Below are 487546 nucleotides of genomic sequence, written 5' to 3' on the forward strand. Positions count from 1 at the left end.
CAAGAGCCAGTGCACCGCTAGAGAGCTTCATGGTGATAGGGAGGGGGTGTTACGAATGATGAGACGCTTATGGATGAACGTGAAAACTAGACGGTGAAAGTCGATGTTGATGGTCACAGGATGAAGGAAACAAAACAAGACTAGAACTTGAATAATGCGAATGTAGATGTTTAAAGTAAATCAACTCTGAGCTTGAGAAAGAGGCGAGTTCCAGATCGGCCAAAGCGTTTGAAGCTACAGAGCTGAACGCAAAGTGGTTGGCTGAGGTTGCCGTTGCGTACGCACGTTGCCTCAATCTGGAGCATGATCAATCGTCTCTCATGAGCAGCTGTCAGGGGTCTAAGCTACCTACCGCCTACTAGGCTGCACGGCTGGGGGAAGGGCGGGACGGGGAGCTTGCAGTAGCAACTCAGGGCGAATCATGGGGAAGCATGTGTAGGTTGCTCCACGCGAAACACTAAAAGCGTGGCTGGGAAGGGAGATGGAGTTGGCTGGCTGAGCTGAAGTCGTGAATCTACCCTATAACTCAGTAATGACTGAAAACAGTTGAGTACCTGCTTTTGGCCATTGGAGCAACTTCAATATCCTATTATGATTTCCATTAAATATAAACAACTGTGTCATCACTGCAAGTGTCGGTTTGTTATCGGAGATGCCCGAGAGACCCAGGATCTCACCTCTCTTCCTCTATTCACTCACGATAAAAGACTCACGCGCCTTGAAATCCCCATATTTTAGCTCACAAGATCGTCCAGCCCAGTGCGTCACTGTCTACGATAAGCGCTCGTTCACCAGCCAATACACAACCAGCAGTTACCAAACGACAGTGATAAGACCTCCACTATCAGAACCGACAACGGACGGGATTCCCTTATCATACAGGGCTGGCAGTGCCTTTTACCTTGGATAACCGTTCTTTTAGAGTAAATTTAGTTAATAACTAATTCTTGCTTTGCTTCAACTTTTCTTTGTTCCATTCCATGTTTTCAACAGAGAGCTTGATAAAGTGTGACGAGAACGTACGGTTCTGAATCTAAACCCTTGGGTTCGACAAAACACGACCCTTGTTTTTGGAGCAAGATCTACACTTGCTTAGCTTATTTGCTTTGTATAGTGATAGATCCGATTTCGTTCCTCTGTCGCTCGGTGCCCTCGTGATACCCACCTTTGTCGCACCACCTCCTCTTATTCTTGCTACTAAGTTGGTCTTGGTCCCATACCTGGATCTGACTTCACCTCTTCCTCCGATCTTCTTCTTTTTTCTTACGTTCCAATCTTTACGGCCAGACGACGATTACCTTGTCATGCCTCTGTTGGCTTCAACTTCAATCGCCGCCGCGGCGCAAGCGTTACCAGTCACATTAGCTCTGTCGGGTATCTTTGGCAGCATCAGTTTGACTTCTTGGATATGCCTTCTGGTACGTCTCTCATTCGCGCATCTTTACGTTGCATTTTGCAGCTGCAATGGCTATCGCATGCCCTTTGACCCAGCTTGGCTAACAAAACCCTGCAGTTACCCCAATTGTTCGCCAACTACAAGGCCAAGAGTGCTGATGGCCTCAGCATGGCCTTCCTTATCGTTTGGCTTCTGGGCGACGTCACAAATCTCATCGGTGGGTTCCCATTGCGAAGCGCATTCCTGCATACCCCAAAACAAAATTTGTATCGAGACAAATACCATTGTTACGCCATTTTCGACGCCCGTGTCAGAAAATTTGTTATCGGCTAGAAGTGGCTTGCGCCCATGCTAAACCTTCATACTTGCTAACTTTGCATCTTTAGGAGCCTTGTTCACCCGCCTAGCTCCCACCGCCGTTGCCCTGGCCGGCTATTTCTGTATTGCCGACATTGTCCTCATCGGCCAAGCTGTTTACTACAACGCTCTCAATGCCCGCCGAGCGAGTCGCCCTGAGGAAGCGAGACCAATTGACCCTTCAGAGGAATCGCCTCTCATCAACCGATCGCGCCGACGAAGCTCTTCTTATGGCCTCCCGGGGTCTCAGCGCCGCCATGCGACACATACCGAGTCCTCAATGGAGCCATTGAGGAAGATCGTGACCGGCGAAGACGAGACCCCCGATAGCAGCCCTTGGGTCCACAACGCTCTGAGCCTGCTCGCTGTATACGTCATTGGGTTTGCTGGCTGGTTTGTCTCATACAAGGTCGGCGCTTGGGAGAGTGGTGACCCCGGTACCCCCGATGCGCCTGAAAATGCGCAGACTTCAATTGAGCTTGCAGGACTCATTTTGGGATACATCAGTGCAGCTCTTTACCTCTGGTGCGTTTTCCTTTACGAGCGAAGCTTGATGTCATATTAATGTGCTGTAGTGCCCGAATTCCCCAGATTATCAAGAACCACCGAGAAAAGTCTTGCGAAGGTCAGTTTCAGATATTCTCTTTTGATCACAACATCAGCAGACTAATAATATACAGGTCTCGCATTGCTTTTCTTCATGCTATCTATGAGCGGAAACCTCACATATGGTGTCAGCCTGGTTGCCTACTCCCAAGACAAGAAGTATCTGCTCAACGCGCTGCCCTGGTTGCTTGGTTCTCTGGGTACCATTGCAGAGGATCTCATCATCTTCGCTCAATTCCGAATCTACTCCAACGTTGACCGAGAAAGTGCCGTTGAGCCCTAGTCGAAGATTGACTATATGAACGACATAGCACCGAGCTTAGACAGTATAAGAGTTCGATTTTGGGGAGTCTAATGTGCATGAACTGGCGTTTCATTCATATGTTTGACATTTCTTGATTTGGTTACATGGCAGACGGGTCGAGACTGGGATAAATCCTCAGGATAGAGGTATATACGAAACATGGTACTGGTTTTCTCTTTGAATAAATTCAACAAATATTTCAATATGCTTCTGATGTCATTGGACCTTGTAAACATGACCCATCGTAAAAAAACATGGGCCTTGAATTAGACACTCGACCCATGAATGAATATCCTCATACCATCCATAGTGGGGGCAACGCCCACTAACGGCCAGTCGTCTCCGATGACGGGATAAATTTGGCGGGGTTCTTAATGGACTACTGTAACTCTAGACTCACTCGTCCTCAACACCAAAATTTAAAACCATCTGCAACCTCTCATCCGGCATCGAGTGAATTGTACTGGGCATTGTATATTGCATTTAAAGCGTTTCTATACAACAAATACCCATAATGGCTTCTCAATTCCCTACCAAGAAATGCGGTATGTCATCTACAGCCCTTATTGCCCCTCCATCCGATTTCGCAACATCCAATGCTCTCATGCCACTTTTTATGTCGCTGCCGTCAAACAATACAATGCTAATTATTTCTCTCGTCTAGGTGTCCTCGGTGCCACTGGCTCTGTTGGACAGCGCTTCATCCTTCTTCTCGCTCAGCACCCTTACCTCACCCTCCACGCCATTGGCGCTTCCTCTCGATCTGCTGGCAAGAAATACAAGGATGCTGTTCGATGGAAGCAGGCCTCTCCCATGGGCGACATAGCCGACATGGTTGTCAGAGAGTGCAAGGCTGAGGAGTTCCAGGACTGTGATGTTGTATTCAGTGGTCTTGACTCGGATGTCGCTGGCGATATTGGTATGTCTCCTCTTCACGTTTCATGATACATGCCCGTTAACGACTCTCACAGAGATGGCTTTCATCAAGGCCGACATCCCAGTATTCTCCAACGCAAAGAACTACCGCCGCGATCCTCTAGTACCTCTCGTCGTCCCCACCGTCAACCTCTCTCATCTCGACCTTATCCCCCACCAGCGTTCCGTCCACAAGCTTAACAAGGGCTTCCTCGTCTGCAACTCCAACTGTGCCGTCATTGGCCTTGTCGGCCCCTTCGCCGCCCTCCAGGCTGCCTTTGGGCCCATCTCTACCGTTTCCATCGTCACCCTCCAGGCCGTCTCCGGTGCCGGTTACCCTGGTGTTTCCAGCATGGACGTGATCGACAACATCGTCCCCTTCATCTCAGGCGAAGAGGACAAGCTCGAGACCGAAGCCCGCAAGATTCTCGGCCGTCTCGACGACAACGGTACTGCTTTTATCGAGCAAGAGGGTCTCCGCGTCTCAGCCACCTGCAACCGAGTTCCCGTCATGGACGGCCACACCGCCTGTGTCAGTTTGAGCTTTGAGCGCAAGCCCTCTCCCTCAGCTGAGGAGGTCCGCAAGGCTCTGCGCGACTACAAGTGCGAGGCCCAGGCCCTTGGCTGCCCTTCGGCACCTGAGCCCACTATTAAGGTCTTCGGCGATGACGAGCCTGACCGTCCTCAGCCCCGTCTCGACCGCGACCTTGGTCGTGGCTACACTGTCAGTGTTGGCCGTGTTCGCGAGGATGAGGCCGGTATCTTTGACATCAAGTTCACTGCTCTGAGCCACAATAGTAAGTCTATTATTCCTCTTTTCAAAAATCGACTTATACTGACTGTTTTAGCTGTCATTGGTGCTGCTGGCTCCTCGATATTGAACGCCGAGGCTGCTATCCTCAAGGGCTATATCTAAATAGCACCTGCAGGACCGGGGAAGACGTAAAAGGTTTATAAAATAGGACAAAAAATAGACAGGAGTATTCATTCGGAGTTTCGTATCTGGCCACAAAACAACGGCCATGACAGTTGTATGCCAATAGTCTAAAAGAAAGGTTGGATGACTTAAACAATGGCGAGTGAGCATGAGCAGTACTCATCCATCTATCAGCACCGTTTCAAAAACACGCAGTTTTCTGCACTTATAGTGAACGTATGTATCATTTAGAGCTGTGGTGGAGAAGCGATTTGAATATGCTAATACTAATTATTCAAGATCTGTGAAATACACACAGCCGCCGACCAAGGGTATACCTATCTATTCCCATTCCAGCGCAAGTGTCTTGACACCCATAATGCGCATTCCAATACTATAACCAAATTCATCCATGTGATCTAAGCTCCAACAATCCATGCTGTGCTCTGTATCCCAGTGCGCCAGCTGCTCCCATCCTATTGCGCCAGCCAACAAATACAAGAAAACTCCAATGATTTCAAACAAAAGTGTATCCCATGGCTTACTGACTGTTCCAGTAAGCATATTGTGCTTGGCATCAGCATCAGCGGCTACGATCCTCGGGGGAAGGCGATCTCGCCCTGGTGAAGCCACTGGAGAAAATGCTCAGCCAACCATCGTGGCCCCATCGCGAGGATCTGGGGTCGGACGAGTGTAAACCCTGCTCAAGATCCGACTCTCGATCATCGTCACGTGCCCCGGAGCCTTCTGCAACAGTTCCTTCGTCGTCATCGTCGTCATCATCGCTTGCGTCGTCCCGATATGGTTCATAATGGGGCCCGGAAGATGAGCCGTGGGCAAGGGATCGAACAACATCGCCCTTGCAAATAGGGCAAGTTCGTCGGCGGGTGGTCAACCACGGGGTACTAAAGACAGTTAGCGATGGAGCATAACAAGACGAAATATTCGGTACTTACATGCACTCGACGTGGAATTCGTGGCCGCATGGCAGACTCATCACTTGGCTTACACCGTCGACATATTCTTCAAGACAGACGACACACTCGACTTGGCGTCCCATATACTTCTTCCATTCGGCAGAGAAACCACCTGAACCCTTTTCGCGCTCATTTTTAGTGTTGTTTTTAGTCGCATTCGAGGGTGTTGGGATCGCTTCGCTAGGCGTCGATCGTGTTTCATCTGCAGGCGCACCGGATGAGCCTCTCGACCGAGGCCTTGCACGCGAAGGAGACTCTTGGAGGAGAGGAGTTGTTGGCGTTGGTGCAGACGGCGAAGGCGCTCTCGGGGTAAGAGTTGGCGAAGGAGCGACTGTGTGAAACGTGCGGACGGGAAGACGTTCCACGACGGATTTGGGGGCTCTCCAACGTCTTCGGCGGATTCGAGCGCGAAGGATGAGAAGGGCGTATACAACAGTTAATGTGACCAGGGGACTGATGACCAGTACGAGAAGCGTATCGAAAAATGGGCTAGCATTACTCGTGGGTGTGATGGTGACCCAGAGACCATCGTGTGCGTCATCGTCGAGTTCGTCGGGGTCGTCGTGGCTCTCGCTGGATCGGTCAATGGTAAAGTCGAGCGCGTTTTCTTCGTCTTCGGTCAAGAACTCAACAAGAATTTCCTCTTCCTCCGGATCAAAATCGTCGTAGTCCGTGTCGTGGCGGGAATGGGAAGCCTTGGGGGGAAGAATAGGTTTGTGCTTTCTGAAAGTCGTCTCTTTTTCCAAATCATCGTAATTGTCCTCAGACAGAAGAGGATTTCGAATCTTCTTGGGCGATTCCCTAGCTGCCCTGTTCTTTCGACTGACTGTCTTTCTGGAATATCTAACGGCTGTCTTTCGCTTTCTCGAGGCAGGCTTGGTAGAGCGCTTTTTATGTTGAGCGGTACCAGCGGATCGTCTATCATGAGTTGAAGCGGTAATTGTGGACTTGACTGCATCTTTGCGATGCTTCTTGGACTTGGGGCCTCGTTGGACTCTCAAAACGGGGTTGCCCTGGTTGTCTAGTGTATCTTCGATAAAGCTGCCGGGCTGTGTAAGCGCGGACAGCAGCTGTGCGGTGGTACGAGCAGTGAAAACAGAAGGAATTGTGACATTATCAACTTCGGGACCATGCGCAAACATTTGGATGAGAGGGCCGCCTTTCTGATTATCGCCAACAATGACTGCGAGAGCGCCTCTTCGTTGTGCCCACATTACTTTGTCGAGAAAGCCGCAGCCGCCTCGCATGATGAGGGCGACCTTGCCGTCGATTTCGGAATAGTCGTGCGTCGCAGAAACATGGCTAGAGGTGGTGTGACCATTACCAGCATTGGGGATGACAACCCGGCCTCGCTTGGCGCGCGCCGAAGAGCCTGACTTGATACCAGCGATGGAAGGGACAGCAGCCCTCAAAGCCTTGTGTAAAGCAATTGCCTCGGCCCTCTCATTCCATCCTGGCACGTCGCTGCAGCCCAACTCGCCAGTGCCATGTATAAGTGCGTCTTCTGCAAAGCCGCTACCGACCCATAATTGACCACTTAGACCGTTGATGGCCAGTTTAGGCCCAAAAGCGGCGGGACGGGCGGCAAACGAAGTGCTGTTGTCGTCGGTCAAGCTGATAGCAGCATTTGGTGGGAACAGAGAAAATGGCGTATTGTAGTACATGGAGTTCCAGACGGACTTGGGTGATTTTTCTGAGCTGTCGTTATCATCATTGTCATGATCATCATGAGACCCCGAAGGCCTGTAGCTGGTATTTGTTGTTTTGGTCTTGAACTTCCTCCCAGCGGGGTAATCTGCATAGGCGGATCGAAGCGAAGACGATATAGCTCGGCAGAAGAGTAGGAGAGAAACTGCGACGAAGAGTATAAGGACAAAAACGCGTGGAGGACGCATTTTGAATAGTACCTAGTTAAGTACCTCCAAAACTGAATGGAGAGTAGAGGTAGCAGAAAAAAAAAAGGGAAAGAATGGAAAAGGAAGTGAGAGGATAAAAGAGTAAAAAGGAAAGAGAGGAGAGAGAGGTTGGTTGGTTGGTGAGCTCAGGTGTGAGTGAGGTGACCTTGGGGTCAGTCGGAGATATACCAAAGACGTCACCTCGGGCCTAGACCGATCATCAGTTGATTACTGCAGTCTTGTTTGGATGGAAGGTCGGATGGAAATATCCGAATAAAGAGAGAAAGGACGATAGGAAGCTATAACATGGTTATGTGGTCTGAGAGGGCTTTTTAAGAGAACTATGTCGAAAACAACAAGAGTTTATGCGGTGCTATGCAACGAGAAGCTTTGGGATGAGGATGCAATGGAGAACAGGGTTGATGTCAGTGTGGCTGATTAGAAAGTTCGACCGATCATCCATTCAGAGTGTACAAAAGAAACAGAAGTAGAAGCAGAAGCAGAAGCAGAGAATAGACGACAGCTCGACTAGGTAATCTCTTGGGAAAGGAGCGGCTCATAAGGTCACTCGTGCACCAACAAGTCTACTAAAAACTACAAAATGTCAATCAGTGACGACAAAGACGAAAAGACATAAGAAGCTAAAGCTGATGAGAGGGGTCGTCTAGAGGGAAGACAAAGGCCGCACGCGGCATACTGAGAGCCATGTGCCGTAAGTGGAGATCTTTGGGCGGGGCTCCAGGAAACAGAAACAGACTACAGGGGGCCGGTTACAGCGCTCACAGTTGGGCCCCTGCCCGTAGACCCTCTGTTTATTTGGTCTGGTCTGGTCTCCATGGCTTCCATGCTTGGCTCTGATTCTCAACTCACGGACAGCAAAGGAAAAAGCTTAGCCTTGGGTTGCTTGGCTAAGCGGAGATGTTGACTCTTTTGATACCACCCAACATCGTCTCAGAATCAGTTGATCAAGTACAAGAATAATGAACTCTGGTATAAACGGGTGCTGGCTTGACTGAGACCTGAGTACCCAAGCCGAGACCATGATAACCGCTCCGAAACCTATCTACCTACATACAGTAATGGAGCCTCCTCTCTCTATCGGACCCAACTCAGCTGGACAACTCTCGTGGGGTCGTCCTTGACTTTTCTGAGTCTAGGCCATCATGATCAGGCGCCTGCCCACCAAAAGACCAAACCAAAACCAAAACCAGGGTCTTGTTCGCTTGGTCTTGGCCGTCACATCACGTCACATTACAGAATCTGAAGAGGGGGCTTCCCCCCAGCCATCTGCCATTTGTATCGTGAGCCAAAGTAATCGGGGTTAGTCTTGACGCCGCAAAAGTTAACCACGCTGTTCCTGATTCTGCGTCTGACTGTTCCTGAAAGACCCCAACGACTGGACTCTCTACTTGTACCGCAAACGGCTCGAGTTCTTGTGCAACAAGAAATTTCAGCAGGGAACGAATGCCCTTGTACAAGCGCAGTGCAACGTCACAACTCATTAGTCAAGATATAGTAATATTAATAGGCTGCAGGAGTGTCGAGATCGCGTGTTTTTGTTCTGTCGCTGGTGAAACGGTGCATTGGATCTCCCTGTCGATGGGTTTGTTTCCCTTATTATCCATGCAGCCTGTCAATTTTATTCCACGGACCCTGACACGCGAGAGCGTCAGGTGAGCTTACAGAACACCACTGACCTCGAAAAGGTACCTCCAATATTAGGTACTTGTTTATTGGTAAAGATGTTAAATAAATTCAGAATTAAAACGGTTACCGCTAAACTCGGCATTTTCAGTCCACGATGAATAGCCGATATATCCATACATCAATCTCATCCATGTTTTGACTTACGCTCCATCCAATAATCTTTGAGATGCTTGCGCACACTGTATATGAATTCACCAATCAATCTCGTATAGGACCAATCTAACAAACCCATCATCGAGTACTTGCTTTTCTCCTCCATATCTCGTACCTGATCTACGGAGTGCACATGCCTAATATGGGTAGGTCTAGTAGGGAGCTGTAGCTGTACCTGGTCATGTCAAGTCTGGGCTTAAAATAGATTCATCCCCTTGGTCCAAGTTTCAAGCTGTCATTACTATCTCTTCAACAACAAGCGTCAGCTCAAATTGAGATTCGCGACAAAGAGAAACCTTTTATCTTAGATTCAACTCAATAATGAATGGCGAGCTTACTGTTGTCCGCCTTTGGTACAGTTCCATCCTTATCACCCCTTACAAGCTCAAAAGTCATTACCAAAATCAGTCGTGTATTCTGTCGTACTTGTATTGCGTTGCCAGCCCGGTTCAGCCTCAGCTCGGTCTTGTTTCTTTTGGTTCAACATGGCGTTGGGAGATCCATGTTGCTACGCTACTTGGTCTTTGTTGCCCGGATTCAGGCACCAAAGTCTGTTTCAAAACTTAATTGAACCTGTTATTCATCATATCCATGGGCTTATCCGGAGCCCTGATAATATTTCTTGCTCGTCTGCGCCGGATTGGGAGTGTTTGTGGAGCTTCGTCAAGATCGATCCAGGCTCCCTCTGCTGATCGGCTTGCCGATTGTCCGTCTCCAATCCGTCTATTCATATGTCAATGTCTTTAATAAGACGGCTTCTTATCGTGATAAAGTGTCACCAAAAGTCAATACCCAAAAACAAGGCAGTGCATGTTACGCTATGTCCAATCATCCCTGAATCAGTGTCTCGGCTCACAACTTCCATCCAATCCGTTGCACCACTCGTAACCACGTTCGAAGATTTAATCCTCTGATTGTAGCACTCCGTCCTCCCCGATTACCTTGTCAACGTCCCATGCCCTCTTTTCTCCAGTTGGACCATTGCACGCTTCCTACCGACTTCTCCTCTGTACAACTGGTCTTTTGTATCTGCTCATCAGCAAAACCGGCTGCCTTTAATCGTTCCTCCTAGTTCTGTCGTAGCTTTTGGCGGTCTCTAAACGCTTCCACTGCATCATCCCAGGTATTACCACCATCATCATCCTCATCCATTTGTATATCAGTTTTCGGGTCATATGTCTCTGAAAATCGTCGATCGATACCCGAGGACCCTCCCACTGTTCCTCGGCCCCGGTATTTCGGAGGTGGTGCGGGTCCGATGAGATCTTCCAAAACATCCGAGTCCTCTTCTTGTTCCTCATTCCGTTTGCGGTCTTCCTTCGTTTCCAGAGGTGATCGATGTCGATGTCTACTCTTAGATTCCCTGGGTGATCGAGACCGTCGCCGGCGTATAGGCGATCTAGACCTATCTCTCCTCTTGTGACTGTGACGACGACGACCTTCTTCTTCTGAGTCTCTATCTCTGCTTCGTGATCTGTCGCGTCGCCTGTGCTCTCTCCGTGACCTGTCTGACCGTCTAGAATCGTCGTCCGTCTTACTGTGACGATCTTCTCGCGACAATCGACCATGTTGGTCGCGATCGCTGCGCTTTTTCGCAAAAAGATCACTTGAATCTTGGTCTCGCTCACGCTCTGGTTTTCGGTCCCTGTCACTGCGTTTTGAATCTCTTCTTGATGAAGGTCCTGCCTCGTCTTCTGTTCTTGGTCGTCGTTTGCCGCCTAGGATGGCATGAATATCGCCCATTTGCCGTCGTCTGATGTCGTTCACGTTCGGATTTGTCTTGCGCCGTTTGATTTCTTCACTGCGCTCAAGGTCCTTTAATCGCGCCTTGGACTCAGCGGCCTCTTTGGCCAACAGCGCCTTGTTGTGATGGTCGGTATCTTTAATAATGTGTCGTAAAAATCGGGTATTTGGTTTCATCATATTCGCAGGTCTGAAGCCATGTCAGCGACAGACATGCCAAAATCGATCGGGTTATGTTACTTCTTATTCGTGCGGTATGCTTCCATCCCCATGGTTGAGTATTTTAAAGAGCAGTCGGTTGCCTCCTGCGAAAGGAGGTCCGCGACGTAGTCATCGGTTAAAAGTTCGTTATTCTTTGACATACTTGCACGTGTTTGAAAGCCCAAAAATTTGACACGACGCCAAGGTATATATATGTCGATTGCAAAATTGTGTCAAAAAAAAGTAATTTGAGTTCAAAGATTCAGATTCAGCCGTTACCTCTCAGCTTGAAGTTGCATCCAATTGATGTCAGCAGGTATCTGCCGTTCTTCACCGCTTCGCATGGAGCAACCCATAGGCACTAATCCATATCGGGTTCATTGTCAACATCTCAGGCGCATCAACTCTTCATAGCTGAAGCTTTTATTTCTTTATTACATTCCCAGCTATCATATGACTTTGGCAAACGACATACCTAACAATGGGACAACCTGACGCGCAAAAGGTCTTGGATACCTTGACAAAACTCCAATCAACACAAGAAATCTCCATCATTAAACTCAGTGAACCCATCTCAAACTCAAAGCCCCAAGATGCACGACAACGTACATCAGATGCGTCTAATTCAGCCTTTGACGCGCTCACCCCGGCCAGCTTAACGGCTGACCTTGCGCATTACAAAGAACTATTTGCCAAGTTACGATTTTCTTATGTGCAACAAGTCACAAAGGAGAAGTTTATCCGAGCTATTGTTGGTGATCCACCCATGATTGTCACCATGGAAGAGAACCTTGAGCTTGAGAAAGAAAACATGGTTGTCAAAAAGCAACTCAAAGAGTTAAAGACAGAAGTCGCAGAAATGGTGGCCGATCTTGAAAAACGAGGTATCGAACTAAGCAAGAAGTACGAGAGTGTGCAGCTCGAAACCGCCCAATTGCGCGAGATGCCCGCCAAAATTGAGGAACTGGAAGAAAGAATTGAAACACTACGCGCAGAGCAAGAAATACCAGATGCAACCAATCCCGGCATGAACTTACCACTAGCCAAGACGCAAGATCTAGTCAATCAACGAAAGCTTGAGCAGCAGGAACTCGCGCGAGAACTGGAGTCTCTACAAGCCAAGGTCCCTCGGAAGAGAAAAGAAGCGGATAGACTTCTTATGGAACTCCAGCCCCTTGAGATCAAGCGTCAGAACAGCGCAACTGCTGCGCGCGAGGCAAGGAGGAGGAAGGAAGCAGCCCTAGGTGGTGCAGCAGATGACTTGGAGGAGAGAGCTCGCTGGTGGAGAGCTAGCGAGGGTGTGTTGACCCAGGTACTGGATATCAAGAACTAGGATTCCATTCGGAAATCAGGGTATGTGAATGATCATGTTATGGCTGGCGTTGAAAGGATGGGAATATAGTATTGGAACAGTGGTGTTGGAGGCAGTGCCGACCAAATCGTTTGTATTGGGGTCTAGGCTACATTAGTAGATATCTGAGTGTAATATTGACTTCATTTTATGTTGAATGATATATCGTCTATTCCCGTACGTACTAGTATCGCATCATAATACTGAAACTGTACTCTGGTGCAGAGTGGTATTCTTTTCTTGGTACTTATTCATAGCCATGACATGATATCGGAGGAAAGAGTAGACCACTACAACTTCTCTTAAGTGCATACTCCAGCTGAGGCGAAACGTCCGATCCTGTGGTACTCAATCCCATTCTCATCTAATGTCAATATACTGAAGGGCTATCAAGGTGTAGAGCAGAGGTGGCTATTAATGATTCGGCATGTTTATACAAGCTATTGCTGGTCACAGATGATCTGTCTGATGAAACGAACGAGTAGAGTTTGATGTAATTTCTTAGAGTTTTCAGCAACCTAACAGTCAGATCCACATGATACAGTAGCCGAGAGGGGAAACAACAATCAGCAAATATCCCCTTACTTCACCAGTCGTCAACTTCCTCGGCTATGTGGAATCGGGTATCTTACACCTTTAGGTTAACCACCGTTCCGAGTTGTTCTCAAAAAGATATCGGACCAGCTCTTCAGAGATTGGCCAGTTTTATCTGCCCGGGAGATGTCGACTCTACAGTTGGACAAGAATATGATTGTAAGACTTTGTCGTCAAGTAACAGTTCTTGAAAGTAGATTATGTCTGGCGGGTCTTGTGGGACTGCTGAGTTACAACGACAGTTACAGTTATACCACCGTGCTAATAATCTATTCTTACCTTGGCTCACGTAAATTGAGTGCAACTTAATCGTAGGCATCCCATGGAATAGATTAACTTAGTCCGTGGTAGACAAGCGACTTTCTTCCGGCCCCTGACTTTCTTCTTTGAGTGCTTTTTGTGTGCCACTACGTGTATCAGTCCATGCACAGATCAAATGACCACTTTAATAGATAGTGTAAGTCACAAATGAGGATACATTCTACTTAGTCATATGGCTTCTTCCCTGTGAATGTTTGTGTTGTCTGGCACAGTCATCTGAATATCAGCAACACACAAGATACATCCAACCACCTTGCTGTGACGCAGAACGATGTTAAGAAAGACCTGTTCCACAAACCAGCTACATGTACTGACTCATTGCGTTTTGATGTCAGCGTCCAGAACCATATCCTCATGAACCAACTTGTTTCGATGGTACATTGTAGTTCCCTGCTAGTACCTATCGCAGTCGTCGCGGAATAAAGCCATAGAGCATCGCGCCATAACTTCATGACAGCTATCCAAATACTTTTACATTATCCACTGATAAATGATTGTCATAAACTATGTTCGAGACCTGGATGAGGAGAGACAGATCGCGATCGAGGGGTGTAAGAATTTATACGATAGTATAGCTGATGGCTTCAACCCGTCATGGCAGTGAGAATCCTGGCGATGCAATGTTATAAACCAAAAATGAGGATTTTGTTGTTTTAGTAGATGATGACATTTATCTGTTGACAACGAGATACGCTATTCGTCGCAATACGGTGCCTGAAATGATGGCGTGCGGCAGAGAGTCTTTGCAGTTTACATACTAACATGAGAGTTTACAGATGCTGTTGGTCGAAAGCCGATGAATGACCCAATGGTATTCGACTTGTCTTTGATGCATTGAGATCAAGTCAGCGCTACTGTATATGGACGACTACAGAAACACTTTGGGTTTTGATTGCATGAGGTAAACCCGCCGGATGAAGGCATATTTTCATATGGTAATACAAAACACCAAAAGGTCTTTCAACCCCTTTTCACCAGGAAGGTTTGCATCGCCGAATTTCGAAAACCCGATCGGATCGTCAAGAGCAATACGCGTATCCAAGTTTTGAATGCGACTTGTCTAAGCGGGGAACAGAAAAGACCGACGCGGACACTGTACAGACAAATTGGCTGTGTAACAGCGACAGGAGAGAGCAGTTCGATCGGGTCCCGTAAAGCAAAGGCGTCCTTCTAACAAGTGTCTATATTATTTTGTCCGCCAAGGGTTGAAGCCCTCTGTTTCCAAGACCGAGAACGAGGGGGATGTTGACCGAGCCAAGCTGAGTCTTGGCTCTGCAATGGCGAGCAAGATTACGACAGAGTCTGAAGCTAGGGCGACGATTTCGTATCTCGTTTTCATTTTTCCAACCAGTAATTACCGCGTACGATCTCACTCTAGTAAGGCACAGCTCGGTCTTGAGCTTGACAGTTGTGTCTTGTGCCCTACGTTGCAGGGGTACCGCTGCACTTGGCGAGGCATGGCATAGCTTGGAGTGGAATCGAATGGTCTACCCAGATTAGCAAAGGCCGGTTCCATGTAGCGCATGTGCGTGTGCAAATCAAACAATTGCATACGGCGTATACATCTGTCGTTCCATGTACGCGTAGGAGGAGGCTTGGAAGACCTTGGCTGGCCTTGTTACGTGGATAAGCGGTCTAAGCCTCTCTGCCAGGGAAAATGAGAAGATAATCACTCAGCTTTGCTAGGATATGCATGATGCATGCTGGTACTCCTCATGATTTAGGTTGAGACGCTCGAACCTGCTCTTGGACTTTGTGTTGGATTGTTGGATCATTGTAGCAGTGATCTACCAATATACAACAGGTATAGGGTTACAAGGCGCTGCAGTTGCGGGTGCAAGTGCAACATGGATTCAAGCGAGGTTGGAGTTGAGGTTGCGGGATGGAACAGAATACGAAAATGAATGTTGCGTTGCGTTGGTTCAAGGAATGTTGAATGTTGTGTTATTGATTGATGAGACTTGACAGGTCGATCTAAACCATGTGAAACCCTGGCTGTGAATCATCAATATGAGACTCTTGAGTCTAATTACGTATTCCATCAACCATGTGTAGCCATGGTTGAAGAAATGCATTTGCGGCAATTGTGTACCGAGTATGTATAGACACTGTTGACGCATCTAGTGAGTGATGCGTGTAAAATTCCATCACCTTCCTAAAATTCGGACTCGCTTCGCCATAGAAGGGGCACGGGATTTCCAAATGGAAGTTACAGAGTTGTTTATGCAAGTACGTACCTTCCAGTTAGCAACCGCATCCCGGCCCCACATCTGCACATGCACATGCACTGCTGCACCTGCCGCATGGCATGGCCCATTGACACATCCAAATGCCCCACATGATCGCTTTCTCTTGTACCTACCTCTATCTAAACGAACAACGAAGAGAAAGCGGAGAAAGCGAGGAATGCGAAAAAAAAAAAAAAAAAAAAAAAAAAAGAGACACACACCGCGGTTCGTCTCAGGCTATACATACACAGACTTTCCAACATGGGAGTTTACTATCCCAAATAATCAGACACGGCAATTCCGTCCCTCAAGTAGGATATGCATTCATCGTTGCATGTTGGTCAGGCAATTGATCGACACCCAGGTTGTTTCTGGTATGCCATGCGATGTTATCTAACGTAATACGCTTACTGCGTATTACATGGACAAATTCATCGTTGGCTAAAGCTTAAAAGGATAACCTTTACGGGATAACAAGGCGCAAATTGATGAACAGTTCATCGACCACGTTGTCGGTACAATATATGTGTCAAGTTACAGCTTACAGCCAAAGAAAGACAGCGTTTTCCCAAAGCAATTTACTTCAAATGGATATGTATCGAATGGCTGAATCCTAAACAACATCCCTGCCTGTTTTCTTTCGTTGCCTGTCTTTTCCATTCGTTCTTTTTCTTGTCTCTTTTCGAGGGCTTTCCTTCTGAAGTATGACTCCGTTGACCGAGACCGTGTCCGTAGCCCCGCTACGCACCGGAGGGTAGCAAAACCCCGAAGGCCGGACTCTAACAATCATTGGTCCTTTTCCTTTTCAACTCCGCACTCCGCGGGGCGGGGACCACTTACTTTGGGGCTCCGCGGAGGATGTAGCTACGTACCTAGCGGATTTGAAAGTTGGCCTCTGTTTTGGGATGCAAGAATAAATGAAGAAAGTATGTGCAGTCGAGATGGCATGAGCTGACTCGATAATTTCGTCTTTTAAGTTTCAAATGTCACTTTCTGACACTTTGAGGCGTATCTACACCACAGGGAGGAACAATCAAACAATCACAAGCTGCATCACTAAACAACCGCTGACTGATTGTTCCCCTGTTCTTCAAACAAGGGCTACGTATTTGCTAAAGTGAGGTCAAGTGCATTAACTCATTTTCTGTGTTGGTGACAATTGACTGTTGTAATACCTCATGACTTGTGACGTTAAACATAGCTGCATCTCCAAGTTGCAATGGTCCACCATCACTGACACAGTTGCAGTCGTATACAGTGATGAGAAACCATAATAATGCATTGTATTAATGATGAATTGTTGAGATTGAAACCTTTTCCTGCATGCATCAAACCACATACAGTACAGTACAGTGCTATTCTATACATCAAACGTTTGTTTCGTCCGTTGCTTCGTCCGACGACAACAACAAGCTAGGGCTGACAGTGACACACATTCCCGACCTCGTCTGGCTGATCAATTAGAATCCTCATATCTTTGGTTGCTCTTCAAGTAAGCCAACGAATTGATTAATCAACACTATCATCCTTCGTTCTACTCCTGAAGAGGAATAAGAGCGGAAAAGACGCCATCAGTAACCATATCCACCTGTATTACTAAACCTCCTCAATATCCCGTTATGTCCAGGGTTCATTTTTTCCCTCTTCTACTAAAAAGTCTTTAATGCTATTGTAAGCAGCCCGCAGTATTCGGTCGGTCTGCTACTGTACCCAGCTGCCTCGAGACGTTCAACGAGGAGCCAATTAATTCATCTTCACCTTGTTGTTGGTGGGATCCATCTGCTGATTGTAAAATGATGAATGATGACTCTTGTGCCATCCTTGTCAAGACGGACTAGTCTCTATCTCACAGAAAAGAGGCAGACGAGCTTTTGAATCATTGGTCATCAAACACATTCACATTTCCAAAGCAACAACAACAGCCTCCCGGATTTACGGCTCACGGTACATCTGAAATCCCACTCTGAAGAGGGACGTGGCTGGACTGTATTGCCGTACAGTGTGTACCGACTTAGCTCCGGGTTTCTGTACTAAGACCAAATAAGCAGAGGCGTGTCTGTAACCCTGCGGCTCCTGAGTGTCACTGTTTTAGAGCTTATACGCAGAGTGTTTGTGACAACAAGAAAAGGTTCTTTCCTACCATGCATTCGGCGCAATTTTCCCGCTCATCAAGATTGAGTTAGTTGTTGATTTGAAAGCAGCCCGTCTTTCTGGGGTGGGCCATACCTAGCAAACCAAAAATATGCCCGAGCAATTGGTTTTAGCTTAACCATAACTGTTAAGAATAACATTTGATTACGCACTGGACCGACCATTAGCACTCACTCGTGAATGGTCTGTGCTAAAGTTGAGCGAGTTTGTTTGTGTGTGTGTGTGTGGCCTACGGCACTACATGGGGCATCAAAATCTGACAGCTCCGTGATTTGCGCTATCGATCTTCAAAGGACCCCGAGACCCCAAACAAGAGGGGATTTGAAATAGGGGATTAGAGTCCAGACCGTTTCAGTCAGATTGTTGCCGACTGGTTCATGATATGATGGAGGGGGCCGCAAATATGATGTGCCTGTTTGTGGCTTATAGATGCACATGCACGGATACAGTGCAGCATTATTACCGTTGAGCTGCTGTTGCGGGCGGTTCAGCAGACGATGGCAGGGTGGCTTCACTCGATGTAACTGTGTAAGTTGATCATATTATTAGGCGAGAGAACAGAATGAAGCGTGATAGTTATGAAGATTGAATCATCTCGGGAGTTGGATTTGGGTATGCTATTGCACAAGTCTATCTAGAAATGCCTTCTAACTTTACTCCATCCCTTTGTTTGGGCTCAACTTCAAAATTGTAGTCGTGGTCGTAGCCAAGTCTCTCGTATCATACCCATACGTCCCTTTCACGACATTGTCGGTCTTCGGGGGAAAATATACAACGCCGGACCAATTCTGAATCCGTGCCTTTAAACACCGAACCACCACGGGTATAAACCCAGCTGAGAAAAACCAAAAACGCCAAAAAGCCTAACAAACACCGTGCCCCGTGTGACAAATTTTTAACGAAACAAAGAATGGTCGTAAAACAAGTCTAATCGTGCTAGTCAAGTTTCAACTCGTTCGGTTGATTGGCTTATAGTCGCATTGGTTCTCCATCGTAGCCTGAATAAATCATGGGATCTCCCATACCCAGCATCACTTCGGGGTTAGGACATGAGAGGACGTGAGGCTTGATTGTTCCGAATTCTGATTCCACGAGACCCTGATTCAACATATCCATATTGGCCATCATACTGTTTTGTTGTTGCTGTTGGAGAAATTGCATAGTGAGGTCGGTGAGTTGAGGTTTGATCATTGGCCAGGCGGGGAAGTTGTTCATCGAAGGAGATTGTGAGGGGAACAGAGTTGAAGCATCGATCTCGGGTGGTGGAGGGGCAAATTCGAAGTCGGGAGAGCCAGTGAAGCTCTGCGGTGAAAGGGTCATGGCGTTGGTGTTACCAAATGCAGCTTTTCGGTAGTCATAATCGATGTCGACGTCGGAATGATCGAGTTCCGATGATGACGCTCTCTCGGTTCGGTTACACACTGAAGAGTCTGTGTCCTTGATGGCTTCCTTCGCAGGTTCGTGTTCCTTCTGCTGATCCTCAAGCTGTCGAGCCAGCTCAGCCATGCCGGCCTCGTCCTCAGGGAATACCGAGTGCACGGGAAGATCGATATCGCTGTTGGGGCGGATACATCCGAGCTTTTGGGCGATGTTGTGGATTACGGGCTGGCCGCGATCGTTTAATTCGGGCTCGCCAAGGTCCCAGGATTGGTTGTTTCGGACCATTGAGTAAAGTTTGTGAACGGTAGCAATTAAAGCGAACTGGGTGTTTTCGAGAACTTCGGCGTAACTGTTGGGATTGCGTGTAAGTGAACTGCGGACCACAGTGTGTCATTCCTGGTGGGATTCCCACATACCCTCGAGGCAACTGCTTGTATTCCATCTTCTTTCGTACTCCAGCAGTACAAACTAGACCGTCATCCTTGCATCGCTTGCACGGAAATTCACCGTCACACTTGAGCTCGTGTTAGTTGTGGAGTAGAATAGAGAGTACATGAGAAACATGCCTTGGTCTTCTTCATGCGACATCGCTCACAAGCCTTCCACACACGCTTGTGTCGACCGTCCATACCAGTTGTATGTGTGACATGATCGTGGTGGTGAATTGTAGCAGCACTTGAGCTGGCTCTCTTGGAGGTGCGGTGCACAGGCTTGACCGACTTGGTACTTGAAGATGTACTTTTTCGAGAGAGGGTCGACTTATGATCCTCAGCTGGAGGAGAGGGCAAGCTACCTGATCCCATTGTAGCGTAGAAATAGAAGCTATAGTATTTATTATATGCCAAGCAATGTGGGTGGTCCACGATCCAGGTGAAGGATTAATAAATATTGGAGTAGGTAAGATAGTAAGAGGAGGAGGGTGGAATGGATGGAGGGGAAGAGGGTATGTATAGGTATGTATATAGTAGATTGATATCCAGAAGAAAGTCGAAGATGGGGGGGAGGGAAGTAAAGAAGAGAAGGGATCGAGGAGCTTAATAATAGTGGAAGCAGAGTTGAGGACCCATGAATGAATGAATGGAATCTAGGTTGTGTGACTTGGTTGCCCAAGTTATGTATGGCACGGCACAGTACAAGACAACAGTGGTAGTAGTGGTCATAGGAAAGCTATGTTATGCGCAGCGCAATGCAACGGCCATGAATTATGGATGAGATTATGTGAGAACACCTCAGTCAGTCTCTTAGACCACAGTGCAGTCATTCTGATCCTGATTCTGATCATGATCCTGGCTGGGCTGGGTCTTTGATCCCAGATCCACGCACGCCCTTCACACCCAATGCCGGCGCTCGGAAGCTTTTCGCTGGTAGCGGTAGGAAAGTTCCCGCCCGCTGGGAAAGGAAGAGAGGGTGTGCACATAACCATCGGCGTGGTCTTTATGTCCGAGATGGCGAGAATGGACAGAGAGAGATTTAAACAGGGATGATGGAGCGACCCGATCAGGTCAGGGGAGACCCACTAGAATGATGATTTGATGGTGTGGGCCTAAGGTAGGCGGGCACCTAGACCTCTCTCCTACAGTGCACCTCCCTAGTGTAGCCCGCCCGTCTACAGGGCCCCGGTCAGAGGGGACTAGAGGGGGGTTTAACGCACTGCAAAAGTCCGCGTAGCGTGCGGACTTAAGAGATGCAGCACCTCCACAGCGTAGGTAGCCGACCAACCTCCATCCTAGTCTAGGTAGTAGAGAGGTATCAATCACTGATTATCAGTACATCCAATATCATTCATCCATCGGTTTTGGCTGACGGGGGAGGCTTTGGTGTTTTCTTTCTAATGCGCTGTGTTGTGCTTACACTGGCAGCTTAGTAGGAGCAAGAGCATCGAGGTAATAGGTAGGTAGGTAGAGAGGGCGCATTGACATAGAAAAATGATTGGGCATCCATATACCGAGGACTAAGGGCATTTTCAGGGCGCATGCAAATTGAGTCCAAACCTAACTCAAAGGCGAGGCGATCAGAAGCAAGAACAGACCAAGTCAAAGACTAGGATCAGGATCAGGATCAGGATCAGGACCAGGAACTTTGATCGGATTGCTGTTAATTAGGTACGAGAAAGAAAGCCAAGCTTAGCCAAGCGAGTTGGGGTTTGACGATCTTCTTCTCGCTGCCTCGTTTCCTGCCCCGTGGCTATGGTATTGTATTTACGTGTTTTTTTAGTTCCGTCCATGCATTGCTACAATCACCGTACCGTAGCTACGGTCGTGTAGTGCGAAGCTTGGGGCTGCCAAGAACCGAAAACCTAAAGAGGACAACAATGCTGCACTGCGCTGACTGCCGTTCATGTTGTTGTTGGACTGATTTTGATTTGACGTTGCGGCTTGGAAAGCTTGCTTTCAAAGGTTTGGCAAAATTGATTACACAGGCTAACCGTGAACTACGCTACACTGCACGGCAATGTAAGACGGGGCAATTAATGCTTATTGTTTATTGTATTGGGGTCGGGTGTTCAAATGATCGACCCAGCAATGACCCAATAGGTATGTGTTGTATCCGTAGTAGCCACTGCTTTAGTTGATTACTTTGTGCGTACACCAACACCAAAAAAAATATTGTCAGATATTATCATGTGTGTAAGACGTTACCTCAAAAGAGTGTGTGAGAACCCACTCAGCGTATTCTGCAGCTATTTCTAGCTACATGTGTATATTGGAACGTATATATCCAAGGCGTTTCTCTCTCTCACCGCGGTTGAGAACTCTTCCAGACCGATCTCTCATCATGATGGTTGATGAGCACTTGACTTTGATTGATGTTGCATCGTAGATACTCCATGGCAGTGACTGAAAATTAGTAAAGACTGACGTTGAACCACTTCAGTTTCAGTGGAGGCTCAACACCCATAGCCAACGTTTCTATCCACCTATTGCCGTATTTCCATCGTTTTTGTTGCCACTGACCGAATAATTGGCGTTTCTAGAAGGTAGCTAGCTAGCTACTGCAAAGTAGGTGAGGAGCCAAATTAGCAATCATGAACCCCGAGCCCGATCAGTCACGGAGTCTTGTCGGTTTTCCGTGACACCGATCTCCGCCCATTACAACCACAGTCCCCAATCCTCGGGTCCGTTTCATAGGCCTTGTAGCATAACGTAGGTCCATGACCTGATATCCACACGTTCCCAGCACAGCGGATCGAAAGAAATTCGCTAACTAGTTAACTAGTTTAGCTTTGCCAACAAGGGGACAAGATGAAATGATACATACCCCAATTAATGATTAGTCTAAAAGTTCCCAATTACAAATGCCGCTGAGGGGACAACTCATTTCTCGGGATGGATTGACAGTTGACGTTGACAAGTAGACAGGAGGCAGACAAGGATGTGACCACCTTAAGGTCCTCATGCCTACGCTCTGCGGCCGTTGAATAAGGGAAGCGGATCAGTCAAACATCCCGCAACACACGGCAACCCCCGAATTAATCTATTCCTTCTTTGTGTAGTGGTTGTGATGCTTCGGGTGACAAATACTCTAGTTCATGGGGTCGCGAGCAACGACATCGTTGCTCGGCGCCGATTGCAACCACCGGCGCCGATGATAAATATGTACCGCCTACTTAATCAGATCCGTGGCGAATGAGAGAGTGATCGTCTCTATTGGAAATGTTAATTATATGGGCCTGCCTCGGCTTGCTTGGTAGCTTGGTCACTAACAACCAAGTTTCTCTCCAATGTAGACAGGCGATCAAACAAAACCCAAGCTTGCTTAAGCATCAAACTTCCGTGCGAACTCTGCTTGTGTAAACCAACGATAATGTCGCCGAGTAAGGGTGTTATACTACTGTCATGTATAAGCGGGAATTTAGACGCGGGATATTCTAGCGCCGGAGGATCTAACTTAGTAGCTTCTCGTGATGGAGCCCGAGGAGGAGCCTCATCTTCATCATTAAATCTTTCTTCACTTCACTTCACTTTGACCTCCCCTTGTCCCGCAGAACAGGGAACGCATCCAAGTCCCGAAATAAGATAAACCAAGCACACAAGTTGTATATCGAAAACCCTAAACAGCATACAGTAAATGACCACCTTGTCAACCCGTTACCGACTTTCGTTTTGCACGCCTTTTGAGAATGTCACGTCAAGTGCCGCTCGGTTATCCATATTGATTTATTATAGGGCTGTTACATATTGTTCACGGGGTTCATGGCTGATCCTTGAGCTGAGCTGCTGTAACGGTGATCAGGGAAGAATAGCTCACCGTTGGATTGCCGCCATGATACCTTGTCAATGCCGCGGATTTAGGCGGGTATACTTGACAAACTGCATCGATAGCTTCATGGGCGGCTTGGCCACTTCTCTTGGCCGGCGAGGAACAAAGAGTAAAAACGTTTCACATTATGGAGCGTATTACAGAAACTAGCATATAACTCTAGACGTGAGAGTATATCTCCCATCTTGTGTTTGGTGTGTGTTTGAGGGTTGCTGTTATCCGGACTTGTTGATTGTACCGACGCCGTTTCGGACTCCGTAGCGGTCTAAACTTCCGCGGGGCTTTGTTGCAATGCTTCCCTCTCCCTCTCCATCTTCTTTGTGCATGTGCTTGCTACCTAGCATGTTGCGTAATTGAGAATGGAATCAATCAGACGTGAGGCACGGTAGGTAGTAGTGGTGGTCGATCAGTTGATCCCTCATTTTGTGCAACTGCCGAATGGACGAAAACCTCCGCAAACCGTATTTCGATTCCCGAAAACCCAGTATTAGCGAGCCACGATAGATACTGTAGCATTTTACTGACAAGATGATCTCATCATGTGGTCTTTTGTTCTGTTCTCTTCGCTGTACTGCATTGCCGAGAATCGTCGATTGCTTCTATCTGTTTCGTGGTCCCGTACATGGAAACACAAAGAGGCTTTCTGTCATGGGCCCATGCCCTTGTCAAATAATGAGCTGTCAAGTGAGATCCCGGGCACTTGCAATCTTGCATCGTGGGTATTCTCGAAAAGCCTCGTTCAGAGCCAAGGCCAAGCTGAGTCTTTGTTGACCAATCACTAGAAGCCAAGAATAATAATCGATCGATTTTATGTTTCCAAGTATTTTAGATGTTAGCTGATACTTGGTATGTGATATCGGGATTCTGTTACGTTACGTTAAGCTTGAGATTGAGATGGATCTGTAAAGAGAAGAGACTTGCATCTTGACGACATAAAAATTGCCGATAACTGACTGTACTGTCCCATCAACTCACCAGTAACAAGCATTAAGCCTTTTCAAGATGGACCAAGAATGACGGCTTGAAGAATAAGGCTCCCCGAGAGCGGAATTTGGACCGCATAAATCTCCAAGGTGAGCTCAAGCCCCAATCTTTTTTCTTCTTTTTTTCTCTTCTTTTTTTCGCATTCTCTTTCTAACGATGCATTTCTTCATTCATTCCCCACAGCTACCATGCTAAAACATCTAACCGTCGACGTCATGGGCCTTTTGATTACCAAACAACAAAAGTTCATCCCACCTTGGCCTTGCTTGGTTTCAACGGCACTTGATTTAGATCAAACTCTATTCGTTGTTGTTTGATTGTCAGGGCAAAAAGGAAAAAAGAGAAAGAAAAAAGCTACTCAGGGCGTGTGTTTCTGTTGGGGTTATGCATTGATGCATTAGTCAATGACACCAACACAGAGGAAAAGCGAAAAACCCTGATCGCCAGACGGGGGGTTCAAGCACTAACTTCCAGTGGGTATCTCTACACGGGCGGGCTGTCTCATGAGAAGCCGGAAATAGAACCCATGCGCCCCGGGTATAACGGCATAACGTTACCTACCCTTGTCAAGGATCCAATACGTAAATTCTATCAATGACTCGACTCCAGCTGCAATGCTGTTTTTGCTCAATATCGCATCACAGCTGGTCAAACATATCTCATTCACTTTTTCGCTACCGTCGTGATGTGGCTTTCTTTGATAACACAACGCCATAATTGACCATGATCTCATGTAACAACGTTGTCAGACATAATATCAGCAGTGTTATCTTCATATCTATGCTTTGTAGAACCTTGATAACTACGAGCCGGAGTTAACAACCATGTGCAGCAAACGTGACCTACGACGGGCGTAGTAGTAAGCCGTTGTACTGTTAGGGCTGCGTCATACCAATGAGCAATTGTTGGTAGGAATCAAGGCGGTTAAGTTTCTGGTCGCAAGTTTAACGTCAAGTGCTGATGATTGATAAAGACGGTTGGTCAACTCGGCAAGCACCAGCCGAGCAATAACTATCTAGATAGACGTTATGTTTATTCGCGGTGCATCATGTCTTGTGTTGACCAACACTGGTCTAGCCCTATGGGGCCAGTTTCTTTCAACCGCGATGCGATGCGATATCCCTTCCAAAGCTTTGATTTCTCGATCAAGTGTGTAGTTGCCTGTTGATTCCACTTGAAGCTTCAGAATTCTGCTGTGGAAACCCGCGGGGTTTCCGTGGCCCTGAGTCGGCACCGGAACGGCAGTGGATAACCAATCCTTCGCCCCCCCTGATCTGACTTGTATCAGCCTGTCGGATTGTAGAAGACCTGTTCGGGCGATACCGAAAAAGTGACAGTCCATCAACATCTACATCGTTGCACGGACTTCCAATCATTGACCACCTTTCGGCGCCGATGTGGGGGGCTCCTCTATCTCTCAAGGCTATTATACTGCATCACCAACATAGTTTGTTACTATTCTGCCGTTAAAGAAAAGGTAAAAACTTTCTAATATCAGAATAAAATGAGATCAGCGGCTGCTTGATATTCAGGGATAGCTGTTAGTCCAGCCCAGTCCAGCCCAATTGATCTACGAATGTCGATACCCGTTTGAATAACCCGACCTCGGTGCCGAGGAAGGGCGTACGATTAATCTACGGTACTGACAATAGATTGTGCGATCTGGTCCGCTCGCCGTCAAGTCGGCGTCTAAACCTCCCGACATGCCAATTTCAAGAGCCCGTCGGGCTATTCTCCAATACCACACACACTGCATGATGATATGAGAAACTTGTTATAAACGTGTTATCTCCGCGGTCCGCTGATTCCTTTTCTGGGCCACGTCGTAACCCTTGGAAGGATTGGGAGTCTTCAAGGGTATGTTTTGTTAATCAATTCGCTCTTTGAGAACGCACATGAACCAAAATCGGCATTTGAGAAATGCCTCAGATATGATATGAGACAGCCGTCCGAACCGTCATAGCCGTTTTACAAAGTAACCTTCAGCTGTATGGATGATGGATCTATGCATGGAAGGAAATCATCAAGGATCGGAACTGATACTCGGAACATGGGGAACGAAAATGGGGAGGAAGAAAGAAGATCTTCAGCACTCTTGACCTGAAACTTTCGCTAAACGCCCGGCAGTCTGCATAATTGTTTGAGCTTCATAATTAAAATTATATATTTTGTACATTTTTTATCTTCAAAAGTCCAGTTTGTCTCACTAGACCCTTCTCGGACGTGCTTCTATATACCAATGCCGAATACTAATTAAGGTAAGGCATGCCTTTCTTCGTGAGCCTCATTGAACCCGTTCCTCGGCCCCACCCGGCCGATGTGGAGCGGAACCGCATCTGGAGGCTTTTCCGGTCGAACCCCGATCCTCAAACTACGGTAATTTCCGTATAGCACGTTATGTACAATACCTACTAGAAAGAAAGTATACGTCACACGATAAGCACAGAGCCTCATGTCAATTCATAGCTGATCTCATTGCCATCTTTGCTTGTTGCCAAGTCCTGAATCATATCATGAGCTTCTTTCTATCACTTTCACAAGCAAAATCATTGTAGTTTCACATGGCCGTAGAGTTCTTGTTCGGCTACGCCGAAGTCTATGTCTAAATCTTTGAATTATGGGACCGTGATGGAGCCTCACGAAATTCTCAATGTCAGTTCATCTTGAAATCCGGGATTCGGGTTTGATGTTAAATCCCTGTCAACAGCACAAGCCTCACTCAAGTATTTTCAGCTGCCATTCACCCTCCCACGAACCAATGACAAGAGAGTCCACTGAAGACACTACGTACGTAGAATCTTCCCAACCCCTGAGCGTTTTTCAAACTCCGATTCTTCTCCAGCTCTGCCCGACATATGGGTACTGTCTCGCAGGTGTACATACATATTGTATATATCGCAACATGAGAGTGGATCCCGATGAGTGAGCAACTTCGTTCTATCAGCTCCTGGATTGTTTACATGGATGTAACTAGTGGCCTCGCCAGGGAATCAGTCGAGCTCAGGCGTTACAGCCCAGCTGGGGCCACGGGGTTGTCGTGGATCGAGATTTTTTCAGAGCCGAGCCTGTGACAGTCTTGTGATAGTATTCTAGAATGCCATATCCTCGGTTAAGCATCAGTTTCTTCTGCTGTCAAGAACTAAATCCATGTTCTGATCTCCACAGTCGATGTAGTGGATTCATAGGCCCGTCGTCGAGAAGTAACTGATACAAGGAAAAGCTTCCCGCCCCGCCCGACATTGCCCTTCGTTAGGACATCAGAAAAATTGGCCGTTGGAAGAATAAGGGACGAAATTAGCAGGTCAGTTTATGCTCCTTAGTTCAGACTTCTTAGACCGTTTATGCTTATATCCTAAAGCTTGGAGGCCAACTTTTCTGGTACCCTCTAGCCCTTATGCTCCTTCACGATATCAAGCAGCCGGTCACGACTCTCCTTTGTTATACATCATTATACATGATGAGACGGGGATGTTCTTGCTCACAAACAGCCCATGTCCACGCGGCACTCGGCAAATAATTCATGAGAACTGCAGCTTTGTGGCCGTAAGATGCAGGTTCGAAGAGGACAGGATCATGCCGGCGTACTTTCTCCACGGCATCGGCTGTGGTCAATGCGAGGAAATGTTGCCGTTTAGCTCCTTGAGGAAGCACCCTGTTTCGAGTCAGTTGATCCTGGATCCAAGATATTATCGGAATAGTTGTGGTAGGGTAAAGGGAAAACATACAGTGCGTTCCCAAAGATTCCATGACACAAGGACGGCTCCTTCGTTAGCAGGCCGTGTCTCCAGGTTATGCTCTGCCCTTTTTCGATGGCCGAGTCGATACGGCTTTGAAGTTCAGGATAATACGGACGCAAGGATTGTAGCGAATACAAGAAACCAGGAGCACCATGGCACCACTGAACTAGGCTTGCACTCTTGCCCTCCTTAAGACTTCGCACACTTGACGGCCAATTTCCGTCCGGTAGCTGAAGCTCGAGCAACTTCTCTAGGCGTCGGGCGAGTTGTGGAGCGAGCGATGGATTCGAGAGAACAACCTGTGTAATGATACCAATATCACCATGAGCTGTGCCGAAATACCGTTTTCCATGCCACTCCCAGTTTCCTCGTCCGTCATCATCCGTGGACATGATTCTCTCGGTCAGTCGTCGAAGTGGAGACTCGATAAGAGTCTCACTCCTCGGCATCCAATGTTTTACCATGCGCAGCAAGTACAAGGCACCTGCTCTTCCGTATGCTATCTCTGATGGAAATGCATCTTCCTGAGGGCTCGTGTATGGGCCAAGAAGTATGGGCATGTTGCTTAAGAACTCTATCAAGTGATCTTCGTCCTTCGTCACACATGCTCTTACTGCCTGGAATGATAGCTTTTCGGACGATATGCCGCAGTTACCCTTCTCCAATACAAGTTTCCCTCGGTCTCCTTCGAGATATCTTTGCGCCCATGATATCAGTTTCTGACCTGATATCTGCAGATCTGGATACAGCCCTGAGAGCTGAAGAAACAGGTAGGCAAGGCCGGTGTACCCGGTGAAGAGACCACCGAGGTGGCGTTCATGGTACACTTTGCGGGGCGGTGTGTGTCGGACGACCAGCTCGAGAGCATACGTTAGCAGTTCTTTGGGATCTGAGCCTAGGCTCTGAGCTGGGAGGTTATTCGCGATGTATCGTTGAGCCATGATTATGGTGTTGATGTAAGCATTCGTCACGTTGGGATAGAGGCTATAAAGAAGGCTTTCGAGTTGCCATTGTTTAAATGAGGTTGTCATCAAGGTTGGGCTCGTCGCGACATTATAAGCGTTGTCTTCTGTGACGCATACCTTTGATCTTTCAGGGGATGATCAGCGATTTGTTAGACAACTGGAGGAGGGGGCGGCGAAGCTCACGCGACATAACCTACTACAAGTGTGACAAGAGGTTCTTTCAGGAGCGTAGGGCTCGTAGGGCAGACTTGAAACTGATCTGCCTTGTTTCAAGGCCAGTCTGCTTACAACTCAAGACAAATAGACGTCAGTGTTGGTTGGAGTCTTATAAGAGCTCCCACGATCTGAGGGCCGATGGTGGGTCATGAGCTCCCCGGCGATGTGGGTCTATGGGATGTTTTGTCCGGCGATCTGCAAATTGACGTTGTAACTGGTGACTTTAGAAGCTCAGCCTAATATTGAGAAAAATGATTTAGAACACAATCGAAAGCGCGTGATTTTCCTTTGGCACAGTAATTGGGGGGACAATTGAGGTTGATGAAATTGTCATATCAAAAGTTGTCAATCAGCGTAACAAATGCATCATTGCGACGATTTAAGGTAGCCCCACTTGTCCCTTAGTTACCCCGCGAGCTACTGTAAGTTAATGACGACATCGATGGGAGCTTTCTTTCCTCCCTTGAGCTTGGAATGGAAAGCCTGTGATTGCCAGCCTCGCTGTGATAATAAAAAAACAGAGAAGCCGATAGCTCGTTTGCCTTTTTCATTCTACAACATCACCGTTGTTGAAACTGTTTATCACAACGCATTACGAAACCCATATCGCAGATCACGTCCTCACACTAACAACCTACCATGTCTGATACAGCTGAAGCTTCGGGAGTTGACCACCAGCAGCAACCCTCTCAACGCAACAGAGTGGTCGACACTGTGAACGAGAAAGCTCAAGAGGTCTTGTAAGATTTAACGCCAACTATATACTTCACTTTCCTCCAGCTAACAGTTTCAACTAGCAAGGAGGACTACGCTCAGGCTAGGGAACATGTCACTAATGCTGCCAAGAGCAGATCCTACCTCTACCCGATTAAGGTATGAAAATCACAGGGAATAGAGCTCCACGGTAATTATTTGCTAACACATCGTGTCGCTTGTAGGGTATCTTCTACTTCCTCTCCCATCGCTCGCTTTGGAAGCCCTTCATCTCCAAACTCGGTCCTCTGGTCCTTCTCTCTACTGGCGTAATCGGCGGCATGTTCTTCTTTACATACCTGCCTCAACTCGCTATCCTCTTCTTCGTAAACGGTCCTATTGCACCATTCTCGACGGTTCTTCTGGTTCTGAATGAGAGCACTACCATCATCAACCTCGTATCACGCAACTACCTTCTCCAAGATTCGCTGTTGGATGTCTTCGATGGTACCCTTCTGGCTCGTGGAGATACCAAGATTGTGAGCGAGGGACGTGAGGTCAAGTCAGGAGGAGATCCAATGCAGAAGCTGGGTAAAATCATCAAGAGCCCCTTCGAGAAGTTCAGTCCAAAGGCTATTATCCGATACATCATGTATTTGCCTCTCAACGCCATCCCAGTCGTCGGCACTGTGATTTTCATTCTCATTCAAGGTGGGAATTTGACTCTCCTATATGTTTTGCTCCGCTAATTCAAAGCAGGTCGCACCCGAGGAAAGGGAGTTCATGGCCGAGTAAGCGACATGCCTGAACATCTTCACAACTTCGCTAACATTTATCTAGTACTTTCAACTCAAGCGATGGTCGGAGCCCAAGAAGGAGGACTGGCTTACAAAGAATGTCGGGCCTTACACTGCGTATGTAACTCATTCATCTTTTTTGACCATCTACTTGGTGGCCAATCGCACATTATGGTTCTAAATCAGCTAACCCACGTTTTCTAGGTTTGGACTGGTTGCTACGCTCCTTGAGATGATTCCCGTTGCTTCAATGTTCTTCACTTTCAGCAACACAGGTAAGCTATTTTCACACCGACATTCTACATGAATGAACTAACATCAACAAGTTGGCGCTGCTCTATGGGCTGCTGATATCGAAGACAAGAACACTTCCATGACTGACGGGACCGCCCCAAGTCTGCGGGAAACCGCTGAAAAGGCCGAGTAAAAGACATGAGTCTTTGTACAACACTTAAGCCTCAAGGCCACGCAACATTCAGTATCTGCGAAACAGTTAAACAAAACATGGTCAGGTGTCAAGTAATACAAATTTGTTTTTAGTTTGTTACGTGGAAGTTCAAAAGAGGAAGGGGTTGCTGTCGTTGCTGCCCTACCCGGGAGTTCTAGGAAACACATTCCTGACAATGGAAGGCAGGCCCCAGGGTATCAGAGAATTAATCGCTAAAAGCATAAGAGATGAAATTAGGAGGTCAGTTTATGCTCCTTAGATAGGCTATAGTTTTTATGCTAGGTACTTAGGTTTTATTGTACCTTAGGACTCCGGAGGCCAACTTTTCTGTTGCCTACAAGGCAGGAAGGTCCCTGGTCGTCAGCTCGGCTATATTGGAAGGAGCTGTTAATCGTGAGAGCAAATTGCAACTCTTTGTTATGTCTTGGTTTCTTTTATTTCACAAAACTCTCTCCGTCTCGATCTGTCTCATTTTCACATCAACACACGCTTCGCAACTATGTCCTGATTGGATCCTTTGCCTGTGATTTGTCGATGTGTGTTGGCGCTCCTATGTCCACTTCCTTGAAGAAGAAAGATGAAACTTAATACACTGACAGTTCATGCTATAGTGTTGACCGTGACTCCGGCACCCCGATACAATGTTGGCGATCTTTCAACTTCAAGAATAAGCGCTACTCGTAACAAGTTTTGATGCAGCCAGGACCATTATAACAGGCTGTGTCTCCAACGTGACCTGACGGCAAACTACATCTCGCCTCGTTGCCGAAGCTAGTTACACGCACTACAACTGCACGGACAGCATATCGCTTTTGGTACTCTGGGCCCTGAACCGTGGAACCTTGAACAAACATGTCCTAGCCCACAATAGCTGAAGGCTCGACATTCTTTGTGTTTCATCGCTTTGCCTGTCCAATACCTCTGTCACAATCCTCCCTGACGCAAAATAGACTTGAAGAGATACGCCAGCTCAAAGACAGTTTGCCCCTATAGTCGAGCAATTTCTATTGCGCTTCGGTATTAAGCTGGTTTTATGGAAAGAGACAACCACTAAGCACACTCTCCTACCGGGTTCACACGTCTCGGACTCTGATACGTCGTGACGCTGTTCTCTGTATGGCAAGAACATTCTGGCCATACAAGCGAAGGAATTGCATCAGAATGTTCTATTCTGTTCCACTCTATATAAAGGAAACACTTCAAAATGAAGGATGGCTTGTGAGATGGCTTGGAAACAATCATCGCTTGATGAAGCGAAGGGAGCAGTGGCAAGAGTCGACACCTGCAGGTAAGCGGATGCGGAGAACCGAACTGAAATGTTATTCTCCGAAGTTACGAACAGCGTAACGACCATGACTTCGAGGCTATCCTTACAGCCTGTCAATCTCACGACTATCGTCACGGCATATGAAGGCGGGACGATGCGTTGGTCCAGGAGACCGGGTCCGCTCCTATCGGATAGATGGCAAACAATCAATCAATCTCAGAAATGTCCCATGGGTTGGTACAAAAGGAATTCTTGCTTAGGTAGCCGAGAATATCACCGTGCCACCAAGTACTGATCAAGCTGAGGAAACATGCCTTCAGATTCACCAATACAAAGATCCCGGGCCAGATGACTGTAACATATTCGATTTGGAAACGCAATTTGTACGCTCATGCTGTGGCAAGCTCTTGGGGGCGAGCTAAAGATTACTCGAGCTGCCCGTAAAGATCCTCGAGTGCCCCTTTTGCCTGACACTGGCAAGCACTGCGTGACAGCTGGCACCGGTGCACATCTCATATCTTCCACGTTGTTTATCATTCGGCTACGCACTCGCTTTCTAACGCGTGCTAGGCTTTCTTTTTCTCTCTCCTCTTTTCCACCGCGCCTTTCATTTCTCTCGCTTCGCGGTTTTATTCTTGCCTTCTTCTCATCATCGTGAGAGAGCACCAAGGGAATAATCCTCAACAAGTCAACTACCGCTCGTTTATTTTTACGCCTTACTTTACATTCGGCTCACACACTCGTTTATTTTCCTTAATACTCTCACCAACTAATTTCACTCGTTTCGCGTGCGGTAAGGCTTCCCTTTTCTGTGTTCTTCGGGTATGTGTATGTGATCTTGTATACTGACAACAGCACCTGCAGGACTCCCGCATCTTCATCATGAGGCCACCAAAGATTTCTTTGATTACCATTCTGTCGGTATTCCTGCTGTTCTCTTGCCTTCTTGGCAGTGCGGCCGGATCTTCTCGTCAGCAGCGCCAAGGTCGTCACCGAGTTTTGCGTAGCGACCGTTTCATGGAGGCTCGCCAGCCTAGTGATGACTATGGCCCCCCTCCTCAATACTACACGGGAGAGCCTGCTATCCCCAGTGAGATGACCTCCTGTGAGTGCTTTGGTGCAGGCATCTCTGCATAAGCTAACGCTCCTAGATTCTACTTCCAAAGAAACCACAACAACGGATATTGGTACTGAATCCTCTGAGGCTAGTATGACCTCTCAGTCGCATGCATCCCCTGGAAACCATACTATTTCTCGCGGAATCTCCACTCCTTCTTTGTCTACTGAGTTGGATACCAGCTCCGCTGTGCCGTCTGTTGCTTCAAGTGCCAAGGCTGGCAGTACAACTAGCTCCGAGGCCCTGACATCCGCTAGTACCACAGCTTCTGGATCATCTCGTGTAACTGGAACTTCTGGGGATGAGGCTTCTGCAACCGCAGGTGGCCAGATGTCTTCTTTTTGGAACAACAGCACTTCACTTATCAGAACTAGTCCCTCTGAGGTCACAAATCGTGATTCCGATTCCATCAGCACGGCTGGAACTGCCTCTTGGGAGACGGAACTCTCCTCCACGGGTATTTTGCCCGTCACAGTTTCCAGCCTCCTGACCCTAACAGAGACAACCACAGAGGTCATCTCCCTCACAGATACTGCCTTAAGTCTCGAGGTTTCAGGTAATACCAACATGACAGCCAGAACTTCTTCTACTGCTGAGGCCGAGTCACTCTCGGTAGTCTTTGCGTCGACTTCACTGGAGGAAAGCTCACTAATGACTGCCTTCACCACGACTACAACAAGGATTCTGAATACCACGGTGACAGTCACAGATGGGGTAGAATCCACCGGACGGACACTATCGTCCACGACCTACCTCACACCGATCAATGGTTCTTCGAGTGCTGCTACCTCGGTTGGGTTTGTATCAGACGTCTCATCGCAAACTACTACTCGTGGTTTGACAACAATTGGAATCTCAGGTCCTGAGTCCACGCAAAAGACGTCTCTTGTCACCAGTGCTCCCCTCAATAGAACTGTCATTGTTACTACAACTACTTACCTGACTTCAACACTTGAGACTGCTACTCTCTCCACTGACTTTTCCAACCAGTCCGGTAGCTCCTCTACACCGAACGGAAGTCTTGTGGGTTCCGGATCAGATATCACTACAGTCACCATTCAAACATCTTCAGACATCTCAGTTGCATCCAGCGCTTTGCCAGTCAACGCGACGTCGAGTGCAGTCGCCAACTCGCTTACAACTACAACAGTCTCAGAAACTTCGTTCATTACTATCGTCCCTGGCGGTGTTTCTCCATCAGGCAGTATCACAAGTATGACTAGTGGCTCTGTTTCGGCATCTACCTCTTCGCTTTTCAACTCTTCAATGACCCGTATGGAAACTCCATCTTCCCAAGAGACGAGCTTGTTGTTCGATTGGCCCACTTCAACATTAGTCGAGTCACATCATTCCATGCCTACTCTGGGACTTCCCCCAGTATCTTTCACAAGTTTTTCGTTTTCGATCGTCACCACTCCCATGACTCCGCCTAGCGTGGTAACTGGTTCAACGTCACCATCTTTTGAAAACGTAACAGTGATAAGGTCTACGTGGACTTCTACCATCACGACTAGCCTCGGGCCAACTGGTTTGACTTCTGCCAATCTTACGGCTGCTCATACCAGTAGTGGTTACAACTTTTCCAAGACCATAGAATCTGAGATGAGTTCAGTTGGGTCTTTGTCTACATCTGCGAACAATCTTACAGACATAAGTACCTCCATCATTACCAGGCAACCTACCAATCTGCCCTTCCCGAGCAATACCTCCAGTGGATGGAATTCAACAGTGTCTTCGACATTACTGACTGGTTCTACCAAGACCATCAACTCTCAAGGCCCGCAAACCTCGCTGTCCACAGCCGGTTCAGGCTTGAATGCCACTGCTCCGTATGCCAACTCAACTTCGACTACGAATTCCGCAACGTACTCTCCACCATTTGGGAACGTGACCTCTTCTAGGCTGGCCGTCACAACTTACCGCTCATGGAACGCTACCAACACCGCTCAAGGGCCTTTCAACTCTACTGTTCAAACCGCCACTAACGGTTTGAACGGGACGGCGACTGTTACACCTTTCCCAACTACAGATCATGTTACTCTCACTACTATATCTGGCAGTGTCCTGACCAAAACGTACACAGATATCTTGGTGTCAATAATCACCCCCACAGACCCTGCGTTTTGGACGTCCTTGAACACGACAGGTTGGACTATGCGTACTATCACCAGCACCCCAGGAATGTTTTCCACGCCTTACAAGGAATCCACCTCGACAAGTGAACAAAAGTATCATACATCAAACGCCACTCGGCCTTTTGTATCTGCTTCGGGCACAAATGCACCCTTGTTCCCTAGCTCTAACTCGACTGCCACGGCCACTATTACCTTTTCATCTATCGTTTCATGGACTCCTGACCCGGAACCCTGGACAACGTGGTCGACGTGGGATCTCACAAGGAAACCAGGCTTCGTAACATCCATTGGTTTGCCCCGAGTGACTACTCGCAACCTGAGCAGTGAGGCTTCAGAGTCAACTTTATACACTCGCACTACAACATTGTTTGTTACTCCTACTATGGCGGAGCCAACTGAGTCCCGTGTCGTTACTGGTAATCTCAGCAGTAAGGCTTCAGGTTCAACTTCTTATAGTCGCACCACGACAGTGGTCCTCACTACTACTTTAGCAGAACCAAGCACATCTCTGTCTAAGTTACAGAACTCCACGGACGATGCTTCATCGTCCATCTCCTACACTAGCACCACAACTTTGCTTCTGACTACCACTTTGGGAGAACCAAGTACCTCTCGTTTGTCTAATGCCGCAATCACTTCGACTGCCTCGATATGGATGAACACAACCTTGGTATCTGTTCAATCTTCGGAAACATCAACCTCGTTGTCTGAAGTATCTGCTACCTTTCTTACTACTGGTAGTGCAAAGGGAATAGCGACTTCCGCTGAAAACTCCGCCTTGACGCCTTTCCCTGTGATGAATTCGACACTCTCGCAAGTGACATCTTTGGCGATTGATACTATGACAACCACACACACCTCGGATCGCCCAGCAGGCGCAGCCACTCCCTGCGAATCTTCGTCTACGACCTCATCTACTTGCACGGAGTCACTGGACTATTCTCCGTATGGATCATCATCAGCGGGGTCACCCACAACCGATTGCTCGACTGGCCACTCAACGGCAAGCTACAAGACGGCACATTGGTCGAACATGACTGAAACATTTGGCGCAAAAGGTTTGTACTGTTCTATGCAATCACTTGAGTTGTACTAATCTGTGAAGGTTTAGGCACAAGCACCAATGAATCGCTCACGACATTCAAGACAGTCACCACCGTCCGGGCAGAGGAGTCCCATTCGGTATGGGATGACTACCCTACCCCTACTGACAGAGTCATTCCGTCAGAGGTCGTGCCCGCGGACCCCAACTTTCCATGGGGAAACGACTCCCCGATTCACCGTCACCAAAACATGTCCGACGTAGGGATCGGTCTTGACGGTGGAGGTGTGAGCAAGAGGATCGATTGGCGACTCCGATGGGAGAACGTCAAGGACAAAATCAACAGCTTGTGGCATGGGCAGACTTTGGAGAGTGAAGATTAGTCTTGCCGCCGACATGGATACAAGCGACCTGGATGGTGTCTGTATAACATTCATTCATTCCCCTTAATGTGAGGGACCATGTTATTATTAAGGGGTCTCGTTTTCTTGTTAGTTTTTCTTGGCTGGACTCTATTTCTGATTCAGCCCTGTTGGTTTCGGTAGTTCGGGCTACTCTCAACTTCCGGATATACAAGGTATTGTGGATCGCCAAGCAGGGGTTAAGTAAAGTTTAGGGAGGCCTCGATGGAGAAGAATTGCTCTGTTTGTGAGTGAAGGAAACGAGGATCCCGTGTACAAGATTTACACAAGTCATTCTATTAATTTATACTGAGACTGACCTAATTGTTTGGTGTTTGTATTGATGTTGTGACAATTATCACTGCGAAACAGGCGTATCAGATGATACAAGTGTGGATCATTTACCAACATACTATTATTGTACAACAACGATAATTTGTTTGTACATACAAAATCAACACAACCATATTGAATTCATTGTGCAGATATTCACGAGTGGCATAGGATACGTATACGCGGATTGTCCGAATGTCAAAGCCAAGCGAAAAAGAACGAATGTTCAAACTTGGTTTAGCCAATCAATCATGACTTGAAATCGTCGTCATCGGGGAGGGGTCTTTCTCCTTCCCGGCCCCAGATTCATGCCTCACGCACCTGACGCCTTACCAAAAGCGGAGCCCTTGCCACCGAGACATCCGATGCAAGTGCAAGTGCCAGTGCAAGTGCAAGTACAACCTAGGCAAGGGAAACTGTAACAAGTAGAAGGCACGCTACTGCACCAAACTTAACTTTCTCCTCGTCTTCAATCTTCCATCTTCCCACCCACCACATACTACAACAACAACAACAACAACAACAACTATCCATCCATCCATCCATTCATCCTTCACAACACAAGATACATCAAAACTCAATCAGTCGCATCATGCTTTTTAAGCCACTCGCATTCGCAGCCACTGCTGCCGCAATTCTTATCGTCCCAGAGACTTCAAGCAACGAGGATGGCATCTTTCGCGCTCTACCTATCGAGGCCGGCACCTTCGAGCTCCCCGCCACCGCATATGAACAGGCCATCGACGTTCCTTGCCTTCAGTGCCGCGGAAAAGATACCCATCTAGAACTCGACTTTGGTGTTAAGAACCGTCGCCTGGTCCTCAACGGCTTCGAACTCTACCCACGTGCCGACCCATGGAATGGCGATCTTTCAGCTGCCGTCATCAAGGGCAATGGCAAGAGTGATATGCGCCGATTGGGATATGGTCTAGCTATTCGCCCTGAGGGGATCGATGAGGATCAGCATTTGGAGATTGTCGACGTTGAAGTACGAATTATTGAAGTTGGCGATCGATTCGTCGACGGCGTTCCTCCTGTTACAGTCAAACTTATCAAGTCTCTGAGCGGAGAAATTCTCATCGGAAATATCGAGGTTAAGGGTACTGGCGAGAAGGCACCAGAGGATTGCGACATGTGGTGCCGAACCAAGGACATGGTCCACGACACTTGGAAGGGCGTCAAGGGCAAGTTCAAGGGCTGCCACGGAATGAAGCCTCATCATGGCCACGAACACGGCCACAAGCCCAACCATGGTTCTGTCAAGGCCGAGCACAAGCCTACCGACAACTTCAAGCAAGGTCCGCTCATGCACAAGAAGCCTGAGCAGTCCATGGGTGATGTCCTTAAGCACGTTGCCGCATACATCGTCCTCCCTGTCCTTATGGGCGTTGCTGCCGGCGTTGGAGTTGCATTGTACGTTAAATCTTATTGTTCCTGGCTTCATATACTGACCACATTTAGTTTCGTCATGTGCCTTTTCAGTATGGTCCATCGCTTGGTTTGTCTCATTAGAGGCGAATCTACTAAGTCTACTGGATCCCTCGCTGCTTACCATCAGGTGCCTGTCGCCGAGCTTGACGTAGAGGACGAGAAGACTGTTCTCAGCAAGACTCTTCCTCAATATGAGCCACGCAACTAGTCAACTTTCACAACAATGTGCTCGTACGCAACTCGGTCCGTAAGAAAAAGGGAAAGGCGAAACACCACCAACACAGAACTTCTACAGAAGGCGTGTTATCGATTCCAAGATTGATTTTGCTTGTGATTTGGGTTTGGAATAGGCGTTGTAGCGTTGGATGCACATGGACGGAATCATGTTTTATGAATTGGATGGAAACGCTTCAGAGTAGTCGTGACATCACTGGTAACGAATTTTGCAACGTTACTGTCCTCTCTTTAAAGGTCTCAGTCATGTCTATCGGGTTCAGTTATATGTACCCAGTCATTATTTAGAACGAATAAAATGATAACTATATGATACATCTCCGGGCCATTCATTAACAACACCTTCATTCTATAAGACTGCTATACTCGGTAGTAATTTGACAAAGATTTTCTCAAGGAATGCTACTAACTATGTCAACCTTGTAGAGACACTTTGAATACGACAATAGATTACGCAACGTTCATCCGCCAGAGTGCGGACCCTAAAGATGAGATGTTCCCGTTTCCACTCCCGCTTTCGCTTCCACTTTAGGCGATCCCACGATCCCCGAGTCGTGTAAGTGGATAGGCCATAGGTTATAAATGCAATGTTATTTGCGGGGTTACAGAGGGGATAACAACTCGCTACTCTCTAGTCCGATTACCGAATTTATCTGTATTACTGCCTTGTTCCCAGTAGCCACAATCTTATTGTCAACGACTGTATATTCTTGCCCTCTACACAAGTGATCACTCACACTCACAACAGCCGATATAACCCTACGACCGCCAGAATACCTCAAAATGTCACAAACACCTCGTCGCTTCGCTCAAATCGTCAAGCTCAAACCAGAGCATCTTGCAGAGTACAAAGAAGTCCACGCTCGCGTCTGGCCTGATGTCTTGAAGCAAATCGGGGAATGCAACATTCGAGATTGTATGACCAATAAATAATCCTTAGCTATACTATTCCCAATGTTTCTTCAACTGGCTAACATGACGGGGTCTCACAGACAGCATCTTCTACGATGATCAGAGCCACATCCTCTTCGCCTCGTTCAAGTACATCGGTTCAGACTACAGTGGTGACATGGAAAAGATGGCCCAAAACCCTCGTGTGCGAGAATGGTGGAAGATGACAGATGCTTGGCAGGAAAGCCTTGTTCCTGGGGCCGTGAGCTCCGAGTCTGGCGAGCCATCCTGGTGGAAACCTGTCGAGGAGGTATTCTACCAGCCTTGATTTATTACGTTGGAGAACCATATAAGGGAACACAGTCATGAGGAAACGAATTTATGTTTCTAAAGTGTCTTCCATTGGCGGGAGTCGTACCATTAACACCGAGGCCTCTCTTTTGTTAAACGCCCACGCTAATCTCGCTCTCGAGAAATCCATGTTGAAGGGAGGCTAAATAGAATAAAAGGAAAAGGGAAAAATGCCTCTATAGTGTTTATACAAAATCTCATACCCTGCTTCTTACTTCATCTTCTTTCTCATCATAATTCCCATCTCGCATCCTCACTCATTACAAGCCACGGGCCAGCCCTGGTGAAGACAAAACAAACAAGACACCGGAACAAACTGGCCCCATTATAGAGAAATGCGTATTTACCTATGTTCGCGCATTATATACAGCGTCTATTTTTCACTTCAAGTTTTTTTGATGGCCTCCGATCTGCCTTGTCTCCAAGTGCGGACCGCTCTGTGACGAACAGACACGAAAGTCGGAGGAGTTTTCAAAGGCAAGACATGACGTTTGGCGTTTCCCCCAACTGTGCTTGACCCAATAGTGATCTTGTACCTCAAAAGGTCGACTGACTTCTTGTCACCGATGCTGACATTCTCAGCCTCCTTTACCAGTACCCCATCGTCTTTACGAGCCTTAGCAAAGAACTTGTCAATGCTAGACTGTACGTCTTGGGCACTATCTACATCCTGTTGCTGCAGAACAAAAAGTACAGCGACCCGCGCAAAGTCCAGAACCTCATTGGTAATCTGGAACTTGTTCGTGGGACTCTGTGTTTGTGTGGGGACAGCTGTGCTTGAACTTTGAGTTGCACTCCCTGTTATAGTCGGCACGCTTTCTGGGCTTCCTTCGTCCACAATAAGCTTTGTGGGGTTTGCAGTCTCTGAAGATACAACGATGGCAGTAGCGGATTCGGTTGCACGAGGTACCAGGGAGGCGGCATGCGCCTCCCGTTTTTCCTGCTCCAGCATAAGTCCCCTTTTGCGCGAAGCTGCGCCGTCAAAGGTGACCAGCGAATTTTGAGCAATGCAGGACAGCTCCTGTGAGTTTATCTTGGCCATGATGGCGGTACCAGAAAGAGGAATAGAGAAGTTTTTCGCGCTGGCTTCAATGAGACGCGGAATATTCTTTCCCAGAGTCACATTGCTGAGATCGCCACCCAAGTCTGTCATTGTACAACCATCAGATCCCGCAACGCTGCAGTCCGAGCCCGTGAAGCCATTAGTACAGATGCATGAGCAACTGCCCTGGGACATGATGTTTGTTCCACCGTTCTGGCATTTAAGTGACTCTTGGCATTGAGCAAGTGCAGACTGAGGCTTGTCATGGTTTCCCAAGTTCTTAAAGACAAAGAACTCCAGCGGAACAAGCACTGCAGCCACGATGATACACAGTAGCAATATCATCAAGGTGACAAATGCCCAGATAGGGAGGCCGCAGCAACGCCGACGTCGTTTGCCTTGGCCCTCGTCTGAGGGTGTCTGGTTGCGCTGGCCATTTCGCGACGGTCCATTACCTTGTCCGGGGCCAGGTGCAAGAGGCCAGGACGTTGTGCGAAACCAAGATCCGCGGCTTTGTCGGCTTGTTGGCTGGGCGGGGGGAGGGAATGCTGCCAACATATCTGACAGTCCTAATAGATGTTAGTAAAAAGACAGCATGTTCGATACGGTGATTCTTACCTGAGTTCTCCTTGTCGCCCCCTCGCATCTGACCCTTATCGTCGAAGAAATCATTCAAGTTATCAAATCGGCTCCCTGGTCGTTTGCCATGATCAATCATAGATGCAAGTCGAGTTGCTCGTCGGATCAAGTCAGGTAAACTTGTCATACTGCCTCTCTCCTCCGCTTTTCGAACGGCATCAATGTCCAGCTTCGGTGGTCGTCGAATCGCGGAGAGGCGGTTATAAGGCTGAGGCTGAGGCGATGGCGATGGTGCAGGCGCCTGTGTTTCTGACAGGTTGGTCGCACTAGCGGCTGCAAATGCTCCGAGAATGGCGTCGGGGCTTAGGCTATCGCGAAGGTTTTGCTCAGGGGCCGATGTCTTTGCTAGTGGGAGTGTATTCGAGGAGCTTGATGATGCGTCGATATAACCAGTGCCTGAATCAAAGGGCTGGACTGGAGATGGTGCAGGCCGGTACCCAGGTTCCATAACAAACGATTTCGTGGTGATGAGGGAAGGCTTTCCTCTTTTACCAATGCTAGCACTGCGGACCAATTTGCTCTCGTCATGAAAATCTTCGTCTTGACTCCTGTCAGTAGCCCCGTCATCATAATACGAAGGACTGCCAGCTGGAGAGCCTCCGCGCCAGCTATCGGGCATGGCTGCGCTTGATGCGTATGAATCGTGCGACCTTGAGTTGAGGCTTTCTTCAGGAATCGGCGAGACAAACGATGCGTGTGAGTAAAATGATGAAACGCCTCGTCTTGCTGAGGGTGGAGGTCCAAGGTTGGCACTTCGCCTGTTGGCTGCTTGAACTTGATTAGGTTCTGGGAAGTCAGGAACAGATCCGAGACTGGAGACAGTATTTCGTGATGATGGAGAAGGGGGAACTGTAGAGTGGTATTCTTCGGGCTCTGGTGTGAGAAATACCGGAGTCGGTTCTTGAAGTCGAGACTGGTCGAGTATTGAAGGAACTTGGCTAGGCCGAGGAGGTCGTCGAGGGGCCTGAGTTGGTCTACCAGGGGGCGGTCGGTATGGCTCAGCCTCAGGCTGGTTCATTGCAGCCATAGGGGGGCCAGACAGAGGCCATTGAGGTACTTGTTGAGGTCGAGAAATAGTGACGCCAGAGTTGCCGCTTCTGTCTATCGCGTGCTTGGATTTTGGAAGCCTGGATTGTCCCATGGTATTTGCGCCCATGGGTCGGCGAGGGGGAGGAGCCCTGAGTTCGCCAGGCGGATCATCTTCCATGGGGTCTGAATATGTCGGTTGGTGTCGCGAATATCCACCTTGTGTTCTCTCGCGTGCACTTCTCGAGTATGGGTCCATACCCCTTCCATCATACGGTTGACTCATTTGATTGTCCTTATGCTAAGCCGAGAGTTCATTCAAACAGTGTCACACGGCTAGGGGCCTAGTGACAGGCTTCTGTATGCAGTTCAACTGTATGTAAGAAGCCGTCGAGTCGCAGGGAATCGGAATGGTGAGATAATACGGGTATCCGACTGTTTGCGGCGCCTAAGTCGATGGTTTCAAGAAGCACTGACACAGCGTTCGTAATGGTGGAGATGATTCTATCCGAGATGCTGTGTTGCAGCATGAAAAATCTACTCTTCTGGATCGACCAAGTCGTACAGCCGCAGACTATGTCGATTTCGCGAGGATTCCGACAATCGAAGAGTAATAATAGTCCAGACGAAAACGAGACAGAAACGAATGTAGAAGAAGATAAGACGAATCGAACCAAAAATGAGCGTTTGTTGCACGGTGAACCAGACCTCGCAGGCGTTGAAGCAACGCAAATGTAAAATGAACTATGCAGAATATCAGCATTAGAAGGGATGAATAACAGCACCGCTAAGAAATGAAGTGAGATAATGAATATGATGTTGAAATCGCACCATCTCAAGAACTGCGAAGCAGCAAAGTTGAAGACATACCGAGAAAGGTCGCAATTTCTACAAGATCACTTGGTCGTGACGAATTAAGTCGAAGCGGAGCTCTGTTGCAGTAGGCAAACCAGTATATAATTGATACGTCACAGGGGCTCGCGATCAACGATTCAAAAAAGAGATCAATGCGACGAGCAGATGCAGTAATCCAGTGTCAACGGAAAGATGAAAATCAGTAGTCGTCGCTGTGGCAGTTAAAGCGGAAGACGAGGGCGAGGCGTGTCACCAGGTTGGACGAATCGCGTTTCAAAGTTGCGTCTGGACGGTTTGAGGTTGCTCCAGGTGTCGAGACGATAACGGTTGTGAATGGAAGTTCGGATCGATGAGATACCGACAGTCGAAAAAGAAGGCGTCGGGTACCTGGTGAGGTTTTTGAATTATCGACTCCTGCTCTTGCGATTTCCTTCTTTTCAACCACGAAATTATTTTGTGGCTGATGCAACTATCAAAGTGGCCAAGCAAAAGAAAAAAGAAAAACAGAACGCAGATCTGATTATCCTCTGGGGACACCGAAAATAGTAGTAGAAAAAGAAGATTTAAGAAAAAAGAAGGTGCGCGATGCTACAGTAGTAGCTAGGCACAAACGAAGAGGAATCGAAGTGGTTAGAGAAGAAGAAGAAAACGAATGTAACGAGGCGCAGACGACGACAACTTGGGTCGAGGCAGGCTTATCGAGAGGCACAAAGTGCGGGTGAGAGATGAGATGGAAGGAACGGACGGAAGCGAGAGGGGGGAGGAAGGAGTGAAAATGGAAAGATGGAGTGCAACCTGCCCGGACAAGGTACCTGCCTGCCCTGCGTCTGCGTGTGATGAGGCTATCGGGGACGGACCCTTGAGGTTAAGGTTGAGCAGGCAGGGAAAAGCACGAAACAGGACGGTTCAGCACTGGACTGGACGAAATAACAATGGAACGACAGCTTCATTCATTAGCATTACCTTTCTATCAAAGCAATGACTTCTAATTAATACGTCCTAATCAACAGGGTCGATGCCATTGTAGCATGAAAACACTTCTGACCATTCATAAGCTCTGAATCCAGGTCAGAATGTCAAGCACAGAGCGCAGAGCAAACAAGTACAGAGAGAGATATGAAGGGGTAGCGGCCGTGACCTCTGAAAAGGGCGTTTCTATCCGTCCCATTGCTTCGGCTAACGGTCGACCGTTTTCCCCCAAGCCACTGTTTTCTACTGGTTTAATTGAACTCGTTCTGTGTTTAAAAAAAAACCCACTGTCTTCAGTCTCTTGTCTCAGTCCCACCAATCATGAAAAAGTATCAAGCATGTCACAAATCGAACCCCCCTAGAAGCCAAGATCAAAGGAGCACGTACCAATCAAGTGTTGCTCACAGAGAGTTCTAGGTTGTGTCGATCCCATGCCGAAACTGTCTTAGTAGAAACACTAGCTCATTCTGTTCCTGCAGCCGAGATCCATCATCACCACTGTTCTGAATGAATGTATGTACTCACACAGGTATTATGCCACGAGATGCTCTGCCGGATAATTTTCAGCGTTCATACTTTATTACTTCTTGCGCATGTACATATAGTATATACATATTGTAATGATGTGGAGTTTGTTTCCATCTACTTTATTTTTCTCATCTCTTTAATTAAACGTAATATAATATAACTCCGTCAGTGCGCAAGCATATGGCCGAATCCTCCCTTTCCTTAGATTCCTCCACCCTGCGCTCAATTGACTCTTGAGCTCAGTCCAAGCTGCCTTTATCAAACTCCACCCAAGGCCGAACATGATGAGACAGAAGACGATGGACTACAATGTTTGGATGAACTGAACCATCCCGCCGGATGAACGGGCTGATACTAGCCGGGCTTAACTAGGTAGAGGTGGGCTAGCTTTTCCAGAACATTGCTTCCAGTACGCGGTAACGAGCGCCCGTCCCTCGGATCATAGATCTCATCAAAGACACTCGTGAAGCTTAATAAATGAGGTTCAATTTGTTTGATGCACTAGCTACAGTTATGCGCGATTTCTTATGGGTAGAGTTCCTTTCCTTTAATCTCTTTATGAATCCCTTTAATTAACTTAACTTTGGATCATGCTGGTTTCTGGCATTGGTTAATCGGAATGGCGGGAAGAGTTGCCAGTGTATACGACACTGCGTCTTTTGTAATACATCGTGTCATGTCGTATCCTGTCTGCATCTTACGACACACCCGGGCTCAGACTCAAAGTCAATGGATGAAGTCTGTGTTTCACCTTTTTGGAGCCAAGATCTGACCTCGATCGACCACTTCCTTGATTGGTCAAACATGTGACCAAAACTCAGAAGCAACGTGACGCAACTGAGACAGGACGATTAGAAGTTTTAGTTTTTGTTTGCTATAGCTCATATTGGACAAAAGCAAACTTGGCTCGGGTTTTTGATGCAAGAAAATGCAGACAATTAACCATGGAAGGTGCTAAAAGAGTTGCTTGGGCTGGGTTCCTTAGCGTGTTTCAAGCTTGCATGTGGTGGGGGTGAGGGGCTTAGGGGATCCTTTCGCGTCATCGTAGCTCCAAGGGTCTTTGGGCATGGAAATGTCGATCATCTCTTGAGGTGGTTTTTCTCGTATCCTATAGGGTAGTTGACTTGATTTTATCATCGCATCAAATTCCATTTACTTCAGGCTATCGAAAAGAGTTATACTTGTTACGTGCCTAGGGCAATAAGCATGGACGGGTAAAGAAGTTATTTATCAAGGGTGGATAAATCTAAACCATGTGAGCTTACGTATAAAGCCTCTCAAATTGCAACAAGGTCATGTCGGGACAATGAGGCGCTGACTCCAACGAGCAGCAAGGATCACCAACTACACGAGGTGCAGACCCGTACCGTGTAAAGTTCATGCACAGCACATACTTGGAAGTTGCTTCTAATACATTACTATTTTACTTCAATGGATCTCTACATTCGGAAGACACCGAATTTGGTATCGCCCGCCTTGACCTCGTTCCTACCTCCCATAGCAGCCTGTAAACCCAGACCCAAGTACCGTCTTGTATGTTGGGGAGGAATAATACCGTCGTCCTGCGAAATGTTAGTTCTTAATGCTATGTAGCAGACTTTGTGCATATATGACTTACCCATAACCGTGCAGAAGAGAATGTGGCGTCACTCTCCTTCTCGATACGCTCCTTTAAGCCCGCATCCACTGTCTTCCCAACTGTTTCCATAACAGCAGCTAGCTGCTCGCTACCCATGACACCTACCTTGGCGTTGGGCCACATCCATAAGAACCGTGGGCTGTATGCTCGCCCGCACATTCCGTAGTTACCAGCGCCGTAGCTACCGCCAACGACGACAGTGAATTTGGGCACGTCTGCGCAAGCCACAGCAGTCACAAGCTTAGCACCGTGCTTTGCGATACCCTCCCGCTCCGACTCTGAGCCTACCATGAAGCCAGAGATGTTCTGGAGAAACACGAGTGGGATGCCACGCTGAGAGCAGAGCTCGATGAAGTGAGCGCCCTTTACGGCCGACTTGGCAAAAAGAATACCATCGTTGGCCACGATGCCAACCTTGTGGCCATAAATCTCAGCGAAGCCAGTCACAAGAGTTGTACCGAAGTCGCGCTTGAATTCAGAGAACTCTGAGCCATCCACAACTCGAGCAATGACCTCGCGGATGGGAAGAGGTTTTCGCAGATTGGTGGTAGCAATGCCAAGAAGCTCCTCCGGGTTGTGGAGTGGTTCTAAGTATGTAGGCTTGGGAGCTTGCGTCTCTGGTGATTTCTTGGGCCAGTTCAGGTTGCTAATGCAGCGTCGGGCCAACACCACAGCGTGGGCATCGTCCACAGCCAGGTAATCTGTTACACCAGATACAGACGAGTGCATCTTGCCACCTCCCAAATCTTCATGGCTGACAACCTCTCCTGTCGCTGCTTTGACGAGAGGAGGACCGGCAAGGAAAATGTGACCCTGCTCCTGAACGATGATGCTCTCGTCGCTCATAGCTGGGACATAGGCACCACCAGCTGTACATGGACCCATGACCACAGCGATCTGGGGGATACCCTCTGAACTCATTCGGGCCTGGTTATAGAAGATGCGACCAAAGTGGTTCTGATCGGGAAAAACGTCGGCCTGGTGGGGGAGGTTGGCGCCGCCGCTGTCGACAAGGTAGATGCATCTGGTGGCTGTTAGTTAATGCTATCTTATGATATGACTATTATGCATATGTACGTACGGCAATTTGTTTTCTCTGGCAACAGCCTGAGCGCGCAAGTGCTTCTTGACTGTAATGGGATAATATGTACCGCCCTTGACAGTGCTATCATTGGCGACAATGACACAAGTCACACCCTCGACAACACCCACACCTGTGATGATACCACCTGCTGGCACCTCAGCTTCAGGATAAAGATCATATCCAGCCATAGGAGAGAGCTCCATAAATGTAGTCCCAGGATCGATCAATGCTGTAACTCGATCTCTGGGGAGCATCTTTTTGCGCTCGATATGCTTCTGCCTGGCCTTATCAGATCCTCCCTTCTGGATCTTACGGGCGAGTTCCTGCATGCGGCTCATAACCTCGCTCATCTGCTTCTCATTCTCCTTGAACTCTTCCGAAGAAGTATCGACGGAAGTTTGAATCCGTGAGATAGCACCTGCATGGTGTGGTGAAGTGAGGTTTGCGACAGCTCGTTTTTGTGAGGGTATATGCGAGCGGGAGCTCTGGCGGCCGAATTGGCGACCAAGGAGCATTGCCTGGCGAGATGAACGTGATAGAGTCATTTTGGAAGCTCTATGAAGATTGCAAGGTCCCAATTACTCGAAGCGGATCTACTATGACAAGTAGAGGTAGTCGTAGAAAAAGAAGAAGAGCCTCTTTCAAAGGAATCGGTCGGGACGGAAAACGAAGCTCTCTCAAGTAATTCTCCAAAGCCGAGACGCGGGTTACGCTACGAGGCCGAGGCTTGTGACGTATCTCAAAAACCTGGGGTAAGCGGGCCGGCCGCTAGAAGCCGTGAAGAGCCGGGTCAATCCAACGCGGCTATTGTAGCCTTTGCTGGCCGTGTCTCAATCCCTCGGTCGGTTCAACGTCAACGGGAAAGTAAAGCAAAGAAAGAGAAAAATAAGCAGAAATATTTCTTGATCCTTGACCTGGATACGCCTCTTGTTCATTCTCATTCATATTCCTTCATCGCATATTCATAATGGCAAGCGTGCGAACTCTTAGATCATTGGCGCGCCCAGTCGTTGCTCGTCAATGGCGTCCAGCTGTAACTCTCCCCGCTATCCAGTCACGATTGCACTCATCCAAACACCCCAAAGGCTTCGAGGCCCCATCAAATGAAGAGCTTGATGAGTTGAGAGAGCGGGTGCAAGAATTTACGCGCCGCGAAATCACAGAGGAGGTGGCGGCAAAGACAGACAAGACAAATGCCTTCCCAGCAGAGATGTGGCAAAAACTGGGCGAAGCTGGCTTCCTCGGTATCACAGCAGATGAGGATATCGGAGGTCTCGCCATGGGCTATCAGGCGCACATTATCGTCATGGAGGAGCTATCACGAGCCTCTGGATCTATCGGTCTCAGCTACGCGGCACACTCACAGCTGTGCGTCAACCAGCTACAGCTCAATGGTTCACCCGAGCAGAAGAAAAAGTACCTACCCGGTCTTATCGCAGGCACAAGTGTCGGCGCGCTGGCCATGTCTGAGTCCGGCGCTGGAAGCGACGTTGTCAGCATGCGAACAACAGCAAAGGCCGTGGACGGTGGATATGTTCTGAACGGATCCAAGATGTGGATCACCAACGGACCTGACGCCGACTTTATCGTTGTCTACGCAAAGACAGAACCAGAAAAGGCTTCAAAGGGCATGACGGCCTTTATCGTGGACACGAAAACCGAGGGCTTCAGCTGTGCTCGTAAGCTCGACAAGATGGGCATGCGCGGTAGCAACACCGGCGAGCTCATGTTCGATGGTGTTTTTGTTCCCACAGAGAACGTCCTCGGCAAGGTTAACGGAGGTGTGCGAGTGTTGATGGAGGGCCTTGACTTGGAGCGACTGGTATTGAGTGCTGGACCCCTGGGTATCATGCAGGCTGCGCTCGACGTCACGCTGCCCTTCACACACCAGCGCAAACAGTTTGGTCAACCTATTGCGCACAACCAGCTCCTCCAGGGCAAGCTAGCAGACATGTACACCAAGCTCCAGGCTTCTCGTTCTTACACCTATGCAACAGCTAAGGCGGTAGACGAGAACGGCATAATCCGCACCCAGGACTGCGCGGGAGCTATCTTGTATGCCGCAGAGCGAGCGACTGAATGCACACTTGATTGCATTCAACTTCTGGGCGGAATGGGATATGTTGAGGAGATGCCTGCATCAAGATTACTTCGAGAGTAAGTCCACCCCATCTAATTAGGTTCTCTGTTATGGACAGGCCAAGATGACCTCCATGATATAATATACTAACTTCGGACGCAGTGCCAAGCTATATGAGATTGGAGCCGGTACTTCCGAGATCAGACGTATGGTCATTGGCAGAGCCTTCAACAAAGAGTATGCGCAAGCATAAGTTGGATGAGACATAGCATGATATCATGCACAGTATGGCGAAGAAGCAGAGTTTCATAACATAGCGGACACAAAAGTCCTGATGAGTTGATGGAACTTCATTTTGAACAAGTGTAAGAAGAGATGGAGCCAAGGGCATAGATGTCCTTGTATTACACGTGGGAGGCTATTAGACCAGTTCAGCCAAGGGTCGAGAGATCACACACAAAAACAGATACAAAAACAACGCCAAACATTAAGAAAGAAAGATATTGAGAGCACGCACACAGACACCATATGTATGGTTAAGTCAACCTGTCCCAATTCACGACAGAACAGGAATACCAGTAGATTGTGTGTCACTAGTATCAAAAGCAGCTTGGTTCATTTAAGCAATGCAGAGACATCAGGAAAATCGACCGTTAAAAGCATAAGGGACGAAATTAGTAGGTCAGTTTATTCTCCTAAGAGTGTGATTCTTAGGCTTTTTATTTTATACTTTAAGACTTAGGAGGCTATTTCCTGCTACCCACTAGAGAGATATACTAAAACTCATCCTGAAATTTCTGTCTCCTAGGTATGGAGCAAACGTCGTGATATGGCGGTGTTGGTGTTGACTGCCGGTCCCCACATTGAGATTTTGCTATTCCCGTGACATGTTGTAAAAATGACAAGTCTTATCAGGCTCTTCACTTTGGATGACAGGGATTAGCTGCAGTTACGTTCCATGCAGTTTCTACCAGTGTCTGGAACAGAAAGCCCTGGTCGAATTTGCTTTTGACGACCGGTCTGGTCATCTCAGCAATAACTGATCGTCCTCGTGACCCGACGATCCCACTCAACAAAGGATCCTCAAATTTCTATGATTTCTTTCCCTCAGTTTCCCCTTCCCTCTTTCAGATACGAGTGGCTTCAATCGATCGATATAGTGACGATTGTGCATTGCAGCACGTTGATGTATGCTTGTCCTCTAGCTTTGGTATACCGGACGGTGAAGTGGTGTCCATCGGATGCACACACCGAGTTTAACTGTTAGCTCTGATGTGATGCTTTCTTTGATCCACGCTGCGTGTGCATATTTGCTTTTCTCTTCAATAGGCTATGCTGCTGGCTCGATCCTGATCCTAGACCATTGCGGCTCTGAAACACTCGGCCGGACACGAGCGATGATTGTCCAGAACGTTTTGGAAGCTCGTCTCGATGCCGTCGAGCGGAGTAGATTGCTACATAGAGGCACCCACGGGCGAAGTAGGCAGAGATCATTGGAAGGGAGAAAAGACGGACTTCATGGGTATCGATATCCATGTGCTCTCCTTGGCTGGGGAAGTTGTTAACCTAGTGGAGAATTTGTCTGACATCCACACCAAATGCCAAAAATGGAAACCCGGGATCGTTTAAAGTATCCAGGGGTTATCCACTACTGCGATCGGGCTACTATAATTTTGGGTCTTGAGTGTTGAAAAGCTGCTGCCTAGCAGCATTGCTGATGTCGGAGTTGGCTTCCATCTCGCTTAAACTGACGAGAGTATCGGAAGAAGAAGTGTTTTCCTGCTTTGAGTATACCTAGTCTTGATGTGGTAGAAATGAAAGTCAGGCTGGATTCTCGGACACGGAACTCTGTTCAAGTTGATGCCTGGGGCGGGGCAGCACCTAACGCACCGCCATCCATCCACCATGGCTTGCATTGATAGATGGATGGAAGGAGACATGTGTCCAATACTGTGATGAGTTGTCTTGGTGAACAAGGTAGAAGAGGGGGATGAGATGGGATTTCAAATTCTAGACCGTCGATTGTTCACCCAAATTGAATCATTCGAATTGTCGCAAGGATTCAAGATGGAAATTGTGGATCGATGAGATCCCAAGGGGATGGAAGGGAAGGAAGCCGGCCGGCCGGTCCGGAGGCGGGGGTGGGGGCTCACCTTCCATTTAGCTTTTTTCGGTGAATGGGCAGTTGGGGAGCTTTCAAGCTGAGCTCTCCCGTTCCTTCCATACCGACCTACCTACCTGAAGGTAAGGTACCATTAATGCAGTACACGAGATGGAAAACAACCACCCATCAGAAGAGTCTCGTACATTCTATTCTATCGTGTACTTGAGTACAATAGAGCTTGGTATAGATCTGAAATAAAATAAATATCAATTGATTTCCCACTCTCATCGATGATCATTCCATCCACGTCAGCTCCTCTCTCTTCTTCCCCCTCAATTGCTTGAAATCAACCTGCATCTCAGTCATCATTATACCATCAGCGTATCTTTTCCCCGTTTCGTTCCTGGGCGCTAATCATAAACTGCTCATCCCTGCACCATCGACGTCAAATTTCACGAGGGAAGCTTCAGCTTCATTCCCTCGATACTCTGCCGCCACTCCCACTGAGATCAAAGGAGCTGTCACTCACTGTTCGCTCCCATAAGAACAAATAGATCCGCCGATTTCTTCCCCTCTTTTCTTTACGCTTCATTTCATCCCAATACCTTTTTAATCCCTTCTTCAGCCATGTCTTTTGCACCTTCTTTGCGTCTCTGTGCGCGGCGTGTTGCTGCTTCACCTGCTATTCGCCCCCGATTCACCTTCACTGCTGCGCGAAAGCTTCACAATGTCCCTCCCCGTCAGGACAAACCTGGAAAATATGCCCAGACCGATCCCCAGATCGAGGTTGAGTACCCCGAAGATCATGAGCTCCCTAGTAGTGAGCCCGTCTCGGGCGCTGGTGGCCAGTATGTGAAACCAACTCTGCCCACCTTCACACTCGATGGTCATGTAGGCATCGTCACCGGTGGTGCGCGCGGGCTGGGTCTTGTTATGGGCCAAGGGATGGTCTTTTCTGGATCCAATCTTGCTCTTGTTGACATGAATAGTAAGTCACTGTACCTTTCACAGCAAAAAGACAATTCTAACACAATATCAGAGGAGGAGGCGGAGAAGCAGACTAGCTTGATCATTGAAGAGTTCAAAAAGGAGAACCCTCGAGCTCGACGGTAAGCTCACCACTTGAAAGCTTTCGAACTGGACCGAAGGCTAACGCAACCCTTTTTATAGAATCCCAAAGGTCACTGCCCACTATGCCGATGTATCTGATCCCGAATCCGTGGAGGCTTGTGTCGCCGAGGTCGTTAAGGAACACGGAAAGGTCGACAACCTGGTCACTTCAGCTGGCTTCACGGAAAACTTCGAGGCCGTTAACTACCCCATCGACCGTCTCCGCAAGCTTTGGGCTGTCAACGTTGATGGTACTTATCTCTTTGCAACCTCAGTCGCCAGGCACCTGATGGAGAGAAAGGCGCCTGGTAGTATCGTAATGATTGGTAGCATGTCTGGATCCATTGTCAACGTTCCACAGCCCCAAGCTCCCTACAATGCCGCCAAGGCTGGTGTGCGCCATCTCGCTGCTTCCTTGGCGGTTGAGTGGGCCCAGGCAAACATCAGAGTCAACTGTATCTCTCCTGGTTACATGTTGACTGCACTGTAAGTCATATACAATACATCGAAGAGACATTCGACTGACGCGGATCCAACAGTACTCAGAAGATTCTTGACGACAACCCAGATCTCAAGGCAAAATGGACTTCACTTATTCCCCAGGGCAAAATGGGACAACCCCAGGATCTTATGGGGCCCGTGGCATTCCTTCTCTCGGATGTAAGTTGTGTAGTGCTGTACGATGTGTGCGCAACTGACTGTTTTCAGGCTTCTTCGTATGTGACTGGTGCCGACATCCGAGTCGATGGCGGTTATACCGTTACCTAGACTTTTTCTTCAAAAGTCGAATTGGAGTTTGGTCAAAATTGCACCGTATTTGGTTTATGCAAGCAAGTTTGGAATTCAGAATGTACCTAATAGTGGGAGAAAAGAGACCGCGATTTTGAACATCTCGAAAAGGAGCTAATTACGTATTAATCCTGGAGACTATAATACTCCTTATTTCAACTCCGGTTTTACCCTATGAGACAAATAATAACTTACGAAAGAAGGTCTCTATACTCAATGTGACACAGCCCGAAAACGGACAGTTGTACTGTAATACCCATGACATTCCCGAGTGCAACCATCAGACGCCCGGCAATGATGCTGTATTACTGAAGCGGGATCGGCCTGCAGAGAAACCTCAACATCTTCGTCAAGTCCGAGGCTATGGTACAGCCAGACAACAGCCCTTGTAAGCCAGTGTTGATTACTTATCATTGGGTTCTTTCCCTGTACGATGTGGTACAACACATTGTCGATGGTTCCCCCCGTGCGTCCAGAATGCAGCCACAGTGGACAGGCTTCGAAATAGAAGTGAGGGACATGCGTGTGCGTGTGCGTGAATGTGACCTGCAATCTGGTGCAAGACGGCGATCTTATGGTAGGCTATTTGAATAGAGTGTACGTTGTACTTTGTTTTAGATAACGCAATTCGTAAACATTTAGGCGTACTAGCTGGAATGGTGACAGTATTTTGAAAAGTCAGTATCAGCATACGGGAACTAAATAGAAAGCCTATTATCTACTCTTGATCATTCGTATCCCCTCTGTCTCTTGTTGAAGCTCAATTCTAGGGTCTTTTGGCAAGGATCCCCACAACCACAAAGTTTGGTGTGGTTCAAAACGTGGGGGGAGGCATGTTGAGCCGACGCTGATCTGGACAGACTTGTTTAGTGGTACCTCGCACTGATTGAACCATTAAGCACGTGGGTGAGTGATCAATAATCTAAATACCTAAAAAGGATCTTCATTCGGTGTCGATGAAATTGGAGGCTGGCAACGCAACAGGCCATTTGGTCCAGGATTCGGATATGCGGGTTAGCTCCTCACTCTCAACTTTCTACTATCCCCAAATCTGGGGCTCCAAGCTTAAGCTCTCCACAGTTAGCCGAGTTTGCAAAGTTTCTAAGCCGACGTTGAGCATTGTTGACATCACCCCAGTCCTTTATTGGATGTTTTTCGGCAGTGAAACTTTACATCATGCATCCTACAATTCCTCTCGGCCGACAACTTCATGGAGGTCCCAGAAACTTACCTCAGAATAGGTTAGACTAAGGTCAGCGAGGTGGCTGACTGCGAACCCCTCTTCAGTATCTTAATGTCAGGTGCCTTCAGGAACGAGCTTATGCCGTCTTAGTCCTAAAGGTTGCGATGTGGTTTAGTAGAACAAAGCCCAGCATTGGACTTGATTGGTCTCGTGAGAAATAAAGTAAGGGACACTTTGGAAGCGGGGAAGAGCCTCAAAAAGAAAGACGAAAAAACCTGATCGAAAAGGTCTCGCATGAAGCCTTTGCTGGGTGGCTGGTTTGATCAGTCACACGACCACGGATGGTCCTGGACAATGAATGACCCCGCCAAGAAACCGATCAGAAGACTCGAAGAAATTGACGCTTCTATAAGAGGAAAAGATGGGAGCGGAATCAAAAAAAGAAAGGAACAATGGAAAAGAAGGGCAAAGAGGGGAAGTGAAGGGAAACCCGGTAGAACTCTTAGACATACATGCATATGTACATATACAGTAGGCTACATCAAATACTAACAAGAATTGTATGGGCGTCATGAATCTTGTTCAACAGAGACATGTTTACTTCAGGTAGGGTGAGTGTTTCAGCTTCCGGGTAACTTGTTCTAGAAGTCGAGGACAGAGACCATGTTTCGGTAGGATCGACGATCGTACTGTTTTGGGCAGTTTCGAGTCAGGGACTGCCTCAAGGGATGAGAGATAGGCTAATAGAATACCTAGGTACAGAGCCGCAGAGCACATTCGTTGGAGTATTCAGGTGTATAAAATGATAGTTTTGAGTTGGCATCCTTACGTGGCTCATTACATACTGACTATCAGCCAGAGAGAGGTTCATTAAAATAAAGTCAATATAACAATCCAGACTCTAACCATTGGCCTCGATGAGATCAAACATTCATTGTTTTCGAGGCGGTGAAATCACCTGATCGCCATGTTTGAGTACTTGGTACAGGTCCTGATTCAAAGTGACAGCTCGCCCTGCATATAACCGGGGAGTATGTCATTGACATGGAAGTTGATGATTGGCGATATCTCATGTTATAATGGCCTCGTGATTGATACTGAGATGCTTGTCTATCCTTGTCAATGCTATAACCCCTGCCGACTGAGTGATCAAGCTCAGCCACTGGGCCACAATGACATAGAACAAAAGGAAGCATAGTAGCGTTGATACAGAATGGCGACTTATGGCGACTGGATACTGCCAGCTGGAAACATCTAGATATAACATACTTTTTGGTTAGTTCCTGCGTCCAAGGAGAAACAAGAGCTATGGGCTACTGTGATGATATGAGCAGAAATGCCTCTCCGATGGTTAGAATGTCCATGGTGAAGAGGTATGAATACCTATTACCCTTGCCCATGTAAGAAATAGAAACCTGAAGTCTCTCGTAAAGTTCAGCTGCCTACCACCCACGCACGTCACATGGAACCTAGGGGGTGTCCGCCCGCGTGCGCGGTAGTTCAGGTTCCAATGTAACCTACCTCGATTGGATGTTAGCGTTCATTCTTAGCCTGCCATACCTGGGTAGGGGAACCAGAAAACTTGAGACCTAAGCTTGGAATACAGAAGATGAGACGATAGCCTAAGAGCGGGTCCGATAAAGTGGCATAAAATAGTTAAATTGTTTTATCTCTTGGGCAAGTACTTACCTAGGTATGGATGGATATCAAGGTTTCTGCGATCTGTAAGTCAGGCGACTTACAGGGCGATCTACTTGGGAGGTACCTAGCACTAGGAACCCGCCAGCCCATCAAGCTCTAAACTAGACTAACGTAGGTGCTCTGAATGGTGCCTTCCCAAGAAAAGACTTAAGCCCGGCAGGCTGGGGAAAGAGTAACTAGGTAGATCAGTCAACCACCACAAATCGACATATCGTTCTCCTCCATACCTGCATTGTTTTTCTCCCTCACAGTTGTGGCTTTTGAATGCCCCTGGCCTTCATATAGCACCCGATTGCACCTCGAAACGCACTGCCTGCATTGTTTGCCGAGGGGACTATCAACTCAACCACAAGACAGCTTATCTTTATAGCGTGCAAGTGCAAAACCCTGGGTGACAGGCATCCCTCACCTCAACCTACATCCACCAGACAGATAAACGTGCTGGGCAATAAGTCGCTAAACACGGACCCCTGGTTTTTCTTTTGATGCAGAGGCTCTGATACATTCTGTCAACAGGGCTCATTCTGGCCTGGGCCGGTCAGCGACACAACGGCCTCTCCGGAAGGTACCTGCCCGTCTTTCGCCGCCATACTAAGTACCTTGGCCAACTAAGCCGACCGAACTCCTTTTCAATTGCGCCCCGGCCCCCTCGTCACGAAGCCAACAATTCCGATCTATAATCACTTTGCCTACCTCTATTACTGAGCTTGCGGCGACATACCGGAGTTTTAATCTGTTCTTTTTTCTTCCGAGATTTTCTCATTATTATTTCCCTAGCATCGTCATCGACTCCGAAACTAATCGGCATCAAGTGTAAAGGCCTTTAGAGAGTCTCGGTACCTGGACTACTACAAGACACGCCTTCACTGCCTGTCAACCTCCGACGTCGCCGCCCGCCGCCGCTATTGAAGTTTCCATATACCCCGGCCCGACGATTCAGCAGACCGAGCTGTACCCATGAACTCCAGCTGCAAGCATTCGATATCTTCAGCCATTATCATCAGTCCCTCCACCGGCTCTCCACCGTCTTTTTCTTTGGTTCACTAGCAGGTACAGACTTTTTTCACCTTGGGACCCTTAAAAATTTCTTGCATATGTAACCAATTCTTCTTCTTTTCATATTCCTAATCGCTCAGCGCGCAGACTTTCTCAATTCTTGAAAACATCGAGCTGCAGATGTAATAAAAGAGCTCCGAACGCGTTGTTACACTTACACAGCACCTATTTGAACGGCCCTCTCAATTTAGCTTACAGCTGCAACTAAAAGCTTGCGCTCAGTTAAGCTTTCGCTGCAACACCACTCGAGTTTCACTCAGCAAAGCTGTCTCGCTTCACCAGTACAAGGTCCACTGTTATTCACTTTCGCCGCTTTTTCACACACAAGAAGCCAACTTTTGCGTCACGGGCTTACGAGTCACGAGCCATCCCGAAGCTCTTTTCTTGCAACAGTGTTTCGATCGGAAGGAATCGACAATTACTAACCCACGCCAAGGGAAACAAAACAAACATAGAGACCTGTATAACCTGGGCTTTTGTGAACACCTAAACTGCGTCAGCTGCTTCATTCCGGTTTTGGTATTGCCTGCTGAATCCAAGCCCGTCTGAACTTATTCCACTCTCATTCACCACCACACACTACCTGAGATTACTTCCAAATCTTGAAGTAGCTGCATTGAAGCGTTATATCAGTTGCAGTCGGCAGAGAACAAAGAGGAACGACTTTATCGATCACCGAGTTACATTGTGCGCCCACAATCACTCAAAAGCATCGAAACTCATCCGCACGCGGGTCACTCGCCTATCACTTTATTTAAACGATCATGCTTCGCTTGTAGCCGTCAACAAACACCTTTGCACCAAGGAACCACCAGGGGTACTTGCAGACCAAATCGGATCACCAAATCTGCATCCCGTTGCCGCAAACGTTATTCATGACAACTTGGTCCTACCATTTACAATTTCAATCATGGAACCAAACATGCCAATGATTTTGCCAAAAGGCATTGTCACCAACTCGGAAAACATTTATAAAGAGGTTGCTGACTTCCCAATTGTCCCCCCTGACAAAGTTTGGAAGTATTGGCATGGTAAACGCATTGTCTTCCCACACGTATTTTCACACGGCTTATACTTGCTTAGTGTACACAACCACACATAAAAAGCTTCAGGATCCGACAGCATGTCGGCTCGAAAACTTTTGGTGGCACGTCTGGGGAAGTGATCGCAGGTTTCTTAAGGGCAGTGCCCTCGCCAAACTTTACGAAGAGATCTCCAACGGGCCAACATTTGTACCCCTCAAGGGACCACCAAACCGATGGGAGGGACCCGATGTATGTAGCATTGAGGCTTTTGGCCGAGGACTCCTCTCACCAACTGACACCGTGTAGATGCACCCCCTGATCAAGCAAATTCTGGAAGCCGCCGAAGCTCAGGCGACCCCACCTCTACCACAACCTCCAGGGTCCCGCTCATCAAGACCTACCGACTCAGCGTTGAGAACTCTATCTTCGAGTGCCTCAAAACCGCCACCCACCCACCCGATCTTGAAAAAAGCCCGGGGTCCGTCGGCATCAGGGCCACGGCCGACGGCTCGCTTTGTGTCACCACACGAATCTGCAGATGAAGATGAGATTCCTTCGTCGGGAAGCACAGCCGCGACAGCGTCTGAGGCGCCCGTGTACGTAACAGTTTCGCCGAAGAAGAAAACGACCACAGTACTTCCCCAGAAACTCAATTCTTTATCGCCTGTCGCCAATAAGAAAATATCACCATCAAAGAAGCCGACTCCAACTGCAGAACCCCTTATTCGAGAAACTGGGTTTGGGACATCCAGCGGGTATCGAAATGCCGCTCTGCAGCAGTCTGCACCACCAAATACCCGCACAGTCGTGGAACGTGACCAGCCAGTAACTGTCCAGGGTAATGGTGTGGTAAAGGAACGCCCTTTAATGAGCGAAAAGGCACGTGGGAAGCAACCAGCTGCACCTGTTCGGCCGGCATCGTACAGGAAAGACGCAGGAAAGGATGTGATAACAGAGGAAAACCAGCAGTCTTCGCCCTTGAAAGATCGCCCTCGTAGCATTCATCGCGAGAAAGGTGTGCTCCCACAAGCTCGTTCACTGATAAATCTTTCGAACCATGGATCACGCAGAGGATCCAGGGGCTCTTCAATATCGACATTCGGCGTGGGATCTCTGGAGAGTAGCCAGAGCCAGGACTCGTCTGCCATGTCTCGTTCTCAGTCTCATGGCGGATACGACCAAAAAAAGCCGAAAAACGGCATCAGAGCGCCGGGTCTCTTTACAGAGGCCACCTCATCAACATCTAACGTTGCTGTTACAGGCACTATTCTCGATCAATCCGGATTTGGGTCTACATCAGACTTGAATAACATCGAGCATAGAGGACCCGAGCACCATACTATTCCTGCTGTGCTACCTCGGCCGTCTATTCTTGATGCTCGTTTCACCCCAACTCCGCCAACCACATCGGCAAATGTGCCTTTAGGACGCACAAAAAGTCAGTTGACACTTCTTCTCGAACGCGAAAAGGCACGAGGCAGTGACAGACCGCGATAAAAAAAACTAAACATCTCTACTTCATTCCAAAAGCACTGTTTGGTTGTTGCATATACTCGTGGTGAAGTATCGCAAGAATCATGCATGCCGTCTTCAACTAAAATTCGGCGTTCTTCGAGTGGGCAACACCACTCTTTACACTGACCCGGAGCGCATGGCCATGGAGTTTGATGGGTGCATGGAAGTATATATGGTTTTTGGTCTTATCTTATAATTTGCCCATTTGCGTTTTATAACAGATGGTTATGGTGCCAAGGAATGAAAACTGCATGGTTGGTTCTTCCTAGATATATGATCGGTTCAGGGGTAAGGCGTTGATGGTGAAGCTGACTCGAACATGAGCAGTTTTTAGCGGGCGGACTCGGAGGGAAAAGGAAAAGGAAACGGAACGAGTTGGGTTGATACCATTATAGAACCAAAAGCGAGGCACTATCGAAGCAGAAAAAGCGTCAAGCCTATTTATCACGGCCTGTGCCTTCAACTGAGTGTACAGATAGATGTTTTAAACCACTTGAGTAATGATGTGCTGTGTATAAATCTCGAGGTCGTAAAATCCGTGAAATGAGTTGGATGCTGAAGAATATTGCTTAAAATGGTATCTAATGTTACAGTTAGGAATCTGAAGGGCAAGATAAATAGCTACTATATATTATGATTGATAGGTTTTTTGTCCTGCGTGTGCATATTGGGCGTTATCCAATTAATTAATCATCCATCCATCCATCCATCCGTCCGTCCGTCCATCCAAGGTGATCCGTCAGTTTATGCATTAATCCGAGAATTTCGATGGCGCGTTGTCAAGAACAAAGAGAAACGCACTGCTCTTTTTGAAGCAGAGAAGCGCTGGAGCGAGTGTATGGGTGTAAAAAGTTAGGGACTAATTGCGTCGATAAATAAGTGTTAAATTGTAACGGTCGTTGATATTATGGAGAGCGTGCGGTGATGAGCACGATGCACGAAGAATGTAGCTCACTCGTCAAGCTTGAACATTCTTCGCAGTGCTCCGAACTTCTTCTTCTTTGGCGTGCCGACTTCTGAACCATCGATTGACATAGCATGGGAGCGCATTTGGCTGTGAGAAGTACTGCGACGCTTGAGAAAGCCTGTTTTGTTTGTCGGAGAAGATGGAGATGAGCCTAGACCGCCAGCAGTAGATGGTCTTTTCTCCTCATCAACGACGTATGTATTCTGGGAACCTTCATCAAAATGGTCTTCCTCTTCGTGGGTGTGCTCATGGTCTTTGAGAGGCCAATTCGCCCCACGTTTCTGCAGGCGTGAGTTATGAGCAGCTCCTTCACTATTGCTTCGAATAACAGCAAGACGCTCTGGGGCGCGCTCCAGATGGGTATCCCTGCGAGATGCGCTCTCGCCTGTGTTGCGAGAAACCTTATCAGAGGGGTCCCTTTTGCGACGCAGAATTGATGACATAAAGCTGCCTCGTCGCTTGTGACCTGGCCGTTCTCCCGTTTTCTCGATATTGTCATTCTGGACGCCAAAATTGCCTCGTCCTGAGCCGTTGCGGTTCAATACTGGAGCAGATCGAGAAGCTGCACCATTGGACGCAATTCTATGCTGTGTTTGCTCTACCTCGTCGTCGTCGCTGTCTGGTAGGTCGGGAGAATCTTGAATACCAGTACGAGAAGCAGGGGCTTTCATGGCAGCAGCGGCGGCACCATTTGAAGTCGAATCCCGCAGTGTTTTCGGCACACGCTTTTGCTTAGGCATGGGTGAAGGAACGTCCTCGTCACTGGAATCGACAAAACGACTTCGGAAAGATGGGCGTGCCTCATCTTCGTCGCTTGAATCTTCAAAACGACTCCCGCCTTTAGATTTCTTAGCTTTAGCTGGGCGACCGAATCCAGAAAGGCGCTTGCGAGGAGATTCGGCTTCAGACGATTCAGAACGCAGGGATTGTCGCATACGGCCACCCATCGCAACCGGCGGAGGTGAGCTTGTGTTGGAGTTGCGTCGGAACCCGGTAGGAGATAATGATCGAAGGCTGAACCGGCTACTTCCACGGGTAGTTTCTTGAGCAGGGGCGGTCGCTGGCGCTGGTTCTCGAACGCTTCCTCTCATCGTCTTACGGAAGCCAAGGCCTTCCCCACCTCCAACCTTTGCACGTCGGAAACTGCTTTCGCTGGAATCAGATCCCCGACGTGTCAGGGCTGGCTTCGTGGCACCTCGCATAGTAGGCCCCCTGTCTTCGGAATGTGTGCGACGTTGGGCTTTAACCGTCTCGGATGCGGATGCCGGTTGATAAGATGTAGGTCGAGCACCCTTTGAAGTTGGGGACATGTTATGCCCATTAGCCGGAGAGCCGTTTGCTCTAAGCGATTTACGCATCCCGGTGTTCGGGGTAACACTGACCTCAGGCTCTTGACGAAGAGACTTGCGCAGATGACCGTCGTGCGAATTCTGCGGGCTCGAGGAAGCAGCGTCAGATCTCATAGATTTACGCATGCTGCCACTCTGAGCGGGTTTTTGACTATCGACTGCTGGAACTGCAGAACCTCGCATAGATTTGCGGAGCTTGCCACCCCCGTTTAACGTTGTGTTGTTTGAAGTGGAAGCCTGGACCCGAGGCTTTTCGACATGATCGCGGGGCCAGCTCGTGCCTGGTTGAATTTGATAGACTCGTTTCGTGTCGCGAGGCTTTTCTGGAACTTCGGGCTCTTCCAAAGGTTCTTGAACTGGTTCCTTAACAACCTTTGCCTTGGTTTGGCTCGTAGTCTTGTGTTTTGATCGACGCACTGTTTCTTCTAGGATGGGTTCTTCGTCGGAATCCTCCATAGCCTCCTTTTCAAGCTGGCGTCTACCCTCCGGACTGAGACTCCTCCAGTATGCCTTTGCAGTCTGCCAGTCGCTGGGGGACTGAAAAGGCACCTGAGGGGTGCTTTGTACAAGCGTAGACTGCTGAGACTTGTCGGCCTGTTGGGATTTGGCCATTGCCTTTTCTAATACTTTTTGGGGAACAGTAGGCTCAACAGGGCTATCCACAACTGCATCGAGCGATAAGAAACCGTCGCCCTCCATATCAGAAAGGTCCTCATAAGCGTCACTGTAGATGCTGCTCCCGTCGGATTCTTCTGACTCCTCTTGGATATCATGCATCTGGGAATTTGAGGACATTGCACTGTTTGACTCGAAGGATCGTCGAGTTGCGATTTGTGCCGGCTCTTTGCTTTCATCGGATATTCCCTTCTTGTTGTTACTAGCGTTTGTTTCTGCAGGAAAATCTCCAGGCACATCAAAGAAGTCTGAAGGCGACTCTGACTGGTTTTCATCGGGGATACGCGGACTAGGATGTATGATCGAAATTGTCGGTATGTTGTCGCTGGGGCTAGATTTTGCCGAACCACTCTCAAATCCGCCAGTTGTATCACTGATCGTGGTTTGTGTTTCGAGCCCATTGCCTGTGGATGTCTGAGTCTCCAAGTTCCCGATGTCTGATTCGATATCAGATTCCATGTCGCTGTTACTGATGTAGCCCTGGTTGTCAACGGAAGTGACTACAGGGGGCAATGGCTCTCGGTATCTAGAGGTGTTGGCTTCATTGCGGAAGGCTTGTTCTTGTGACAAAATAGACCCAATAGAGTGATCACTAGACTGAGCCAAATCCTGTGTAGTTGACTGATCAGCCGTAGGGTATGAAGATGCAGCGCTTGGAGGTGATGCTGATCTGTCCGTGGGCCGAACCAGGGGTCGTTCCTCAGGTTCCCTGACCTTCTTCTCACGAACACTTCCAAATGAAGGCAGAGCGGGACGGGGGGTCATTGTTTCGTCTTCGTCCAAAGTTACCGAGTCTCTCTTATTACGTCCGATGATGCTGTGCCAAGGTTTCTTAGACTGAAGACTGGCTAGTCGTGGCGAATCCGTATCAGATGCTGGTGCAGCCTCGCCCATAATTGCTGTGTTTCCATCATCAAAGCTCACCCGCACACTTTTCTTTCGTGAAATATCTGAGTCTTCTCGGGCCATGCCTGACCATGCAACGGATGCGTCCGAGCCATCTTCTGAAGGAGACGCGTCACGAGGGCTTGAATACTTAAGAGCAGACTTTCGAGGCGACAACGATCGTGGAGGTGGCTCGTGCCTGACGAGTAGTTGATCGGCTTTGGGCGCAAAGTGTGTTGTGCGAGCGGGACTACGTGCAGGGCTTTCAGAGTGTACACGAGTGCGACGCACATTTTCGTTCTGATGATCCACCAGAACTGAAGTCTGCGTTTGGGGCGGAGTAGTAGATTTGACAGGTATTGCATCGACTCCATCTACTGGGCGCTCCTGGGATATGGTCGTCATAACAGGCTCGTATTCCTCCTCCCTTTCACGATCTTCGTGTACGATTGACGGGCGCTTCCTAACGGAAGCTTCAGATTTGGTAGTTCGAGATGGACTTGCAACAATGTGATCTGTTTGCCTTGACGCTCCATCGTCTGACTCTAGATCCAACCCATCCATCGTTTGCTCCTCAAGCACATTGGGCCTCGCCACAGGCTTTACTTCGTGCTCAACATCTGGTTCGGACTCGAGCTCCGGCTCTGGCGCTGGTTCCGGCTCAGACTTGGCTTGGATAACCTCTTTGGCCCGTTCAGGTTGTGTAACGGCCGTATGAACAACCGGCGGACCTTGTGGAGGTTTGGACGTTTTAGGTGGCGGAGACGCTGGTTCGACTGCTGTACCCTTTAACCGTCCTAATGTCCCCTTAGAAAGATGAGTGCCAGCCCTGGAGCTTTCATGCTTCTGTTTGCGGGCAGGTTTCTCGGATGCATCTCGGATATTTTGCTCTTGCATCAGCAACTGCACCTGAGGAACCATCCGCCTGGAATTGGGATCGTACACCATTGCGTTATTTGATTGACTGGGTGAGTCAGTCATAGAACGGGGGTAGGAGAAGTTGATGGAGCTTGGACTGGTGGGACGTAAATCTACTGACGCTCTCTTATCAACCACAGTGGCTTGTCGCATATTGGACATGTCCCCAGCTGCAGCTGCTCCAAACCATGTGCCTTGGCCGTTTTTCATCTTTTGGCTGGCTGTTTGAAAAGACTGCGTCTGCAAACTTGCTGCCCGTTTGCGGGTTGGGTTCTTTGCATCGGATTTGACTTGGTCATTTTGAGGAATCTTTGGGACCGGGGGAACATCATCGGACTGCGGAGCAGGGTTCCTAGCTGGCGATGGCGAAGGAGATCGAAAGGTCCTCTCTGTCATGGAATTGGCACTCGGCGATCGATGAAGATCCCGACTCCGCCTATCCCGGCTTCCGGAAGACGAGACAGATGCGCTCCTGCGCGAAACTCGCTTCGATTGGACCTGAGAGACATTGGTTGGTGTTGTAGGTCGAGCTTTGAGAGCGGCTGCGGCTGCTGCTGATGACAGAGATGGCGTTGTTTCCCGTCGCAAAAAGGCCGATGCGGCGGCGGTCGCGGCGTTGGGATTGGCGGTCTCCCTGGTCAACGGCTGCGATGATATCGCCATGTTAGTGATGCAAAGATGATTGCCAAGGCGAGGAAAAATAAAAGAGGAGACGAGAAGATAAGAAGAGAAAAGTCGCGAGAAGAGTTAAAGGCTGATGACAATACAATGGTCAAAGACGAATGCGGCAAGTCTCACAACAGTGAATGCCTTTGACGATCATGGCAGGTGCCGTGGCGCTCAAAACTCAAAAAAGCCAAAACCGGTTTTGTAGAAACGGGAGCATAAGTATTAAAGCAAATTAAAGATAGACTCACCAGAGAGGGAGTGCGATGTCTCCTGGAGCCAAACATGATGGCTGGCTGGATGATTAGGGTGGGCTAGATCGAAAGCGGCGCGAGGCCAGCAAAGCTCAACAGGCGGCTTGCATTCAGGAAAGGCCGCGGATCTTCGGAAGAGTCAATAATGACGCTGAGATGTGAGTCAACTTATCCGCTCACATTAAGTACAGTAATGCTATTATGTTGCGTTGAGAATACGTCAGGGTAAATGAGACAGAAATTAGGGCTGCGAAAAGTAGTTTGAAGAAGAAGAGGGAGGTTCCATGCTAGTTTAAGAGACGATGACGACAAGTATCGAGCCACTGCGCACCAGCAACGCTAGCCTCAATTAGAGACCCACAAAGCTTTGCTCCGATTGATCTAGCTCCATTGCCAGGTCAGGTCTCAGGCCAGGGCGCGCATCGCATCACATAAGTACCTAGCATTGCATCGCATAACAGAGGAAGGGAATTGCTAAATAAAAGGGTCCAATAAAAAGGTTTGGCATGGATGTGACATTTGTCCAGCCATTGGGAACAATGATTCTGTCATGTCCTCCCAGCTCATGGCACGTTGGCATAAACACGTGGTTGTTATTGTACAGAGCAGAGTCTTTGAAGCACCTCATTATTTATTATCCTTGATGTACACCGTGCAATGAGTACGTATCAGCTAACTACTAAACTTTCCTGTTTCTTGTGCCTTCACAATCTCAGCTGCTGCACAGATCTTTTCAAAAGATCACTAATATACTTGATTTGTAGATCAGTTCCTCATCAGGTTCAGCTCGGCAGGCCTCCAGCTTGCAGCTGCCGAGATCTACAAGATTTTCTCGGCGGAATAAACAAACAATCTGGGGGCCTTGGGTTGCGTTGCGAGGAGTGAGGGTCCATCGCCCACATTCGCATGCACGCACCAGTTCGTCGCCGAAAAGCTTGGCCCCATGTATATATAACTCTATCTGTGTATAGAAATCATTCGAAAACCACTGACAACCTACTGAGACGGGAAGACGTCGCGATAAGAACAAATAAACTTTGAATACTCTCGGATTGTCATCCGTACATACCTGCCACCACCCTAATAAACTAAAAGGGATTCATGGTTTTCAGCTGCATCTAAATCATAGTCCCCGCCGTATAGTCAGATCCATCCAAATCCACAAAGGGTAAACTCCAACTGAATTAATAAGGGGCCCTCTGACGTCAATATCTAACTAGATCGTTTCATCTGCATTTGATTTTGTTCGCTTCATGCGATTCAGCACTCTCTAAACAACGGACACATAGCATATCAACAGGACAAGACAAAGCATCTGGTTAACAAGGAGTGGCCATAAAAGTATTTACCAGTATAGTCAGTATTACACGCTGCGGCTATTCTTGACACTGAAAGTGTACTTATGCTATCCATGGTGGCACATCCTGCCACATTCCTACACCTGATAAACCGTAATTGCTTTCAGTTACTCAGCCATCTCCCCACCGAGTGGCTCAGTCTTCTGTAAGCCGATACTTGCCCTGATCAAATAAGAAGCAAGTGATTCGTAAGTCATTGGGGTATCTCTGCAACGTCCAAGACCAATAACAAGAAACAAAGTCGGAATTGCGGAACCCCCAGATTGAACGAAAGCGTTCCGCATGACACCAAGTCAACTGAAAGATGCTGCTCCTTGTCCGTTTCTTCTTGGTTGATCAATAACGCACACTTTCCTCGGATTGACAAGAGGAATGTGATCGCTGGAGCAGTGCAATCCCCTGAATCATGTTCAAAGCCTAGGATGGCAGACCGTTTGCTTTTATGTCGGGCCCTGTCCGTTCTCCAGGAGAATCGGGATAGTCCTCGCCCTCTTCTGACTGGGTCGAGTGATGGTGGTTCGTGTCCATATGGCCGGCCGGTTCCTGACCCGATGGTTGAGTAACAGGATGCTCTCCCCTGGACGACGCCTTGCCACTCTTTTTCCCTTTCCTGCTCTTCGCCTTGGCCTTCTCAAGAAGTCGCTTGCGATCAGCTTCCTCTTGTCGACGTTTGCGATCTTTGATCTCATACGTTCGGATCAGTGCTTTGGGAGGTTCGCCGAAAATGCTTTCGTACTCGCAAAATTCACAGACCCAGTCGTCTGCTGCATTGCTGGGATTTGTTCGTCGACTTTCTGTGGCGACCTGACGGCGGCGCCTAGCAGCCCTATCAAGCGACCGATCAAAACGACGCTTGCTATCCCGACGAGAACTCCCGGAGCCTCTACTAGCAGCAACGGAAGAACCATCATGGTGAGCAGCACTGCCAGGTGGCAAAGAACCAGGGCCACCCTGGGTCGACATGCTGTGCTTATTCGCGTGGCCTTATGGTCACATCAGTAAACATACATCTTCGTTGTCTCTTGGGCACACTTACCAGGCCACTGAATGGTGCCAGGAACTTGAGATTCACAGGTAAAGGTGAACTGGGTCGAAGCTGGGGTGCTTTTTGTCACAGTCGAATGTTGCTGGAGTAAGCTCACGTTGTCCTGGCTCTGGGGTCGTAGTTTCTCAGCGTTCGCTATAGCGTTTGAGATTATACCGCTTCCTTCTTGTTCTAATTTTCTGTGTTAGAGTCTGGTAATCTGTAGATGATAATGGTGAGGGGTAATTATAAGCGAAGCCGGATGCGAAAATACATAATAGAGAATCAAAATATTTATAAGTTGCTGGGTGGCTGCATCATTAAAGTTCTGCTGTCATATATACCTACGCAGCACAAAGGAAGCATAATGCTACTGATCCCATGGGCCGCCTGGTACGATAGGGAGGATCATACATGAGGCTGGCTGATGAATGCTCACCTGCTACCAAGAATCCACTGGAAACAAGACAATAGAACGGAAGAGCAGAAGAAAAAGATATAGAACTGGGCGTGAAAGAAAAAGCGAACTTACCGCCTGGTGCCCATTGAGGTTGGGCAGGTTTTGGCGCCCGTCCGATCCACGAACTATTGCCATCAGACAAGGCTCGAAGTGGGCTTCTACCGTTCCTCGAGCGCCCAAGTCTGCCTCGACCAGAACCTGATATTCCCTGGCTGTTGGTTATAAAACCATTAGTACTTGAATGCGGGTACGATCTGTCATTATGCAGCTCGTTATCAGGTGAATGTCCTGTGCTAGTTGAAATAGCAATGGACCCCATCTCATTGTTCAACGCTTGAGTGTTATTCAGTATGGCGTCTCCTGCGGAAGGGATCTTGCGCTTCTTTTTGTTGTTTGTGTTCTCGAACAAATCATAGCCGTCTGCCGATGATGTCGTTGAAGGCGGCGGTTGCGCATTCGTGCGAGGCTGGTCTGGCTTCGAATGTCGTCGAGCGGCACGGGTCAGGATCTTGGGGGGCGATCGAGTGACCATGGTACTTCGCAGGGTCGTTTCTTCATCATCACCGTCACGCAGTCCCAGACCGTTTTGTCTAGGGGTGTAGTTGCGCCCTGTTTCCGTCCTTCGGCTCTGTTGAGTTGGGCTTGTAGATCCTAACCCTGGCGGGCTTCCCTCGTCCTTGAGAGTATATGGCGGATAATAGAAAAGGGGAGTAGTTTCGTGAGTTGAAGGGGGGTATTTGATCGTATCCGCGACCTCCGGGGAGAGCTTCTCTCGAAGTCGACGTTTCGGTAATGGCCGAATCGGTCGCTCTGGAAATAACGACGATGCAGTATCTGGTGACATATTGGGACTATGACCTGCGCGCGAAGAACGCAAATTACTCGTTAGCAGGTATATCATCAAAAACCCGATAAGAATAGTCACGGCCGAGGCAGTATCCAACATCGTGAGGGGTGTGCTAATGTATTTTATGACGTTGCGAGACGTCGCTCAACCTGGCCGGCCATTGAGAAAAGTCGAAGTATCAAAACCTGCCAAGCGTCACAACTGCCTCGCAACGTCCAAAGTGAATGGAAAGCGTACCCATCAAACATTGTATTGACTCTAATGCAAACCGCAAAAGAAGGAGCAGTCGAACAGCAAGTGTGGCCAAAGGAGGGGTCGTATCGCAGAATATACAATCAATCTATCGTCGACAAACTGTCTTGATTGTGGTGTGCTGAGAATACAATCAGAAAGGGGTATCAAAACCGTGATTCGCAAATGCCAGCACCAAGTTCGAGGCCTTGATGTTGTCTCAGAGGGGTAACTTGGTTCGGTCGGGCTCTAAAACGTTCTGTGTGCGGGTCAGAACATATTGTCGACATAAGGTATCACGACTGGACGTGAAGTACTGGAGAGAGTTTCGGCCTGAGCCAATCCAGCCTCAGCCTTGAACCTCGTCTCAAATACAAAGTCGATCAATTCTTGGAGAGGTTATACGAATGGTCGCTGGACTCGCTCGTTGTCCAAGGTCGGGGCTCGCTTACCCAGTCACGGCCGGGTTACTTGTGGAGGGGGGCTTGAGGGACTCTGGAGAAACCTCAATCCAAAGTCGACCACCCGTTGAGGTCCAAAATCCAACGATGATTTGACAAAAATAATCCAGAATGTCGGTGGACTGCAAAACAACAACGCGAAGCCTGATAACACCTCGAAGTTGTTGTACAGTATCTGTAGCTGTGTGGTTAAATCATCACCAGTGGAGTTGTCACAGCAAGAGCCAGGGCCATGGCCGTTGGGAGGCAGTGGAGCCGTTAGTCAGCCAAGCTGGCGCCTAATGTCTATAGGCTGGAAGGAAAGCAATTGTCCCACTTTTTGAGTTTCTCCAATTCCAACTGACAGCACCCACAAGAAAAAGAAAAGGTCATGATTAGCTTCATGACTGCCATCCTCATGCTCTACACTCTCTACATCATCGCATTTTGGGCAGAAAGACCGTTGATGGCGCTCTATAGCCTCTTTGTTGTTTGTGTGGTGTCGCCAGGAAGTTGACGTGCATCCATAGCATTCAATCTCCCTGATGTCATTCTCCCAAAAATCCCCTTGTATGGATTGCAGGGAATGCACGGTAGAACATTTGATACATATGTACGGATATTATCTGTGAAAACGGACTACTTATTGATTGACCACGATGGAAGCGGAAACAAACCGCCAACTGTGGGGGTTTAGCCGCTTGTTCGCCAAACAAAACAAGGTCCCTGGGTAGTGACTGGCAATGGGCACAAGACAGTATCAGAAACGTTGACGTTTAATTTCTGGGAAAACAAGAGAGAAATGACCCAGGAGCCATGCCTAAAAATCCATCCATCAACTCACTGATTTCGGTTTATACTCTCATGGAAGTCCATCTGCTACCCCGACGTCTGTTTGTTACGGTGAGTGGGACTAGAATTTTTCAATGTGGCTTCTGAATGGTCAAGCACCTATGCACAGTGGTCCAGAAGACCCCTGTATCCTGGAGCTTGCAATGGAGGTTCTGCACTGAACCCGAGCGGGTAACTAGTTCAGTGAGTGCTAGAATGCCCTGCAGGTGGTCTTGTAGTGGTTCCATCGGTCCAGGTCTTTCTGAAGCGATGCCAGGCAAGTGAGACCCGCGCCCACCTTCCTGCCCACTTTCCCATACCCACGCTTGAGCAAGCCCATGTCCGCGCCTCTTCTCTTCCTTCTCCTCCTCCAAAGAAAGCTTCCGCCCACTCTTCTCTCGGCACATACCACCTCATTGTTACGGTATCTCTCCGTGTCATACTCATAGCGTTTCTGCGCATTCTCGATATGCTTGCTTGCCAACCCCGTCTTCGATACGAACGCTCTACCTTCTTGTTCCAGTAGTCGCACTCGTCGCTGGTCGCTCACCAATCCAGCTCTCACGATCTTGGTCGCCGTTGCATTACGTTCAATTTCTCGCGATTCTACCTTCTTCTAACGTGTCCACCAACATCGGAGAAGGCCTGTCTACTCTGTAGTGTCACACGCGCCGTCGTCCGTCGAACGAGGCGTTGATCCCCTACCCTTTCTACCATCTCGTTCTCTCTTCATCTTCCACCTCACCTCGGTGACCCTACTCCCTCAATGGCACCACCTTCGCCCCGACGGTCATCGAGAGCCCGCATCACCAATTCTCAATCTCAACAATCTTCAGTATCCTCAAACACGTCGGGTCGAGTCGAGCGGAGCACAAGATCTGTCGCCAAACCTTCTTCCAACAAGTCCACGCCGAGCGGCTCGTTATCCTCGGAGCCATTTGAAGATCTTGACGATACTCTCCTCGGTCGAAGACGAAAGCGGAACCAGGAAGACGATAACGACAAAAATTCCAAGTCCGATAACTTTGACATGGTGAACGGAAGCGACGACCTTCAAGAAGAGGAGGACGAGGCTGTTCGATGCATCTGTGATGCTGAAGAATATCCAGGTCGCCCGCCGGTTGAAGGTGCCGACTTGGACTTTTTTAATGCCATTGAATTTACCGAAGACGTTACCGGCTTCTTCGTCCAATGCGACATTTGTAAAGTTTGGCAGCACGGCGCCTGCGTAGGCATTTTTAGCGCCGAGAGCTCTCCTGATGAGTATTTTTGCGAGCAATGTCGCAAAGAACTCCATAAGATATACACGGCAAGCAATGGGTGAGTCAAACTTATCATTCCGGTTGGATTTTGTTCAGTCAAGATGTCTCTGGGACGTTCACTTTTGAAATTTCTGTTTTTTTCTTTTACCCTGACTACCTGTTTCACCTCCCTTCGCTATGCACTCCCATTGCAATCGTCTTGCGCTGACAATATCCTTTCCAGTCAAAAATGGTCTAAATATGTTCCTCATAATCGTCCGTCGCGCGCGACCTCCCGAGCTACCTCGATCGCTAAGGAAGGCAACCGCTCACCCAAGACTGGGACGAGTAAGAACTCGCGCCCTACTTCTGCATCGCAAAGTTCCAAGCGTCGATCTACAATGAATAGCCGCGACCGTGCATACGAAGATGAACAATTGCTGAGAGCCATTGAAGCAAGCAAAGAAGACGTACCTCAAGATGGATCAGAAATATTGACCCGGCGAGCGAAACGAGGACGCAGCGACAGTGAGGAATCAGTAGCTGTCAACGCTCGTCCACGGGACGACAAGTTGGCGTCGCTGAGAAATCCGATAAGCGTCAAGCGGCAAAGGACCAGCTCTAGGTCACCTTCGCCCCCAATCGAACCGGCCGAAGTACAGACTCACAATGAGTCGGAGGACGAAATCAATACCCGTAACGGAACGAAGAGGGTTCGCAACAACAAGAACCAGCGAGCCAAATCCGAGAAGGAAGACAAAGAGCGCCAGAGACAAGAGGCCGCAGACAAACGCAAAGGTCGCGCAGAAAGGCGACGAGGAGAGGGTAAGATGAACAATGATGTCTACGGTACAGCTGAGACTGACAGTCACTTAGACTCAGATCCTGCAGAGGAGACGCCCCCTGCTGTAGTCAAACCCCCAGCTGCGAAGAATATTGAGGCACCTGTCATTATGGAGACACCCGCGCCAGTTGAGCCTGTACCGGACACACCCCCTGCGAGCCATCAGCCTGTTTCGAGCACCCAGAAGCGTGGCGGAAGAACGGCTCACAAGAAAGGCAAAGGGAGAAACCAGTATACCAGAGATCGAGATGGGGAAGGCGAGTCACCAGCGCGGTCGATGTCGCGAGACATACAAAAGATCAGTGACGAGCCCACGCCGGCTCACCCGAAACCAACGGGTGAACATCGACACGGCAAGTCGAAGCCGGCCATTCACCACAAGTTGAATATGGTCGACATGAAGCGACGTGTTGGCGCCATTATGGATTTTATTTCGAGGACTCAAGTAGACCTTGCAGCCGAAACTTTGCCAGCGACGAATGAGACCACGAGCAATGGGGAGGTCTCGCTTCAGACGACTATGAGCTCGGAAAATGCTGACAAGGAAAGTACTCGGGGGTCCTCTGAGGGTAAAGAGTTCAAAGACTTGAATCCCATGGAAATGATGGACGTTCTGACAAGAGATATGGTCAAATGGCAGAATCAGTATACCTGATGACACAGGTCAGGTTCACAGCAGCACATCTTGGAGTCTCTACAGTAAGGGATACGTGCTCGATTGTTATGATTTCAGGCGTTTATGGTTAAGGTACATCCAGGGGCGTCACCAGCATCCAAAACTGATGCAGCAGTCACGGGTTTTTTGTTCTTAGGATTTTGGTTGTTTGTCATTTGACTGGAAGCACTCTATCGAGGCAGGGACCCTTTGGTGTTCCGGCTATCATTCTATATATACCCTAGCACGCCTCAAGGACTTGGTCATTGGTGCCTGCACAGTTTCAGCAAGGAAGGTTATGTGGGTAAGGGACAACACGAATTTGAGTATGATGTTAATAGACAATATGCTTAGACAGTAGTGTACATGGAAAAAATGCCCTGTTATACAGATACATTTTACAGTGGTCAAGCCTTGAATTCATGGTTCTAAGCACCTGCTCTTTCTTGTGCGCGTGCTTCTTTGAACTGCTTTTTAGCCTGGTTCATGCTGATTGGGGGATTTATCAATCGCTGTTGATGTTCCTCAATTGCCTCGTCCGTTAAATCTTCGAGCATGAACTTGCCCAGCTTCCCGGTTCTCCAATCTTTCAGGAACACGCTAGCCGCTCCATGAAGATTGGGTGAGCCCCCAGCCTTCAGCTTCCCCGTTTTCGTGGCAATAGAAGTAAGTAGTTCTTCAACGTTATTTGTGGGCCCTGAGTACTGCTTATAGAAGGCTGGGTTGATCTTGTTAAGGCGGTAGAGTAGGTAGTCTACCAGAACCTCTGATGGTACCAGGCCAATCTTGATGCCTTGCACGAGCGCAATCTTTATCATGGTCTCCGGGTTGTCGACATATGGCACAAAGACACCTGGAGTATCTAACACGAATACCCCTTCACCAACACCTCTCTGCGGATCGTTGCCTTTTGTTTCCACGATGCGAACACTCGTGCCAATCTTGCGCGTAATTCCTGGTTGCCCTCCAGTCTTGGCCGACTTTTTAGTTTTCTGCGGCAGTCCCTTACTCCTTAATGTGTTGAGCAATGAACTCTTTCCCACGTTGGGCATCCCTACGATCATAGCCCTCATTCCCGTTATTGAGTCGACTGCGCGCGCAACATCTTTGACCTTTCTGAGGAGATCCTTTGTTGTCTTTTCGCTGTCTTTATTCCAGAGCACAAAGCGATCGCCGTATAACTTGCGCAGAGCGTTGACATACTCGGGTTTGTTGGTTGTGAGGTCGCATTTGGTGAAGACGACAATTCGCTCGCGGCCAGCAAGGGATTGTTCGAGGATGGGATTATTCGTGGTCAAGGGGAGACGTAGATCGCGACATTCGAGGATGAGATGTATATTATTCAGTCTCTTGATCATACCGGATTGGGCTGTAGCATGATGGCCTAGGTAATATGTCTTGGGAATTGAGTTTGGCAGGCCAAAGATTTGCCGAGGAATGAATTGCGCCATTGTATCGGTTTACTTGAGAAGATCTTCTAAGGTCATGTATTTTGCATGTTATCTTGGATGTTGGACAGACTGACGTTGAGAAATTCTAGATATTGCAATGATGGACATGGGATATTATTCAAGGACCCTGAAAAGAAGACTGGTAAATCTAGAACTCAGCCTTGTCTACACGTTCCACTTTTACTTACAGCCTTGCCCCTCCGCACGTGCAGATAAATGTAATGTACGATAGAGCTGAAAGTGACGTCACTCTACTTCTCCAATGCCGAACCAATTGAGTTTCTGAATTCGACCACGAGGCTCAAGAGAAACAATAAACCAAAGCATAAATGAACATGATCGAATCGTTTCTCGTACCGACAAGGAAAGATGGCAAATAGCCATTGAACGCCAAGAAATATTCCAAAGCCAAGAAAAAGCCAAGACCAGGCTTCATATCTGGACCAAAATGATAAATTGACTCAGAGCCCTCACTAAGAGTCGAGGGAAGATGCATCATGTGTTTGCCTCCAATTCACTCAAGAACCGACGAGTTTTGTCTTATTGTGGTAGTCGAAATTGACGTAAACAATGGCTAGGCCTGAGACTGAACCAGTTCAAGACTCAATTGATATCGAGAGAAGACCAACCTTTGGATCTGCTAATACTGTCACACCAAACACCAACGCTCAAGATGCATCAAGAGTCACAGCCGATCATTCGGATCCACCTAGTCAAGAGAGTCGATCATTCAAGTATTTCGGCAAAGAGGGCAAACTTCGTCCCTTTCGACTACTAAAAGAAGATGTCATCAACCTCAAGGGTCGGTACCTGTCAGATTGGCAGGTCTTTAACCAGCAGGTGATTGCGAGTGCTGTCTACATCTTCTTCACCAATCTTCTGCCTGGCATTACCTTTGCAAGTGACTTGTATACCTTGACTGGAAAGTCATGGGGTACTATCGAGGTTGTCTTCAGCACTGGCCTTTGCGGTCTCATATTTTCTCTGTAAGTGATACTCATAACTAGTGCAAGACTCAATTGAGCTGCAAGCTGACAAGACTATAGTTTCTCGGGTCAGCCTCTGACAATTCTTGGCGTAACTGGTCCTTTCTCAGTCTTGGCCGAGAATGTTCACGAACTATGTGACAAGCACTTTCATGTAAGTCATTGGAGCAGCCCTAAAACCAAGTCTTCTAACAAAGCAAATAGGTCGAATTTCTGCCTGTCATGGCATGGACTCTCATCCACGCCGGATGGATGCACTATCTCCTTGCCATATTCAATGCCCATGACTGGACAATGCAATATGTCACCCATTTCAGCGCCGATATCTTTTCTCTGCTCAACAGTGTCATCTACTTCCACAAGGCCGCCATGGAACTAAAGCGCACCCATGCTCGAGTCTCACTCGCTGCCTTTCTCTATGCTGTCCTAGGTGCGGTAGGGACTTGTCTTCTGGCCATTTTGTTGTCTACCGCAAACTCATGGAAACCCATGTTTCATCGCTACATTCGGCTTGGTCTTACAGAGTATGCGGCTGCCATTTCCATCATCTTCTGGATTGGAATCCCATACATTGGAGAACTAGCCTCCCTGGACCATATTCGCCTCGAGGTGCAGACTAGCTTCCGGCCTACCAATCCTGACAGGACGACCTTCTTTGTTCGTTTCTGGGAAGCGCCCATCGAGTGGATGTTCCTGTCCATAATTCCAGGTGCCATCGTTACAGTCTTGTTCTATTTCGATCATGAAATCAGTAGCATAATTTGTACTGTAGAGCGATATGGGACTAAGAAGCCAGGCGGTTATGCTTGGGATGTGGCTCTCTTAGGAACAACTACAATAATCTGTGGTATACTCGGCATCCCTCCAGCCAACGGTCTCCTCCCTCAAGCGCCGCTCCATTCCGAATCGCTGATTCACTATGTCTTGGAGAGTCCTCCTGCCGAAGAGGGTGAGCAACCAGAGTCACCCCGTCATGTTGCAAGGACTTATGAGCAGAGATACTCGCACTTTATTCAAGCTGCTCTGATTCTCATTTTTGTATCGCCTCCCCTGCAGAAGCTGCTGGGTTTCACGCAGACTTCTGTGCTATCGGGACTCTTTCTTTTCATGGGCTATCAGTCATTGTCTGTCAACCCTATCCTGGAACGGGTCGTTAATCTTCTCACTGCACCATCTGATCTTCCTGAACTTCCCACTGGTGTTACCTGGTTTGGAATCCATTCGTACACCATCACTCAAATTATCATGACTGGTATCGTCTTTGGAGTGACTCTGACGGTTGCAGCTCCTGCATTTCCACTGATCATTATTGCTTTGGTCCCTATCCGATTGTCGGTCATGAACCGGATTTGGAGTCGTGAGACATTGAGAAGAGTAGATGGGTGGGCATGCCGAGAAGGGAAACCAGAGGATGATCCGATCCCAGTAGAGATACTTGCAGATGAAGAGAAGGCCAACGCCTGATTGCATTACGGTGTGAGAACATCCAAGGGTAATGACACTTATACAAATTTAAGTTTTAGTGACAACACATACAACGCCCTGATTTGTTAGCCATACGTCCTTTCATACTTCCCCGCAAGTTCTACCACTGTCCTAGCATTGATATATTGGCCGTGAAACGCAAATTTCAAGTCAATTAATTATCGCAACTCGATAAAAGCTCCAAAATTCTAAGGACTGGCTAACATGGCATCGCCTACACATGAAAGATATGCTTTCGTTACGGGCGGAGGCTCTGGTATGATTTCACCGTTTCGCCATGATATGACAAACATCAACTCTTCCGGGACTGATTACAAGAATAGGCATCAACCTGTGCTTTGTTCGCGTACTGATCCAAAATGGATACTCAGTTCTCATAGCAGATCTCAATCTTCGATCCGAAGCCCAACAACTCATGGAACAACACCCATTCACAGGCGACAACGGCAAATCTGGAGTACTATTTCAAAAGACCAACGTCGCATCCTGGCCTCAGCTGATGACTGCATGGAGAACAGCGTTGGAGAAGTTTCCCAGGATTGATATCGTCGTCGCCGGCGCGGGAATATTCGAACCTCAATGGTCGTCATTCTGGGAAGCTCCCAAGACGGAGGGTAACCAAGACAGTGTTTCTCGGGATGATGCTGACGCTGATCCCGGACACTACGCTGTCCTGGACGTGAATTTGGTGTCTCCTATTCGCCTCAGCCAACTTGCTATTGGATACTGGACAAAGACAAAACAAGAAGGATGTCTCGTACATATTGGCAGCATAGCCGGCTATGGAGCGGCCATTACAACGCCTTTGTACATTGCCAGCAAGCACGGCTTACACGGCTTTGTGAGGTCTCTAGGAGGACTCCGCGATGAACTCGGCATCCGCATTGGATGTATAGCCCCGGGAGCTGTAGCGGTAAGCTTGTTGAATAACTCTTTGCGGTCTTTCGCGATGACTGCTGATATCAGAACTAGACTCCTCTATGGAGCGAAGACCCAACCAAAGCAATAATGCTAGAAGAGGATACAGTACTCATCAGTCCCGAGGAAGTGGCACAAGGCATGTGGAGACTTGTGATTGACCCTGAACTTGGCAACGGTACCATCCTTGAAGTGACAAAGGGTGCAACGAGAGTTGTACCTCTCTATAATGCACCGATCCCTACTGGAGGAGGCGTCATGGTACCAGGCTATACAGCTTCCGCCGCACAGATATATGAGAAGCTTAGGGATGACGGTTTGAATGTATAACTGAATGCCCCGTTGCAATTGGTTATGGTCTTCTACATGTTGGACCTCCGAATAAGCCGCCATGACCTCTCTTACCAGTACCCATGGCCACAATCTCAACGGTAGATAGCTCAAATGCATGGATAGGTACGGAGTAGAACACACAGATCCCTCAACAAATGGTATTTTTAGAATCAGTGACGCAGATCGCTTCGCTTGTGTATATATTATGGCTCCAGCTCTGTATTACGACACGCAAGCCAGCCCTGTTATCCCATAGATCCCGAGTCAGTCTTCTAGCGCATGGGTCAGACTGAGCACCGTGGATAGTCAGGATCTAGGGTCCAGTCCTGCATAGCCTCATACCAATATTATCAAAGATTCTCTCTGGAAACCGAGCTTAGACCATCGTCTTGGCACTTTCAGGCCTCTTGAAGCTCTGTTTCCTCACTCATCCAGGATTGCTGATTGAGATGAGTTCTTCTTTCTTTCTTTTTTCTTTTTTCTTTTTTTCCAGAAATGGAAAATAGCAACCATAAACTCCCTTTTAATCTTCTGGACTTTGACTGGCCAGAAGTAGCCTGGTAGCTCCTACAAACAAGTATTTCCACAAGCACGTTCTCCGGGTTGCAATAACGCAAGCCGCTCGTTTGATGATGGCAAGAAATAAATGAAAGATATTGACATGAAACCCATAAGATGATGGTACACTTGAGTGCTGTATCATAATAACGTAGATAACTAAAGCAATGCCAGTGAAGTAGAAAATAAATCCATAATCGCACACCGGATAAGTGAGTTCGCGAAACGAGTTGGGTATCTTGATGAGCCATCTTCATCATACTGCACTGCTCTTGATTTCCTTCTCTTCTACATCTCCTTGTCTATCACAGACACCCTCTCCTCCAAGACATAAGCCGAAAACATCGTCCTCCCTGTGTTGAGAGAAACGTGTTGTTCCAAAAGAAGTAATGGATCGGCTCGCGTTGCGCCGTAAAAGCTGCGGGCTCGATCGTTAATAGGAATAGGTAGGTGTAAAATGGTTGTTTGTCTTGTTGTCTCAATTTCTGGTCTTTAAATATGTAAATGGTTGAATGGGAAAAACAGGGTGGCTGACGAGCCAGAAACGGGCGGTATGGAGCAGGCGCGGTTTAGCTCTAGGTATCCAAAACCTATGTCGGTCTACTTGATGTTCTTGAAAAGGTCAGAGCCCAGGCTTCCGTTGTCCTTTTGGATATCGGTTAATTCGGGTATCATAGGAGGCGGCGGGCCTGATTGCTTCTGGGGAGTCGTAGCACGAGGAGGTTCTTCCATATACATGGTGCTGGCTCGTTTGTCGGGGAGAGGATCTCCGCTTCTCATGCGCCTGAACCAGCCGCTAGCTCTCTTGTTCTTGCGCTCGTCGAGATAGCTCGCACCGCCCTGGCTGGCTGGGCGAGCATATCCGGGTGGGGGTGACTGGACACTTGCGTTCGATGATTTCTGGCCCTCTGCATAACTGTTATTCAACATGGTCCTACTCAATAGGCGACGGATGCTGCCTTGACGGCTTGAAGCAGCTGGGCTCAACGGAGCATCGTCGTCGGCGTTGCGCTTGGTTCCAGCGAGATTACCATTAGAAGAAGCAGTAACGCTTGGCTGCGGTGTGCTGTTGCCGACATCCTCAGTGACACTGCCGTATGTATCCTGTGTCGACTCCTTGGGGGCTTCGTTCTTGGCTTCCTTGACGGGGGGCGGTGTCTGTGGAGGCGTTGGGACCTTCTGAACAGGTGAATCCGGAGGCGGTGGGATATTGGTGCCGTCTGTGATGCTGCCAAAATTGAGGTTGAGCGCAGGTAGCTGGAAGCGTGAGCTTCCGCTACTCTTGCCAAAGAGAGACGACATGTTGGCTAATTAGGTTGTTGATTCGTTCAATAATGCGGATCGGACGGGTTCTGGAACAAGGTAGATGGAAGCTGTCGACCAAAAAATCGGAAAGGGGTTTTGGCGAAAGAATCGAGAAGCTCAAAGAGAAAAGAATTGAGCTAGCAACAGAAAGTCTCGATAAAGTTACAATCGACGACTGGGATGCAATAGTTGCAAAAAGATGACGAAGCAGAGTTTCAACTCCCCGCAAGAACAAGGCGACGAGAAAGGAGAGGTTTGATCAACGGCTCAACCCAGGTCAGGTCAGGTCAGGTCCAAGGATGTGCAGTACAGGTATCTGTGTATGGATCTGTACAGTATGGAGGTGGTGGAAAATTGGAGCAAGGGTCGGGTGGCTTGTGGTTGACTGCAAGCTGCAAGGATTCGCAACGCGCGTGGCGTGCTTTTCTGGATGCTATGATATTGACCCTGGTCGTGGAGAGCAATTGATGCGACGAGAAGGACAATTGCGATAATGATGTTCAATGCTCGCAAAAGAGACGTAGGATAGAATAGAGAGGATGGTTGGTTGTTGAGAGAATGATGAGGGAGGAGAAACGTCTTTGCTGAAGAAAGAATGCTGAAAGTACAAGTACAGTTCCATAGCTACTACCCTAACTAGGTAACCTTCTTGATCTAGGGTGCTAAGACAGGTAGAATTGGTACAAGACGGGGTCTTGGGTCTTGGAAGGAACCTAGGAACCCATCTGTGGGTTGAGGTAAGTGGAGAAATGCCGTGGCTGGCACTTGCTCCAATGGGGATACATTGGAAATACTTGCAGCTTCGCGTGCAACCCACTGTTTCCTCTTCTGGGCCTGCCCCTGAGAGACTGCAGTGAGCCCGCACTCCCCTGGACCCTGCTGCTATCCACGCGGGTTGGGCGCTGGGCGACTTTGGGTTCGACAAGTCCTGTTTAGTGCTCGGGATGCCAAGATGGCCCCCCCATGGGATTAGTCTCTATGGGGAATAGCGGGCCAGCCCGCAGGCAGTGGTTTTACGAAGTACAAGTACCTCTAGAGTACCTGCGCCTACCTACCTAACTACTAATCTCTAACTCTTAAAACCGGGCATCGTGCAATCATTCAATGGCAATTATTAAATAAATAACAAATAATGCTTAATGCTATACTCGTTCCTAGGCGATTATAGCATTTAGAGCCGTAACGAAATATAACGAAGTTATATATACTATAGCATTGCTGAATAAAATTACAGCAACGCCTAGACGATTCATCATGATCAGGGACCCATTCCTTACATTCCCGAACATCCAATGCAGGCAGGCAAGCAGGACATTCTTTTGCCTTGCAGTGCTCTACTTAGTACTGATAGGGAGTTGTCTTCTAAGCTTTAGGAAACAAGAATAAATTACCTTAAAGTCCGACCTAACTAACATAAACTGCCTTGACAATTATGTTTCTCATGCTTCTATCAGCCAACTTTTCCAATGTTGTGAGATACTCCTAGTACTATAACGCCACAGACGTAGGCCAATGCCAAAGTCAAATACCCCAGTGACGCATGTTTCAACAAGGTTGCGGACGTTTCGACAATCTGAATATATCCCAAGCACTTCAAGACTTTTGGGATGTCTTATCTGAGCCCAAAATCTTCATCTTTGCTCAGATGCAATAAACTCAACTGCCTCGTTGGCCCTAGCCAGCTCAGTCACGTATACCTTAGAGCACCGGGAGAAAAAGTCGACCATTACCAACAAGTGTTGGTTTTCTCTCCCAGGCTTTAATACCTGGAGGGGTTCCTATGGATCTTGGATTGGTTCGGGGCTTTCAGACGGACCATATCATGGTCTGTTTGCTTACCTCAATCGTCATTGACTGTGATGAAAGACGGGGAAATTCCAGAAGGGCTTCAAACATATCCATTTCCACTACTGTTGCCGTCATCGATTCTCCAGTGTCCATGTTGTGAGCAGATATGTTTTGTCTTCTTGCACGCACTAATGCATCACAGTCCATACCGAGACAACCGTGATGCATCCCAATAGTCCATGTCAATAATTTGAGAATTATACTGTAGTACTGGGCCGCACTATACCGGCAAAATAGTTCTCTTCCGAGATGAGATTAATTTCTCTTATGTCGCCGTGTAACTTCAGATCTTGGCATAACCTATACCTACAAAGACATAGGTGTTTTATCAACAACTAGAACATGATTACTGAATTGCGTTTCCATGGGAGACCAGGAACAGAGTGGAAAGACACTAAAATATGTTTCACCAATTGTCTTGCCTCTGCAGATTGGTCATTGCATGATTCAAGATTGCGATGTCCTTCCTTTGGTCCGTCTAGCAAAGAGGTAGATCGAAGAGAAATCTGCTTGTACATACTCTCTCCCCTGATCGTCACGAGTCATGATAAACCGGATGAAGTGTAAAAGTATCGTCAAGTACCTGAAATTTTCTATAGTGGTAAACTAACGCACGCAGTGGAAATAAGCCCATTCCCTTCTCAGCTACTTACCCATTGCAGAGAAAAATGTTTTACCCAGTCTCGTTCAAAGTTCCCGATCTAGGAAAGCACAAAGTCGAAACCCCCGCGTTCCACAATTGCTGAAGGGATCCAATTTTCCACAATTCGATTCTGGACCCCGATATTCAGACACTCTTTATGACTCCGCTTTATCGCATTTTCTGATTGGCCGATAAACTCGTTGCTCATTTGTCCGCTAACGTCATAGTCTTGTAGAGCTTTCGTCAATCTAGACTGAGCTCGGTTGGGTTGAGTCGCAAAGCAACTTCAACTACAGAAGACCTACCAATTCTTCTACAACCACAGAGTAATTGATGATTTGTTTCATTTATCATGGCTAGTTCACAGTGTTTGCGCATCAGGCCGCTTGCTTCTGGGCTTACCAGACCCTCGGCAAAACTCAGCGCTCAACATATGACAAGATTTCCCATCACTGCGGCACGATATAAGTCAGGTCCTTATGGCTACACACAAGCAAAGGCACTTGTTTTCTCCAAGCCTGGTGAGCCTTCTGATGTCCTTAGGTGAGTAACTCATTCCTCTTTAAAAGCAGCACCACGATCTGACAGACAATCACCAGCCTTCATACTCACTCTATCTCACCATCTATTCCCTCAAACTCGGTACTCGTCCGAACACTCGCCGCTCCCATTAACCCCGCCGATATCAACACCGTCCAAGGCACATATGGTTCCAAGCCTCCCTTCACCTCCCTGATTGGTACCTCTGAACCTTCTGCCATTCCTGGCAACGAAGGTGTTTTCGAGGTCGTCTCTACCGGTTCGCCCTCCTCATCACTGCAGAAAGGCGATTGGGTCATCCCTGCCATCGGCCAGTTCGGAACTTGGAGGACACACGCCGTCGATGAGGCCGGCAAATTCATCAAGATCGATAAAGAGGGCCTGACTCCTACACAGGTTGCCACTGTTAGCGTCAACCCATCTACTGCCTACCGTATCTTGCGCCATTACGGTCCCAATGCTGGCCTTCAGGCTGGCCTGGGTATGCGCCCACTTGAAGTTGGCAGCGGACAATGGTTCATTCAAAACGGCGCCAACTCAGGTGTTGGACGAGCTGCCATCCAATTCGGTAAGCTCTGGGGTCTAAGGAGCATCAATGTTATCCGCGACCGTGATACTTCCGAGGCCACAGAGACTCTCAAGAAGGAACTCCTCGATCTCGGCGCAGATGTCGTTGTCACTGAGTCACAATTCCTATCCCGTGAGTGGAGAGACCAGCTTGCTGAGATCACCCGTAAAGGCCGTGAGGACATTGGTCTGGGTCTCAACTGTGTTGGAGGCAAGTCAGCAACCGCCATCGCCCGATCTCTTGGCAGCGGTGCAACCCTAGTTTCGTATGGCGGCATGGCCAAGCAACCCGTCCAACTGCCTCTCGGTCTCCTGATATTCAAGGACATCCGCTTCACCGGTTTCTGGCTGAGCCGACTGAACGAGCAGGACCCAACCGGAAGAAAACACGCAATCGACGATATCCTCCAAATCATTCGTTCAGGCCAGTTCCGCGATGTCCCTATTGAGGAAGTCAAGTGGGATTGGGAGACAGAAGAGGAGACTCTGCGTAATGCTGTGCAGAAGGGTCTTCAAGGATTTCGCAAGGGCAAGGGTGTCTTTACTTTTGGTGAGACATGAGACAAGAAGAAAATAGGTCGACAACGGTGTAATGATGTCTGCAAGCTCTTGGCTGATAAAGTATGCGACGCCAAGCAAAAAGCAAAAGACGAAATGAGTACACGAGCCGCGATGTTTGATATAAACAACACTTATACTGACGTGCATATACGAACATATACAAAATCAAATTACTAGTCCATTGTCTAACCCATGCTTTAACTGCCTGTGTACCACAACGCCCTAACTCCGTTATTGAGCAGATCATCTCATTAAGACCTCTAAGCCCTGAAAGCTTGCGCCCACTCATGCAACTTGTCAATGACAACGGGCGCATACGCTGTCAGTGTATCCTCAATGACTCGATCGAAATATCTCAACGCCTCTTCCTCGCTCAACTCCAGATGGAAGCGCTCCCGAACCTTGAGTACGGCCTTGTCCGGCTCAAGTCTGATATCAGGGATATTAGCATCAACCATAAGACTAAAGAGATTGAGGATAAGATTCGAAGATTTGCGTAGCGCCGTGTATGACAGGAAACAGTACTGCTTGAACTGTTTATAGTGCTCCGACTGTACACCGCCCATACAGTCCACCATTTCCTTTGATAGCTTCATCAGCGGAGCAAAAGGTTTTGGATCTCGTCCAAGAATGAACCCAAAATCAGCGTGAAAGAAGTGTCCGTCAGGCGCAAGGAGAAGGTTTTCCAGATGACGATCACCGACACCAAGGATGTAAGTTATAACACAGTAGCCAGCGCAAGACCTCACATACGTATCCAAGGTTTCTTGCCGGACACCAAGAGGTTGCCTGTCATCTGGGTTATGATATTTGAGATAAGCCAAAGCTGGGTTGTTCTTGAATTTGTTGACAATGCTTGACAAGCTTGCTGATTGCACAAATTGCGAAGCACCAGCCGAGGTACTGGTTGCCAGAATTTTGTATGGTGACAACTTGAGATCCAGATTCTCTTTCTGCAATAACTGATCCATAAGAGTGATGATTTGGATAACAAGCTGATCTTGTCTAAGATCATCACCTAGCTTGAAGATGATAGGATATGAACTTCCCGTTGTCGTTTTGAATGTGCATTTGAATGGATTAAGCGATGATTTGAAAACCACTGTCTGATCCGGGATGATTCCCGTGACCAATACTGAAGGGTCAAGTGGCATCGGTAAAGGAGGATCGAAGGCAAGGAGCTCATTCTTTGGGTCAGCTAAGAAATGCTTTACCTTGTCGACCTTCTTTGCAACAGATTCGTTTGACGTTTTGACTTCTTGCGCAATCCTTGAGAGTATGGCGACCAGCTCTGCTTGACGTAGTAAAGTTTTGCGCGTTTCCTGACCGTCTGGCTGCTTCACAAGCTCAACCATAAAGTCGTAAGCAACCTTGCGGTAGATGTTGCGGTTATCTACACCTTGTTCAGGACTCGGATCGTCGCACTCTACCATCAGATACCAGTGGAAATAGTTTCCCAACAGGAAGTTAGCTGCCGCGCGTTGGATCAGGAAGCGAGCCAAAGATGAATCATGACAGCTCTCTTCTTCTGTTTCAGTCGAGATATGCTCATATTTAAGAGCTTGGACCAATTGCAATAGATATAGCAGTAATTCCTCATCATCGGCTTTGCGGAGTCGCTCTACGGCGTAGGAACGGACAGCAGAGTTATCAAAAGACGGCCCAAGAAGTTCAAGCGCATCGTCGATGTCAATAGCGGTCCAACGACCAAGTACCTGTATGGCCTGTCTCGATTCACTTTGGTCGCCCCAGTTGACAGATTTGACAAATTTGGTCAAAGCCCGCTTGTCTCTGGTCAAATGATAGCGGAACTTCCAAACCAGATCAGTTTCCTCTGGGCTGAGGACATGAGTTGGGGAGTATGACATGATCAAGTTAAGCTCATCTCGAACCTTTGCATTCGGTTTAAGGTCCTTGTCAAGAATACCATGTCGGTGTGAGCTTCGGAACAATCTTCTGTGCTTGGCCTCCGCAGGATTGTCTCTATGCCCAGCTTCGGGGTCATAAACTTTGATCAGTCGCCCCCCAAGAGCTGTAGAGTGTTCGCCTAACGCATTGATACCAGGGCCATACTGAACTTGCGGCTGACGGTGGGCGATGCTAGCCTGGGAGACTGAGAGATTCTGGAGGGCCGATATAGGAGGAGGGCCATATTCGTGGTCGGCAAAAACGACAGGAAAGTCGAATCGTGGAAGCTCGACGTTAAGTAGAAATGTTGATTGACCTGGGCGTCCGTCTTTGTCCTCACCATCTTGGCCCTCCGCATCGTTCTCCCCGTTTATGGCTCGTTGCCTCTGGAGCATTTTCATTGATGATTTGGCGGCTTGAAGGCCACGTTTTTCGAAGCTCCGGAACACCATCTGGTCCAACCAGTCAACCCGAGGTATCTCGCCCATTTCGTGTTTTTTAAACAAAGTCTCCATCCTGTCCAACTCCTCTGCGTCTTTGTCCAGGGGAGGAAGTTGTCCTTTTCGAGACGATTTCTTCTTGGACGAAACCAGCGCAGGTGTCGCCGTATTATCGTTGCCATCTGCGTGTTTATGTCGGTGTACAAGACACTTCTGTCGTCCCTTCTGTGCTTGATTTTCGTCATCGAACATCGGTAGAGTTGTGCCTCCAAAAGGAATGGCGTGGCCAATGGCTCCATCTCCGCCCACCGGCGAAAGATCCCATACTGTGATGGCCAGGCATGAGTTGGCCGGTAGAGAGTCGTAAGTAATGGGCAGCTGAATCCACTCGTTCCATCTAGCATCTCGATCAGCATATGGCGCCTCAAACTCTATGGGTATCATACTTTCGCTCGGATCGGAAGGGTTTGTAGGCAGTCTGGACCGGAACAGTCAAGGGCTTGGAGCCGGACCAAACTTGGACAGTAACATAGAGGTCGGAGTTGGGGCTAGCAGCTCTAGTTAGCCTGCCGCAGAAGTGGTTTGGAGATCATCAGCATGGCGGCGCACCTGATGTTGGAGCCAATGTGGCGCAACTCTGGGCGCTCGAGAAGGGTTGAGAACTTGTACGGGGGTTCCTCGCCCTCAAGATTCATTCTTTGTAAACGTCAGTTCAGACTTTGGTTGTGAAGAAGCCTTTCTTACATGCGAATGCTCACAGGATGATGGACATCCTTGGAACCCGCAAAGGAGAACGGGTCCATACGCCCGTACTCAGCCATGGCGCCTATATCATTCTGTGCTCAAGATATAATGGCAGTAAAGCAACGGTAAAGTCGAAAGGGAGTTGTGCAGGTAAAAATCGGAGTCGGTAGAGGTTGCAGTATGGAAGAAGAGGTGCTAGAGAATGATGGCGTAGTCGTCGCAGACAGGTCCATACGATAAGATAAGAGGTGCCTACCTACCTATTAGCTACTACTAAAGTACCTTGCGTGCTCCACTGTTGGGGATTGTGGGGGAGTCACATGGGGATTATCACAAGGCATCTAAGACAATATATCTACAGTCTTCCAATCATTAACCACTTCACTTTCAAATTACCAAAAGATATATGCAACTGACAGGGATCGATAATCTATCCTCATCACCAAATTAGCAACGGGCAACTTTGTTACTCTACTCAATTGCCGGTGTGATTGCTTCTGTCAGAAGCAGGGGCCGACTGACTCTCGATAAACTTTCAAGCCTGTCCATTAATCAAAAAGCTTCTTTCCATAGCTAACCGAATATACAACAAGTCTTTTCATGCATCAAAGTTCCTTCGTATTTTGGACGAGTCATGAGGCAGCAATGTTGAAGACGGCTCATTTCCTCGTCAATCATCCCTGGCCAAATAAGTTATATAAAAGCAAGTACCGACGATAGGCACTAAATATATCCAACTTGGAATTTTTGTCTCATGGAGATTGCATAAAGAAGATCTGCCTGCCTATGATTTACTGGCTCCGGCAGTCATGTCTCTCTTGATCCTCGTCCCCTGCAACGGAAAGCCATCCATCCGCGCCCGTTTACCCGTCTCTGGTTCATGACAAGGATCAGAGACTGCTAAAGCAGACTCCAAGCCTCCAAAGTGCATATTAGCCCAAACCTAACAGCCACACCAACAGGTTCATCAATCAATGAGTTTCCTTCGGAGACATCCGCGGGACCTTTTAGTCTAGACCCTGTATCCGTATGTACTGACTTGGCGCACCAGTCTCTTCAGCTCTTCTCCCTACCTACAAATTGCAATATAGAGCACCCTGGGTACCTAACACAGATCTACAGTACGCTCCTTTGGGGCGGTGTAAATCGTCATAACTGTTCCCGTGTCGACTGCCACTATAATTTAGTTATAGCTGGTCCTCCTCATGCTTCATTTTCTCAGAGCTCTCTTCTCTGCTCCTGCTCCTCCAGCCCATGACACGGCCTCACCGCGCCCAAAGTAGGCCAAGATGGCTCACGAGAGTCGTAACGATGTTATGATGAGGATCATGCCCAACGGGAAATATACCCTAGAGGCAATAATGGTCATTGTACGAATCCCCTCATAGCCTACCTTTCAAGCAACTGACTAACACTAACTTCCTTGACAGATCTGCGCTACCATCTCGCTCTACAACGGCATCGAGTTGCTTGCTCTAATTTTCACCTCATCTAGGAGACGCAGCGATTTATATTTCTGGAGTCTCGCCGCGGCTTCTATCGGTATCCTGCCATACGCGGCTGGTTGGTTGATCCGCTACCTCGACATCGTTGGCGATGTGCCGGACATGATCATCAACGATATAGGATGGATGCTTGTGACTACTGGCCAAGCCCTTGTCCTGTACTCACGACTTGTACTACTTGTCAAGAACCCAGTAATTTTGTGTTTTACCAAGTGGATGATTATCATCAACGCTGCCATTTGGCACAGCGCAATCACCGTTCTCATCTTCGCCATTGGCCATAAACAGAGACTCGACCGCAATGCTGCATATATCAAGGTCGAAAAGGTTCAATTGGCAGTATTCTGCGTACAGAACTTCTTTCTCTCTGGTATTTATCTATGGAAAACGAGCAGAATCATCAGGACGAAGGATCCGCAATACCGAACTAGCCGTGTCCTATGGCATCTCGTCTTCATTAACGTACTGCTCATACTCATCGATGTCGCGCTGCTCGCAGTCGGCTTTACCAACAATCCTCTTTGGCAGCAAGGCGTAAAGGCAGTCGGATATTCAGTCAAACTCAAGCTCGAATTTGCGATACTCGGGAAGCTCAGCGACTATCTTTATAAAGGAGGGGAACTGGTAACTGATTCTCCCATGTTTGGATTCGTGGAAATGGAGCCTGAACCTCCATCAAAGTCAAGACCAGAGCAACCGATACCAGCTCCCGAAACGTCTCACTTTGAACGTACCAGGAAGCCTTCAAGTGCTTCTGCTGCAGAGTCATCGCGGCATCGGGAGTTTGTATCGGACGAGACGGTCGTTGACAAAGGCAAGGGTGTGATTAGGCGTACATTGGATAAGGGAAAAAGTAAATGTGCTGACGATTGTTGCAACAAAGGCGTTCGGGCTTCGAGTTAGCGTTATACCCATTTTGTAATTGATGCTTATTGTTTTGTATTATAGATGTGTTACTACTAAGTTTGTAGCTTACTCTTGCCTTTGTAAAGGAGAAAAGCATTAATTTTGGGTAGATTGATATGTTCTTTATGCCATTATCCCAATTCCTTGTCGCTACTCTTGCATCAATCATTTACTGCGCATCTACTTGCTACCCTGAATATGCCAATCAAATACCTTCATAAACACTTCCTTTCCATCGCCTTCCAAAACATCTCCATGGCAAGGGATCATGGTAGCGAAATCCCACTGAGCGATAACAGCCATGCTGTCGTTGAAGCTGTCACGGTTCTTGGCAAGCAAATACCAGTTGAAGCGCTGCAGCCACTTGGTGTCGCCACGGGGGTTCTGAACGCATGCGAAAAGCTTACCGACAGCTCCATCATCGGGGAGCTCTGCTTCAGGGACCTTGCTGTACTGCTCAGTAGGTGGCAGGTTGAAGAGCAGATCAGCCTGAATCAAGACACGCTCGGGCTTGTAGCAAAAGACAATTTCGAGGTTGGCGTGGCCGTCGACGTATTCGTAGTCGAAATCGGCATCAAATTCCGGGTCGATCCTAGTCTCTCGCTTGGCCTCCTTGTTGAAGACAACAGCAAATTCCTCGTTACCAATCTTGGGGTCATCGGTCTGCTTGGCGCGCTTTTCAGGCAGACCCTCTGGGCCGATAATCTTGGCTGATGGATACTCCTTTGCCCATTCGGAGATAAAGATGTGATGCTCATAGTCAAGGGCGACGATATAGCGAACATCACCTCCCATCTCAATGACCTTGGTTTGTGTAGCCTTTGTGAGTGCTACTGGTGAGAAGACAGCAAGACCTCCAGAAGTAAGCTTGACTATAGAGTATGTCAGTTTAGTGCAGTTTTATGATGAGTTGGGGTAAGAAATATACCTAGAGTGCCTCGACCGCCAATCTTGACCTTTCCAAAGCGTGAGAAGGGGACTGAGAAGGTTGCAATGTTGGGCGTGACATTGCGAATGACCATAACGTGGTCAGGATCTGAAGGAATGAGTTTGGAAGACATTTCTGTAAAGATAGGTTCTTGTAAATATAGTTGTGGTGAAAAAGTGAAACTGCGTTTTTGAATGGCAAGAATAAATGGAGTTGAAGATGAAAATGAAGATGCAAGTCTTGTTGTTGAGGTTGGAGTTGAAGGATGTATGACGTTGAATCTGAGAGCACGTGAAAGTGTAAGGGACCTCTTTTGTAGCTGAAAGAATCTGGGTAATTCGTTGTTTAAGTATTGATTAATGGGGGTTGAAGAACGTATCATGACGAGAAATTAATAAGTAATAAGTACTATTAAACTACCTGCTTCATAAGTAGATGAGGGTCGTATGTTACCAATGTCAAGGCGGAGTTTCAACTTGAACTGATCATGACATCAACATTTATTATTACCTATTAATTGTCATCCATTTCGGCCGATAAATCTCGCACGATTTCCAGGTAGCCAGGGTCATGGAATTGCTGTCCAAAAGCCAATTTATTTTAGTTGGACTGGAAAAGTGGATGCTTTACCAATCCATTCTCATGTGAATATTCTTAATAATGACTTGCATACTACCTCTTTACTGACTTATACGAATATATCAAGTACACGAAAATCTCAAAATCTTGCACGATTAATAGAACAAGTTCCAATTTTTTTTTTTTTAAAAAAAAAAAAAAAAAAAAAAAAAACGTCTTCTACCTCTCTCCACCTCACTTTGCTTAATAATTCACTTTTGGGTCGTCCTTGATTCCACATCAAATTCTAGCTGATCCATTCGGCCAGTTCTTGAAACCCGAGAACCCGTCTTATGGTAGTTGTGTCAACCTCGGCATCGTCAACAGAACGGCCAATATTTCCCCATCAGTCTAGATCTGCCAAAACAATACGTTGATATGTATCAGACTCGGATGAAACGGCAAAAGAATATTTTGATAATCTAACTCTGAGAAACTTGATGTAAGGCACTTAAATAACTAAAGCAATAGAAAGCAATACTATCAGTTGACTCCTTAACCAGCTCATCTATCTTCAAGAAAGTTGCCCTGCTCAGCTGGGCCTCCAAGGTCCGCCAGATAAGGCCACTTTCACCTTATGTATGCCAGCCTCAAAAAGCGTCATCGCCACTAAAAACCCAAGATGAAAAGTTTGACTTACAACTACACACTCATTCAATATCCAGTTCTTCAAAGCTGTAATGCCGAGAGACCAGCACATAAACTCCATAAAGTGGTCAACACTCCGTATCAATCCTTGTTCTTCTCTGAGACCCCAGACTGATATTTCCGATGACATGGCGGCTCTCTTCAACATGAGGATCGGTGCTATTCTGTTGGCCTCAAGCCACATGTTCCGCTCTCTCAGTAGAACCAGATAAACGCTGTACGTTTTAATGTACAAGCACAAGAGCCCGATCGTCAACATCGTGGCAATTGCATAGGAGGGTAGCCGGTTGCGCACCTGTCGGCCCATCCACCTATCGAAGCGAGAATAATAGGGGACAAGGACGGGAAACATAGCCGCCAACAATGGATCCATTACCCTTTCTTGAATAAAGGGCAGTCCCCAAAAAAGCCTCCCAAGCAGCGTCTTGGGCTTCTTCTGGCCACGTGGAGCCGATGGTTTGGTGCCTCTTGTCCCAGTCCTGGGGCTAGAGCTCTCTTGAGAATCTTGCGAATCTTGGGGCTGGGTCTGGGGTTTAGGCTCAGATTGGTTCTTCTTCGAACCGTCTCCGCTGAAAGAGGAACTACTTTCCTGGGTAGAACCCTTCTTGTCGGAAGAACCTTCCATCGGGGATGATGCTTGCACACGCTCTGGCTCATCAGGCTTTCCCTTGGGGCCAGCAAGCTCTGGAGCGTTTCCAGACTGAGGAGAAGCACGTTCTGGCTCATCCCACTGTGAACCTCCAACGAATTCACTTTCGAATGAGTTACCCATGCTACTGGGCGGGGGAGAGCTTCCAAAAGAACGAGTCGACCCTCCAAATGAGCTGGAGCCCGCACGAAAGTCGTCTTTCGATGGCGCAGGTTTGGTCTTGACTGATTCGAAATACATCACCGTCTCAAGGAAATCATGACGGTGTTTCCTCGCTGCATTTTGCCACCGTTCAAACATGGATTTCGAAGAGGTTTGGTGCCCCTGTGAAGTTTTCATGTCCTTCTGGCACGTCTGTATCTCAATATTGCAGCGTGTGATTGCTGCCCGGAGGCGCGCCACGACGGTACTCATAGAATCAGGGTATTGGCTTGGATCAACTGTTGAACCCATGTCTGATGAGTTGAATCTGTGTAGAGACCCGGGGGTAGGCGCGCTTGCCTTTGTCGGTGTACCTTGAATCGAACCATCTGATGAAGTCGTGTCTGACGAGCTAGGTGACACTGGCGAAGTAAGTTTGGATGTACCAGTTGAGATGTTGTCATATGGGGATGGCGATGGTAGCACTGATGATGGCGATTTGACTTTGCCTACTGTTGATGGTGTATTAAGCATCGCTGGCACCTCACGTTGCTCTGTTTCGTCAGGCGAGGATGGGATACTCAGGCCTTGACCATCCAGGCCTTGACCATCCAGGCCTTGAACATCCAGGCCTTGACCAGCACCGTCCCACGTTTGCATGCCAGTTTGATTGGTGTCGTCAGCAGGCAGTCCTCGATCAGGCGAACACAAGCGAAGCTCTCCAATCTCCCGTTCCAACTCCCCGTTCATATACGTGAGCCCGTTGATCATTCCTTGGAACTTGTCGTTCTTCTCACGAAGATCCGCGTTCGCCTCGTCCAGATCTCTGTTTTCTTCGACAAGTCTGCTGTTCTTGGCAGAAAGTTCATCGAAGGTACGTCTCGGAACATACTCTTCGTCATCTGCAAATAATTTTTTAGCGTTTGGTTCGCTATGAAGAGTATGAAACTCACCTTGCCATTCGTCTTCATCGTCATACATGTTCTCTAAGCTAGGTCGGTCGGTGTCGACCATGACTAGATTATCTTCATATTCTTGGTTGAGTTCCGAGGCAAACTCGATCGAGTCTCTCATCGCATCGTGTAATTCCTCGAATTTTCCATCTTTAAACTCTTCGAACTGTGAGTGATCGCTTTTGGGTGACTGCGATCTTCTTGAGGTCGAAGGGTCTCTGACTGGCGGTGATGCCTCAGGACTGGTGTGAGCAGAGTGACCACTGAGAACGCTTCTGACAGGGCTTCTCCCGGGTGAACGAGTGGGAACATTCCTAGTAGCAGGCTCGACAATAGGCTCCAACTTTTGATTTTGTCTCATGGCTGTTCCCTTGGCTGTAGCCTTTGTAGGGCGAGATTGCAAGAAGACCGGCGTGCGAGGGCTCTTCTTTCTTGAGCGAATTTGGGCGCTTTCGAAATGTAACCCACCGCTACCCGGAGTATCACTTCTTCTCTGTCTGTTGTCTCTCGTAGCGCGGTCCGACCGATTATTCACTTGTTTGTGCACGTGAGTCTTGAAATCCTTCAGTGCGGCTCTAGCCATATTGATCTCTTCTTTATTTTGCTGAAGCTCATGTTCATGGATGCTCATGACATCCATTTGCGTTTTCTTCAGACGGATTCCGAAATACTTGGCATCTTCATGTTGTGACGCACTGAAGGCATGGAACATCGCTTCGATACTGTTTTTAGCCGTGGAATGAAGCTTTCTCAAGATTTCCAGGACATGTTCCGGAAGCTCAGGATGCACTTTCAGACACTCTTGTTCGTAAAAGTTGTCGAGGTTTGAACCAAGGCTGGTCCTTTCCTTCTCCCATTTTTGCATAGTTTCTTCTGATCGAATTCTGGCATTCTGCAAAAATTGGTCGAAGCACTTCTGTACGGTGGCAGGCATAGTGGGAAGATGAACCAAAAAAAAAAAAAAAAGTGACGTGCGATGGATGTATTGGGGGATAATGCGTGAAAGAATGTAGAGCCCAGCAACGTAGTCCTAAAACAAAAGCTGCATGAACAAGTTCACTTATGTGAGCTAAAGTCTTTTGAAAGAACGGGACACTTCGAACATGAACAGGAAAGCAGGTTGCAGACAAGAGGAAAGGAGGGTATTATGAAGAGACGAGGAGAGCGTCCTCGAAGCTCGAAGGAGTCTTTGTTATTCATCCTCTTTGATTGGAGTTCTTTCTTTGTTGGTATACGACATGCGCCAAAAATATACCGAAACCACACATCTCTTGTCGTGCACAGGCACACTCTTTCACAAAGACAAAATGCCACCAACAGCACCAAGTCTATTCTATCTGTAGTCATGGCAATGACGAGGCAAAGTCATGAACAAAGAAACCCTACCAAAAGTTTGCCATATGGCGCATGAGACTAGCCGAAGTCGTGCTGGCCTTTTGCAGCATCAAAGATATCTTGTTTGGTGGTTGCATGACAATGGATCTGAGAGACTCGACATGTTCTTTCAACTCATTCATTCTTGTCATTTTTCAGCTATACCATCCCCTGGCGCCGGGCCCTGAATTTGATACATCTTTCCTGTGTGTGATCATGGGTTCCGTCAGGCCAAAAGTGTCTATGATGTCTTGCCAGGTCTCCATGTCCATGGATAGGATTGCCTGATGCTTTGCTGCCCCGTGTCGTGTTGGCTCATCTTCCTCATCGATGTCCTCTTTGCTGACCGGGGCTATAATATAACTTAGCGACCGATATAGGGATAACTCCACAGTAGCTGACTTACCTAGTGCGGGAAGGCCAAACTCGTCAAATTCGATTTCCACACGGCCATCTCGGATAAGAAAACTGACATAGAACATGTTCTCTATAGTCTGGCCGAATGATTTGGGGTTCACGACGAAGCGCATCAAGTCGATGCCACCAGTACTGCGGAGACCATACTGGTGCATGATTCTGTCCCTCTCTTCATCATCCATATCGTCATTAATACTGTCCGACACGGTTTGTTGAAGGTGGACTTGAATTTTTTGTAATTGATGGAGGATCTTGCTGCAGATTGCCGTGAGATCGTTCTCTTTATGAGCCAAATCTTCGACATTGAGGACTTCCGGGCGAGTTTCTGTCAAGTTGTTTGGCCTGAATGGTGCACTTCGCTTGGCAATTTTTCGAGCTTTCTTCTCGACTGATAAGGGACCGAGGAGGAACCCAGGTAGAGCAGGGCGACGGGTATATGGCAGGGCGGAAAAACGGCCAAGGTGAGGCCAGTTCATCATGTCACCGTCGTCGCCAACATCATCATCCCCATTTTCGTCGGCTCTTGTGGTTCTTCTTCTCTGGCGTTGAGTGCTCGAAAGCTCGGGGGCATCGTCATCTATAATTCCTCTTCCATGCCTCATATATGTGATGCATTTTGACACAAACTCATCCACATCCACGCCCTGTGAAAGACTTCCTTGAGTTAACCGCAAGGTCTTTCTGTAAGACAAATCGGTCGTGCTGACAAGTAATCGTGAGTCTATTGTGGCTTCGGTCGTCTGCCGTACTTTCTTTGACAGTTCATTGGCACGAATAATAGTGTCGTAAATTCCACGCGAATCAGCCTGGAGGTACTCTTCCGTGTTCTCTGTTACTTCGCGGAGCAAGTCTCGGAATCCCTGTTGGACTTTACGACGCTCTTCCAATGGCTGGTCAGGGTCGTATATATCGTCATCATCACTGTCGTCGTGGCTGTCATGAGAAGGTTCGGCTGTCCGTCTTCTATGATTTGAGCTTTCGCCGTTTTGTGTATCCGCTCGCTTTCGCTTTGACCCCGAAACAGAGCGACTGGATTCCCGTTCTCGCACGGTGAGGTCTCGATGCGGTTGTGCTGCTCGTGGGGCTAGAGAAGGCGATCGTGACTGCGACTCTTCGTCTGAGTCCCGCCTTCGAGTAGGCATCTGTGCGATAGGTTGGGAATATGTTGAAAATGCAGTGTAAATTTGACTGTCAACTTAGTCTTGGTGTGTGGGTACACAGCATTAAACGACAGGCAGTATCATGAATATTCAAGATTGTATGTGACAAAGAGGTCGGCGGCACCTATGGAAGAAATCGCGTCTGTGTGCGGATAGAAGACGCGACTGAATGTACGTGTTTCCATTAAGCCCAGGGCCCACTCACAGTGCTATGGAACAGAGGATACCTGGAGAGAACTGCGGGGCATTCCCAGCACTCCAGGTTCACGCCAAAGGCGCCCGCTAATATGGAACGCACCCAGACCCAGCAGTTTCGTCGGCCGGCCTGGACCCTGGAATACAGATCAATCTAATGTCACATATAATAGTGATCCCATGAATTAATGGACTGGGTTACCAGGGCCTGACTATATCACAAAAACATCACTTATATAAACAAACATTCAGGTGGCTTCAGAAATAGGCTCTCAAAATCTCTCTCTGGTAACTTGATCGCTATAGAAATGCGTGACGCTATGATTGTCCTGTACAAAATCTTCATGGATGTCTTCATGACATAAACTACCATTTTCGCAAAATATATACTGTTTGAATAGAACCCCTTGATTACTTCCACCTCTGCCCTGCGGTCATAGTCTCTACCAGGTGAAACTTTCTTCCACAAAGTCCACCACGCTCGAGCCTTGCACCGCTCTGGCAGCTCCGCGAACATCGTCAGCAAGAGCGCCAGGTCCGCATACTGTGACACACATGGCACCCATCTGCTCCTGGACTTCTCTTTCCAGAATAAGGGGAACGTTTGGCCGTCCTGGGAACATGCGCACCGTGGCGCTAGCACTGACAATATCGCGTGGGTTCTGAGGACGGGTGACGAAAATCTGGATACGGAGGACGTCTTTTCGATTGGGAATGCGAAGGATTGTGTCCATGTATGGTCGGACCCATTCGAGAGACTCATATTCGCGGATGATCCAAACAAGGGTTATACGCCGAGTGGCAGTCGTACCTTGGTTGTATCCTTCGAGAAGGTGACGGACGTACGAGACTTGGTGAGTAATTCCAGTCGACCCAGCAAAGAGGACTGCGTGGCCATAAGAGTCGAGACTGTGGTGTCCGGCATAGGGGCCCTCCATGGCAGCTTTGGCGCGAAGGCCCCCGGGGTATTGAGCAGCACGGTCGTAAAGCTTCTTGGTAAAGCCTGTCTGAGCTGCGATCAGAAAAGAAACACTCGTCGTCATGGTTGACTTGTCGACCGTGTTGGAACTTTCCTTCTCAGCAATAGGCAGGCTACTGTCACGGACGTGGTTGGTCCAGCATATCGAGAAAGGGTGGCTTTCCCATGCGCAAACACCCCAGATGCGGAGGTAAGCGTGAGTGCCGGGCTCGATGTCCTTGTACCGTGGCAAGTGGAGGGTAACTCGAGTGACGTTGCCAGGCATGGCCTCACACACTGCCTCAGTCCAACCCTTTGAAGACCAGTTGACGGACAAAAGACGGAACATGCGAGAGAGTCGGTCGCAGAACCAGATGGCCATGATGGCCATGATCCATGGGAGTTGGGGCAGACCTCCAGGAAGCTCAGAGGAGGCACAGTGAGCCCAGGTAGCAACAAAAGCCACAAAGGCCAATACAATGTGAACGTTTAGGAACGTCTCGTAAAAGGCATGTCGTACAGGCGAGACGGAAAGCAGGGCGAGGAGGGTCATAGCCACCGTACCTACGGCTCCCGAGCCGTAGAAGAGGATGCCAGTGATCTGACGACCAGCACCATCCCAACCAAGGTCGTCTACGGCAGCAATAAGCCAGGCGACAGTGTGGATGATAGTCTCAAGAACGACAATGCGACCCATCCAGCGATGGAGGAGGTTGTAAGTGTCAAAGCTGATCTTGAGCCATGCAATAAGAGGGTTGTTGCGTCCAGCGAAGATAATCAATGGCACCATGTTGACAAGTGCCAACGTTCCTGAACGGCCTCGTAGCTCGGCGCAAAAGGCAAACTTGTTCTCATTGGCCCAGTTGAGGACGAACATGTAGGCAAAGTTGCTGCCCAGGTAGATGAAAAGGATGGTGAAGTGAAGTCGCGATGGAAGAGTGCCCATGCTGATAGCAGAGGAGAGCTTGAACTCTCGGTTGTGACGTTTGTTCCACAGGGGGGCGTAGATGATGTTCTTCTTCAAGCCAGGCATCCATGACCACTGAGAGATCCTCCAGTACTCTTGCTTGTGCCCAGGCACGTTCATGGCCGACACATGACGGAGTCTTGCCCATAGAATCTCGATGATTCTAATCCACAAAACAATGAGGGCCATGATTCCCAGTGTCCACCACAAAACATCCTTAAATAGCATATTCATAGGTTGGTTAACACCGTCGAGACTGGAGTGGTAGTTGGGAGTAGCTTCAGCATCTCCGTGAGCTGCTTCAGCACGAGATTTGAGTGTTGTCGTAGGTATGTACGAGCTGATATCGGCGATCCGGCGCCGTGTGAAATCCATTTTTTCGGCGTTGGCTCTCTGGGAGCGGCGCGAGTAATGATCGGGTGAGCTTTTCTTATATGGGAATCCTTAGATGAGAAAGAAGGTGTGATTTGTCGTTATTTGTTGTGAATGAATGATGAAACAAGGCGATTGTGTGACTAATAAAGAATCCCAAACGAGCACACAGAGACTGGTGGTGGTCTTTTAAAGAAAGTGAGTGTATGCTGTTCCTCCTTGTGTTCGTTCTTTGGTGTCAGAACATGATCGTATCCAGGTGTTGACTTGGTGGTGGTATTGATAAATCGTGATCGACAAGCGGACTGTTCGGTAGTGACCTTGGTAATTTGGCGCTGGTGGAATCGTGTTCAACACACAATGCAGCAGGCGAAAGAACAATGGGGACAATAAAGAATCCGGATAGAACAAGGGAGGCTTATTGATCAGTGCCAAGACAGTTCTCAGTGACGTCTGAAGTCTGTAACCGCTGTTCGCCTCCTCCACGAGGTAATGTTCTCCGTTGCAGCTGGAGGAAATCAGAACTAGCTGATGATCTCTCTGGCTATTTTTGTTATTCTGGCGGATTTGGGATTTAGATCTGCAGTAAAGAACGGGTCGACGTCAATTGCCGCGAGTAAGTGAAAGTGAAGCAGAAAGGTTCAAGTTAAGTGAAGTTGAGGCAAGGGCGCTTGGAAGGCAGTCCAGCGACAAGGAAAGTAGAGACAGGCGTACAGACGATCGACGTTTGGGCGCGTGTAGTAGGGCAGTGCAACGCAACTCGTGCTTGTTGCAAGACAAAAAAAGGGTCTGATCTACCAGAGACAATCGTGACGTGACAAGACAATTCAGTCCGATCTGTAGGGGAAAAAGGCTGTTTTTGAATGTTTCAAGGCTTTCCGAGACCCAAGATCCAGGTAGAGACACGGATGAAGACGAAACGAAACGAGCAGCTGGCAAACAGTGGCCGAGAACAATCGACGTCAGAAAAATGGAATGGCCAGCCTCAATGAAGAATGTATAAAATGTCTCAAAGACAAACAAAGAAGAAAGAGATAGAAAAAAACTGAACCACCAGTATTAAGACCAGGAATGAAGGTAGGCAGGCCTACAAGGAGCAGACGTTGTGATAATATGTAAATGGGTCGGTCTACTCCGCCCTCCTGTCAACCCAGACTCCCTCACAACCTACTAAAGCAAGCAAACAAAACTGAGTTAGGTCTCGACTTGGCGCTGAAAGGATTTACTTGCTACCAGGTCCATTGGGCCAGGATCCCTCCCTGTAGGACAAGTGGTACGTACAACGGCAGGGGCCCCTTACAGCTTTCTCCTGGCCTGGCTCCGTTCATCCAACCATATGCAGCGAGTCAAGTTATCAAGACTCTGAGTGGCTACCAAATTCATCCGGAACCCCTTGCAAGGCGTGGTATATTTCTTGTTCCTGCCCGCAATGTTCGTGGAACTGTGAATTTATTTCATATTTTCTGGGCATGCTTCGATCATGCGCATCACTGTACATATCGTGTGATGTTCTACAGAGAACAGCTGCAGACTTGAACATGTACACGAGCGTATAAGCGCCTCTCCCATGGAGAGAACATGTGCTCTGTACCTTATCCAGGAGCGCTCCCTTCGCTGGTTAGTGGTCAGTCGACCTTAATAGGCCCCGATCGCCTTTTGCCACGACAGGGGTAGCCGCAGTAGTAACGGCGTGGCTGTTCAAGAAATGGCCAATTGGATGAGAGATGTCGCTGCCAGATCTCAGAATTGGCCGCTGACGGGAAAAAGAAGGTAACTTAGTGGCTGCTTGAGCAACCAGTCAGACCTCACCCTTGTCAACCTGTGCTCCTGAAACCAGCCACTACTTGGCCCTGGCTCGTGGAAGCAATTCCCAGACCCCTTTTGGAATGGCGACCAAGTTTTTTAGCTATCTTCGTCAGGGGTGAGTGGCTGTCAACGGCCAGACCTGCTGCAAGAATACGGGTATTGAGCCGTTGCAGCGCTTGCGAGCCACTCGGTGCCCCATAAGACTGCCGCCAAGAGTTGGAGGCTTCTCAACCTCGACTCCCCAGAGGCATCCAGTCGGAAGTGGAAATGGAATGATTTTACGCATTGTCTCAGGAATTGACGGCATCACATCACCGCTACACCGCAGATGTTCAAGTATGACTTGTTTCTATGTTTCCTGTTTTATGTTTGGATAAACATATTTTGTTCCAGGCTTCCGTTCTTCCTCGCCTGACACAAACTCGAGCTAGGTGGACGAAAACGAACTGACTGAAACAAACTATCCACTACCATACGGGAAACTCGGAGTGACTCGATCATGCGAGCACAAGACGAATAATCGCTGCACCCACAGTCGTTACTTCCAAAATGACGAGAAGAGTTTTATAATTACTGGATATTTTCATGGTCGGTTAAGCATTGTCAGATTGCCAGCATGGAATACAAGCCTCAAAGACAGGGTAAAAACTAACATGGACCCTGGTAGACATCGTGGTCCAGGATCAAAGGCGGCCCGCAATCTTATAATTCCCGTGCTGTGGTTGATGGAAATCAATTCCGACGTCAGGTTTGATACAAACTGCACCTGCGGCCCGTGTCACCGTCTACTAACATGATAACGGACAAATGCCCATACTACACAACGCACGCCGGCCTTGCTATCCAATATTATGGATATCGTGTCGACCGACAATTCTCTTGGCGTCACAGATAAAATGATTCAGTACGTGAAAGCTCGGTTCCATTGCCTTGGGAAGCAAGATACGACCCACAGACGGGCACTATCTCGATTCTAGAAAGGGAAATCTTATACATAGTATCTTGTTCAGGCGATTGCCCTGAATCTGATGCTTTTACTTTTAATCCTTCCATTCCATCCAGTTATCCAACATGCATTTGATGACGAGTCCACAGTAACGAACTGTAAGCAGGGTTATGTGACATACAAGTGGTATCCTCAATGACAGCGGATGTTGGTCCGAGACGTTCATCTGCTCTTAGAGTTCGGATAGATCATCTCTAATACTCCAGGGCCAATTCGGATCTGAGCGAGCATGGTGTTAGCTGCTGCTGGGTTCCCAAGAAAATGAACAAATCGCTGATTATGCCACGTTGAGTCGATATCGCGACTGCACGGACGTAATATTAATTGATCTGTGTCATTGATGTGGATGTGTCTCGAAGTCTGTGATCTGTGTCATATTGGCAGCATACAACAGCCGCTCCTGTGTAAGAGCTTGATGATGACCATGCCTTGGTGAACGGTGGTGCGCCACACTTTCTGCCACATGGAGCGCCACGCATTTCATCACAGCAAGATCTGCAACCTGAGGCAGAAATATGGCCGTTCCGTGATGCTCCCGATCAACGCCGGAAATTTCCAGGAAGGTTATCACGAGCTGGGTATTGAACATTGTTGCACAGCCATTGAGGTCGACACAATGGGTTCCAGCGAGTCGAAACCAATCTCCTCACATGTGTGGAAGGCGTATGTTGTTCCCAGTTCTCAAATTATCCTGATTGATCTCAATCAGTAACTGACAGCTTGCCAATAAACAGCTCAGCGCCCAACGGCATTTCACAAGATCTCGTAGATTCACTACAGTCTAGCAACGAGGTAGCCAACCCCCAACCAGCAAGCTACGTAGGACTCCATTGAAGCTAACAAAGTCGCTCTCCACCTCAACAGACTGATGCCTCTCGATCCAAAATAATCGAGCTCCAGATCCAGGCCCGCGTGGCCGAGGAGCTCAAGAAGCTCCAAAAGAAAGAGGCCGAAGCGCTCAAGATCGCACACGAGAAGCTCTCCAACGCCGAGTTCAAGGACGACAATAGCAAAAGTCAGTACACTGTCAGCAAGGAAATCGGGGCAATGCGTCAAAAGCTCGAGGCACGCAAGCAAGTGCGTGATCTTCCCGAGGGCGTCGAAGGTGCACGCAACGAGGTTATCCGATGTCTGCGAGAGCACGACCGAAGGCCGCTCGACTGCTGGCAGGAGGTGGAAAACTTCAAGGCCGAGGTCAAGAAGCTAGAGAAGAGCTGGGTCGAGAAGGTTGTCTCATAGACAGAACCTTATGGAACTTGTAATGAGAATTGTGAACGAACGATTCTATAGAGATATAGAGAGGATGGGTCCCGGCATACCCAGACAGGAACGTACGTGTACATTACGGTATTGGGAACGAAAAAAGCTATGTTGCGGAATCAAAGTGTACAGCAACTTATACCTCAAAAGAGCAGGCCCGTCTGTTCTTCCCCTTCTCCGTCATTGAGCTCATTTCCATCATTTTTGTTTGTTTCTTGCTTGGCTTTCAGCTCAGCTTTCTTCCGCAGACCCTCAGCACGTTTCCTTTCTCGTCTCGCCGCTGCATCTTCCCACTCTTGTCCCTCTGGGTTTCGACGGGGGGCCGGTGCAGACCCGGCATCCCGAAAAGCGTTCTGGAAACGCTCGATACGCTTCTTATTCTCTTCGAAGCGTTCGTTTGCAATATCCACGAGTGTCTGAAGGTATTCAGAAGAGACTATCCGTTGGCGATGACCGTCAACCTGCTGTCCGATGAGTGACTCGAAGGCAAGGCCCATTGTCCGTATAGCGACCATGGGAGTAGTAGTATCTTTGCCGCTGGGGACAATGTTAAGAGCACCCGACTCTCGGAAGCCAGCTTGCAACCCGCATCGTAAAAGTATTTGAGCATGCTCAGGGGATGCTGTAAGGACGTGGAGAATCTACGTAATGTCTCAGTTTAACATGTACTTGCATTCTAACATTGCCCCGTCTCTTGTATAGAAAGGCACGGTTCCAGCTTACCATTGCTTCAAACTTGAAATGGACAAGTCTTCTCTCTTTGACCGTTGGAGTTGCATTTTGAGCAGCTGCAGAATCTTCAATTCCAAACTGACTGCTCCAGTCGGTGGCCCCATCGCCTTTATCAGGTATAGGATCGTGAGAAACAAACAACCAGGCTCCTCCAGCACCCTTTCCACCAACACCTGCTACTCGCTCATCTTCGCTCTCGGCTTCGGCAGCCCTTCGTCCCTCAAGGAATACACTAACACGTCCTGCACAGCTGCTAGTGGTGACGAATCCTGACTGTTGATTGATTTCATCAATAAGATCACGGATTCCCTCGTCTACAGAGCCTTTTGGCGAAGCATCCGTATACTCAGTATCAGGGATTGCGAGTTGGTCAAGAATCTTTTTTTTCCTCTCGACAAAGGCCGGGGGGCAATAGGCGAGTTCTTGCATCGTAGCTGTGAGACAAGACTTTTTATTTTTAGTTTATACGCGAGGCTGAGATAGGTCACGATGAACAGTAAAGGGTAAGTGGCAGGGCTCCGCTAAGGCGATATCAGATATCAGTAGTGGGGAGGAGACAACTTGTTAGCATGAAAACCGAACTGTCGACGCGGGGTAGTTGTCGGCGGGCTTGCACCTCGTGATCTTGATTACCTACACTCAATCAACTTCATTCTCACAACTCATACCAACGGTCACGCGTTGAAAGGCAATCGGTCCCATGTCTGATTGATTCTTTTGTTTATTCTTTTGTCTGCTGTTTACCGCAGATTCTATCATATCGATTGTGTGCTTGCTATTTATTCCTCCGCCGCACCAGGCTTCTCATATTTTACCCAACGCCATTCGATGATTTTCGATGTTCCCATTCCCTTTAGGTCCAGCATGATTCTGCTGAACCGGTTTATTCCCTAAAACGCCTTGCATAATGCTTCAATCATTAAGTCATCAAAGATAAGTTTTTGTCTGGTTGCGAGTGCGACTAGACTGTGGGCAGAGCCACTTTCTCAAGAGCAGCAGCAAGCTTTTCCTCTTGTTGCTTGCGTTCCATCATGGCAACAAACTCTGAGTAGCGAGATTGCTTATTGTGAATACCACACTCGGTCTTGTCTTGGCCCTTCCATCGACCGGCTCGCTCGTCTTCGCCCTCCTTGACGGGAACGGTGGAGTGCCAGTCACCGACGGACTTGTAGCCTTGGTCGAGAAGAGCGTTGTAGGGGACGTTGTTCTCCTTGATGTATGCATCAACCTGCTTGAAAGACCAAGTGGCCAAGGGGTTGATCTTGACAACACCACGCTCATCATCAATCTCAATGATGGGGATGGAACCACGGGCAGCACCTTGAGATCGTCGACGACCGTTGAGGACGGCAGCAACCTTGAGCTCATCATAAGCTCGCTGAAGGGGTTCAACCTTGACAATCCAGTCATACATCTCACTGGCGGTGTTCCACATCTCCTTGCCGTACATGTCCTCGAATTCTTCAGTGGTGTTGACACCATCAGGCTTGAAAATGTGAACAGGCACGTTGGGGTACCGGGCCTTGACTCGGTCCACGAGGTCGTGTGTCTCCTTGAAGTGGTACAAGGTATCCAAGAAGATGAGGTCGACAGTGGGGGTGTTGGGGTGCTCCTTCTGGATCTTGGAGAGCATATCCATGGTGGCGAGGCCGGTCAAGCCAAAAGCAGTCGATTGGTACAAGTTGGGGAACATGACCTTGCAGAATCTGAGAATGTCCATGGGGTGCATATCCTCGAGCATGTTGTTGAGGTGGTCGATATGGGGCTTTGTGAGAGTGACTTGAGGAAGAGTGGTGGACGATGATGGCGAAGAGTATTCCGAGTTTTGTCCAGAGACATAGCCCGACTCGCATTCAAGCTTCATGTCTGGGAGGGACACTTGCGAGGAGGTTTCGGAGATGAAGGCAGGCATTTTGGAACGCGTGGAAGATGATTCGAAGCGTTGTTTGTTAATGTATGGACTTGTTGAAAGTTGGGGGAGGCAAAATGCGTATCCCAGTTATGTCTAATAAAGAGCCAAAAGGTAAGAAGACTAGGTATAGGATGAGGTATAGTTGATGACGCAGATATTCTGCTGACTTGAATATGGAACAGGATTTCAAAGCACTGGAAGATTCAAGACGACGAGATGACGAACACGATAATGAACGAGCGAGGACAGTCCAATTCTTAAGAGGAGGAGAGAGTTGTGTAGTACGGGGGGCCTATATGCTATGTCCGGGCGACCGCCCGCAGGGCCCCAACCTTATGCGTCCTTAGTAATGAGCAAGGACATCGTCCGAACCCGAGCATCTGCTTCCTGTAATGAGCTCAATACACGGAAAAAAGATGGGGAGTTGCAATTGCGCAATCGCCGCCAGGAGGACTATCGTCTCTAAGTTGCAACTGAGACTGATCACGACATCGACGCTATGCCTTTCGCGATGGGGCGCCACGTTCTCGACAAACTTTGATTGGCCCACCCACCAAAGCCCTCGAAATGGAGGCTAGGCCCTGGGTCTTGTTTGCCTCACCTCCAGTAACGACATATTTTTGATGCAGCCGCCGAGCCGGAGCTCCATCAGGTAGCAAAGTGATTTTAGGTCTCGAAATTGGTGGGACTACAGCGGCAACCCCGGAGATTGATGTCTTGATTGCAAGTACAGCTTATCAATGGACAGCCGACAGGTCATGTCTGGATTCTAGCTCTTCTCAGAGACCAAAGTTGGATGAAATCTAGACCCGAATATGGATGGGATAGCCATGGCGGTGATTGTCTGTGGTAGCTGAGACGGGTCTGTTGCATAATGTGCACGAGGGCAGTTTCCCCGCGATCATGCCATTTTGGCTGGTATTTCGCAATCGTATATCCGAATTGCCAACAGCTTCTATACATACATGTGGTTATGTTCCTTTGTACCTTTTCGCAAGAAATAGCCATCGTGTCGTCACATCCCCAGATCGGAGATGACAACGTCGTTGATGATCTGACGCTCATCCACAGGTCCAACAGCTACACACCTTTTGAATATAGTACCTACTGTAGAGCATAATGACAAACTCGGAGTTCCAGTTGTGGAATTGCGTTGTCGTCTTACATGTCTTGAACAAGACGTAATTGCAACACGAGACGACCGATACGGCAATCGGTCTTGAATACGTGCTGTCGGAGCGTCGGTACCGAGGAACCGGGCGACTGCCGTTACCTTTCCCCTTGGCGTCTACTCTAGTAAGCAATTTTTCCCCTTCTTCTCCGAGACGGACCGTTTCGCAACTTGGGATAAATGTTAAGCCGTAATCCGTTAATTGAGTTGACATTTGTTTGCTGACTTAGCAGACAGGTCCCGACAGGCCCCTTATTACCCTAGGTACCTAATGCTAGCAACTACGTCATACTACCAGCTTGTTTTCTTGCGTCATTGCTAGCTCAAAGTTACCGTGCTTTATATTCATCGTCGTTCGCATTGACGGACAAAAGCTGTTCAGTTATTGCCCTCCCCAACATCCTACACAATATACGGGGATAAGGTCGATCGATATCTGCAAGATGATATGACATGTATCTCATTGGTATCATGGACTTTGTCCACATACATACACATACCACAATGTTTGTAGAGGTAATTTTAATTCGAAAAACTCACTTAGGTATAGGTTATCGCGACGACATTATTCAGTAATGTCTATCTCAATAAAAAAACCACGTGACCACTTTCTTCTTCAAATCCGTGTCGTTGTGGGCGTATTCACGCCAATCATACCCTATAGCAGCCTGACAGGAGCCGCAGAAGCCGACCCAAGGTTGCACGAGCCATCCCTTGGCGGGGCAGAAGACGGAGAAGAGTGCCCTGGCGAAGGACGAGTAGTCAAGGCAGGACCAGCAACAAACGCTCACCTCAACCAACCAACCTTGTGAAGATTGACTCAAATCTTTTGGGTTCGTTGCTGTACCTTATCGTCGGCGGTTGCGTATCATTATTTACCTGCCTGCCTGCATCGCCGTACACTTTTGAACATTTCTAGTCTTCAATTTTCATTTTCCAGGGGTCTCGGCTCATTTCACTGCTTGCCTTTTACGCTATTTCCATTGTCAGACGTACCAAATCTCACCCCGCGCACGCACGATACAATGGCAGACCAACCAAGCCCTTCCAAACAGAATGTCGCACGGCCACAACTGAGCTCGATGAGGAGCAGCTCATACCTTAGTGATCACCAAGAATACCGTCCTCCTCGACAAGATTCAAACCGCCAGGACCAGCTGTTCCATGGCATTGACACGGTTATAGAGGATACAAGTAACTCACCTATTCCTCAAACGAGACCGATCCTCCCATTTAATGGAATCCCTTCTGAGGAAAACCCCCCGACTGTGGTTGACAGCGGATTGAGTCACTCGTACTCTCACCCCAACTGTGCCCCTCGTGCTGGTGAGAAATCGGACCGTCTCATTGCGACTCTCTTTTACAAGCCAAGAGGTGAAGACCAGGGCTCTCGATCGCCTGTCAAGACCACATTTGCAGACAGTAATGAGTCTCTACCCGCCAACTTGGCCCCTACGACCGACCCGAACGAGTACCCTCTCGAGCCGCCTACCCAGGAGTCTGAGCAGCTGGACCATATTTATGGCTCCTACATCTCGCCTCTGTGCATTACCTCTTTCCTCCACCTCATGTCGTCGTTCCCTCTACCTCAAGATGCCGAGGAGCCTCACTCCTCTCACAGGTGCTTGGATAATCAGGAACAACCGCGCATCGTGGAGCTAACGCTCTCACCCACACCATCTCCTGACTATCTTAGTCTGGACGATCTGAGAAAGCATGAGATGATCTATCGCTTTGAGCAGGAATGGAATGTGGACGTGGTGCTCCAGAGAGACAGTGTCTGGAGACGCCACCCTCGACTGGTGGTCTTTGACATGGACAGCACTCTCATTACTCAGGAAGTAATTGACCTTCTGGCTGATCATGTCAAGGATCCGCCAGACATGGCTGCCCGGGTTGCTGAAATCACACACCGTGCAATGATGGGCGAGCTAGAATTTGAGGCATCTTTCCGCGAGCGAGTCACTCTCCTCAAGGGTCTCTCTTCTACACTTTTCGAGGATCTTCGACCGGTCTTGGACATTACCAAGGGCGTACCACAGCTGATCAAAGCTTTAAAGCGACTAGGTATCAAGACGGCAGTCCTTTCCGGCGGCTTCCAGCCCTTGACAGGATGGCTCGCTGGGCAATTGGGTATTGATTATGCCCATGCAAACCACGTTGTTATCGAGGACGGCAAGTTTACAGGCGAGGTCGAAGGTGTCATTGTTGGCAAGGAGTGCAAGAGAGATCTTCTTGTCGAAATTGCCACCAAAGAGGGAATTGACCTGTCTCAGGTCATTGCCGTCGGCGATGGTGCCAACGACTTGCTCATGCTGGACAAGGCAGGCCTGGGTGTTGCGTGGAACGCAAAGCCCAGAGTGCAGATGGAGGCCAACGCTCGCCTAAACGGAGAGAGCCTATTGGACTTATTGTTCTTACTTGGCTTCACCGCCGAGGAGATTGATGCATTGGCGGTATAGGTTATTGGCGTTGGATGAAGAGAGATGTCTCACGAACGATGAAGGCAGGAGTTCAGGATATGATATGGAAAGCTGGGCGTGTTGTGTTGGGTTATTGAGATACCAGGCAGCAACGAGAAACAAGACCTCCCCAGGATGTATCTTGGGTCGCAATCATGAAATGAGCAGTGATGATTAGTTGAACGTAGATTGAAGTTTAGTTGTATTTGAGTGCCAAAAATCTGGCAACATTATATATAAGTATGACCTTGCTGCCTTAGTGTGTGAAATGTGAAGCCATTGTCTGCCTCTAGATTTTAGCAAGACACAAACCATGTCCTATCTTCCGTAACAAAGTGAGCTCTTTGAGACACTCCAGCATTTCTGACGCAACTCGTGGAGAATCATCTGTCTTTCCTATACTAGTCGCTCGTCTGAGCAAATTATGAAGACATCGCTGAAGCACACAGTAACAATTCGAGACCAACAAAGACAAACTATAGTTAAGACACAAAGCAAATAAGAATCACGAAGCGTCATATGTGAACTATGGGTGGTTGCTAAACTTGAGCCCACTCTGTCCTTCTTTCTACAAGGGCGTGAGAACTGACTGATCCAACCCAGAACTCTCCCCGCCCATTCCCTACAACATGTGCTTACACATGTAACCAGCTTTAACTACGTTCAGAAATGTCGATTTAAGGGTAACCGTCCTTGCCCCACTTGTTGTACTTGTCGTGAAGCTCGGAAGGAAGGGTGACGTTGGGAACAACGACAACGTTGAGGGCGCTGGGAGCGTCCTTGGGAGCCTGGCTGGGGTCACCACCGGGGTGGTACTGGTACTTGCCAGAGCTGCCGCTCTCCCAGGGATGGCTGGCAATGGTGACGGGAGACTCGGAGGTAGCGCCAGTGGGAGATCGGCCTGAAGTTCAATATGTCAGCAACTGCGTCGTCCTGCAGATACCTTTGTGGGTTTCCATACCAAAGTAGAAACCAGCACCGCCAAGAGCAGCAACCATAACACCACCGAGAATCTACAATTTATCCATATACGTTAGCAACGATAGTTCGTGGGATGCTGCCATCGTTTTTGTTGTTGACCTGGCGCAGGTCGAGCGCTGGGCCGAGGCATTATGACGCACCAGAATCTCGGGGTTGCGCTGGGACTCCTTCTTGAGCTCATTCTTCTGATGCTCCTGGAAACGGCGAGCAGTGGTAGAGAGGAAACGACGAGAGACGATGCGAGAGGCCATTGTGACGACTAGCTTTTGCGGCTGTGGTTGGAGAATATGTTACTACGTCGGGGCTTTGGTGGTAAAGCTTTGAAGTTCTCGTATGATTTCGGAGTCAGTCGCTACGATGAATGCGAGCATGATTATTGGCCAATCCCGGGGAGCATCATCGATCACGTGATCGATGAGCTAGAGCGATGGATGACGTCTGGAGAGTAAGTCAATCCTCAGCCCAGAACCTCTCGATGTATGCCTGATACTCCAGGCTTTAAGGATGGATCATTCCGTCTACTTGTCCCTGGCTAGAGTAAACTATTCGTTCATTGTGATGCGGCGCTGATCATTCGGACCTCTTAAAGCCAAGACTAATAAAGTTAGTCGACCAGGAATGCAGCCAAAATCAAACTCTTTCCTATTCTCGTAACCGACGTTATTCTGGGATTGGATGTCAAACGTCAATGAGACGGGTTGCTGCAGAAGGCTCCCGCGCTTGTGCCTCTCTAGATTGACTGACGTCTGCGGATGTGATTTGTGCATAGGAAATTCCTGGTGAGAGCAATTATAATGCTTTCAGCCATAAGCAACCTTTGATTTCCGTGATCAGTTATCGCATTGAGTTATCACCCTCCCGACCAGTCCAGCCTATCCCTGCATCAGGGCCGCTAGCAGGGGCTCCAGTGACCTGAGGACAGGTCAGCTCCCCTGGCCCCTTACTGGGGCCCGAGAACAGCCTAGGAACTTGTCCTGCTTGTGCCGTAATATAGTGTGCGCAGCAGGAACGTCCAATTACCTGACGATTCTGGACCAAGGTTTCTGAGGCTGTTCTGTCCTGGCTTGGAAAAAGGAACCAAGGCCCAAGTCCAAGCCTAAGTTGGAAGTAGGAAAAAAGGAACGAGCATACTCTGTACACCACCTCCTCTCATTCATCACATTTTCCTTTCTTTGCTGGCCGCTTCTTACGTTCTCTACTCTAAACCGGGTTAACTCTCGACTTGTGCGCTCCCTACCTATCTTATTTTTCAACTTGTTGCGACCATTTCTCCTAATTTCTATTTTCTTTGGACTTCAATCCGTCTCCTACCCCCTGTCCATCCCTTTGGTTCATTTGTACAGACAGTACTGCGTAACGCGAACAACTGCCGACCGTGCCGACTTTACCTTTGGATATACGAGAGCCTTTTAACATTATTCGTTGGTGAAGACGATCTTTGGAGGACGACTTTGAATGACATAACGAATCCGTGGCCAACGCGCAACTACTTCTTTAATTCCGAACGAACCGTAGACACGTCACTTCGCAGCGAACGAGCACTGCACGGACGACACAATTACTAAAATATCGTCGCCATGGCCTCGAAACCCGATGATGATGGCTTTCTGGCACCACATGTTTCCCGCTCAGACGCACAGAGGCCACTGAGTATCGTCTCCTCCCGAATGACGGATATTGCGAGCGAGGATGGTGATGAACCGGATGTGCAACAAAATAGATTGAGCATTCCGCAAAGTACTGATATGGGCTCGCGACCTGATACTGCACGGACGGGCGCTTCTTCGAGAGGGCCGTGGCAGAGTCAGTCATTGCGAAACAAGACATATCTTGCTGGTGTCCAGGCCAAGAGGGGGAGCGTTGAAAGTTCGACAGCCGGTTCGACCAGTCAGCCACCGAGTTTGTCAAGCAGAAGCCATGTGCCGTCATTACAGTCGCATGCCTTCTTCCGTCCCATGAGCTCGCAGAAACTACAGGCGCAAAGAGGAGGATCTCATCGTCCATCGACAATGAGCCAAATGTCAGCTGCGTCACCTTCATCGCCAACATCTCCGACATCTCCGACATCGCCTAGGTCCGATGAGCTTGGCGAAGCCAGTGGTAGTCAACAAACGCGGCAGAGTATTATATCAAATCCTATCGCGCAGTTGCAACGCCAAATGAGCAACGAGGAAAACATGCGACCGCCGCCATCCCGAGGTACCGAAATGACCGAGCAAGAAACTTTGGACAGAATAACCGCGAACACGAGCCCAAGTCATGGCCATTACCCGGCAGGAAGTTTAACTGATAGTGTTCGCCCCCTTCAAGGCAGGTCTTCAGACACCAGTCAATTTCAGCACAACATCATCGTGGACAAAAGCTATAAAGACCTTTCCAATCTACCCAGTCCTATAAAGACTCCGAGATCATTCCGCTCAAGTTTTCTCATGCCAGGCAGAAGCAACGACGGGCAGCTAAGTCAGAACCGAAGCACTGAAGGAGCTGAGAAACTATCTTCGGCAGCCTCATCGCCCCAGTTCAGACCTGTTGACTCTCGGAATGAGCAGCAGCACCCCCGTGTTCCACACAGGCCCAGCCAAAAGTCCGATCTTGGTCGAGTCCATCAGTATTTTGATGGTAACACAGTATTTTGTTTGGGTGGCCGCTGGCAAAATACACGAGGAAGACCCATCAACATTGCGACTGGTATCTTCGTTGTTGTCCCTTGTGCTCTGTTCTTTGGTTTTGAGGCGCCATGGTTATGGAACAACGTGTCACCTGCGATACCTATCGTATTTGCATACCTCGCCTACATCTGTTTCTCATCTTTCATTCATGCCTCAGTAACAGACCCAGGTGTAAGTTCCGAATCCTTCAATGAGAGAATTCAAATGTATGCTAACATCGCTCAGATCCTACCACGAAACCTACATCAATTTCCACCTGTAGATGACAATGACGATCCCCTTCAACTTAGCCCCCCTACAACAGATTGGGCGCTGATAAAATCCGCTGAATCAACCACTGCCGCTATGGAAGTTCCAGTTAAGCACTGTAGGACGTGCAATATCTGGCGGCCACCGCGTGCCCATCACTGTCGTCTATGCGACAACTGCATCGAGACCCACGATCATCACTGCGTGTGGCTCAACAACTGTGTCGGAAAACGCAACTACCGATATTTCTTTACTTTTGTTACATCTGCGACTATTCTTGCAGCTTATTTAATTGCCACGTCTCTTACGCAGATCCTTCTTTACAAAAACCGGGAGGGTATTTCCTTCGGACAAGCCGTCGATCATTTCAGAGTTCCTTTCGCCCTTGTTTTCCTTGGTTTCATCACCTTTCTCTACCCCGCTGCCTTGATGGGTTATCACATCTTCCTCATGGCGCGAGGCGAAACAACAAGAGAGTACATGAACTCGCACAAGTTTGCCAAGAAGGAGCGTTTCCGGGCATTTTCCCAAGCCAGCGTCTTCAAGAACTTTATTGTTGTTCTTTGCCGTCCACGACAACCCACATATTATCAATTCAAGGCTCACTATCACGAGGGCGACCAGCGCTTGGGAACACGAAGGGACAAGCGGCCAAGATCAAGTTCCCAGGGATTGGAAATGCACGATGTCAACCCTGGGTCATCTGGCTTCCAAGGCCCTGTCTCGTTAAGGAATGAAACTCCTCATTAATTGTGGTGCTTAATATCGGGTTTGCATTACATTACGCTGCGCTTATTATTATACTTTTGGTTGGCGCCGTTACTGGGAAGTGTTCATCATCTGGGGGGCGGTGAGGATGATATGATGATGCCTGTTTCTTTCTTCTTTTTATTATACCCTATTCACGTTTAACTACTTGACCGCATTTATGTATTCTCTTTTTTTTTTTTTAAGTAAAAATTCCTGGAAAAGCCGGCAAAGCCAGCAAAGGCAGACAGACAGGCGTTGGGCACTGAGTGGGATGAACAGCCTCGGTCGGCTCTGGTGTACATCTAAGATTCTATCCAGATTTCTTCACAGTACAGCACAAGTTAACTCAACGTTAGATTCACTTCTTGTATTGCACATCCTTTCCATAAACAGAGTGACCGCCATAACTTAGTTAATTAATTGATACGGCCTAGGAAATCTCGATTTTTTAGGTTCTTCCTGGTTAGAAATATACTTTCAAAGTCCACTTAAACACACGTGGAAATAAGGAAAAGGCGGAGTGCCCGATCCGTACATACAGGCGATAAACGCATTGATAAGAAAAAATTCAAAATTTAGTGCGCCTAGGTAATCTTTGAAACTAAGGAGTCCCTGCTCTACCTAACATCGTAAGCAGCGCTTTTTCTACGCTCGCTCGCTATACTTTTTTTTCACTTTTTTCCCTCAAGGGCATCGTTGGTTTTTGTTGGTCTTTCATTCCTTTTTACTGCTTTCCTCGACTGGAACAGCACCTAATACCGACTGAGGCCATCTTTAACGTCTATTGTATTGACCGATTTGTTTGTTTGCGCACGGCGATACAACAAAGAAACCTCGATACGATGCCTCATCCTGTTACGCCGCCCTCCGGCGACGCCCCGCCCCCGCCATCTCAAGAAACTATCAACGACCTTCTTAACACAATCTTCACCGCAAAGACCTCGGCCTCTTCGATCGACGCTTGCTATGGTCTCTGCGAGATTCTTATCTCTTCCGTTGGCGTCGCTGGCTTGAACGACTACGGTGTCATTACTGAGATCAAGAAGGCTGCGGCTGATAAGAAGTCTGGTCTTCGCCGCGAGTCCAGTCAGAACCTTCTTGGTGCTGTCTTTGAGCGCTTCCTCCCTCGCCAGCCCATCAGCGAGGTCGTTCTCCTTCTCCAGGATAGTAACCTTGTCGGTGTTGCTCTCGACGCTCTTTCCGATAAGGGTGCTGTCGTTCGCGATGCTGCCCAATATGGTCTCGATGCGGCTTTTGGTGTTCTAAGCCCAGAGGCCCTCGTTACTGGTCTCCTTCCTGCTCTGATTGAGTACCTTTCTAAGAAGACTGGAAAGTGGCAGGGAACTGTCGGCGCCTACAAGATTCTCCAGAAGATGGCTGACAAGGCCAAGGTCTCCCTTGGAGGTACCAAGGAGGAGGCTGTTGAGAAGGATCTTCTCCGCGAGTCTTTGGGTGCCAAGCTTGCTGGCCTGATCCCTATCGTTGAGAGTGGCATGCACGACTTGAAGACTGAGGTCGAGAAGCAGGCCGTTGCAACCATGAACTCGCTTACCACTCTTCTCTCCAACGACGATGTCGCCCCTCGTATTCCTCTGCTCGTCGACACCATGCAGCACCCCTCACCCCAGACTCTTCAGAAGGCCATCCACGCCCTGTCCCAGACTACCTTCGTCGCCATTGTCACATCGCCTGTATTGGCTCTCCTGACGCCTTTCCTGGAGCGATCTCTCAACAACCCTACTACTGCTCAAGAGGTTCTGCGACAGACTGTTGTCATTGTCGAGAACTTGACCAAGCTGGTCCACGACCCCATCGAGGCCCGAACCTTCTTGCCCAAACTCATTCCCGGTGTCAAGAGCGTTTGTGACCGAGCCTCTCTTCCCGAGGTCCGTGAGATCGCCGAGCGTGCCCTCGCTACTATGGAGAAGGCCATGGGTGATGATAAGGATGTTGTTGCCCGCACATCAGGCGAGGATGTCGCCAAGGTTCTTGACGAGCAGATCAAGGCCAACGGCGGCCTTGCTAGCCAGCAGGATTTCTTCAAACAGGCTCGTCCCTACATCTCCGATATGGTTGCTATCGATGTCAACTACCGCTTCGTCAACCGTATTTCTGGACGAATTGCTCCTTACATCACAAGCTTTATGAAGGACGCTGAGGCCTCCCAAAAGGTTGCCGATGCTGTTCAGAAGCACTACGTTGAGGAGGATGAGCGCAAATACGGTGTTCCCGAGAAGGAGGATGACGGCGAGGTTGAGATCGTCAACGCCGACTTCTCTCTTGCCTATGGTGGTATGCTTCTGTTGTCGCATACCAACTTGCGACTTCTCAAGGGCCACCGCTACGGTCTTTGCGGCCGAAACGGTGCTGGAAAGTCAACCCTTATGCGAAGTATCGCGAACGGCAAGCTCGAGGGCTTCCCTCCTCAGGATGTTCTCCGCACTTGTTATGTTGAACACAACCAGGGCGAGGATGCTGATATCAGCATTCTCGACTTCGTTGCCAAGGACCCTGAGATTGCCACACAAGGTCTTGAGCGTATCTCTGAGGTTCTGGCCGAGTTCGGCTTCACTGCTGGTCCTGAGGGTCGACAGTCTGAGAGAGTTGGATCTCTGTCTGGAGGTTGGAAGATGAAGCTGGCTTTGGCCCGTGCTATGTTGCAGCGCGCAGATGTCCTTCTTCTTGACGAACCTACTAACCATCTTGACGTTGCCAACATTGCATGGCTTGAGAACTACCTCAAGTCTCACCCTGACATCACCAGTCTCATCGTTTCTCACGACTCCGGCTTCTTAGACAACGTCACCACTGACATCTACCATTACGAGCCTAACAAGAAGCTGGCCTGCTACAAGGGTAACCTGGCCAACTTTGTCAGTATCAAGCCCGAGGCCAAGAGTTATTACACTCTGTCCGCCTCTACTGTTCAGTTCAAGTTCCCCCCTCCCGGTATCTTGACTGGTGTTAAGTCTCAAACTCGTGCTATTATCCGCATGTCCAACGTTTCATTCTCCTACCCCAACGCACCAAAGCCCTCTCTATCAGATGTCTCCTGCCAGCTGACTCTGTCATCTCGTGTTGCCATTATTGGACCCAACGGTGCTGGAAAGTCGACACTCATCAAACTCCTTACTGGCGAGACCATTCCTAGCTCTGGAAAGGTTGAGAAGCACCCCAACCTGCGTATTGGTTACATCAAGCAGCACGCTCTGGAGCACGTTGAGATGCACTTGGAGAAGACCCCCAACCAGTATCTCCAGTGGCGTTACCAGCACGGTGACGACCGAGAGGTTCACATGAAGCAGACCCGTGCCTTGTCAGAGGCCGATCGCATTCAGATGGACAAGTGGGTTGACCTGAAGGATGGAAAGTCAGCCCGTCAAGTCGAGTCCTTGGTTGGTCGTCAGAAGTACAAGAAGACCTTCCAATATGAAGTGTAAGTCCACTTGCTGTGTTAAAACAAAGTGCTTTACTAACTTTCAACAGTAAATGGCGCGGCCTCCTGCCCAAGAACAACACTATGATTTCTCGTGAGACTCTTATCGAGCTCGGCTTCGACAAGCTCATCCAGGAGTTTGACGATCACGAGGCTTCCCGAGAGGGTCTTGGCTACCGTGAGCTTCAGCCCAAGGTTATCTCCAAGCACTTTGAGGATCTTGGTCTTGACCCTGAGATTGCCAACCACAACGAGATCGGCTCTCTTTCTGGTGGACAGAAGGTCAAAGTCGTCATTGCTGGAGCCATGTGGAACAACCCCCATCTTCTTGTGCTTGACGAGCCTACTAACTTCTTGGATCGGGACTCTCTTGGTGGTCTTGCTGTCGCTATCCGTGACTTCAAGGGTGGTGTCATCCTGATTTCTCACAACGAAGAGTTCGTCGGCGCCCTGTGCTCTGAGCAGTGGCACGTCAACGATGGCCGTGTTGCCCTGAAGGGTAACGCCGCTATCAGCCTCGACCGCTTTGAGGACAGCCGTCCCAGCAGCGGTGTCAACAGCACTGCTGCCAGCTCCGTTGTGAGCAGCGCTGTTAACAGTGGTATCGAGGACAACTCTGATATGAAGTTCCGCGCCAGAAAGAAGAAGAAGATGACCAAGAAGGATCTCAAGGAGCGTGAGGTCCGTCGTCGGCTTCGCCACATCGAGTGGCTCAACAGCCCCAAGGGCACTCCCCACCCTCCTGACACTGATGATGAGGACAACTAAGAAAAGTTTGCATTTTTAATTTTATTTTCGTGTGCGTCTTGTTTCGGAACATCTGCAGATATGAATGAGTTTTCGTGTTGGGCGGCATATGACGATTGCTTTCAAAAAAGAGAACTCGAGGCATTGCGAGCCATCAATGGTTTCGCATCACGCTATGAAGAATGAATGGTACTCACTTAGATAGAATTGATAGGTTGGCATAGAGGCGTTGGTTTGTTTGGGATAGACGACTTTGAATCACATCAAACTTCGACTGACTTTATCTTTTGTTCTTCTGTGATCTGAGCATCGTTCATTGACGATCTTTGTTTCCGATTTTACCCCGATGCTTCGTGAACGAGATTATTAGACAATACAAAACTCTCACACTAAGTGAGTAGAATTCTCTAGGAAGCAAGTCCATATTGTTGTTAGATAGAATGCGCCTTTATCTGGCAGAAGCTTTCCAAGTAATGGACAATGGACGTTAAACCGCTTATCTACAAACCATGGCTATGTCAGAATAGTACCGCGGCAGAGAACGCACATCACAATGCTAAATATCCTGCACATCAGACGGGTGTAACCAGGAAGATTGAATGTATTGACTATGAAACTTGTGTAAAGTTTCTCAAAATATGACGATTGGAATTCCTAAGTACAGTTTCTATGCTCCTATCATGAAACTTGATATAAAAATAACACAAATGAAACAAACAGATATGCTTTTTGGCTGATGCAGAGACTAGATTTACCAAGAGAAGGTCATCAGGGCAGGGTTCAGGGCCAAGGGCAACAGGAGGTGACTTCCAGCTACAGTGGCCATGGGTAGAATGGCAACGAAATCATTAATGCGCCAGTCATGAGGAACAAAGTCCGCCGTGGCCATAATGACAAGACCGATGATAGCCAGTAAAGACAGAGTCATGGAGATACGGAACTATTGAAAGATGTTAGTAAACCTCCGAAACTATTCCACGGTACGGGAAAGCTTACCTTTTTCAAAACCTTGGGAACTTCGATGAAGAAATTGGAGAATTCAGCCTCCTTGGAAGTGGAACCCCAGCTCATGTCAATCTCAAACATATGTGCCAGCAAAGCTTGACTGACATGCAGAGAGAGGCCTCCGAGGAAAAGAGCTAGCATCAGGGTCCATTTGAAGTTCTCGTAGATGGCATATCCCAGGCTGCGTTCGCCAGAACGGTATCGCATAACGGCAAGTGCGACGTTGCCAAGGCCATTGAAGACAAGAATGATAGAAAACCACACTTGCCAGGAGTCAAGGTAGTACTTGTCGAGGTATCCATTAAACCAGCCCATGAGGAAGTAATTGGCAGTAGTCATGATCCATGCAGCGCCAATAGCATAGTAGGTGCCGATGTAGGAAATAACAGTAATCTTGGAAGTAAATCGAATGTTGGAAAAGCAGAAACGACGGAACAAGGGAGTGAAAGGACCGCGCCATAACCATGTGCGGATGGGGTTGAACAACAGCTCATTGCATCCATAGGCGTACTTTTCCCATCGAGCAAGCTCATCATACACGGTCAGAGACACACCCTCTTTGAAGCCGTCACCGGCCCAAGCAGCGAGACGGATGATGTAGCCATTGCATTGTAGACGGAGGGACATATCAAAGTCTTCGGAGACGTGACTCTCGGACCAGAATTTGTCATATCCATCTTCATCTTGATAAGCAACTTGCTGGATAGCAGACCAGCGCAGGATGGCATTGTGGCCAACAAATGGAGCAACATCGCCGTTGGAGACGGTGAAACGAATTGCAGTGTAAATAAGGTCAGTAAAGAAAGTGATACCATTTTCGAAGTAAGTGTGTACGACTTGCATAACACCAGAAGAGAATTGCATAATACCAACGTCAGGTGACTGTTCCATCTCAGAAACGGAGTCCAGGAGGCAATCAGTAGGAACTCGTGTATCAGAATCGATGAGAAGGATATAGTCGCCAACACGAATATTTCCGTCAGCCCAGGCACGACCATTCTCCTCAAGAACATCCTTAAGAGCCTGTTCATAAGCCAGAGCCTCATCAGCTTGACTCCAATCGGCTGGTCGCTTGATAAGCTGTAGGAGTTCCTCAACTTTGCAGGAGATCATGAGGCCAAAGTTCATGTTTGAAGCCTTCTTGAACTTGCCCTTTCGTACAAAGCCATCCTCGCCATGCTTGGGTCGTGCGACCCACCCAATGCTGTTATCGGCGTAGAACTCAATGCGGGCATCGCGCTCCTCCGGGCTGACAAGCTGGAGACCATCGTCGTTGATGAACATATTGGCAGATCCTCCCTGAAGCTCATAGGTTGACATAGCTTGCTTAATAGACTTGACGGTAGGAAGAATGACCGCATTTAGACCTTCCTTATAGACAGGGCATTGGATGGTGATGTGAGGCAGTGTAGCGCCTTGGAGTCTTCTGGGAGGGCGGGCTGAGTAGAATTTGGAGTTGATGGTCAGTTGACGGATGGGACCGAAGATCTGTGCCAAACAACCGACAATGACCTGAGCGAAGAAGAGCGAAAAGAAGATTTGGATGGGAAAGAGAGCAACGAGGCCAAGGCGCTTGTAGTCGCCATCAATAGCAATCTCGACGGCGAGCTGTCTCCAGGCAGCACCAAGGGAGGCCATAACGATTAGAAGTGTGAGTGAAACGAGAACGGCGTTCTGGAGATGAATTGGCCGATTTTCAGGCTTAATCTCACCACTCTCCTCGTCAATCTCGTACTCGACCTCAGTGGATGAATCTTTCTCATCCTCGTCTATCGCCTGTCCCGAGTTCCATACAAGCTCCATGAGCTCTGATTCAATGATCTTGGCGCGGGCCATCAAGTTTAGGGCGTCATCGTCCCAAACGATCAGCAGGCCATCAGAAGCAATGAAAGCTGCGAATTGATGCTTGCGAGCTCGGGGCAGGTCATTGACGGTGGGCAAAATCTGTACGCGAAGACCATTCATCAATGGCACGTCCACTGCATCAGGAGACCATTGGAGAAATGTCTTAATAACACGGGAGTTCACGGTCATAGCACACTGAGAAATGAGTCAGTAATGTGGTTATTGGTGGAATTGAGGCCTGGACATACTTGAACATTGAGTGCTGTGCAGGCTATAGCAAAGGGAGATTGTCCTAGTTGAGGTGGGCAGGCCATATATTGGCCGCGTGACTTGCGCAGAAGAACACCCTCAATTTCACCAGAGCTATCACCAACCCAAAGTTGAGAGCATTGCTGTTGGTAAAGGTAGTTGACCATGACCTCGTGTTTGATATCATCCAGAAACCCACTGCTGCCGGTTGAGGGTGCAATGGAGGGAGGGCCAGCAGTGAACTTAGGCCCAACTGTTGAGTTTAGTTCGACGACGGCGGCTGGAGGAACCTTCTCCTCTATGGGAGCATGGATAGAAACAGAAGGCCGGTGACTAGGCCTCCTGGGGGGAGGACCTGCTGGAATCTGAGGCGGGATTTCCGCCTTAAAGTAGTTGCCAATGCCCATTATGGCGACAGATGGCCGAAATGAAGTCTTGATACAAGCTTGGGAAGCCTTGTTGGCGTGAGAAGGTGGTTGGAATTTGCCCTACTTAATATCAAATACAGGAGTGACCTGAGACGTGTGATCTAGTTGGAATGATCGGAAGGCCTCAAATGTTGATGACCATGAAGATTTCAAAAGAACGGTGTGGTGAATGAATGACAGTAAGTTCAGGGAGGAAGAGAATGAGTGACTGGATGGATGAAAGAATGAACGAAGAGAGCGAAGGACAGTAGTGAGAGTAGATTAAAGACCCAAGAATCGAACCTCAAAGTGCAACGACCGGTCAATTAAACAAATTGAGCTCCTGTGTCATGTTCAACACACGGGCAAGAGCATTAAAGTTTTCTCGTCCTAAGAAAAGCGCAGTATGCGATGTACGCCACCTCGGAGGGAAAGCAAGGCAATGAGATCGGAGAAAGCGATGTAAGCTATGAGAAGCGAACCAAAAATGGAGAACATGAAAAGAGACACCCACATAGACAATCATACTAGGCTAGCCAAGCCTCGAGACCAACATTGTCCTGGACAGCCCTGAGTCTGGGTAGCCCTAGTGGATGACCGAGAGAGGGGTGACAAGTTGGTAGTCCTGTAGGTGTGTTTCTGTAAATGCAGTGACTCTAACCGACTACCTGGTTCAGACATAAAACAAAATCTTTTAGAAAAGAGAGCCTTGCCATGTGGCTGGAGCCTAGGCAGGTCCAAGTGGGCTCCGGAGCTTATTGGTAGCCAGATAGTGAGTTTGGTGGTTCTGTTCACAGTCGATGCTTGTTGGAGCCGGTCGATGCCAAGCTATCTGTAAGTGCCTGGAAAACCAAGAGATCGAGCTGTAGCTCTTCCTGTTGAAGTCGACGTTGCGAGCTGGTGGCAAATACTTCCTTTCTCGGGTGGGATTGCCGAGGACTAAGAGCCCAGAAGATTATGGGTGGCATTCCATCCCATAGAACGGTCGATGTGAGAGTGCTAGCACAGTTGCAACACTTTTAGCCTATAATTGGATGGCTGGTCTGTATGATAGATTGGAATATACATTCTGAATATTCAAACATACAGCTCTTAATTTGCTTTCGTATCTAGTCAGCCATGGGAGCTGTAGGCGGATGTTGGTGAGTTGTTAGTGTTGAGGTGAGGTTGGAGTGCGGATAAAGCATGCTCACGATCTAGGTAGACTAGGTAATGAAATCAATCTGACCATGAGCCAATGAAATTCCATCATTTCGTGCTTGCTATACAAATTGGGCAGGCGGATCGCACCTGCCCCCCTCTAGTCCCATTGACAGCTTTTTGTGGCGTGTGGCTTATGTGCAACCTCCGGGAAAGGGAAAGCACAATGTGATAACAAAGTAAGACTGACCAATGTACAATCAGATCAGGCAAATGCAGGAACGAACGGAAGCCTGTACCTGCAGCAGGGTGAGGTCCCTCATCTTGAGTTGCAGGAACGGTTGGACAACTCCACCTTCTCAAAATCCATTGTTTCAATAATGCTGATATTTTGACAAAGACAAGCACTGCAATTTGTCTTCGCTTTTTACCATTCGTACTCACGACATTCCTTGCCAGCTATCGAGTTCTTGATCGAAACTGATAGCCACGCTTACTCCGTCCCACCCACATTTATTACCCTACAGCATTCCTCCCGAGTACCTGACATGGTCATACTAAAGTCCAGCTTCGAACTTTGACTTTAATGGCTTCTAGCTTCGCGCCGTCCCGAGAGTGTTTGCATAGCCCAAGGAACGGAGAGAACTTGGATGTTCCGGTCAGTCTACGACCCAGACCAGTGATCAGCAAGCTCCTTGACCTTGCCAATGCATGCCATCGGAAACCCGGCTGAAGAGGCTTCAGCTTGCCATGTGGGTAGTTGTTGATCAAGGTCGCGACTAACTAAGAGTTCCCACTCAAGAAGTTCAAGCAAACACAAGTTCTCTACTTATCATCCTTTCCACTTGGCAGCCGAAGCGTTTCGGTCATCCTCCAGTGGATATACGTATTTTATCCCCATTGGCACCCACAATTTCCAAAGATCTAGATGAACTATGTTTCACATCATAGTGATCTCCCGATCGACGTAGTATATGACCCAGTTGACTCCATAACCTGAAGACTTGAATCATCAACTTCATCATGATTACCGTAACCTACACGGAATACCTAAATATAGATACGGACCGACATCAACTTCGGTGCGATGAATCATCTCTCGGGCACTTTCAATCACTATCCACGCCAGGTGGGACAATATTTTGGTCCAAAATCAAAGTTCTGCCAACATAGACTGCTCTTATCACACGCTTTGGCCTCGTCTCGTTTGTTACAAGCCCAACCGACACGCGAGTGACGAGATTACACCACTCAAACCCGAAGAGAAAAAAAGAAGATGTCTGTTTGTTCACGCTTCTTCAGGACAAATATGAATATCTAGTATAGAGTTCGTAGAATCACAGCTGCAAAAATCAAAGACACGATCTACAACTGGCGACCGTTGAACCTTGATGTAGACTGAGTTGAGCTGCAGGGCTGTATGCATCTTTCGTACCTGAATCCGCATACCTTTCGCAATCTATCTGCAAGTGATGAGTTGAAGCTCGCCTACTGTGGTATTTCATTTGCAGATCTTCCCCTGGTACCTTAAACTGATCATAGTGCTGAGTAAATCACAACGGCCTTTGCTCCGGAAATGGCATGGCCTTTCGACCTAGACAAAACTTTCTGGAGTTCCAGTCATCGAAGTTAAGAATACCAACTAACAAAAGTAGACTAGACTACCCTATTCACTTGTGAATGTGGCGCATCCCTATGATCCTCAAAGTTCGGCGCCTCCGCTCTCCGTTGACAGGAAGATCATGTCCCACAAAGTCGGTGCAAGTCTCATGACAAATAACAGTCTTAGTATGCTAAGAGTACAATGAATTCATGTGCTCACACCTAGGTAGTCAGTATGGTCAGAGCTCAGTAGCTCTTGACTCTCGGGCCGGAGGGACAGTCACAGCCTCAACACGGCCAACCTCTGTAGCCACTAGCTTGACTCTGTTGGAGTATGATGGCCATCTCAGAGAATTGGATTTCTGTTATGTTCCCATCATCGTTGGTAAAATGCGAGTCATGGTCGTGAGTCAGGAGAAAGGTATGATGTCGAAGAACGATCCACCAGAGGACAGCTCAGCACAGCGGCTTGGGTATTCTCAGGTTTCTGCTGAAGGGGAAAGATATGCCTCTTAGCCATACCTATTCAAAAACACCAACGTATGGATATTGGTTTTTTGCTGTTGGACCTCGAAGCAAGGCATTAGCTGCCGATATAGAGTACATGGATTGGAACTTCGGAGTACATTCTCTATCAAGATCACAAAACAATTTAAATACATATGGGAGGTCAAGGCTTTTTAGGAAAGCCAGAAAGCGATATGTAACAAAAAAGAAAATTTAGGATATCACAACATGCTGTCATCGAGAAAGCCATGCCACTCATAGTACCCCTTCTCAAAGATCCACGTTTTCGTTGCCATTGCACTGCTGCATCATAAGCACACGACTGACTTCAACCTGTGGCTGTTTCCAGGTAGGATACCACTGGTCTCTGGCATCCCAAAAGTCATTCTTGGCTGTGGGTGAGGCATCATACCAGGGCTTGCCCGACTTGCCATCTTGAAACCAACCATTCGTACCGCCAACAGCCAGATTGATAATAAGATAAAATTCTTGGTCAAACGGTGCATTGACGTCGTCGGCACCAGCCCAGGGGTCATCAAGTCGGGTACCGTTCTGATCCACGTCAGGGAACCCTCCTCGTTGGTACATTGGTTTCTTGAAGTTGGTGTATGTAACTTGAAGAAGACGGGTGTTGACATAAGTGAAGAGATACTTTTCAGACCACTCCAAGCCAAACATGTTGAAGCCAGCACTGTAGGTTGTATGCAGGGCCTTTCGTTTGTTGTTGGTTTTCCACCAACCATCGTTGGCAGAATTGGGTCCCCAGTGCAGAGCCGAGGAAACAATGTCATTTCCACCTTGTTTGTATGTCCAGTTGTTTCCACGTGACTCAATGATGTCTATTTCACCAGAACGAGGCCAAGAGCCATACTTGCTTGTCCTGGGAAGCATCCAGATAGCGGGCCACAACCAGTCACCTTCAGGGAGCTTGGCGGTAACCTCAATGCGGCCATACTTGATGTTGGCGCCCTTCTTGGTATTGAGACGCCCAGACCTGACGGGAGGAATAATAGTATTATTTCCATTGGTCAGGTTGGTGGCAGCAACACAGTTGGACCAAACCTTGGAAGTGCAGGTGCCGTCTTTAAGAAGATTGATGACATTGTTCTTTTGCAACAGCTTGGAGTCTTGCAGCGTCGCCTTGACGACCAGGTTGCCATTATCGACGTAGACATTCTCATCACCGCCGGTAGTTTCCTCGAACTGGCCATTTCTGTGGGTGTCAGTACTAGAGTATATATTGAGTATTTGAGAATAGAACATACCCGTATCCGCCGACTTCAACTTCTTTAGTCCAAATATTCGGGTTCAGACCTTGACTGAAGTCCTCATCCAGGACAAGACAATACTTGTTCTTGACCACACTTCTGACGCCGTCCCAAACGAGGAAACCGGATCCGACGAGGCCAAGGAAGATGGCGAGAATGGGGAAGATGGTGACCCATTTTTCCTTGGGATTGGTCTTCTCGAGCCATGGCTTCTCAATTTCACCAGGCCTCACTCTTCTAGAGTGGAAGTATCGATTTCGGTCATCGAGTTGAGTTCCAGAATCGCATTCTGAGGAAGGACTTGCGTATTCGGGGATACTGAACATGCCTGCATTACCGGCAGAGCCTGAGCCGCGTCCATGGTCGATACTTTGACGATATCCACTCGCGATTGCATCTGGGTGACTGCCATTGGAGTCCATAGATTTTCGTGGCATATCGGTTGGGCCTGGGCCATCATGACCGCCATAGCTGCTTTTTCGATACGGGTTGCTCATAATAACGAGAGTATTGGATACACAAAGGCTTAAAGACCCAAAGACTCAAAGAATGGATGAAAATGAAGAGTTCAAATCCAAAAACCCAAGTGAAAGAAAGCGACTGGCTTTGTCAAAAGGGAACAACCAGTGCCCTGATAAAGTTCAATGCCAGGGGTATCCAATGCAGAAACTAGTCAGGAACAAAGCTCAGGAATGATCGGCCACTCCAGCACCAAACATAGTTCGAAGAAGAATTTTTTCCCTCTGCTAGAGTCCTCGGAACGACATCATGTCGATTTCCAAGGCCACCAAATCGAGAAGTTGCACAGATGATGAAGCTTAGAGGCGGAAAGACTAAGCCAGGAGGAGTAAGACTTGATAAGTTATAGACTTGATAGTCTTTTTCTACGATACTGAACTGAGTCTAGTGTTGATATGCTCGATGAAGTAAGAAAGAGGCTGATGAAATGGCTTTTTGGCAAGACAAAGATTGCCCAGATCGGATGGATTGTGTAGAAGTTGAACGGATTAGGTATGTATACACAGTATGAATCGTACACAAACTGACATACCGACACTGTCCTGGCTTCTAAGGACTTAGCTCAATAAGCTACTGTCACAACATTCCATCGTCCTCCAACATCTGCCTCCATTAGTATCATCGTCTGCATCCCGCGTTTTCTCTCAAGCTTCTAACAATAAACTTTCTGAACAGAACTAACAGAAACCTTCTCTTTGATCGTATGTCATTCAGGTACCAGCCCCCCTGACTGCCAAGAGAGTTCACCAAGTCTATAAACAAAACACCAGTCTCTTGAGACTAATCTTGATTCATGTAGCTGCAAATACATATAATGCCTTTCGAAAATGGCTATTTTTAATTTGATGCTCATGGGTCGCGATAACTTGGAACTACCCGCCTCTCCCGTCTCCACGGATGGGATCGCTCCAACGAGCACCTTGGAACGGCATATAGAGAAGGGAACTTCTTGCATACTCCCGTGACCAAAGCCAAGGAATATCTTATAGCCACGCCCCCTACCACTTTCGAAAAGTTTTCCAACTCTGTCTCCGCTTAGCCACACCTTTCGGCGATCAGGAACCGCCAAGCAATCCAAGTGGGCACCAGATACACACCCACGTCCTCTATACATTTGCTATCCCAGACATTCGACAAATCCAGTACTCTGATGGAAAGCGGTTACATGCTGAGAATCAGGAGCTGAAAGCCGCCTCCCTCTTGGCCTTTGCGTTGGTTTCCTCGGGGCGCAACTCGCAAACGCATGCTGATATCGACGTCGTTTATGCCTTTGTTAAAGGTGCTACAATATCAAAGGATAATAGAATTTCTGGCATAGAAGGTCACGCTTTTATTTTCTCTGCCGGCTTTCAAAAAGGCTGGTCCGCTTGGATCCAGAGAAACTACTAGAACGCTAAAGTATGTTACCAGTGTTCCGGGAAAACGGTGCAAGGTCATCCTTTTTCATGCCGCAGGGCTATCATGCCTGCAACGGTCTCACACTTTTTTTGCCAATTTTGGGATTGATTTGTCTCTGACAGCACATCATTATTGCTCATGGCAAACCACCTGCTCTCCACGGCAAACGCCAATTATCCATACGCGCGTACTTGGCAAAAAGAGAATATCCATACTTGAGACTAGCGCCACAAGAGAGGCTTTCCTCTTGGAGAAAAAAACAGCTCCGGATTAGGCTGAGTGTGAGTGGGTGAGCCGAAGACGAGGTCTAGAGAGGCCTGGCCTTATTTCACAGCCGGTAAAAACGAACCAGAAAACTTTTACATATGATAATGGTCCAACGGATAATGATCTGACACACTAGGGAGAGACTTACGTAGCCCAGATCCTTGGTACTGGCTTTCCAGCAAGCTGGCATGGTTCTATGATGAACACGATCTGTACCTTTGAACCCGGGAAACACGAGCTTCGCTCCAACGCCGTTGGGTTTGCCATCAGACAAGAAACATGGATATGTTAAAGTTAGCTGCCATCGGTTCTTATCCTCTGACAACCTCACTATTCTGGGATGATTAGAAACGACACGTGCGAGTGCTATTGTCTAGGGGAGAACAAGTGCTGTTGATATCTCATCATGTTCAAGTGATCACGGAGTTGCATCATTAGACGAGCCTGTGGCTCGTGCCTGGCTGTCAATCCCAATCCGGAGATCTGGACCCTTGAAATCCTTGCCACGCAGGGTCGCTAACAGGGTTCAGGGTTCATGTTTCGGAATATTCGCCGATCTGATGCATGCTACATACCTTTGTATACCACACTGCACCACAATGTTGTTCCAGTTAGTCCAGCCACGAGCCCAGGAGCTTGGCTTTATTTGGGTTTGCTCGTGAGTTCTTGGATGGTCATGATTGGTGATGTCAGTACACCATTTTCTTGGCTCTGTTATCTCAAGCTTCTTGCGGCTGACGGGATATCCGTAAGGCATGTCTGAGCCTAGACAATGAGGGAAGACCCTTTGAGGCCTCGTTCCTCGAGTCGGGCAGTATTAAGCCCAGCTGAATGGCTGTCTCCCCAGGTTCCGGTTTCTCTGTTTTCTCTTGTAATTCTCAAACATATTCCACTCATTCAACGTGTTGATCATACTCCTTTCGTTACATTCACTCATTCATTACAAGCAACAGTATCGTTCGGCCTGACACAGGTTTGCCTACTTGTTTCTTGTCTTTCATACTGCATTCGACAATTCATACGTCGAGTCACGCTCATTGTCGAGAATTTTGGCCAAAACGTCAACGATTCTGTCTGTTGTCGAACTTCTTGCAGGTGACCCATCAGCTTTCAGAGCATTACATCTCATAAGAGGACTTACGCAATGCTCATATTCCGAGCCTTTGCTAGCATTGCTAGCGTAGTAGCTTTGGTCGGGGCTGCTGAAACCAACCAGCCTATGGACCTGGGCAGTGTACTCAGCAGGCATCCCAAGCTTTCTACATATTACAAGCTGATCAAGGTACAATCCTATATATTCAACGTAAGAAGATACAATATTAATATGTTCTGTTTAGAAATTTCCGGATATCCTGATGCAACTACCCAGTTACGATGGTGTCACTGTAAGTCGAATGCTGTCCCTGAGCCATGGCCTATTCTTACGAGAATCATCCCTGACATTTACTCAGATCGTTGCGCCTTCTAATGACGCTTTTGAGCAAATTCCATACTCACCTCTTTCTAAAATCTGGGACCCAAATGATGCAAAGACCGCCACCCCTATCCTCCAGTACCATATACTGCAGGGCACTATAAGCGCCATGAAGCTCAAGGCAGGCCCTGCTTACGTCAAGCCCACACTGCTTATGGATCCCAAATGGAGCAATGTTACTGCTGGCCAGAACATTCTCATCAACAAGCAGCCCGATGATGTCGTCTTCAGCACGAGATATGGAAACCGCGCTACAGTCATCAACTACGATATCGAGTTTCAAGGCGGCCTCATTCAGATTGTGGATAGCCTGCTGATCCCACCTTCTGGTATCCTCAATGTTCTCATGACAAGCAAGGTTGAGTCGTTCCTTGGCGGGCTTTTCAAAGCTGGCCTCATGCCCGATCTCGCTGATCGCAAAGACATCACTGTCTTTGCTCCTAGAGATCAGGCCATGGAGAGCGTTGGAAGCACACTAAATTCCATGTCACCCAAGGAGCTCGCTCGCGTTATGGGCTATCATATAGTGCCTGGAAAAGTTCTGGTCTCGACTGATCTTGAGAATGCTACGTCTCTCAGGACATTGGAGGGCGAGGATACCTATATCCGTCAGGTTGGTAACGAGAAGTTCATTAACTCGGCCAAGATCATAACAACCGACATCCTCATATCCAATGGCATACTACACATCATTTCGAATGTCAACAATCCAAAGGACGCTGACGCTGTGCCCAACCCTACCCTATGGGCTCAGAACCCCGTCTTTAAGTCTGCCGGAGCTGACGATGTCTTCCATTCGGCCATCCCATGCACCTCAGATTGTCCAGTGACAAATACACCAGCACCTACGCCAGTTGACCAAGCAGAGAATAACGCAGCCACTACACCATGGTTCAACACAAGGTCGAGCACTGGAGTGGCAGCGGCGCGGGCTACAGGACAAATTGCTCGTGCTGCGCTGGGGATCGTGGGTGTGGGTGCAGGTATGGCATTCCTATAGAAGGAAGAGTTTTGGCACATTGTTCTGTTTTCTAAATTTGGTTGAACTTGGTCATGTATGCATCTGTTGTACATGAGGTTGCGTATGAGTCAATACCCCTACAGTCTTTACAGATAATGTTAATCCATCACTTCCTTGACGTTGTACGATAATCGTTCAAAGGGGAAAGTCTTGCGCGCACTTGCCTTTTCTTGTAACCATGTCACGAGTATTAAACTTTCAGTCGTGTAACAAACTTCTCATTAGTTTACCCCTACTTACTGCACAGTTGACATGTAAAACCTGGCGCTTATTAGAAATGATCAATCCCAGAACTCATGACTGAGCTGCATCAGTATCCCGTGTCCAGAAACTTCCGCCTTCCGCCTTTCATACCATTCGCTGTGATACGATTGTAGCCCTTGTCTCACCTGCAATCATAAACGACGACTTACCATTTCCAGTACAATAGCACGACCCAAACGTCAAAGCGCAAGAGGCTCTAGGGTAGGGGCCCTGTCAGTGACAACCAAGGGGAACCCAGTTAGCTCGTGGGGTAAAAAAGGTGAAAATGCCAGAAAAGTGTCGCCGGTGGGGATTATAAGTCCGGTAGGTGGCCTTAATTGGCAAGCACCGATAGTGCGTGGTGGTGAATCAGGTGGATAGAGTGGTCGGTACACTGAACAGGATAGATTCTTGATGAGGCCGCTTCGTTTTGACAGCAAATCGAAGGTTACCAAGACAAGGTTGAGTGACAGCATGCTCGAGGTGAAGAACCTTGCATTCGCGGTTCATCTTATTCTACCTAGGAAAAGACACACAACTGGCAATTACTTAGATAAGAGAAACCTTGCAAACCTGGTTTGACTGTTTCATAAATAAAGCCCATGCTCTGGCGACGAGTCAGGGACACGACCAATCGAGCCCACACACTTACAACACTCATCCCACGATACGACAAGTAGTTAGGCTGGAACAACAAACGTAATAGACCCGCTCTATAGTCTGGCTTGTAATATGCTGTAAAGACAAACCAACAAAACAGCCTGGTTTGGCCAGCTGGGGTACACAGCCAAAGAGAGGGGCGGAGAAACAGATGACATGAATCAGGGTTGTAGTTTGTTAAACGTATCAGAGGGACGACTCTCACGGTGCTGACACTGTCTTAGGAAGTGCCAAGTAGATGGAGGCACAGACGAGTCTCTTCTGAGAATGAACAGAGGGGTGGCATCTCTCTCACCCTTCCGCCTATGCGCCAAGTCGCCTCATCGCATGGTTGCTACTCTGACTTCCGTTGTACCCGATGATCCATCCTCCAGTTAGCTTTGCCTGTCGCTTCTGGCAGTTTTCCTCCAGGAGTTCACTGGCTGACCATACTGTGCCGTGCTGTACTCGGCTGAACTGGGCCATCCTGGCCTCATGCGTCCCCTCCAACATTTCCGTACTCCAGGCAATGCCAACTGCGCAACCTATACCAGTATGTGACCACCACCCATCGGCTGAAGCGTCTCCCTTGCCTGTTTCCGAGGCTACACTTCAATCCCTAAAAGGACAACGTAAAGATGAGTTGAACGGTGGACATGATGTCACATCCTGACTACCCCCAGTCAACACCAGACTCCTTACCTCTACTACCACCGCGTGAAGGCGATTTTCAAGCCATGGATTCTAGGCGGCAGAATAGGACATGCTATTCCTGGTAGTTGGTCCTGGCTCAGGGAGAAGATGAGCCCTCGTTGCCCCAAAAATGTTGAATGTGGCTAGATTGGCAGAGCAAATATAGGAGATGTTGCAGCAAGCGAGGGTTGACAAGGACTATAATAACATCTAGCTGTGAGGAGGAGAGGGCGGCCCATCGGGTTGGGGAGGAGGAACGCGTGGGCCTCCTGGAGGTGTCGGCGGAGGATCCGGGGTCTGCATCCCTAAAGGTAGGTTGTCCTGAGCTGTACCATGAGAGCGGGTACAGATATGAGTGCGGTTTTGAGATATCATGGATGTGAAAGAGAATTGCTGGAATTGTTGCTCGAGTGCAATCGAGACAACAAGGCAGATATACCCCTAGGTCTTCTAGATTTTCTTGTTAAAGTGGGAAGCACGCTTGATCGACTCAGCCCAAGTCCGAAGTTTATCTTAGTCCGGATCACTACTGCCCCCATCTCCATCACTTGATGCGACACCGGCTTCCTAATGGAGTTCACTATTCATCCATTAAGATGGCATGATATGTACCTTGTCAAATAATCAACTCCCGATACCCACGTTTCTTAGCATGATCAGCTGGGCAAGGTGCGGATATGCTCGGCAACTGTATCCGCTGCCGCGGACCTGGACCAGGCTTCGAAATCCATCTTAACGGATCACCATAATCGTAGTTGGTGATGCACGTAGCCAGCCCACATGGCAGCCAAAGTACCAAGCTAGGGAATTTAGAGAGAGCATGAAGGTTTCCTACCCGAGAATATTCCGAGCAGTTGAGTAAACTTTCGGACCGATGGGCACTTAGCAGGGTAAGTAAAGGAGAAACGCTAACGAGGCAGCGGTACGGGTATGGATATCGGGATTGGCATGGGTACGATACCCTCATCGGCGATTTCAGCCTCGACTGGAGCGAATGCTCATGTCACTGAGTAAGAGCCATGGATGGCAGCGTCAAGACAACAAGTGGATGTCCGCGCCAAGTTCGTTCGTACAAATGACAAGGAAATTTCCGGAAACAGTCCGTGATGACATGCGTGGATAATGATGCATATACCTATTCCTGGCAGCTTAGAGTACCGTGTAGGCTGGAACCGACCGTTACAGTCGCTAACTGAAAATAGCCGCATCGAGCCAAAAGAGCTGCCAGGCCTTTGGTGACACAACCAAGAGAGGGTTTTGATATTGCTGAAGATGTGGCCGGAATAACGATTAGACATCTGCACAGCAATGTTACACAGTCGGACCATGGATCTTCGGAAGCACAACCGACTTAGACCCTGCACCGCGCACATCTTCCATGCAACTGGAATCTAGACTCAAAATGGCGTTGGAGTCTCACCCTCCTTGCCTCTCCTAACTGGGCTTCATGTGCATCAAATGTCCCGGAACAAGAGAGGGTCCGCAGCAGGGCGGTATATGCCTCGTACCATGCCACGCTGGCTGGCCATGCGAAGATCCTAAAGTGGCAATGCGATAAGGAAGTCTGAGGTCCGCGTAAGAGCGGAAATGTGGTCTGTCGGGCCTCAGAATCGCTTTGCGTCGTGATGTGTGTGATGGTTGTTGTTCGACTTTCGATCAGACGAGAAGAGACCTCCTGGCCAAGTTCCTGTGCTGTCAACGAAATGCGGCATCACACACCAACCCCAGTATCTTGCAGTCGACTACTGTGCGAATTGATCACATGTAGCATATTGTTTGGTGGATATACGATGTGTTGATGCAACGGCTAGGGGCAATGTATGGATGAGCGACGGCGGTCACAGTGACTGATCAGTCAGCACGCATGGCGCATATGAGGATCTCTTCATGTCCATCCTGCCCATGGCCAGAGATTATGCCGTGCCTACCTAATCCATGGCATGCATCCTATTAATAAATAGCTGGGCAAATGTCGCGCATTCCAAAGCTAGACACTGCTGAACAAACCTCTGCTTTTCAGCAAAAGTTGGCCGAACCATGCGTTGACAAGCAGGCTACGACTTGGCCTTCCGGGGCAGGGGAAGGGAGGTGTGCGCCATGTCGTGGCAAAGAGTAGTGCAGGCTTGACAGCGGCCCCTCTTTAACGGTGGCCTAGACCCCTGCTGGTCAATCCTTGGATCTTGCTTGCAGCGGCTATATAATGGAATCGGGCCTCAGCCCTATAATAGAAGCCGGTCTGTTCGGTGGGATGAAGAAACTAAGAGGGCGGTATCCTGTGTCTGGGACAAGGGTAGCCAAGCGTGCGTGATCATCGGCCCTCTTTGCTTCTAGCGATTCAATGGCTTGTTGTGGTTCGGTGCAAAGAAAAGTTTTGTTTCGAGTAAGGTCTCGGAAAGGGACTTAAGACTTGCCAAGACGAATCTGGCTAAACGACATGGGAGCCCTCGTGTGGGGACACACGAGGTCCCGTTGGTTGTGAGTGGGGGAAATGTTACAAATGGTATGTAGATGAGATCTCGCGATCCCTGAATGGCCGACATGCGTTCGGGGAGAAGCATTAGCTGCAGCTCTAGCAGCAGAATGTTCAGAGCCTATCCCACCTGCCGGGCACCCATGTAACATAGCGACATGTTGAGGATCCATGGGATGACAAAACGCTGGGGTGCATTCCCTTGCTCACCCGTCCGTCTGCCACAGAACATACGGAGTCATAGCTGATGCGGCGGTATCACGTAAAATGGCCAGAGCCTTGGACATTGACACAATTGAAATCAGTTGATTGGCAGGTGGTTGGTTATATCGTAACGGAGGGGCAGCTCCGAATTGGAGCAAGGGTATGATAGGCCAGAGTCCGAGAAGTGTTTAACGAAAGCACTGCCACCGAGTTTTGCTAGTAGGCGCATCTTGATCTAACCCAACTGTCAGCGCACCAATCGTTAGAAGATTTACAAGTAACCAACTCGTTTTCTTTTCCTTCATAGGAGCTAATTAAAACCTGGGGCCCGTGCCTCTATCCGTTTTCCTTGCCTCGTAACGCCAAACGAAAACCAATTAATTACACCATGTTTAAGCTTTATCGGGGATTGTGTCCCCGGCTGCGGGATCGACTTCGGTCGCCGTGGTTATCGATGCTACCGCGACGTCTCGTATCGTGGTCATCGTGTCGGCCAGCCCCCTTCCGTCTTGGGGATCTCGAGCGCGACCTAGATGAGTAAGAATTGTTGGAGCGACTGCGATACCGGCCGACCCCACTGCGTGAAGCAGGTCCGGCGGACGACCTGGAAGGTGAACGGGATCCTGGGCGATATACATCCGACCTAGGACCGTACCGGCTTCCCGGAGACATGCGACGGCGGCCTCTCCCACCACTCATGCCATTATTTCCTCCCATACCCGCACCAGGTGGACCCCCGCGTCCTCCTGAGAAAGGTACTCTGGGATCAATGTTAGCCCCGCGACGGGCTGTTGGAGGAGCAGGAGAAAGCTTGCGTCGAGGCAGCACTATGGAAACGTTGATGGCCGAACCGTCTACCTGTGCCTCATGCATATGAGCAATGGCAGCTTCAGCGTCCTCCTCGTAATCATAAAGTATGTATGCTGTTCCACGATTGGTTCCAACTGTATATTGTGATTAGGTATGTTCCAACAGCGAGGGTCCGGTGACCTTACAAGTTCTATTGATTGGCAGATCAAGGTCTTTGACGCGTCCAAACTGTCCAAAAATCTCGTAGAGATGCTGCTCATTGATATTCTTAGATAATCGCTCCACAACAATCTATTGGCGACAGTTAGCTTATAGGACCAGAGACCACGAGGAGGAGGCATACCTTTGTGCTCCTAGTAGGCGGAGAACCGCTTTTGGCCCGATCACTCCGCTCACGACCTCGGCTGCGACTACGGCTCGGGCTTCGACTACGGCTATTGCTGCGGCTCCTGTAGCGGCCGTTTCGACGCTGTGGCGATGGAGAGCGGGCAGGTGAACGCGAATCGTGTTGGTTGCGGCGCTGGGGGGATCGGGAACCCTGAGAGCGTGGAGTAGGAGAGCGCGTGCGGGACCTGTAACGGCCGCGGGATAGCGATCGCGATGTCATTTGGAAGTTGGGGTACAGATGACCTCGGCGTGAAATATTGTATTGAGTGTTGAAGTTGAAGAATCAACTTGAAACGCGGCAAGTGGCGGTTGACTGGTATGTTTCAACGGCGGGAGACTTCTTTGACAGGTGATCACGTGATTTTCAGTAACGCGTCATATCAGACCCTGCTTCACTTACACTACCAGATGAGCAGACCAATTCGATTTGAGCATTCTTTCCTATCATTAATTCCTCGGGCTCTTCCAGCATGGAATTTCATTAGTGATATTTCCCACAGAATCATGTGCGTCAAAATCGTTGATTATTCCATCTGCCTGTAAATATCCTCTTCACATAAACGAACAACCGCTGCATTGTCGATCACTGCAGAACTAGGCAGGCTGACATCGGTACTGTATCTATCTACATGGCCTCCTATCTTCCGAGACTATGAGGGCACTTTGACGACCCTACGGAAATAATCAACCTCGGTAACCTGGGACCTCCCATCCTTGCACTTTGCCATATCATCTACAAGTACCTATGGAACTATAGCCACGTGTATGAGCCACGCCCCCCAGAAGATGGTTGGGTCTGCTGCATCAAGCATCGCATGGGATGCCTGCCCCTAGTTCACATCCTTTAGCGCTCGGCTGCGTGCTCTCAAAACCCATGTTGACGTCCCCCTTTGTTTGACCATCCTTGGGTCTTATTCGATAGATCCTGTCTCACTTGAACCGCTCTATGTGGTCTTTCAGGACCTGCGTGCTACCTGTTATCATATTAGTCTTCTCTGTAGTCACATCAAATTCGACACAATGATTTGACCTACGCTCCCAGAAGCTTTCTTGGCGCAGTTGAGCAGGTTCTGGCTGCGTAAGCCCGGCGATTCTCGCCTCTTGAGCTGTATGATGTTCATCTTGATTCGCTACGTTGCCGTCTACGGCTCTGCGCAGTACGCCCCTGGCTTGACGACGTCCGCTAAGGCCTCGGGCGATAAAGATGGATGTTATGATAATGAGGAACAAAGCGATTGTGCCTACTATGAGGCCGATGTCGATACTGCCCATAGGTCGTGAGCTGTGGGTCTGAACCTCTGACTGAGAAGACGCAATAGGGATTTCAGTAGTCATGATGCGTGTTCTTGGGGCATGGACGTTCTTATTTTAAGTAAGACACTTATTGCTAAAGGGAATGCTGCTCGAGTAAAGTAATAGCGAAGCAGTCAAGAGATGGATTGAAGGTTAGCAAAGTGTTTTATATGCCAAAACGGAGGTTTCCAACAGGTGAAGTAAACTGTTCATAACAGCAATCGATTTCGATGTTAATTTAACAGCAAGTAAACAGAGTATTTTCATCAACGGGCCAACAATGAATATTAGTTTGTTGCGTTGCGTGGTTCAAGCAGACGCTGTCAGCTGCTACCAAGTGACCAAAACCACAGTAAAATTGAATACCGACTGATTATATATATGTACAGTAGTTTCAGTATCCTTATCTGAATTATTCAAGCCGTGTCAGGATAAACTTGAATAACCTAAGTTTCCACGGCACTTTTCATCAAACCAAACTACCTCTACAGCGCATAGCCCAAAGGTTGCTTGACATATGACATTACCATAGGTAGTTAGTATACCTACGGATATCTAGGTACTATGGTGATCTTGTCTCATTCAAGTCGACATCTGCCTGAATTTCCGTTAGGGATACCTGCCCCAAGCGACATCTGCACAACGTCCATCGACAGCCTGTGCTTGGGCATAAGGGATGGTGACAATTGTGCGATTGGCTGGTTCCCTTCTCAAGAATGGCGCCCACAGGAAATATAGTAGTTCTTACTTTGCGAATGGCTGCTGAGTCCAGAGCAACTTCTTCCTGATACAGACTATCTGTTAAGCGTAAGTCAAGCGGAAGAGTCCTTCTCCCACTACTAAAGAGGGCCAAGGTGGCCATTCTTGGCTTATCCGACAAACAAAAACAGGCTTCCAAATACTACCTCCACTGCAGCCATAGCTCCTAACGGTTCTTTTTGAAACCTGGGTGTTTGCAGATTGCGATTTCGAAAGACGTCAGTGCTGGGTTGGTATAGGAGCTGGTATTGAAACCTCTGGCTTGTATACGAGGTTCACGTCATCCCAATCAAATCCCAAAAACAACACCTTGGTCCTGTTGACGCCAAATCACTACATTCCATATGACCTAACTAGTTTCGGCTCTTTAAGGCGCTCAAAGTCTCGCTGGTAGTCTTCGCAGCGTTGCGAAGTCGGGACTTGAGGTTAGCATCACCGAGCATAGCCCGGCGGTGGGTCTTGAAGTCCTCGAAAACGAGAGCAAGAGCCTGGAGCGGAGGTCGCATCCGTAGCAGAACAGGGCGTTTCTGTTGCTGTTGAAGGTACCATCAACCTTTTCGAAAAACCAAGTCAGATTCTCGTACTCCTCGCTGACAGTCCAGGCCAGGCTGGGGTGATCCTTCTTGATGGAAGCGAAGACGTTCTCGGCGATGTTACCCAACCATCCAGATTTGGTAATGTTCAGGGCAGCAAGCGTAGCGACAGGTCACTCCTCGCTAGCAGGCAGGACAACAGCCAAGCAGTATTCCATCGTCATGTTAGGCATCAAAGCTCTTATCCTTGAGCTGGTCGACAAAGTGGTATACGGTAGCTTCGGCATCCATATCCTGGCGGTCGCGGACAGAGCCTTCTTGAACTTGGTATCGTCTTCGATCTCACTGAGAGAAGAAACCTTGCGGACCTTGTCTCATCGGCAAGATCAGAATTCAGCAGACCGGTATCGACACCGTTGGGTTGCTGTGGCTCTTTTGAATGAAAAAGGCAAAGACTACTATGTACACAACAATACGTTTTAAACGGACGGATACAGATCTTTTGCTTCAGTCCAGTTCGCCAGAAGTATAATTTGTGTCCAAAAATACGTTTGTAACTACAGATGGTGATGGGGCATTATCAATCAGTTTGCATTATCAATCTATCTATCCACTTACTGCCGAGCAAACCCACCCCGAGATGGCGCCAACCGAGGACCCATTGCTACGGTACATCGAATCAATAGCCTCTTGGGGCCTCTTCTTCGTGTGCCCATTGCCATCTATATGTAAAGGCAGAGAGGTTCCGCCCTCGGAGCAACCGCTCTCATCTTGGTTTGACTCGTCTGATGTCAGCGGCTGCAAGTATCGTAAAACAAGCTTGTGGGTATCACAATGTTAAGTGCAAAATTGAGAAGTTATTATCATGTGATTGAACTTATGCTGGTAAGAAAACTCGTAGGCATTCCATCAGAAGGCAGAGGAGAAAACCGTTGACCTCCAACCACGCCCATAACCGACCTCATCTTGCCAATGATTCCAAGGGTTCAGCAGGCTGATTCTCGAGCCGATACGAACCGCGCAACAAGACAAAACCAGAATCTGCCGATAAGAATGCGTGGAAAGGTATACATCTCAATTAATCGGGGAACGCCTAATCTCATACATCCAGCCCTGGCCAGCGTTGCAGGAGTGATGCTGAGACTGCGTCTTCAGCAGACACCCCAAGAGCAAAGTCGCCAGCACAACATGACCGGGACCCAACGTGAACAAACTCCACCGTGCTCAAATCATATTCCATTGCAATAATGGCCAGTTGCCCAAAGAAAGTTCCATAACCCATGGTCGTAGCTTGCGATTATTCGAATTCGTCATGTCCCAAGCGTGTGCATCGTGAGGACCAAGTACCCAAAGCTTTTATTGGGCCTTTAGCGGGTAGCCACAACTGAAGAGAGTTAGCTGCATGTCCATGTATTTTTTGGGGGGGTTTTGGTAGGGTGTCGTACCAGAGGGGACAATGATAATGACCAGCAGAATAATGATACCAATAATCAGGCACATGCGCATCTTCATGTCCTTCCACCACATCTGCTTTCGGACCCTGTTGGCTCCTCGGCGGAAACCTTGTGCTGAAACAGCCAAGTTGTCGGTCTTATCCTGAAGAGCGTCGAGTCGCTCACCACGTTGAGATACCTTGTTGATATTGTCACGCATCACACCCACGGTGTCGTCGATTTGCTGGTGATGATGTCAGTAAATGTCCATTTTGTCAAGCATCGTGAAGTCTGGTTTTCTATGGCGCATGGGGTTGGGAGGCATTTTGGCATGGAGAGCTAAATGACGCTTGACCTAGAATGACAGAAGCTGACAGAATGAGGATAAGCAGAATAAGCAGCGCTCAGCCCGTTTGCCTACAAAATGATCATACAATACTGTTTGCCAGATTGCAAAAAGTATTGGATGTTTTTTTTTTGTTTTTGGAGCCAAGGATTGATACTCGTCACTCAAGAATAACCATCTCGTGTTTTGTTCACGGGTTTCGGAAGGAGACGTCATCAGTCACCAATAGCCTTTGCCGCCAGGTGTCGCAACCCAAACCCGCCCGAAAAAGCACCAGCGCATCAATTAAATCATTAGGAAAACAACTTACAGCTTGCAGTGCCTGCGTCCTAGCATTGCCGCCAGCACCCTGCTGCTGCTGGGCTCCAGCCTGGCCACTGGGGATATAGGGGTCGTAGGGGGCTTCCTGCTCAGGCATTTTGAATGTGTTTTGTGAAGCTGTCGAAGCGCTAGAAAATAGCAGTGGGTATCAATCGAAGAAGCGCGAAAAATGGACGATGGACGAGAAGAGGTTTCGAAATCAAGAAGTTGTTGTCGTTTCGTGCCGTGTTGTTGTGATATTGTATGCGAAAGAAGGAGGTTGGCGTAGCGAGAGGTTGGAAGAGGGAAGTTGATTATGAGACGTTGCGCTGGTTCAGGCGAAACGAGTAGTGACGGGAGTGAGTGACCAGGTTGCACGGAGACTGGTGGACTGGTGAAGACCTAGGTACCTAGGGACCCTACTGGGAAGGGCGGAGCTGGTCGGGGCTTGGTTTGGGGCGCTGCTGGGTGACGAGGCCCCCGAGAGGACCGGGCTTCAGAAGTACTGAGCCTGAAATGGCTCCATCAGTGATGTCGGATAGCCGGGCAAGTACCTCTACTTTGAGGGAGGGGTTTAAAGTCTCTGAATTACGGGAAATCGTCTGCTCTATGGTTTTGGCTGCCGCTAGTTAGCTCATGTGTAATTGTGGTGTTTGACAGTGATTGACAATCTATTTTTGGCATCTGCGAAACTTCAACACTTTGTCTTCAAGGTTGTGGATGTCATCTGGGGTTTCCGATTAATCTAAGTTGTTTCCACCGCATATCTCGGATACTGCAGCTCCTTAACTGCCAAGCTCATGGAAGCTGGGGAGTAAGCGGATATACATTGGCTCTAACTATCCAGAGGTCCCTGAGTATCAGTACCTAACAAGGCTGATCACGAGTTGGACGATATTCTCATGTGATGGTTTCTTTTAGCCAGCGACGGAGGGGTGTCGTATTCGTGTTAGATCACCAGCCACAGATAACAACACAACGCCGCCACGATCATGCAAACCATAAGTACGTACCTTAACTTTAATGGGTCAGTATCGTCATCAAACATTAAGCTTGTCCTGAAACAATTCAGTACATCCAGACACGTGGATAAGACGATTTATATCGGAAATGCTTCAAAAACCCTTCTAATTATTAATGCTAGATAGGGCTAGTGGGTAGCAGAAAAAAATGACCTCCTACGTCTTTTAGCTGACAAAAATACATAGTCTAAGAGCTATATAGTCTAAGAAGCATAAAGTGGCCCACTAATTCCGTCTCTTATGCTTCCAGCGGCCAATTTTTCTAATACCCTGAGGGGCCCCAATCCTGAAGTAGCCTATCAAACCTTGTCGTTATGTATCAGTGTTTCGCAACCAGCATGAAACGACTCGTATAATCTCTATTCAGAACGTACTATGGTATAGTAATATATCCTAAAGTACCTGTTATAGGAGCATAGAAATTGCAGGAATTCCGATTGTTTGACAATAAGGGCAGATATGTCTTTGAGGCGCGAGTAAAATTGTGTAAAACGACACCCAGCAACAACAACTACTACCCTATGCATCTCGCAACATCCTTCGATTATCTGTCATTCCGTAAAGCAATCACATAATAGTAAAAGTATATACATGATACACGTACACCAATGCTCGAATGATCTCACGTACTAAACCCATCCTAGACCAACTTGCAAAGCGACAGGGACTTCAATAAAGCCAAGGGAAAAGATCACTTCAAAGGCTCTTTGTTCCCAATAAGTGTTTCAAAGGCGTCAATAAGAAGCCACATTCAACAAGCTTAAGAGGCTGACACCCTGGTATTGAGTGCCCAGATTTTGCTAAGCTCAAAGATTAGGATTTAGATGTAGGATGAATTCATGACTTTTCTCGAACTTTGAGGAGTTTTCGAGGCTGCTGTCAATGTAAAGGGTTCTGAACAAAAGGTTGGCAACCGCCGATTTACGCTGGGTTGTTCAGCTTCTGAGAGTCATATTCGGACAGGGTCGAGTATTCCGGACAAGGGTTCTGTTGATCATTCTTCGTGGCCAATGAATGAAAATCTGCAGTTGTAAACCAGAGTCGTGAAGATCTCGATCGTCAACAGCCGACCGATGTGCAGCTAGGTACTCTCTACAAACGTTCTGCTGCGGGCAAACTGTATAGCAAGATCAAAGCCTTAGATGATGGTATGCCAGTGTCCCATCGGCGAAAACGCGATGCCTGTAGTCTGTCCTTGACTTTTCATGATAAATATTTGTGCATGTCTGTTACAGTATAGTCAAGACAAGCGGGTTATAAATGGGAAGTCGAATTATACTTAACATCAAACGCTCTTTTAGTGCAAAGAAGTTCGCAACAGTGAGACATGCGTTTAGTGCGTCCCGATAGTGCGTGCTGTCGGGATCGCTTTCGAAACGTTGAACAAGCTTCGTTAGCATGTAATATGTTTGCAAAGCAAATCCATAGCTCTAGAGAGCATGTGTACTGATTGCAAGGGTTGAGAGGATGGCCTTGTCTCTATGTATTTAACTCGTGCGGAGCAACATATGGATCAGAACGATACTCTACCGGATTAGTTTGATTAAACCCCAAACAAAAATTTCTAACGTAGTAGTATAAGGCTGTTGTGACACTAAAATAGCAGTCATTCTGTTGTCATCATGACGGAAAGGCGTCTGGGAGAACAACCCAGTGATAGAAGAATGGTCCCTTTTAAACATGCCTGGAATCAAGAAATGATCGAAATATCGATATCGATTCGATTTACAAGGATAATTGACCAATCATACAGCCTGGGGGATGCTCCGAGTCTGATGGTCCAACTGTGCACCCGATATGCATGTTGTGGATAACCTACCTCACAGTAGTTTTAATAAACACATGCCCTTGGACCCTTGAAAGGTTCACGTGAATTGTTTAAAATCAATGGGGAATTAGATACATGCCATACAACACGGGAATACGATCCTTTCTTTTGCTCGTCATTCATTCCTAAAGTCCCTCGGCCAATGTCATCAGCAAACTAGGTTTCTTCTCGACAAGCTAACCCCTGCCGTCACCAGAAGTCAGAGTCCAGCAATGTCAAAAAGATATCGTCAATTGCTCCCTATCCCTCAGTCTGAAAGTTCCTCTAATTCTCAACCCTCTGGTTCCTCTACAACCCCTCAGTCACCTAGCGAAGAGCCCCTCAAACGACAGCGAATCAACACACAATTAGCATGTAATCAGTGCCGCAAGAGGAAGATTCGCGTCAGTCTCTTTATTACCCACACCCTATCTTACTTCTGTTGACTTGAGTCGTCTGAGTAGTGCAATGGCAAAAAGCCGATCTGCGAGGCCTGTCATCGCCGCGGTGAGAAAGAGCCATGCGTCTACGCTGAAGCTAAGAGTGTACCAAAGACAAGCAAGGAAACCGAGCAAATACTGGAATTATTTGACATGATAAAGACAGGACCCGAAGTCCAAGCTATTGATATCCTACGAACCTTGCGAGGCCACGCCGACCTTGATGCGGCCTTTTCGATAATCCAGTCACGTATAGCACAGCCTGTTCGCGGCCAAAAGCGCGGCACTGCTCTTGAACAGACCCGATATCTAGGTCTCGAGTCTGAACTCATGGCAAGACATTCTCTTGCGTTTCCAACACTCCAGTCTCATGAGTCCAGCATTCTAAAGTTAGTGGGTTGTTAAAAGGCGAACCTTACAATATTGTTTGGTTGCATACGTTCTCTTCTCCAAACGGCACTGACCATAATTAGGAAACTCATCAGTACCGGCCAAGAAGCAACGCCAAACGATGATAACGACGCTCAAATGTCGAATAACGAACCCAACCCATTCCCGGCGCATAACCCTACACACGCCCAGGTGCCTACCCTGGCTCTCTGCGACGATCGGCTAAAGAAACTCAACATTGGTTTTTGGACATCTGTACCTATTCCTTCCAGCTTGGCTGCCAAAGTCGTTTCACTGTACCTGGAGACAGATCACCCTCTTCTGGGCCCCTTTGACCCGGACATGTTTTTGGCTGATCTTGTTGAATGCAAAACTAATTACTGCAGTGGTATGTTAGTCAGTGCAATCATGTACTGGGGCTGTGTAGGTGACTGATTCCAGAATTGGTATTTGAGCCTGGCCGCTAAGATGATGATAGCAAATGTACAGCGGTATCGACTCTGCTGTTGGGAAATATATACCCGAATTTTGCGAAGAGACTGAAAAGCGGTGGTCCTCGGAAAAGACGACGGACTCGCTGTTGACACTTGCTGCGATAGAGCTGCTCGGTCTGGGGTACCTAGGCAACGGAAAGGATCATTACGTCTTGACATATGTATCAGAGGTCAATTCTATGGGTAGGCGGATGGGCCTTTTTGGTGTCGACTCGAATGTTGCGATTGCAAAGGCAAAGCAGGTCAGTCCTGATATGCAAAGCGCAACATCCTATGCTGCCTGGGGCACTTTCAACTGGATAGTGTAAGTTGGTACGGCAGATCAGTGAATGGCGAAACTGACACACACACAGACTCATGGCGTTGTTTTATCAGCAGCCGGGACTTTCATATCCTGAATATCCGCCTGCTATGCCAATACCGGGACATACATGGCATCATTCACCCGAGGGTACCCCGCAGTCTGTACGGCAAACGTTGCAGGAAACTTACATGGGAGACACATTTCCAGTTCTCTGTCGATTCTGGCGAATAATGCACGGGGTAACCCTGAAGTACTACCGTGACCAGCCCCATCCGCGCGAGAGTCTCAGCAGTCATATTACACTCGCATTTGCCGAATACAAGTATCGAGAGCTGATAGCCTGGGCAGAGACGCTGCCACCATCCATGGTGCGTTCCGAGCAGAGTCCGCATCATGTCTTGGTCTTTCAGTACGTTTGAACCTAGTTGATGAATCTACAATAGAACTTGATGTGTGGTGACTAACTTGACGGCAGTATTTGGCTTCACGCGGGCATTCTCAGCATTTTACGGCCTTTTACCGTTCGAGCAAGGGGTTCCCACAAACCATTACGACTGAAGACATTTCCTTGCAGGCGAAGCTCACCGGATGCTGCTTACAGGGCATCAGTGAATCAATTGAAACGCCTAGTGGTGGTATATCGTGAGAAGTGCCCATGCTCGTCTTACACGATGTTATGGCATAGTGCTCTAATCCACGTTGCGAACGCCATCCTAGGTGACACAAGGGACCCCGCCTGGCGCTTCTATTTGTTCTTCTGCGTCCAGTCCTACGGCAACCTACGGGGATCTTTTCGTTTTGCCGAAACCATTGGCCGAAGCATACTCTCCATGACGCTTCAGCAAGGCGACATATCAGCAGAAGAGGCACGAAAATTGATGGAGCAGTTTGAAGAGAATCGGCTGAGCAGTCCTTCGGATGATATACGAGCTACATTTATGGCTGATTTGAATCTCGCCATGACTGACCCCGAAGGGGCGTCTGTGGAAAGTTTATCCGACAAGTTTGAGGATATTGCACTTTTCCGAGAGTTTACGAATGCAGGGGGATCGAGTGCGGACGAACCTATGGAGTCGGACGACAATGCATGGGATACGTTATGAGACGTATTTATTTATGAAATGGCGAATGAATAGTGTGTTTGAGTTGGTACGGCGAAACTTACCGTATTGACTACTATTATCAAGATGACTAGAGTTTGGAGTGATTCTCCTGTATCTCGAGTCGTTATAGGGTGCTTGGTGATGTGCATGAAGCAGTCATAGACATATTATATCAACGCATGTTTGGACATAAAAATTGATTGAAGCTCAAATCAACAACGACGTCATTGACAACTACCCAGGCCCAAGCTCAGGTCATTAATGGCTTGGCATGTGGATATAAGGATTTCGCCGAGAAACTGGGCGCTGGGGTCTCTTTGCAACGATTGGTCATGATATCAAGACAAATGTTATGGATGTTTGTATGGACTGATAGATGACAATTAAGCAGAGCGTCTCTGTTTATTCACAGCATCAATTATCGACGCTGCCGAGTTTCCGAGACAGTCTGATGTTCGTAATAATGGATACCCATCATTACATGCCATTCAGGTACGAGTTAAGCTTATCCTGTCTCGGTTTGGTACTTCCCTTTCCTTTCCAAGAACTACCTAATACCATTACCAGGAGGCTACCAGGTTCGTTGTTTGGCCCGTCCATCGTATTAGGAAATCCCCACAGAAGGTCAATTGAGTTCATCCCCAGGAATTGAGGGGAAACATACCCGCTATCCATGTACATAAGCATCACATCACGATGTAATGTTTCCGCATCCAAACTGTCTCAAGTTATCTGCTATACTGAAGCTGCATTCATCAGGTGATACCTATAGTCAAATTGAAACAAGACATCCAACCCACTTGTTAGAAGACAATTGCAGCGTCTGAATAGATGGTAGTACTGGAACCGAAAAGAGCTTCGTGTGGGACTTTGTACATGACTACAGCTGAGACTGGACGATCGATCTCGAGTAATAGGTACCTGTGCTGTACGTAAGCTGCAATCCATCCAAGGTAGGTGTGTGTTGCTACACGAACGAGCCATTTACTGTCACTACCTAGGTACCTATGAAGCAATGCAGTACGCTCTTTTACAAGCTTGTGTCTGACCTTTTTCTCATTTCAACGTCTTCATCTTGACCTAATGATTGATTGGTCTTCTTCCCTTGAATCACCCGACCTCCAACTTTTCCTTGTTAGAGTTCTATCCATCAAAATAGGTACCTCCCTCTCTAAAGTAAGCATAGATAATGGCTATACCTAGTGTACGGATACTCTGAAGGATGCACCTAAACTCGATTTAGCTCTTCCCGCCTCCCTCAATCTGACCCCTCAGCCCCTGTTCCTTCCCTTCTTGGATACTAGACTTACCTGCCTTTTCCTACCTACTCAATTTAACCTCTGCTCACGCCGGCCTCTCCACTTCTCGCCGTCATCCTTCGTCTTGTCCTGTCCCGTTTTCTTTTTTTGCCGTTTGTCGTAAATCTCATTTTCTCATGAAGTTTGACACGCATTTCAGTCGTCGTTTCTGATCTCATCGTCGACATGCGTTTTACCTCAAGATCACATGGGACGAAGCCCGGCGCAAACAGCGTCATAGCTGTCCTGCTGCTGGCGCTGAACCCTTTCACCATGGCCTACAAATTAGACCCTAATTCGACCAGTAAGTTCTGCCGTGAAACAATCCACAGACTGCTGTTCCTCGGTATATATTCTAATACTAATATTCGAAACAGCCTCAGTCAAATCCATCTCCAAATCAATCGCCAAGGACATGGTTGCTATGTACCATGGGCATGAACCTGGCGGAACGCCCGGTTTACTACCTGAACCTTATTACTGTATGAAATACACAAGTCTACCTCATTCACATATGCTAATCTGATTCCCAAGGGTGGTATGCCGGAGCCTTTATGGGAACACTTGTTGACTATTGGGCATACACTGGTGATGATCAATATGTCAATCTCACTAAGCAGGCACTCTTATTCCAGGTCGGTGACCATGATGATTACATGCCTATAAACCAGACAAGAACCGAAGGAAATGACGACCAGGGCTTCTGGGCACTCACCGTAATGTCTGCTGCCGAGTATAACTTCCCTCATCCCGAACCTGATGAGCCACAATGGCTTGGACTTGCCCAAGCTGTTTTCAACACCCAAGCTGCTCGTTGGGACACAGAGCACTGTAATGGCGGGTTGAAATGGCAGATATTTGAGGTTAGTCGCTCGCATTCAGTGTTTCAATTCTCTTTTGTCACTTGCTGTTTAGCTCCCATCATCAGGCGCTCACATCAATCGAAACGTGCACACAAAGGCTAACAGACGGTAACAGTGGAATAAAGGTTACGATTACAAAAACTCGATTTCCCAGGCTTGCTTCTTCGCCTTGGGCGCGCGTCTGGCTCTTTTCACTGGCAACAACAGCTATGCCGATTGGGCCGACAAAACCTGGGACTGGATGATCGGGACCGAATTTATTGATCCAAAGACTTGGTATGTTTATGATGGTGCCCACATCTACAACAACTGTACCAAATTAGTACCTTACCAGTTTTCCTACAACGCGGGCGGCATGATTCTTGGTGCTGCTGCCATGTACAATCATACAGAAAATCAGGTCTGGAAAGATCGTCTGGACAACCTCCTTGAAGGTGTCAAGGTTTTCTTCACGGGGCCCCAGAAGAACATCATGACAGAAGTCGCATGTGAGTCTGTAAAGCTCTGCAATCTGGACCAGAAGTCATTCAAGGCATATCTAAGCCGCTGGCTGGCCGTTACTACTCAATGGGCACCTTACACTCACGACTTTATCATGCCACTTTTACGCGCCTCGGCCGTCGCAGCCAACGATGTATGCACCGGAGGTGAGAACGGACGGATGTGTGGTCTTTACTGGACCAAGGACAAGTTTGAAGGTGATGTTACAGTGGGCCAGCAGATGGCGGCATTAGAAGTCACACTTGCTTGCATGATTCAAGACCGACCTGCTCCATTGACGAAGAACACTGGAGGAACAAGCAAGCCTAATCCTGGTGGCGGTTCCGCAGATATTGGACGAACAGTTCCAGATTTGTCGTACGACCCTCTTCCTGCAGGCGATAAAGCCGGAGCTGCTATCCTTACCGCTTTGGTTATCACTGGCCTCATTGCCCTCATGCTATGGATATTCTTGGATGAGACTTCGGACAGGGGCCCAATCGATCAGGTCCGGAACTTTGGATCATCAGCTACAGCAGAATTGGGCGCTAAGAAACACAAAGGTATCGACGAGAAGAATACAGCAGTATTCCAAAATAATGACAGTTCCCAAGAGAGCAGCTTTAGGCGCGCTGCCGATGATATAACGTATGGAGGTGCCCCTAACGGTCAAGGCTATGCGCACCGTCGAGTATCTAGCATGCCGTTGGGTTGGCCACAGCACGCAGCGAGAGCAAGTGCCACATACGATTCTGACAGGATTTATCCCCTTTCGGCTTCAGATGTTCAGGTTCGAGGACAATGAACAGGAGCACTGATACAACTTCCTGATGAAACCGGCTGGAGAGACTTACAAACGCTTGGAGATGTCGGACCAGTTCCTTGTGAGACTGTCGGGGTAGCAAGTTCATTACTCGGCATTGGATGAGCAGCGGTAACAGGAGTATTTGAGATTTATAACTTCAGTACAGAGACACCGTCAATCAAGATCACGGCGGACGTATTCTGCGTTATGAGGCGTTATGGCGATAGTGGCGCATCTTGGATGACAGCCCGCGGTTGGGTTTTAGGAATTGTATATACAAGCTGGACTAGAGACCTTCATTTAAAGATGGTTTCTGTGTACAAGGGCAGAGCGGCGTCATGCAAACTCACAATACGAAGCGCTAATCTTCGCCATATCTACCTTCCCTGGCTACCTCTGAATTACCTCTCTAACTGGATATGGCTTAAGAAGATAGATAAAAGAAAACAGCATGAGGATTCAATTCAGGTAGAGAAGTCAGCTAGGTTTTATAGCCATAGCTGACCTTCTAGAAGCTTCTCTAAACTAGGCAGCTGCCTGTATCACCGGCAGCTTGCCTTCAACAAACACAAACAGTGTCTAGGCATCCGTTCTGCCTCACAATATGTGGTAAGTCTCGTCGATGGCCACTTTCTCTCTGTGCAAAAACTCATCAAATGTGCTTAAGGGGATGCCCCATTCTTCAGTAGCTTCTTTTGTCGCTAGTTTGGCCATATCTCGCATGCAAAGTTGGCCAGATATAAACGGATTGGTCGGTTTCTGCTCTTCAATCTTCTCATCCGAAAGGTATTCGGCTTTGAGTTCCTTGCCAACCGCGCCAGAGAGATTGCCCAGGATGGTCTCTGCGTCAAGCCAGTCATCAGCATATGTGATCTCCTTTTCGTGGAATCGCTCTGGGTTCAAAAATGCTTCGCCGCCGAACCTCCCGATAGTTACAGTATCAGTCAAGGGTATGATAGTCGTAGGTTTGAGGGCGGTTATCCAAACCCCCTTTTCGATAAGGTCAGGATACATTCTGACGAATGGTTCAACAAAGTTGGCCATGAAGAATCCAGGGCGCAGAATAGTCCAGTAATGGAAGTCTGCGCTTCGAGTTTGCTGCTCGATGGCATTTTTGTTGCGCATGACTATGTCCGCGAAACCTCCTCTTTCCAGGACTGTCAAACTGTCTGGGTTATCGGCGCTGAACCCACTTGAGTAAATGGCATGATTGACACCAGCTGCTTTGGCAGCGAGGAAAATGTTGGTGGCCCATCGCCTTTCTGCAGTGAGATCGGTGAAATCAGGCATGAGGACTAGGAAGATAGAGGTGCAGCCTTTCATGGCCTCTTCCAGTGCTGCCTTGTTGTCATAATCACCCGATGTAATTTTGACACCGATGGTTTTGAGCTCTTCAGCCTTTGCTGAGGTTGGGTTACGAGCGAGAGCGTGTACAGAAACGCTTTTGGACCGAAGATACCGGGCGACTGCACCTCCCTGGCAGCCTGTAGCTCCACTAACGAATACCGTAGGTGTGTACATTTTGAAGATGAATGTGATTCGTGTATATATTGTTTGTCTTTTCCAGCAATGTGTTGTGAGTGATTGTGTTAGTAAAAGGAATTTGATACTGATCTATTTTGAAGTGACTTTTGAATCATTATATATATGCCCAATCATCAAATAAAGGATGAATTCATCCCCCTTTTGCGGAATACTCAACTCCGTCGCCGGAGATCCGCTATCATCGTCCGTAAAACACCCGACTCCGACTGTCGTGAGCCGGGCGGAGTTCCGCCGAGCCCCATTTTTTCCGGCGCATCTTACATCGCCCTAAGTGAGTGGTTGGACTGCCCTAAGTGAGTGGTTGGACTCAGGCTCTCCCTTCTTTATCCAACTACTATGATCATATCACATCATTATTCCTAATCTTTACTACCCCGTTTTCCGCAATTTAACTCAACGAGGCAGGGAAACGTGACTGGTATGTCTCTTACCGCACGAGAACGCCGCAATCCGCCAACTCGGCGGAAATCCTGCGCCGCCTGTACCAAAGCCAAGCGGCGTTGTGACTTTGCCATGCCAGCATGTCTTCGGTGCTCACAAAGACACATTCACTGCCAGTACCCGAGTCGAGTGTTGAGAGAGCAGCCAGCGTCCTCATCAGAAGCATCGGTGGCGGCCGTATCTCCTGACTGCCTTACCACGGACGATTCGTCTCCTCAAATAGTAGAGAGTCTATCAAGCGATGCACCAATTATCGAGGATTTTAATGCACTTATTTCAGGACTCGACGCGTGTTCTGGCGAGCCCGGAGTATTGGAGTTTCCATTGGAGGACAATACATTGAAATTTGTTGAACAGCCGTGGACATTAACTGCACCTTCGACAAAAGACTTTTCGCATGTTCCAGAGCGCATTTTGAACCGTCTCCAATGGGCTGTCGATGAAATAAAGCGAGCTCCCGAGAAGATGGTTCTTGAAAACCAAACTCCTTGGTCCCATCCACTCCTTTACAAAGATGGAATGCCTAGATCATTACAGGGTAATAGATCAGAGCTCTTGTATATGCTATTCACTCTTGCTAATTGCCGCCTAGATGCTCATTCTTCTTGTGCTCTGTACATGGCCAAGAATCGCGTGAATTCTCCGATCATATTTCGTAGTATAGAGTCTCGCGTCAACGACCTCCTTGCAACTCCGGCGCCAATAACGCCATCGGAGTGTCTGGCACACACGCAAGCTCTTATTCTGTACCAGATTATTCGGCTATATGATGGTGATATTGGGGCTCGCGCATCAGCAGAGCTTATTATCCCAGCTATAGAAGCCTCTGCGATATCGCTATTCTCTTATGCACAATTCGACATAGACGCAACGGTCATAACGCTTCCTACATATCCAGTAGCGCCGACGAAGGCATTTTGGCAAGACTGGATTCTACAGGAGTCTCTGCGCCGCACACTGCTTTTTTCTTTCTATTTTGTTCAGGCATATCGCATTATGGCTGGCTGTAAAATACTGCAGTGCGATGGTAGGCTCGGCTTGTGTCACGCTTGGACGTTGTCGGCCCATTTGTGGAATGCGACGACGCCATTAAGTTTTGCCGAAGCCTGGAGGGACAAAAATCATTATGTTGTGACGAATGCTATCTTCTCAGAAGTCCTGGCTGAAGCGCAAGCGGATGATATTGATGTCTTTGGCAAGATTATGATATCGAGCCTTTTGGGACAGGATGAGGCCGAAGGATGGTTTGCGAGTAGAGGAGGAAAGTTGTAGACATAATGAAATTTGCAGCAAGTATATCTTGAATTCGAATTGTAAAATCAAGGTGATTCAACCGTTTTTAACAACTCAAAACTAAGTACCTGCTTTTACCACTACTTGATCAACGGAGAGAATGTGTCGTAGGTCTATTCAACTATCAAACACAAGCGATAACACTCACTCTTCGTCGCTTGCAATCCGCACCACTTGAGTTAAGTTACAGCTAAGATTCTTAAGCAACAGCGGGTTTAGCTCAGTTGGGAGAGCGTCAGACTGAAGCCAAACTTCAATCATTACGATATCTGAAGGTCATGTGTTCGATCCACATAAACCGCAAAGCCTTTTCTTTTGCCTTGATCAGCTCCACTGGGCGATGGAGATGTTTCATTTTTAGTGTTACAATCCAAATGGGGTTTTAGGGTGATACTTTCCGACAGTACCTAGTGAGAATAGGTAGGCGTTGGGACGGGTCGGATTTCTGCGTGCAACAAGAACTGACTGATTTTTCAGAACCTGTCTGGCCTATTAAGCCTGTTTTGTCTAGTATACAGTGCGGCTGTTTCCTGACCTGACAGTCAGAATACCTGCCTACGGAGAGTCTTTGAAGGATGTATGTATGTATGTATTCCTTCTCATGTATGTTCTCTTGCGTTTCTCAAACCAAACGTCAACCCATTGACTGGACTACCTGGAATAAATAAGATCGCACCATTCACAAGCATCGTCGTTCGAAAGTGGATGAATGCGGAGCCCAGCCGAAGTTAGCCCCCAGTCTCATTCGTGGGCGGTACTCAAGATGCTTTAATTGATAGTACTAGCACAGTGCTACGCATTCAAGGGTCTAACTATCCATGTCTTACGTCCCCTTAAATAGAATTCCTTAATAAATACTACAGCCGCAACATCGTCGTCGTGAGGACACTTAATGTTCCTCATGAACATTTTGACGTTATACAATCATGTCGCCATCTACTTTAAATACTGCGCCTTCCCAAGTGGATCGTGACAACGCCTCGTTTCTCTCCCCGATCGCATACGACGATGACGCTTCTTCACTTCATTCCCGTAGTGACCAGGATACCGATACCGACGATGATGAGCTTATCTCGCGCGCGAGAAACAGTAGAGAACTGCGCGCCCATGATCGCATCGTATTGATGGAAGAAGAAGATATCGATCGACTCGTGACAGATTCGCGACAAAAGAAAGAGCGAGAGCGACGTGGCTCGGGGTTGGCTGTACCCAATTTAGGGAAAATGTTTGGGCGCCGAGGAAGCAGTTCAGGAAACCGTTCTGTCAACAGCTCAACAGAAAATCTCGTGACTGAAAAGCGAAAGACTCGGCGCCAGCGAAGACAAAAAAAGCGCGAGAAGCTTGTGGAACATGCGGAGCACGGAGAAGACGGTGAATTGATGTACGAGATGGAAGAGGGAGGTATGAAGGAAGGAAGCTCAACGGGCGAGAGCAGCGAGAGAGATGATAGCGACGAACTTGATCGACAACATCTCAATCTGATTGCCGAAGCGAAGACCCAGCGACGTCGCAGTTGGCGCCGGTGGGTCTTTATCCATTCACTTATTGCCATTGGATTTGCTATCCTGCTTCTTTTGGCATGGAAGCTTTCCAAGAATCGCAAGAGCAGAAACATGAAAGTGAACCAGACATTGGTTAGCAATGGAACCGCCCTCTTTGCGCCGACATCTCTTATCATCAGTCTGGACGGTTTTCGCGCCGACTTTCTTCAGAGAGGGCTTACACCCGCGCTGAACTCGTTTGTTGCCGAGGGTGTATCGCCAAAATGGATGCATCCGTCTTTCCCATCAGTCACTTTCCCAAACCATTACACTCTGGCGACTGGCCTGTATCCTGAGAGCCATGGTATCATTAGCAATACGTTCTGGGATCCCGAGCTTCAATCCCAATTCTATTACACCCATCCAGATCAGAGTCTAGACCCGAAATGGTGGGGAGGAGAGCCTTTCTGGGTGACAGCAGAGAGACAAGGAATCCGAAGTGCTATTCACATGTGGCCGGGCAGTGAAGCGCATGTTCTTCATACCGAGCCAAGCTTGATGGATAAATTCAATGGCAAGGAGACGCTCGACAACAAGGTTTCAAGGATTATGGAATTTCTGGATATGCCTGGGTTTGAAGACAAGACCTTGGACGCCAGCGATGTGCGGCCTCAACTGATTGCCGCCTATGTACCTCATGTTGACCGTGATGGCCATAAGTTTGGGCCTAATACCACTGAGATCCGCAAAACAATTCAAGATGTGGACGGTATGATAGGAAAGATTTTCCACGGTCTTGAAGAACGCAACTTGACCAACATTGTCAATGTCATTGTTGTTTCAGATCACGGCATGGCGTCAACTGACATCTCACGCCTCATTCAACTTGAGGACCTCATTGATACAAACAAGATTGAGCACATTGATGGCTGGCCGCTGTATGGTCTTCGGCCCAAAAATCCGGATGACTTGCAAGGGCTCTACGATGAGCTAAAGGAGAAGTCTAAATCAAACCCTAACTTCCAGGTCTATCTCCGGGATATCGACATGCCCGAGCGATACCACTTTTCCAAGCACCATCGCATTGCTCCCCTGTGGGTTGTCCCTGAAACAGGATGGGCTATCGTGACCAAGGAGGAGTTTAATGTTGAAGATGGAAAGAAGAAAAACCTTGTCTACCATCCTCGAGGTCTTCATGGATATGACCACGAGCACCCGTTGATGCGGGCTATCTTCATCGCCCGTGGCCCAGCATTCCCCCACCCGGCCAACAGCCAAATCGACGTTTTCCGTAAGTCTTGATTCTCTGCTAAAAAGCATGTTCTTGTCACTAACTTTGGAATCAGAAAATATCGAGGTGTACAACATGCTGTGTGACTCTGTTGGCCTGGCACCCGCTCCCAACAACGGAACACTGCGGCTCCCACTGAAGCCTATTGGTGTTCACACGCCTGAAGATGCACCTGAAGAGCCAGAAGATCCCCCGTCCGCTCCCAAGGAGTCGGCTCGGCCAACTGTGCCAGAGAAGCCAACCCAACCTGTGCGTCCTACTGTCCACCAGAAACCTACTCAGCCTCAACGGCCGACAGTGCCTGTCGCTCCTACGCAATCTGTCAAAACCACGGTCTCACTTAAGAAACCAGCAAAGCCATCCAAGTCACCAGCACCATCCAAAGGAAGCGACGACAAAGATGAGGGCAGTGACAGTGATAGCGATAGTGACGACGATGATGATGACAAGGACAAAGGCATCTGGGACTGGTTCACCCACAAGGTGGAGAAGGTCTGGCACAAGATTACTGGCGATGACTAGATGTTTTAGTGCGTGGTATATTTATTGTCTTTCTTTATGGGATTTACGCGGCGTTTGAAACGGATGATGAGTCCAAGGCTGACTCATGGGGCGTTTGATACCATGCTTGGATGGCTTTGTGAATCATTAGGCAGAATTGGTGTAAATATGATATCGGTTTATTCGTATCATGAACGGTTCATTTAGGCATTCTTGGTTGAAAGTGAGGCGATCATGCTTACTGTTGCACGCCACTGAGAAGAATGGGATTCAGCAGCAGCAAGTCTCAATGCCAACCAGATATTAGTTCAACCAGTCACCACTAATAAGGCAATGTCAAAAGAAAGGCCACCGATCGACCGAAAATACATGAGTATAATCTGTGTTGTCACTATTAGAGTACTGACTGGCACTCAATTATGTGTTTGAGATTGATCGAGTGATGGTGTAGCCTGTCATCTGCATTTGTATTGCACTTTCACCCGCATATCCCTATACATTACTGCCACGTAGCATTGATTCTAAGACATTATGAGTTCTGAGTGATCTTTTTTCTCAGCCAAGAAGTTCATTCCTTGTTTGAATTTCAGCTGTTATCAGAGAGGGACACGGGTAAGAATTCTACTCGCAAGCCATGGAGGAGAGTTAGGTGAGGCTTTGAATTTACGGCTTTGTTTATCTAACAAATAGATAAATTTATGTCTTTTCGGTGGAAAATACATTTGAATTTGCTGTGTTTATAACTAATATACTGGCATTCTCTTTTCAGTTTTCAAATTGTTGAGCTCCAGACTATGTCTGCGTGCGAATCATAGTAATAACAAATTTTATCGATGATTTCATGAAGAGAGAGGTAGGCAATTCAATGTGGAGACCAGTACTGACCTAGTCGTAAAAAAAAATTAGCCTTTAAGCAATAAATAGTGCAAAAAACAATTAAACTAACCGCCCATCTAAAATAGCATATAACTGACTGGGTAATTTCTTCTCTCACACCATTAGTAGTAGTCAAATGCATCTTCTTGATGCCCCTGACCAGAATAACATGATATGACCTAGGGGGCAATCTTTGCCCCTCCTCCACTACAACATGCTACTGCTGCCTGCATTAGTGCAATTCTTCCACTGTGAATACGCGTGACGCGGCAGAGCTCCTTCCATACTGTCGGGTACACTCCATGCACTCACCCAAAGACTCAACAGTCACAGGCTACAATTCACCCTGAACAATAAACCTTGCATCTATCAACTACCTACCCGCATACCAGTCTTCAACTGCCGCATATCGCTTCAACTCATCTCAGCATTACATGGTCAGCGATTCGAGCGTTCTTGCCCTTCGCGCGTATCACCCAAAGCAGTAGACGTCCCTTGTGAATGCGCATATCTGCAGATTGCAGTATTGAGCGTTGTCAGCCACTCAAGTCGCCTTGTGTACCCAAATCTTGATGGCCGGCCCCTTGCCCCCTGTGGCCCGCTGCTGTCGCTGACCGAGAGGCTCTCGGATGATACTGCCCTTGTACACTGTCTCGTTCGCCTTCCTGCAGGCTACAGCGCAAGATGGCCGACGAGGATACCACCTCCGTGAGCGTGGAGGAGCACCAGGTCAAGGAGGAGTTACTCGTGCAAAAGGTTGTCCTTGAATCCCTCGATGATGCCGACTACGACGGAGTCGAGGAAATGCGACAAGATGCCCGCGAGGAGATTTCTCGCCTTAAAAAGCTACTTCACGATTTGAGACAAAAAAAGCAATCAACAATATGTATGTATCATTCACAAGCATATGTCGGGCGCCATCTTTTTCTTGTAATTTAACTAACTTTCCCCGAGCCGGTGAAATCCTTCAAAAGACCCATGCGCCGAAAGGTTCTTCGAGTGTATCCTCCAGTTCAGGTATGTATTCTTATCATGATTTTGTTTGAACCCTATACAAAAAGTTGTCTTAAACTCAAGATCTGTCACCCCAACACCAGAAGTTTGCACCTCATGTTTCGGTCTTGCTGTGATTCACCGTTGTGTTTCGTCTAAACATGGTTGCCTGCTCTTTGACAGAGAAAGTATCAATACGCTCGCTCAATCTTCTACAACTCTTACTCTATCTCTATGCGACCTTCCTAGGCTTCGGACTGATTTTTCCTCTAGGTGGACGGCAACGAGATACAGCTTCCGTCATGAATCCTGCTACGAAGTATGGGAACTTCTCCTATGCCCTGCCGAGCCGGAAAAGGGGAGCCGACTCAGCTCATCTATCTGGTCATGAGAGTCAAGCAAAAGCTCGCCGGTTCTCTCCTACTTCGTTCGAGGACTTGATTTCGGATGTACCGGCCAACAATAGCCCAGATTATGGATCTGTCGACTTCATTGACCTTACTGGGTAAATTGTTTAGCATTTTAAACAGCCCCCAAGCACTAACAAAGCTATTCTAGGGACGATGATGATTTTGTCGCAGAACAGATCAAGGCCGAGCAGAGACAAAAACAAGAACACTCGGACCGAGCGTTTGCAAATTTTCTTTTTAGCCAAGACTCTTCTAACCAGATGACAACACAATCTCCTGAGAACAATGCCTTCGCAAGGATAATGGGCAGTCAGCTTCCAACTGGCCCTTTAGTCCCCGACGAAGACAGCCCGTCTCGTATGCCTGGTGCTTACGATACACGTTGGGATGATCTGACCGGGACTGGTCCAGCTTTCACAATCCCCCAAAGACAACTAGGCCCTCAATACATACCTCCACCAGCCCCTTCGTACCACAACACCAACAATGAAGAGCCAGATGTTATGTTTGCGGGGTCTGTTGCTCATGCTCCCCATCCTACAGGTCGCGCGGAGCAAATGGTCCCTGGCATGAGTACGGGCTATCCAGATTTGACTAGATACGGTGTTTACCATTCACCTCATATGGCCGGCATGTCTGGCCTTTCGCACAGGCCTCCTCCTTCGTTTGTGCCAGGTTCTTTTGCAAGTCCATCGTCTTTGAGTGACCTCATTGGGCGGACGAATAGGTTCGATTTTACCAACGGAGTAGATGGCGGTGGCAATCCATTGCCTAGTCATCTCAGAGAATGGATGCAGGATCCTGATCACGATCCTTATGCCAATTTTCAAGGGCCTCAATTGGACGCAAAGGAGCTTGAGGATCTGCTCGCAAACATCTCTTCCGACATGGATCTACCAAAGGCAGGTCTAGGGGAGGCTCCAGCCGGGTTAAAGAGACCACTGTACCCTCACCAGGATATCGCCCTTGCCTGGATGAAGAAGATGGAGTCGGGTACGAACAAGGGCGGTATTCTTGCTGACGACATGGGGTTGGGAAAGACGATTTCGACACTCGCCCTTATTCTGGCTCGCCCAGCGACGACTCGACCCAAGGTACGTATTTAAAACCCAGCAACAAACCTAGCACTGACCAAACAGACAAACTTGATTGTCGCTCCTGTCGCGCTCATTCGGCAGTGGGAGGAGGAGATTGCCACCAAAACCAAATCATCTCACCATCTATCGGTATATGTGCACCATGGTAAACGGACTTCGATAAACGAGCTACTCACACACGATGTGGTCTTGACCACCTACGGCTCACTCTCACACGAACTCAAACGTCTTGACAAGTTTCTAGAGGAAAATCCCGAAGAGGATCAAATCGACTGGAATCACCGAACTCCCAACCTCAGTTTCCCACTCCTGCATCCCAAGGCTAAATTTTACCGCGTAATCCTGGATGAAGCACAGTGTATCAAGAACGAGAAGACACAAGCTGCTAAGGCATGCACTCAACTAAAGTCAATTCACCGATGGTGTCTCACCGGAACACCTATGATGAATGGTGTCTTGGAACTTTACTCGCTGGTTAAGTTTCTCAGAATCAGACCTTACTGCAAGTGGGAAGACTTCCGTCAGGTATGTTATTGTTGATCTTCACGATTGCTTGTCACTAACACTCACTACTTTAGTCTTACGGGCGACTATTCGGCCGCAACGGCGACCCGAAAAGCACCGCGATGAGGAAACTACAAGTGTTTCTCAAAGCCATCATGCTTCGCCGAAAGAAGAACTCGTTACTCGATGGCAAACCCATCCTCAGGCTGCCGGAGAAGACTGAGAATATCGTTTATGCTACGTTCTCTCCTGAGGAGCTTGACTTCTACACTCAATTGGAAAAGAATGCCCAAGTATTGGTCAGCAAGTATATTCGTGAGAGATCCGTCAGCAAGAACTACTCGAACATTCTTGTCCTTCTACTCCGTCTTCGCCAAGCTTGTTGCCATCCGCATCTAAACCTCGACGTCGATGACGCGCCATCTGCAGTGTCTGACGAGGATAAGAAAAAGATTGTCGAAGAGCTCGATGAAGCCATCGTCGAAAGAATCAAGGGTATCGAATCCTTTGAGTGCCCTATCTGCTACGACGCTGTTCAGTGTCCCAGCTTTTTTGTTCCTTGCGGGCATGACAGCTGCGGCGAGTGCCTTGTCCGCATTACTGAGAGCGCCCATGCAAACAACTTACAGGAAGGGACCGAAAGCAGCCGGGCTAGGTGCCCTGTCTGTCGTGGCCACTTTGACCCTACTAAATGCTTTTCATACGATGTCTTTAGGCAGGTGCACATGCCCGAAACCATCGAGCAAGGATCTGTCAAAGACGAGGAAGTTGTTGGGGAAACTAACACGAGTGAAGACTCAGAGAGCGACTCAGACTACGAATCTGACGATGAGGTTGATAAGCAAGGCAACCTCAAGGACTTTATCGTTAACGACGATCTTTCTGACAACGAGGTCCTAACCAGAAAGAAGCGCAAAGGAAAGGCGAAAGGAAAGGGCAAAGAGAAAGCACTCGACGTGAAACCATCGATGCTCAAGACCCTGCGCAAAGAGGCTTGCAGGAACCGCGACGCGTACAAGAAGTACATGAGGTACTTGCGCAAGACCTGGGAGCCTGCTTCTAAAGTAACGGAGTGCTTGAATCTCCTCAAGGAAATCGAAGCTACCGGAGAGAAGACCATCATATTCTCCCAATGGACTCTGTTACTCGACCTTCTACAGGTGGCCATGCGGGGCGAGAACATGACAAAACCCGAACGTTACGACGGATCCATGTCGGCGACACAACGCAATATCGCGGCTCACAATTTCCGTGATGGAAAGGACGTCAAAGTTATGTTGGTATCTCTCAAGGCTGGCAACGCAGGCCTCAACCTTACTGCTGCTTCTCGGGTAATCATTATGGACCCTTTCTGGAACCCTTACATCGAGATGCAGGCTGTCGATCGCGCATATCGTATCGGCCAGCAGAAGCCAGTCAAGGTGTACCGCATATTGACAAAGGAGACGGTCGAAGATCGCATTGTTGAGCTTCAGAACAAGAAGAAAGAAATGGTCGAAGCGGCCTTGGACGAGAACCAAGGTGCTTACATTGGACGACTAAGCGAAAACGACCTTAGGAATCTTTTCAACATCCGCGATTAGACAAGCATGGTCATTAATGGAATGTCGGCAAGGTGCCGACGATTTACTGTACGTTATGAAAGGAGGTAAACTTTTTTCATTGGATCTTTTTAGAGTCAAGGAAGGGGACAGCATCGTTACCACAGCTCTCATTTCTCCCGGAGATGTGGAAAGCCAGGAGACTGATCGCATCCAAGAAGCCAATCCATCGAGACCGCTGGGGATTTGGGACGGAAACGGCATCTGATCAATGCTGGCTGTCCACATGCGACGCTCTCAGGTAGAAGATGCAATGCGGATTATGATTTGCGGAATGCGAAAAGACATGGAAGAGATTATGTGCTGTAGGAACTAGCTAACGAAATTCAATATGTGTGTCATACTGCATACAACGTGTAAGAATGTGCATTTGCGCATACTCTGTTCCAAACGTCTATCCAGCTTTTGCCACACGCGGGCTGCTTCTCAAAAACCTTTGTTTAGTTCATTGAGTGGCCCTATATCTCTATTTCCGTTCACAAAAATACTCTTCCAAGACTTCGATGGTAATGTCTTACGTCTGGTGAAAATCCAAACCACAGTCCCTTCTACCCTACCCTGGTCTCCCATAGTTCAGATCCCATCTTGTGACGGCATCCTTCGGATCTCTTGATCGACTATAGCCTGCACACTTTCCTTTTCGCCATCATCCGACCATGTCCATTCCTGGCGTGTCAGCTTACCGTCAACCAAAGATGTGCTTCTCACACGTAAGTTTGACGTCTCTGTAACAGCGAACGACAACTCAAACTCTTCATTACTACGGTTACGGATGGCGTTGCCCTGGATACTCCGTGTCCATGGGGACGAAAGGTTGGAAAGGCAGTGCTCCGCGAGTAGATGCGTGGCGGCGGTGCCGAGATAATCGGCTAAAGCGTGGGGGTCGGGGTATCCCTCTTTGTAGGGGGCGCAAACAGACGATAGTGGCGAGTTGGGCGGTAGAATGACGGTGTAATGAGTCGCTGTGACAGGAACTTGGAATGTGCGGCCGCGAACGGTGCATGTGATGTTGGGGAGGATGGTGAGCTTTATGTTGAACTCGATATGGTTCAACATGTTCTTGATCATGGACTGCGAAGCCGCGAGTTGATTAGGTCCTTGATTTGAGGGGTCCGAATCTGAGGGGGACATTTTGGGGGTGCTGAGAACGAAACTAGACGAAATTCCAGCTCGTTGTAGCGACTTGACAAGATCGCCAACATGCTGGGTAACAATCCTGACGTTTCTAAAATGCATGAGACGGGCGATAATAGGGCGAAGAAGGGCATGTGTCTGCTGGCCTCGCGATCGTGGGATATGAGGAGGCATAGGGCGTGTCCTCAGCAGTTCGTTCTGTCTGTGGGCATAACCCAGGAGAATATGTAAAGATAGTGATATCGCCTCAGCGATATGGTTGTCTGGAAGGCCATCGTCTGATGAAGCATAGGTGCCGAGTGGTACCAACTCTAGGATGATTCGCGACTTGGACCCTGGATCAATGTCGCAGGTAAGTCGGGAGCCATCTGGCTTGACATCGTAGGCTGCTAGGGTACGGGCTTCTCGTGTGAGCTCATGCCAAAGTTCTTGTGAAAAGATGGTGTTTCGAGCTTCAAGGACATGCTCTTCGAGGGGGGCATCAACAACTGTCTCGGCTGGTAGAGCAGAGCGACCAGCAATTTTGCCATCCCTCTCATATGTTACCACGACTCTCTCCGAAACTCCTCCCAGTTTACCGCAGTCAAGCTGGACTGTCCCGTCGGCACCTTTCCTCATGGGTGCAAGGCTATTTCTGTACTCGGGTGCGGCTATCAAGCGCGTTAGTAAAGCCGTGACTGGTATTCATGGTGGAGGTCAACATACCTTCTGAAAAGCCAAACCGAACACCCAGTGTGTGCCTCTCTGAGGGAACCCTAGTTATAGACCACCCCGACTTTTGGACGGCGACAATATCCTCCCAGTACTTTCCCTCGGCTGTGACTTGCTTTTGAAGGACGGAGCTCGCAGCTTCGGCAGCGTCGCGTACCTTGTTGGTTTGCATCAGCGTGAAGCCAAGTGCTATATTCTCCTGCTCTTGTGCCTTGGCTGAGGTCATAGGCGAGTTGTCCAGTTTATCGGCACCTATTGTACCTATTCCCACCATGTCGCGTAGGCCTTGGGAGAGGGTAACGCCGGCTTGGGTAGGGTTCTGCTTCGAAATGAGGAGGGAGAGGAAGTCGAGGGTCAGGAGGGCTGTATTTCCTGCGATGCTGAAAGATGTCAGTCTGAGCTTCAACTTGAAATCAATTGTCCGATTCTCCTGGACAACAAGAGCTTCCCATACTCGAGATTCTTAAACATCTCCATGCGCACTTCTTGGAGATCTCTGGTCGCATCCTGATCCTCTTCGTCGTCGTCTTCATCGGCTTCGTCCATATCCACGTCTTTCTCTTGGGAGTCTCCATTTGTCGCATTTTCTTGGGCAATTTCCTCCCTGAGTTTAGCTTCTGACAGAGCTCGAAATCCGCCCGGTTGCGCGTTGACACGAGCAATAAATTCGGCAATATTTCGAGGTTTGCGATCGGCGACGGGAGGCGGTCGCAGGGACAGCGGTTGGCTCTCGCCGCCTGTGGTCATGATGGCTCGAATTGTGGGTGTTCGCTGGGTGTTTCGTTTTCGAGCGCTCTAGAAGCTTTTAAGGCATACCGCGATTCGGGTAATTGACCTTGATTTCCTCTATTTTCTTTGTTTGTTGGACCCGGTCAAGTTTTGGTGATGTTGTTGCTGTAAAGTTTGGGTCGTACATTAGCTCCCGTCAAGGCCCATGACCGCGGGGCCATCTCAGCGCAGACCCACCCAAGCTCTCAATACCATGAAGGATGTACTGCATATCATATTCGATTTTGTGCTTCTGTCACAAGAAGTGTAGAGGTTAAATAAATCAATATCTTGCTTTCGTCCCATTCTATTTATATAACTCCTACTCTTCTAGAAAAAACCATCAACCACACAAATATGTCATAACTCAAAACCACCATACCCATTTCGCCGTTACAATGCTTCATAGTTCTAATTATCAATATCGAATTACTCATCCTGAACGCTACTTGCGCTGCTCCATGTTTCGTCGTTTCCGCCTGTTCGTCGGTGTCCCTCCCGCTGCAACATTCTGACTCGCCTCAGCTTGGACTGCGGGTTATCGGCTGCCATTGTCGGCATCAGATCGTCCTCGAGAATGGGGACTTCTCCCAGGGGGTCGAGCTGATCGATAATGTCGGAGATTTCGGTTGGTGGGACAGACTTGAAGACAGCCTGGACATCGTTGTGAGGTGACAAGGAGGTGAATTGCCACTTGGATCGCTTGCCGGCAGCACGTCTCGACTGCATCCAAAGACGACGGCGCTCCACAAAGCTGATTAGAAGAAGAGTAGGCATGTTAAGAATTCGAATCAGAGCCACATTCACAATATGGAAGATCCGGGCTGAGGTGACAAGCTTCAGGGGTAGAAGCGTCATGAGAGCCAGGATATTGAAAGGGGGAGGGTAGGCAAAGATCGAGTCGCTCTTGACACCTTCAAATGTCAAAACAGCGCGTCGAAACTGAATCTCAGCGGTTTCGTCTGCCACAATTTTGGAGAAAGTGTTTGTAAGCATGGCGATAAGGATAGTCAGGAAAAGTGTGTTGCCGAGGAATGCAAAGGCAATCATGAGTGCAGGACCGATGATGATGTGGAAACGGACTGACTCTTCGATTCCTTCACCATCAAGACCGAACCAGATCCAAAGCATCCACTTGCCCACGACATACCAACTAAACTCTTCATCGCCATCGTTGCTAGCACTAACAAGCCACTGCAAAGCAAGCAGAAAGCCAGTAAAACACCAAGTAGCGAGAAACGTCAACATGGTAAAGTCCTTCATCATGGCATGAACTGAGATGAAGACCAAGTTGTTGGGTAGCAGATTGAAAGCAACTCGAGTCAACATGACGGGCGCTGCAATACACAATATCGGTAATCCGTAGCCGGAGTGAAGCTGATCGAGCAGGAAATCGTAGATGCGAAGAATAAAGTAGGCGCCAAAGATGGAACCGAATGTAATATCCAAAAAGGCCCATAGGTTTTGGGCGTGGACTGCCCAGCCGTGCTCGATAATGGCGGCCATCTTCTCAAGGAGCCAGCCGAAGGTGTAGATACAAAAGGCAAACTCCCACATGTTGACTTCAGAGTGACGAGAGACCATGGTCATGACATACAAGACTAGAAGAATGACAAAATGGACAAGTTCAATCAGATTTCGGTTGCGAGGGACGATGAGACGGTGGTGATTGAGCAGGGGTGCGGTTCGAGGATCGTAAAGTGAGATAGGCCGTCGTTTGTAGTAATCTGGAAGGAAATCCATAAACGACAGTGGCGTATAGATAATCTGTCCATTATGGACAGCGTCGACAGCTCTCTGACAGGCCGCGGAGCTGATGAAGAACTTGCTTTCTGAGACGATTGCTAACTCCAATGCCGTAAGCTTTCTTTCAGATCCAGGGCTATCTTGAGAAGCTCCGGGCCATTGCGGGCGGTTAGCTGGGCGCTCCATGTGACTAGGTGCCCCCTGGAATGGATCAAACCCCTCGACGAGGATGTGGGATAGCAGCAAAAGACCCTGAGGTCCTGGGTTATCCTCATGGAAACGACGGAGGACTCGACTAGCAAGTAGCTCGCACAGGATTGCACGAGCTTGGTTAACGCTTTGATGAACTTCTGCTGATTGGTCTCTTAGGAAAGAGACACGATTTGCCAATAGACAGTAGACTAAAGGGCGGTAAGTCTTGGGAAATTTGGATGGGAGATTTTGTCTGCTGAACTCACCAACCGAGATGTCATCTGGGTTATAAAGTCTTTCAACCAACGGTCTTACAACAAGAGCGTTCATCTTTGGATCTCTAAAGTGTTCCATGGTGTAAGGGTCATCTTGGTGCGTTGTTAACTACAATATTCATGATAGTCTAAGGGATAAGACTTACCGATACTCGCAAGGACTAAACGCCGGACTCTACACTCAAGAAGAGTTAGCACACTGATATCTCATACCAGAGAGGACAGCTTCCGAGGTGGATTTATCCAATGGCTCACCATGGAGACTGAACAGGCTCCTGTGGTTTCGCAGGGGTTGGGGCAAGTTTACCGGTGAATTGTCATATACACGGGAAGCTCAGAAGTCGTCAAGTTAAGCGTCGATCTGTTCCCCTCTTCGAGGATTCCCTTTGATTCAGCATCTCCATCCTCTGCCAAGCCGAGAAAGCCGTCATCTTCATCATCGTCGACGGGCTTGAGCCAGTCGTTGGAGCGCTCAGTGCTTCTGCGGACCACCATAATGAGATGATCTGTGTGGCAGTTTTTTGGGGTTTATATGTCAGATATGAGGTGTTGAAGAAGGAATTGAACTCCAGATTCCAGTCTCCAACAGACACAAGAAACAGAAACACGAGGCGAGACGCTCGAGTTTTAGCTTTTAGTTCTTCGTCAAGTGAAGCGGAAGCCCCATTTCCGATGTAATTTTGGGTCATTCTGCCCCTGAGCTGCCATTCCAACATTACGGCGACCAATGAATGGCCTCGAGCTGTTCAATTGACCCGCCTCTAGGTACGCGTGTCTTGTAGGCGAAATACTACTGAGTATCCGTACCTAAAGTATTGATAAAGTAGGCGAGTGGCTTTTTCTTTACGACATTCTTTAATTAGGTACTAAGTATTTTCTGCACTGCATTGCAATTAAGCACATTTGTAATCAATGCCTACAATGTTTACATTGCGGTGACAATGCAATGCATATTGATGCAAGATAGATTGCCTGCGATAAACGGGCTCAATTGCATGAGACAAGCCAGTCCCTATTGGAAGGTTGTGGCGGCAGTAGTCACAACCTTAGGTAGTAATACCCCTGAATCATCACAAAGGTTTGGTGACAGATCTGCAAAGACGCTAAAAACAGGGTCCAAGAAGCAGAAAGCAATGAAGAACAAATGCAATATTTCTTGACCACAATCTATCGCATACCTTGATAGATGACAGACCCAAGGGCAGGATTGGCAGAACGAATTGAGTGGATCTCGTCCATCTTGATCAAAATCTCTCTCATGAACGGATAGTTTCACCCTCAAGTTACATCAAGGTCTCCCTCCTTAGCTCAAAGAGGCTTTCCATTATTGAAACGAGGCTCACTATAGCTAAATTGTCTCACGGAAGAATCAAGATTATGGACAAAGCCTCATGATCAGACTCTCCGTTTGTATCATGACTCCCGCCACATAGCGCTTGTTTGCTATGACACTTCGAAGGCAGGGTCATGAATCGCTTTGGGTGGTTAGTATCGTCTTAGTTTCTACTTTGTTTCGTCAACTTTGGAGGTCCTTTGGTCTCGTCAATCAACAGAAGTACTAAGTGTGTCATTCAACCATCCTAGCAGGCATTGTGAAGTTGCACTCAAAAGTTGCTATAGACGATTATTGACTCAAGACAGGCAGGGGTTTCAAGTAACATACATGGACTACTAATTCAGCAACCTTCTTGTCACAAAAGAGTACGTCGTCTGGTCTGCCCCTCCTGTCCTCACCAGCAACACCTGACCACCGCCCAGTCTTGGCTGTGAGCAAGCTTAAATATGGGGTAACCTAATAAATGCTTGGCTTTTCTAATGGTGGCGTCCATATGCACACAAAATTACACGCCAAGAAAGACCTAGAGTGGCTATGTTTGAATAAAGTCAAGACCTGAGGGATACAGACCAACAAGATTGGTTCAGATTGCTGTTTGGCCGAGAAGGACGAGGGCATGCGGATTTCCATCCTGTCATTAACACATGCCACCTGGACGTCTTATAGCCTGCATCACCTCGGCTGGCCATGTCAGAGTAACGCAACACAGCTGATTGACTGGTAGACTGGCATCGGATCCAATCTGACAAGCACCCACCCACAACCACAACCTTCCTTGAAGAGTCCGGGGGAGCCATGGCGGGGGATGGCATCCGGAGGTTTTGGTGGTGGATCCGATGATATGTGTCTTGATGAATTTGGTATCAATAGAATTTATTGAAGCTGTCTACAATCAAGTTCAAGTGAGGTGGTTGGTAACAAGGCGCTCAACAGATTATCTAGAGTACCGAAGTTGGAGATATGTTGATAACGGCGACTGGTAGTATTACTTACCTAAGTATTTCGCGTCAAGGGAGCACGTTGGATAATGTTATTTTCTTCGTTGATTAGACAGTAGTCGTTGTACATACACCCACATCAATGGACCCTGGACAAATTTACTGCATCGGCTAGGAGCTGTTCGTTTCCTAACTATCAACTTGGAACTTATCCTAAGCCCAGGTAGGCGCTCAGATACTTTTGGAGTCTAGAGTAATTAAGTGTGGCGTTAAGAGAGTCAAGGCACAATAGGGTAGCTGGGTAGCCATGGATCCTGGCAGAAAAGCAGATGCACGGTGCCCACTAAGATAGGTAGGTATGTAATTCATGTTTTATTGATCCAGACCTTGATGGTTTTGCTGTAGTCCTCATCAACAAGTGTAGAGACCCCGACGTAGCTGCACGTCGGTAGCTAATAAGGTGCTGACAACTACTGACTTGCATCAAGTTGATGTACTGAGTACCTAGTACCTAGACTCACATCCGAACCTATGGGTGCGGACGGTCTTCCTTTGAGAAATGAAGACGAGGGGCTTGAAGGCACACACACCAACCAGCCTTAACGGCCAAGCCTCAGCGAGGGTTTTGAGATCCGGTGATACAACAACCTAAGACCGAGCAGACCCTCCTGGGATACCCTAACCCAGTCTCGCTTGTATGGTTGCAATACCTAGTGGGTAGATCTGGTTTTCTGCTAGTGACGTTGAGCAATCAATGCACCAGCCGAAGCTACCGAATGTATTGGCTTCTGCTTTACCTCATTGCTCATGATGACGACCACATGCTGCCTTGTTGAGATTCTTGTGTTGTTCTGTCTCGCCTTGGTTGAATGTACGTGGTAGGTCGCAAACCTACCGGGCAGTCCAAGCAAATTTGGAGGCTCCATTTGTGACGCAATGAGCAACCGACTCACTGCTTCCCCAGTGGGCTTGGCGCCTGAGCGCTTCCTTGTAGCTACGTCGAGAGATGCCCCAAACTAATCTTAAAAAGGATTAGGTGGCCTTTTAATCGTTTGTCGTACCTGAGTGTACCTTTCCCCCCCCGGTTGCACAGGGAAATTGCTATGAAACTCTCCTAGCAAAACGATAAGTTTATGGTACGAAACTTGAATCCCATTTTCACATGAATTGCAATTGACTTGAAAGATTTTCTCAAGGATCATACGCTATCCCTGGGTTTACTGAAGAGCCCAATCTGCCAATCCAAGATCGTCGCTACTCTGTATAGACAACTGAATTATGTTCATGTGGAGCTTGCAGTTGGTCCAATTATTGCTGTATATCAACTCCTTATCTAGACATTATAAATAAGAGCGTTTTTATCCATTTGGCTGGTCTTTGAAGAGAAGCTTAAGCTCTGGTGATAGTCTAGATATGTCTATAAATGATGTTGATAAGTTTTGACTTCTCATCGCTGCACCTCGTAAGAAGTAGGAAGCTCATTCGTCTGAGCTATCCAACTTGATTCGGAAGATACAGGCTGCAAGGGTAGGGACTATACTAAAGTAGCTATCGACTAGGGAGAATTATCACTCTTTAGCAATTATCTATTAAATGACTAGATGTGAAGATCAGTACTTCAACTTTTGTCAAGTGTAGAGGTACTCTGTATATCCCTGTGGTATATAGGTAGTACTAAGGTACTAAGGTAGGTACCTCGGAGTACTTTGCGCAACATGTTGGCGTCCGGACCTTACTCCACCTCCCAGTTGGCCCGGGCTTTTGCGGTACTGCTTTGGTGTGCCGTGCCGTGCCTTTCCTGCGGGCAGTGGGCAGTAGCTCCAACCTACCTAGCTTAGGTTTGGTTGAGGTGCTCTCTCGCAGTTGCTTCTATGCCAGTTGACATTCTCCACGCCCACGCCTGCGCCGCGCTTTCTCTGTCTCCTACGTCGTGTCCGTGGCTTTACTTCCCGTCCCTTCCACGCATTAATTGCACCGGCCTCCCCCTTCATCCTTCTTCCCTTTTTCTCCTTTCACTTCGCGACAACCTCGTCCCCCACTGTCGTCATCGCAGACCATTCTGTGAAGTTCTTTTGCTTCACCCTCACCTGCATCCTCATCTTCACTCCCATCTGCACGGTGCTCATCACCAGCTTCCTCATACACATACACATAAACACTCCTACGTATACTCCCGCGCAATCAACATGGCGGACTGGAAGTCGGGCATCATGCCTCTGCACCAAGTGCACAAGGCTCCTTTCACCATCGAAGCTCCTGGCTACGAGAAGATTCCTGGCGAAACCATTCCTCGACGTCATCCCAAGGCCAAGGACGGTCTCGTCAACTATCCTGCCCCCGATGCCAGGACTGTCTTCCAGATTGTCGAGCGTAGTGCTCGACTCTACCCAAACCACCACGCTGTTGGTGCTCGCAAGTTGGTCGAGATGCATAACGAAAAGAAAAAGATCAAGAAGAACGTCGATGGCGAGATTCAGGAAGTCGAGAAGGAGTGGTCATACTTTGAGTTGACTGGCTACGAATACCTAACCTACAAGCAGTATCTCGAGCGCGTTCTACAGATTGGTTCCGGTCTAAGGAAAATCGGCTTGACCAGCGAGGACAAGCTTCACGTTTTCGGCACTACCAGGTATGTTTAGATCAGATTGCCTGCTGTGATTATCTCTGACTTTGACCTTTAGCATCGGCTGGATTTCCACCTCTCACGCTGCTGCCTCTCAGTCCATCTCGATCGTCACCGCATATGATACACTCGGTCCCAGTGGCGTCGAGCACTCTCTTGTGGAAACCAACTGCTCCGCCATGTACGTCGATTCGCAGCTTCTCAAGACCGCTTCAGAACCCATCAAGAAGTCGTCAGTCAAGGTTGTTATCGTTAACGACTCAACCATCTTTTCCAAGGAAGGCGAGCTCGAAAAGTTCAAGGCAGACCACCCTGACCTGAAGGTGGTCACCTTGGAGGAACTCCGAAAGCTGGGTGAAGAGAACCCCGTCGAGCCCAACCCGGCCAAGCCAGAAGACCTTTACTGTATCATGTACACTTCTGGTTCAACGGGTCTGCCCAAGGGTGCCTGCATCACCCATGAGGGTCTCGTCGCTGGCAGTATGTTGACTTCCTACTTTGGTGCACTCGTTTAACTAATCCATGCCCCATCAGTTACCAGCTTGTACACGTGTGTTGAAGAATGCGTAAGCGACAAGGAGTGCATTCTTGCCTACCTCCCCCTCGCCCATATCTTCGAAATGGCCCTCGAAAATCTGGTCATGTACATCGGTGGAACGCTCGGATACGGTAACCCTCGAACACTGTCCGATGCCTCGATGAAGAACTGTGCTGGTGATATGCGCGAGTTCAAGCCCACCGTCATGGTTGGTGTTCCTCAGATCTGGGAAACTGTCAGGAAGGGTATCACCTCCAAGTTGGAGGCTGCTAGCCCACTTCTCAAGAACCTGTTCTGGGGCGCCTATAACTGGAAGGCGTTTGCTTCTAAGAATAAGCTACCATTGGCCGGCTTGTTCGATAGCCTTGTGTTTGGCAAGGTCCGCGAATTGACGGGTGGTCGCATGCGCTTCACTATGAATGGCGCCAGTGGTATTTCTGACGGCACAAAGAATTTCATCTCGCTTGTCGTTGCCCCCATGTTGGCCGGTTATGGTCTCACTGAGACATGTGCCAACGGCTCACTGGGCTGCCCGCTTGAGTTCTCTCCCGATGCCATTGGTCCTACCCCTTGTGCATGCGATGTCAAACTCGTTGCGCTCCCTGACCTGGGCTACTCCACTGAGGCCAAGGTCCCTCAAGGTGAGATCTGGATCAGGGGTTTGCCTGTTATGACCAAGTACTGGAACAACCCTGAGGAGACGGAGAAGGCTCTCACTCCTGATGGTTGGTTCAAGACCGGTGATATTGGAGAGTTCAATGAGCAAGGTCATCTCCGAGTCTTTGACCGTGTCAAGAATCTTGTCAAGATGCAAGGTGGCGAGTACATCGCTCTTGAGAAACTCGAGTCCGTGTATCGTGGTGTACAATCGGTAGGCAACGTCATGGTTCACGCTGATCCCGAGCACTCACGACCCATTGCTGTTATCATGCCCAACGAAAAGGTTGTGCAAGAGAAGGCTAAGGAGCTGGGCGTTGAAGAGCACAACCTCCACACCCTCCACACTGACCCCAAGATGGTGAGCTTTGTTCTCAAGGATCTTCAGGGTGCTGCAAAGCGTGCTGGTTTGAGCAGTATGGAGACTGTTACTGGTGTCTTGATTACAGACGAGGAATGGACCTCTGACAACGTAAGGACGCCCCTCTGCTTTCTGGTCGCTCATAAACACGTTACTAACGCATTATAGGGACTTCTCACTGCCACTCAGAAGCTCAACCGACGAAAGATTACCGAGCACTTCAAGAAGGACATTGCTGCCACGCTTGAGCGCTCGTAAATAAAGACAGAATCGGATATGCAACGAAATTGTGGAACATCATGTTTTGAAGTTGAGACGATGAATACCAGGATCGAAAGAGGGACGAGAGAGTGTATCGACTTTTAGCTTGATTTTGTTTTTAGTGTCTAATGTATTGTCGTGGCGTTGGCTCCAAGATATCTCGAAGGGATATTTTGTAACGACACTGGAACTAGGCTCCAGGCCATATTGTGCTTATCCCCAATACCCTGCTCTACTACGTATCTCAAAGCTGATTTTGATATGAGCTGATAATATTTCAATTCTGCATAATATGAAGTTGTCAACTCCTATCGACTGGTTAAAGGGGCACAGCCATGATGACTGGAACGCCACGGCGGCACTTATCTAATGAATCGATTTTCTTAGTATCTAGTCTAGTGTGTCGATGGAATTTCACAAATAGGTATCTTTAGGTTCGCGACAATCCCGAGTTCAGTATGATTACAACAGTCAGTTGAAATAAAACAAGCGTTGTTGGTATATCGATTAATATATAAAAGCTGCCCCCAACAAAGAGATTCCCCGTGCACCCAGTCATGGTTGGTTGCAATGTATGACGTCCCAAGCAAATATACCGAAAGATTCACGCCACCCACTCCGTACAATGCCCTGCGATACCAGCTTGCTAGATACAATACACGTGTGCTGAAAGGCGACCGAGAACTTTCCACCTAACCTAGCAGAGCGCTATGGCCAAGAAATGAAAAAAATTGCGCTAGAAAGCAAAAGACGGCCGTTAAAAGGCGTGTGTGCTTAGATGGGTAGTTGAGAGCCCCAAGATTAGGGCGCTCACGGGGCATAAGCAACAGTTTACCTACGCAAAGTGGGAAAAACATGAGACGAAAACATGATTGAATTCGTACCCTGATGTCTTTTGACCGTTTCAAGAACACGTTGTGAAAACAGACGGAGAAAGAGGGTAATCGATGAAATACCTATATAGGTAAGACGAGCGCTATTAGTAGCCACATATCGAGATGTGGTGGGCTCAACGCATGCCCTTGCGGCGGAAGAAGACCAAATATGGGACTTTATCTCGACCAGACTTGAAAACTTCTTCCTGAACATCATCGCGATCTCCACTTCCGATGCGAACCTTTGTCACACGGGTATCGTTACAGCAGTACCAAGCATACGGGTCGTGAGATGTATAGTCGCGCACATATGCTAAGTAATGCCCGTTATTAATTTGACTGCCGGTATGAATAATGACTGCGTAAGCCTCGTAGCGGAAGGGTCCTGTAAAGGCTGGGTCCATGGGATCGGTGCCGGATGAAGACTCGCGAGCACCACGAGGGAGGAAGTAGCGGGTGAAGTCAGTGTCGTTGAAGTCCCATGTGATAGGCGCAGTAGATTTGCGCGTATCCCTTGTAGCCGGTTGATAGTTGAAGCGGCGAAACGCGACGCAGAGTAGGGTAGGAAAGCGAGCAAATGAGAGACTCTGCTGAGCCTGAGTAGGGCGGCAGCAACGGGCGCAAGCAAAGTCGTCAATGGGACTGCTTGAGGCGTACTCGTCAAAAGCCTGCTCAAGAGTCATACCACGGCCCATACCCACCGTAACGGTGATGAGGTCGAAGGTGGTATACATATAGGTACGTGTGCTGCATTCGAGGCACTCGACAGTTGATAATTCAAGGCCACGCCAGAAGCGGTCAACGATAGATTGGTTGTATTCGAGGTGATTGTTCCAGAACTGCATAGCGGCTTTCAGTAGTGTTTGGCGAGAAGTGTCCGGCTGCAGAATATTGCCCTGTCTGTCTCGACGTATGTTGGTCTCATCGTGAAGGTGTGTCAGGATGAAACTCATAAACTCCTGAGCGTCTTGTTGCTGGGATCCACCAAACTGCTCAATGCTCCGACTTTGTTCGCATAGATGCCGCGAGTAGTCCTGTGGCTGAGTTAGATTTGTTATTGCTTTTTGTCATTCCTTAGCTTACCATGAGTGTTTGAGCCTTCATAACCTGGAACTTGCCTGAGTTCATCCAGTGGAACAGGTTCGAGATGATGCGAATCATGAGTTGGGGGTGATCAATCTTTTCGTCTTGTTTCCTCGGTGCCTTGTATTTGGCGGCCCATTCCGAATTTGCCAGCATCTTGCCGAAATCGGGTGAAGCAAGAAGACTCTGAAGTGTGCTATTTGCATAGCACCAGTTATGGGGGTTGTTAAGCCCTGTATAGAATCTGTTTGAATCACCCGTCGACTGGTGCTCCAAGGATTTCATGGTCGGTACTCGTGATGGTCGTGCTGGTACGACCGTGTTGTTGTTTCCGTAAAGCTCATTTTCATCACGCCCCTCAGTGAGGCCACTGTAGCTACGACGCGGAAGAGCGGGCGCTGGTCTTGTAGGCGGCGAAGGCAGGTCCGTATATAGATCTACCTTGTGGGATAGCCCGTAAACTGCTCGGTTTTGCGGCTTTTCCTCCGGAGAAACCATCGACTCCTGTTCTACGGACACTGGTGGGAACCTTCTCAGAAAGTCTTCGGTAGTGCGAGTAAAATTTGGCGACGATGCAGTTTGCATATCATCATCATGCTTGAGCGTTTCTTGCCAGACCTTGACTTCGTCCGGTTTGAGAGGTTTGACGATATATTTGGACCTCACCCGCTCGATACCTGATTGCCGGTTTCGATTTCGGTCAAGTTGCCCTGATCTACTCACAGCTGAAGTGGTTGACCCTAGTGACGCCTGTCCCATCAGGTCAATCCATGCATCCAGACCTCCTTTAAGCAACTTTGGCGTGTTTTGGAGTTCTTTCATATAGTTGAAATGGACCAGGGCGTGGTGAAGAGAGATGATCGCCATATCTTCCTGATTTCGTGGTTGTTGAGGAATATCTTGAGATTCTTGGTCGTAGAAAACTACTAGATCGTAGATATTACGCTGCTCAAAAAGAGACTGCTCCTGGTTGGGTGACAAGATCAAACTTTCAGAGATATCGTCTGCGGAAGGGTTGTCTCTGAGTAAGATGCTGGGCTCAATGCATATTGTTGACGACGACATGATGTGGCCATCGTTGAAATCATCACGCATTCGAACATCTATTATCAGAATACTGCCTTTGGCTTTCATGGCCTGGTACAACTCTTCCGGGGAGATGGTATGCCCATCGGGAATCTTAATAGAGCTGGTCAGATTGCTCGGAGGGGCGGGAGGGATGGAATTGTTGGAATAACTTTGCGTCGGGGCGAAATAGTCAGGTTGTGACTGTGATGAGGCGTTAGGTGTCCCAGGGCCTGAAGCTGTCGACGCTGTACGATACAAGCTACGTGGTGTACTTGAGGGCGGTCTCGTTACTTCTCCTGAGATGCTTCCACGAGCAGGGCTGTATATTGCGTCGGGCATCTTTGGTAGAGTCGGCACACTTGTGTCGATGCCAACCTTGGGCGGCCGAGGAGGAGGCATTTCTCGAGGGCCCATTGGTTTTGGAAGTGTTATTTGGTGTGTCTTGATACGGGGGTCTTGCCCAGGTGACGCTTGCGGACCTCTGAGGTTGGCGAATCTGGCAGCAAGATCTTGGTTTACTGGTCTGGTTTCCTTTGGTACTCCTGGTTTAATAGCGTTCCCATGCAGGGATTGAGGCTTTGGCTGAATTGCTGGTTTTGATCGAGCGGGAGAACCATTGGTAACAGCCCCGTTAAAGCGAGGTTTTGACGGCGACATGGTCCCATCTGTTGCCAACCCTGACGGGGTCTGGGGCCGACTCCCCCCCTGCGACAAACTCGACCGGACTGTTCGTGGCTGTACACCTGATCGTTTGTTGTCTGCGATAATATCTTGCTTGATTTTAGCATAGATGGGATCCTGCTGGCTAATCTTGGCGAGCAGGTTCGCATGGGCCCGTCTAAAGTCCGTATGGCTGGCCCGAAGATCATGATAGTCTGGGTGCTTAGGGAGGGTTTGTATTGAGATGATAGAGGCTCGTATATATTCGTTCAGAGCGATGGCCAATCTGCGAAAATCTCGAGACATTTCGGCTTGCCGAAAGGCCGTCTCGGCCGTCTCGAGAAGCTTCCGGGCCGACGTATTAGGGTCCAGGTTTCGAGGAGGAGCAATAACATCGTCGATATGCGGAAATGAAGCCTTCGAGGGAGAGTCGCCCCCTCTATGGGCACCCGGTATCGAGCCATGACTGAATGCGCCTGAGTTTCCCAGAGAGTGCGATCCTGTTGTGGCCACGCTGCTTGCCCGCGAATGGCCTAGAGAAGCCATGATGGCTTACTCCCCCGGAGCGATTTATAGTACAAGGACTCGGTCGAAGGTTTCGAGTTCGTAAATCGGATGTAGTCTCGGCGTCAAATCGTGGGAAAGAGGTTCGAGGTTGAGGTTGCAAGGTATATCTCGACAGCGACGCAACCTTGAGTGGCGGAGTATTAAGTAAGTGTCAACGTCTTGGCCTAAATTAGAAAGCGTAAACGTGCAGCATAACTCGAAAAGCCATTATACAAAGAAACACGACAAAGAAAGAGTTCTTTAGAAAACATCACCGAAGCGGTGGAGGAGGGATATTCGAATCGCCTCGGAACAATGAAGTTGGTATAAAGGAGCCGCCTATGGGCGAGTTGAATGCCCCAGGTGCCATGAGGTGGGTGTCGGCACCTACGAAGGTAAGGTATCTGTGGGGGAGGGTACCAGTGAAGTCAGGGTCATCGGGTACCTACCAAAGAGCCAGACCCGCCGCAAGGACAAAGTATCTGTTGTTTACCTCTTTTTAGCACCCGGGCCTCATGGGAGTTCTTTGTTCACCCAGCGCATGAGCCACCCTGAGTGTACTAACTAAACCCATAACGACCTACGGATATAGAGGATATATTAGCTACGCCACAAATGAGAACCCTCCAGCTTCGTCATTTGTGACCGTGCCCCTGCCCGCGCTGACGACAGGCCCTACGAGTATCTGGTCTTCAGTGGGGTCTAGGCTTCCTCGATGTGAACTGCTGTGGAATCAATGTCCGCCCTCGTCCAATCCGCGCCGGTTGAGCTAGCTCTATGAGGGACCATTCTACGTAAGACCAAGCAGCACCTGAACAGAGGCTGGGGTTCGTGATAGCCTGAACCAAGCTAAATGCTGAACCTCCATCAGTCATCAACAACCTCATCATATCGCATCGCATCGCATAGCAATCGCTCCGCCGTTACTTCCTGACATTCCGTGTCGTCAAATCGAGAACCCGATTGCCCTAGTACTAGTCGACTTTGTTTCCTCAGCGTACATCTCCCTTTATTGTTGGTGCCGAATTCAAGATGATGAGTTGGTGGTCGTCGTCCGCCAACACAGCCTTGGATGAGCAGATCGAGAAGGCCACGAGCAGCAGCCTGTGCGTCATTGTTCAGTTTACGTTGTAACATCATCCGCTAACATGGGTTATCAGTGAAGATATTGCTCTTAACCTAGAGATTTCCGATGTCATCAGATCCAAGACGGTCGCGCCCAAAGAGGCGATGCGCTCCCTCAAGAAGCGCATCGGCAACAAGAATCCCAACACCCAACTGAGCGCTTTAAACGTACGGCTTCTGACATTTCAATGATAAACCATTCAAGCTGACTTTTCATCAGCTTACTGATACTTGTGTTAAAAATGGCGGATCTCACTTCCTTGCCGAAGTTGCATCACGAGAGTTTATGGACAACCTTGTGTCGCTTCTCCAGGCAGTCGGTGGTGCTGCTGTTAACGCTGACGTCAAATCAAAAATCCTCGAACTTATACAATCCTGGGCGGGTGCCACTGAAGGGCGATATGAACTTTCATACATTGGCGAGGTGTACCGCACCTTGGAGCGCGACGGATATCAATTCCCTCCCAAGACATCAGTGGCTAGCAGTATGATTGACAGTAGTGCGGTAAGCATAACCACCGGATACTACCTTGACGACTAGCTAATGGTGTCTTAGCCACCTGAATGGACCGATTCCGACGTGTGTATGAGATGTAGAACGCCCTTCACATTCACAAACCGAAAGCATCATTGCCGAAACTGCGGCAACTGTTTCGACCAACAATGTTCTGCCAAAGTGGTTGCGCTCCCCCATCTCGGCATCATGGCACCTGTGCGAGTCGATGATGGATGCTATGCGAAACTTACCAACAAGGGTCATAAACTCCCCAACCCGTCGCTCGATCGATCACCGACATACCCTCATAAGACGCGCAGTACTTCTGCTATGCAGCCCCGGAACGCTCGAGTTGACGATGGGTTTGATGAGGATTTGAAAAAAGCATTAGCAATGAGCTTGGAGGAAGTCAAAACCCATTCCCACGGTTTCTCTGGACCTGCTCAAGCTACCCATGCAACCGATGGCAATGCTTCGGCAGCTAAACAAGCAGAGGAGGAAGACGATGACCTCAAGGCCGCTATTGCTGCGTCCTTGGCCGATATGGAAGAGCAGAAAAAGAGGCACGCTACGGCGCTCAAGGAGCAAACTTCCGGCTCTGTTAATACGTCTTCCCCAGCCAACTTTATTCTCCCTAAGAACGATTACGAATTAACTCCTGTGGAAGCTGAAAATATCAACTTGTTTGCAACATTGGTGGATCGCCTTCAGACCCAGCCCCCAGGAACTATTCTTCGCGAACCTCAGATTCAGGAGCTCTATGATAGCATCGGTACATTGAGACCCAAGCTCGCCAGAACCTACGGAGAGACCATGAGCAAGCATGGTGAGTAAACCATCCCTTAACCAGCACCAATGTCTAACACAAGCACAGACACACTCCTTGATCTCCATGCCAAGCTTTCAACTGTCGTTCGGTATTACGACCGTATGTTGGAAGATCGGCTTTCTAAGGCATACAGCCAGCAGAATCTCGGCGGATACAACCTACATCCAACTCGTCAGCCGGCTGGCCCCTACCCTTCTATTTCTCAGATACCCAGCAATCCTGGTGTTGCAGAAAGCTTTTACACCGGGCAACAGCAACCCAGTTATCAGGCTTCTCCTCAACACCAACATTACCAACAACCACCACATACGACACCTCAGCCTCAGTATCCTCCTTATGGATCTGCACCGGAATCACAGCCCGGTCAATACCCTCCTCAACATGCCCAGGGAACTGATAGCTGGCAGAACAGGGCACCTTCAGCACCTCAAGACCAGTATCAGCAGCAGCCCCAGCAGTTATCACACGATCCAAACCAACAGGCGCAAAACACTCAATCACCGCAGGCGCCAATCACCAACGATCCCAACGCATCGTATTATTTCACACCCCAGCAGGCTCCTCTTGGGCCATCTGCTCCAGGGGCAGCACCTGACACTGCTCAGTCCCCGTATCCTAACTTGCAATCACCATCCCAATATCCTGGGGGACCAGTGCCTGTCCCCTCTCAGCCTACGCCAGGCCAAACACCCTCTCAGCCGGCCCAGGCACCCCAGCAACCTGTTCAGTCCCCACACCTGCAGCACTCCCAGCCACCGCAGCCTCAGCAGCCTCAGATGGGCCAGCAAGCGCCTCCCCCGCAGCAGCAAGCATACTGGCAGCCTTCTATGCCACAGCAGCATCAGCAGCCACCCGCAGCACCGCAGAACTGGGCGTATGGTGGTTACACGCAAGATTCGTTCCCCTCGGTGCCACAGCAGGAACCTGCGAAACAGCCTGTAAAGGAGGAGGCCCTGATTGAATTTTAAATTTGTACCGGGTAGTGGCCAGGGACTTGTATTCACTTACGCTTGACTGACTACTTGTTAAGCAATGGCGTTTGAGTGGGGTTATTTGCCGTAGACAATCAGAAGAATGCATTTCAGGACAGATCAGAGACATGGTTCACGATCGGATGTGCTGATAGATAATGAATTTGAACTGTGATACCATCTATGTTTTGGCGCAACATGCAACTGGTTCCTGCGAAATGAGTCTTTTTGAAAACATCTTGACAGAGCCACTGAGACTACCCTCAAAGCAAACACACCAGGGACAAAATAGTCTGCCGATTCAACTGTCTAGTGGGTAGCAGAAACATTGTCCTCCTAAATCTTAGGGTACAAAAATAAGTAGTCTGAGCCATAGTCTAAGGAGCATAAACTGACCTACTAATTTCGTCTCTTACGCTTTAAACGGTCAATCTGTCTGAACCCTGAGGGTTATCTAAGAAGAGGCCGGATCAGGTACAACATGGACAGATGTATACAATTGCGTAGTCTTGTATATGATTCTCTGCTTCCCAGGCAGTTAAATCGTTCTTCACTCAACTACGATTACAGTCACCAAGCCGAAGAACATACGCAACAGGTATTCAAGGCGACCCAACAGACTGGCCACTCTACTTTGAATAACCTACAGAGGCTAATGCATCTCGGAAACCCCCACAGATTGTCCAACCGGTGAGCGATAGACACGCATGCCACTCACCAAGGAGGGCAGCTCCGCTTACGCAGCTGGGTCCGGCCCCCGGGGATCATGATCATGACACCGGCTTTGGCGGGGCCACGTCGGAGTGTTTTGAGTCATTACATGACAGCCGTGATCCAAGTTTTCCCTGTTATTGTACAACTTTTGTTTGTCCACTGTGATTCATTGAAGCAAAGACCACTTTGTCTTTATAACCTTTTCTTCCTTTGAATTGTTTTGATTACTGTTCTAGACAATATCTTTGGAAATATCGCTCAGAAACATCTTACTATTTTAGAATATACATACATCATCATGGCGCCAATTATCCACCTCGTTCGTCACGCCCAAGGCTTCCACAACCTCTCCATCGAGAATGAGTCGATGCAAGACCCGGACCTGACTCCCCTTGGTGAGAAGCAGTGTGCTACTCTGCGCAAAGAGTTCCCTCACCACGATAAGCTTACCAAGCTCTTTGCTTCGCCCATGCGTCGCACGGTTTACACCTGTCTTCACGCCTTCGGCACTGATGAGCTCAAGCCAATCGTTGCCATGCCCGTTTTCCAGGAAGTGTCTGCCAATCCTTGCGATACTGGATCTCCAGTTGCCAAAGTCCAGGCCGAGTTCGAGGGTATCGCTGATTACTCCCGGGTGGAAGAGACGTGGACCGATAAAGGCCCTGAGAGCGAGTATGAGCCTACTGTTGAGAAGCTCACGGTCCGCGGTCATAAAGCTAGAAGAGCTCTAAGGGACCTTGTGAGTGGTGATGAGCACGTTGTTGTCGTGTCTCACGGAGGATTCCTGCACTTTTTGACTGATGACTGGTATGGTGTGCCTGCAGAAAGAGGTAAGTAACAATTATATCCCATGTAGGGAAATTGTGGTTATCTGACATATTCTGTAGCTACGGGCTGGTCAAACTGCGAGTTTCGATCGTACCAGTTTGTTGATCCTACGGGCAAGGACGAGGATGCTGCGCTGCTTGAAACTGAGGAAAGCTGGCATCGACGTCGGGGCGATACAAAGCCTCCTACTGTAACGGAATTGCGTCAAGTAAAGCCTGTTGCCCAAAAGGCTATGGCTCCTTACTTGAACCTCCAGATGCCCAACTAATGTTTGGAGACTGGAGATGTATAGCATCGAGTCCACAATGACCTACAGCCCCCCTTCGATGTGGACGGAACAGTACTATCGGTGAATACATCTCTTCAGCTAGATGCTTATTTACTATGAAAGGATCAGAACGATCCGAGTTAGAGACTTTGGACGTCGGTTCGGCGTTGCATTTTCGTAGGCTTCTGGATCGTTTTGGGGTTAGCTTTAGAGTACGCTGTGCATTTCTATGTTCACAGGAAATACTACTGGCAATGTTAGACAGTGATAGACATAGAAATACAAAAAATCTGCTAAGCTGGTTGCAGGTAGATGATGCCTTGTCTCATTCATTGAGCAGATGAACGAAGCGTTACTTATATTTCTTGCGACTGACACTCTTCAAAACCAATTCCGTCATCAACCCACAAAAGTATTAGAACGACTCCCTGGCTCATCCAGATCCTTTCTTCCAAGATAATCCATAGCTCTCTGAATCTCCTTCCAGGTTGTCGTGCAGATCTCAAGTACCGTAATGCCCCAACCGGATTCTGATCCGGGGTCTGATCGCAACTTACATCGACAAAAGCACTTCGTGTGTGATGATTGAACCTTGAGTAGCTCTCTGGCTGCGCAATCAACAGGGCTCCCTGTCTCCTAGCCCAGGAGAGCACCGTTGAGATAAGGCGGGCACTCCTTGAGCAGACTTCGAAAGCGAAAGTACTGCTTCTTGTGAAAGTTCTCGCGACTCGAGTAGGTTACTCGAGCAAACAGTTCGAAGATAATCTCGGACTGATTTCGGAATATTTGTGCTTTAGCATCTAAAAGTTCCTGTAGATCAAAAAACGTTTTGAAAGGCTTTAACAGTAGTTGGCCAGTGAATATAGAGGAAGTATGAGTTTTTGTGGGCGGTGAGGATCGAGATTGGGAACCGATCCAAGTTTTTTGCTCAACCGTTCGTGATTCATGCTCGGGGAGTTTGCTCCTGTTTGCAGTGGAAATTCCAATTGTTGACACAGGCATTGGTTCCTGGCGTGTGTGCTCTCGAACCGCCCTCCAATCTATTTCTTCTGACAACGGGGTGTATCCGATACTGGATCCTGGTATATACGAAGAAGAGCGCGGCGAGGAACGCTGCAGTTGTGGGTCATACTCGTCCGCCGACTGTGAGTTTCGACTCAATGTACGAAGAACACTTGATGGTGGCTCTTGCCAAGTACCCTGTTTCAGAAGCTCCTCCAGAGCATCTTTGTCGGATTGTTTCAGATCGAATTCGTCTGTGTCATCCAAATACAGTGAAGACCTAGAGCCTCCCGTGGGGATAGATCCAATGAGACTCTCGAGACATTGATCTAATTCGGGATCATCGAAAGGGTCGTCATAAGGGTCTTCAGGCTCTCGTGGAGAAGGGTCGAAGGAACTCTGAGAGAATTCCACGTTGTCTGTGTTCGTCGAATGGAGGATTTCATCCAATTTGAAACTGGACACCAGGGATCCAGTCACGTCACTGGAGGTAAGCTCTTGGGTTGATTTGTCGATATTGGGCCGTTGACGTTTGGAGTTATCCACGCAGGGGTCCTGGTCCTGTGGTGAGTGACGTTTTGATGATTGCGCCAGAGGACTGGGCCTGATCGACACATGTAAGTACTGGAAAAATGAAATCATACAGCCGGGTCGATCGTCTAACTCACATTAATAACTGAGGATTGTCGTTTGGTTGCATATTGACTGGAGTCAGTCCCGCTTGTAAGAGAAACGGTGTAACGTCATTGGATTTACGTGCCAAAGCGTTGTGTCATAGGCTCATAGCCATGTCCACGGGTGGATTGCTGAAATGTGGACTCTGGATATATATCGCGATTCTCAGAGGCCACAACCTCTAGAGTGACGTTGTAAAGTGACGTTTTTTGCATAGAAGAATAAAGGGTCCAGGTGTTAGGTTTTTCAAATCTCGATGCAATTGTGATCGTCAAATGTGTTCATCGATAAGGCATTGCGCTTGCCTTTTCAGCATTGTCAGCCACATCCACAACCACAGCGACTCTTACAACGCACTTGCCACGGCTGTGACGTGTACCGCCACTTTTCGAAACCGGTTTAATCCCACGCGGACGATTTTGTCCGAAGGAAGGAGCAGGGAGAACAGAAGCAATGAGAAAGTGCGGACCCGGGCCGCAGGGTAGACGCAGTGAACAAATGTGCAATTCCTCATGATCTTTTACATGCATTTTTTGACAGCAGCACATGTCCTGACTTTTGTAGAAATTTATGGTTTAGCCCTTTTGGGAAGGACAAGGCTGTCCATTGGTTCAAATAGCCATCCGCGTCCAGGATTGGATCTGTCGTATCCATGTAGTTGCAGAGCTATCTTCAGGAACGAACCCAGCCTATGGATTTGATTGCCGGCTGAATGCAAATGCGCACAAGCAAAACCCCCCAATATTGAAGAATTTGGGTCACGCTTCTAAATGGAAGCCATTGGGGGTGCCGGCAGTACTTGTTGGGGGCGGGTACAGAAAATCCACCAACCAGGGGTCCGACTATAAAGAAAAAAGAACTGTAGCGTACCTAGGTACTATAGTAACAGTCATTTGAGGCCATGTCTATTGCTACGTTTGAGCCTCCCGAAAGAGCCTGGGGCAGCACGCGTCAACCAACCTACTTGGTGCTTGGGTACCTACCATACCTACATGTACCTAGGTCTATGCCCACCCTCCAAGAGTCTGGACTCGGTGGGTCCACCCCTTAAAGAAGGTTTCCGGGAGACAGAATTGAATTGAAAGAATGTTTGCCGGATTACTGCATTGGTTTTAGGATAACGTGGGGAGGGCTATTTTGGGTTTGAGAATGCCAAAAAGGGAGGTCAGTAAACAGCTTCGAATGTGTTTCACCTCTTCGTAAGCTTAATCTCAAATTGTCCTCCTGATCTGAGAATCAATTTCCCCTGTGTGGCTTCAGCCCGTGGAAAGCAATTCATCCAAATGTCCCGTTGAATTAAACAGTGGATGAGACCCCCGAGGCCGGGGCTCCGCATCGTCCGCCTGACCTGCAAAGTGGGGTTGGGGTATTAGAAGTAAAGTGCCCCGCTAAATGGATTGCAGAAGCCGACTGAAAATCAAACCTGCTTTTGAATTTGACCCGGCGATCGATCTCCCCGGGACTGCAAAGTGGTCCTTGTCGAGGCACAGCAACACAACATCCAAGCCTAGCAAGCCTGGGTACCTAGCAAGCATCCCCAACACCCCGCCCTCCTTCCCAATCCGGTTCTGGGCGTGGGCGTTAGACTGAGACTGACTACATACACAGTCGTCAGCATTGCACACACATCGTTCCTGCCCTGCACATGTCACTTTCTGTTTGACTCCAGCCGTTTGGGCGCCGGTCTCCCGCCCTGTCCTTCCCCCGTGTCTAACTCACAATGGCATCCCGAGGCTCCCTCCGCCCTACCCTCCGCTCTTTCCCCCACCCTTCCCCTTGTTCCCCCTCGATCCTCAAGCATTTATCAAGGCCGACTTCCTCCCTCAATCGTCTACCTTCTTCATCTTCCATTCTACATTCACCATCATCTACCAAGCATACTCCCCGTCCCTCCATCTTTATATATAAAAACAACAATCTAGCTCCTTGGCTACCAACTCTATTACGACTTAGTAGAGCTCAACGATACTCAACCTCTTCGCCACATCCTTTATTCTGCTAGGGACGGCTCCCTTGCCACGATATCACAAACCACAAACTCACAAACACTTTGTCAACATTGTGTGCAAGGATGCAATTCTCAACAGCCAACGCACCCCACTGTCTGGTGCAAGATAGTTTCGACGACATAAACCCCAAGGACTTCCTTAGACAAGAATTCAAGTCTAAGCGACCACGAACTGCTGATATCCTTCTCGAGGAGCTACCACAAGGTCTTGTTCAAGATGCCGAAGCAGCAGATGTCGCAGGAGATTTCTTCTCAGCCAAGCCTGAGTTAGAGTCAGACGACGAACAACTCCCCAATGGAATCGAAGAGACCGAGGAAGAGAGACAGAAGCACTGGTTCGTCGGTAGCATCGACCAGGGTACAACATCAACCCGATTCCTCATCTTCAACGGGCATGGTGAACCTGTCGCCAGTCATCAGATGGAATTCGAGAACCTTTACCCCAGCTCTGGATGGCACGAGCATGACCCCATGACCCTTCTTGAATCTGCCGAGGTTTGCATCGAGAAAGCAACCGAGAAATTCTGCGCCCAAGGCCATAGTATCGAGGAAATTCGCTCTATTGGTATCACAAATCAGCGTGAAACCACCGTTCTTTGGGACAACACCACTGGCGAGCCCCTTTACAATGCTGTTGTTTGGCCAGACACTCGTACTTCTGCCCTCGTCCGTGACCTCAAGAACAAGCCTGGTGCCGATAAGCTCCAAGAATCTTGCGGCCTGCCATTGTCTACCTACCCTTCAAGTGTGAAGCTCCTTTGGGTCCTTCAGAATGTGGAATCTGTTCGAGAGGCCTACGAGGACGGCCGATTATCATTTGGTACTGTCGACTCATGGCTCATCTACAAGCTCAACGGCGGACAGGCACGTGAGGGCGGGCCTATCTTTGTCACCGATGCCACCAATGCTAGTCGTACCATGTTTATGAACCTGAAGACCCTCGATTATGATGATGATCTTCTCAAGTTCTTTGATGTTGATCGCACCAAGGTCAGCCTACCCAAGATCGTTCCCTCTTCTCACCCCACTGCCTATGGTACTCTCTGCAAGGGACCTCTTAAGGGTGTCCCTATTGCTGGCTGCTTGGGTGACCAATCTTCTGCCCTCGTTGGTCAGTGTGGCTTCAAGCCCGGTCAGGCCAAGAACACCTACGGTACTGGCTGCTTCCTCCTTTACAACGTTGGCAACGAGCCTGTCATTTCCAAGACCGGCCTGCTCGCCACTGTTGCATACGACTTCGGCAAGGGCCGCAAGCCTGTCTACGCTCTTGAGGGTAGCATTGCTGTTGCTGGCTCTGGTGTCAAGTTCCTCGAGAACAACTTGGGCATTATCAAGAACTCTGCTGAAGTCGATACTGTTGCCCGATCTGTTCCTGACAACGGTGGTGTCACATTCGTGACAGCTTTCAGCGGCCTCTTCGCCCCCTACTGGATCGACGACGCCAAGGGTACTCTCTTCGGAGTCACCCAGCACACCAACAAGGGTCATATTGTGCGAGCTACTCTCGAAGCTACTTGCCACCAGACAGCAGCCATCCTGGACGCTATGGCAGCTGACTCGGGCCACGCCCTCGACATCCTGGCAGTGGATGGCGGTCTATCTAACTCGGACCTCTGCATGCAAACACAGGCCGATATCAGCGGAGTTCCTGTCGATCGCCCCGCCATGCGTGAGACTACTGCACTAGGCGCTGCTATTGCTGCGGGTCTTGCTACTGGAGTCTGGGACGAGCTTGAGGAGCTTCACGAAGTCAACCGAAAGGATCGCAAGGTCTTCCACCCCGAGGCTGACCCCAAGACCGTTCGTCGATCTCGCCGAAGATGGGAGCGAGCTGTCGAGATGAGCCGGGGTTGGTTGCAGGAGGATGAGGATGATGAATAAAATAAGGCGACGGCAGATTAGACAAAAGTTTGGAAACTTTTTGTCACATAATGACTGGTTTACTGGCGTTCAACTGGCATAGCGTATCATGAGCATAGGAGCTCGGCATCTGATATTCTGGGATTTTTAGTATAGCTTGAAAAGCTTCCATATAGTGCATAATACCATAACGATTTAAAACTAAGCCTTTTTCAGACTGCTGAATTGTGAGAGTTGCGATTGTGATTGTTAAGAGTTTTGTTTTTCCGACGCATTCAATACAGCTTGATCGCCTTGGAACTAGGCTAGTGATTAGAGTAGTCACTTGGTTTCAACAACTTTGGCTCTCAGAAGACTACAGTTGAGAATGCTATATATGTTGCTAATTACAAAGAGTCAGCAAAACAATCATCGAGGATACAATTGTGATCTAGGTATGGTGTTGAACAATGTTAGTAGTATGGATAATTTGTCTCTTAGATTAACTAGTGGGGTATACAGGCACAATACTACACTGTCCAACCAGGTCAGAATATTACCCTGACAACTGTTCTAGGAGCGTGCCCTATGCTCCGGAATGTGACGAATGGTATAGTAACCAATCAAGAAGACAGGAGTGAAAACGGGAACGCAAGAGGGGAAAAGACTTAGGGGTGGCGAGTTGTCAGAAACCAGACAAAGCCAAGCCAAGCAAAGTTTGAGCGGGATACTCAACGTCGTGCTTTTCGGAATGCCTTGATGGGTTAGTTGGATTCGTAAGGCGACAGTAATGCAATCCATGCCGTGCCATGTCGCTACAGCACTCGCTAAGGTGAGACACCTTCTACTATGTATAGGAGATTCTAGCCCTGGTCTTAATTTAGATATTCTAGGATTAACAACACATCACGCGGAAAGAAAGAAAAAAGTTGAGGTGGGTCTATCCCTTAATGCCGGAAATCCCAAGAGCAAAGTACGTGTTCGGATCCGAGACAAAGAGCATGGGGGCATGGGCCTTAGGCCATGGGGCATGTTGATCCTCGTGAGCAGCAAAAAATCAATCTAAGACATGTTGTGGGATTGATTGATTCTTATGTGGGTTCTGTTTAGCTTGCCTGAGCTTGTGCTTAAGCGAACGGAGCAGAGCCGCAAAGACGAGCCGGCTCCAGGCCCCGGTCCCGAGCAGTCGTGAGCGTTTCCCCGCTCAGGCACAAACTGTTTAGAAAAGGAGACTAACCTGATTAGGAGTTTCCGAAAAGATGGGGAAGACAAACCTTCATGTGACGGGAGCTAAGATTGGATTCCGGGGCCAGATGAAAGAGGGAGAGGAAGAGGAAGAGGTCGGGGGCTCCGAGAGCGGAGTCAGATTATGATTATGATTATTACTGCACCTAATTAGTTGTTCTTTGCTTCACACCGTCTCTGATAATTGTTGAGTTGTTGATTCAATTGAGTTCTGAACCCCTTTTCTTTGGCTCTGTTCTCCTTTGCTTTGCTTACCTTACCCACAACACCACGTACCCCTTCCCCATAACTAACTCACATGCTCACGATGATCTTCACTGACTCAACTCTGCTCAGTAGATTTGGTCAATTTATATCAGATTTTAATCTGACTCACCAATCTGTGAGATGGTTTCTCACCCCTCCCTCCTTCCATCCTGAAGGACCCCCCATGGGTCAGGGTTTTGACCCCAGTCCCAAGCTTTAATTAATGCACGACACTAAAAACTCTTGTCAAAACTCTTGTTTATCACGCTAACCTGGAAGCTGCATGGGATAGCAGTCCAGATACAAGCTAACTTATCCACAGTAATAAAGGCTTGATCGATTGGTCATTGATTGACATGAAGCATCCGTATATGATAGCTATCTAGATAGTGTATGGAGACAGCTTCAATCTTGAATGTAACATTGATAGAATAGAACTCTTTCGGCAGAGTCTCGCTTGTTGGTTCCACCCTCATGGGAAGGCCTGGCTTGTATGTTTTCATTCTTTACTATCGGATAGCTGTTTGGGTATTCCTAGAATCTTCCATGCTACCCATGCGCCCCAATCAAATGGGACCATGCACGTTGGATTTCTATGAGCATCTTTTCCTTCTATCCATATCCTCGGTTAATAATGATTAGTAGTTTCTTGGTTCTAGCAGAGCCAAGACAGTAGCCGAAACCTACAGTTTTACACAGTAACTACCAACCTGACCCTGATTCCTACCAATTCCTACAGTTTCTAAAATCTCGCATCTGGTTCGATCAGAACAACAATAAGTCACCGAGTGGATTTGTATACCTCGTTACCTGTAGCAGCATGATCCGTCTTTTTGAGTGCATGGTAAACATGGAAACAACAATATGCTCCGTCCTATCAAGAGGTCGCGTCGGATGCTTATCTATGTTCCCTGTAGATCGGCGATATATATAGCCTTGTTTCTCCTCCGCCTTCAACAACCACGATGCTGTGCTGAAAACCATGCGCGTGGACTGTCCGCTGTCAATTGGATACACGGGTAAATATTCTACTGGTCTATAGTATCTGTCTTCGTGCAACTGTTCTGAAGCGAAGCCATCCATTATTTACGTGGCAATGAAGTTCATGACTTTGATGTTCAGACTACCCCTCAGAAGTAAGTCGCAGTCGAAGGATCAGTAACTCAATTTGAGACGATCAACGTCGGGTGTGATTGTCAGTAAATAGTCCTCTATTGCCTACCTAGGTGATATAGCCATAGTTTCTGTGTAACGGTCGCCCCGAAGCAATTATCAACTCGATCAGCGATAAACATACGAGGGTATCAACATGCTGCTTCTTGAATATAACAACGATTCGATTTCATAGAGATGATCTATTCCACACTTGACCTATATGAATTGCACCTTTGTAATACTGGTGATCTACAAATAGGACATATCAAGTTGGAGGTATACTCATCTGACAAGCCCTTTTGGCGTATTCATGCTGACTACAGCTGTCCAAGAATTCTATAAATCGATATCAAGATACCAGATGGCGTAGCCTTGTAGTCTTACTGAACTACATTTATTATACTTCTGAGTCAATACTGTTTGAATTCTTGCTATTTTCCTTTTACAAAGATCGAGTGCATCGCAAGATATGAAGATACCATTAGTATAGATGTCCAGACTAGAAACTCGAAAGCTAATTCAACCGAAAGAACGTGACTGGACTTCATCACGAAGAAGAAATATGTTTACTTCTTATACGTCAGATTTGGGGCAGGTCTTTTGGACCGTATCATGGATGTATCCCGCCCTCGGTTGAGTTTTGTCAGATTATTATTCCACATAGATATTTTGCCGGACTGTGGTGTGTTCGTAAGGTACTTCTTACCACCAAGTCAAGATCGACGGATGAAATGCGATATTGTCTTGTCTTGATTTATAATAGTTTAACCGAGAGTGTCTCTTCCAGGCACCCCTTTGTTGTGTTTGGAGGTTTTGGTGAGTCTGATCCTCGATCCATTGGCAGGCCAAGTCCCGAGCGCAGACATGGCACTATCAGAACAGATATGCCGTAGCAGAACACAATATGTTTGTCTTGTGCATAGTTGTACTTCTTCCAGCGCTTAATACTGCAGTAGTATTTGAAGGGAGCCTGTACACATGTGTTGTATTCGTTATCAAGGGTAACAGAGCCTCGAGTAGCCAGCAGCGATGGTTACGTACCGTATTTACTATGTATTAAGACTAAGCCTACTCCTTTTGTTTCATCGTTTTTAACGGTGCGCCCTGGTGGTGATTTGGCTTGTGCTTCACTTGCTAATGTTTGCCTTCGCTGCTAGTTGAATGCCAATTCACTTACCAGTTTGTCATACTATTTTGCTTATAGAACATTAGGAATACGAAGCTCTGTAACTTAATTCTGGCAGCGTCTGCTTGATATTTGTACGTATTCGTAATATATACAGTCCTGTCGCGTTGTGCGACTTCTGCTAAATGACATTTGTAGAGATTTATCTTGTTTGAGAGAACTTATCTATGCAGTTATAAATAAGGTATATTCTTATAGAACGCTTTATCTGTTAAAACTCTATAGAAATGAATGATTGCGAACTCCTGTGTTCTTTTATCTTATATACCATGGTAGTGGTTTATTTCATAGCCTGCGGGTCGACTTGTGACACCAATGAACGGCTTCATAGCTTTTTCTCCTTGCAAGTACGTTAGTTCTATTCTAGAAAAATCCAAGGGGCTACAATTACTGTTTCAGTAGCATGTACATATCTTGTCTTTGGTGCTGAAAATGGCGTCCTCTTCATCGGACTAGGACGGGTAGAGTATGTGCATGCCATTAGTCCAACCCTGTTGCTACTCACAGCCCGACGTCGTTCATCAGTATCTTTACCGATTGCATGTCTCTTCACATTATAATTTTATTTTATCTATGTCTCCAATGCTGCACGGCGGAGCCGCTTGCGTGGATATGCAACTGTTGCTGTTCAACGGAGCTACTATAGGAGGAGGTTTGGTGAACACTCATACAGCAACAGTGTATACGTATGGCAACAGTTCATAGGCTGATCACGTATTGTCTTTTCATTTAGTCTGAGAGACTCTTGCTTCCCTAATATGGACATATAACGCTCATATATCGATAATCGACGCGGTTTGATACTGCCCGTTATAGACATACGAGGACAGCAGGAAACCTTCACATTTTTTAAAATAAAATAAAAACTCCTTGAAATTTCACTACCTGGTAAGCATCCGAGTTTATAGTACTACTCAAACCAGTAACCACTTACAGATAGACCGAATACTGTTGCACATCTGGGGAAATACTGTCACAGTCACTACTCTTTCCCCACAGGTCGACAATGCATTGCCGCATATAGATACACCGAGGGGACTTGAAAATCTATCTATGTCACCTAAAACCGAGTCAATAGTCGCTCTAGATTACTAAATCAATGATTTCCCGAGTGTATAAACACTGTTGTCATCCATCCTGAGCATCTCCGACACTCTTACGTTTCGAACTTGACACACTTCGAAGAGACCTTCACGTATCATCATGATATTGGACTCACATACATCTTGTCTGGCATTGGATTTTTTCTTCAAAAAAGCTGGCAGCCTGTTCAAAGCTCTGGAGGTATAGATACCTACGGAACAATTATCTGCCTTTCATCTGCGCACACACCACAGCTATGCCACCCAAAATCCATCCCTAATCTTCACGCAGTTACTGTCCTTACCTTGAGTTTGCCGGAAATCACTCAATTGTCTTGATCTGTTGATTGAATCTTGAACTAATGTATGGCCGGAACCAGGTGAGCGCTTTCGTAGAGTCAGACCATATATCTAAGTTTAAAAAGTACGCTTTCCTTTGAACAAAGGACTATATTATGAGAGAGCTTGTCTCATGAGGTACATGGTCAGGGTTAGGGGCTGTGAGTTGAACATACGCGGAAGGAAATATAGTGCATCCCGAGGGAACGCTCTCCTGATTCCCATTCAGCTATGGTAAAGCACACCATGAATAAACGGGAACATTCAAGAGCAGAAATGCTATCCAGAGTAAAGCCGCTACTGATTTCAGACCCTTGGTAATTGCTGACAGCCAAGCTTCTCGTTGCTGAGAAAGGACGCAATTCCATGTCGAATCAACAAAATTGATGAGAGACTGGAACCAACCAAATGTACATGACAAAGAAATGGATCCACAAAAAGTCCTACGAAAAGGTCCTGAAATCCGGGGCCCTGCATTTTGTCCTACTCGCATACCCCAAGCCTCAACCCAAACCCAGGCCTAAATAAGCCCAAGTTTGGGTGGAAGCGGCTGAGAGGTTGATGATCTGAACTAGAACTAACACAGGGTAACCAGGCTCTCACCTGTAGTTAGAGTATTCGGAATGAGCTTCTCTGTAGCCTGCTTTCTTTGTTACTTTTGGAATGACTGTATAGGTAGGCATGGTGAGTATGACACGAAGTAATCAACGTCATCGGCATCGTCATGGTCAATATCGGCGTTACCGTTCTCTAATTTTTTTTTATCTTGGATACTATCTAGGTTCGATACTCATTATCTCGTAAGGGATTGCCGTATCGTGTTGGGGCTTTGCTCGTGTCCTGCATTTGCATCTTCCCCACTATCCAGATCACCGTACCAAACGTCAAAATGATCGATAATCATGAAGCACTCACCTTATCAACTTTGTAGAGATAGAATCAAAGGTAATTCTTAAACCGACCTCTAAGTAATAAATATTAGCTTATACAACCTTCACTACATTCTGATATACAAGTATTTAGTTATTGGCACAGAGCAGTTGCCGAAAAAAGAAACATCTCAGCCGGTAGGATTCCACAGCACTAATTTAGTGCTGGATAACCCACAGCCACAATGGGAAATATATCCATCACCCAGTGTACCATCAGATTCATCCTGTCAGCAAACCATTGGACTTTGGTTATATCCCAAGGAGAGAGCCTGTCGGAATACCATGTCTTTTTTCAGTACAACCTTATTAACCTAATATCGAATCGTAGTTTCAGCTACAGAACACGTTGAGCCACTATCCCACGATCTTGCCGATGTTAGTATTTGACGACATAAGTAAAGTGAGATCATGAACTTTCTCTCAATCAGAAAAACGGTGTGAAACAGACCTTCTTGGTCGCTAAAATGCACCTACAGTAGCATTACAGAAGGACATGGGTCCTGTAAATCCCTGCACTCAGCCTTAAACCGCTGGAAAGATCCTAGCTCTGTCAGCTGCGTCTCTACGATGTCTCCACTGGAAGCGGTCCGACACTGCTTTCTTGCCTCTCGTTGCTCGTTCTATTGGATCATTCATCTTTGAAGCGGATATCTAGTTAACCCAGCTCGCAGCGCCTCGATTCAGCCACTCACTAAACCTCAGCTTATTAGGTAGGTAGGTAGCCAAGCCCAGAAGGAAGAAGGTACCTACCATCATCCCCGTTCTTCTTTTAACATTGATAGAGCCTTGACAGCATTTCCTAATAAATCCACTCAATACCTAAACATTTCGCCTTCGGCCAACCCGTTCGTCTTTTCAACTGCGCCTCTTTGTTTGATCGTGTCTCGAAACGGTAATAAGCACTGAACGGGCCAACGCGTGCGTATCGTATCAACGCCAATCCGACAAAGCCAACCCACTTTGAATCTCACGACTCCATCTGTCACTACGACCCTACACACAGCGGTGCAGAGACATCAATCAATTCCCAAGATACTTGAAAAGCCCACAGATTGGAAGTGAAAGATCAAATCTAGTTTGCCTACCACCATTCATACAGTGTTTGCCCAAGCTTCGAGCCTGCATCAAGCCGGGAAACCTGGAGCATCAACAGTCGGTTTTCAGTGCTTTCAGCTTCAAGCCAGCTACAAGCCCAAGCTCAGCCCAAGCTCAACATTATTAACCAACCATCCCGTGAAGATCTCAGGCTCGCACACCCCTCTTTGTCCCTTCGCACGCTCCAGCAGTCTGTCTTTACTAGCTAGGACGCGACGGGACAGGACTGCTCAGTTCAGGACTCAACAAGAATTGAAACGAAGTATTACATGACATTAGCATCATAGCTTCAGAACCGGTATCAGCGCAACCACACTGTTTGACAGCCGATCACCTGTCCTTGAGCTTTTGCCGCGCCTCTCGCTATTCCTATATTCTCAAGACGAAAGAGAACCTAGCTTGGCCATTTTTGCTTGCTGCGACTGAGACTGAGACTGCCACTGTACTGCTCTGTCGCTGCCCCTCCCACGCCCCCGTGCTAATTTCTGACCCGAGCCCAAGCCTGACCCTCCACTCCTACTCTCAAATCCCCCTCCCCCTCTTACGCCCAATCCTAATCCGCCTCGATCCAAACCCCCCTCGTCCTGTCCGTTCTGCCCCGTCCCAGTCCCCGTCCTGCTGCGGCGCCTCGCTCGCTCGCTCGCTGCCCTCTGTGTCTGTGCCTGTGCCTGCCTCTACCTCTTTTGACCTCTTGGGTCCTACTTCTCAACCCTTTCCCACCTCTGCTTCCTTTCCTCTTTTCCATATGAGTTCTATGAACTCCCGCTTCAAGAGCCTTGGCTTCGGAAAACGCAAGTCCACCGCAAGCATACAGACCCCGGAAGGTCTAACACCAAGCCCAACCCCTCCTCCAGGTCAAATACCGCAGCCTCCTCAGCAGCAACAGCAGCTACGTCCTGCCTCGATCGCCCCATCATCTTCGACGACGAGCCTTCCGATGAATCACCCGGGCCCCGGCAACCGTCCGCCTAGCTATACTGCAAACTTCCCTGGTCAAGCTCCTCTTGGTCGAACCAGTCCTCTCACTCAACAACCTAACCGCACTCCTCCTACTCAAATGGTCGGCGGTCCTCCTCCGATCAACACCGGAGCCCCCATGGGCTACCCTCCCGGTATGGCTCCTATGGGCCAAGGTCCTCCTCCGATGGGAGGTCCTCCCGGGTTCGGACAACAACCACCACCTCCTCAAGGGTACCCTCCTCCCGGTCCTCCAGGCGGACCCATGAATCAGCAGTTTCAGCGACCAGGCCCTGCTGCCGAGGTTGAAGGTGCCAGCAAGAGCAAGGCTCAGCTGATTGTTGGAATCGATTTTGTAAGCACATTCAACAGCCGCCGGTATGGCAGGACGAGTGGCTGACAAACAATTCACAGGGTACTACATTCTCTGGTGTCGCCTTTGCATTTGCGACCAACAACGAGGCCAAGGAAGATATTATCACCGAATGGCCCGGTGCCGGTTCTTACACAAAGCAAAAGGTACGTCAGGAAAACGAGATAGCTCAAGAAAACGAACTGACATGATACTCCCCAGATTCCTACGGTTCTTTACTACGATCAATACCAAAAGGTGGTAGGATGGGGACCTGATATTGCTGATGCCCTCGCCCCTACCGGCTATCCCAAGCCCGGTGTACAAAAGGTCGAGTGGTTCAAGCTGCAACTGATGCTGAGCGGCAACACATACATTGACCCCATCAACCTCCCTCCTCTGCCCCCAGGAAAGTCCGAGATCGATGTCGCCGCCGATTACCTATTCAAGCTTCGACAGGCTATGCGGTCAGCCCTGCAGAAGGCCTTGGGCGAAGTCTTTAACCGAGAAGAGCGCAATATCCGATACTACCTGACTGTCCCTGCCATTTGGAACGATGCTGGAAAGGCCGCCACCCGAGCTGCTGCAATTCAGGCCGGTTTCCTCCGTGACGAGAACGATAACCGTCTGACTCTTGTCTCAGAACCTGAGGCTGCTGCTCTGTTCTGCTCCAAGACCGGTCTTCTGGATCTCAAGGTGCATGACGCCGTTCTGATTGTGGATTGTGGTGGTGGCACTGTCGATTTGATTGCGTACGAGGTCGAGGAGGAAAACCCCTTCACTGTCGCCGAGTGTACAGCTGGTTCTGGTGACTCGTGTGGTTCAACAGCCCTGAACCGTAATTTCAGCAATATTCTCCGCACCAAGATCCGCAAAATGAAGTTGCCTGATGGCTCCAAGACAGCCGGCCGAGTTTACGCCAAGTGTATCATGGACTTTGAGAACCGAATTAAGGCTGACTTCCGAAACAACGGTCAAAAGTGGGCTGTTGATGTCGGTATCGAGGCCGAGTTCCCTGAGGCCGGCATTGAGGAGGGTTACATGACCTTCACCAACGAGGAGATTCTCCAGTGCTTCGAGCCTGTTGTCAACCGTATTCTGGAGCTTGTCAGAAACCAGATTATCGCTATTCAGGCTCAGAACCGTACTCTTCAGAACATCTTGGTTGTCGGTGGTTTCGGTGCCTCTGAGTACCTCTTCCAGCAAATCAAGCTCCACGTTCCTCCTCAGTTCCAGTCCAAGGTTGTCCGACCTATGGACTCCGTCGCTGCCATTGTGAAGGGAGCTGTCACTGCTGGTATCACAGAGCGAATCGTCACCCACCGTGTTGCTCGTCGACACTACCTCATGGCTACTCTTCAGCCTTTCAAGGAGGGCTACCACCCTGAGGCCTACCGTGTACCTTCTCTTGATGGAAAGGATCGCTGCAAGTTCACCCGCCAGATATTCGTCCAGAAGGGCCAAAAGGTCAAGAACGGCGAACCTGTCAAGGTCTCCTTCTTCCGACAGGTGGCCCCTGGTGCTACCCTCATGTACGAAGATGTCCTGTATGCTTGTGACGACGACGTCTGCCCCGAATACACCAAGGATCCCCGTAAGTTCGACTAGAACCGCTAATCAAAAGCCATGACTAACATTATGCAGGCATTAAGGAAGTCGTTACCCTTACTTCGGATTTGTCCCGCAAGAACCTGGAGAAGGACTTTGAGCGCATGGATACCCCTCAAGGCACATTTTACCGCGTTTACTTCGATATTTACCTGACGCTGGATGGTTCAGAATTCAGCGCCGAGCTGGTTTGTCAAGGCGAGGTCATGGGTCGCTGCCGCTCTCGCTTCAGATAAACAGGATCAACAACGGGAGAGAAAGAGAAAAGTCGATAAGTTTAAGGTTCACTTTGAAACCGCATGATACCTAGGAAAACGCAGGTCAAGATGACACCCAATCAGAGCGTACGGGGAGATTATTTTAAGACGGCCTTGAGAGCACTTGTAGAGAGGCCTTACTACATGTCGAGCGAAAGATGTTGGATTTAGTATTGAGAATTGAAATATAGGAGCGTGGTAAGCATACCAGTGTGTTTGAGCCTGGTGTTACGTTCCAGGTACAAGAGGGAAAGAGTTGCATGCATGAACGACATGATGATTACTCGTATATAGACGATGAATTTCAGTTGAATGAACGCAGGTACCCAAATGTTTTTTGCAGTGATGGCTCACTAACCAAAGATCCACTGCCGCTGATGCACATCACCTTCATCTCTAGTCTCATAACCTATTGAATGTTCGCTGTTAATTACATACGACCAAAGCTCGTAGAGAATACGGGGTCCCGTCCGCTCCCCCATTGTCAAGCTGCGAAGCGCCAGATTAGTAGTTGGGTCGGTGATGATCAGCGAATCCCCGGTGTTGTATGTTTTTTGAATTGATTTCTTTTTTTCGTCTATTATTACAAGCATTCTGGTATATTGTGTTGCTCAATATCAGTTGTCAGTGAAACACGATGTTTAACACGGGCACGTGGGATTAGGCTTTTTGAACGGTTGATGCTAGTGATTTATGTAATCAAACTAAATGGTGCTAAACTGTCCAATTAAATCAAGTTAAAGTCAAATAAGGTATATCTGAGCGTATGTAGTCTTTACTGTTCGTGATTCTCGATGCGAGTTCGCAATACTAAGGTATCGTTGTAGGTTCTGTTGCAGGCGGCTTCTCTGACGTCATTTCCACCGCAACAGATAGGCGCCCAGCCCAAGCATCAAAGCATGGCATCAACTCCTCCTTCCCTGAGCAACCAGGGCGGGATCCCAGGATGGAATCCATCAGTACCTACCTACCTTAGTGCCTACCATGCTTTTCTGCTCGCTCAATCACTGACATTCCTTGTTTATCTTCTCTTTTCTTCTTGGCCTTCTTGTAGATTTACGATTCTCACCTTTACTTTGGACGGCTTCTTTGGCTTTGTCGATTACCTTATAATTTCCTTCGTCCTTCTTCTCCCTTTTGTTTATCTTTGGACGATCAAACACCAAAAATAGCTGTTATCCCATCATCGTCATCACCTTTCTTGCCCCTGGTCGTTTCAGATTTCTCGACTCGTCCTCTCATTACCGTGCTTTCAAGATAGCCTAGCCCTACCACGTCTACCTCGCCCAGACCACCCTGTTCGCTGGGCCAATCGCCTATCATTCATCTGGTCATTTTCTTGAATCGCAGATCACTTGGACAGGGGTGATCAAGAAACAGTTGCTGGGAATCAAGCAAGCGGTCCTGGTTCGCAGCTTCGTTGTCGCCTATACGTCACATTCGACCCTGGACCCTGGCTCCATACCAACACGACGCTTGTCTTATATCTATCTGCCTGTCAACCGCTGCTTGATTACCTAGCTACTTGGACGTTATGATCACCAATTGTTGATACTCACTGCTTTTCACCTTGGATTCAAAGACCGCTTGTCTGACAGTGGCATTGAATCGCAAACCTAACCACATATCTCTTCAACATCTTTACCCAACCAGAGTTGAGCCTAGCCAGTCGTAAAATGGGGTCCTCTTCAAGACGCAAAGGCGTTAGTAGCATTTCCATATGTCGAGTATTGGTGCCTACTCTTGCCGTTGGTTTCTTTCTGCAGACTGCAAAGGCAGATGGCTCAACTGCTGCCTCCAAGCGATCAGACAATGGACTTCTGAATTTCCCAGGACGAATTAGTGCTGCAACACGAAGGGAACCGGATGAATCCAGCGACTCTGATAGGCCTATTCCTTTGACCATAACCAACAAATGCGACTCAACAATATGGCCCGGTATCGCGACACAGGCTGGCAAGGGCCCAGGAACTGGAGGCTTCGAGCTTACCCAAGGGAAGAGCAAAGACCTTTGGGTCTCGTCGGATTGGCAAGGACGGGTTTGGGGTCGCACAAATTGCACAGTAAAGGATGACTCGTGCTCTTGCAAAACGGGAGACTGTTCTGGAAAGTTGGATTGCGAGTCCAGTGTAAGTGCTCTCTTCAGAATCAAGCCCTGCATCTCTAACGGCAACAGGGCGCTACGCCAGCGACTCTGGCTGAATTTACGCTGGCTGGTGGTATGCAAGGGAAACAGACCTTTTACGATATCTCACTGGTAGATGGTTACAACCTCCCACTGGGTCTCAACTACATTCCTGCGAAGAACACGACCTTTATCCCACCCAACCTCACCAATTGTGCCTGCATTGCTTCTCCTAGTTGGATCTATGCAAGCAGTGAGACTGGAACCTACTACACAAACTCAACTTACCCTGTTCCTTTGGAAACTCGGGTTAGCAATGAGAACGCTCGGAACTGGTGTCCATGGAAGTACCTCGCTTTCCCACCCACTAAGCCTGGGGATGGGGTCTACCCTTATCCAGACGACGACATCCAACGACCAGAGTTCTCCCCGTGTAACAGCGCATGCGCTGCATACGGGACTGACAAGGACTGTTGTGTTGGAGAGTATCACGATCCAGATGTTTGCAAGCCTTCGGCCTATAGCAAGAGGGCAAAGATAATCTGCCCCGATGCCTACAGTTTCGCTTTTGATGACCAGCAGTCTACTTTTATTATCCCCACAGGTGGAGGATTTGAAGTCATCATGTGTCCTAAGGGCCGATCGACCAATATTTTACGACAACTTGGAAAAGAAATGAACGAGCTGGCTGAATCAGGCAGCCTGTCGGAGTTGACACAGAAGAAGCTCACAGACGTCACTTATATTGTATCTGAAAAGAGCCTTGGAAATAGTGTCTTGCCCACAAAGCTCCTGATGGTTTCGACAGGATTGGCAACAGCACTTTGGCTTCTTGTCTGAGTGTCTCCCGTTGCTCGGAATCACATAAGACTTACAGATAGCTCCTTCGCCCAGAGTTCAGGCCGGCTCCTGTTCTTGGTTACACTCCCTTTGTGCACTTACGCTGCGAATGAGATGCCTACGACTGCATGACAAATGAAGAGGAGGAATTGATACCATTCCTGTATTAGAAGGCTTATACCCCCTTGTTTTCGATAACCTTAGATGAGAAATACTTATTCTTGCACCTTTGCGTAAGCTACCTTGGTTCTATCGCTCTGAGATTCAATGCTATATGCCTGCCCATATGTTGATCTGCCTCTTCTTATGAGAAGCAACCTCTATTTGAATGATTTATAAGCGCCGTGTATCGCTTGTCTACTTGCGCTGTTTGTCCTTCCGCCTTCTCTCCCATTCAGCACGCTCCTCTTCATCACTACCACTGAACTCAGCATCATCGTCACTTTCGTCCGGAACATCAAGCACAGCACCCTGGCTACCCGAGTTATTCACGGTGATGAAATCTCCTGCATTTTGGTTCGCATATTCGTGTTTCTGGATCAGCTCGCGGAGTTCTGTGTTGGTGGGGTCGACAAGCTGGTATGGGGTGAGGCGGGCCTTGTTCTTGACTCGGGTGTTGGAACCGGCCTCGAGCATCATCTCGACGAGAGCGTTGCCAAAAGGTCGCTGGGCGGGAGGCTCAGAGTTTATCCATCTGATGGCAGTATGGAGTGGTGTGTCGCCTTCCCTGGTGTTTACAGGATCGCACTCGAATTCGGGCTGGTCGAGGAGGTGATCGATGATTTCGTCTAAGGGCGGTGGGGGTTAGCTCGTTTGGATCTCATGAGTTGTATGTATAGGCAAGTGTGAGGCGCACAATTTCCTCGAGAGGCAGCTTCATGGTAGAGATGGTTGCCCATAACGGTTTTGGTCTCGTTGAGGAGTTTTGAGATTTCAGCGTCGGTCTTTGACTCCAGGCATTCATCCAGAAGCTCAACGTTGTTACGGCGGCAGGCTTCGATCAAGATTTCCTGGACAGAAGCGCCCTAGTGATAGAGAACGTATAAGTATGAAGTCCTCATGAGTTTTACTATGGTACAATAGCATAACTTACATCGTGTTCTTCGTCTCCGGCCATGTTAAGGTCCCTGGTTATCAAATGGCTGTCGCGGGAGCGGGGTATAAATTGACCAAAGTCGACGATGACGATAGTCGGTGTTGAAGATTCGGTAGAGGTTCAAGAATAAGGAGCCGTGATATGAACTCGATTTCGTGTCGTTCAAGGTTGAAAGAGGTGGCAGTAAATGAGGTAGGTACGGACAAGACCGCCTAAAATCAGGTACAGTTTTGATCTTGTTTGAAGTGTTTCGTCAGGCGGTGTTTGGAGGGGCTGCCCGATGAGAGTGGAGGGCTGATGCTGAGACAGACGCCCGAAAGTACTAACCTATGAGCTCTCTCAAGGTGGAAATGGCGGGGGATGGCGCTAAAACAGCAAACAGCCGCCTGAGCGATGAGGGCCCACCACTGTACCGTATCCAGAAATGGAATAAGCATTCCGCAGTACCCGCTCGTCTTCATGGAACCTCATTGTCGTTGGCAAAATAAAAAAAAAGTCATACTCCAGAGTTTGCCTTGGTATTCAACAACGCGATTGCCTCAACGACCACTGCCAAACACGAGGGTGCATCAACTCTATAAATCTGATACATATTTAACTACTCTAGACGCACATAACAAACGCCGCCATGTTGCTCTGTAAGACTCTCCAACCTCAAATTGATATGCACGTTCCAAGCTAATCAACGTCAATCTCCAGTCTGCCCCCATTGCGCAAACATTCTCACTGTCTCCCTCACCAGCACGCGGACCAATCGACTCGAGTGCCGCACATGTCCCTTCGAACACCATATTACCGAGCCTGTCTTTTCGCGACGATTGTACGAACGTGTCGAGAGAGAAGATGTCTTTGGTGGTCCCGGCGCCTGGGACAATGCGCAGAAGGGTCCTGCTCAGTGCCCTGCTGATGGATGCGATGGCGAGGAAGCCGCCTTCTTCCAAGTCCAGATTCGCAGTGCTGATGAGCCTATGACCAGCTTTTTCAAGTGCATGTCCTGCGGTCACCGGTGGAGAGAAAACTGAGCTCAAAGGATTTCCCTTGAGTTGCGAGTCGACGGGTTATTCTTTGTATGCGAGGAGAATCGGAGTTGGGCCATTAAATGCTTGTCTTTTTTAAACAGTCCAATTCAGTCAAGAATAATGCCTGTAGTGCCAATCACATTGCTAAGCAGTGTTGGTACATGGGCTGATAGCATTTCTTCTTGCCACGGCAATGTTTCCGCTTTTGCTTCGAAATACTAAGTTTTTTCAACATTATCGCCTGACGCCTGGGTATCGTGTATGAGGTTCGTGTCTTGTTTTGCTGCGCGTAGTGTTCCGATTCGGTAGGACCATTTCAGTTCTCGCGGTGCCAGTCGACTGAGGCCTTCATGCCCTCCTCCATCAGCGCCCTTACTACATCGGGGCTAATGATCTGCTGTCGGAATGTTTCCTGCTGAAGGAGCTCGAGATGTCGCAGTGTCGGGCCAGGATATGTTAGGTATTTGAGATACGGCGGCTTGCTCCAATACCGAAGGTAGGCAAGGTATGCGACAAAGGCGGGCTGGTTAAGGAGCTTCTGGGACGCGAGGTGATTGAGGTAGGCTGGGTTCGCCAGAGATTGAACAAACTATGTGGGTTTAGCTATAGGTATACTGAGCTGGGAGAAGAAGCAGGACGAACCTCGAGTTCGATCTCGAATCGTGAGTAGCCACCATATTTGGGCTCTTGGTCTGTTTGAGTAGGTGCGGGAGGGGAGGATCCCATTGAGACATCTTGAGACGCTTCCTCTGCCATACTGGAAGGAATTTATTCGCTCGCAAAAGACGAAATGGTAAGGTATGGTGATCACACTCGTGGATGGCGATGCGCAAAAGGTGGATTAGTTGGAGTGTTTGATGTTGGTGAGTAGGGGTCTGTATAGCAGGCAGTTAATTACGGATACTAGACTAGGAATCTTACTGCTGTATCTAGGTGCTGAGCTTGGCCCACTTTGCACTATCGACGTCAGCCTGAACTCTCCAGGACCTCATACTTACCGAGTATCAAAAGTTTGACCGCTGGAAGCATGTCAGTTTATGCTGTTTAGACCACAGGCCTACCTAAATTGTTTATTTTTAGATTGAAAACCTTAGGTACTACTCTAGAATCTGATTTTTTATTTATTTATTTGTTTTGGGTTACCGCTCAGGCACCTAGACTACACACCTGGCAGGTACGGATGGATCAACTCACATATTAGTCCCCATCTACAACTCATCAGCACCATTATCTATAGCCTACCTCTGAATATAGTTACATCATTAAACCTTGGAGAATCACGGTCGACATCATCGTCAATATTCATAATACGCCTCGGACATTCAGATGTAAGTTTCCTAGCTTTCGAGTCGGTCTATATATTCGACATCTAACCTCACCACAGTACCGCCATCATAGAATACCAGACACAAACCTCCAGCAATATGTCTTCTACCGCTACCTCGAAACACGTCAAGACTCGCATTCTTATTATATCGGACACACATGGATCCAAACCAAAGCCCAAAAACGAAAAGAGTTCCAGTACTGAAGACGAACTAAATCAGGAAGATGTCATGAACGTGATTACTGGCTGGGGGTATCCTTTACCAGAGGCGGATATTGTAATTCACTGTGGCGATCTTACAAAACGCACGACTATCCCCGAGTTCGAACAGACCTTCTCCGTCTTGCGATCTATCAAAGCTCCCTTGAAATTGGCTATTGCGGGTAATCACGACACTGCACTTGATGAGAATTATTGGACCAAAAAGTATGGTGGAACGAAGGAGACCCTAGACAAGGTCAAAGAAATTGTTCGAGAAGCTGAAAAAGACGGTGTTAAGTATTTAACAGAAGGTGTTCACAGGTTTACCTTGGCAAACGGCGCATTACTGAAGATGTATGCAAGTCCCTGGACTCCTGCCTACGGTGGCTGGGCTTTCCAGTATGACGATGGCCATGACTTTGATATTCCTCCAGGGATGGACGTGGCCGTGACTCACGGCCCTCCTCAAGGTATCCTCGACTTCGCGGGTATGACGGGTACCCACGCTGGATGTCCAGAACTTCTTGCAGCCGTCGCCCGTGCGAAACCCAAGATTCATTGCTTTGGGCACATCCATGAAGCATGGGGAATGCACCATGTTACCTGGGATGGAGATGAAATCGACCAAGATCGGTCACGACAGCTTGGGCTTAAAGGGCTGCGACCGAACCGTGTGACACATAATAAAGAGACGGCCCAAATGACGAGGGAGAAACTTATTGAAATGAGCAAACAAAGAGCTGTTCAGCTTGACTTAACTCAGGGCGACACTCAGATAGTCCCAGGCAAGCAGACGTTGTTTGTGAATGCGGCGATCATGAGTATCAGATATCGACCAGTACAGTTGCCATGGCTCATCGATGTTGACTTGGAAAAGGTCGAACAAATAGTCTAACCCAAGTATCCCGCGACAAAAGCGGAAGCTACACCTAGGTTGTACATTGTTCTCACGGGAATATAAATAGTGATTTCTTGTACTTGTTTATTATTAGATGCTATATATCTATTACTAGTTTTCCCATTGCTATAAATGGCAACTTGTTGTGTTTCCAAAAGACTAAAACCTTTAATAGAACATCATGTCGTGAATTCCTTCGCAATAACTCCAGCCCAGTAGCTTTCCCAAATTGTTTCATTGAGGTAATGTTGCATTATGTACAAACATCCAGTATACAGGAGCTCTTACAGAGCAATGGCAGCAGCGATAATGGCGAGAATACCCATGGCAGGGACAACGGCAGCAGCACCAGCGTCGGTAGGAACACTGCTGGCACCACCGGTGCTGCCGCCGCCGCCGCCGGAAGTTCCAGTGGGTGTAACAGCGCCTCCTCCGGATCCACCTCCCTCTGTCGCGGTCTTGGTAACTGTTCCGTTACCGGGACGGGGAGTAACAGGAGGGATGGGCTTCTCATCAGGGATGCTTGAGAAGATGGCGGGAACACTAGCAGAGCCAGTGATGGAGGTGTCGATGCTGACGGTGACAGAGCCGAGACTCTCGGTGGGAGCGACAGTGGTGGAGCCGGCGCCAGCGGTGGCGGCGTAGGCCTTGCAGGCATCAGCAGCAGCCTGCTGGGCCTTGAGGAGGTCTTCAACCTGGCATGATTCGGTCAAGCAGGGTGTGATGATGGGAGCGAGCTTGGTTTGGAAAGAAGACTCGCATTGGCATGCAGTATCGTCGAGCTCGCAGCCGGCCTTGGGGATGTATTCCTTAAGACATTTAAGCTGTGAAGGTTAGTTAGCCGGTGTCCATAGTATAAACATCCAATGTGGGGATGTGATCTGACTTACAGCACACTCGGGTTGACCACTGAGGTCCTGGGCGACAACGAGGCCAGCAGCGGCAATGAAGAGAGCAGCCTTCATTTTGGTTGAGGTATGTTGATTAGGATGTAGGTAGGTTGTTTACTTGAACGATTGATGTGTTGTAAATAGCGAGTGAGCTTCAAATGATCTGAAAGCAACAAGAGTGACTCTTATTAACGAAAGCGGGTTGACTGGATATGATAAGAGACAAGACATTAACCAGGGAGGTCAGCTTTGCCTCTTTATAGGTATGCATCGTACCTATCGAGAAAAGTATCGAATAGACTGGAGTGCAATAGTCGACGCAAGCTAAGTTTCCGAAGCCTCCATGCCATACCTGTTCTAGGTAAAGAGTGGCTGGTCGCCCGTCTACGAATACAGGCTATTGATGGATTCGATTCGATACTTTTTTAGTCGTTTTTCTTTTTGCCCCTAGACTTCCATGACTGAACTAGACTGAACGAACCCCTGACAGCCTTCCCTGCCCAGCCGTGGATGACTGACTTTTTGGGACTTTGGACACAGCCAATCAAGGTACCTATCTACTACTACTCTTCAGAGTTTCTAATGGCCTGTCTGTCCATCAGGTTATCCTCTGTCGCCAAGGTGGTAATATAACAACTCCCGGATTTATCATGTACCATGGCTCAATACCCCAACAACTCTATTATTATGGCAGCGCTTTTTTCCAGACGCAACTGTGTGCTCGGGATTGCTTCTCGGGACATGATTTGAGTTTTTGGCTTTTAACTTAGGTTATTAACCTCGACTTCACAGTAACTCATCTTGTGCCGGTTGCCGTCCGTTTTGAGGGCTGCGCCATGGCGTTTTTTTTTTTTTGGTATGCACCCATTGCAGATGCATCTGCATTGAGTGTTTTAACAGGAGGGGAAGGGAGGCGGAAGGCTAAAATGGTGTTACTGCTGAGGGGACAAGGAGGCTAAAAGATTCATTGCCCCGGACAACCTCACACAAAAACATTGACTGGACAAGTCGTATTGGGATAACCTTAACTTGCCATGGACAAGGTTTCCTCGTTGCTACTGAAGAATCAGGAAAACATCAGCCCTGTTGGCTTTGTTTACTCTTCGATTACCTTGATAGAACCAACGGATAACCGCCGCAATTAGTTAGAGAAAAGAGGATCAAGCGCCACGGATGGATGACATGCTTTATTACTTACTTTAGTCTTTACCTACTCTCAGCTCGGCCGCTACAAAGACGGTAGATTAGTACATTCAATATTGAAAAGGCTGGTAATACCTTGGTAGAGGCAGCGAGCTTAACTGCAATTGCATTGAATGCCTGTGGCAGACAATGGCTTCCCTCTCTGCAATTGCCTACTACTACTAAGCCAACGTCAGCTTTACCCCTCCTTCTCTCCCTGCATGCGTATGCATCTGCGTCGACATAGTACGTCTGCGTCCGCGTCTGCGTTGTGATGTAGAGGTAGCAAAGCCCCCAACAGACATAGACACTTACGCGTCAGTATCCCTCGCTAGGACTTTTATGGCTTGAGGTGTGTATGGTTCTCTAAGGAATTGCCCCCTCTTCTGAGTTGTCCTCTCCCTTTGGAGATCAGTAGCAGACTTAGACTATTCTTGTGCTATTGGTGGAAGTGGATTTCCAATTCGGGTAGGTGTTGATGTCTGGTTGAGATCGACAGCGTAAAAACTGCAACTCCACGAAACAAAACGAAACAAAACAAAACAAAACAATCCTTCAAACAGATTGTTTCTTTTTGGCGGTTATCACTTTTCACTCTGGCTGGATATTGGGCCTTCAACGTCATGACATGTACCCGTGCAGCGTCAGATCAGCATCACATCCAAAGTTCTCGTATCCCAAGTAACATCCAATAGTGGCATGGTCGAGTCACCATGACACAGCAGACGCTTCTCATGTTGTCCTACGCAACAGTGCACATCTATAATAAATACATGTTCAACAATAATTGTCGCAATATATCCTAGATCAGAATATGTTGCAAGCGCATACTGTGACTAGGTACGTAATGATAGGTGATAGTACCGCATATTCGTACCCAACAACAAATTCTCTCAGCCCTCAAACTCTCCTTGAAGCCAATTAGTTCCCTGCTTCAACAATTCGGCCACACAGACCTGGCACTACCATTTTCCCTTTCCCTTTCCCTTTCCCTTTCCCTTTCCCTTTCCCTTTCCGTACCTCCGCGATTTTCCCAATACTATCGATTTCTAGAGTGTTGCTCCGTGTGTTACAAAACAAAAGCTTGGCCTAGCGCTAAGATTTTGCCAAGATTCTTTGCTAAAAACCGAATTGGCATGGCAATTGCTTGTACAACTAAACTAGACAAAAAATTAAAAAATTAAAAAAGAATTTGGCGCCGCAAACATGCGTATATTATTGTAATCGCGATATGTCTACATCGATGCTTAAATTCGAGATACGCTATCTATAACCAAATCCTGTCTATCCTGTCATGAATCATCATCCCATCGAGGCCGGTTCATGATGATAGGTCTCGCTGCATCCCATGGCCCTCGTATTTCGTTCTTGTACTTCTGAAGCCCGATCAGCCACCAACTGCAACCTCCTGTACCTAGTATAGCAATCACTACTCCAACGGTCATACCCACCAGTCCGCTCTTCCACGGCCATCCATCCGTGCCTCCAGCATCGCCCAGTATAAGCCCAACCCCGAAGCCTGCTCCCAACACCAGTAGAATAGCTGAAAGTATATGAAAACGCCAGCTGCGGTGTCGTACATAGCGCCGAAACACTGGGAACAATCCAAACACCTGAATGCTGAAAAGGGTCAAACTAAACACCTGTTTAGTAGAAGGCAGTCGGCTGGCCAGTACAGTTGATGCCATCAGAGCGGCATTGGTAGACAATGACGCTGGGAATTTGGCACCTACGCCCCCTGAATAGTCGAAGAAAAAGATGTTGATGGCGAGAAGCCAAAAAGACATAGCCCAAATGCTGTCACTCGACGTCGATCGCGTGAGTGATTTGAGTATTGGACTAAGTCCAAGCAGCGTACAGTAGATAAGGATCGCGGATTTAATCGTTTCCATCCTCTGTCTATATCTATTCTCTTCTGGCAGGAGTGGAGGGGGTAATTCAGGAAGATGTTCCTGACTAGCTCGTGGGGTGTGAGTGACACCACCGAACAAGGACGTATTCGAGGCTGACTTCGCTCGATGCATCGTAGTTGGCGCATGTAGGTTGGTCGTCGAACTCGCCGCCGAAGGAGTAGCAGATGGCGCGGCGGTGGATGGTGCCGATTCGATCCGGAGCGGAGTTGGACGACGGATGCTTCCTGTACGGGTTGGCCGTCTCAAACTTCCTGTACGGCCGGCCCTCCCCATAACATTCGCCGCCACGCCCAGACTCGGGTCGTCAGGTTCCTCAGTTTCGGATAGCCAACGTTCCCACAAGATCCACCCCACGAATGTCGCAAAACTGCTCCAGCTTGTGACAGCAACAGGAGATACGCGGTCCTGGTTGATGCCAACAAAACAGACAACGAATATGATGACAGAGCATACGTGCTGCAGTATGACGGTAGAATCGGCGACGAGGGGCCAAAAGTCGTACGGCTTGAGGCGAGGGTTGCGCTGTAGATTTTCGAGAAAGGTCGCTTGGTCGGTATAATTATCAGGATCTTGGATCGGTTTATTAGCTAGTCTGTCTTCTCGGGAGCTTCAAGCGTATACATACACGACTGCTTCACCCACATCAGCTTCTTCCATGGACGTTTACGTCTTCTGCTGCGGCCTCGTGGGCCTCGAGGAGGCGAAACGAAGGCATCGTCAGGGGAAAGATGCGAACGGCCAAACCCATGGAGGGTAGACCGGTCTAACGAGGGGAATGGCGTCTCGTCATCGGTAGGAGATGGCATTCTATTGAGAAGGCATTGGATGTGTCCGGGGTGTCGGCTTGGACTTGTGCTAGGACCTGGAGCTGGACCAAGACTCTGGTGTGAAGTTGGGGATTGCGTCTGAGATTGGCAATGATGCCAATTGACATTGACAGTTGTCATGAGTGGGTCAGTGTCATTAAGGGCTAGTGGGCTTGGAGATCGTGTTGCAGCGTTTCCCATCATGGAATGGATCGGATTGATCTAAGCGCGTTCCGCTGCAGGTAGGTATCCGTACTCAGGAAGCTAAAAGCTCCGCTCTGACATTCAATGATGGGATGTGCCTTGTTCGACTGTATCACGTTCACACTTGGATGTTGGTGATAAATATGCATGTTTTCTCATTGCATGATGTTAAACACAAGCAAGACCTGCCTACCTATCTACCTACATGGAACCTGTTGGCAAGTGGGGTAGGCGCCCTGCGATGCATGGACTCCCATACAGCTTCCTCTTTGGATTGCAGGACGCAAAACCTCAATCAGGCAGGTTTATCTCCCTTATTTCCTGTCTTACTCCAGCACCACCTTCCTGCTGTTGCACCGAGTCCCATAGCCTACATACTAATCCATGACTCACCTAGATCGAGATACTCTGGAACAACCCTCTTGTGGATCGACACAGATTTCATTCCTTGCAAACAACCAACCTAACGAAGCTTTCAAACTACCCTACACCCTCAACCCACAGTTCCTACATGTCAACTTTCACAAGACAATCCAGCCCAACACTCGAGAATTAATCACTCAAGAAACTGCATCGCTGGCGGCTATATCAAAGAACTCTTGACGAGATTGGGTACCGAAAGTGACCATATTGTTGCTATGCACACCGATGTTTCAAATCCAGCCGCCCGACAACAAATCCATTAGCCATTCTAATGTCCAGCACACCACCGCCACCCTTCTCTCGCCTGGGATCAATCCTCCTGTCTGTCTCATTCAAATCAAGGAAGATGGCTTGTTATGGCTTGCACAATAAGCACTGTAGGCAATCAAAATGCAAGCCTATCTTTCCGTCACACTCATACGACCACGGGTGCATGTTGACCAGATAGATAGTCTGGCCCTCGGACGTTTAGCCCAGTTCCCGATTTTGACAGGTCCATTTTGGAGAAAACGTGGTCTCGGGACCGAAATCAGCCACTCGTCTGCACCTGCTGATGCGTCTTAAGCGACGAGGTTGATCACTGTTATGGCAAATCATGAGCATGCGAAACAGTCCCAAGGTCACTGCTGCTCCGGGTCAGATCTCGCTGCCAATCACATCCCGACTTGGGTAAATACGTTCATGTTGGCTGGTCCCAGAACCATTACACTGGCACACCAATCGCGTACTCTCCCGCCTCAACTCTACAGACTCCACACGGGGTTACCCGATATCCCTTGCAGGTTCAAGCCCTCCCGCCTCACTTTAACCACCCAAACTCCCGGGTCCAACCTTTAGTATGTGATTCGAGTCCGTACCGTGCATTGATAACAGTACAGAGAATATAGTCCGACTGAAACGCTCTCACTTCGGCCTGGCAAGCAAGTCCCAGAATCAAGGTCAGACGGGAGCCAGCGAGTGATTCCACTTCCCTTCTCCTGTGCATACTGAGCTGAAAGCAATCATCTGGTACACTTTTATAGACCCACGTTCCCGGATAACCGTTCCCTAGACCTATGCTGGACAATCGACATCCCTAGTGCGATATTGTCCTGTACAGTGCAGTATCATCAGCGGTCACCTCCCAACGTGGTAGTGAACTGTAACCCTGTACTGAGTTACAACCTAATGTTCTCTGGCTTTAGCATTGCATCGGCTTCGCCCGCAGGTTTTGGACGCATGACTGGGATAATCCATCACGGCTCAACTCGCATCAGACCATCGACCAAGACAGCTCGCCAACACTCGCTCTGAAATAGCGAGATGTTTTAAGTCTTGGACCGATGCATTCCGCCAACTGTTCTGCTGACCGCTCGACTGTTACTGGATATGATACTATCTGTAATATTAACACGGATCGGAAAGAAAAGAAGATCAGTGAGCGTGTTTGACAAGATCGCAGACGACCGGGAAAAAGGGCCGGCGCGGTGCGGCGCTGGCTAGCTTTGCTTTTTACAAGACAGACAGGCGAACGAGAAGCGCGAAATGCTCGATAAAGTGTGATCGTCCACTAAACGTCTTGCACCATCTGCGGCTCACCCTGGTCTCATCACCATTCCCTCCCTTGGAGAGCAGCCTCATTGGTAGGTTGGCCGAGGGAGCCAAATCCACCATGTACCATGCTGCTATCGAACCGCTCTAAGGCGGTGTCGGTGAACCATCCCGGTTTTAGTAAACAGTGACATTGGGCAAGCATCTTGTCTGACGATGGCTTCACGAGGATCAACTATTTTTCCCGCCCCGGATATGCCGCAAACGGTCATGGCCCCCCCAACATGTAGGTATGACACCGTTTCCGTCTGTCCTCGTGAGAACCCCTGTGCTAGGATTTGGCACTATATATCCGACGTGGGTGGGATCCAAACCGCTGCTCATACATACGTACGTATCTCTTTTGGTTATAAACCTCAATGATCTCCGTCAAACTGTCTTTTCTGGAGGCTGCATACTCCGTTCACCAGAGTAAACATGCCCTTTTTTTCAGTATATAACTCTGAGACCATGCCTTTTTCGGACCCATCAACTTCATCCACCAGCTTCACTTCTTTGCCCCCCGAACTTCGCGTGAAGATATGGTCACGGGCCAATGAGCCTCGCATCGTTTTATACGGTGATCTAGCCCAAGGGAATGGGTCTTGTCCGTTACCAACTGTTACACAAGTCAATACCGAAGCGCGAGACGAAACTCGATTAGGATATGAGCCAATAGGCCGCGGATCGTTCTTGGACTTTTCCAAAGATATCCTTGTTTGCGATCATATGATCTCAGACCAAGCAACAGACCAGTATTTAGATGAACTAGCGCCCCGTGTCAGACGGATGGCCTTCTGGGATTGTTTCCCCGATGATGGACGGGTGCATATGCCTCATCGCTACTCCGCCTACCTATCTGTGTGCTTCAATCGACCGGGATACTTTGGGAGAATCGAGTTTGACCGATGCTGGTTCCCTAACCTGGATGAACTATGGATTGTGAAGGTGGGAGAAATCGACCCACGCTGGCGGGTCCCTGTGAACAAGCAAGCGACATACGAATCTCGGCTCAAAGAGCTGGCAAAGCAATTCAGGTACTGGGTAGAGGATGAGATCATCGAGATGGCACCTCTAGATCTCAGCGACCCTGATTCCCATGCTGTTCTTTACGAAGGCCGTTGTGGAAAAGAAGATTGTCACGAACTCAACCGGGGACGTACGAAGATGGTATCTAAGGTTGTGTTTCTCGATGGAAAATATAAAGCTCCCGATGACGGTCAGCAATGGGTACGAATCTTCCCATTGCGGGCAAAAGAAGAAACCGGTGATCAGATCCATGCAGATGAGTTAAGATGGGTTGCCATTGAGAGAATCTTGACCTTCAATCTACATCGCGAAGCCTGGAGCGAAGGTGGAAGGGAGATCAGACGCCGCAGACAGTTGACTTGAAAGCAAGAGTTGGACAAGATGTTGAGGCCAAGACAGTCTTTCCTGACACATAGATATGCTCAAATAACCCGACTAAGGGTTCATTGCGGGTGGTGGCTATGACACTGGTAAAAGGGGAGCAACAGAGCTGGAGCACGGAATGAGCGAACCATCTCGGTTCCCACGAAAGCATCGGATGTTGAGGATATACCGCGTAAATCAGAGTGTTATTATAAGGCCTTGATGCAGAGGCGGCAAAGTAGTACCCAGTCACTCCACCATGTTAGGGCATACAAAGGTATGTTGTTCTTATTTATTATTTAATATACTTGTTTATCCTGAATGCTAAAGTAGCAGTTAGAGTACGCAATACGTGCGATGAATTTCGAGGCTCGGTAAAACGGGCGTCTGTCGTACCTTTATTTTTTTGATACGTGCGGCTGGATAGCGGGTTTGGGCACACGACTTTTTGCAGAAAGAGATTTCCGTTACTGCTCATTTGTTATGATGTTAAGTATTCCTTTTAGTCAAGTTATAGTAGTTAAGTCACGAGCAATAGATTTCTATCTCATCTATCTTTGTAAACATCTCAACGCTATAATAGTAAAGACATATATGGCAAATATTCTACAAACCATGCATCCGGCACGCGTGGGTTGATGTTCTAGATATTACATTATGTTCCTCCGATCACCTCGTCTCAAACTCGAAGCCCTTGACCACTCTCCCGCCGATTTCCTCAATCTGTTACCAAGACTAATGCTGGCGGCAGAAAACCCTTGCATTCGCGACGGAACAGCAGGCTCTACTCTTTCCCAGTCGCGAGTTACTTTCACGTCCTCATCGCTATCTTCCATAGCCGGTCCAGGCAGCATCATCATATGCCTTTGTCCTTTGAGCATGGCACCCTGCAGTGCTGCCCATGACTCGACTTGACCGTCTGCGGCCTCCTCCACGCAATTGCATTCATCACCAGCAGGACATTGCGTTTCGCCCGCAGCATGCCACTCTGCTAGACATGCTTCATGGCTAGCACAGCCGCAGGCTAAGCAAGGAGGGAACAGCGCATCCACCGGCTCAAGACAATACACACATGTGAGCTGACTCTGAGTCTGATGGCAACGATCACATGTGCCCACAGCGCCACCAACCTTGGGGTCACTAGACGTGTATCGAAGAGGCTCCAATTGGATCTCATGTATACGGCACATGCCTGTGACATCCAGACCACGGCCTGATGCAAGCAAAGCTTGAAGTTGATCCTTCTTGCCCATAGCAATGGGAGATGAATTGGCGTGATTTCCACGATTCTTGCCATGTGCACTATCGTGACCAGTGGCTGGATCGTGGAAATCATCATCGCTGCGTCCACCAGTCATGTTCTCCTTGAGCGAGTTGAATTTCATGATCTCAAGTCTAGCAAGAGGTTGATTCCACATTTGCAGCATCTCAGCATACGCGTACCGGTAGCGAGCATGAGCATCCGCCTGACTGGACTCGAGCAATGGTATATTCAACCAGCCATCGTCGTCAAACGCAGTTTGATCCTCCATAGTGACAGATATCTTTGTAGGAACGAGAGGTAGGAACTCATCTCTACGGAACTCGTCGTCATCCAATGAAGTTCTGCCACCATTAGAGTCCATGGCAGTAGAGGCACTCCATGTGACATTGCCAGGGGCCAAACTACTGAGATATGTTTCAGCGGGGCTTGGTTTCTTTCTTCCGTGATTCGGGGGAGAAGAAGAGCTAACTCCTGCGAACGAGCGAGGAAGATTAGCTGCGAAAGCAGATGCCAACCCGGAGTTTGCTCGATTCAGGAACCGAGTGTTTGGGGATGTTGATACACTAGGTGGCGCTTCGACGTCTCCAAGATACCCTTTGAATCTATTTGGTGGTGTTTCTCCACAAGAGTATGAATTTGATGCTGCATCTCCAGCCCAAATGCCATCATCGGATGCTTGCGATCCAGCATAGTGGACAGGAGTATGTACTGTCATCGGTGTGGTGATGGCCGAGTTTGTATAACTACGACCGCCAATATTCCAGAGAGAGGCATCTGTTGGAAAGTAGTCCAGAGAGAATGCTGGGGCTTTCAGAGGAAGGGGAGTATCGGGTTGAGGTAGATGCGACTCAAAATATGCCACACTATCCGCAGCAGAGGACTCGCTAAATATGCATGAAAGCATTGCCAACATTTGGATGTCCGCAATTTTTTCAAAGTATGCAAACAGATCCATAATGAAGTCGCGGGCCAAAGGGTGCTTGCCCCATTTTACTCTACCTGATAATGCACCTTCATGTCTGTCCCAGAGCGAATCGTGAGGAGAAGAGTTGGCATTGCATCTTGAGACCACATCGTGAGCGATCACCAAGATGGAGTCACGACGCTGATTGTGTGAGAGAATCTCAAGTGGCACACCCTTGTTCAATAACAGCGCGAGATATCGCCAGACATCAACAAGATCACGGGCGTTGTACTTCTCAGCAACCTTTGCATTGTGCTCACACACTTCAGCTCCATCTCCAAATATTGCGTACTCACGCGCAAACTCCTCCTTTGAGGGATGAAGAGCACGGAAATCATGTATCGATATGAGGTTCTTTGGCCGACCAGGCCGGCGGCGACTTGTTCCCGTACCAGTACCAGTGCCAACTCCTGTGCCACCACCGCTAGACCGTATCGACCTGTCCTCGCTCCAAGTTTTCCTAAACTGGCGACTTGGGTGATACCAGAGACTTATCTTGTGCATTGACGTAGACTCTGAATCACTTGAAGACGAGGAGGAGGAGGAGGATCCTGAGGCAGAAGAGTCAGAATCTCCACTAGACGCAGAGGTGTCTTCTGCCATGAATCGCTGCCGGGGGCTGAGATCATGTGCGATTCTACCAAAACCAGCAAAGAAGGGTTCCCCCTTTGGACGCTCCCTGTAAGCATCCATTGTAGTTGTGAATAGAGCTCTGGCTTTTTCCTCTTTGGAAGGGAAGAAGCAGACTAGCCGTCCATTATGCGAGAATCTAGCACCGCACGTTCTAGGTGGCGGTGGCACGATGGTCCTGTTTGGAGGCGCAAGTGCAGTGTCAAGTTCGTTGTGCGGTGGGAGTTCTTGAGACATGGATGCTGAACCGCCCGCGGGTATGTCTTCGTCAGACTCACTTGAACTTTCATCTGCCAGACCATCAAGCTCATCATCAAGGTCCCTAACATTCTTGAAGAAAGTTGTGCTGCTTTCAAGATCAACCTCTCCTAGGAGATACGTGAATGCAACCTCGAGACAATTATGTTTTCTTTGCAAGAACTGGTCCGATAGTTGATGAATTTCACGATCAATCTTCTTGTGAGTTTCCGCGGGCATGAAAGACGACCTTTCGACGAAGAACTTTGGTGCCTTGGTTTTGGGGTAACCGATTGGTATATCGATGCGGACCTTGATGAAAATGGTGTCCCCGTCAGTTCCCCATGGTCCGTTCAACGAAGCATTCAGGGTCATGTTGTCCATATTGATATTATCCCACTTCACTTTCGGGAGCTGATGGCTAATACGCAGAAGTTCTTCCTGGATGGTGTCGGGTTCAGCCCACTCGTCGTCAGGATACCCATGGCCAAAAATACCCGAGTCTTTCGACAGGTGTCGTTTGACGCTTGTTGACGCCTTTCTCTTGGTCATGGCGATTCCCTTCATCCATCCTATCTGTGACTGATTGCGGTCGACAGCCCTTCCAGGAATCTTGGCCTTCATTGAAGGACCTCGCCATGCCACCGCCGCACGATGACTCTGGGTCGTTCCTGATCGCATTCCCAACGTTAGTGCACTTTGTTTGTGATAATTGGTCCCAGGACGGTGATCGCTCATGGTAGCAGATTTTCGATCACGGTCTGCCGTCTCATCCACTGTACGGAACGTTTTGTATGTAGCACCCTTTCGTGTGAGACTGATCGCCGGATCTGCCGGTATGCCTCGTTTGTGTCCAATGGCAGCAAAAGCCTTGGGATCAATACATTGCAGCTTTAGTTCATTGTCTGTACCCCAGGAGACGAGCTGGAATTCACGGTTATCTTTGCCATCGTCCGTTATACCACCGCGGCATCTCCACAGGAACTCCTTTGCTTTATGATCTCCGTGTCCAGGCCAAACATCAATTGGCTGAGTTGTCAACTTCGATTCTGGTTTGAAACGTGTGTCGTATAGATATAGATCACCTGGATCGTTTTGGGGTATGGCCAAGAGACCGTGCCCAAAGGGAGTGTGACGAGCTCTCCATACTGGGAAGCCAGTTTCAATGGTGTGCTGTAGAGGTTCCTCAGCAGTATAATCCCAGAAGTTGATTCTCTTATCGATGGAACAGGAAACAATGGATTTTTGGTCTGAGCGGTTCCAATCTAGACCGTAAATCTTGGACTTGTGGGCCTTGATAGATTTAAGAGGCTCAGAAGACCGGCGTTCGTCCCAGATATGCAGCCATCGATCATGGGCTGAAGCAAGTATGTGTGATGCCTGGCGATTGTACTTGACTTGTGATGCGCCGGCAGTCCAATCGCAGAAGGTAAGAACGGGCTGGCGTGGTCTTCGGAGGTCCCATGCGTGGATATAGCCATCTACTGAGCAAGTTGATAAGAGGTCGGGATGGTGAGCAGACCAGTTGACATCAGTGATGGCGCGGCTGTGGCCTTGCAGTGAGTGCTCGATCGCGCCTGAGCTAGAGTCTTCTCTTCGATTCAAATTCCACACAAGAGCACGATGGTTAGCGGCCGAGACAATCCAGTAGTCGCGAGCAGCAAAGGGGGACCATTGAACATCCACGACAAGCCAAGGAAGACCATGAGTTCTCAATCGTCGAGGGGGGCTATATGGCGAATCAAGGTCTATGATTGCGAGCCCATCAGGCCTTTTCGGGGTCAGCTAGATGTGTGCACATGTAGTTGTGTTTTCTAACTTACGAAGCCAATGCGACGTCTCGTCCTGCAGGAGAGATAGTGGCTGAACCGACCAGACCGTCAACGTGAATAGTACCATCAGATTCGAAGCTCTCGCTGTCATAGGCGGACTTAATGATCTTCCCTTTCTTAGGGGCATCAGTGAGTTGGTCGAATGACGGCATGGTGATGATGGATGTTTGGAGAAACTATCACGACGTGCCTCATGTCATTACGAGGCAGGAGTGTAGTATACGGCGATCTGCCACGAAGAAATTTCTGATCATGTCATTATCTGGGATAAAAGAACGAACAGATAGCTCTTAGTAGGGAGGGCAAACCCTGAAAAGGGGCCTATTGAAGGCTATTGTGGAAGCGAAGCTGTTTACAAAGGTGATGTTCATGAAGTTGGTTACTAAGTGAAGCTCGCGTTCCAGTGGTTTGTTGCTGGAAGGAGATGGTCAAAGCGCATTACGACGTTGTACAAGTGCCACCCTTAGGTACAAACCTTAGTAGGTACATCGCCCGCGGTTATTATAATTGGTCTAGGTCTAGCACCTGACAAAACAGCAACCTTCCTGTATCGGGCACATGCGTGGGACTCTTTTTGTATGGCAAAGAGCCTGAAAAGGCATCATAAGGTACCTAAGGGAGTGATGAGGCGCCTATTAATCTATCTATTAAATTATAAGGCATTCATTTCTTAAGAACTTTTATGATTCATACAGAGTTATTGTCATTTTTGTAAACGCTACCCCAGTCTTCTTTTTATCTTTCCCATACCTATCTTAAGTGACCCTGCTGTTTATTGCCCCTCGGTCCCTTCTGTCTTGCCCCGCCGTGACCCAAGGCAGTACCTTACGGAATAGTGCATGCCAACCTAGTAGTTTAAGTGCCCGCCTTATTTCAAGGATTCAACTTCGTCTTGACCACGACTCTTCACTTGTCACAGACACAAAGCCTACGACGACACGATACCGATACCGATATCGATACCAAAATTTACAAGCGTCAACCCTCGCGCGCACACTTACCCAGCTTGCATCAGTATTCCAAAATGGCTCTTCCAAAGCGTATCATTAAAGAGACAGAAAGGCTCATGGCCGAACCGTAGGTTATCCGTCCCAGACACAAGGGTCCTGTCTTGCGCCCTCACATCGCATCCTAACACCGCTCGCGATATAGTGTCCCAGGTATCAGTGCTATCCCTCACGAGGACAACCTCCGATACTTCGATGTTCAAATCCACGGCCCTGCCCAGTCTCCTTACGAGGGTGAGTTTTCCGTTGATACAGATCATCTCGTTCAACTCTGACCACATGTCCAGGCGGTGTCTTCAACCTTGAGCTCTTCCTACCCGACGACTACCCCATGACACCTCCCAAGATCCGATTTCTTACCAAGATCTTCCACCCCAACGTTGATAAACTTGGTCGCATCTGTCTTGACGTCCTTAAGAGTGGGTTCTATATCGAGGCATAATGTTCAGGTGCAACCCAGCTGACAAATCTTCCAGATAATTGGTCTCCCGCCCTTCAGATCCGAACTATCCTTCTCTCTATCCAGGCTCTTCTCGGTGCCCCTAACCCCGACGATCCCCTCGCTGCCGATGTCGCCAAGAGCTGGAAGGAGGACGAGCAGGCGGCTATCGCAACCGCCAAGGAGTGGACTGCTCAGTACGCGAAGCCCTGAAGGAAGTGTGAAGCAACAAGAAATAATAAATATTAAAAAAAGACCAGAATAAAGACTTGAACGGCCTCGTGTTTTCAAGTTAGGAATACAAATGCTGGAGTTCGGGGCCAACTGGTGTCTCATGGAGAACCTCACCCATCGGCTTTTTTTGGCTGGATACAAGAGCATTTGCAGGTTTGCGCTTGGCGTTGTCTTGTAGAACTGAGAGTTTTCGTTTGTCCAAAGCATACACAATAATTTTGACGATCTTATGATTGACGAATACAAGTTACCAATTGCATGTGACTGGCCACTTGTCTACCTCAGTAATATGTAACTCCATGTCCAGCATATACACTTTGCCAGCGAGATGCATAGGAGTGACTTCGGTTGTACTGAATTGCGAGTTCTAACCTCTGCCAAACGAACAACCTAAGTGAGCTGTGCACTGACTTGGACGATCTCTTCCTTCATGTCGCTCCTGAAGATTAGCAACCAGATGCTTACTACATGGTATCTATTGTCTAACATAGTTGCTCTCATTTGACCCTGTATTATATCGTCTTGATAAGCCAATTCAAGCCTTCTGTCATATGCTTTTCACACGTCAATGCAAAGTCCAAGTGAGGAGCTTTGAGCCAGAAAGTATGTGGCCACCCAACCTCAACCTGCAATTTGACTTCGATTCCTGCGTCTCTGAGGAGCATCCCATAGCACAGACCATCCGAGTAAAGAGTGTCATTGGAGGTGAGTTGAATCCATGTCCGAGGGTGTCCCTTCAACTCCGCTACGGGAACCTCCAGAGGGAGTTTCTCAAAGCCATCTCTTGGGATATCCCGATTCAGGTATCTATTCAGAGAGGAGATGAAAGTAGGGGATACACTTTTGTGGTATGGGCGCAGTCTCTCAGGCACAAACTCTTCGCCACTGGCCCTATCGGCTGTAACAGGACACCTTAGTAGCAGACCATGTATCGATCCTTGAGGAACCGTTTGAGCTACCGCAGATGCCATCTGCCCACCACTTGAGCTCCCGGCGACAATTATCCTCGCAGACGGTTCTTGCAGTGCCCTGAAAGCATCTAGGCAATCCGAAAGGCATGTTTTGGCTGGGTTCTGGGGCAGCAAACGATAGCCTACTGAGTATAGACGGACCTTGGCTGCCGCTGATTTGACGATATGCCGACACGAAAGCTCTTCACTATCTGCCTCGCCAACCTTTAGGCCTCCTCCATGGAAGAAGATAACTATAACCTCTGGTTCGTGACTCTCAAGCTCTAGTTGAAGAATAGGGATTGGATGGTCATCCATGGATGAGGGCACCGTAAGCTCATTCCTGACGAAACCCTGAGATAAATCATAGTCTCGAGCACCTGGCGCAGTCATCTGCTCGTAAAGAACACGACACTCTCGGGCATAGACTGGCTGTCTCTCTTGGGTGGTATTGAATGTCTGAGGAGGGCCCTTCTTCTTGACTTCATCCTCATGTTCTAACCAAGCGGGTTCTAAGGGGGGAGCAGTTTTGAAAACATAGCTCATGAGCTCAGGATCAGGAAAACTCATGGTTTCTAAGAGTCGAACGTTGTACCTATAACCAAAGTACTGGCACCGAATACATTCACACGAGGGATATTGTGGTGTAACAATGTAAGTGGTTAGCCACTACAATCAGGCTAAAACAATGAACTTCTACACGTGACACAGATTTACCTAGAAGAGACTATTGATAAGAGAATATATTCAATAGAGAATTCAATCCTAATATATCTAGAGAATACTTCGATTTAGGAAGTTCCGATTTCCCTGAGTGTACCTATGGAGCAAGCAGTATGGCCATGACTAGGTAAGATAGCGATTCTTTTTTACCGTTTCCTCGATTTCGGACCAAGTCTTGTTTATATTGCACTTCAAATGCAGGTTGACAGCGCTCCAACCTCGCTACCCTATCTTGGTATCTTGATTTGAGATATGTGCGATGGTCTATCAAGAGATATGTAGGTTTAAGATATAGGCTACTGGGTAGCAGAAAAGTTAGCCTCCTGGGTCTTAGGGTACAAAAATAAACAGTCTAAGAGGTCTGGCCTAAGTAGAATAAGCTGACCTACTAATTTCATCTTTCATGCTTCTAGCGGTCAATTCTTCTGACACCCTGAGCATAGGGTATACGAGTTATTTTCGTGGTAGAACACAAAACAGTGAATTAGACAGCATGAGTCGCTAGGTGCAGAAATACTATTCTTCATTTTTGATGTGATGCTCTCTTATTATCTTTTGTGACCCGGAACCGTGAGGTTTTGAATAGTGACGAAAAACATTAGATGTTGTAGGTTTTTCAAGTTACCTAGGTAGTTTAGTATTTTTGGGAACGCTTAGGAAATACATCACTCACATTTCGAGAAGATCGAAATTACGATTTGCTTGTTGAATAAGACGATATAGTTCTTGCTCGTCCTTGTTTAATGGCTTGTTAAATGGTATAAACTGTACAAAATTACCCGTCACGCACTTCTGTCTCATCAAATTTTAGTGTTGGAAACGTAAAGGCACTTAATAAAGACTTTCAGATAGATGACCAATTTTTCACTTGATAACTCATTGTGAAACGTAACGTTGCTCTAGGCATTGGATACCTACTAATGTTCTCAACACTATGCTACCTTCAGACACCAGCCTGAGCTGACCCGATCAGAGAATAAGATATTATGAAGCACAGAGAAAATTTTGTAGATGTTTGGGTATGAGGAAAACCTGGGTTCAGACCCCAGTTCTCTCTTATCTACAATGCTAGAGTACACAACGCGAAGGCGGAAAGGGAACGTCGCAATTCGTCTAAACCATAGCCAAGTCGCCAAACTTCTCCTGCAGTGGGTGTCAGTGCTGTTATATATCATATAACCTCTATAACGTACCTTGTAGCCTGGCACCATCCATCGGCCCTTGGAAACGAGCTGGTCGGTCTTCTCGTCGATAGACTTCTCGGCAGCAGCAACCTCGTCCTATGCAATGTGAGAATCGGTCCAATGGTCTCGAATATGGTGATACATACGACAGTGAGGTCCTCGAATGGTCGGGCCTCCTCGATGTTCTTGAGGGTAGCGGCGAGGTCCTTGAGCTCGAGGTCGACGGCCTGCTTGGTGGCCTCGGCGTTCTTGACGGCCTCGGCCTCGAAGGCGTCGATAGCCTTCAGCTGTCGGCTAACATCGTAGGTAACGGGCTTGAAGGCGTTGAATCGCTTCTCAATCTCATCGACGATAGCCTGGTTCTTGAGGACGGATCGGTACTGGGAGAAGTCGACGGTGGTGGGCTGCTCCTTGAGTTGCTGGACCTTGCGGCGGACGTCCTCGTTGCGCTTCTTGAAGGCCTGCAGGGAGGCAACGGTCTGGCCGCGGAGTCCAAGGGAGCTGGTGACCTTGGTCCAGTCAAGCTTGAGAGCTGCGCTTCGCTGTCGGAGAAGGGGAAAATTAGCTCATGATATCGTGGGACGTAGAGGCGCGGGATCGGGATCGGGGGAGAAGGTCGACAGCATCTGCGATCAGCAACACGCGCCAATTGATGAATTGAACTTACAGTCGCCATTTTGAGGAAGGTTGCGATGTCTAGAGGGCTGAGAGGTTGATCTTGATTTGATTGTTTGATGACTTTGCCGAACTTCCAGGGAACAACCGGGCGCTAGTAGGTCACGTGTATTGACTTCGAATATCCGGCGGGCAGCGTTTTCGGACCCCTCATTGATTGAGAGCTTGGGTTAAATGGAAGTTCAATTGAGGAAGATAATCAAAGTATAATACGGTTGCAAAATGAAAAGAAAGAAAAAAGATAACGGTTGCTGCGTCTAAATTATTTAGCAATGGCAACGTGCAGTTCTTCCGTCGCACCTAGATAGAACTCAGTAGTTTTGGATGATATAGACGATTATACAATCACCATTAAGTCACTGTTTAGGTTTAAAAATACAATATCACACATGCAATGACAAAAGTGACGTTTGACGGATGTGGGTGTTTCCCTTTGATTTTTTTCCGTTGTTTGACATCAACTCCATTCCGCAGGGTACAGTTCGCCCAGAACTAATACAGAGCCCAATGTTCGTCCCATGCACATGCTTTTGTGGAAGATCGTCCGGTCAAAAACTTATGCCTAGATACTTAGAGCCATGATGGAATTGACAATATCGTTGTCGTTCTCCTTCAATGCCTTGACAGCCTTGTTTCGGCTGACATTGGCTTGGGTCATGACAAGCTCGATGTCCTTATCCTCAAGTCCAGAGGCATCGACCTCCTCCTCATCCTCCTCCTCGTCCTCCTCGTCATCATCATCCTTGTCCTCCTTCTTCTCGTCGGCCTCAACAGCCTTGCTGGGCTCGCCGTGGTTGTGACCAGAGTGGTCCTCAGCGTTCTGGGAAGCGAGCTGAGCAGCAGCCGCTTGTTGAGCAGCGGCGTTAACGTCCTCAATCTTGGCCTCACCGAAGACGCTAAACCAAAGGTTAGAAGATAGTCGCTAACTGTATTTGTGAGACCGGCTTACATGTAGGTGTTGCTGTTGGGGGACTTGTAAACCTCGGGGGTGTTGATGACGAAGAGGATCTGGAGCAGATCGGTTAGCACCGTTCCTCAATTTACCCCTCCAGTGCCTCCTCGGGATTCCTCGTCACTCACGTTCTTGGGGCGGCGGAGAGTAACACGGGTGATGCCAGGGATGCGGGTGAGGTGCAGCTTCTCAAGGGCCTTGCGAGCCTTCTTCTCGTTGCGGTTGTGGATCACGGTAGAACCAGCGGGGAGCTGGCCCTCGCCGACCTCCTCAACCTCAGAGTCGTCGCTGGAGTCATCCTCGTGCTCCTGGACGGTGGTCTTCTTGGGCTCCTCGTCGGGAAGTTCTTCAACGCGGGGGTTCGACATTTTGGCGACTGGTGCGGGCACAGATGTTAGTAACTCTAGCTAACAGCAATTCTCTTCTGGCGAGATATTTGTGGCTTAAAAATGCTCCCAATACCGCAAAAATCGAGAGCCAAATAATACGATAAACGGGACCGCAGCTGCGTACTTACTTGTTTTTCTGGTCCCAGATACGTCTGTTTGCTGGCCTATTCTCTCACGTCCTCGTTTTGTGATGGGGATCTCGCACAGCGATAATTCTAGGGCTTGCTTGGTGGGAGGTGGGAACTAGGCGTATTAGGTAATCAAACTTTGCGTCGTTACTCCTCGGATCTCCCTCCAGATTGTCAGACTGACGAGGGACGGAAAACAATGGACATGGAGGCGGTAGTAGTAATTGATTAAGGTTAATATTGGGGTAGATATCGATCAATTGACAAACAAGACAAGCAGATGATGCAAGCACAGCGGAGAGTAGGGGGTATTCATTTCATTTTTATTTTGGCTACACTTCACAATGAATCCATGTTCTTTTTGGTGCTCCTCATGCTTTGAATTCAGTTGATCTCAGAATTTCCGTATTGACGCCGTTCATCTTGAAGAAGATGAAATGTGGCATACAGCCTTCCAGAACGGAGCGAAAAGAGAATCCAGCAGCCTCTATACAGCCGTGATTGTGTTTCGCCCTGTTCCGTGCCACTTGATCTAAACCCGACTTTCAAGCACCTCCCGTGACTCCAGCTAAATAACCCATTTATGCGGAGGCCTTGACCTTGGCCAGAGCCTTGCGCTCTTCGAATCGTCGCTGCTTCTTGAGTCGGAGCACCTGGAAACGCTCGAAGTCGGTAAGAGCCTTCCTTCGCTCCATCTGGTCCCGCTTCTTGGCCCAGTTGGTCTGCTCCCACTTGGAGTCGATCTCGGACTTCTCCCAGAGCTTTCGGACGACACCAGTTCGGGAACCGCGGTTCAGGCCCTCAACAGAAAGAGAGGAGAGGAGAACCTTGTTGAGGGGAACAGCTTGTCGGGGAGTGGCGAGGCTAGCGTTCGCGGAAGGACCGTCGACGAGAATCTATGGCGAGGGTCAATATCGTGTGTTGCTGCAATCGAAGCAGGAAAAACCTACTCGCTTGTGGTCGATGATCTCGACGATCGTGGCCAGGTGGCCAGCGAAGGGGTGGTCGCCGTTGATAACAACGACTCGGCCAACCTCAACGAGGCGCCAGTTCGAACCCTCAATGACTGCGTCGCCCATTGTGACGGTGATCTATATAGTTGTCGATTAGTCGAAATGTTCAAAAAAAAAAAAATCCGCGCGCGCAGTGTCTATTCGGATTCAACTGCAATCGTAGGGGTCGAGGTTCATACCAGTTGTCGATTATGCTGTCCCGTTAGTTGGTTGTTTGCTGGAGCCGCGGACCTTGAAATCGCTAAGGTCTTTTTGATGGTGAGCAGAAAAAGAACCTGTGCGTGCCTGCCCTAACTTTCGGTCTAATTTATCGGACTAATCTTTGACCGTCCCGAACGCGAACGGAATACCCGACAACAGTGCACGGGCCAGGTATGCGAGAACTTCAAAAGAAAATTTCTGGTCGACTTGAAGTTTTCTGTAGACAAACTCCCTTCTCTTACAATTCAAGAGGTGAGCATAACGACAAAGACAAGATCTCGCTGGGCGCATCAAGGTAAGCTTTGAGCATTTCTTTTTTCCTTTCCTCGCTTCAAGATGAGGTAATTTGCGATTGATTCTACTGGATGGCTCTCTTTCGCCGGAGTAGCTAAATCCGGTGGATAACTGATATTCAATTCTTACATATTCTGAAAGCACCAAACCTCTTATCATTTTAATCTTGCACACTCTGTCACGCTACATAGACTAATCAAGACAATAGTGATACACTCGGTATTAGTACCCCTGATAATTTGCAAAGCTGCCAGTTGGCTTGTCTTTGGCCCATTAGATGAATATCTGTGCAATATGAATACAACATACATTCCCAAACTTCATTCAGATCTTTAAAAACTAGTGATGTATTTGATGATCCCATCTTTTGACAGATGTCTATGCGTCTTGTGTTTGATATTTCGACTGCACGTTGGACTTGTTGGCATATGTCAAAACTGATAGATAAATTACGCTAGAAACACATGTACAACTTATTAATAGAGCATACAGTTATGTAGCTGAAGCCTCTGGAAAACACGATCCTGCGAACCAATCACGCTGCTGCAACAATACTAATCACATGCTGGATTCATCACGATACAGCGGTTATGGAGTGGCTTCAATCATTGTTCATTAATTCATCCCTTCCGCATCATTTGCCTGCAACGAAGCGGCCGTGGTCCAGGTATTATTACAATTAAGCCTTGCCCTTGCGCTTCAGCTCCTCTTCCTCCTCAGCTTGCAACTGAGCATCGACCTTGGCGCCCTTGGAGGGTTCGTTACCGTGAGCGCGAGCCTTGCGATTGGTATTAGAATGCGATGTCACGACCGGGGTTCGATTGGACTTACAGGCAGGGTAGGGTCCTTCTTTAATTGGGCAGTCTCAGTATCGTCACCAGACTCGGACTTCTGCTCCTCGGCAGCGAGTCGGTTGGCAATGGATCGCTCATCCTCTGAGAGTCTGTTAGTATCGATCCGTTCTATCTTTGCGTTCTAAGCAATCTTACTAGAGTCGAGGTTGTTGTGGGAGTTCTCCTTGCCCTCGTTATAGGGATCGGACTCCTGGGCCTTGCGCTCAGCCTCAGAGATGTTTCTCTGGTCGCCAGCCTCGTAGACGCCACGGTTACCAACGTTGGAGTAGCCAGACATGATGAAGATGTGGTTGTGTTTTTGGTAAGAGAGAAAGTTGTAGAAAGTGAAATGGGAGGATGCAATGTGTGTGAGAGAGAAGCTTTAAATCAACCGCGAGACCTTTTTATAATTCACACTTCCGACGATAAATCGCTGCTACTGCCATGGTAATACACGCCTTCTCCACAACCTGACTTCATAGAATACGTCATTACAAGAGTGCTTGGTCGCGACAACAAAAGAAAAACGCATTGGATCGTAGCACATACGTCATAAGGGAAATGCAGAGATTTAGCTCTTTCTTTAGGGTTCTGCAACACATGCTTGCTGCAGTCGATCTTCCTAGTGCATGCGGTTCTACACAACTTGGCGAGGCGGCTCCCCTGGTCGTTTTGAACAGCAACCTGACGAACAAACGCACGAGTCGATCTTCATGTGCTATCATTGCCTAGTGATTTTAGGGACTAGAAGATTACTTACATATTTATTATCTTTGCATTGTACTTATTTTTTTGTTATTGTGGCTTTGATTTCGTTTTTGCATACCCTATGCAAGCAGGAGTTCTTCGGTAACATCCTGGCTGAACCTTTTATATGAAGTACAAACAGACAATTAGGTAGTGTTTGTTTTATTCACAGGATTTATCCCATCCATTGCGTAGGTACTGCCTGCCACATTTGGGTAAATTGAGATGGGAATCATGGCTCCCATTCATGCCTTTTCACATGGATTTTCTACATTACCTAGATAGTTTGGTTCGCTCAATATCGATTTTGGCGGACTTGGACAATACTGTACAATAAAGCCCGGTCCGAATCATAACGAGATTCTGCGATTCGTATTAATTGTTCTTGATACAGACACCCAGTGTGTACTATAAACCCTCTGGTTCTTCGTTGCTCTTCGTCTGATAGGTACTCTAATTCGTCGTCAATACATGGACAGCATCCTTTGGCAGCTCATCTGGCGATTATTTTGAGCAGCCAAAACTCTACTGCTTTACCACTGAGATTATATAACTTAATCTTGAAATAAGTACTATCTTAATAGTGAAATTGTTTACTTTCTGCTCTTTAATTAATAGTTTCACGTTCTCTGTTATCCCTTGATAAGCTGCTGTCAAGCCCCTCCAATGATCAGAAAAATTCGCGGCGAGAGATAAAATTAGCAAGTCAGCTTGGTCGATTTTAGACTGTGGTTTCAGGCCACTTATCTTTACACCTCCAAGCCCAGGAAGTCAACTTTTCTGTTATCCACCAGCCGGCCTGTGGTGGGCCAGTGGGTAGCAGAAAAAAATAACCTCCTAAGTTTAGGTTACAAAAATAAATAGTCTAAGAGCCATAGTATAAAGAGCATAAAGTGGCTCACTAATTTCGTCTCTTATGGCTCCAGCGGCCGATTCCTCTGACACCCTGAAGGTGGGGTCGTGCACGGATCATGTAAACACCGAGCCATTAAGTCGTCATATGGATTTCGGCGTGACAAGCTTCATGGAGCTATACCAAATCGGAGCTCAAACGTGAACCTCTCTTGAACAACCGTGATTTCTCTTTTATCGTTCTTTAATAAACAAAGTACAGAGTCAATCCGGCAAAAATGTTTCGATTTGTAAGTTGGTACCCTGCGATTAGTGTGCTTGGTAACTAAACAATCAACAGCACAAGACGCTCGATATCGTGACGGTCTTTCACAAGGCCAGCTCTCCGGCATCCGTGAGAGTAGCAAACCTTCTCAAGCAGGTCTCCGCCAACGCATCCTCCGGTGCCACTCTTGACCAGGCAAGCGATCATTCAACCCAGACCGCTCCTATCCGAGAAGAGTTTGAGCTCAACATCACCGAGGACCCCCCAACAGAAGACCAAGTTAAGACGATCCTGGAATATGTTGGTAGCGGCGGCATTCCCAAGGTGATCAATGGCGCAAATACCGAGAAGGATGCGCTCAAGAAGTTCAAGGAAAGCAAGGATAACTTCATTCGACCAGTGGTATGTAAAAGATATTTCCAGCAACGGCACCTCTTGGCTAACATCATCCCCAGGTTGTAGACTGGAACAATGGCAAGGCCATTACTGGCGAAAACGAGTCCGAGATTCTTAAGCTTCTCAAACAACAGCAGTAATGATTTGACTTTAAAGAAACTTCAAACCCTACGATATGCCCCCCCTTTATATACTTGTTATCAATGACCAAGAGACTGTCCAATGACGACGACTCATATTGACGCACTCTACTCTCGAATAAAAGATAAATTCAATATGGTAAACTCACCCAAAGTCTCAACCAAGTCTCCGTACTTCTAGACTTGGGATTTTGATCTACTAAGTTTATGAGTAGCTGTCAGTGATGTACCCTCCCAGTCAAAAGTTGCAAAGTATCAGCACCCATTTTGTTCGGATGAGTACCTTAAATCGCGGCAGGTAACCAGCGTCGATACAGTCCGATCGAATCACATTGTTCTTGAACCAAGCTAGAAGAAAATAATTCCCGGCTGAATGAATGTGGACGTAGGACGCAAACAACTTTTATTACTCATGGGCGGCGGGTCGAGGTGGTTATGTGCAGCGGGAAGCAAGCACCCACCCATCTTCAACCTACAACTGACTTGGCCGATTATGCTCATTGTGTATACCTACTAAAACACGGCATTACCAAACTTGAAACGCACGTCGACTTGCTTCCATCTCTATTCTCTGTGCATGTTCAAATTTCACCCACTGTGACTTGTGGTAGACAGAGTGTTGACCACCCTTCCATCTACAGAGAGTCGGATTGTCTCAGGACCTTTTGCAGTTTTCACTCTCTAATGCACAGCAAAGGCCAAGCGGAAGTGACTTTAACTCTCCCTTAGATACTTCCATTCACTAGGTTTTGTCACCTGGCGATACGAGGCATCAGTACCAGCCTCTGTCGGTGCCAGTGCCAGCGCAGTGCCAGTGCTAGCGACCGCGAGTGATTGCAACTCAAATGGGTTTTCACTTTTTCTTAACTTTTTCTTTATTATCTCTAACCTTTCAGCTCTTCTGAATTTTTCTTCTCCTTCTTCATCCCCCGTCCTTCGTCCGCCTCCTTCATCCGCGCACTTCGAGTTAGTACCTATCATCCGCATCGCCTGCGCTTTCTCACATCGCCTTGTACAGGAAGGAGCGATCTTCATCTTTTACCTTCCTTTCTACACCACCGCCTCTGCACTCATCTGGAATCGGTCCGCTCTGTCTTGTTGATTAATCTTCCAGTGTAGCCTAGCCTTCTGTTCTATTAGTAGGTAAGAATTATTCCTTCGGCAGGATTTGATTTGTTTTTGCAGACGTTTCACCTCGTCGCATGCAGAAGCTCGATACAAACTACATCACAACGTGCACCTTGGTTAAAAATGATAGCATTTTACACACGATTTGCTAATGACTTCTTATAGGCAGCGCCATGCCTAAACCTAAACCTCATCCCGTCTCTGGGGTGGACCTACCAACCTTGGGGCCATCGACCTCACCAGAAAAGGCCTTGGACCCAAGCAGAGTTCATGGTAGTCAGCAGCCGCCCAACCAGCGCGAAGCCTTCAATGCGTTCTATCCCAACGGATTACCCAATGTCTACAAGATGTTTCAGACCCCTGGCACCGACGGTGTCCGGCAGACGTATCTTGAAGACTATCTTCCTGTGGGATTTTACATGAATCCTCGCACTGAAGCTGGGGCTATCTTCTCTACACAATGTGGACAACAGCCTTTCCGCCGAGTGGACCAGCTGATGCCACAGCGTCGCGTTCACCTTTGGAACAAGGATGAAATCCAGTCCGTCTGTAACTCGCTTCGCAGGCTCTACTGGGGTCACATGAAGTACATGCAGAAACCCTCTTGCTGGGATGACTTGTGGACCTATTTCGATACCCACGACATCTACAACTATGGAGCCCTGAATCTCTGGAACGTGGTCAACCATCTCTATGATGAGAACCAAATCATCGCTGAGGACGTGAAAAAGACAACGGCCGTTGAAGTCGGCTTCTGGGCCGATTCATGGATGTACGTGGAGTCCAACTGCCAGAACCTCATAAACTGGGATGAAACTCAATCTATCATCTCACTTCTCAGTCAGGACGATTGGAATTCGATCGGTCGGATCCCAGCTGATGTTGTGGCGCTCGTTGAAAACGCGCTTACACACCGTCGCTCCCTGCTACTTGCTCCCGAAAAGCTAAGACTGGGTTCGGACGTGAAGCCAAATCATCTAATGCAGTCTTGCGCCGACGACGGCCTCGAAAACTGGCTTGGTATGTATAAATTATCAACAGCGCCACATATAACCTGAAGCTAATGAGATCACAGCTGGCCAACGCATCTTCGAACCCTCAGGCCTTCCGCCACCTCCAGCGGTCAACCCCCACCAAGCCTCGCCAACTTCCATGAAGGCTTCGGCGCCTGTTCTTGTATTAGAAGGTAAACACTACTATCAGTCGCCATCCGAAAAGCGCGTACCCAGCGCAGTGGAAGCCCTGCACCAATCCGCTGCCGCCGCTGGACCTGTCGCTCACAGTAACAGCGGCGCAGTGTTGACGGAACAGACCAAGACGACCAACCCCGGGGAAATTCTTCAAGTATCACCTCAAACCATTTGCAAATCTACCGAGCCCTCTTGTTCTGTGCCATTCCTATCACCTGGTAATGGAGAAAACAACTACGTCGCTTCTAACTCATCAACGAAGCAAAAGAAGGGATCGTTTAAGAAACGCCGCGATCTAGAAGAGTTCGATGTACAAACCCCGACAAAAGCTGGGCGACGAGGTCGTGGCAACCCTCGGGCGACTCCAGGAGCTCACAATTCCACAGTGACAACGTCACTGCCAACATCGACCGCAATGGAATTTTCAACCCTGAGGACTCCTGAAAAGCAGACCAACAGTGGTACACAACAAACTGGTTTCAGCCCTTCTCTCGATGATCCGAACGCTGTTTAGCAACCAGCCCAGGCTATTTCGAGTCCTTCGAAGGAGGATGACACCGGAGGTAACAGCAAGCAAAGTGATGCCGAGTCTCAGGCTGCGCGACCAAATCAATCTTCTGGTCGCCTGGCCCCCCAGGAACACAAGAGCACACAGCCCCTTGGTGATGCGAACAGTCCCAAACGATTACAAAAACTGGAACCAAATTTCCATACCAACCACATGCCTGGAGCTCACGCAGAGGGGGCAGGACAGCCAAATCAGATGCACAATCCTCTGGGAATTACTTTCCACCCCTCTGGAACCTTCAATCAAGTGGCCCAAGGAGGGTACATTGCCCCTCAGGACAATGCCTCTAATGGAACGAGCTACCGTCATGTGAGCATGCAGCAACCATTTCTTCATCCAAAAGGTTGCCCACCCAACCGTGGTCGGAATCCCAACAACTCTTCCCGCCTGGAACGCTCCGAGCTGAACGACAATCGTTGGTATCAAAACAACGAGAACTTTAACACTACTCACTCAGGGTTCAGTCGTGGAGGTAATCAGCGTGGTGGACGCAAAGGGACAGGCCGTCGAGGTGGCCACAACCAGCGAAACGCAACAGCGCCTGTTACGCAACCACATGTTAGTTCCGACCCCTTCCAGAAGATGCGAGATGGAGGACTATGGAAGAACGGCAAGTGGCGCCGAGAAGGCTCGGATCCAATACAAGTGACGTGTCGGAACGTCCAGGATGGATATGCCATTAGAGACTACGTTCATTGCTCCTGCCAGATGTGCGAGGCTCGTAACCGATCTGTGCACGTCGCCGTGGAATCCCAACATGAAATGTCATCGGTAGATATGCAGTCACGGATCAAGTATGGTTTATCTAGGCGATACGGGCTTGTAGACGAAGTATACCCATTGCCTTCCAAGGAACCAGGACGCTTCATAGTCAGGTTTGTTGAAATCCCCGCCCTTCAGACAATCTGACTTGACTAACCAACTGCCACCAGGTTCAATAACCCTTCATCTGTTGGTGAAGCCCTAACGATGGGTGGTGGAAATATGCCCGAACACGCTCTATCGGTTACTTTCCACCCGGCTATGCGTTCCAAGTGGACACTCTCCGAGCAAGCACCGACTCGGGTGACCTCTAGCCAGGCCATTGACCAACATCCCTCTTCTGTGCCATTCTCTTCGTATCCATTTGGCCTCGTTGTGCCTGGTGTTTCGGCAGCTCACCAGATCCCACCTGGAATGCTTCATCCATCTGTGGCGAACCCAGCCAATGCGCGTATGTGGCCCAAGAGCAGTGGCCAACAAGCTTTCTCTGGATTTGTACAACCTCATACACTGAATCGACCATCTGTTGCTCCTCAGCTGATGACGAAACTACCTGATTTCGTTCCTGCCGTACATGGCTATCCTCAAGAGCAAACCTTTGTCCCGGGATCTACACACTTGGAGACTGTCGGCCAAACCCTCGGTGAGCCATTGCAAACAAAGCCGCCTGCTGAGGAAGCTTTGGAAGATATGCATCGCAATGATCTACATGGTTCCTACAGTCCAGAAAGCGACGGAAATGGGACTACTGGAACCAAAGCTCGTGTTTCATTGCCTAACACCCCCTCCAAGGCATCTCCAACCACGGAAGAAGCACACACAAGACAACCCACGGCCACAGAGAAGGGCGCGGATAGCCAGGCTAGTGTAGAGGTTGTGCATCCCCTTACACACACATCATCTGTCCCAGACAGCAGTGCGACCGGCCACAATCGCGTACCCAGCGTCTTCACTGAGAACGAAATCAAGGAAAGGCGCCAAGCGTGGGCAAAGATTCCCATGCCACTAAATCGTCACCGTTCTAGAAATTTTACACCAACTAAATCCAGCAGTGGCCCTGTCAAAGATGGCGATAACTGGCGGGTTTCAAAGGGTGATAAGCGCGAAGTGTACGGTGCTGAATCCGAACTGTCAACCCCGACCAAGAACGTGACATTCACTCCTGATACTGGCAGTGTTTATGAGCAATCTCCTCAGAAACCGGCATCTCCCACATGTGCGCAGAAGGACTCCATTGGCAAATCAACTGGACCGGCAGGACAAGAAACAACTATCGAAGAGAACGTCGATCAGGACAGGGGACTGGCTACTACCTCTTCTCAAACCGGCAAGAATGGATGCCAGAGCGAGCCAGATCAAACCCAAGTGCTCAAGCACATCGAACAAGACACTCCGTCAAAAGTTTCTGACACAAACCGGCGTTCAGACAACGGACAAGCTCAGCCAAAGGGAAAGGGGAAGGGTCCGAAATCGAAGTCGAAGAAGAAGAAGTCAAAACATAAGATGATGTCTCAAGGCCACGAATCTAACTCTCACACGCCCCATCCCCATACGACCACTCAAGCTCCTCCGGGCGATTCTGAGAGTACGCGTCACGGCCTTACACCCATAATTGACTTGGATAATCAGCCGTTTGAGTCGTTCTCCCCTACAAAGCGGCACTATGACGACCCCGAACAACATTCTGCATCCGATCTTTCCAAACAAAGCAAGAATCAGGGAAACACCCAGCAAATTCCGCACGATGAATCGGACTCGCCCGATGAGGATGCCCGTAATCGTAAGGGATTCAGATTCGGCAGGGGAGGTTCGCTTCGTATGGGCAAGATACGTCGCCATGCCATCAAGACTGTGCCAGTACCTGCAGAGCAGTCCACAGACACCCAGATTTCTCTCCCTTCATCGGATTTTGCCTTTCAATGTCAGAGCGATTCTGCCTCTACTGCTTCACCAAGCTTACATGGGCCCGACAACAGTGCAACGAGCCGACTGAACCCCAAAGCACAGGAGTTTGTCTCACCACCCATGGACAAGCAAACAACACCAGATTCTGATGGAAACGAGAGCTTCGATAGGCTCACATCAGAAGATGCAACCAATCGCACGCGAAATGCCATTCAAGAACCACTGAAGTCTGGCCTGGGCGCAGCTCCTACCGACGACTCCATGCTTTCTGCGGTAGCTACTTCAGTCCCAAAACATCAACGGGCTCTATCGGAAGCGGCTCAGAAAGAGACCTTGGCAAATGACAAAGAGGGAGCGTGCCAGGACCATACAAAGACACCAGGAAAAGGCCCCAAGAGAGGAAAGGGCAAAGAAAGAGCCGCTACAATGGGCGCGAAGAAAGAAAAGACAGGGGGCACAGGGGAAGCAACCCAGGATTCACCTAGAACTCCCAAACAACCAATCACCAAAACCAGGAAGCCTGGCCTGATCAACGATGATTGGCCTCCTCTTTCAGCATCTCGGGATCGTGCCCCATCCAAGCCGCAGACACCCTCGGTCTGGGGCGCAAAGACGAAAGCTGTTGTGGAAAATGGTGACCTAGAACAGGGCTCTCCCGTTACCGAAGAATGAGCGATAGCCTTGACAAGGAACGAAGAACGATGAAATATGGGAGGGAATGGTATACAGCATATGAGGGCACAGATGCGTAAATTTTGGTATTCTTCACTGCTTGACTTAAGGTCAATATCATCATGGGGATTCTCAGGACAAAAAAGTGGTATGGATTTGTGGAACTTGCATTGAATGTGACAACTTGGATTGTCCATTAAGTACTTCATTGTATTTGTGTGGTTGCCATTCATTACGGTAATGATACACCAGACAAATGTAACAGTTGAGGAGAGGATAGTGCATTAAGCAAAATTCCAGAGTATGGTGCCTACCATTCTCATCCCTTTGTAGTCACGCTACAACATCCAGAAGTCGAGTGAGTTCTGTTGGTTGTAAGTAGTCTGACCTAATCAAATACGCTGGTCTTTGGAAAGCACCCTTTGTATAGCGACGCAAGTCGATCACGCAAGAGCGATTGACCCATGAGACGAGATATTTTGGTTTATAGTGGTGCAATACTCTTTTGTCGCATGCTGATTTTAATCTTTATGTACAATTCATCGTCGCGGAACCCGACTTCAAGGCCCCCACCCCCAAGCTCAAATATCTTTCACAAATAACAAGCAGTGATCATCTATTGAGCGGGTCGAACCAAGCTAGTAACAGTGTCCTCAATCTCTTTGTCAGAAAGACCCTCGAGGATCTGTGACTTCTCGACACCTCGCTCTATAGATGGTATGTTAGTATCGCCGGTCTTTGAGTGCGTGCCGTGCCGTGTCGTGGGAGCTGCAGATGGCTCGGGGGATACCGACCGTATCGGGCGAAGATCTTGGGCTGAGTGCCGGCGGCTTCACGAATGAGGATGGGAATGTTGGGGTTGTTGCGCTTCATGGTAGGATACGATCGAGTGATGAATGATCTGTGTCGGCACAAGTACAGTCAGTCTTGATGTCCCTCTAGCTGTGTATTCTTTCGGCGATGTTCTCCAATGTGTTGTGTGTTTCAATTTCTCTAATTGAATACTCGTCGTGTATGTTCGTGGTCGTTGCTCGGAACTGAATGGTTCAAACATACCGGAGGGCCGCGCTCTGCTCCGAAGTCTGACAAAAGAGGAATCGCACCTCGCGGAGAGATTTTGTGAAAGCGTACTTTGCCGACATGGTGAGGTGAAGGGAATTCGTTCAAGTCGTTGGACAGCGAGGGAGTCGTCGAGGTTGACCTTGAAGTGCCTATAGTGCTAAGTAATTGCGAGCTTGTGGTTGGCAAGGATCCTCAATGAGGTTCGGGCGGAATAAACTGAAGGCGGAGTGGCATAAAAACCAATGGCGTAATAATGTGAGCTACTACTTTGCATAATTAGTTTATGCACAAGCTCCGGTGCCGCTGACACATTTTCCCCCACGTTAAACTCCGGACGCACGATATCTCCGGTTTCCGGGCACTGCGCTTAGTGTCTCCAAAGAATAGATGGGAATTAGCGCACCATCCACTAAATCCACAGCCTGGAAAAGTTGTAGGTGGGTAAAAAGGTACCTACTAGGTTATCTCGGGGCGACAGCGACCGACCCTTGCCCCAACGCCTATTCTCAATCAAAGCTTCTTTCAATTGAACCTCGTCTTTTCGACTTGACTAGACTACCTTTTCAACTCGTCCCGCCCGAAGAAGCATCTCCTCTCCACCAAAAGATGTAAGTCAGTGATTGAATTTCTTGGATGCTGAAGTAATTGCGTCTTTTCTATTTTGCAGTTGTCGCAAAATATTTTGAATGCGCGCCAACTTGTTCCGACTACTAACCTAGATTTAATACCTGATTTTAACATTGGTACTGGTACTGATACTCAATAGCAACCATGGCCTCGTCCGCAAACACCCTCTTTCGCGCCTCGCGCCCTCTCTTCCGCCAGGCCACCATTGCCCAGCCTGCCCGCCAGGCTTTCCGCCAGCAGACCTTCCGACAGAACTTCTACCAGGGCAGCGGCCGTCGATGGCAGAGCACCGATGGCGCCCAACAGCAGCAACAGCAGGGCTGGTTCAAGCGCATGTATGAGAGCGAGGTTGGCTTCAAGACTGTGCACTTCTGGTGAGAGAGCATCCGAACCAATATCAAGATTGGATTGTGGAGCCGGGGTTTGCTAATATGGGTGGTTGTAGGGCTCCTGTCATGAAGGTTTGTTGACGATAATCACAACTCGCGATACCCCGCCTACGAAGACGGTTACATCGGTACAAACGATAAAGCACATATACTGACTTGGCTCGTCGCTTGTAGTGGGCTCTTGTCCTTGCCGGTATCTCCGATTTCGCTCGTCCCGCCGAGAAGCTCTCCTTCACCCAGAACCTCGCCCTTACTTGCACTGGTATCATCTGGACTCGCTGGTGCCTGATCATCAAGCCCAAGAACTACCTGTATGTACAATTCATTCTCTTAATATCCCAAACATTGACTCACACTCCACGACAGCCTTGCTGCCGTCAACTTCTTCCTCGGACTGGTTGGTGTCGTCCAGGTCTCCCGAATTCTCAAGTACGAGTCCGAGAAGAAGAAGGGCCTACACGGTGTCGTTGAGGACATCAAGGCCGATGCTAAGGAGACTCTCGAGGAGGCTAAGCCTTAAATCAGTCCTTGAGCTTCGACAGACTAGACAATGGCCGTAAATTAACGTCTCTACTGGACATATCTCATGGTTTCTATTTCCACACCCTGCAACATCTCAACAGGTGCCGGTTGTGGAATCCTGGATTAAAACTGGACGCATTTACTGCTTAAAAGGAGGGGTTTCGGAAAGTCAAATTCCAGAGTCAGGGGATCTCTCGGAATAGGTAGTTGCTTTTTACTCGTACAGGTTAAGTAGAGTGATTATCCTGCAAAGAAGGGTTGGGCTCAACGCATAAATATGGTTAAGACACGTCTAGCCCCTGTAATTGTTGAGATGTAACGGTACGCTTGGGAGATATTTCGCACAAGTCGTCATAACCCGTCACAACAGTGACTTGCTATTATCCAAAACTAGGTATCTCCTCTAATATCGTTTAGGTATCATTCATGATGGGTTTCATAACACCAGCAACTTCCTTGCACCACCTATGAACGCCCTGCCACAAAGATCCTCCCTACGCCATAGATCCAATCATTAGACTATAGGGCCATAGAATATCAAGTGAGAAACTGGTCAATATGTACATGTACACGAGCAAAGAGAGCTCTCCTTCTTCTGACCATCCATCACACATCAACCTTGTGATTTCAGGACTGCTTTAAGATCTTGTTGCCACGCCAGGTGGGCCGAGACGTCTCATCAGGACGGATCTGTATCATTATATCAGCCGCTCGCTTCTTCCCTCTCACTTCTCCATGTGACCGTCATTCAAAAGCATCTCCAAAACAATTTGTCGACCTGGAAGCTCTGGGTGTGACATGGCAATCTTGACTGTGCCCTTTGACCCTTCACTACCTGCGCTCGAAGTCTGCACATAACCGTTACTGTGTGACTGTGGGTTCAGCGTGCTTCTTCCCGTAGGGCCCCGGACGCCGAGATCCAGAACACGCACGTCTCGCCCAGCTATGATCTGACGCAAGCGTCCGTTTTCCGCATTTCGCACCTCAACATAGTCATCGTTAAAGAGAAGCAGATATTGTCCGTACATGATCGCTCCACGAGCCTTCTTCTGCTTGCCCGTGTACTCCATGATAAGTGTGCGGCTGACGTCGCCGTGTTTGTCCACGTACACCGCACAGTCCTCATATGCCACGATAAATTCATTCTCGTTGAGTCTGAACATGCCCAGCGGCTTCTGATTCTGGATGCGGCTGGCAATGTTAGCGATAGCCGGTGCTTTGAGGTCAGGAATTGACATGGGTTGCTTCTTGTCTAGTGTGAGCATTTCTACTCCCTTGGCTGTTGCGACGGCAATGTATGTTTGAAACAGACTCAGGGAGTAGCACTCAGTTGGGAAGAAAAACTCGTCGAAATCACGGAATGTCTCTGCGGATCCCCCACTTGTCTTGCGTCCACCAAAGAGTCGCGACTTCTTTTCGGTAGACTTTTGGAAAATGGGCTCAAGAACCTTGAACGACGTGTGTAGACCTTCCTTGCGCTTGTAGAAAAGAAGCATTCTGTCCTTCATCTTAGCTGTGGCAAAATAAGTCACATCTTTAGCCAGTCTCTGCGGCGCTCGTCGAGGGTTGTCGTTGAGAGGAGCTGAGAAATCAGATACTGGAGCGATTACGTCCAGAGGATAGGAAATGAGGTTCCTGTCTGCAATGAGCACACAGACAGCAAACTCCTCGAGGACTGCGATTTGGGTCACGCGATTGGCTTGAACCGTCTAGAAAGAGTGTTAGTTGTGTCGAAGGAGGGGATAGGGATACTACATACCCTCTGCCATCCACGGGGATTCGATGGTTCTGATATGTAAACACCATAATCGGTTCCAATGGCGATCACGGACTTTCCAAAGGCAGTGAAGCTTGTGGCGCAGTTGACTTGGGCACGGCACACGGGAGCGACACCCTGAGCTGGTCCTAAGACACTTTCCAGCTCATGAATGGCCCGGTCGAGAGGGGTGCCCTTGACTGGTACGCTTGGAAATCTGGCATATATAGAGGTGTTGTCGTAATGGAAAGCAGCGTCCGCAAGCACTCGCAGTCTGAAGGGTTCGGCGTTCTGGGAGAAGAGAGCCTTGGCATGTCGTGTCTTGGTCTCGATAATCATGTTGCACCAGTCGGCTCGATCCTTGGCTGATGATGCATACAAGGTATATACTTCATGGCCCAAATGCTTGACTTTGAATGGGTACAAAATTCTACCTTCAGTGTCGTTGGAACCAGTCGGGGTCAGGGACGAGCCAAGAGAGGAGTTCGTAGCCACATGTTCCAGCCCAGGTCTGCCAGTATTTGCTCCTACTTTGTTAAGTTGAGTGGTAGAGGCAGACGCTGCTGTTGTCCTGCCTAGCGGAGCAGTGATGCCCTTTTGTTTCTGTACTGGCTCATCGTTGATACTCTCTGGGAATAGCATAGGCATCGGGATAGGCTGCGTTGTGTTAGTAACAGCACCACGGTGCCAGCTAGCAGATTTCACATACCTCTTTTGAAACATCATACTTCTTGTCCTTGCCCTCTTTTGGTGTCACTGTCTTTGCCAGAATCATGTAGTGATCGAAAAGCAAGGCATGCGTATCAACCCATCTGACTCCCTTTGATCCCATTCTTTGCAGGTCTCCTTGGAAGATCAGTTCACGGCCGAGATGGTCAAGATTCAACACAGAGTGGAAGCCTGGCCTTAGTACGAGCATTCTGTTTAGCTCCATCATTTGGACTCTCTTGTTCTGTTCTGCGACCTTGGCATCAGACTCCAGAGTCACCTGTCGAATTTCGGCAATAGCCTTCGCCAAGTTTGTCTTTTCCTCACTGTCGGTAACCATCTTGCCTTCGACACTTTCAAGAAGAAGAGTGTAACGTTGAAGGCGCTGAATTGGCGCAATCAAGTAATGAGTCCAGTCATGCTTAGATGAGACCTTCTGCTTTTGCATATCATCCAGAAATCGCTTGAAAAGAATGTTGCGATCGGCTTCCCTGCGAACCTGATAAACCGCATTGGGATAAGCCGAGGCATATTCAATGTAAACTGACTTGGCTTTTCTGATCCATTCTCGGAACAGGTCACTGAAGCCGATGATCCAAGGACCCTGCTCTTGTTGTCGATATTTGAGCTGCGACAACAAGTGATCTTTGTTAATCTCTTGCACTTCATCAAGCTTTCCGAACACCGTAAACAAGAACTTATCTCGTTTTTCGGGCTTTAAGATAGGAGGTTGCATCATGCGAAGTTGATCCCGGTAATATATGCGAAAGATATCCAGCTGCTTGATATAATTCTCCTCGCCAGTGACAATTTCATGGAGGATATTCTGTCGGTCAACTTCCTTCTTTGGCTTCGTTTCCCAGTCGGCCTTGCTGAGACCATAGAACACGTGCCATTCGTCAGCGGGCTTTGAGTCTTGGGACAACTCCTCCAGATCAACCTTCTTCAGGGTACGAGTGCAATGGTGTGAGTAGCATCGGCCGCCGATCTCTTCATCGTGCACCTTGGGAGCATAGCATCCAGAGCCTGTCAACTGCCACAAGACTCCAGAGATGTGTCCGTTTCCAATCTTGACCCATTCTTCTTCTGGTATAAGCATACCACGCTCCAACATCGATGTCACTACGTGCGTGCTGAGAACCTCGGCGTCTGCTACATTCATCATCGGTATCTTGCCGGTAAACAAGTTGATCAATGCTTCCTCGATTGACTTGCTCCTTAGATCCTGCTCGCCTTCTCCCATTTCGCGGATCCAGGCCTCAAGACCACTAAGCGCCCATGGCTCAGGGCATTTGCGGAAATCGGCTGCATTGAGTTTTGAAGGTATGAATTTCTTCTTTCGGCCGCTGGGTAGAGTGATTCCGTCAAAGGCTGCTATTGAGCCAGCAGGGGTCTCATATTCGGGGAAAGACTGGTTAGAAGGTACGTGCTGGTGACCGTGTCTGGCAAGTTTCCTCCGTTCTTCGGCGGCATCGGTTCTGGAGCGAGCGGGTGCTTGTACCTGAGGTGTGTGGCTGTGTCCGGCCAATGAAATGGATCGCTCGGGTTGCGGATTATAGGGCTGACCAGCAGTATAGTAAGCTTCAGGATCATTCGGCGCACCGAACCGTGAGTCTGAACTACGAGAGTATGCGTGCTGATACTGTTGGCGGTTGTTGGTCTGGACTGAGAGCATCGAGCTACTGTCGGACCCAGGTCCTGGAATAGCTGGCAGAGGTCGACTTGATAATCCCGGGTGATAAAATAGATCTTGTAGTTCATCCTTGCTCGGTGAGTCTGTGCCACTTTGTCGGGAGCGTAGTGATACACGCTCATCTTCCTCGTCGAAACTCAATCGATGCTGTGTTGGTGGCTGTAAGCCCCCTGTGCCACCATAGTCCATCTCTGCTGTCTTGAACGCCGGCACGCTGTCACCTTGATCATACGCACGATTCAAGTAGCCCGGCGTAGGGAGAGGTCGACCAACATCTTGACCAGACGAGTTAGGAGGTGATCCTACATCTCCGCCGTAAGTTAAGGTGCCACCGAAACCACCGCCCAGCATTCCCAAGTCAACGCCGGCAAATTCGCTGTCGCTGCTGTGAGCTTGCTCCTCAGGGTGAGTGGTCAGTGTGTTGGTTGACATATTCGTAGATAATGAGTTGGTATGGGCGGGAGTATGGGCTGGCTCCGGGCTAGGGTCTGCCATGACGGGCATGTCTGTGTATCCAAACCCAGTGCTGAAACGCTGTTCATCAAGCTCAGCCTGTCGCATAGCCATCAGACCAGCCTCTCCATACGCGTCGTCGTCGTCGTCATCTTCGGGTTCATAAGCGGTTCGACCAGTTCGTCCTGAAGTTGTTCGGCTGGCTGTATTAGGGATTGTGGTAGCGCCAGAATCGAAACGCTGCAGCTGCTGGCCATGAAAATCTTCCTCGTATCGACCATTCTCGGGCTCCGGGAGTGGACGGTAGCCTTGTCCAGAACTGCCTAACTCAAGTTCCAACTCTTGCATCAGGTTGTCGCTCGTAATCCGTTCGTGTCCGGCTGTCCAGGCAAGTTCATCGTCGCCAGGCCTGCTCGGCAGTGGTGCATTCGTTGGATGCCGCTGTAGACCAGGTGAGGTTGATCCAGCATTTGAGGGAGAGCCGATGGGTGAGGCTTGGGAATTTGAACGGGATGCCCTGTTGTAGAGTGAATTGTGCTCATTTGGGGAGTAGTACGGCCCAACGGGCATCTGCGCTGTAGTAGGATATGGAGGCTGTGATGGGTTTGAGAAAGACGCCCCTCCGTTTGATAATTGACCGGGATATTGGCTATAGGCCTGGTCATATCCACCAGTTGATGGGCTCCGTAATGGTTGATCAAACCCAGACGACAAAGCAGGTGAAGCCGCTGATTGCGGGTAGCCTCCAGAGGATTGACTGAAGCCAGGAGATGGCTGAGAGGCATAGTTTTGGCCATAGTTGTTATATCCTTGGTATGAGCCTTGTCGTTGTGGGACATTGGTGCTTGCATAAGCAGATGGGTCGTAAGCTTGCGGTGTGTAGGAGCTGGCATTGGAGGCGTAACGGGAGGGAGGCTGGGTCTGACTCTGGTTGCGGTATGGGAGAGCGTTGGTAGAGGTCGATCGCGAGAAGCCCGATGACTGCGCAAAGCTTTGAGGATTGTATGAGTACGTAGGTGTGGGAGGCACGTCTTGGTACTGGTGCTGGTAGCCCGACAGGGCGCTGTTGGTGGAACCGTAGCCAGGCCGGGCAGCAGAGTTGTTGTCTATGAAGAGCTCGTCTTCACCAGAGCCGAAGCCGGGAGAGCGGCTGGTGGGTTGTTGGAGATAGGCGGCATCATCGCCGCCGTTGAAGCTAGCTCGGCGCCCAAGGTCTTCGTATGGTGATGGTCGCTGCTGCTGCTGCTGCTGCTGCTGTTGTTGGTACTCTTGATCGCGACCAGCAACCGGATACCGTACAGGTGGCACATGGCCATATCTTCGCTGGTCGTCGCCTCGGAAAGACATGACGACGACAGGTGTGGTTTGAGTGGAAAAGTAGCGACGAAGGTTGTGGAAGCAGCCGTAAGAATAAAAGTCACAGGGCCTATTGGGCTTGGCGTTTCGGGCGTCTACCTCGTATAGGACGTCGAGGGTTGATGAACGCGGGCGGGTCGCATTGAGGGGTCGAGATGGACGGTATCAGATATGGTGAGAGCTGAATATGACGCTCAGTGTCGTCAACAGCATTAAGAGGAGAGGGAGAGAAGGAAAAGAAGAAGAAGAAAGAGCGACGAGGTTGCTAAAAAATCAAAGCGAGGGGGTCGAGTGAGCTTCGGCGGAGTAGATGGATCTGGTTTCGGTGGAGGGAGGGAGACGATGGCTGGATATGATGAGCGGAGGGCGCGGGAGGATTGATTGATTAATTGATTGACTGAAAACGAGAGCCCCTCTTACTCAGACGTATGCGTATGTATGTATGTATGTAGGTAGGCTGGGCAGGGTCCTTCAGTTCCACTAACGTTGGGTACTAAGCTATCCTGTCCTTTGGTAAAGTAGTGGTAGTAGTAGAGAGAGAGCTTTGGACTGCCTATGACCTATGTACGTCCTACGGTGTGAGATGATGGGTCTGTGTCGTAGGCACTGCAAGCGTAGGTCTTGTATGTAGATAAGGTGGACTAGTCCTGAGATGACCGGAAGAAAAAGGACAATTGATGTTGAAATAACGATCAGTCTCTCTCGCTCAGTGTTGTCCAGGTCCAGTCAGAATTTGGTTGGGTGGTGTTAAGGCAGGGTTTAGCGAGTGAGTGTGAGATTGATTGATGAGACGTCACTGAAGATCAAGCAGGCTCCCAAGGGCAAATGGACCTCGTCGAGAAAGACTTGAATTGACGTTGCAGTCTGTATTGTTTTAAACTCCCAAGCCACAATTAAATGATGACAAGATTCAACGGGCGAGTATTGACGGACAAATACTGTCAAAGTTCTGGGTACCTAGGTGTGTAATCTTTTAGTGACTCCACCCTTTGTTTCCTACCTGGGGAACCCTGAGAAGTTTGAACTCGGCCTTGTGCCACCATCATCGGTTAAAGGCTCGTGCTCATAACATCCATAGCACGGAGTATGACCTACCTCATAGGTACCTAGGTACCTAGGTAAGTACTCAGACAATGTTGAGAACCTTTGATTTGGAGATCCGAGTTTTATGGTTACTAGTTTCGTCACAAGCGGTTAATAAAACGGTTCTCCTTCATAATATAAAATCTAATCTTTCTGCACTGAGATCCATCCATGAGAAGTCTGCGTACCTACTGTAAATTATTATTTGGTATGGACATCTAACTATAGTACTAGACCTCGCTACTTTCCCGCTGTCAGATTAGCGGATGAACCGCCCGTAGCGCAATGCCTACGTCAGTGCAGTGATGGAGGGGAGGCATGGCGCAATATAGAAAGCCTTTCGTATTCGACTGGACTTGAGTTGAAATTGTGCTGGACAAAGTATATACAAGTTTATCATACAATGAGAGACTGAACTTCAACATATAACAAATGAGATCTCAAAGACCTATTTACCTGTTCTCTATATTTACTCGAGATGCCTACTCACCTAGCTGTTTGATGAAGTAAGCCTTGACCTTAGGGAGTACAATACAGTGAATAACTCCTAGGACGACACAATAACACATGTGAATCGTCAAATACCCAATCACAAGGTCCCAGAATCATTCTCCCTCTAGAAACATGAGGCCGATTGTAGGGCTGATTTCGTGGTGGCACGTAAATGATCTATCCCACACCAAACGCTCATCTGACCGCATATACTTACGGGCCGCAACATATAAACTCGACCTATCACGGAGCGACCGAAGCATGTCAGCCGCCTTGAGCCACAGCCCTACTGTACATACAGTCACAAGTTGAAGGAATTATTTGGGAGAAACCCCCTCTTGTTCCCATGTATAACTAGACCCTGAGTTTGGGCATGGATGATACCCAAGTAACTAGCCAAGAAGCGAACTTCATCTCGCTATATCCACATCACCCATGTCATAACGACTTGGCAGTTGGTTTAAACTTGCTTCTCCACTTATACAAAGCGGTTTGCTGGATGAAACCGTTCGCCCGTTGTAGCCAACAACAATTATCAAATCCATATCGAATTACCGATCCTGCAAGCTGACTTGCTCTTCTCAAACGTGCTAATACAGTCGTCGTTCCATGACCCTTTTCTCTCAGGAATGACTTGACCTTGAGCTTCATGTTTTGGCTATTCTTCTACAATTTGGGTCATGTGAAGTCAAGAGCCTTTCATGTATCCACCGACTAAAGTTCTGCGTTAGCTATCCACAAAAGAGAGTAAGTGAGTGAGTATTAGCAACGGAACTGAATTCAACTCCTACCATTAACCTAACTGTAATGAACTCATGCCACGGAATTAATTTGTACGCATCTGAAGAATGGTGTTATTTGATCAAGTCACTGTCATAAGATGATGATGCTACAGTTAAGTCTGCGGGTCTTTTAATGGTGGGGTTCAACTCAGTCAGGTTTCACATTGAACCCTTGAATCAACAACTTGAATCAGCTCCAGTCAATCCAAGAATCTCACGTCTTGTAACGTAACATATCGAGACTCTTCGAAACAGAATTCAAAACTTCTAAATCACCTTCTCACAGCAACAATGATGGAAGATGTACACCGCAAAATCTGGCAACCCCTCCACCCCGCTATTCGTGACCGTCTAGATCCCCAATACGTCGCCTACCATGAGGCACATCTACAGTATATCGAACCAGATGAGATCAAGGATTGGGATGGTTCAACAAGAACAAAGAAGGTCTCTCTGCCGCCGGGAGGAACCAAGCCTATTCCCGTTGGAAGTATCAACGACTATGATGTTGGCCGGTTCAGGGTGAGGATTTACACTCCTACAGGCCAGTGTGATGAGCGAGGCTGGCCTGTTCTCGTTTGGTTCCACGGCGGTGGATGGGCAGTGGGAGGCTTGAACAATGGTACAGATCTTTGCTGCTGGGCCTGTGAGAGTATGTCATGTCAATGAGTGCTTATCTCTGAGCACGGAACGCTAACCCTTGATCAAGGAGCACGCTGTTTAGTTGTCAGTGTCGACTACGGTCTCGCCCCTGAAAATCCATTCCCAGCTGCGGTCGAGGATTCGATTGATGCTGTGAGATGGGTTGCATCTTCTCCAGCCGAATTACAGAAAATAGACACTTCGCGTATTTCTATTAGCGGAACTTCATCTGGTGCCAATCTAGCCGTTGTCGCTGCTCTATCTGCATCAAGCCCAGAGGTCGCATTACCGACCGCGCGACCTTCACTCCAAAACGCCATGGCCCACCCTCCAGTATCACTACTTCTGTTTATACCAGTAGTCGACAATACTGCTACTGTCGACGGAGTCTGGAAGCCCAATGCAGAGACTGCCCCTTGGCTTACACCTTCTCGAATGGAATGGTATCGTAAGCTCTACTTTACCCAAGACGACCATCGTTCAAGATGGGACGCAAGTCCTAATCTAGCCCCGGATATTCTTCTCAAGAAACTCCCAAAGACGTGGATGGCAATTGCAGAAATGGATATTCTTGCTCCCGAGGCGTCGAAATTCAGTCAGCAATTGCAAGGGTTGGGAGTTGATGTCGAGACCTTGATCGTGCAGGGTGGAACGCACTCGATTCTTTCTCTTCACGGCGTCATAGACCGAGGATACAAGATGATAGAAGACGCAATCAGGCATTTGCAAAACACATTTGGCACTGGTTAAGTTCTTAGTTCGGCCAAAATCTACAGACATCATGATACCGTATGCTGCACAGCTGAGCTGCAGTACTATATCTTGATTGAAAATCAAGGAACCGCGGGGAGTGTTACATACCCATGCCGAAACTATAGTGCCATGGTCTCACTTGCGGGTGTCTTCCTTTCGTAATCAGCCGAATCCTGGCTGGCAGTGACCCTGCTCTTGCGACCACGGAATCCCCAAAGCCCCTTGAGACCGCCATCATCCAGCTCCAACATTTCCCGCATACAGATGGCAGGATGAAAGATGTTAAGAACCACCACCGCAACCACTATCAAGATCCCCTCAAAGCCAACAAACATGTATTGATCACCCATGATAGGGCCTTCCCACCCTCTGGACAACTCTGCTACTCGAAAGGCGCTCCGCCAGAGAATACAGAAGGTTGCTAGGGACAGGGCGCCGAGAAAAGCCTTGAACCGGGACGAGTTGCGAACCTTGACAATTTCAGGACGTTGGTCGAGGGCTGCATCGCCGAGAGCACGTTGACGGCGGATCGTTCGAATGGCAAAGTCGACTGAGCATGCGATGAAGCTAAGAATCGTGATGACTTGGAAGGTAAGGCCAGCAATCATGATGTTTGATCCCGTATCAGGACTTTTGTGCTGATGAGAAGCAATCGAAGCCATGGCACCTCCCAGAGCTTGAAGGACGAGAGATACAACATCGCAAGGGATGAACTAAAGGACAACAAATCAGTGTTGAACCTGGAGATATATCATAAAAATGAACTCACTATACGAGTGTAATACTCCGGGGGGAGTCTTGAGTTTTCAGGCCCAAAAGCTGATACAATCCTTCGAAGGCAGAGGTATACTCCAGCAGCCATGAACGCAGGACCGATTGTCAAGCAGCAAATCTGCACCAGAAAACCATTCTCGCTCCAACGGTTCTGCCAGCTCAAGATGCGTCCCACGTAGCCGATAACCTCACAGATGAGACCGAGAATCAAAGCAACATTGAAAGCGGTTCCTCTGCGAGTTATGATCCAAGTGACGATGAATCCGATCAACGAAGCGGTAAATATGGCAAGGAAAGCTGCATTGGGAGCGAGGTCGACCCGATACTGGTAGTATCCAGGAACATCTTCGCAGTATTGAGACTTTGGATTCTGGAAGCAAAAGTAAAAAAGGCCACCTTGATCAATCCATGTCTGATTGTTAAGATCTGGAACAGACGTCGACATAATGTATAAGTGACGGAGTGAATACCGAGAGGGAAAGAAAATGTTGTTTCTGTAGAGAAGAGGCTAGTCCAGTATTTATGTTTCGAATTGAGTCAGTTATTCTTCCGTCTTACTATGCCCTCATCTTTCAGCTTGAAAACAACTGGCGGAACCAATCTTTTAAGACAGCCACATAGGTAAGGATGAGACAGCCCTACATGTCGCGCTAAGGAACAACTGCAGTAAGATAGCAAAGAGAGGGCAGGATAAGGGATAAGACCTTTCTGAAAGCTTCGACAAGAATGTATGTGTTTCGATTATCTACTGCTCAGAATCGGGGACTTGTCCCTTCGCTCCGCCGGGGCGTACGTATTTCTTTCACTCTGACTAGAGGGCCTATCATTTCATCACAGATGGACCGCTACGAGCTTCTAGTAAGAAACCAGACATGCTACAGGAGGATGTTATCGGGAACCAGTCCCGTCGTATTTCGTGTTTCAACAAGTAGCTAGAGCCAGGTATTGTTGTTCGATATATTCCGCCGGCCCTGATGGGCCGAAAGAAAAGCAGGCTGTCATATGTCGACAATTTGTTTAACAACAATGAAATAATGATCGGTTTTCGTCTTGGCTTGAAGTGTGTTAGCTCACCTCACTTCAGCCGCAATGTCCAAGTCGGTCTGAAGGATCAAACAACATCACAGTCGACCCACACACCCTTTCTCGCACCATGATCCCTTTTCGGCCGTAATATATGTTTCCTTCAATTTGATTCGTGCGTGTCTCATACAATTTCGTTTCCTCATAGAGTCCCATATCAAAAGTTCAGTACAGTCTTGTGCGCAACGTGGATTACATCAATCGTGAAAAGACATTAAATGTCATCCTAGATTATAGTGATATATGTCAGTGCGCCGTTTGATTTTTCAACTTCGCCGAAAATATAAGGGGAAAATATAAGAATTGTATCAGAAAACACGTTGACTCGACTCCCCCTCTTCCAGCATTTGCTTGCTTCCACTTGACCACCTACTTGTTCTTTTTCCTCTCCGAACCACTTTCTCTTCCAGGGCTGCCCTCGCCGTTGATGCCGCTGGCGCCGCTTGTGGTCACCACACCACCGACGGCTCTACTCGCTCCAATGGTGATGCCTCGACCTTCTCGCATGCCGTCCAGGCTGATGTTGCTACCCACGCTTCCGCTGCGCGTAACACCGGCCTTGAGCCTTGCCGCTATAGGGGTCCTGGCTCCCTCATCTACCTGTTCTTGACCCGCGGGCGGTTCGGTGGGTTCAGTCTGGGCACCGTCCTCCAAGGATTCTTGGCCTGCAGGAGGTTCGGTGGGTTCGGTCTGGAACGTCGGGGTCCTTGGCGGATCGCCTATCTTGTCAAAAGAGTAGTTGACCCTGTGGCGTGTCGTATTCTTTGGTGATGGAATTCCGCTTGCAGTCTCTCTTGCTCGGTGAGGTTGAGGGACGGGCGCAAGCTGGACGCTGTTCGTCCCTTCGAGACTTGGGGTAAGAGTCGAAGACTCGCTCTCACTGCCTGGATGAGCTTGCGCACGTGCATATGCATATCCTGAGCCCAACAGACTCTCCTGTCGGCTGACATAGTATCGATCATACTCCTCCTTTGTATGCTCGGCATCGGTGAAACTGTCGAGCGCATCAAAGACGTGCTGGAAGACCTGTGTATCAACATCTCTTGCCCAGAGGAAGTCGAGGTGCTCGTAGTGGGGAATTTCGGTTGCGACGGTCTGAGGTGGCAGTTCCTTCAGCATCACCTTGATATCTACAAGGGAGTCACTGCCTCCGTATACGAGGACGATGGGCGTCTTGATATTTCGAGTCGGGTACTTGGCCACCTTTGAATATTTTCTGGTCGAGGTGACACTAATCGGCTGGTGAACGTCGTCATCATACATCTGAAAACATTTGTTTCGAATGATCTGGAACCAATGAACCACACTCTTGGTGCTTGTGAATGAGTACAAATGAGGGTACGCAGCCAATTTCTGACTGGCCGAGATATTGAGAGTTTGCCAGTTGAACAAGAACGACAGCCCCATATCGATAAGCTTGCTGAAGATGGGCGGGTAAAGAATAGTTTCCCACATGGTCGCGGAACTTAGAATAGAGCGACGACCAAACAGAAGGAACAAAACAGAAGGCGATGCCGTGACAAGCGCGTCGACAATTCCACTAGACAGGCCGGCTGGAGCCATGGCAGGGGCGAGAGCAATGAAGACGTTGACCTGATTGTTAAGCTTGGGGTGAATGGCCAAGCTGGCGAAGGCCTGTGCTGTGCCCTGTGAGAAACCGATGTACGAAAGGCTTTCTTGCTGGGTGGTATCAAGGATGTAGCTGATGCTGTCTGGGATGTCATGGAAGGCAAATTCGTCGATTGAAAAGTCCCAGAAGGCATTAGAAGTTGGAGAGTGGTGAATCGATTTCTTGGAGTACTTGTTTCCTCGATTGTTGCCAAACTACCAGTTGTTAGTTGACGATAGCTCCAGCATTAGTCGTGTTGATGAGATGAAACTTACCCAAACGTCATATCCCTTTTCTACCAGCTCAAAGGGAAGACATCGCTGCTCATCAGTAAGGGATACCCAAACCTCAGAATTCATAAGAAGGCCATGGTGCATGTAAATGACTTTCTTTTTCAAACTTGTTGGTCCGTAGTTGACCTTCTGGCCTTCTTCGCCCTTTCTCCATTGGAGTCGATGAAGACCTAGAAGATATCCATCCTTGGTTTGAGCAATGTGTTCCTCTGCCTCATAACCCCAGATGCGACACAGCTCGACAAAGTCTGCTGCATCTCGAACTGAAGTGGATATCGCTGATCAATGATGTTAGTCTAAATCTTAAGCTAATGGGGGGAAACGCTGACATTTACGTTTGCTCTCCGCTCTCCTCCTCGAAGGGGCAGAGAACCTGTTGAAAAGCCTCCTAGAAGCCCTGTAAAAAAGAGAAACAAGAAATGGGGCTGGGATTGATGGTTAGTTAAAGTCCCTACACCGCTTGGAGTCGGTCTGCAACTCACGCAATGCCAACGTCAAAACGCGAATGACTGCCTCGAGACCGACGAGAATAAATGAGCCCACGAGGGCGAGATACTCGTAGCTAGAGCGATTGAAAGTTAGTAAAGCTGGCACATGCAAGGCAGGCAAGCAGAGCGTGTCAGCCTCGCTGATCACCAAAGCCACTCAAAGCCAAAGAGATAGGGGAAACCTACGGGCGAAGCCTCCCAATGAAGGGAATCGCCATCGCAACAATCTTGATTGACGATTGTCGCGATGAACGTCTTATCGCAGTATAGATGTTTGGTTGTGATAAAGACCAGGGGTTGATTAATGAGAAAAAAGGAAAAAAGAAGAAGACTGAGCAAGATGATCAAAAGTAAGTCGAGTCAAGGTGATGTCACATGTAATTGGAGATAACAAATTCCATGCTCTGTACAGGTACTATGTACAGTTAGTAGGTATATCAAGCACTGACGTCCACCACTAGAACCTGTCATGACGCCTGGGACTTTGGGTGCCTATTATGCTTTTTTAGGCGATATAACAGTATAAAGCTTCCCTGCTTTACTACCTAGGCGAGACCTTCCTTCTAATGGGCCTTGACAACTCGAAACTCGGTGAGGCCATCTTTTATGAAGAGTCAGGGAACCTGATGTTTTATGTCAAGAGATTACAGTAAATCAATCATATCCCCTCCCGATACCCTACTGAAACAGTTACTACCACCGCTGTTGTCGAGTCGCGAACGAGACATCCACATGGCTTATGCAAATGTCAGGGTCACAGACAGCAGGATTGGACTACTAAGACAAGTATAGTGGGTCGCCAACGTTGCGGCTAAGACATACGGATACAAGGAATAATTAGGCTAGATTCAGATCCATTTCAGATTTAGGTCCAGAGACAGGTAGACCAGACGAACTATTCTAAACTACCTACACACAGGCAAGACACATGCATATGCATATATAGTCGGGCTTAATTACTCAAATTGTGCGAATGTATCTCATCTGTTATAGTATCGCGGCCTACCATTCCCATTATTCACCACGCTTGCTCCATTCTTTAGTAAAAAAGCTCCAATATTCCATGTCTTGCCACGTCATGTCATGCAATGCAATGCAATGCCATGTCAGGCCATGCCATACTGTTCCCGTTCAACATCGCTCATCCTTCCAGAGTACAAGCAACGATATCCTTCTCCTCCTGTCTCTTTTCCATCTCATCGTCTCATCTCATCTCGTCCTCATCCAGTATTATCATCTGCTCCATCTCCTATCCACACCTATACCTCAAACATCTTGGTGGCGCCCTCTCCTTGATCTGCTCCTCTAGCGTAGCCAGCTACCAAGTCTTTGTCTATTGACTCGATTGCTTGTATAACCAGAAGCGCGACGGCAAGATCCACAGCAGTTCGAAGTGCGGCTTGATGTCTTGCATCTCCTTTCGTACAGAAGATCCTAAGAGAAGCCGAAAACCGTAAACACTCTCACGAGTATCTTCTACCAGGGACAGTTGACGCCACAGCACTCGGACGCCACCAAGTAATACAAGAATAGAAGAGTAAAAAAATCTTTCCAGGAAAACACTTCCCCTTACGAGGCCCAGGAGCTGTTCATTGTTATGAACCGAGCAACTCTGACTTGCGGTTGCTCTTCCAAAAATCGATGGCTTCGACAATGTCATCACCCTTTTCGTCTTCATGTGCAAACAAAATCTGCAACTCAAGTTAGCATTCTGACACCTAAATGTAGCAGTGCAAAGAGATCACTCACCTCGTGTGTACTACTATGCAGCATACGAATGTTCTTGCGAGGAACAATATGCACAGCACCGTTTTCCATGTTACGGAGCTCGATGAAGTTCGGTTCGAACGCAAGAATCCACGGGTAGCTGAGCGCGAAACTCTGTGGTGTACCCTCCCAGTCAATTCGCCATTCCGGTCGAGCCCTCCATCCGTTGCGATTAACAAAGAAGGAGAACTCTGAGTAGTTAAGCAAGAACTCCCCATTAAGTCGTTCAATATGGATCGGCTTAACTCCTTCCTTGCGAGCCACGAAGTCGAGCGAGGTGTCAGCCTGGTCAAGGAGAGATTGTGTCTCGAGAGTCTCGAGAGAAACAACCTCGAAGCCTCGAGCGCAAGCAACACAAAGTTTGGACTTGAGGAAGTGAACAGACGACGACTCGGTGGGAATGTAGAATTCCTTGAACGGCTTAAGTTCATCGTGTCCGCCGCTCATAAACTTGCCTATACCCTTCTGTTTCTTGGCCTTGGTCATGGCGTCATTAGGCTCAAACACCTTAATCGTAGTAGATAGGGCAGATGATTTGACACAGCAGACCAGATGTCTACCCAAGCAAATTCCCGTTTTAAAGAAACTGCAATGGCTCTGGATCTTCTTAGGCCTCCTAGACAATGCGGGCTCATCGGGATTGAGGGCCGAAACAGGATAGGACTGCAGCGTCTTGTTAGATAACACCAAGAGAAGTTGGTACTCCTCTAGAATGTCAATCTGAGTGACACTGGCAGTCTCCAACACGCGGCGTGGTACCTGATCCTTGACCTTACGATCGGAGAGGTAGACGCCGCTGTCTGTGCCGTACAGAAGTTTACGGCCGCCATCTGTATCCATGTTAGTCTGACGCGGACTCTACTCAGCAATGTAGCAAGCTTACCGAATGGTGTAACACAGTTAACTCGGTTAGTGCCAGCAAAGAAATGGCTTGATATAACTGTTGTGTTAAAGAAGTCGGCTCGGGACCGAAGACGCTCCTGTGCGGTGTGAATGAACTCAAGCCATTTCTGGCGTGTCGCCTGGTTCGATGCAAAAAGCGTCAGTTCATAGCCGGCTTTTCCAAGATGGCGGAATGTAATTGGCCAGCCTTCCTTTCTAGCTGGATCGTTGTTGGTGTTATTACGGATCGAGGGAATCAAGCTTGAAGAAGTTCGCTTCATGTTGCCATCCTTCTGAATAACTTCATCCATTTCCTTAATTGCAAGAAGTTCCAAAGGAATAGGTCGACGGTATGCCTTGATTTCTTCGGCCTTGCCTGTTTGCTTGATACGAACCAGAAGAACTGCATGATCGAAGAGGAAAGCTGTGATCTCAGGAGGATCGGTGGCTGTCTTCTTAAACTGGCACTTGAAGACCATCTCGCGGCCCTCTTCGGTGAGTCGAAGATCCACCCTTTCGTTGGGCCTGAATCGAAGCTGCTCGTGGAGTCTTCTGAGGTTAAATCTATTTTCAGCCTTTCCAGACTCTGCGTTGACTCTGCCCAGAATATCTCGGATCATTACCAGGACCTTGGGAATGTCCTCCTTATCAGGGTTATCATCTTCTGTGTACTTCAAGACGTTTTCGAGTAGCAAGGGATAACGAGCCAGACGAGTCGTTGGCTTGGTCAGATAACCGTTCAGCTCCAGTTTTCTCGACTCCTTGCGCCTTTCAATCTCATCCACAAACTTGCCGAAGTAAGGGTTCACCGATCGTTCGTTTTCAAACTCAAACTTTCCTTCCAACTGTTTTGAACCGTACAAAATGAAAGGTTCGAACTGAGGAACGTATTCCAGGAAAATATCGCCGATGTTGTGTACAATGGGCTCCTTCTGTTGTCGTGTTGTCAAGTTGGAGGCAAATCGGGAGCTGACGGTATGAATGCTAGGATGGTCGATAATGTTGCTGAAGATCGTCTTAACAACCTTTTCACGACGCTGAACGGGCACTGGCGAGGCCTTTGATCGCAAAGGTAAAATCCAAAAGTCTCGTAGATATTCCAAATCCTTGACAAAGTCTCGTTCGGTATAGCAAATTTCTGAAATGACCTCTTGCCTCTTCTTCTCTTTGTCTCCCACCTTTTCGGCAACTTCTTTGGGAACTGAGTTGATCCAAAGCTTTTGTTCGTCAGTCTGGTCGACTTCATCATCGACAGCATTGACAGCATCTTCTTTCCGCAAGCCAGGGTTGATCTTCAGATTAAGCCTGGAAACTTGCTCTAGACGTCGAGGACAGGCGATAGAATAACAGAGTTGGTCCCTGGTACACGTGGGAGAGTAACATTCGGAAAGGAGGACAAAGACACCATTAACTGCAGGCTTGTCTTCTGGCTCATCCATCAGCGTCTCCCTAAACTGGTACATTTCCGATTGGGAGTCTCGTAGGCGATGCTCGTAAGTGACATCATGGAAGTACTTTTGTGCATCTAGAGCACGCCCAAGCAGCAAAGCCAAGTTACGGTCGGTAGTCCTGATAATGTATGATAGAACATCCACTGCCTCTGATCCGCTGAAGGCATTCTTGTACGTCAATTCGTTCTTGGTGCGATCACCAACAATAATCTTCTTGCGGAAGCATTCTCCTACTCGAGAGAGAAGAGCCGGGTACACGAGGGGGGGTCGGATCTTGGTCGCAGTTGGGGGTCGTTCGCTCTCAATCGACTTGCTCCTGGTAGGTCGCTGAGCCAAAGTAGAAGCATCTGACTCGGAAGGAGTGATGGTTGGTGCTATGGTAGACGCCATCGACATGGTCCTACCATGGTCACCGCCACCATTGGACGAAACCATGCTGGATGTTCGGGTTTGTGCGCCTGGAGCATGAGGCATCGAATTGGGATAGCCATTGGCGGTTGGTAGTTCTGCTGGTGCTCGCCTGTTAGGTATAACTCGCCCACTCATAGTCTGATGGGCATCCATGCTTTGAGGCTGGTAGTTGCCGGTCAAAGACATAGTGCGATCCTCGTGGCGTTCCGGCACGACTCGCCCTTGAGCAGTCGTCCTCGATGAGTTCTGCTGCGCGTAAGGGGCCTGTCGGAGGTGGTTTGCAGGGGCTTGCTGGTACGTGCTTGGAGGGGGATGGTACATTGGCTGGCGGGGGGCAGAGGCAAGTGATTGTGAGCGATAAGGATCATTGTTCATAGCTGGTCCTGGTCCTGGTCCTCCTTGATAGAATCGCTGAGCTGGCGTCCTAGGGCCAGGAGCTTGCTGTGGTGGAGGACCTCTTGGATCCATTCGCGGAGGTGCCGGCCCTCCAGGCCCAGGTCCGGGATATGGACGTCTCGCCTGCTGTTGCTGCTGCATGTAATGAGGTGGCATTTGCTGGCCACCGGATGCTGATCGTTGGGAAGGATAATAGCCATTCCCCATCATACTGTTGCTATCCATCGTCCGAGTTCTGCCGGCGTTCGGGTGGTCGCCATAATGACCTGGGGGAGCACGAGGCGGTGGCTGCCTCTGCATACCGGAGGACATGGAGGACATGGTCTGAGTGCGACCAGGGTCCATCATGGACTGCGGCATAGAGGACGACGAAGTCATAGTTTGAGATCGACCAGGAGGGGGGGCCGCGCCGAAGATATTGGAAAAGGCGGCATCTCGTTGGCCGTAGTTGTCGTCACCATATCCCCTTTGTGGTGGTCGTTGAGGAGCTCCTCGAGGGTCGTAACCGTAGTTGGACATTGCAGCGGATACTTGGCAAGAAGCATGTCAGGAGACAGAATCAAGGTTTAAGGGGAAAATTTGATGAGGGGAGTAATATTACCAACAGTTGCGTGAGCGCCAGAGGCTGGGAGCTCGATATCAGATGTATCAACAGCCGACCTTGACGGATGCGCCGCCGTCAATCAACGCCAATACGTCCCCTTAAGCTAGGGTAATGTTGAGGAGGGTCGTGGGCGATGACCGTCCGTTTATTTTGCGCTGCGAGTACCCTCACGGGGTAGCACCCGTCGATGTAGCTAGAGAGACGTTCTAGGAGGATTCGAGGAGTTGATTCTGCCCAAATATCGTGTTGGGGTTTTGCGAGTTTGGGCCCGAGGGGGTCGTCGGACAAGGCGGCTGGTTGAGCAAAATGTCAAGCCTCAGGCCTTGTTGCCGAGGTCGTCGACCGATCGGAGAGGGGACGAAACAACAATGGAGATGGTTATCGCATACAATGGGCGGTCGCCGTCTCGAGAGTTTTTTTTTGGGGGGGTATGGCCCTCTAGTGATGAACTTTCGAGGGAGTTGCAGGTTCACGATCCAAGCCAGGCACTGGACTCGTCGCAGGTAAAAGAGACAAGGCAATCACAACCAATCCCAATCCAGGTCGAGGTGCTAACTGTATTGTCCTCTGGAGGACAGGGAGCCAACGATGGACAAGCCAGTGCTGGAGATCCACCATAAAACCCACCTGTTTGATGGCGGCCTCTGTGCTATTTGGGGGGTGAAAGTGGTAACAGGGGCAGCAGTGTGGACGCGGCCAGCGTAGTAGTGTACAGTAGTGGATGGGCAGTTAAATTATTTAGTACCAACTTAAGGGGATGAAATATGCTGGGGTATACAGTCGCAATGTAAGAGCATGGATCTCGTCGTTGCACCGTGGATACGAAAAAGAGGATTACAGAGAGGATGATGATGTTGTCAGGGAGAAAGGAATGAATGAATCAATGAAATAGTCGACTTTGTCTACTACATATCAGTTGCCTTGTTTCAAGTTGGGGTGTTATTTGGAGGAGCTGCTATATACAGTGAATGGACATGAACGGACTCTCCTATTGTTTGTGTACTCCCTCCACTGTTACATACTGCCTTAGGTTATGTACTAGGTAGGTAATCTTCGGTTCCCTTTCTGTCACAAGTACCTAATGTCTCTGTCCTCGCCATGCATCTTTGCTGTAGGTAGTCGGGGTGGTATTGTCTACCCAAGGTCAATGTAGCCACATCGAATTCAATTAGATTGCGAGGTTTCCGGCAATTAAACGTCGAGTTCGATTGAGGGACTCAAGGGTCACGCTAGTGGCCGTTAATTCTTACTTCTGACATTGGGGGCATCCTTTCATCATGCATAGCGCAATTGTCTATTCGCTTTATCATTAACTTCTTTTCTGTTACAAGCCATGCGAATACGTCCTTTTCCTCCCTCCTTCTTTCATCCCGCTTCTGCTTGGCTGAGTGAAAAGTATCGAAGACGGTTAACTACAGACGCAAAACATGAGTCAAGTGTAGTCGGTAGATTGTTTTGGCCTTTTAATCGTGGTTAATAGCGATATACAACGCTCAGTAATGCCCAAGAAGCGTTCAAAAACGCGTTTGAGTTCAGAGATGAATTGTAAATTAAACGAAGCAGGGTCTCTTAACTGTTCGGTTTGGACTTGTAAACAACTTGATCTGAGGCTGATAACGTCACGTGAAAGTACAGGTAGCCAACGGGTTGCTTATTGGCTAAAATACTGTCCACCAATGTGGCTGGCTTTCCACATCAGCTCTCAACTTCCGTCTCTAGCAGCCTTGGACCAGTAGCAGGCTACATCATCATCAAGCTTCTAACGTCAACTTATACGCCGCCCTTGACCTTTGAGCTCGTCGACGGCCGCATCTCTTCATCATGGCAGAATCAGAGCTTGCCCCCAAATTTGCTCCCTTTATTGGGATGGTAAGTATCCCTCATATCCAGTTCTAAGACTGGACGGCGACCCAGGGGTGGACGCGATTGCTGATGCGGCGACTTTCCAGGCCGGAATTGCAGCTGCAATGATCTTCGGATGTACGATATTTCATCTTCTTAACGCGACACAACGATCTCGAGAATGAATACTAAACCGGCGTGATAGGTATTGGAGCTGCCTACGGCACAGCGAAGTCCGGCATTGGCATTGCTGGTGTCGGTACTTTTCGACCAGATCTCATCATGAAGGTATCGGATCAATCATCTAGTCCAACGACGACTGTTTCTAAATCATCTCGCAGTGTCTAATTCCAGTCGTTATGTCCGGTATCATCGCCGTCTACTCGCTAGTCATCTCCGTCCTCATCGCTGAGGATCTCGATCCTTCCAAGAACTACAGCTTGTTTTCGTACGTCGACACGAACTCTTGTCAGCAAACACGAATACTGATATTAGCAGGGGCTTTATGCATCTCGGATGTGGTATTGCAGTCGGCATGACTGGTCTTGCCGCTGGTTACTGTATCGGAATTGTTGGCGACACTGGTGTTCGTGCCTATATGGAACAGTCCAGGATCTTCGTCGGCATGGTCCTGATTCTTATTTTCGGCGAGGTTCTTGGTCTCTACGGGTAAGTCTTCCCAACATATACAATACATATGGCCCATACTGACTCTGTCACAGCCTCATTGTTGCCCTGATTCTTAACACCAAGAGCAAGGGTTGAATGAGAAACGATTCATATCGCAATCACACACCCATTCATATGAACTTTCTCAGCAGGAGCCGACGTATACGTTGAGGGAGCTCTGAGCTGCCATCCAGATACGGGGATAAACTATTGTTTGTACATCGGGCATGGCGTTATTGGACGTGTAACATATTTTTTCAAAGAGGTAGAAGAACGGCGGAGAAGTTGACAGTATCTAGTTCCAAGTATACATGCAAAGTCTATGCTGACATGCTATTTCCAAAGTTGTTCTCATAGGTGGGTAGCTTTCAGCGATACTGGAATGTTTGTTGAATTCCATGCGAGCTACTTAATGTGGCTTATGCAGCACTATGCGACCCTACGTTTGAAAGCGAGTGACAGGAGAATGCTAAACTCACGACAGCCGTCTCATGCCGTCAGTCAGTTTGCATATGGAAAATCCGCAAACCCATCATATGCCATGCCTCATATCAGTAACCCAATCTAAATCATAACGCCGTGAGACAATGCGACAACATACTTCAACAAGAACCAGTCCTGGCACCGCAGTAGCGACCCAGCACAGTTGGAAGAGAGAAAATGACGACAAAGGAAAAGGGAAAATCCATAGAGGAGAATTACAACAAACGCCTTCCTCCCATACGACGGAACAGCTTTTTGCGGCTCCCAGCATCCTGTTCTCGGCGGTAAGAAGTCCAGCTTCTCTGCCGCTCATCCGAGTCCTTCATCCGAGCTACCCGGTCATTAGCGACTGCACCACATAATCTCATTATGTTTTATCAAACTTACCTAGGAACCAGTCCCATTGGCGGTCTTCTCGGATCAGAATATCATCCCCCGACTCCCGTGCAACCCGTTCTCGACGGGCCCGAGAAGCAGCCACCTCACCAACCAAGTAGGGATCCTCCAAAGGCCTGGAGGTGTATCTCTCTGGTGCTTGTTCGCTGATATCGGTCATAACGCGACGAAGGCTGTCTACGGGATCACGTTGTGCTGTTAATCTTCGGTTGGCAACGTTCTGGTAGTGTCGAGCGGCGGGGTTGCTGGATACAGATGACCACGTCGCAATACGAAAGTTGTCTAAATTCGGCTGGGATCGCAAAGGGGCCGCGGGTACTGGAGGCAGGCCGATAGTCTGTTGGCGCGCAGTGGGAGTGGATGTGCCACTGCTGGAAGGAATCATGGAGCTTCTCACAACCGCATGGTTTCGAGCTGGAGGGGTGTATGAAGGCAAGGTCTCGGGAAACGGGTTTGTTGAGTGGTAAGAGGGAGCTTCCGAGACTGGAGCGGTGAACAGGTCAGCAAAAATGATTTCGTGCCAGATTGCGGAGCTTTTGCTAGCAGCGTCCAGCTTCACGATATAAGGTAGAGCTGACGACCTTGCAAAGTGCTTACGGTCGGAGCTGTCTTGGTCGACTTACCATAAGAAGGAGCAGCTGAACGAACCGAAGCTGTCTCGAAATCGTCGTTGCTGTACCGAGGGGTAGCGATAGCGCCCGTCATGATGGCAGTTTGTAAGGGAAAGACAGGTGAGAGCAGAGTGGAAGAGGGGCAGCACAAGACAACTTGAGCATTAGTCTCGAGATTGTCGGGGAGGCTGAAGTTAAGTAGCGAGACGAGACGAGACGAGACGAGACAGTACAGCAGCTGAATCACAGAGCAAGAGGCTGGGACGCTTCAAAGGCTTGTGGGAGGTCAGAAGGCAATATAAGTGAGACTTGTTGGAGTGTGTAGGATTGAATCAGAGCAATGGCCTTTTCGTCTTATCCTGGGCTGAGGCCAAGCTTGGTAAACAGGGAGGGTCAGTATGCCCAAGAGTTTAATGCACGACCACGGATAAACATGCATGGGGATTCCAAGGATGTAACAGAAAGGTGTGTAGAAAGGAAGCAAGCGAGCGAGGTAAATAGGCGCAGGAGCGAGTACATAATACAAGAAGGCTATTGGCAATCGGAGCACTTCGGGGAGGTACCAGGTTCAACCCGAGCCAAGGTCTAGGCCGCCAGCCGTATCGCATCGTGGCGTGGAAATCCATGGCGTGGAGGTTGCAAGGGGGACTGAGATGCGGGGACACGTGAGAAAAGACAGCGACGATGATGCTGTGGAGGACCTTGAACAGCACCATGACGCGTTCTGTTCAAGGCAAAATAGAAGCAGAACTCTGTTGCTTGCTCGGCATTATCGAGCAGGTTTATTGATGGCCGCTTGTTTGTGTTTGTGACACAAACTCAACCCTCACATCTCCATACAATTTCTTGGATTGCCACAACTCCAACAGATGTGCAGAGGGAGGGTGCACGAAAGCGTCAAGAAAATGTACTGTGATATCCCTATTTAGGTACAACCATCAGCGAGCTCCCCTGAAGACGTTCGGGCGTTTTCCCTAGTAGGAATACTGAGCTTCCACAGATGCTTCGATACGGCGATAGCGGGGTATACGGACTGTTTGCCGGGTCTTGGACCGGCGAGGCCTCGGGGGAGCTTTTTACCCACTATGAATGGCGGGGTTGTCAATGCTGTGGATTATCGGGCTGTGTTCGCAGGGGGGACTCTGATAGAAGTTGAGATGGCCAATCAACGAGACTGGTGCAATCTTCTTGGCTTTGCTTCCATGGCAAAAGCCGCAGAAACAGCGTAACTGACGGAAGCCAATGTTTCACGTCGACGATGTTTACGGTTCTCAATCCGGTTTTGTTCAAGACAACGTGGTTGGGCTATTCGAATCTTGATGGAGCTGGATGATGATGTATTCAACGTTGAGCTTACGTTTTTATAACCAAGTTTGTTTTCCGTCTCGTTGTTGCAAGAATAGACACAGCTGCCATGATATCCTTCAAGTTGCTGATCTCCCTAACCGGTCTGCGAGCCGCACGGTCGGGCCAGCCTATGATACTAGACCTGGCTATTCTTTTGGGATTTTCAAATTGCGCTATGTGACTCCCAACAGCATTCAACCTTGTGCAGCGAGCAACGACGACACCATCACTTTAGAACTTGTGCGCTAGTCCCCACAAGTGTTGATGTCTTGAATCGATGTCTTGAGCGCACTAGAGGATCTGGGGAGTTGGTGTGCTGCCGCCCACACGACATTGCATCAACCCATTCGACAGACGGGCTCCAAAGGCCGAGCTTTGGTGTAGAGAATGATCAATCAGAAGAGGAGTGGCTTGTATGGTCACCAGACGACTGGAACCTTAAACTTGTGAATTTCGTTTGGCATATTGTAGATGCAGGAACAGGTTGCGGGACATCAAGCACCCCTCTCAACGCCATTGTGAGATATCTTTTGCACCAAGACTTGTGAGGCGCTATTGAATATTCTCCACTTTCTTCTGTGAGAGGGGAGTCTATGTTGCAAGCCACCAGCCGACCCAAGCTCATTTCTCCGAGTTTCGAGACTTGTCGGTTGAATTTAGGCGACTCAGTTTTATCTCAAGGGCAGCGGCACGGTTCGCACCGAGATGGCCACTGGGGTCACAAAATGGGTGTCTTGCTCAAGCTGGGCGTAATCTGCATACTCTAATACTGTACTCTGATAGCGGTAGAGGGCGGTGAGAACGTTCTGCTGACATGCATTGACAGCTACCCAATATAGGAACCGTGTGTATAGGAATAAGGCTACGGCATTTTGGGTGGTTGGACCCTTGAAACCGACCAGCTATTTAAGTGGTGTTGTTTGGTTTTTAAGGTAGGGAGTCCGGAAACCTCGTATCGAAGCGCTGTGCTGTTTCATGCTGATAATCCTTATGAAGTGTCAATGTTAAGTCGCTTGGCTTTCCTTGCATTTCTTCCTACGTGGGTAGGTAGTGTGATATGTATCTCTGATAATGGTGACGATGATGCCCAGGTTATTCAGTGGAGTTGTATGATGTGTGCCTGCCTAACGCCGACGGGCTTCACGTCAGTTCAGGTCGGGGCTCCTTCCTTTCTTGTATATCACATGTATTTTAGGTACCTTCCTTCCTATGACAAAAGCATGTCAGATCTTTGTGCATAGAATTTGGCCTGTTTCTTTCTATCACCGGAACAGGTAAGTTAGTACAAGGTAATTGTCTAGATGTTGGAAATGTCTACCGCCTATGTACGTGTCTACCTAGCAATATTCTGTCAAATATTTCTTCAACTTCAAAAGAGCAAGAATTGATACAAGTCTGGGAATCTTCTTATCGAAAGGATGATCCTGGTCCTAAGCCAGCAGATGCTATGCCGACAGGATGGATGTTGGTCTCAGTTGTACCCTCCAATAGGCGGGTCAGGCCCCCAATCATGGCAACCATCTCAAATATTCTAAACTCTTAAAATGTCAGATGAGCTACCAAACTGCAGTTATCTAAACCAAAGAAAGTACCATCCCATAAGAGAAAAGTCCCTCGGAGGCCTTTGAGCTGGTTATTAGGTTAGTAGGTACTAAGGTAGGTATGCATATGGTGCCTCATTGTGGGTTAGGCGTAAGTAGGTATGCAGGGGAGTCTGAGATTGTCACTATCCTCATTCTTGCTTCCTTAATCAACCCAAAAGAATTACAGTCAATAACAATACCAAAGGAATTACTATGTGTGTTTTTTTTGTGGTGTTTTTTTTTTCTCTGACAACTTACCTCCCTCGATCAATATCACTGTTTTTCTGTGTTACCAAGTCCAAAAAAACATATTATCTTATCAGTACCTGTTAAAGGCGTGATACCCAGAGAGTATCTCGCCATTAACCACTTGACGTAGGGACACCAATGTTGCAGTTGGTTTTTTTCCTGGGCCCATGCCCTATCGGGAGCTTGATTTATTATCACAAGAAGAAGGATCCAATATCAGATTGTGCACACTGAAACACTACACTGTATTCTAAAGGCTGGGGTTTCTAGTTCATTCTTATCAAATAACCATGCGAGATGATTTATTTACCTCTGAAGAACCTGGAGTACTAGTACCTGAGTCACAGAGAGATGACCCCGAAGATGTCATTCAGAATCGTGAAGACGAACCACTACTTCACGCACCCGATGAGGATACATGGAAACCTCCACGGGGGTTCACATGGATCCAGCTAGCTATCATGTCCAACGTCTTTCTTTATGGGCTCGACAGTACAATCACTGCTGCTACATATGCGGTCATCAGCTCTGAGTTTGATGCGGCTAACACAGCTTCATGGTTGACTACTTCATATCTTATCACAAGCACGGCGTTTCAGCCACTCTATGGAAGAGTGTCTGATATCTTTGGTCGACGTCTGTGCTTCTTCATCTCGACCGTCACCTTTGCTCTTGGATGCCTTGGGTGCGGTCTTGCGAGCAACGTGATTTTTCTCAACGTCATGAGGGCGTTGACCGGCTTTGGTGGAGGAGGCCTGATGACAATGGGTGAGTGTAACCCTGGCAATTCTGGAACCAATTCACTAATTACAGTTTGAAGCCACTATCGTCAATTCAGATATGATACCATTCCGTAAACGTGGAATGTATCAAGCCCTTCAGAACGGCATCTATGGGTTTGGAGCCATCTCTGGAGCCTGCTTTGGAGGCTCGATTGCAGATCATATCGGATGGCGATGGTGTTTCCTGCTTCAAGTCCCGGTCTCGATTGCAGCCTTTATCGTTGGAGCTTTGGCTATCTCTGACCAAACCACATATTTCGTATCTGAAAACAACCTGGGTGCCGTCTGGAAGAGGGTTGACTTTACCGGTTCTCTACTGATGGTCATGTCAGTCTCTGTTCAACTCTTGGGACTAAGTCTCGGAGGCAATGAGCTACCTTGGAGCAGTCCTTGGGTCGTTGGATGTTTGATCGGTAGCATCGCTTTATTCGCATTGTTTTTTCTTGTCGAGGCAAGGACGGGTGCTATTCCAGTAATACCTCTCCGTTTGCTACAAGGAAGGCTCCCTATTTCGACGCAGATTGCAAATGTCTGCGCAGGTATGGCCGCTTATGGAGTAAGTTAACCATGAAAGGATCTTTCTATAATCACTTTACTGACTTCTTGCAGTACCTGTTCATGCTCCCGCTCTTCTTCCAAGTTGTTCTTCTTGACTCAGCTACCACCGCCGGAGCCCGGCTTGCAATTCCATCTCTGGCAACCCCAATCGGCGGTGTTATCGCTGGTGTCGTAATGTCTCGCTGGGGAAAATTACTCACTCTTGTGCGCATTGGAGCTTTCATGATGGTATTAGGGAATGGCTTAGTAGCTTCGTTACAGTTCCATGACTCAAAGTGGAAGTACTTTATTTATGTCTTTCCAGCGAACCTTGGCCAGGGTATGATCTATCCCGGAATTCTCTTTACTTCACTCGCTTCATTCTCGCATTCCGGTGAGCCTTCATAGTTCCACCTATTGCCCTTGACTGACATATATCTAGATCATGCAGTTACCGCCTCAACAGTGTATCTTGTCCGTTCCATGGGAACGGTTTGGGGCGTTTCTACCACTTCTGCCATTGTGCAGACCACTCTCAGCACCCGCTTGCCGGAAGCATTGACTGGCGTGCCAGATAAATGGAGCGTAAGTCTTATTAAATCCTATCCAAAATCTCAAAATGTCCTCGGAACATTTATTGATATGACCACAAGATCATCGAGCAAATTCGACACTCGGTCGATTACATTCATGAGCTCCCCTTAGACCTGCAACTCAAGGTTCGATTAGTCTATTATGATGGGATCAGATATGCCTTTGGTGTCTCAACCGCCGTTGCTGTTATAGGGTTCTGCGCCGCTTGCATCGCTAGCGGAACCAGTCTTCGAACTACTCACAAGTGACTGTCGAAAGAACCTGTGAGGAACCAGTCCTCGATAAATTTCGGTCAGGATACATGATATGCATTTATACAACCAATTTTACCAGGTGTTTGATCGCCAGAGATAATCAGAACTTCCCTATGGTCAGGAACCTATTCCCAAAGTTCAATGGCATTATCTGAATCGTTTCCTCCGTCCACAGCGAACATTTTCGGCGTCTTTATCCCCTTGTCTATTCACGTATCTCGATGGAGCAAAAGAATGTCATCTGCAATACTTCTACTTCGGAGGAGGTGGATCAAAAAGTGAGGTTCTGCCCGGGCTCGAACCGGGGACCTTCTCGGTGTTAACGAGATGTCATAACCAACTAGACCACAGTACCATGTTTTCCTGATATTTGATGCTTGTTTACTAACAAGACGCTACTATATCTTGAACTCAATGCACTGGTATCTTCATTCCCGGAAATAACGGTTGTAGTCTTCCATAGTGCGCTTTACATACTATGGCAGCAAACAGGGAGAGAGCCATATATACCTTCTCTGAGATACCTAGGAAAGAGTAGAGTACTGGCTTTCCGCAAGGGCATCTCATATGAGGTTGACGTACACTGTAAGAGGTACCAGATCATCGTGGTGAGGGTCTTCAGAAGCAGATCGAAAGTGATGGCTGAAGGGTCGACTTAAACCTGACTTACAATCTGATGATATGAATGAATATATCCAAAGAATCCAGTGAGACATATTGCGCTACTGGCTTGATAAATATATTACTGGTGGAGAAGCTGAGGAGTGTATCTGGGAAACTGAAATAGAAGGTCATTGAAGATACAAAAGCTTATCAATAGACAATAAGTTATATGATAGGAGAATGTTTTGCAATATCACCAGATGCATAAAGACAATGACTCGATGAATATCTCACATTTCGAAGACAATAGGAGAAATTCAAGTGCGAACGCCAAGTTGCGGGCTACCTTGCTGCTGCCTGAGGTGCCAGCTGCTTGACAGTGGCTGCCAGGCGTTGAAACTGCTCCCGCGAGAGAATCCTCTCAATTGCGACTGCGCGTGACGTATTCTCGTCACTTTTCTTTTCTTCGCATCCTCGTATCAACTTCTCCTTAGTAATTCGACCTCACCTCCTCCAGTATCACCAACAACTTCGACCCGGGCCTCCAGCATCAGGGGTTGGCAGAGACTACACGATCCGATTCAAAAGAAACTGCTTCCTGTCCTCCTTGATCGAAATCTCTAGGCTTTTCTGAGGCATCATATGCGCATGATAGAGCACCATGTTTTATAGTCACGAGAGTAAGTGAAGCCATCCCACAACGATTCTACTTCAACAAACTAACATATACATTAGTTCTCAGCAACACCCAGTATGGGGTCGCTACTATCTGGTACGTCTTGAGGTACGTACACTATTTCCAACACTCCCACTCACATATCCAAATAGGCTCGTCGCTACCGTGGGAAATAGCAGCCAGAAACGTCTGACTCGTAAAGCAATCCAAGGCGTTGACGTTCCAAAGGCATGCGAGACTATCATTGACCCAGGGGCCCCCTTGGCCTTACGCCTTCAGGGGAATCTCCTTTATGGAGTTTCTCGGGTCTATTCTCAGCAATGCCATTATGTTCTTTCAGATGCTGAAAAGACACAATCACACATGATGACATTCTTTCGGGCCATGAACACAAACGAAACAGACCCAAACGCGGGCAAGTCAAAGTAAGCAATTCTTTGTCACTCTCAAAGCTCTTTGTAGTTGACTTTTCACTCCTTCGAGGCGACACCAAATTACCCTCCAAGACGATTCATCCTTTGATCCTTTGTCCACTGTCCCAAAACTAGATCTCTTGGCTAGTGTCGATGATTTGGTTTTCCTTTCAACTCAATTGTCGACGCAGAACAATGTCTCTCAAATGACCCCCCTGACACAAGGTACAAGTTCTTCTGGCCGGGGTAACTCACTCTTGAACTTTGGTTTCCCGCAGTCTTCTCAATCTGGTCGGAGCTATCGTCTTCCAACTGACCTCGACCTCGATTTGACGCAGCCATTTCATGCACAAGATTCATTCGAAGAATTCAACCCTTTCGGGGAAGATATAGCAAATATTCCCGATCTTGATCTCAACTTCGATATTGACGGAAACCTCGTTGATTTTGGCGATCTCGAGCCAGAGCTTCCCGCTCTTCCTGGAACCGTAGCATACGAAGAACAACTCCACATCCAAGCAGCCAACGCAGCCAACATTGGCTCTAACAAAGTGCACGACCCAGGTGACAACGTGATCATCATGGGCGAGGATCCTCTGCCTGACGCTGAACCATTTCCCAAGCGACCAACTGCTAAACAGCCTACATCTAACGGCGAACCAACCACTACATCGACAACCGAGACTCTGGAAGTCAAGGCCCCTTTACGACGGGGAAGGCCACGACGGAAACACCAAATGATTGACAAGAAGGACTATGTCCCTTCAGCTACGATTCGAGGATGGTATTCGGCCTATCCTGAAAGCATGAAAGCTCTTCTCAAATTACGCCCAGCAACTACGACAACCCAAGCCCGCCGCAACGCCAAAGCCTTCCTTTTCGGCAATGGACTTGCTGGTGTCGCCAGAACTCCATTAGGGAGGGCCCACCCTCTTGCTGGGACGTTTTCCGGTATGGCCCTGTTGGCGCAGCTCCAGGGACGAGATCCCGAACCAGAGCCAGAGCTTCAGTCTCGAGGTCGCCGTCGTACATCGGCCGAAGCTTTTCCAGATGAGCAAGATGAAGAGCGAAACATCCGTCAGAGAACTGGAAATCAGAATGATGGCAACGAATTAGGACGTGGTTATGACAACAACGCGGGGGCAGTCATATTCGGCGAAGATCTCGCCCCCGAGATGGGGTTAGATGCAGCAAAGGGTCTTGAAGACCGTCACTCATCTTCCATGGCTCCATGGAGCCGTCCTCCCTCTATCGCGCCTGGCTCATCACTTCGAGGGCAGGGAAGTGTGCAGAAAAGGCTTCCTGCGCCAAGTCCCCTGCATGGCCGCGGTAGTGTGGTTCGCTCTATTGAGCGCTTCAGCGATCTTCCTGACTTGCCTCACAATTCCGACGACGTGGCAATGTTGCACTCACAAGACTCTTCCATGGGCGATGAAGGGTTTATGGGCGGATTTGATTTTACCAATGGGAACGACACACAGAACTCCGGCGTTATCGATTCTTTTGCTCTTGATTTTTTGGGTTACGCCACTGCTCGGGCACAGGAAAGGGGCTATACTCGCCCCCATGATCGGACTGGCCGTCGCTGGATTGACTTCCATACACTCACCGAGGAGCTCGACGATCCGGGCAGCACAAAGAAGTTTGTTTCAGAGGCGTTTATGCATGTTCTAGTTCTTGCCACCAAAACCGCTATCGCCGTGGAGCAAGAAGGCATTGCGAACAACCAACCTTTTGGTACTATCCGCATCGGACTCACTGTTTCCGAGCAAGGCGTCGATGACATGGTCGACGAGCTGGCGTAAGCTTGTTTTTTACAAATTGGGGGATCTGACAAGCAGGTACATCTTCTCACATACTGGTCTCTACCAGTGTACCACAGGAAGACTTACGAAAAGAACGACTAATAACATTGCGGATTTAGCGGCATCGCTCGAGCTTGTTTTTGATGGGGAAACGGAAACTATTTCCTGGGAGTTCGGGAAGTTTGGCCGGAAGCAATTGTGGGCAATGGGACAAACAAAAAGGACATGGGAAATAGGTATGGGTGCACAGGTGCATACGACGATGTCGGGAAACAAAATAGAGAGCATCAACAGGTATTTATGGTACATGGGCAATTTCCCTGGGGGCAGGCATGACGCTGTCACAATCGCATAGCGAATAAACAAAAGATCAAAATTAATGGGGGCTTTATTGTAGTTCGTGCTCATCTAATCATAAAACTCATCATCTGAGGCAGTTTCTCGATCTTCAAACTTCATGTACTCAAGATCATCTTCTAAGCCAGCATTGACAAACTTCCAAGCCTCATGAACAGAGTCAAGGATAGAATCATCAAACGCCAGGCTTTGTGAAGTAGATGAGAATGTAGCAATGTTTCCATCATTGCTCAGAGCGTTTATTCCATCGCCCTGCTCATAGTATAGCTTATAAAGCAGTGGAAGTATGTCTTGGCCATTCGACGCGGCAGACAAAAGAGACGAAAGAGACTTGTCGAGAAATAATTTCGCAGATGGTGTACAAACGGTACTGAGATATACAACATCTGTTATTCACTCGTTAGCACACTGTCCTTGAAAATATGTGAAAAGAACAATAACGAAAGGAGGAAGGTGTGTATCAGTTTGTCAGAGATTTGATCGTCATTGGGATTCAGACAATGTAGATAAGTATTCGGTATGTGAATCATCATAACACCAAAAGGATGAAAGAAAATATTGTTGTTACTCACATTGTCCAGGAGGGCACTCCCCAGTGTCGCTCGAGTGTACCATCGCGTAGACGGGAAACTCTGAAGGATTTTCACCCTCAGAGACCGAGCCTGTTGGAAACGCCACCACGGCAACAGCAGGCACAGGAGCGCCCTCAGTTAACAGTTCAAAGAGCGAAGATAAGTCTGTCTTTGTCACCACTGTAAGCCTGCTAATTCGAGGGCTGTTGGGGTCAACTGTATCGGCGCCTTGAACCACCAATTTGGCTTTGACATCGATATCGTTCGTGAACGAGAGCTCAAGGGGAGCTTCGGCTTCAGCGGAGCTAGGTCGCTGCAAACTCTTGATGCCGGAGCCCAGCATATAAGTTGCACCGCCAACAGCTGCTGCTCGACAGCCCACTTGAGCGACCTCTGACAACCCACCCCACTTGGGATAGACAGCAGCAAAGCCGGTACCAAAAACTCCCATGGAAGTCAGGTGCCTGCTAATCGCACTCAAGCCATCTTTGACTGATATCTTGCCATCATGGCTCAAAGTCAGTGTGATAACATAGGATTGAAGAGCCGCATCAAGTTTGAACTCGGAAGCCAGAAACTGTACGAGCCCCTCACCGGCATACGGCGTCCACGTTTCGATTTGAGGTTCCGAATTGAAATCAAGCACAAACTTGAGGAACTTCATCAGGGACCGCTTGGATCGAGCCGGGATGGATTTATTGGAAAAAACATCTTCGCGAGTCGAGGGTATCCGGCTGAGGGAAGGTATCGACGAAGAATTCGAAGGGGGCTGGTAGATGTAGAAAGAGCCGACAGCGAGGAACTCGATCTGGCGAAATGCTTTCGAATCAACGAGCTGAGTGACAAGCTTCGACCGCGAGTGTATCAACTGGGGCGCGAGAGCCAAACTGTAGGCACGTGCTGAACCCAAGGCGTCATCACGCTTTGCTTCCGCAGCAGAAAATAACCGAGAAGTGTCGGCGGATCGGTTCTTCTCAGCCCATTCGTCTGCCTCTTGGAGGCTGAAAGCGGCTTCGCTACCCCCGTAGAATGGGTTGGGATCGACGTGAAGTATGTTTTTGCCTGAACGCGACAGAGCTCTTCAACAAAGAAGGCTGGGTCAGTCCGACCGAGGCGACATCTCGACGATGGAATCCAAAGCTTACAGGGCTAGGAGGGACTGTTGTAGCCCAGTGCCGCTGATCACTACATCCCAAAGGGTGTCTGAGAGGGATTCCATGGTTGAGGTTGAGATTGTTGGAGAGGAGAGGAGAGGAAAGTGTGAGAGTTGATCTGCCCTTTTATGATGCGCGAAGATGAAGAATATTCCAGGTGGGGCAGGGTTGCTAAGCCAGCTGGACCCATGTAGATAAAAGTAATGTGGCCCGTGCGCAGAGGCTGGGAGTGATGAAAACGGATTGGCCAACATTTTCCTCTTCTTTTCTTCTTTTTTCCTCACCATCCGCTCAGCCCTCTATGCAATATCTACCTCTTCTGGCGGAACATTGCTTGTGGCGTGGTAGTTTCATTACTATTCACTTTATGAGTGGTAGAGCAATTTGTCTTCCGGTATCTCCTGCCCTAGAATAAAGTCTGACAGGGTGGGTCGAATGGTATAGACACATTTCTTCTCCAAAGTAGGTAGTTCATGATAACCATGACATTGTAGTTAAGGACACAATCATGTTCAATTATGTATTATCTCTATTGGGGTATCATAAATCTACGACTGGGTGATGGCCGCATTGAACTGTTCCCATCGCTTCGTCGCCCAGCCCAGGAATTGTTCTGATGTGAGAAACTGAGGAGTCAGAGCAATTCCTCCATGCTTTGAAATAGACAAGATGTTGACCTTGCCATCCTTGCAATCCACCACAATCGTCACACTCTCGTCGCAGAGCGACTCTTCAAGCCTATCGGGATCAACGAGCATCCAGAACTCGCCGTCAGTGGGCCGGTCGGTTTCTTTGCCAGTGAAGACGACTGCCGTGCAGGCGATTGGAGTGCTGGTGATGCTAAGAGGCCTTGGTTCTTTGCGGGAGCAGACGATCATCTCTCGATCCACATCAAAACGAGCTCCAGGGAGCTTTGTATCCCGTAGTGCGGCCATAGTAGCAGCCCAAGCGGCGTCAAATGGGTTTCCGTCAAAAGAAATGAAGAAGATGTCGATGTAAAGCACCCAGTAAGCCACGACAGACCGGTTCTCGTTAGGCGTCTCGTCATCATCCTCTTCCATGCGGTCATGATCGGCTTCGAGGTCCTCTGACGGTGCTGTGTGCCATATTCGTAGGTCTTCAGGCTTGATAATCTTGGAGCTGTGGAGGAGAGAGTATATTCGTGTGCTTAGGGTTTGAGCGAGAGTGCTTGGTGGGCCGCCGGGGAGAAATTGAGGGGCGCATCCTGTAGCGAGTTCAATGTTAGGAACAAGCAGGTCGTACTCTTTCAGTTCGGTTTCGGTATTGGCAGCGCGGTAGCTTGGGATGTTTTGGGTCAAGATAGTCTCGGCTCGGACACCGCAAATAACAGTGGTGTCACCCACACGCACCACGGCGCTACCATTTGCATGAGACAAGCTCGATACGTTTACTGTTGGGACGCGGACCTCGTCTGAAGCTCGTCCGTTGCTTCGAGCCGGGCGTACATCGTTGGAGGAGGGCTTGAGGTTGGCGAGTAGATACGGATGAGGGGAAAGTTTGGCAAAAGTAGACCGAGTGAGTCCTGTGGTTGACGCCATTTTTATCAGCAGGATCTCCTTCTCTATGGTCTGTAGAAGATTAAAGCTGATTGTGGTGGTCGAGATTGTTGGGTAGACTCGACTTTTGATGTCAATGATGAAAAGTTGTAGGCATAGTCGCAGCCTCGTGGAGTCGCATGTGGGGTACAGATCCTGTACAGCCAGTTAGGAGTCAGTAAATCACGAGGCTGAGGTACCCAATATGGACATAGGGTAAGTAGATTGACACTTGAACCTTGTAGTGAAAATCATTAATTCAGAAACGAATTCTTATTATGTGCGACGGCGGGCTAGCAATTTACAAAAACATTATCTCATCTTCATGGTTGATTCTATGTATTGGGTTTTGTATCTATCTGGTACTGGGTTCCAGAGTTGTGTCTACAAAATCAGCTGCAAATACAAGTATCCATTTCATGAGTTGGGTTGTAATCACCACCACTCGGATAAACATTGAATTACTATGACCACTTCATTCTTTTCTACCAATCTAGTTCACAGAATCAGACAGAAAGAAAGAATACCGACTCCCATCGCTTGCTCATTATGAGCTTCCCTTTCTGTCATCCCGTTACCTACCTGGTAATGAGAGCACGGCCAGTAGTGTTGGTTTAAGGGACAAGATCGACAGCCTCAAGAGCGAACTCATCACCAACAAGAATTTATTGTCACTTACATTGCTCGGCATGCCAGAGGCGTGGCAAAGAAAGCGACTGACAATCTACAGGGAAGCCTGGATTATCTGTTGGCTCTCTCGCCCCATGGTCTGTTTGTTTAATCCCGCTGGGGTCCGCAGTGACTGTGCATAAGAGCCAATTCATCACCAACAACCAAGCCTAATAGCCTTCATGGTGTTCGCCATCGAACGATGAGATGGATGCCATCTTGATATCAAAAAGTTGGCCCTGACCCAATTCATCGCGCTCGGATGATTCTTGACCTTTTTGGGCTTCTAATGCCCGAGAAGAGAAAGGAGATCCTCGAATGAGGTCGAAATCTTACCTAGGTAGCAGACGAGCACGAATCGAAGGACGCATGCGCTTAAAACCCCCAGAAAACCATACAATGTCAACAGCAAATCATATTTGATCTGTTACCGCCCGTCGACAACCCGCCTGAATAGTCACGGCGTCACTAGTCCAATCAGAGCAACCTATCGCAACTCATCACCATCACAGAAGCAGCGTTACATCTTAAATGCTCCACTATGGCTGCCGCTTCTCTTGCTCTTCCACCATCCGGCCCCCAAGCATTACCTATTACTGTAACCAACAGTCTCTGAGAACGATGAACCGTTGTTTGGAAGGGGAATAGAGCAGTATCTGGATCACGGTCCAAGTGCCAGGAACAGTTTTGCCTAGACCGATCGGGTTTTCAGAGCGCCCAATCCTGAGCCATACTCAGACGCTCATCTTTTCCGTAATTGGGAATGAACCAACGGCCATTGAGAACTTCAACACAGCAGCCTATATCATCACATTTTTAATTCTTATCCCGTACAGAAAGCGCTAGCCACGATGAAGATATTTCTCTAGCGTTCTCACGCTGTTATTATTTGATGTAGGTAGAAAGAAAAGAAAAGACCCAAATTTATGTTGACAGCAGATCAGCTATCATGCTGTCTATGCAAAAAGAAACAAGAAACAAAATCCCCAGCCATCGCTGATGATCCCTGGCCTAAACATTTGGAGCTGCAACATGGTTCCTGATCCTAGAAAACATCAACCTTCCGCGATCCCGCCATCTGAGTCGACCTTTACCTCTGTATGTCACTCACCTGCAGACTGCGTCTGTTTCTCTCGAATATGATACCGGCTCGCGGCTGTGTGACAACCGGATGATCCACCCACCATGGGGAGACGGTATTTCAACAGCCAGCCAATATCAGAGCTCCGTCAGCCGCTGGCCCTTGAAGCTCTTTGGCCACCATTCAGGATCAGATGCTTTTATACTAGCACTAGGCATGTATGTTGCTGCACACTCTTCCAGCACGTCAATCTTGAATCCCAGTTCCAATTTTCTCTACCCCTGCCCAGAGTGACAAGCTTGCCGCCGCCATATCACAAGAGGCACCCACCGTATGCAGTGTTCTGCTGAGCCTTAGCTCTGCAGCTCTGCCGTTCTCCGCTTCACCGCGAGGATCTGATCGTCTGAGGCCATATATTCGGCCGCATGCCCTGGTGAACTCCACTGTAGCTTTCGCCTTAAGACCCTGCTCTTACCCAAGTTCTTTCGTTTATCATTTGGATTGCTTATTGTATTTGCCTTTTCAAATTTTATTCAAGCAAGAGTCTGGCATCTTTCGATGTGTGCCAATTGACCGGCTCACTTGTGCACATCTCACCAGATTGTGATCCTCAAGACTCTCTCATAGGTAGACCAGTCAGCCAAGTCGTCGATTTGCCTTCTTGCTTTCGCCTTACCATAACTCCCACAATACGATATATGAGACTGCCATTAATGTCGAAATAAAAGTGTTTCATCGCGCTCTGTCGCCAATTTATTATCTAACTTGCCGGAGTCTCAACGCTGGTCGCAATGGCTCCCAACTCAAACATCCGCCATACTCTCGAAGAGACCGCCAATAACTTCTCTGGTCTGGTAAAGCGAATTTCCATTCCTCTAACACCAACAAGTCCACCAGGCCTAGTCCAAGCGCATACACTCGACCCATGGGAGAAGTCAGGGAAATATGGTCGAGGATGGTCCTATTTTGCGCTCGCCCTGATGGGCACCATTCTTGTCATGCGTGTTTGGCACTTCTGGCAGGACAAAATTCGACAAGCTATTTACAAGCAGGAGGTAGAGGAACATTACCAAAACCTCTATAATACCGAGGCAGAGGCTATGTCTGGAATGCGGAGTGGTCAGAGCCAGCATTTCTTTCCCGAAGGAAACGAGGTGTTGGGCGAAAAGCACTTCCGACCAAAGGCGCATTTCTCTTCTGTCAATATGATCAACGACACTCTAGCTCTGTTTCGTTGGATATTCTACCGCCCTATCCCTGATTTCGTATGGGGAAGACGCCGAGTCACATTCTCCTCCTTGGCAGTCCTCACCACTGTCTTCATCTCTCTTGTCTTTGTGGTACTTTACTGCTTCCTGCAACAACCACTCTACTGGCAGAGCATCCAATTCGGTTCACCTCCCCTGGCTATCCGAGCAGGCATGATATCTATCGCCTTGACGCCTTGGATTATCGCAACCAGCATGAAAGCGAATATCCTCACCACCATTATTGGTATTGGCCCCGAGCGACTCAATGTCTTCCATCGATGGGCAGGCTATCTTTGTTTGTTTTTGTCACTTGTTCACGCCATCCCCTTTTACATCCAGCCTGTTTGGGATGATGGCGGAATGGAAGTATTCCAACGTTTGTTTCCTGGCGGCAGTGGCATTATCTACGGCACAGGCATTGCTTGTCTCGTACCCCTTATCTGGTTGTGTGTCGCCTCACTACCTTTCATTAGGAGGACAGCTTATGAGGTTTTCGTTATCCTTCATATTCCCGTTGGCATGCTTTATGTCGGTCTCTTATTCTGGCACACAAAGAACTTTCTCATGTCCTGGGCATATCTATACACGACGATTGCTATCTGGGCATTTTGCTATTTTTTGAGGCTGTTCAAGTTGAACTGGCTCAAGCCCTGGCGCATGTCTTTCATGGTTGGTGATGAAGCAGCCATTACTCTTATGGCCGAGAACGCGGTCAAAGTCACAATTCCAACACAAATGAAGTGGAAACCTGGCCAATACGTCTATCTACGAATGCCTGGAATTTCCATCTTCGAAAACCACCCTTTCACCATCTCCTCGCTATGCAGCGACGATTTTCCTTCAGAGTACGGTGAGCAATATCGTGATTGCACGTTGGTGTTCCGACCTTATGGCGGATTCACACGCAAGGTGCTAGACACTGCCATTGAGAAGGGACCTTTCCATACTTATCGTGCGTTTTTGGATGGCCCTTATGGTGGCATGCGCCGCGATCTGGCCGCTTTCGATACCTGCATTCTTATCGCAGGCGGAAGTGGTATCACGGCGCTTGTATCACAACTTCTCAACCTTATTAAAAGAATGAGAGACGGCAAGGCCATCACCAAAAAGGTTGTGGTGGTCTGGGCCTTGAAGCGACTCGAAGCCATGGACTGGTTCAGGGAGGAATTGAGAATTTGTCGTGAGGCTGCTCCCCCAGAGAGTGTCACTTGCAAATTCTTTGTGACGTCGGCCGTAAGAGCACGACCCGGCATGGAGGGCGTAAGTCCGTTCAACCAGAACAATGGACCCCACGGGCCCAGGGCTCTGAGCCACATGTTCCATGATAAGCTGGACGGGTTTGTTGCGGGCATTGCTTCCAAGAGGAACTCAGCCCTGATAAATTCCGAAGCCCAGGGCGACCCGGAGCGTGAGCGTGAGCTACGTGCTGAGGATGAGGACCGTATAACAGCTCTTCCTCAACAGAAGTATCTTCAGCCTCACTCATTCCCACCTCCACCGCCGGGACCACCGCCCACCAACCGGGAGGAGTCTCTTAGAAAGCTGGAGGGACATGGCTATCCTGAAGACAAGAAGCCTCCGATCGAAGATGTCAATGAGCCTCCAGCGAATGATGGAGAGTTTCACTTCAGACCGATGAAGAGTGATAACCCGCCTCAGTTCAACTACGCGCCGCGATCACCTCAGCGACTTCCAGAATCATTCCCCACAGAGGAAGAAGCATTTCCAGTACGAGCTCCAGAGCTTGCGCACCTCCGGACGGCCAATCCTGAGGCCGGCAGACTGCGGCCTACATCCACTTTCGGACCCCCATCTGGCTTCGATTTTGGGTTTCCAGAAACTCCAACTGAGTTTCAAAAGAGTCTAATGCGATTTGCATTCCCCGTGCCTCACCAAATAGATGGAGGCTGGAGCGTTGAGTATGGCCGACCAGACCTAGGTTATATGCTCAAAGAATGGGCCACAGGAGGTGCTGACGGACGAGGCATCCTCGGCCGCCGCACAGCTGTGTTTGTTTGTGGCCCGCCAGCTATGAGAGTTGGTGTTGCCAACACAGTGGCTCGACTTCAGGCAGAGATCTGGGGTGATGATGAGCTGGAGGAAATCTTCTTGCACACCGAAAACTACGCCTTGTAGAAGATGGAAGGCATGCACATAATATGAAGGAGAGTGTAATTCTATGAGTCGTGTTGACTTGAATGAAGGTAGAGCGGAGCAAAGAGATACCATGAGCGATCTGATTTTTTGATGATTTAGTATACATACCCGCACCATTGTTTTAGGTGTCTAAGCTGTATGAACGGGGCATTGAGCCTGAGCTATATAATATCTATATGACTATTCAAGACCACAACCATTTATTGCTTGAAGAACCCGCTTGAGAAAGATGAACTGATACTGTGATCGGAGAAGATGAGAGTATGATATCTAGGTAGGTATCCATGATGGCTTTCATGACAAATGGGGAAAGTGGCCACAAGGGTTCACAAGAATGCCCCTCCTTCTTGATCAGAAGTCATGATGAATCCCATGCTGAGTGAAGCTAGGTAGGTACTTACTAGGTATAAAACTGCCAACGGACTTAGAGAGCCTTGATTGGGGGGAATGCCCAATTGGGGACCTTGGGGGTTAGAAGGTGATGGTGGTGTTTATGATGAAGGAAGCACCTTGATGGCTTCCCTTCGCGCTTCTGTTGCGATGCGACCAACGCGGCAAGTTATACCAAAGAGGTCCTCACAAACTCTTCAAACATAAATTCTTGCCAGAATTATTCTTGACCAAAATCCTCGCTTGTAGCTTCAAACACTCTAGTAGTTGATTTACCAAAGTTGAGTATCCTATACACTCAAATATCACTTACACTATTCATTCCCGAACATTACCTCGAGCCTCGACTTCAACAATCAACGACAATGGAAACGCGGCCAGAGAAAGATCTTGAGGAGATGGCCAAGGGATGGTCCAAAGCTATGGAGTTCTCCAAGGCCCGATTACAGCGCGTGCACGATCTTGCAGAAGATCAACTTGACGACGCGATCAATGCCGGTCATCTAGTTCTTGAGAATGTGTGCTTGTTTTTTCATGCATGCGTCAAGCGTGGACAATTCCGGTAGGCTCCTATGCTCTACTATATCTGACGGTAAACTGACCAAGACTGCAGACCTCCCCTCAACTTCTGGCAAGTTCTTCATTCTGAGTACGGCATTGTCGTATATCCTTCTGCATTCCAAGAAGACATAAACATTCCGGGATTAGGCATCGATGCCACATTTACAGAGGCGTATCAAGGCCATATCAGTAAGTTACCATATTACTACCCAATGGTTTGTATGGGTTATACTTACAAATGATAGTGATGTATGGTGGAACATGCACCAAGTATCCTCCCCGCTGTCCTTTTGAGTTCATGCAAGAACCACCACCGGTCTACCAGAAGGAAATACCAAAGATGGAAAAATGAAGGCCAAGATCCAATTCGAGTCGATTCAATGATGGCGGGGATAATCCGATATGATGTAATGATTTTGGTTTTAGCGGGTGGGTTTGGCGATAGTGGTGCGCCTGGAGTAAAGGCTTCAACGTTGTTGGGTGGTGGTTTGAGCGGACGCCAGTTCGGCATGGAGTAAAATATTTAAAAGACGCAATGTCTCAGTCTTAAACGTATGAGTTTGTACAGCCTCAATATTAAAAGTGATCAACCAAAAATATCATGTTTCGCGCTGTCCTATAGCCCCATCCCTGTTGGCTCTCCAAACGCCTTCCTCACCTTCGAACTCTTCACGTTTCCATACCTCAACCTTGTTTTTACACTCTTCCAAAGCTTCTTCACCTGCTCGCCACGCTGCTTGACGATGCGGAGAAGATACAGCGATCAGGATGCTCTCCTCGCCGATAGGAACAGCGCCGAGGCGATGAATCATGGCTACCCCACGTAGACCATGCTTGTCACGAACGTCTTTCGCAATAGCCATCATAGACTTGAGAGCACGAGGGTGATATGCTGTGTATTGTAGTTCCTTGACCGGTTTACCGGCGAAGTTATCGCGGGTAGTTCCTGTTCTAAGTCAGACTTCTAGCTAAACAAAGGGGTGTGAACAAGGACGAGAGCTTGCCTGCAAAGAGAACAATAGCGCCTGCTGAGGGGCTGCGTACACGGTCCATGATGGCTTGGGCGTTTAAGTGATCGTGTGTCAAGGCGACATAGCAGTCCTGTTCTGTTTGTTCCCAAACATCTTGAGTGTTTTCTGAACCCGCCATCTCGAATGATATATTTGAATATAGATAGTACCTAGGGAATGATACGAATGCAGAGAGGGAGAAATGGGTTTATCTCTCAGAATTGGCTCCCTCAACCTATCAAGCAAGAGTGGGCTTGGTTTGTACATATGATAACTACTAGCTTTGGGAAGTCAAGATGTACCAAGTTATAACGGTAATTAGCATCATCAGAAGGTGAAAACTGAGTAATATGCGCCTCTACACTCGAATATGCACAGATATATTGATATTATTTCTATGAATTCAATTACCGGATGTTATTATTAAAGTCGCACATATCTAAGCGTTGATCTACTGTCGCCAATGACTAAGCCCCACCTGACGTACCTACTTTACTTTCTCCCCAAGCTCTGACTTTTTTGACTCTAATTCGCAAACATCTCTTCACCTCACTTATGCAGCTTGTTTACCTTATGAAATCAGCTGGCTTTTCTCTCTTTGTTTCCAAAAGAAAACCTCAAGGCTGAGGTCATCGTGCGCGACGATCGCTCAAGGCACAAACCATCAAACAATGGACACAAGCGACGAATATCAAGACCGAGATGCCGGCTACCGATCGCGGCAGGGTAAACACATAGCCCGCGCCTCAGGCGGAGATGGGGAACTCGAGAAGGACCTCCATGGATGATTTGAGCCCCATAGCTAACTTCCCCACGGGATGGCGAGATCATTCCAGATCTCCACCCAAGCAAGCTTTCCGCAGCGACTCTCAGCACCGGGACGACGAGGACTACGACAATGAACACTTAAAACGAGGTGGTGCATCTCGAGATGCGCGCTACAACCCTCACGATGAACATGACTACCGAGGCATGTACGATGATGGCTACGTCGACGAAAGCGACCAAGGAAGACGGCGTTATGAAGAAGACAAACATCTAAGTAGCAGAGGGAGATATCGCGACAGCGATGACCCACGGACCCAATCTCCATCCGGAGGCTACCAGAACAACCGCCGTTCCAACAGCCCGACACGAGAGGCAGGCAAGCCCAGCGATACTGTCATTCTCGAAGGCCTGCCATTCAGTATATCGTCGAATGAGGTTGGTACCCTGCTGGTCTAAACAAAAACTCTCGCAGCAACCAAACACTGGAATTGCTTTGTTTCGTGAAAGCCAACACAATCACTTTGGAAAACCTATCTTTGTGCCGCTCTTTTCGCCCCAGTTTCTTTACTATAAATGGCACCGGCGACGAAATACATATCCTTTGAAATGAGTCGACGTATCAGTTCGCAAGACTAATTTACGGGCCTGTAGCTTCGAGACAGTATTCTGAGCAACACCGTTGCCGCCGAGTTCCCGTCGATAGACGTGCGCGTTTCCGCTTCCAAGGGTAAGCAAGATATGCTCGATAGCCTACAATACTTAGTCAGTCGCTGATATGACCAAACAGGAAATCGCAGAGCGTTTGTGCAGTTTCAGGAAATTGATCATGCTGTTACTTTCATGAGAGAGCATTATCCAAAGCTTCTTGTCGAGATGACGCACTCCACTGATGATGTCCCAGAAGGGAAATTTGACGCATACATCCACTACGCTCGAAGCCGAGATTCGCGTGATGCGACTGATGTCCGTGGCATCCCAGGTGCTGATTGGACTTGTCCCACTGTAGGCCAACTCTCGTCACCAGTTGAGTAATTGCTAATTGAAGCTAGTGTGACTTTTCCAACTTCTCTACCCGTATTAAATGCAAGATTTGTGGTGGCCCCCAAGCTGGTAAGTTGCAATCATGTAAATTGATAGCAGTGAAAGCTGACACTGCCTTGCTAGCTCCAGCATGGCAACTGAACCTCACCGGCATGGCAGATGCCTCGGACGTACCTGCACAAATCCTTGTCGTTTATCCTCTTGCATCGTTCGTGACGGAGGATATGCTTGCGAACGATATGAAGCGTTTGGAGCTTGTGAAGCCAGAGAAAGACAAGGACGCCTCAAACGGGGGGCCAAAGTTGAAGTCTACAGCGCCGACCGGTGACACAACAGGCTACGGCGCCAGGCCCGGGTCCCTGCATCGAGTCTTTCTCATGCGTGATACCAGCACTGATGAATCGTTCAAGTACGGATTTGCCGAGTTTTGGACTGTGGAAGATGCGACTGCTGCCATGACCAAATTTCAGAAGTCTAGGTCGTTCACTGTTGCTGCCTGCCCAGTGACGGTAGCAAGCACTCATATGGGTGTTTTCCTGCCCGAAGAGCGAGAGGTTGTTCCAACCATCGAACACATGTCGTTCAATCCTCTCTTCAACCCGAGCCTCCGTGTTCGCTACAGAGATTACCACGTCTATCCCAGTCAGCAGATTGTCGCCGAGCAGCCCCCAGAGGGTGACAGGCTCTCGAAAGCACGTGAAGAGGAGGAGAACGACAAGAAGTCGAAGAAACGTAAAGCAGAAGGGAACCTGGCCGCCTCGTCCACAAAGAAGTCTGCGCCTGTGATGGCAGGCCGTATGGCTATGTGGCAGCAGAAGAGTAATGAGCTTCGCGAGGAGAAGGAGGCCAGACCAGTGAAATCATCGAGACCAGGCAAGGCTGAGTTTAGCGATGTGAACCGAACGCCACTGCGCATAAATCTCTCGGGATCGAGCACAGACGTAGCCAAGCCTCAGAGCGCCATTAAGATCTCTATCACTGGGACAGCGAAGCTTGATACTCCTGAGCTTGCAGCTCCTGACAAGCAGGCTTCACCCGAGGAAGCTGGTACGCCTGGTACTTCTACACAGCCAGCATCGATTTCAGAGGAACCTCCCGTCTCCTACGTTGACCGCGATCGACTGATGTGTTTGATTTGCATGCGCAAGTATAAGTCTATAGATGAAGTCAACATCCACGAAAGATCACGGAACCACAAGAACGCGACGGAAAATGAGGAGCAAGTCAAAGCTGCATTACCCAGACTTGCAGCGCGCGACAAGAGACTTCAGAAACATTCTCAGGAGAACCCTAACTCCGCATCCGCAACTTCGCAATATCGTGACCGTGCCAAAGAGAGGCGAGCTGTTTATAACCAACCCACCAAACCCACAACCGCACCGCAAGGGAAACCCAAATCTGCCCCCAAGGTTGAAGATGCGGCGCCGGCTCCGAAGCCTGCCCAGTCCAAGGGAGCAGGGATGCTGGCTAAGATGGGCTGGTCTACCGGCGCAGGCCTAGGAGCCAATGGAGATGGGCGAACTGAAGTCATCGAGACAAACGCTTACCAAGAAGGTGTTGGACTGGGTGCGGAGGGTGGTAATTTGGGTGATGCGGCCCAGCTGGCTGAACGCAAGACAAAGAATACTTACGCCGATTACGTGAATACCGTGCAAGACAAAGCACGGGAACGGTACAATAAGTTAGGCTAGTTGGGAGCTCGACTCGCGTCGTATGATCTGCACTGTTTGGGGATATAGCTAGATTTGGCGTTAAGGGAGCTTCCGTGCGTCGCACATTGAGGCATAGACTGAAGAATGGAAATAGCTTGTCGATAATACTATAGACTGGGGTAGTCCAAGTGGATAGGTCCTATTATACTCTCTTTCGCACAGGCCGACTTGTCTAAGGATCCATCTGCGCTGGTGTAATATAGCCGTTTGACGAATAGTAGCTTTGTGTACAGGGGTATAATACAATATATACAAGATGTACCATAAATGCCAGAAATCCTTTCCGTATTGTTGGATATATAAACCCGCTCCAATATCTGATGTTTTCTATCCGTATATGATGGACAGAGTCTATTGAAATGCTTACAAAAGGGTCAATGCAATACCCGCAGCGACGATGAGGGTCACCAAGGAAGCAGGGGAAACATGGCCAGCAGCACTCTCTGGCTCTGTGAAAGTGTTAGGTCATAATAAACCTGGCGAGGAAGGAGATATGTGGAAAGCTTACCTGGAACTCCAGAGACGTCTGGTAACTTGGAGTTTGCCTTTAGTTCAACGACACTTGATCCGTTGCTGCTGTGAACAGCCTCCGCAATAGCCACTTGCTCGTTGGCCAGATCGTAGACAACGTAAGTGGAGCGTAGGAACGTGTCGCCAAGTATAGCAAAGCTAGAAGTGCCCACACCGTAGGTGCTCGCGGGAGAAATGCCAAACATGCAAACGCCATCCCAGTCCTTGAAGTAATAGTCGAGGCGGGGATCCTTGAAAAGATCCTGGTTATTAGGGAAGGCGTCGACGATCATCTCGCTCATGGGAATAGAGATTGTCTTATTGTCGAACTTGAACTCAAAGGTGATACCTTCGCCCTTGTCTTTTCCATACCCGCAGTCTACAAAAGGGATGGGAACGTCTCTCACACTGAGGACGTCAAAGGTCTTGTATATTTCGTTGACTTGGGGATCAGGTAAGAGACAGACAGTTGATCCAGAGTCGAGGATAGCGACTGTATTATTCTTGAGGCTATCCATCTTGATGCCATCTGAATTCTTTGGCGTCCTGACATTAAGACCCTGTAAAGAGACGCTGAAGGATGTGACGTTCAGGGATTTGGTAGACTCGGGCAACAGAGGGAGGGTGGCAAGTTTGCCATAAAACTTCTTAGTATCTATGCCACCAAATAGAATGGTTCCTTGATCAGAATCTAGGTCGTTCTATGTTTGGTTAGAGATGATTGGAAACAATTACAGAGTTGACTCACCAGCCAGAGACTGTATGCAGCTGTATCAATGAGACCCTGGGATACCATGTTGTCAACGATGGCAGGGTAAGACTTGTTGGTGGCAACGTTTGCAGAAAAGCCTAAGCCCATGATTCCAGTTGGGCGAACAGACTTGACCGCAAGACCCAGTTGCTGCTGCTTTACAGTCTTGCCGTCTATTGTGACAGTATCATTAAAATAGTCACCCTCGATTCGACGAGTGTCTAGATATCGGATGTCAAAGCCATCGCGGTCCACAACCTTGAATGTGCGACTGTTTTGAGGCTTGACTATATATTGTCAGTATCATTTTTCTTCCATAACAAGGATAAGAGCTTACAAGTAGTCATGCAGTATCCATTCTTCTTTTGCGCCTCCTGGCTATGACAGAGATCGGTGTTGTTTGAGTTGACCCAAGTATCACTACTACCAGTATCAAGAAGGAAGCTGATGTTTTGAGGTGGCGTTCCAATCTGGAACTCTGCATAGTATCCCCCTCCCGTGATGTTATTCAGAGCCTCCAGATTCAGAGTGTCGCGCTTATCGATGGAGGCGCCATGGTGAAAGCCGTGCCTCACGAAAGGAGCAGAGACTGTACCAGCAGAAGCTCCTATAGTAAGAGAAGCGAGAATAGTAAAAATACGCATGATTCTGGTTTCAATTGACAATGAATAATGTTGCAATATTAAAACCTTGGTAGAATACTCGAATATGCCGTACTGGAGATTAATGGATGAATCAAGCTCTAGCACGCGTATCCGAGATTACAGTGCTGCGTGGCTGATAAAGAATGATGGAAATAAGAGCGAAATGAAACAACGAAACGAATGAACGAATGAGGGAAAATGAGCAGGAATAAGCTTAATCCCACGATGTCCGATCGCCAGGACTAGATAAATTAGAACTAGGTACCTAGTAGGTAGGTAGGTAGAGAAGGGAAAAGGGAGAATCGACCCAAAAGACGATATGTACTAATTTCTAGACTAGGTAGTCTCCATAGGAGTTGCTAGCGGGTTTAATCAATGGATCACAGAAGCCAAGACTTGACGGTTAGACGGCACTGACCGCGCCGCTAAATAATTTAATTGGTTCTTGTCCCCTAGAAACAACATTCTTGGCTGTCTGTCAGCTTTGGCGGTAGGAAAGTGGATACTTCAGTGGCTAAGCTTAAGTGGATAGCCTCCATCAGGTAATGATGCTGTCAAATACTCTTAGACTCTGTACTTTGTGCTTCTATGAACAAAGCTTGTTGTATGATATTGGAGATTGATTGATAGATACAACAACCAATTGATTGAATATTAGCATGCAAAATGAAGACGTCAACAAACTGGTCCGTCATATATATATATATATATATATATATATGTACAGCTCAGATCAAGATTCATGTCACGACATAATAAACATCACGTTGACTCAAGACATGATACAAAGTGGGAAAGAGTCTCATTCTATTTTGGATGATTTTAGTCTGTTTTTGTATTTGATCAGAAATTTCCTTCTTTTTTTCTGTCTTTTGTATTTTTGTCTAGGTAGATTACCAGAACCGACAAAGGAAAGGAAAGTCAAGACAGCAACTTACTTGCCTGGAACATGATTGTGTGCCTTTTCCTTTGTCAGGATGAGAGCCCGCTCACAGAGATGAAACTGTTGAGAGAGCTGACGAGAATACGAATCGTCCTTGATCCAGACAGAATCAGGGCGCAAACGATGGACCTCGTTCTTCAAGGCCTGAAGCTCCCAGAAGCCGACCTCTCGCTTGCCATCGGCATCGAATCGATCGGCTGGCACGTACTCTATCTCGTCGAGACTAGCAAATGCCTGGTAGCCGATAGTCTCGGCGTCAACGGCCCAGGGGCTGTGCATTTGAGACTTGATTGCCCAGTATCGAATAACAAAAGAGGGTCCCAGAGCCCATGATACCTATCGGGCACCATCGCTCCGGGTGTGCGGATGATCTTTGCAAAGTCAACTTTGCACTTCGCGCACCAGTCGATAATGATCTGCAAGTCAGTTTGTGGCTCGCAGCCCTTCTTGAGGAGTTCCTTGACGATACTCACCACACCATTGCACTTGATCTTTTCCCTGTACTCCTAGTGGACACAGGGAGCGTAGACGGAGAAGATTTCTTGACACATTCTGAATGAGTATCTCAAAAGAGATTTGCGTGTGTGTGGAAGGAGTTGGGGGACAACAAGACTTGTGTAAAAAGGATAGTGATGATGATGATAGACTTACCTGACAGGTATAAGTTGTGTGAGTGAAATAATAGGAGATAGAATGGACTCAGCTTATTGAGGATATGAAGAGAGGGAAAATTTATTTCGATCAGGATAGAGAAGATATTTTATACTAAAATCTGGGGCTCAAGGTCACTCAGAGAAACGATATGGTCTGCGCTTGTTCTTTCTTGGTATAACAGAAAGTTAGTGTCGTTAAATAAGCAGAATCCCATCCTATTGAGAGACACACATGCTGTTAACAGTCCTTGTGAGCATAACTGTGTACTAAGCACGATACCATGTATTCACGTCACAGAAAGGAATGCAAAGTGAATGCGATCTATTATGTTGTGCGACATCAATATTATATATGAGGTAACGACTTCTAGGCAAACAAGGGTCGTGTATGACTGACTGGCCTGAGCAGAACAGCCAACTCGAAGAGAAATGTTCGACGTTCCATTAAAAACACCGAACAGAACATAAATGAACGTTCAGACGGGATATCGAAACAGACCAGCAGAAGTTGGATAGAGAATCGTCTTATTGTGGTATCAGTAAACAAACAAAATGAACAATCACATAGCCAACGATAAAAAACTACAGCTTTGCAGCTTTCTCTCCACCATCTTTCTTAAGTCGGACAACGCCCTGCATAACGTCAGTATACCCAAAATACTACAACAAGGTAACAAGTCAGGACTCACCTCTTGGAAACACGTCGCTAGCAAGGCTCCATCCTTGCCAAAGATCTTCTGCGTCACAACGCCCCTGCCATCTCCCGCCCACGGACTCTCCGTCTCTGTAAACATCCACTCATCCGCCTTGACCGCCGTCGGCTCGTGAAAGTAGATGCTGTGGTCCAGACTCACCATCATACCGACGTGATCCCTCTTCTTCCAGTCCTCAACGTTGGAGCCCATGCCTTCAAACTCGCACATCTCTTTGACCTTTTCCTGCGTCTTTTCATCTAGTGAGGGGACCTCTTCGGGAGAGAAGGGGAAGCGCCATAGGCCATGGAGGCGGGAGACGGTGCCGATAAAGTAGCTATCCGACATGTAGGCGAGAGCATTTAGATGTGCTTGGTGGCCGCCTGCAGCTGAGATCTTTTGTCGCGATCGCATCCACTGTCTGCTCTTGCGGTCCTGTGGCTTGACTTCAGGGTCATCGGAGCCCAGCACCTCAATTCTGTGACTCTGAAAGGGTCCAGTCCTTGCCCACTCTGGCTCACCGTCCCAATCATCCGCGGGTGCACTTACGTTCTCGGGAAGGGTCGCCGCATGGCTCACCTCGCGCTGCTTCTTGTCTGGACTAACCTGGCGCACAAAGCTGATAGTGGTGGTAAAGATGCATGCGCCCTTCTGTCGTGCCTGGACCGTGCGTGTCGCATATGAGCGACCATCGCGTACCCGCTCAACGTGGTAGAGGATGGGGGTCTCGGAAGAGCCAGCAAGGAGAAAATAACAGTGAAGGGAGTGCACCAAGAATGTCTCTGGGACTGTCTTTTGCGCAGCGGCAAGGCATTGGGCGATGACGGCACCGCCATAGATACCCCGGGCTCCAGGGGGGCGCCATTGAGGATGTGTATTTGTAAAGATATCCTGGGGTCAGTTAGTTTGCTAACATTATCTCTATCATGAATTGGTTGGCAACGAATAAACCCCCATGTAAAACAAAGAATAGAGCAAAACTTACCGTTCCTAGAACTTTGAGCTCTGTAACGTCCAAGACGTTTTCAATCAAAGACTTATTTTCATCATGCTCTGGCGGTCGCAACAGAGTCGGTCTAACGTTTCCTTCGATAACGGTCATTGTGTACTCCTCACCGCGTTGAGCTATGGATGTAGAATCGCTATTGATGTTCTAAAGGACAAGCAGGGTATTAAATGGTTTAAAAGAACAAAGTCAAATTGAAGACCGGGCTTTTACAGGTGTTGATAAGAAAAACGAGACTCATACGTGACCGCCCCCTGATGATTTTAAGGTTAGCAAGGTGCTGTAGCTGTAAGGAAATAAGGAACTGATCAATTTTTGCCGAGGTTCGGACTCCACCGATCGTGGGGCCGAGTTATCAACCAGCCCGTGACCGGCAGTTCAGCACTTATTCTCCGGTCCGGGAATTATAACGGCAAACTAATGACGAACATGATGTTATCATTCCAACGTGGCATTTCAACAATTATAACTCATTGTAACATATACTCGCTTCTTGTCTCTCGTTTGTACAACGTTCCCCCACAGATTGCTGCGCTGCACTCCAGCTATTCTTGTTCGCTCTAACAAGCTATTAACAATTTTCTACTCAAAAGTACTAATACTGAACTGTATCCTGTTTCTCATCCACATGGTCTTCGTAAATCGGCTCCAATCCCTCCCAAGCAGCTTGAGGGTCGCCTTGTGGCCCAGCCTTCTCACGTTGTTGCCAATATTTGCCGGTGAATTGCCAGTACTCCTCTCCCGTGATCTCACAGCGTGCTTTTTGGAACCAAGCAGGTACGAACTCTTCGCCACGCTCCTCTCGGAGGCGTCGACGTGCTCGCTGTGCGTTCTCCAAGCGATTCTTCTCATCGGCAGCAAAGTCATACTCTCCGTCCTCCATTGCACGCTGGTCAGGTCGGAGACGAGAGTCGGTAGGAGGAAGCCACGGCCGCAACTGGTCATCTATATGGTTGAATGTCAAGACGAATGGTGTCAAGTTGAAAGGGATTCCAGTGGGTCGCTCGTTTGCCTTCCAGATGAGGTACGCCCGGTTAGGGTCTGTGAGACCGCTGTGTGCCATATCGGCACCACTCTCCTTTGATTCATCGATTGCTGCCTCGTAACCCGGTGTCAGGCGAGCGTACAGCTTGGAGTTCCAGCGACCACCGAGACTGACGCGCACCTTGCCAGAGGCATCAGTGACCTTCCCTGATACTTGATATGCGCTGGATGCCTTCCAGCCACGCGGTTTGAATTCGACATGAGCCACCTCACCTGTTGTCCAGTTCTTAATCTCCATGATACCATAATTGTCAACTGTTGGGTTTCCGGTAATAATGCCGATGACTGAAGAGGTAACCTTTTTCCACGTGTAAAGTTCTTCCTTACCCCCAGCAGTAGGTCGAAGCTTGAGGAACCACGTACCCAAGGGGTTGATGTCAAAAGATTTACCATAGAACTTAGACCTGACAGCTGATTCTCCCCAGTAAGACCACTTGGGTGCCTCTGCATGGGCCGCGCCAACTGGTGGGTGGTGACTGACTTGTTCGATAAAGAAACGGTACCCCTTATCAGGTCGTACGTATTCGAACGTCTCTCCCAAAAGTGGGTTGAAAGGTTTAGCGACACGGCCAATTGTGGACGCGTATTCACTGGCAGCAAAGGCAGCTACATATATGAGCCGTTCAATCGAGTCAGCTCGATCCGCGGCCAGGTCGAGCAAGTCAGCATACTCCATATCCTCACCAGCACGGTAGAGGAGAGAAGTCGGCTCGTTGAACGAAACAGGTAGAGTCATCTTGGTCATATCCTTTCCAATCATAGACTTGAGAATACCCTACTAAGAGTTAGCATCATGAGGATATTGTTTGCATACAGCACACTTACCCATAAAGAAATCTTGGGTCGGTCATCAGCGTCCATTTTGAGTCTCGTTCGAACACCATTTTCATAACCCTTGAAAGAGGAGCTGATGTCCATTCCGCCGGAAACAACGATATCCTGGCTTTTGGGCTGAATCTCATCAGCAGGCAGTTCTGATACCTCGACTTGACCAGCGTCCACAGCGTCGAAGAACTCGTCCTCTTGTTCAGACTCGCTCTCGGACAAGTCTACAACGATCGTGGGCTTCCTTCGGACAGTCTTTGTTGTGGGTGACTTGGGCTGTGTCGTTGCCGGTGCTGGTTGTGATAGCTTGGTCGCCGCATCTTCGAATTGTCCCTCCTCGTCCTCCTTTTCTCTGTTGTCATTCAACTCCTTTTCCACATGTGTGTCCTGGACAGGGAGCTCAGCCCCAACGGGGATGCCACTTTCGATAACCTCCCTCAGCGCCCTCTTTGTTGCCTTGCGCTTTTTCTCTGCTTCTCCGACACGAGCCTCCAAAACTTCTTGTTCACGAGCAACCTGGGCCATACTCTCCTCCCACATGCGTCGCATATTGGCCTCCCGATCGAGACGATACTGCCAGTAGGCATCCCGGTCCTTTGATATCCGGAGCAAATCAGCAACAAGGGTGGATAGACTTCGAATGGCACCATCGTAGGTGCCTAGGGCTTGTGATACGCTGTTATCAGAAAGAGGTGTATTTGGGTTTTGGTTGAGCTCGTTAAGGAGGGCCTGGTGAACATGGGACATTGTTTCAAGCTGGAGCTTGGCTGATTGGGCTGTAATATTTAGCGCATCTTTCGTGGCAGTGGGCTCTTCATGGATGCTCATATCATCGCCATAGTCATCGTCGTCATCCATGTCGTTGTGTGTCGGTGCTCCGTTCTTGTGTACTCGCGAGGTACCTGCGTCTGTCTCGACATCCACGAATTCATCTTCTTCAATACTGCCACTGGTGCCGGGGCTAGCGTGGCTCGGTCGTTGATCAACCGAAGAGATCTTTGAAAGCGATCTGCTTGGGAGCTGAGAGCTGTTTCTCCGTAGGTCCGTAACACTAGTACCCTCGCTATGGGATTCCTGAAGAGAAAGGGTACTGGGGTCAGCCTTGGCTTGCCGCAAAAGCTCAGCACCACGAGCTGCCCGTTTCTCTTCTTCTTTTGCCTGATCCTTCGACCACTGAATTGAATTGTTCAGGGCCCAGAACCATCGTTTAGCCTCAACTTCGTGGTTTGCCTTGAGGGTATACTTCACAGAGGATTTGCCGTGGATTTCAAATTTTGTCTTCTCGTCAGGGCTCATGTGAAGTTTGGCAATCCGCATATTGATGGCACCACGGCATGCAGAGCCTGCGTCGTCTTGATGTTTGTAATAACTGAGAACACCGTCCTCAAGTACAAACCAACGTAACTGGTAACCCTTTCTATAGTTGGTCCATTTCTTGAGATATCCCTTCATTTCACGGGCCTCTCGCCCAGCTAGAGGATCGCCGGATGTAGAACCTGCTGTGCCCTGGGAAGCTGCCTGTCCAAGGACTGCCTTCTCCTGAATTCCCCGTTGGGCAGCAACGGCTGCAGGGGATTTCTTCAGAATGCCCTTTGTAGCATCGTCGCTGGTGACGGACTGGGGCAGTTTACCCTTTCGATCGCGACGGAACGGGTCGGCGCCATGGAGAAGGAGGACTTGGATGAGGTTGGTATTTTTCTTCCGGGCAGCTTCGTGGAGCAAAGTGCCTCCAGTCTGTACGGTGACCGGTTCAGATGCGAACTCGGGGCTGTTGATGTCGAGAACAGTCTTGACGCGGTGCTCCTCGAGAACGCCAGCAAGTGCGGCATAATTGCCCCGCGCGATCAGCTCCTGAACTTGCTTGACCTTGGCTTCGGCAAAAAGCGATCTTGAAAGCTGCAAAAGCTGGAAGATTTCGGGGTTTCGCGCTACGTCTAGTGGCAATTTACCCTGGGCGTTGGCGATGGCATCATTGATATCCTTTTGTTCCAAAAGGAGCTTCACCACTGTGGTTCTGCCCTGGATTGCGGCCAGGTGAAGCGGGGTGTTTCCATCCTTGTCACGAGCATTGACATCAATCGATCCCTGTCCATCGGACAAGACGTATTCAATGACGGGAAATTCAGCACACTGAATAGCCAGGTGAAGAATTGTAGTATCGTCAAGGGCGCCTGAAGAGGAGCCGCTTACTGAGGAAATGCTCGGGCGGGGTGCATTCTCGGCAGTTTCGCGAATGGCGCGGGAGATGGATGATGTGTCGCCGCTTCGTAGGGCCTCGACAAATCTAAACTTGCGAACGGACTGCTCGAGGCTTGCGGTGCTCTTATCGACAGTGGGTGATGTGAGGACCTGCTGAGGCTTTGATGGAGATGGGTTGGAGACTGTAGGAGACAGGCCAACCGAGGAAACGGACTGTTTGGCGGCGTGGCCGCGGGGGCTCTGTTGGTGCGCCATGGGGTTGATCGGGGTCAGGGCCGGATTCGAGGATGAAGGAGTTCGCCGAAGCCTCCCGTCTTCGGAACCAGACTCTTCGTCTCGAGTATTGTTGCGCCGCAAGAGAGAGAGGGCGACGGCGGATTTGGACCGCTTGTGGATGCTAAAGATAAAAGATAAACAGCGGTCAGTAGGTGGAACGACTTTGATGCTGGGGTGGTTGGTGTTGGTCAAACAGCCCAGGGCAAGGCCAGCCCAGAATCGGAGGGGAAGCTAAGTTTAAATAAAAAGAGAAGCATCCAATGTCTGATGTGGACTGGAGACTGGCCAAGCTGGGTCTGCATAGACGCATGTGCGTGCAGCGGGAATGGCGAATCAACCTGACAGGCCAAGATGAATGCGGGATGCTTTACTTGGTGCTGTAACAACAATATCACTAAGTTATCACTCAACTCACCTATCGCCAGTCTCAGACATCTTGGCCGACGTCTCGCCAATAGACCGAGCGCACCAAGTAACTGTACGTTAAGCCAGCCGAATCGAGGCGGGGAACAATCGAGGATAAGGGGCCAGATACTGGATGTGCAGCAAGGTAGCGCGCTGTAGTGTCGATAACAGGGGTTGTTTTGACCAATGCCAAGATTTTGGGTGTAGATGCTGTTCTTTGGTGTCGTTGGCGATGATTAAAGTCGTGTAGTAGGGAAGAAAATAATAAAGTGACCGGATCAAGACGATTTTGGTTGATGCATCCGTCAAGTTTCTCTAGTTGATCATAAACAATGTCGTCGCTACAGACTGACATAGGTACTAAGGTACTAGGCAGTAGGCAAGTTCCGTTAGGTTGACGAGGGGCAGAACCTACTAGTTTTAGAGCTTCACGCCAGGTGGAGATGAAGAGCCGACCCGACACATTTAGGATCAGCCACGACTAGAATACGGATACAGAACAAAGTAGTCTGATTGTCAATCTGAGCTTGAATGATCAATAATGTAGCATCCACCACACATCGGACATCGGCTATTTCTATACAACCTATTACATTCAGCACCTTGTCAAGGTAACCAAGCACTGCCCTAAATATTCGTCACCTTCACCAGACTCCATGGACTTTTTGTAGGCTGTCTTTGATGAGAAACTTCCCCTCATATCGAATGACGTCTTCATCGTCAGCCAATCACTAGACTAAGCATTACTGTAAAGCCTGTGAGAAAGAATTGATAATAGGAGCCAAAAACATGACATTACTTATAAACTTGTAGCACTTGCCATTGATTAGAGGTACGATAAATTTGCAAAGGATATCGGGGTACTCAATTTAATTGCAAATGTTGAATTATCGAGTTATTTAGATATGCACAATGCTTACCTTGTGGATGGTGCCCAAAGCGATGATCCAGCACAAAATAGGCTATAGTGGCAGCCGCTGACGTTTTTCCTGCATTCAGAAACTCAGCTTGTGACACTTAAAACGTCCACCAAAGATCAAGACAAGTAAAGAACGCATTGGATAAACGCTAATTGATAAGCAAATAACGTTAGAGGACATAGCAACTTAAATTCATGAATTCAAGCGTAGACGAGCGTCTCATATACATAACACAACCAGGTAGGATTTTCTGAAACATTATCATATACAAACGCAGTTGTAAACTACATTGGATATCGTTATTGAGTTTTAGCCGTAACATGGGTAGCTATGTATTCGTTCTATACACATTATATAATTGGTGACATGAAGTTGTAAAGGTTGCCCTTTACGTTGAAGAAGGTATAGTAAAACGGTTCCGGTTTTCCTAACCAGAAGAAGAAAAAGAAAAATCACAGAAGGAAGAGTTGGCGTAGTGACATTACTACAGAGCGAGGACTTGCAGAAGTGCAATGCCTGCCACAGCAGTCAGGCCAATGGCCATTGAAGAGGCGCCAGCAGTAACGGGGGTGATGGGCGCGGGTATATAGGTCTCGATAGGAGCCTCACCGTTGTGGCCACCTGTAGGAGCCGCAGCACCAGAGTATTGCTTCTGAGCGGGCTGCTTGTATGTGGGTTTGGCCTGCTCAAAAACACCAGGCTTGGTTGCTGTCTTGAGCGTAGCAGGGGGGATGGTAACGCTAGTGTAGACTGTACCGTTGAGATGAGATCCAATTGTCAGCGGCTTGGGGAGCTCGGCAACAGGTTTGTAATCCTTGATGGACTGGGTCTCCTTGGCAGGCACAATGGCTGTTGTCCATGATGCGATCTCGGTAGTGACAGCGCCGACTTGGCAATTGAGGTTCTCAGGAGGACACTGGGCGACAGTATGAACCTGGCTCGTGTAGAGAGTCTTGATTTCATGGTTGATAAAGACATCAGTAGGGGTTGGCTTATCCGCCTCTGTTACAGAGCAGATAGTAGTGTAGACAGGGACAGTCTCGGTGGTGACAGATCCGTAAGGGCAGTTGACGACACCAGGATCGCACTTGGTGATGGTCTGGACACTTGTGGTATAGACAGTCCTGGTCTCATACTGAGGAGGAAGAGCGTACTGGGAAGCGTAACCAGTAGGGTTAGCTTTACCAATGGCTGGGCAGACAGTAGTGTACAAAGGAACAGTCTCAGTTGTGACAGATCCATAAGGACAGTCAACAACCTCAGGGGGGCACTTGGTGACGGTGTGGACCCGGGTAGTGCAGACAGTGCTGGTAGTCATGCTAATAGCATCTGTGTTTCCGGGATAGTTGGTGTAGACAGGTGATCCCTTTGTGGTGAGAGAGCCAGAATGAACAAGGGTAGAAGGGTTACCGTATGTCTGTGTGTAAGCAGCAGCGCTCGTTGATGTAGTGTTCCAGCCTCGGAAAGTGCTATAGGCAGTCGCGACAGTCGCGGATTCAGTCTCTGTGGCCGAAGCAGTCGACTCTGCAGCTCCCGAAACATCGGTCGTCGCGGCAGTACCAGTAGCAGTGTCGCTGCCAATGGGGGAATCGATAGTTGAGCTAGAAGCTGCGTCGGTAGCAACAGAAGTATCAACAGTTGCAGACACGTCAGATGTAGCAGAGAGGGCATCACTTGTCGAGACAATGTCGGTTGTTAAAGCCATAGTGGTGTCGGCTGAATATTCTGCGGCTGTGGCAGATGCTCCAGTGGTAGACTCAACGCCGACGCTAGAAGTGTTTGCACCGACACTAGTAGCTGTTTCCGTGGATGCAGTGGCATCAGTGGAAGCAGCATCAGTTGAGGTAGTAGCGTCGGCAGAAGCAATAACATCGGTAGAAGCAATAACATTGGTGGAAGCAGTAGCATCGGTGGAAGCAGTAGCATCGGTGGAAGCAGTAGCATCGGTGGAAGCAGTAGCATCGGTGGAAGCAGTAGCATCGGTGGAAGCAGTAGCATCGGTGGAAGCAGTAGCATCGGTGGAAGCAGTAGCATCGGTGGAAGCAGTAGCATCGGTGGAAGCAGCAACAGTTGAGGTAGTGACATCGGCGGAAATGGTGGCATCACTGTTGGTGGTAGCTGTAACATCAGCAGTTGAAGATACATCAGAGGCGGTGGTGGTATCAGCCGAGGTAGCATCTTCCGTCGATGAGGCACCAGAAGTTGTAGAAAAGCCAGATGTAGTGGCAGTATAAACTGTAGATGTTTCGGTTGTCGTGATGTCGGTAGAGGTAGAAGCCTCTTCAGTGGTTGTGGTTGTGGCACTAGTGGTGGTGGTGGTGGTAGGAACTGGCACCGGGGCACAGCCATACTTGAGAGCATCCATGACATGTTCGTTGTAGCTCTTTCCGTCCACAATGTTCTCTTCTCCACGAGTGAGATCCCACAGAGAAACACCACCGAAATGAGACTTTGTCGTGAGTTCACAGACTAGATCCTTCAAATCTTCGGGCTCAAGATAACCGCCACCTGGTGCGGCTTCTTCGCTAGCAGGGAGACCGACATACAGCTTAGCGTCCTTGCTGAGATCACTGTCTTCAATGATATCTACCCACTGGTCGTAGTTGAAGCCTTCGCCCTCACGACCGTCTGAAACGGCATCACACCAAGGGTTGTTGTAAAATTGCACAAACAGGGCATCGAACTTGGCCGACTGAATCATCTCTTTCATGTAAAAGTACTCGTCGCTAGTTGGGCACTGAGGCGCACCAGTGATAGTGATTCCTTCGTCGAGTTCACGAAGTCGGTTGATCATGGCAATGTAAGGGCCATTGGCTTTCGATTGTTAGCGAATGCTCGGCTCTAAAAGATGTCTTATTCAACCACTTACGAAGATCATGTTCAATATCGAAATCGAAACCATCAACTGCAGCATGAACAGCATTGCCATCTTCATCAACGCTGTCAAAGGGGCGAATGGTACCCGAATGCTCATTGTAAGGACCGAACGCCTTGTAGAGGAAGTCGGCAAAATCTCGACCTTTATCATCGGTGGTCACCTTGTAGTTACTTCCTGCGTTGTTGTAGACGCCACCGATGCTCAGTAGAATTTTGACACCACGATCCTTGCAGTACGGAATTCCTTCCTTGATGGTATAGCACTCGCTGAGGAGATTTGAGTCTCCATAGGTGCCACCTGCGCAATGCCCGGCAAAGTTGGTTCCGGGAAGATTCGAGTTACTGTGCTCTGGAGCTTGGTTCACGAAAGAGAGTGTGATGTATTCAGGGTGAGAGTCACAGTAGGCTTTGAGGGGCTCAAACCCGCGTTGGCCCTAGGTAGGACATACACTTAGTTGACAATTCTTTATGGCTGCGATAGTGTACATACCCAGTAGCCATTGAGACCACCGAAGGCCTGAATGACAGGAGCAATGACTGGAAGATTGTTGGGGATAGAAGACAGATCCATAGTGACTGATCAAAAGACTGTAAAGTGGCCGAGGCCGGTAAAGAATGTGTGATGATTTTGCGATCAAAGAAAGGACGCAAACCAAAGTTTGCAATGGGCTGAGAACCAGGTCGTCACTGAGATCGAGTGTCAACGAAGTTGGTAGGAAACAATAAGAGCATGAGAGAAAAGAAGAGGCAATGCCATATATTATCAAGAGAGCTACTCTACTCCGAGCAAGGGGCTGCTCGCACTGGACGCATCTCCTGTCCACTGTTGGCCAAGCTGGTAGAACTCAGCCATATGGGCCGGATGTTGCCTATCTTGGACATAGCTAATACTCCTCTCTCTAGAGAGGTGCGGTTTCGACATGGAATTTGGGGGTTCTCGATGGAACAGCTTGATGTCGGCCGCGCTTCAAGAAGCAATCTCCGTTAGAGAAAAAAGTAAGAGAGGTTCGGTCTAAGAGGCTGCACGTCTGTGCAGTTTAGACAGCTGAAGTTCTTAGTCAGTAGACTATCGTTTTCAGGAACAGGCTAAGCGTTGGTCGAAAGCGAGGGACTATTGAAAAATGGGCAGCTGAGCCGTATAACCGATACGCCAAGGGGAGAATGGAGAACAGAGATAAGGCTAAGGTGGGTAAATGATACCATTTCGTGAAGCTATGAGGCGGAGTGATGGAGATTTGATCTTGGCAAGAGAACGAAATGTATCGAAACTCCGTGGGCGGACGATATCCTCCTGAATCGCGGCGTCAACGTTGGGAGGTTTCTGGTAACTAAGGGCCAAGTCTGCAAGGGGCATTCTAACTGTGGGTATAGGTATTTAAAACGAGGTTAAATATTTCCGGCCAAGACAGGTCAAGTTGACATGAATGAATAGCTTTGCGTGTCTTGACTGGGAGTTGAACTGCATTTCTGAGTGACCCGTTGTACATCAACAGGAACTCCTTGTACTTGAACCAAAAGCCATCATTCAGTTTTTCAAACTCAGAAATCCAAAAAAGGACTTCAAGTTAGTGGTGAAAAAAAGGAAGCTATAGAGGCTGGTTGTAATTAGGTAACTTTGTTCGTTGTTGGTTCTCTCCTACCCTGTTTGGGTCCAGCTTTATCGCAGAGTCATGGGCTAACTAAGCGATGCGGCTAGCGGTTCCTGCATCTCGGTTAACCAATGACATTTCGTTACAGCTCGAGTCATCGCAGTAGGGCTAAATAGCTTACATAAATATTGGAATCTACATATTGTCACTGCTGGTCGATGTTGAGCAAATACTGGCTTCCCCTTTCGGATGGCCTGTTGGATCACTTTACCAAATGAAACCCCTGAAAGGAAATTGATCACCACTGTTATAAGGGTCCGACCTTTGAAGACTCGACTTGGCGGTGATGGAGCCAGGGACCCTTCAAGCTCTGTCCACGTCGTGACATGGCCGATCCGAGGGGTTACCCCTTGCCATTGATCGACACTCTTCGCTTCCTTCCCGAGAATCCTTACTGTAGTGACATCAGATGCTTACTCCATCCCACCTAGGTATCTTTTTACTTTCTTGAGGTATCACGTAACAGGTAGGTAAATGCATCGCTCACCTAGATACCTAGAAAAACAAACTACGAATAGCAAAAGGGGCTTGGTTACTGGCCTGAGACTTCCGTCATGGCTTCGATTGTGGCTTTTCTTCTTTTTTTTCCCTTCTGGTGAGCCTAGAACTCATAGTTTTACTCTTAAAAACAGCCGCTAACCAAGTTGTCAGCTAGTCCAATATTTACCAATATTTGTTTCGAAAGGTATCAGATGTGGCATATTGAAAACCCATTATGATTACTTCCTATATCTTATGCATGACCCCCTGTTATCTACCTATGGTCTGTGGTTATTCTATTGTTCAAATGTTGCAATTGCGTCTCACATTCACCGACCTCACATCCACCGCCTTATCGGCCTGACCCGTACACAACCTCCCCACAAAGCCGTCTCGTGCCAAAATCCAGCCGTTTCACTTAGTGAACAAATCCAGGACCCTGCTTGGGAAGACTGACTTCAGCATCGCGATCATGGCCCATCGAATTTGTCAATCAGGCTTCAACATTGGTTAACAGTACTCAATACTTGTTCCGCGATGCCCTCCTGGCCACCTCACGTGTCCTTCAACTTTTCTCGTCCAATCTGAAGGTAACAGCGGAATATTCATTTACATTGTAGGTATAACTACTGGCTTGGCTAGACCGAGGTCGGTCGTGGACCCCCAAGCGCTCGATAACGCTTTAAAGCATACAAAAGATGCGGCCTCATTCATGGATGATGTCGCTTTACTTACACTGTTCGATGAATGAACCGTCTTGTTCTCGTCCTGCGGGTCCTTGAGAGCTCAAATTATTCTCCACTGCCGATTTAAATGGGACAACAACTTCCAGCCCTTGTCGATCTCATTCACAACCGTATTGGCTGGATCATTTGATGCCTCCACTTGTTGGTTACAAACATCACTATCTTAGGTCAGAGGATAATTGAGGATTTTGAGGAAGGAAATCAATTTTACTAATCCACGCTAAATACATTCAGAGACCTCTGTCGAGCGACATCGCTCGATCATCTATAATATACGAATAGGAAATCCTCGGCCAAGTCATGACTGGACATTCTGTGCTTAGGCAGTGTCCAAAATGACAACCTCTGCCTCTGCCTCACCAATACTTTCCACTGCGAGCTTATCTCCAGCGTTGACACCCTCAATAAAGGCGCCGTCGCCTTCGAAGATCTCAGCATCCTCGCGGCCATCCAGACGGATCTTTGCCTTTCCTCCCTTGGTCATGGGAACGTGCACGTAAACCTTTCTCTTGGTCTGCTCAGTAGCGCCTCCTCCGACTGTCCATTCGAACTTGTTGGTTGGCTCAATGATACCTGCCCCCATGACAAAGTCGGCGTGGATGGGAATGGTGTCGGGAATGACAGGCTCGGCAGCCTTCTCCTGTTGGGCAGTTGCATCCTCGCCGCCCTTGAGAGGGCTCAGAATATTGACAAAGCCCTGTCTCTTGGACTCATCGCTGAAGTGACGGGTGTGGTATCGGGGAACCAGGCCGCGCTTCCAGGGGATGGCCCAGATCTGTAGAAAGTGCACAGTGTCGGACTTGTGCTCGTTGAATTCAGAATGGGCGATGCCAGTTCCACCAGTAGTGAATTGAACATCTCCTCGCTTCATGCGGAAGAACTTGTCGGACTGGCCTCCCTCTTTGCCCTTGGTGAGCATTGAGTCTCGGTGTGTGAGTTCTCCTCCAAGGATGTAAGAGAAGATCTCAAAGTCACGGTGAGGGTGTGTGGGGAAACCCGAGTTGGCCTTTACACGATCCTCATTGAGGACGCGGAGAGAACCAAAGTGAGTGAATCTCGGGTCATACCAGTCGGCAAAGGAGAATGAGTGGTATGTGTTAAGCCAGCCATGATCGCTGTGACCCCTGTTGCTGGAACGGTGGGGAGTGATCTTTGCTTGGCGGAGTGATTTGGACATGTTCTTTGCAGCGTTGATCATTTGGCTCTGATGAGCTGTTTCTGTTGTTAATTTTTTGTTTGAGAAGATGTTTGTTGTAAGTTGTTGAAGGTTGTTGATGTAGTTGTTTGCTGGTGAATAGATGATGATGAGGATGGAAACTGCAGCGACAAAAATCGCAATCCAGGGACCGGAACGAAACATATATAGACGAATTCACCGAATTCACGAGAAGATGCCTGGATGCAAATGAATTAAATTTGAAGTTGATTGAAAAACGCTGACAAGATATAGCTAATTGTGTTTTGCCATTGCCCATTAACTTTGTCATCATTGCTCAGCGGATTGGTCAATGATTGACAGTTCCAAATTGTGGGGATGCATGCAAGATTTTAGTTGATTATCTCAGGCTTACAGAGACACGACTAAGAGCCAATCACGTGACTGATCGTCATGAGCTTGTCTGAAATGACAAACTCAATTCAACAAGTGCCCCAAAAAAACGGTTTGACGTTACTCCGTAACTAGTTGGTTGTAAATAAACTCAAAAAGAGACGTTGAATGGGAGACGGCGTGAAAAAAGAGAGGGAAGAAAATATCACACTTCCCGTGAGACCGTTTATGTGTGGCTGGAAGTTTGAACAGTTTTCAGCTGATTGACTAATGGTCTAAGCCAGCCACTACTTCATCCTTTGAAGTAAAGAGAAAATCAGATTGCCCAGCATTGATCTTAACAGGGAAATCTATAATATTTACTTCTTCGCCAATAGAAAACCGTCCCAAAGGACTGGGAGACAGTGTTTCTCGTCTAGCCATCCGTCATGTTGACCTTACCACCATGACGCGGAGGGAACCCAACGCTTTGACAACCAACCTCTTAAAGACTGAGACAGACATATCAAACACCAACGATGGGTACAATCCTGGTTTCTTTCCCAATTTATTTTGTTTTCATGTTGCATGTACCTTGCATGAAGGGGTAAGAGATACAGTAATTACAGCGCGCCCTTGCAGAATATGCTCTATGTGTACAATATTTGAGCTGTCAGTGGGTCGGTGATGCCACTTCAGCTGGTGTAAGCCGAGTTCAGGTTGCATTTGCATGTAGTTCGCATGAGAAGCAGACTTGACAGTTTAAGATGAATTACTATGATCAATTTGATCTAGAAGAAGTTAGTATTTTCATCTTTATCTATTGGTGAAGGTTAGTGTGTTTGTATAAAATTAGATGCCTCACCGCACCTCTGCTGTTGTGTGACTCGTGTTACTACTCCTTACCCGAGTTCTCTCCCTATTCAAGGCACTTAGTCTATCAAGCTCAAACAAAATCTCGGTCAGTCGAATTAATAACAAACGCTAGTACCTGAAACGGTTGACATGACACTTTGAACTCGTAACCGAATCTCCGAACGCTCACCAAAGCCATGAGAGGAAGCTGAGTTGATTGTTTAGGTGAACTCTTGAGGTGGTTGGTAATGTCTCAGACCCCTGTAATCATGAGTGGAAACTTCTAGTCTGGGGTAAGACAGACGTCATTGCCTTCTAATTACTACCTAGGAAGAATGGTGTATCGAGCTTTACAAACCAAGATGGGCATCTGAACACAAGCTTTACAAGATAGAAACAAACCAAGAGTGGTCTATACAGTTAGTGGCCTCGTCCTAGACCAAATTCATATCCATTATTCTCTAAATAAAGGTGTGATTGTGACAACTCAAGCCCTCAGTCATGGTGAGCTTACTCCCGACGGGCCGTATGACTTAAACCCGACTAGGTCTAGCCAAACTTTGCGTTGGCCTTGTTCATTGCCCGTGCAGTGACAACACAGCAGCCGCAAGACATCCATCAGCATCCCATGGAAACCCGACTTTTCTCTCTCTGCCCAACGTTTTCTCCCTTCCCAAACTCTTAAGAACCTCTAGAGACCTCTCTTGACTCTTCATTTGGCATTGGCAGTTTTACTTCAGTTTTTTCTTTTTTTGCTTCTAGTGGTAAGTCAATCTCTTCCCTGTCATCACCTTCCTTGTCGTCTTTAAGACTTCCAGTTTTGGTGGGGCACGGGGGCTGGGAACACTTAGTGCCTTCATGTTACTATCGTTACCAGCCTCTCCAAAGAACCCAGCCTCGTGAAAAGAGTCTTCATAGTCCAACCATATCTCATATTTTCTCTTTAGCCTGCAGCATGCCTTTGCTATTTTCTCTCTAGAATCCTGTTTCGTGCTATCAATTGGTCCTGAGACGAAGAGTGAGTGCGGAGAGTGGGAACAAGTCGGTCTGCATTCTGCAAGCCAAGTTTATACCCTCCCTCCCAATATCAGAACCAAACAGGAAACAAGTCAAGTCAACCTGCCCAAACCAGCATGAACTTCCAAAACTTCAACTTTGACTTTGTGGAAGGACCTCGTATGTGACACTACACCCTCTTTTTTCACTCAAACATTCGCTTTTGGACACCACCACACATCTGCTATACAATCTGCACCTACATCTGCACCTGCATCTACACCCACATTCACACCTTCAACTACTACTACACCCTCATTCATTGTCGGTGTCGCTGACGAACAAACCCACACAGGCCAAGGCCCTCCAAAGAGACAAACTCCTGGCCAGCAATCAATTGACGACGACGACGATCAATCGCAGCCGATCCTTCATCCTTACTATGATCTCAGACAGCGTGTAGGCCGCAACTCAACCAACCCATCAGCGTCACCACCTGGTGCTCTCTTCTTCGCTCCTTCGCCTCCTTCACTACCTCCATCCAAGGTCACAGCGTCATCAGCTGAGATTTACGGCCCAGAGCGACTCTTCGGCTCTGAACTTCCTGGGGGTTTTGCAGCGCCTACACCGCCAACACAAACACACTACACTGCTCCGCCCAGGCCTCGATCTGCTCGCAGTGCTCGAGCTGTACCGCCTGCCGCGCCGCCTGCTTCTGTTGCTATCTCTAGTCCTCCTACCGCTGTTCGTCCTACATCTGTACGCTTCGACGAGGCGCAATTGGCCATGTTCGCCGCCGAGAACTCAGCTCGTATGGCGAGCATCAAGGACGAATTGACAATAGCCGCTGGCAAAGTCACTCCTGGTGTTGACGATACACCTTATATTCAGTATGCTCTCGAAGCACTTACACGAAACCATGGTGGTTCTTCTACCACGCGGTTCCCCTCTGGTTCATCAAATGACTACGAGGATGATTACGCGCAACCAAGACGGTATGCCAACGACGAGATGGGACACCATCAATTGAGACGCCCAGAGCCCGCTTACGTTGAAGATCGTTTACCAGAACCGATCGAAACACGCGCTCCCCAAGAAGAGACCCCCGCCGAGATGTTCCACGCTGCACCAGCGGCTCGTCCCGATGTACGAAGTCCTCCTAAACCACCAACTCCCTCAAGTCATTCTGAGCATGACCAATTCGCCCAGCGGGAGAAGGCTCGTCCTCGATCCATTCCCGTCGACCGGGCGCACCCTCCTCTCACCTTCAAGCCCGCCATCATTCGACCAATCTCCCTGAGTATCCTTACCGTACTATGCTTACTCATGATCGCTGCTCTCATCTTCTGCGCCGTTTACTCGCAGAAGGAATTTGGGTTCACTCCGTATCCCGGAAGTATATACAGTGGCCAATACTTCTTGTTTCGCATCATGCCCCAGATGTTCGCTGCATTTGTCCTCCTTTACGCGCAATCAGTTGTCGCTGCTTCAATGCGAACACTTCCATTCGCGGCCATGGCCGATGCTGAGCCTCGAGCACGATACCTCGCACTTTTCCGAAGACTGCATCCTCTAACGTTCTTGTTACCATCACTGACAGGCCCGTGGCAATTCCAATTCTTCAGTGTTTGCACATGGCTCGCCAACTTTACCATTCCTCTCATGAGCACCGCTTTCTCATGCATCTATCAGGATGGGAGCTGGGTTTGGGCTGCAGTTCAGGGCATCACTTGGACTCTTGTCGCGCTCTATGTCTTGTTACTAGTTGCAACAATCTTATTGATGCTATACTGGTCTAAACGATGGACAGGTCTCATGTGGGATATCCGATCTCTAGGGCATCTTCTTCCTCTACTGAGCCAGAGTAACACTACCAAAAGCTACGAGGGCGTCGATGTGGTTCAAAGAAGCTCCTTATTTCAGGCTCAGCTCCGAGATCGCCATCTTGACAGACTTGGATACTGGCAGATGGATGGTCCACAAGGTGGTATGTGGTACGGCATTGGTTCTGTGGGTGAAGATTCCCAGGGTGACCGCAGTACCTACAAGATTATCCCCAAGAAGGCCAGCTACAACATCTCGCCTGCTTCTTCCAGAGATGATCTAGAGGCCGAGGTCCGCTATGCGCATTATAGGTACTTGCCCATTGCCCTTCGCACTCCTGTCATTCTGGGCTCGGTTGTCTTCATGACACTCTTCATCCTGGCCATTCTTGTGGTCTCTTTCTTGCCACGGACGAGGCTGGACCAAGGCTATTTCCCTCAAGTTCAAGCAAGGCCCAATGGCGGATCTTTCTCTGCGGCCAACTTTCTCTACGCGTTTGTCCCCTCGGTTTTGGGTATGATCATGTTCCTGTTCTTCCAAAGTGTCGACCATGGTCTGCGGGTTCATCAACCTTGGGCGGATCTGTCCAGATCATCTGGCTCAATCGCATCCAAGTCCATCCTTGCTGATTATGCAGCCTGCCTTCCATTCCAATGTACTTGGAACGCTCTTCGCAACGGCCATTGGCGAGTTGCAGTGATGTCCTTCATGGCCACCATCTTCATCTTTATCCCTATCCTTGCTGGTGGCCTTTTCATGGCCCTCACCAACTTCCGTGGCCAAGTCAAAATGTTTCCCAACATGCCTGTCTTTGGGGTCTTACTTGCCTTTTTGTTCCTCTACCTTGGCTGTCTCACCTTGATGCTGCCTCGTCGTCAAGCTCTCCATATTCCCCATCCTGTCAACTGTCTCGCAGAGCTCATCGCCTTGTGCACAGCCGAGGATACAGTTCACGATGAAGCGTTCTTGGCTGTCCGTGACAACGCAGACCTCAAGTCCCGTCTGGGTCTGGACCGTCCCAACCCTCGCGAGCAATCAAGATGGTACTTTGGCGTCGCAGCAGGCCGCGACGAGCGCCGCCTGAGCGTTCGTCCAATGCAAAAGTTTACCGAGAAGATGAGATCAACGAGATCTTTGTAATAACGATCAGATGCACGACTGATATTGTAATGTGTTGTACAGAGGGGTTGACGAGACCGTGTGTTATCTGACGATACGAATTTACCGTGGAAATGAAATTGCGGATTTTGATTTGGGCTTTGGATGCCTGTGGCTTTTGCTGGTTTTGAATACTGTCAGCGTTTTCGTTTACACTCACATGCATTGGTTGCATTACTTTGGCGTTTTGGAAAGAAGGAATGATACTCACACGTTAGATCATGGTTTGTTTATGTATTGACGAGAAGGAATATTTACGACGAAAGGAATGAATTTAATGGAATGCTTCATATGTTGCTGGGGTCTCAAGAATTTCGTCACAGTTTGGATCAAAAAGTTGTGTCTCAGTTACTATTAGACTGTCTGTGTTGTATGTCTGGCGCAATCTAGAACGATTCAATAGGATGAACATCTGACGAGGAGAAACTGTTGAGGTCCTTGATTCAAAACTTTGTTTATTATAATATACGATGCAGGCAGTGAGTGATATGTTTTCGACGTGTACAGTATTTGTTTATCTTCACAGGTAACATCCGCTGGTGGTAGGCTGAGACATTGCCAACCTCAACAAAGCGTTCACTCATATCAGCACTAAGAAGCACATGACAATCATGGCAAAGGACAAGCAGTTTCAGGATGCCATCATTGAACTAATCCAGTAATATATTCAAGCATGTGCAAAGAATTGGGCAGTAAATCGTTAAATTTCCTCTTTGTCTTTCCCTTTTTGGATTTTCCAGGCCAAACAAGGAATGTTCTTTCACGAGAACCTGTATCCCTTCGGTCTGTGCACCTGCACTCCAAGCCTTTGTTCCCAGGTCAAAGACCAGCCATTTTTTGTGACCCGCTCCGATTTTGGCATGCATTGCTTTTGTCCCTTGAGCGAATGCTTTGTAACAAAGGAAAGAATGGGACGGACAGATTGTTCGTCGAGCATTCGCTCAACCTTGAGCTTTTGGGAGTGTTATCCAGGACTCCGTGCTGGCGTGAAACGTAAGAAAAGTCGTTGTGATAGTCATGTTGCGTCTAGTAACGTCGATACGTAAGGTGGAAAGTTCCACTCAATCATAAAAGAGGGTAAGTATGTCGTGGGTAGTCGTTGAGACATTCATAGTTGGTATCATATACAAGAATTTTTGAAGAATGAAAGAATGTGGGGGGGAAACAATGAACAAATCAAGGTAGAATAAGTTTCAGCCTCGACTGCGTCGTCCTAGAATCCGCCCTAGGACATCATTTTGTCGCTTGCGCGGCGATGAAGGGGCAGTTCGCTGGCCTGTTTTGCGCGGGTCACTTCCCGACCGACGATGAAACCAGAACGAACGACCCCCAGATTCAACATCAGAATCATCATCGTACTCAAAGACCGAGTGGGGCTCTGCTTCCGGAGCCTCTTCCGCCTCCGGTGGTGGCGTTGGCGGTAGAGGCCGCATGCAAGGGAGGGACTTCTTTGGGAGAATGACAGAAGCGGGAGGCTGGGAGTTTGTAGAACAAAGACGTTTGGCATGCTGGTGTGAGGCGGTTTCAAAGTAGGAATCACGTTCTGGGGGCGTTGGAAGTTGTGTCTCTTGTGCTGTTGTTGGACGGTTATCCTTTGGTGTAATAGGACGAGGCGAGTCTTGAGAAACAGCAAAGTGTGCAACAAGGGGTGAGTTCTGGAGAGAACGGAAAACGTAAACTTCTTCGTGCGGGCGAGGTGGGCGTTGAGGCTTTTGCATCACATCTCGAGAGCATTGCCATGATGGGACTTGTGGTACAGTTCGAGGTGGCAAAGGGAGTGGTTTTGGGAAAGGGGAATAGGTTGTTGTCGGCTTTCGACCTTGGGTGCGAGCGTTTCCAGAAAGAGGCCACGCCTTGGCGCGGTACTCCTCTGCCTGCTTTTGCCATCTTTGCTGTTGTTGCTTCAGTTCCTGGTGCTTTTGACGTTGCTGTTGTTGGGTGATTGGAATAGAGGCCATATTTTGCTTCCTAGGTTGAAGTTCAAGCTTGGTTGATTTGCTTGGAAGCCAGAAACTGTCCCATAGCTCCGCACCATGGGCATGGTACTGGTAGTCATCATCCAGAGAGACTTCTGAGTCCGTTCGATCATCGATCAGACTGGGCGAAGACCCTTCAGATCCCAAAGACGCCCTGTCATCTGAGAAGCGACTCCGTATATATTGCGATGGGCGTTCCGGTTGCTGAGGGTATGAGTAGTTGGTAATAGGGTAGTACTTGGAAACGAGTTTGAGATCGGCCAGCTTGCTAGAGCGTTCCATGGTGGACCGTTGAAATGGCAAAACGAAATTAACTTGCAACAATATTGGTATCAAAATTAAGAAACCAGGGATGCAGACGGCATGATATACAAATAGATGTGAAAGCAGAACTGTCAAAGAGAGGTTGAAACATGAGCGTGGGTCCACTACACCCACATGAGGCTTTGCATTGCATGTGTTCTAAATCTTGATAAAGCATCCCCCCTTGGTTTGGAGGGGCATTCCTGGGTAGAGGGGCTGCTAAGTCTAGCCATCCCTCTTGTCAGACAACCTCAAGCATTCCGGCACTCACATCTTGTTCAAGGGCTTGAACTAGTCTGGGCTCGGGCCTCGGGGTTTGTTGGTATGCAGCCGCGACTGATCCCTTGCGTCACGTTTTTGGGTGTAGCTTCTATGTCAGACTTGCATTAACGTCAGAAGAAATGACTGCAGATGCATGTATACTTGCTTTTCTGGACTCGTAGTCCATCGGAACAACAAATGCCAAGTCTAAAGAGCACCTCTTCCGACGGGAAAAGGCAATCTCGAAAGACCCGAAATGTTAGATGCCATCATGGAAAGTGGTGGGCTTTGAGAATACCAAAATAGGTCTCCTCCAAAGAAACAAAGGGAAAATATGGACAGAGCTACTCACGGCCCGTACATCTGATTTGTTCATGTAAAACAAGAAAGGACTTCCTTGTATTGATGGTACGGCTCGCTCGTGTCCAGATGACTTCAGCGATTTCGTTGATTCCTTGATCCGAAGCTGCTTAGTGCTATTGCTCAACGCCTGCTGCAATATCCCCTGAACGAACAGGTAAGCTCCCCGATAATAGGGTCCATAGTCCTGAGCCGAGACACGCAGGACTCGTGAGATTTGGTCCCCAGGGAATGTAGCGGATGATACCAGTGATCAGCGACGAGGCTGGTGGTCATGGTCTCTCTCTGTTTTGGTCGGCCGCTATGAACTGGGCCGTTGGATCTTTGTTCAAGACGAGAGCCACACTGTTGCCGAGATTGATGGTCTACATCAAACAGCATAAACCCCGTCTTCTATTTTTGCACGATAACGACAGCAGTGCGCTGGCTTGCCATAATAGGTGTCTGGGTGCTCTGTTCATTCTCTTGATAGGGCAAATCAGGCTCGCATCAGGCATTCAATATGGAGACCAACAAGACCTGGACCAGCTGTATGAAATGGAACACGAGTCGAGCTCGCTGGCACAGTTACGGCCTGTACCGAAACTTGGAGCGAAGAGGCATCCTCCCTGCTTCATTATCGAGTCCTTGGAGTGGAGTTTTGAGACACTTGTCTCCGATAGCTCGGGAAAACGTCTGATGAGAGCTGTTCGAGTCAACACGGTGGACCCTGATCCGTAGCAACGTGTTTCTGGTGGAAGAAGAAAACATCCGATTGAATCTGGACGCATAAGCCGGTGATTCCGCGCGTTCTTCTACTTGAGATGAGAAAAGAAAGAAAAGGTAAGGATCTGGCGATATTAAATGAGAGTATAGAAAAGAAGAAATGGACCAAAGCTTAGACTAGGTACCTGATAGGGTCCATGTTTGTCAGGCTAGTAGTTGCGGTCCCGTCCATGGCTGAAGTCAACTACCAGGTAGGTATAGTATCGGGCATTAGTCAGTATACATCGCCCTGCTTGAGGCTTTTTTCTTTTCTCTCAAAAAACAAAACATCTCCATCCGAAGCTGAGAGGGAGAAAAGGGGAAAGAAACAGAGGAAAAGTGACAGGTCTATCTGCATAGGTGATACAAGGCTTCAGCCCTCAGCCTACCCCCTGACTTCGACATTATGAACCTGTCAGCCTGTCAAGTGTCAAGTCGCAGATCTCTATGATCCAGGAGCTACAGCTGCAGCTGCACTCTGCATTAGTCCTGTTCATGCTGAGCTACTATTGACGCAGGGTCCCATCCGCCTTGGCAAAGCTGCCTATTCTGTGTACCTACCTACCTATAGTACATACGTCCAACAGGCTCTGATGCATATGCATTTTTCTCCCTTCAACAAACAGCATTGCGTTGGGAATTGTTCTGCGGGCGAAAAATTCGACTCCATGACACATGAAAATTTAGTCGAGTGAAACTCTGTCTTTTCACCCTGTGCTACACCAAGCCAGCTGAGAAAGTCAACACTCATTCGCGTCTTCTAGGGTAGCACCAAGAACGACCACAGTAATCGACAAATCCCTTGCTCATTCATTGAAACCGAAGGCGGCTAGCACCAAAGCTCCCGATAGCTTCAGGCTTTGGTGATCCCTTCCTTCGACAGTTTAGGCAACGCATGTCTCAAAAAAGGTCTTGGGTCAAATCATCAGCCAACCGCTGGGACTCTGCCGGAGCTCAAACTGTTCGATCACAGGCCTTTCCCGATCGAAGATCGGCGATCAGGGCTTTCTGTGCTCTTTCTTCTATGCTGGCATCAGTCGTGACGTCAAATATCTGGCAGCTCCTTGGTAGGAGGAATGGCCATGGTGCTCAACGGGGGGGGGCGCCTTGTGGTTCTCACCTGCGGCTTGCGTGAGCTGCATAGTTTCGATCGGACAAGTGCTCGATCGAAAATATTCCTGCCACTATCCAGCTGAAATACGGAGGGAAAAGTGTGCCTGCATGTTAGCTGCATACTGATGCAAACCATGCATATTGTTGAGATTGAGATGGGCGAGAGATACCAGGAAAGCCATGAGTTGACCGCTTTCTTTCGTGCATGAACCCATCATATGGATAGTCAGCCTCTCGGGGTCTTTGTGATTAGGGGACGTTGAAATCAATCCTGACAGGTACAAGGTTGTCGATCGTCAAGCCCAAGGACATGCTGAGCGTTATCCCAGTCCCTGCCCCTGGGCCAACTCCTCACATTAGTTCCTGGTAATTCGATTCATTATACAGCAGTCTGTTTGCTTGTCTGCCAGGAAAACATCTCAACGATCTCGATGCGCCGACGTGAAGCCTTGGAGGCGTCCAGTGAGATCGCTGCGATGGTGCCTTTAGTTCAATAGCGGCACAGGATATCTCAGGAACATGTTTTCTTGAGTAGGGATGCATTTCATGCGGTGGTTGCAACCACCATGGGATTCTGCTCGATCGCTCGATCACCCAAGACACTATGTGCTTCGCAAGAGGTCTGTATTATAATAAGAACCGATGGGCTCATTAAACTTGTGGTCTCCTTCATATCTCACGGGCTAAAATGTTCCCTTAATCGAGACGAAATGGGAGACTGTCGTATCCTTTACTTCTATGATTGCCATCCATCCTAGAAGACGTTCACGAACTACGAAAAACTGAGCGGCGCCATTTGCACGAGTTCATTCCAATTCTCTACCCGACAACCTACCCGAAAGAATCACACAACGCCAGAAGGGGGTTTCAGTAAGACACGGCTATTGAGATTCAAGCCAACAACATCTTCCGAATCATTCGAGAGGCGAGGGCAAGCATTTAGACAATGGAGTGCGTTTTGCCGAGAAGTTACCCTACAGAACGACTGCATATCAGCTCAATGGATGTCTCAGGCGGAAGAGAAAGCCAAGTTCCGACTCGAGGGATATGATGGTACCAACTCGGAGAGTCTCCAAAAATATACATCCCGTTTGATTCGCTGCGTTTCCAATACTCGAAGAGTTCTCTTCCAACCACTAGAGAACAGAAAAAAAGAACCTTTGAAAGAATCATGAGCTCTCAGCAATTTGCGACACGTTCGAATGACCCCCAATTCAAACGTAGAGCTATGCCGAATCGAGATTAGAGAGACAATTGAGAGACGTCGGTATTGAATTTGGAGCCGACATTGAACCTTGTTGACAATGGCTGGCTGTATGCGGATCATACGACATCATTTCCAGATCGAAGCCCTCTGGCTACTATGTAATGCCCAGGTTCAGCTTCAAATTCGACACCTCATCAAGGAACAAGACTCTGATTGGAAGTTGAGGACCCTGATTACGGGGCGTGCCGTCCATGGTTCCCGTTCTTCCAGACTCTATCTGGGTTAGACCAATTCGATCAATGAAGATGTTTCTCGAGGCTACGCTATTACTTTTGTCTTATCCCAGTAATTAAGAATTTCACTGACAGTCAGATCGCATAGCTACATTCCCAAGTTCCATCCAGGTTGGATTCTACCACTGACGTTGTTCGCAAACCTAAAACCGGCGGTAAGGCTCGAAACAGAATACGATATGCAGCCATGGGAAACGTGGCAGACAACCGTTGTTCCGCTTAACGCCATGACGCAGTGTTACACCCGGACCCATTTCAGTTTCCTAATCCGCCCCAGTCAACCAGCTGCTCGGTGCAGTCCAGTGGAGAATCGAAGCGATCTCCGAAGTTGCGAAGCGAAGGTATCTGTACAGAAGACAGAGTTAGGCGAAAGCCAGGGGATTAAGCTGGATCAAGACCCGATATCCGGTAAATGATTACGGCGGTGATATCGAAACAAGATGTCCTCAAGGGTTGGGCTTCATGGACCCAGTGGTCACTGGTTTGCGAAAATACTGACAGTAAGCTCAAGGCCAATGATACCATCCGCCTTACGTATATTGCCCAAGGTTCAACCCAGCGCAGTGTTGGGCCCTTGCACATATGCACCGGAGCCCGCTTCAGCACTGAACTTTCAAGGAGCCAGCATAAAGTTTAAGATATAGAAATTAAGTACTATGTAACTTGAGAGGGTGTAAGCCCCCTCTGGCGGACAAGTCTTTGGGCATTGATGGGCCAGCCGCCCACCGCCTCGTCGAATTTTCCAACATCTGTGACAACTCTGTAAGAGAGATTCATGCCCCCCAGTCTTACCCATAAAATCACCGCTATTTGTCATGCGACAACTGTCAAGGTGATAATAAGGCAAAAAGCATAGTATCTGCCTACTGGGCAAGTGGAATGAGCCGAGATCAGACGAGTCGAGGTGAGACATTGGTGCCCTGAATGTTACCGGTCCCATGTTAAAGTCAGTGAAAAGAACGATCAACGGGTCAAACGCCAGTTCCGAGACAATGCCTGGCAAAACGTAGTTTATGGGATGATTTCGAGGTCTCGGTAAAGGTTTCTTAAAGATTGATTTCGCATACTATCTTTTTGTGTCGTACGGAGTACTGTCTAGTATCTTGCGACACATTTGGAAATACATTCATCAATTTTCAGCACAATATCATAATCCCGTGGTCCTATAACCCGTATGCATGCAAGATAGATGATGAGTTAATGGAGGTACAAAGACACTCGGCTACAATTGCTTCCACAATCTAGGTACCTGTTAATTCGACCAGATGTCATATTTACAAAGGATAGGTACTACTGAAGTCAAGACTTTGCAGTCTAATATCTATACTGACATAATATGAAGACCCTCGATCCTGGTCTAGCCGTGCCTTAAGCAAGCTGGCAGTATTGGTTGCATTAGCTAGGTACCTACTGAGTTAGTTGCTTGTTAGTTTGCAAACACTTTCAATGACATGGCCAAGTCGAAAACCTGGCGCAGTTAATTAAGTCGTTTGACTAGTAGTAATCGAGGCACGGCGGTGCAAGTCTGATCGAGGGAGGAGCGGTCCAGCTGGTGCAGCTTCCTTCAATTTAGTCCGCTACGTCAGTGCGCTCTTTCTTCTTCTCCCTCCCCTTCCAACTATTCAAACTTCTTCCATTCACTATCTCGTTACCACACTTCGAACGATGTTATCTCTGCACATGCGTGGATAAAAAACAACTTCAGCGAGACGCCATTGGCCTGTAAGAGGGCATGTCGGCATTGTATCGTGCTGCCCTTGCTTCCTTCATCTTTCCCAGCCGCTCGATTTACTTAGCTCTTGCGGGCTCCGAGTTGCGCATGACAGCCTCGACATAAACCTTTGGGTCATCGCACGCCGATTGCGAATACCGAGCCGGAATCAGATTCGCTGGACGAACAAAAGCTTTCATGTTCCATAGGGATTCCTAGTCAGCACAAGCGATAAGTAACCACGGCCACACGCGCGCAGACAGGCGAGCAAACTCGACGTGCCGTGGCTTTTGCGCCAGGATTATACCTACAACATATGCGACTGCGCGCATTCAAGTCGCGTCGCCTTTACAAAATCAGCGACACGAAGCAATTGGTTCCTTCAGCCAAAGTTTGACCACCAAGTATCCTCGAATTTTACGCACCGCGTGCGCGTGCATTGTGCCTGCAGTCTCAAGTTTCTTTCTTGTTAGTGGCCCATTTCCCTAAAAGGGCCTCTGGGCTTTGTCTAGCCTTGGCCTGGTAGACGGCCACAGCAGCTCCTAGCACCAACCCCCCAAATTTCCAGCTTTAGGCCCAGCTTTGGGTTCCCTGCCACCAGCTTTTTTTTGACATCACCAGCCGATGCCCATCTTCTTAGGCCCTCACTGAGACTCACCACCCGACCTGATTCTTCCCACCTTAACCTCGCTCGTCTCAACATTCCAGTCGGGCAATTACACTCTCGGCCCTGTTTCGAGTGGACTCAGACCCAGACCTAGATCAGACTGAGACTTGGTTGACCTTCCCGAGACCATTTCGCAATTATTCTCAGTTTGAGTTGGGCTGCCCTGCTGTGATCTGCTCACCGGTTGGCAATTCGAAAAAGAACCCGACTTTGTACAACGCATCAAGAGCTTCCCCCACTCCACCACCACCACCCTCCACCGCAACGCAACACACCACCAGCGCCCGCTGGTGATCCATCAACTTGTCGAACTTTCATAACCCAATTCCTCGCCCCTTCAGCGCCGCAGAAGTGACTAGAATACGCTCATCCTCTGCTTCTTACGACCGTCACGACCTTAACGCGCCCACGACCCCTGCCCAACACCAGCAACGCCAGCACTCAAGAATTCCTAGCTCCAGCTCACGGCCACTGTTCAATCAGATCCAGGATCCTATTGAGCGACTCTCTACGCCCCGAAGTCTTCGTCGAACCCCAAAGTTTGACGCACCTCCGAGTCCAGCTCCCGAGCCTCGTAAATTTCACCGCCGAGCCGCATCCCTTGGTTTTGAACCCAGGAGGACCGTCGCGCCCGTTGACGATTTACCGGAAAGTCATCCCACTGTATTGGGACTTGTTCCCGTTCGCTCAGCGCAGCCTCAAGCTCCTCGACCCCGCCGGCGGCTTTCACAAGACTTAACCGAGGACCCTGACGAGGTCTCTTCCGAACATCCCCCGTCCCCTCCGAGACGAGCTCTCTCTGTGCCTGCACATTACCCAGATCCGCACCCTGTACTTAAGATCTCCAAGCATACCCACAGCGCCATCCTCTTTGCACTCGAGGAGGCGCTGCGCAACCCCAATCCTTTCACCCCAGATCTTGAAGAGGAATCTGCAAGCATGGCCGACCTCATGGCTTCTGGAGGTATACCTCCACCCTCCAACGGCAAGCCTGCCCCTCCGTTCCGCCCAGGCTCAGCTCCTGGCCAATCGGGCTCGCCCTCCGGAATTAGAGGTCCGAGAATGATCATGCAGGAACGTGCAGCTCGTGAAGCTCGACAACGCGCAGAGGCCGAGGCGCAACAGCGCGAGAGAGCCGAGCAAGAGGCGCGCATTTTGGAGCAAGCTCGCAGAGCAGAAGAACAGCGTAGATCTGCTTCTGGCATTGCTGGTGGGCAGGGTACTGACACGGAAGCGCGTCAATCCATGAACCCCCAGCGACAGGCGCAAACTGCACCTGATAATACATCAGCTCGTCCTCGAGCAAACACTACCGGACAAGCACCACAAAATCGAACCAATCGATCTGGTACCACCAACCAACCACCCCCTCAAACGTTTACTGGCTCAGCACCAGGAACACAACCTAACTTTGCTGCTCAAGGTGCGGAGAGTGGTAACCAAGGAGGCACCAGTGGTTCGAAACCACGCAACTCCTTTCCTCATGCCTTTGAGCGCTGGGAGACGTTATCTGCCCATTGGGAGGGTCTTACCAGCTACTGGATCCGTAAGCTCGAGCAAAACAAGGATGAGATGAATCGGGATCCTCTGAACCAGCAACTGGCCCGCCAGGTCACAGATCTGTCGGCTGCTGGTGCCAACCTGTTTCATGCTGTCGTTGAGCTTCAGCGTCTCCGTGCAAGTTCTGAACGAAAGTTCCAACGCTGGTTCTTCGAAACACGTGCGGAACTAGAGCGCGCACAAGAAGTAAACGCTATGCTGGAAGCTGCTTTGGACCAGGAGCGTCAAGGCCGAGCTAATGCCATCCGAGACGCTGTCGAAAACGAGCGTGGAACTTCAAAGGCGCAGAAGCAGCTTGCTGAGATGCGCAAGGAGCTGTCCATATCCAAAGAAGAGGCACGCCGAGCATGGGAGGAACTCGGACGACGCGAGCAGGAGGAGCGTGACAGAACATTGTCTCTTCAATCAGGGCAACCTACCATTGTTGGAGGAGTTCAGGTTGTTCCAATGACTCAAGGCGGACCCAGACATCACAGCAGTCGAGCTCAAGGGGCTTACCAAACTGAATATGGATCTGGCTACCCACCTGAAGCAACATTGTCTCCCCAGCATCAACCTCCCGCGGCCAGTGCTGGCAATCAATACCGCCAGCAAGGACTTCAAGCACCAATGTCTGAGGGTGGTTACAGCGAAGGTGAGTACGTGATCGATGCAAATGGCAACTTCTTGTTGGATGCCCAAGGAAATAAGATTCCCTTCGCTGCACCACCTTCCACTTACTCTGGTTCTGATGCTGAAGCAGAAGAGTATGCAACACCTGCCACCACCGTGCCACCAAGCGGTAAGCAAGATTCCCCCTCAACTTCTACTGGAGGGGGAAGTGGTGGCAATGGTGGCCAGTGGACTGGCACACACTCGGAGCCCCAGGATTATACTGGTCAAGGGTATGGTACTCCTGGTTGGGAAACAGTCCCTCGCCATCACCATCCTACCCGGCTGAGCGATGTCATGGAAGAGGAGGATGAACGCAGCCGAGCCAGCACGAGCCGTGTTTAGGACCCAACGAGCTCGTTTTGAAAGCCGACGTATATACTGTTCTGTTCCCAGTCACTAATCTAATTCCACCCTAATAGCGCACACATTCGAAGCACAAGCGAGTACCTAGCAATTGCCCCTTGCGAAACCAAGAAGACGACGGACCACATAAGAGTTGCTAGTTACGGGTTCTTCTGTCATGCCATATCGGATTACTAGCAGCATTTCTCCACCACGCCAATGGGTGCACTGTTCCCGGTCTAGAACCTAGACATTCGACTGGAGGAGTTTCATAGACTAAGCCTGCATTTAGAGGGTTCATCATGTTCTAATTGCGATCCCGTCTTCGGTCTCATCTATTCAGAAATACCCCTTCATGGATCAACCTAATCATGTTACTGTTTGCGAATTCGTTCAACTGGGCAATACGGCAAACTTGTTAGTACGCAAGTTTGTTCATGTTTATTTCATTATGTATTTTACTAAGGAGAGTTTTGGGACACTGCAACGAGAAACACAAAAGCAGCATGCCATGGACGCGAGGGTCTCATCACAGAAATCTCACTTTTTACCTCGCGGCACATAATCTGTTCAGTACGAGTTTTTGGAGTTCGCGTCTACCTGCATGCATGGCTACATAGCTAAAACAAGAAAGAAAAGGGGAAGCGGAGTTGACGGTTTTGGAGTACGGAACGGAGGTATTTTGGAGTTAATGTAGTCGCTGTTTTTCTCACTCATGTGTATAACTGCAAGTGCCTGGCCACCTAATATTCGCCAGACGGGTTCACAGGTCAGGTTTACGAGAATTAGAGTACAGAGTTAATGGAAAATTTCTATGCATGGACAAAACATATGACCCAAAACGTCTACTCTTTCTTCAATGACGCAAGCATGATACTTTGAAGAGTTTGTACAATCCATTACCATTCAGAAACGTGTATATATATATGAACATTACAGAATACTGTTTGCAACCCGTGGGTCCTGTTGCATGAATAATAACCAAGAGCAGACGTAAAGAAACTCTACACAAGAAAACGCCTGTCGTTCGCCTCCTTCCCCTATTACGACTCCGAAATGCGAGTTGAGGAAATATCCTGTGCTCATACACCTGCATCGCCTCTTGCTTCCGAACCCCCTGGTTGTGATGTGGTGCCCCAAGGGAAGCCGTCACTAGTACTAGCTTGTGACGGTTGCCGGCTTGTGTTTCTGAACCAGCTGAGTGAGAGGATATTGTTAAGTGTGCCTGTCTCCGTGGAGCTTCTATTTCTCTGGTGCTTACGAGCAACAAGGCCTGGGAAACCTGTGCTCTTCCGCCGTCTTCGAGTCTGTCTTCGAGGGGTAGATTCGGTGCTGGGACCCGACTCTTCTCCACCCGGGCCACCTGTGAGAGATCTCTTTGTCGGTAACAAGGGTGATGACTCTGTGTGACGGGGAAGTGTGCTAGACCGCCGCCTGCTGCCCGGGGTGGTGGGCTCATCCCTATCCTCTAACTCGCCCCAGATCTCTGCTCGCTCAGCCCACCGTGGGGTTCTCTTGCGAGAAGGAACCAATGGTGTTTCATCAATCGCGGGCGGGAACGTTTGATATGTATGCGGAATCGAATCCTCTTCGGCGGCGGCATTATCTGAGCCGAGAAGAGATTCCTCCTCCTCAGTATCTTCCACAAGCCCAAGACCGGGTGCAAGAGATGATTGGCCAACGCCAGGGGTATGCTGCTCGTCGCTTAATCGCCATGACAACGCCAACACTCCAGACAGCAAAATAACTGTTCCCAAAGCGATGAGGCATGCCCTCAATGGCGATATTAGGCTTGTCTGGTTGAAGTATATCAAGCCATCTAAAATGGCAATGATATTGTAGACGCAGAAGACCAAAGGATAAAGAACAGACGTGGAAACCAGCTTGAGCCCCCGGTGTAAGTAATAGAGTTGGCAGAGTGCCAAAGTAACAAGCGCCATAACGATTGCCCATGATTGCCAGTGCACGAACTGGTTACGTCCTGCAACGGTCTTGATGACTAGCTCCACGGAAGACTTAGCAAATAGAAGGGCATGGGCAGAGAGATCTCCGCTGATGACGCCGTATGTAATGCCTCGGGCTAGTCGGAACCGGGCATCGTGAGATAGGCTCGACATGTTGTTGATCAGATCGACAGCAATTGCCAGCGTGAGAACGAAAAGCGCTTGTAGAATCATCCAGATGATGTATGGCCTCCTCGCCATGAGCTCTAGAAGCTCATTCAAGTCATGCGCCGGTGAAGGTATGGCTCCAAATATCGCGATCAGTACAGCGCCTGTTGTTACAAGAAGAGTGCCGGAGAAAGACCATCTTGTGAAAGGCTCGCTTAGGATTAATGATGCGCATATCGAGTTGAAAACAAGGCCAGCGGCCTGCAAAGTCGAAAGGACAGGTAGTGGAAGCGTCGAAATCTGAATACTACTTCCTAAAAGGTTCGCAACGATAAACATTCCCATGCCGATCTGCCATCTCCTCCTTCGGTAAGGTGGTCTTCGAACATCGTGAGGGCCTTTTTCATCTTCGAGTATATGCGACTTCCGTTGTAAGGTAAGACCTAGACTTTGGACACTTGTTGACAATAGCCCAACGATAATTCCAAGCTATAGTAGATTGGATTAGCACCATTATTCGTTGCAGAAGTGCTGTACGCGACGACGTACAGCTATGGTTCCTCCAGAAGAGATGCCGCCAAGCAACCCCATTGCGCCTTTGCCAGGCCCGGGGTCATCTGGCAAGGAAGAGTTGAAACGGATTGTTGAGGCGTCGCATAGGCAATGCCCTCGTTATAGTGGTCGCTTCGTGTTACTAAAACAATAAATGTTGTAATCGATTCGATACGGTCAAGAGGAATGGCTAGTCAAAGCGCCAATGGTAGGTAACAAGAGAGGCTGTCGAGGCTGTCGCTGGCCGAGTCTATGTACCGTTTGGTGACAGTGCCTGAATAATAAGAAGGGTCAAGCGATGTTGGAAGAGAAAGAGATGTTTGTTTCGATGTGATTTGTCTTGCTTTCAAACTAATCAATAGTTGAGAAAGTCGGAGGCGGACAAGCTCGAGTCGTGCGTGGGACACCTGACGTGAGTAGAGAGGCATGTAGCGCCGACACGAGACTAGTCGTCTAGCCACAGTGGCAGTGCGGTTACATAATGCATGTTCATGCCCAGGCGGGATAAAGGTAATCAGCGCTGAAGAAGAGTCTTTATGTTGTATCAGTTCGTTATGATACCTAACTACACTGAGATACTTACGAACAGAAACCAACCTCATCTACCACTGTTTAAATTACGAAACCAATTCTAATGTCGATGTCAGCCCGTGACGTTGAATCTTGCTGGGCGAATGACTGTATACTAGGTACTCTAAACTAAACTGTGGGGAGTAACTGTGGCTTAACCCCTCCCCCAAAGCTCGGGTTCCCTGCTGGAACAGTAAGATACAGCTAGGACGGAGCTGGTAGGCTGGTCTTAGGCGACTGGCGTCACATCACAGCTACCAACTCCATCATAATCCATCCTCGACCTCACCACCAAAGAGGTCATCACTACTAGTCTTTCATCACCAAATCCTCAACCCTGAAAAGGTCTGAACTCCTTCACACTTCGAATAAACAAACCTCTTATACTCCGAATAAAGCTGCCCACCATGTCGCAACACGCTCTATCCGACCAGCAGGTACGCATTACCCGTGCTCAAACGACGCAATCCGTCGTCCATCTCATCAGTCTCGTCTTCTAACGCGCGATGCCCCAAAACAGGTCAACAATGAGCTCAGCAAGATGACTGCGTTCATCAAGCAGGAAGCTATGGAGAAAGCCCGCGAGATCGAGATCAAGGCCAATGAGGAGTTCGAGATTGAGAAGTCCAAGCTTGTCCGCCAGGAGACAGACGCCATCGATAGCCAGTACGAGAAGAAGTTCAAGCAGGCCACCATGTCCCAACAGATCACCCGCTCTACCGTTTCCAACAAGACGCGACTCAAGGTTCTCGGCGCCCGCCAGGAGATGCTTGATAACATTTTCGAGGAGGCTCAGAAGAAGCTCGCCGAGGGTGCCAAGGATAAGGCCAAGTACCAAAAGGCCCTCAAGGGTCTCTTGCTCGAGGGTTTCTATGCTCTTAACGAGCCTGAGCTTCAAGTTCGTGCGCGTAGAAAGGACTACGATGTAGTCAAGAAGGCTATTGAGGAGGCCGCCAAGGACTTCAAGAAGGAGCTCGGAAAGGACATTACGGCAAAGATTCAGGAGGATGATCCTCTTCCTGAGGGAATGTATGTGATGCGCTTCTCAGGTTGATACATGCGGATAGTAGCTAACAAAGAAACAGTGCCGGTGGAGTGTTTATCATTAGCGGAAGCGGAAAGATCGACATCGACAACACCTTCGAGGCCAGATTGAAGTTGCTGGAGGAGTCCGCTGCGCCTGCTGTGCGAGAGGCTCTATTCGGCAAGAACCCCAACCGCAAGTTCAACGACTAAGCTCTCTCAACCGCCAGATATGTGCGGGTGCCTCTGCCTGTCTATACTTCAGCCGGCTTCGATGGGCGCATGGCTGAAGAGGCTTTTGAACTACCTACGACCCGTAGTGTTGATCAGTCTGCGCTTCGTAGTTTAGAGACTGTGTATCGCGTGTTTAACCTGTTTTGATTGATTTGGAACTTGGCCCATGGTAGAATTGATTACATTCCAATGACTCGTTTATTGTTAAACTACATCTAGTGAACATTGCATGCTCAATATCTGGACGTCTGGACCTATTGGCCCCCTTGTCCTCACTTCTACTCCACATTGATGGTGTCTGGCTTACGATTCTCTTTCAAGCCCGTTGTTCCTGATGTTGACTACTTTAGCGCCTGTACTGAGGTAGTCCCTTAGGTCTTGCGCAGGAAGTTTTTCATGTAGCTCTGTTGTTCGGGAAGAAAATGATCTTGATTTTGGCTTGGAAGGTCAAATATGCTCTTCTTGGCCTTCCGGCGAGTGCGAACAGAGTGTGCCAGTCGCTGCTGTACCCATTCTATCACACTCTTTGCTTCCGTGCGAGCAAGCTTCATCCCTGCGTCATTGATCTTTCGCCAGATCTCTCGTAGCTTTCCTGCGAGCTCGTCGATGTCGATATTGAATTGTTTCTCATATTCCGGATCATCAGATGGTATGAAAGAACCGTCATCTACTGAGATGTTAAGGAGTAGAATGTTGGCTTGCAATTCAGTAAAGTCTGTTTTAGGCCCGACAGTGAAGTCACTGTGGTCTAGTCTCTTGATGATTCCACGGATAGTCACTGTATTATCAGGATGAAAGCGGGCCAAAGCTGGATCATCGAACAAGAACACCACAGCCAGTCGTCGTCTCATTTCATGGGCCCTCGTCTTACTGACGGGCAGACATGCTAGAGCATTCGTCCGGACACATTGTGCCTTGACCAAGGTATGTAATAGTGTGCAGGTTTCGAGACACTATTTAAATATCAGTGATTGTTTCCTGTGGGATTTCAGAGCGCGACTCACGAATGCGTCCCAACTGGGCTGAGGAATGGCTTCCAAGAGAGTGCCAATAGTAACCTCGTAGGTAGTCAGGAGATTGATGTCGTAGATCAAAAACTTATCCATCGACATACGCAGCAGCGCCTGTGATGCGTAAACAACAGAGTCTTCGGACATGTACGGTGATACAGCTGTCAGGAGTGATAGGAAGGAGCTCAGAGGTGACCAGTCGCGTCCTTCATAAGGCTCAACGCTGGGTTTTGATATGTCTAATTCCGAGTCACACTGCCCGAGCTCAGGGGAGGCGCCAAAACGATACAGCAGCTCTTCTAGTCGCTGCGGCGTGATACGTGGTTCGATAAGATCTGTGCAATTACTGAGCAGGTTGCAATATTCTTGCCTGACAAGAGATGATTTTTGGGCACATATGTCGTTCAAGATCCAATCGAACAGCTCTTCTGGTAAACCTCCTTTCAGCTGGAGCAGAGTGAGTGGCACACCAGATGCAAGATGCTGTTCGCGAGTTTTGTGATCGCCCTGGGTTAACAACCTCCAGTGACCCTTGTTTAACTTCTTCGGGGCAGGACTGGGAGGAGGCATGGTGTAGTCTTTAGAGAAGAAGCAATACCGGAGTTCCGACTGGCCAGTTTCTGATCTTTTCACTGCTCGCATAACTTTCTGTGCATCTTGACCTGTGTTGTTCTTGACAATACCCTCCATGACATCATGTGATGTCTCGTCTATCGTCATTTGTGCATCTGCTTGGTTGACAAAATTTGAGAAAGCTTTTGCTCTCATCGAGCTTGCTGTAATAGCATCGTCCTGGCGAGCATCCTTGGCTAACGCTTTCAGGTCGAATTTGTGCTTGGATATTATGGTTAACGGAGAGGTATGAAACTCGACAGCAGTTCTCTTTGCTTTCGGCGTGGCAAATAGGTTGCGGGCAGGAGACTGGGTTGCCTTTGCTGGTCGCCCTCGTCCGATGATGGTAGATAGATCTTCGAGCGAGTCGTCGGAAGAAGATCCGAAGTCGTCCTCATCATCTGAGGCTTGAATCACACGGTTTGGGGCTGGCGATGCTGTCTTTTTCACGGGGGTAGTCGCCTTTTGTTCCAGCGGATATGAATGTGTTGGCGGAGAAGATGGCGGATCTGGTGTTGAGGATTTGGTGGCCTTTGGTGTTTGAGATCTTGCCATGGGCTTGAAGAAGCTCATGATATTACCATTTTTGCTATTCTGAGACATGATGGGTCTTGTCTGTTTGACAAAAGGTGCAACCGCCAATAATTAGATAAATGCCATGAGTCTTTAATCTAATCAGATTCAGCAGTAGTAGAGTTTATGAAGTAGTCATAATGGAGCTGGCATGCCATCGCGTTAATTGGTTTGGATTTAGACGCGTTTTGGTGGTACCTAAAGAGTGATCATGTGTGGCTAAAGTGGCTGTCAACTTCCGAGCGCTGAATAAGAGACTCTGAGTGTTCCATGCTTGTCGACATTCACGTGAACAGAAACATTGGCAGCTATGTATGTACGCATTGCACAGTGATCCAAATCGTAGTTGTCCAAAGGTCCAAAGATAGCTGAGCAAGACGCTGGTTGGTTTACTGATAGACACTCTCACCCTACAGCGACTCAAACATCCCTGACTGTGGCGCAGTAACTAAAGAATGGAATGAGTCTTGGTTCTTGGTCGATGGCCCCTTTTCTCGAAACACGAATTTCCAGAAGAATCCCCATCTTGGTTGGTCGTGGTATTGTAGCCGACAGCATTGACCAGGTCTTTATCACGATACAAACGTACCAGGTAATGTTGTTGTTTTTAGCTCAGAGGTTCGTGCCCAAGATACGCGGCGTCCATGGGGGCGAACCAATACCAAACCCAGTGAAGCCTCACTGTATGTAGACTACCTAATTAATCTATCGTTGACGCATGCGCGTTTCGTGGTTAAGGAAAAGGGGGTTATGTGTTTTACTGCCAAATCTGCTGAGGAGACAATGCATGGAAGGGAGGATCGTCGGTTCATTCCAGCATCTTATTCCTGGATTGCTGCACAAATCATGGCGCAGTACAGAGTGTCTATGGGTATTAAAGGCTCGTACATCACCAAAATTGGGTTTGAATCCTTGTATTTGGTATGCGATCTGTCTCTAATCCCTGAAGAAAGCTTACGTGCGTCCATTGTCATTCCAACCTTGGCTTGTAGACTAATATTGCATGTGGACCATAGAGAAGCGCGAACTAACGTCGACAAGGTACTGACCAACCTGACTGTTTGGTTTATTATCAATCAGCGTTAGTGAGCTTGATAATGCTACTACTGTTTTTTCTTCTCCATTTTCCGTTATGATGCTTTTCAACACTGATTCATTTGCTAGAGCCCAATTGGGCTGACCAATTTGAGGCTGACAAAGCCCAACTTAGCGCTATCCTTTCTATAGCGGGAGGGTCCATTGGTTCAGTCAGTACCTGTATGTACCTCCCTGTCTGACGATGGATCTAACCTAGTACCTACTAGTACGTAGGTCGGTAGGTACCTAATGACTTTATAGCCTAGGATCCCTGGGAGGGAGTACGAAAAAAACGAGATCATCAGGGAAAAAAATGCTTATTATTATGGATTGAGTAAACGTTTACGCCGACACAACTATCACAGTGACAAGAAGTCAAGACTAGCGGAGTATACACTCAGAATAAATCCTTTTACATGTCTATCACTTCTGGTATGTTTCATGCTACGGATATTGTGCCATGGATGATTCAAAATAGGTTGTTGAACTTGACGATCTAGTTGTCGTGATTTCTGACCACCTACCCACCCCTGATAGTCTCGTCATGGACTGGAAATTTGGACCTGCAGAAGGTACGTAGGCTCAAGAGAGGAGACCCCTAACAAGGGTCTTATGGAGTTGACGAAACAGGGAGCAAAGGGCACTAGAGTTCCCGAGCGGCACTGAATCACTGTGTAATACTGCGTCCGTGCCTGGGTATGCATAAGGATTCAGGAAATAAGGGAGGACAATGTATGGATCTTTACTTGTTACTCGTAGATACTATGTACCCGTGTCCTATGGAATATGTACAGAGAGCCCGGGGATTGTGCACTGCTGGTATGTGCATACTACAAAATCTTGAATGTAACGCTGCAGAAGCACAAATGGCTTGCCTTTGTGTTCCCGAAAACTAAACTCTTCGGCAGTACATGCGGAAATAGCAGACTTTTCTTAAAGCGCATCACCAGACTTGATCAAGTTCAGTATCGAGTCAGGCTGAATCATGAAACGTCGATATTAGTGCATTTCCATAACCAACTATCAAGATAAGTAAACCGTCGCCTTCAAAGTATTAGTGAGTACAACAATACCACGGCCTCGCCGCTCTGGTCGAACGAGAACGGGTCCATCAGAATGAGGATAAGAACAAAAATAAAAGTACCCGCTCTAATAGTTTGCATATCGCATGTTTGTAAGCTCGGTTGACGGATTACGGTATTATCAGACAGCGACCGGCCGAGGCACGAGACTTTTGGTTTCTAATCGCGGGAGGAAAAGGATGTGGCGCTTCCATCGCTCGTAATTAAACTCCGTGAATCCGACGTCACGGAAGCAACTTAGCAGGTGCATGTCCATACAACAGTATTGACGGGATCTACGGAACTCGAGAAGAATCAGAAGCACTGCATTTAGCGTCCGAGAGAGGAAGGAGCTTATATGAGCCCAGTATGGGTAAACACAAAAGAGTTAATTGCTGTAAATAACGAAAACCTGAGGATGACACCAAAGATAAAAGTTAAACCAGTATAAAACGAAGGATGATTTGATGAAGCTGTTGCATAGAGGTACACAGACTGTACGTTACTGGGTCGCATCGTTTCTCTGAATGAGGCAGTTACGCGAAGATCTGGATGGAAGCTTGTTAGTACGTTGTATGCAGACCTACCAGGTAATTAAGCATCCCTTGACCACGAAGATGTGGAGTGTCACTGGTATTCTAACTACATACATAGGTAGGTAATACTCTTAATTGTTCTCGCCAGATCTAAGTCCAAAATAGTCAAGGGCAGACAACCTTGAACAAGAGGACTCAAGAGGAGTCTCAGATCTAACTCATAGCATGTCGACAATAGACGGGACGATGCCGGATCTTGATGCCGCCAAGCGACTGAAACCCAGAAAGATCATCACGCAAGGTTAGAGAGAATAAAAGAGTGGAGGACCCCCAGACCCCGTCTCGAAACATTGTCCCTGAGTGCCAACTGGTAATACATACAGCGACGGGTCCCTTGGTGCTTGGCTTTTGAGGTTAATGTCAGTTTTCGTCGCGCAACTTCCGTCCCCTGATCCTCGCCAGGAGATTTGCACAATCATCACTCAAATAACCATGAATGTATAGGATACGACCCTGTCAACCGTTGAGCTACCGCAAAACCGTATGTAGTTGGTAACGGCTGACCGTGAAGGGTTACTTACCGAGGCGGTGAAAAAAAAAAACGATGAGACTCATTGAAACTCCGCCCTTCATTTAGCTTAACACGGCGTCAATTGAAAAGACCACACTCTCACGGACTTATCGGGATGGTTTCTCAAGATATGCATCACGCTATCGATATCTTTGGTGGTAATGACGACCACGGTCATCCGCGGACAAGTGCATTGCCCGTAAGCGGGGTCGATTAAACGGAGGCATCGGTGCCAAGATCGTCAATTTCTGCCTCTTGCTCCGAGATTTCCATTTATTGATAGGCGACGTCTTGTAGGATCAAAATCGCTTGTTAGTAGCCTTCGTAAAAACAAGCAATAATGCTCAGTGACAATCTTGACGGGTTCCTTGGCAAATTTAGACACGTCCTATTATAGGCTCCCCCTTTGCTAGGGGTAGGTATGTTGATGCATCAAGGGGGGCCAGCAAATGCCAGCCGGAGGCGTGGGCTACAACAGAGAGTTGGAAGTTGCTAGCAAAACTCTGATAGGACCGAATTTTCGTTTGACGCTTAGACAACAAAAACTCTTGGACTGATGCGAATATATTGATGAGGTCTTTGAGCTGTGTGAATCGTTTTCGGCCACCGTCGTTCTGGTGGTCACTCACTCAATTGCTGTGGTCTTTGTTAGGTACCCCTGGACGACAGGGTTTCATTGCAGGTCCCATCTTTTCCAATTGGATTGGACGATATGCTGCGATACACACTCGAGTTAGCGTCGGGGATCTGTAGCGCCCGCCAATGCCGCAACAGACATCCGAGGGAAGCTCCTATTAGGTTCCCAGGGCTGAGGTTTGTACTGGCGTCACGTCGAATAATGATTGCATCAAACTGCAGACAGTCGAGAAGGAGGGAGGACGGGATGGAAAGAGTTAAACCCGTGGCGCCAGCGTTAGCGGACGCGACCGATGAGTTCGGACACCGTTGAGGACGAACCCATTGTACCGTGCTGTCTAGTATGTAGCCCGGTAAGGACTCTTGCAAACTCCCTACAGGTAAGTGTACAGTAATACAACTGCGCCCAGGTAGGAAATTGATTTCCAGACCAACCCGACGGATCATGCCCAGTCGTATTTGTTACACATGACTGATTGATACTATGCTTGGATGGACGATCAATCGGACTGAGCAGTATATAATTGGAATAGATGAATTGGAGCCCAGCAATATGACTTTAGCAGGGCTGTACCATCCTTTCAACCTGTAAAGCAGTAAAGTAAGGTATAGTACATAAGCATGAAATGAGTGCGAGACAGCCCAGAGTATCGTGAAGCACTAACCATTTGTATGTAGGTACTTATTTACCTTTGTAGGTACCTAGGTTAGTAGGTACTATACAGGCGGGGAGCATAAGGTATTAAAGCAGGACAAGATGACAGGGTACTTAAGGGGTACATTCCGGGCAGAGCAGATGGGCGCGTCGGATGGGTCGGGAGTACGACTCTCACGCACGCCCACCCACCGCGCCCCACGCCCCCCGACACCCTCTCTCCACTGCCCATTTCCCCTTCAACAACGCTCCCCAGCGAGTCCCAGTGCTTGTCTCGAGCGGGTACCACCCAGAATTGTCCTCTCTCTTTGCCAGTCCGAGTGCTAAGTCTCAGACTTTTTGGCGGTTTGCTCGCTCTAACTGGCGGACAGGGTGCAGTCTCCTCCAAAAAGTCCACCGTATCTTTTTCCCTTTCTCAGGTTGCCTTGCTAGCTTGCCTTGCCTTGCCTCGCCGCCCCGTTCTTTCCATGGAGTGAGCCCCATTGATCCTAACATTGCTTACACAATTCCCCTTGTACCATACTTCCGAGCCAGCCATCCAGACTTCTCACATCTCGTCACCATCAACCTTACTTTTACTCTCCACGTTCCCGCTTCACTCACTTTCTTGCATCGTCTTGACGACTTCCCGACGGCCCTGGCGACGCCGTTTATTTCCACAACAATCATCCCGTCGACGCCATTAATAATCTTTTGACGAGCAGCTGGCGTTGCTTCAATTGCACCTGCTCCATTCTCTTCGACACCGCACTGCACCATAACGTGCCATATAATATTGATCGTGCCGAATTTTATCATCCGTATCTCGCCTCGACCGATTTCACTCCGCTCATTTCTCCCAACCTGGCTGGCATCGAGGGGCCGATCGGGCGCTTGCCCGCGACTTCACCATGACCACAACAACCGCTGACGGTCATTTGGCTCCCGACGATTCTCAGCATTTGAGCGCTACTCAAAGATCGCGTTGGGCTACCCAAAGGAAAAGTGTTAACAGCAGCAACAACAAGCGCAACTCTCTTCTTGAACGAATGGGACACAAGAAGACAGGTTCCAACGAAAAGAACCCCCCTTCTGATGGATCCGACCCTGCCGGTGATGACGGACAACCACCGGAAGCGAATCCCAACAATGAGGATCATGCTGAGGAAGAAGAGGAGCACGAAAACCGGATCTTGTACTTCAACCAACCCCTACCAGCTGAACTTCTAGATGAGACTGGCACCCCGAGCCAAACATTTACGAGAAATAAGATCCGAACAGCCAAATACACCCCTTTATCGTTCGTTCCAAAGAACTTGTGGTTCCAGTTCCATAACGTTGCAAACATTTTTTTCTTGTTCTTGGTTATTCTGGTCGTAAGTTTACTATTTCTTTTGATGTTCTTGTAGCCTTGTCAATAACCTTTAACCCTTTGGTATAGATTTTTCCAATCTTTGGCGGAGTCAACCCAGGTCTCAATGCCGTGCCTTTGATTTTTATTATTGCAGTTACAGCTATTAAGGATGCCATCGAAGATTACCGACGAACTGTTCTCGACATTGAGCTCAACAATGCTCCTGTGCACCGACTCCGAAATTGGAACAATGTCAACGTCTTGGAGGGCGACGTTTCTACTTGGCGCCAGTTCAAAAAGGCAAACTCCAAATTCTTCGGTGCCATTTGGCGTGCTTGTCAGTCGGTGTGGTCCAAAAAGGCGAAGGAAGAAAGAGCGAAGCGCAAGGCGGCACCGACTGATAATGACGCCCCCCGCCCATCGGTTGAGACTCAACGAACTAGACAGTCTATGCGCCAGTCTATCGCATCGCCTTTCTCTGGACGGGAGTCTTTTATGTCTGCCCGAGAGGACATTCAGATGACCCCTGTTCCATCACCGTCACCCCAAGCTACACCACACGCCCACTTTGAGATGCCAGATGAGCAAGATGCGAAGCGCGCCGCTGCTCTGATGCAGATGAAGTCAGACGTTATCAACTATCATCACCCTGCCTCTGGTGCTCGTTTTCAGAAGGATACTTGGAAAAGTCTTAATGTCGGCGATTTTGTCCGCATCTATAACGACGAGGAACTGCCCGCTGATGTCATCATTCTCTCTACCTCCGATCCTGACGGAGCTTGTTACGTCGAAACCAAGAACCTGGATGGTGAAACCAATCTCAAGGTTCGCCAGGCTGTGCGTTGCGGTCGATCTCTCAAGCACGCTAGAGACTGTGAGCGCGCCGAGTTCATTGTCGAGAGCGAGGGTCCTCAGCCTAATCTTTACAAGTACAATGGTGCCATCAAATGGAAACAACCCGTGCCTGGTTACTTAGACGACGAACCCGAGGATATGACTGAACCTATCACCATCGACAATCTCCTACTGCGTGGCTGTAACCTCCGGAATACCGAATGGATCGTTGGCGTGGTTATTTATACAGGACATGACACAAAGATCATGATGAATGCCGGCATAACTCCCAGTAAGCGTGCCCGTATCGCTAGGGAGATGAACTTCAACGTTGTTTGCAATTTCGGTATTTTGCTCATCATGTGTTTGCTCGCGGCTATTATAAACGGTGTTGCTTGGGCGAAGACCGATGCTTCCCTCCATTTCTTTGAGTTCGGTTCCATAGGCGGAAAACCAGCCATGAGCGGTTTCATCACATTTTGGGCCGCCATTATTCTGTTTCAGAATTTGGTACCCATTTCGCTCTACATTACACTGGAAATTGTTCGCACGCTGCAGGCTGTCTTTATTTATAACGACGTGGAGATGTACTACGAACCCATCGATCAACCATGCATTCCCAAGTCGTGGAACATCTCGGATGATGTTGGTCAAATCGAATATATCTTCTCCGACAAGACTGGTACCCTGACACAGAACGTCATGGAGTTCAAGAAAGCGACGATCAACGGACAGCCATACGGCGAGGCTTACACTGAAGCGCAAGCCGGAATGCAAAAGCGACTCGGCATTGATGTTGAGAAGGAAGGTGAACGGGTTCGTGCTGAGATTGCTGATGCCAAGGTTCGTGCGTTGGCTGGTCTGCGTAACATTCACGATAACCCGTTTCTACACGACGATGCGTTAACTTTCATCGCTCCTGATTTTGTATCCGATCTGGCTGGTGAATCAGGTCCCGCGCAGAAGGACGCCAATGAGTTTTTTATGCTTGCCCTGGCTCTTTGCCATACCGTAATGGCCGAAAAGGTGGACGGCGACTCTCCAAAGATGATCTTCAAGGCGCAATCCCCTGACGAAGAAGCTTTGGTCGCCACTGCTCGCGATATGGGCTTTACTGTATTGGGAAGCTCCGGTGAAGGGATCAACCTCAACGTCATGGGCGAGGACCGCCATTATCAGATTTTGAACACCATTGAATTTAACTCTAGTCGAAAGAGAATGAGTTCGATCGTAAGGATGCCTGATGGTCGAATTATCCTCTTTTGCAAGGGTGCCGACAGTATCATTTATTCTCGCCTCAAGCGTGGGGAGCAGAAAGAGCTCAGACAGACCACCGCGGAACATCTTGAGATGTTTGCTCGTGAAGGTCTTCGAACACTCTGCATAGCCTGGAAGGAAGTTACGGAGCAAGACTACCGAGTCTGGAAGAAGGAGCATGACGCAGCCGCCTCCGCATTGGAGGAACGAGAAGAGAAGCTGGAAACCGTGGCTGAGCTGATCGAACAAGATCTTTACCTCGTTGGTGGCACAGCTATTGAAGATCGCCTGCAGGATGGAGTCCCCGACACAATCGCTCTTCTGGGTAACGCTGGTATCAAGCTCTGGGTTCTTACCGGTGACAAGGTTGAAACTGCTATCAATATTGGTTTCTCATGCAATCTTCTCAACAACGACATGGAGTTGATTCATCTGAAGGTGGATGAGGACGAGTCTGGTGAAATTACCGACGAGGCCTTCTTTGAAATGGCAGAAAAGCTTCTCGATGACAATCTTCAAATCTTTGGTATTACCGGCAACGACCACGATCTCGCTCTCGCTAAGAAGAATCACGAACCACCAGCACCAACACATGGACTGGTCATTGATGGTTTCACTCTCCGATGGGTCCTAAATGACCGCTTGAAACAGAAATTCCTTTTACTCTGCAAGCAGTGCAAATCAGTCCTGTGTTGCCGTGTCAGTCCCGCTCAAAAGGCTGCTGTGGTAGCCATGGTCAAGAACGGTCTCGATGTTATGACTCTCTCCATTGGTGACGGTGCCAACGATGTCGCCATGATCCAGGAGGCCGACGTTGGTGTCGGTATTGCCGGTGTTGAAGGTCGTCAGGCTGCCATGTCTTCTGATTATGCGATTGCTCAGTTCCGGTTCCTATCCAGGCTGGTGCTTGTACACGGTCGATGGTCCTACCGTCGTCTTGCTGAAAGTATTAGCAACTTCTTCTACAAGAACATGGTTTGGACCTTTGGAATCTTTTGGTATGAGATTTATTGTGATATGGATATGACCTACTTGTTCGACTACACATACATTCTCATGTTCAACCTTTTCTTCACATCGATTCCTGTTGCTATTATGGGTGTCCTGGATCAGGACGTGTCTGATAAGGTATCTCTTGCTGTTCCTCAGCTCTACCGACGTGGTATTGAGCGACTGGAGTGGACCCAGCTCAAATTCTGGTAAGTAACGCTCTGGTAATATTATCGTACTGCTTTATATTAACATGATCAAGGCTCTACATGATCGATGGCGTTTACCAGTCCATTATGGTCTTCTTCATTCCTTACCTACTCTTCATGCCTGGTACCTTCTTGACTATGAATGGCCTTGGTCTAGAGGATCGCCTTCGATTTGGTGCCTACGTCGCCCACCCTGCCGTTATTACTATCAACATGTACATCTTGATCAATACCTATCGTTGGGATTGGCTCATGGTGCTTATTGTTGTCATCTCAGACGTCTTCATCTTCTTCTGGACTGGAGTTTACACCTCGTTCACCTCTTCGGTTTACTTCTACGGTACTGCCGCTCAAGTCTATGGAGAGGCAACCTTCTGGGCGTGTTTCTTCCTGGTGCCTGTCATTTGCCTCTTCCCTCGCTTTGCCATAAAGGCTCTCCAGAAGGTTTACTGGCCTTATGATGTTGATATCATCCGCGAGCAGGAGAGGATGGGCCAGTTCGCCCACCTTTACCAAACAGACGAGACAAGTGACCCACCTACTGCCGACACTAAGAGCGACAAGTCAAAGTCTTCCAAGAGCTCCAGGAGGTCTAAGAAGATGCCAAAACACGTTGCTTATGGCAGTGTTGACGAGGACTTGCGACCTATTTACCCCCCTTCAACAGCGACGAGAACGACAACATATAACCAGCACAGCCAGAATGGTAGCGACTCAACTAATTATACGGCGCATCGTATTTCGCTGGATGTACCCATGCAAGCTCGTCCGTCGATTGAACGTGCCCGGCCTTCGTACGATCGAATGCGGGCCTCAATGGACCGTGTCAGACCCAGCTTCGAAGCTAGCAACGACTTTACCTCAGCAGCGCGGCTATCACGAATCGAGTCGAGTCAATCACAGGCAGGACGCTTCCATCCTCGCCTCAGAGGGCTTTCACTGACCAAGAGTGCCAACATATAAGAGATGGATGATGATTCACACACTACTTGGTTCTCCCTGTATACTCCCCAACCATGGCTGATGACACGGATGCGCTTCTCAGTTTCTGAGCTTTGTTTCTCTTCGCCTTTTATTGCTTTTGATATCCCAAGCCTTCATGGGGCCAGTGATGCACGTACGATCTGCATTAGCGATCTATCAGCTGCTCCCCCCGGTCTTTGTCCATTTGTTTATGCGCCGAAGCACGCAACGAAGGCAATGAGGTCGAAATTAGTTCTTTTTTCTTGATCCTCCCACTATTTACACTGGGAGGTTTGCTTTACATACGCAGGGCGTTATAAAGGGGAAACGCAAAAGGAAAGTTTTGCTTTTTTTGTATGAACTGTTTTTTTGGTGGCTTCCAGTACTATCACTTTTAGTCTTATTTCCTCCGCCGAAGATTTTCTTTCCGCCCTTTTCCTTTTCTTTTTAGCATCTTTAGAGCTGGAGAGCAGCGAAACCATTCCCTGACGAGAATATTTCATTATTGTGTGGCAGGAGTTGAGAAGGGAAAAGAAAGCGAGCGAAGTAGGAGTTGAAAGAGGGCAGGGAACGATTCAAATCAGGAAGCCAAAGAGAGAAAGAGAGGGAGGGAGGCGGATGACGTTCTGAGACAGTAAATAAGCAGCGGTTATATAATCAGGTTTTCCATTGTTTTGGAAACCAGACATGAAAATCAATAAGACGATACGCAATTCAATTACCAGAATATCGGGTGCAGCAACATGAAGTGACTCCGTTAATGGTTCGATTTGGGATATGATATGTCTATTCATTGAGGTTGGAGGGCGAGTACGAATACGCTATATCGGTCAAGGCTTGGCAGGAACGGGTTCCACAAAGTCCCTGGAGCTAGATATGGTACGGGCAACTAATAGGTGACTTAACTCCCACTTTAAATGACACTCGCGTGGACTCCAGTTGTGGCATGATATAAAGAAGACACCCAATTCCTACGATCTGGGGCCTTCTTACATTTGTAAACAAGATTGATCGTGCTTGAACATACAATGGAGGATCAAGAGCCTCTGCTTCTCGCCGTCTGGCGGCGATGCAGTGACTTGGCAACTGAGTACAACATCTCGTACGTTTAATCTATTCAGCCATTGAACATGGCTAAGCTAACATATTCTTCTTCAAAGACAATCTACACTCTCCGCCGCTGCAACAATCATCGCTATTGTCGTCGCTACGTTCATCCTCCGCATTACCAACGCCATTGCTGCAGCGTCCGTCTCAGCAGCTACCAGCCGTCCTCGAAAATACACTGTTCCTTCGCCCAAGGTCCCCGAACCTTACACCACCGTCGATGTCACCTCTGTCAAGGTCTCCGGTAGCTCAGCTGTCCAATGTTACGCCCCGGCAACTGGCCAGTTCCTAGGAAACATCAACCCTTCTACGCCTGCCGCTATTGACCGCGCCGTTTCTGCTGCCGCCACCGCGCAAAAGACATGGGCCGAGACTACATTCGACCAGCGCCGTGCTGTGCTACGTTCGTTGTTACAGCACGTCCTCGACAATGCTGAGGAGATTGTCAGGATTGCTTGTCTCGACAGTGGAAAAACCATGGTGGACGCCCAGCTGGGGGAAATTCTTGTTACAGCCGAGAAGCTCAAGTGGACGTTGTCCCACGGAGAAAAGGCATTGCGTCCTTCACGCCGTCCTACCAACTTTCTCATGATGTACAAGCGCAATACAGTCCACTACGAGCCCCTCGGTGTTGTTGCTGCTTTGGTCAGCTGGAACTACCCTTTCCACAACTTCATTGGTCCCGTAATCAGTGCCCTCTTTTCCGGCAACGGCATTCTTGTCAAGGTTTCTGAGCAGACGGCCTGGTCTAGCCAGTACTTTACAAGCATTGCTCGTGGTGCCCTCATCGCTCATGGGCACGATCCTCAGCTTGTCCAGACCATTGTGTGTTGGCCCCAGGCAGCTGGCCATCTCACTTCACATCCTGGTATCAGCCACATCACATTCATCGGATCGCAATCTGTTGCCCACCATGTTGCCGCAAGCGCAGCAAAGAGTCTTACTCCTGTTGTTGCTGAACTCGGCGGTAAGGACCCTTTTATTGTTCTGGATTCTGCTTCTGGCGATCTTAAGCGCATTACTGAAGTTATTCTTCGTGGAACCTTCCAAGCTGCTGGCCAGAACTGTATTGGTATCGAGCGAGTCATTGCCCCTAGCGCTATACACGACAAGCTCGTCGAAATGCTTGCTCCCCGTGTCAACGCTCTGCGACTAGGTCCCGATGCTGATGTTGGTGCTATGATATCTGACGCCTCCTTTGACCGCCTCGAGGAACTCATTGCCGAAGCTGTTTCACAAGGCGCTCGTCTCCTTGCTGGCGGCAAGCGCTATGATCATCCTGAATATCCTAGCGGTCATTACTTCCAACCAACCTTCATCGCAGACGTTACCCCTGACATGCGCATTGCACAAAATGAGTGCTTTGCACCTGTTCTCACTCTTCTCCGCGCAAAGTCATCCTCACCTGAAGACATCCTCTCTATTGCCAACGCACCCAACTTTGGCCTTGGTGCCTCCGTCCATGGTTCTGAGCGTGACCCCAACGTGCAGCCTATCGTTAAGGGACTTCGCGCCGGTATGGTCGCTGTCAACGATTTTGCTGTTTATTATGCTGTCCAACTCCCTTTTGGTGGTGTCGGTGGTTCTGGTTATGGTCGTTTTGCAGGTGAAGAGGGCCTGCGGGGGCTATGTAACGCGAAGGCTGTCTGTGAGGACCGCTTCGGCTGGCTGGGCATTCGTACTGGTATCCCACCTCCTGTACAATATCCTGTCAAGAGCCAGCCCGACAGTTGGAAGTTTACTCAAGGTGTTGTCGAGCTGGGCTATGGAGCGCCTATCAGGAAGCTTCAAGGTCTTGGCAAGATTCTCCAGAACATGTAAGCTAGAGAGTGTTACACCAAGCACTGGCGACGAGGTAGAAAACCCGGGCACGAGTCTGCTACGTCAGATCACTCAAGTTTGAGACAAAACTTTGTTCGGTGATGGTTTCAATAAATCGGATGATAACAATCTCACGACTGATGAGCAGAACTAAATAATGAAGAATATGTACCAGTTCGAACAAGTGGGTGTCTACGATATCACGAGTTCACAAGCAGTGGATTTAATTCATCGAGTGCAAATCTGTCATTCGTTGAGATGCTATCTATCTACTAATCTAGGAGCTCCCAGACGGTAAGATCATCTTGTATCTCAGTAATGTCCTTTGCGTACAGCCAACTCTAAGCTGTAATTCTTTTCACCTGAATTTCTCGCGGTCAAAGAGACCTGGCAAGCAACTAGTAGATGCCCACCTGCGCTGTCGTGGAACCCGAAAACTTACCAAGCATCGACGACAATGGGGGCAGGAGTAGCAGAGTCGTTCCAGCCACCAGCCTGAGGTTTGTCGTCAGGGGGTCCCCAAGCATCACCACTAGCATTGCCGCTGTCGCCACCACCCCCCCAGGCGTCGCTCGCACCAGCACCAGGATCAGCGCCATCACCATCACCGCCTCCCCAGGCGTCGCCGCCAGCATCGCCAGCACCAGCATAGTCGTTCGGATCGAAGTCCGAATCAGCCTCGAACTTGAGGTTGGCGCGGGCTTCACCTTCAGGGACGTACTGCTGCAAGAAATCGGGAATTTCCTGGTCAGTCTCCAGCAAGGTGCGAGTGAGAACGCTGCCAAGGGGTTCATCTCGCTCGGAAAAGAAGGACGTGGCTACGCCTCGATGCCCGATACGACCAGTTCGACCTGTTCAGGTTAGTAATTGCATATGAATAAGGAATGTGATCATACCGATGCGGTGAGTGTATTCCTCGATACCGCCATACTCAAGAGAAGGCAGGTCATAGTTGATGACATGCATGACGTTCTGGACGTCGATGCCACGCGCAGTGACTCCAGTAGCAATGAGGATAGGTGCGTTACCCGATCGGAAGGAACGCATAGCGGCTTCGCGCTCTTGTTGAGTACGGTCGCTGTGCATGGAGGTGACCGGCAAATGCATGTTGAAAAGGAAATCATCGAGGTTGTCGGCGGACTGACGGCTGTTCACGAAGATGATGGTACGGATACCGTGCATTTCCTCAAGCAAGCCGACCAAGAGCTCTCGCTTCTCTTGAGATTCCGCCTGCAGAACAATCTGCTTGATGTTGGCAGTAGTGCTTCCAGCACGACCAACGCGGAAGCGGACGTGAGAGGCAGCAAGGTAGTTCTTGGCAAGGTCACGGGCGGCCTTTGGGAAGGTAGCCGAAAACAAACTGAACTTGACGTTTCCCTCATCCTGCTCTGTGAGTTGGTTAGCCATGAGTTGATAGCTTGTCTGTTGAACTTACCGCCACCAGAAAGGATGGGATTAAGCTCTTCGGCCCAATCATCGTTCAGCAGTTCATCTGCTTCGTCAATCACGATATAGCGCAGACGGCGGAGGGTCAGGTGTCGGGGCCGCTGAATGAAATCGACAAGACGTCCAGGGGTTCCAACAAGAACGTCGCAGCCCATGTTAAGCAAAGCAACCTGCTCGCTGATAGGCACACCACCATAAACGACACCAGGTCGTAGCATGGTGCGATAGCAGAGCTTTCGTGCTTCGTTGAAGATCTGAAGAGCAAGCTCTCGAGTAGGGACAACAATCAACACGAGTGGTTCAGCGGTCACATCGTCAACACCAGGACGGTAGGTGAGAGGATTTGGGCGAAAGGCAGCCAACTTCTTGGCCTTGCCCATGAGCTTGCTCAGGATGGGGATCAGGTAAGCGGCCGTCTTGCCAGATCCTGGGACATGGTCAGCAATATTCAACACATGTAAAAGACATGTCTACCTGTCTGAGCGATTCCGATAACGTCATGGCCAGTGAAGATCGATGGGATGGTGAACTTCTGAATTGGAGTGGCGTTGTCATACCCGCAGAGCTTGATGTTCTCCAACATCGCGGGATGAATGCCACCTTTGTCGAAGTTTTCAATGGGGTCGATTTTGGTTGGTCCCTCTTGCTGGACCTCAATACTGTCAATTCTGTGGAATGATTAGTTCGCCCAAGGAATGGAGACGTAACGACTTACCGAGAGAAATCAAGCCCCGTTCGTTCGTGACGAGTGTTGGGGTCGCCGAAAAGCTCGAGCTCAAGTTCGGGGCATGGGGGGCCAACTTCACCATACTCGTCCTGCCAGGCGTAGGCGCGGGCGTTGCAGCCCCAAGCCTGGGTATCATTACCAGCGGCCAAAGCCGTGTAGTCGAATGCCTGGGGCTCAGTCCAGCGACCACGCGAAGCATCATAGCCCTTAGGGGGCTCAGGCTGAGCATCGCCATTCTGAGCCTGGGTGTTCTGCTCAGTGATGGGTGAAGCATCAGCCTCCTGAGTGGCAGGAAGCGCCTTGGACATGTCGCCAGTTCCCCAGGGGTCCGACATCGTGTTCGAGACTATGATGCGGTGGTTAGATTGACCGATCGGATGGTATTGGGATAAATGCAGTAAGAATGGTTGAAGGGGACTGAGAAGACTTACTTGAAAGGTGAGTGTCGGCAAAAATAGACGGGTTGATAGGGCAAGAAGGCCTTTGCGAGATGGAGACAGAGACGACGCACTACAAGAGCAAATGTCAATATGCCTTCCACCACGAAGTCGTAGATAGAACAAAAAGAGGTGAGCTGGAAAACGAAGGGGTTGCACAGATGCACAGGCAAAAACAAACTGGGGAAAGGAAGGCGGGCGAAAAGAAACGTACCTGGCGAAAGCTTCTTGAGAAAACAGTGGGTGTACAAGTTTCTACCTTTTAGTTCAAGTAGAAGACAGAAAAAACTATCTCTGACTCAGCTCAAAGGAAGCGAGTTGAGGCAGAGTAAAGATGGAAAGCAGAGTAAAGATCGAAGTGTGGGTGGAGGGAAAGGAGAGAGGAGGAAGGAGGGGAGGGGAGTACTTATAGTGTTGCCTAGCGACGCGCTGTGAAGGCAGTGAGTGATTCACTGCAGAGGAGGGGAAAAGAATAAAAACAGAGGAGGGGATGAGATGATTGTTGTTTGCCAGTCGAGGCAGGTGCCCGTGCTGCGTTTACAGTCATCTGCCAGCCGGCTGCCAGCTGCCAGCTGTAGAGATAATAATTGGAGGCAAGTGCACCTGAACGTGAGATAGCCACCCGAGAAATCTCGGACTCGGTTTACTAAAGCAAGAGATATCAATGGCTTATCTATCCATGGGAGCGTATGGAGTTCAAAATGGGATAAACGACGTGATTGTTGTTGCTGCAAATCAGGGGGAAACAGTCGGGAGTGACACTGCGACAAGCAAGAAGAGCCCTGTTCTGCAATATCCTATTTATGCCAATAATCATACGCCTGTATCGTAGGTATATTACCAACCTACTTGTCGTCATTCTCCTTGACCCTGGTTGTATGAGAACATGAACCACAAATCTTGCCAAGCTTAAATTGAGGGCAGGCTGCCTGCTTCTGGTTTAACGATATCACAATTGATGCATTCCTAGCCCATTAATGTAGACTTTGTATCCCACACAAACTTGACTCGAGCAACAAACTCTGAGGGTGCTGTGAGCATATAAACATAGGACGCATTACATTCAAACAAAGCGTCATTCCAACAACCCGCAAGCATACCATAGACTTTCTGAATGTGTCTAACCGATTGTGTATCATTAGGGATCTATAAAAACCTTTCACCAAAGGCTCAGGAGATCCTGGGTATCCATTGCTGTTGAACTCTCATATTCACCCATTCCATTCTGGAGCACTTGGTCGAGGCCAGCCGCCGCTCGGCCTGTAGCACCACCTTCTTTCTTCGCTTGGTCCGCACCCTTCAATACTGCTTCTAAAAACCTGCGCTCAAAAACTCGTTGTCTCGCGTCTCGGCTAGGGTACATTTCCCCTTCTTCGTCTCGTCTACTGCCGAATAGGTTGAGATATTCGAAAGCATTCGAGTCTTGGGGTATCCGGTACAAGTTGTCCCATATCTCTGACTCATCTTCGGGAATCTCAGCTTCCGGTCGAAGGCCGGCTTCCAGAAACCGAGATAGCGTGGCGATCTGGCGGGCATATGTTGCAGCACCCTTGGCGCTGAGTCCAGACTTTGTGCCAGAGGACCATCCGGCTTTTGGAATTTTCAATGCCCATCCCATCATGGCACAAAAACTGCTCAAGGTCTTGACCCAACCACCAGGGCATACAACCAAGTCATTCTCTGCCACATCCAAAAGCCATTCCATCATGCCCAATGAGTCGTTGCTAATATCTGCTGATAGATGCGTCATGCCTGCCCGCACGAACATGATGGCTTGCTCTACGCTGTGCCTGACCTCGTCAGAAGGAAGCTCTCTAAAAAGTTTGAGAAGTTGACTTCGGACTGGTGTCGAGCTATCTGAGATTAAAGGTAACAACTTAACAAGCACTGCATGTGTTCCTACAGGGTTGATAGGAGGTTCTGAAGAGAGTTGAGAAGTGAGATACGCCAATGCCTCCCTTCTTTGTTTGTCAGATTTTGAAGAAGATGCGAGTGATAGATTGTGCTTGAATTGTTGAACGACATCGGGGGCAACTGCTGACAGTGATTGATGTCCCATTACAATCGCTACGACTTGTTAGTGATCGAAAGAAAGCCGATATTGTGACGTTTCAACTACCTCTGGACTTGAAACTCGTGTCTGTGAAGTTGGAAGCTTTTGCCTTGTCCTTTCCAACCTTGAACTTCGGTTTCTACATCATACTTGTGAGTTCATGTTTCTGCAAGACAGTGAGGGTCGATACATACTTGGAAGTCCTTCTGCTTCTCACGCTTTTTCTTGTTGCTGGAGCCCATGATGTCGGTTTATTTGCTATGAAAAACAGCAATAGCGGATGTAGATTAGTTATAGTAGGCGGTTACGATCGTATACTGATATGCCGCTGGCACTTTGAGATTTAGATTCTTCAATCACCACTGATAAGATCTACTTTCCTTAATGGGGTTCTCAAAATTTTGGCGGTGTTTGATGGCAGAATATGCGGCCGCCCCGCGACCTCGGGCCCTCTATCTAACCACGCCGGGAGCTGATAAGCCAGGTCTACCAAAGCAGCACTCAACACCACAATTAGAATGTCTGACACTACACTGGTATGCTGATCACTAATTGATGGGAATTTTCATCTGGCTTACGAAACCTTAGGTCAACGGGCATGAGGCCCTCGAGGAGAAGCTCGGTCGTTTATCAAAGAAGCCTGGTGTGAAAGCTAGCATTGTCCTTGACCGCGCTACAGGTGCAATCCTCAAAACAAGCGGACAAGTCGACGCCCTGCAGACCTCCAAATCTCGGACTACATCTACGGCCACAACGTTCTCCAATGAAACTCCTGCGCTGGAAGAAAACGAAACCAAAGGAGTCGAGCAGTTCGCAGCGATCGTTTGGAATTATGTGAATAGCTCCGAGAATTTAGTCCAGGAATTGGACGGCGAGGTGAGAGCGGTATTCGGCATAGTGGAATTTAACTGCTGATACTTGTCAGGATGAGGTGAAGCTTCTGAGGTTGCGGACAAGGAAACAGGAATTGGTCATCGTGCCAGATCCCAAGTATCTGCTTGTCGTTGTGCACGATACGCCACCAGCTTGAGCTTCGAAACATTATTGTCTGAGTCTAACAATGATTCAGCGGACTAGAGCCAATCACTTGTTGGTTACTGCTAAAGGATTGGGGGGAGAGACCATTTGAATCAAAAAAAGCATGTTTGCTTCATCGGCTGTCTATCCCCGTGCGACAGACCACGAAACAGAAGCTACCCAATACTCAATATTGACCGATCTTGCGTATATTCATGGGCTTGAGAGGTAGTGCAAGAGATCTTCACCATAACTTTCTTTGGTTGGTGGTTGGTAAGGCAAGGTGCATGCATTGCTGTGCCTCAGAGGAAACAGTATTGGCAATTTGAGCTGGACTTTGCGCCCTCGCGACCATTCCACTACCCGATTTCATATTCCTTGCATCCGTTGTTCCGGGAGCTATCATGGTGCGCACGCAAAATCTTACTGGGCCGGCAGGCACAATAGAGGCGGCGAAAACAACGCTGCTGCAAGTTGCCGCGTGTTGCGAGGGATTAAATGGGCTGAGCAAGTATAACACAGCTAGGTTGTACCCCTTGTTTCGCAATAACAGTTTGCTACGACGAAATGGTGGTGGCAGAAGTGGAAACGCTAAAGCAATCGTTAGCAAAGAGCACGGAAGGGTCTGATGCTGGTTAGGACAATCGAGGATCGCACTTAGATATCGGCAACCAACATAATTGAACAGCAATTCCACTCCACACTTGTGACGGATCAAGTTACGAACGTGAGCTTTATCATTTACTATGTACAAGCAGGATCGGTCTACGTACCAACCAGTCTGTATGAGAGAATAGCACGTACGCACGTACCTTGTGTGCGCACGTTTACGGATTTTGTAGAACGAGAAACCTTGTTCTTTACTACCTACCTATCAAGTTGCAGTCTACGTTGAAAGAAGGTTGCCACTATTGCAGGGCTGATACACGGTAGACAAGTTAAATGTCGAAAACGTTAATACTAACGGTGTAATTTGCCAGGCGCAAATAATCGCCGACGATGCAACGCAATAACCTTTATTGCACTATTCTCGATAATAGCATTTCGAACCCAGCTGATCGATATTCAATAATTGCTGCAAGATGCCTTGGCACGAATCGCAATTTTCCCTGGATCGCTTCTGGCAACGGCGGTTTCGAAACACGTCGGCGGATCGACCTCCACTTTGACATCTTCATTTCCACAGGGAAGAGGCCCACAAACTTACTCGCCTCAGGGTATCAGGAAAAGTTAGCCGCTGGAAGTAGTATAAGAGACGAAATTAGCGAGTCAGCTTATGCCATCTAGATCGGACTTCTAGGTTGTTTGTTTGTCCCCTAATAAAGACTATTATAAGCTGTCCAGTCACCCACCAACTCACGAGCTTCCTCCAGAACGACAAGTGAGCCTGTTTGTCGATACGTACGCTTGTACATCCGGACGACCACAGATGACACTGGCATCACTGTTAGATAGTTTAACTTCACTAGCAAGGATCAAGCATCAAGCTCGCGGGTGTCGGGATCCTCGAAACCCGATTTTGTTCGGGGGCATCATGCAACACAGTAATGTACGGCGGCCTGTTCCAAGACTGAAGTATAATATATACCCAGGCCATAGGCCAGTTCATGGATATTATGTCGACCTTGCTGCTGGATCTGCACCCGTGTCCTCGCCCACATCAACGGCGAATCGATACAAATAGCAGACTACTTCCATTTTATCCACACCAAGGTGTAACGGCCCATGATCCTCCCGGTCCTAGGCCCACACTCCGGATTGTACTCGCCTGGTAATTATATCCGTCGCGCGTGGAGACCGAGTTGTTGTTGCACGAACAAGAGAGAGGTGAAAGAGGGGCATTTACCTGTTACCGAAGACCTGAGACAACCGTTGAAGATACCCAGAAAAGCATTGTGCTTTCTTGCATACGTACGTGGACCAACCGGTGAAGAAGCATACTTGAGTAGAAAAACAGACACGATGCCAACTATGGCTCCGACCAACACTTTGCCGTGTTGTCTCTCAAATATCAAGACCCCCATCTATCTCCGGATCCCAGCTGACAAATTGTGAATGCTGAAGCGCAATTGTTGTTCAACTCTAGAACGAATACCGTGACTGACGGCGGTGACGTTTAGGAAAACACGGAACTTGGTTTGGTTGAGCAGAGTGTTTGGATCTTGGCTCATCTCTCTATCCAAAGTGACCTTGATGTAACTGTAGTCGCCAAACCCCAGGCTGACCTGCTCGTCGAGACCAAGCCGACCCTTCGGCGGCGGATGCCCGCAGTGCGTCGAGTTTGTTGCGCAAAAAAGGCCAAAGATCCATCCTACTCAACATGCCACTGACCAAAACAAGGCCGTCGCCACGGCCATCTGCCACGGGCAGCTTCAGCGACGCGAACATATCGGGAGAAACAGAAGACAGGCCCAGATTGGGGCTGAATGATGATCACGAGAAAACGCCTAGGAGAAAGCGCCAGCATGGACGGCAATGGTCTCACGCCGCATCTTGGAGAAGCACGAGCGTCATACCAATCAAGAATGATGCCGAGATCCAAAACGAGAACCAGAACGACAACAACGAAACCATTGAAGAGTTTGGTGCTGTAGATACAGTTCCATCTGCATCGATCGGGGGTCGCTTCAAGCGTCCGGATTTTGTACTTCAAGGTTTAATCACTCGAGCCAAAAATCGTGTAAGGGATCGCAATGGGAGAGGGGAGAAGGTAGATGACGATGTAAGTCAAATTTTGATGCTCAAATGTTGTTGCTCGTCGAAACATCCACCGCGACAATGTATCATTTCATCCGTCATGAATACCTACGCTTCGTCGCCAATTGGAAACCCATTTGAGAGACATTGCGACATCAGGCCATTGCGTCTGGCCAACCCACCTAGTGTCGTGTGCTATGGTGATCGTTGGTCAGGTCATGCCATTGTCCATTGACAGCCCTGAATTGGCCCCTCAATGGGCTCAGTTCGGGGGCGCCTTTGGCCGATGGATGGTATGGATGGATGTCATGATAGTGCTATGTCATGTCAATTTTCCAACTCTCTTTCCTTTCTTCTTTTTCTTTCCTTCATGATCGTATTCATCTTGTTTCCCAAGCAAATCATATCACATTACATATATTCGCATTGTACTCTATCAATACTCTCAATTGATCTCTTGTCAGCTACCACAACCTTTTGAAGCTCACCTGACCCAATTGACTGACTCTCTAGGTCCCATCGCTGCAACAAGAACAGAGCGACGCTCCCATCCTTTCTCCTTTGAGCAACAAGTCGTCCTCCCCGCATTCTCTTCCGCCACGAGCCGCTCCCCCCGACCGAGGCTTCCGCCGCAAATCCCCACCTGTAGTTCCTACGGGGATATTCCAGGGTACCAGGTCTAAGACAAAGACTAACACTAAGACGCCCTTGACGCCTACACCTTCATCGTCACAGTCGCCGTCCTATTTACCACAGGCTCTTATTTCCCCGCGTTCACCTCCGGATCAGAACAAGCCGCTTCCTCCTCCTCCACCGACTCCGGGTTCCTTGTGCGACAAGGAAAATGCTACTTCTCCCCCGCCAAAGCCCGTCTTGAAGCTGAATCGAATCATGTCTACTCTCACCGAGTCCGAAATCGAGAAGCTCTTCTCGGGAGCCCCTCAGTATTTCGCCCGTAGCGAGGGGCATTGCTCTGGTGCCCCCAATCCCAGTGTCGCATTTCCCTTTGATGAGGCATTGGAGATCCGTGATCTCACTGACCACGTACAAATCGAAGACCGAGCATGGAGCGGTCTTACAGCATGGCCTCACCTAACTCGGGACCTTAACCAGGATGCCGCTGCCCGAGCAAAGGCTGTCGACTCGCGCAAAGCGCACTTCTTTATCCGTTGTCGGGAGCGTCCTAATATGCTGAGTATGCAGGGCCTGGAAAAGGGGACCATGGGCTTCTCAGCCGCTCTTGAGCTCGCCGTTGGCGATGCCCTCGAGGAGGAGCAGTTCGGTTTCGACAGTCTTGGAAAGAAAGCCCATGCTATCGTCGAGGCACGTGAGCGCATGCTTTCCCCATTGGGTTACCTGCGTCGCCTTCCCGAGACTGAACTGATGGACCGTCTCAGGCGGAATTCTGAACTGTACCGAGTCAACGATCTTCGTAAGAAGACGTCTGTCCAGACTTACCAGGACCTCTTTCATTCTTTCATGCGGCCATGCAATTCTGTTGTCGATAAGCGCGACCACTACAGCTTGGCCAACCAAATCAACGCCCTGATCAAGTGTCTCGGCACTGCCAATGTGTGGTTCGACTTCACCCATGTTGAGTGGAGGATCAGACTAGGGCAGATCCTGTGGGGAAGTGAAGACAATGATGAACTGGAGGATACTTCATCAATTCACGGCACAGCCAATGCAAACGAGCGAGCTGAGGAGAAGTATTGGCTCTTCATGCAAATTCTTGTCGCTACTGAACTTCTCATCCGACTAGATGCCATCACGGAGGGTGAGGAATACGGGGTCGAGGCGTTCCGACCTATCGACGTTGTTCACTTTGAGCGAGCCGCTACTCCGATGGTCAAATGGTCGCTACATCTTGCACGAAGCTGGCTTGACAATATCGAAATTGAAAAAGTTGAAGAGCAGCCTTCAAGCGGTTCCAAGACAGGGGAACCAGCCACGCCTCCTCCAGCGTCAGGTTGGCTGGGCTCCCTCTTTAGCAAATTCACATTCCGTCAACATCACGAAGATAAAACGACGGCCAGTCATAGCTATACTATCAAAGGTCGTAATCCACAGCAGCAGGTGGATGGGCTCACTCATTTTGCAAAGAAACTACTCTGGCCGGGCATTGACACGTATGAGGGCCTCATCGCAAACAATGCACGTCGATCCATCATTGGTTTGGTGCCAAAACCGACTCCTGCAGCTACTCTTGATAAGCCAGCCAAAAAGTCTTCTGAAACGAACGGATCCAAGCGATCGCTGTACTTCGGATCGTACGACCAGAAAGACAAGTCACGGCCACAACGACGAAAGCTCGCAGCAGCGCTCCATCCTTCTGGCTGGCTTTCAAAATCGTATGTATATGGTCTGATGCTTCCTGGAGATGGCTTGTGCCATTTCCTGATGGCCACACTACTCGAGAACGACAGCAAAGCCATGGAACGCTTGGGCTCGTTTGCCAACTTGTGTGGGGGGTTTGTATACTCAGGCAAGAGCTTCTGGAGCACGTCGTGTATTGTGGGTCGAGTTATTGCAGCAGGCCAAGGTTCCGCCGAATGCATGGGATGGGTTTCCAGTGATATTCTTCCTCTTGGCATTGACGAAGGCTGGGTTAATATTGAGGTGGAAAGCGTAGCTGGTAAGTTTTGTATGCGTGCCAGTGATGAAGACCAACTAACAAATAATAGATGATATGGCTCATTTGGGCAAGAAAGCAAGACTGTGGGCAAAGAAGCGAGTCGAGCGCGAATCTTCCATCCTTGGTGATGCAGACGAATACTCTTGTTTCCCTGCGGACTTCATCATCCCTCACGAAAACAACTACTCGACGCCTCCTCCGTTGATTAGCGTTACTTTCCGATCACTAGAACTCGTATCATCTGAGCCGACCAACGTTTTTCCCGCGAGGGCAGCTAACAAGGATCCTGAATTACTATCGTTACCAGCCACTGTCAATTTTGCTGTGGCCATTGACGGATTCACAGCTGAGAACTTCTCGCTCTCTCTGGCCTACGATATTAGTTTCGTAACAGCGCACCCGTGTTCACCTTCCCATCGAGTTCGTTTCATTAAATCCCCATCCAGCCCAACAATCCAACAAATTGACGTAACTGGGTCTGACACGTTCGGGCAAGGGTCTCGGCCTGCCAATCGCACAGGTATGGATGATCTCTACAGGGCTTGCATTCCCCAACTAAACGTATTCTCAGGCCATCCATTACACAAATGGTATAATTATGCTGTCATCCACATCTCGGAGCTTTTGAAGCGTCAACACACCCCGCTTTCAGAGCTTCTTGCGGCCCCTCCAACTCACCATCGTACGCCTTCGCGACTAGGAAGCGATCGGGTGCTTGTTATTGACTGCATCACCAACTTATCGGAAGTGCCTCAATCTCCCACCATCGAGAGGTTAACCTCAAAATATAATATCGTTCAGCGACGAGGCAGTTTCCCTGCCGCGGAACAAATGCATTTCGAGTCCAGGAAAAGACAATTCGGCTCAGACATGGAGATTCTGGTTCGTGCGCTCTGTGCTCAAAAAGGCTGGAATGCCATCATCAGTCGACGAAAGAGAGGATGCCTCGCTTGCGCTATTCGCGAAGCCGGCGCATTACAATGGAAGGTTATTATCAGGGTGGAGTAAAAGAAGTTCATCTCTGCCATTACGAGCTTATGAAATGGTGTCTGTGTTGCGGGTGTATAATGTTTCATGAAATAGGGTCTACCAACAGCTGTCACTGTCGTGGACTGGTCAAAGTTGCTGGTGTGTTATAATATGTATGCCTATGCTGGATATCAAAGGGTTGTGACCCCTGTACGTAAAATATTATTATATCGGCATATCTTTTCGTATGATGGCAATTAGAAGACTAGAAAATGGAAGCCTCTTCTACTATGTACATAATCTTCATCATGATCCTCTGTCGCCCTTGTACATAGTAAGTTGTAAGTCAACGTGTGGGTAATAGTATATTCATTTCCCTTTTAGGCAGGTCGAAATCCTACGCCACGCTACCCCATTCGAGGAAGCGCCACAACGCAAGCCTCACCCCAGTCCAATTGACTCGACAGGTCGCGCGAGCTAAGAGGTAATTGCGACAACCACCGACCAAGCACCACTTCTCATCACCACAACAGCAAAGATGTCGCCTCCCAAAGACCCCAGAAGAACTGACCTCAGTAAGTACCACGTCTAGTACGCTCGGCGAGAAGCTGTGCGCAAACTTCAAGCGTCATGCAATTGTCACAATTGCGACCGGCAAGCTAACTTAATGACACAGTCGTACCTTACCAAGAGCCTAAGAGCTCGGGCGAGTCGACCGATATCTCCTCCACAATGTCTACCACCCTTCCTATGGCGGCCATGTTCACGCGCAACAAGCTTGTGGGATGGTATGTAGCCTGATTGATTTCTGATGGCCGCGGAGACATGGCGCGATAACGACGAAGTCATGCAAGATATGCAGCCGGATTGCTAACGACTTTTGATATGAACAGGGCCTCGGTCGTTTTCTCCATTCAGAGCTGGCTCGGCGAGAGCGAGGATTCCAAAAAGAACTCCACCACCCCTGGATACTTTTCTGTCGGCATGTCAAGTATGTTTCCACCATACATCCTACAATACGAACACGATGTCTAACGAAGCGCAGTTATGGCTCTTGTTGTTACTTATCTACCTATCTTCCTCCCTCCCGTCGGCGGAAAACAGGCTTCTGGCACCGAAGCCCCTGCTCCCGTTCCCCTAGCATAATTAAGCCGTGGGTTGCTCAAGAAGAAATGTATAATAGCGGGTAATCCGTGCAAGAACAGGCGGAGGTCATGTTATCTAAGATTAATTGTCATGGAGCGTTATCTTTTTCTATCTCAAGTCCAACACAAATCTCTGAACAGGGAAATGTTTGGACAACTGTGAAGTCCTCTCTGTGATAATGGGCAGACTCAAGGCCGGCACGTTTTACTTATATCTTCGTTGGAAACTTTGTCTGTCATGTCCAGGAAGTACATTACCTTGATACTCTAACTCACCTCGACAACTCATAGTATCTCACAACGTCATGACCGTTTGCCATCTTGCACATTTCGTCATGCCCCGATCCGAAGAAATAAGATAGAAAATGCATGTACCTTATTCAGCGGTTAGGTAAAAGAAAAGATGACCTTTGAGCTATAGAATATATATGTAAATGGACCTGAAGTATGGTCTAAATAGCATAGACTGACCTACTAATTTCGTCTCTTATGTCTTCAGCAGCTAACCTTTCAGTACCTTAGGGCGAGGCATGCTTCCATTGTGAATCAGAGCTGATGCATACAAGTCAAGTGAGAATGATAATAGAGATTCAAATCATTAAATCATGTACCATAAAATCTCGCAGCCTTCCAAAACGCCGTTCCTTCCCTTTCTAGAGCATACGTATAGTCATTATAGTGAGACAAAGCTAGAAGCGGCTTCCGTGCACTTCGTTATAGCTTTGCCTAATAGCATTCTACCATCTTCGACCGTAGATAGAGCTCTCTTCCTTCTTGAGCCGCCTCTGCGTTGGGGCCGCTATCATGTTTCTACGGCCGCTGCCATCAAAGCTAATACCGGCCACACTGGAGATGTCGGCGATTATGCTAGGGTTGTCTGCAGAAGAGCCTGGCTTGAAGAGGTTGATGATTTCGTTGAGGCCAAGCTTGAGGGCCTCCTTGCGCATACCACCCTCGATAGCCTGCTCGGCGAGTTCACGCTTCTTATCTTGTAATTCGAGGATGCGTTCCTCGACTGTTTTGGATACAGTGAGTTTGTAAATGATGACATCGACGGTCTGTGTGAGGCGGTGAACACGATCGATAGCTTGTTCTTCCACAAACTAGAAATATGTTAGCATTTTACTAGGGAAGGAAGAGAAGAGGGAGGAGGAGGCCTAAAGGTATCAGAAGAGTTGACCGCTAGAAGCATAAGAGACGAAATTAGTAGGCCAGTTTAGACTAATTAGACTACACTTCTTAGGCCACTTATTTTTATACCCTCAGACCTAGAAAGCCAACTTTCTGCTACCCACTAGGGAGGAGGAGAGGGGGGGGGCATACTGGATTCCAGAAAGGCTCGAGGATAACAACTCTGGTCGCCGCTGTGAGGTTGAGTCCTAAACTACCGCACTTCAAACTACACAGCAGGATTCGCGTCTCAGGATCGCTCCTTAACTTTCGCAAGCTTTCCTCTCGCTCATCATTCTTCATGCTACCATCGTACCGAACGAAGTTGAACCGCTCCTTACGAAAGAAGGGTTCCACCAGGTTAAGCATTGAGGTGAATTGGGAGAAAACAATAAATTTGTGTTCCTTGACTTCATTCTGGAGGATCTTGATGAGTTCTCGAATCTTTGCGGAAGCGAGGACTTGTGGAGAGTCGGGGTCGCGTGAAGGATAGAAGACACTGTCATCTTCATCAGAAGACGCGTCAGATGAATCAAAATCGGACTCAGATCCCGATCCGGAGTCAGCAGTTGTATCTGCCTCTGTGTCTGCAGTCGTTTTGTCTGCAGCTTTGGATGCTCTATCATCCAGTGTCTGTGCGGCCATGCGCTTCGTAAGATCGGTTAGAGACGCCAAAGAGTCATCGGAGTCAGAGTCAGAGGCATCGCCACCCTCTTGGTAAGGGTTGTCGGTGGTTTCGTCGTTCTCAATAAAACTGCTCAAGTTACTCTTGTCTTCGAGCTTACTCTCCTCGTCCTCAGAGTCTTCAGGGCCTATAGAATCGCCCCCACCTTCGGCATTTTCGTCTTCTTCGCCACCAGCCTTTCCAAGGTGAAGTGAGCCTTGTTCATCTTCTGGAACGAGCCATGAACCTTCGGCTTCTTCCTCCTCGTCACTATCCGAGGTAGCGTTGCGGTTTCGGGGCTTTCGGGCGGTCTTCTGTGGTGACAATGCATCCTCGTCATCGCTGTCGACAACAGCGTTTCGGTTGCGAGGTCGTCTCGAGGTCGCCTTGTGGGACTCATCATCATCATTATCGACTTCGACAATTTCCCTATTGACAAACTTTCGATCGACGACATTCTTTCTGAGCCCTTTCTTTTTCTTTTCTTTCTTGCCCTTGCCCTTGCCCTTGGACTTGGACTTGGACTTCTTTGACTTCTTACGTCGTTCAGGCTGCTCCGCTCGCTCATGGTCGTTAAAATATGCCAGGTCGGCGCGACATTCAGAGCAGATGTCTTTGCCTGATTTGTTATCTTCACTACTCAAACCTCGACCACAGATATTGCAATCCTTGGAGACAATGCCCATCCCAGCGAACATATCAGCCATAGAATCGATGTCTGCCTCCTGGTTCTTCTGAGTAGAACCTATCGACATTGCATCCTTATCCTTCTCTAGCTTGCCTTCCACAAGTTTGGGATGGTTACAAGCTTGTCGAAGTCGGAGCAATAGAGTCAAGGCATTAGCGTAATTGACTTTGCCTTGTAACATCTGATCCTCAAGACTTCGGTCTGCTCGGGCTGCTAGTCGATCATAAAATTTGCGCTCTGCTGGCGATAGCTCAGCCGCCACAGTGACGACCTTGCGCTCGGTAACCTTGAAACCAGTCGAGGAGCCTTCGCCCTTAGCTGAAGGCTTGCCACCAGGGTTAAGGGCGCCATCTTCCTTGAGGATATCTTTAGTTCTTCGCTTCATGAAGCATCTGAGAAGGCTGTGTAGTCTTCGAATGGCAATGTGACCTCGGCCGTTCTTCAGAGGCAGATCAATATGCTCCTTCCATTCCTTGAGATTATCGTAAGGTCGAATACGGAGGAACTTAATGAGAGATTGGAGTTCATCAAGATTGTTTTGCATGGGTGTACCGGATAAACACCATCGATACTCCGAACTCAAGGCGTAACATGCCTTTGTGGCTTTTGCGTTTCGGTTCTTGACGGTATGGGCTTCATCCAGGACGACTCGCCACCAGTGCAGGCCGAAACAGCCCGCCTTCAATCCATTCTCGGCATCAGATGAGTTTCCATGCTCGGAGACCAGAATTTGGTAGGTTGTAATAACAACGTCGTAAACGGCAAGATCTTTAAATCTTTTGGTGCGGTTGGGCCCATGATGGACACAAACTTTGAGGCCATGAGTCTTTTCCACTTTATCCTTAATCTCGTGTTCCCATTGACGAATCAGAGCCAGGGGCGCCACCACAAGTGTTGTCTTTTCAATCGTTTCAAAGTGTTTCTTCCAGCCAGGAGCGTTCTTAGCTGGCTTCTGGTTGGTGAGGATGAGCGAGATGGTTTGAAGAGTCTTTCCAAGACCCATATCGTCGGCAAGGATACCTCCCTTAGGCACCCTTCCTCGTTTCACAGGACCTAGTTCTCGTCCCCGCATCCATTCAACACCTTCGACTTGATGAGGCAGCAACTTGACCTTGAGGCCATCTATTGTGCCGTCTTTGGCATCTTTTGTTGCTTCTGGTTTCTTCTCGCCATTGCTTTCTCCGCCATCCTCCCCGCCTTCCTCTTCGCCCTCTTCCATGCCTCCCTCAAGTAGGGCCTTTAAATCGGCGCTTGCCTTGGCAGGGTCTGTATAAAAGGTCTCCTCGCCGCCGTAGTTTCTGGAGGGCGCATACGAAGATGCGACTGGTGGTGCAGGTGGAGCATCTGAGCTAAACATCGGCAACGATGGCGCCCTTCGGTCGTGATATGTAGGGCCTCTAGGGCCTGTGATTTTGGTACCGCTGTTGCTGAGATGGTGTTCAGGCCGGGTCTTCTGCCTTATAAAAGGGTCTGCTCTCTGCTTACGAGAGGACATCATCTTGGTAGGATGGCCAAATGTGGGAGTGCTGGTAGCGCCAGTGATAAGGGCGGTGATGTCGTCGTCGGGAGAGGGCTCGCGAGGTGCCCTCGGGGGCGCACGTTCGTTCACCATGTTCAAATCGATGAGATGGCTGATAAGTAACAGAAAAGTTAGCCTCTGAGCTTCAAGGCATAAAAGTAAATAGCCTAAGAGTGTAGTCACAATAACACAAACTGGCTTAATTTCTTGCCTTTATGCCGCCAACTTTTCTGATGCTTAGTAGTGTTAGGTTGACGCGGGGCAGTTTTGGACAAGTTGAAAGCCGTTAAGTAAGGGTAAGGAACTTTGTATGATATATCTAGCGTGGTGGGGTCCGTGTCCCCTGGATCTGTGTGTCAAAAAATACCGAGCAGTTATGGGCCAGCAGTCAATCAAAATTGTCTTGTAATTTATGATACCCCTCATTGGTTACTGGGGCAACTAATTATGTCATTTAGCGATAAACGGCTTTGAAACCAGGTAACCCCACGATACTATTCAATTCCCTACTGGGTAGCAGAAAAGTTGGCTTCCTAGGTCTTAGAGTGCAAAAATAAACAGCCTAAGAGGTCTGGCCTAAGTAGAATAAGCTGACCTACTAATTTCGTCCCTTATGCTTCTAGCGGCCAAGTCTTCTGACACCCTGAGGGTTCCCTATTAAATGCTGTATAGTAGATTGCCTCACCTTCGGGCTATGAGGAAATTAGGTACTAATCTCCTGTGATACAACAAACATCGAAAGTTGATAGAGAAGAAATCTAAATGAGCCATCGCCGGCGCAAAGCCATGCGATTCGAGGAGTTGGAAGTATGGCTTGGTATTCCAACTCGCGGGCAATCCTCTCCGTCCATTCTCCAGAAATCGAAACCTATCATAAAAACATTTCGATTCTCGGATGTGAGTAATGATGATAAAGCAGTGCTGATACTCCGTCGTGTTACTGACATTCTTTCAAACATTCACAAGAGACAGATAGGAAACAAAAGTGTAGTAGATATATACTTTTCTATTGCAGAATCGTAAACCTGTTCATGCTTACATTACATACAATTTCATGCCATGTAAAAGAAAACTCTTTCAGATATATAAAAAAAGAGGGCAGCCGGTTCATGGCCGCCATGTAATGACGCCGGACCCAAATGGTAAACAGTTGCTCAAATTCATCACAAAAAAAGATCGCTTTCCCTTTTTTCCCTTCTTACATTCTTCCTTAGACGACGGGGCCGGCCTTGACGACATCCTCGGTGGCCTCGCTCTCGTACTTGGCGAAGTTCTCGCGGAAGAGCTTGCCGAGCTTGACAACCTCGGTGTTGAAGCTGTCCTCGCCAGCGGTCCAAGCCTTGGAGGGGTTGAGGAGCTCTGAAGGAACGTTGGGGCAGGTCTTGGGGACCTGGAGGTTGAAGACACCGTAGTTCTCGTACTCAACGTTGGCGAGCTCGCCAGAGTGGATGGCGTCGAGGATGGCGCGGGTGTACTTGAGGGGGCATCGCTTGCCACCTTGAGCGAAACCGGCACCGACCCAGCCGGTGTTGAGGAGCCAGGCGTTGGCCTTGTGTGTCTCGATCTTGTCGGCAAGCATCTTCGCGTACTTCATGGGGTGCAGAGCAAGGAAGGGCTGAGCGAAGCAGCTGGAGAAGGTAGCCTGGGGCTCGGTGACGCCGTCCTCAGTACCGGCCATCTTGGAGGTGTAACCAGAGATGAAATGGAACATGGTCTGAGCGCTATCGAGCTTGGAGATAGGAGGCAGGACACCACGGGCATCGCAAGTGAGGAGGATGATGTTGGAGGGAGAGTTGGGGGAGAGGCAAGGAATCTTGGCGTTGGAGATGTACTCGATGGGGTAGGCGCATCGGGTGTTCTCAGTGAGGGTAGCGTCGTCGTAGTCAACCTCACGGGTAAGAGGGTCGAAGACAACGTTCTCGAGGACGGAACCGTATCGGATAGCGCCGTAGATATCGGGCTCCTTCTCAGCAGACAGGCCAATGGTCTTAGCGTAGCAACCGCCCTCGATGTTGAAAACACCGTTGTCAGACCAGCAGTGCTCGTCGTCACCAATGAGAGCTCGGTTGGGGTCGGCGGAGAGAGTGGTCTTGCCAGTTCCAGAGAGACCGAAGAAAAGAGTGACATCGCCGTTCTTGCCCTCGTTGGCGGAGGAGTGGAGGGTGAGGACGTTGTGCTTGATGGGCATCTCGTAGAAGAGAACAGTGAAGACTCCTTTTTTCATTTCACCAGCGTACTCAGTACCGAGGATGACCATCTCCTTCTGCTCGAAGTTGATGGCAACTGATGTACCGGAGGTCATACCCTCGGTGTATCGGTTGGCAGGGAACTTGCCAGCATTGTAGATTGTGTAGTCAGGGTGGAAGTCCTTGAGCTCCTCTCGTGTAGGTCGGATAAGCATGTTTCGCATGAAGAGAGCATGGTAGGCGCGGGCGCAGATAACTCGGACCTTGATGCGGTACTTCTCGTCCCAGCCGGCAAAACCGTCGATGACATAGATACGGCTTCGGGTGTTGAGGTAGTCGACAGCACGTTCTCGGTTGATCTTCCAGACCTGTAGTGATTATTTTGTCAGCCAATGTTTAATGGAAAGGTTATGCGATCAATGAAATCATTCGGGAAAGGAGCTCCGGCCGCCATTCCATAACAGGTTAAAGGCAGCCGGGTCGGAAGAAATCGTAGGCGGGAATAAAAGAGGGGCATAACACGGTGGTCGGGACAGACGTCTCGGACTGAGTCCGCAGGCAATTGCCAGAGAGGAAAGTGAGCGTGTGAGAACTGAGACTGCGGGGTCAAGATTGCCGACCCCATGACGCGCCACCCCGGAACGACCAGGGGACCAAGCCAAGCGAACAGGTACCATGGCGTTAAGCCAATGAACCGCTAGAGAACCACTCGGCCAGACCTGTACCAACCAGCGACCAGGCAATTGGGTAAGAGAATAAGCACCAGTGGACAGACCGTCAAAGCCATGACGCCCATGCTGCGGGTATCCTCGGGGAAGATCTAATTGCAAGATTCTGGTCGCTGGAATGGACAAAGCCGTCCCGTCGGTCTAGACAATTTGTTTGATTCGGTTCGCTCGTCTCGTTATTGTCAAGCTTGTGATATTGGCAATTCTTCTGTGACCGAGATCGGAAGAGAAAAGTCCCAATATCACAGCAAGCAAGTCTCGATGATGTGGTCGGATATAATGTGCAATGTGCTTAGGCAGAGCGCCAAATGTTTCTTACCTCAGGAGTCATGGGCTTGTTGACAGGTCCCCACCTATTAATTTTTTGTTAGCTGTCTGATGACCACGACTCATGCACACGACAATGGAACTCTATTGCCGGGTTTTTGTGTCATACCAAATGTTGTCCTTGGAAGAAGGCTCCTCGACAATTCGCTTGTCAAGAGGAGATCGACCAGTCTTAGCACCAGAGTAGGCAGTCAGGGCACCGCTAGATGTGATAGCGGTACCAGTCTCGTAGACAAGAGCATCCTCGTAGAGGGCAGCGACTGAAGGGTTGGGGATCTGAGTAGTGCCATGTTAGTGACGGCTATTTTTAAATGGTTCGTAAAATGTTTCTTACAATAGCGACACGGTCGTAGTCGATGTGAGCCTTGTCGTGAAGCTCCTGTTCCAGCTCGGTGTGCTCCTGGTGAGGACTGAAACCTATGTTAGTGGACATGCGCAGACATGTGCATATAACGGGAAACATACGTAACACCGGTAGGGTGGAGAGAAGTCTTGTTAACGTTGTTGGGAAGCACTGCGACAGGGTCAGTATTGTGTTTTGGTCTTGTGTGATGATATGAATTGGGCGTAGTGATTTGATCATGGGAATGACAGGTTTGTGTGGGGGCATCATGACAAGTCGATCAAGGGGTGAAGTGAAGACAAGACTCACTCTTGAAAAAATCGGTTCCTGAAGCCTGGATGTTTGAGCCTGGACCTTTGATGAAAGTTGTATTTGAATAGAGAGAAACAGTTTTGAGGACGGGGTCACTCATGGCTTTTATAAAAGCTTCACGAGCAGCTTGAGATTTGAAAGTGAACGCCCTGGGGTGCGCTATACAAGGTGTGACCCTCCGCAAACTGGGCACTTTAGATAGTGCCCGTTTACCATGGCCAAAACCGAGGATGGAGTAGGATGGAGACGGATAGAGAGCTAGGCTCTGACTGGCAGAGACAAGCGCGTAGTGGATCCGACGAGGCGTTGCAGGTGACGGGCACGATATTAAGTCGGAAGAGATTCCTTGGTACAAGGACAAGGTCAAGGTGACGGTGACGGGACGGGAAAGGTCATGATGAGGATGGTACAAGTGTACCCGACACAGTCTGGGAGCCAGCTTTACAATGGGTTGTTGCGGGACGGAAGGGGGTCACAAAACGTAACCCAAACCCCCGGTCCACGTCCGTCCAGACTCTTGACAAGAATGAGGGGAGAAAGCGTCAGAGTTTTGGCGGGGAGAATTGGACCAAGCTAAGCCCAGGCCAGGAAGATGCCGGAAGACGACGGTTCTTGGTTCAAGGAATTGTAAACAAACAAGATGAGTGGGTGGGTGAACGAATCGATGGATTCTTGAGACTGTCTTCGCTATGAATGATGCCGAACAACAGGTACAGTAACGCCCACTTGACGGTAAAAAGGATACTGAACGACACTGTATGTAGAAGACGGTAGGTATGTTGGTATGTCCCTAGGTACGTAGAGTCTCTTTTACCTCGCTACCGTTGCTGTTGCTGGTAGAAGCAAAGCAGATGATAGTCGGGTTGTTTGTATATTTGTATGCAAGTGCTAAAAGCTGTTAACAATGATGACGGTACCTGCCTATTTCTCTTCTGATATTCTTATATACGAGTCTACAATATTCAGAAAATTCACCAAACCACCACATGTTGCGATGCTGAGGGCTCTGTACGGGCCACCTCTCTTTTGACTGAATTTGTTAGAATATTCTTACAATTACTTGTGTCTAATAATTCTATATTGCAAAACCACAATCATCTTGGGATCGTATAGTTCAATCAGGAACAAATGTGTCGTCATGATCGTCGGTCCAGGACCCCAATCTAAAACATAACTGCGATTCAATACCCGCGATCTTCCGTAAGAAGAGACTCGGCTGCATTATCAATTACATACTGAATACCTCCCAGAACCCATTTCTACATGGATAAATTGTCATGCAGAAGATACATGATAGAATTTAATTAGAGTGAAAACTCTTCCTGCGATTCGTTGCTTTGTCAACGTGAATTCTCTTACATATTGAGTACCCCATAACATCCATGTTATCCACCGTAATCGGATCGCCTACCGTATATTACTGTATCGTACTGCGCCGACCTTACAGGACCTGGTAGGGGCCGAGTCCCCGGCTTCCCCTCATCCACACTTGATTACCATCGGGGCCGTACGGGGTATAACAAGAGCTACTGCTAGGCCAGTCAAGCTTGTACGGACATTGAATTCCTTAGAGTTTGGGGATTCTGTATGGGTGTAGTCCTGCAACCCTCTATGGGCTTTGTCGCAAGGCAGTTTGGCACGATCCTGACATGGACAATGATTATTTCCTCTCTTGCTGGCCTACCTGCCTGCTTTCTCGAATAGTACACGGCTGTGGGGATGCAAAGATTTTAATTCATTGGCTACATCGTCAAGGATGACGACGGGACACAATGACACCCAAAAGGTGGGTGGACATCGTGAAGTACTTCGTCTTGGACGACGAGGCCAAGACTGTGGAGGCGGGAAGCCTGGCTGCAGCATCAATAATTTTTACGTACTGTAATGCAAATGCTAGTCAATGCCTTTTGAGTTACAGGTCAGCCGACATAACAAATTAAAAATACAGCCAGAGCTTCCATTCGTAATCCAGAGTCTAGCCAATGTACAAAGGTACACTAGGCATGTCAAGATCATGGGGAAACAAGCTTGCCAAGGCCGCGTACTGGATGAGGGCGGTCAGGACTGAAAAGGGAATAACCTTGAGTCAAAGGAGCTAGGGCTGAGTTTGAAATTGTGGAGAGAAAAGGGAGATGAACAGGAGATGGAGAAAAAAAGCAAAGAGAAAAAAACGACACCGAGCCTCACCCCAGGCCCAGCTCAGTATACGATGCATTCTTTGTCTGTGCTGCTAAAACTTATCGGTCAGCAGACAGCAATAACAGGGAGGCAGTGGATACGGCATGGAGAGAAGAGGCATTGCTATCGACGCTAGATCCATTAACGAAAAATTCAAAGGCAATGCAAAAGTTGTTAGTTTGGTGCCTGTACGTAGCATGGCTATTCCCGGTTGTTGATAGTGTAAGCGAGCATTCGTACTATACCTACATTCTGTCATACACACTTGAGGTAAGCAAGGACGGGCAATATAATAAAGATAAGTGCTACAACTCATAGTCATTAAGCCATTATATTTATGTTCGAAGTAGAAAGTCTCTTCGTAGGTATCTAATTGAAAGATTTGAAGTGCCTGCCTCATCACTTACCCTGGGGTTGTCGTTGTTAATGTTACCCTACGATCTACTAGCTCCAAGTACTCTGACAACATCAAAGTACTATCACATATAAACAACATAGACGTATACATGCTCTCCATTAGTACTGAGGACTTCGGGCATTAACTTCTGCAGGTGCCAATACAGATTCCTTTTTGGGTACGAGGTTGGTACATATCAATCTTTAATTTCCTTCCTAAAACTCAAGTTCACACGGAGAAAAGTCCTTGTCTAAAGCATGTGTTTGTTATCTCAGTTGACCAATAGTTGGCATCAGCGATTTCCAAGTCACCATCTGCAACTGGATCTATTTCTAGGTCAATACATACATATATATGGTGAGAGTCGGGCACTGAGCGCAGCATACGGACAGAGTACGAGGACAAAACTTCTGAGACTCTACCTATTTCCGTCACCACATGGCGCCTAGGTAGTGTTCAGCTTTGAGTAATGTGGAGGCTTCTAGACTGCGTTCTTACCTTCGCTTGGGTTTTTCGACCATGAATCTGGGGACATCTACTTTTGGAACAGACGGTCCACATGACTCTCGTTACCGAGTCAAAACCAGTCACGATTTAGAGAAGAAAATTCCAACCAACTCCTTGCTACAAGACACTTGTACCCAGGCTCAGGTAATCTTCGTGGTTTGGATCCCGGTTTGACTGATCCCCTGGACTAGAGACTTGCTCGCCCCGCAACTCGGACTTGACAGTGCCGGTCGTCGCGCAAAATAAAAGACCAAAAACAAAAGTCACGATAATAATGCGAATAGATTACCGTCAGTAGCCTCTTTCTTGGGGTCTGGGTGACGTACAGACCTTGAACTTGCATTCCCCTGTTGCACTTTTCAAGCTGCGTCTCTCCACACGACTCCGTATTTCGACAAAGCTAGCATATAAACAAGTCTGATTGGCTAGATTCTCACCTTGAAAATAGACACACCCTAGACACCTCTCCAAGCGCTCACCTTGTCAGGAACCGTGCTCTGAGTGTTCCGACATCATCCGAACCTCCGTTTCTGACCGTTTTCCTTTTCCTGCCCAGAGCCTCCATCATGAAATATGTACGTTCCCGCGGCTGGCCAAGAACCGTGTGGGGAACTGGGGTTGACCTGCGGGGACAGACGGACTGGTTGCTGGCTGGAAGCGGCCCAGCGGATCGGGAGTTGGGGGCGTGCCAGATGAGATACGGTATAGAAGAATGCGGCAAGCTGCTATGTACCACTTCTCGGTGAGTAAAAGCTTGCGACAGAATAATCTCGTTGTAGAAATCTCCTCGGAAGGTTACCGAGAGGCCGGAGGTGCACGGAAGATTGTGAAAACCATTAGGCGGGTCAGTTTTGCATGCTGATGAATTGAGGCTGGCGAAATACTGATTTCATATTATTATTACCATGATTGCGCTTGAACGATATGAGCTACCTAGTCTAGCCAGTATCAAAGGCGTTAGTGAGGCGCGTTCTGCGATCCATGGGAATTTGACGACCCGACGGGAAAGAATATCAGTACTTCTGAGACGAGAACCGAAACGGGAGTAATCGTCATGAAGGTCTATCCGTTATCACCAGCCTATTATTCGATCAGAGATGATGAGAACTGCAGGTGAGACCAAACAAGGGGCATGCAGCACAGGCATGGGCAAGGTGAGCGGGCGAGTGGTTGGCATCGCGTACCGGAGGCATACGGAGGAAACGGAGCCGACTGACGGGATACAGTAGTCAGGAAGTTAACCGAAACTTAAACAACGGTACAGAGTAGTAAGTCGGGTGTGACATTACAAAACCTCCATGCCCATGCCCATGCCCATATACATGGCACCGTACGGGGATCCGCAACCGCAACCGCACCCGCAATCTACTCTTCCCCATGTTCATCCCGGATCTTCATTTGAGATCTCGACGATAACTGTCTGTCTCAAGAACGCTGTCTTGGGCCGTCCCGGCTTTTTCTCGTGCTCATGTCTCACTGATATTTTTTCTGATCCTAACCATGATAAACTTGTGATTCTATTAGCAAGCCAATTGGGTTTCCGTCCCGTCCCGTCCCAGTTACCTAACTGACTTCGGAGACCGTCCATAAAGACAAATATTCCTGTTTTCTATCTGGCACTCGAAACTGGGGTCACTCAAGGGCGGATCAAGGCCTAGAATATGCATTATCGTGATTTTATTCGCATCTCGGTGGGGTTTAAGTCGCCGGCTTTGTTGTTCCCTTTTCATGCATGGGTTGCCTCCCGACTGTACTTGCAAAACTCACGATAACAACTCGGACTGCCATTTTAGTTCGCTCTGTCCTTTTCTTGTCACTGTCATGGTCTAACTTGGATCCCTTATCAGTCTCCTTCGGCCAGACCTCTCATACGCGGCTAGTTCGCAGATTCGTCTTGCATGGTCATTCATCAACTGTATGTACCAGTCTCTGAACTCTCTTGTACCCCTGTTTGATATACCAGGGAAGAATTACGATGATGCCAAGTGCTTGTGTTTTGTCACTGTGCTCAATTCCATCTCACGAGCGTCTCCTGTTTACGTCTGTGTAGCACAAAAGGATGAGTGTCACCATATTTTCCTATCAAACTCCTTTTTGTTTCTTGGCTCTCTATATATACCTGAAGTTCAGGAAATGCACAACACCAAATTTACCACTATCCCTCCTTTTTGTGGCGTTGTTTTCAACGTCCTTCTGGTAACTAACAAGAGTGGCCTTTCTCGTCGTATGAATACTGACCTTGCATTTCTGGCAAGTATCTCCTCTCTTGGCGCCAAAAATGTGGTGACCGTGAAGATGACTGCGGTGTATGCCCGTCACATTTCCCCAGTCTTTTTGACAATGGTCACTATCCTTTTTGGTGTCACATAATTGTGTCCTAGCGTGATTCAAGAACAATCATTATTCATTTAAGCTTCGTCAGAGATGAGCTTCGTGATCTTGCCAATAGCGATGGTTTGTCCCTGTGTACATATTCAGTTAGTCGTCCGATTTCTTATATGATGAAAGCACTCCCCAAGACTCTTCCCACCACACCATGCTCGGTAGTGGTTCCTTTGCCCCTGGTTATCTGGGGACAAAGCCGGAAAAAAGTATGGGGTTAGCAGAATGGGGGAATGTGTCTAATGGATATCGCCACAGGGGTTGGGGTGAGTAAACCTACCTGGTCTCTCAGTGTGAATCGACCCATCTGGGGGTAGTCCTCAAACTTCTCCACGCACACAGCGCCTGCTCCGCCAATCACCTGCATGCGGGCGATAATGCTGTCGCCCTTCTTGGCGTGTGTAGGTGGGTTCTTGCTCTTGCGGTTGGTTCCCTTTTGGAGTTTGTGTAGAAGGCTAGCGAATGTCACTTCCTCAATGGCGGAGTGGACGTGAAGAACGCAGTTGAAGCCAGCGGTCAAGATACTCTTGAGCTCCAAAATACGGATTTGCGCCTCGAACTCAGTGACAGTGTGCACGAGTCGCTTTGGTGAGCACAGCACGAACCCGGGCAGGATGTCGTCCTCCTCGATACCCTTGAGTCTAATTCGCACTTGATCACCGCATTGAGCCAGCTGAACTTCATCTTCCTGCTCACCGTAGACAGCGGCAGCCTCAACACTTTGCTTGTTGGGCATCATGATCATGTTCATGCCCTTCTTGACAACACCAGCCTCAATCTTTCCCTCTACCATTGTACCAAGATCACGGTACTTGCCATTGACGGGTAACATGAAAGGAGCATTGACCTTACGCTCAAGCGCCTTCATGCTGTCGAGGTACTCGAGCAATGAGGGACCCTCCCACCAGGGAGCGTCTTCCTTGGGGATACGGGTCTTGATACCCTTCATCTGCTGAGCCGCAATAGGCAAGAAGTAAACGTCGTTCTTGAGGTTGTAACCGGTGCCCTTAAGAAACTGAGAGAGTTTGGATGTGCACTCGGTATATCGCTCTTGAGACCACTCTACAGTGGGGTCGTCCATCTTGTTAACGGCAACGATGAGCTTGTTGACACCCTGAGTCTTTGCAAGCATAGCATGCTCACGGGTCTGTCCACCACGCTCGAAACCAGTCTCATACTCACCCTTTCGGGCGGAAATAACTAGAATACCGACATCGGCCTGCGATGCGCCTCCAATCATGTTGGGGACGTACATCTTGTGACCGGGAGCATCAAGGATACTGTAACGACGCTTCTCGGTCTCGAAGAATCCACGTCCAACCTCGATAGTCTTTCCTTGTGTTCGCTCCTCCTTGTTCAAATCCATAACCCATGAAAGATACCAAGACTCACGACCCAATTCCTTGGCCTCTCTCTTGTACTTGTCCATGGTTCGCTCATCAACCATACCGGTGGCATACAAAATCGAACCACCCAGAGTTGACTTTCCGGCATCAACGTGTCCCATGAAGATGATGTTGACGTGCTCCTTGCCGTAAATTTCCTTGAGTGTTTCTTGATCGACATCGGCAGCCTGCTCCTTCTCGACAGCATCAATCTCTCGGGCAGCCGGCTTCTTCTCACCAGCAGTAGGGCTGTTGCGTCCAGAAGCAGGGCTCGGTGAAGTCTTGCCAGAAGTCTTAGTGCTGGCAGCCTTGCCGGCCTTCTCGCCTGTCTTCTCGATGGCCTTGGCGGCTGTGGCCTTTTGACCAGCCTCGGGCTTGTCATTTGGCTCAGCCTTGGGGGTTTCCTCCTGCTTGACGGGAGTGGCGGTACCGGATCCAGAGATGGAAAGAACCTTGGCTTTGGGCTTAGGGGCGGAAGTGTCGCCACTGATGCTAATCACCTTGGGCTTAGGAGCAGCAGCAGCGGGTTGGCTGGGAGCAGCAGGAGCATCGGCGGCAGGTCGCTGGGCAATCGTAGGGGCAGCGGGTTGCTGCTGTTGTTGTTGCTGCTGGCCATACTGAGGGTAGCCACCGCCTATATTATCTGTTAGTAAGTCATATAATGAACCCTGGTGATGGGCAAATTTTTCGGCACAAGTGTCATACCATAGCCTTGACCTTGGCCTTGGCTGTAGCCACCATAGCCCTGGTTGTACTGGCTGTAGCCCTGCTGAGCACCGCCGTATTGAGGGTAGTAGCCTTGCTGGTAGTATTGTTGCTGCTGCTGGTATTGAGGTGCGTATCCTCCGTATGCTTGCTGACCGGGCTGGAAAGAAGCGGCGCCTGGCGTGAAAGCGGCGGCACCAGGTTGGAAAGAGTTGATGCTTGGTTGGAAGCCGCCTTGCGCGGGGGCGGGGTTCATGTTAAGCTGCTGCTGAGCCTGCTGGGCGAGGTTCTCATCCTGAGCAGAAGGATCATCCTCCCAAGAGTTAGGGGTCGCCATTATGATGTGTTTAACGGCGGTAGAATGGGATATGTCGCGTTGTAGAGATGAGTGAAGGAGAGGAGAGGGTTTTGCGATCGGTCGTTGCGGTCTAATGGGGGTTGCGGATTTAAAAGGCCCTAGATATGCGGCCTGTTTTGTGGAAATTGGGGCTCGTTTTGATCACTCCAAGGTTAAAACAATGCCGAGTTCTTCGAAAAGTGGAATTAGATGCAAGGCACAGAGTAAGGGGACGGAACTCGATTCAGTATTCGTCCAAATTATAGATAATTGATGTAATCTTTAGGCAGCGAATAAGCCCAACGATGGTATTCTATGAATACGTTCCTTGTGCTCTGGTGGGGAGAGGCAAGGCGCCGGGCATTCAATCAGGTTGAGGTTAGGTTGTAAAAATCACTGCCCCACCATCAATCATGACGCTGAATTGCCTGGAAGGAAAAAAGTGTCAGGAGGGTAGAGGGGCAATTTAGTGGGCATCTACGGTGCGCAGTATTCATTTCGCACATACCAATACATCAATATTGGTAAGACGGAACAGGCAGAATCTTGTCTTGCAATGATTGTCGGCTTTATCCTTGAATTTTACGCCCAATGAATCGACCCCTCAGCCTTGTGAATTTTACTCTTGACTCGCCTTGACTCATCCTGTGCATGAAAACAAAGCCTTATGACGAACTGGGTAGCAACACCAGCCACCATGAGTCTCAGCACGTGCCATACAAATCGAGGGACATCCTGGTCTTCTGGCACTGTACTATGTACACGTTGCCCCTCTACCGCTGCTGTAAGTGCAAAAAAAAAGTCAAAGCTCCAACGTGCTGCCGTGGTCAATTGCGTGCAGTGAGTGAATCAATGAACGCAATGCAACCTCTTAGGAAACTTTCTCAGGGACGTGTAATCTCGGCTTGCTTCATGTGTTAATCTCCTCTGAGTTTTATTGGTTTCCCCTTCTGGAGACTCTTTTCCTTCAAGTGCTCTCCCAGCATGATAAGATATTCCATAACTGTGAGCCTAGATTGTCCTGGTCATGGATGAGTTTCTCGCAACAGTCGGCGTTCAAGCCATGAGATATGCCATTCGCTCTGGCATCGCCTTAACATCATCCTACGCCATCGGTCAATGTTCGCGGCTGCTGAAGTCAGTCGAAGACAAAGCAGTCCATGCCGAGCTCAAATCCTTGCAAAACCAGCTCGACAACAAAATAAAGGTGCGTCGCATCGCGAAGCCCAACCTCCAGTCAAGATAATACCTTGACTAGTAGGCATAACTTGAGGCCCCATGGATGTTAACCAGCCTATTGCGTCACAGATCATCTCTCCCGCCATAGACTTGATCGAGTTCAAGTAAGCACCCCATTAGCTCACCAACGAGAATGCTCTAATTCGAGCCACTTGTCCTAGTCTATTTCTGACATTCTCAACTATTCTAGGTCAGGAAGAGGCAATGTCTTTCTTGAATCAGCTGCTCCCCTTGCGAAGTCGCTTCATAAGGATATCGTCTCGCTTGGGCGGCGCATAGAGGCCGTCACTACTGTCGATTCAAACAGTAGTCGTGTCCAAACGAAACCATTGCGAGTTAGTCGTGATGACTTGGTGGCCATCGCTTCCGGGATAAAGGCATTGTTAGAGCGAATAGACCGCGAGATCCCACTTCTGCAGTTGGCTATTAGTGCGTCTGGAGAGAGCCTTTCAACATCATTACCTGCTGGCATATCGCCGTCGAGATTACTACAGGCCAGCACTCTACTTACTGTTGGCGACACGCAGTTTGCCCAAGACCCAACAAGACCCGTCCAGATTGGCCCGGCGTTTACTCTTTCTTTGTATATGCTATTTCTTGGGCATGCATCCACACTGATACCACACGGCGCGACAGATATCACAGACATCACAATCTCTACCCACAACCACTCCTCAAGTTCGTCAAGCATCGGTACAGGCTATGGCTTGGGTGAAGGGGAACGAAAGCCATTGTGGCAAGAGGTCCTACATAAGGCTCGTGTGCGTATCTGTAGAACCCGAAGAGACACCTATTTCGATAGCCAGCGAGGTTATTGTGCTGTACCACTGGAAGACTACACGCTTCCTCTTCCGGAAGCGACTGGTGGCGGTGAATACGCCTATCACCTCGAAATCATCGAAGATCTAGACGATGGTCGCGTGCATGACGATGAGCGTGGTATTCAGTCATACGGTGACATCCCGCATGCAGGCATTCGCGAGTCTATACCGGTTCATCAGTTGTCAAAAATCTTCTACACAGACACAGGCCGGATTTTAAACATAGGGTCAGCTACCGACAGCGAGCAAAGACCGGTTCTGCTCCTAAAAAGGGATGTCCAAGTTGGACCGTCCAGGTCAGAGCGTGATGATATCAACGGGTTTATCGAGGAACTCGACAGAGAGAGCAACGGTGTGGTATTGGATTTGACCAGTAAGGACGGTGACCAGGCAGACATCGACAAACAACTGCTGGGAGAGTTTGTCCGCCCTGCAGCCGAGGACTCAAATGTCAATGTCCCTCCCTCGAAGGATTATTTTAAGTGGAAGTTTCCTGCACATCTTGATCCCGAGTGGATGGCTCTTGAGGTGTATGAGGAACAAGAGGACGATGACGACCCCGAAGAAGAGGACGATAATGACTCTTTGGATTCGGCGAGGCTGGATCAGCCAAAAGTGATATCAAAGTCCAGTACTCCTCGTCGTGGCAGGAGATCCCTGGATTCGAGGGTAGTTGATCAGATCAAGAGGCTGTCGCTGAGTAGCCCTGAGAAGATGAGCTCTTTGCAAGCAGCCATGTCATCACCAACTGAGACAGAGGATTTTGTCGCCCGGTCACCGTTCGGAGGGATTACAACATCCTTATCCTTGATGGAGATGCTGATACGACTGGCTAGTCTCCAGGAGTTTCAGCAAACGTCTCATCTGTCTATTCCCGATCACATCCTGACATTCTTCCTGGAAGAGACTTCGACTACGGGTTTGGTTGGTGAGACACAATGGAGGGCCCGGAGTGAGGCAAAGCGTCGCATGGGATTTGACCCCTATACCGATGCCCCGACAAGATAGCTGACAGTTTCTTCCGAGTCCAAAACCTGACAATTACAACAGGGATTTGGTCAAAACACTGCCGGAGGAATGAGTGCAATGACCAACAACGTATTGCGAGGTTGTATCTTGAAACAAGCATGTACATACAATAGCGAGCGTAGCAATAAGGACATAACAAAATCCTTCTGACTGTCGAGTTCTGTGAGAACGGCCGAGTATTTCTTGACTGAGGTTCACTTACCCTACGATGGTGACGACATTTTTGGCTGAAACAAACTGCCGACCTAAGTACTCGCGTAGTAGGATATGGTTTCACATCCTGCAGCTTAAACACGTACATACCTACATATATAGCTCTGGCGTCAACCCAATTCAACCGATAACAAAGCCTTCAGGCGATTCAAATAGTTTCTGATTTGCAATCAGAATGGCTCCTCTCGTCCCTCGGTTCCATCTCTTTGAGATTGATGACCAGACCTGGTACGTACCTGCTTCAGTCCAACCAAAGCTCCACCAGCTCTCAAGCTACTACGTTAGCCAATTCGTACCTGAGCTTCACCTCCAAAACTCGAGTCAATTGAGCTTCTCGAACAAGCAGCTTTATGCTGCATCCTTATCTTACTGACATCGTATCCTAGGTTTCCTGCTTTTCTCCGCGCACGCGTCCAAGATGGCCTTACCCGTGCTTGGCTCTTTAGTCCGCCTTTTCTGTCTCGAAGTCCCGCAAGCCTCAGCGCCCAAGTCCTGATCAAGGAGCTCAACACGTCTCTATCCGAATACACCTTTATCGATTTCTGTGCCGGCGGCGGCGGGCCTACGCCCTCCATAGCGAAGACAGTGAATGCACACCTGCGCTCCCACGGATCGGACCCTGCTCGCTTCATCCTTACAGATCTTCACCCCAATGTCGACGCTTGGGAGCAGGTCGCCCAGAAGAACCCGCTTCTGACATATGAGCGCAAATCTGTCGATGCCGCATCAGCTCCGAAGCATCTTGTAAGAAGAGAGGACGGGACAAAGCCGTTTAGACTGTTCAATCTCGCCTTCCACCACTTTGACGACGACCTAGCTTCTGCGATCCTACGTGATAGTGTCGAGACAAGTGAGGGACTCGCTATTTTTGAGCTTCAAGATCGTTCTCTTGCTAGTGTATTGATGGTTACGTTGCTGGGTATTGGTGCGTTTCTCAGCGCGCCATTCTTCGCGCTTAAGTGGCGATCGCCTGCGACGTTTATCTTCTCGTGCTTGATTCCAATCCTGCCTTTTGTTCTCACGTTTGATGGCTACATCTCGGCGCTACGAACACGGACACCAGAGGAGGTCGAGGGTCTGTTGCGATCCTGCGGTGCTGACACAAGCAAGTGGGAGGTCAAAAGCGGCAGTGATGTGTTCCTCTGGCCTTGCGGATATGTCCATTGGATCATCTGTAAACCACGTAAAGCTTAGTAACGGATTATAGATAATATACATGTGCGACTTCTATTTTACTCGGAAAAGAAAAATCATCGAAACCACCAGTTGACCGAGGCATTCAAATCCCCACTCTCCCCGACACTCTTGACAGAATGCCAATAATGGGTAGGAATGAACATAGCATCTCCAGGATTAAGCACGACCTCGTATGTCCCCGGTGGCACGGGTTTATCAGGGTCGGCTTCCCAAACGGCCTGATGGAGCTTATCTCGTTCCTCGCCCTGCATCATCTCATCCGTCCTTATACGGCTATTGCCTGATCTCTGTAGTTCGGCCTGGACCTGTCTGAACAACCAGTCTCCTGCTCTTGGTGGCATGAGTCTGATGACTTTGGTGCCGGACAGCTGGCAAAACATATTAGGGTTTGGATCCCGATGCAAAGGTGTATAGGTCGGTGTTATGCCCAACCAAATGCTGGAGCCATATATATCCCCCTTTCCAGCATGCAAGACTATTTCTGGAGTGGGAATGTCTTCCTGCAAAGCTTGAGGTAGATCGGCGATCGAACACTGTGCAATATATAGGGATATCCCTTGCAGCTCTTTCTTCCGGACAATATCATTAAACTTCAATACCTCAGTGACGAGGTGAAGAGGAGCGTGAAGCTGGAAAAAGTCCTGACCATTTGTAGAACTTGCAAAGCATGAGTCCCAACTTCTTGTAATTGTCTTGCCTTGCGTTTGTTCTTTCTCGAGGTAGTCTTGAAATAACACTAAGCTCTCTTTCTGCGCAGGAGTTGAAGCGTATATTTCGTATGGAACAATGGCATCGCGAAACTGGCAAAAATATTCTGAGAGTGTTGCCGAGGCGTCCTTAAGGTCTTGGGAGAACCATTTATTCAAAGCGGGCAGAAGAGGCGTCGGAGAACCATGCTCTTTTCCAAAGACGACAGGCTTCTTGTGCTCAAATGATTGCTCACGGAATATTTTGACAGTAGTGTGCTCTTTGGGCAAGTGTGCCAGTTGGGGAACTTTGTTTCTCTTAAACGAAACGCTCGCACTCATATAACGGCGAGAAGAAGCTGTTATTGACGTGTACCAAATCCATTTTGGGTTGACAGATAAGACTTTGGGCATGATTTCCTTACTTTAGTCAAAGAGTGTAATGAGAAAATAAACAAGTTAACATCCCATTATCTAAGAATTGACGGAAGTCGTAGCTTTGTTTACCGTCCGAGGATTGATGATCGACATAATGTTCTGCATTCAACGTGCTATACGAGGTAGGTACTTTGTTAGGGAGCCATGGTTTCTATATTAAGATTCATAGATCGGAATGCGGCGAAATATACCTCCGAACCCGATACAGACCGTATCGGTCTGGTCAGGCTGTCTGTTGCACCAGAATCGTTGAATCATTGTGAAAATCTACGGAAAAAGAAAATCCTTATTTATTGCTTCAATTCATTCTATTCTTATCCAGGTGGCACTCTCACTTACTTTGAGTCGGTCTTATCGCAATACGCTGATTATCTTTGCTGTTAATGATTTTGGTGCAATCACATACACCCACCTACCAACCGATCTTAGCGTATTTGCGTGCCCTGTCCTGTCCTGTCCTGTGCTCGTGGCTCGCGATATCCAATCTGCGCCCCTCAAAATACTCACCACCATCACCCCGCCTCAAGGTAGCTTCGCAGCTATCCCATCGACACCGCGAGCTTCAACCCCACGTTTAGAGCTCTTGCAACAGCTTGGTTTCCACCGCCTATTCATCGCGACCCGTTTCCTCCTCGCACCTACAGTGCGCCCCCTCAGCCTCGCCACTGGTGTCCGTTGCCCCTCGACAACGGAACCGACAACTAATATAGCGATACCATGTCAACCTCATCGGGCGTTCCCGAGTCCTGGATCTCGAGCTTCTGTTCCCTGCTTGGCCATGAATACTTCGCTGAGGTCTCGGAGGAGTTTATCGAAGATGACTTCAACCTGACTGGTTTGCAAACCCAAGTTGCGATGTACAAGGAAGCGTTGGAGGTATGATTATCTTGCCAACGCGTCGACATATCGCGGTTTCACTGTAGGATACAGAATTGCTAACACTGTGCCCCTGCCTTATAGATGATCTTGGACGTGGAGCCAGAAGATGATGAGGAGGAGGAGGAAGAGGAGGAAGAAGAAGATGAAAACGAATCCGACCCAGAACGCCTGACCAGGGCATCCAGCGAACGAAGGCACCACCGCATGGCCAGCGACTTGTCCGTCATCGAATCATCAGCTGAAATGCTCTACGGTCTTATTCACCAGCGCTTTATCTGCTCCAGGGCAGGAATCCAGCAAATGAGCGAGAAATACGAGCTTGGCCACTTTGGTTGCTGTCCCCGGACGAACTGTGACCAGGCCCGTACTTTACCTGTCGGTCTTTCTGATATCCCCGGCGAGGACACAGTCAAACTTTTCTGTCCATCGTGTTTAGATGTCTACGTCCCGCCCAATAGCCGCTTCCAGACCGTCGACGGTGCCTTCTTCGGCCGCACCTTTGGCTCTCTTTTCCTACTCACTTTCCCCGAATATGATTTGACTAAGCGTGGAATTGAGGTGCTCTCTAGCAGCGGCCCTCGTGTCAACGAAGGTGACGGCCTTATTAACGGAATGTATGCCAAGAACATTGGTCCAGGTCTGGGCCGTGAACGCATATATGAGCCTCGAATCTACGGATTCCGTGTTTCTGAGAGAGCCAAATCCGGCCCCAGAATGCAGTGGCTTCGCGAGCGGCCGACAGACATCAACGAGCTTGACGAAGCTCGCCTTTACGCAGAGCAGAACCCAGACTCAGAAGATGATGAGGACAACGGTGGTCAAGTTGGCGCGAATGGTAGAGTCATGGTTCGTCGACGCCCACCTGGAAACGCCCGCCTTCGCCAACGACAAAACCAAAATGGTAGCCCCATGGCCATGTCAACGAACGGAGCTGAATCAGAGCTGTAGAGCTCTCGACCATTTTAGTTTTATGACTCCCGTTATTGCTCATGTCGGGAGTGTTGGTATGGAAGGTGAAAGCCTGGCACAACATGGATATCCCGATATCGAACTGGCTGGATTTTGGCGATACAACTTAAGGGGAGCACAGAAAGCAAATGTGGATACATTTTGAGAGACGTATTAGGAGGAGCAGAATAAGAAGAACATGCCATGTGGGAGTGGAATGGCACCATTGGGTTTGCAATTAATGCATAGACGGCGTTGAACGTTTGAGGTAGGCAATGGAAAATACACAACGAATGCACATGAAACATCACTCAATTCGCTCTTGTGAATGCTTTTGATAGACTGAACACAGGACTCGGTCTGAACTGTTTCCTTGCTTGAATCGTTTAACTTGTCATGTATTATTTTTCGTAGACCTGTTTATAAGTGTCGCTAAGACCACTAGGCCAAATACCCCAAAAACGAAGCCCCCCGTTATCAGGATAACGAGGCAAATTTGGGTCTATCGGCTTCCGACAGTAAGCATGGCTTTTATGAATAGATACGTACATGCTATTCCCCATTCTGTGTAACGGCCTTCCTGCTTGCACCGACAAAGAAACCCTGCAATATCAAACTGCATTGGCATGATGAATTGCGCACTCCTGAAAGCCCCGAACGCCAGTTACCAGTTCCGTTTCCATCATATCTATCGTGTACAGCGCGTATATTCCAGGGGCTAAAACCGTTTAAGCAAAAGAAAAAAAACAAGAAAATCAAAAGAGTAGTCGGTCATCATATGAGGTGGTGGTGAAAGACTGTTATACTGAAGAGTGTCAATGCCTTAGAAGACCACTCGTCGTCATGAATAAACATCCGTCACTAACAGTACGACTCAGTGCTGCTGAATTCCCCTTTATACAGAAGAACGAGGGGTTATCTCAGGCTTCGCCGAGCTTGGCTTCGCCAGTACCGCCCGCTTCTGTCAAGTCTTCCGAAATAGCAGCAGTTTCGCCAATGTCCTTGTCTTTCGCGTCGTGCTCAGCCTTTGGCGTGATCTCGTCACTGGCCTCTGAGCTGCCCACCCTGGACCTTGGGAGGAACCAACCTCCACGTTCCCATTGACCAGGTTCGTATAAGCAAGAGTTGCGAACCTCTTCATCAGAAATCCCTGAAAGGAGAGTATTGAGACGCTTGAAGTCGATCGGCTTGAGGATCCATCCATCAAAACCAGCATCAATGTATTTCTGCTTTTCACGCTCGACGAGCGAGGCCGAAACAGCGAAGACAGGGATGCGATGGTTGGTATCAGCCAAGGTTGAGTGGCCCTGATGATCTGCAGAAGCCTCCATTGACCTGATCATCTTCGTGCTTGTGAGGCCGTCGACGATAGGCATCTTATTCTGGTTAGTGACCATACGCATCTCGTTAGAACTCGAATAACTCACCTGCATATCCATCAGGACAACGTCGAACTCCTTTGACTTTTCACGATAAGCTGCAGCACAATCCTCGCCATTTACAGTATGATGTACACCATGGCCCACCCTCTCGAGACGTTTCCTCAGTATTTTCATATTGATTGGATCGTCTTCAGCCACAAGAACTTGAAGATGCTGCTGCTCAGTCACCTGAGTCCCTGCGCTAGTGACGCTTTCTGTACCAGCCTTGGCTACCGGGCGATCATTGGTTTTCATCTCAAAAAGAATTCCAGATTGCTCACTGGGTTGTGGCTTTTGAGGCATATCGGTGTAGTCATCTGGCATCTTGACTGCACGGATTGGAGTTTTTGAATCCATGACTTTGGCGCTGCCAGGCTCACTACGAGGTTTAGTCGACGTGGGACTCTGAGACCGCCTATTGGTTGGGCTGGCAGATCGACCACCAACACTAACAGCTCCGCGAGACCCAGGGCGCATGGAGTTTGTTCGTGAGCTCCTTCCCCCTTCAATGGGAAACTCGGTACCTTCCCGTTCATTTAGAGACAATGGCGTTTGAATTGCATCAATAAGTCGATCGGCATCACTCTGGTGACTACCACGGCTGCCTTGACTTGTTTGACTGTCCATGCTACGTTGACTTGCCCCGCTGCCCTTGATCGATACATCACCGGCAGAAGCCATAGTACTAGCTCTCTCAACAAGCGTGATCTCTCCTTCCGGCACAGCTCTTAATGAATCAGGGGCGGTATTGGCCGTGCTGTTGCTATTGAAGGATTGGTTTCCTGGCCCGGCTGGAACACCTTCGACCTGAGCACCGCTGCATTCATCTGATAAGAGGAATGGGAGCTGGACGACGAATCTAGAACCCTGGCCGAGTTCTGATTTCAAGCGAAGCTGCCCGTCCATGTTGCGAACAATACGCGCAACTACAGCAAGGCCAAGTCCCAGAGTGCGCATTTCACGAGGCATATCATCTAGTGAACTTGATGTAGGCGCGTCCTCTGAGCTGACCTGTTCGAGATCCCGGAATAGGGTATCAAGCTGACCTGCACTCATACCGATGCCAGAGTCCTCGATGACAAAATCAACAACGGCCTGTTGATCTCTAATCTCGGACACAAAAACATCCACCTTGACATGGCCTTTGTGTGTATGAGCAACGGCATTTGCTGTGACGTTGGAGAGTGCTTGACGAATTCGCCGTTCATCTCCGTGTACAAACTGAGGCAAGCCGGGGTGTTGGACGACTGTGTAATGGATTCCCTTTCGCTTCGCATCGTTCAAAAAGGGGCCAGTTGCCTCTCTAATACAGCTGGCAAGATCGAACACTTCGCTTTTGACCAAATTCTGCCCCTCTTCAGTTTTGGTCAAATCAAGTAGGTCATTGATGACGTAAATCAAGGACTTAGATGCGGAATGAGACCTGGCCAAGTTGTCCCGAGTTTCCTGATCCAGACTACCCTCGAGGGCGATCTCTAGATAGTTGATGATGGCATTCAGAGGGGTTCGAACCTCATGTGCAGAATTAGCAAGTAACAGCCTGGTTAGCTTGCTGTTCTGCAAAGCCTTCTCCTTTTGTCTCCAAACTTCGATAAATTTACCGTAAACGAGGCAAAGGACAGCCGCAGTCTCTACCTGCTCCTCATTCCATTCTCTGCATTTACCAACAACAGTCTCATGCCAAGTCCTGAAACTCTTTCTTGGCTCAAGATAGCCGGCAGTACCCTCACGAACAAATTTTTCGTAGGGATTGCCAGCCCACTTAACTTCTTTAATTTGGCCCTTACGGAAGAAGACAATAAAGTCGTTGCCACCAATACTCAGTGGTACATAGAGCAGTCCAGCGATAACTTGAAAACCAGGTGGATATCGCAGATCGGGGAAGTCTTCTCTGACGTCCTGTGAGGCAACAACAGAGGTAAGTTGACGCATTCTGAGATACTCCAACATGGCGAGTGCTTCTTGGCTCTGTTCAACAGGCCCCATGAGTTTGGTCTCACCCTTGATTGATAGCAAACCAAAATCGGCATCAAACAGCTTCAATAGATCTTCCGAGGACGCAATGATATACCCAGAGGGGTTCTTGTCTGTAGGTGCGGTGTTGATCAGCTTGCGAGCTTGTAGTCGTGAAGCGTAAGACAGTCTCTCGATATTTCTAGATGCAGTATCTCCCACCAAACGACACATTTTGCGAATAGGGAAAGATACTCGCATCCCGTGATTTCCATAGGAATGGCAAGAAATGAGGCCCCATAGTTCGTTGAAAGCGTTGATTGATATCGACATGGAGGATCTCACAGCCATGTTTTTCAAGTATTTGATATGAATGGGCGACATGGCTCGTAAATAGGAGTGGCTCATGTCCAGCGGCATGTCAAGGTCTTCTTTTGTTCGACAAACAATTCTGGAGGTGTCTTGGTCGCGGTCGTAAAGTAACCGTACTTTGTTGAGCTTGTAGAGGTCGCGAGCCTGTCGTGGAATGTCTGATGCTGGGAAGTGGAGGCCTTTGTATAAATCCCTCGTCATGGATGTATCGACGAGTTCTGTCACAACCTTGCCGTTGAACGAGGAGTCAAACTGGTAGATCATGACGCGATGGAAACCAGTCAATTCTTTGACTATGCCCACCAGGACCTTGAGGAAGGCCTCGAGGTTCGGTGCAGATGAAAGTTGTTCCTGGACTTGAGACATGATATCAAAAACCTGCATAGCGCCTTGTTCACCTCGCCTTTTTCTTGCACTCCTTAGTATCCTCAAAGGCTTACTGAGAACCTCTGTACTGTCTTCTATCTCCTCCAAAGTCGGGTTCGACTGTAATGTGTCATGGGGGGTATCTGGTGTCATTTCATCCGCAGGCCGTAAAGGATATTCGACGTCGTCGTCCAACTCAAATTCACAGATTACCAAATCAGGATGTGCCGGGTTGATATGGATTGCGCACCAAAGCTTTGTGCTCTTGCATTTGGGGGGTCGGATCGATAAGCTGAAAACCTCGGGCCCATTGACAGCGGGATCTGCGTCTTCGTCACGAATGAAATCAATGTGGTCAAGAAGATTATCCTGTTGCTCTTCGGTTAAGATATCGAGGAAATTCTTGAGTTGGAACAATTGTTTCGGTGTATAGCCTAGCATCCGAACAGAATTCTCGCTGACGTATCGGACAACAAAGCAACCATCGTTCTCTTCGCGAAGAGCAACGAGGACACCGAAAGTTTGAACAGCACCAGGAGTGTGGATTGGTTCGTCCTCACAACGCTGAAGGACACCATCACGACCAGTGATGACCGCATGGCCATCGTCAGTCACAACGTGAGTGAACCGAGCAGTTACGTGTGAGACATCAGCACTGGAGAACCCGGCAGAAGAAGCATCGGGCTCAAGCCCTCCCGCTGAAACGTTCGCCGAACCATGTCCTACTGCTCCCGATTCTTTGGTTTCCGTGTCTGCGCCTGCGTCTGTCTCGTTGTCTGACGTCGATATATCAAGTTCTAAAGGGACCGTACTGCTTCCGTGGCGGTTTGCATCTAGCTGAATGCTCGACATAGGCCCGCTCATTGTGTTTTTCCTTCGCATTAAAGCGTCGATACGCTCGCTGTGGGCTCGTGAGTGGTAATTCGCTGGGACTGTATCCGAACGTCTCAGATCTGGCCCTGTGTCAGCTCGGGGCGCACTTGGGACTTTGACAGGAATATCCCGGCCATCGCGCGGAGGCAAGGCATGGAAATAATCGTTGCTGGTTATCTTACTGGAGCTAGGGTCGACGCTAATGACGGATCGTATAGGAAAGACTCGGTCCCCAGAAACATCCGAAGCTGTGGAGTGGTAGCCCAATTGCTTATCTGAACTGACACTCCAGGGCGAAAACGGTGGCTCCGAGTTAGAGACACTATTCTGCTCGCTGGGGGCAGCAGAGGAGGCAGCTCGAGTAGTGCGGGTTGGCGTTGCGTCATTGTAGGTATTTGTACGAAGACCGGGCAGAGTATCCGGGCCGCTGGGCCGAAAGGTAGATGAAGATGCCGTCGATGACTGAGGTGGAGGCGGATAAGACTCAGAAGGCAGAGTGGTAGATGAGGGGCTATGTTGCTGTTCTTCATGGTCTTTTTGTTCAGGTTGACTGGTGCCCTGACTCTCTTTGTTGTGTGGCACATCCATGATGGCGTTGACTGGTCGCTAATCTGATAGTTGTGAAGCTGAGACTGAAAGGATGAGAGCCCAGGAGTTGAGAGTGTGCTAGAGATGGTACTCGAGCGGGAGATGAGGGCGATCCTGTCAAGTAGTGTCGCGCATCCCCGTAATAGACTCTGATACTAGTGAAGGGTGCCGGCAGAAAATCTCACAAGATCAAAGAGTGGAGGATGGCCAGCCGGAGCTAGGATAAACAGTAAAAAGGGATCGGCTCTCGTGGTTGTCGTAGTTGTGATAGTCGTGGTCGTTGGCGAGGGCTTGACTTTGACAGGAGCAGCGACGTGGGCTACGACGCAATAACAATACCAACAATACCAACAATACCGCAAAATCGATATATTAGAAAGCAAGGTCCAGATACAGGAGTAACGGGGCTCCAGTGCAGGATCAACAGGGGGGCCGAGATCGGTAGACCAAACAGTAGGCAGTGAGAAACAGAAGCTATCACAATTCGAATCAACGGCAATGGATGGCGAAAGGGTTGCGAAGACGAAGACCCAATGCGGAAAGAGTGACGGAGAGTCTCGAGTGGCCAGGCGACTTGATCTGCCGTTGATACGTAATGCCGCTCTGGGTTCGAGAGAAGTCAAGGAAGAGTCGAAACGAGGCGAGATAGGACAGAGCAGGGCGACAAATAATTCACTGTACCAGCTGGTAGCAGCTTTTGGCTGAGGGGATAGGATGTTGAACTGTAGGAGTAAGGTGTTGTAGGTTGGTTATGTGGAGGTGGCAAATGTACAGTGTGGCCCTACAGTACAGCAGAGTACTAAGGTACCTATGATGGATCTCAGGTGTTAGCCCAGGGAACCCCAACTGGATCCATGGATCCCACCTAATCCTTGTTCCTCCTACTGTTGTACTTCACTGAACTGGGCAGCTGGGCAGCCTGCACCTGCATCCAGAGGACTCCAAGGGCCGGAGTGGAGGAGGGCTGGAGGGTCAAGTGGGGATGGGACAAGAGCCTGAAGACCAGGACTTCCCTACCTCCAATGGGCCATCTCTCGCCTTATTAGCTCTGTCGATCCCTCCCATTTTCTCTCCCCTCAATGAGCAGAAGACCGGATTACGCTGCCAAGGCTGCTCAAAATCCCATCCTCATCCCTTGAAAATCCCATCTTATTCTATCGTACACTCTACGTTACAATGTGTGGGCATGCCCCTCCCTTGGCCGGCCTTCTGCCCTGGAGTGTGAAGTGCCCACTTACCATCTCTAACAAACGAGCTGACGGCGATTGGTCTATTGTATTCTGAAGAAATAGTTGTTGGACTGAAAACGCATTAACTCTCGTTCTGTGGTGTTGTCTCCCATGTTCCTGTGCCGTAATGTGCTTGTGTTCCGGCATTATGGATTTTGCCGTGTCGGAAAGGAAAGGGTCTCGTGGTGAAGTCTTGGTGGTTTCGATGACCCCACGACCCGTGTCAGTCACAGTCCAATGTACGTCAATTAATCAGTCTTCTGAGAACTGGTCTGTATTGCCCTAGGATCGTCTATCAACAGAGTTGCTAATTCAGTCTGGCCCGACATATCGTCCTTCCTTCGACTGAAGCCGCACCACAATCGTTTCGAGGTATTCCTATAATAATTATTTGATGGGTAATCTTTGCGGGCATAAGAAGCGAGATCGACAAATCGTGCAAAGGCCAAAAAAAATCTTGACTTTTGACGAGACAAACGCACAGCTCATCTACTAATGAGATCGTGCTCCTTGGATCGAGACCCATAAATAATGGGCTAATCTAACATGAGAAATGCTAACTTAGTGCGCGGGTTTCATACTACTAAGGTCGAGCGACACTACTATGTACGGAGTACTGTATCCTAACTCTTACTGCTTCATTTAGCTGCCTTTATTATGATGTAGACAATTCTCAATCTAGGTGCGGATCGAAGCCTTTGGCCCGACAGCTTCGATCTGGTCTGCTGACAACTGCACCACTCAATAGTGCGCGCACCAGCTCGTGGCTTGAAACAGGAGCAACGGTCTTTTTTGAATTGCAATACTGTCCCTCCTGGTGGCAGTCTCAAAGACTGCAATTACATACCGATAGGCCAGACCGCTTGACAACGTTACGAATCGGCGATCATGATGCCTAGTCCCCCACTTGGCTTGCAGAGTCCATTTGAGCCTTTGGGGACAGCCAACCAGCAAGTTCATAAGTGACTTGTTAGCTTGAAGAATCTGACCCCAAGAGACAGTTTGGCCCCTCTCATCTTGATGCTAGCAGGTGGGTAGAACAACCGCATACGATCTCTGAGTAGGGAAGTGAAGTGAAGGAAATTTACGATCACCTCCATTGCTGCTTCTGACACGCATTGGCTAGCTCTTTACTTTCGTCGGCCACACAGGCTGGGGCTTGGAGCGGGGATTATTTTGTCCTCCATGGGGCTAGGTCCAGGGCACCTCGCTGACCCCTGCTGGACTGCCCAAGGCGTTGTGGGTGTCATGAGGTGAGAGAGGCAAAGTCCCTGAGCCACTTGTTGATCTCGTTGTCGAGACCATTCTGTTACACTGACAATGGAGTATGTGCCTCAGGTACATTATACGTATTGTTCCGGTGTTGTGCTGCGTACAGATCGATGGCAACCAAGTTGGGCGCATGCATACAAGTCTACCCCATGGAAACATGACGGGACATGGCCTATATAATACATAGGTATGCAAAGCTACTAATACCTTAGTAGACATGATGAATGAGGCTCGGTAAAGTATCTACGTTTCGAAGCAAGTGCCTGCACTGTGGGTGCGCCACAGATGACTGTGACATCATTTGAGTCCGGCGCTTTCTCTCCGGTGTTGGAGACATGAATGGATATTCTTGGCAAATCATCGTTTTGAAACGAACGACTTTTTGCATCATGACGATCATGCCCTTTCATGGTGCAGATCCTGATGCATCAGCCACGTGTGGCGAACAAACACTTATCATTATACATATTATTATTTTCCCGATTTTTGTTACCCACCCGTCGGGCAGTGGTGTTTTGGTGGATGGACAAAGACAAATTTGCAAAGAGTGACTTCTCAACTATTATTCCCTGTTCCTCGGGGGTGTTTTATTATTTCAAAAAATCCACTCTCCAATGAAAGAAGATTTTACCAAGTCTGTTCATCGCAACATTACTCGAAGTTGCCAGCAGAGCAGATTTCGAAGAAAATTCTCTTTTTGCATGCGGATCAGCGATGGCTATTCCCTAATAACCCGGTCTTGACTTACAGTATTGCCACTTGAGTTCCTGGAATTTCTGTAGATTATACATGGTATATAAATTAAATCAAAAAGCGTGGGACTGTCGGTTTCCAGGCCACTTCCTGGCCTGGTTTTCAAATAGGAAAACGGCGCCAAGCACAATGTCCGCGCTTCGATTCATCCGGAGGTACTCCGGAGCAGCCCAAATATCCGACGGCATTCGACTGTAATGTCAAAACGGGTCTCACTTTTTGTTCACATGTGAACTAGAATACTGCATCGGCCATGCCTATCGGTATTTGCTTATATATTCATGCGCAATAACGAGATATAGCAAGGACTGGTATTCGAACTTGCTAAGTAAGATGTGATATCACTTCACTCACATGGGATCCGAAGAAACCATGACCTAACGTTCAGGAACATGAAGTCTAGTTTTTCCCTAAATACGACGTCTTAGAGTACCCTGCTCGACGCCAAGACAGTGCGAAAATAATTCATAGAAGAGGGTTTTTACCATCCCCTGGTTTTTGCGCAGGCAGGGTAATGCCTTAACCCGATTAGTTGAATGTTATTTCTATGTATAGGGCGCGCAAAAACCAGGGGATGGCAAGAACCCCCTTCTATGACTTATGTAATATGCTACAACTGTACATTTTCCACAATTGAAAATAGCATGGTAACCTGATTAGCCTAGATATAGCCACAGTGTAGTGAGTATCCTTACATGAGTGAAATGCAAATCTATCTGGCCGACTTTGTAAAGCTTGGGCAATAATATGCTAAGCTACCTAGAGTAGGTAGGTAGGTATGCTGAGAGACGCTCGAACGTCAGAGCGCTAATTGCCCTTGCCGATTGGTTCAATATCACTTACACAATCTAGCTTAGGGTTATGGACGACCATGCAGCATATCATACTTTTAGGAGGATCCCATCAAACAAACTCATTGCAGATAAAAGTCACGGCACTTTTACATCCTGGGTGGAGATATGTCACTGGGAAAGCACAGTTGCTTCTTATCAAGTCATAGACAGCTTAATACTGGACTACACTGGTTCAGCAATCAGAGCATTTTAATTCCTCGAGAATGGGGGCATAAACAATGTAGAAATTGAGAGCCATTGATAGCATCTTATGATCTGACGGGTCAATTAAAATAATAGGATAGGTCAAGGTCAGAAAACTCTCATCGCCAGCAACCTCGTACTGGCAGAAGCAATGTGCAGTCTGCTGGAAACTAAAGACCCGGCTGGATGGTATGCTGCCATCATCTGCTAAGCAAGGCCAACCCTGCTTAGGTAGCTCGGGAGAGCAACATGAGATCTCAATTACATAGTGACGGGCTGACAAACTTCAGCCATGGATATCCTAGCTGGAAACAAGCCTCGGTAGTTTGATATAGGTATCCCTCGAAGTCTAATGCAAAATCGATAGATATAGCTTTATTATAAAAAATAGGACTCTTAGAGTAACCTTAATCTTATATAAATATAAAAGCACTGTAAAATATACCTGCTATATAACCTACTTATCCTTCCTTTAATATAAAGATAAGACCACTTTTAGACCCCTTAAATAGAAAAAGACTAGGCCTTATCAGTTAACTTGCTCAGCTTATCCTATCCTGATCCCTATTACTAACTGACCCTAGCTACAACAACGGAATGACAGACAAACCAAAACCTGCTATACGCAAGAGCTTGCAGAGGTCCTGCCACTATCGCTATAGGCAGGGGTCAAGCCTCGGTAGAAGCACCGAGCGCCTTAACCTTTCGGGTGGGCCACAATTGACCACGCAATGTATACATAGTTCCAGATCTACCTGCGGATAGTAATTGTGAACACAGCTCCTCCTCGCCTGCTGATGCCCCACGGGCCTCAAGGCTCACGAAAGCGGCAGATAGAAGTCTAGAACATAGAGGTTTTACTAGTACTGGACCCTATAAAACATGGCTGCTCCTAGCTATCTATGTCGCGCAGGGTCTAGTTGTTTTGTGTCGCATGCAATGCTTACTGGTCGGCTTTACTCCCTTCAACTTGATTGGTCGATCTGCGACTCTTGAAACAAATACCTTTATCGAGAATATGCTTGTTGATCGTTAATGTTTGGCCCAACTCAGCGTTCTGCAAAGCGGTGTGATTGTTAAAGGTAAATTCAGAGACACTTCATATTAATACTACCCCGGGTCTCGATCCGGGCATGTCCGCCGAAACGAAACTGCTGAGCTGTTCAGCATTCGCCAGAAAGGGAGTCCCTGCTCGCCATGTTACATTGAGTTTTGAGAAGAAAGGAATGAGAAAAAGCAGTGAGAAGAAGGAAAGTGTGCAAATCATATCCATATTCTTAGCTGCTGGTGAGTATGCCCTTTCCGAGACATAGACAACTCATCCAACACGTAACAAGTACATTCTCCTTATTCGTATTTTCACGACATGCCCCAGTACTGCTTAAGTCCTACATAGATATCCTAGATTGCTAGTGAGGATAAGGTATTGAGCAAACTCATTTTTAATTTAGGATCAGTAATCAACCATTTCGTGCCCATCATTGACTCGTGTGGACGTGGTGCTGAACTGTCTTACGTATGCTCAGACTTGGAACCAGTCAGCCTAGCATATACTAAGTGCGTAGCCATGAGTATATGGTAATAAAAATGAACTGGGCTTGAAGCTCTCATGCATGCTTCATTAGCCTAGGAAGATGAGGCAATCTTTATGAAGTCAAAAGATACCTAGTGCAAAAGGAATCTCCGGTACAGGGAATCGAACCCTGGGCTCCGCGGTACTGATCTCTCAAGTTATGAGAGCGCGAAATGTTAGCCACTACACCATACCGGACTTGTTGATATCCTGGGCTTCAATCGAATATCACATAGCCCAGAGTGTGGAGACGAACGTTTACCGTCACCCTTCAGACAAGCTTAGAACATTGGCCATTTTACTTTGTTTATTGTGATATCTCTCCCATTGGTATTACTAAGTTCACGAGACAGTGACTGTCACATTGCCCATAAAGTTCTCGCTAGAGTTGCCTACAAAAATGGTAAAATCTCCAGGCTCAACAACATACTTCATCTTGCGGTTCCAGAGGCCCCATTCCTCAACCTTGAGGTCGATCTTGACAGTTTCAGTCTTATCAGCCCTGACAGCAACCTTCTTAAAACCTTTGAGCTGGTACCGAGGAACGTCGACTGATGCGAGCATGTCTTTGACATACAGTTGAACAACCTCGGAGCCATCACGCTTGGACTTGTTGCTGACGTTAACAGAAACTGTGATTGTGTCGGATGACGTTACGTTCTTCTTGGAAACAGATATTTTGGAGAATTCGAACTTGCTGTATGACAGGCCATAGCCGAACGTGTAGAGAGCTTCGGGGTTTTCGAGAATGTAGTTGTTACCGAACTCGAGGGTGCCGTTTTCGTAAATCTTACCCGGGTTGGGATAGGCACGCGCAGAGTTGAGGTAATCGTAGTAGATGGGTGTAGTGCCGACATCGTAAGGGAAACTAACAGAAAGCTTGCCGGAGGGATTGACATTACCGTAGAGGATATCAGCGAGAGCATGGCCTCCCTCCTGGGACTGGTAGAACTGCTGAACAAGGGCGGCAGCCTCCTTAGAGATCCATGGCTCAGTGATTGGTTTTCCAGAGCTGTAAACAACGACGGTAGGTTTTCCAGTGTCTATAATTGCCTTGACGAGCTTGGGCATGGCACCGATGAGGTTCAGATTGCTAGCATCGATATGCTCGCCGGTGGTGGCGTTGAGGCCTCCCCAGAGCTCGTTCTGGTCACGAGTCCAGGTTCCGACAACAATGACAGCAACATCCGCGGATTCAGCAGCAGCGATGGCATCTTCGAAGCCAGACTCATCTGAGGACCACCGCTCGCAGCCTTGGGTGAAGGTGACTTTGCCTTTACTTGCAGCCTTGATACCATCATAGGGAGTGACACCTCTGGTCATGGCAGTATGAATAACATAGTCACCGTACTATGCAATGTCAGTGGACGTTTTCCAAGGTGGCAAAGGTGGCACTTACGTTGACGTAGCCGTGGGCCATGGGGCCAATAACGGCAACATTGGCATCCTTCTTCAATGGAAGAACGTTCTCGTGGTTCTCAAGTAGAACGATACTCTCAGCATCAAGCTGTCGAGCTACCTTTTTGTGAGCCTTGGTGTTAACATAATCCCAGATCTTGTCGTCGGCAACACCAGTAAAGGGTTTCTCGAAAAGACCCATCTTGAACTTGGAACGAAGAACTCGGGACACAGCTGTGTCGACGATCTTCTCATCCAGCTTGCCAGCCTTGACAAGTTCAGGAATGATCTCGAAACTCCAGTAGCCACCACCCATCTCGGCATCGTTACCAGCAGGAAGAGCCTATGGCTAGTTAGTAGAGGGCTTATCACGTTGCGGAAGAAACTCACCTCAAGAGTAATGCACTCATCGTCCTCGAGGGGGCAGACATGAAATGCTTGGGCAAGGCGAGCAGTTCCACCGGCATCAGAGATGACATAGTATTTATAATCCCATTCGTCTCGAAGGATATCTGTCAGGAGGTGGGAATCCGAGACAACTGGGACACCGTCATATGAGTTGTAGGAGGACATTATGGAAGTTGCCCCGCCATCAATGATGGCTCTCTTGAAGGGTGGGAGATAGAGAGACCGTAGCTGTCGCTCACCACCATGCACAGGTGCAGTGTTGATCCCTTGCTCGGGTGTAGCAAACGCAGCCTGCACTATTAGCCATCAAGGTTGATGATGAAATGGCAATAGATATGCTTACATAGTGCTTGACCATAGCTGATACTCCTCCAGCCTGAAGACCCTTGACGTACCTGTAACCCATTTCTCCGGCGCTGCATGGGCGTTAGTATATTTCATTGCTGAAAACACGCAAGGAAAGAACATACAGATAAGGATCTTCACTGAAGCACTCCTCAACTCGTCCGAATCGCAGTTCTCGAGCAAGATCGACTTGAGGAGAGAACAGCTGGTTGATACCAAGGGCACGAGATTCGGTTGCGATGATATCAGCCATCTTTTCGATGAGTTCCGGGTTGAAGGAACATCCCATGCCGATGGGAGAGTTGAAGATGGTTCCATTGAGGATTAAGACTCCATGGAGGCCTTCGCTTTGAACAAAGGCAGGGATTCCTTTATTTCATCAGCTCGCACAACAGAAAATTAGATCAGTAGTTCAGCTTACCAAGCTCAGTCTCCTTCATGAGATAATCTTGTCCCAACTTGGCAGCTCTCTTGATAGTGGTCATGTTGGCGTACAAGCCAGTCCAGATGGAATTGGCACGGTACTTGAAATTCCATTCCAGACCAGTCTTGTTAACAGCCTCAGTAGTAAGGTTGAGATAGTTGGTCATGTCACCCTGGATCAACTGGGCTGTCTTGTCCTCGATAGTCATGCGCCCAAGGAGATCTGAGACTCTGTCGTCAACAGAAGCTTTGGGGTCCTTGTAGACCGGCTTATCCTTGGCAGCTTGCCCGGCCGTGGCCAGGACAGCCGCACAAACATAGCTACAGAGCTTCATTCTGGAGACTTGGAGATGAGAAAGAAGCTACCTAGGAGTCACGGATTATAACAAGATGGGCTCCACATGATTTTATGTAGAATCAGAAGGACCTTGGCTCTTCACAATTAACCTTGTAGCCCGGATGATAGTCCCCTCTTCTCATACCACAAGGTATAGGCCCACAATCTAGTTCAAATTCAATGCATGCGAGTTTGATTTCGGGTTCAATTCGTGCTAGTTCATGTAATGAGTGGCCTTTGGGGATGCCACGGCCGAAGCACAGAGCAGATCATGACATGTTAGGCTTTGTAAACCTGGAGAATGCGGGGCAGAAGACCAAGAAGGGGATGCGTAAAGCATTGAGATTCGTGGATTTGTTTTTAAGTTGACATGAGAACAGGGAGTACAGCACAGCAGAGTGAGGGTGTGTAGTCAACCATTGGACTGGTATATGATCTCAGGATCAGATGGAAAGACGAGCCGAAGATCCTAGTACAGACGCAGAGTAACTATTTGTCAAGAAACGTGTGACATGGAGAGAAAAAGCCCGCTTGACAAGAATTGGTCAGGGTAAAGAAGTTATGAGGTACCTATGCAGATCATTTTACGACATTGAAACTGAGGAAGTTGAGCTTCGGGCTCGGTTTAACTTGTACCGATATTCAAGGTTCAACGGCCCAGCAGCCGTTAGCTCAGTCAAGTCGGGTACTAACTGGTCAATTTACAGTGGCTTCCCCTCGTAACCCCCGCATGTTCGCTCCCTGTATTTAGCCGGGGGTGTTTCTAGTATCCACTAATTTATCCACCAGTCGGGCGATCATCTCGCAGGGGCCCCTTGATCCATCCATGCTTGATAGAGTATCATCAACAACTGTATCTTCACCTGTCATGACAAGATGGTGGGGTCAAGAGGGGAAAACATGAGATGGTCCCCATAACCAAAGGATCATGTCGCGCCGGATGAATTGTCATCGTGGTATGATTGTATATTGGGAGAGAGTTAGTGCTTCTCATTCAAGCAATTTACTTCCCCCTCGGAGCAAGCTCTCTCTACCACTTTTATTTCATTATATACTGATCGAGACATAGATTCTGCCCCCCTAAACCCCAAAGATGCATCTTCGCGATGGTATGTGGCTACCCGCCGAAAACTTTCGCACCGAATACGCCGAAGATGTCTACGAAATCACCCCCAGCCAAGACCAACAGGCATTGAGCTTGCTGTGCCCGACAAAGCACATCCGTACTCGTGGCGATGGCCTCAACCAACCCACTCTTACTATCGATATCAAAGCCGAGGCTGACGGCATCATATCCATTGAGAGCACACATTGGGCCGGTGCCCAACGAATAGGTCCCGACTTTGATCTCTTTCCGGATGGCCAGCCAAAGATCGAAGGGAAGATCATACCGAGTGATAAGGGAACCACCCTTCAGTCTGGCTCTTTGTCTGCCACTATTCACCCTGACCAACACAACTTTGACATCAAGTTCCATAGCTCTGATGGCAAGAAGCACCTCACAAATCTTGGCAGCCGCAGCACCGGTTTTGCCTACTCTCCTGCTCCTACCTCACAAATCCAGACCGGGGATATGAGAGACTTCAAGCACTACATGTTCATGCAGACAACATTGTCCGTTGGTGAGTCTGTCCATGGTCTGGGTGAGCGATTTGGTGCCTGGAACAAAGTCGGCCAAAACGTTATTCTCTGGAACGCAGATGGTGGCACGTCAAGTGACCAGGCCTACAAGAACGTATCTTTCTGGATGAGCAATCGTGGATATGGAGTATTTATCGATCATTCTGGCAAGGTCGATCTCGAGATTGGCAGCGAGCGATGCTGTCGCGTGCAAACCACTATTGAAGGACAGCGTCTCAAGATGTACATCATCTATGGCGTAGGACCCAAAGATGTGCTCAAAAAGTACACAGTCCTCACCGGAAAGGCCAACAAAGTCCCCAGCTGGAGTTTTGGTCTTTGGTTGACTACTAGCTTCACCACAAACTATGATGAAACCACTGTCAACTCTTTCCTTGAGGGTATGAAGGCTCGCGGCTCGCCCGTTGATGTGTTTCACTACGACTGCTTCTGGATGAGAGCATTTAGGTGGACAGACTTTATATTTGACTCTGAGCGCTTCCCTGACCCCAAGGGCCAGATCTCACGTCTCAAAGAAAAGGGCCTCTGCAAGAAGGTCTGCGTCTGGATTAACCCCTATATTGGCCAAGCCGGTGTTGCCTTCAAGCATGCCGCAGAGAAAGGCTACCTTCTCAAGCGCAAGAATGGCGATGTTTGGCAGTGGGATCTGTGGCAGGCTGGTATGGGCCTTTTGGACGTCACAAACCCCGAAGCTTGTGCTTGGTACGTCGAGTGCCTAAATGACCTCTTTGATAAGGGTGTCGATACCCTTAAGACCGACTTTGGCGAGCGCATTCCCACTCTTGATGTCCAATGGCATGATCCGGCGGTTGATCCCCACAAGATGCACAACTACTATGCATTTGCGTATAACAAGCTTGTCTACGAAGCTCTTCAGAAGCGATACGGTGATAGTGAAGCCGTCCTCTACGCCCGTGCTGCCTGTGCTGGAACACAGCGATTCCCTCTCGTATGGGGTGGTGATTGTGAATCTACCCCTGAGGCCCTCGCTGAATCTGTCCGCGGTGGGTTGTCGATGGGTCTGAGCGGATTCACCTTCTGGAGTTGCGATATTGGTGGCTTCGAGGGTAAACCCCCACCGTGGATCTACAAACGGTGGGTTGCAATGGGTCTCTTGTGTAGTCACAGTCGACTTCACGGAAGCAACTCCTATCGCGTACCCTGGACTGTCGATGACGATGATACTACGGAGGAAGGGTGCTCAAAAACCCTCGCAAAGTGGACCGCGCTCAAGACTCGTCTGATGCCGTATATCTTCTCCCAAGCTATCGAGTCTATCGAAGGTGGAATTCCCATGTCTCTTCGAGCTGTTGCTCTTGAGTTCCCCGATGATCCAACCTCGTGGTTTCTTGACCGCCAGTTCATGGTTGGATCTCAACTCCTGGCAGCCCCCATCTACGAAGAGTCTGGTGAAGTGGAGTTTTACCTACCTAAGGGTAGGTGGACATCCTACTTTACCAACGAGGTCAAGTCTGGTCCCGGTTGGTTCAAAGAGAAACATGCATTTGGCACCTTGCCTTTGTATGTCCGCGAGAACACTGTTCTTGTCCTTGGCAGCCGTAAGGAGGTTGGTGCTGCGTACGACTTTGCCAGCAATGTCGAGGTTGCTCTGTACCAAACTTCACCTGGTTCGAGGGCTGTGGTAGTAGACGGCGAGGGTAACACTGTTGCCGAGCTTGTTGTTGGTGATGATGGTAAGCTTCAGGGTATCGAAAAGCTCAATGGAGACTACAAGATTATGGACAAGGGGCGTGACTTGGAGGGGGATTCTCCTGTTTCAATTGAGTCATTGTAAGTGAGCTGAACTTGGGAAGCTCAATTTTGTATACATGGCGTTGCCATCCATGAACAAGGATGAATAAACTTTGAAGACTGAACCTTACTTTGCCTCTGCTCGAGGACTTATTCAGACCCACTGCTGCAAACTCACTATTGACCAACACAAACAACCAGCTGGTCAGCCTCGGTGACATCAGTCATTAAGCTCGACATATATCAACCCGATGTTCTGGTCATTGGCCAAGCGAGAACATACAAGAAGCTTTGTTTGATGTAACTACTATACCCGAAGCTATATATCCCAGAGCTTGAACATGTCAAAAATGGTAGTCGGTAGTAACATGGATCCCAGTCTTCATGCCACTCTCCTTAGCTAAAAGGTCCGGCATAACTGCAGCGGTTCAGAGCGTACTCTTCATGGCCATTCTTAAATCAATGAACTCAACCCCACTGAGGCTCCACTGCCAAAACGAAATCGAGGGCATTGGGGGTTTCCCAAAGAGGAAAATCCGGGCGGTCTAATGCTACATGATTGGTCGAATACTGTCGTGGACTGAAAGAGTAATTAGAGCTCATGATTCATCAAACATCCAACCCTGGCTCCATAATGCCTCTAGGGATGTGGTCAATTGATGAAACTAAGTCAGTGGAGATCTCACTCCTCGTGTCTTTGTAGGAAGTTCTACAACATGCCACAGTTGATATTAACACTACAGCAACAATCCAGAGTACACGGTAATGGTCACTTCGTGTTGGGATTTCATAGTATAGGTTGGTTGATGTGTCCTATGCCCTTGTTACCTGTGCATGACTTAGCATTGATCTGCAAGAACTACGAGCTCAGTGTCCGTTAATCAATCTTCAATGAATTTTTTTATCGTCGTATGGTATTAACAGCATGTCAGACTGGGGGAGGATGAACATCCACATATCTCATGATCATCTATGACCGGGTGTGGCCTATCAAGTGCCTACCAGAGAGCTGATTGGTCCGGCTGTAAGCGAAAGCAAGAAGGATCAAAGACACCTTGACTGCTGGACTCAATATGCATCTGTGAGTTTGTATTCAGCCGGATCGAAAAGAACTTGAACTAGAGGCTATACACCGATGTCCTGTCTCGTACCAGTCTATCGTAGATGTGGCTGACGGTATGTGATATGGCCCAATGGCTGGCCAGACCATCATCGTGGTTCAACTTTTACATCAAGAAACAGCACCGCAGTAATACCTCTTGGCTCGGCCCTGGAACATACTGGTTTTGCTTTCTCTATGACAGTGAGCCAATAAACGGTAATGAAAAGGAGTAGCCGGTATACTATTTCTCCGAACACTTGGGGCCGACTCAAAATCATTTCAGGGGAGCCATGCAACACCCATCATGACTCGGCCTTTGCGTGCCGTTTTGCATCTTACTAGCCGATAGATTCATTGTATGATGAAAATATACGGAGAACCCCGTAAACCAAGCCTTACCAGTCACGTTGATCATTTCTGAACGTGACGGGAAGTTTACAATTGCGTGATTATATCTGCACCCCTTGCTCAGTAACATGATCACTATCGAGACATCCTTTGACGCTCTCTGTAGACTTGGGTATGTGGGACCACTAGGATCACAGTGACTAACAGCTTGGTGAATATTGGTCGTGACACTCACTATGCTTTAGGAGAGGTGGCCATATAAGTAGACTCATGAACCACTGTTAACCACCCCCAAAGTGTCTTAATCACATCGCCACCAAGACTTAAAGCACTCAATACAACAATTCCAATCACCTGTATAACTAACTATACCGGACAGTCTACGGGTATCATCATGGGGAAAGCCTATAACATTGGACTGGCTTGTTTTGCAGCCATAGGGTGCGTACAAATTCTATACAGTCCCGAGTGGAATTCCCAATTCTTCTGGTGTGGATAATAACGGGCATCTCTTGAGTGAAGGTCTTTTCTCTTCGGTTACGACTCTGGTGTCATGACTGATGTCATTGCCTCGAAGCACTTCCAGAACTACTTCGATACTACGTCCACTTCTTCCATCATAGGTGCTATTAACTCGACATTCAGCGGAGGTGCTGTATTCGGAGCGCTGTTTGGCGGAGTCATTATGGATAAGTTCGGCCGAAAAAAGACTATCGGCATTGGTGCCTTTATTTGCACGGTCGGCGCAGTCCTTCAAGCTGCTGCTTACCAGTATGTATACAGCAGCTAACGTTTACATACCTTGTTGATAACGCATCGCGCAGTCTTGCCACGATGTTGGTTGGACGAATCATTGCTGGCTTCGCCGTTGGCTTGCTCTCCATGAGCGGTAAGTTTATCTTATGCAGCCACCTAAATTCACGTTGCTGACGAGCAATTCAGTCCCAGTATATCAATCAGAATGTGCAAGCCCTAAGAACCGGGGTCTCATCGTTGGACTTGCCCAGCAAATGATCGGAGTCGGCTTCATTGTATCTACATGGGTTGGTTACGGCAGTCATCACATGCCCGATACTCCGTCCTTCCAGTGGCGATTCCCCCTTGCGTTCCAGGCATTTCCTTCTGCTCTGTTGTGCTTGGGCATGCTTTGGCTCCCAGAGACTCCTCGCCATCTTATTGCTACTGACCAGTTGGATGATGGCATTAGGACACTCCGAAAGCTACACTTTAACGGCTCGAACGGGGAGTGAATCAGGTCTGAATTCAATGAAATTAAATTGACCATCGACGCCGAGAAGGCGGCTACTGCACCGGGCTGGATGATTATGTTCAAGGTGCCGCAATGGCGGAAGAGACTCATGCTCGGAACTCTAGTTCAAGTATTCACTCAGTTCACTGATAAGGGCATCCTCATGATGGTTACATCACTCGGACTGCGTGTTCCATGAAAGTTAAAGTTGTTAACATCAGTTCTAGGAATCAATGTTATTGGGTACGTGGTTTCATCACTCCCATCTCCCAGCTCCACCTTTTCCATCCAACACTTGGCTCCAGGTACATATAACATAACATCGCTAACATATAATAAGATACTATCAAACCATCATGTATGAGAGTCTTGGAATCACTGGCAAAACGAATCTACTTGTCGCAGGAATCTACAACTGCACAGGCCCTCTTGCAAGTAAGCCCAGGGCCCCTGTTACATAACAGAACGCTCGCCAAAACAATTTGCTAACCCTGAACAGATTTAGTCTCTATTATATTGATCTCGGATAAAATCGGTCGAAAAGGGCCTCTGATTTATGGTATCATTGCCATTTCTATCGCTCTGGTTCTGGAGAGCGTTGTCAACAGCCAAAAACGTCAACGGCACCCACCATGGCCTCAGTATCGCTGGCGTTGCTTTCTTGTTTTGCGTCACGGTTATCTTTTCGCTGTCCTTTGGCCCTGTAAGCTGGACATACATGGCCGAGATAATGCCTTACCAGATAAGAAGCAAAGGGTGTGCTTTCGCTACAGGTGTTGGTAACTGGCTTGTTTCTACCTTTTGGAACCAAGTCAGTCCCCTGGCACTCAGAGAGCTGGGCTGGAGGTTTTACTTTCTCTTCGTTGGTAAGTAAGTCCCTGTGCCCCATCTAGGAGTGTCTGACTCATAGTGAACAGCGTTCAACATTGTTGTCACTCTGCCTACTCTCATCTTCGCTTTCCGAGAGACAAAGGGTCTGTCTCTCGAGGAAATCGATCTCTTGTTTGGAGACCGAGCACTCGGAAACCTCCCGGCTGATATCGAAAAGGATGGCGGTGCCGTTGCTGTAACTAACTCGCATGGTGAGAGGCCTAAGCGGGAACTATAGTTATTTGTACCTAATATGGACTTGAATGTGTTGCTCATAGTCAGGACTTTGTGGCGCTAGCATATACAACATTATAGGCATAGGCTTTCGAAATTGATAGATAGAGGCTAACCCACAAAGATTTGTTTTTCGTGCCTAACCTGCCGTCACTGATTGGGGGAGGAAGCTAGATACCTGAGATATCTAGAGTGTAATTCGCGATATACCATTGGACATGATACTGAGTTACGGTGCATGGAAACTGTTCGTCTTGAGCAAATATCATTTCAAAACAAATAAAATGCGCATCTCTATTTCTGTGTGCTATACGAGCGAGTGTATGAGAGCCCGACTTCATTACTGTTTCTCTCGCAACACCCATCATGAAACTAAATACGTTTCCGACGAGACATCGTGCTTACGAAACTCGACCACGTTCAGGTCAATACTCGGGATCAAAGATGTCTATAAGATCCCCTATAACTGAACAATGTATTCATGTACATATTGTAACTCGACTAATGCAATGGCTCGGGAAATCACTGGTAGGCGTCTACCGATATTTATTTTTAGGGTCATCATGCCAAATTGTAAGTGCTCCGTCAACAGTCACTAAGCGCGATTATTCCGGTATGGTGTAGTGGCTAACATTTCGCGCTCTCATAACTTGAGGGATCAGTACCGCGGAGCCCAGGGTTCGATTCCCTGTACCGGAGTTGCTTTTTGCCGTTTATCTATCCATCGAGCTTGGATAATTCATCCATCATCACCCATAGCGACAAGTCAACTGATATACCTGCTGGGGAGCTGTCTGTTTGTTGTTTATTATGTTTTAAAAATTTGCAGGCAGGAGGCATTGATAAACATAATTTGCTAACTCGGTTACTATATTAGTTATAGTATGAAATTACAAGAAAACATGTGAAAACCTCACAATGTTCTCTCTGTTCCACTGCCTAATTGATATTGAACCAATTCAAGACTTCATTAATTTCTTAAAGACAATATGCTATCTTATCCGTTATCGCAGTCCGATAGTGCTTTATCCGGCATCGGTCATTTTATCATCCGGGGTTTGGCCAATTAGGAGAGACCGCGCCTGGAAATGTGGTCATGGGCTACGGGAAGGCGGGCAGCAGCCTCGCTTGCTATTCCAGCTTCTCCTCGTCGTCCCAACACCCGATCAAAATTGGTTTTGATCAAGTATACCACATCAACACGACTTGTTCTTTCGAATTGGGGCTCATCCCATTCCCTGGCATTACGATTAATCTTCTGTCTTCAACATATTCTTCCAAACGCGCCTGGACGGCCTGGCGCTCACTCGTCGCTTCACCCTCGACATCCATCTATCGAGTCGGCTCTTGGATCCTATAACCGCCCGCCATGGCGTCACAACAAATCCTCTTCGCCGAAACAATAGCGGGCATGAAAAAGGCTTTCAAAAGGAAATCATACGGTACGCGAGCATCTTTGCGCTTTTCGCGCCTAAGGGTATCCCTAGCTGACCCTACCAACCACAGAGTCCGACTCAGATTCCGAAATCGAAAGTTATAGTAACCGTGGAAATAAGCTCAAGAAAAAGGCACGGTTTGTTCGGCAAGGACAATTGGTTCCCAACAACGGCCCAAGCTCGTACAAAGAGGTTCGTTCTATGGACAAGCCCCTCCTGCTCAAGTCTAACCTTGTCAGTATGTCGAATACGCCGGAGTTTGTCGCCCAATCCTTTATCGCAATCCGCCTTTAATCGACGAGGAAGGATACGAAATAGATAGCAATGATGAGGATGAGGAGCGCGTTCAGGAAGCTGAGGCCTCTGCCGCAGAGTTGAACCCTTACGCCAATATCCAAATAGAGAGTAGGTGAACCACTCTGTAGGCCAATCGCACGACTAACGAAAGCAGATATCCTTGCACCTCTCACTTCATCGACCGCCTTGCCGACACATCCAACCCTCTCGAAACCTTTCACATCAAAGACCCTCACGCGGCTTGTTGATCAAGGTTGCGACATTATGCGCAAAGAAAACCGCTCCCTGTGGAAGGTCAGACACCTCCTGACAACGCTATGCGGTGACTTCACCTGGGCTCCATGCGAGATGATGGTCCGACCGGCGGATGTCGAGCTTTACACAGATAATCATATGGCGCGCCATCTACTAGCCCTGTCCCAGGCAGTATCCGCGCTCCCTGCAATTACTAACGGTGACGTTGAAGTAAATTCAAACGGCGCGATAGCCGGAGATGTTGCTCCAGACACAACTTTGGGTGGAGAAACCATGGACAAAGACACGGCAGAGGATGCTGATATAACCATGACAGACGCTGGAACTGCCGACCCGGATGATTCCCATCTGGAAGACGCTGGCGAGGCCGAAAAGACGGATGTCGAAAAGAGCACGGATACAAACTCGAATATTCCGAACGGCGAGCAGGCCCCAGCTGAACAGGCCGATTCCGCGAAAGCGACCCAGGTTGAACCAACAAACGGGGCCAATGAGGGTTTAAATGAGCAGAAGCAAGACGAAATCGGAGCAGACAGAGCCGAAACCTCTGGACAACAAGCAGCTGACAATGTACATCAACAGACCGGGCTGGTCGAGAGAATAATGCCAGACGCATCTCTGGTTTCTGAAGGAGAGGATGACTTTATTCACCCTCTGTTCCTTGCACCTACAGGAGCAAGACCAGACAGAGACATTGGCTTGCCAGATCAGGAAGCAGAAGATATCCGACGTCTTCTTGCTCTGTATGTGCAAAAACAAGAAGAGGTATGCCGAGGGGCAAAGAAGTTGTTCTTGGGACTTCTCAAAGCTGAGCAGCTGCGCAAAGATGTGCTCCACTGGTCCAAGGCAGAAGCTCATTCAGGGCCCAACCGAGACATGTCGGATGGTGAGGACTGGTACGACAAGGAGGAATGGGGCCTAACAGAAGATTTGAAGAAGGGGCAGGACGAAGAGGAGGAGGACGTCCAAACAACTGGCAAAAAGACAAGAAACCGACGGCAATAACGCCGAGTTCTCTCACTGTTAGATATTAGGATGATAATGATTGGTTTGTCGGTTTTAACTGCTTGGGCGTTCAAGGATGGCGTTTGGAGCACAAGCGAGATAGGCCTTGATGCCAACCGCGAGAAGAGCGCATGGTTTTGAGCATCTATAGATATGAATATTTAAGCATTTTCTTTTTGGTGATTCTGATCACTTGATCCATTCATTAGTTAACTCAGCTTTGCTTTGGTGGGTGAAGGAAGATTGATTGATCTGGTTCATTGGTTGCAAGGATGTTAGATGCGAGTGGGTGAATGCTGGTCAGCCCCAGGGGAGGGCTATCTTCGGTTAATACTAGGTCTGGTTCTGAAATCTCCACTAATCCCCGCTGCTTGGCCATTATGACGCTGCCCTGCCCGTGACTCTAGACAGGCCTCTCATCTTTCGCTTTCCAGTCACTTCCGGGCATGTGACAGGACAGGTAGGACAGCTGCTGTAATTTTTACCTACTAACCTACCTACCTATTCCAGCTCTCCTAGCTTTCTCTTTCTTCTCTTTTCTCCCAAACCGTCTGTCATAGCAACAAACAAAAGTTGATTGTCTCTACCCTTTGATCATTTGTGACTTACACGTGAACTTGTTACGTCAGTAATCACGACTTTTACTTCACCTCACTTTACTCTTCGTTGCCTCGTGCTTCATTAGCTGTCATCATGGGTATCATGGCTCTTGGTCCGCAAGACTTCCTCAACTATGTCAACTACGACAAGCAGAGTCTGTACAGTGAGTTGACTTAAACTTTGCCTCTGTTGAATAAACAGTGAATCTAATCCGGTTCGTTTGCTCGTCCTAGTCTCAGCTGCCTCCATCGCCTTTAATCCGCTCTTCTGGAAGTAAGTTGCTCAGTCCCAATGTAACGACGAACTGGCATTGTTAACTTATTTCTCTCAAGTATCGTCGCCCGTCAAGGTATGCATAGGCTCCCTGTTTAAGAAGCGCATCGTGCTCTATTATCAACTAACACTGACTTGTTAAAAAAAGAATACCACAATAAGCTTCTGACAAAGATCTTTGGTGGAAACTCCAAAGCTGCTTGCTATGCCCTAGCCATCACTATCTTTTCTCTGGGAATGGTTCGCGACTTGATTTACAAGAATGCCATCTCTGAACAGCCTACACATCCCGCTCTTGCCAATGACTACATGCGGGCTGCTGCTGCCACTCTATTTGTTGTCGGCAACGTCTTGGTCGTCTCCTCGACCTGGCGACTTGGCATTACTGGTACATTTCTAGGTGACTACTTTGGCATCCTTATGGACGAGATGGTGACTGGCTTTCCCTTCAACGTGACTGGCTCTCCCATGTACACTGGCTCTACCTGCAGTTTCCTCGGTACCGCTCTGTGGTATGGCAAGCCTGCTGGTGTCCTGCTCACCATCTGGGTCGATATCGTCTATAAGCTCGCCCTAAGATACGAGGACCCCTTCACTTCTGAGATCTACGCCAAGCGTGAGCGTGAGCGTGCTGCGGGTAAGAAGTCAAACTAAGCTTACCAGCTACACCCGTCGTTACTCTTGCAAGTGAAAAGACAAAAAGAGTGACCACATGCCATGATGGCAATGCACCATTCGCGTCTATATAAAAAAGGCCAGCGGACGGAAATGGGGCACATATGACAATACGATATTTGCTATTGTGCAATATGCACCAGGCTGGCACAGGAAAGCTACGCCTTTCAACAGGCCGGGTGCCTTTCAACAGGCTTAAGGAGTTTTTCGAATACGGACACACATTTATACCATGCTATTACCGACACCAATCAGTCGACGGGCATAAGACAATACATTTCGTTCTACACCAATACCAAAAATACACTGCATTCGATCATGAGATCACGCCTCAACAAGCAAGTTCCTTTCACTTTCATGACACATAGTCGAGACTGTATCTTGACCTCCGTCTTCTAATAAACACCCTTGGGCGCCTATCGATTCTCCAGGGTGTCACAATATACTACATCGGTGTTGGTAATAAGTTCAGTAGGGGGCTGGTTTCCAGAGCACACACACAGTTAAGAACATCGTATACCGTCTGTACTTCAGGTTCGAGGGGTGGTAGTCCACCCCCGCACGTCTTGTCAGATTTTTACGATCATACAGTACTATAAATGGAGTAAGAACAAGCCTACGGCAAAGTCAAAACAAAACACACTTGGTATATCATCTTTTAAAGTCACTAATCTTTTCTGGTCATTCCTCATAAGTTGATTTGAGAATCTACTTTACATTCCGGTAGCCCTATAACAAGAAACAAATGGACTGTGCAACTTTACATCACTCCTCATGCACCGTTCTAAATCAGTCGACTGATCCCATTTTTATCATCAACATTGACTCCAGTCTTGCTCAAGTTCCGATCATTTATGCCTCAGAGGGTTTATCATCAGGAAGAAGGTCAACAGCTGTAGCCTCAACGGGCTTCTCCTCCTCAGTAGGCTTCTGCTCGGTTGAAGCCTCGCCAGCCTTCTCAGCTTGGCGCAAAGCGAGCTTCTTTTGCTTCTTCTTATCCTTAGCAGCCTTTTTGGCCGCGGCCTTTTCGGCCTCGAGAGCCTTTTGCTTTCGAATTTCCTCACCGCCAAAAGCCTCGCGCCACTCGTCAAGCTTGGATGCAGGAATCTGTGTGAAGAGAAGTTTAGGCTCGCCAATCTTTTGACCGGGCTTAACGAGATCGCCGGTCCATGTTTCAGGGATAGAAATAAGACCGGGGCTACCGATCTGCTCAAGAATGGCATCGGAAGTCGAAGGCATGTAGGGGTGTACAATGCTGGCAAGGAGTTGCAGGTGGTTGATACCAAGGCCAATGACAGCGGCGCAACGGTCAGGCTCATCGGCAAGAAGCTGGTTGTTCAACTTGCTGTCTTGCAAGAGCTTGTTGCCAAGGGCTGAAATATGCATAACGGAAGCAAGACCAGCACGGAGCTTAATGGCATCGAACTGTGCGATGAAGGTCTTGAGAGCCTCGTTGACTTCCTTCTTGTGTTCTTCCAGTCGCTCGTCTGTGTACTTGGTGTAGTCTGGTACAACACCGTCCAGCTTGGCCTGGGTAAACTTGAGAATTCTCTGGTTCAAGTTACCAAGGTTCTTGAGAAGATCGTTGTTGTTGCAGTCAATGAATTCCTGCCATTTGAATTCAGAATCGGCTGTTTCAGGCCGTCTTGACAGAAGGTAGTATCGCCAGACATCAGGATCAACGCCAGTTTCTTTGGCAGTGTTGCCGAACACACCAACACCGCGAGACTTGCTAAACTTTCCACCTTCGTAGTTAAGATATTCGGTTGTTGACATCTTGTGGACCTTGGTCCAGTTCTCTCCTGTTCCAAGTTGAGAAGCAGGGAAGATGATAGTGTGGAATCTAAGCGACTTGCGTTAGTAAATACTCTACACACGGTGCCTTTGACTAATCGGGACCGTCAAGGTTCGGGTTCACTTACGGAACGTTGTCCTTGCCCATGAACTGGTAGAGCTTGACGTTCTCGGGGTTCTTCCACCACTTCTCCCAGTTTGTACCGTCCAAGTTATCACCATCCACCAAGTTCTTGGTAATGGAAACATAACCAATGCAGGCATCGAACCAGACGTAAAAGACCTTCTCAGCGTACTCTTCGTTGCTCAAACCTTCAAGATCCTGGGGAATTGGGACACCCCACTTGAGATCTCGGGTAATACCACGGGGGAGGAGACCCTTATCGATCCATGACTGTGTGATGGAGATACAGTTGGTGCTCCAGTCTCCCTCCTTGCTGCTCTTGTGGAACCAAGGAACCAGAAGATCCTTGACGGCGTCGAGTCGGAGGAAAAGGTGCTTGGTCTTTCGCTTCTCGGGGGTGGTGCCATCGACCTTGCAACGGGGGTTGATCAGGAAACCAGTGGCCTTGGCCTCGACGTGGTCGTCCTCTGAAGCACTGGGTTCGCGCTCGGGCTCGAAAGGGTCAAGGAGTCCACCACAAGCATCGCATTGATCTCCACGAGCGCCGAGATCGTGGCAGATGCTGCACTCTCCCTCAACGAAACGGTCAGCGAGGAACTTGCCGTGGTTAGCATGTGTACAGAAGGGCTGAGTAGTCTCCCGCTCCTCAATATAGCCATTCTTCCATAGTTCCTTGAAGATCTGCTGCACGATCTGTGTTTGTTGTTGGGTAGGTGTTCGGCCGAAAATGTCAAAGTCGATTCGGAACCAGTCGTAGACGCCCTTGTGAAGGGCGTGGTACTTGGCGCAAAGGTCGGCGGGCGAAAGACCTTCCTCGAGAGCCTTTGTTTCGGTAGCGGTACCATATTCGTCGGAGCCACAAACGTAGATGGTGTTGTAATCCCGGGCTTTGCAATAGCGAGCAAACACATCAGCAGACAGAACACTGCCGATAATGTTACCCAAATGTGGGATGTTGTTGACGTATGGAAGGGCAGAAGTGATGAGGATGTTGCGCTTGCCCTCCACGGGGAGGATTGGTGATTTTGAGGCCATCATAGGCAGTTGTTAGTCGCAGCCAGTGTTTTAATAAAGTCCTGTAGGCCGTAAGTAGATTTGGTGTTGATGTTTGCGAAATATTTATGAGTCACCGAGCTGCGATAACGCCGTTGTCAATCAAAATTCGTTGCTCAGATGGCATGGCGGGGGGCGGGGGAGGGGTGATCAAACTTAGTACCTACCTATGTCCAGGTCTAGGGTAGTCTCAGATGGATTTTGTTCAAGTGGGTGCATTCGAGGCTATAGTACTGATACCTAGGTACCTAGGTATGTATATAATATCATCGATCTCTCATATATCTCAAACAGCTTTTCGTATACATATCCAACAGTATCTTAGGCGAATGCCTGTTGATTGAGTCATAATACGGAAACTCAGCTCACGATTTCACAGTGGCACATTACTGCAGTGAAAGGTGGAAATGTAATGAAGAGATACAATGCCACCGAGAAAACCTCCATTTCACAAATGATCCTTTTTCCAACATCTTCTTTATAGCCTATCATAGAGCCATATCCAATTCTAATTGAAGCTTCATATACCTTAGTACCTAGGTACCTACCTTAGTAGGCAGTCTGGGTAGATACCTGTAATGTCCCTTCTTCGAATGACCCTGAAAGCTAGAAGTGACGACAGTCGACCCACCAAAACTGGCAAGAGCCCCGCGTCACGGTCCGCGAGTAACCAAACCCCACTATCCCTCCTTCTGTTACGGCAGTAGCGAGTAGGTATGCGCCTGACTACCTGGGTACTACTCGATTAAAGCTGCTAACCTTAACTTGATTTACCTTTGCTCACCCTATTTTGTCTGATAGTTTCTTTGTTGTTACAAACACGTCTACCTTCAGTCAACGACCCGGGAAGCTATCGTCCCGAGTCGCGTCACCGAAGGTTCGCATTGTGTTGTCTGACTATTAGCCAACCCCACATTCCTTGGTCTATCATCATTCATCAGACACTTGAGCTACCCAGAACTATCGTAGCGCTTGAGATAGCACCTTCTTGACGTTATCAGGGAACAATATCGCGGGGATTCCGGTCTACGCAGCATAAGCCACATACAGGATTTATCAATATAGTTCATCATGAGTGTGTTCGCAACGGTAAGGACACCCTATCGACTCTTATGCATGTGCCAAACTTTACGCCTGAGACGTTACCCGTTGGCAACCTTTGAGCTATTTATATGCCACTGGCCCGCATTGAACAATCTCATATTAACTGGCTAACACCCCTATAGAAGAAACCGTTCTCAGCTGTGACGGTCACCGTAGAGAATCTCACCTCTGAGGCATATGAAGAGGAGGATTTCAGTGGTATCCCCGAGCTCGTCGAAGTCATCACTTTGCAAGCCACTGGCCCAAGTGAAGCAGCTCGCGCTCTTCGCAAGAAGCTCAAATATGGAAACGTCCATCGCCAGATCCGTGCACTAGTTCTCCTCGATGGTCTTATTCAGAATGCTGGCGAGAGATTCCAGCGTACCTTTGTTGACGAGCCTCTCCTTGAGCGTCTACGTGTTTGCGGCACTTCTGACTTATCTGACGTGGCCGTGAGAAACAAATGCAGGGAGCTTTTCCGCTCATGGTCGCAATACGCCGGAAAACCGGGACTCGACAGTCTTTCACGACTTCACAGGGTGAGTCGCAGCCGCTGATAGCTCCTATGATCACACACTCACTCTATTAGGAACTCCCCAAGAGGAAGCAGGCCGTCACTCAAGAGCGATCCAAGGTCCTCAAAGAAACAGAAGAAAACCCATTTGTCGATGACGAACAAGAAGCTGCGGCGAAGGCTGCCCGCGATGCACGAAACGCCCCGGGCCCCTCAAGTTCAACTCCAGTGTCTGGTTCAGGATTTGGCCATGCACCTTCCAAATCTTCATCCGGCAGCAGTTCCTTCTTCGGCGGTTCCAAGGACAAAAAGAAAGATAAGGATAAGGATAAGACCAAGGGGAAGCGAAAGCCTTTCAACCTCGAGGCTGAGAAGGATCAGATGAAGTCTGTCATTGCCGACTCCTCTTTTGCAGCCACAAATTTGATGAATTCGCTTCAAAGCGTTAACCGCGAAGTTGAGCGTATTTCGGAAAATCAAGTTGCAGTGGAGCGTTTCGAAGCCTGTAAGCTCCTGAGACGAAAGGTGTTACGTTATGTAAGTCATTCTCGAAGTCGTTTTTTAGGCATTAAGCTCATGGTTGTCAGGTTCATCATGTCGAAGAAGAACAGTGGTTGGGAGGGTTACTCCACGCCAATGACGAGCTTGTCCACGCTCTCATGTCATTTGAACAGTTCGATCGCTCTATTGACGCGGATAGTGACTCGGATGATGAACTTGCTGAGCAAGCTCATCTGTACCGAAGTATGTGTCGATGTTTCCTTTGGCCAAACTTCAGCTAACTCTTCCTAGTGGCCACGATCAAAGGCAAGGAGGCCATGGCCAAAGCAGCCGCCCAGTCTCCAACTACTTCGCAACCCCCAGATCTATCCGAGCTGAACATTTCACATTCTCCTGTTCATGCTGCTCCCCCTCGCCCTCCGCCAATGTCAAAACCTCACTCGAACCCACCTCCCCAACCCCCACGGCCGGCAGTAGTTTCCCCGCCTCCACAGGATGAAGAGGACGACGACGACCCTTTTGGAGATTCGCATGCGCTTGATACACCTTCACACGAGCGCGAACAGCCTAGGTGGTGACGATCGAGATGAGGCGCCAATATCTGTAGCTCGAATAGTTGAAGTTGGGCACAGGCTTATGTTGGTTAGAACAGTTAGACACGATCTGAACAGTGCTTTTATCAAAACGTCTTTACCATCTCGTCCTTCTGACAGTATTGATGTTTAACGAATGTTCAACGAGCCTCAATGTCAGATCCAATGGTGACATATGTAGGGTAGGTAAGTTTTGACATCACAGATCACCATTTGAACACCACAATTATATGGAATCAACTCAAGCTAGTGGTAAGTATAGAACTATAAACGGAATTGTATGTCTCATTTATGTTTGTATTAGAAATAAACTCCAAACGTGTCTGGGCAGTTATCTATCATGATAGTTGGCAGGGTCCATGTCATTGGGAATACATCACTTTGACGAGTTAGGCGCCAGAAAATTGTAGGCACAATGTGGTTAGACTTGGACTCCATCAATTTCAGGCTGCCCATCTTACCGTGTATGATTATTAGGATCCCGAGTCAGTTCATTCGCTTGTTATTGTATTCCCATAATACTAATCGCGGGTCTCTTCAGCCCGAGATCACCCAGACCGCCTTCGCTCAACACACGGTCTGATGCGGTCGTGTCGGTGTGGGCGTCGGGCTGCACACTCCCCATATGTACCTCTTTACCGCACAACGTGTGCAGCTCATATGCATGAATGCGTGGAGTACCGAAGTGTTGATCTCCATACTGCAAGCAATAAGGTGCAATCTACAACATCTCGTCTGCTGTAGAGATCTTGCGGTCAACAAAGCAAAAAGACCTGCCCCAACCTAGTGCCACGAAGCAGTACAGCACAATACCAAATAAGATTTAGTTCCCGTTGTCACCTAGGAAAAAGCAAAAGAAGAAGAAAAGAAAAAGAAAAGTTTGCAAAATTATTGTATGTAGATCTGATACAAACAGCCTGTTTCCTGACAGCTCCGATCGAAATAGTGGCCAAGGACGGGCACTTGCTCCCATGTTTAATTGCTTGTGCTTGATCTGCACAACCTGTCATGATCCTGACCGCATGTTGGCTATTTACGCTTGTCTTACGTTAGAAATTGCCCGACTACACTACACGAGAAAAGTAGTCTAGAGACGACTCAGGCACACAGATCTGCTTGTTGAAGATTACCGGGATTACGGCGGGGTCCTCGTTCACGTTGCATTGATCGGACATGGCGGTATGGACATACTCTGTATGTAGGCTCGGACTGCTGTCGGCACGAGAAAGATAATTAACTGCCGCATCGAAGCTGACATGGTGATGGATGGCATGGCGCGTTCCTGAACAGCTGGCCGAAGCTTCTTGATCGACATGCCCGTCTCGCTTGTTGAAAGCGTTGAGAACAGGGCAGCGCAACTCGCGTTCCAACCAACTCATAATCCTAAATAGTCGGCTCGGAAGTGTGGGACGGTTTTGGCCAGTCCTTTCTCGTGGTTGCGTTGTTATTCAGGCACGCTGCTCATTGTGCGGTCAGCTTGAGCGCAAGGGAACGGTGACAGGCTGAGACAACTGTTTAGCACCACAAATACTTGAATAGGAAAGGAAAATGCGGGAACGCGCAGGTAGGTGTCCATCCCTAAAACCGCGTCGACGGCAATCTCAGCCCGGACCACCAGACGAGTCCACTTAGTCGTGGAGCAAGTAGAGTAATTAGAGAGGCTGCAGGAGATTGCATACAGTACCATAGTACAGCAACCCCGACAACACACGTCCACATGATCATTCAGTAGCTTCTCGTCTTGACTAAATTGCCAGCCTTGAATCACTAACCGCTATCGCTCTCAAAGCTGTCTCCACCTCGCCAGAGCCTAGTGTGAAGCGATTTCAGTCGTCGTGACCAAGTCCAGATTGATGGGCAGCAATGTACCTTGTCCTCAAAGGCAATACTTCGGGTTTCTAGCGTCGCATCTGGGGAACATGATGAAAGAAGACCAACGTTAATTGCGGCAGAAGCAAATGTGTGAACGAAAGTCCTCGTGGCAGCCATGGGCCAAAGACACCCCTGCGTTGGCCCTGCGTTGGTGTGCTCCTTGGTGTGGAGGGAGGGAAAGTCAAAGCCTGCATTCAGCCCTGAGAAACTCAACCATCCCACGTCACTCTTTGACTTGGCTCCGCTGCTCCACTGCTTCTGGAAGCTTTCCATCATTTGTTTCATCCTCCGGACCTTTGGGCACGTTCCTACGTTCAAAATGCGGTACATTTCAGGGAACCCCGGGAGGATGCAGCGATGTAGGTTTCGATAATACAAAAGCGAGAAGATACTACCATCTATATCGTCCGAGTTATCAATGTAAATATAGTATTCGCGTCGCGGGCCCCAACACCCCGATGCGGTTTGCATTGTAGCACGAAACAACCAACTGTTGGTGGTAGGCTGTTTTGCATCCTTTTCTGTTACGGACGTAGTGAAATGTCGATCACTGGACAGTTCTAGCAATTGCTGGCCCCACGACCCAAGTTTAGATTCGAGTCATTGCATGGTTGCGCTGCTGCTACATACAAGGAAAGCTTTGATACGATCGACCAAAAACAACATTGCAAAGGATTTGCGACACCCGAAAGCCTTGACCAGCTGAGTTTCTCGGCCATATGCGGTACATCATGATGTATATATCCGTATTTTTTCTCCCCGAATCCTTTGTTTCAAGTTGATCATGGCTTCGTCTCTAGCAAGCCACTGAACAAAGATATCTAGATTCAAAAGGACAGCCTTGTTTATTAACAAGGATCCTTGAGGTGTTATTGCGGTTCTTGAAACAAAGATGTTATTTGTGCCACCTGCGCTAGGGCGGAGAATAAGGTCGAACTGTTTCATCCATGCTTCGAGTCTCTCAAGGTCTGTGTCCGAGCACACACAAGGCGCACGCAAGAGGTATTTCGCACAGCCGCCAAGCTTTTCGCATTTAATCTTTCAAGCCACTAACCTTCTTAGTAAGGTCAGTGCATCGCCTTCGCCGAAAATGGCATACAGATAGCAAGACGAACTGACTGGAATGGTGTCGCTACTGACAGCTCCCAAGCCTGACTTTGTCCCCTAATTATTCTATAATAAGTGACATAGCTGAAGTTTCGCCGATGTAAAAGAGGAGACGTCTGAACATGTTTGGAACCCCAATGTTGGTATGTGCGCAATACTTCTGGAAGGGTTCTCGAGTGGGTTGACCACTTTGCTTGCCCGTGTCTTGGATTGAGACAAACTGAAGCCACATGAATGATGTACTGCCCATAGCACGTAGGAGCAGTTCGCCCCTCGCCCCTCGTCCTGGGGCCTTTGTTCTAACAGTATTACCTGGTTTATGTGTAGTACAGAGTACAGTAAAGCTGATCAAGCCAACGTTTGCTGACCAACATGGTCAGCAGTCCAGGACAGTTGTTGGTCAGACGATGTCCACTTCAGTTGTACACGGATGAGGGGCTCTGTTGGCTGTTGGTGTCGTATGTTTCTCTTTGCATCTTGAAGTAATGAAATGTGATAAAATAAAAGCCTCGTCCAACTATTGGATGTTCGGTCAGACTCCGTTACCCCCACGTCTCTTCAAATACGATTGCTCAGCTGTCATGGTCGTTTTCAATGAATATAGGGTGGGCACAGGGAGAAGCCAAAAAATAGATGAAAACTTGGAATATAATCAAAGAGGTCCCGTGTCAGAACCGTAGCCTGATTTGTACACGTCCAGGAACCGTGTACGAGCTGTGTTTGAGTTGCGCCACAAGTCATCACTGCATGTTCTCTAAATGAATTGCCATACAACAATTATAATTCCTCTCCCACCAACGTAGTATAGCTTAGAGCGGATAGAGCGCTACTGCACCTAAACCGCCCAATAACTAGCTCTTTCTTGAACTTCTAGAAAGCCACCAGAACAAATAGAATTGATCCATGCTCCTGCAGCACGGGGCAATTGAAGATGGGCCCCGGGAGCATGGGGCCAGTGCCAGTGCCAGTGCAAGGGCCAGGGCGGCCGGTAGAGGGCTCTTACGTGTGTCGCGAGACAGATAATACGGAATCATTAAAGATATGTGTATGAGTGGGAGAAGCCGAGCGGGATCTGGCTAGCAGTATGCACTGAAATTGTGGAGGAGAACAATTAACTTAACTTAGCACAGCCATACGGCCAACCAGCCCGCCTACTACTAAGCCAAGGGACATAAGTTTCATCTCTCATGCGTGGGACAATTCTAGGAAGGAGGGGTGAAAAAGAAGGGAAGTGGGTGGGTGGTGAGCGGGTTGGCGGCGGGCAGGCAAAGGAAGGATCGGAATGAGAAAGTGACATCGAAGAGAAGAAGAACGGAAAGAAGCTCAATGGAAGGAACGATATGGCCGTGGGCGCAACGCTACGCTCGGACTTGCATTGTCACAGGCGCTAGATCCGCCTTTTACATTACCATTGTTCCAGAAGGTTTCGAGAAACCTTCCTCGAAGAGTTAGCGTCATCTCCGAATTTGTAATGATTGCACTGGTGGCCCTGTCTAGCGTCCGAAACAGCCAACCAAAGCTCAGTACTCGAGCGTAGCCCCTGCCATCTTGTCGCGTCTAATACCCAAACTTGTTAGTCTCATTCAAACTCAAGCTTCGGTGTTTTGTCTTCTTTCTGTTGCTACACCCCTTTTCAAAATTTAAGTCAACTTGACTCAACACAACGGCAATTGCTCATCAGCGTCACGGTGGATATTGAAGACTGTACATCTGCCTTCCGGACTAGTACTCTGTAACTGTCCCTCTAAATATATCATTCTTTCTGATGATTAGTACATGTCCCTTCTTCATACATCTTGAACGCGGCACTGGCGAAGAAAGGAAAATATGTTTGGGAGACGGCTGTTGCCACATATGGCAAAACCAGTCTCAAAACCAAATTAGTTCAGGCGGTGTAAGCCCAATTTTGCTTGTCCAAAAGGCAGATCCATCATGATGAAGCCTTTGAAAAAGACTGTAAGGTACCAACGAATTAGTCCCACCTCAGCCCACTACACCTCGAGTTACGATAGGTATCTTGATACACAGTACAGGGTTGTTGACTCCAACACCGGGGAGCGCCCAGACCATCCGCTTCACATCCGATTGGGCAAATAGCAACTGGAACGACCTTTGACCCAGGAACAGCAAACATCCCATGAGCAGCAGCCTCATGCGCATTGCATGCATTGACAGCCTAGTTAAGTTACGGACTATCACAGGGAGAAAAGAGCGGAATATGAAGTGACACCGCCTTCACCGAGTCACTGAGAAATAATGAATGTGATATGCTGTTATTCCAGGGGCAGTTTTAGGTCTTTGTTCGCATCAGTCGAGTGACGGAGCTATCGATTGCCTAAGCCACGAATCCCTGAGCTATCTGATCAAGAACAAAGAGAAGTCATGAATGACAATCAACTAACACGAACAGGTGATCAGATATTGAAATTACAGATGTCGAGTCTCATGCAGGTTCAGGCGACGCTCTAACCGGTTTCACCGAAGTTGATCGTAACGCATAGCTAGAGATTAATTAGCATCTACCAACAACCAGCACTTATTGTCGCCTATGGCGCAGGAAACGATTGTCAAAAGACTAATGCCAAGAGAGGTGGGTTCTTAAGGCAAGCCACACTAGGTAGATTAATACATACGAGACGACACCGCCAGTACTATGTATGTGTAAGATGGGTCAGGGGGTATGGACACTGAATTCTTCTGGAAGCCAGCCAGATCTACCAGCCCCGGCAGCCCAACATTACCAGTTCTGGGTATCTCTGACCGTGCCCAAATTGACGGGACCCCTAGGAACAGACCTGGGTTATTTTTGAGGGGCGCACGCACAATCGCAGGGTACAGGGAAGACTCATGACGTCGGCCTTGGCGGACAGGGGTGGGCAGGGGGAGAGTGATGCGTTGTACATTAATTGCAGCCAGGGATTCTGCTGAGGGTTGAACATCAAACAACGGGAGCTGGGTCAAAGAGAGGCCTGTTCACGATCCCGAAGGGGAGAAACAATGACAACGTCCAGAAACAAGCAAACGGAGAATGGTCTGCATATACAGGATACATCATCTCGTTGCATGGCCAAATCGTCTGGTCCAGGCTTATATGTACAAACCTTGCTCACCCACCCTATGTTATTTCATTGATGGTGATCCGTTGTTTGGAAACACGAGTTGACAAAATGGGAGGTGATGGGGCGTCCACTCGCAACCCACGACAATACAGCATGATATGTCGGCGGCCCAATAGGCATAATGCAGTAGGAGCGAACGATACGATCAACGTCTGAGGATCACTCGGGTCGACCAGGAATGCCTGCCTTTAAGATGCTCACCCATTCCTAGCAGCGATCCCGTTTTTCCACAACAGATGAAAAGGACTGCAGCATGGTCCCAATCAGCATCGTGCAATAGCCTGACGCTGCAAGACCAAGGCCTGGTGTTATGTATGTTGTTCAGGGACGCTCCCAAGCCTATCATCGACAGGCTTTTGGCTGGACAAGGCGGCGTCTTGCCCGGGGAAGCCCTGTTCAAGGCGGGACACTGTAGATATGCACTGTACTGTATGTCGTCTGTACTTGTACATAACTACTGCATCGGAGGCGGCAGCATGACGGGAACCATCTTTTCCGAGAACCAGGGCACCTGTTCGCCTGGATCGATGCCGTTACAGCGGAAGGGTTTCTCGTTTCTTTTCCCTCGGGGACACTATGCTGGGTACCGACTCCATGGGACCAGGACAAAGTATAAAAATGATCTACTGTCCTTTCTGGCTTGGATCATGAGAATAGTATCGTTTTACAGTGTTCCAAAACAGGACGGTGGGCGCTGAATTGAAGCTGTTGGCAGACCTCGTTGTTTGTGACGTCTTGGGTGCCGACCTACTACCTACTGCCTTAGTACTAACCTAGATATCCTGGTAGGCCTGAGGTACCTGATAATTGCCGGACTCTCAGCTGTTCGCCTTACTGTGCTAAAATAAAATTACTGGAGTGGACTTACTGGACTCAACACAGGGCCCTGTCCTGTCCGTCTTGTTCTCAGCTCGCGTTTGCCGTGAGATGAAACCCTTCATTTTGCGGCTCCTCCACTGTCGCAGCTCGTCGATCCCTCGATCATTGCTCTACTGCCGCATCGTGACTCGAGTTTCTACCAGCCACCGTCCTGTGCTTCGATCCATGTTACGGTGCCCTTTGTGAGATCTGGTGCACAGAGTCAAACCTACGAGATCCAGCTCAAACGGAACCCTTGATGCAACGGTACTCGGCTACCTACTAGGAAAAAGAAAGTAAGAAAACAAAGACGGGAACGGGAACCATACCTAAAGCATCACTATCCTTTGATTGATTGATTGATCGATTAATTATTTATCTACTACGTACAGAGTACTTCCCAAGTATATCATCCAAACAAACAGATATTATAGCCACCTGCGATCATCCGTCAAGAGTCCGTTTGATCATTACCAACCACCAGTGTGTTAGAGAATTACCACATTTTCTTTGTTTGAAACAGTTGTCAACAAGACTCGACGACTCGTTCAAATTGCACCAACTAGGTACTACCTAACTAACCTGCTTTACTTACACCTGCACTACTGTTTCCATTATCTCATCCCATTAAATCTATTTCTGGCACTTTTCTCTTGGGATGAGGTCCGAGAGCTCTTGGCCATGCTTTATTCTCATTTTCTAAATCCTGGTTTTTATCTTACTCTCAAAACAGAGAGTCTTTAATATGGCCCCTCATGCGGTGGTCGGTATTCGCGGTCACTAAGCTGGTGTGAAATGAATTGGAAGCGTTAGTTTGGGCTTCTTTGCGCGATGGCCGCTTTACTGAGCTGAGTCTGAGTCCCAAGTCTGCGCTCTATTCCCATTCTCGCTAGGTTATGTACGCTACCGCTATTCACGCCCTCACCTAGGTCTGGTCGCCTCCCCTGTCGCTGTGTATGGGTAAGGTATGGATGGATCCTGGGTCTAGGGAGTGCCCTGTAAATTCTTTTTTTACAGACCCCCCCTCCCCCCAAAATGGAATCCACTCTCACTTTTCCCTTCACACTCCCGGAACTGCCTTGTCACGTCCCGCCATAGGGACCCGTCCTGGAACTTGACATAAAGACTTGGCCCCTACCTGGCCCTCGATCATCGCATCGACTCTCTTGGTCTATTTCATCTATCACGTTCCCATTCACGTCCCTGACTTTTGTTGTGTTATATTCCTCCTGAGCTTCCTGGTCTCGGACGATTATTAACAACTACTACCTACCTGCCTCATCTCATCCTCCATCCTCTTTTATAATCCCATCTCTCCCCCGACCTCTTTACGGTACCTGCATCTAGACCAGTGGCCTGTGAACAGACCACCTCCTGATCCCTTCCACTGTCTATCGCGCCTGTGAACGACTTTATCAACCACCCGCACCCGTTGAGCCGCAACGACGTGTAAATTGAATCCGACTTAACATATCGTCTATGTTCTGTTGATTTTTCAACACTCTCACCGCCCGATCGACAGTGCATCACTTTGTGGAGGGTACAAGAAAAAAAAATTGTAACTAATTTTTTTCTCGCCTTACCCCTGTGGTCATCGTTCTTTCACCTTACAACCTTGCGCGCTTCGCCCTGGCACGTCACTTGAACTCCGATTCAAACGCAAACAATATTGTCGACAACGTATTCCTGTCGCCGGCCGACCTCCTTCTTCCCTCGCCCGATACCTTACCGAAAAGCGGTCAACAAGATATCGTGTTCACCTTCAGTGTGATCATACACGTCATTTGTTTGCATTCAAACGCGGAAAGGTAAGTCGCATATTTTGTCTACATGACCCCGACCCTTGAGTGGATCTTGCATACAGGCAACATCATCCCTCGGCAACTGGCTGGACCAGCTGTAATGCCCAGGCATTCGCTGAACCATCTGCCGGTCGCCCAGGGCGATGCTAGCTGGCGCAGTGTATTCAAAGTCGAACATGTCGACTCAACTCTTTCAGAACCAAGCCACTGACCATGTATCTCTAGTCATCAAACAGCTTGACCGCCTTCCTGTCGTGACCCGTCACTTGTGAGCGCCCTCGCACATCCTTTCCCAAACGCGCCACGTCTTCAGCTGGCACCCCATACCCATATTGAAGATGAGCGGCATGCGATCACCAGCTCCTACGGAGGTTATGGACATCACCAACATGCTCAATAAGAAAGGTCAAATGCAACAACTTACTTCCGGTCTCCTCGATCACCACCAATACCAACATTCCTTCGTTAAGCACGAACCCGGTATGGAGCGATCCGCCTCTCCTCACGGCTCCGAGCACTCGCAGTACTCCAACCCTCACAACATCGCACGAGCCTACCCATCGCCATCCACGATGCAAGCACCGATGCATATCCCCAACCCGATGCCCTCCGCCATGGGTCTGTCCGGCTACCCCGAGATGCCCAACATGGGTGGCATGCCTCACATGCACATGCAACACATGCCTCAGCAGCAACAACATCATCAGCCTCCTCCCCCTCCCCAGCAGCCCATCAAGGCATACCCTTGCAGCACCTGTGGAAAAGGCTTCGCGCGACGCAGCGATCTTGCTCGTCATGGTAAGTAAAACAAGGAGAAAATAAAAGGACAGCACTGACATCCTCCAGAACGCATTCACAGTGGTGTTCGACCCCACGTCTGTGACTGGCCCTCGTGTGGCAAGCAGTTTATTCAAAGATCTGCCTTGACTGTGCATCAGCGAGTCCACACAGGCGAGAAGCCTCACCATTGCGAAACTTGTGCCAAGGTCAGTACTGAAAACTGTTCGCTTTGGTGCTAATGCTAACCAAAACTAGCCCTTCAGTGACAGCAGCTCTCTTGCCCGTCACCGCAGGACACACTCTGGAAAGCGTCCCTACAAGTGTCCTTACGCCGATTGCCAGAAGACATTCACCCGTCGAACCACCCTTACCCGTCACCAGAACCACCACAGCGGTACCATCGAAGAGGCTGCCGCCGCGACTGCCGCCGCTCTTGCTGCGTCAAAGACCAAGGGAATGTCGCAAACTCGATCTGAAAGCGACCACATGTCCAACCACGGCTCTCCTATGACCACTCCTTCCCCTAGCCAGCGAACGATGTCCATGTCGCCTAGTGTTGATCTCTCAGGCACGAACAGCATTCCTCGTCACCCCGGCGACTTCCAGTACCTCCAGCAGACTGGCTCTCTGCCCATGCACATGCGGGTCGGAAGCCCTACTTCTACCTCATCTGGTGGCTACAACATGATGCGACCTACCTCGCACCCAACTAGCTACGGCCCCCCTCCTACTCTGGAGCCTAACCTGGATAACAGCCAGGGCACCCCTGGCAGCAACGGTGGAAGCCCTCATATGGCCAACGTTGGCTGGCAATCGCCCTCGCACATGGCTTCCCCTTCGCAGAACAACGCCAGCTATGTGTATCCCGACCCTGCGGATGCCTACCCTACCAACAATGCCATGAGCCAGATGTACTACGGCGCTGCTACGCACATGCGCCGACCTCAGAGCGCTGAGCCTGGACTGGTGCATATGGCTTAGTTGGACCTTTTGCCAGATTCCACTACTTGAGGAATGCTTTGAGGTCATCTTGGCGATTCGGAGCGTGCTCATCGATACCCTGTATTATTGATGTCGTGCCTGATGTGGGCACTCTGATTATCCCAGCGTTGTTTTGCATTTTGGACCGGATTTCCACACACCTACCGAACGAAGCTTGCCGCAACTGACGCCATATTTGCGTGCTTGTTTTCAAAATAATATCAACCTCCGCAACACCACCCCCACACAACACCACTCAACGACTCCTACGCCGTTCGCTCCTAGATGGAGCATGTTTGACATGCAATATTGATTTCTGCACCGTTTCGTCGTTTTCTGCTTTTATCGATTCCCCCTTATTCCCGTGCGTTATGATGCTTTTTCATTTCCTTTGTTAAGTATCAAATAGACCGCCCACTCTTATGACGATGGACAGGCATTGTGCGCATGAAGCAAACATAGGAAGGGAGTTACACCGGAATGAACATTTGCCGCTTTTCCATTTCTGATATCAGAGGCGAAAAGACAACAGGCATCACGGGAAGCACAAGACGCTGGCCTGTTTATGTAATTATTATCTAGACGGTTTTGGGACTGGGAGCCAACACATAGACTTGATTTTTATGCAGCGAACAAATTACATACTCTATCAAAAACCAACCACTCATAGTCGTGATTTTCTTTTGTAGCTTGAACATCTACCATGCTGTAAATAGTTAACCACCGACTTTCTAGAGCCGACCGCCTTTGTTGATGAGTTATTATATGCCTCTAATTGAGCCACATGAGGAGGAAGACCACGTTTCACCCTAGCAAGATCGACAAACCATCCCCTCTTTGACCCTTCAACCCATCATGACGTCTATCTTGAAGGACAAAAAGCCACCACAAGGTAAAACATGCGGCTGAAGGAGTCTAGACCTCAGCAAAAACATTACTGTTGGGCTAAAATAAACGAAAACACGCCATTTCCCCAAATAAGACTTCGAGCACAGATGCCAGGCATATTTACTATAATGATCCTTCCAGCCCTTTCGTGTTTAATTCCCGGTCGCTCGCTTTCCCGAGCCAATCCCTCCACCCCGCAGAAATTGATTTTCTGATTATTCATCGCAGACATATTCAATATTCAGCGACAGGCGTTGATGGGCGGGGATCATGCTCGGCCCTGCGAATCGTGCAGCCTTTTGTGTCGTCTTCGCTTATTTCTACTGGATCGAATGACTTTTCGTGATGGATAGCGTTTGGCTGGGCGTTGCTTGCTCCGAGCCGTCCTGGTTCTGAGGAGGTGAGAAGTGATAGTCGATGGAACATAAGAGAACAGGAGATGCGGTATTCTTTTTATATATAACTCGTGAGGTGCAGAAATAGATAAGGTCAGACTGTTCCTGAGATCTACAGTGGCCACTAACTTGACTGAGTTTGGGTGTGTTCAACAACGCGATTCTACATTAGATATTGGCAGTATCGCTCACTCGACTTGCGAATACAAGCCAGCTGTTATTTGCTGTCCCTCTTGATTCTTTCGGTATCCAATTCAACAACATGATTGTGGATATTGTTATTCACGGGGACATTCTCTGTCCATGGTGCTTTTTACAAAAGAAAAGCCTCGAAGAAGCTATGGAACGATATCAAGCACTTCACCCCGAGGTAGAATTCGATGTCATCTGGAAACCTTTCCTTCTCTACCCTACTTTGAGAAAAGGTATGCGGAAACACTCTATTATTTATAGCCAGCTAACATGTAATCAAGGTGACAAGAGAGCTCTTTACGAAAAGGTCATGTCTCCAGAGAAACTTCGTCTCTTTACCTCCCGTCTTCAAACAGCTGGGGCTCGCCATGGCGTCTCGTTCTCTGTCACTGGCACTACAGGGCCATCGCAGCCTGCTCTTCGTCTCGCTACTCTAGCATTGCAGAGTCGCGGGCCAATCGTCCAGTCTGCGATCCTTGATGCATTGTTCCGAGGCCACTTCGAGCACGGCGAGGACATTACCAACGAATCGTGGTTGCTGCATGTGGGCAGAACAGAAGGGAAACTTGACGATGATGCTATGAGAGCGGCATTGATGGGACCAGAGACTGGCAAAGTGTTGGAAGAAGAAGTCAGGAGTGCTGCAGTGGGGGGTATAGAAGCTGTACCATGTGTTACAGTGCAAGATAGGTTTCGAGTAGGAGGATATCAAGCGGCAAACATCTTCGAAGAATTATTTGACAAGATACGGCGGGAGACTAGGTGAATACAAGTGGGTTCGAGGGGGGAGACCATTAAGGTGCAAATATCCAGACCCAGTGATATAATGGCGCTGAAGAAGGTAATAGAAGTCGATATTCAATTATTCTTATTGATGTAATGCATTAACATGCCGCTGATGTACCTTGTTCCCCCATCTATCCGTCAATGTCCATCTCATGATACCTTGTCTTGTTTATTTGGCATAATTTGATAGGTGCCGATGTCGCCAAACGCCGAAATGAAAAACAAATAACCAGTCCCTCGAGCCTTTAACTCGTTGATCAAACGCCTGGAAAGAACCAGAAATGCATTGCACATGATCTTATCGTCGCATACCGCTATAATCCTGCATAAGATGTGCCATGTGGACATTGGTCGCCTTTCCGATCCTGTTGCCCTTGCGTCTCTTCTGCACCTTGGGCTTGTTGCCCTGTCCCTCCTTGGTCTTGCGTGGGTCCTCACTCGTAGGCTTTTGCCCGACGCTGGTGAGTTTGCGGTGCATCTCGTCGATGGGCGGTAGCTGGACGCGCTGCCACATGGCCTGGAACTCTGGCTGGACCTTATGGTGTAGGGAAGCGTCGTTGGGCCATACGTATCGTGGGAGGTTGTCCTTCTTTGTGCGGACCACGAGGATCTTGTGCTCGCGCTCAAGTGCCGATATCGTGTCCTCGCAGTCGGGCCAGCCGTCCTTGAGATCTTTGACTGACACGCCCGACGCATCTGTCTTTGCTTGGAGGTGACCTAGAAGAGTGGTTGCGTCCTTAACTCCAGGGATGATGGGTCGGTGAGCGTAGGTGCCTGTCTTCCAGGTCTGCTCGCTCAAGTTCGCATCGGGCTTCCAGTCTACGCGGGGATGTCCTCGCAATCCTTCTGCCAGCTGGCGCTTGTGCTCTTCGTCGTAGCCTCTCAGACTCAAATGATCGATAATTTCCGTAATGGTCTTTGTATCACCCTTCTTTTTCAAGTATTCGACAGCAAAGGTCATTTGAGTCTTGACCTCAGCACCATAGCCCGTGAGTTGTGGCTGCGAGTAGGGGACCTCAGGCGCGGCATCTCGTTTTCGCTTAGTAGTAGGTGTATTAGGATCGGAAGCAGCTGAAGGCGAAGGTGAAGGAGGAGCTAGTGATGATGGTACAGCCAGGGACGCGGCTTTGTTGGTTGAGGGGTTCGAGATCTTCGTGGCGGCAGAGGAGAGGGTGCCTCGGAAGGCGTTTGCCTGCTTTTCGAGATAGGATGACATGATTGACGCTGGAGAAAAAAGAGTGAATTGCGCTTTTATCGTTCAGGTAGGTCGGAAAGCAGCAGGAGGTTATTCGTGGCTATTTTCAGGCCAAGGATAGACGGTCAGGGTGGACGGAGGTGGAACAAAGGAATAATGGAATAGAAAGAAAGTGATCCAAAGGTGGGCTTTGAAGTTGGAGGATTGACGTTGTCCGGAGCCAGCGAAGGGCGAGTGAGGCTGATACTAATGACTCAAGGCTAGTGTGGCGCTGAATGTAGGTTCTCTAAGCTGAGGCAGGAGAGCGTGCAGGGGTTTCCTTTGATTGTTCCGCCAGATGGTAGTTAGATAGGTACGTTAGTAGTTAGATGCAATGCAAAGATGAGGCTCAAAGAGACCTTGGAGGATTCTGCACTCATATAACAATTCGAAAAAATCCCTTTTTTTTCTGAGGGGATAATCCTTCAACTCTGTGAAATAGACTCTGACTTTTACTGTATGACTCCCTCCTGCGCGTCCAAGCCACAAAAGTTGTTGCTGCCAACTAACATACATGATCTTACTTATCACCTTGAGGAAAAGAGTCAACTTTACAGTCTTTCGCAATACAGCACCCAACTGATACAATTGTTAACATCCAGGTTAGAATTGACATCTCGAGACTTTACAAGGTTCTAAAACCTATTATTAGGCATGTTAGTGCACTAAGGAACATAAAATAGATGGCCATGACCGTGTCGTCAATTAAAACAGTGATAGATGTTTACTTTATATGTGGTTCCTTTTGTTGAAAGCATGTCCCAATCCCGTGCAACACCATTCTCCATAGGAAGATGTCTGCGCATGAGTCGCGCTTCAGCAAATGGGTCTCTCTATCCCCTTCTCGATATGCGATCCTTATCTCTTTCGGTCGCACTTCCCGGTCCCCCCCAACAAAAAAGTGAGAAATCGAAAACCCGGACATGGGTTGGGTCCGGGAGAATAGCCCACCCACTGTTCTCATCCATACATCCAAATGTTGAAGCCGAGGTAAGCTAAACTGCCTTTTTAGTCGTTGTAGTCGCGCGCCAACCGTCTATTGTCGAACGGCCTCTTCTCCAGGCCAAAAGAAAACTCCTCAATGCAATTGTCGGTCAACCATCCGTAGACCTGCATTGATGCCATAACGAAATCACAAAAGCTTCCCTTTTACAGCTCTTTTCCCTCATGCGTTAAGATTGAGGTTGGACACTTATGCAGAGCCCTGGGCCTCGTTCTGCTTTTGGAGGTAGTTGTAGCCCATGTAGGCGGCGAAGCCGACAGCGACAACAAGAGCGTAAGAGGTCAAGCTGGAGCCGGTAGGATCCTGGCCGCTGCCCTGGTTCGAGTTGGCGATCTGGCGCTTGGGGCCCTCCTCACCAGGCTGGAAAGTGACACATGTTAGCTAATGATCGCCGGAGTCCAAGTTGGATGAATGCTAGAGCTCTCGACTTACCAGACGCTTGAGCTCACCAACGAGGAGACCATCGAGGACCTCTCGGGCCTCGTCACTGTGGCCGACATCCTCGAAAGCCTCGGTGGCGTCCTGGCCGGCAACATCGAGCATAACCTCCTCACCACCGCTATTCTACGTTAGTACGGCATGTATGTTATAGCGCGACGCATTGGGGCGCAGAACTTGGGGAAAGAAGACAACGTACGGGTGCTCGTCGAGGAACTTGGTGCAGTCGTAGACCTTCTCGTGGACAACCATGTAGATGTCTTTGGAGGTGTTGTGCTCAGCAACATCTTGCATGGTGAACTCCTTTGTCGCGGACATGATTGCGGTGTTGGTTGTGGTTTGACGGTCGTGAAGAGAAGGGAACGTGTGTAGATCGAGGTATTGTCGAGAGCTGCTGTCGAACGAACAGGTGATTTGGGTAGAAGTTGACAAGTGGAGGAGGAGAAGAAGGAAGAGAAGAAAGGAGGAAGAAAGTGATAGGCAAGAGACGGAACTTTAGTCTAACTACCAAGCTGGTTGGGCTCAATTAATTTAGGTCCCCTGTTCTAGGTGGCCTGGCCTTCTGGAGATTTGGCGCGGGCCAGCTTTACGTTGAGGGGCAGACAGTGCAGGGATCCATTTGGAAGTGGGAGACTTTAATCAGCACCTACCTAGTACCTTTGTAGGCATGGAGATATGAGAAAGGTAGATATGTAGGTAATCCGTACGAATACTATGTACTGGGTACATGGTTTTTGGGAGGCGTCTATCTTTGCATTATTTCTGATGTCTTCCTCGGAAGGGCATCGGAATCAGAAACCGACGAGAGCCAGGTTAAAAAGTACCTAGGTAATTTCCAATTAGTCCCCAATGCTGTATCTACTACTAAGGTACTAAGGTACCTGCTCAGTAGTAAATTCATTGTCTTTTCTCTGTATTATCTTTAACGCCAATACATTTCAACACTACCATCTATCTATCTGGTCAAACATACCTAGGTACTAAGGTAAGCTGCTTTCCTTCAACAATGGCCACGTAAGTCTCTTACAATAAAAATGTAATTCCTTCACCTTTTCTCACTCGAGTCCCTTGTACAATCAGGCCAGCCAACCTAACATCCGGACCCTCATCCGATGCAGGACCCCATTACCGAGAAGGTTTCTGAGCCAATTAGACAAGTCAAAATTACCGTCTTTTCACGATGATTCGTCTATCTTCTTGGATACCCCAGCCTTACCAAAGCTAAGTCCTTGTACTGCTGCTGCTTGGACCCATGGAAGAGCCGCGGACTGGTCAATTCTCATTGCATTGTTCGCTGTAACTTCTTTGTTTGTAGGTACCTCTGACTGGACATACGAATACGGCGCCGTCTTTTTCTCCCCCCTCCACCGTGTCCGGAACTACACCGTCATTTTGAAGGATTGAAGGAAGGCCTTGTTGCTTTGTTTAATATTGAACATGCATGGTATGATTACTTGCTTCCGTGTTTTAATTGCCTAGGTACCTACCTATGCAGTTACCCATATTCCCCTAGAGCACCTACCTATTTCGTGACTCTCCAACAGGACGTCAACGAATTGTTGGTTGCCTTCAACATCACATATGGATGCCCCTGTAACAAATCTATCTACTACCTAGACAATCTCCCCGCATGCCTAAACATAACTCAGTAGACCATACTTAAAACACGGACCTCTCCTCCGTCTACCGCGCGGGGTTAATCATGTCATTGTTCCAGTTCACGTTGACAAGACTCAGGGAGGGAATTTCCTCTTTAAGCCAAATCAAGCGGAGCCTCTCTCACAAGTTAATAACAAGAGTCAAGATACCCGAACACTATGCCGAGACTTACCTACCTACCTACCCATGACCGATTCCGCGGGTCATCATGATTACGGCACTTCACTGTACTTGGGTACCAAAATCTGACATTTTGATTCCAGAATTGCTTGTCACTCGTCACACCAGTGCCACTTTCCACCGGTACCGGTACAGATACCGATGTCCGATCCCCGAGGGAGCCATCTCATACCTTCGCCTGTTGTGGTATCGGTCATGCAAGATAAGCAAGGGAACGGGCTTCTTTAACTCTTTCTGTTATCTTTAATGGATTTCTAAATCTGACTGTACTGTGGTAAACTACACAGCGCTGGTATATAGATTTTAACAATCTTGTACAGCTTCCCACCTACTAGCAGTATTATAACCATGTATGCCCGACCCCGGCCATCACTTCGTTCGTCTCACTCACTGACATGACTAACATATTAGTTTGGCAGCCGCAAATGGTGCATGAGACTAGAAGCCTTCTTTACGTCTCTATGTATGTATCTGGAATGCCCACACTTTATAGAGCAACGCCATGCCATGCCATGACCACCATCGCTTGGTAAGGTGATTCGACTCCAGATAATCAACTGCCGAACCAGTGCGCTATGGAGATATTCTTATTTCAACCACAAGAGTAGATAACTCATGCTGGTTAAGCTAGGCCATCCGTCAGCTCATCACATTTACTCTACGCTTCTCCTTGCTCTGGTCTATCTTTCAAATTCATGCGCTTCAAAAAAAATCATGCTCTATCGCCTCGAGCTTCCGCCGCCAATATCCTGGCCTAGACGATAGCTTGTCACGCGGTCCCATTCGATCTTCTGTCTTGTCACAGGCAGCTGTCGTCGCAGACCTTTGAATGCACCCTCGCTGAGGCTCACGAAACCCTTGTTCAGCTCCTCTTGATACTTCTTCTCTGTTGTCGAGATTTCTCTGACAATACCAGCGCCGTTGACCGAGGAGATGGTGCTGTTAACGGGCTTGTTGGTCAGGAGACGAACATTTCCGTCCTCGTAGTAATGCACGTCAACCTTGAGAGAGCCTTCAAGGGCCCCGGACGAAGGGTCCAAGATGTAGAGCGATCGCCAGCGTCCGTTCCTGCAGTGCATTAGATTCGATTATGGATGGCATGCCCAGCAGAGCTTACCAGAAGTTGTTGGGGCTGTACTTGTTGCCAACAATAACGATGGCAATCTTGGAGTCCGACTCGATTGGGTAGACGCCATGCGCAGCGTTGGCAAAGTGCTCTTCAACGTAAGGATCGATGCTTTTGAGGATGGATTTGCTATGATTCTATTAGTATTTCGTAGTATTGCCGTCGTTTAACAAACGATCGGCTTACACAAGATCCGCTTGAGCTCCTTCCAATACGTGGCTCTGGACAGCACTGGCTTTCTAGTATCCTGTCAGGGTTTTCTTTCATCAGGGTTATTACGGGCAGCCCACCTGCGTAGTATGGTCGAAGACGAAGCTAGACGAGCTCTCAACATCGAAATATCGGCCGTCTCCGAGAGAGTTGTAAGAGCTAATAATAACCTGTCCCGCCAAATTAGCCTTCTGGTTTCTCATATCCATTCTAGACTGCTGGTCACCCACTGGTTGGCTACTACCAGGCAACTTCACCGTAACAAATTGCTCCTCGTTGTATTTCTCGAAGGCGGGCGCGAGGTTATTGACGATATCGGGGTTGGAGTCGAGTGTCAACGACTTTATATCTGTTGAATCTGCATCAGTATTGCACATACCCATCATGCGAAAGTGTCTTGGTCAACGGATACCTGCGATAACGTCGGCGAGCTGTATATCTGGTTAGCTGATGACGCTCTACAGACAGCCAGTGGCCTTGGGACATACCTCTCCCGGAGGAGCTCCCTCTACGAAGGAAGAGACGGTTTCGATATCAGACATTTTGTATACAGTTTTGATGCGCTGCGAACAAGTGGAAAGCGTAAGTAACGTGACGTGACGGCGTTTGAGGTTCGCAGCGTAGAGTTCTCGAGGTACTGCATGGACCGCAATCAAGGGGAGGCGGGGCAGGATGGGTTATCGTAACTTGGGAGCTTAGCTTGGGTGGAGCAATGAGAGCCATGTTAGTGGGGTACATACTAATACCCTCCATTTACCTAACAGCTGTTATATTTGGAATCAATTCTTCAATACCTAGTAGTTTATGCAGCCTTGTATAGGTATATTTCCTTAGTTCACTCTGGACAGGGTGTAATTTGAAGTTGCTCGGGTCTTCTTTGTTCACTCATTCTTTGTTTGTCATAATTGAGGCCATACCATAATCGCCATCTTCATGTATTTTAGGGATGATCATTCGCTAACAAAGAGTTGAAGTAATGGATCGAGTCCCTATTCTAAAGAGATCCATTTGTTCATAGTGACTCAGTACCTTCTTGTATCAATCGAGGCGAAATTGTTATACTGAATTTCCTTTTGCGCCTGCGTTTTAGTATGTTTAATCACCATAGGTAGCTTAATAATCCAGTAGCCTCTTGATGTTATCGTAAATTCCTAAAAGTTCAGTCAGCTTTGCGTTGTTCAAAGGAGTTTTCCCAGTGACTTACGAGCAACGTCAGGTAGATTGAATCTCTCATATAGAAGAGGCTGGTGAATACTCCAACCAGCAACGCGAGCAACCGGAGCCTCTAATCTCAAGAAAGTATCGTGATCCTCTTGAATAACCGCAGCAACCTCAGCACCGATACCTGCGTTGACCATAGCCTCGTGGACAACCATAGCCCGTCCTGTTTTTCGAACACTCTCGAGCACAGTCTTCTTATCCCAAGGGTACAAAGTTCGCAGGTCAATCAACTCAACGGAAATGCCCAAGTCCTGTTCTGCTTGCTTGATGGCGTTGTGGCAGAGGTAAAGAGGTTGGCCATAGGAGATAATCGTGACGTCTTTGCCTTCCTTCAGAATTTCGGCTTTTGATAATGGTAGCTCGTATGATCCTGTAGGTACTTGTTCAACAGCTGCGCGGTACAAAATCTTGGGTTCCAAGAAGACGCAGGGGTCGTTGCTACGGATAGCTGCCAAGAGAAGACCTTTGGCCTGAGCCGGTGACCTTGGCATAATGACCTTCAGTCCAGGGATATGTGTAAACAAACTTTCGGGAGATTGCGAATGGTAGAGGCCGCCATGGCCGACACCGCCGCAAGGCATTCGGACAGTTAAGCCACCAACACTTCGGCCGCAGGTTCCATCACGATATCTGAATTTGGCTGCCTCGTTGACCAATTGGTCAAATGCTGGGTAGACATAGTCGGCGAACTGGATCTCAGCAATCGGCCGCATGCCTTCCGCAGCAAGACCAATACCGAAACCCATGATTCCTTGTTCTGTGAGAGGGGTATTGAACACTCTCTCGGCACCGTGTGTTTCAGCAAGATTCATGGTACATCTGAAGACACCACCAAAGGCAACGTCTTCGCCAAAAACGACAACGGATTCATCTTCTGTAAGAGCGATTCCCATCGCATCATTGATGGCCTGGAACAGATTCATCTTCTTAGTCGGTCCATTACGGATATGTTCAGGAAGCTCCTTGTGGCTTAGAGCAGTCTGGGAGCTATGTGCGAGTAGAGGTGTTGTGCCATAGTCGACGGGTAGGTTAAGTTTGGCATTGGGGGGATGTGTCGAGTAACATCGTCGGCCTACAGATAATGCAAGTGAGAGCCGAGCTGTCGAAGGGCAGCTGGCGATGTGAGCCCTCTTTAATTGGTGAATGACACGGTGCTTCATGGTGATGGTTGGCAATGTTCACAAATGGATTCAATGGCAGAAGGTGGACAGCAATAAATTCAATTCGGACGGCATAGCAGTGCAGCAGCAGTAGTAATAGGTAGTAGCCGGAAATGCAACAGATCGCTATACCTTAGATATCCAAAGCCAACCGAAGGGGGCTTATTGATCGTGTTCCTCGGCGAAGGTGATGTCAAACTTCGGCTTGCTGCGGGTTCTCCAGGACCTTGGCGGCTTTATCGCACGCCAATGCCGCCCTGATCACCGTTGATAAGATAAGAGATTGTTGTCCTGTCAACAGCGACGCTAAACAAACAGGTTCCATGTATGTCGTCACTTTTAGTTGTATCTGCAGCTAAAAGCACTGATCTTCGCTAAAATCTCATTCCTGAGAGGTTGCATACCAGTCAGCCACACCGCTACAGGTCTCAAAATGCCTACGCGAGAATCATCGCGACCCCCCCGCTCACATCGACCAAGGGACCGAGACAGGGAAAAAGATAGGGATAGGGATAGAGATCGACGGCGAGATGGCCAACGAAAGAGAAAATCACGATCGCGACAACCAGTTTCGGGCTCAGAGGATACTCCGGATAGAAGCTCCAGAACGCTATCATCCCATGCCCTAGCCGATCTTGAAAGAGAGAATGCACGCCAAAAGAAGCGAAGCGAACGCGCAAGCCGAGACTATAGAGATGAATCCCGAAGACCAGAACGACGACGTGATGAACACCGAAGGAAAGATCGCGACCCGGAAAAGCCGCGCACTCATGGCAAGGGCAAGAAGAAAAGAGTCGTTAGCGGAGCTGTTATGGAAGAGGGACAGTCAAAGGCGCATTTAAGAGGTGGTGGGGGAAGTGTTGATACCATCCAACAAGAGAAGGACTTTTACTTATCAAAACCACCAAAGAAGAAAAAGAAAAAGCTATGTAAGTTGCAATGATTCTCCTGTAGGTTCTTAATTCATGCTAATATTTAATAAGGGATTGCGATTGGCGTGGGCGCTGTTGTTCTGCTCATCATTATTGTGGTGGCAGTTGTTGTCAGCCAGAAGAAAGATGGTGGAGATGGCGGTGGCAGCAGTAGCAGTGACAGCTCCGGCGATGCAACCGATACTTCTGACCTCGACGGAAAGGATCGCTCAGAAATACCCGAAAAATGGCGGAACACATATCTTGACCCTTGGACTTGGAAATCAACAACCGACTTCAACCTCACATTCACGGACGAAATGGTTGGCGACCTGCCTGTTATGGGCCTCTACGATGACTGGGACGATTCAGCTCAAGCCAACGAGAATGTCCCTCCGCTGAACAAACCCTGGGGTTCTTATGGCAAGAAGCCTGCTCGTGGAGTATGTATTGGTGGATGGCTTTATCTGGAACCTTTTATCTCACCGTCTCTTTTCAACTACGACACAAAAGAGGGCATCATTGATGAGTGGACATTGTCTGAAAAGTTGGGTTCTGAAGCAGGAAAAACTCTGGAAAAACATTATGCATCGTTCATCACAGAGCAAACCTTTAAGGACATACAAGCAGCAGGCCTGGATCATGTCCGTATTGGCTTCAACTACTGGGCTGTAGAAGTCTATGATGGCGATCCTTACGTGTACCGAACGTCTTGGCGATACCTCCTGCGCGCCATCGAGTGGTGCCGTAAGTACGGATTGCGAGTCAACTTGGATTTGCATGGCATTCCCGGTAGTCAAAACGGATGGAACCACAGTGGTCGGTGGGGTTCTATAGGTTGGTTGAACGGGAACGACGGCAGCAAGAACGCGGAGCGAGCACTCGAAATTCACGAAAGGCTGTCCAAGTTCTTCGCCCAGCCCCGCTACAAAAACATCATCACTCACTACGGTCTCGCCAACGAACCTCGAATGACGAGTTTGAAGACGAGCGATGTGATTAAGTGGACGGAAGATGCGTACAAGATTGTGCGCAAGAACGGTGTAAAAGCCCTTGTGGTCTTTGGAGATGGTTTTATGGGACTCGAAAATTGGCAGGGCTTGATGACTGGTTACGATGACATGGTTCTCGACGTCCACCAGTATGTCATCTTCAACGAGAACCAAATCGACTACACCCACAAGGAGAAGGTTGAGTATGCTTGCGACGGCTGGACCGAGCAAGCGGAGATCAGCATGGACCGTTCGAAAGGTTACGGACCTACCATCTTTGCCGAGTGGTCCCAAGCGGATACAGACTGCGCAAAGTTCCTTACCGGAGTAGGCTGGGGTACTCGCTGGGAGGGTACATACGATACAGGAAACAAGGACTCGTCCATCCTGGAGCCTCGGTGCCCAACTAAAGACGACAAGTGTTCATGTCGTGGCGCCAACGCTGATCCCAGCGACTGGAGTGACGAATACAAAAAGTTCCTCAAGATGTTTGCCGAGGCGCAAATGCACAGTTTCGAGAAGGGCTGGGGATGGTGGTACTGGACATGGAAGACGGAGGACAACCACCAGTGGAGTTACGAATCTGGTCTCAAGTCTGGTGTTCTGCCTGAAAAGCCTTGGGATCGTGATTTTAATTGCGATAAAGACGTTCCCGACTTCGAAAAGATGGGATTGCCTGAGTATCTCTAAAAAAGAGGGGTCTGTACTGTCCGTATATTATAGGTTTTGATGTATTTGAAGTGTGTTTTGGCGTTTAGGTATCCATGGGACTGATGTATAGAGCAAGCATGTTTGGGCCAGTACATCGATGCTTTAGACAGACGACCGGTCGAATGTATTTACGATCAAGTTATAGTGCATTGTTACATGTTAGATAGATAGTTAATGAGAATAAAGAGAAATAGTCGCCACAATATTCAATTCCTCAACTTGATAAGTTCTTACCCGACATTTCAACCCAAGTATGAGTAGTGTGGATTATGTGCACTGCAATGAACTTGCAGGCCTGGATACACAAAAGTGAGGGCATCGCGAAGCCTTATCATGCCAAGGAGACTCACGCTGTAATTTCGGATGTCTCATGTTTCATGAGCCGACCGACAACCGCCGATTGGGTGTTGGGAATAGTACGGATCTGTGATGCAATCTGTTTTATGATTCGGTGAATAGTCGAGATAGTTGCGTCGATATATCCTGAACAGGCAAGACTTGGCTTAAGATTCAAGCCACTCATAGACAAGAACGAGCTTGAGAACTAAAACTCCAACGACAGTTTAGTTGCGGGGGGTGTTTGAGGCCAGACACTGCTGCAGAGCGTATGAGAAAGTTGTCGAAGCAGAATGAGGATAGGCTTGAAGATAGGCTTGTTTAGCCTCTGGCCAGAAGAGATCATGGTTAGACTGAGATTGATATTAATAAATTTACTTACTACTGTTCCACAATAACTCAAGACGCAGGCTGAGATGGGCAAAAACTAGCTAGACTAATCAAAGTCTAGGCACATCAACAAATCTCAGGCTCATAATGACCATCTATTTCGACAGACATGTCACGTTCGAACTCATCATCATGATCAACTTCAAAGTATAGGCATGTTTTGTTTTTATTCATCTTGCATGCGTCGGCAAAGGAATGTAACTATAGGTACTATGAGATTCAATTAAGACAACTCATGTCGAGGGCCATGTGTTAAAAACGAAATCAATATCACAAACACTCTCAGTCGTGGTTCACAGAATAATCATTATGGCGGTTAGTTTGCCAAAGAATTGTCTCTTTAATCAGAGGCAGCCTCTCGTGACAGTGCCGATATATTCCTCTCCAATAGAACCAGGTGTAAAAGGTGGAGGTTTCCAGTGCTGTTTCTGTTTTGTCGATAGACGTAAAAGAAATCGAGGCCAACCACACGTAGCATAATCATCATCGTCATGATCATCATCAGTCACCATCAGAATCACCATCAGGGACACTTCAAGCGAGTCACTCAAGCAGACACTTGCAAGACGAGGTAGTAAGCCTGAGCTCCGGCTCCCCTTCGGTAGTCCTGGATCTCAGCGGACAGAACCTTGACCTTGTTTTGCTCGGCAAGGGCCTTCACGTGGTTCTCGTAGCCTCCAGTCTGCCAGATCTCACGGATGACAGTGGCCACGATGTAGCCTCCGGGCCTCACGACACGCACGAATTCACTGATAGCCTCGGGACCAACGTGAGACTGCGTCAGAGTGCCAACACACGTCACGACATCATAGGAGTCATTCTTTGCAGACAAGGGGCGAGACAAATCTGTCACGTCCAGGTTGCGGTATGCTCCTGTGGTACGAGCCTCTTCAAGCATTCCGGGGCTTAGGTCGACACCGTCGAGCTTTTTTGCGCCCAGACGAGCGAGGAAGATGCCGACGAGGCCAGTACCACAGCCAGCGTCAAGGATCTCGACGTCTGGGTTGATGGTGGGAGTTCCTAAGGCTTGGGGAACATGGGCAGCGGCAATGGCAGGGCCGACATAGTCTTGGCCCTTGCCTGTGATCTCCTCATTGTAGGTCTTTGCCCACTCATCGTAGACAGAGCGAGCATGATCAACAGAGGTGAGGGAGTAGATCTTGGGGAAGTATTGAGCAGTGGTTTGGGAAGACATGATGTTGAGTGGGGATGGGGGTAGTTGGGAGGTGTTTAGGGAAGTGTGTTATGTAAGGGATAGTTGAATAGGAGTTGATTGATTGTGTATGTGTTGAAATCAAGGTAATCTAAAGAGTTGTGTTGGATTGAAAGTTATAATCTCAACAGAATTGAGGAGAAAACATGCCCCTTTTATAAACAAAAGCTCAATCAACCAAAGAGTCCCGCGCCTCTTCTTGCTTCCCCTCGCCTCTTACCCCCCGCGTCGAAGAGATTCCGAGGTGACGTTTGGGCGTGTCTCTGGATGCGAATCAATTGGTGGATTGAATCAATGAACATAAACGATTGCAACTCGGCGCAGCCCAAAGCAGTGATCCGAGGTAAGCGTTGAAGAATAGTACGCCAGTGGAGAGCCTGTACTGTGCTGTACATTTTGAACTAGTAGGGATAGAAATACAACAATGATAATAATAGGTTTTCGTCAGAGAAAATGGGGGTTGTCAAAAAGAAACCGCCATGTTTATGTTGAATTGTTATTTTGTTATGGTGGTGTTGAAATGCAAACGTTGGCGGTTATGATCAGCCGAGAACTCTTGGCCAACTGGGTCAATTGACGGAATTACTACTGAATCGAGTGGTGTTATGAGTGTTCTGCCCCCTCTGCTCCTTTTGTATTCTTGGGTGATATTTTGTCTGTCAGTTGTGTTGAGTTTCTTTTAGTACTTGTGGTATTCTTTACACCACCAAGACAAGAAACTTGTGCATCATGGCATCAACTCGATTTGCGCAGACGCAAGTTCCTTATCACAAGGAAATAGGTACTGACCTTGGGAGAATCCAATAAAATAAGATTCAGGTCACCCAGTTTAATCCCCATCCTGTCGCGGGCGCATCATGAGTGCGTCCGTTGCGAGAATTATCTCATGCAGTTGCAGGGCTGCATAGGTAGCCATTGCCCTGTCTTATTTTACAGGGCCGGGCAGTGCAGCTGCGGCGCCTTATTCCCTGGAAGTGCGTCTCTAAGTTGCGACTAGAGCTCATGGTAGAAGCGAGTTGTTTCGAACCATGGTGTCCTTTTGGGGCTGGTGACTGTCTTGACAACTCTTGACTGTTTGATGCGACGCGACGCCCACACTCATGACTCTTTAATTGCATCTGTTCTCGTTAACTAGGAAAGCTGCAGCACTAAGGGACCTGCCTACCCTATAATAAACCAAGACACTCAAAACAGGTGCTCTGTGACCTTTTTCCTGCTGACCGAGCTGTGACTGATGGATTGTGTTACGAATTACGACCCTACCAACGCCCGCAGTGGAAATGCATATCACAGATGGAACTAAATGACGCCATTCACGCATGTCGTCTTGGTCCTCCTATCAAATTTTGAGGAAGAATCCAAGTGAATAGGCAGGCAATTGGTCGAGATACAAAGGGTGAGCTATGTTTCTGTACCATGGATGATACCTCGACGGTGATTCGTCAACTAGAACTAACAGGTTCTTGTTTATTCGGACATTAATGAACAGGCATGTGAAAAATAACCGGGACTTGCAGGGTAGTCAAGAGAGTCTTATTCGATATCATGAAGATGATGAATGTTAGCGCGATACACTTCCATGCAGTCCCCGCAAGTAAGTACTACAGAATGATAAGCATACTCAATGTGTTTGTCTTTGTATAAGGTACATCTGCCTTGATAATAACTCAAGTTTTGAAATGCGGGGAAATAACAATTATTGTTCTCTTATTATGTCGCCTCTTGGCTCTTTGTTGCTCTCTATCTCTCTAGGTTGGAAAGAGACATGACAAAGGAGAGAAAGAACAAACAGACGACTGGTTTGTTATCTATTCATCTCGAGAAGTGGACGTCAGCTTGCCGTATCTCACTGTGAACCAGTAGCCTGACACCATTACCAATACTACATTACACCGAATAAGTGGCAAAGTTAATAGAACAACAATTCGAATCCCATATCTTGCCTCTCATCGGCTCCTAAAGAAGTGTCCTCGCGCAAGCAAAGACAAAGTCGTGAAGCTTATACAAATCTCAAAGATCTTCGTAAACTTTGTAGATACGCTATACGACGCACTCCTTTTGATAAGCAAGCCACGGTGGTCGCTTGTCCATTATTGTGTGAGAAACGCTTCGCTGTTTGTCAGCAATTATGAAATGGCTCGAGTCGCATGTAATTGAGGTGTTGTATGTAATGTTTTCTAAGCAAGTGCCGTGCTCCTGGTGGTGAAGAATAAGCTGCAACGTACCATACAAGAGTCATTTGAGTATGTATATAAAGGTATTGAGGGCCTTTGTGGTTGATGAACTTGGCTATTGGCAGAGTATGTTGAAAAAAAAGCGAATGCACACTCGGATCATACATTGGTACAAGTTAGACTTGAGAAGCTACTGTCATCATCACTCAGAATACTATCGGTGACAATGGATCGCGATATCGAAAAAACGTCAATAGACGAAGGAACTCTGAGGTCCGAGCCAGTCCTACCCGTTCGCTCAGGAATGACAGAAGTCATGAGAGCTCACCCCAGAGCATCCGTCAACCTCTCTCGCTGTCAGTCCCAGAATGGCTACAGCTGCAACCCTTACCATGAGCCTGACAATGATGATGGGGATGATGAAAATGCGCCAGAGAAGGACCCTTTCGAGGTTAACTGGGAAAATGGGGACAGTGATCCTTGGTGTCCGCGTAAGTTTGTCAAGATGAGGAAGTGGTTGATTATCTTTATTGTTTCGTCTGCAAGTCTATGCGTGTAAGTTAATTCTTCAACACCTCAGTGTCTTTTTACAATGGAAACCCACTAATATGGGAATAGAACTGCTGTAAGTTCCATCTACACATCGACCTACGAGCAGATGGAGGCTGAATTTGGCAGCTCGCGGGAGATATCCATCCTAGGTCTTTCAGCCTTTGTCCTAGGAATTGGCCTTGAGCCCATGTTCCTGAGACCCATGAGTGAATTTTATGGTCGAAGACCTACTTATATCGTCTCATGGTCTATGTACTTGGTCTGGATCATTCCTCAGGCTGTGGCCCAAAACATTGAGACTGTCATCGTGAGTCGGTTTCTCGACGGCTTCTCAGGCAGCGCATTTCTTGCTGTATCTGGTGGTACTGTCGGAGATCTATTCACTGCCAATGAAATACAAGCGCCTATGCTGATGTTCTCTATTGCAACCTTTGTAGTCTAGGACCTTCGATTGGGCCCTTGATTGGAGGCTTTATCAATCATAATATTGACTGGAGGTGGACGCATTGGACACTGTTAATATGGGCGGGCACTTTATGGGTGGCCATTATACTTTTCGTCCCTAAGACATATCGTAAGTTCTTGACTAAATCAATATAGCGGCTAGCTAGTATCAACTGACCTTGGACTGTTTTAGATCCCATCGTACTAATGAATAAAGCAAGACATGTTCGGAAAGACACAAGTGATGACAGATGGAAGGGTCCTACAGAAAGGATGGAGAAGTCAGCCATCAGCGCAATCGGACAATCTCTTCTACGCCCCTTTCAGCTTCTCGTCTTCGAGCCAATGTGTCTCAACCTGTGCATCTTTACAGCCATACTCCTCGGCATTCTTTACCTCTTCTTCGGAACCTTCCCACTTGTTTTTGACAAGGTTTACGACTTTAACCTCTGGCAAGTCGGCCTATCCTTTCTGGGCATCCTTGTGGGCATGATGGGCGCCGTAGGACTCGACCCTGTGTGGCACCGCATCAGGAGTAATCTCATCCGCAAGGTAAGTACAGAAACAGGTGTTCAGGGCAGCAGCCAGCCCGAGTTCAGACTCCCACGGGCGATCTTGGGGGCTCTCATTGTGCCCGCTGGTATCTTCATGTTTGGTTGGTCTTGCTACCCATGGATACACTGGATTGTGCCCATTAACGTATTGGATCAGCCATATTTGGAGCTGGGTAAGTTAAGCCATATCATCATTCCATCACTCTATAAAACCGAACAATTGGCAGGCCTCAAGTAGGCGTGCCTCGGGGAGCACTAGGCTTTGGATCGTCCTACCCAAGTTGTGTAATTGTCTTAATACGGTGACTGAGACAGGAACCAAACCAACGGAATCACGCTCGCACAAGAAAAGCCAAACAAGAGTTTTTGGTCTTAGTAACCGCTTGGTCATGCCTTTTGGATCTCGTATCTCATGAGCTTGTGTCTCGAGGAACTGCAGCTAACCGTTTGGTCCTGATATAGAATACTTCTTGTGTTTGGCGGAGTCTTTACGTTTCTTGTAAGTTCAATCGAAGCCTTTTTGCATTGTCCGGTTGTACAGAGGCTGTGACAGGCTCACCGCACGTTACACTGCTCTTCGCACGAGTACTCTACTCTCGTTGCTGGGGTCATGACAGGACTGTAATGCGATTCCTTGTGCTGATCTTGATGGGATAGGTGGATGCGTATCCGCAGTACGCTGCAAGTGCATTAGCTGCCAATGCCTTTGTACGCTGTGCCTTTGCTGGTAAGTGACTGATATCTCATCCCCTGCCGCTGTTTCATGCTGCCGTTTATTTGAGCTACTAGTTAGCTACCTTGAACTGAAAATGCATGATATTGTTATAGGTACAAACATACTGCTGACTTTTGTGTGTACAGCTGCATTTCCCCTGTTTGGCAACCAGATGTACAAAAAACTCAATAATCACTGGGCTTCCACACTATTGGCATTCCCAACAGTTGTCATGATACCCTTCCCATATCTCTTCTTTCGCTATGGCAAGCGGATCAGGGCTAACAGCCGCTTTGCTACTTCTTGAGGGTTTGCTAGAGCTGTAAATGATAGTTTCGTTCATATTTCTGCGCCATTAGAGACGGCACTAAACGTACCTGCGCTGAGAGACTACTGCATTAATGAGATGTATGTACGACCGCGGGATACACCGAGAGAAAAAGAAAAAAAGGAATACTAGTCATTGAGAGGCGTTAAGAGTAGTTCACTGAGTGGGTTGATAGTTGATCACCGGTTGTACAAAAAATGCCGGTCTACAGGAGATATCGTGCGTGGAGCCAGAGGGAGTTGGCTCTCAGGCTGCAAAGTCATTCACTATTGTTCAAATCAACTAATGAATCGAACAAGATTTAGCTTAGCCTATGGAGAAGTGAGGCCGATCTTCAGCCAAGATCTGCTTGACCCGCTGGGGCAAATGCGGGGATGCAGTTATATGTTGATAGACATGCATGACATTACATAGTACTTGATTCAAGGACATTGGCAGCCAACAAGTATAAGAAGATGATTTGATAGTATCCAAGTGCTTAGCGATTTCTTACCTGAAAAAGTCAAGTCATACGAGCAGCCCCTTGCAAACTGTCGACAAGGTTACATGCTTGTAACAGTGTCAGCTGTTTCAACTAGGTACATACAAGCTCGATGTTCTTTCAGCTTGACAACAGCCTGCATAGTTTACAATTCATCCGCCAACTGAGGTGCGAGATGAGCCAACCACAGTTTTGGTGTGAAGAACACAGTCAAGACGGACAAGGGTATTTGTCTGGGCCTCTAAGGTCCTACGAAATATACCTACAATCTGCAAGTCCCCTGATGCTCGGCTATCGCAGCCTCGACTCTAGGTTTTCGGCCAGCGGCATGGATCATACTACGCATTGTTATATCCTCCAACCAGATGAACGCCTACCTGCTTCTACCCGTTATAAAAAGCAAGGTGCAAGGTGCAGTCAACTCAGCTGTCCGTGGCCTGGCTATCACGCAATGCAAGCCGCAGCCGCAGGAAAAAGAAAAGAGAGAAAGAGTAGCGGTTCCGGCTCTAGCTTGCCAAGCAAGGTATTCGAGACAATGGTCGCCCAGCAAATCGGTTCAACTGGTGTTGTATTTGCAACTACGTCTGCGCGGTCATTTGTTTTCTAACCAAATGTTGCAACTCCATGTCTTGGCATGTGCAAGATAGACCCTGGACATGTCATAATAACTCTCGGTCGCCGAGGTCAGGCGTCGGTTAACGACAGTTCCAAGACCCTAGGGAATCTATGATCCAATCAAGCACCCTTGATATCAAAGATACATGGTTCCAAGTACGGTGGTACTCGCCGTGATAGATAACTGAGATCAAAAGTTGCGAGAAACATAATCAGACAAAAGATTCATCATGCACAAGACAGACCTCGGCGGCCTTCCGCTTCTGCCCCACCTTGACCTCCGGCATCCGGACTCGGCATAAGCAAAACACTCCGGATGGGCGGATATCTTGGAATGGCAGACGTTGATTGTAAAGCATACCAAGGTATCAGAGTAGTTTATCAAATGACAATCAAGACGAAAAATACATGGTTTAGAATTTTCAGCTACTTGCATGGGGCCTTTTGCTGTTTCGGGTACCTTGCTTTGATGCTGCACACCGGCCGTCCCACACCGGCCGTCCCACACCGGCCGTCCCACACCGGCCGTCCCACACCGGCCGTCCCACACCGGCCTGTCGGTGACAGTCGCCAGGGCAGGGGTTTGTTCTTTCATGTATCTTTTTCTTTTATATTTTTTCTTTCTCATCAGCTAGCCTCCTCTAGTAGGAAATGATCACGGTTTTAGAGCTTTCTAAAATTAAGTTAGTATCAAATCTAAGCATGTATTTTGTGTCCCTATTGAATAGGGATGGTAAATTGAAGTACCAGCAAGATACAAATTGTTGTCCTGCACTATTAGGAAGCCCAAGTTGTCCAACACCGGTCCAACTCTGCAGTTGTATGGTAACATATAGATAGATACAGATAGACGGACATACAGATACAGATCCTTGTCTGGTGAGGTACGAATACCACTTTAACCAGATCCAAAAACTTTGACATGAGACGTCTTGGTTAGAATCTCCTTGTCATCATAGGCTAAGCACCCTGCACAAACTAATAAGTTAACAACCAAGGGTGGTTGGGAAATTAGTGACAAAATGGATCAATGGAGTTGCCCTAGCGGCTCAGCGGGATCTCTCTTAGCTGGAGCCGGATCAAGACTATTGCTGTTCAAGGAGAATTAGTTGTTTATTTGTCCTTCTTGACCGCCAAGTCAAAAATTGAGTCAGGATAACCCAAGGCAATGACCACCCTGGCTTCGTATCCGAAACTATGACAGAGTCAAGTCGCGAAAAAATCTGATCTTAATTTGCGACGGGCTTCAAGTTACAAATAGAAGCCATCGTCGGACCAATGGACAGCCTCGAGTTTCCCCAGGGCGGGTTACACTCTCCACTATATTACAGTAATAGTGAACCCCGCAATCAGAAGTTTGACCATGATTGGGGTTCTATTTTAGCGGATGGGAATGGATTCATAGAGGTCGGTAGCTGGCCCGTAAACTAGGAGGTAACGTCCATGTCTTAGTGCCTATCCATTAGGTTCGGCTTGCTGAGGCATAAACAAACAACAAAATATCAGCCATTGTCAGCATTATTAGTCTATCAAATCCACCCGAAACAACTCGAGTCAAAATCTTTCATGATTATCAGTGTGTTGAAGGCATTGTTTACGATGATATCCATCTAGCAAATTGACTGCCGCTGATCCCCATGCCTTCTAAGGTTGTATTAATTCAAGCATTTGCAAATTCAGGACTTGGAAACAGGTCCTAGGAAACTGTTACCCACTCTGACCATGTAAAATTACCTGGACAATGCGGTTATTGAATCATCCGCCTGGCCTGTCAAGTGTCATGTTCCTTGTTTACAAGATTCTATGTAGCATCAACACCTCGGTTTTTTTACATTGGCACATGCGCAATGATACATGATAGCCTGCCTTGGTTATTCATCAGTGCCATAGTTACTTCCTACCTACCTAGTAAGCGATTGAAGAAAGATGAACAAAGTATCTGTCTGTCCCAGGTATTTCTATTTGTATCCATCCATATTCATCCCTCTAATGCTATCCACTTTCTCACTCTATACCTAGGTATCCACTTTGTTGGTTGTACCGTACCTACTACCTTAGTACATACCATACCTACCTACATCAGGTACTTCTGGGGTCTCTAGCACGCGATTGATTTCCATGGAAGGATTCATCAATCTTTACCAGTTTATCAATGGGACTGTATCCGTACCCGCGGGATTATATGGAAAGATATATTCAATTGCCCTGCCTGCTCTGTGGCGCCCACTAAATCTAAATCCATTTCACCAACCACCACCAAAAAAAACCCACACTACAACACTCACTGGAGCCAACCACTGTCGTCTGACCTTTGACCTCTGTTGGACTCTTTTCTCGCTGATCTTGAATTGGATCAGTTACTGCTGACGAGTTGGTCTGCGAATTGCCTCGTTCGACTTACCCTCCTACCCACCGTCTTGCTTGGCCAATTTGATCAATTTCTCTAGCTGCCGACTATCGCGATCCGATTTCTCCGCGCCGCGCTTCCCTCCGCTTCGTCTAGCCTGGCTCGCATGCCTCATCTTTGCACGACAACGCTACTTCTACTTTCCACTACACTGTCACCACAGCCTGCTTCTACTTCGACCGTCGCCGACGCTGTGCGTTCTATTGCTGTTGCTGCTGTGCGCTTTGCTCATTAGATTGGCTACCTACCTGTCCAGCTATACCACTGGGTCCAGCCGTTCCTCATGGGGCCGCGGGTAGCTGCATCCTATTCTTTCCTCTTCGTCATCGTCCTCCGCAACCGCACCCTGGTCATATCGTACCTGTAGCTGTCGCTCTTTCCTCTTTCCGTGTCGCCTCAGTCGCCTCTACTGCTACCTACGACTCGCCTGCGTTGAATGATCATCGATTCTACTACCGACCCTCGAATCACATCTCTACCACGGGTCACATTCTCCGCCTTCCTCAGTGACAAAACTCGCAGCCTCACGATCCCCCTGCGACTTGCAGTATTATTGATTGCTTATACGTCGCACGAGAACGCCTCTTTGCGTATCATATCTGTGTGCTTTATTGGTTTTACTTGAGTACACCCCATCCAGTATACGAGCTCGACCGATCACTTTCGGTCTCGCTATTACCCCAGGGCTTAACACTCCAGACACGGCTGCATACAGCCCTCTGGCCTCGTTTGCGCCCAACGCCATAGTCCTACCGGATCTGTACCGTACAGCTTAGGCTTTTCCTAAACTTTCATACACCATCTTCGCTACTCGCATAAGTGAACGGTTAAGAGATCGGGAGAAGGGGTTCTGTTGCGCGTTACCACGCCACCGTGGGGGCTACTGTCTGTGAATAATACGCATCGCGAATTTCATTCGGCGACGTACCTGTCCCTGCTTGGTTGTGCCAGCGAGGCTTGTACAAGTGTGGTTCCGCAAAGGTGCCTGAAAGGGGTACGAAGAGACAGTGAGAAACAAAAAAAAAGTTTCTAGGATTCGGAAGCTGCATTCCCGGGCCGCTTCGTGTACAGCAACCTAAACAAAGTCTCGGGCTTGACTAAGCTGAGAGGAGGATATTCCAGCCGTCGCATTACCTTGTGCCGGTCTCCAGGCCTTGTATATAAAAACTAAGACACCATGCCGCACGAGATGGAGGAGAATGGTGCTGAGGTCTCGGATGTTATGTCTGAGAACGAGGACGAGACAGAAACTTTTATCAAAGACGACGACGAAAAGATGGCAGACCAGAGCAATACTGAGGTCAAGAAGAAGTACGACCCAAAGGATCCTTTGCGTCCAAGAAGAAAAAAGGCTCGTAGGGCTTGTTTTGCCTGCCAAAGGGCCCATCTGACTTGTGGTAAGTCCCCTTGCGGCGGCCGTGCTGGCAATTTGCTGGCATGCGCCAGTCATTACAACGCGAACTGTCATTTCCCATTGTGAAGTTTGGCCCTTGCATTAGTCCTTCAGTTACCAGTGGCTGTTTGCGTACTTCTCATAACCCATTTCTGTGAAAAGAGTCATGGTTGAGATCGTCGTGCTTGAAGGTCAAGAAGAAGGTTTCAAACTGACATCTTTCCAGGAGATGAGAGACCATGTCAGAGATGCATCAAGCGAGGTCTCGCCGATGCATGCCAGGATGGCGTTCGAAAGAAGGCTAAATACCTTCATGATGCTCCTCCAGAAGCTCTTCGACCTGTTCTTGGCCCCAACTACAACCCTAATACCAATCCTACGCCTCCACGTCCCAACGCACAACGTCAAAATTCGAATGCCAGCCAGTCAGATAGTTTGTCTGCGACTGGGAGTGGATTTTTTTCTCAAGCAGCTACAACGACTTTACCGGTGTATTCAACAGGCGCGCAAACTCCTGTAGGCATCGATGGCCTGCCCTTCAATCCTCAAGCTTCGCCAACAGCTTTCCAACCTCCAATTGCCAATGCGCACCCGCCAATGAACAACAACATATTACCCACCGGAAATATGGACTTTAATGCCTTGTTCGATCCTAGTAACCCTGCCCTATACAACTTTGACCTTGAGGGTCTCAATTTTGGTAGTCAGTATGCAGGCTGGGAATTCGGAATCCTCAATAAGATGGCCCTTGGGGCCGAGACACCACCACGGGAGAACTCAATGTCACAAACTCCGACAACTGAGGCCAACTATGCGGCTCTATTTGGGACAAATGGAAACGCAAATGGCTTCGAACATCCCATGTTAGGGGCCGACTTCTCGGGCATGGACCAGAATAATCAGTCTATGTATGCACAGGGGAACCTCCAACACGGGTTGCCCCATGCCTATGCCATTGCGGCTGGGCCTACAAGTCTTGCCAGCCCAAGTACAGATGCTACAGCCAGTCCTCATTCAGTCGCGGGCATGGAAGGCTCACCAAACCACAATTTCGCTGGTATCCCTACGGTTCCTGGCGCGCAGCGACACAGACCGAAAACTGCCAAAGCAGCTCCGAAGTCGTATCTCGGCAAGCGACAAAGGGATTCTGCCGCTATCTACGAAAGCGTTAAGGAGCCCTATCCTTATACCACCGGGTTCCACAACATGGTAGCTGTCTTACGAAACCGCCTGCCTGCCAACAAGCTATTAAGAATTGCCAAGGCACTTGGAGAGATTCGGCCGTCATTCATATCTTGTACTAAAGACTTGACTCGACAGGATCTAATCTTCATGGAGAAATGCTTTCAGAGAACATTAGTCGAGTACGATGACTTCTTACAGCATTGCTGTGCCCCAACGATCGTGTGTCGAAGGTCGGGCGAAGTAGCTGCTGTCAACAAAGAGTTTATCGCCTTGACGGGATGGACAAAGGAGGTGCTGCTTGGGAAAGAGCCAAACCTCAACATCAATACTTATAGCGGCCGCTCGACCAATGGGTCTAGTACACCAGACAACAATACGCAGGGAGATATGCCCACACCTCGTCCTCAGAAGGTCACACTTGACAACAGCAGCGGGCGCCCTCAGCCTGTGTTTTTGGGTGAGCTCCTGGATGATGACAGCGTTGTCGAGTTCTACCAAGATTTTGCCGAACTGGCTTTTGAAGACAGCCGCGGTAAGGTACAGAGAAGCTGCAGACTCAATAAGTACCGATCATCTCAAAGTCTGGACATCAAGCCAGAACATGGTGTCCCAAAAGACATCCAACCGGGTATTCTCAGCAGCCGAGTTACACGCATTGATAGCGAGCACGGTATTTCAAGGATTGAGAGAGATGGCAAAGTCGAGTGCACCTACTGCTGGACCATCAAGCGAGATGTTTTCGACATTCCCATGATGATTATTATGAATGTGAGTTGCAACGTGGCTGCTGATACCAGCTGTGAGCTAATTTTCCATGACAGTTCTTGCCGCGATATCTACCAGACCAAGGGCCTCAGCAACTAGCTGTTTAGTCGGCCATGACTTCCAGTGGATTTGAAATACGTTGATTCCCCCTTTCTTGTTGGATGTCTTTTGACAAACGCGAGACCACTTTTAAGCCCTTGGGGGGAGGGGCTGTAGTATGGATGAAATAGGAGGAAAATATTGGAGTACATGTTTTTGATAGAAGACCAGCCATGGTGCTATTCCATGGCTGTTTAGGGAAAATGGGGTTTCACATGATACCCAGGCAGTACTTAAAAGATATAAAGCATCAAATAACAAATACGTGAAATCGAAGTATATCTTCTATGCTGCTGTTCTATCCCTAACTCCCAGTCACTTTTCTTTACCCTGATTTATCCCGCTGTCTCTAAGCATCACGAACTAACCACTGGACATCCAGATTACCCCCTACATCCTTGCCACTGATGACACGGCCCTTCTCAGGGGCCCATGCCTCGCGAGCAAGACTGTTCTTTGCAACTTCGCAATCAAAGTTGATATCCTCAATAAGAGCCTCCAGACTCTTATAGTCCTTCTCCTCGCGGATAAAGCCGAGAATGAGCAGGCGCATGGGCACATCGTAAAAGTCTGCAGTGAACTTGTGTAGCACGTGAACCTCGGCACTACGGACCTCGTTCTTGTAGAAGGGATTGTAACCAATAGACATAACCATAGGGAAGATGTGGAATGGGGGGTTAGCGGGAGCTTCGGCTGAGAGAAGAGCGTCCTCTGCGCCGTTTTGTGGAGCAGCATTGGATGGCGCTGATGAAGGAGCATCGGGGTGCTCAGAGGGAAGTGCGAGAGATGCATAGCCAAAGTAGACACCTGAAGCCATGTTTGAGATCCAGGGGGTCAGAGCTTCGTCGACGGGAAGGTTGGCGGTAGGGATGCCAAGCTGTGAGAGGTTTAGTAAGATGAAATAAGAAGGTAAGTAGATTAGAAAATAGCTTCGCTTTACCTCTTTAGAACCGCGACCGAAACCAGAAATGACCTTGCCTTCCATGTGAAGAGGATAAGGGGCCTCGGGGCCGGCGTCCGGGCCGACGATTGAAGGCCGAGAAGACATGATAGACGATAGAGTCACAGAAGTAGTATTACTTAGTGGTTGTTAATATTCAGTCGACTAAGAAGAATAAGAATGAGTACTGTGAAACCAGGAGGGTCTGTTCTGTCAATAAGACCAACTATACCTAAGTCTCGACTGGTATGTAATGAGAAAAGGTGAGTCTTTGGATGAGTGAGTGAGTGAGTAAGTAAGAAAACTGATGGCAATTAATTATCAGAGTGTAATCAGTGGAGGTGGGGGTGGGGGTGGAGTTGAGTTGATGATGAGATCCAATCCGATGAATGGTGGGGCACGGCGGGGAGTCGACACCGAAGTGCGAAGGTCGGAGGAATAACGTCGTCGTTGCTTACTTTAGAAGGTATTTACTTACCTACAATCTAGGTTTCCAATATGGCATACAAATATCTGAAACTTCAATAGATTGTACGTGATAGACTCGAAAGTTACAAGCCATTGATATCTGAGCGACGGAACAGTTGGGATTAGTAAGTAGTGTAAGACAACGCTAGAAAGTGAGAGATGGCTTTAGAAACAGAACTGTATCATTCTCATCATTGCCATCATATTTTCCCCCTTAATCATGAAGGTAATCTCTCAACCGACACCTATCATCTGTCCCATAACAGACACTCGTGCATATTGTACGACAGCGGCTCCTCCCTTCCATGTAATATTAAGTCAAGTAAATGTAGTTCATCCCCTTTAAGTCTTCTGTCACAGCCACTCAGGTTATATTTCATTTTCAACAAGAACCAAATAAGACACTGCAACGCCGTCACATTCCCTGTCCATGTCTTCTATGCAGTAGTCTCCGTCTTGGTCTCTATAGCTGCGGTCTGATTGCCTGGCCACTCAGTCCTGCCCAGCTTGATGATATCGCTTGCATTGAGAATCCAGTACTTGCTCGGTGCCTTTCCCTCCTTCGCCAACTGCGCAGCTCTTATGGCCGCTTTGGCAATGACATCGGCGTCTTGGCCAATGGTGTCTCTGAACCCGGAACTGAGACTTCCGAGACCATTAATTGCACTCTGAGCTATGCCCTCCGCAAGGCGGCTTGTCTCTCGCTGGCCCATGATCATACCTGGCTTGAGAATAATGGCCTGCTCAAATTCCATCTCCGCGATTGCGTCTTCAACCCCATTCTTCATCTTTCCGTAGGGTGAAGAGGCTCCCAAGAACGAGCGCGTGCCCGCGCTTGAGATGAAGACAAAGGTCGACACACCTGCGGCCTTCGAGGCCTTTGCCAGTTCAATGTTCAGATCGTGGTCAATCTTCCATTGGTTCTGAATTCCTCCTGCCGCAGCACGGGTGGTGCCAAGAGCAGAGTAGACAATAGAGGGTTTAGGTGTGAGGCCGGTGAGGAGGTTTGCCCACTTGGTGGTGTCGCTGTCGACTATCGCGTTGAGCAATGAGGAAGTTGCCTTGGGAGCACGTCGAGTGATGGTGTGAAGAGGGTTGTAGATGTCAGAATCAAGAAGGGTTGAGAGAATGTTTGAGCCGACGAGGCCGGTAGAGCCAATGATGGCAGCTGAGGAAGACATTGCGTGTGAATAATTTGGCCAGGACAATAGTTTGTGATGAAGTGTTTGGGGTATCGGAACATAAGAAGTGCTTGTGAAGATGAAAATTTCACAATCATGAAAGTTCCAGTAATGCCCGAGGATCATCGTCTGTTCGGACGTTAGGTGACGCCATGGCCCGAGCGATAAGGAACCAGCCACATTCTGTAGAGAGGTCCGGCAATAACAATTGTCCAACAAAAACATCAACGTATTCCAGAAACTTAATCGGTCTGTTATCAAATCTACAAATCATGGCCTATCAGATAGTGAGTAAAACAAGTGAAGCTGTCAGCATATATTATTGTAACAAGCAATCAGCACCTAATCAATTGTACCTGCCTGCACAATCGTGGCTCAGCTGCAGGGTAACAGGGGTCCAAATTGGTAAGTAGTAGGTAGGTATTTAGTTACCCCACATAGATACAACGACTTTGACTTGCGACATCGTTTCTCTGCCTGCATCTCACACCACCACACCACCACATCTACCAACGGTTCGTCGCCTACTAATTATCCACTCAAATGTTCCTTTGACCGAATTTTATATACCTCTGGAAGCGATTCTTCGTCAAACATCACCACCCCAAATATCACCGCGACCGCCCACAATGGCTACCCAGTACGAAGGTATCCCCACTAAACCCCTCCATCCCTACACTCAGTTAGTAGCTAATCTTGTTCTTCCCAACAGTCGAACACAATGTCAAATTCGCCGAGGGTCGTCGCTCAGGCCGTCGTGTAGATATGGCCTCCTTCTTCTCCCTCCTTGATCAGATCGCCGAGCCCTCAGGCGCCCAGACTCCTCACCACAACCCTCACGCAACGCCCACTCCCGTAGACACAGCCGCTCTCTTCCGCCTTCTCCAGGAACAGTTGCACCAGCTTCAAATGACCGCCCCGACAGACGATAACCGCGAATTTCTTCAGTCTCTCATCGTTAATCTCGAGGGCGACATTAACGATCCTCCGACTCGACTGGCAGGCGTTTCGCAAGAATTTCTCGACTCACTCGATCGCGTGAATCGCAAAACTCTCAAGCAGGATGACGACTGTGCTATCTGCAAGATTCCTTACCTAGAAGACGAATACTGCCTTGTTGTTAAGCTTCCGTGCCCGGGCAGCCACCAATTTGACCTCGAGTGTGTTGGACCTTGGCTGCGAAGTAAGGGAACATGTCCTATATGTCGTCATGACCTGGTGAAGAAGAAGGAGGTTCCCGTTGGACAGGATGAAGAAGAAGAGGAGGACGGCGATATGATGTATGCGTGAAGAGCAGCGTGTCGTTAGCATTGTGCATAGTCTGGCGTTTGGAGTCTGAGCCATAGTGGGTTTGACTTTCACGGGAGATGGTGAATATGAGAGATGATGAACTCGGACATACAAGGATGTATATCGCAATGTTGGCCTTGCTGTTGTGCAAGGGCTTTGTGTTCAACCTGCGAAAACCATCAGGCTATGTTTCTTCATACGAGAAACGCTATTTCTAATATCTACCCCATCATGAACATTCCAACGACGACTTAAAGACTCGTACGGAAACAACAATTTAATTTCCGCTCCATGCTGATGGGCATTATTGTAGTCTATATTGCACAAACAGTGGCTGGCCAGAGAGATATCCCCGATAATAACTTCTTCCCTTGGCAAAAAGCAACAGCAGGGTACGAAACAAGTATAAAACTTCAATATGTAACGACGTGGTCCAACTGATCAGTGAACTTCACGAATTGCAGTCGTACCCAAGGCTCACAGTATGTAATCCTAAACATTCGTGGATTTTTGTCCAAGTTGGTTGACACTATTCATAAGAGCTTCAAGCAAACAAGAAGATGCTGTTTGGAACGTTAGTAGCGTGGAACAATACCCGGATGTGTGGGGCCGGTTAAGTCGGAGCTGTTGGCGGAGACGCTCCGGTGCTTCCGGCATTTCAACATAGCCAGACAACAGCTCTTAACTTCCAATGGAATGAGTGAAAGAGTAGTCGGACGTTTTAAATCAACTAACAAGGGGCGTGCGTATTGATCATTATAGCCACTGATTAGAATCCGCTAGCTCTCAACCGGTAACTGCCTAATACAAGCCAAGCCATTCAGTAAAGCATCTGGCATTATGTCAACTCAATTCTCACGATTTGAAGAACTCATCATTGATTCAGTTGTGTTTCCAATTATGCAAGTGGTTGTTCTGCTTCTGCCTAGGCGAGAACATGATGAATATAATGTGCAATCCACACCGGTGACAAGCTTCTCATTACCGTCCCTTCCTCTTACTTGGACTTAGGCAGATCACCCTTCTTTGGGGCACTTCCACTTCCACTGGATCCTCCCTTCGAGATTTCCTCGCCAGCGCCCTTGGTATTGATGGTCTTCTCATCACCCATAGGCTTGCTGATCTCCTGGTTTGCCCCACTCGCATGCAAGGCATCCTCTCCCTTGGGACCTTTGGATTTGGTCTTCTTCCTCGTCTTCTCAGCCGCCTCCTCGGGCCGCGTCGTGTTGGGGTCAAAGGCAACATCGGCATGTTCAGACACCATTTGCTCGTCAGTTCCAGACTTTGTGTTTTCGTTTGCTGTAGGTTGGAGCGACTCGCGGTCCTGATCGTGCTTATAGGCCATTTGCCTGCGTGCTGTCGTGTGAAGAGGGCGGATGGTGGTTACGCTTGTGCGCATGATGCTGCGGAAGAGAGACATGATGGCGACCGAGTATAGGAAATTGGAGGAGTGATTTGCGAGGCAATTGAAGTGATGAATGTCCTTTCTTGTAATTGAGACGACTGTCGAGGCAATTGGATTGTGCAATCAGCAAGGTTGAAGCTGTCTGGCTCCTCAAGCTGAAGTGATGGTATTTGACCTACGTCATCATCTGCGATCATAATCGTCATTATTTTGCAGGGCAGACTACCCTAGACCCTCTACATTTACGTGCCCAGAATAATCTACAAAGGAAAATATAAGATACCGTTTCACTTATTTTATGGATGGTGGTTATTAGAAGTATAAGACTATTGGTGGCAAACCAGTGCTAGACAACTACTCGTGAGTTGAGTTAGATAATACCGAACCACCTCCAGAGGTTGTTGGAGACATTGAGGATCACGGACGATTGCACATTGATTTATGGTCACCACGGCGAAACTAACAACTAGGTAGTAGGGAAATCCCGTTGGATCAAAATCAACATTGATGTTATCCAGAACAAGCTGGTTTCTGAGATATCTATCTAGATACGTATCAAGTCCCACGGATTTGATTCGCAGTTGTTTCTATCTATCGATAGTCCAAGAGGTAGTACACCTGCCCGACTCACGTACTCGATCTTGGCTGAATGCTCCAGAAACTCTAGACTGCTTGAACGTACGATTATGATGAAAACAGCCGCATCTTGCATGGATACTAGACTTAGAAGCCGAACAGTCATGAGAAGAGCATCAAAGCCACGGCAAAGGCGGCTTTGACAATGAGTCGCCCGACCGCCTATCAACCATTTTGCTGTGTTGAATGCAAGATATGACTAGCACGGATTTCGGCGAAGAAACTTTGAAGAGAGAGTGTGTTGAACCGGAGAAGCGATTCCTTATTGATAGCAATGTATCCGTACATGCGAAAGTATTGCGTGTTTGATGTTGGTCGGGCAGCGGCATCGTCCGAAAGGCACTAACAACGGGTAGTTCGTGTTCTAGAACATTTCATTTTACTTCCTTTTCCCCTCTCCTGTTGAATCCGAATGTAGACGGAAGATTAGAACATGCTTGCCTATTCGGTGTGACGACAGATTCATGAGTGATGATCAACAGCAAATCACGACTGCATACATACATAGTATATGTAGAAAGGATCATCCTTGTTCAGCTCGGCTTGACAACGCGGCCGTGGATCTGTATCAAAAGTAAGCGAGTATCATCTTCAGCTGACATTATGCAGCCCAGTGAGTTGGTGAGTTACAGGACGAGAGTGAAGAAGACGATGTACACCGCCCGCAAATCTTTTTTGAGGTTACTCCATCTCCGGGATGCGATACGAATATGCAATCATGGTTAAAGGAAACGGCTGCGGCGTCAAGTACAAAAAAGGAGGATCGGCATCTGACACGGGTGGGAAACAGGGGTAAGGGGGGATTAGACGAACGCCTAACCACCGGGAGTTACATATCCTGGAGGGAGGTACATACTCGACTGACAGCCTCGCGACTGAGATGATGTTTAAGAGTACTGTAACACCGCCGTTGAAGAGGCACCGGCATCAGCGGATAGATGGAGCCTCGGGATCTCGTTCTTTGTTGTTAGTGAATTGTCTGGGTTGGCTGAAGCCTCCAACTGCCCGCATCAAAGAGGCGGGCGCCGTTGCAGCAGGAGCAGGGGCCTTTGGGTGGCACAGACAGCCAGCCAAGTACAGGACAAGCACAGATATTGATTCTGCAGCTAAAATTGGGGTTGCCTTTTGCTTTTCTTCCTGTTCTTTTCTGCAGCCGTTGCAATAGGTCCAGGCACTTGGCAGGGGCTGGTGTAAGTGAGAGTTCTCGATACCACAGAGGAAAACATCAACCGACACCTCTTAAACCCACAAGAGGCACTCAAAAGGTAGATAAATCCGCGAGAGGCGAAACCCATGCTGGTCCGGCTAATAAGTCATAACGACGCCACAGACATGAAGAGTCCCATTAACACGACATGTCACCGGCATCTCCGTCGCTTATCTGCATATGAGAGGCGTTTGCGGCAAATCCAAGACAAAGAAATTTGCTTGCCCACACATGTGCATGTAGCCGCAGATATTCTGTAACATGTGAAGCCAGCGAAGCCTTCCAGAACGATGCGATGCTAGGGATATAACTATGGTCTGTACAAGTACGGAATTTGGGCAAACACATGTAGTAGTGCTGATGCAGGGGCCCGTCAAGTGAGATCTGTGAACGCATCCCAGGCCCAACAGCCTGGATGGACGGTTTGGTTGGCTCGTTGGTTGCTATCTAACTAGGTCGTTCGTTGTGTGTAACGGAGCGAAAGCTGAGGTACATATGCATACAACACGACGACGTGAGTCAGCCAACAATAGTCCGTCTCCATTCATCGGTCAGTCCCCGACGAAACATAGGAAGGGGTTTGATCGTCGTGCGTCGGCCTCCTCCCTAAAATTATTAGCCGGTGCGAACCTGGGCCATTGAATTGGTTGCGCTACGATGCATCAAAAAGGCTCAACTTGAACACTGAGAGTCGTTTCAATGACCTGCGTACTAATAAAGTTGTTAATCCAGGCAGAAGAGGGATGATCCGACTGGTAAATTAGCTCAGGGCCATGAGCTGAGACCGATGGGAGTAGTACTAGCAGTGGAGATCTTCACTTGCCTCAGTAGCTTACATGAGGGCTAAGCTGTCATAGTACCTAGGTAGTTGATTGGAATTCTGAGATAAGACTCAAGAACCTGATAACTTCAGCCATGTACTGATAAACTACGGATACGATCTATCGAAAATGCCATATCCGGATTTCTCGATGCTGGGACTGACTTGAATGTTTATTTGAGGGGTTAATTGGTCAATGAACGAGCAGGAAGAAAGTTAGTTGGTCGTTTGCCAAGAGTGTAGATCTTGCCTACTTGCCCATTCAGCATTTTACACTAGGAACATACCTAGCAAGGTGTCTATGAAGTACAGTACAGTACGGATACTTCTTCTTATTCTCATTTTCCCATTTTTTTCCCAATTTTTTTTTTTGGAGGTAGACAGGCTCACAGTTGCACTGACTACCTACCTGTCTTGTCGATTATGGGTTCACTTCGGCAATAGAGTCAGTTTAGACGAGATTTGACTTTTCTTTTGTTTAACTCTTTATGGCTCTGGTTGTAGGCACGTGTCGAGATGAACGCGAAGTTGATCAGTCAGTGGCTAGTTAGATGGGTTTGCCAGCCACACGCCGTCTTATCCACAAGCGCTACCCCTTCGGCCACGCCGAACAACAGGCACTGATTTCGAAGGCTGTAATTTAGTACTTACATAGTCTGTAGTAATTCATCGGTTTTCAGTGGCTTCTGAAACAATGGAAATAGCATTAATTTCAATTCAGAAACGCAGAGTGAACCAATAACCAGCGGTGATGCATCATGGTTGCATTGCGTGAAGAATGATACAAAGGCATCCAGATATCCGTAGCTTCACCACTACTGGTTGTTACTGCTGCACCTAGGGACGTTTGCCCACCCTCCTTTGAACAGCAGTGGAACCAGGGTACCGTACACTTTCCTTGGTCACCAAAATAAGCAGCGCTGAGATGTACCTTTGTAAGTGCAAGAGTCAGGACCCTTGTCATGGGTCTGATCTGGGGCCGAGTGAACGAACTCAACTCTGAGCCAGACGGACGACCACCAAGATGGCAACGCTCACTTGTTTGTCAATAACAACCTAACATTGACAGATCTTGTCATGTGTCCGGTATACTATGCACTGCAGTAAATAGGGTTGACCTAGAGCTAGTTGTATGGTCGTACAGCTGTGTGTACATACTACATACGTAGTAGATTCATAAAGGGACAATCAAACTCCAAATCATACATGCCCTCTAACTGAATCCATCAGACAACGTCTCTTGTCTGTCAGGGATTTTCCGTCACTGTCAAGTCCTCAATGCCATTGGATCTCCCGAGCCAAGCCAAACCAAGCCAGGTTATTCCATCCCATGTTACTAGGGAACTGTTGCTTGATCCTCTCTGCCTGCCGAAACAACACTTTCTGTCTCACAGGAATGATCCTTCGTAATATTCACCTATCCAGCCAGCCATAACACATAATAACCGATATATTAGCGATCATGAATAGTACCAGTTGGAGAGATGCCCGCCATTCTCGGTCGAGTCTGTCTGTCTTACACGAGACTGTAGGCAGGCAGACAATGTGTTTATGTATAACATGCACACGCTACCTCCTTGGCTTGACGCTTGATAATCACCCTTGTTTCTGTTCCACTCTTCACGATATTGATACTGAATTAGGATATATGTCAATATGTATGTACCTTCAATGACAATCACTACTTCTCTGGACATGGCCTTTTGACCACATTTGGCGATGTCCCCGTTCTAGTTCCATCCACTGTATGTATTCTTCACTCTTATTATTAGGCAGGCACATAATCATACTCTGGGACCCATGCTCTGTGCTGCGCTGTCCTATCCGTTGATATGCGGTTGTCCGTGCTTTTCTCTAACATTGGATCTGACTGCAAGGGATCTGACAAGATTCAGACCACTTTTGAGACGGAATGAATTGCACAGACCAGACATCGTCTTTGGCAGCGTAGAGTTGAGTCGAGTTAAGATGGACGACTCTGTAACAGACTTTCTGTAGTAACTATATATCTACGATTGGTGTACTGTGTAACTCCGGGACCCTGTCAGCCTGTATAGGTAGAAGGGACTCTTGCATACCCGTCTCTGCCTACCTGATATGTACGCCCGGCAGACACATAGTGGCATCATTCCTTCTTTGTTTCGACGGTGTGGCTCTTTTCGCTTGTTGTGATCGTTGGAAGCAATTGCTGCAGACTGTTCCTAGGTAGGTACTGTTTGATTCGACAAGTTGCAGATTAGGTACGTTCCCTTCCGTCTCTCAGAAGGACCCTCTTGTCCACCCCACGGATACCTAGGTAGCTACTAGCTCAGTTGAGTCTCCTGAGCCTCTCCCTTCCATTAATTTAGTAGTGCTTGGTGGACAGCTATCCGCTACAACACCGTTATCCATTGCTGTCTCAACACCTACTGGTCACTACCACCTTGTCTACACCGTACCTTAGTACCTACTACCTAGTAGGTAGGTAGGTAGTAGAGGTAGGTATCTCCCCTTCTACTACTTGAATTTCCCACTTGACCCATTAAAACTTCTTTCTCTTCTTCGTCTTCTTTTCCTCCCTGAACTTCCACTCAGTCTGAACCGGCACAAGTCAAGGCCTTTTGTTTCCATTACCTTCCTTACTATATTTATACCTACTAGGTTGGGTCCTTCACCTACAATTCAAAATTTCAACGTGGCTAGGATCCCCTAAGCTAGAGCAACTTTGACTTGACATCCCACGTCTCAAAACGCCTCCACAGGTAGACCCCCTCCTACTCGCTAGGCCTTCCTCTACCTCCTCCTTTTCTTCCCCTCAAATAAGACCTGCTCTCTTCCCCCCCTCTCTTCCCCCGAAAGTCGCACGCCGTCTCGTCGACTTCCCGCCGCCACCTGGACCCCCCGAACGACGTCCTAATTCTCCTCTACAAAACGAAACGAAAAGCGTTGCACTACGAAAAAAAAAAAAATCCGATTCTCGCCTCCCGTCTTTTGCGCCGCCCGCTAAGGTCCAGACCCTGCTCCGCTGTTCGCTCCCCGATTCGACTCTCTACTTCACAAGCGTCCAGTCCTAAACCAAACCAAACCCAGCCAGGCCAAGCCTCGTCTTGCTTTGCTGACTTTTGAGCTGCATTTGCGTCTGCCGCCGCCGCTGCTGTTGCTGCACCCCTGCGAACCCGGTCTTCTTGCCATCATCATCATCATCACTGTTACCAACACTGTCGAAATCAATACAAACGAACCATTTTCGCAAACCGAACTCGATTTTTCACTTTGCTTTACGCGCCGCAAAGAAGACACGTGCCCTGTCAGATACTGCCACGGCGCTCCGATTCTACCCTTGCTTCATCTAATAGACTCGAGACTCAGCATGGGACTTTGCTACCCTTCACGATAATTTAACGTCGCCCACCATATCGACCCCCTCACGATGGGCAACGGCCAAGGAAAGCCCGTCGACCTCAACGGCGAAGGTACGTCAACCGGCTCAACTGCTAGATTTAATTTCATCCTTGTCTTTTTATGTCTTTTTGTAATCGCCATTGGGTCATTTCGATTCTTGTCACCCTGTATAGTAGCTGTTTCCCTGAGCTGCATTTTACTTGGCATCATTTTGTCTTTCTGGTGTATCGTGCATACCCGAAGGATGGCTTACGCTCTAGCGTTCCCATTCAAGGCAACCCGACTGTTCAGCATTCGATTGTTTGTGAAAATGCCATTGGTGCATCACGCTGACTTTTGCCATAGTTAATCTTAATCACTTTCGTTTGTTGCGAGTCGTCGGTCGAGGTGCCTTCGGAAAGGTACGAATTGTCGAGCGAAAGGATACAAACCTCTCCTTCGCTCTTAAATATATCCGAAAAGATGAAGGTAAGTCATTGTCGGTTCCTATCTTTTCGTTACATCACTGGCTTCGGAGTCATGATGTTGAATCATGTACTACTTCTATCCTCGGCGGCGATTGCCGATTAGATGGGATGTGCAGTCATCTCTCTTGTAGCACCCAGCTAATAGTTGCGAATCTCAGTTGTACGATCTGAGAGTGTGCGTAACATCATCCGAGAACGTCGAATGCTGGAATATGTCAACCATCCTTTCATCTGTAACTTGAGATACAGTTTCCAGGACATTGAATACATGTACGCCCTCCTACGACACATCCTCGACTCTGGCTCACATTTAATACTAGGTACCTTGTGGTTGATTTGATGACTGGTGGAGACTTGCGGTTCCACATTTCGAGAAAGACCTTCACCGAAGAGGCTGTTAGATTTTGGATTGCCGAGCTTGGATGCGCCTTGCGATATGTACACAGCCAGAACATTATACACCGCGATATCAAGCCTGACAATGTGCTACTCGACGCCGATGGCCACGTCCATTTGACAGATTTTGTATGTTTCGTCTCTGTTGTGGTGTGTCAAAAACTAACCAAATTAGAACGTTGCTTCTGATGTCATTCCTGGCAGGACGCTTACAAGCAAATCTGGTACACTGGCTTACCTTGCACCTGAAGTATACGCTGGTAAAGGATATGACGTTCGAGCAGATTGGTGGTCTTTAGGTGTCTTATTTTACGAATGCATCTATAACAAGGTACGTGCTTATCAAGCCATGCTCTACGGAAGTGCTGACCCGCCCCAGCGACCATTCGAAGGCGGCTCAGAGGGATCCCTTAGTCAACAGATCCAGGCTGCTTCGCCCAAATACCCCGTAACACAGCCACCTGTTTCCCTCTCTTGCCTCTACGCGATTGGCTCCGCCCTCGATCCGAACCGTGACACTCGAATGGGATCGACGTGGGAAAGTTTCATTTACAACGAGTTCTTCAAGTGCCTCGATTTCGAGCTTCTTGAACTAAAGCGGATTGAGCCGATATTCGTTCCTTCGTCAGAAAAGACCAACTTTGATGCTACCTACGATCTTGAAGAGCTACTGTTAGAAGAGGCTCCACTTGAGGCTCGCGCAAGACGACAGAAACCACGAGAACGCCTAAAGGATGATGCAACTGAGAAGGAGATCCGAGAAGATGAACTGTACCGCATGATCGAGTCGGATTTCAAGCCTTTCGACTACACAGTAGCCGCCTATAAAAGGTATGTGTCTATGATAACTATGAAACATCATTGCATTTGCTAATTCGGATAGAATTACCGAGGGCGCTGGTTCTACCGAGGAAGGTTCTCAAGCTACAGACAATGCTCCCCAGGCAATCACAACCGACGAAGCGACACCTGTGCCCGCAGCTAACGGAGGCTACCAGTCATCACCTCTTAACCCAAGTACCAGCAACGAAAGTCGCACAGGACGTCCAGTACGTCCCGCTCCACCACCTCCACTACAGAACAATTTCCAAACTCGCCATGTTCCGATTGTTGCTGGTCAGCGAATGACGAGTCCTACTGGAGGTGTGCAGGTGACTCTGGATGGTAGTGGTAGCTGGTCTGAGCTGGCTCGTCAGGATGCAACCTTGCCCACGGACGCTAATAATATTGGCGACGGCAAGAGCGAAGGCTCTGGTGGCATGTTTGGATTCCTGAAGAGCAAGAAGGGCCGCACAAATAGCCCCAAGCCAAAGGAGAGAGGTGTGCTAGGCAAGGAAGGCGCAAGAGTTGTCATCGGTTAGAAGAGGATTGAGGCTCGCTACACGCCGTTCTCGTGTCAGATTCGAAGGACCGGCATTCAACCGGCTTTTTGCACGCCGACACTACGGACTGGAAGGCCCGGATATTCTCGCAATGTGCATTCAAGGGGCGAGTGCTCGACGGTTTCTACGGTGCCTGCTTGCTTTTTACGACATGAGCCGATGCCTCGACAGCTGGAGGTTGGCGACGCATTGTGTTTCAGGACGGTCGATGCCGAACGCGGTATGGCGACAGCAGCAGTACAAGGACGATGAGATACGGCCTCTCTACTTCATTCGTTATGGCGTTCGGTCATGTTTTACGGCTAGACGCCCTTGCTGCCCCCGGTTATAGAGGGGTATCGCATTTTGAGGAACGACTGCTAATTTGTAACAACGTGGTATAAAACCAAACAAACAACCAATATGGGAGGGATTATGCATCTGCAGGTATACTTCATTCACTTGAATCTGCAGCATCTGGGTGATACTTGAATTGCGAAGGCGTTTTTCTCTTAGTGGGGGCAGACATTGATGGGATATAGTCATATCTTACACATTATTCATACTATCGACATCTTCGCAGATGTCTTATCAGGAGAGGAGAATGAAAGAGGTGGATCGTATACAACCGCCGTGTACGAAGAGGCGGCTGGAAGAGAGCACAAGTGGAAGATGCCTAGTATTTATGGTTTGCTTGTTTGTTATTGTGAGCATATTTGGAATAATACCCCGTTACACTTGGCTCTCGCCCGTTTCTACCGATTCACTGTGATTTGGCAATTCCAAGCTTTGAAACATTGTATTGGCTTGGATATAGCAAACATGATGAATCCAGTAGTCGGCAACTCTTGCTTACTCGTCATTTTGCAAGCGATATCATATATGACACGATACTACATGTGAGCAGTATAAGTTATTTACTACCCAAAATTATGATAATGGTAGGCCAGCATGGGTTCATAGGTAAAAGGAAATTAAACAAGACCAATGCCCAGATACCACAACTTTGCACAATATTCAATGAGGGTAAGAATATACCAGGACAACAACAGCACTTGGAGGGTAAGTATACGGCTTCAGAGGTTTGCTCGATATCATCACGAATAGGCTCGTTCCCATCGAGTCTCTCAGGGGCCTCTTGGTCGTTATTACCGTCACCCGAAGAGCTCTCGTTCGAAGATTCGTTCACTGGTAATATTAGTCAAGCTTGTATAGAATGGTGACTTGGGGTTACTTACAATCTAGGCGCTAAGCGCCAAGCGCATTTGAAAGGCCGTACACCGCCTCTTCGACCTGGTTCTGTTGTCGTTTCTCTCGAAAATTCCTCAGGGCAGGAAGGACGATATCCTCGTACCAGTTTGGCCTCAAAGACAACTCATCCCAAGACCAACGCCCAACGACCTCTTCCGCTTTGGCTTCTCAAAGGCAGATGTAGTGGTTGTCGAGTTCCTGTTGGGATGAATTATACAGAACATCGATGTTGTAGTATCTTATTTCATCCCCGTAGTTGATTACAGGACGTTTTCCCTCGAGACGTACTACTGGGTCGATGACCACGATGATATGGTTTTCCCTGTATGGACGAGTCTTTCTGAAATTTGCAAAACTTTCAAGTGCTTCAAGCGAGGATGTGAACGAAATATAAGGGGAAGGCTCCCTTAAATCGTTCCTGATATGAGTCCGCAGTGTCGATAGCCGAGCTTGGGAGGTGCTTAGAGACATGTTGGATGCTCTGGTATACACGTCTCCCGATTCGTCTGGTAAACTTCCGGAATTCCAATCATATGTCTGGAGTAAAGGACGATCAGCAAGATCCCCTCATACAGACCACCGAGCAGAAACTTTCCAAGAACGCAAGGGGCTTTCTAAACTGACCGGAGATACGAACTAAAATGGAGTGGCAGTATTAGTAACAATGGGGATAATGTAATGCATATTTGTGGTTTGACATATCTCAAGACTAAGTCTATGATTATTTCGTCGATGCAGTGCGAGACAGATAGTTCCTTATTGATCAAAGGAATTTTAGGCTACGCAATTATGCAGAGGTATGTATTCTTCTCACATCAGTCGAATAAAGCACCATAAGCTCAAATACTTCAAGAAGTAGCGAGGCATCCCCTGACCAGACGCGTCATGAAAGTGGCCCAATAGGCAACAAGGCATTCAATGCTTTCCTAAGCCCCTCCAAAAACATTATAATAGTTCCAATATTTCATAATAGTAACGGTCGGCCTCCAGCGTCAATTTTCTACCCAGTTGTTGGCCCGCATTTGGCTGAGCAGGCCGTCTGAAAGACCACAGCGAGCATTATTAAGATCAACAAGTTAAGTGCATATGCATCTAAATGTTGGAAATAGACCAACTACAAGGCTTTCCAAGTGATGATTAAGAAAGCCTTATTTCCTTGTAGGCTATAGCGGTTTGAGGCAGTGTAACATAAAGAAAGACAAAAGTTAACGAGCGATAAGGGGTAGGATACTGGAATGTTGATATTGAACAGATAGTTAAATAGAGGACTGATATTCATATCATTCCCAAGACTTGAAATTAAACTGAACTATTCTGGCTATAAGTGTAATGCAAAGCCTTGGGAAGCTAAGGTTTCACGATAGATGTAGAAGAAGTTCTGCGCCAACCTCGAGCGCCTTGGGTAAAACTCAGCGAAAACTAACAAGTACGACATTTCAAGTACGAATCTGAATAAGATAAATATAGATCGAAAGAACAAAAGTGACGACAAACCAAAGGGTATATAGTATATTGGCCACACCCGAATAACGCCTATTCCATGCAATTAACCCAACGCTGGCTCAGGAACTCATATTTTATTCTCGTCGAGTGAGAACAGGCCCGCCCTTGATGAATCCCTCAAAACCGTCTCTGCCTCCGCCTTCGCATTAACGTCACCTTCCTCCTGTATGTCTGACCCAGTAGCGAGGGTTACGTCTGGTGATGTTGGACTCGGCAGTTGTCCATTCTTCTTGAACAAGGGAACAAAGTACCGCCTGCTCGATGCCCGCTTCTGGCCCTTCATGTTGTTCATTGATACAGGCGGAGGCTTCGTGGTTTTGGAGATGGGTGATGGGGGACGAGGCAAAACCGTCATTTCAGAAGGCGGGTTGAACTTGGTTGGAGGTAAGGGCTTCATCACATCATGAAGTAGTTCTCTGCCGAGGGTGCTCATTGTGCAGTTGGATGAAGTTCGGCCTCGAGTTCGGCAGTCTGATGACGAATCGGAATTGTTTCTGGCAACCGACCCTGGAGTGGGTGGAAAAGAGCCTTGTGTCGATGGAGCATGGGGTGAAGGATGTTGCTGTGGAGGGTTCTGAGCCAAAGGATTCCACGCGATGAAGTGCTTGGCCAAAGGCGAATTCGGCAAACGTGGTGATGGCAGAGGCGATATTTCCGAGGGAGTCGTTGATCCCAAAGCATGAACCCCTTCAACTCCCAGCATCTGAGCAGCTTTCTGTGGTATTGTAGGTGGCGGGATCGATCGAGTCGGGACCATCCCAACCTGGGCAGCAAAAGGAGAGCTCCCATACGATCGCTGTGAGTAGATGGATACTGAATCTGGGATTGATAACCGGTGGTTGAATGTGTGGTGCCAAGAACGATACGCCGAGCTGCCAGGGGTTGTTCCGGGCCTTAAGCTCTTACTTGGTGAGGATTTTGTGCCGTTAAGTTGGCCATCGGCAGGCTGTCGTCGGAAACGGTATTGTTTATAGATGAGAACACATATGAACACTGTCACCCCAAGGATGATTCCGGCAGCAATGGTCCCTCCAACTATAGCGCCCTTCTCAGTCCCAGAGTTCGTGTTTTTGTTTGAGTTGTCGTTGCTCGAGGAGTTATCTTCATCTTCGACCAGAGAATTAGAGAGTTCTGAGCTTTTCAGTATGTGGTGTACCATCGATTTGACGTCTTCCATACTTAGGCCTGCTTCCATGGTAGCTAACGGCCTGGCTTCTGTAGATTGAGTGGTAAGTGCCACGAGAAGGCAGAACGAGTAGTAGGTCCAAGAGTTTGTCATATCCGTGACTGTCGTCCGTATCATTGTTGTGTTCCGTCTCCATCTTGTGAAATCTCCCGAGTCTTGGTATTTATTGAGCTGTAGAAAGATTAAAGACGCCGTGATCTCGAGGCCCTTCGTATCTAAGACTCAAAGCATTGTAATAATAGTATCATCTCGGCCGAGTCGACAAAGGGATTTGCTCGAGGTTAAGAACAACTTGGGAGCACATTTTGGAGGAGCTTTGTTGTTTCGTCATGGGAGTATTTTTATTCGCGTTATATCGGACCATCGACTCGTCGTTGCTTGAAGAAGCCAAATTTAATATGCCGTTTCATGCCTAGATCGATCTCAGGGAACAAAGATGATGGCCCAACAGACCTTGGGTAAACAAAGGGCAACCACGGTCAACAACTCGTTTGCACTGACCTCTATGATGGCTTAAGAATACCAATCGACGCTTCGAATTTCTTTGTCAGCGAAAATAGACATGTTGCAAGAGTCTTTATAGCCTTGTTTAATGTGCCTGACAAAGAAGCGCCAGCGACACATATATGGCTACGGTATCACAGATAGTATGCAGGGTGATGGCGTTGAGATAAGGTTACAGCATAACGAACGGCCGTGGATTGATATGCGGCCGTTTCTTCTGCAATGCGGATAGTGCATTTCTTGCATCTCCGGACTGATAATAGTACATATTGCACGGCCAGGCACAGCTCATGATTGGGAACTGGCCTATCTAATCTCCAGCCCTCGAGGGCTTTTTGTAAAGCGATGAGGGTCCTACAGCCACGTAGGGAATTAGAGGCGGCTTGCATTGATTGTGCAAAAGATAACGCATATATCGCCTATTAAAGGCACCATATTTTATATATCACACTCTATGGCCGCTGTTGTCTGTGACAGGCACAGGAGGTTCCGAGTACAGCAGTCACCAACGCAGTTTGTACTCTGCACAGTACTGTACTTTGAATGCATATTTGGGTGGGCTGGGATACTCTGAGAAGTCCTGTGCCTTGCCTTCATCATGACAAACGCAAACAAAGAGTCCCCGGGGGACGATTCTACTGTGGATGTTCTGGTGTCTTGGTGAGCACACTGTGACCGTGATCAACACTTGCGCGGTCATCACAAGCTTCAACCACCAAGGTTAACAGGGCAGCAGACCTCTCAAGATAAAAGATCACATGGTTTCGTCCGAAGTATTGAACCGACGCTCCTGGTTCCTAGACCCCCAACTGCGACCCCCACCTTGAGGCAAAGCAATATTGAAGTTGGTTTCCTATTTCTCAAGCTCTCTAGGCACTCGATCGTCCCGTCTCCTTGCACTTTCCTGTATAGTAATTGTTCCCACCAGAAGCAGGGAGTCAGAGCTCAAATGGTGATTCTGTGCCGAGACTGAGAGTACAGTAATGTATTACTGTCGTTGTCTTGCGAGGATTTGGCCGAAGCTAGAAGTGTCATGCTGGTAGGGAACGGCTCGCGACAGGCTTGGTGCTTCACTTCCTTGTTGGTCTCTACCTCTCAGAGGCATTCTCACGTGTTGATTTGCGGGCCAAGAGTCTGTTGCGGGCGTTGGAGACGGACGCTGAGAGATCTGATCGGTCAACCCACTCTTAATGTCCGGGGACACAAGCAGGCATGACATATTAATATCTGTCTCTATCTTCGGCCCACACCGCCATAGTGGGGCCAACTCCGGGCTCTAGATAATCTTGTGCTTTCATGTTACAGATCGTATGTATTGCCCACAAGGCCTGATCGATGATTTGCTCTTCTTGGCCACCGGGTTTCCTGTTGAAGGTCTTCCGCAGCCATTAGTATCATTGAAAACCCCCAACATTGACGGCAAGTGGGTAGTAATCCTTACATACAGAACGCATCATGCCCTGGTTGCTTGTTCCCATTTTCGCTGTTGAGCTGCATCATCCACAGATGCTGTGCTTCTTTTCCATGTCAGGAAGCGGAGTAAAAGAGGAGAGCTTGATGTTCATCAACTGTTTAGATCGACCCAAGGCTCGACGGAAATCGAATACCGGAAGGACGCCCCGGATGCCCGTTCGCCTCCTGTCAAGACAAACTGGGGACGAACTAACTCTCCAGTTATTTTGAGAGAGCTTATTCGAGGTATGTGAGGATATTAGGCACAAGGCGACCTTTTACTTTCTTCTAAACGAGACGTATACCGCTTTCACCAGGATGGCGTATTCACAATGGATTGAACTGCAAAAGCGCTTGCCGGTAACGGATTTCCAAATCCCGAGCTTCCATAGTACTGTCTGTAACAGCGTTGCGAGGCTTGGATCTTTGTTTTCCCGGATATTGTAGTCTAAAAAGACCGAACCCGCCTGTGGTGGGATTGTTCGATTTCGACCAACAGGCTAAAGGCTAGGTTAGTAGGTAGTTAAAGGCTGAAGTTGCTGAACCCACCCAGCCACTGTAAGGTAGCCTCTCATAGGGAGCTAAGCCGCTGACACCATGCTCGGTTGTTTAGTGCGGGCAGTATTTTGAATCAGTTGCGGGCGCAACTCTGACACGAGCCTCTCACAACTTACAAGTTGCAAGCCATTGACAGGAACGACTCCCAAACAGCCGACAAGGGTTGCCGCTCGTCCTTACCTGCCGGCCCGAGTAGAATGAAATTTGTTCTCGGCGTTACTATTCGATCTCATTGTGCCAAAGTCGTGAATACTGGAGAGTCGACTTTCTCAGCGTCGCATCCTAGCCGTCATGTTGGCGACTTCGATAGATGAACTTGCCGTTTTGTGATCTAGACTAGACATACATAAAACGGTTAGCATGACACCGAGCTACGGTAGAAACTGATTCTCTGACTGGTCTGCAATCCTGCAAAGACTCGACTCAACCGGCGGTCATAATTTGCACCGTATATCCGATATTATACAGCAACCTGGGTTCTCGACGAATATGCGGATGGAAGATGTCGGAACGACCACGCCTGTTTGTTGCCCAAGGACCACGAACAGGGGGCTCAATGGAACCCTCTTAGCTCGCCCGTCAGCACCCCTGCCGACTCGTGGGTAGCAAGTGGGGGTTGATGCAAGTGCTGTATGAACGAAGGCGTCTGTTTGTCTGATGTTGCACTCCACCAAGTCTTCTCCTCATTGCTGTTGTCTCGAACGTCTTCCTGCATCTCGTCCTTCCAGGATTCACACATGCGGCTAAATTAAACATATGTATGTAGCCAGGGGCCGCTTTTGCCTCATCATATCGGCTAACTAATGCATTGCATGAGTATTTGATTCTTCTAATAAAAACCCAACGTGTTATGAACGCAACTTGAGTTTTAAGGTGAAGACACTTAGTGGCCCGGAGCCTATAAACAAAGAATGGTATTTCAGTATACATACTTGAATTTGCGCCAGCAGTACCATGCCGCCTGGTTTGTATGCAATCCAATATATCAAAGTCTTCAAGATGGATGTTTGCTTTTTTTCTGCCTACGCCACTTAATAATGGGATATGTGGGTTCGCTTGGTAAACATAGGTAGGTAGTTATTATTAGCGGACTCGCTCATTCTGGAAACCGAATAAGTTACTGTGTACAGATTACCAGAGTTGTGTTTTTGACGCCGAGCTCATTCCGAGATAGGTGACATTAATAAAGGGTTATGTTTCTGGAGAACGGATATTACATGAGGCTTCTTTAACAGAGGCAGGACGAGGGATGGCCCCCCAGTTCTCCGCCTCTAAATGACGATGGAACAGTGGAGCTGAGCTTGTAGTTACTCCAATTCCCCAGCTCTCCATGCTCCCCAGTTCCCGTGTATTCCCCAACTCTGTTTAACGATTCGCGTGATGTCCAATTTTCAGGCAAAGGTCCCAAAAGCTTGACGAGTTCGGAGCCGCAATGACAATTAATGAATACCCCTGGCCAATGAGCGCCTCGAAGAATACACCGACAGCACGACCATAAGAGCCTCTAGCTCTAGCGGCCCATGGTTGGCAGCTATCACGGCGTGGCTGACGTGGTTTTGACAGTAGGTACGTGCCCTAATCCCTACTCTACCTCCCTAGGTACTCGGGGAAACTGTACATACAAAATGACGAATCAAGGCGAGGGCTTTGCATGACCATGAACCGTTTCTGTATTGAGTAACAAACATTTATTACCTAGGCAAGTACCCTGAAAATCGTCTTTCTAAGCTCGGAATGGTGTTGCGGGCAGATGACTCCACTGTCAAGGTACAGCCCGCAGGGATCTTATATGTTAGTTCGATACTGAGTTCCAGTTTACTTTTAATCCTAGAAAAATACAGTAAATAAAGCTAAGAAAATAAAGAAAAATAGACTAAGTTCTAATATATAGTCTCTAGAATATAATTTTACTATTTTTCTATTTCTTTATAGCTCTATTATAGAGTAAATTATTAAAGAAAAAGGTAAGTGGCAAATTCCGGTCTCACACTAACATATAAGATCCCTGCGGGCTGTAATATTGGGACATGCCAGGGCGACCCTGAGCCTAACCTCACGCACGGTCGTGGGTCTGACTTGACAAAGGAAGGATTCATATGTCGATGAGTTCAAAGATCCAGGCACCATTCCTGACGTCTATGTCCATTTTTCTCATGGTGCACTGAGGCCGTGAGGGCAAAGAGAACACAGCAGCAGATCATTTGCCACAGAGATGGTTCTGAAGAGAGATAGAACTGCTGTCGGCATGCGACAAACACCCTACTTACTGGTTAGTACTGAAGTTGCAAACATCCATGCAGTTCGGCAGGGGCTGACAATTGTATCGCATTAAGAGCGATATTCGCCGAAATCCCAAAGTTGTAAGTCATAATCATTCTTTGCTTGCTATGAAACAGAAGTAACTAGATAATACGGGAACATGAGCGGGCGTCATGACTCGATTTTTCTGCTGGGGTTTCCCGTGGAATAAAAGTACTGATGGTATTTGAACGAAACCTACTTCACATGCAAATCCCAGCCGTTGGGAGACAAACCAGGCTGCGACTAACATAGTCAAGTGTTGCTTGCAAGGACTGGCCTAGCGTCTAGTTATGTTTGAGGCGGCTAACGGAACCTCAAAGCAAAGCCCATGCCATGTGCGTTGCAGAACGGGAAAACGCCACGGCATATAAATCGCGCCTTGATCAATAGTCAACCTACTCGCTGGTGCTGGTACTATGAGTCGCAACGTTAGTATCTCAGATCAAATCTCAATACCTTGATCGAATGAGCCGGACGTGCCTAGCGTCTCCAGTCATCCAGAATGTCGACGGCTTAAGCGGCCCTTTACGTCTCGGGACCTACATCGTGGGCCTGAAGTCTGGCGGTCTCCTGACGCCTGGACGATGCTATTGCGGCCAGTCATGGTCCTGGACTTCGCGAGCGCATGAGAGTCTCTGCTGTTCATATGGTATCCGGCACCGAGAGGTGGATAATAGGGATAATAATCCTGACCCTCACGACCATACTTGAGCGCACAAGCTGGAGAATGATTTTGGTTGCTTATTACGTTAGGATGTTTACAAAGTAGAGACGATAACAAGATACATGTTTCGAAGAGATACATAAGCCGGGGCAGGCAATAAAACTACCTACCTATGCCGATGTAGCTCCTTGCCATGCATGACTTCAAAGGACCCAAGTACCTACCTACTAGGTTCTCATGAGGCTCAAGGATTCGGAAGGAACGCTCCCACCAGAATGCAAGACGCATCCGCACTCGGAGACAATTGCGATATGAGGGAAAAACAGAGGCGAGAGTTTCGCCGAACTCGCGCAGAGTCTGCAATAACAACAGGCAAGGTTTTTCAATGGAATGGGATTTATTCTGTGTCCGCTGTACCTGCAAATTAGTTGGATCGCATTGCTTTGAGCATGCTTTAAAGTATTCTTTCGAGGAGTTATGTCATTGATCTGTTGCAAGATGTATGTATTAAGATCTTGTTACTGTCTACCTACCCGCGGACACCTGCGATGTCATTGTCACATGGATCCCTGTTGCAAGACCGTGGCACTGGAGCCCATGTCATTGTATGCTACATTGTTGCGGGAATGGGCCTGGACCCTTGAAATCTGAAGCACTCGCCAACATGTCCATGACCTTGTTCTGGGTCTATTATGGATGTCAGGTCGGGTCCTAGGAATTGGTAACGCAACGATGAATCCACTGGCGTGTTCATCTCAAATGAGTGCCCCGCGAATGCGGAATACAATTGTTCGTCCATCTCCTCTTCTCCTAGGTAGGGAGTGACTCTTCTGCTCCAGCAAAACGCGCATCGAATCCAGCCGTCAAAGTTCATCTTTGTCGATTCGGGCCTAAGTGTTGTGGCGGGATCCGCTGTGATGGATACCCTTCTAAACGATGAAAGGCTTGGCGAGTAGCCTTGGACGTCGTCGCCTAGTCAAAATTAGCACTCGAGAGACTCGGATTGGTGCGTCCAGTATTGCTTGTCTCGGGCTTTGATGTGCGATGCTCGATGCACCCTCAGCGCTGAGACTAGTACCTAGGTATAGAGGAGAGACGTGGGGCACTAGTAGATACTCTGTATGGAAATAAACGACCCAGTAATATTTGTTCTGTTCATGGATCTTGTTTAGTTCCCTCCATTTCTCCCATGCTGGTCAAATTATCACTGTAAACTCCAGGTTCTCGACTCAACTCAAGCTTCCAACTTAACTCTCAAAACCCGCCGACCCTCCCTCTTCAATCCCCTTCCCCCTCCCCCCCTCGTCTCTACCTACATCTATTCCTGTCCTGCTCTGCCCATCGCCTGATCTCCCTGCCGACCATCATTCTGCATCCATCTCAACATACATACACAGTAACATACTCTTCCATCATTGACTTGCGCGCACAGCATTTGGGCAGTCAATCAACCTCTCCCCCCCCGCCCAGCAACGCCCGTTCGCACACTCTACTGGAGCCAGGAGCCCACTACAGTCCCCGGAGGCTCCCCCAAAAAACAAGCACCCCACCCCGTTCGGAACCTGGTGCATCCCAGTCAAGTCGAGGTGGCCGCTTTTGGGTGTGATGAAGTGGTTGCCCTGATCTCTGAGGTTGGTTCTTTTTTCCCTTTACAGGGCTCTTCCAGCTACAGCCCATAGCGCTACCGCACCATTACCTCCAGTAAGTCGAGCGGCATCTGAGGTGTTCTGCTTGCAGCTGCTGCAGTAGTGTAACCCACACCCGAACTTTCTCACACCCTCCTACTAGAGCCACTACGTGGGGGGCCCTTCTCTTCTTCGTCACCTCAGCCTCTCGCGCTCACACTTTCATGCCCTCTTCCCTCTTCCATACATTTTGTATCCGTTAAACTTTCGCTCCACCACAAGCCTTTTATTCCAACGTCCATGAGCACATCTATCTCAGTTACCAACTCAAGTCCTGTTCTGACCATGAACCCAACAATAACAGAGCACGACTTTCGCTTTCCTAGAAGGCCAGGTGCATGGCCCACCACCGCTCACCACGCACCCACTCAGCGCAACGGCCAGTCGAGCCATATCCCAATTTCTCGTGACGTCTCGGCCAGCTTCAAGGAGCACAAGACCGACATGGCAACTACCTACTCCCTTGCTAGGCAGGGCCTGGGCGGTACACCATCTTTCCCATTCCTTCAGAATGGCCTCGCCGACCCCGACCGCAGTATCGACAAGATGCAGCAAGACGACCCTCTGGCGACTCAAGTCTGGAAATTTTTTGCGAAGACCAAGCATCAGCTTCCTAGCCAGCATCGTATGGAGAACTTGACTTGGCGCATGATGGCTCTCAGTATGCGCAAGCATAAGCAGGAGCAACAGAGGCAGAACGAAGCAGAGGCTCGAAGGAAAAGAAATATGGAGGCCAGTAACCGGTATGTGAATTACTATTTATACCTGTGACGTTTTTTTGCGCTTCCTGTCACCATCACTTTGGCTCATGACGTGCTGACAAGGGCCTAAAGAATTGGGCGCCCATTGATGCAAAGTTCTCCCAGCGGCATTGCTCAGCTGCGAAAATCGTCTGAGCACAATATGCCACAACCCGATGCTATGAATCTCGACGACTTCATCTTTTCCGACAACTCGGCTTCGCCTGGCAACTTTACGTCGCCCCATGGCGACAAAATGGCCGACGATAGGACCAGTAATCCAATGGCCTCGGCCATTCCTATCAAATCCCGCAAGGAGCTATCGCACCAGACCTTCGTCCCACAATCAGTTCCTGTTCAACCGCTTCACCAAGCCACTCAAGGCCATGAGTTCAACTACGTCAACCGCAATCTGCGAAAAACCAGCATCGATGACCGTAGAGTGAGTGATTCCAATGGTTTCTCCCTCTTCTTTTTTGCTTGATAGGCTGTGCCCATCTGTTCCCCATCATCGCAAAGTTTCAGTTCCACCCGCCGGCCGATTTACATGTGATAGCACACTTATTTGTGCACATAGGCTAACTTTCGCAATAGACTCGGAAGCGCCCCGCTGACTTCTCACCACAAGTTCCGGCTGTTAACACTTCTGCTGCGCAGAACGATCTTGATCTTGATTCGGAGCTTCATGACTACTCTCTGGATCAACCCAACCAGACAAGCATTCCCCAGCAGTCGAACGGCGTCGGCGCCCCCTTTGGTCTTGACACTTTCATGGAAAATGATACCTCCATGGTCAATAACAATGGAAATTTCCAGCAGAATTTCTCATTTTCTCCTTCCACTTCACCTATGATACCCCATGGTCCCTTTTCCGGCATGTACCACAATTCTTCAGTCCCCACAGCATCTGTCAACAACAATGACTTTTACTCCCCCCCAGCATCCGCCTACCCATCGAATGTTTCAACTCCTCACCCTGTGCCCGAACAGGATGGATTTTATTTTGGTTCCCAGGATGCGCGAACTCAACGGCCCCAAGGTTTCCAACAAAGTATCAACAGCATGCTCAGCCATCAGTTCATGTATGGTAATGCAAACGGCAACAACGGCAATGCCATGTTCTCTGCTCCAGGAACTGGATCAGAATCCATGTCTGCCTACAGCACTGCTCCTAGCTCCTTTGGACATATCGACCCTTCGCAGGTGTTCCAAAATGACCAGCCGGTTCAATCCCCGACGATGCAAACACAGCAGGACAGCATGTTCTCGTTCGGAGCCGACTCGGATGACGAGGACAACAACGCATTTGCTGACCGTAATGTGCCAATGCAAAAGGATATCTCCTCATCTCTTGATGATTCTGGATCCATGGGCTGGGATGCAAGCCTGCCGGGCCAGTTCAGCACCCAGGCTGCTCGTTTCCCTGGTGGGCCAACTCGCAAGCAGGTGACAATCGGAGGTACGACAACCGATTTCGTCGACAACAATGGAGACTGGGAATCAAACGGCCTTGAGCGATCACAATCACAGTCCTTCAGAGGCGGTAATCTAAGGAGACAGCATCCCAAACTACCACGAAACGCTTCTACGCCAGTGCATTTTTCTGGTCAGCAGAACGGCTTCGAGCAGCTTGCCCAATCAATGCAAAGCTCACCTGCTGGTGACGCAAATGGAACCATGTCGGGATTCTCGTCTGTTGCCCCAAGCAGACCATCTTCGCCGCCTATGTCAAAGCAAGGCTCGACAACGAACCTGCAGGCGGCCGCAGGCAATGGTAGCGATGGAAATGCTCCGACCACGTGCACCAATTGTTTTACTCAGACGACACCTTTGTGGAGGCGAAACCCTGACGGCCAACCGTTGTGTAACGCCTGTGGTCTCTTCCTAAAACTACATGGTGTTGTGCGACCATTGAGCTTGAAGACGGACGTTATTAAGAAACGTAACCGTGGTTCTGGAACCAATGTTCCGGTTGGGGGCAGCAGCACCAGGTCTAAGAAGACGGCGAGCGCGCTGAATTCGCGCAAGAATTCAACTCTTTCAATGTCTACGGCAACAGCCAATAACCCCAACCCCAACAGCAGCAACCCGACTCCTAAAGCAACGACACCGCCTGCTGCCAGCCGACCTGCAAGCAGCAAGGACGTGGAGAGCCCCATTAGCGGTACTACATCGGGTACCAACACCGCTGGCAGTACTCCAAACAGTCATCTTGTTGGCCCAGGTCCTTCATCTGGTGCCATGGGTGGCAAAGGAGTTGTTCCTATAGCAGCTGCACCCCCCAAAACTAGTCCTGGACCTGGCGCTTCGTCAATGTCGATGCAGCGACCTACCACTGCCTCATCAAAACGACAACGCCGTCACAGCAAGAGTATTGGCGGAGATGTGCCAGTATCTATGGACATTGACAGCCCTGACTCGACTAGTTCCATTGATGCTCCACGTCCCTTTGGCTCCTCTGCTGGTCTGTCGAGTCTGCCCGGTGGCATGTCTGCCAGTAGCTTCAACCTCAACCAGCGGCCTAGCACACTGGGTTCAGCCACAGGCATGATTAGTATGTCTGGTGGTGGGCAAACAAGCTCGCTAATTGGCAGCTCTGCTGGCCCACAAGAGTGGGAATGGTTGACAATGAGTCTTTGATCGCAAGGAGACTTGTGTGCTTTGTTGATCAAGGACACGTGAACTACAACATTTGACGAGACATGGAATTATTCGAGGCGTTTTAGATGGGGGCGTTTTTGACGGATTATGACACGACGAACTGATACCTTATTACTTGGATGTATGGCACACTGGTGGATTATCGCTTCCGAATTTCCTGGAGTTATATGTGGCGGAAAGGCCGCTATTATACCGTTGCTTTTTGGGCGTTTGTGTACATGCAAGAACCAAACGTTGTGTGAGAAATAACACCTCTCTGACGGTGACTATACCGCATTATTGCATACACCCTTTCAAGAAGCTTGAATTAGCCGGAAATTCACTTTGTTTCGCTTATAGAAAGCTCGGATATATACGGGATTTGGGAGGCGCCAGTTTGATACATGGGACATATACTTACGGTGAATGCGCAGCCTTGAAACAATTTAAGATACCATTTAAAGCACAGTATTCGGAATATTCCGTCCCATCTTCTTTCTTCGTCATGCACTCTCTCGCAACTAACTGCTCGTCTGTACAACCCGTGAAGGCCCACACAATGGAAGTGCCACTGGTTATCACTATTCATTGGAGTGCGTTGTACGCTATGTCGTTCCTTACCAAAAGGGCAAGGTCATAGAAAGAGAGGGCTGGAATCATTACAGTTCATCTCGAGCGCGCAGTACTGAAGTAATCCCATTATGCTTCTTGCTTCCAGCTACACGCTTGCGACTGAACTTATACGATTGCATTGGGTCTTACATTTGTGAGTCCACTCCTTTCCCTGACCTCATGCCAGCTAAAGTAAGGGTCGGAGTAGTAGTCCTATTCTCCAAGCATACATACATAACTGAAACTGTTCTTTAAAGCCTGGCTATAATCAGACTCCTTTCCACTGGACCGCATACATGAACCTGGTCCGTATCAAACTCCTGCCTGCCATAATGAAGAGCAAAAAGACCAGGCTGCCAAAAGGACAGCCTCGAATACATGGTCAAAAGTGGTAATACAGTAACGTCGAAAAGTAACGGGAAAATGATGGAGGGGTGATAAAATCCTCATCATCATGGCACACAAGCCATGTCGTTAAAACACTGATTGCCAGTTATTAAAGTGAATCGCTACTGTTGCTTCACAAAAGGGCCTTCTGTCGGTTGACGAACCCACGCCAACCCAATGCCCCGTGGGAAATTTGAGGCTTATCCTAGAACATCGTCCCAAATGACTCGTCGGTCGGAATGCGTTTCCGAGGGCTCCCACCGTCTTCTGTGGCAGGTTTACGATGCCTAAATGTGAAGCCGACAAAGAGGCTCTTGCTCATTTGATCCTCACGTTCAGCCATAGTCTCGAGGGCTTGTTGCTTGTCGTGGACTTCTTTGTACTTTGCCATGTCAGCTTCGTTGGTAAAGTCGTCAAAGTAGCCCGCATCGGTCTCCGAGTCCAGCTCAGGGACAAAAGGTGCACGAGTCTGTCGCAAAACATCCCACTCAACTTCAGCAAAATATTGATGGGCAAAGATATCAGTAATATTCGAGAACCGTCTTGAGCGGGAGTTGATGCACCTGCACATCATAGTTAGTTCACACTCGTGATGCAAGTGTCGGGATTCGAATATGCTTACGTGCAGATGAAGTTCCAGGTTCGGTTGCTCAGGAAATAGTTGGGATCCTCCCATACAGGCCTCTTCAGGACTTCCTTCCAGTGCTTCAGGTTGCGCCACGTCTCATCGGGAGTAGCACCTGCAAAGGGAGGGAAACCAGTGAGGGCTTCAAACAGCATACAGCCTAAACTCCAGTAATCTACTGTAAAGTCGTATTCCTCCCCTCTAAGGACCTCGGGAGCCATGTAGTCGGGCGAACCTACGATAGATTTGGCGTAGTTGACATCGTTTTCACGCATCGTCCGGTAGCTCTCTCGACGTTCAGCCACGGTTCGCTGATCCATGGGCTTGCCGAAGGGGACTGAACTCTCAGACGCCTTTTCCAGCTTGACGCGCATTGACTCAATTTTGGATGGGGCCAAGACACCAGCAGCAAGACCGAAATCGGTCAACTTGATGTGGCCTGTCGAATCAACCAGGAAATTTTCAGGCTTGAGATCCCGGTGAATGTAACCCAGCTGGTGCAGGGCGTCTACAGAGCAAAACATCTCGGCGATGTAGAAGCGGGCATGGCGATTTGATAACACACCCGTATTGTTAAGCAGGGTGCGGAAGTCACCACCAGGCACGTACTCCATAGCGAGATAGATACTCTTCTCGTCCTGGAAAGAGTAGAGGAGCCTAACGAGCCACTCGCTCTGGGCGGTTGTGAGGATATCTCTCTCGGTCAAAACGTGACGAACTTCATCCAGCTTGAAAAGCAGCTTCTTGCTCATGACTTTGAGAGCACAAACCTCACGGGTATCTTTCTTTTGGGCTAGGAAAACTTGGCCATAGCCGCCCTGGCCAACTTGGGTCAGGATCTGGAAGTCCCCATGTCGAAGTCGCACCCGACGCTTACGGAGGTTGGCGCGCTCTCGCCCAGCATACTTGGTCCACATTTGGTTGTGCGTCTGTTCATCGGTCTCTGGGGGCGGGGGATATTCATTCTTGAAAGCCTGTAGCCGGTTTTGGCGAGCACCAACGTATGTGAGAAGGTCGAAATAATAGTCTAGAAAATCTAAGAAATGTGAGAGACTGATGGAGAGAAGTGACGTTGTATTCAAGCAATTATGAGAAGAGCTTACAAAGTTGCGTAACATTCACCAGTCGCTTGACGTTGGGCTTTTGGAGGATTTCGCGCTCCTCTACTGTCAAACCTCGATGCGTGTTGAATCGTTTAGTCGCAGGTGTAGTAGGTCGGTCTCTCTGCTCATAGAGCTGTTGGCGAGTAACAGCAGCATGGCTATGCTGATGGGGAGATTCGATGGCGGCCAATCGAGAGGTTGGGGGCGTGTTTTCCTGCCCTTGCTTCTTGTTAGGGCTACCCGGTCGTGTCTTGTGGACGACACTTTCATCAACATTCGGGCTAGACTCGTCGAGAGGTTGGGTCTTGGTCTTGCCGGGCGCCAGCGGGGTCACGACACTCTGAGGGCGGCCCAGTCTGAGAGGCGGCTCAATTGTGGGAGTGTTGAGATTCAGGGCATTGTCGAAGGCCGAAGGAAGTTCGTGCGCGCCAGGAGGATTGGTCTTCTTGCTCGGACTACCTTGAGGCGTGCTCACGGGGTTGAGGAAGTTGTCCAACTTGGTAGACGGTGTAGCAGGGCGCGAGGTACTGGTTTCGCTAGAAGCATTGGTTGCTTTTCCGCCAGGAAAGAAGCTTGACATGAAACTAGCCATGACCGGTTGTCTTTCCCAGGTGATTCCAGCTTATGCTTAGGCGGATGAGAGGATATGGAATAAGAAGACGCTGAGGAGCGTAACCTATGGCGGGGATGTTTTGTTGTCGCAATACAAAGTTGGGGTTAGAGTCGAGGGGTACCGTAATAATGGGCTCTCTTGTTTGGCAAGGTTGGCTTGAGCTAGGCGGGCGAGCGGTGGGGAACCTGGGCAGATAAGAACAGCACTGAGCTGTGGTGGACTCAAATAAATAAAACGATAATGTTGGATGCTGAGGCAAGAAAACTTGTTTGGTGCCCGGTGTAAAGTCGGGCAGAGATGAAGGATAAGTGCATCGGCTGAGGTGACCGGTTCTATGGAAGTAATAAAGTATCAGAGAGCAAGAGCTGCCACCGCTATTGACAACAAGAACTTGATAAATTAGGTGCTACTCTGTAATAGTAGATACTAGGTATCTTAGCACCTGTGGAAAGCAAGGTCAAGGCCACCTAAGATCGGTCGGGCTGTGGTGGGGTTTGTTTTTTGATGATGCTATTGGTGGGACCCGATCGATCAACAATGGCATGGTTGCAGCAGCAACCGATCGTCTGTACCCGCCGAGATATACTCCAAGTTTAGCATGTGTCTCTAGAAAGGACTTTTTACTGTTATGTTGTACAGCTACTAACTGGGCTAGTCTACTCATAACAAACGATGCCCCTGTCTATCGTTTGTCATTGATCTACCCTGGTCTGCTGCAACCAAATTTAGGACACATACGATCCTAACAGCAAGGCTAAACTTAGTAATCCCAGCCTGGATCTGTTTCTGTTGCTGAGCAAACCATCATGCATTAAAAGAGGTAGGTAGTTGGGACGTTAATAAAAAATTGACAGGACTAACTAGCCTAGGTAGGTAGGACTTGAACCTTCTACTTCTTCTCCTAATATAAAGTGCACCTTCTTGGTCAACATTTGGGAATCATACCCTGTGCTACCACAACACTAGCAGTGACAAATAGATAAATGGCATCATAGACAGAGGGATTCGAGCAATCCCGTCAACGCTCTGCAGTAATTTCATTTGCAATCAAAGTGTTATCGAATAATCTTGTTTTAAGAAAACATATAGAGATACTATTATGTGACACAACTGGTAAGAATCTCTGTGTATAGGTACCTGGGTATCTTGAGACAACTTGTTTGATTTTCATTAACTACTCTCCTTAATGAGAGCAACTGACCTTTCAGAATGTCAGTCAATAGATTCTGATCTTGGGACTAAAGCTATTCTTGCAGACCTGTATGACTTGAGATTATCTCCTCATAAGGAGGAATGTTGAGATCCAATGTGTGTCTAGCAGATGGAGGTGCATCGAACTAACGATAGACGAGACCCAACCACCAGTACTACTATCTGTCCACATACCTAAAATATATGTTGTCCACTCTTGGTTCGTCGGAAATGTTCACACCTCGAGGAAGGCTTGTTGAGGTTCTTGAGTACGAGGCCCAGCCTTCTCTCTGCAAACACTTTATACTTTGCGGCATTGTCATGATTTCTACATAACGTACATGATAAGCGGGTGCAACAGACAAGCGAGTGCAACAAAAAATCCCGCAATTTACATCTTCTCAACTTAATCAATTAATTTTCAACCACCAAATATGCCAGACCCAAATATTGAGGCTAGGATTCTTCTTGCACTTCGTGCCCTTCAAAATGACCCAAAATTAAGTCTCCGACGCGCCGCAGGCATCTACCAGGTCCGTTATTGGACTTTATATCGCCGACAGAAGGGTATCCTTTCTACGCGTGATTCTATCCCAAAATCACGCAAACTATCTGATCTAGAAGAACAGATCATAGTTCAGTTCATTCTCGATCTGGATTCGCGAGGGTTTCCCCCGCGACTGCGTTGTGTTGAGGAGATGGCTAACCGATTGCTCGCCGACCGCGAGACGCCGCCTGTCGGCAAGCGCTGGGCCTCTAACTTCGTCAAGCGACACAAAGACCTCAAGACGCATTTCCCCCGTAAATATGACTACCAGAGAGCCAAATGTGAAGATCCGACCATTATTCGCAACTGGTTTAGGCTCGTAGCAAATGTAATTGCGAAGTATGGCATCCGACCTGATGAAATCTACAACTTTGACGAGACTGGCTTTATGATGGGCGTTATTGCGAGCGGAATGGTCGTCACAGGTGCTGAAAGGCGTGGAAGACCAAAATCAGTGCAGCCTGGAAACCGGGAATGGATTACAGTCATTCAGGCGATCAATGCCGAGGGCCAAGCGATCCCGCCGTTCATCATAGGTGCGGGCCAATATCACCTCGCCCACTGGTACCGAGAAAGCAACCTCCCGGGCGATTGGGCTATTGCGACGAGTCCTAATGGCTGGACAGATAACGAGATAGTCCTCGAGTGGCTAAAGCACTTCGACCGGTGTACTACCAAGCAATCAAAGAATCGCTATCGTCTCCTGATCCTCGACGGACACCAAAGTCACCACTCGGTCGACTTTGAGAGATATTGCAAGGCAAATAAAATCATCACGCTTTGTATACCGCCTCATTCGTCTCATCTGCTGCAGCCTCTTGATGTCGGGTGCTTTGGCCTGCTTAAGAAGGCTTACGGGCGAGAAATCGAGCATTTGATCAGATGCTCCGTAACCCACATTTCCAAAACCGAGTTCTTGCCGGCTTTTTACACCGCCTACCAGGCCACAATGACAGAGAAAAATATTAAAGCAGCCTTTAGAGGAGCCGGACTTGCTCCTCTCGACCCAGAAAGTGTAATCTCGAAGCTCGATGTGCAGCTGCGGACTCCAACGCCTGTGGAGGAGGTAGTTAGCCCCTCGACCCCTTGGGTCTCAAAGACCCCAAAGACTATCCTTGAAGCCGACTCTCAGCTTGAATATCTTGAAAAGAGAATCAAAAGGCATAAAAGTAGCTCTCCAGAGTCAATTCTAGAAGCATTGAGGTCTTCTTCCAAGGGAACAAAGATAGTTATGCATAAGGTTGCCTTATTAGAGGCCAGGGTCCAAGATCTTGAACAGGCAAATAAGATACTAAGCCGGCGGCGGAGGGCAAAAAGAACCCGGCTACAGAAAGGAGGGGTGATGACAGTAGAGGAAGGAAGGCAAGTAATTGATCAAACGGATGTTGATGCGCAGGCGGTGGCTGGACCATCGAGAAGTGGTGGTCAAGGAGGGCCTCCGCGAATGAAGGAAAGGCGCTGTGGAGCGTGCGGCAAGACAGGACATAATGCAAGGACCTGTCAGATACTTGTCGCTATGTCTATGGAAGAATATAGCGATTAATTTTACTTAATTAATAGTCTGTTGTGTTTTTATTGCTATTTCTATCTGAGATGTTGTGATGTTGTGTTGCACTCGCTTGTCTGTTGCACCCGCTTATCATGTACGTTAGCTTTTATTCTGATATAAAGTTAACTTTGTTGAACCTTGTTGAAAAGCACGGCCTTGTGGCCCTATAATATTGTTTTACTACTGAAGTTTACTGTTTTTGAGCATCTCATTTCTTCATGAAATGATTGAAATCTCAACTCATCATACTTTGCGGCAAAATGCTCTCTCACTATCACGTCGACCATTAGATTTCGAGTCTATTTGGACTCAAAACTACATCTCTCTAGCATGACAAGTCCTTTCATTTTCTCAGAAGTGCAGTACTAGGTGGCTTGACTCAATCATGTATGGTAGGTAACAGAAATGATGACCTCTGAGGCTTGGGGTACAAAAATAAATAGTGTGAGAGCATGGTTCAAACTGCATAGATTGATTGACCTGCCAATTTTGTTTTTTGTACCTCTATCGCAACGTTTCTGAAACCCTGAGGCATGTGTTATTGATAAACCACAAAATGAGCCAAAGTGGAGATAACAAATCAACAGTGAAAATTGCGTTTTGGGAACTCTTTCGAACTCACTGTAATGATATTGTGATATGTCTAGTGGATACTAATAATAGCCCGTAGCAACTTTAACGGTTGTGTCATCGCGCGGTTTCCACCGGCCATACATGACAAGGATCTAATCTTATCAATCTACCGCTTGGCGGGAGTAACATCATCATGGGATCAGTCCCCCTCAGCTTAGCGCGGACAACTTCCGCCTCGATTCACTAGCGAAGGTCTCACGCCCCATCTGGATCAGAAGTTTAACGTCGTAGCCAACATATCTGTCACCGCTTTACTCCTCTTTTGCTCTTGCCCCGTGCCTTTGTTCTTCTTGCAGTAAACTTAATAGAGGCGTGCCCTCCTTCTGTTGTCAACTCTGCCAAACGCGTACAACCCGGACATAGCGACGCATCATGAAGTTCTCCCACGCAGTCGCCGGCTTCGCTGTCACGGCGCATGCTTTTACTCCCAAGTTCAACATCTTTGGCGAAAACGATAATGCCGACACCAACGCTCCTCATAAGATCCCTACGGCCCATGAGTCCGTTGTTATGGCGCGTCGCATCCTTGCTCTCACCAAGATCGCCACTCTCTCGACTGTTTTCCCTTCTGGTCACCCCAACAGTGATCTTTCTATCGATGAAAACCGCCCGACCGGACTCGAGGGCGTGCCTATTGGCATGATGGATTATGTGGCAGATTGTGAGGATGAAGGCAACCCTACCATTCTCGAAATTAAGATCGCAACAACGTTCAGGAACGTCCGCGCTGGATCGAACCTTACCCTCTCCATGAACTGGGTCCCGCCCTATCCGCCCGCCAAGCGCATCTCCCTTCTGTCTCGTCTCTCGGCATATATTCCCTTTCTCCCTGGCTACGACTACAACAGTCGTGTCGAGGAGTCTTCCACCCCGGACACCGTTCCTTACTCAGCGGCCAATCTGCCCCGGTTCGCACTTTTTGGATACTTGGAACCCATTGAAACCACTCCCGTATCAGCTGTCAAGCTTGCAGCATGCTTTACGCGCAAGCATCAGGACGCTAAGTACTGGCTGCCAGGTAATGTCATCCATGAGAGCTCATGGGCGCGCTTGGTTGTGACCAAGATTTACTGGGTTGGCGGCTTTGGCGACCGAGCACGAATTGGCTGGCTGCCTGTTGACGAATGGAAGAGAATCACCAGAGATGAATGGGAAAGCATCAAGCTCCCCGGTGAGGAGAAAGGTTGGAGTGAGTGGTCAGCCAGCTCTGCTGGAGAGCTGTAAAGGTGGCATGACTTGCCTCTGTTGGAAAGAGTCTTTACTTTTTAATGTTTGACTTTTTGGTGAGTTTCGAGCGACAGCATTCTTTTGTGCATGGATGGACATAGTCTATAACTTTATCATGGGTTTGATTATGTACACGGGAGATGTTGCTTTTTTACATAGCAGGGACGGCAATATGTTGTTGACAGAGTGGTTTGTGTCACGGGCCCTTTTTACGTCGCCAGTTTGTTTTACATCATTGGCAACTTGTAGCATTCTCTTAGGAAATGTCTCGGGCAAAACATGTAGATAGCCGAATCGACCAATCTTGAATAACATGTAACTGTTTTACTTGGTTTGGTTTGCCGTGCTACAGAGTCGCCGTGATACGAGAGATATTTGTGTTACAGAACCCTCATTTCGTAGTCCGAATTGTTACGCTTGGCAACGTGTGACATGGTCACCGGTCACTTTGGTTCATATTGCTAAACCCTATCAGCCTGTAACAGGCCATGGCTCGTCACAAACAGAACACCCTTGCTCGCATCTACTGCAACCGTGCGCTCAAACGGATTGGGGTGGGACGGGAAGTTCATTATCCCTATGGGCTGACTGGTACAAGGGCAAAAGTGATGGCAGTGATGTCGTGCTGGCCGTGCTAGGGACTACATTGTGGTGGGTTACACTGCGTAGCTGTGGCGGCTTGATCCGGCGGGCTACGGGCGATCCGACTCCTCGCGCAATGTGAGAGTTTTTAGTACATCAGTTTCGCCTGTTTGTCGATATTGCGATATCGTTTGCAATGTAGTCTACGTTTTGTCTTTAATAATAAATCACTGAGCTGGTAGTGAGCCATTTGAAATATCTCATGTGTTGTCACCAATGTAAAATCTTTTTTGGCGAGGGTTGTCCTCCCTGCTCTATTATATTTGACTCAGTCAGAAATATTGACAAAGGATCTACGGAGTACAAATTAGACAATCAAAGGGTATTGAGCGGCCCAGTGCAACGAGGCACTGTTACTGCCTACGCAGCTAGGTACCTAGGTAAGCAGCCTAGCATGTGAAGACCCCGGCTCCATGTTTCGGAATACGATCACCGCAGAGCAAACAATGCCCTCCCCGAAACGGAAGGTTTCTTGTGTCTTCTCGGTAGAGGAACTCGGTCCGGTCCGGGATAAGATCCCGACGGACTGTTAAGGCTCCGCTCCGTAGGCGGTCGGTCCAGGGATATCCCTCTGCCTGACATTCATGGTTTCCGGATACATTACGGAGTATAGCTATACTGCACTGCGCCGAAACAGTAGAGATTGGCGTTAACTATCGATTTGAGAGAGTGAGACTAGCAGTGGGGAGTGCATCAGAAAGGCGTTTACGTGCAGACAGATGATGCAAGTGGTTCAGACATGGGCTGATAACACCTGTATCTTAACGGTTATCTTCTCCGCGAGTGTATTGTACTAACTACACCGCAGAAAATGCCAAGCCAGTCGCGATGACTGGTTGCGAGCCAGCAGACAAACCCATGATTCAGACTGAGGAGCCTTTTGTTAGAGTCGACTTAATCCACTCTCATGAGTAGTGCCATTCACCCAAGAACTTAGCTCTTGATTAGAAGCAGAATATCGAAAAAGAAGGCATGGTTTATGCATTAATTCTCGACCCTGCGCTATTGTCGGGGCTTGCGTGGTGGCTTGCACTATTCATTCCTATAACCGTCCTATCGATGTGATGTTTTGGAAATTCAATGTCCATGTCGATAGAAAAAGAGTTGCAGGGGCCAAGGGGAACGGATTGAACTTCCTGTGGGTGGGAACACAGACCAGACCACAATCAATACCTGCAACACCTATGCACCACGGTAACAAGGAGGGTTTCCAGGACGCTGAGGGGATGAGAGGGACTATAGGCCGATTATCATTCAATGGCTTAGGCTGGCGGGTAAACTAGATACGTGCATGACGGTTGATGATGATGAACAACATCAAAGCATCATTTGTCGTCTGGACTTGGCCGATGAAGGTAGAGTCAAAGGTCAATGAAAAGAAGTAAGCATTGACCAAAAGGATTCCCTGCTTCCAATGATCTGGACTGGATGCCGTCATGGGGAGGCATTTCGAGAAATGATGGCTGGTGAGCTTCGCTTACTGGTTGGTTAAGTCGTAGCTGACATTGGACCATGTTCTACAAACACGACGCAAGAGGCCAAGACAAGCTTTTGATGAGGAGACATTTTGTTGTTCCCTGCCCTAAGGAAAATGGGGTATTGTATGCAGAAGAGTTCCATTCGTTTTGTTGTATCTACCTAGCCTGTAGTCAACTGCTAATCTCTGACACGTCAAGAAGAATTGCTGCTCCTACTCAAGTGCTGTATGTATGAACCAATTCAATAGATGCTGCGCACCACCAATACTAAGGTAACGCACATTCCACGAGGCAAAAGGCTTCCTTGCGATCTTAGCTGCGCGATTGAGTGTGCCCTCAAGCGGGGTCGATAGCTTTCGGCTGGGGGGGCTACTAATGTTATTTGATCGCCAAGGTCAGCCAACCGTGACCCCTGAATACCACAAACGACGTTATGCACTCTGATGTGACCTGATCTAGCCTGCACCTCGAAACGCCCGTTCATCTTTTATTCTTTGAGAGCAATCAGCCCGCTATCATTACCTACCTACTTACCTACTTACATATCCCTTCCATCTTGAAAGAAAGGCACAGGACTGTATCAGGCAGTGTAGCGCAGCGCAGCATTTCTGTACCTAGGTATGTATTATTGTTTAGTCTGTATGATATTAGGACCAACCAAGTCCTCTGTTATAGCGCACAAAGCATCGCCACCCGCCTTAGTAGTCTAGCACTCCTCCTCAACCCACTGCCGTTTTAATAAATCTAAGAGTCTCCTACAGTGATAGAGCTCATGTAATAGAATTGTTTCCCCACCCGTCTATTACTGTCCGTCAACCTTAACCATGACCATCACCCATGAAACATAGTCGGGTAGGTTCCTGGGATCCGCACAATCAAAAGAATAACGAGCACAAAAACTCTCCCCAAGATATCCGGACAGGCAGGGTCCCGTCGTAGACTCCAGGGACCTGACCGAACAAGCGACAGGCAGAGGGGGACACACCCATGCCAGTTCACCACTAGCAAGTAATTGGTACTTAGTGGTTATGGGGCAGAGCGGGCCCTCTGACGCAAAAGCCCTGCTATCAGTGCATGCTGGCAATCTCTCCGTGTGTAGCGTCTACCTACACCTCCACCTTCCTTCGCGTCCCCATATTTCCTACTGAGCCTTCTTAAGTTAGTGCCTTGCCTTGCCAACCTTGCCTTGCCTCACCTCAAAAACGCTCTAAACTCAACGTACCTGCACTGCACTGCATATTACCTACCTCGCCCCGTCCGACCCCATCCATCTCATAATCCATCAACGTTCCCGCTCTCGGTCGGGGTTCCGTGCCGCTCGTGTACATACTTGC

The 487546-nt window shown here is 48.4% G+C and overlaps 152 protein-coding genes and 3 non-coding genes across 155 annotated transcripts in view; 74 read left to right on the forward strand and 81 right to left on the reverse strand.

Annotated features, from left to right (window-relative positions):
* The window catches only part of FPOAC1_004605 (uncharacterized protein), a gene marked incomplete at both ends in the record, with an annotated part of 1018 nt that extends 987 nt beyond the window's left edge, over positions 1-31 (reverse strand). The window contains one exon of the mRNA XM_044849147.1: positions 1-31. This exon is cut by the window's left edge and continues 36 nt beyond it. Coding sequence (XP_044707857.1) covers positions 1-31 — 31 coding nt within the window.
* A 1273-nt stretch (positions 32-1304) lies between these two features.
* On the forward strand, positions 1305-2642 carry FPOAC1_004606 (uncharacterized protein; the record flags this gene model as incomplete). The annotated part of the gene is made up of 5 exons (XM_044849148.1): positions 1305-1418; positions 1514-1613; positions 1783-2278; positions 2329-2378; positions 2434-2642. The coding sequence occupies 5 exons, from the start codon at positions 1305-1307 to the stop codon at positions 2640-2642; spliced, it is 969 nt and encodes a 322-aa protein (XP_044707858.1).
* Positions 2643-3177: 535 nt separating this feature from the next.
* Positions 3178-4494, forward strand: FPOAC1_004607 (uncharacterized protein; the record flags this gene model as incomplete). Its single annotated transcript, XM_044849149.1, has 4 exons — positions 3178-3208; positions 3328-3582; positions 3635-4375; positions 4427-4494. 4 exons carry the CDS (start codon positions 3178-3180, stop codon positions 4492-4494), a joined length of 1095 nt encoding a protein of 364 aa, XP_044707859.1.
* A 583-nt stretch (positions 4495-5077) lies between these two features.
* On the reverse strand, positions 5078-7366 carry FPOAC1_004608 (uncharacterized protein; the record flags this gene model as incomplete). The annotated part of the gene is made up of 2 exons (XM_044849150.1): positions 5078-5399; positions 5451-7366. 2 exons carry the CDS (start codon positions 7364-7366, stop codon positions 5078-5080), a joined length of 2238 nt encoding a protein of 745 aa, XP_044707860.1.
* Positions 7367-10294: 2928 nt separating this feature from the next.
* Positions 10295-11331, reverse strand: FPOAC1_004609 (uncharacterized protein; the record flags this gene model as incomplete). Its single annotated transcript, XM_044849151.1, has 2 exons — positions 10295-11159; positions 11210-11331. 2 exons carry the CDS (start codon positions 11329-11331, stop codon positions 10295-10297), a joined length of 987 nt encoding a protein of 328 aa, XP_044707861.1.
* A 320-nt stretch (positions 11332-11651) lies between these two features.
* Positions 11652-12503, forward strand: FPOAC1_004610 (uncharacterized protein; the record flags this gene model as incomplete). Its single annotated transcript, XM_044849152.1, has 1 exon — positions 11652-12503. One exon carries the CDS (start codon positions 11652-11654, stop codon positions 12501-12503), a length of 852 nt encoding a protein of 283 aa, XP_044707862.1.
* A 6281-nt stretch (positions 12504-18784) lies between these two features.
* Positions 18785-19480, reverse strand: FPOAC1_004611 (uncharacterized protein; the record flags this gene model as incomplete). Its single annotated transcript, XM_044849153.1, has 1 exon — positions 18785-19480. The coding sequence occupies one exon, from the start codon at positions 19478-19480 to the stop codon at positions 18785-18787; it is 696 nt and encodes a 231-aa protein (XP_044707863.1).
* Positions 19481-27877: 8397 nt separating this feature from the next.
* FPOAC1_004612 (uncharacterized protein) lies at positions 27878-29117 on the reverse strand (the record flags this gene model as incomplete). The annotated part of the gene is made up of 2 exons (XM_044849154.1): positions 27878-28091; positions 28165-29117. The coding sequence occupies 2 exons, from the start codon at positions 29115-29117 to the stop codon at positions 27878-27880; spliced, it is 1167 nt and encodes a 388-aa protein (XP_044707864.1).
* An 879-nt stretch (positions 29118-29996) lies between these two features.
* FPOAC1_004613 (uncharacterized protein) lies at positions 29997-31274 on the forward strand (the record flags this gene model as incomplete). The annotated part of the gene is made up of 7 exons (XM_044849155.1): positions 29997-30097; positions 30155-30230; positions 30296-30761; positions 30810-30841; positions 30891-30964; positions 31052-31122; positions 31174-31274. The coding sequence occupies 7 exons, from the start codon at positions 29997-29999 to the stop codon at positions 31272-31274; spliced, it is 921 nt and encodes a 306-aa protein (XP_044707865.1).
* Positions 31275-33444: 2170 nt separating this feature from the next.
* Positions 33445-37239, forward strand: FPOAC1_004614 (uncharacterized protein; the record flags this gene model as incomplete). Its single annotated transcript, XM_044849156.1, has 3 exons — positions 33445-33667; positions 33714-36872; positions 36926-37239. 3 exons carry the CDS (start codon positions 33445-33447, stop codon positions 37237-37239), a joined length of 3696 nt encoding a protein of 1231 aa, XP_044707866.1.
* Positions 37240-38182: 943 nt separating this feature from the next.
* FPOAC1_004615 (uncharacterized protein) lies at positions 38183-39229 on the forward strand (the record flags this gene model as incomplete). Its single annotated transcript, XM_044849157.1, has 2 exons — positions 38183-39003; positions 39052-39229. 2 exons carry the CDS (start codon positions 38183-38185, stop codon positions 39227-39229), a joined length of 999 nt encoding a protein of 332 aa, XP_044707867.1.
* Positions 39230-40038: 809 nt separating this feature from the next.
* FPOAC1_004616 (uncharacterized protein) lies at positions 40039-40474 on the forward strand (the record flags this gene model as incomplete). Its single annotated transcript, XM_044849158.1, has 2 exons — positions 40039-40171; positions 40248-40474. The coding sequence occupies 2 exons, from the start codon at positions 40039-40041 to the stop codon at positions 40472-40474; spliced, it is 360 nt and encodes a 119-aa protein (XP_044707868.1).
* A 408-nt stretch (positions 40475-40882) lies between these two features.
* Positions 40883-43490, reverse strand: FPOAC1_004617 (uncharacterized protein; the record flags this gene model as incomplete). Its single annotated transcript, XM_044849159.1, has 2 exons — positions 40883-42108; positions 42158-43490. The coding sequence occupies 2 exons, from the start codon at positions 43488-43490 to the stop codon at positions 40883-40885; spliced, it is 2559 nt and encodes an 852-aa protein (XP_044707869.1).
* A 3505-nt stretch (positions 43491-46995) lies between these two features.
* Positions 46996-48794, reverse strand: FPOAC1_004618 (uncharacterized protein; the record flags this gene model as incomplete). The annotated part of the gene is made up of 3 exons (XM_044849160.1): positions 46996-47118; positions 47175-48219; positions 48277-48794. The coding sequence occupies 3 exons, from the start codon at positions 48792-48794 to the stop codon at positions 46996-46998; spliced, it is 1686 nt and encodes a 561-aa protein (XP_044707870.1).
* Positions 48795-49246: 452 nt separating this feature from the next.
* On the forward strand, positions 49247-50612 carry FPOAC1_004619 (uncharacterized protein; the record flags this gene model as incomplete). The annotated part of the gene is made up of 2 exons (XM_044849161.1): positions 49247-50436; positions 50522-50612. The coding sequence occupies 2 exons, from the start codon at positions 49247-49249 to the stop codon at positions 50610-50612; spliced, it is 1281 nt and encodes a 426-aa protein (XP_044707871.1).
* Positions 50613-53090: 2478 nt separating this feature from the next.
* FPOAC1_004620 (uncharacterized protein) lies at positions 53091-54341 on the forward strand (the record flags this gene model as incomplete). The annotated part of the gene is made up of 5 exons (XM_044849162.1): positions 53091-53451; positions 53503-53572; positions 53634-54059; positions 54113-54233; positions 54282-54341. 5 exons carry the CDS (start codon positions 53091-53093, stop codon positions 54339-54341), a joined length of 1038 nt encoding a protein of 345 aa, XP_044707872.1.
* A 4883-nt stretch (positions 54342-59224) lies between these two features.
* On the forward strand, positions 59225-60824 carry FPOAC1_004621 (uncharacterized protein; the record flags this gene model as incomplete). The annotated part of the gene is made up of 3 exons (XM_044849163.1): positions 59225-59333; positions 59386-59576; positions 59634-60824. 3 exons carry the CDS (start codon positions 59225-59227, stop codon positions 60822-60824), a joined length of 1491 nt encoding a protein of 496 aa, XP_044707873.1.
* A 969-nt stretch (positions 60825-61793) lies between these two features.
* On the reverse strand, positions 61794-66299 carry FPOAC1_004622 (uncharacterized protein; the record flags this gene model as incomplete). Its single annotated transcript, XM_044849164.1, has 1 exon — positions 61794-66299. The coding sequence occupies one exon, from the start codon at positions 66297-66299 to the stop codon at positions 61794-61796; it is 4506 nt and encodes a 1501-aa protein (XP_044707874.1).
* A 2032-nt stretch (positions 66300-68331) lies between these two features.
* FPOAC1_004623 (uncharacterized protein) lies at positions 68332-70486 on the reverse strand (the record flags this gene model as incomplete). The annotated part of the gene is made up of 4 exons (XM_044849165.1): positions 68332-68897; positions 68951-69130; positions 69471-70256; positions 70483-70486. 4 exons carry the CDS (start codon positions 70484-70486, stop codon positions 68332-68334), a joined length of 1536 nt encoding a protein of 511 aa, XP_044707875.1.
* Positions 70487-70643: 157 nt separating this feature from the next.
* Positions 70644-72164, reverse strand: FPOAC1_004624 (uncharacterized protein; the record flags this gene model as incomplete). The annotated part of the gene is made up of 3 exons (XM_044849166.1): positions 70644-70735; positions 70794-70865; positions 72068-72164. The coding sequence occupies 3 exons, from the start codon at positions 72162-72164 to the stop codon at positions 70644-70646; spliced, it is 261 nt and encodes an 86-aa protein (XP_044707876.1).
* A 349-nt stretch (positions 72165-72513) lies between these two features.
* On the forward strand, positions 72514-74487 carry FPOAC1_004625 (uncharacterized protein; the record flags this gene model as incomplete). The annotated part of the gene is made up of 3 exons (XM_044849167.1): positions 72514-73067; positions 73233-73813; positions 73865-74487. 3 exons carry the CDS (start codon positions 72514-72516, stop codon positions 74485-74487), a joined length of 1758 nt encoding a protein of 585 aa, XP_044707877.1.
* A 428-nt stretch (positions 74488-74915) lies between these two features.
* On the reverse strand, positions 74916-75938 carry FPOAC1_004626 (uncharacterized protein; the record flags this gene model as incomplete). The annotated part of the gene is made up of 1 exon (XM_044849168.1): positions 74916-75938. One exon carries the CDS (start codon positions 75936-75938, stop codon positions 74916-74918), a length of 1023 nt encoding a protein of 340 aa, XP_044707878.1.
* Positions 75939-76508: 570 nt separating this feature from the next.
* On the forward strand, positions 76509-78388 carry FPOAC1_004627 (uncharacterized protein; the record flags this gene model as incomplete). Its single annotated transcript, XM_044849169.1, has 3 exons — positions 76509-76924; positions 76985-77078; positions 77129-78388. 3 exons carry the CDS (start codon positions 76509-76511, stop codon positions 78386-78388), a joined length of 1770 nt encoding a protein of 589 aa, XP_044707879.1.
* A 225-nt stretch (positions 78389-78613) lies between these two features.
* On the forward strand, positions 78614-79657 carry FPOAC1_004628 (uncharacterized protein; the record flags this gene model as incomplete). Its single annotated transcript, XM_044849170.1, has 3 exons — positions 78614-78665; positions 78733-79322; positions 79382-79657. 3 exons carry the CDS (start codon positions 78614-78616, stop codon positions 79655-79657), a joined length of 918 nt encoding a protein of 305 aa, XP_044707880.1.
* A 1161-nt stretch (positions 79658-80818) lies between these two features.
* On the reverse strand, positions 80819-81520 carry FPOAC1_004629 (uncharacterized protein; the record flags this gene model as incomplete). The annotated part of the gene is made up of 1 exon (XM_044849171.1): positions 80819-81520. One exon carries the CDS (start codon positions 81518-81520, stop codon positions 80819-80821), a length of 702 nt encoding a protein of 233 aa, XP_044707881.1.
* A 2927-nt stretch (positions 81521-84447) lies between these two features.
* FPOAC1_004630 (uncharacterized protein) lies at positions 84448-85682 on the forward strand (the record flags this gene model as incomplete). Its single annotated transcript, XM_044849172.1, has 2 exons — positions 84448-84557; positions 84614-85682. The coding sequence occupies 2 exons, from the start codon at positions 84448-84450 to the stop codon at positions 85680-85682; spliced, it is 1179 nt and encodes a 392-aa protein (XP_044707882.1).
* Positions 85683-85942: 260 nt separating this feature from the next.
* FPOAC1_004631 (uncharacterized protein) lies at positions 85943-88851 on the reverse strand (the record flags this gene model as incomplete). The annotated part of the gene is made up of 4 exons (XM_044849173.1): positions 85943-88427; positions 88477-88578; positions 88640-88726; positions 88775-88851. The coding sequence occupies 4 exons, from the start codon at positions 88849-88851 to the stop codon at positions 85943-85945; spliced, it is 2751 nt and encodes a 916-aa protein (XP_044707883.1).
* Positions 88852-90063: 1212 nt separating this feature from the next.
* On the forward strand, positions 90064-91182 carry FPOAC1_004632 (uncharacterized protein; the record flags this gene model as incomplete). The annotated part of the gene is made up of 2 exons (XM_044849174.1): positions 90064-90144; positions 90205-91182. 2 exons carry the CDS (start codon positions 90064-90066, stop codon positions 91180-91182), a joined length of 1059 nt encoding a protein of 352 aa, XP_044707884.1.
* A 183-nt stretch (positions 91183-91365) lies between these two features.
* On the reverse strand, positions 91366-92246 carry FPOAC1_004633 (uncharacterized protein; the record flags this gene model as incomplete). The annotated part of the gene is made up of 2 exons (XM_044849175.1): positions 91366-92057; positions 92114-92246. The coding sequence occupies 2 exons, from the start codon at positions 92244-92246 to the stop codon at positions 91366-91368; spliced, it is 825 nt and encodes a 274-aa protein (XP_044707885.1).
* A 989-nt stretch (positions 92247-93235) lies between these two features.
* FPOAC1_004634 (uncharacterized protein) lies at positions 93236-96056 on the reverse strand (the record flags this gene model as incomplete). Its single annotated transcript, XM_044849176.1, has 3 exons — positions 93236-93298; positions 93372-95071; positions 95123-96056. The coding sequence occupies 3 exons, from the start codon at positions 96054-96056 to the stop codon at positions 93236-93238; spliced, it is 2697 nt and encodes an 898-aa protein (XP_044707886.1).
* A 595-nt stretch (positions 96057-96651) lies between these two features.
* On the reverse strand, positions 96652-98055 carry FPOAC1_004635 (uncharacterized protein; the record flags this gene model as incomplete). The annotated part of the gene is made up of 2 exons (XM_044849177.1): positions 96652-96848; positions 96903-98055. The coding sequence occupies 2 exons, from the start codon at positions 98053-98055 to the stop codon at positions 96652-96654; spliced, it is 1350 nt and encodes a 449-aa protein (XP_044707887.1).
* Positions 98056-98711: 656 nt separating this feature from the next.
* FPOAC1_004636 (uncharacterized protein) lies at positions 98712-100568 on the reverse strand (the record flags this gene model as incomplete). The annotated part of the gene is made up of 1 exon (XM_044849178.1): positions 98712-100568. The coding sequence occupies one exon, from the start codon at positions 100566-100568 to the stop codon at positions 98712-98714; it is 1857 nt and encodes a 618-aa protein (XP_044707888.1).
* Positions 100569-103840: 3272 nt separating this feature from the next.
* Positions 103841-104616, forward strand: FPOAC1_004637 (uncharacterized protein; the record flags this gene model as incomplete). The annotated part of the gene is made up of 3 exons (XM_044849179.1): positions 103841-104040; positions 104112-104169; positions 104242-104616. 3 exons carry the CDS (start codon positions 103841-103843, stop codon positions 104614-104616), a joined length of 633 nt encoding a protein of 210 aa, XP_044707889.1.
* A 164-nt stretch (positions 104617-104780) lies between these two features.
* On the reverse strand, positions 104781-105798 carry FPOAC1_004638 (uncharacterized protein; the record flags this gene model as incomplete). Its single annotated transcript, XM_044849180.1, has 2 exons — positions 104781-105278; positions 105361-105798. The coding sequence occupies 2 exons, from the start codon at positions 105796-105798 to the stop codon at positions 104781-104783; spliced, it is 936 nt and encodes a 311-aa protein (XP_044707890.1).
* Positions 105799-106330: 532 nt separating this feature from the next.
* On the reverse strand, positions 106331-107281 carry FPOAC1_004639 (uncharacterized protein; the record flags this gene model as incomplete). The annotated part of the gene is made up of 1 exon (XM_044849181.1): positions 106331-107281. The coding sequence occupies one exon, from the start codon at positions 107279-107281 to the stop codon at positions 106331-106333; it is 951 nt and encodes a 316-aa protein (XP_044707891.1).
* A 2196-nt stretch (positions 107282-109477) lies between these two features.
* Positions 109478-110914, forward strand: FPOAC1_004640 (uncharacterized protein; the record flags this gene model as incomplete). The annotated part of the gene is made up of 1 exon (XM_044849182.1): positions 109478-110914. One exon carries the CDS (start codon positions 109478-109480, stop codon positions 110912-110914), a length of 1437 nt encoding a protein of 478 aa, XP_044707892.1.
* A 677-nt stretch (positions 110915-111591) lies between these two features.
* Positions 111592-112146, reverse strand: FPOAC1_004641 (uncharacterized protein; the record flags this gene model as incomplete). Its single annotated transcript, XM_044849183.1, has 3 exons — positions 111592-111815; positions 111858-111927; positions 112036-112146. The coding sequence occupies 3 exons, from the start codon at positions 112144-112146 to the stop codon at positions 111592-111594; spliced, it is 405 nt and encodes a 134-aa protein (XP_044707893.1).
* A 1326-nt stretch (positions 112147-113472) lies between these two features.
* On the forward strand, positions 113473-115563 carry ERF2 (Eukaryotic peptide chain release factor GTP-binding subunit; the record flags this gene model as incomplete). The annotated part of the gene is made up of 2 exons (XM_044849184.1): positions 113473-114735; positions 114790-115563. The coding sequence occupies 2 exons, from the start codon at positions 113473-113475 to the stop codon at positions 115561-115563; spliced, it is 2037 nt and encodes a 678-aa protein (XP_044707894.1).
* An 842-nt stretch (positions 115564-116405) lies between these two features.
* Positions 116406-119767, forward strand: FPOAC1_004643 (uncharacterized protein; the record flags this gene model as incomplete). Its single annotated transcript, XM_044849185.1, has 2 exons — positions 116406-118999; positions 119050-119767. The coding sequence occupies 2 exons, from the start codon at positions 116406-116408 to the stop codon at positions 119765-119767; spliced, it is 3312 nt and encodes a 1103-aa protein (XP_044707895.1).
* A 730-nt stretch (positions 119768-120497) lies between these two features.
* Positions 120498-123252, reverse strand: FPOAC1_004644 (uncharacterized protein; the record flags this gene model as incomplete). Its single annotated transcript, XM_044849186.1, has 3 exons — positions 120498-120686; positions 120743-122791; positions 122845-123252. 3 exons carry the CDS (start codon positions 123250-123252, stop codon positions 120498-120500), a joined length of 2646 nt encoding a protein of 881 aa, XP_044707896.1.
* A 3519-nt stretch (positions 123253-126771) lies between these two features.
* On the reverse strand, positions 126772-128266 carry FPOAC1_004645 (uncharacterized protein; the record flags this gene model as incomplete). The annotated part of the gene is made up of 2 exons (XM_044849187.1): positions 126772-127714; positions 127767-128266. 2 exons carry the CDS (start codon positions 128264-128266, stop codon positions 126772-126774), a joined length of 1443 nt encoding a protein of 480 aa, XP_044707897.1.
* A 2831-nt stretch (positions 128267-131097) lies between these two features.
* Positions 131098-132427, forward strand: FPOAC1_004646 (uncharacterized protein; the record flags this gene model as incomplete). Its single annotated transcript, XM_044849188.1, has 3 exons — positions 131098-131235; positions 131291-131338; positions 131405-132427. 3 exons carry the CDS (start codon positions 131098-131100, stop codon positions 132425-132427), a joined length of 1209 nt encoding a protein of 402 aa, XP_044707898.1.
* Positions 132428-137096: 4669 nt separating this feature from the next.
* FPOAC1_004647 (uncharacterized protein) lies at positions 137097-138114 on the reverse strand (the record flags this gene model as incomplete). Its single annotated transcript, XM_044849189.1, has 3 exons — positions 137097-137641; positions 137693-137798; positions 137851-138114. The coding sequence occupies 3 exons, from the start codon at positions 138112-138114 to the stop codon at positions 137097-137099; spliced, it is 915 nt and encodes a 304-aa protein (XP_044707899.1).
* A 710-nt stretch (positions 138115-138824) lies between these two features.
* Positions 138825-139229, reverse strand: FPOAC1_004648 (uncharacterized protein; the record flags this gene model as incomplete). Its single annotated transcript, XM_044849190.1, has 2 exons — positions 138825-138868; positions 138929-139229. 2 exons carry the CDS (start codon positions 139227-139229, stop codon positions 138825-138827), a joined length of 345 nt encoding a protein of 114 aa, XP_044707900.1.
* Positions 139230-140299: 1070 nt separating this feature from the next.
* FPOAC1_004649 (uncharacterized protein) lies at positions 140300-141761 on the reverse strand (the record flags this gene model as incomplete). The annotated part of the gene is made up of 3 exons (XM_044849191.1): positions 140300-140479; positions 141098-141277; positions 141585-141761. 3 exons carry the CDS (start codon positions 141759-141761, stop codon positions 140300-140302), a joined length of 537 nt encoding a protein of 178 aa, XP_044707901.1.
* Positions 141762-141846: 85 nt separating this feature from the next.
* Positions 141847-142676, reverse strand: SYB1 (SNAP receptor, synaptobrevin; the record flags this gene model as incomplete). The annotated part of the gene is made up of 3 exons (XM_044849192.1): positions 141847-141863; positions 141925-142156; positions 142533-142676. The coding sequence occupies 3 exons, from the start codon at positions 142674-142676 to the stop codon at positions 141847-141849; spliced, it is 393 nt and encodes a 130-aa protein (XP_044707902.1).
* A 2944-nt stretch (positions 142677-145620) lies between these two features.
* FPOAC1_004651 (uncharacterized protein) lies at positions 145621-148118 on the forward strand (the record flags this gene model as incomplete). Its single annotated transcript, XM_044849193.1, has 6 exons — positions 145621-145791; positions 145852-146216; positions 146301-146640; positions 146696-147015; positions 147065-147424; positions 147491-148118. The coding sequence occupies 6 exons, from the start codon at positions 145621-145623 to the stop codon at positions 148116-148118; spliced, it is 2184 nt and encodes a 727-aa protein (XP_044707903.1).
* A 1484-nt stretch (positions 148119-149602) lies between these two features.
* On the forward strand, positions 149603-151564 carry FPOAC1_004652 (uncharacterized protein; the record flags this gene model as incomplete). Its single annotated transcript, XM_044849194.1, has 4 exons — positions 149603-149720; positions 149794-149898; positions 149951-150279; positions 150395-151564. 4 exons carry the CDS (start codon positions 149603-149605, stop codon positions 151562-151564), a joined length of 1722 nt encoding a protein of 573 aa, XP_044707904.1.
* A 597-nt stretch (positions 151565-152161) lies between these two features.
* Positions 152162-153085, reverse strand: FPOAC1_004653 (uncharacterized protein; the record flags this gene model as incomplete). Its single annotated transcript, XM_044849195.1, has 1 exon — positions 152162-153085. The coding sequence occupies one exon, from the start codon at positions 153083-153085 to the stop codon at positions 152162-152164; it is 924 nt and encodes a 307-aa protein (XP_044707905.1).
* Positions 153086-153529: 444 nt separating this feature from the next.
* FPOAC1_004654 (uncharacterized protein) lies at positions 153530-154822 on the forward strand (the record flags this gene model as incomplete). Its single annotated transcript, XM_044849196.1, has 1 exon — positions 153530-154822. The coding sequence occupies one exon, from the start codon at positions 153530-153532 to the stop codon at positions 154820-154822; it is 1293 nt and encodes a 430-aa protein (XP_044707906.1).
* Positions 154823-155052: 230 nt separating this feature from the next.
* FPOAC1_004655 lies at positions 155053-155146 on the forward strand. Its single transcript has one exon. It is a non-coding gene; the product is annotated as a tRNA-Phe (tRNA).
* A 623-nt stretch (positions 155147-155769) lies between these two features.
* On the forward strand, positions 155770-158137 carry FPOAC1_004656 (uncharacterized protein; the record flags this gene model as incomplete). The annotated part of the gene is made up of 2 exons (XM_044849197.1): positions 155770-157615; positions 157671-158137. The coding sequence occupies 2 exons, from the start codon at positions 155770-155772 to the stop codon at positions 158135-158137; spliced, it is 2313 nt and encodes a 770-aa protein (XP_044707907.1).
* Positions 158138-159676: 1539 nt separating this feature from the next.
* On the forward strand, positions 159677-163579 carry FPOAC1_004657 (uncharacterized protein; the record flags this gene model as incomplete). Its single annotated transcript, XM_044849198.1, has 6 exons — positions 159677-159878; positions 159947-160009; positions 160259-160490; positions 160544-161489; positions 161535-162017; positions 162071-163579. 6 exons carry the CDS (start codon positions 159677-159679, stop codon positions 163577-163579), a joined length of 3435 nt encoding a protein of 1144 aa, XP_044707908.1.
* Positions 163580-164170: 591 nt separating this feature from the next.
* On the reverse strand, positions 164171-166189 carry FPOAC1_004658 (uncharacterized protein; the record flags this gene model as incomplete). Its single annotated transcript, XM_044849199.1, has 3 exons — positions 164171-165381; positions 165437-165822; positions 165897-166189. The coding sequence occupies 3 exons, from the start codon at positions 166187-166189 to the stop codon at positions 164171-164173; spliced, it is 1890 nt and encodes a 629-aa protein (XP_044707909.1).
* A 450-nt stretch (positions 166190-166639) lies between these two features.
* On the reverse strand, positions 166640-168918 carry FPOAC1_004659 (uncharacterized protein; the record flags this gene model as incomplete). Its single annotated transcript, XM_044849200.1, has 4 exons — positions 166640-168357; positions 168415-168516; positions 168570-168598; positions 168731-168918. 4 exons carry the CDS (start codon positions 168916-168918, stop codon positions 166640-166642), a joined length of 2037 nt encoding a protein of 678 aa, XP_044707910.1.
* A 3965-nt stretch (positions 168919-172883) lies between these two features.
* FPOAC1_004660 (uncharacterized protein) lies at positions 172884-175134 on the forward strand (the record flags this gene model as incomplete). The annotated part of the gene is made up of 4 exons (XM_044849201.1): positions 172884-173326; positions 173379-173800; positions 173855-174987; positions 175045-175134. 4 exons carry the CDS (start codon positions 172884-172886, stop codon positions 175132-175134), a joined length of 2088 nt encoding a protein of 695 aa, XP_044707911.1.
* A 1012-nt stretch (positions 175135-176146) lies between these two features.
* FPOAC1_004661 (uncharacterized protein) lies at positions 176147-179369 on the reverse strand (the record flags this gene model as incomplete). The annotated part of the gene is made up of 2 exons (XM_044849202.1): positions 176147-177046; positions 177096-179369. 2 exons carry the CDS (start codon positions 179367-179369, stop codon positions 176147-176149), a joined length of 3174 nt encoding a protein of 1057 aa, XP_044707912.1.
* A 1032-nt stretch (positions 179370-180401) lies between these two features.
* VPS27 (Vacuolar protein-sorting-associated protein 27) lies at positions 180402-182787 on the forward strand (the record flags this gene model as incomplete). The annotated part of the gene is made up of 5 exons (XM_044849203.1): positions 180402-180475; positions 180530-180662; positions 180715-180999; positions 181051-181816; positions 181865-182787. 5 exons carry the CDS (start codon positions 180402-180404, stop codon positions 182785-182787), a joined length of 2181 nt encoding a protein of 726 aa, XP_044707913.1.
* A 1015-nt stretch (positions 182788-183802) lies between these two features.
* On the forward strand, positions 183803-184600 carry FPOAC1_004663 (uncharacterized protein; the record flags this gene model as incomplete). The annotated part of the gene is made up of 2 exons (XM_044849204.1): positions 183803-184334; positions 184392-184600. The coding sequence occupies 2 exons, from the start codon at positions 183803-183805 to the stop codon at positions 184598-184600; spliced, it is 741 nt and encodes a 246-aa protein (XP_044707914.1).
* Positions 184601-185236: 636 nt separating this feature from the next.
* Positions 185237-186302, reverse strand: FPOAC1_004664 (uncharacterized protein; the record flags this gene model as incomplete). Its single annotated transcript, XM_044849205.1, has 2 exons — positions 185237-186206; positions 186271-186302. The coding sequence occupies 2 exons, from the start codon at positions 186300-186302 to the stop codon at positions 185237-185239; spliced, it is 1002 nt and encodes a 333-aa protein (XP_044707915.1).
* A 246-nt stretch (positions 186303-186548) lies between these two features.
* Positions 186549-186807, reverse strand: FPOAC1_004665 (uncharacterized protein; the record flags this gene model as incomplete). The annotated part of the gene is made up of 2 exons (XM_044849206.1): positions 186549-186582; positions 186635-186807. The coding sequence occupies 2 exons, from the start codon at positions 186805-186807 to the stop codon at positions 186549-186551; spliced, it is 207 nt and encodes a 68-aa protein (XP_044707916.1).
* Positions 186808-188348: 1541 nt separating this feature from the next.
* Positions 188349-190166, forward strand: FPOAC1_004666 (uncharacterized protein; the record flags this gene model as incomplete). The annotated part of the gene is made up of 1 exon (XM_044849207.1): positions 188349-190166. One exon carries the CDS (start codon positions 188349-188351, stop codon positions 190164-190166), a length of 1818 nt encoding a protein of 605 aa, XP_044707917.1.
* A 7983-nt stretch (positions 190167-198149) lies between these two features.
* Positions 198150-200557, forward strand: FPOAC1_004667 (uncharacterized protein; the record flags this gene model as incomplete). The annotated part of the gene is made up of 4 exons (XM_044849208.1): positions 198150-198716; positions 198776-198880; positions 198936-200307; positions 200358-200557. 4 exons carry the CDS (start codon positions 198150-198152, stop codon positions 200555-200557), a joined length of 2244 nt encoding a protein of 747 aa, XP_044707918.1.
* A 1697-nt stretch (positions 200558-202254) lies between these two features.
* On the forward strand, positions 202255-203543 carry FPOAC1_004668 (uncharacterized protein; the record flags this gene model as incomplete). The annotated part of the gene is made up of 2 exons (XM_044849209.1): positions 202255-202707; positions 202755-203543. 2 exons carry the CDS (start codon positions 202255-202257, stop codon positions 203541-203543), a joined length of 1242 nt encoding a protein of 413 aa, XP_044707919.1.
* A 357-nt stretch (positions 203544-203900) lies between these two features.
* Positions 203901-204660, reverse strand: FPOAC1_004669 (uncharacterized protein; the record flags this gene model as incomplete). The annotated part of the gene is made up of 3 exons (XM_044849210.1): positions 203901-204331; positions 204400-204568; positions 204637-204660. The coding sequence occupies 3 exons, from the start codon at positions 204658-204660 to the stop codon at positions 203901-203903; spliced, it is 624 nt and encodes a 207-aa protein (XP_044707920.1).
* A 607-nt stretch (positions 204661-205267) lies between these two features.
* On the forward strand, positions 205268-205661 carry FPOAC1_004670 (uncharacterized protein; the record flags this gene model as incomplete). The annotated part of the gene is made up of 2 exons (XM_044849211.1): positions 205268-205277; positions 205339-205661. 2 exons carry the CDS (start codon positions 205268-205270, stop codon positions 205659-205661), a joined length of 333 nt encoding a protein of 110 aa, XP_044707921.1.
* A 313-nt stretch (positions 205662-205974) lies between these two features.
* On the reverse strand, positions 205975-206414 carry SOH1 (suppressor of hpr1; the record flags this gene model as incomplete). Its single annotated transcript, XM_044849212.1, has 2 exons — positions 205975-206247; positions 206301-206414. 2 exons carry the CDS (start codon positions 206412-206414, stop codon positions 205975-205977), a joined length of 387 nt encoding a protein of 128 aa, XP_044707922.1.
* Positions 206415-207082: 668 nt separating this feature from the next.
* Positions 207083-208081, forward strand: FPOAC1_004672 (uncharacterized protein; the record flags this gene model as incomplete). Its single annotated transcript, XM_044849213.1, has 1 exon — positions 207083-208081. One exon carries the CDS (start codon positions 207083-207085, stop codon positions 208079-208081), a length of 999 nt encoding a protein of 332 aa, XP_044707923.1.
* Positions 208082-208368: 287 nt separating this feature from the next.
* FPOAC1_004673 (uncharacterized protein) lies at positions 208369-209049 on the reverse strand (the record flags this gene model as incomplete). The annotated part of the gene is made up of 2 exons (XM_044849214.1): positions 208369-208908; positions 208975-209049. The coding sequence occupies 2 exons, from the start codon at positions 209047-209049 to the stop codon at positions 208369-208371; spliced, it is 615 nt and encodes a 204-aa protein (XP_044707924.1).
* Positions 209050-212112: 3063 nt separating this feature from the next.
* Positions 212113-213076, reverse strand: FPOAC1_004674 (uncharacterized protein; the record flags this gene model as incomplete). Its single annotated transcript, XM_044849215.1, has 3 exons — positions 212113-212289; positions 212523-212638; positions 212695-213076. 3 exons carry the CDS (start codon positions 213074-213076, stop codon positions 212113-212115), a joined length of 675 nt encoding a protein of 224 aa, XP_044707925.1.
* A 2466-nt stretch (positions 213077-215542) lies between these two features.
* FPOAC1_004675 (uncharacterized protein) lies at positions 215543-216463 on the forward strand (the record flags this gene model as incomplete). Its single annotated transcript, XM_044849216.1, has 1 exon — positions 215543-216463. One exon carries the CDS (start codon positions 215543-215545, stop codon positions 216461-216463), a length of 921 nt encoding a protein of 306 aa, XP_044707926.1.
* A 650-nt stretch (positions 216464-217113) lies between these two features.
* On the reverse strand, positions 217114-221542 carry FPOAC1_004676 (uncharacterized protein; the record flags this gene model as incomplete). Its single annotated transcript, XM_044849217.1, has 2 exons — positions 217114-221329; positions 221382-221542. 2 exons carry the CDS (start codon positions 221540-221542, stop codon positions 217114-217116), a joined length of 4377 nt encoding a protein of 1458 aa, XP_044707927.1.
* Positions 221543-222414: 872 nt separating this feature from the next.
* On the forward strand, positions 222415-223049 carry UBC13 (Ubiquitin-conjugating enzyme 13; the record flags this gene model as incomplete). Its single annotated transcript, XM_044849218.1, has 4 exons — positions 222415-222467; positions 222543-222631; positions 222685-222816; positions 222874-223049. The coding sequence occupies 4 exons, from the start codon at positions 222415-222417 to the stop codon at positions 223047-223049; spliced, it is 450 nt and encodes a 149-aa protein (XP_044707928.1).
* A 533-nt stretch (positions 223050-223582) lies between these two features.
* Positions 223583-224590, reverse strand: FPOAC1_004678 (uncharacterized protein; the record flags this gene model as incomplete). The annotated part of the gene is made up of 1 exon (XM_044849219.1): positions 223583-224590. One exon carries the CDS (start codon positions 224588-224590, stop codon positions 223583-223585), a length of 1008 nt encoding a protein of 335 aa, XP_044707929.1.
* A 1266-nt stretch (positions 224591-225856) lies between these two features.
* On the reverse strand, positions 225857-226603 carry ATP7 (ATP synthase d subunit; the record flags this gene model as incomplete). The annotated part of the gene is made up of 4 exons (XM_044849220.1): positions 225857-225886; positions 225937-226023; positions 226074-226469; positions 226595-226603. The coding sequence occupies 4 exons, from the start codon at positions 226601-226603 to the stop codon at positions 225857-225859; spliced, it is 522 nt and encodes a 173-aa protein (XP_044707930.1).
* A 561-nt stretch (positions 226604-227164) lies between these two features.
* On the reverse strand, positions 227165-227922 carry EGD2 (GAL4 enhancer protein; the record flags this gene model as incomplete). Its single annotated transcript, XM_044849221.1, has 3 exons — positions 227165-227498; positions 227552-227610; positions 227683-227922. The coding sequence occupies 3 exons, from the start codon at positions 227920-227922 to the stop codon at positions 227165-227167; spliced, it is 633 nt and encodes a 210-aa protein (XP_044707931.1).
* Positions 227923-228652: 730 nt separating this feature from the next.
* FPOAC1_004681 (uncharacterized protein) lies at positions 228653-229150 on the reverse strand (the record flags this gene model as incomplete). Its single annotated transcript, XM_044849222.1, has 2 exons — positions 228653-228967; positions 229022-229150. 2 exons carry the CDS (start codon positions 229148-229150, stop codon positions 228653-228655), a joined length of 444 nt encoding a protein of 147 aa, XP_044707932.1.
* Positions 229151-230258: 1108 nt separating this feature from the next.
* Positions 230259-230710, reverse strand: FPOAC1_004682 (uncharacterized protein; the record flags this gene model as incomplete). Its single annotated transcript, XM_044849223.1, has 3 exons — positions 230259-230357; positions 230411-230514; positions 230569-230710. 3 exons carry the CDS (start codon positions 230708-230710, stop codon positions 230259-230261), a joined length of 345 nt encoding a protein of 114 aa, XP_044707933.1.
* Positions 230711-232289: 1579 nt separating this feature from the next.
* On the forward strand, positions 232290-232812 carry FPOAC1_004683 (uncharacterized protein; the record flags this gene model as incomplete). Its single annotated transcript, XM_044849224.1, has 3 exons — positions 232290-232301; positions 232352-232678; positions 232732-232812. 3 exons carry the CDS (start codon positions 232290-232292, stop codon positions 232810-232812), a joined length of 420 nt encoding a protein of 139 aa, XP_044707934.1.
* Positions 232813-234113: 1301 nt separating this feature from the next.
* Positions 234114-239037, forward strand: FPOAC1_004684 (uncharacterized protein; the record flags this gene model as incomplete). The annotated part of the gene is made up of 4 exons (XM_044849225.1): positions 234114-234960; positions 235016-235591; positions 235652-236573; positions 236631-239037. The coding sequence occupies 4 exons, from the start codon at positions 234114-234116 to the stop codon at positions 239035-239037; spliced, it is 4752 nt and encodes a 1583-aa protein (XP_044707935.1).
* Positions 239038-239653: 616 nt separating this feature from the next.
* Positions 239654-240179, reverse strand: FPOAC1_004685 (uncharacterized protein; the record flags this gene model as incomplete). The annotated part of the gene is made up of 3 exons (XM_044849226.1): positions 239654-239745; positions 239832-239938; positions 240094-240179. 3 exons carry the CDS (start codon positions 240177-240179, stop codon positions 239654-239656), a joined length of 285 nt encoding a protein of 94 aa, XP_044707936.1.
* Positions 240180-240870: 691 nt separating this feature from the next.
* Positions 240871-241635, forward strand: FPOAC1_004686 (uncharacterized protein; the record flags this gene model as incomplete). The annotated part of the gene is made up of 4 exons (XM_044849227.1): positions 240871-241100; positions 241172-241187; positions 241290-241426; positions 241482-241635. 4 exons carry the CDS (start codon positions 240871-240873, stop codon positions 241633-241635), a joined length of 537 nt encoding a protein of 178 aa, XP_044707937.1.
* Positions 241636-242362: 727 nt separating this feature from the next.
* FPOAC1_004687 (uncharacterized protein) lies at positions 242363-247594 on the reverse strand (the record flags this gene model as incomplete). The annotated part of the gene is made up of 3 exons (XM_044849228.1): positions 242363-243346; positions 243397-244050; positions 244103-247594. 3 exons carry the CDS (start codon positions 247592-247594, stop codon positions 242363-242365), a joined length of 5130 nt encoding a protein of 1709 aa, XP_044707938.1.
* A 2657-nt stretch (positions 247595-250251) lies between these two features.
* Positions 250252-251352, forward strand: FPOAC1_004688 (uncharacterized protein; the record flags this gene model as incomplete). Its single annotated transcript, XM_044849229.1, has 2 exons — positions 250252-250612; positions 250670-251352. The coding sequence occupies 2 exons, from the start codon at positions 250252-250254 to the stop codon at positions 251350-251352; spliced, it is 1044 nt and encodes a 347-aa protein (XP_044707939.1).
* A 122-nt stretch (positions 251353-251474) lies between these two features.
* Positions 251475-252574, reverse strand: FPOAC1_004689 (uncharacterized protein; the record flags this gene model as incomplete). The annotated part of the gene is made up of 2 exons (XM_044849230.1): positions 251475-252068; positions 252125-252574. The coding sequence occupies 2 exons, from the start codon at positions 252572-252574 to the stop codon at positions 251475-251477; spliced, it is 1044 nt and encodes a 347-aa protein (XP_044707940.1).
* An 830-nt stretch (positions 252575-253404) lies between these two features.
* FPOAC1_004690 (uncharacterized protein) lies at positions 253405-255820 on the reverse strand (the record flags this gene model as incomplete). Its single annotated transcript, XM_044849231.1, has 6 exons — positions 253405-253438; positions 253586-255036; positions 255097-255392; positions 255444-255539; positions 255597-255676; positions 255789-255820. 6 exons carry the CDS (start codon positions 255818-255820, stop codon positions 253405-253407), a joined length of 1989 nt encoding a protein of 662 aa, XP_044707941.1.
* A 1377-nt stretch (positions 255821-257197) lies between these two features.
* Positions 257198-261028, reverse strand: FPOAC1_004691 (uncharacterized protein; the record flags this gene model as incomplete). Its single annotated transcript, XM_044849232.1, has 3 exons — positions 257198-257293; positions 257352-258199; positions 258253-261028. 3 exons carry the CDS (start codon positions 261026-261028, stop codon positions 257198-257200), a joined length of 3720 nt encoding a protein of 1239 aa, XP_044707942.1.
* A 1906-nt stretch (positions 261029-262934) lies between these two features.
* VMA11 (v-type proton ATPase 16 kDa proteolipid subunit 2) lies at positions 262935-263720 on the forward strand (the record flags this gene model as incomplete). The annotated part of the gene is made up of 6 exons (XM_044849233.1): positions 262935-262982; positions 263063-263093; positions 263161-263243; positions 263297-263403; positions 263454-263624; positions 263678-263720. 6 exons carry the CDS (start codon positions 262935-262937, stop codon positions 263718-263720), a joined length of 483 nt encoding a protein of 160 aa, XP_044707943.1.
* Positions 263721-264322: 602 nt separating this feature from the next.
* FPOAC1_004693 (uncharacterized protein) lies at positions 264323-265208 on the reverse strand (the record flags this gene model as incomplete). Its single annotated transcript, XM_044849234.1, has 3 exons — positions 264323-264438; positions 264495-265076; positions 265127-265208. 3 exons carry the CDS (start codon positions 265206-265208, stop codon positions 264323-264325), a joined length of 780 nt encoding a protein of 259 aa, XP_044707944.1.
* Positions 265209-268583: 3375 nt separating this feature from the next.
* FPOAC1_004694 (uncharacterized protein) lies at positions 268584-273957 on the forward strand (the record flags this gene model as incomplete). The annotated part of the gene is made up of 9 exons (XM_044849235.1): positions 268584-269061; positions 269114-269631; positions 269685-270006; positions 270055-270197; positions 270266-270450; positions 271736-271743; positions 271799-271835; positions 271892-272164; positions 272223-273957. 9 exons carry the CDS (start codon positions 268584-268586, stop codon positions 273955-273957), a joined length of 3699 nt encoding a protein of 1232 aa, XP_044707945.1.
* A 408-nt stretch (positions 273958-274365) lies between these two features.
* FPOAC1_004695 (uncharacterized protein) lies at positions 274366-276294 on the reverse strand (the record flags this gene model as incomplete). Its single annotated transcript, XM_044849236.1, has 3 exons — positions 274366-274700; positions 274887-275965; positions 276032-276294. The coding sequence occupies 3 exons, from the start codon at positions 276292-276294 to the stop codon at positions 274366-274368; spliced, it is 1677 nt and encodes a 558-aa protein (XP_044707946.1).
* A 294-nt stretch (positions 276295-276588) lies between these two features.
* FPOAC1_004696 (uncharacterized protein) lies at positions 276589-277599 on the reverse strand (the record flags this gene model as incomplete). Its single annotated transcript, XM_044849237.1, has 1 exon — positions 276589-277599. The coding sequence occupies one exon, from the start codon at positions 277597-277599 to the stop codon at positions 276589-276591; it is 1011 nt and encodes a 336-aa protein (XP_044707947.1).
* A 2538-nt stretch (positions 277600-280137) lies between these two features.
* On the forward strand, positions 280138-282732 carry FPOAC1_004697 (uncharacterized protein; the record flags this gene model as incomplete). Its single annotated transcript, XM_044849238.1, has 1 exon — positions 280138-282732. One exon carries the CDS (start codon positions 280138-280140, stop codon positions 282730-282732), a length of 2595 nt encoding a protein of 864 aa, XP_044707948.1.
* Positions 282733-283508: 776 nt separating this feature from the next.
* On the forward strand, positions 283509-284222 carry FPOAC1_004698 (uncharacterized protein; the record flags this gene model as incomplete). Its single annotated transcript, XM_044849239.1, has 3 exons — positions 283509-283705; positions 283757-283893; positions 284131-284222. The coding sequence occupies 3 exons, from the start codon at positions 283509-283511 to the stop codon at positions 284220-284222; spliced, it is 426 nt and encodes a 141-aa protein (XP_044707949.1).
* Positions 284223-284303: 81 nt separating this feature from the next.
* Positions 284304-284853, reverse strand: FPOAC1_004699 (uncharacterized protein; the record flags this gene model as incomplete). The annotated part of the gene is made up of 2 exons (XM_044849240.1): positions 284304-284655; positions 284699-284853. The coding sequence occupies 2 exons, from the start codon at positions 284851-284853 to the stop codon at positions 284304-284306; spliced, it is 507 nt and encodes a 168-aa protein (XP_044707950.1).
* A 641-nt stretch (positions 284854-285494) lies between these two features.
* FPOAC1_004700 (uncharacterized protein) lies at positions 285495-288214 on the forward strand (the record flags this gene model as incomplete). Its single annotated transcript, XM_044849241.1, has 5 exons — positions 285495-285917; positions 286134-286209; positions 286270-286484; positions 286532-286592; positions 286647-288214. The coding sequence occupies 5 exons, from the start codon at positions 285495-285497 to the stop codon at positions 288212-288214; spliced, it is 2343 nt and encodes a 780-aa protein (XP_044707951.1).
* Positions 288215-288598: 384 nt separating this feature from the next.
* Positions 288599-290140, reverse strand: FPOAC1_004701 (uncharacterized protein; the record flags this gene model as incomplete). Its single annotated transcript, XM_044849242.1, has 4 exons — positions 288599-288684; positions 288744-289446; positions 289494-289783; positions 289834-290140. The coding sequence occupies 4 exons, from the start codon at positions 290138-290140 to the stop codon at positions 288599-288601; spliced, it is 1386 nt and encodes a 461-aa protein (XP_044707952.1).
* A 934-nt stretch (positions 290141-291074) lies between these two features.
* On the reverse strand, positions 291075-291362 carry FPOAC1_004702 (uncharacterized protein; the record flags this gene model as incomplete). The annotated part of the gene is made up of 2 exons (XM_044849243.1): positions 291075-291082; positions 291134-291362. The coding sequence occupies 2 exons, from the start codon at positions 291360-291362 to the stop codon at positions 291075-291077; spliced, it is 237 nt and encodes a 78-aa protein (XP_044707953.1).
* Positions 291363-292318: 956 nt separating this feature from the next.
* FPOAC1_004703 (uncharacterized protein) lies at positions 292319-293530 on the reverse strand (the record flags this gene model as incomplete). The annotated part of the gene is made up of 3 exons (XM_044849244.1): positions 292319-292369; positions 292426-293319; positions 293414-293530. The coding sequence occupies 3 exons, from the start codon at positions 293528-293530 to the stop codon at positions 292319-292321; spliced, it is 1062 nt and encodes a 353-aa protein (XP_044707954.1).
* Positions 293531-294029: 499 nt separating this feature from the next.
* On the reverse strand, positions 294030-298213 carry FPOAC1_004704 (uncharacterized protein; the record flags this gene model as incomplete). Its single annotated transcript, XM_044849245.1, has 3 exons — positions 294030-295253; positions 295304-297899; positions 298194-298213. The coding sequence occupies 3 exons, from the start codon at positions 298211-298213 to the stop codon at positions 294030-294032; spliced, it is 3840 nt and encodes a 1279-aa protein (XP_044707955.1).
* Positions 298214-299587: 1374 nt separating this feature from the next.
* On the reverse strand, positions 299588-302551 carry FPOAC1_004705 (uncharacterized protein; the record flags this gene model as incomplete). The annotated part of the gene is made up of 3 exons (XM_044849246.1): positions 299588-301917; positions 301973-302414; positions 302471-302551. 3 exons carry the CDS (start codon positions 302549-302551, stop codon positions 299588-299590), a joined length of 2853 nt encoding a protein of 950 aa, XP_044707956.1.
* A 2623-nt stretch (positions 302552-305174) lies between these two features.
* On the reverse strand, positions 305175-306053 carry FPOAC1_004706 (uncharacterized protein; the record flags this gene model as incomplete). The annotated part of the gene is made up of 1 exon (XM_044849247.1): positions 305175-306053. The coding sequence occupies one exon, from the start codon at positions 306051-306053 to the stop codon at positions 305175-305177; it is 879 nt and encodes a 292-aa protein (XP_044707957.1).
* A 2318-nt stretch (positions 306054-308371) lies between these two features.
* FPOAC1_004707 (uncharacterized protein) lies at positions 308372-311198 on the forward strand (the record flags this gene model as incomplete). The annotated part of the gene is made up of 2 exons (XM_044849248.1): positions 308372-308414; positions 308590-311198. 2 exons carry the CDS (start codon positions 308372-308374, stop codon positions 311196-311198), a joined length of 2652 nt encoding a protein of 883 aa, XP_044707958.1.
* Positions 311199-312409: 1211 nt separating this feature from the next.
* On the reverse strand, positions 312410-313474 carry FPOAC1_004708 (uncharacterized protein; the record flags this gene model as incomplete). Its single annotated transcript, XM_044849249.1, has 1 exon — positions 312410-313474. The coding sequence occupies one exon, from the start codon at positions 313472-313474 to the stop codon at positions 312410-312412; it is 1065 nt and encodes a 354-aa protein (XP_044707959.1).
* A 945-nt stretch (positions 313475-314419) lies between these two features.
* Positions 314420-314836, forward strand: FPOAC1_004709 (uncharacterized protein; the record flags this gene model as incomplete). The annotated part of the gene is made up of 1 exon (XM_044849250.1): positions 314420-314836. One exon carries the CDS (start codon positions 314420-314422, stop codon positions 314834-314836), a length of 417 nt encoding a protein of 138 aa, XP_044707960.1.
* A 3049-nt stretch (positions 314837-317885) lies between these two features.
* FPOAC1_004710 (uncharacterized protein) lies at positions 317886-322407 on the forward strand (the record flags this gene model as incomplete). The annotated part of the gene is made up of 2 exons (XM_044849251.1): positions 317886-318007; positions 320193-322407. The coding sequence occupies 2 exons, from the start codon at positions 317886-317888 to the stop codon at positions 322405-322407; spliced, it is 2337 nt and encodes a 778-aa protein (XP_044707961.1).
* Positions 322408-323489: 1082 nt separating this feature from the next.
* FPOAC1_004711 (uncharacterized protein) lies at positions 323490-325109 on the reverse strand (the record flags this gene model as incomplete). The annotated part of the gene is made up of 2 exons (XM_044849252.1): positions 323490-325007; positions 325068-325109. 2 exons carry the CDS (start codon positions 325107-325109, stop codon positions 323490-323492), a joined length of 1560 nt encoding a protein of 519 aa, XP_044707962.1.
* A 938-nt stretch (positions 325110-326047) lies between these two features.
* On the forward strand, positions 326048-326876 carry VMA4 (V-ATPase V1 sector subunit E; the record flags this gene model as incomplete). Its single annotated transcript, XM_044849253.1, has 3 exons — positions 326048-326077; positions 326128-326669; positions 326726-326876. 3 exons carry the CDS (start codon positions 326048-326050, stop codon positions 326874-326876), a joined length of 723 nt encoding a protein of 240 aa, XP_044707963.1.
* A 392-nt stretch (positions 326877-327268) lies between these two features.
* On the reverse strand, positions 327269-329122 carry FPOAC1_004713 (uncharacterized protein; the record flags this gene model as incomplete). Its single annotated transcript, XM_044849254.1, has 2 exons — positions 327269-327850; positions 327902-329122. The coding sequence occupies 2 exons, from the start codon at positions 329120-329122 to the stop codon at positions 327269-327271; spliced, it is 1803 nt and encodes a 600-aa protein (XP_044707964.1).
* A 5396-nt stretch (positions 329123-334518) lies between these two features.
* FPOAC1_004714 (uncharacterized protein) lies at positions 334519-339214 on the forward strand (the record flags this gene model as incomplete). Its single annotated transcript, XM_044849255.1, has 3 exons — positions 334519-334983; positions 335049-338251; positions 338305-339214. 3 exons carry the CDS (start codon positions 334519-334521, stop codon positions 339212-339214), a joined length of 4578 nt encoding a protein of 1525 aa, XP_044707965.1.
* Positions 339215-340242: 1028 nt separating this feature from the next.
* On the forward strand, positions 340243-342142 carry FPOAC1_004715 (uncharacterized protein; the record flags this gene model as incomplete). Its single annotated transcript, XM_044849256.1, has 2 exons — positions 340243-340316; positions 340375-342142. 2 exons carry the CDS (start codon positions 340243-340245, stop codon positions 342140-342142), a joined length of 1842 nt encoding a protein of 613 aa, XP_044707966.1.
* A 438-nt stretch (positions 342143-342580) lies between these two features.
* Positions 342581-347047, reverse strand: FPOAC1_004716 (uncharacterized protein; the record flags this gene model as incomplete). Its single annotated transcript, XM_044849257.1, has 10 exons — positions 342581-342993; positions 343039-343530; positions 343578-344015; positions 344063-344256; positions 344304-344661; positions 344747-344825; positions 344967-344976; positions 345916-346819; positions 346872-346944; positions 347000-347047. 10 exons carry the CDS (start codon positions 347045-347047, stop codon positions 342581-342583), a joined length of 3009 nt encoding a protein of 1002 aa, XP_044707967.1.
* A 276-nt stretch (positions 347048-347323) lies between these two features.
* On the forward strand, positions 347324-347835 carry FPOAC1_004717 (uncharacterized protein; the record flags this gene model as incomplete). Its single annotated transcript, XM_044849258.1, has 3 exons — positions 347324-347341; positions 347394-347681; positions 347731-347835. 3 exons carry the CDS (start codon positions 347324-347326, stop codon positions 347833-347835), a joined length of 411 nt encoding a protein of 136 aa, XP_044707968.1.
* A 2307-nt stretch (positions 347836-350142) lies between these two features.
* Positions 350143-354162, forward strand: FPOAC1_004718 (uncharacterized protein; the record flags this gene model as incomplete). The annotated part of the gene is made up of 3 exons (XM_044849259.1): positions 350143-350544; positions 351033-353154; positions 353204-354162. The coding sequence occupies 3 exons, from the start codon at positions 350143-350145 to the stop codon at positions 354160-354162; spliced, it is 3483 nt and encodes a 1160-aa protein (XP_044707969.1).
* A 499-nt stretch (positions 354163-354661) lies between these two features.
* FPOAC1_004719 (uncharacterized protein) lies at positions 354662-355269 on the forward strand (the record flags this gene model as incomplete). The annotated part of the gene is made up of 4 exons (XM_044849260.1): positions 354662-354698; positions 354800-354911; positions 355017-355114; positions 355169-355269. 4 exons carry the CDS (start codon positions 354662-354664, stop codon positions 355267-355269), a joined length of 348 nt encoding a protein of 115 aa, XP_044707970.1.
* A 736-nt stretch (positions 355270-356005) lies between these two features.
* FPOAC1_004720 (uncharacterized protein) lies at positions 356006-359402 on the reverse strand (the record flags this gene model as incomplete). The annotated part of the gene is made up of 2 exons (XM_044849261.1): positions 356006-356371; positions 356592-359402. The coding sequence occupies 2 exons, from the start codon at positions 359400-359402 to the stop codon at positions 356006-356008; spliced, it is 3177 nt and encodes a 1058-aa protein (XP_044707971.1).
* Positions 359403-360519: 1117 nt separating this feature from the next.
* ACU6 (Phosphoenolpyruvate carboxykinase (ATP)) lies at positions 360520-363305 on the reverse strand (the record flags this gene model as incomplete). Its single annotated transcript, XM_044849262.1, has 6 exons — positions 360520-361863; positions 362543-362576; positions 362660-362826; positions 362885-362960; positions 363016-363064; positions 363203-363305. The coding sequence occupies 6 exons, from the start codon at positions 363303-363305 to the stop codon at positions 360520-360522; spliced, it is 1773 nt and encodes a 590-aa protein (XP_044707972.1).
* A 5390-nt stretch (positions 363306-368695) lies between these two features.
* On the reverse strand, positions 368696-371096 carry SUP35 (translation termination factor GTPase eRF3; the record flags this gene model as incomplete). Its single annotated transcript, XM_044849263.1, has 3 exons — positions 368696-368749; positions 368950-370688; positions 370760-371096. 3 exons carry the CDS (start codon positions 371094-371096, stop codon positions 368696-368698), a joined length of 2130 nt encoding a protein of 709 aa, XP_044707973.1.
* Positions 371097-372123: 1027 nt separating this feature from the next.
* On the forward strand, positions 372124-374164 carry FPOAC1_004723 (uncharacterized protein; the record flags this gene model as incomplete). Its single annotated transcript, XM_044849264.1, has 3 exons — positions 372124-372303; positions 372405-372439; positions 372526-374164. The coding sequence occupies 3 exons, from the start codon at positions 372124-372126 to the stop codon at positions 374162-374164; spliced, it is 1854 nt and encodes a 617-aa protein (XP_044707974.1).
* A 409-nt stretch (positions 374165-374573) lies between these two features.
* Positions 374574-375592, forward strand: FPOAC1_004724 (uncharacterized protein; the record flags this gene model as incomplete). Its single annotated transcript, XM_044849265.1, has 2 exons — positions 374574-374626; positions 374785-375592. 2 exons carry the CDS (start codon positions 374574-374576, stop codon positions 375590-375592), a joined length of 861 nt encoding a protein of 286 aa, XP_044707975.1.
* Positions 375593-375648: 56 nt separating this feature from the next.
* FPOAC1_004725 (uncharacterized protein) lies at positions 375649-376623 on the reverse strand (the record flags this gene model as incomplete). The annotated part of the gene is made up of 1 exon (XM_044849266.1): positions 375649-376623. One exon carries the CDS (start codon positions 376621-376623, stop codon positions 375649-375651), a length of 975 nt encoding a protein of 324 aa, XP_044707976.1.
* Positions 376624-377436: 813 nt separating this feature from the next.
* CKB1 (casein kinase 2 regulatory subunit) lies at positions 377437-378546 on the forward strand (the record flags this gene model as incomplete). The annotated part of the gene is made up of 2 exons (XM_044849267.1): positions 377437-377595; positions 377680-378546. 2 exons carry the CDS (start codon positions 377437-377439, stop codon positions 378544-378546), a joined length of 1026 nt encoding a protein of 341 aa, XP_044707977.1.
* Positions 378547-379466: 920 nt separating this feature from the next.
* On the reverse strand, positions 379467-384119 carry FPOAC1_004727 (uncharacterized protein; the record flags this gene model as incomplete). Its single annotated transcript, XM_044849268.1, has 2 exons — positions 379467-379922; positions 379974-384119. The coding sequence occupies 2 exons, from the start codon at positions 384117-384119 to the stop codon at positions 379467-379469; spliced, it is 4602 nt and encodes a 1533-aa protein (XP_044707978.1).
* A 155-nt stretch (positions 384120-384274) lies between these two features.
* Positions 384275-385495, reverse strand: FPOAC1_004728 (uncharacterized protein; the record flags this gene model as incomplete). Its single annotated transcript, XM_044849269.1, has 2 exons — positions 384275-384841; positions 385358-385495. The coding sequence occupies 2 exons, from the start codon at positions 385493-385495 to the stop codon at positions 384275-384277; spliced, it is 705 nt and encodes a 234-aa protein (XP_044707979.1).
* Positions 385496-390091: 4596 nt separating this feature from the next.
* FPOAC1_004729 lies at positions 390092-390181 on the reverse strand. Its single transcript has one exon. It is a non-coding gene; the product is annotated as a tRNA-Glu (tRNA).
* A 144-nt stretch (positions 390182-390325) lies between these two features.
* FPOAC1_004730 (uncharacterized protein) lies at positions 390326-392892 on the reverse strand (the record flags this gene model as incomplete). The annotated part of the gene is made up of 6 exons (XM_044849270.1): positions 390326-391333; positions 391383-391724; positions 391772-392080; positions 392133-392205; positions 392260-392503; positions 392556-392892. 6 exons carry the CDS (start codon positions 392890-392892, stop codon positions 390326-390328), a joined length of 2313 nt encoding a protein of 770 aa, XP_044707980.1.
* Positions 392893-393987: 1095 nt separating this feature from the next.
* Positions 393988-396330, forward strand: FPOAC1_004731 (uncharacterized protein; the record flags this gene model as incomplete). Its single annotated transcript, XM_044849271.1, has 1 exon — positions 393988-396330. One exon carries the CDS (start codon positions 393988-393990, stop codon positions 396328-396330), a length of 2343 nt encoding a protein of 780 aa, XP_044707981.1.
* Positions 396331-398290: 1960 nt separating this feature from the next.
* Positions 398291-398987, forward strand: FPOAC1_004732 (uncharacterized protein; the record flags this gene model as incomplete). Its single annotated transcript, XM_044849272.1, has 3 exons — positions 398291-398508; positions 398562-398626; positions 398680-398987. The coding sequence occupies 3 exons, from the start codon at positions 398291-398293 to the stop codon at positions 398985-398987; spliced, it is 591 nt and encodes a 196-aa protein (XP_044707982.1).
* Positions 398988-399342: 355 nt separating this feature from the next.
* Positions 399343-400094, forward strand: FPOAC1_004733 (uncharacterized protein; the record flags this gene model as incomplete). The annotated part of the gene is made up of 4 exons (XM_044849273.1): positions 399343-399421; positions 399486-399689; positions 399760-399852; positions 399904-400094. The coding sequence occupies 4 exons, from the start codon at positions 399343-399345 to the stop codon at positions 400092-400094; spliced, it is 567 nt and encodes a 188-aa protein (XP_044707983.1).
* A 605-nt stretch (positions 400095-400699) lies between these two features.
* Positions 400700-400789, forward strand: FPOAC1_004734. The gene has a single exon. It is a non-coding gene; the product is annotated as a tRNA-Glu (tRNA).
* A 670-nt stretch (positions 400790-401459) lies between these two features.
* FPOAC1_004735 (uncharacterized protein) lies at positions 401460-403083 on the forward strand (the record flags this gene model as incomplete). The annotated part of the gene is made up of 4 exons (XM_044849274.1): positions 401460-401532; positions 401597-401718; positions 401766-401931; positions 401978-403083. The coding sequence occupies 4 exons, from the start codon at positions 401460-401462 to the stop codon at positions 403081-403083; spliced, it is 1467 nt and encodes a 488-aa protein (XP_044707984.1).
* Positions 403084-403776: 693 nt separating this feature from the next.
* Positions 403777-404610, forward strand: CHOL2 (Phosphatidyl-N-methylethanolamine N-methyltransferase; the record flags this gene model as incomplete). Its single annotated transcript, XM_044849275.1, has 4 exons — positions 403777-403846; positions 403917-403956; positions 404016-404032; positions 404105-404610. 4 exons carry the CDS (start codon positions 403777-403779, stop codon positions 404608-404610), a joined length of 633 nt encoding a protein of 210 aa, XP_044707985.1.
* An 873-nt stretch (positions 404611-405483) lies between these two features.
* Positions 405484-407587, reverse strand: FPOAC1_004737 (uncharacterized protein; the record flags this gene model as incomplete). The annotated part of the gene is made up of 2 exons (XM_044849276.1): positions 405484-406474; positions 406554-407587. The coding sequence occupies 2 exons, from the start codon at positions 407585-407587 to the stop codon at positions 405484-405486; spliced, it is 2025 nt and encodes a 674-aa protein (XP_044707986.1).
* A 1086-nt stretch (positions 407588-408673) lies between these two features.
* On the forward strand, positions 408674-410278 carry FPOAC1_004738 (uncharacterized protein; the record flags this gene model as incomplete). Its single annotated transcript, XM_044849277.1, has 5 exons — positions 408674-408691; positions 408829-409224; positions 409275-409736; positions 409787-409943; positions 409992-410278. 5 exons carry the CDS (start codon positions 408674-408676, stop codon positions 410276-410278), a joined length of 1320 nt encoding a protein of 439 aa, XP_044707987.1.
* Positions 410279-419389: 9111 nt separating this feature from the next.
* FPOAC1_004739 (uncharacterized protein) lies at positions 419390-420812 on the forward strand (the record flags this gene model as incomplete). Its single annotated transcript, XM_044849278.1, has 3 exons — positions 419390-419849; positions 419898-420037; positions 420087-420812. 3 exons carry the CDS (start codon positions 419390-419392, stop codon positions 420810-420812), a joined length of 1326 nt encoding a protein of 441 aa, XP_044707988.1.
* Positions 420813-422357: 1545 nt separating this feature from the next.
* FPOAC1_004740 (uncharacterized protein) lies at positions 422358-423053 on the forward strand (the record flags this gene model as incomplete). The annotated part of the gene is made up of 2 exons (XM_044849279.1): positions 422358-422520; positions 422569-423053. The coding sequence occupies 2 exons, from the start codon at positions 422358-422360 to the stop codon at positions 423051-423053; spliced, it is 648 nt and encodes a 215-aa protein (XP_044707989.1).
* Positions 423054-423371: 318 nt separating this feature from the next.
* On the reverse strand, positions 423372-424289 carry FPOAC1_004741 (uncharacterized protein; the record flags this gene model as incomplete). Its single annotated transcript, XM_044849280.1, has 1 exon — positions 423372-424289. One exon carries the CDS (start codon positions 424287-424289, stop codon positions 423372-423374), a length of 918 nt encoding a protein of 305 aa, XP_044707990.1.
* Positions 424290-425499: 1210 nt separating this feature from the next.
* Positions 425500-426066, reverse strand: FPOAC1_004742 (uncharacterized protein; the record flags this gene model as incomplete). Its single annotated transcript, XM_044849281.1, has 3 exons — positions 425500-425670; positions 425743-425869; positions 425948-426066. The coding sequence occupies 3 exons, from the start codon at positions 426064-426066 to the stop codon at positions 425500-425502; spliced, it is 417 nt and encodes a 138-aa protein (XP_044707991.1).
* Positions 426067-428306: 2240 nt separating this feature from the next.
* On the reverse strand, positions 428307-429465 carry CAP1 (F-actin-capping protein subunit alpha; the record flags this gene model as incomplete). The annotated part of the gene is made up of 7 exons (XM_044849282.1): positions 428307-428655; positions 428705-428842; positions 428900-428952; positions 429004-429093; positions 429154-429272; positions 429336-429354; positions 429412-429465. 7 exons carry the CDS (start codon positions 429463-429465, stop codon positions 428307-428309), a joined length of 822 nt encoding a protein of 273 aa, XP_044707992.1.
* Positions 429466-430036: 571 nt separating this feature from the next.
* On the reverse strand, positions 430037-431304 carry FPOAC1_004744 (uncharacterized protein; the record flags this gene model as incomplete). Its single annotated transcript, XM_044849283.1, has 2 exons — positions 430037-430074; positions 430128-431304. The coding sequence occupies 2 exons, from the start codon at positions 431302-431304 to the stop codon at positions 430037-430039; spliced, it is 1215 nt and encodes a 404-aa protein (XP_044707993.1).
* A 433-nt stretch (positions 431305-431737) lies between these two features.
* On the forward strand, positions 431738-433897 carry FPOAC1_004745 (uncharacterized protein; the record flags this gene model as incomplete). The annotated part of the gene is made up of 2 exons (XM_044849284.1): positions 431738-432233; positions 432288-433897. The coding sequence occupies 2 exons, from the start codon at positions 431738-431740 to the stop codon at positions 433895-433897; spliced, it is 2106 nt and encodes a 701-aa protein (XP_044707994.1).
* Positions 433898-435191: 1294 nt separating this feature from the next.
* FPOAC1_004746 (uncharacterized protein) lies at positions 435192-435839 on the reverse strand (the record flags this gene model as incomplete). Its single annotated transcript, XM_044849285.1, has 1 exon — positions 435192-435839. The coding sequence occupies one exon, from the start codon at positions 435837-435839 to the stop codon at positions 435192-435194; it is 648 nt and encodes a 215-aa protein (XP_044707995.1).
* Positions 435840-438257: 2418 nt separating this feature from the next.
* FPOAC1_004747 (uncharacterized protein) lies at positions 438258-439025 on the forward strand (the record flags this gene model as incomplete). Its single annotated transcript, XM_044849286.1, has 2 exons — positions 438258-438586; positions 438650-439025. The coding sequence occupies 2 exons, from the start codon at positions 438258-438260 to the stop codon at positions 439023-439025; spliced, it is 705 nt and encodes a 234-aa protein (XP_044707996.1).
* Positions 439026-439300: 275 nt separating this feature from the next.
* On the forward strand, positions 439301-439819 carry FPOAC1_004748 (uncharacterized protein; the record flags this gene model as incomplete). The annotated part of the gene is made up of 1 exon (XM_044849287.1): positions 439301-439819. The coding sequence occupies one exon, from the start codon at positions 439301-439303 to the stop codon at positions 439817-439819; it is 519 nt and encodes a 172-aa protein (XP_044707997.1).
* Positions 439820-445304: 5485 nt separating this feature from the next.
* FPOAC1_004749 (uncharacterized protein) lies at positions 445305-447577 on the forward strand (the record flags this gene model as incomplete). The annotated part of the gene is made up of 3 exons (XM_044849288.1): positions 445305-445524; positions 445747-447473; positions 447527-447577. 3 exons carry the CDS (start codon positions 445305-445307, stop codon positions 447575-447577), a joined length of 1998 nt encoding a protein of 665 aa, XP_044707998.1.
* A 341-nt stretch (positions 447578-447918) lies between these two features.
* Positions 447919-448617, reverse strand: FMN1 (riboflavin kinase; the record flags this gene model as incomplete). The annotated part of the gene is made up of 2 exons (XM_044849289.1): positions 447919-448446; positions 448510-448617. The coding sequence occupies 2 exons, from the start codon at positions 448615-448617 to the stop codon at positions 447919-447921; spliced, it is 636 nt and encodes a 211-aa protein (XP_044707999.1).
* A 797-nt stretch (positions 448618-449414) lies between these two features.
* FPOAC1_004751 (uncharacterized protein) lies at positions 449415-450158 on the reverse strand (the record flags this gene model as incomplete). The annotated part of the gene is made up of 1 exon (XM_044849290.1): positions 449415-450158. The coding sequence occupies one exon, from the start codon at positions 450156-450158 to the stop codon at positions 449415-449417; it is 744 nt and encodes a 247-aa protein (XP_044708000.1).
* A 629-nt stretch (positions 450159-450787) lies between these two features.
* Positions 450788-451448, forward strand: FPOAC1_004752 (uncharacterized protein; the record flags this gene model as incomplete). Its single annotated transcript, XM_044849291.1, has 2 exons — positions 450788-450806; positions 450871-451448. 2 exons carry the CDS (start codon positions 450788-450790, stop codon positions 451446-451448), a joined length of 597 nt encoding a protein of 198 aa, XP_044708001.1.
* Positions 451449-452445: 997 nt separating this feature from the next.
* FPOAC1_004753 (uncharacterized protein) lies at positions 452446-452868 on the reverse strand (the record flags this gene model as incomplete). Its single annotated transcript, XM_044849292.1, has 1 exon — positions 452446-452868. The coding sequence occupies one exon, from the start codon at positions 452866-452868 to the stop codon at positions 452446-452448; it is 423 nt and encodes a 140-aa protein (XP_044708002.1).
* A 6057-nt stretch (positions 452869-458925) lies between these two features.
* FPOAC1_004754 (uncharacterized protein) lies at positions 458926-461121 on the forward strand (the record flags this gene model as incomplete). Its single annotated transcript, XM_044849293.1, has 7 exons — positions 458926-458968; positions 459243-459365; positions 459523-459634; positions 459685-459889; positions 459936-460091; positions 460140-460591; positions 460644-461121. 7 exons carry the CDS (start codon positions 458926-458928, stop codon positions 461119-461121), a joined length of 1569 nt encoding a protein of 522 aa, XP_044708003.1.
* A 1419-nt stretch (positions 461122-462540) lies between these two features.
* FPOAC1_004755 (uncharacterized protein) lies at positions 462541-462843 on the reverse strand (the record flags this gene model as incomplete). The annotated part of the gene is made up of 1 exon (XM_044849294.1): positions 462541-462843. One exon carries the CDS (start codon positions 462841-462843, stop codon positions 462541-462543), a length of 303 nt encoding a protein of 100 aa, XP_044708004.1.
* A 1099-nt stretch (positions 462844-463942) lies between these two features.
* FPOAC1_004756 (uncharacterized protein) lies at positions 463943-465070 on the reverse strand (the record flags this gene model as incomplete). The annotated part of the gene is made up of 2 exons (XM_044849295.1): positions 463943-465006; positions 465055-465070. The coding sequence occupies 2 exons, from the start codon at positions 465068-465070 to the stop codon at positions 463943-463945; spliced, it is 1080 nt and encodes a 359-aa protein (XP_044708005.1).
* A 7395-nt stretch (positions 465071-472465) lies between these two features.
* Positions 472466-475605, forward strand: FPOAC1_004757 (uncharacterized protein; the record flags this gene model as incomplete). The annotated part of the gene is made up of 3 exons (XM_044849296.1): positions 472466-472968; positions 473059-473407; positions 473560-475605. 3 exons carry the CDS (start codon positions 472466-472468, stop codon positions 475603-475605), a joined length of 2898 nt encoding a protein of 965 aa, XP_044708006.1.
* A 1204-nt stretch (positions 475606-476809) lies between these two features.
* FPOAC1_004758 (uncharacterized protein) lies at positions 476810-478924 on the reverse strand (the record flags this gene model as incomplete). Its single annotated transcript, XM_044849297.1, has 3 exons — positions 476810-477167; positions 477227-478265; positions 478333-478924. 3 exons carry the CDS (start codon positions 478922-478924, stop codon positions 476810-476812), a joined length of 1989 nt encoding a protein of 662 aa, XP_044708007.1.
* A 4313-nt stretch (positions 478925-483237) lies between these two features.
* Positions 483238-484089, forward strand: FPOAC1_004759 (uncharacterized protein; the record flags this gene model as incomplete). Its single annotated transcript, XM_044849298.1, has 1 exon — positions 483238-484089. One exon carries the CDS (start codon positions 483238-483240, stop codon positions 484087-484089), a length of 852 nt encoding a protein of 283 aa, XP_044708008.1.
* Between the last annotated feature and the right edge of the window lie 3457 nt (positions 484090-487546).

This window comes from Fusarium poae, chromosome 2 (genome assembly GCF_019609905.1).
Source record: "Fusarium poae strain DAOMC 252244 chromosome 2, whole genome shotgun sequence".
NCBI lineage: Eukaryota > Fungi > Ascomycota > Sordariomycetes > Hypocreales > Nectriaceae > Fusarium > Fusarium poae.